Below are 576,716 nucleotides of genomic sequence, written 5' to 3'. Positions count from 1 at the left end.
ACCAACGTGTAGGAGTACACGTTGCCGGTAATACATTGGCTGATGAAGCGGCCAAAGCATCAGTGGCTACGGCTTCTGTGGCTGCAGTGACTCGTTCTCGGACGAGATTGGATAATGAAATATTGATTGCCGTTAAAGCTTCGGCTGCAGGCAAGCCCCTTCCGAAAGGATACCCTACAAACTATACTTACCATATCAGTGCACAGAATGTTGTTTATACAACGATTCCTGGGGTTGGAGATCGAGTGATCCCCAATGAAGACCAGAGATTAGATCTGATTACAGCAGCGCATGGTGGTGTCGCTTCTGCACATGCTGGTATACAGGCCACAATAACAATTCTACAGCAACGCTACTGGTGGCCTGGTCTATGCAGACGAACAAAGCAGTATGTCCTTTGCTGTGACATTTGCCAGCAGATTAAGGGCTCTAATATCAAATGCAGACATCCCTCTTAGTGTCCGACACGCCACTTCAGTGTATGTACCTAGACCATTGTGGTCCCTTACAGCCTGATGGTGCATACAAATACATTCTAGTGGCTGTGGATTCCTGTTCTAGATTCCTGTGGGTATGGCCACAGCGGTTGGCTGACGCCCGGACTGTTATAAAAGATTTGCTGATCTTTATCTGCACATATGCGGTTGCAGCATTCCATTCGGACCAGGGCCCTGCATTTGCCTCTAAGGCATTCAGGGACACCATGGGGACGATGGGTGTTGAACTCCATTACTCCTCACCCTACCATCCCGAGGGAAATTCGGTCGTGGAGAGGCGGAATCGTGATCTAAAGCAGTCCTTAACAGCTTGAGTATTAGGTTCAGTCTGCAGTTGGTTACACCATCTATATGGGTTCCAGAGAGCACTGAATAATCTGCCAAGACGGTCCTTGGGGGGACGTTCTCCATATGAGGTTCTCTTTGGGATACCTATGTATGTCCCAGATCTTGATGCTCCTGGTATGGTGGCAGCAGAAACACAGTTTGACATAAAAGAACGTCTCACTGTTTTACAGGAGCTTCAACAATTTTGTGATGATAAATCAGCTGCAAGTGCTGCCACCTTTGGAATAAGGGAATTGGCGAAAACTTCAACTGGCTGGATTCCTAAAGTTGGGGATCTGGTTTGTGAGAAGATCGCTGTGAAGAAGGAGTTCGGTCCATCATACAGAGCACCGGTACCGGTCTTGGGAGTAAAAAGCACCAGGAATGTCATCTTACCACCACTGTCTGGTTCTGAGACAAACAGATTCATCTCCATTGATGACATCAAATTACACCATGTGGCCGATCCTTCACAGTAGACCAGGAAGTCCCTTGGGTGTTTCCCGATCCCCTCTCACTACCCAACAGGACATCCATCTACGTAGTAGGATGAACATCACTACTACAGACTATGCAACAATGTCAACTGCTGTTCTGGATACTTCCTCGACTATGGGGAGGGCGGAAAATTAACTCTTGTTGGTTCCAGTCACATCTTCAGTGACCACCCCGGTTCAAGATTTAGCTGTATTTTACACGAACACTTCCCTGACGGATGACGTTGTCTACCAAGAGCCTCCACGTGCGGTGGATCAGAATACACCGGCTCCTGTGTTTGCAGAGACTACCTCTGGCTATTTCATTGACATTGATGATTTTTCTTCGGATTCATCCTCTACAGTGATTGACGATATTTCAAAAAGTAGTAAGCTGTATCAATGGCTTAAAAAGAACTATTTGATATACCCATGGAACTACTTGTGGTTCTGTTTGACATTTATTGCATTATTTTTATGGATTGGTTTTGTGACTGTTTTCTTTTTGCTCATAAATGGTCACTATATTCCTGATCGCTCCTCAGTGAAGCCTGTTGATGAAGTTTTAACACCACATCATTCTTCACATAAGGTCTGAAGGGATTTGTTCCCTGTAAATATTACGGCAGTACCAATTACTGATGGGATTGTGTGGGACAAAGTTCCATTCGATATATACGGGCCTACCGAAATTATTCAAATACCATACGTGTTCAAAATTTCAATGACTGATGTAATTGCACCTGATGTTGTCTCTGATGATTGGGATGTCCAAACAGTTGATTCCATGCTAACTGACATGAAGGACTATTCCGCTTTTGAAAGTGATGATGTATATGATTATACAATGAATTATGGGGAAATGTTCTGCTATAACAATTGGGGACATCATTACCTACACCGTGCCACTAGATACAGGCCTCTCTTGAACTACACACAGTGGGAACACTGTTCTACACCACTGGTGGGGAGTCTGAAGTATTATAGCGATAAATTTACATACTTTTCTTGGCATGATACAAGAAAAGCAGAGTTGTATTATTTTAAATTACCTCCGGCACAAACTAGGAAAATTTTGCTAACAGATACAAAACTGATTTATTCAGATCCTTTTGTTTCCCGGCTCTCGATTGAGGGTTACGAATACTGGAAGAGAACTATTGACTTGAAAAGTGTATGGGGAACACAAGATTGGCAAATACAGGGTAAGGAGGCTTTGTTTCAGGCATGCCTGATTCCCGTGCAAATGATTTTCTTAAATGACACTATTGAGCAGACATCCTGTCTGGGGTTAGCAAAAATTAAAGATCTGAACACGCCCAGTATCCCTACTCCGGCAAGGTTTAAAGATTGGCAACACTTCCTTAATATCACAGAGGAAAGGCTAGATGCAATGGTTAAGGCTGGTACCTATAATTCTTCACTTTCCAGTCCTGGCGGGTAGTTGGTATGGCTCACAGACACTAAGGAGTGTCAAAGGCGTTTTTTGAACTCTTCCGGGGTTTTTTAAATTAGCAGGCCAGACCCTCGCTTTATATCGGGTCAACATACAGGTATAGTTACAACATACAGTGTGGGTAAGCTGTGCCAGCAATGGGTGCAAACGAACACGTTAGCCGCAGTTAAGAAAAACCTGAACACTCTTTCTGAAAATATAGACTTGCAGGATTTTCTGCTGGGTCCTAGAAAACAGCGCTCAAAAAGGTTTTTATATGCTATGTACAATGAAATTTGGAAACTTTCCCAAATTGAGGCTGCTGCGCGTTTAAGGCAACTAGATAAGGAAAATTTTGAAAAAACATTAGCTGTTGTCGCCAATGGCATGAATACACTGTCCAACAGGATTTATTGACTATCAAATATAGTGTTGTCTGCTATTGATATCACTCAGACAGACTTGTCCCGGTTATATCATGGGCAAACACAGCTACCGTTCCATCATGCAGCTAAGTTGGACATTACAGACACTGAAAAGTGGCCACATTCCATGGAAGTATATTAATGGGAGTGAATTCTTCACTGCTTTTGATTTTTCCAAGGAACAAGAGACAATGGCTAAAAGGGAGGCTAGTTTCACCCTGCTTCAAGTAAAGAAATTAGATAAGTTGCCCTTCACGGTAGCAGAGAGTCCTTCAACTATCTGGCTCTTACACAGCATTATTAATTTACCGATTTTGACCTTTCATTTCTCGAGCTGCCTGAAACATCTTGCAGTGGGACGATATGAGCAACTAGGAGATAGCTTTATTAAGGAAGAGTGGGAGTTGCCCTTTGACTATAGATGTCTGAACGGCGAAAGGGAGGTCTTTCTTAGCGGAAGCGAATGTGAGACTGCTGTTCGTCATTCTATGATATGCAAACAGGTGTCTCTTCACGGTCTTTGCAATGCGGGGGTCGCAAATTTGGCCTGTTTTCTGAAGGGTACTCTTGTCCCCTTGATTCGTCCGGTGTTTCATGTACTTTCCAATGGAACTTATGTTGTACTGAACGATCAAAGTTGTTGTGGCATGCGACCCGGAATTGCCTACGCAATCTCGGTCTCGAAGGTCGTTACATGTTGTGGCCATGTTTTGTTTCCCCCCACACGAGAGATTAAAGTATCTGACATGTGGCCCCACATAGATACTATTAATGTGAACTATGGCAAGCTGAGTAGGCTAAAAGCGCTATTGTTTCAAAAACAGGTCGCCTTGACATCCGCAAAGGAGACGTATGCTCTCCAGATTGCGAGATCATTAGCCGAGACACAATCCCTTTTAAATACCAATTTCCACAAACACTTTGGAGAACTTGTATCTAGAATATTCAATGCTTCAAGCACTACTGGGATTGTTCATTTCTTTAAGGCTGTCGGTCTGGTTTCGTGTCCATCTTCCAGACTGTCTTCGGAGTCATCCCATCAGCCATCCATTCTCTCTTTTCAAGTGTGTTTGGTGGCTTTCTGATTATTTTGGCTTTAATTGGCGGACTACTACTGTTATTTCTTCTGATTCGCAGTGGTTGTTTCTTTCCAGCAACACAGAGCAATGGAGCCGCTCCCACCAACTCCACTGTGCTGTGAGCGCATGGTTCGGCTCTTCGGTGCACCTTTGCTGGTGGAACTGGAGCGTGACTGGTCGTTGTCATTTCGGCCCCTTCTCTGGTGCGTACAACCAGTCTTCCACTGCATATGGTGTCTCTTTGAACATCTGCCTATGGTCTGTCTTGCTGCTTCACAGACATCTCCTGTGGACCACGAACTGCTGCTGTCCCCGATGAGGGTTCATTCACGGTCATGCCCCTTGAGACTGAGGTTGCTCCGCAAGGCCACCTATGAGCCTTCCGTTTTGAGATCTACCATGGATGAGGACACTTCAACGGATAACGATACACCAGGAAATACGGCTCACTTCTGCTCTGTGGATCCGTTTGTCCACCCAGCACTCGACCTAACATCGGATGATGTTGACTCATTTCTGAGGTCCCTGGTTGGTGACTTCGATGACATTCTTCAAGATCATGCGTATAACAAATAATTTGATGAATTGAGTTGCCATTCCCGATTCCAAATTATGGATTTAAATTGAAATTGTTGCACTCTGTGCTTGTCATAGTTGACTTTAACATCTCTGTATGTATTTTAGCAGATTTGTTTTAACGTATTTTTAACACATGCTACAGCTTTTTTAGCTTGTTTTTTGCTTCTAGCTTTTAGTTCAGAAGCAAGTCTTAGCATTTGGGTTCCTGTTCCTTCGTCATACCTGTTACGGCAATGGGGAGGGTGTAGTGAATCCTAGTTAGTTTTAATGGGATAACAGGAGTTAGATTAGCCTCTGGCTTGTAGACTTGTGCCCCCGTCACCTAGTGACTTTTAACCTACTTAGCTTGCTCTGTCTTAGCCCATTTAATTATTTATTTCTTCTAAGATGGCTGCCTTGTTTATAGTTAGGCCACTTGTTATGGGTAACATTATCAGTGTCGCCGTGCCAAGGCGTCAAGATCAAGCATCAAAGACAAACAAACAGTAGATGTTCACACTTAGGGATTTTCCCTCTCTATACTTTTGAGGGATTGTTGATATTAATTGCCGTCCCAAGCATGTCTCTTATCTATTTTTTAGTAACACACCTACGTCAGGGGACTTTGTAGATCTGTATAAATACATCACACTTTAGACAGATAATCAGAGGGATTCCGACCAGAGGGCATCACCAGAGTCTACTTACTGAGCAGAGACAGACATCACAGGAATCCCCTGACGCCAGACAGTGTGAGGGGAAGAGGCTGCGTAGGGTCCAGTGGTGCTGCTGGGGATTCCTGGAAAAAACCCTGTAGGGCCTTCTGGTGCTGAGAGCAGCATTTGAAGGGCCGTGCTTGCCCTGGTTCAGCCCGTGAGGTGAGGCCTGGCTGTGAACTGACTTAGATAGGGACCATCTGGGATGGCATGGTGGTGGCCTTGACTGGCCTAAACTAACCTTTTGGCCTGCTTCACGACATAGGGCCCTGAAATCTGCAGCGCTGATTGTCTGGCATTCGGTGGGGCATGGGAGGGCCCTGTCCTTGCCTCCCTGGTCCTGCATCTCTACTGCCTGAAGGGCTGGCACCAGTATGTGACATGACTGAGCCTCTGGGGGATTAATGGACCGATGACTGGTGCATCGTGAGAGGCGATTTGCAGATGAGGGCCTACGATCATCGCCTGTACCACAGAGGGCCTCTTACTCAGCCCACAACTCAATTGTCGCTATCCCAAATTCCGTAGGAGAGTACAGCAAACACTCACACATCCCCTGGCATGTTGGAGGTCAGGGGCCTGTCCTCACAAGAGTTGTGCCAACACCCTTTCTGTGTGAGGGACTAGCCTTGGTGACCCTTACAGGTGAAGAGGCCTTCATGAATTACAAGGTTGGAGTGACATTATCAGTAGTACCTGCAAACTCAGGGGTACTTTGAGGGGTCATGGATCACATTGCTTGGTCCCCTGATGAGGAGCTGGATTTGATTTGTAACATAGAGTGGTGCTCGTGATGGCAATGAATCGGTGCTAGGACTTCGCCCCCTCCCCCATTAAGTATATGCTCCAGAAGCCGGATCCCTCCCTAACGTAGTGGGATGACCCTACAGCATCGACTTAGGCTGCAAGGGTGAGCTCAGATGCTTGGACACTGGCAGCAAAAGAAGATATACAACTGCTGATGGTAGAATTCAGCAAGGATATTGCATCACTCTGCCAAGACTTCACCAGAACCCTCTCCAACTTAGAGGAGTCCATGCATCAAATAGACACTTGCTTGACTGTTGTAGAAACTACAACTACTAATAACACAGTGAAAAATATGGACCGAATGGCACGCATTGAAAGGTTGGAGAAGAGCCATGAACTACTTCAAGATAAACTTGACAACCTGGAAAATCGCTTCAGGCAAAATAACATCCTCATCAGGAGTATAGCAGTGGCTATCTCACCATCGGAACTCAAAGCACATGTTCATGTTCTCTTTGCCCACTTGCTAGGCCTTCCAGATGACCAACTCGTGCTCCTCGATCGCACTCATAGGGTATACTCTGGTGGCAAATTCTTTTGTTGTTGCAATGCAGACACCCTCACCAGGGTCCACCACTTCCATGTAAAGGCAAAATTGATACAGGCGGCCCAACAGCAAGAACTGATAAACTTTAAGGGGTATACCATTTCCACCTACCAGGAATGCAAAATCTCCTACCGTTGGAGCTTCCCACTATGCCTCCACTTCAGTTTCCAAGGCAAGAGAGTTGTCACCCGCACACCAGGGGAGTGCAGGAGGCTCTGGGGATTCCACAACCACCGGACGCCAAGGCTCCCCAGGACTCGACTACCTTGTCGTTGATAGAACAAGGAGGAGGCTGGCAATTTAGAATGACCAGGTAAAGAAAGTGCGTAAGCAGAAGCACCAAACTGAGAAGGAACACAGATTGGCCTCTGATGAAGGCACCCCAGCCTGATCTCCAAAGGCAGTGGAGGGGTCCTGGGTCAGAGCCTACCCAGTGGAGGTGAAAAGAGGCGCACAAGCTTCCATGAAATTTGTTTCACCCATCATTGACTTAGAAGATATGTAAGTGTATTGGGGAAGCTGTGTTCTGTTTCGGAGCTCGCCCCTCACTTCTTGGATCTTTGAGACATAAATCTTGTTCTGTAACATGCTACTTACTTTAAGGCTTGCTTACTGTGTCCCCCACTTAGAAGAGGCCAGATGGGACACCTTGCCTAACTTTTTAGTGTTCTAGATTGGTTATTTGCTGTTAATTTAAATGTTTATTTCACATTGCTTGACACACTTATGGGGAATTCTAATTGGAGGCAGAGATGGAGTGTGCTATTTCCTGGAGTTAGAGATAATCCCCGTGCATGCCAATGATGGCTCTCCATGTAACCAGCTCAAATGTCCAAGGTCTCAATACTCCAACCAGCATAGGAAATTGGCAAACTGGTTGCGCAGACGCACAGTAGATGTCGCCCTTTTCCAGAAGACACATCTGCTTCAAGAAGATACTCAGAGCTTACAGTCCTATTGGTACCCCACGCAATATCACTCTTCATACACTAGCAAAACACAGGGGATGGCGATACTCCTCTGCAGTGGCCTTATGTTTAAGCTTGACAATACGCACCAAGATGGAGAAGACCGGTTGAAGGGTATTAAGGGAACCCTGGGGACCACCGTAATTTCAATTTTCTCCATTTATGGGCCTAACAGTGAGCGCAATCCTTTTATGCTGACTTCTTTCTGTGAGTCTACTCCTTTGCGAGAGGTGACTTACTCTTAAGTGGAGATCTTAACATGTCCCTTGACCCTAGCAGCGATCGCTCTCACTCCTGGCAGGGAGATCCCTCTTCACTCCCAGTTCTGACTCAAGGCATTCTAGACCTTTCCTTAATTGATGTTTGGCACTTGCTGCACCCGCGCAAACAGGATTATATATTCTCAATGTACACAAGACCTATTCCCTCATCGATTATTTTTAAATCTCCTGATCACTACTCCCCCGGTTGATTGATTGATTCCATGATCGAAGTCAATGTCCTGTCCGACCATGCCCCTGTGAGCCTAGAAGTAGAGCCATGGGTCATGAATGAGTAGCCTTCTGCCAACCGACCCTTCGTGAATGTATCAAAGATACACTTGAACACTATTTCACAGACAATGACACTGGCAATGTGACCCCAGTGACTTTATGGGATGTGGCGAAAGCAGTCATTAAGGGGGAAGTACTGTCACACACAGCAACGTTCAAAAGGGCAGCCAAGTTCCATAGACAGGAGCTCAAAAGTCAACTTCAGCAAGCTGAAGGTCACACAAGAAAGGGGGCACACAGAGGACCTTGAAGGACCTACGCCACATCAGAGGCGAGTAGGAACATCTAATGATGAAAGAGGGGGCAAAGAAACTCCTCTATGTGGGTCAAACATACTACGAATGGGGGGACAAGGCTGACAGGTTACTGGCCCATAAAACACACATACACTCTGTGCTCAATCACATTCATGAAATTAGTGATGGGGAGGGACGGAAATATACTGCAACACATGACATAGTGCTGGTTTCCCATGACTATTATTCGGCATTATATCAAGCCCAAGCTCTTGATGAACAGCACCAACAGGACTATCTTAGAGACTACACACCTCCTGACTGAAGAGAGGATTTGGCCCAGCTGGAGGAAGACATTAGCCCAGACAAGGGTAAAACAATTAGCAATCACGCACACAAGGATCCTGGGCCAGATGAGTTTACAACTATCTTTTAAGAGGCTTTCGCACCTTTTCTGACCGAACCCTTAGGATGGGTGTTTAACTACTTTTTAACATCAGGCTTAGTTAACAACACAATGCAAGAACTCCACCATAATGTTACTTCTAAAACCTCACAAAATCCCTGACTAATTGTTTTTCATATCGTAGTATAGCTCTTCTAAATTGTGACATAAAAATCTTCACTTCTGTTCTTGTAGGTCATCTTCATCATATGTGACCAACAATAATAGCGCTGCAACAATCAGGCTTTCTTCGCAATGGGCAAGCTAATGATAGCGCTCGTTTGTCTGTAACCCTTATGGAAGCAGCAAAATGGAGACCCCAACCTCTCCTTTCTCTAGACACTGAGAAAGGTTTTGACAGGGTGGACTGACAATACCTATCAAAGATCCTGACCAGAATCCGCATGGGCCCAAAGATGAAAACTTACATACAAGCCAACTTTCAGAAGCCCACGGCCAAGTTGAAGATTAATGCTACTTTCTCGCCTACTATCACCCTTTTGAGAGGGACTTGTGAGGGGTGGTACATATCCCCTTCAATCTTTGCCCTATCCATGGAGCCTCTAGCAGTAAAAGTCCAGGGCAATCCTGAGTTCCAAGGGATACGTATCAGCAGGAAGGAGCACAAGCTTGCTCTCTTCATGGATAATTTGCTATGCCTCATTACTAGCTTCGAATCTTCCATTCCAGCGCTGATGATGGAACTTGATCTCTTTCACAAGAGCTTCCAGCTATAAAGTAAACTTCACTAAGTCCTGGGATATGTGGGTTTCTGATCCACATGGACAAACATAATGATAACATATTTCAGCTTTTATCTTTTGTCATACTAAGGACTTACCCCAACGCAACATGCCTCCATTGCTCACCGTCTTGAACAAGAACCTCTACCCATGGGGCAATCTAAAAATCTCCTGGCTGGGCCACTTTAATTGTCCTAAGATTAACTTTATGCCACGGCTGTTTTAAGTTCTTTAGACTCTCCCCCTGTGGATACCTAAATTTATGCAAATCTGTACTAAAATGCTTAGTTTTATCTGAGGTAGTAAGTTCTCATGGGTGGCCAGGGTGACATTATAGCGGTCCAAAGCTGAGGGAGGCCTGGGGTTTCCTGATGTGTCCACTTACATCCTGGTGGCATCGCTTTGGCCTTTCCTAGATTGGTATTATGACCCAACAATAAACCATGGGTGTAGGTGGAACAGGCTTTCTCCCCAGCCACCCAAGAAGGCTTTCTCCCAAGCCCCCTTGGATGGCCTCTTGTGGCTTCCGCCATCGAATAGTGCTGGGGGTCCCCCTCTACTCCTGCTAACCTCCTGTGTGAGGTTCGTGGGAAGTGATTATTTCCCTCTTATCCCTTCCCCCTAGCTCCTTTAGCACCCAATAATGATTTCTTTCCAGGAGTACTCCACCAAGGCTTTGTTGGCTGGGAACAGGGCCATGAGAAAACTCCAAAAAACCTCATACACAATGGTATATGACACCAGTACGGTTACATACAATGTTTGGGAGATTGGATTCCTGCTGGAAGCGGTACGGGGAATGGGGCATGGTCCTACACACATGGTTGACCTGCCAAGAGTACAGTCATTCTGGGATGAGGTTCTACTTATCACACATGGTATAACCAATGCTACAGTACCTTGTGATCCACTGCTGGTTCTTCTGGGTGATCCGGGTGCACAGAGGGACCTTCCCTTGTTGACTCCACTGGAGCGATTCCTTTCCCTTCTTCTTTTAGCCGCTTCAATATGCACAGCACATATGTGGAAGCAACCTCAGGTGCCCACATTAAGTCGATGGTGGGGAAAGCTGTGAAATGTATCTGTAATGGAAAGGCTTACAGCTAGTCTTAGGGACAGAGTGGCTAAGTTACATGCAATATGGCATCCCTTTGTCACGCATATTTGGCATTAAAACAGAGCAGAGGGCATACATATTACTATGTCTAAGACGTGGAAAGTCTCAGACATTTGGGACTTCTCTTCCTTGGACTCCAAAAGCAACCCGCCTTGACCTCTCCACTCCTTGGGCCCATCCTATCTGTTGTATAACCCTATTTTGGGTAGGGGAAACATCCATTGTTCTGTATCACTATTGCTGCCTCCACAAATGTTTGAGCATGTGCCTTGCTGGGAGGTAGGAAGAGGGGCAGGGCCAGTTGAAAATTTTTGAAACATCGTTGGATTTCTCTATTATGTCATACAAAGTTACTTTTAGGGGGTATTGAGAGCGGATTAACTTTTTCATATCCTCGTTTCCTATGAAATTCTTAATGATGCTGCAGTGTGTCTTGTTCTCTTTCTATTAAAATGATAAATAACATAAGCCTTCTCTAAAAGTGTCAGGACAAATCCTGGAATCCAAAAAGTAGTTGTCCAGCTTTTGAAGATGGGGAACTAGTAGCTCTGGAAACTGGAAATCCATCAGGCCCGGTGTATGAGCCACAGAGACATTTTTATTAACCACGACAACCTCTTCTCATTAGAGTTTCTAGACTAGTGACTTGCTCACTTATAATGTAAAATAAGGAACACCTCAATCTGATCATTGGAAGGATGGACCTTTTGATGTTTAGGTTTAAGTAGAATTGGTAGAATGTAGGAGGCACTCTAGCATGTCCTTTCACAGAAGTTTTATTTATAGGCTAATCTATGCAGATGATTTCCTCTCTTATCTCTAGCTTGCCAGGTGAAGTGTTTGGCTATGCAAATAAAGGAATAAGAAGGGCAATGTCTATACCCAATAGCACCAGTAATTTGTACTTGCTCATAGAGGGTACAAATTGGTGCACTAGCTCATTCAGTATTTTTTCTCATACTTGCAGTATCTAATTTCAACAATACATCTATGACTTGCCTTAATTTCCGGCATTCTCCAACATCTTTTGTGATCCAATGGCCCCTTAAAACAGCCTGAAAGCACTACTGTACCATTTGCATACTAATGCTTCCTGCATTCACCTAAAATACATGAATGGTTTGATTTGTGCTTTTTAAATATTCAGTCTGCTCAAATAATTGAACTTTGAACTTCCAACAACAAAGGGGAGTTTTAGCATGATCTGCCATGATTAGGTTTATGTCCATGATAATGCAGCAATAGTCAGAACATATGTCTAACAGCTATTTGTAATACCTATCTGGGGCTCCCCAAAAAAGCACAATTAATCTTCTGTTGAGAATGAGAACTTCTAAAATTGTACTGTCTGGTATTAGGGTGCTCATTTCTCCAAATATCTATCAATGTTTAAACACACATCAGTTCACAACGGTTTTTATGGCTATTTGTCTGGAGGATTATGCCCACTTTATTAAAGAGTTGAATACTCACCTCATTAAAAAAATACATCACAATGCCTCAATTGTCCACAACCCACTATCCCTTGTTGACTTTATACTTGTCTTTGACTATGTATAATTGGCATGGTCTCCCTTAACATTTTGCCTCTACTTACCAGGTTGCTTCTGTGTGCTGGACTCTGTTTTTGCTGTTTTGTTTGCTCTGGACACTTTACCACTGCTGAACAGTGCTAAAGTGTAAGTGTTCCCTGTATAAAATGTATGTGTACATTGGCTTATCCATGATTGGCATATTTTATTTACCAGTAAGTCCCTAGTAAAGTGCACTAGAGGTGCCCAGGGCATGTAAATCAAATGCTACTAGTGGGCCTGCAGCACTGGTTGTGCCACCCACCTTGGTAGCCCTGGAAATATGGCTCAGACCTGCCACTGCAGTGTCTGTGAATGCAGTTTTAAACTGCCAAGTCGACTTGGCAAGTGTACCCACTTGCCAGGCCTAAACCTTCCCTTTTTAAACATGCAAGGCACCCCTAAGGCATGCCCTAGGTAGCCCCATAGGCAGGATGCAGTGAATGTTAAAGTTGAGACATGTACTTATGTGTTTTACATGTCCCGACAGTGAGATACTGCCAAATTCGTTTTTCACTGTTGCAAGGCCTAACTCTCTCATAGGTTAACATGAGTGCTGCCTTTTAATAGTATTAAAGCGCAGATTGCCTTTGTGAGCAGAAAGACATGTGGAGATTGAGGTCTCACAATTAAAAAATTCATCTTTTAGAGAAGTTGATTTTTAGATTGTGTGTTTGAAAATGCCACTTTTAAAAAATAGGCATTTTCTTGCTTAAACCATTTTGTGACTCTGCTTGTTTGTGGATTCCCTGTCCGGGTCAGTTTGACAGTTGGGCTGTTTACACCTCTCCTCTAGACAGTGACACAAAGGGAGCTGGGGTGTAGCCTGCATATCCTGATGGGCCATCTGGGCTGTGGGGAGGAGTGGTCACTTACGCCTGAAAGGGATGTGCCTGCCCTCACACAATGCAGTCTCCAATCCCCTGATGTTTGTCTGGGGCCTGGCCTGAGCAAGGCAGGATCTTGAAAACAACAGAGACTTATCTTTGAAGTAGGCCCACTTCAAATGCAGAATGGGGAATAAGAAGAACACCCAAACCCCCAGAAAATTAGAATATTTCTGGAACCAAGAGGAACCTCTGCCAAGGAGAAGAGCTGGAGAAGCTGGAGGAGGACTACTGCCCCTTTGCCTGTGACTGTGCTTTGCTGGGTTGACCTGCCGTATCTGCTTCTGCCTGAGAGAGGGCAAAGACTGACTTTTGTATGACTTCCCACTGGTGAAGAATCTCCAAGGGCTTGAATTGAGCTTACCTCCTGTTGTTGAAGTCTCAGGGACAACAAAGACTTCTCTCTGCCAGCACTTGGGCTTTCTGCTGAGAGTCCTGCCTGCCAAGTGGTGCCCTAACCTGTCTCTGGGCCCTTGAAAGGTGCAGCTGGTGGAAAAAGACAGAAATCCATGCAAAGACTGCCATGCAGGGAAACCTTTGACGCACCACCTCGTGGCTAAAATCAGCGCTCTGCCTGCATCTCAGCTGGGAGATCGACGCAACACGGCTGGAAAAACGATGCACACCACCCGCAGCGGCTGCTGTTAACGTCTCAAGTCCCACGCAGCGTGGTTTCGTGTGACCGGATTTTGACGCAACATCACTGGGCGTGGAAAATCAACGCAAGGCCTACCTGGGCCCGAGGTGCCCGTCCGGAATCAACAGATCGTTCTCTTGAGGGAGAGAAGAAACAACGCACGCAGACCTGATCGGAGGAGCAACGTCGCACAGTCTTGCTTGCAAGTGAGAAATTGACACATTGCTGGCCTTTTCCGACGCACACTCCTCTGTGCAGCTTTATTTTGATGCTACCCAGGTACTTTTGTGCAATAATAGCAGTCTCACTGTTTTCAAAGGACTTATGAATTTAAAAAAGAATAAGAGTCTTAACTTGACTTGTGTATGTCGGATTTTTGTATTTTTGGTCTTGTTTTGTTTAGACAAATATTATCTATTTTTCTAAACCTGTGTTGTGTCATTTTGTAGTGTTTTCACTGAATTACTGTGTGTGTTGGTACAAATACTTTACACATTGCTTCTGAAGTTAAGCCTGCCTGCTCAGGCCAAGATACCAAGGGGGTGAGTGGGGGTTCACTGAGGGTGATTCTCCTTTACCCTGACTTGAGTGAGTGTCCTGCTTGGACAAGGGGTAAACTGACTGCCAACCAAAGACCCCATTTCTAAGAGCCCCTATAATAATATACTGAGAATATTTCATTAAAATTGTCTTAATATGAATTATGGTTGTGCAATCATCAATTATTGGTCATGTAACAGACCAAGGTGAAAGGATTCTGCCTGAATATTTATTTGTGTGGGCTATAATGCAGTGGACCTTCTATCAGTCTTTTATTTTACAAACTGTAACCTCTGTATGTCCTGAAAAATGGCAGCATTTCTTCTATGTGCAGAGAGAGACACTAGAGGACAAACACTCTTGAAACCATCTACAAGTTTATTTTTTAGTTTAAGTACTTAGGGGCATATTCATAGGCCTCTAGCGCCACCTTGCGCCACATTAACGTAATTTATTCTGACTTTAATGTGACCCAACATGGCCAAAATTCCCGCACTGTATTTACAGGGTGGAGCAGTGCATGCATTGCCCCACCCTGTAACCCTTTGCACTACATTATGCCTGCCCCGTTAGGGGAGCTGAAAAAATAAAGTGGGGAAATCTATGAGATTTCCTTACACCATTTTCTATGGCACTTTTAACGCCTGCTCCAGAGCAGGCGTTAAAAAGGGCCTTCCATTCTCTAGAATGGGGAGAGTACATCAATAGCGTCATGAAAGATGACGCTATTGCCCCCTACCCTGCGCCACGTTGTGCCTTATTTTAAATATGGCGCACACATGGTGGCGGTAGGGGGTGCGAAGGGACGCAGGGAAAGTGGGGCTCCACTCGGTGCAGAGCCACTTCCCATAAATCTGCCCCTTCATATTTTCTGAGGCTACATGTGTTTTCTGCAGCATGGGAATGTTAGCACAAGTGCTCTTTAGCTATTGAAATAGGGATCCGAATTGTCTGAGAAAAAACAGCCCATTAATAGTTAAACATTGCAATTACATGTTCTAAAATTGAAAACTGCTCTTTGGTTATTTCACATTTCAATTCACCAATGAATTAGATATTCTTTTTCACTCTTTTTCTTGTTGCCTTTTCTATTCCCTCCCGTCCCTGTCCACATCTTGCCCTCCCATTCATCCCTACATCCCATCCCTGCCCAGATCATCCCTTAAACTTTTTCCACTACCCTCCTAGTGCTGGAAGGTTGGTTAGGATCCAAATCCTCCATCCACCACCTACCCTTGCTTTTCCCATGCCTAGGTATTTTTTAGGTATTTATGTCAGAGGAAAATGGTATTGTTGTTTTAAAACCCACCACAAAAAACTTTATAAATTCCTGAACAATATCATCCTCTTTAAAGGCTAAATGTACGAACAATTTACGATTCGCAAATCGGTAGCAAATAGGTTTGCAACCGGAAAAGTGGTGTTTCGGTACGTACAAATGCCATTCAGAAACCAAAAATGGTGGCGATGCAACTGATTTGGGAATTACTATTTTTTGTGATCAATATCTCAAATACAGAATCAGTATTTGCGACTTGCAAACCTTATGCTCAAGGCGGTTACAATTAACGACTATAAGCAAAAACGCCCGTTTACACATGCAATTGTGCTCTGATTCCTTTCAGGTCGTAACTGTGTCCAAACGATCATAGCTGGCCCAAAATGCATAAGGGGTGACACAATGGCTGCTCCCTGTGTGATTGCGAGGAGGAGACAGGAGAGGATCTTTAGAAATCAGGTCTAACATTTTCCAACAGACAGAGGAGGACATCTTCGAAAAATATAGGTTAAATAGTGCGGTGATATTATATTTGATTGAATTACTTAAACCACATCTTGAAAGCTGAACCCTGAGCAGCAGTTCTATCCCCACTCATGTGCAGATGTTGTGCTCACTGCAGCTTTTGGCCTTGGGAGACTACCAGGGTATGATTGCTGCTGCTGGTGGAGTGTCACAAAGTGCACTGTCGAATTTGTGTAGGAAGTTAAACTTTTAAAAGGTGGCCAAATTACCCCATGTCTTAGGGTGTTTGAAAGAACACATGTTCCTTGAGCCCATGTAGAATACCTGTTTCGAAATAAAAAAAATAAACAGTCCCTCAACATCTAAGTTGCATGTAATGCCAATATTGTAATTACAGATATAATGGCCAAATACCCAGGGAGCACTCATGACGCATACACCTTCAAGCACAGTGGAATACACCAACTCATGGCAAGAGGGAAGTTTGAGGATGGCTATTTATTAGATAATGTGATGCTGTAATATAACATATATGAATATGTCCGTCAAATCTCAGGTTCTGCAATGCTCACACTTATGTTTTTGTTCTAGGTGACAGTGCATATGTGTTAAGGCCTTGGATATTGACCCCATAGCTAGCCCCAGCAAACCACAATGAAAGGTGTTACAACATTGCACATGGATGCACGAGAAGGGTGAATGAATGAACATTTGGTGCGCTCAAATTCTGTTTCTGGGGCAAAAAGTTGCCATGTTGCACAGCACAATTACCAGGTGTGAGCTATCCATCACTTTTGGGGGCACAGATTCTGAAGATGAGGGCCAGATCCTCTTCTTCACCAGTCTAGAGAACAGAGTAAAGCAGTGGAGGGAAGATGCTGATGGGATTACATTGCAGCACATTACTTTTCAAGGTGAGTTCTGAGTTACACCACACTCACTGAATGAGCATAGCAGAGTCGATGCAGCAAACTAAAGCAACCTTTAATGTCAGGCTACATAAGGCCAGATTTACAAAAAAGTGGCACAGTGCAGTGCAACAAGTTACCTTGGTGCGCTACACTGTGTAACTTAGAAAGGGCAGGGATGTGCCATATTTAAGGAATATGGTACATTCCTGTCCTTTCCTCTTGTTCTGGTGCACAATGGACTGCCTAGCGCCAATGCAGGCATCCATGTACCATGATGCAAGGGGGTCTGTGTTGTATGCAGGATTGTTTTTGCGCAGGAAGGGGCACCTTCCTGCACAAAAACAATCCCAGTAGGCTTTTTCCTCTTTGTATATGTGTGCAGAATGCAGCACACATACAGAGAGGAACAAATGAGGAGAAATAAGATATTTCTCCTCATTGTGTCTCAACTGGGGTGGAGTAAGGTTTTGGCACAGCCTGAGATTTAACAGGGCTGGAAAATCTGCAGATGCATCAAAATCCATGGGATTTGCATTGGAACACCCACAGCAACGCTCATGGAACGCATTGCGCAGATGTATGCAACACAGCGATTTGTGCAGCATTGCCTTAATCCATATCTATGAGGCCATTCAAAGCAACACTAAGGGGGTCATTCCAACTTTGGCGGGCGGCGGAGGCCGCCCGCCAAAGTTCTTGCGCCAGAAGACCGCACTGCGGTCAAAAGACCGCGGCGGTCATTCTGGCTTTCCCGCTGGGCTGGCGGGTGACCGCCAAAAGGCCGCCCGCCCGCCCAGCGGGAAAGCACCAGCAACGAGGATGCCGGCTCCGAATGGAGCCGGCGGAGTTGCTGGTGTGCGACGGGTGCAGTTGCACCCGTCGCGATTTTCAGTGTCTGCCAAGCAGACACTGAAAATCAATGTGGGGCCCTGTTAGGGGGCCCCACGACACCCGTTCCCGCCATCCTGTTTCTGCGGCGAAAACCGCCAGAAACAGGATGGCGGGAAGGGGGTCTGGGACCGCGGGAAACCGGCGGGAAACCGCCGGTTTCCCTTTTCTGACCGCGGCTGTACCGCCGCGGTCAGAATGGCCCCAGAAGCACCACCAGCCTGTTGGCGGTGCTTCCGCGGTCGTTGACCGCCAGGGTCAGAATGACCCCTTAAGTGGTTACAAGGAATGCACTGGCATTGCATCACAAAAAGTGACACAACAACAGGGCAAGGGGCTCATAAATAAAAGTTTTTGTTGTGAACTGTATGATAACCAAGTGGTCAGTAAAGTACAAACAAATGTTGCTTACATCAGCAAAATAACTACAACTATGCCAATAAAGTATAATTTCTTCATCACTGCTTTCTGCACCTATGGCCAACATGGCCTTCCCATGCTCGTTCTCCAACAGGAGTACAGCTGCTGCTGCATTGCAGTCACATGCATCACTGGCAGATACACTAACACTTGAGATACCCTTACTACCCGAGGGGCATCTCCAACACCACCTGCTATCTGTGCATTTTGTAGCACTTCAATTGCAGTCATGATCCGCCCTAGGCCACGTCACTACTAAAGTGTCCCATTTCCACATGCAGTGCAACAGTTCTCCTTGGTAGGGTGGAAGTAGCATTGGCCAAACAAACAATGGAATGGTTTAGGGAATCTATTCTAGCTGCAGCACTGTGATCACGACGACTTTGATAGGAACAGTCATCCCACATGTGCTAGCTTTATTCCTGTTTGGCGGTTGAGAGGTTTACCACATTGGTGCTCATTGTTAATATTTGTCTCCCAGTGTTATCAAAACTAATTAACATGCTTTGCTGCTTGTTCTGCATCTTCCTGGTTGTGATTTTCAACTGCTTGTTTTGCAAATGTTGAATTTGGAGCATGGACGCCTCAAGACCTCCAAACAAATGTGTGTTGGCTGCAGCTTTTACAGCTTGATGTGCCTCAAGGCCCTGACTGCGCCCACACCCAGGAACAAGCTGATGTTGTTGCCTCACACTTGGCTGCTGGATGGGACTGGTTTGCAGAGGGTCTTCGTTGACCTCCTTTTAAGCTGCCTGTGGTGACAGTGAGGCAGTGCTACACTGGGCTGGTGTTGTGCTTAGGTGACTGACAATAGGGATGGGTTCCTCAGCTGTCATATTTGCATCCTCCACTCTCTCCACATTGGCGTTATCAGTATGTACCTCAGGGAGATCTGTGGGACAAATGAGAATCGGTTTACTCACCAATATGATGAGATATAAATGCCTATGTTTTAGTAGCAGTACCCCAATGAAGGTGTACATGTGACTCCTGTGCTGACTTTCTGTCTACATATTCAATAGTACAGTATAATGGTACTTTTTAAACATGTGTGGGGAACAACCGTATGAAGTATGCTGCAGTTCAATGTGGATTCGGACATAGATGTGAGGTCTGAGATGTGACAAAGTTAAATATTTTACACTTACTTTGTGAGGTTTCAGGTGATGACCTGTCAATGTTCCTGATCCCCAAAACAGCCTCAGGCTCCAGGGTGGTCTCAACCATGGTCACTAGTGCAGTGGATGGGGGCACATTTGGGGGGTCAACCTCCTGTTGCCTGGGACAGTTGCATTTCCGCCCTTTCCTTAGTATCTGAGGACATAGCACCTCTTACGGATCTCATCTATGGAGCGGTGGGTGACTCCAATGGTATTCATTTTAACTTTCATTTCCTGCCATATATTTTTCTTTTGTGAGTCTGGGACAGTCATTGATACCTTTCCAAAAAGTACATCATGGTACTCACATCACCCTTCTGTAAGTATCTCCGACTCATTTTCTGAGAATTTCATTTTCTTTTCCTTTTCCTTCCTCCAGCATCCTTTTCTCCACTTTGGCTGGTCAGTGGTGCTGATGGAGCTTCTTTTTATTTGGTAAAAATGCTGAAATGGCAACTGCACTACACCTCCACTCAGGCTGATCTCCAGTTAGGTACTCTGAGGCACTTCCTGGTTCAGAGGTGAATACCCATGAAGTGTTTTTTTCTCTATTTGCGGTAATGTTTGCAATTTGACTCCAGTTGCAATTTTGGAAACTGCTAATAGCGCTTTCCAACATTGCAATGCAACTTGGAAGCAACTCGCAATTTGTGGGCTCAAAATGTATGAATATACGGAATTGTGATTTCTTATTTGCTTTTCACATTAATTCACAAGTAGGAAATCACAGTTCTTTTCATTTGTGCATCTAGCCCTAAATCTCTTAAGCCTTAATAGTTTCTTTAAAATAATTGAAACAGTGCTAAGAGCACTGTGTTATCGAGACGTACAAATTGACGTGTTGAAAATCTGATCTTTGAATTTTCAGCCATTTTTGACTTTTTGAAAGACATGAAAAACCCAGTTCCATGTCACCATGATATGTGCCATACTTAAAAGCATAGCTGAGATTCTAAGTTTCTTAAAAAATAGTCTTTAGAAAAAGCACTGAAAAAGTTAAGGTCATAGAGGACATGATATGCCTCCTTTCTTTTGCTTGGACAAATACTTTCTCTTTGATCAAATACTCTTCAAAGTAATCAAGAAATGATTGTGGATGTACAGCAGAACTTAACTTGACCGGCTGTTGCAGGTGGGGCCCACCGGCACTCATTTTAGGGGACCTGTTTTTCCCTATCAGACTTTGACACAGAGCAACACAGACAAAAATGTTAAAAGGAGAACAAGAAGGAAGAAAAAGACAGAAATACATTGACAGAGATAGAAGTGGGGATGAAAGAGAAACAGAAAGTATAAGATAAAGAGGCAGGGAATGTCTGTTAGTGGAGTTAAGATGTATGAGGTAAAAACAAGACTATGCACCCTTGGTATTTGGCATCACCAATATTTCGTAGCACCAGATTCAGACTTCTGAGTGAAACCTTAGGCACCTGCACTTATTCTTTGACAAATTAAGCATTTTAGCCCCTCTCTTTAAGGATCAAAAATGATACTTGATTAACACAAGCAATACTGAAACCCTCTGAAAGTGGAGCTTTATCTTCGCCCAGGACCCATTCATGCAATAGTTCTGCAAACCATTTGATGGTGGTGTTCTCGATTTTGCCACAAGTAGCTCTTACAGCTGCTACAGCATTTTAGATTTCTTCTGGTATGCCCACTATAAGCATATTAACTTGTCTGGACCCATGTTTGAATCTTCACACTTTCTTTCAAGGGTTTCGATTTTGCTACTGTGTTTTGCAGTTTTTGCTTGAAACTGGAACTCAAGCATAAAGAGCCACACTTCTGGTTATAGCTTAGACCTTGTGCTTTTCATTGAGGCTTTATAAATTGACCATGTGTATAGCTTGAGAGGGTTTGACGTCCTTGGTCTCTTGTAATATGCTATTTATAAGTATTTTGGTAGAGGGCTTTGATTGTGAGGCACTATTTCAAGTCTTACATTCTCTATTGCAAGGCTTTTGTCTGCTTACATACGCTTAGCATATTTTCTCTGTCCTACCTTCTCTTTTTCTTGCAAAATCACAGCATCAGATTCACAAATGTATGTATATTTATGGTATTTCTGTAGTGCGAACCTAGCCAAAAGGCAGCAGAGTGCTGGACATGGTCAAAGATAGGCATGAGGTCAATGAGTAAGATGAGAGGAAGCCTAATTGTGGAAGGTTAATGCTTTGTGGTGTCTGTTATCTAAAGAGGTGAGTCTTTCCCTAAATTGAAAGAGCACTGGGGTGGTCCTGATGGCTGTGGAGATGTTGTGCTAGATTCTGGGTCCATTGATGGAAAAGGCCTGCTGTCTTGTTTTTTTACACTTCTTAGCCTGCTGTGTGATGGTGTCCTGGCTGCAGGTGTGCCAAGATCCACCAGAGGTTGTGATCTTGTCTGCACGAAAAGCAGAGGTGCTGGTTGTAATAGCTTTGTAAATGATGCAGCTGGTTTTGAAGGTAGTATGGGCTGGCAAGCGGAGCTAGGGTAGTTCCAGTATGAGCGTGATATGATCATATTTCTTCAGACCTTGAATGAGGCATGCTGCTCTTTCGAGGCTCTAGTGTGGTTTCTGGGAGGCAATAGTGTACGGCCTTACCACCATCAAGGTGTGAGTGTAAGAGGGTTTGAAAAGCAGTTCTGAAGTTGTGATCTGAAAGAAATACTATAAATCAGTCGTTCCCTACCTGTGGCCCGGTGACCCCTGGGGGTCCGCAAAGCCTCCTCAGGGGGTCCGGGATTGCTTAGAAAATTAACTAATATTAACAGAATAATAACGTTTATATAAATAAAGTGGCTAAATGTACAACTGAAAATGTTAAAACATACTGTAAATATCAAAGAATTTGAAATTGGAGGCTAAAAATGTAATTATTATACTCAGATTGATTTGTGGGAGCAGTGCAGTGCATCAAACAGAATGCAGTTTGGGCGATATGCAGCTTCAATTGAATTTAGAAAAGCTCCAACCTGCCTATTAAAATTACATTTGTTATTTTTTATTTTATTTGTTTGCAAATTAAATAAAATGTGTTATCATTTGTGTATGTGTTTGATGCAAATACTTATTTCTGTATGTTTTTGTGTATTTTTTGCGGTTCAAATCATTGACAATCATTAGGCCCGGGGTCCCTGGCTTCCAATAATGACTCAGTGGGGGAGTCCCTGCACTGCAATATTCAGTGTGGTCCCTGAGTTCCAGTAATTCCAAAGTTGGGGTCCACAGAAGTCAAAAAGTTGGGAACCACTGCTATGAATAGTAAGTGAAAGTTGAATCTATGGAGTAGAGCAAATAATCCTGTTCACTACATATGTGGCATGGTCCATTGCCTGTGAGTTTTTCTTTTCCTCTCTGCCCTTTATCCAGGCAGCTTCCTGAATTTTAGCTTCTAAAAAGGCATCTTGGACCTTCTGAAGAAGATCCAATTTGACTGCCTTTTTTCTTGTTTTCCCTTCTTGACTGTACAAGGCAGAGGTGAACGGCTCTAGTATTTTGAAAATAGTTCCTTGATGTCTGATCTATCCTCTGGAGTTGTGGCAAAAGTAGGTTGTGCTCTCTCTAGACCCCCTCAACCCAGAGATGTTGTCATTCTCCAGGATATCTTCTGTAGTTGCGAATGCTGCCTTTAAATTGTTTCTAACCTCCCTAGATTGTTTACTTCAGGCAGTACTGTTAAGAAATATTGGGAGTTAATTATTAATAAAAATCAACAGTGGCTGTAGGGAGTAATTTTTGACTTCTTGAGGAAAATAGGTGATGGAACTAGAGCACATAAATGATGGAGAAGTTGAGCACTAGCCAGACCTAGTCCCAAATATGCTGTCCTCCCATCTTTCTTTTTGACTGCATTTTTCTTTGAGCTCCTTAAGCCCTCATTGTTTATATCTATATTTTGCTCACACGTTGAATCCTGTGAGGTGATGGCCATTCCTCCATCTCTGAATGTACCACTATATCCACTATATGTGGCTTCTGTGGTTTCTTCAGAGATGATGAAATTCTTGGTTTGAGAGATGCTTCTGTGGCTGAAGCTTTCTGGGCTTGGGTTTGATGGCTATGCTGGTCTTCTTGCAGCTGACCATGAGTTTCCAAACCCTCCTTAGCTGAATTGCCTGCCTGCATTTGAGGTGCCCTCGAGGATAGAACAGTGCTTTTCATTCATGCAGCCTCAACTACTGTATGGGTAGAGGAGAGGTACATTTGTCAAAGACTGAAACTCAGCTAGGTCCTACGTGGCAATTTATTTTACTCTGCACTTTTTTTCCTAGTCCATTAGGATTTTCTGTGGATCTGGTTATAGTCCTTTGCCGTGCCCTAGCCCTTTAATTTTGGATTCAGGCTTTTCTACAGGAATTTCTGCAGGCATGGTTTTGCTAAGATGAATGAATACTGCGATGAGCTATATTCTTATTTACCATTTTGCTTTCAAAATTTTCCAATCTGGCTTTAAATGTTGATAAGAGAAGGGGTACTGATATCAACTGGATAGTCCAGCGCGGTCTATGGTAAGTTTATGCGATACTATGGGAATGATGATTCTGGAGCTTCTCATATTCAAAGGTTTTAAATGTTTTTCACCATGTGAGGCTATGGTTTATTATATGGGGTAGGTGTGCATCCTTAGTGTGTAATATTGCCACAGTTATTTAGCAGATACAGTCAGGTTCTTTTGTAAAACCTTAGCTTAGTCCTGGGTAGCTGTGCCTCAGAGCAGTCAGGCTTGATCAAAGGAGCATGCGCAAAGCATTAGGAAGTACCAGAACAGTTGAATAAGAAATAAATGCAACACAATAAAAAAATCTGACAACAATTTATAAAAATAGGCTGTATTTTTAGAAACCTCAATTACAAAAATCCAACAGAGCATTCCAGTAATATGATTTTTTTAAAGAAACAATAAATCACAACTTTTCACTAGGTGTAATAAACCATTGTAATCTACAGCAACTCACGGTTTGTGCTAAGACACAACAAGTAACATGAAAACGACTACAATGGCACTCTTGTGGGGCCAAACTCCAACAGGGAGCAAGTCACATGGACCAATTAGGTCCAGTTAAAAAGTTACCTCACAGTTAAAGCAGTCTCCATGCCAGTTCCAGGGTCTTTCTTCGAACCGTCATATTAACCAATGCAGTGGTCCTGATGCAAGGGATACAGGATGCTAAAGATGCTCAAGGATACTGAGGATGCTGAGCCAGTGTCTTCCTGTGGCCACCCCTTGGTCCATTAACATGGTGGGATGACTTTGCACCGAGGGGTCTATGCCCAAGAAATCCGTATGAAGACCAGCACAAAACCAGGTGCCCCTGGTCTACTGGTCTCCAGTTGCAGTAAAACCAGTGTCTCTCATTAACTGGCAATAACGTTCATGCTGAGAAACCAAACTGCACCCCAATGACTCTCCCAGGACCAGCAGATTTGAGTACAAACTAGAGGGTCAAACTCAGTCTCCCAGGCTGCACCTCAGCATTCAGCAGCAGGCAGGTGATACTGGCTACTGGATTCTCCAAAGGAAGACTTCTCAGCTTTGATGTCCCTGTGTCTGTCCAGGGAGTCAGCCATCTGACTCTTAGAGTGACTCCATCTGTCTGGTGCTCGTGGGCAACATTTCCTTGAGTGGGACACCACAGACACAGTCCTGTCTTCGCTAGTCCAATGTGCAGCAGGTGTGGTCCAGTCTTTGGTGCAGCCTCCTCTTCAACTCTTATTACAAGATAGGGGTGATATGAGCTTTGAATACCAGGGTGCCACATGCTCTTGGGCGATGTGGCGCCTACTAGCCAATGGCTACTTGGTCTCCTCCAGCCTAGTGATGACTTTCTGTTACGTGTGGCATCTGACTAGCCCAGAATGCACTATACTGTTTATTTACAACATAGTAGAACCCTTCTCTTGATGTGTGGAGCTTCCTACCCCAATCCAGAGACCTGGCTAACTGAGGGGAGACACTCCACTTGAAAAAATGATTTAACAATAGCTTTGCCATCTCTTCCCAAGATTCAAGCTGCTTTGCCTAAACAAAAGAGCAGCCCCTTCATGAAGTGATTACCATTTGCCCTTCAAAGGCGGTTTTCCTACTGAAGTCCACCCTTTGGGTTCACACCTGAATTGCCCATCGTAGCAGGAGGAGGTCATAGCAACACTTGCCCAAGATCCTTTGTGCTCCTTCCGGAAAGGCGTCACACATCTGTCAAGGAGGGCAGAATGCTGGCTTGAGAACAACAACTTGCATGCAACTGTAAACAGGTACTAGAAAGTTTGGGCATCAATGGAAACTCTGGGCTTCAATGTGGCAATCTCCTAAAGTTGCACTTCGTAAGATAGTGACATTATATTTGACTTAAGTAACAAGTCAGGTTTAATGCACTGATTCTTTTAATAGCACAAAGTACCAATTTAGGAGTTAGCACTGCTGAGTTGTCACACTATAACTCTATACTCACCAATGGGGCCACAGGTTTTACACAGTAAAATAAAACAATCTGGAATTTTTATACAAGGACATGTAAAAAAAGATGTTCTTCTTCTTAATACAGCACCATGCCTTAGAGCTCATTGGGTAACATATATATTCAAAAGGAAAGTCCCTTCAAAGTTCAACACTTTCCCTACTGTTGCTTAGTATGGATTGGCAATAGTAAATTTACCCCCTCCCAAGTATAACATTTTCCATACTGTTTCTTGGACTCGAGTAGGGATAGTAAATGTAACCCCTCAGAAGTCCAGCACTTTCCATACTGTTATTTAGTCTGGAGTGGGAATAGTAACTCTACCTCATCTGAAGTACAAAGCTTTCCTTATTGTTGCTTAAACTGGAGTGGGAATAGTATATTTAATGTTTCCAGAGTCCAACACCTTTCGTAATATTGGTGAATTAGAATTCAAGTTATTTTTTTTTTTATATATATTTAGTATTGTTTGTTTTTATGTTTTAATTGCTTATGTTTATTTTATTTTTAGTATTTTTTTCACCTTTATATATTGGTGAAATGAAGGAATATATTTTGTTATTCAACTGTTTATATTGTTATGCTTATATCTATTCCATCACCACTTTCCATTCAGTCCCCTGGCCTTCTTTCATGAGAGCTCATGTCAAACAGGTGTGAAAGTGCCTGTATGTAAATTCTTCCTCTGGAAGCGTCACAGCAAGAATATTGGAGGACCGGAGGCAATACTGAAGGCGCCAGGTAAGCAGTACGTGAGCATAAAGACCTGTACCCATCTTATCTGGGAGCTAGTGGAACGAGACCTAAGAGGTGGGTCTGCATATCAGAATAAGTGCTGGGTTATGTGGAGCCCCCATGCATTCTACACATATAGGCACATAGAGAGGGCAGTGTGCAGATTTGGGACACAACACGACAATATAACTATTTGTTCCATTTCTCTATCATGGCAGCAGCTAGGGAATCCAAGCGGTGGGAGGCAGCTGAACATATATTCTCCCAAGCTTCATTCACAGGGCCACAAGTAACAGGCACTGTTTCTTCAAACAATAGAGGTTCTAAAAAGGAAACAACTGTGGGATAAGCTGGAGAAGCATATATAAAGGAACAAAATAAAAGGTGAGAAGATGGTTCCCTACAGAAATATGTGGACACAGCTTCTAGAGGCCTAAGAATCTTTACTTTGCCGTCGTAGCAGGTCCGGCCATGCTAGAAGAGTGGGCAGCCAACTGCCACAAATTTTCTACTGTTATACTACAAATCCCATAAAGTATGCCTGGAGAGGTAGAGAACAACTGTTGGCACTAATTGAGGTACTGAATAATGAATTACAGAAACTGATTCCGAAGCAGGAGTTTTTGGAGATAATGGGGAGAATCATTACAGAACTGGACAAGCTAGAAGAGTAAAGCAATCATAAAAAACAACAGAAATTCTACAGCGATTAAAAGGACTATGAGAAAGAGCAAATATTGCCCTTTGCAATGAAATTTGATCACTTGCCTGGTGGAGAGGAGCAAATGGAACCAGCAACACGGAGTAAGAGCGTAAGTAAACAAAGTATTGCACCATCAACAAGTAAAGACGCACAGGGAGATGGCAGTGTAAATGAAAGGGATACATCAGTGGGCTCTGTCTACTCAGGTACAAAGATTACTTTTTCAAGGGAATTCCAGCTCCTGGCCCCAGGATGATTGGAGTCCAGACCTAGTCAAAACTCACTAGGAAGAAAAGGCTGGGTAGGCAAAAGATCAAAAGCCCAGGAAACACATAAGATAAGAGATTACAAAACTCCACTGGGAATCAGAACAAGGGGTCAAAAGGCACATAAGTGATGGAACATCAACAAACTGTTGTAAATTCATCTGATTTCCTCCTGAATTATTTTCAAATTGAAGCCCTCTTTCTGGGACTATCTTTTTGTCCCACCAATGACTTGACCTGCACTGACTGTAGAATAGATCTTTTTAAATTTACTAGGAAACTTAAGTTGAAAAATTGCATGATTTAAAACAAGGGGTTTTACCACAAATAGCAGCAAGCATACCCTCCAATTTAGCTATCTGTGACATTGAACTGTTACACACAATGTCTATGTTAGATGAGATCACAATGGCTGAGTAGGATAATATTATAAATTTTGGCAACTTGAACGCTGATGTTGATTTAAGCTGCCCTAGTAGCTTTAGGACCAAATAAGTATTCCTTACCATATTACCATTTGATGTAATGGATGTTTGTGAAAGGAGTGTGTTGAATGAACTTAAGGCCATGTTAATACAAAGGGCACATACAATCTGACCTAGGAACACCAGAAAGCTCTCAAGGAGCCACAGTCCAACTCTGATATTGTTATCAAACAATCTGACAGAGGGGGTAATATGGTGGTATGGTCAAAGAGGAAATACTTAGAGAAAGGATATAGACAGGTCAATGACAGAACATGCTATGAACCATCAGAGAAGAGTGATGTGAATGAGGCAAACCAGACCTATTATGAAAAGTTAATGGAATAGCAAGCAACAAGGCTTTTGGAATAGAATGAATATCAGTTTCCTAAGTGTGTCCATCCTATGATCCCAGTGATCTACTTCCTACCAAAGCTACATAGAAACCCTGTTAACCCCCCTGGAAGGCCCATAGTATCTTCCATAGGTTCTCTATTGGAGAATATGTCACAATATATAGATCTTTACTCGAGGCCCTTTGTGGAGGCCTTCCCATCCTATGTGAGAGACACAGTGGAGGGCGGCGGTGCACCGCCGGGCATTCTGACCGCGGCGGCGGTACCGCCGACTTTCCGCTGCCCATGGGAATCCGCCATGGCGGCGCAGCTTGCTGCGCCGCCATGGGGATTCTGACACCGCATAACGCCATCCTGTTCCTGGCGGTTCGCCCGCCAGGAACAGGATGGCGGTATGGGGTGCCGTGGGGCCCCTGCGGGCCCCTGCAGTGCCCATGCCAATGGCATGGGCACTGCAGGGGCCCCCGTAAGAGGGCCCCACAAAGAATTTCAGTGTCTGCTTTGCAGACACTGAAATTCGCGACGGGTGCAACTGCACCCGTCGCACCTTCCCACTCCGCCGGCTCCATTCTGAGCCGGCGTCCTCGTGGGAAGGGTGTTTCCCGCTGGGCTGGCGGGCGGACTTTCGGCGGTCGCCCACCAGCCCAGTGGGAAACCCAGAATGACCGCTGCGGTCTTTTGACCGCGGTACGGTCTTCTGGCGGTTCCCGCTTGGCGGGCGGTGTTGTAGCCTTTAGGATTTTAAAAAGTGATACTTCAATTGTTTTGGTTCATGCAGTTAGCAAGTTCCTTGTGGCTGAATGGCACATACGTACTCACTTTTAAAAAAACTAGTGATATATATCTTTTATGTATGCATATTTGATTAATGGTGCTACTTATGTATGTTCTAGGGCAGTGATACTCAAAGTACGGCCCGGGGGCCGCATGCGGCCCTTTTGATCTTTACATGCAGCCCCAGGGCAGCAGTATAACTAGGCTGCTGTTTACTCGACTTAACAGGCAATACTTTATTTAAACACTATTAAAGATAAAGAAAGGAAGTAAGGAATTTGTCCTGAACCGCTTAACTGCAGGAACACTCATTTTTTAATAAAGCTTGCAGCAAATGTCTGCAACTATGATAAGAGTTCTTAAAAATTCAAAAAGTGTATTTCATTTGTACGCAGGAACATTTCTTTTTACTACATCAGATTATATCAGTGCATGGAGAAGTATTTTTTTAAGAACATTAGATTTCAAACATAAGTTCAGAAACATTCATTCTTACCTCTACCTTGATAACAATGCCAATAGTGATTTAAGAGGCAAGTCAGTTATCTGCACTCTTTGATTGGCTTGATTTGCTATTATACATGAACAGCTTCATAGTTTATTAAATCAAACACAAAAGGGTTCACACAGAGCACATACTGAAGTCATGCATTGTGAAGTCCTCCTACATACAATGAAGGGAACGTGAAATAAAACAATTGCCTAGGATCACACAATTTGGTAAAGTGAGGAAGCTGGGATTAATGCCACGTTTTCTGGTTTCACATTGAGCGATTCAGCCACTAGATCTATATGCTTTGCGGCTCCCTACACCCACCATAATGCCACAACCCCTCCCCATCCAGAGCCCCCTCCTCCCTTTGATTGGCAAGCTGCTAGCATCAGTGAGGCCCTCGGTCACACCACAGACCAAACTTTGTGGCCCCTGGGAAAATGTTTGTGAGTACCCGTGTTCTAGGGCTTGACCTGGAGAATCAAGCATTTTTATTGTTTTAGAATTCTATGATGATTTTAGGGGGCATATTTATACTCTGTCTGCGCCGAATGTGCGTCAAAAATGTTGACGCACATTCAGCACAAACCTTGCCCCATATTTAAACTTTGACGCCCGAGGCCGTCAAAATCCTGCCGTGTGCGTAATTTTTGGGATGCGGCAACCCACCTTGCGTTAATCATATGCAAGGTAGGCGTTTCCATCCAAAAAATGACTTAAACGCCCGTGCGTCTTATTTATGCTTCCGGGACAAAATGCCGCACGGCCGGGAGGCAGAGCTGGAAAATGACGCACAGCCCGATTTGAGTCAAAAATTAACGCCTGGGTCAGGGCAGGCGTTAAAATGGGGCAAACACACCTGTATTTAATCAGAACACACAGAAGCAACAGCAGAGCAGCAAAAGGGAGACATGGAGGTGCTTCTCATCCAGCGTGCACGCAGATGCAGGGCCCAGCAACAACAAGAGCAGCTACCACAACACCAGCAGGGACCCCAAAGGCAGCGCAGAAGGCAGGAGAGGATATTCCGTGCCAGAACAACCCTTCAAGGCCTCAGGGAACATGACATCATCCAGAGGTACAGGTTGAACTGGCAGGCCATTCAGCAGCTGCTGCGCAACATAGAGCCACAGTTGGCACCCACCTTGCTAACAACCCTGCATCATCCCAACAAAAACCAAGCTGCTAGCTGTACTTCACATGCTGACAACTGGTGCCCTGGTTGCCAGAATATCACAGCCATCATTTTCTGCCTTTTTGCCCAAAGTACTGGATGCCATCATTGGACTCACACCCCGCCACATCTGCTTCCCTAACACACGGCAGAAGCAGCAGGAAACAAAACAGGGGTTTTACCTCATTAGTGGCTTCCAACACGTCCTTGGTGCAATCGACTACACACATGTACGCCTTGTGCCACCTGCTGCAACTGAACACCTCTACCGCAACAGGAAACACCCACATTCCATCAATGTGCAGGCCATTGTCGATCACCAAGGATTGATCACCAACATCATGGCAAAATATCCATGACTCGTTCATCTTCCGTCACTCTATCACCAATCAGCTCTTCCAGGATGGACGGAATGGCAACGGACTACTTGTTGGTAAGTACAGAAACCTACTTATATACACACTGCACAGCAACCCTCTAGGACACACAATACATACACCACAACAGCAACATGTCGACAGGAACACACTGAAGTCGTGACATCGCTAGCCATGTTTCATAGGTCAGCATTGAACATGTCACACATCTGAAATTAGTGTACAGTCTAATGTTAAGACGTCAATGATCAAACGTTTGAAGTGGTTTGCCTAGTTGTCACCTTGCAAAATGTAAGCGTCTCAATTATGTTTAAATTAATCCATTGCATAAGTCTAAAGGTATGGGATGTCCAGGGTACATAGATGTGAATGTGTTAACAACACTGTCAAAATGAATCTGTGTATGGAACTATCATCTCACCCCCAGTGAAGACACAGGGACACCTGTATCGCAAGTCACAATGCTAGGGAGTTCACACTGTACTGCGAATCCCAAAACATACTGCTGACAACAGGTCAGCAGGCAAACACTTGTTCAGCCAAGGAAACAACCCAATGCAGATGGTACATCCTAGAAGCCTACCAATCAACACAACAACACAAAAGAGTCACAGACAACACAAGACAACTACTGCCATGCAAGGTGATATAAATGGGGCAAACTAAATCAACATGATCCCAATCATTTTCTCTTTCCGCTGATCAGGGGTATGGGATCCAGCCATGGATCATGACACCATTTGGCAACCCAAGCACTGCAGCAGAGCGTGCCTACAATGACGCACATAGGAGGACATGCAGCATAGTCGAGAGGACCTTCGGCATCCTCAAGTCGAGATTCAGGTGCCTCGACATCACTGGTGGTAGCCTCCTATATTCCCCTGAAATGGTCTGTAAGATCATTCTAACATGTGCCATCCTGCACAACATTTGCATAAGAAGGAACATTCCCCTCTTGGAACCAGAGCCACACATGCCTGAAGAGGAGGATGGTGGCCTGCAACATTAGGGGGAACAACAAAACATGGCTGCTGGATTGTGTAGGCGCCAACATATCGTGAACAATTTCTTTTAAAACTAATCACCATCATCACTGTGTTAACTAATGTAAGTAAACACCGATAATAATCACCATATCCTGGTCTGGCTAATCATTTTTGCTCACCTTTATCCCTAACTATCAGAATAAGAGTGTAGCCTCATGGAGCATAGCTGATATACCGATCAGGACACAGAAAATCCCAGAGCAATTGTGATGCGTATCATACAACAGTCACATACACACACACTGTAAATGACATATATCCTGTACATTTCACCTTTGAAGGGCAGTAGCAGAGGACCACACCTATTTCACACATACATGTTGGAAACATGGTTCATCGCAGCATATGGCACACAACTAAGACACCATCACTCAATAAGGGGAAAACAAGCCTCATACATGAGGCAGTTGATGTGCTATTGAATTGGTAACAGGAATGTATGACCAGACCCTTGACAGCAGTAAGTCCAACTGCATCCAATCTTTGCAAGGACTATCTGTGACTAGAGTTCCATATAAGCAGAACATAGACAGCACAAGTGCACACCTATGACAAGCATTGCGCACATGACATTCCATGTACATGTCAGCCCATTTCCTAACTCCTGACACACCCATGCTCCTGGTCACAACCCACCTATCTGAAGAGGTCCCTGGAATGGTAATATGAGTACCCCGATATTCCCTCCTCTACACACACAAACAATACTAATCCTGTGTGCTACACCCTTTCTTATGTTATGCCATTGTCATAGTATATCTGACTGCATGGACGTCAGGTCAATTAAAACACTGGCTTGTAGTTTCTAAGCCCTGTTAGCACCTGTAGATTGCTTCCCGTGTGAAAGGTAATGTTGGCCATTTGGATTCAATACTCACATACAGGACTCACCTCCATGCACACCACCCATTTGAACATGCACTGCCCCTACTGATGCCTGGAACAGCATAGAAGTTGCCATTTTGTCAAATACACCGTTGTGCATTGCTAGTAATTAAGCCGTGTAACACAGCCCTTGGGTTCATGTGTCACCTTCAAAAATACAGGACATACACAGTTTTCCATGTCAACTGTCTTGTTCTTCCTCTGACCAGTCTTAGTCAGACCACTGATTATGTAACTTGAGAAATTGCTGGATCCAGATATACCCTGCATCCTGTCAGCCTGATTGGCACCTGTCTGTGCGTTACCCTAAAGATTCCTTGTGGTTACATATGTACCACACTTGCTTTACCAAACCTCACATTCCTCAGAGGGTATTTTGTCATGTGCTTCATCAATGCATACCCAAATACATTGTATAGCATCATCTGCTTTTTAATTGTGCCATATTTGTAAAATTGTCTTTGAATACCAAATTCATGGCCCATCCCTTGTCTGGGTCTCATGTATGCATGAACCACAAAGTGTGACAGTGTACCAGGGCCGTATGCAGGGATTGGGTATGGTGCCTCCAGCAGAACCAGCTACCTCTGATAATGTCCATGAAAAGTCCACACATGTTAGGACCCTGACAGTTCACACGCTGAATCACATTGCTCACAACATATTGATGGGCCGTGCATGGTGAACAGCTGCGAGAATAATCAGCACAGAGGCTATGATGTTCCCAGATGCGGTGGGAATTTTAGAGGCCAAACTGTGTACAAATTTGTAATGACACCTGCCGGAACATGACACCTGAGACATTATCTCACTTAGCACACCAAGGTTGCCTTGTTGACAGTCTCATTACACGTCTTCAGTGACAGGGTGGGACCATCCTCATGTAGGTTCTCATGTCCTCATCGACTTTACTCACATTGATCTCCGAAGGATACTCAGTAGATACAGGAATAGCTGCCACTGACTCATGATGAGACCTGGACGTAACTGTGACAACATACACCCCTAAAAATATACAGGATCAACATTGGACCACACACATGAACAAGACACCTCTGTGCAATTGATTGCTGTAAATATGTGGACACGTGCTGCCTCGTCTGCTGGTCCCCCACTGCCACTGGGGAGTTGTGGCTCTGTCATATGACCACAAATGTGGCGTCATATTACATTTGTGGTTCACCTTTGGCTGTCTGGGCCAATGACATGGTACCCACTTCGTCTATGCATGTGCCTGACTCACTGTGGGTTCAACAACAAGTGCCTAGGAAACAGTTACCAAAATTCTAGGGCATGGGATGGGCAACTTGTGGACCATTGACATGAACAAGCGTCTGCCAACTATCTGGTGCATGCTTTGTCATTTGTGGTGTTTACGTTACCCAAAATCTTGGAAGTGCACACAACAGATGTTGCTACATGTATGATTAGCACATGTCCTCTCTCATTTCCACAATGACTTGCATCTAAGGTTTGGGCACATTGACTTCACATTCATACAAGCATATTTGCAATAATGCATCTTGTGATGCACACACACTGGGTCGACTAATACATTAGTAGCGACTGCACACACATTGAGCCATAGGCATTGAGGTATTGTACTCATGTGCATCACCTTGCTATCCTCTCCTGATGCCAAACATGCCCAAATTGTGCAATACATATATGTAGGCCACACATATGGCCATCTAGTGCGTCAGCCAAGCGTCAAAATCCTGTTAAGGAAGTAGCGGTTCATGGTCCGCTGCAGTATGATGTCTCACATGTGAACATACACCATCAAAACCAGCCTATCTCAGTTGTGTCCCAAATGTAACATTACATTAAAATGGAAAACATACCCAAAACAAGTTCATGCCCTGAAATTTTGACACATACACGTCAAAAAATGACGCTTATGCCTGAAAAACAACGCATAATGCTGTGAAAATTGGTTAAGTGTTAAGACTATTAGGATGCAGCCTAATTTTCACTCCTGTGCGTCGAAAAATATGACGCACATACTGTATGCATGAAAAAATATGACGCATAACGATAAAAATGGCTGCCATTTTATGCAGGAAGTGATGTAATAGGATATCCTGTTTACAGATTATGTACAGTGGGTGTACTTTCACTTTCACTTTGCAGTCTGTGATTCTTATAGACTGTGTGGCTGTGTTCTGAGTGTTGTCCAGTAATTTTGTGCTTTTGTGTCCTCTGTGCTACATTACTTGTTACTTTGTGAAATAAATATTGTTGTTGTATACTGTCTGAGTGTGAGATCTGCTGGACCACCTGGGAATAATGATTGGGGGCCCTGTTGGCGAGTACAAATCATGTAAATCTGCACATTTGAAAGCTCTGTAGTGACATCAGATGATTTGTACAATATCTGCCGGCTAAGTTGCTGACTGTGTGGAATGCTGCGTAAACATACAGGGTCATTGATGGACTATGTGAAGGACCACAATTGCTAGCTGTCAGGAAGCACGTGCTCTGCAAACTTACTGAATACTTTTGCTTAATGTCATTTCATGCCGCCTTTGTGTCAGACAGCAACACAAAATAGGAGCCAATCATGTCTATATAGGTCACATTTGGCAGTGAAATATAGATTCACTAAAATATTGGCAACCTTTGTTGACGCAATAGCTAGACTGACTTTAGAAACACTACATGATGCAGAAAATGAGTGCTGGCTTCACGTCAATTGCTGATAGCAATGTGGCCCAGACATATGTCTCATCTGTGTCTGGTGAGTGTGTAAGGAAAGCATTTTTGGAAGTTCTATGAATGTTAGGGATCCTTGTGGTCCTTCATCATTTTGGATACATGTCAGATCTGGATTTGAAAACATCGGGAAAAGGTGTAAGGTGCCCTCAGGTAACATCTTAGACTGGTATTTGGAGTTTGTAGTGACACATTCAGATTAGGGATGGCAGTCCAAAGGTATGCACATGGGTTCATATCTCTATGGTTGGTGCAAATCACCATAGCTGGGCCCCATCAAATGAAGAAACTGTAACAACATGAGGGCTTTCCAAAGTCCCTGCCCCTCTGTACATTGTACCTATGTGTCATAAATGTGTCATGGCCACATAGGCTGTTTGGCTGGTAATGCAGTCCTCAAGTAACCAGGCTTTGGATGTCTCTCTTGGATGCACATGATGAGACGAATACACTCCATTATTATTTCTGCTCACTAATAAAGGAGCATGTTTGCCACCACATGATAGTTAGGGCCACTGCATGTGTGCAGATATTTGTGTAATTGTCACAGGAGACCCATGCTATGTACATGTTAGCCGTGCTATATCGGATGCAGCATCATCATGTCTGAATGGCTTTAATTACTTATATCATCTTACACATAGTTTATGTCTTTGGAATTGTTGGTCAGTGCACAGATTTTGAGCACATTTCTTCCTTCCATGCCTTACAGGTGGACCGGCACCCTACACTGTGGGAGAGGTGGCTTCATTTGAGGACCCCGACAACTCCAGTAAGTGTTGATATGTCTTTTATGTGTTGTTTTTGCTGGTGATGTGTGATGGACTCCTGTGTGTTGAACACATAGCAAGGTATCAAGCGCTGGCCCATCATTTGTCTTGTTCCATGAGTGGGATTTCATTTTCTCACCATTTTAGAGTTGGCCAATGCTTATCCTATTGTCTTATCTAGGGATTGTAGGTGATTCCTGTAGGTCCCGCAATGAGAACTGGGGTGAGTCATGTGGATAACACTTGTATCAACAAGAGTCACACTGGAACTAATCTCAGATTTAGTCTGCCTGTCAGACCCACATACTCCCAGATTGGGGCTGCAAAATGCTTACCCACAGACTTCTGCTTCCCTATTCACCAAAGTACTTATTAAACTGTAGGTTGAACTTCCTAGCAGCATGTAGCTCCACATGTAGTGCTACAAGTATGTGGCACTTGAGTGCAATGGCCTAGGTGTGCATGCAAATCATGACCATGGGTGTTCTTACAACTCTGTGTCTGTTGTAAGTCATGCCTTACTGGAAGTATATGATGTGGACAAAGGTCTGCATTTCCATGATTGTTAGCTGACAACTGGCAGAATTCTGATGCCAAATTAATGCCAGTTGTTACCCATCTTGTAGGGTTTGGATGTGCTATGTGTGATACGACCTTTGTAGGCTGGCCTGCCATGTACTTCCTCAGGGACATTCAATGATCTGTATGATGATACGAGCTGTTACAAGTACAGTAGATGTACTGTCTGATTAACTTCTTGTGCCATTTCACACAATACAGTTCCTAATGTAAATTTTTTGCCTTTGTCTTCACAGCTGCGAACATGACACCCATCCAGGTCCGTGAGTTCCAGCAGCGGGCAATGCCCTGCTGGTAGAGTCGGGGTTCAGACGGATGGCCGGAAGATACCGGAACAAACGGGCCTCCGGAGCATGGAGGGCTTTTCCACAGGGTGGCCCTAATTTGCCCACCACAGCCACCACCAGCACAACCACCACTTCTACCCTGGTGGCACTACCCACAGCTGGGACTGTTGTCCCAACGTTTGCAGTTGCTCCAGGCCCTAGCAGTGGAACACTGTAGGAAAGTACCATATTGCCTGGCATGTTACCCCCATATTTCACTGTATATATGTTGTTTTAGTCTATGTGTCACTGGGACCTTGCCAGGCAGGGCCCCAGTGCTCATAAGTATGTGCCCTGTATGTGTTCCCTGTGTGATGCCTAACTGTCTCACTGAGGCTCTGCTAACCGGAACCTCAGTGATTATGCTCTCTCTGCTTTCCAAATTTGTCACTAACAGGCTAGTGACTACATTTACCAATTCACATTGGCATACTGGTACACCCATATAATTCCCTAGTATATGGTACTGAGGTACCCAGGGTATTGGGGTTCCAGGAGATCCCTATGGGCTGCAGCATTTCTTTTACCACCCATAGGGAGCTCTGACAATTCTTACACAGGCCTGCCATTGCAGCCTGCGTGAAATAACATCCACGTTATTTCACAGCCATTTACCACTGCACTTAAGTAACTTATAAGTCACCTATATGTCTAACATTCACCTGGTGAAGGTTGGGTGCAAAGTTACTTAGTGTGTGTGGGCACCCTGGCACTAGCCAAGGTGCCCCCACATCGTTCAGGGCAAATTCCCCGGACTTTGTGAGTGCGGGGACACCATTACACGCGCGCACTATACATAGGTCACTACCTATGTATAGCGTCACAATGGTAACTCAGAACATGGCCATGTAACATGCCTAAGATCATGGAATTGTCACCCCAATGCCATTCTGGCATTGGTGGGACAATTCCATGATCCCCCGGGTCTCTAGCATAGTACCCGGGTACTGCCAAACTGCCTTTCCAGGGTCTCCACTGCAGCTGCTGCTGCTGCCAACCCCTCAGACAGGTTTCTGCCCTCCTGGGGTCCAGGCAGTCCTGGCCCAGGAAGGCAGAACAAAGGACTTCCTCTGAGAGTGGGCCCTCTCCCTTTGGAAATAGAAGTGAGGGCTGGGGAGGAGTAGCCTCCCCCAGCCTCTGGAAATGCTTTGATGGGCACAGATGGTGCCCATCTCTGCATAAGCCAGTCTACACCGGTTCAGGGATCCCCCAGCCCTGCTCTGGCGCGAAACTGGACAAAGGAAAGGGGAGTGACCACTCCCCTGACCTGCACCTCCCAGGGGAGGTGCCCAGAGCTCCTCCAATGTGTCCCAGACCTCTGCCATCTTGGATTTAGAGGTGCTGGGGGCACACTGGACTGCTCTGAGTGGCCAGTGCCAGCAGGTGACGTCAGAGACTCCTTCTGATAGGCTCTTACCTGTCTTGGTAGCCAATCCTCCTTTGTTGGTAGCCAAACCTCCTTTTCTGGCTATTTAGGGTCCCTGCTTTGTGGAATTCTTCACATAACGAATGCAAGAGCTCACCAGAGTTCCTCTGCATCTCCCTCTTCACCTTCTGCCAAAGGATCGACCGCTGACTGTTCAGGACGCCTGCAAAACCGCAACAAAGTAGCAAGACGACTACCAGCAACCTTGTATCGCCTCATCCTGCCGGCTTTCTCGACTGTATCCAGGTGGTGCATGCTCTGGGGGTAGCCTGCCTCCTCCCTGCACCAGGAGCTCTGAAGAAATCTCCTGTGGGTTGACGGAATCTTCCCCCTTCTAACGCAGGCACCAAAAGACTGCATCACTGGTCCTCTGGGTCCCCTCTCAGTCCGACGAGCCTGGTCCCTGGAACTCAGCAACTCTGTCCAAGTGACTCCCACAGTCCAGTGACTCTTCAGTCCAAGTTTGGTGGAGATAAGTCCTTGCCTCCCCACGCTAGACTGCATTGCTGGGTACCGCGTGATTTGCAGCTGCTCCAGCTCCTGTGCACTCTCCCAGGATTTCCTTTGTGCACAGCCAAGCCTGGGTCCCTGACACTCTATCCTGCAGTGCACAACCTTCTGAGTTGTCCTCCGGCGTCGTGGGACTCCCTTTTGTGACTTTGCGTGGACTCTGGTTCACTTTCTTTCCAAGTGCCTGTTCAGGTACTTTTGCAGGTGCTGCCTGCTTCTGTGAGGGCTCCCTGAGTTGCTGGGTGCCCCCTCTGTCTCCTCCTCCCAGTGGTGACATCCTGGTCTCTCCTGGGCCACAGCAGCACCCAAAAACCTATACAGCAACCCTTGCAGCTAGCAAGGCTTGTTTGCGGTCTTTCTGCAAGCTTCATCGCGACGTGGGACATCCGTCTTCCAAAGGAGAAGTCCCTAGCTCTCTTCTTTCTTGCAGAACTCCAAGCTTCTTCCATCCGGTGGCAGCTTCCTTGCACCCTCAGCTGGCATTTCCTGGGCTCCTGCCCACTCTCGACACTGTCGCGACTATTGGACTGGGTCCCCTTGTCTTACAGGTACTCAGGTCCGGAAATCCACTGTTGTTGCATTGCTGGTGTTTGTTCTTCCTGCTGAATCCCCCTATCACGACTTCTGTGCTCTCTGGGGGTAGTAGGTGCACTTTACACCTACCTTACAGGGTCTTGGGGTGGGCTATTTTTCTAACCCTCACTGTTTTCTAACAGTCCCAGCGACCCTCTACAAGCTCACATAGGTTTGGGGTCCATTCGTGGTTCGCATTCCACTTTTGGAGTATATGGTTTGTGTTGCCCCTATACCTATGTGCTCCTTTTGCAATCTACTGTAATTCTACACTGCTTGCATTACTTTTCTTGTTATTACTTACCTAAGTTTGGTTTGTGTACATATATCTTGTGTATATATCTTATCCTCATACTGAGGGTACTCACTGAGATACTTTTGGCATATTGTCATAAAAATAAAGTACCTTTATTTTTAGTACTTCTGTGTATTGTGTTTTCTTATGATATTGTGCATATGACACCAGTGGTATAGTAGGAGCTTTACATGTCTCCTAGTTCAGCCTAAGCTGCTTTGCCATAGCTACCTTCTATCAGCCTAAGCTGCTAGAAACACCTCTTCTACATTAATAAGGGATAACTGGACCTGGCAAAAGGTGTAAGTACCTCTGGTACCCACTACAAGCCAGGCCAGCCTCCTACAAACACCTTCAGGGCAGCCCACAGGCAAAGACTCTACACACCCACACACATCATCAGCTGGTACCCAGACCGCCCTAGCTGCTACAGTTGACCCTGCAGCTTTTCAGGAAATGCAAAGAAAAATGGACCGTGTTCTACAGAAAATTAGTCACCTGCAGCGGGATGTTCGCCATATGAACAGGCGTGTGCGGTCCATAAAGCGGACCCTCCGGAGGGCCAACCTCTAGACTTTTACAATGGACATGATTCCCTCCCCTCCCTCCTCTTTCCTTGTTCTTACACTTAGTGGGCTTAGGTGGCTTAGTGTTAGGTTAGTATAGGCTGTTAGTTTAGTTAGTGTTAGTGGGTGGGGGGTCCTGATTATTTCTATTTTTTCTTTTTGAGTGTGTGGGTGGGTGGGTGGCAGGCTATGTTGATTTTCTTGTGTGTTTACGAAAAAAAATTAAAAAATATAAAAAAATACAAAACAATATATATTTGTTTAGTATAGGATAGTATGTGTTTACGTTAGTATCTGTTGTCCTCCATGTGTCCCATCTCATAAGGGGGTGGAGGGTTGATGTTTAGAACGTTTTGTTACATGTGATAAGTAAGTGTAGCTTAGGTTAGTTAGGGACAGTTGTGGGTAATGAGTAGTTAGGGTAGATTAGGGTAGGTAAGACTTTTCCCTGAGTTTCCTCTTCTGTTATTACCGTTTAATAAATTTATAGTGAACCCTTTACAGTGTGTGTTAAATGCTTGTTGATCAGGGCCTTGGCATACGTGTACATGAATTTTGTTCTATTAGATTTGTGTCCTATGCTACAAACAAATCCCAACTGAGCTGTAAGATTGGCAGCTACCCCAGAGCTACCTTGCAGAGATTCCACCATTCATTGCAACCACCAATCACAGTTAATATGGATCCCAACGTGTTTTTTTCAATAAGTATGCTTTCAAAGTCACAAACAGTGCTTCCAGATTTGGTATTGGGGGAACTGTTTTAGGTCTGACTGCAGTGTGATGTTCAAGGACACCCTTATAAGGTGAGTGGTCGTAAGCACTCTTGTAGTATCGTCTTCATGACTCACAGACATCATTTGTGACACTGTTCAGCATGATTACTTATTTGGATGGAAACTCAGACACCTTCATTTATGCATTTTTTGGAGTGTTTGCTTAGATTTGTGGGCACTGTTATATGTGTTAGTATTGCATGGTGACAACATTTAGCTGCCACTATTTGATGACTTAGATATCCCTTGAGGAAGCATTATTCTGTCCAACACAGCATGATGGTGTATGTTTTCTCTCTTCATCAGATATTACCCTCAGGAAGGGCAGAGTGTGATGCAATCCTGGCCACTGTGCAAAGTTATCTGACTATATAATTTCAGGACAGTTGTATTGACAAGCTACGTAATTTGACAGGAGGCACATTTCAGTTATCTACTGCATACAATTGGGGTGGTGGGTGGGTCCTCTGTGATGGCTGCTTGTTCTGAGCTCCTCCTTGTGACAGAAGGTGGGGTCTGGAGGGTTCCAAGGAAATCTTGGATGGTCTGCTGGGTGATGTTTGTCAGCTCATCATCCATTTCATCAGGGTATTCCTGGACAGGCATATTGGCAGGAGATCCATCATCCTCTGCAATGAAATAGGGTACAATTAGGGTGTCTGTGTTGTGGCATTGGTGATGTGACATGCCTGCCTTGTGATGAATTCACATTGTGATCTTGTTTCCTGTTCATTGCTCCAGTCTTTCAGATGGGCATTCTCCCAGGCCTATGGCACACCTGCATGTCACATGTATTGTATTAAGTTATTAGACTTCTCGGCATCATCTCCTCTAGTGTTGTTTTAGGCCAAATAGTGAATTGCCACCTTCTTGTCCTACTCAACCCTCCGTCTACATCCATTCTCATGGTGAGACCTTTCACTGGCTGTGGGTGCTCTGATGGCACTAGCAGCACACTTAACAATCTGGACCTGCCCCAGTCTCTGATCTTTCACATCCACTTATATGTAGTTGACATGTAGCGTATCCTAGGCATAGCATTGTTATGGCACAATATGGATGTTAGCATTGGTAATGTGTACAGCTGATGTTGGGGAATGTGTGGAGATTGGATTGCCCTGATAGTCGTAGCAGTGTCCTATTTCCTTCTCTGACTGTGCAGGTGTATGTCAGTGACCAGTTACATGTGCCCTCCCCCTCAATGCTGTTGTCTGAGCAGTATGACATTTGGGATGTTGCATTGTGACCCAGGCACAGGATGGACCCTGACATACGCAGCATGGGTGTGTCCTTAGTGCTGTGTAGCTCCTAATGTTGATGACAGTGGCTGATGTTTGCGGCAACTATGGGCATTCACAATTGACAGGACTGGAGCCTTTGTCTTGTTTCAGGGGATTGTTAAAGTTGTCATCCTCAACCCACTAATTTAGGTGTGTATGATCCATGGGGACGTTACTGCCATTGGCAACTTGAGCTGCACACAGAGCGGAGGTGGTAGTGGCAACTATTGTCAGTTACATTCCAGTTGTCGGTATGGCTAGAGGTTGTTAATTGGGCCCTAGTTATTGTAGGGGGTATAGTGGCTGACGTGTGCCGGGATGTCAGTTTGATGTTGTGCCCTTCCCTCCTGGCGTGGCTTAACCTTTGCTCCATCGTTGGCATGGCAGCATGCCCCCATGGGACTGTTGTTGATGTATTGTAATGGTGTGCCCCAGCTTCTCTCTGTGCAGGCCATGCCCCCATGCCATACCCCTTTACCCATGCCACTCCATGTATATGGTGATTTCCATGCATTTTGTGGTCCGTATCCCCCGCCTGCTTACAGTTGTCATTAGTGCATTTTAATTCCCCATGCGACTTACCCTGCATGTGCGTTGCCTCCTGGTAGTCTGCGCTGTCCTGTCCCTGAATCTCTGTGAAGATCTCCTCAGGGATGACGGCTGCGACCATCTCCTCCATGTTGTCCAGGGCCTCCTGGTTTGCTGGACTCCCACCTCCAGTCTGCAGTGCTGCCTTCCTGTTCCTGGCCATCTTTTCCTTGGTCCTGCGCTTGCAGCCATGCCAGCGTTTCTTGCACTCAATGACTGTTCTGCGTACTTCTGCCACAATGTTTATCTTGTCAACAATTTGTTGCCATTTTGTCACTGTGAGGTGACAAACAGTTGGTGCTGGTGTTCCGTCACCTCTTTAACTAGAATTTCCTGTTCCTCTACACTGAAGCGACACTTTATTTTCTTCTTAAAACTGTCCTGGGTCTTGTGTGGGCCCTCCTGACTGGTTCCTGGTCTATTGTCATCTTCCAGGGGTCTGTACAGGCATCTGGGATCCATTTTGGCTCTCCTCTGCTGAAATGGCTGTGTTCGCAGGGAATTTTGACGCTATTGCGTCAAAAGACGCTGCAAATCCGGTGTGCGGTGTCATAAATCAACCCAAAGTCATTTCCGCCGCGTTAACGTCGTTTTGCTTTACGACTTGACGCTGCGGTGTGCGTAAAAAAAATGACTCACACCTGTGGTTTGCGCCGCCGTGCGTCAAAGTATAACTTTGACGCCCGCATTGCGCACAGAAATGGCGTTAGCCGGCTGTAATATTTTTGACGCAAAACTGCGCCGGTGCAGTTTTGCGTCAAAAAGTATAAATATGGGCCTAAGTGTTTTATTCACATAATCTATTTTTTGTAATTTTTACGGTTGTATGCTTTGATGGTTTCTGACCGAATAAAGCTTGGATTGGAAATACCATCAGGTTTATAGCGACCTACAACAGAAGAGCTTCAAAAATAAGATAGGTGTTCAAGAGTCACTGGCATATTCTGAGAACAGATGAATTTCTGCCTAAACACTTGACTGCATAACCACGTACAACATTCAGGAAGTGCAAATCATTGAAAAATCTGCTGTGCACAAACATGATTACAATAAAAAAAAAACAGGGTAAATGTAACTTGCCTAGAGGTTTCTTTAAGTGCACATGATGCAAAGCATGTAAATATAGTGTGAACATTAAGGAAATATCCTTTCCTGAAACTGACAAGCCATTTGTTGTTCAAAAACATCTCACTTACAACTCTGAATTTTGCATCTATACCCTCAAGTGCAGTTGCAATAGTTCTATATAGGGAGCACAATTCACCAGGTGAAAAAGAGGGTACTTGACCACAAGAAAGCATTGTAAATGATGGCAAGAAATACCCTGTGACTAGCCATTTTAAAGACTTTCCTGCGAGTGATGTCTCCAAATTACAAATGATGTTCATGGACAGGATAGCGTCAAACTTGAGAGGAGGAGAGATGGTCCTGAACTTGAGACGATTGAAGTCAAGGTATATAATTAGATTTAACACTAAGGGCATCATTAAAAGGCTGGTAGTCACAAGACCGCCACATTACGTTTGGTGGTCGGCCAGCCAAACTACTGTCATCTCTGGCAGGATCCATGATCTAGACGGGGTAGCTGCAGTCTTGGTTCTAATCAGCCAGGGCAGTACTGAACTCAGTACTGCCTTGCTGATTACAAGCTTGTTCTCCGCCAGCCTTTTCATGGTGGTTTCCCCACCATGAAAAGGCTGGGGGAGAACAAATTCAGGGGGTCACAGTGCAGGCCCCCCCGTCCAGGACAATGGGAATGCGCACTATCTGCTTTGCAGACAGTGCGCATTCCATGGTGCTGGTCAGCTCCTCTATTGTGCAAGACAGCACTCAGCTCCTTTAAAGGAGCTGACTGCAATTTCGTAGCAATCTATTTCAAGGTTTTCACCAGTCACCTAGGTCAGGCCGGTGGAAACCTTGTAATAGGGTGGGGTGACGCCACCGCCATGGGGGTGGCTTCCCCCGTGATTTGGCTGTGCCGAGTTGGGACCGCCAAACTCATAATGAGTCCTTACGACTCTGGTTAGCTTAAAACTCTGATGAGGAGCTGGCATTACACCTGGGTTAGGTGATTTATGCTGCATCTGATGGGATTGATTCTAGGCCGTACATATAAGTAGTAATATAGAGCTTGGTTTTGGCTTAGTGATTTTAATGTAACAGTGATTTTAATCTCTTTTTCACATGTTTTGAGAATTCAGGGGACTGGATGTAGAATGAGCTGAGTTGTTTTGGTGTTTGATTTGTTAGGTAAGACAGTTTTGGGGTGTAATATGTATGATTTGGGCCCTGAAATATACCCTGAGTAACAATGAATTGGGAATGTCAGCCACTGGGACAAAACCATGCAAAGTTGATTTGCTAAAATAATTATTATGTCAACCTTTTTCCATCATAGTATTGGTACAACATGAATAGCTATTTGTGAAATGACGTGAGGGTTTTTGATTCATTGTTGTTCCCTTTTATCTTTGGCAAGACCAGTTTGGACCATTTCCCCAAACAAGTTGCATGAAGGACCTGTGCTAATAACTAAAGTTATTGTAATATGGATCGGGGTTGTCCATCATGAAATATGAGCAATGGTGCTATAAATGTTAGCCCCCTTGGGGGAACTGCTCATTACTGATTTATGACCCATTAGCGGTAACTACAATTTGGACACTCCAGGAAACAAAATAATGTTATATTATATAGTTTTGATGGCGTCAATAAATGAATTACTCTACTTGATATGCTTGAAACCAGTCCAAGATGGTGATTCCATAACAAAATGTTCGTCATCACTTGTGGTGGAATGTGCGTCTTCTGTGTTCAGGTATTGCACCATCACTTTATGATCACGTGAACAGGGGAAAGCATGTCTGAAATGCGTTGGGAGGCAGCTGTTGCTGAAATATAAAATGGAGCACTCATGCACACATGAGACCGTGTCCTGTATTCTCTCTCTCTCCCTCTCTCTCTCTCTCTCTCTATATATATATATATATATATATATATATATATATATATATATATATATATATATATATATATATATATATATATATATATACGTGTGTGTATATATATATATATATATATATATATATATATTTATATCCAAAAACAAACAGTTGCAAGCAACTTCACCACCGTACTCCAGGAGGAAGTTATTTCTTTTTATTGCAGTCAAAATCCCCATCCTTCACCACCGACGCGTTTTGACCTACTGGTCTTGATCACTGTGATCAACTGGGAGGGGGGCTTGTCTTTACATTTTGGAGGTGGAGGGGGCTTGGGTCTGGACCTTGAAGCTGGTGGACCGGGCGGACTTGGCCTGGGGTGCTGCAGATGTTCCAGGTCCAGCACAGGGTATCTTGGTCACAGGGGAGGTAGCACAGGAATAGGAATGGCGGACGGGAGGGCTGTGCCGTGGGAGGAGTGGACAGGGCAAGGAAGTGGGCACATTTAGGGACGAGATGGGGTGGACCAGTGGGTTCAAATAGGTCAACACAGAATAGGAAAAGTTTTTTAGGGGCAATTTGGGTAGACCTGGAGGAAGGCGTGGGAGTGGAGGTAAAGGGAGTGGTCGTGACAGGTATAGGTGTGCGTGACGTGAGTGCAGGTCACTGTCCAGTATGCTGAGGTGGGGTGGATGTGTGTTGGGTGGGTGTTTTTGTGTATTTGAGTGAGGAGGGGGGGTGGACACAGTGGGACAAGACAGGCTGCCAATGTACATGGATGTTGTATGGGTGTCTGCAAGTTTAGTGAGTGTGCTGCACGTGTCAACTAAAGTCGTTGTGGTGAGTGCAGGTGTGGTGTCTGGGGTGCATGAATGGATGTCTGATTTTGTGGTGACTGCAAGAATAAGGTCAGCAACATTGAATGAGGGTGCAGTGCCTGTGAGTGTGCATGTAGAGGGGACAGACAGGGAGGCAGAAGATGCGGACACACTGGGGGAAGTGGATGTTGGTGTGTGTGCCTGTGTATGTTGGCTGTGTGTATGCCTGTGGTGGGAAGTGTGGTGCTTGTCTTTTGAAGTGTGCTTCTTGTGTGTTGAGGTGTGTGCCTGCGTGTCAGAATGTGTGCTTGGGACGGGTGAATGGAGTGGGGTGCTGGAAGGGGTAGAGGTGGTTGGAGGGGGGACGGAATGACCAGGGACACTGGTTGCCGTCAAAGAGAAAAGATCTCTGTAGGCCAGACATGGCACCATGAATGCCATCCAGGTAGGCATTGGTCTGCTGCACCTCTGATGCTAGCCCCTGGGTGGCATTGACAATGGTTGTCTGCCCTACAGAGATGGTTCTCAGAAGGTCAATAGCCTCCTCCGTGAGGGCAGCAGGGTTGACTGGGGCAGGGGAGTAGGTGCCTGGGGCGAAGGAGACGGCCACCCTTCTGGGTGAGCGGGCAACTCGGTGGGGAGCAAATGGGAGTGCAGTTTTGGTGTAGGGGGTGGCGGAAGATGACACAGAATGGGTGGGCCCACTAGGGTTTGCCACCGCCAGGGAGCTCCCATTGGAGAAGGTATCAGAGTCACTACCTCCAGTGGTGGGTTCCTCCCCCGTGGCACTCCCCTCGCCCTCCAACCCAGTGGTCCCCTTGGCGTCGGACGACTCTGTCTCTGTGGAACCATGGGGCTCTGCATCCCCACTCGCCGGTGCGTCAGCTCCCTCACCAGGTGATGCTGATGTACACAGACAACACAAAAGAACAGGGATGGGGAGACAAAACAGGAGAGACAATTGGAAATAGCTGAATGGAGGTACATAAGTGGTTCACACATACACCCACCCTGCAAATATTCCACCAGGCAGCACCTACCGCTATACACATGGCTAGGCCCCTGACTAGTGGCCACAACCCTGCTCCACTACCATTCCCTACAGCACTGAAGGACTAAAGTACTGCAGACCTGACCCTTACAATCCTACTCCCCATGAGGGCCATTATGTAAAAAGACATCAGTCAGAGTCCCTGCCACTAGACAGCATACATACCACAGCACACTCACACATCCATCAAGGAGGCATACGATGGTTCATGTACTCACCCCCTTGTGTCTGTTGTGCAGCCTTCAAGCACCCATCCAGATCTGGATACACCACTGCCAGAATGTGTCGCATAAGGGGGGTCAGTGCCCGACGGGCACCCCTTCCTCGTTGGAAGGACTTCCCTAGCTGGGCCTCGCAGATCTTCCTCGCCCAGCGCCACAGGTCCTCCAGCCGCTTCCTGCAATGGGTGCTCTGCCAGTTGTAGACCCCCAGGGTCCGCACCTCCCTGGCGAAGGCCTGCCACAGTCCCCTCTTCTGATGGGCACTGAAGAACCCAGGACTGTACAGTGTCAAACGTGTACACATGTTTACAGCCATCTACCACCATTACACACATCAATGCCCCCCAATCCACCTACTCACCTGTACCTCTGGTCGACCATAGAGCTTGGCATACAGAGGTAGGACCCCATCCACAAGCTTCTCCAATTCCTCGATGGGGAAGGCCGGGGCCCTTTCCCCTGCCACCCGTGCCATTTCCATGACTAGAGGCAGGACACAGCAGCACACTCAGTGGAGTACCTGCATGCACGAAATCAGGGAGTCAAGTGAAGTTGGGGTGACGAGTTAGCATATGCACAGCGGCGGTCTGCATCGTCACCACCGGCGGTGATTATGATACACTAAGAATCCCCATCGACAACCATGTTATCCAATGAATGCAATGAATGGTCGCACGGCGGTGAACTCCGCCTTGCGCTATTACGTCAACCGCTAGCAGTATGAGGTCACTTCCATTACAACATTTCTGGATTACAGGGGGCAGACATTTTGGCCTTTACTACGCAGTTATTAAATCCTTGTATGCCCCATTCAGACCCTATTGTCCCCAAACCCCATAGGCATTAACAAACAAACATTTACTCACCACAACAGTCCTGATGTATCACTGAGGAAATGTTACTCCAGTTTCACACCTACTATGCATATGTCATCAAATTGTATGCCAGCAGTGTTGAATAGGAAACATTGTGGCAGATGTATGTGTGTGCCTCACATGTGTTCTCAACTCCTCCTGTGTATAGACCATTGTGGCGAGGGAGGGCCCTATTGGTGTACAGACCACTTGTTGATTTGAGGACCATGGTGGAGCATCACATCATTATCTATTACAGACTCAACCGTGCTACTATTCATGGACATTGTGCATTACTGGATCCAGCACTGAGACCGGCTAATCTGACTCAGCATGCCATCCCAACTGTAGTGCAGGTGCTCTGTGCCTTCAGTTTCCTGGCCATGGGCTCATTTCAAGTGACAGTGGGCATGGGTGCAGGTTTCTCACAGCCCATGTTTAGCATTATTCTGTCCAGATTCCTGAATGCATTTGTATGACACCTGCAGTCCTATGTGAGGTTTCCCCAAAGTGCTAACCTCCCTGTCATTAAGTTGGACTGCTATGCCTGTGCCAACATTCCCCATGTGATAGGTGCCATCGATGACACTCACATTGCTCTCATCCCCCCAAGAGTCAGTGAACAGGTGTACAGAAACAGGAAGAACTTTCACTCCATGAACATTCAATTGGTATATACTGCAGACAAGTACATCTCACATGTGAATGCCATGTTCCCTGGATCAGTCCATGATTCATTTGTGCTGAGGAATAATAGTGTGCCACACAAGATGGAACAACTACAAGGGGACAGAGGATGGATCATAGGTAAGTGTGTCTGACACTTTTTGTCACATAGCAGACAGCCAGGTTGTCATCCCCTGAGGGCTGTCAGTGACAGTCCTGTTTTGCCTCCTTTTTTAGGTGATTCTGGCTACCTCAACAAGCGTTGGCTCCTGACACCAATGAGGAATCCTAGGACAGATGCAGAGAGGAATTACAATGAGGCCCATGGACGCACTAGGAGGGTGATAGAGCGCACAATAGGTCTCATGAAGGCTAGATTCCGTTGCTTCCATATCTCTTGGGGATCCCTGGCCTATGAGCCTGAAAAGGTGTGTAGAATAGTGGTGGCCTGCTGCATGCTGCACAACGTGGCTGCGAGGAAATCAATCCCCCTCTTGGAGGAGGTGGGTGCTGTATATCCAGACCAGCTTCCTCGAGGAGGGGATGAGAGTGATGGTGATGATGAGGAGGGGGAAGATGTACATTCCAGGAACCAACTGATACAACTTTACTTCCAGTAAATATGTGGGACTACTCGATGATGTTGCTATCTGTGCAGCATACTGTCAGTGTGCCTTCTCCTCTATGGGGGTGTTGGTTCTATAGACATTGTCACTATGACCAGGTTTGCATGGGACATCTAACATTATGGACAAATTGTTTGACAATTCTGTTGGCACAACCACATGTTATGCGTGGGGTGCAATTCCTGCAACTCAGATAAGAATAAATGATTTCAAAGACTATTGCATCCACACTTCCATTTATTTCAACATAATGACAGGGGAGATTGACATTGGTGAACAGGTGTTGTATTTGGTGCAGAGATGACATTGTGCAGTTTACAGTGATGGGAGTGGGCTACTGGTGGATGTCCATATTGGCTACATGTTTGCAGCATTTGCTGGCAGTGGTGGTATGTCCATCTATCATTTACAGTTTTTGGGGTTCTTATTACACAATCTGGACTGTGGTTCAATGGCACATTTGGAGGACAGTTCTTGTCAGAGTCACTTCTTTGAGAGGGCCTTGGTCTTGACAGGTGTTCCTGTGCCATATTTGGGCCTGAGGGACCGTTTGGGTGTATGGTGTTGGCTTGTACGGGTTGAGATGGAGGTCTCCTGTGTGTCCTGAGATGGTGGCACAAGTCCAGTTGCTGCTGCTGATGTTGTTGGCCGGTCTGTATCTTGGCCTGTCATAAGGGCTTCCTGGTCTGTGGGGGCCTCAGGCTGGGTTGGGACAAGGTGCAACACCTGCTATGGTGGCCATGGTGGCATTGTGCAGTTTCCACTGCTCCATGGCCTCTTGGTGGTGTGCTACCTGCATCCTTTGACTCTGCTCCAGGGTGGAAACAATCTGGGCCAATCTGTCCTGTGTATGGTGGTATGCTCCCAGGACCTCAGCTATCACATCCTGGGTTGCAGCATCCATCCTGTGGCCTCCCCCCTGGGCCACTGATGCCCTCCCACTGGGCCTAGCCCCAGGTTCCTGTGTCCCCTGCACAGGTCTGGCGGTACCACTTGTATTGGGGCCATCGTCTTCCTGCCTGTTGGTAGGGGGTGACTGTGGTCTCTGTCCATGTGTTCCACTAATCTGTGGCCTGGATACACAGGAGTGGGGACGGTTGCCCTGGGCTGAAGTTGTTGGCTGGGTGGTAGGGGTATCAGTGGTGTCCTGGGTGGGGCTGCTGGACGGTGACTGACCAGGACTGTGTGAGGGTCCAGGGTGTTCCTCACTGTCCAGGGTTCCCTCTCCAGTATCCTTGGGTGGTGCCTCTGTCTCCATGTCCTGTCCATCAGGGTGGCATGGCTGGTGGTGCCTGTTGGGGGGAATGGACATGTCTGTTACAGTTGCATGATTGGATGGGGTGTACAGGGCTGGGCTGTTTTGTGCAGGTTTTACACTTTGGGGCCATGCAGGGTGCCTTTGTGAGGTTTGCATTGCATATTGCTTAGGATGTGGAGGTGCATTGTGGGTGATGTAGTGCCTTTGTGATTCCTGATTCCTTGCAGGGGTGGGTGGCTGCGCACAGGGGGAGGGATGTGGGCCTGTTAGTGAGTTTGTGGGCATGCAGGGCGACTGGATGTTGTGATTGTGGCCTGGGTGGGGTAGTGGTCCCGCCCGGTGGCTGTTGGAGGGGTGGGGTGGTGCATGCATTACAGGTGTGATGGATATGGGGTAATTGTAGTCCATTCCTCCAGTGAGTCCAGTGAGGCCCCCAGGGTACAGGATGGCCAGTACCTTTTCCTCCCAATTAGTCAGTGGTGTTGGTGGAGGTCCTCCCCCAGTCTTCTGGACTGCAATGTTGTGCCGGGATGCCATGGACCTCACCCTCCCGTGCAGGTCGTTCCATCTCTTGCAGATGTCGTCCCTCATGCATGGATGGTGTTCCACTGCATTGACCTTGTTCACTATTGTCTGCCATAACTCCATCTTCCTGGCGATGGGTGTGTGCTAGACCTGTGCTCCTAATAATTGTCGTTCGACCTTTAGTATCTCGTCCACCATGGTCCTTAGCTTCCTTTCTGTGAAGCGTGGGTGTTTGAGGGTGCCATGGTGCGTGTTGTGAGTGGTGTGTTGTGTGGATCTAGGTGAGGGTGCTGTTGTGTGGTTGTGTGTATGAATCATGTATTGTGGCGTTCAGTGCCTGCTTCTTGAGTTCTCTGTATCAGTTGTCCGAATGTCGTTGCAAAGGATTGTGGGGTGTGTCTGTGAGTGTTTTATAGTGTTGTGGATGTGTGTCAGGTGTGTGGCTTTCAGTCTTGCCAATGTGTGCAGTTCTTACTGTTAGGTCCCATTGGTGGCCGTGGCGGTCTGTACCGTCAGTGGTCGTTCGACTTCCACCGACAGCTGTGGTAATTTGTGCATCATTATTTGGAGGGCGGAGGGTTTGTGTGCTCGGCGGTGGTGGGTCGGAGGTCCTGCATTTCTTCCGACAAGGTCCTGGCGGTGACTAGTGGCTGGGACTTTTTTGTCGGATTCTGATTTTTGCATCTTTATATGGTAGGTTTCTGTTCACTGCCAATGGTGGTCTTCTGTTCACCGTCGCCATGGTGGCCGACGGGGTTTACCGCTGTGTTCATAATGAGGGCCTATATTTTAAAGTTATCCTTGTAACGACATACATGATGAGACTTAACAATTATTGTCACAAAATAATTATAATAAAGCATTTTCATTCCACACAACCATAAATATGTGCTTACATCTTTTTTTTATACTCTTGAGGCCGCAAAATGCAGCCATGGAAATAACCAAAAAAAGGTCGCTACACTCCAGCTGAAGAGCATCCGGCTCCAGCTCAGAGTACTTTAAATATAATTACAAGCTTTCCTGGGATTATACATTCAATGATCCAGGAGACTTACACTTTTTTTTAAGTTTCCTGGGGGTGGGGGGTGCTGTTCTGCTTGAAGCCTTCAGAACACTTTTTTAAATTGTTGGCGGTTTCTCTGCCTCTCCTTGGAGCACCAAAAGAACTAACATAATAAAAAAAAAGTCCACACAGGACATTATAGGGCACTTCAGCAGGAGTGCAGTTTATCATGAGTGGCCTTGCTGCTTCAATACAGAAGCAGCAAGGCCTCTAATTAATGTTGTTTTATTTACTGAAAAAAACATTGGGAGTGCTGGGAACAAACTCCCATATTGCCTTGCTGCTATTTCTTTTTTTGATGCCCTAATCCTACCTAAGTCCGCCACAGCTTTGTTTTTTTAAGCTTATACCAGCTTGAGGAGCCTACACTCATGCTGCTTTTACTTTTTCTTTTCCTTGTGCATGGCCCAATTCAAACTAAGTCAACCAGAGACTTTCATTTTCTTTTTTAGGAAAGAAGTAGTAGTGAGGGGAGTCCACTCCTTTTCCAGGGATGGAATTTTTGACCCCTCCATATAGCAATGCCCCAGTGGAGATGGGGACCCCTGGGCTCTGCATAATGTTTGAGGAGGGGGGCCCCATGCACGTCTCCCCTTCAAAAGACATCTAATATGTGCGTCGGGGTCCTGTACCCCTTAGTATCTGCAGTGCCCCTGTGGAGATGACGGCTCAAGGGAGTTTTCAAAGATCTGGTAGGGGTCCTAAGCATGCCCCCCCAAATTGCTTTAATTAATAATAAGTAATAAATTAATTGATTATAATAAACATCAGTACCAATCCTGCCACAAGGCCCTGGCCCACCCCACACTTGTTCTTCTTTTTTCACTGCAATAATCAGTCTTCTTTCTCCTTTTTTTTCTGATTTCAATTACTTCTGGTAGTTCCTTGATCGATTTTACCTTCTCATTCTCCCACTGCTTTGTCTTGCAGTTTCTTGTCAATGCCCTAGGTGTTTCACTTCTTGTACTTTCACTTGTGACTCTTCAGTCTTCTTCACTCACTGATGAACTTGTGCTTTGATCATCATCAGCAACTAGAATCATTGTAAACTTCTTCCTTGTGACATAAACCTTCATCTAGAGTCTTTCACTGGATGGATCAGAGACTACAATGTGCTGCAGCTCATGATTTTGAAACAGCTCTTCAGTCTGTTCCTCAAACTGAAACTGCCCACTACTATCTTCACCAGGATCTTTGCTTTTCCTTTCAACAACAAATTCATATTTCAAAATATTCTTCCTCCCCTTCCAGATCGACACTGCAATCTTGAGCTTGACTTTATGAATTAGAGATTGTGATCAACACCTATTCAAGTGCCTCCTTCCCTCTCCTCGTGTGAGCAGCGGGAATCCACTCTGGGATTCCAGCACACTTCACAGCAGTGGTAGTACCAAGAACAATCTGATAATGACCTAAATCACTTGGTTGCAAGTTCTGACAATGAGTTTCTTTTGACAATGCTGGTGCCAAATTCACCTGATGAGGAAAAAGTTTTCATAGACAAAAGGATGCACAGTTCCAAACCAAATAAGACAGTATAGATCTAACCTTAATACAGGAGAGATCGAGAAAGGTCCCTGCGGGTAACCCGATTCAGGAACAAGTGCCCTCACTCACCTATTGGTGACACGCTTCATCATCGGGCTATGCTCTTCGTCAGATTGGCACTGCAATATCTGACGTGCCCCTCTTGGGTGAATGCAATAACGTGGGACTGGTGAGTGAAACTGTTAAAATTGACTAGTAGGACCCCATAATGAAATATACTTTTATTGAAAATGTGGGCCTCTGTCAAGATTAAAAACAAATCTGGAAAGGGGAAGTAAGAATAATGGCTGTTTTACCCTAATCACAATGTAGTGTTGCTGAACCCTATAGTCAAGTAAGTGAAGGGCAGAGTTGGATGTCGATACACTGCCCTAATTATAGAAGGTCAACATGTTTCTCGCTAAAAGTAAGTCCATACAGATCTTGGTGCGATTTGTCAGGACCTCAAAAAATCATACCTAATCCTCACAGCTATATCAAACCAGGTTAACTTCTTGGTACAGCAATCCTACTCAAATCCAAGGATGGGCCCCAACGGGATTAGCGGAGAGCCTATGTGCTCCAGCCGATATAGTAATCAGCGTGTTTGGGTGTCAGACAAGGCTGCTATGCGCACCTAGCCCTACTCCGACAATCACCACATTTTATTGAATCAGCCACACCTTTGCAGTGATCTAATACAATCTCATCAGTTATTGACTCAAGTGTTGCAGGCAATGTGCAAGCCAGTCTCATTGTCCTGACCATTAGCACTTCATGATGCAAGAAATTAGCCTTTTTGTCCAGGGCACTTCTAATGTTCATCAAAATCAGAGAAAGGGTGTCTGGTCATTTCAGACTTTATTCAGTTTACTTTTGATGGTTCAATTCCTCGTCTCCATTATACCATAAGATTGGGGGCAATGCCTACAATAGAGCCTTTAATCAGTCTAGAGAGCTGTACAAATACATTTCAGGATTTCATTTTTACAATCAGTCCCACTATTTGTCTCATTAGAGGTTAGCAGGCCAAACCTTGGAATTACTTCTCTCAACAAAAGTTTGGTAACTGTTGTGCTATCTCCGGGTAGGATAAGCCACTACCTTAAAGAACAAGGAAACAATCACGAGAATATATTTAAGGCCATTGTCATCATCATCATCATATACTTTATTCGACCATAGGTCATAAAAGTTACACATTAAATCGTACAAAAAGGGTGCGTTTGTTCCATTATGCTTTCACACTGGCTTAAAATAAATTTTAGAATAAAAATAGCTTCTCTAAAACCTTCAAAATCCGACCAAGATTTAAAAATTTAAAGTGCTAGGTTGATGTTACAGAGTGATACAGTTCCTTGATAGTTTAGATAGCATACTTTGACATGAAGAGCCTGCTCCCGGCGCAATCATCATATAGGCAAATTTAGGCACTGCCAAGTCATTGGAGACACAAGCACAATGAAATAAAAAGCTTATATAATAGCTTAAAATGGATATCGGATTCATGTTAAGATGGCACGAATACCAGACAGGTGCATAAAAATAACTTTTTGCGGCTAACACTAGTAAAAAAAATAGCAGAAACACAGGAGGATTACCCACATTTTTGTCTGAGAAAAATCTATTCCAGGCCCTGTCCAGACCACATGGTCAATAATTAATCATCATCATCATTATCAACTTTGTTCGATCAATGACCATAAAACACATAAAACAAGATAATAAATAGTTCTTAAGCAAATAAATAAATACACATCTATAAATTGGTGTAGAAACATTAGAACAATAACTTAAATTGCACATATGACTCTAAAACTTATCTATAGAAGAGATGAGACCTTAAATTACTTTTTGGAGATGGCATCGTATGCGCCAAGCTGTTGCTAAATACTTGCTTACTGAAAGAATTACGTCGGTTGAATTGTGGCTTTTTAGAACCCGTAGAGCCAAAGAGCAGTTCTTGAATCCCATGTCCCTGCAAATATTGCGGATCCATTTTAGTCGCGGAATCGCATAGGCTGGGCAAAAGAACATGAAATGCTCAATGGTTTCTAAAGTACTGCCACAGGCAGGGCATATATCGGGAAGATTACTCGACCCCCACCTATGAATCAATGACATCAGGGGCAGAGAGCCAAAACGAAACCTTGCATATAAGCTCTTGCCCTGCAAATCCGGTATAACATCCAAATAGGATTCAAACTTTGGGGACCATTTAATATCAATGAAGGAATTAGTTAAGCGGCCGTGGGATTTGTGGGTTATGTAGTTGTCCTTAACATAAGACCAATAGGTTGACTTTAAAACGTTTTTATGCCGTCTCTCTAATTTATGGGGATTTTCCCAATAATCACCCAGACCCAATAGTCGGAGCCAATGGGCCACGTGGCGAATCCAGGGTAGAGTATTAGCGTTCTGGCATTTCAATAGATCGAGTAATGCGGTTTTATATATATCTAGTTCGGGGGTTATCCATAACCTGATCCAATAAAGGAGGGGTCTTAGAGTAGCTAGATCTACTACTCGGCTTAACCCCAGATCTAGAAATAATGGAAGCAAGGGTGTAGTGCGTGGACATGCAGTTAAGGCCCTTGCAAAGTTGTTTTCCCCCACACTGATCTTGTTACAGTTAGCGCAACCCCATACCTCCGCTCCGTACAGGGCTGCACTTTGAGCCTTAGCTGTATACATTTTTATTGCTGGGGAAACAACTTTGGTAGAGGTGCTTTGATAGAAACGCAATATAGATGAGGCTCTGTGTTGTAGGAGCCCTGCACTTTTTGTAATCTGCTCTTCCCATAATAGTTTGCTGGTTAGCCTAACTCCCAGGTAATCTACAGAGCTTACTTCCTTCAACGGTACTCCCTCAATATGAATGGAACATTTTTTCCTAGGTCCCTTGGATAACACCATCAGTTTTGTTTTGTTAATATTAACCTCCAACCCATGATCGCTACAGAATTGGTTAAACCGGTCAACAAGGGTTTGCAACCCCATTGGTGTCTTAGAAATGAGGAGTGAATCATCAGCAAAGAGCAGGATAGGGATTTTTTGTGTATTCAGGGAAGGGGCATGATTCTGGCCTATGGACACAGCCTTTACTACTTCGTTGATAAATATGGTAAACAGTAGGGGGGCTAGCACACAACCTTGGCGAACTCCCCTTCTGATTGGGATCCGCTCTGTCAGTTCGCCTTGTTCACCCCACCTCACTTGGGCATAAGTGTTCTCATGTAGTCGTTTTAACAGGAGTAATAGATCCTCTGGGACTCCCAATCTACCCAGCACTTCCCACAGTTTGGCTCTCGGGACCAGATCAAAAGCCGATCGCAGGTCTATAAATACCACATACAGGCATTGCTTGGCCACAAGAACATATTTCCAATGCAATATGGCCAATCGGAAGACCTGGTCTATCGTGCTAGTTTTTGCACGAAACCCTGCCTGTAAATGGGAAAGGATTTGATACTCCTCAACCCAATTGATTGGCCTCTGCAAAATTTGTTTAGCAAAGATCTTTTGTAGGTTGTCTATAAGGCTAATTGGCCTATAGTTAGCTGGAAGATTAGCATTTCCTTTTTTATAAATGGGTATGATCTCTGCCCCCTTCCATGTACCTGGAATTTGCCCCCCTGCAGCTATGCTATTTGAAATGGCATTAATATACCAGGACCAGATGTATGGTTCCGATCTATAAAGATCTCCAGGAAGCTTGTCTGGTCCAGGTGCTTTACCAGGTTTTAGGCTATTTATAGCCTCAAGGTTCTCTTCTACTTTAAAGATGAGGCAACCCTCAGGAACACACTGGGCCTCCACTTGGAGGGCCATGCTGGAATTTGATTCCAACAATTTTGTTGGAGAGTGGACCACATTGGTGTCCATTGGGCCCTCTGGTAGGGCGTAAAGAGTAGTAAAATGCCCTACCCAGCTTTCTGGTTGAATGTGGTTGCTGGGACAACTCCTACCTCCATTTTCTCTTTTAGACAGGAGTTCCCAGAAACGCTTGTTATTCTTCTCTCTGGAAGCGTCTAATAATTCCTGCCATAGGGAATCCTCCCACCGCTTTTTTGCGTTAGGCAAAGTTACTTTGTAAAGGGACCTAGCTTGTTTAATTTCCCCCTGGGAGCCAGACATTACTGCTACTCTTAACCCAGACTTAGCCTTTGAGCACCTCTTGTCAAACCATCCCTTGCGTGCCCCTTTCCCTTCATGTGACTTTGACCGCCTTGTTTTATAAAAGAACCCCCGTAGCTGAGTAGTCATGCTGTCGTGTATTTCGAGAATCGGAATATTCCCCACTGCCTGGTCTTCATACTCAGCCAAACTATTTAAGAAAAGCTGATATATTGCCCTAATATGGTGAGGGTTGGACATCACTTTTGGCCAAGTAATCTTGGTGAATTTATTGTTCCAGCAAGGTGGCGGAATTGCTGTAGCATAGTTGTTAAGTGTTCTCCTGAACATTTCTCCAGAAAGGGTAAGGAGCAAGGGGAAATGGTCACTATCACATCTAACTTCTACTTTCATGTCTACCAAATGGGGCCACAACCTAACATCGACCAAGAAGTAATCAATAGTGCTTATCGACATGCCCCTTTTAAAAGTAGGTTCGCTGTTCATATCGGATGGAGTTCTACCATTACAGGCCCTAAGGCCATGGTTTAAACATAATGTGGCTAGTTGCATGGCCACCCGAGATTTTTTGCAAGGCCGGGTAGTAGATAATTGTGGGATCCCCCACTGCTCATCTTCTTCATCAGTTAAACCACTTGTGAGAATAGAAGGCTCGAAGGTACAGTTAAAATCTCCAGCTATGATTAAAATAGTTGAGGGGTGGAGGCTTCCCACAAATTCGGACAGAATAGCCAGGGTGTGGGACTCGGAGCCATATGGGACCGATCGTATATAAGCATTAACAATAACAATTGATAATCTTCTGTTGAACGTAATACACATGGCTTTTAGATCTACGGAATCAATTTCCAAAGGCTTATAGTCACACTGCAGATTCTTGTTAACAAGTAATAAGAGCCCACCTTTTGCCCGGCCCCTCCCCTTCTCTGGAGGTATAGCAGGTGCACTAAATGAGAGAAATCTATCTATATAAATAGCATCCTCCGCCCAAGTTTCCTGAAACAAACATATGTCTATTTTTTTTATAAAAGAGGCCCATTCACCATCATCTAGTTTCTTTGCCAGGCCGGCAACGTTCCATGACATAAGTTCTAACGTACATTTATCTTGGTTTATCGCCACGGTTGTGCATCCAGCATCTACCGCGCTCGAGTCATTACTGCAAATATTTAATGATGATGCTTTATCATCCCCCATCAAATGTGAGGCCTTGGAGCGGGTCATCACATTAGTTACTAGTTCAGTGGTCAGTCATACAGGATTAGGCAGCGGCCTGGGATTAGCTTCCTTCCGTGCAGCACCTCCACGGGAGTTAATTAAACCATTGAATCCTGCCGGTCCCATGGCTGGTCCAGAATTATGTGGGTGTAACATGAGTCTTATTCCCCCCCTGGTTGTTGCGTTATCCAAGTGGGTACGAGAATCAAAGTCCATTAGTTGTGTCACCATATACTTATCTTCAAAATAGATAGTTATTGTGTCAAAATTGGTCCCTGTGATGCTGCTTCTCTTGGCCGATATTATGTCAGAACGAATAACAGAAAGACAGCTTCGTCGGGAGCGTATCCAGTGTATGACTTTGTTAATCAAGGAAGCTTGGTTCTCAGCTGACCCTGACGATAGTTTTGGAACATTTGTCAAATAGATTTTGTTTGTTCCCTGACTTGTAAGCAGGACCTGTTCTTTATTAACTGTACTCTCAATATTGTGGCAAGAGAGAGTGGTGGTATTATAGGGGATCTTGTGTGGCCTGTTGGGGGTTTGTGTAAAACTAGAATCTTGGACTATTCCCGGTGGGTCGGGTCTACTGGTCCCACCTCTAGCTCTGTCACTGGTTAAATTACTTGACCAGTTACCTTGGCGGTCTCCGTGTCTAGGTGCATTTGTAGACCTCCTTCTGGGCCTCATATTGTCAATGTTGGGATCACAGCGATAATCTTCCCTCCCTTGAGGAGCTGTCCCCCCTCTATTGGGGAGACAAAAATTATCCCTTGACTCCCTTGACTCCATCCCCTTTGTTGGGGCAGATAATGGGAAAGCTTCTTCCCCCCTAACCTCCCCACAAACTTTACAAAACCCTGCACAAACACGGTTGCTCTTCATAAGATCTATTAGTACTAAAACCAATCCCTTAACTTCATCGACTCTCTGAAGGACTGTAGCCAGGTTGTCTCTACTAGCTGCAGGTTCTTTACCTTCCGACTCGAACTGGGGGATCGGTGAGATAACACTAGAGTTGGGTATGCCAACTACTGGCTTGCACTTAGGCACACTCGTGGGCACGGGCGAATCCTCTATTGCTGATAGAGGTTCAAAGCGGTTAGTACAGAATAAGCTAGGGACCACCTTGATCACCGGTGTCAGTGGTGGGAGAGTTGGTGTATGTGGTACATGTAGGAGACCCCACTGGGATACTGGAGGACTCGCTATGTTATTAGGGGGTTTTGGGAAGGAGCCCCTACAGTTATGCGGGCCTCCATCTCCATCAGCCCCTGTTATGGTGTCTATAGAATCCCTTAACCCCTTCTTTTTAAATATATCTGGGATTTTCCTATCCTTAGGGGGGCCTCTCTTTGAATTATTTGCCCTTATAGTTGTTTGTGTACCTAACATAGATTCAACTTCTTTAACTAGGAGGTCTATTTCATACAATTGGTTGAACCAATTGGGTATGCCTAGATTCAAGGGTCTACTTGGGCGTTTTTTTGCAATTTTAGTGCCCTTGGATTGCGCTGGTAAATCTATAGCCTTCCTTTTCCCCATATTGGGAAGATGCCAGTAAAATAAAATAAACACAAATACAGTGATGAAAGAAAAAAGAAAGGGAAAACAGCTCCCTTTCTTTTGAGTTCAGTGTCCTGTCACTGGAGTAACTGGCCCTGCCTCCGGCCTCAGGACGGGCGCAGAGCAAAGTTTAAGGGCTCCTGCCCTGACTGCTCCTCCCCTCGAATGACGCGCTTCTATGTACTTGTTTAGTGGGACCCTCCGAATTATGACCAAATTGCAGTTGCAGTGGGAGAACTTAGAGGAGGGACTAATGAAGGAAGGGCTGAGTTAAAAATAGGCTTCTCAATTTAGGAAATGTAGAATAGTGCTATAATCTGTACTCTCTTAAATAACAAGTAGATCTCTTACTGCAGGTGAAAGAGAGGGGGCCCAGCCCAGCCTCCTCCGGTCTCTGACGGGCTAAGGACGGGCGTGACGGCCGCGACGGCGGGAGCGCAGCATAGATTTAAAGGGCTCCTTCCTTGCCCTGCAGCACCTCCTCCCGGCACCCGGCTCCTCCAATGCGCGTCCCGCGACGGCGGGAGCGCAGCGTAGATTTAAGGGCTCCTTCCTTGCCCTGCAGCACCTCCTCCCGGCACCCGGCTCCTCCAATGCGCGTCCCGCGACGGCGGGAGCGCAGCGTAGATTTAAAGGGCTCCTTCCTTGCCCTGCAGCACCTCCTCCCGGCACCCGGCTCCTCCAATGCGCGTCCCGCGACGGCGGGAGCGCAGCGTAGATTTAAAGGGCTCCTTCCTTGCCCTGCAGCACCTCCTCCCGGCACTCGGCTCCTCCAATGCGCGTCCATTGTCAACTGCTAACTCAATGAAGTCTGCCTAGAGTTTTGTGAATGGGACCTCTTTTTTAGAAAATGAAACTCATGAGCACCACAGTCTTATTTCCCAGATTATTTCTCACACAATTCATGCATCTTTGCCACAGATCTTCTGCAACAGTTTCGAATTTCACATCAAACCACATCAAACCACTTTTTTCTAAAGATCATGGACATAGCATCCATCCCTACTTGGGTTTGGCTATGAAAATAGTGGTTCATTGAATGAAGAATGTTATCTGGAAGTACATATTTATATTCAGGAGACACCAAAACAACTTGATAATTTATTTTGCATCCTGCTGTCTTCTGTTTCAGTCCTGTTTCAGTCCTTCATCCTCTTGTACCTCCTCCTGGAATTTCCTCAGTTAACTCAATGAAGTCTGTATTGGGTTCAACAAGAAACAATTTACATTTTCTTTATTTTCAATAAAAACTTCACTCAATTCATACTGGTCTACCTCTTGCATTTCTGTGTTGCTCATTTGATCTTATGGTTTCATTTTCAAATACACAGTATTTTGTCACTTGATCAGCATGTCCACCTTTATTGGCAGCGCACATGATAACCACAATTTCTTTTCGATGTTGTAGTGCTTCCAACAAATCATGAATATCAGAATCATTACTTCTAGGTGTACCAGAGGATGTCAAAACTCCTTGTGACCACACCTGCTCAAAAACATGAACCACCCCAAACTATACTGGATGTCTGTATAAATCATCGCATTCAAATAATTTGCAAGACAACAAGCTCTGGTCAGTGCAGTCGATCTGCCACTTCTGCTGAAGTTACATTAGGGAGGCATAATGCTTCAATAATTTCAGGAATGGAACATACTTCATAGGCAACCTTTAATGTTCCAAGTGGTCTCTCAAGCAAGAACCATCCTTGAAGAAAATCAGATCAGCCATTTCAAGACACATTTCATTAATACCTGGTATTGGTTTGGTACACAATTCCATGACATTTATGACATTCATGCAATTGTGGATGGGTTCATTATCATCATCATTGTCACTATCATTTGTGTCCTGGTTTTCCTTGCTGAGACTGGAAGCAGCATTTCAGTGTTCAGAAAATTATAACTCCTCACAGAAATGTTTCCTGGTGCTTGTATGACTTGTTCATACCTCGTTAGGTGACTGTGATGTGCTGAGTACTAGTACGGGTGAGCAAAATCTCACATGAATAAGGAACAAACACAATTACTGTATGTCCCATCACAATTCCTTAACTTTGTACAACGGCAATGCAAACAGCTGCAACTGATTTCAGGCAACCAGGAAGAGATACAGCTACTGGATCCCACATAGCTGATAGGTAAGTAATGCTTACAATTAATGTATGTTCCATCACAATTCCTTCACTTTGTACAATGGCAATGCAAACAGCTGCAACTGATTTCCGGCAACCAGGAAGAGATACAGCTACTGGATCCCACAAAGTTGATAGGTAAGCAATTGGCCTCATGACCCACCTATGTTTTGGGCAAGAACAGATAACGAACCCCGCCTCTCTCATGACAAAAGAGATAAGAGATTGTCATCAGGCATTCCAAAGGCCGATGCATTGCATAATGTTTCTCTTAAATCCTGGAAGGCTTTATTACATTCATAAACAAATGGTACTCAATCTCTTATTTCTCTGTGAGTTAGCCTTAGTAAAGGCTTTGCAGTTAGGGAAAAGTTTGGAATCCACTGACAACAGTAAACCAACAATTCCCAAGAACATACTTTCCTCCTTCTGGGTGGATGGAAGACCCATTTTGAAATTGCAGAAACATGTTCTTTTGAGATTTTCCCTGCTCCATTTTCAATGATATGACAAAGATAAATCACACCCTTTTTAAAGTATTGAATTTTTGCAGGGGAAACTTCATGACCATTGTCTGCTAAGTGATTCAGAAATGCAACTGTGTATAGTTTAAAGTCCTCTTTTGTTCTTGGTGCCACCAAATGTCATCAATATGTTGTACTGGGAATGAGCTTCACAGAAACTGTAAATTCTCCAAATATTACTCTAGGATCTGTCTATAAATTTGAAAGACTTTCAGTATACCCCTGTGGGATTCAAAACCAAAAAAAGACTTTATTTTGGAATTAGAACATGAAAGGAAATTGACTATCCTCATGCAGAGGAAAGGAGAAGAAGACCTGGTATCAGTCAATTACTGTATACTATTCTGCATCTGCAGGACTCTGAAACACTGTCACTGCAGTATTCGCTACCACCAGTCAACATGGGATCACTGTTTTATTTTCCTTAAATCTTACACTATTCTCCATTTACCACTTGGTTGTTTAACACTCATTATTAGACAGTTGCAAGGACTACCAAGCATTTCTAACAGCATACCTTGTTCTACGATTTGTTCAATAATTGGCTTAATTCCCTCTTCAGCTTCTTTTAAAAGTCTGTATTGCCTAATTCTAGGGAAGACTGCTTTTGGTCTTACATTAATCCTGACAGGTGTTAAATTTGTATCAACCTTGTCCGTTCACCAATGAAACCTCTTCCTTGACAGTATTTCTACAATCCAGACCTAGGTCATCCTTGGTCAGAACCGGGAACAAATGAACTCTCAAATCATGTGATTTAATTTTAAACAGTGAAGGCCTCATTACAAGTCTGGTGATCATAAGACCGCCAGACTCCATGTGGCAGTTCAACCGCCACACTCCTGGTGGTCTCACCGCTATATTATGACCCTGGCAATCGGACCGCCACCACTGCCAAGAACATGGTTACCGACGTGGTTGTGGCAGTTGAAGTCAGAGTCGTGGGCAGCCACAACGGCACTGAGTTCAGCATTGCTGTGCTGATCACGGGTCCCCTTTATTCTGGCCTTTTCGTGGTGGGGTCCCTGCCATGAAGAGGCTGGCAGAATGCAGTGCTGAGGGCCCCCCTGCCCAGCCCCCATTGGAATGCGCACTGTCTGTTTCGGCAGACAGTGGACATTCCGAGGGTGCTGGGGGCCCCCTCAGGTCAATGCCACTGCACTGTTTTCACTAGGCTGACTGGCAGAAACCTCCTAATATGGAGGTTTCCACCGGTCAGCACAGTGGAAACATCCTAAAAGGGGTGGAGGCGAGACCGCCAGCTCTGCTGTGGTCTCCTCCCCACGGGTCTGGTGGACAAGAGGTCATCCTACCAACCTTGTAATAGGACCTGACTCATCATCTTGGGTTTCACTTGTAAATCCATCCAGTGTACATAAATCACTCAGTTCACCTTGCAAAGCAAGTATCTGCCCAACAAATCAACAGGACTCGAATGACATAATATGAACTTATGATTGAACAGACCCCTTTGTTTTCTTTCCTGATTCTGTAACTTTCTTTTTAGTAGTAGTATATTTTCCATCTTTCTCTGTAGTTCTTAAAATCCCTTCAGTCTTTAATTTTCTCAACTAAATTCTTAATGTGAGCCCGCAAAGTCATCAAACCTAATCTTTGTATTTCCTCTTTTGTCAAATCCATTTTATTATTCTTCTGTACATTCCTCATTCTGCTGATGTCTACTTGGCATTCATCAGGTAACTCGTCAAGCTCATCATATGCTTTTTTCATACACTGCTACTTCTCTAATCAAGTATCTAATTTCATCCACATTGTAAGACATAAATCTATTTAATCTTCTTCGCTGCTGTGTTTCTGTCTGACCCCTTCCTTGATTTTCTTGTTGTCTGTTTCTGTAATTACTGTAGAGACAATTCTCACTCCTTCTAACATATCCTCTCTCCAGTGTTTCTCCTGAGTGTGCTGCTTATCCTCCAACCACTGACTAAATAAACCCTTCATCCACTTTTTCATTTCCTTGCTCTTCTTCTCTGTGGCCATTCGATTCCATTTATTCAATGCATCAAATTGTGGCAGTCTAGGTAATGGCTTTGTTTTTATTCATCATCTTTTTCAGGAAGTCTAGCTTTCTAATGTTAAAGGTTCCCTCTAAAGGAAATTGAAATCCTTGTCACCAGAGGTGTGTTCATGCCAGTCGCAAATCCAGGTTCATGTATAAAGCCCAGCTTGGCTGACTAATCAATTGTAAAGCAGCTTTTTCCATGAATGAGAAAAAAATTACACAGCTTTCTCAAAGACTACACGCTAATAAGTAGAAAACTATTGTCAGTTCAACCTAAATATGAGAAAATCAACAAGTTAGAATAAAATGTATCTCATAAGCAACAGCAAAAAGACCAGTGCCTCTGCGGACCTTGTCATAGTCAATTCACTTTAAAGCAAACTCCCAAACTCCCCTCCAGCGGATATCCACCTCTATCCAATGTATTTATTTATGTGCACTGAAAAACAAATAACATGAGTATAATTAGACAGGCAAACCTTAGGAAAGAAATTTGTAAGAAGACTGTATATGTGTGACTGCTGCACCCCGCAAAACACACTACCTTTTCTGCAAACTAGTTCAACAACAGTACCTAGAGATCTTGAATTTCAATAAATCCAATTACCAAACAACTAATAATAAAATCAAAACATCTTTAGTGCAAATCAGAGATAAGAATAATACATCAAAATAACAGCAATCCTCACATGTAGCATAGACTTCCACCACACAAACCACAATGCTCCAATGACACACTAAAGCACTCTCAATTTCAAGAAGCATTCCATTTTCTATGATTACAATCCTTTTTGCTAAGGAATAGTACCACAAGTCAGGAAATAATCCACCAGGATTATTCACCCTGGAATATCCACTAAAACAAAGGACTGGGCAAATAGAGATCCCTAAAACAGAAAGAAGATGCTCTTATCTCACAACCATCCTCTGCTACCAAAAACTTGTGGGTTCAGGAAACCCCTAAAGCTGTGCACCCCAAAATATTACCTCAATAACTCACCCACAGGTTGATGGGTAGCAGACTGTGTTAAACCACAGTTCCATGAGGCATTGTGCCCTGGAGATACGCAATCCACAGCATATCAAAATACAGTCAATTAGGTAAGGGCCCACTCAATAATTGAGTTCTAGGTCAGTAATAATGTTAAAATATTTAGTACAAAAATTCAGAATGTACAATACATAGATCATAAATGTCAAATCATAAAGCCAGTGTCATGAAGGCTCTCAAAATAGGGCATTGTAGAATAATGTGTAAATCAAAATAATTCTAAGTTCCAAGAGAGCAACAAAATCAACAGAGAAATTGACAGCATCTTTAGTGGCATCGGAAAGTCTTCTGGCTCACGCTCAAATTCAGGGGTTTATATGGACTAACATTAATTCTGCAGCATCCTTGTGGTGTGAGCAAAAATATTACACTCTCTACAAATCAGAGCACAGTTCTATGAAACGTCATATTGCCCTAGCAGCTAAGCACTATCCCACTACATAAGTTACATATTACAGTCAAACACCTGATTTCCCAACAGGAACCAAACTGTTTGGGCTTTGTGGAAGCTCAGTTACAGACCACATCAACTTATATAAACCAGGCAAAGCTGACAGTAGGTTGGTTCGTTAAAATGTAGATGACATTATGCTTATACCTTTCAACAAATGTCGTATTCATACCAGTTTCAACTTAACTTGCAACATGAATTGGTTTTTGCTTCAAGCCCAACTTCCACAAACAGGAGACTCCGTCTATTATTTATGCATTAAATAATCCTTAGCAGGCATCAAGGAGCCTTACAACTTCCAAACAGGTAAAATCCGTTTAGCCACAACATTCATTTCCGTTTTAAAAGTGTTAATGCATAGCAGCATTGCCTGAAAGTTTACCACTGCAAATTGTATGCTTCTCTCACTTCCGGAATGCTGATCAATCTGCCACTGGCAAATTCACATAATCTGAAAAGTGATGTGGCCTGCATTCAGACTTTCTTCAATTTCAACAGTTGTCAATTCTAAATTACATTGAGCGATGGTCAGTTTTCAAGTGAAATAAAAGTCGTGTCCCAATTTTCATCCACAAAGGATAAACGCTTAAAAATTATAAGGGGAGTCAAAATTGTCAGGAAAATTGTGGTGAATTTCTTATGTCCATAAATTTGAATCACAACAAAAATGCACAAAAGGCATGAACTATGAGGATCTTAAATTCTATTGTCCTTAGTCATAAAAATACATTCGTATATGTGATAACCGATGCTGTAAGATTCATGTCAATTTGGTGTTTCACAGATTTCAATAGGGAAATACAAGGAATTCTATGCAAACAAAATATTTGCAAACATGCTTCATGGCCAGCAGTTGCATGTCCACCAATCAACATCCAGAGACTGTCAACGTGTCAAACAATCCAATTCAATACGAATGGAGGAAATGTGTACATTTTATTTCTTTTCATCTGTTTTCTCCGTGGGAAATGCAGACTTTCAGTGGAAAACCCCTCCCTAACCTCAAGAAAATGGCAATATATTTACATGGTGGGAAACATTCGGCAAAAAGTTCATGAAAACTCACAAACATAAAAACGTGTAGATGTTTATCATTGTTGGCATGGTCAATCTCTCTTCTCCCAGAAGACCCATATTCACACCTAAGCCACTATAGTCATGGCTTGTGAACATAACTCACCATGCTGTCAGAATTTATGTAGTTGTAAGTCTGGACTGTCACTGTTTGTGCCCTCTAACTCTGATACTGGGAATAAGGAACAGGGATTTACCATTATCTTTCCAGCGTTTTTGTAAATGTTTGTAAAAGTGTTTTGTAACTTCCATTTGCATGCGCACAAAAAATGTCTATTAGGCCCAATGTAGTTTTCTGTGAGCAACACTGCTTTGTCACATCTGATGCTAGGCATATATTAATTGACATTCTTAGAAGTATTTATTTGTGCCTGTACAAGTATTTCTAAAGGAAGGACAAAGTCAGAAGATATCAAAGTGCTGTACTGTAAAACGTTAATAACAGTATCCCTCTAACAAAATAAACATCAGATTTAGGGCCCTATTACGAGTTTGGAGGTCCGAGGACACGAACACCCCCTTGCATACATTATGCCTGGCGCAGGCATAATGTGGCGCAAGGGGTCACATAGTGGCTCAATGCATGCATTGCAAGACTTTGTAAATCTGGAACAGTGTTTTTGCCCCAATATCGCAACATTAGAGACAAAAAATGAAGCTAATGTGGCGATATTATGGCACAAGGGGCTCTTAACTCTGCCCCTTACTTTTTATGAATTGTGAGTAACAGGTCAACAAATAGGATGTGACCCCGAAGAAGAGTAGTTTCCTAAGACTTGCCAAGAATCTTCATGCTTAGCCAGGCCATTTTTTATCTCCATTCAAGGAGATAAAACGAACTTGCTTGTTAATCAATCTTTTGGATTCCTTCACAGGGCAAGTCACAACCTAGAGGTTTGAGACTTTTAAGGACAGTAGACAGGACTCTAGATACTCTTTGTAAGGTGATTCGCCAGGTGAGCTACTCAGCTCCTGCCAAATCAGTTGCTTCAGTGTCCCCTACTGAGCACCTTAAACCGATGACACTCCTTCAATAATATTTAAGCATGATCAATTACCGAGAGGATATTTACAAAGATTGCAACATGGACGGATCCACAATTGATAGGGGTCATGAGGTTATGCTTCCAATGTGTTGAGGAGCTGGAGGGAGACAACCTTCCAAATGGTTGTCCTGAGAAGGGATGTTTGGTTGGTCAAGGTTCCTAAAGTCCATAGCATCTAGAGGCCCACCTTCAATGTATGCATAACTTGCCTGAGTTTTAGGGAAGTTGCGAAGGTGCGGTGCTCTAGGTAGTCAAGATTAGGCAGCTGTCGAGGAGCATTCCTTAACAGAACCTAAAGCTACATAGAATAAGACTGGAATCCAGCAGGATTTTCTTACATTGTCATACACTTCTAATGAAAAATGAAACTGAAAGAAAGAAGCTGACTGTCACACTCTTTATTCATTAGTAAAACATAAGTGTCTTTGTAGGTATGCACCCAAATTGGCAAATCCTCAGTGGCGTTCCTTTTTTATGCTTCTCTCACTGCTTTCTAAAATATTTTTTTAAGCTTGGTACAAACACAACTCCTGACATTTCTGTATGTTCAATAGCTAATGAGTAATACCTGTAGGTCGTGAGTGGCTGCAGGTTTAAAGCAAGTTTAAAAGAGATGTAAAGCACAGAAACAGGACTTAACATCTGAATTAGGACCGGCAGGTCCCCATCCAGGAAGACCTTAAAAACCTGGCTCTTCTCTCTGTAAAGAGGGTAACTCCTGCTTTATATGATCTCTCCACGAGCCGAGTCTTCTCTATGGGTTAGCGATCAGCACCTTGATGCCTTCGGGCATTTTGCGCTACATAAATCTATACTATTTCGTTTCATTTTGTCCTCAGCTTTCTGCAAGGAGTATAATCTCTTCTAACGAGTTATATTCTAGATAAGGAAGGTGACAGCCCCAGTCATATTCATCAGCAATTAACAATTTTTTTTTTCATGCATGTACCTCCAGTTATGCTTTTATAAAGAACTGGAGTGATGACCTTCTGTATTGATGACAGAACAAAACTGAAGCAACCGCTGAAGGTATGGTCCTGGAAAAGGAATGGTGAAGGTCAAAGCGCCTGTGGTAGTCTGAGGATGTAGCAAAATATGGGTCCTAATTTTATTGCTTCAAAATTGAAAGGGATAGTTTATAATAATTTTTATTGGCGTCTATTGTGTATTATTTAAAGCAAACAAATATTTCAAAAGGAATTGAACGAAAACATAGAGATTTCCTAGTTACAGAGTACTCTCTGTCATTTCCTACCCCGTAGAGTCTAAAATCTTAAAAGATAAAATTTTAAGGATAATTCTGCGAATTTTCAAAATATGAACATTTTGGAGTCAAAAAAAAAAATTTCAGCATGTCACTGCACTGAATTTAAGTAGTTTGTTTCAAGGAAGAGGAAGCCATTTGAAGATACATGTATGTGTAAAATGGCATGCTTTACACCTAAATGGATCTGACAGAGCTTCTTTAATCAGTGTCATTTAGAGGAATTCATGTCTTTTCAAAGGATTAATTAGCACATGCCAATATAGCCTTAGTGCAGTGCAACTACATACAAAAATAAAATTGGGAGGTATACTCACAATATGGAAGGGCACACATTTGTTCGAAGGGGTAAAATTATACGATTAATATTGATATTTGGATAATTAGTTGAAAAGGGCAGTAAGTAAAGAGGGATTTATGGAGCAGAAAGTATGGGACTAGGCAAAATTTGGGGATAGGCAACCAGGGACTTAAATATTAATTTAAGAAGCATTTTACACCTAGGTGTGTTGCCCATCAGCCCACTGATATGGTGGAGGGCATCATATTTGCCTGCATGGCAGTAGAGCACACGTCAGATTCAAAGATCCCTGCGATGATGACAACTATTATTTTGTGAAGTGTGCCGACTGGCACAGCAGCAGCATTTTAGACTAAACGGTAATACTGGCTCATTGTCATGTTTAGAGCCTGGTCGATATTTTTTAGCTTTGTAGAAACAAAATCCCAAAGGAGATGTTTACTTCTACAAAATAAAATATCAATGGTGCAGGGAGTTTTCTTCTTGAGTATGGGATTCACTTATTCTTTTTCTTGACCGAAACTATCATACCTTTCAGTGTGGTCCCAGGAAGGAAACATCGGCGAGCCTTCAGACCAAGGGTCATACTTATTAAAGTCTTGCATGGCACTTGTGTCTCAAAAGGTAACACAAGGGCGAAGCAAAACCTAGTTCATAAATACCAAGACACCCAAGGTCACCATGTGTAGTCCTGGGATGTTTGGTAAATCTTGAGTAACACAAGGCAATACAAGTCGCTGCCTTGCATTAGTCTGCTTCAGGGAGGCATTCCATAGGTGGAGCTTGGGTGTTTACATGCATCTACTCATGGATTTTGGCACCTTTCCAGATTTTCCATGAGTGGTAGGTATAGGAATGCGTCAAAATGCTTTCCCAGGGGAGATGTATCAAGTAGAAATATCTTTATTACGCCTTGTTTTTTTTTTTCTTTCTACAAGTGCTGCATCCTGCAGCACGCTTGGGACTCTAGTTGGGAGAGGTGTGCACCCTGTCCAAGTAGAGACTACACTCCTAGTCAGGGTAAGTCAGATGCCTAACCTAAATTAACAAGTGCCCACCCTCTGGTAGTTTGGCACCAAACAGTCAGGCTTAACTTAAGAGGTAATGTGTAAATTATTTGTGCAACACTTAAATTACAGTAACACAGTAAAAACACCACACTAGTTTAGAATAATAAAGAATATTTATCTGAGTAAAACAAGACCAAAACAAGATCAAAACAACAAAAATGCAATAAGTAGAGCTCGAGATATGAATTTTTAAAGAATAAACTGCAATGCAGTACTTTAAAATCATTAGCGCTAAAAGGTTACTTGAGGTCATACTAGATCGGGATAAATCCAAAGTTCAGGCCAACCCTGATGGAGGGCAGGATGGCTACAGGACCCATGGAGGGTTCACTCAAAAAGTACCTTGGATGGAGCAAAAGTCATAGTCAAACCCCTTTCCATGCAGGTTATGCATCGTTGTTGAGGCGTGCAGCAATATCTTCGGATCCGCAATACGTCATCATCTAACCTCGCAGTTGGGTCCTGCGTCATCGTTCAATCAGCACTACTTCGGCGTAGAAGGGCACAGTGTTGGTTATGAGTGATGCAATGGACTTGATGAGTTGAAAAATAGAAGCAGAGTCCACTCTCAAGGCCCAGTACTGGACTGGCGCTTCTTGGTAGGGCAGAACTCACAGTGGCAGAGTCAGGCAGCTGAAGCAAGAGTGAGGAAAGTCTTTGATGTCCCTGAAACTTCCAGAACAGGAGGCAAGCCGGCAAGCCATTGGAGGCACATGGTTCTTGTGAGGATGTAGAGAGTTGAGTCCAATCCTTCTCACTCCCAGGCAACAGGCAGCAGGCCAACACAGCAATGCAGTTGAGGAGAGTTGTAGTCCCTCCTGGCAGCACAGTTGTCCTTCTTCCTGGCAGAACGTCCTCATATCCAGAAGTGTACTGATTTGTTGGGGTTTGTGTTCCAGTGCTTATACCCAGTTGAGCCTTTGATATGAGGGAGACTTCAAAGAGAGGCATTTGAAGTGCACAGGGTCCCTATCCTTCCTCCCCTGGCTCGAAACACTGTACAGGTGATTATGCAGCTTTTTGTGTTGGAACAAGCACAGCCCTATTTAGGTGTGGCTGCTCCCCCCTCCCATCTAGCTCAGAAAGGCCCATCAGTCTGGTGAAGGGTTATCAGGATGTTAATGTCACACCACAGCTCCCTTTGTGAGTGACTGTCCACAGGGAATGCACAAAGCCCAGCTGTCACCAACCCAGACATGTATTCAGAAACAGGCAGAGGCACAGAATGGTTAAAGTAACAAAACAGCAAATTTCTAACAGTGGCATTTTCAGACTTACAATTTAAAATCCAACTTCACCATAAGTTGTGGTTTTAAGTTGTGAGTCTAGAGACACCACAATCCACATTTCTAGCTTTTCCCCATTGAAAGTTTCACCTAAAAGCTGTTCAAAGGTAATCCTAATGTTAACATATACGGGAGAGATAGGCCTTTCGGTAGTGGAAAACCATTTTAATAGTTTTTCCCTACCAGGACATGTTAAACTTAAAAGTGCATGTCCAACTTTTTAAGTACACTACACCCTGCTCTTGGGGCTAACTAGGGCCTACCACAGGGAAGACGTATATGTAACAACGTTTTGGGCCTGGAAGTAGGTGCAATTGCCAGGTCGAAATAGAAGTTTAAACCTACACACACAGGGTTTGCAGTGGCAGGCCTGCAATATGTTTAAAGGACTACTGTAGTGGGTGGCACAATCAGTGCCGCAGGTGCACTAGTAGCATTTAACTTACAGGCCCTGGGCACATATAGTGCACTTTACGAGGGACTGAGAAGTAAATTAAATATGCCAATTGTGGATAAGCCAATATCACAATGTTTTAGAGTCCAGAACACCTGCACTTTAGCATTGGATAGCAGTGGAACAGAATCCTAAAGCTAGCAAAAATGAAGTCCGAAAAACAGGAGTTTGGAAGGCAAAAAGTCAGGAAAAACCGCGTCAAGAAGGCCAGGTATAGCACAGAGGAAAAAACTCAGAGGATTGTTTTTGTGCAGGAAGGTGCTCCTTTCTGCACAAAACAATCCTGCCTGCAATGCAGGCACTCTTGCACCATGACGCAATGGTATCTGCGTTGGTGCTACGCAGCCAAAAGTGCTCCAGTGCACGGAGAGGACAGATATATCTCATGTAATGTTTAATATGGTACATTCCTGCCCCTCTCTTTCATGCACTGCAACAAGGTGTCTTGCTTCGTTGCACAGCATGAAATATTGATAAATCTGCCCCCAAGTGTCCCGACAGCCCTGTGGCAGATGAGCAGCATAGGAAAAGGTTTCCAATGATGGCCGAACCAGATGAGCCTCTGCAGTTGGAAACCCTGTATATGAAAAGGGGAGAGGTGGTTAGCAGATAGGTGGGTAGGAGCTGGGTGGGAACAGGATTTTGTGGCACTATGTCCATAAAAGGAAATGGGGAGAAGCGCACTCAGTGGTGTAATGAAATCTGAGTGGGTCCCCCTACACAATACATGGAGGGGGTTCCCCACACTCCGTGCCCAGTTAGGAGCTCCCATCCATGGTCCTGCCACCCATGCACAGGGGGCCCCAGGGAGCTTCAGGGCCCCCTGCACAGCAGGCTCTGGGGGGGGCTACTGTTCCTAAACTGCTCGCATTAAGGTCATAATGAGCATTACAGTGTCAGTTGTTGAGTGGCTGGAAGCACTGTCCAAAAACTGATCAGGATTATCAGTCATATGCCACGGACAGTCTTGGAAGTCCTATTCCAGTGCGGGATTTCACTTAACTGGGCTGTTGCTGCCATGAATTTGGATGCTGTTCTCCAGTTCAGCGACTGAGAGCTGGAAGGGGTTTTGAGGGTGGGGGTCTGCTGACCCCAGGGAGGTCTACAACCCCCCACCCCCCCGGTGGGAAGTTTGGGCAAGTGGAACAGTCCACGACTGCTTGGGCTGTTTGGGCTATGTGGGCTACAAACTAGGCCACGGGGTATAAATTCCTCCATTTTAACAGCCCAACCACCATTTTGCCTAGGTGACATGGTGGTTGGGCTACAGGAGTATGAAGAATGAAGAAAGACGTGAGGGATACCATGTGGTATGGACATCATTTGTTCAGCAAAGGATTTGGCAAGGAACTGTTAGGCCTGCTGCAATTGAGAGATCAAGGTGTAAGATTAATAAATAAATGCACTCTTTGTGTATGGAAAGGGGCATTATGGTGCTAGAGCTCTCAGACTTGTGATACAAAGATTCAGAATTTTTTAGAGGGGATGGTGTCTACTTATCTCTCCTAGGGAAGGAATTTTTCCTTTTACCAGATTAGAAACAGGCTGAAGGCAATGCTGGCAGGACATTAGGACTCAGAGTTTCCTGGGGGGCGGGGCAGAAAGAGGCCTAGGCCTTTTTCTGGTGGTAGTGGATTGTCAAACTGCCATCGCTTACAGAAGTTTGTGGTTGTTGAAAGCAGAAGTCCAGGGGGTGAAGGAACAGTAGATAAGAGCACGCCTGAACAAGCCAGGAAGTTAAAGGTTCATTAAGATATTATGTTAGTTACAGGTTCATAGTTCACAATAAATTAGAAGGAATTTTAAATCTAGCAATCACTGATATCAGTGTGGGGAACTACAGTATTGCAGATGATAATTGGTGAGGGAAGGGGGCTGGGCAAGGGATGGGGTGTGAGCAACGTAGGTGAATAGTATGTATAATGAGGCTGGTAGTTTTGTAAGGCAAAGCCCCAGGATTTTATTGTAGGCGCACCTGTTTTCAATAAAGCACCCTGCTTCTCACTATGCATGGTGTCAGTGGTTGGCAATGCTACCATGTTCCCCAAAGGGGTTATGGGGGTGCGGAGCACCTGATCCCAGGGAGGTCTCCCCACCCGGGAAATTTGGGGAAGTGATGCAGTCCATGACTGCTTGGGCTATTTGGGCTAAGTGGGCTGCAATGTTGCCCACAGGGTATAAATTCCTTCATTTTAACTCTCCAGCCACCATTTAGTCTAGGTGACAGAGTGGCTGGGCCAGTGTAGTATTTTGTCCCCCGCCCTTCCACCCCCTTCATCAGATAGCTTTCGAGATGTCCCCCTCCTTCTTTTTAAGGTTAATTTTAGGATTAGCTGGTAGGTGACAGGTGTACCATCGGTACATTTGTATGAGTTGGTTAAGGTTGTTGCTGGAAAGCAGGTAGTGGCCGTGGATTGTCAAATAGCCATGGTTTCCAAAAGTTTATGGTTGTTGAAAGAGAAGTCCAGGTGGCTAGGAATGGTAGACAAGAGCACGCCTAGACGAGCCATGGAGGTAAATGTTTGTTAGCAAATTATGTTAGCTACAGGCCTTTTTCTGGTGACAGGGGATTGTCAAAATGCCATGGCTTACAGAAGTTTATGGTTGTTGAAAGCGGCAGTCCAGGGAGTAGACAAGAGCACACCTGTACAAGCCAGGAAGTTAAAGGTTCGTTAACATATTATGTTAGTTACAGGTTCAGAGTTCACAATAAATTTGAAGGGACTTTAAATCTAGCAATCACTCATATCAGTGGGGGAAATACGGTATTTCAGAGGATAAGTGGCGAGGGAGGGGGCAGTAATGTAGGTGGACGGTGATTATAGTGAGGCCGGTAGTTTTGTGAGCCAAAGGCCCAGGATGTTATTGTAGGTGCAACCTTTTTCAATAAATCAGCCTTTTTCACACTAAGCATGGTGTCAGTGATTGGTAATGCTCCCCTCTTCCCCAAACAAAGTGGGAGGGGTCTGAACATGCTGTTTCCATTCACATAGCTGCCTTCATGCCGGACCTCTCTCACTGTCCAGGTATGAGACATTTATATATTTTTCTTTTAATTTCTCATTCCATCTTTCAGTTCCTTCTTTTGTTTCCCGATGCCTAAAAAATAGCAACTGGTAAATCAATTTTCTATTATGAATAATAAACAAGGGGGCAGATTGTGTTAAGGAGAGAGGGAGGGCATTGCACTTTACCACTTTCAAATGACCATGCATTATAGGAACTATTATAAAGAAATAGTTTATAATCAGAAACTAAACAGGTTCATACTAGGATGAGGACCAACAGCTAACTGCCAAGTATAGAATCCTCATAATCCTACATCTTACAAACCCCATGAAGTATCCTATCAAATAACATTATATAGATGACTTAGAAAAATTCCCTCTTAAACCAATATCCTCCAAAGCTCTATGCTGACTGAGAAAAGGCGAACATCACTCTACAGAGCTAGGTTGATTAACAGTGGCATTCAATAGAACAATGGTTTATTCTTTATATGCTTGGCTGCAACTTCAGTTTATAATATCATAAATTCGCCTTTCACACTGTTTGCCAATTTTTAGTTTGTTTATTATCATTTTCACAGTGTGGATAATGTTAAGAACAGTAGCTAAAATGTTTCTTAATAATACAGACAATTATTAGGCCTCGATTGTCAGTATGTGGCTGCCTGACAAGAGAAGCGTGGCAGTTTCCAGAGTTGCTTTATGACTAGACAATATTGTGGTTAGGTGTTAAATACAACCAGAGTGCAACCTCCACCAAAATTTCCTGCTGTGCACTGCACCAGCCTCTACCCTAAAGACATCTCCTGGCATAGCCGTGTCGCAGTTAGCCGCTAATTAATGATTTCTTTGTATTTTAGTGGAGAACTGTGACACAAAACGAAGCACCAGACATACATATAACTATGATATATTCCTAAATTGATACTTAAGTGCAAGGTTTACTTTTATTCACTGGAGTACATGTGCTATAATGTTTTTTGGAATTAAGGGCCCATGGAAAGGTAAAAATTGTAACATTTGCCACAACAAGGTTCCCCTTGTTTGTGCTGAGAATGGTTGTGTGAGGACTTTAGACTTTAAAGTCCATCACACTAGTCCCAATTACTCTTGCAAATCTACATGCTTTTCCAAAAAACTCCACAGCGTAATTGCAATGGTAGGGCTGCCCCACATTTTTCTCCGCAAAGCACAAGCCGCTTGTGAAAACTGGGCTCTCAATGCCCTTGAACAACCCCTGTGCTACAAAAAAAAAAAGGATTGGCCAAGCCAATAAGTCTTGTCTATGTGAGAGCAGCTGCCTTTGCCAATGTCTTTTAGCCATGTTGTATAGCAGCGTGGCTGCTCTTCATAAGGACTAAAATTTAGTGGTATGGTCTAGAATAAAGTACCATGGAAGAGAGTGGCCTATAGGAGAGTGGAGTAGATGGCCACAGAGTGGAGTGGTGTAAAGTGGCATAGAGTAGCGTAGGGTGGAAAGGAGTGGCGTAGAGTGGAGTGGCATAGAGTGTTTTAGAGCAGAGTGGTGTAGAGTGGAGTGGTGAGGAATAGAGTGGAGTGACTTGGAGTGGCATACAGTAGAGTGGAGTAGAATGACATAGCTTAGAGTGGCATAGGGTGGGGTGGAGTTGAGTAGAGTGATGTGGTATAGAGTGGCATAGAGTAGAGTAGAGTGGCCTAGTTGCATGGAATGGTGTGGAGTAGAGTGGGGTACAGTAGAGTGGTGTGGAGTGGAGTAATAGAGTGGAGTGGGAGAGTACAGTGACATAGAGTGGAGTGGTGTAGAGCGGAGTGACTTAGAGTAGAATGGCACAGATTGCAGTACAGTGGCATAAAGTAGAGTGGCCTGGAGCAGAGTGGCATAGAGTGGGGTGGAGTAGAATAGAGTGGAGTGGTGTAGAGTGGAGTGAGATGGCATAGAATAGGGTGGAGTGATAGTTTAGAATGAAGTGGTGTAGAGGGGCACAGATTAGAGTGGAATTGTGAAAGCAGAGTGATGTAGAGTGGCATAGACTGACAGGGTGGAGTGGCTAGAGTGGAGTAGAGTAGAGTGGCATGGAGTAGAGTTTTATGGACTGGCACAGAGTGGAAAGGTATGCAGTGCAGTGGCATAAAGTAGAGTAGAGTAGCATAAAGTAGAACAGTTGTGGGTGTAAGTAACAAAAGTGTCAACCAAGATAGCAGATAGGGGGGTGAAAGCAACATAAGTGAGTAGCTGTATGCTTCTGTTAAAAGTAAGAAAGCACATTGCATGCAAAAGAATAATAACACATAAAAAAATAGCAAGTTTCAAAAAGACGAGGAAGAACACATGTACTTGGTCCATGCTCCAAGGAGGAACTAACACTCAAAATGAAGTTAAGCCAATGGGAGCTAAGAAAGCAAAAGGTAACAAATGAGAATGAAAGCAAAAATAATTAATGGTATGCTGTGGGAGGATTGTAAGCCCACTGAATTGTAAACAATACGTCTAGCAGCACAGAGGATGGACTTTGTAGGCGAGATCTAATTGTCTACTGCATAGGCATGCATAGGAGTCTAAGGATGTTTTCCAGCATCAGACCCCGCAGTAGAGGCATATTCATCAAGCAATATACCTCATTTACAATGCCACTCCAAAAGACATAGGGTTTCATTTAGAGTAAATTTCCAACTTTTACGGGAAGCGCCTGAAATCTTGGATAAGTAGCTTGTTTTTTCACAAGTAATATGGTTTTCCTGGAGGACACGTGACATGCCTTGGTCAGTGCAATCCTTTTCTTTCCCTTTCCCACCCCGCATTGACAGTTTCTCCTTCAATTCAGTCACTCCTTCCTTTTAGACAGCAGGAAAGTGCCTATAAGAGGTATGTGAATACCCAGACGCCTGTGAGTTTGTGTGTGCACGCTTACCCCTGCAGTTCGGACCAAAATAAAATCACCCTCTTTCCTTTTATTCACCCTAGATTTACAATGACAAACGCACCACACTAGCAGACTTTGCCACTACTGTCAGTCCACTTTACATTTACATAAAACCTGCTCCTCTGGCTTGAGTTGTGGAAATTATACCGGCTCTAGTTTTTAGGTCGAGCCTAGACAGCGCTCATGCGCAGCCTGCAAGTCCTGTTGAAATGAGTAAATGAGTTTTGCTCCTGCCTTCCTCTTACCATAGGTTGAAGGCAATGTCGCTCTTCTTTGCTGTCTCCTAACTGGTTTGACAGCCGATACGTCACTTCGACCTGCACATACACTTCCTTTTACTAAGCAGCACCAACCTGTTACAGCTTATCATGGCTGTGTCTACCGGGAATACTTATTACGCCTTCAGTATTTGGCAAAACACCCTTACATTTTTGTGATTCCTCGATGTTTGGAATCTCACATCATTTCGGGGACATTATATTGCTTACAAACGTATGCCTTTAGAAAGTCTTGATGACAAAACACGTGTCAGCTGATGTTCATTGGATTTATGGTGCCTTGGATGAATACAATTTCAACTTTATACAGACAATTATTTGGAAATTTGATTGATACATTTTACTAAGAAATGGACTTTATGGACTATTGTGGTGTGCCTTGGTGAACCAGTATTGAACTTCTCTGTGTTGATTGATCCTTCAATCGACACAACTGCACCTGAGGTGGTTGGGTGTTGGGTGTTGCACCCTCAGAGCACTATCTGTGACCTCTGGACATTATTTTCCAAATATATTATACACATATATAGGAAGTGCGAACCTGTAAGCATAGACACTTTTTTCTGTAGTTCAAATACGTCACTTCCTGTTCTTGGCTGAGGAGCACTGGCTAAGTACAGTTTAAATACACCTAGATTGTTTTTCTGCTGTTTGGAAAGGCAATTTTTTTAATGGTTTCCTGCCTCTCTGTCAATAAGCAGTCGTGTGAAGTGATTGCGGTTCATTTTCTGCGTTTGCCCTTCCCTTGTTCCTTCCTTTACATAATCAGTAAATACATGTAGTTGTGTCTTGTGTGTGTGTGTTTTGTACAATTTTTTGTGGCTTTATATAGCATGAAATCAACACAGGTATTGAATTCCCAACAGCAGCTCTCCATGCAGAGCAGGAGAGCTGATACTACAATATTCACTGCACACAGGGAAACTCACCCCATAATGCTTTGCTGGCATTGCTTTTACATATTCACAGCACTTGGGGAAACTCGCCCCATAATGCTTTAAAGCCATTCCTTTTACAACACATTTTCCCCATAACTCAGCCTGTGGTGATCCTAGGACAATGGGACCACCACCAAAACATTCAGAATGGTGTGCTCTTTCTGTCCAGGCCATCGTCTGGGTCACACTAGGTTATAGGGGGGTCCCAAAATCATAACTATAACTTCTTCCACTATTCAATGTATATGTAATCTCTCTTTTGGCTGAATCATTTGTTTTTACAGCTGAGAGGAGTTTGTGTTATAAGGGCCTTGTTTATAATAATATTATGATAGATTTGCTAAGCCTGCAAATGCGTAATGCTCTATGTTCTCCAGGGGCTGAAGGATGATAACTGCCCAAGGCACTACTAACTCAGTGGAAAGCTACACTTGATCTTAGGCAAAATGCATGTGCTGTCGACACTGTACTCTGAGTGTTTTGGGCTCTACAGGGACATCTACCGATGACCAGTGGCACTGCACCTTCCGTTGTTGACTCTAAAGAGACATCTAGCCACAAACCGTGGTACTGAACTTTCAGCTGTTGACTCTACAGGGACATCTAGCCACAACCAGTGGTACTGCACCTTCTGCTCTTAACTCTACAGGGCCATCTGGCCACGACCAGTGGTTCTGCACCATCTGCTGTTGACTGTACAGGGGAATCTAGTAATGACCTGCGGCACTGCACCCTTGTGCCGCTGACTCCACAGTTAAATGTTACATTTAAAAGGCATACTAGGCCTGAAAATTTGTAATACTCTATGCCCTCAAGGGGCTGATTATATAGTTTCCCTGCATTGTTCTTTGTCATTCCTTTTTTATGTGATTATGCCCTCTTGGGGCAGGCTTTATGGTTACATGACCATGTTTCTTCCCAATGCCATTTTTAATGTGGAGCTCTGTAGTGGCTGATTGGACCATTACAGTCTAATGACAAGTGTATGAAGGAATGCACAAGCACAGTTTATTTCTGATAAAGGTTTAATGTGCTGCATGGCAAAACATTTACAAGGTTCCAAAAGCGAGATTGTCTTCAACATTTACAATGGCAACAGCTCTGACTTTCGCTAATGTGAGACCTATTGCATTGCAAATGCTTGTTCTATTTTGTGATGCTTGTCCAGTTTGAGAGTGCCTATGAGGAAGACTAGAGAGAAATAAAAGCAAGGCACTGCTCTTTCTGCCCTCGCAACGCCTCATTTCTTTATAGACTTTCACTGCTTTATAGATGAACAATTTGAATAATTTGTTCAGCGAGAACGTTTTCTCAGGCTAACACAACTCCAATGATTAAAATAAAATAATGGGCCGAGACTTACTCTGAAATTAATTTCTTTTTATCAGAGTTACTAAAGGAGTTTATAACCTGACTATTTTCTAGGATCCTTTTCAGTCTTGCACTACACTCAAGCCTAAAATATAACCACCGAGAACTTAAACATTTTCTATGACATTATTGAATAAAGTATGCAGGGTACTTATTATTATGGCAATAACAGTGTTTTTGGAGTCGTTGGAGAGGAGGATGAAGCATGAATAGGTAGCACCCTTTTCAGAGATTAATTAAGTAGAATTCAGCTGATGAAAAATATTTTTCTTGCTTCCAAATAGGAGTAGATCGGAAAAGGGTGAGGTGTTTACTGGGCATCCTAAACAACACCTATTCAAGGTTTATTCACATTGAAATGAGGCATAACAAATACCATTGATTGCACCTAATTGGGCATGTCTTGCCTGTTTATGACCTTTCCCACAGATACATTCCATCAGGCATGACCTGCCAAAACCTGTATTGCAGAATAGTGAAGGTGCAATAAATGTTGAACATTCTAGAATAAGAATCCCTGCTTATACAGGAATTTACACAAACATCAGAATTTAACACCTCCTCGGAATAAGTGCCTTTGTAGGTAGGTGTGCGGGGCTCAAGGGCAAATGAGATTTACCATTCACATGGCCAATTAGGCTCGTCTCAAAAAGGCCAAGTTTTTAGATTTGCCAATACTTTTTTCAAATTGCCTGCATCAAAACGTATGCAAATGCACTGATGGCAATCTTGGAATAGGTTGTCTATTAAAAAAAACATTCCATGAGGGCCATAGATGGCGATGCATGCATGCACAGTGATACAGATGGCCCTTTTATTTTTCTATTTTACCATGGTGGACAGCCAAGTTGAAACAGTAATTTAAATGTTTTTACAAAAATCTCACCCAAGTGTGTGCTAAGTGTGAAAAAGCCAGAGGCCCAGAAACACATTGAAGCTGCTGGGCCCTAGCATAAAAGAAATAAGTATACATGCAAAATTAGCAGGAGAAACTGGCTGGAGACTGGAATGGTGAGTGCGGTGTGGAGCATTGGTGAGGAAGAGAGTTAAAAGAAATGTGATGGGGGATGGGGCTAGCCAACATGACCGACCGGACGTGAGCTCCGGAGACTCAGTCGAAACTCCCCACGACCACGTTTAGTGTAGTCGGGGAGTTCTCCGCCCTAGATGACACGGTGAAGGTGACGAGACTACAGAGGGGGCAGAAAGGATGCTGAGGCAGAACCCGGCGGACCTGCAAGCCACCCCGTGACACGGGTGCGATGGCGGGTAGGAGTGTGGCCTGTGTGATTTTGTGGGCAGCGGCCCCCCGACGAAATGGGGACCGCACGCGGCAAACGGAGAAGGGGAGGCGGTGGCCCGCTTTGGCAGTAAGGAAGAGCCAATGGGCTCCACTGAGTTGATTCGTGGCCACGCAGTAGAGACGCCGGGGCGGTGGCAGGAGCTCCCAGGAGATAAGACCCTGGGGGGTGCATATGCCTCGGCGGAGAGTGCAAGCCAACAGGGTCTCCAACTATTTTGCGCCTGCTGGCGCGGGAAGACCTGCCTCGCCACAGGCGGGATAGATGTCGCTTTCAAAGGAGGACCTCCCGACCTCCCTTCGCACCTTCAAGGCGGAATTAAGAGAGGAGCTCACAGCCGACATCAAGGCGACGTTGGATAAGTTCCAAGCGGACATTAATAGTAGACTGTCCTCACTCCAAGCTGACGTGGACTCAGTTGGGGCCCGTACTTTGGATCTGGAAACGCAGGTGGAGGAGGTGCAACAGAGGGTCACACCTATGGAGAAGGAGGTCACGAGCATTAAAACACAACTCCACCTTACCATCCTCAAGTGCGAAGACTTGAAAAACTGCGCTTGCAGAGACAACATCAGAGTGCAGGGAATGGAGGAGGGCAGTGAGGGAGCTCCTGGGTGAGGATCAACCGACGGTTCAAGTAGAGAGGGTGCACAGGGTGGGGAGCTGTGCCACCGGTGAGGGGAGGAGGCCCAGAGACATATGGGTGAAGCTGAGCTCGTTTAAAGTCAAGGAACGCATCCTTCAACGGGCACGACGAACGGACTCCATCTCTTTCCAGGGGACGCATTGCACTCTCTTTCAGTATATTGCTCCAGGAACACTGGCCCGAAGGCAGCAGCCGCCCTGTGACAGAAGCACTAAGATCGAAAAACATAAGGTACCTGTAAGGAAATGCCTCCTTGGCATGGTTACCCCCTGACTTTTTGTCTTTGCTATTGATAAGTTTTTATTGAAAGTGTGCTGGGACCCTGCCAACCAGTTCCCAGCACCAGTGTTCTTTCCCTAAACTGTACCTTTACTTCCACAATTGGCACAGCCCTGGCACTCAGATAAGTCCCTTGTAACTGGTACCCCTGGTACCAAGGACCCTGATGCCAGGGAAGGTCTCTAAGGGCTGCAGCATATCTTATGCCTCTCTGGGGACCCCTCACTCAGCACATGCACACTGCCTCACAGCTTGTGTGTGTTGGTGAGGAAAAAATGACTAAGTCGACATGGCACTCCCCTCAGAGTACCATGCCAACCTCACACTGCTTGTGGCATAGGTAATTCACCCCTCTAGCAGGTCTTACAGCCCTAAGGCAGGGTGCATTATACCACAGGCGAGGGCATATGTGCATGAGCACTATGCCCCTACAGTGCCTAAGCAAAACCTTAGACACTGTAAGTGCAGGGTAGCCATAAGAGTATATGGTCTGGGAGTTTGTCATACACAAACTCCACAGTTCCATAATGGCTACACTGAAATGTGGGAAGTTTGGTATCAAACTTCTCAGCACAATAAATGCACACTGATGCCAGTGTGGAATTTATTATAAAATGCACCCAGAGGGCATCTTAGAGATGCCCCCTGAATACCAATCCGACTTCTAGTGTGAGGCTGACAGTTTCTGCCAGCCTGCCACAACCAGACGAGTTGCTGGCCACATGGGGAGAGTGCCTTTGTCACTCTGTGGCCAGGAACAAAGCCTGTACTAGGTGGAGGTGTTTAACACCTCCCCCTGCAGGAACTGTGACACCTGGTGGTGAGCCTCAAAGGCTCACCCCCTTTGTTACAGCGCCACAGGGCATCCCAGCTAGTGGAGATGCCCACCCCTCCGGCCACTGCCCCCACTTTTGGTGGCAAGGCTGGAGGAGATAATTAGGGAAACAAGGAGGAGTCGCCCACCAGTCAGGACAGCCCCTAAGGTGCCCTGAGCTGAGGTGACCCCTGCCTTTAGAAATCCTCCATCTTAGTTTTGGAGGATTCCCCCAATTGGATTTGGGATGTGCCCCCCTCCCCTCAGGGAGGAGGCACAAAGAGGGTGTATCCACCCTCCAGGACAGTAGCCATTGGCTACTGCCCTCCCAGACCTAAACACACCCCTAAATTTAGTATTTAGGGGCACCCCAGAACCCAGGAAATTGGATTCCTGCAACCTGAACTAAAAAGAAGGACTGCTGACCTGCAAGCCTGCAGAGACGACGGAAGACGACAACTGCTTTGGCCCCAGCCCTACCGGCCTGTCTCCTGACTCGAAAACCTGCAACCAGCCACCCATCCAACAGGCACCAGCGACATCTGAAGCCTCAGAGGACTGCCCTGAACCCCAGGACCAAGAAACTCCCATGAGCAGCGGCTCTGCTCAACAACCAGCATCAAACTTGCAACTTTTCTACAACTTCAAAGATCTCACTCTTCCCCCTGGAAGAGTAAGACTTCCCACTCTGCACCCAACGCCTCCGGCCCGAGATCCAGAGAAAGAACAGCACAGGGAGGACTCACCGGCGACTGCGACCCCGTGAGTAGCCCGAGACAACCCCGATGAACCCCAACAGCGACACCTGCAGAGAGAATCCAGAACCTCCCCCTGACCGCGACTGCCTGTAACAAGGGATCCGACGCCTGGACCAAGCACTGCACCCTCAGCCCCCAAGACCAGATGGAACTGAACTTCAGTGCAAGAGTGACTTTCAGGCAACCCTCTGCCTAGCCCAGGTAGTGTCGAGAAGTCCCCCTGTGCCCTGCCTGCACCGCTAGAGTGACCCCCGGGTCCCTCCATTGAAACCAATACAAAACGTGACGCCTGCTTTGCACACTGCACCCGGCCGCCCCTGTTCCGCTGAGGGTGAGTTTTGTGTGCCTACTTGTGTCCCCCCCAGTGCTCTACAAAAACCCGCTGGTCTGCTCCTGAGAACGCGGGTACTTACCTGCTGGCAGACTGGCACCGGAGCACCCCTGTTCTCCATAGGTGCCTATGTGTTTTGGGCACCTCTTTGACCTCTGCACCTGACTGGCCCTGAGCTGGTGGTGTGGTAACTTTGGAGTTGCCTTGAACCCCCAACAGTGGGTTGCCTATGCCCAGGAACTGAGACTTGTAAGTGTCTTACTTATCTCACAATCCAACCAATACTAACCTCCCCCAGGAACTGTTGATTTTTGCACGGTCTACTTTTAAAATAGCTTATTGCAATTTTAACAAAAACTGTTTTTGTTATTGCTCTAATTCAAAGTTCCTAACTTACCTGTGTGGAATAACTTGCATTTTATGTATATACTTCAAATCTTGAACTTGTGGTTCTAAAAATAAATTAAGAAAATATATTTTTCTATATAAAAACTATTGGCCTGGAGTAGAGTCTTTGAGTGTGTGTTCCTCATTCATTACCTGTGTGTGTACAACAAATGCTTAACACTACCCTCTGATAAGCCTACTGCTCGACCACACTACCACAAAATAGAGCATTTGAATTATCTCATTTTGCCACTATCTTACCTCTAAGGGGAACCCTTGGACTCTATGCACACTATCTCTTACTTTGAAATAGTATATTTAGAGCCAACTTCCTACAGTACCGATGGACATTTCCCTTTGGTCAGGCTTTTGAGCTCCATAACAAGACTTGCCACTTCACAGACGTTGGTGAGGTGTCGTCCTCACTGGGAATACAGGAGAAGAGTTTAGGAGACGGGCTCACCGCACCTGAGGACATGCGAGGACAGGACGAGCCTTCCACTTCGGCGGATCAATGGAGACAACCGAGGAGGGGGAGGAAGACCCCCAAGAAATTACACTCTCTGCTTGGCATGCAACTACAACACAACCAGTGAGGAGCTAGAAGGAACCTCTCAGGTGGCCCCATGTGGGGGACATCACAGTGCCGGGGAGTGTCCTCCCACAGAGGGGTGCCCGGAGTACTGGGGCTCAGAACGGATTCAACCACCGGAGGGACAGGTCTGACGAGGTCCCTCTTAAGCTACGAACGAGTGATGGTGGGGGACTCCTCTCATTACGCTGAATTGGCTTTTGTGAATGGTCTAGTGGGGGGGCAGCGGTTGCATACCCCGTCCACGCCATGAGGATCACAGAGAGGTTTGACAACCTACGATCTGTTGTTCATGGGTTTTTTCTTATTCTGAAGTGTTTTTTTTTCTGTTTGGTTATTGTTCACTATCCCTATTTAGCGCGGGAGGGCTACAGAGGAGGCCCGGGGAACATTCAGGGCCCTAGGATGAGGAGTGAGTGGGGGAGACAGCTGGGAGGTTACCACGGGACGAAGCTCACTCGGGTGAGGGAATTCGGATTGCAGTGGTGCACTGTTGGAATTGTTATCATGGAATGTTTTTTAAAGATATATTTATTGACAGTTTTCTCATAAAATAAGTCTTTTTAGGATTAACAAGGTGTGTTACAGAGCACCTAGATCTCAATACAGTTATATTCAAATTCACTACAGTTGGTATGCAGTACAGGTCATGTCTTAATATGCTGGTATATGTAATTTACACATCATTACAACTCTTCTGCCCTCTGCTGCAACAGTTCACTTCATTTTCCCCCATTATAAGTCTCCCGCTCTGCAACACTATATCAACATGTCTGATATATCATCATAACTAGGGAGTTTAACTTTGCGCTGGTAAGACAGTTCTGGTGCTGACTCGTGGTCGAGGGAAACAGGAGCCCTAGCCAGGGGTGGGCTCCGTTCCATCACTGCCCCTCCCCTAGGCATTCCCACTGGATGTCTTCACATTATACAACAGCTAGTTATCATAAATGCCACATAGAGGATTCAAGATGCTCTCTGCTTAGTATCACATTATTCTCTTTAGAGTCTTCTCTTATCGTGACCGTCCACTCTTACCCCCCTAGTCAACTTCAGCCCTGTGTATTGTCCGTACTAGGCCCCAGATGGGCTGCATCCACCACTCCCTGATTCATTTCCTCCCTCTAACATCAGTGCCTCCCAGGTTTCCAGTAATTCAGCCCAGAGCGGGGCGATTGGGCATTGTCGGACTCCCCGGGCCTCCTCTTGCCTCAGCTCCTGCAATTCCGCTTACGCCTAGTTTGACACATCGCGTCTCCAGACCACCACTGAAGGGCCGCTAGGGGACTTCCAATGCATAGCAATTCGGCGTTTAAATAGCGCCAGCGCCAGGAATCTACCGCTAGTTTTCCGGGAGGCCAATCCTGGGTTCAGGCCCAGCAGACACACAGAGGGGTCCATCTGCACACTCACTCCCAACACTCCTTACATGTCACCCAAGACACATCGCCAGCCTTTCTGTTCTCAGAACAGTGCCACAACATGTGATGTAGGTCCACATCTACAGCCCCGCATCTGGGACATGCCTATGGGTCTCCCCCGTATATCACCTGTATCCTGTGCGGTGTAATGTATGTTCTATGGACATAATTGTACTGGATGTACTGTAGGAGGGTGTTGCGTGATATCCTATGGGGGTGTGCCAGCACCCTTCGCCACTTCGCATCTGTCATGCATCTACCCAGTGTTTGATCCCTTCAAGAACGTAGGGCAAGACGGGAGACAAGTGTTCCCACACAGTGGGCTCTATACAATTTAGTAATGAGGTGAGTATCTCCCCCCATTGTCAGTAAAAGGTCAAGAATTGTATGAACCTCTGGCTCCGCGTTCACAGTGTGCCAATGTTCCTTAATGGAGTGTGTCAGTGCTTGGTATAGGAGGGATTGTCCCCTCGGGATTCCACTTTCCTTCTCCATATTAGTGAAGGACCTCATCACACCTTCCCTAAAGAAGTCTCCCAAGGTCTCTACTCCCATCCGTGTCCAGGCCCCAATTTGAGCTCTTAGTAATACCTTCCATGGGGTGCCCTGGGACAGCACAGCCAAGGGTAGCATTGGTGAATAAGCTGACTTCGTTCCCATGTGTCTCAAGCACCCCGTCCAACATGCGGAGGCCACAGTCAACAGGACATTTCCCACTGGTAATGATACCTGGTTATTAAGCATTTGCGCCAATATCACGTCCCCCCTGATCCTTCCTCCGGAAGTCACCTGGTCCAGTCAATCTTTCCCCATTAAACATCTACCCATCCATTGTAGTTGGCATGATAAATAATAGAGCTCGAAATCTGGAACTCTGAGGCCACCATCTTCAAGAAGTCGACATAAGACATATAAGGCGGTTCGCCTACAGCCCACATCCCTAATAAGCTCTTGAAGCAATGTATTCAGTTCCCTGAACCAGCTCGCCGGGATCGTTACCGGGATATTGGAAAAATTATATAACAGATGGGTTAACATTATCATTTTTGAGAGTGAGATCCGTGCGATTGTGGATAATTTAAGAGAGCGCCAAAATGCCACTGAAGACCTCAAAGAGTGCAGAGTCCTACCCAGGTTACCATCCGGAAGGTCCCCTAGATCATGGAACACCTGTACCCCCATATATTTAAAAGTACTGGGGGCCCATCCAATATCTTCTGGACAGGATAGTGGCCGCGGATTGCCCGCCCCCCACGGGAAGACGTGAGCCTTATTTCTATTGAGTTTAAGACCCGAGTGACCGCCAAACTCCTCCAGCAACTCGAGTGCCCATGGAATCCCAGTTTCACCCTCCCTCAGGTATATTAATATGTCATCCGCATAGAGTGAAATGTTATGCTCAACATTACCCCACATCACTCCTCTACCCCGGCCCTCCACCCGAAACCTAGCTGCTAAGGACTCAACAGCCAGTGCAAACAGCAGAAGAGATAACGGACATCCCTGTCTAGTACCTCTGAATATAGGATAGGCGGTCGGCACCATTCGGCCCGTCCGCACCCACGCCATTGGTTCACTGTACAGCAGATCAACCCACCCTTCGCCCAGGCCCATCCGAAGCATCACTGCTCTAAGGTAATCCCACTTTACAGAATCAAAAGCTTTCTCCAAATCCACCGAGAGATACTCCGCTCTGGGCGGTCTCTCGGTGCTCGGCATATGTAGGAGGGCAAACAAACGCCTAAGATTGAGGGATGTGGATCGTGCCAGTATAAAACCGTTTTGATCCTCATGGACCAGGGAGGGGATATGTTGCATCAGTCTACTAGCCAGGATCTTACTATCTTAAAGTCGCAATTCAGCATAGAAAGTGGCCTAAAGGCAGTCACTGGCGCCTCCCGCTCCTCAGTCTTGGACAGGGGAACTACCAATGCCTCTCTCATTGTCTCAGTTAACGTACCCAACTGCAGCGCCTCTGAGTAGAGCTCGACTAACATGGGCAACAGGATATCCGAGTATGTCTTGTAAAATTCCATAGGGAGTCCGTCCGTACCTGACGTCTTTCCCGCTGATAACTGTGCTATAGCTGTCTTAACTTCCTCTCGTGTCACCGGGCTCCCCAAAGGGACTCTATCCTCCAGCGGCAGGGTGCGCAGGGGCAATGAGTCCAAATGAGCTCCCAACGTCTCAGGTAAGGCTCTTACTGGTTTTCTGTACAGGGTCTTATAGTAATCCATAATTGCATTATTAATTTCAGCCGGCCCATGCACACGGACTCCTGCTGTATTACATATCCTCGTTATTGGGGCATCTCCCCCCGAGGCCTCACCAGCCACACCAGCATCCTGCCCGATCTGCCTCCTCCACATGTATGGCTGCCTGATACCTCCGGTAACTGTGATGCCTCAACTGATTTTCAGCTAAATTGTAGCTCGAGGAGCCTATTCCGTCCTGTCTAGTCCCTGGCCTATGAGTTCTCCGCCTCGTGTATTATCCTTTCTAGGGCTGACAAGCTCACGTTCCAGTGTCCGTGTGATTCCCACTGTCTGTCCCATGCAATGTCCCCAGGTCACCACTTTAAGGGCCTCCCATTCCACTCACCTGGCATCTGTGGACCCTTTATTGACACAAATTTGCTCCAATAGATGGGCTCTGAGTGCTTCCCTATAGGGTGGATCCTCTAAAACTTCCAGCATAAGTCTCCACATCGGGATAGGCGATCTAATCCACCAGGTAATAAGTAGCGGGCTGTGGTCTGAGAGGGTGTGTCCCAGGTACTTTGAATGCGTTATTTTGCGTACTAATTCCCCAGTGCACACCACTCTATCTATTCTGGTATGCACCTGGTGCAAACCCGAGTAGTAAGAGTAATCCTTCTCCCCTGAGTGCTGCCACACATCCTCCAGTCCCCAGTGAGTCATCCAGTCCCTCAACCCTTTAGCCAATTTGAATGTTAGTGCCCCAGTTAATGGAGGAACGGACCAGTCCATTTCAGTGTCAACGACACAATTAAAATCCCCTCCAACCACTAATTGGCCCTCCAGCTGCCTGGTGAGGCGGCCCGAGAGGCACTGCAAGAAAGGCACCTGGTCCTGATTGGGGACATATATACAGCTTTGTACCACCTTGTTTACCATGTAGTCTACCTTCAACAATCGCAAACCTGCCCTCTTGGACAATCTCAACAGATGTAGCCTCGCACGGGACCCCTGCTCTTACCCATACTAGCGCGCCTCGTGCAAAGGTTGAATACGGCGACAATTTGTCAACTTCACTGGAATTAAGATGGGTCTCCTGCAGTAATGCAATGTGTACTCCTCTCCTCTTCAAGTAAGTCAAGATCCTATGTCTTCTGGCCGGCGTCCCCATCCCCCTAATATTCCAAGTTAACAGACTTTAGTCTGCCATTTTATATGCGTTGTGTTAGGAGAGACCTCCACTCCTCCATGCATCCACTATCGCAGGCCCCCTTCTCCCCAGCATCTGCTTCAAGACAAAACTGCACAATCTCCAACGCTTAACACATAACTTGAAACTACAAACCCCAACTCCCCTTCCCCAGGGCGCCGCTCCAACAGTAGGCTGGCCAATAATGGCCCAAATGCACTACTAAAACAATATGTCATTCTGCGTTCTCGCCGTACACGCCTCCGTGTTTGAGAATCCAGAGGGGGGGGGGGTTCTGCAGCCAACAGGACCCCAATTCAGTTCAAAGCCCCCATCACGGTGCAGGGGTAGCCTATACAAACTCTGCCCAAGTCATTGGCAGTTTGGGGGGTCAGACTGGGAGCCCCATCCGGGCTACAAGAGTCCTCTTTTGATGATTCTGATGCTCGGTCGGAATCCCTTCCACTGGTCTTCATTGAAGAATCTCTGCACTGTAACAAAGCCACAGCCTCTAGTGCTGCTTTCTTGGCTGATTCTTTTTGAGGCTGGGGGGGCCTCACTCTCAATCGGGGCTTGCTTCGCTGTCTCCTTGGCCCCCTGCAGCTCCAGCGCCCTACTCGCTCCACTCTGCCAGTTATACTCCCCCCGGCCTTATGCAGCTCTAACCATTGCCACGCCTCATCTGGAGTCTGAAAAAAGGTGGTACGATCCTCAGTGACCACCTTTAACCTGGCTGGAAACAGGAGGGAGTATTGAATCCCTTTGTCCTGGAGTGCTCTCTTCACTGCTATGTAGGAGGCTCGTTTGTTTTGCTCCTGCCACCACCACTCGGCTCACTGGGCCCCCCCGGGCCCCTTCTCGCCTGCGATCCACTACTCGAAGCGGCGTGTCACAGCTGTCTGCCACTCCGCTCCCTGCCTCGCAAGCTTCTCTGGCGCTGTGCACCGCGCACAGCCCAGCTCCTGAGAGCCCGAAAACAGCCTTGGTCACCTGCTCCAGGGGTCCCCATCGCCCCACACTGTTGTAGGCCACCTCCAGCTCCTGGAGGGTTATGGATGTGAAGGATAAAGTATAGGCCCTCGCTCTCACGTGTCCGCCATCTCGGCCACACCCCTTTATCATGGAATGTTAAGGTGTTGAACTCACCCAATAAGCGGTCACAGCTGAGAAAGTACTTTGATGATCATATCACCATGAAATCGTGGCCTTGCAGGAAACGCACCTTAAGAGGGCCGAGGGTCAGTGCCTATGCCACAAACAGTACCCACAAATATACACTGCTTCTGCTCCAACGAAGCACTGTGGGGTGGGCACTGCTATTCCACAGGTCTATTCACTTCCAGAGTACAGGGTCCAAACAAGATAAGGAGGGTAGATATATAATGGTCAAGGGTAGCCTGGCGGGAGAAACTGTACGATAGACACTCTTTATGAGCCCAACAGTGGACAAACACAATTTCTCTTGAGCTTCCTGGAAGGGCTGGAGAGTTTTGCAGAGGGGGAGATAATGCTATTGGGCGACTTTAATCTGATTTGGGATCCTACCCAGGACTCAACACATGCCCAGAGAACACAGACAAGTGCTTTTGCCAGACCAGTGAAGTCGGCCTTCCGCCGATTAGGGCCCTTTGACTCTTGCTGTACCCTTAAGCCCTCGAGAGGGACTATACCTTCTTCTCCCATTCTCACAGATCCTATTCAAGGATAGACTATATATTTTTAAGTCAACCTCTGCGTCAGACTCTTCGATCAGTAGCCATTCATCGGATTATTATATCTGCCCATGCTCCAGTGGAGATTTGCCTGTATTGGTCCAGCGTGCTCAAAAACTAGGCGGTGGTACTTCCCTAATGTCTTAATCCATGAATCAGTCACCCGCTATGACTTGCGGAGAGCTATCAGAGAATACCTTCAACATAATAGAGTGGGAGACACTACCCCCCCCCCCCATTCTCTGGGACGCATTCAAGGTGGTCATCAGGGGCACGTGAATTTCCTTAGCATCTATGCTAAATCAGTTAAAAATTGAGGACCAACAGCTCTTAGAAAATTAACTAAAAGTAGCCGAACAGGCCCATAAGCTCTCCCCGACCTGGCAGGCCCAGAGGAAGGTAACTGTCATTAAAGGTAAACTGCAATCGATATACACGAATAGCGCAGAAATAGCACTGTTGAGACCTCAGAAAACACACTACGAAAAGTGTAATAAGATAGGCACACCACTGGGCAACTACACGCCAAACAAGCCAGGGACTAAATAGGGCAGGTAAATGATGGGACAGGGGAACATTATTCCAAAGGTGAGAAGGCACAAGCTTTTAGGGGGTTTTATGCATGTCTTTGTCAATCGGGTGAACCGAACGCCCATGCTCAAGAGAGCTACTTGCAATACACCCATCTTCCGCAGGTCTCCCGGGAGGCGAACGATGTGCTGGCGGCCCCGTTCACCACAGATGAAGTCCAGGCGGCTATCAACTCCCTCCCACTTCATAAAGCACCCGGTCCTGATGGGTTTACTGCCCATTTTTATAAATCCTTCAGTGCAGAATTGATAGGGCATCTCACCGAATTGTTTAATTATGTAAGAGTGGAGGGTGCATTGTCCCCCACTATGGGAGAAGCCCTGATCACACTTATTCCGAAGGCGGGGAAGGATCCTGAACTATGTGCCTCTTATAGGCCTATTTCCCTACCTCACCTCGATGAAAAATTATACTCCAAATTTCTGTCGAGGAGACTGGAGGAGGTGCTGCCAGATTTGATACATCCTGATCAATCGGGCTTTATCAAGGGCCAACAAACGCATGACAACTTGAGACGAGTCATCCACCTGATGGAAAAAGTAGCTAAGAAAAGAGTATCCGCTCTATTGCTAGCGCTCGTTGCTGAAAAAGCATTCGATAGGGTGGAGTGGTCCTTCCTGGTGGCGACTATGCAGTGTTTTTGGGTTTGGGGAACAACTTATAACAATGGTGATGAGCAACTACTCATGTCCCCGGTCCTGCATACTGGTAGACGGGGTGACCTCCGATTTCATTGACTTGCAGTGAACAAGGCAGGGATGCCCTCTTTCCCATTGCTTTTTGTGCTAAGTGTTGACCCTCTGGTGGCACGGATTAGGGCATGTCCCAGTTTTCAGGGCATTAAGTTTGGCCCCGGCCACCAAAACATTTCCCTGTTTGCCGACCACATTCTGCTGTTCGTCACTGTCCCTCATGTCCCTTTCAACAATCCAGGGGTAACTGGCCCTCTTTGAGCAAGTGGCAGGCTTTAAAGTAATTATGGGGAAATCATATATCCTCAATTTGACCATACCCACTGCTGAAATGGGACAGATAGCTTCCACATCTCCATTTATTTGGGCTAAAAAAGAAATTACATACCTGGGTATTAAGCTCGTTCCTAAGGTTGCCGATTTGTTTAGAGCCAACTACCCACCCCTACTTAGTTCGTTGCGAGAGGACTTTAAAAGATGGCCATCACTCTGGCTCACCTGGCTGGGGCGTATCAACAGCATCAAGATGACGGTGCTCCCACGCTTCCTATATTTGTTCCAGATCTTCCCCATTGATATTCCTACAGATTTGTTTGCGGAGACACGTACGTTGTTTATGAGGTTCATTTGGCAGGGGTCTAGAGCCAGACTGTCACAAAAGGTACTTATGCGCCTTAGGGAAGGGGGCGGTTTAGCACTCCCCGGCCTCCCCAAGTATTATAGAGCGGCACAACTCCGTGTCATAGCTGAGTGGTCCCTCCGAGAATTGGACAAATTGTGCCTTCATATGGACAGGGCAGTGATGGGACAGACATCATGGGACGTCCTTTGGAAACCCAAAGGGGCATGACCAAAAAATGCATACCTTAGTACCCCCACCGCCACCACCCTTAGGGTGTGGGACACGGTGACAACAGCTTACGAGATTACATCCTTTCCCTTGCCACATACCCCCATCCATTTTAATAAGGCCTTTGCCCGGGGAATTCGCTGGGGCCCTTCGATAGGTGTAGTGAGGGTGCCTGCGGATCGCAGACCTGTATTATGGGGAACAGCTAGGTACGTTCGATAACTGTTGAAGGGACTTTCAACTGCCCCCATCCGAACCCTTCCACTACACTCAGTTAGTGCACTGGGTTACACAGCCTCACATGCGAGAGGTGGCCGCCAGGGACTGTCTCCCTATTGAGAGATTTGTGAAGCAGGGAGGAGTGGCGAGGGGTAGTATATCCACACTGTTTAAAATATTGCCCTCGGCGCAACGCGCGCCTACCCCCGACACAACCCCCTTATGGGAACAGGTGCTGGGTGTCTTGGTGGAGGAGGACCGCTGTCATCACCTATTTCAAGATATAACCAAATACAACCGCTCGATGGGAGCCAGGGAAGCACACTATAAACTACTTTACAATTGGTACCTCTATCCTGAGAAACTTATGAAAATATACCCCAGGTATCAGACCGGTGTTGGTGGGGGTGCGAAATGTTGGGGGATTTCAGACATATATGGTGGGACTGCCCTGCCACCCGTCCTTACTGGAACGAAATCCCTTCTCACTTAAAAGTGATGTTGGGCTACCCTATACCGACATCTCCAGAGCACATTTTGCTAGGCCTTCACGCCCCGGAACTGAAACATCAAAAGCAGGGAGATCGCTCCATTATGTGGCTGGCATTGGGGGTAGCGAAGACAGCTTCAGCGTCTTTTTGGAAAAAAGTGGACCCACCTCCAATAGCTCTGTGGTTCACGAGGCTATGGCGCGGCCTCGGCATAGAGAGTTTAGCAGATAAAATAGATGACTCTCAAAGAGGTTTTGACTATATCTGAGACCCCCTGGTTAGGTTCCTCTCACAGGGCTTGCCTCTATCAGATTGTAGCCCACGTCTTCGGGCTCTGCATCTTTTCCATGTGTAGGGGCTGATTGGAAAGGGAGGGTGAGTGCGACTAGAGGTGGCGTTCCCAGGTCAGGGAGGGGACCCATGAACCAATGGCCTTTCAATCCGCGTCAGATGTGCAGAAAGGGATAGAACACTTGTTGTGTTGTAATGTTTTGTTCATTATCTGTTCAATGTTTTTTTAAGTTAGTGGCCTACTACACCAAATGCTGGGGGCGCTGGATGTAATGAGATATGTACTTCTTCCCTATTTGTTATGCTTTTACCTGGTCGGGGAGGGACGGGGAGAAATCGCAGCATAATGTGAGAGGCCTGACGCCTTCTGTAAATTGGCTTGCATACTTTATTGTATCAAAATATCAATAAAAACTATTTTACAAAAAAAAAGAAATGTGTGCAATGTGCAGTGAAGTAAGGGGGCGGCCTGGCAACACTTTCCAGCTGCTGAACGCTGGTAAAGAAACATTTAAAATATGGAAACGATTAACATGGGGAGCAAAAAAGAGAAAATTTGATCAAAAGGGAGAGAGAGCAAAAAGACATGCACTTCCAAGGAGTGTTCAATAGTAAATAATAACAGAGACCTCTCAAGCTTGTAGAGGAAGGCCACAACCTACCCACTCAAAACACCATGAGATCGAAATGCTCTTTGGCAGAACAAACACAAACTTATGGAGGAAAGCCATTAAATCAAAGGTATACAACTGAGACAACAAAGCCATCCAGTTATTAGCAAGGGGTTGTCCCAAAGCCCACTCTAAGTATATGTGACCTACTGGAAACAAAAAGGGGCAGACTTATGGAAAGTGGTGCTGCACCGAGTGTAGAGCCACTTTCCCTGTGACCCTTAGCGTCCCCCCACCGCCACCATGTGGTGCACCCTGGCACAGGGTAGGGGGCAATAGTGCCATTCTATGTGATCCTATTGATGTACTCTGTAGGATTAGCACCAAAATGTTGGCGCCACTCTTACATAGATGCCCATTCTAAATAATGGAAGCACACTTTTAAAAGTGCTGAAAAAATGGCGCAAGGAAATCTCATAGATTTCCTTGGCCCATTTTTTTGGCCCCCTTTGCATACATTATGCCCGGCGCAGGCATAATGTACTGCAAAGGGTTACAAAGTGGGGCAATGCATGCATTGCGCCACTTTGTAAATATGGCGCAAGGATTTTGGTCTCGTTGGGCCACATTAGCATTAAAAAATGACGTTAATGTGGCGCAAGGTGGTGCTAGGGATTTATAAATATGCCCCTAAGTCTGCTTAGAGGCAGCTACGGCTGTCTGTAGCCAAGATCTCAAAAGGAGAGCCAGAAGTCGAGGTTGTGTCTATGTTGTGTTTGAGCAACGCTTGCACTGCTATGACTTTTGCCATAACTGTTCTGTGTCCATTAAGGAAGCTGCCCTGTTATTGTTTGTGTAGTTCTTTGTATTGAGTGTTCAACCCCTAGTTATGGAGGATAAGATCTCAACTTCCTCTGTGTTACTTCCCCAGTGTGAAGGATTTGAACATCTCATCCTCAGAGCAAGGGGAGAAAATTCTTCTAATGCTTGCACCGATTGATATACTCTTTTGAGAAAATCTCAAGCTGCACGGAAGTAGCTTCCCTCGCAGTCCAAGATTATATTTTTTTAATCAGTGTGATCTGTCCGATGATCAACAATTGAGAGGGGGAAAATTGTATTAAAAAGGAAGCTATGGCACCCTTTTGACTGGTAACTCTTTTTAATGGAACCAACTATGAGGGGCACTACAGGACAGGCGGATGATCACCAAGCAGATATCCACCAGTTAGATACCAGAAACTGCTTTTGGTTGGTAGCATCCCCTAAAGCATGGCCAAATGCGTTCCCCAAATAAATTAAAATCTAAAGTTGTTTCTGCCAACTTGAAGTGGACACAGGAATTCCCCAAGGAACTATGATTATTTTTATTTTAAAAAATGGATGGGGGCAGTCCACCCTGTGCCACCAGCCCCTAAAGGCCCTAATAGTCTTTCTTTTACATGGGGGGAAGAAAGGGGGGTAGGGGTCTGATACATTTTCAAAAAAGTAATAAGAAAATTCCTTGGAGCTGACCTGAAAAAAAATCACTCATTCTCCCCCCCCCCCCGAAGGCAGAAAGACCACTAGATGGCAGTGATAGAAGTAAAAAAATGGGGTGAGATCTGACCTGTCCTGACATCAGCCAAATCCTAATCCCTACAGTCTCTAGAGTCTTTTTGTCATCTCGGGGTCATTGTGGGTAAGTAAAGTAATGGGATCCAAGCAAATCACACCATCCTACACTCTCTAAGGCCCATATTTATACTTGTTTTGCACCGTATTTGTGTCACTTTTTGACGCAAAAGCGGGGCAAACTTACAAAATACAATTATATTTTGTAAGTTTGCGCTGCTTTTGCGTCAAAAAGTGACGCAAATGTGACGCAAAAAAAGTATAAATATGGGCCTAAGTGTCTAATTTACAGAAATGCCTTGGTTTGGCATTTTTTCCAAAGTACTGGCTGAGCCTAAGTATAACAGCTACCCACATTACCAGAATGGGTCAGTTTGAAAGGCATAATCCAGAAATGTCCTTGTTGATTTTTGGGGCCATACTTGATGCAGAAAATAGACACACAGACAAAAGTGGGGTGCTGTTTTTATTAGGATTGGTGTAGGACCACAGAATTGCATAACAATATTGTCAATTGAATTTCTATCCATGTTTTGCTTTCAAATGTTTTCCAGCATTCAAACAAGAACAATGTTTTCAAAATGCCTTCTGAATTACATGATAGTATAGATATCCCCAAATTCAGAGCTGTACAAATGGCCACAAATCCTAAACTCATTATCTTAGGTACATTTAAAAACGCATAGGTTTCCTTCATACTCATTGCTTATTTACTAGATGTACCACATGAAATACTGCATGATTGATACACAATGAAAAATCCTCATAACTGCAGCTAACTTTTTGGATCCTGGTATTATGTGTTATTTTACAACCACTAAACACTATATATGCCAATGCCCAGAAGAGTTGACAGACGTAATGCTATATTACTTTTATAAATTGGCCACTGGGGCCAAAAATACAAATGAAAGCATCATTACCTAGTTGTAGTTTTTTGGACTTGCTTTTATTATTTTTTTCATTTCAATGATTAGTTTCTTTGCGAAAATCATGTATGATCTCTACAAAAGACCCCTTGCTGAATTTTAAATTGCATCTACTTTCCAAAAATATATAGCTTACTGGGTTCACCCATGGGTTTCACACCTGTTCCTACAAATCAAAAGTAGGTAGAAACTTCATCATTGACAGCCACCCACTCGTGAGTAGGATGCTATAGGTCAAAAACAAAGGTCCAAATATAAGAATTGAGAATACCTAAGTGTGCAGCTAAAAGTTTTTCTTTAATTAACGCAGCCCTTGGTATGATTAAAACAAAACACTGCATGGTTCAAAAGTAAAATGAATAAATCACCTAGCCACATCTGATTGCTGACACGTTTCAATCTACTATAAAGCCTATACTGGTCTGTGATCTACTTTAGGGCTCCGGAACTCCCTTCACACAGTATAAATGCAGTCTGTGCAAAGTAATGAGGCATAAGGCTCTCATACCTGTCTACTTTGATACTTAGGCAATCTTAATTCCTTTATCTGGACCTCTGTTTTTGTCCTGAAAAAATAAAATATGTAAGAACGTCCTTCATGGTTGAGTCCACCTGAGTGGCATTATCCTACTCAGGGGTCAGGGGCCATCGGTGATAAAGTATGCCATGAGAGGTTGTGGGTGAGACAACCCCTCAAATATCTTTTTGATCCCTGTAGGCTAATGCATTACTACCCGTTATAGGTGATTACCTAAAGTTACTTAATGCCCATGCTTTTTGTGTGATTTAGGTGTTTAGCTAGGAGAAGGAGCACTGGAGTGTCATCTTCTTAACTCTAGCACCAATGTGGTGATGCATTTATAAGAACATCTGCAAAACATTTCACTAGATAAAATCCAAAACAAATACATTTCCATGAATTATCCTCTACTTTCAATGTCTATTGTGAAAAAATCTGAAATATTTTGAGAATAAGAATGGGGTTATCCAGAGGGAGCTTTTTTTAGTTTGAAATAGGTTTTATTGAAATATTAACCAAAAATAAATAACAACAAAAAATCATTTTGACAAAAATATATGAAACATAGTACATTGATATCAAAGGTTACATTCATGGTAACAAGCAATAACCAAAAGAACAGTGTAAATAGGAGAAAATGTAAATAAAACATAGTAAGTAAGCAAAGAGGAGAGCGAGCAGAAGAAATGTGGAGAAGAGAGAAGAAGAAAGAAGGAGAGATAGGAGAATGAAAATGTCGAAGGTACAAAGATGCAAGTGAAAGAAAAATTTCAAACATTGTGAGCACCGTACAACAACAGTATAAGATAATGGAAGAAACATAAACAATGGTGGTTTAAAATGTAAACTTCTCAGGGAGGTTAAGAAACCTCTTCATCAATAATATTAGCTGATCTATCATGCAACAAGAAACAATGTTAGAGGTGACCATAAATGTTCTCTTTAAAAGCTTAGGTTATTGGGTGCACATAAGCTCCACTCAAACGATGATTAAAACATATTGAGTACTATCAAGCTTTATACAAAACATGCATATTGTTTTTCCAATTTGAAGGTATTTGCTGAAAAGGTATTGTTATTAGCGTTTCTAACAGTGAGGGTGGAGAAGTGAATTGAGACCAAACTGTGGATAGGCTTCCCAGAAAGACGTTATACATGGTGTATGGGATGTTAACATTAAAAAGGTGAGTGATCTGACTCCAAACCTTTAGCCAAAAAGCATGGCTACTAGGACACAGTAATAACACATGTAATAAATCACAATGAGGTGCATTGCATGACCAGTAAACATCTTGTGTTGGGAGTGTCATTTTATGTAACGATACAGGATTAATGAGTGATCGATTATAAATACAGAAAATTGTTTGTGTAACATTTGCTGCTCTAGAGGCAGAACGTAGCTTAGACCAAAGTTTATCACAGCATGGGGTAGAGCATTCCATTTGTAAATCAGTATCTCATTGCAATTACAAGGTGGATTTGGTTCTTATTACTAGCAAAAAAGATAAGATGCTGTGAGTTATGTGCTAGTAAGTGAAATAGAATATGCTCGTACTCAGAACATATGTTCTCATCATGCAAAATTGACATAGATTGCTGAATGTGTTGGCTTATTTGTGTATATTTATGAGGAAAGTAATGAGTTAGTGAAATATAGACTGGGCCAAAGAAAATGGGATATGATGATCATTAAGGAGTTGTTGATTAATTAAATTAATTCCCATATCCTTCCACTTTTCCATAAGAAAGGTCTGTTGTTTATTTTGAGGTGTTTATTATACCAAGAGGATTAATTCATAAAATTAGTGCCAAAAAGAGGTTTTGGAAAAAGTAGGGGTTTCAAGAGTCTAAAGGAATTAGCAATAGAGGGGTTAGAAAGAAAACTCATCTTAGATGAAAAAAAATGAAATTCATTAAAAGAAAAAGGGGAAATAAAAGAGGATTCAATTAAATACCATAAAGGTTTAGGTATTTCATTATTATCCCTGAGTCAATGGGAGGATTGTTTAAGACAAAAAAAATCAAAAACTTGGGGAAATTTACACCACCATTATGCTTTGGGAGTTTCAAACATAGAAGGGACATACAAGCATGATTATTTTTCCATAAAAAATGAAAGGGTAGAATTTATTTTTGGGGAAAATTATAATAAAATAGAGACAGGTATCATGGAGATAAGGTACATTAAATGGGGGGAGAGCATATTTTAATAGAACTCAATCTACCCCACCAGGATAAAAATAGAGGAATACATTTAGTAAAAAAATCTTCTAACCTTTGTAATAGATTGTCAAAATTGAATTTAAGAGTTGATTGAATGGAATCGGTGGTCCATAGTCCCAAATATTTAATCTTTGTTGGGCTCCATATAAATCTCAAGCTTTTAAAATCTTCTTTCAAACAAAATGTATTAATAGGGAGAATCTTGGATTTATCTAGATTCAGTTTATATTCGAAACAGTAGAAAACTGAAGGACTTCAGCTTAAAAAGAAGGAATAGAATTAACCGAATTGGACAGAATGAGAAGAATACCATCTGCATACACAGATAACTTTAGTTGGTAGTCATTGTATAAGGAACCAGATATAAGAACATTTTGTTTAATTTTTAGTAAAAATGGTTCTAATACTAAGATAAAAAAGAGAGGATAGGGGACAACCTTGACGCACTCCCCTATGCAAAGAAAAATAATCAGAGGTATAGCCATTAGCAAAAATTGCTACTCTTGGAGCGGAATATAGTAAGGAGATGATGATTAGGATTTTTGGACTAAAACCAATCTAGTTTAGAGATTCAAACATAAAAGTCCAGCTGACTCAGTCAATAGCTTTTTCGGCATCTAAAGCAAAGAGTGATAATTTGTGGGAAAGGTTCAATGCTTTGCCAAGGACATTAAAAATATATCTACTGTTATCTAAAGAGAACGACCTTTTATAAAGCCAACTTGTTCTGAACTAATTATATGGGGAAGCAAGAGATCTAATCAGGGAGAGATAGAATTTTGGTGAAGATTTTATAATCAACATTAACTAAGGAGATAGACCGATAATTTTTACACTGTTGAGGATCTTTATTTTCTTTAGGGATTCAACAAATAAGAGTATCTTGAAAAGTACCAGAAGCAATTTGGGAAGGAGTAAAAAAATGGTAAAGTTTAAGGAGCCAGAGATGCAAAAGTGTCGAAAAATGCGAGTAACATTTAGAAGTGAAACCATCTGGACCAGGTGATTTATTGGGTTATATTGTTTTGACAGCTTCGATGATATCTTGAAGGGAAATGTCAGTTTCCAATTGGAAAAGTAAACATCCTGAAAATTAGACTTAGGAATAGAGTTTAAGTAATTAGTAATGTAAGAGGCAAGGGGTTTAGTTTCTGGAGTATACAAAGAATTATGAAAGGTAGAAAATTCTTTCAGAATATCTTCATCTTTGAATAGTATTTTATTGTTTAAATCTCTAATAGATTCAGGTTGTCATTATGAGTTCGGCGGACGTTCTTTACCCTCCGCCGAACTTCCGACGGGGAGGTTGCCGCAACAAAGGCTACCTCCCCGCCGGCCCATTAAGAGTTTCCTGCTAGGTCAGTGGGCGGAAACCTGAGTTTCCGCAGGGTGGCATAGCTGGAAACAGGCTTCAGCGTTGTCTCCGGGTCATAATCGAGCCGGCAGCAATGCTGTAGCCTGCGGTGCACTAGCACCCTGGCAATCTTTACTGTCTGCACTGCCCCTGCACCCGTTCTCTGCCAGCATTTTCATGGTGGTGGTACCGCCATGAAACCACTGGCTGAGAAGGGGGTCGCAATCCCCAGGACAGGGCTGCTTGCAGCACTGCCCTGGTGGATTAAGACCGTCACCACCTCCAGACCACAGAGATCTCCGATCCTGGTGGAGCTGGTGGCCCGTCTGCCAGGGTTGTAATGTGGCGCTTGGACCACCGCATTGGCAGCAGTCCAACAGCCACCCGTGAGTCTGTCGGTCTAATGACTGCCAGACTTGTAATGACCCCCACAGTGTTTTTACTTTTCTTGTTTGGCCTTTTACTAGTTAGCTAGGAGTTTCCCTGCCTTATTCTGACATCCATAATACCTAGTATTTTGTCTGAGAAGTATGTAAGAAGCCTGTTCGGTAGATCATTTATTAAATTTAAATTTACTTTTATGAGATCTTGGAGCGAGATAGAAGGTTTATCGTGGTAATAAAGATGTTCTAGGTTTTAGATTTTTATCAAAAGATATTTGGCAGTGTTATCAGCATTTTTCCTTTTACAATGTTTGTGGTGGATTATAAAACCTCTTGCCGAAGCATGAAATTTGGATAGATGTGAAAGAACTCATTGTATTTTAATTGGGTTACTTAGACCTTTAAGATTCCCGGAGATTACTCTGAACAATGACAATTAGAGAGTGATATAAATATACAGTGCTTACAGTGATATGTACAATAAAATGAGAAGTAATATCCAGAGGGCGATAGAGTAAAAGAAGCTTTTGCAAAATAGAAATTACAAATGAATGAAGAAGAAACAATAGTGAAACGGAAGGAATGAAAAAGAAAAGTGAAAGACAGAGGAATCAGAACATGAACAGTGAGAAACAGATATTACAGGTCAGAAAACTGACAATTGTAAAATGTACCTAGGGGAGGAATAATCATAAGGGTGTAGGGTGCAGGGGACACCATGAAAGACAAGATGGACACAGGGATGCTCCAAATGGTCAAAACAGCAGGATGATACGGCATGGGATGAAGAGAAGCGTAACAGTCGGTAAATTGGTGTAGCCTCTCTCCGTCAGTAACGAAATGATGAAAGCACTGTCGGAGCAGAGCTTCACCACTACTTGGCCATCTTGCTTGCCGTCCAAACTAACCCCCTATTGAATCAAGTATGTAAAAAAAATGTTATACCAGCCAGTTATTATCTGCCACATACATACATGCGCACACACACATAATTGCACATTTACAATCAATTTCTACCACACATCATGGTAGTCATGGTAGTGCAAGGTGCCCTTTCAGGGCATGCAGAGGTTGCAAGATAAACTATCAACCACACAAATGTCGACTACAGCTTTATCTATGATGTAAGCATACATAGCCACATATATATTTACCACCACACCACCTACAACCACGCACCCCGACGATGACGCCGCCAATCTACACAGCTGGTTAGCAGACTGCGCCAACACCCTCACACCATTAAAAACATATTCTAACTCCCTGCACAGCGCCAAACCAAACTGGTTCACACCTGAATTACAAATCTCCGAACGAGAATGCCGAAAAAGAGAGAAGGCCCTACGCCTGGATCCCAGCCAACACAACCTCATTGCACTCAAGGAATCCATCCGCAGGCATCACCAACTAATCCGCTCTGCCAAAAGGGCCCATTTAAAAAAAAAACGCATAGATGACAATGCTCACAACAGAAAAAAACTCTTCAGCATCGTTAGAGACTTATCTAACCCCAAGACCTGCTCCAACTAACCCCCCTATGCAAGAGTTCTGCAACTCCCTCGCCACCCATTTCCGCCACAAAATAGAAGAAATCCACAACAGCTTCACACCCAATCCAACCACTGACATCCTCAAACCGAATCCTCTGACCCATGACCTCCCGAGCAACACCAACCTCCTTCACACCTGGACTCTCACCAACAAAGATGACATCGCTCGCACCATGGCCTCCATCCACTCCGGATCCCCAGAGGACCCCTTCCCCCACCACATCTTCAACAAGGCAAGCAGCATCATCGCCCCCCACCTCTGCAGAACCATCAACAGCTCCTTCGAATCAGCTACCTTCCCAGAAATATGGAAACACGCAGAAGTCAACGCTCTATTGAAAAAGCCCAGGGCAGAACCAGATGACCCGAAGAACTATCGACCAATCTCTCTGCTCCCTTTTCCGGCCAAAGTCATCGAAAAAGTCGTCAACACCCAGCTCTCCCGTTTCCTAGAAGATAGCAATGCCCTCAACTCCTCCCAGTCAGGGTTCAGGAAAAATCACAGCACCGAGACCGCACTAATCGCCGCCACGGACGACATAAGGATCATGCTTGATAAAGGGGAAACCGCAGCTCTCATCCTACAGGACCTCTCCGCTGCTTTTGACACGGTATGCCATCACACCCTACGTACACAACTCTACAACACCGGAATCTGTGACAAAGCCCTCAATTGGATCTCCTCATTTCTGACCGGCAGAACCCAGAGAGTCCGCCTTCCACCTTTCCATTCAGAAGCCTCCGGAATCATCTGCGGCGTCCCCCAGGGTTCCTCATTCAGCCCCACTCTCTTCAATGTCTACATGGCCCCTCTCGCCAACATCGCACGAACTCACCACATCAACATAATATCATACACAGATGACACCCAGCTGATCCTCTCCCTCACAAACGACTGCTTCTGCTTCTGCAAAGAACAACCTCCACAATGGACTGCTCGCCATCTCCAACTGGATGGAATCTAGCCGCCTCAAGCTCAACGCCGACAAAACCGAGATCCTCATTTTCGGCCCCAACCCCTCATCCTGGAATGACTCCTGGTGGCCCGAGACGCTAGGTGCCGCCCCATCACCCACGACCCACGCTCGCAACCTCGGCTTCATCCTGGATCCCATGCTCAGCATGACTCAGCAGGTCAACGCAATCTCCTCCTCCTGCTGCTATAACGCCCTCCGCATGCTCCGTAAGATCTTCAAGTGGATCCCCGTCAAGACCAGAAAGACCGTCACCCACGCCCTGGTCAGCAGCAGACTGGACTACGGCAACGCCCTCTATGCTGGAACAACAGACAAACTGCAATCAAAGCTACAACAAATCCAGAATACAGCTGCATGCCTCATTCTGGACATTCCTCGCCGCAACCACATTTCCCCCCACCTCAAAGAACTGCACTGGCTACCCATACCAAAGAGGATCACTTTCAAGCTCCTGACCCACACTCACAAAGCCCTCTACAAAACAGGACCCGCCTACCTCAACAATAGACTCACCTTCCACACCCCCGCACGCCATCTCTGCTCCACCAGCCTCGCCCTCGCCACCATCCCTCGCATCCGACGCACCTCTGCCGGAGGAAGATCCTTCTCACACCTCGCCACCAAGACCTGGAACTCGCTTCTGCTCCAGCTTCGCCAGACCCAGGACCTCCTGACGTTCAGGAAATGCCTCAAAACATGGCTCTTCGACCAGTAGCTTTTCCCCCCCCAGCACCTTGAGACCCTAACGGGTGACTAGTGCACTTTATAAATAATCTGATTGATTGATTGATTGATTGATTGATTCTGAAAGGTGAAATGAACAGTAATCAGCTTCCTATGCAATATATGTATATGGCTTTCATACAACATGGTGCACTGAAATGCATTTTAGGTAAGTGCACAAATGAGTCAAGTCTTGCGCATGTATCCATGTAAGTTGCATTTATTAATCAGTATTCAAGTATGTTTATGCTATAGTATTTAGAAATTATATTTTCATAATCATTTTATATTCATTGCATTTATGACAGAAATATGTACACTCATTTAAATCAAGTACACATTTATGTCTGTATTAACTTGGCCAAAGTGAAGGACTGAGGGGGTCATTCCGACCTCAGTGGTCTTTTCAATAGACCGCCGAGGGACCGTTGTACGGAATACCGCCAGTGCTGGCGGTCTTCCGCATGGGCCATTCTGACTGTTGGCAGCGCTCCGCCCGTTTCCGGACGAAGAGCCGCCAACAGCCATACTGGCGGCAGGCGGGGAAGTGGAGGTAGCTCCACCTCCACCGCCACGCCAACAGAACACCGCCCAGCGAATCATGACCTGTGATTCGCTGTGGCGGTGTTCTGTTGGCGTCGCGGTGTCGGCGGAGCTGCCCCCATGGGTCCCGTTCCCTCCCGGAGGATCACAGGAACAGGTAAGGTGATCGTCCGCTAGGGAAGGGGGGTGGGGGGGTGTTGTGAGTTGTGTGCGTGCATGGGGGTGTGCGTGTGTGTATATTGAGGGGGCGTGTGAATGCGTGCATGAATGCGGGGGTGTGTGTGTATGTGCATGTATGCGTGCATGAATGCGGGGGGTGTGTGTATGTGCATGTATGCGTGCATGAATGTGGGGGGGTGTGTGTATGTGCATGTATGCGTGCATGAATGCGGAGGGGTGTGTGTATGTGCATGAATGCGTGCCTGTATGTGTGTATGTGTGTGTATATGTTGGGGATCGGGGTGGTGGACGGGGGTCCTGTAACCTTTTGGGGGTGGCAGGGGTGGTGGGGGGGGTAGGGGAGGGAGTCGGGGTGAGGGTTGGGGGTGGGGGAGACCCCTATCAGTGCCAGGGAAGGGATTCCCTGGCACTGATAGTGCTTACCGCCATGGATTGAATGGCGGTCCCCAACCGCATGAAATCCATGGCGGTAAGCCGGGGTCAGGCGGGTTGGAATACCGCCGGCGGTATGTGACGACCGCCGTGGCGGTCGGAACGGTGAATCGGCGGCTGACCATGGCGGTAACCGCCATGGTCAGAATACATGAAAAAAGACCGCCAGCCTGTTGGCGGTCTTCCCGCCGCTTCACCGCCGACCACCAGGGTCAGAATGACCCCCTGAATATCTTTTAAAAGGTTTCAAATTTCGATGAGGAGCTTTTTTTGCTGCATATTTCTCTAAGCTGCAGGAGTGATGGTGCCAGCTACTGGCTAATGACGAAGCATGTGTGATTGCTGAAAGATAAGAGCGTGAGAAGATGTGTTACAGAGGACCGGAAGAGCAGTGTGGAGACCATAACTCCCTTCCAAATTCCTGAGCATGGGAGAGACCCAAGGACAAACACATGCATATTGAAAGGATTAAAGTGTCAATTAAATGTGCGATTTATAACTTTGTGGTTTCAATAGGTTTTGGTCGAGAGGCCAGTCTCTTTTGAAGATGCAAAGATTTAAGTATTGTTTAGTCATTTGTAGACAGATTCCCTTTTCCCATTGACTAGAGTGGATCTATGAGAGGTATAGACTTCTCATTCTTTGTAGACTCTGCTGCTTAATGCGGCTCGCATCCATCTTAACAGAGGTTACTGTAGTGCTTCTCTAAAAAAAAAATATATATAGAATAGTCAGGAATGTAGGTTAGATGGTGATAACGCGTCCAGCCCTTATAAATTACCTGTACCTGGACACGTTGGAACATGGTTTGCCAATTATTTTACTATCTGTACCTTCATTGTCCGCACCTGCAGACTGACCTTGTATCAAAGGGGATGAAACCGGCCTAGTACGAAACCTTGGAGATAAGTGTATCAGTCAGCTCTACTGGAAAAAATACAACTTCAAGCAAGAATATATGTTTCATTAGTTCAAGGAAAAGCCACGCAGTTAAAATTTGAGACCAGGCAACTAGGCCAAAGCCTGTACTAAATTGAAGCTAAGCAAAACAGTTTTCAAACAAGAATTCATGGCATATATTTGCAATTATGACGGATTACTAAATTTTCAATACTTCATGATTAATAAAGCTCGTTTACAATGATGGCGAACTACCCCGAGGGCACAATTTCCCTCGTACATTATTTTCTTTACTAAAATCACACTACATTATACGTTTTGATTACACGATATGTATGAATATATGTTGGACCCTCTTTTTCTGCGTCATCAATCCCTCCTCTGATGACTAATTATGTCATCACATCAAATCTACCCACAAATTTTATTCCATTAAAATTCTGTATAGTAATTTGGCACATCAGTCAATTCCCTTTTTCTTTTAGTCCCTTTTGATTTTTCTCTATATATTTCCACCATTTTGGCTTGTTCTTTTTCTTCTCTTTTCCTTTCACGCCTTATTTTCAATATTTTGATAGCTTTCCATGTTCCCCAAGAGCCTAATAAACAAATTAATATTATCAATATTCCCTTCACTATTTTTAGTAACAATCCGTTCAAAACGTTGCTGAGCCAATTTCCCACAGAAGCAAATCCTTTTCCAACTTTCTCCCAAACTCCTGGTTCTTTCAATTCCTTTAAATCTACACTTTCTTTAGTTAAATTTGTAAGCATAGTTCTAATTTTCCCACTGCTGTCTGGTATATATGTACAACAGTGACGTGTACCAAGTATTTAGAAAACGCCGCCATCCTTTGCTAAAAGAATGTCTAAGGCAAGCCGATTTTGAAGAGTCATAGCTCTTTCTGCAGCAAGTTCAGCATCCATCAGGATTATAGCTCCTGAAAATTTTGTCAGCATGTTATCCACAATAGTAGACAACTTTCGTATTTTGATTGAATTCAATATGACTCCCACTGAATGAATCAATGCTCCAAATATATCTCCTACCACACCAGAAGCTGTCTCTCTCTTCTGAACATGATGTGATTCAGACAGCTTTGGAAATTTCGTTAAGTCATCCAGTTGGTAAATCTTTGGGAACACTATTCCCAAGTAACATCTCCCATACCATCCTTTAGGAAGACGATAATAGGCGTTGAGTCCACAAATATAATATATCCCAGGAATAACTGGGTCTTGTCCATTCAGCATGAACGTCCACTTAGGTTGAAACAAAAACGTATGTTTGCATTCACTCGTTCCCACAAAAACTGTGTCATAATATGATTTATGTCTATGTATACAAAATCTCCCTACATGCAATGTATCTAAAGCTATTTTCCCTTGTGTCTTTATTGCGGCAAAAGCATAGTTATCTACGGATGTCCTTTTGTGTAATTCCTTTTCTAATTCCTCCTTCATTTCTTTCCTCCTATCATCAGTGCGGTCTAAGAAGTTTATCTCTACCTGTGAAAGCAAGCATGTAAGGTTCTCTCTATGTGCGTGTGCTGTGTGAAAAGGTGACAACTGCTCAAAGAATTCTCTCATTAATTTGAAATAATAATCTCTAGCTATTTTACTCAGGTACTCAATTATGGGGACATATACAAATGTAACATCATAATTAGAGTAAAAATAATTAATGTACTTCTGACCATAAAATCTGGACGTTATTATACTACATGTAATTCCGTAAGTAAGAGGCATTACCCCTTCCACTACTGAGGTAGGTATTTGTGTACACACATAACAATCTTTCGCATCCATGGTCTCAACATACTCACTCAGCAAGCGATAGAAAACGTTAGATGAAAGTTCCTTCTTATCATGAAAATGTCTCTCGTCTCGTTCGAGTCTCTTCAGAGCTGTTAGTTCAGTAACAATAGTAGGTTTAGAAGTAGAAGCATCATTCGTCTCACTCTCATTTTTACCATGCATTCCAAGAACTATTGCTACAATGATTAGTACGCATGCGGTTATTAAACCTATACACATGTATTTACAACACTTCATTTTACGCCCCTGTGTAGTGAAGCTAGTCATGATCTGTATAGAATCAGAAAGTTGAAGACACTTCATCAAAACGGATTTGCAGATATTTACAAAGCTGAATGAGTTCAATGTTCACACAGTTTTCTTTAGCAGCTTAGTCTCTTATCGGTTAGCAGCGCTGTCTCAAGATCGGTTTCAAAGTCAATCATGTTAGCAATGTCTTAGCCGGTTGAAAAGTCAATCAGGTGATCAATGTCTTTAATCAGTAAAGTTCATGAAGTTTTATTTCTCATGTGCCAAAATGAAGTTCTGCCTCTTCGTTCTCGAGACTGAGGGATACAAATTCGTCTGACCAATCGTTATTGGCTAAGTATGCCCACTCCGGACCACAATATCTTTTGCTCGGTATCCTTTTTCTTTTCAATTTTGCATCTCTCTTTGATTCTTTCTCGCTGTTACTTTCTTCCTTGGCCAAGTCTTTCTCTTCGCTTGGTGCTGCTATTGCGTCAGATACTTCCTTTCTTTTCTCTTTCACTCTTGGCCCTTCACTGTCGTTCAACGTTTCTCTAATTCTTAATTTTACTGGCGATATGCTTGGTCTTCTTTTTGCACTGTGTCCACTTGATGGACGTGCAATCTCTTCTGAAGGAGTTTGAGCAGTTTCGTTCTGTTCTGCCTTGTCCCCTCCTTCTGGGGAGTCAATCAGGTTTTCCTTTTCTTTTCCTGTATCGTCTGCTTCTGGGAAAGCCCTCCTCTGATCAGGCTCTCCTGCTTCTTCACCTGTTTCGAGCCCTTTGTCACCGTTACTTTCTTCAGGCTCTTTATCACTTTCAGCTGTTTCAGGCTCTTTGTCACCTTCCGGGCCCTCGTCACTCTCTGAGGCTCCTCCTTGGTCTTCCCCAAATGAATCAGTTGCTTCGTCTTCAGATATTATTTCTCCCTCCTCTATTTCTGCTTGTTCGCTTCTAGTTCCCTTTCGCTCTGTCTCGGCGCTTGGCACTTTGTTATCAGACACTGGTGATTTCAGCGCTTCAACTTCTTCATCTGTGGGACACAATACCCTCTTTGTGTGACTGGCGTGAATCCAGTTGGGAACTCCCGCACACTTCACAGCGGTGGTAGTCGTCAGAATCACTTGAAAAGGTCCTTTCCAACGGGGTTTCAAACACGACTTCCTCACGGGCTTCTTTATCACGACCCAGTCACCTGCTTTCAGGGCGTGTCCTGGACCTTGGATCGGTGGCAAGGTGGTTGCCTCCACCTGGTGAGAGAAAGAGCGGACCACATCAGCTAGACCTTTGCAGTAGTCTAACACCATATCATCTGTAATATTCAAAAGAGCATTTGCAGGAACTGCTGGAAGTCTCATAGCTCTGCCCATGAGGATCTCGTGCGGGGACAATCCAGTCTTTCTGTCAGGGGTGTTTCTCATTGACATTAGCACCAAGGGCAATGCGTCAGGCCATTTTAAGTTTGTTGATGCACATATTTTCGCCATCCTTGATTTCAATGTGCCATTCATTTGCTCCACTAGACCTGAGGCGTCAGGGCGGTAGCTACAATGCAACTTTTGCTCAATGTTCAGCGCTGCACAAAGTAATTTTATTACTTCGTTATTGAAGTGACTTCCCCTATCTGATTCTAAAGAGATCGGAAATCCGAAACGTGGCATTAGCTCTCTCAAGAGTAGGTTTGCAACTGTGAGACTGACATTTCTGCGTGTAGGGTATGCTTCAATCCAGTGACTAAAAATGCACACAACCACCAACACATACTTCAAGCCTCCATGCACAGGCATCTCAATAAAGTCCATTTGAATCCTGCTGAAGGGACCCCCTGCTCTTCCAATATGGCTCAAATTTACTACGGTTCCCTTCCCTGTGTTCATCTGTTGACAAATGACGCAACGATGGCAAACTGCTTCAGCAACTTGACGGAATTTGGGGTTAAACCAATCAGTTTTAAACAATCTAATCATGGCATCCCTCCCAAGATGAGCTTGTCCATGGTAAAATCTGGCTATCCTTCTGGGTCAGTTTCAGTAAAGGTTTTGCTAGGGTTGAGAAATTGGGGATCCATTGGCGACAGTAGCTCACCATTCCCAAAAACTTTCTCACCTCCCTCCTCGTCTTTGGGGAACTCATTTGAAGCACACTCGTTATCCTTTCCTTCATAATTCTTCGTGACCCTTTCTCTATTTGGTGACCCAAATATTTCACTTTCTTCTGGCAGAACTGTAATTTTGAAGGAGACACCTTGTGTCCATTCCTTCCCAAATGGATGGTTCAATAGGGCAATGGTGTCGGCTGTGCAGTCACTTTCTGTCTTGGATGCAATCAGTAAGTCTTCAATGTACTGTACTAGGGTTGACTCGAATGTCAACTCCAATGCTTCCAAATCTTTCTTTAGAATCTGATTGAATATTGACGGTGACTCCGAAAACTCTTGAGGAATTCGACACCAACTGTAAACTCAGTCTAAGAATTTGAAACAAAAGAGAAACTGGCTGTCCTCATGTAGGGGCACAGAAAAGAATGCCTGTGATAAGTCGATAACTGAGAACCACTCAGCATCACAGGGAACTTGAAACATTATCACAGCTGGATTCGGTACTACGGGACAACATTTGATTATTATGTCATTTATTTTCCTCAAATCCTGAACAATTCGGATCTTCCCACTCGGTTTTATTAGTCCCATAATTGGTGAATTACATGGACTGCTTAACACCTCTTTCAGTATTCCCTGTTTTACAAACTCATCAATGAGTTGGGCGACTTTCATGAGGGTGTCTTGTGCCATATGGTACTGTGGGGTCTGGGGAAAGGTTACATTGGGTTTTATAGTCACTTTCACTGGTTCCACTCCTTTCACCAATCCCACCTCTTTTCCTGTCATATCCCACACTTCTTTCCTGACTGTTTCCTGTAACTCAGCAGGAATATCTGCTTCAGTGATCATCGGATAAAGGGTAATCAGGGGATACTCTTCATCGACAGTCTCCACCTCATCTCCTCCTACACTGTCCTCTTCTTCCCCATCACTGCTTGTCTGAATTTTAATTCCATCGTTTGAACACATAATCGAACATCCCAATTTGCACAATAGGTCTCTCCCTAACAGTGATATCGGGCTTGAGTCACATACCACAAATTTATGTGACCCTTGGTAGTTACCAATTCTGACTTGAACTGGATCTGTGATTGGGTTCGTCAGGTACCTGTTTGCTACTCCCACTACTTGAACTGTTCTCCCTGAAAGTGGCAAATTCGGTACTTCAATGCTCCTGACAGTGGAACGTGTAGCTCCTGTGTCAAACAAGAATGAAACGCGATGACCCATAACTCTTCCCTCCACATACGGACCCTTTTGATCAACTTCCAAGGATGCTGCAAGCACACAATTTCCCTCCTCATCTGAACTTTCACTCTCCCATACATCGTTTATTCCATTCTCGCTGTGTAGTGGGAATTGGTGTACTGTGTCATTTTGACTCATTCCCTGACCCGTGACCTGTTGAGGAAGCATTGCTTGCTGCTGATTCATTGGTGCTAAGGGTATTTGCATTTGCTGATTAGGTACCATAGGAAACTGCTGTTGCATTGGCTGCAATTGTGTCATTTGCACACGGGGCATTTGCACCTGTTGCGGTTGCATGGGTTGTAAACCCTGCAGCTGATTTATATTGTTTTGGAAATTTGGGTTTGTACCTCTCAGTTTCGGTCCTCTCATAGTCTGGAATGTATTGACATCATTGTTTTGCTGACCTACACCTTCCTGCACCATCATTGGGCACTCCCGTTTCCAATGCCTGACAATTCCGCACGTGTGACATGGCATCACCTTCTTCATTGCCTGTATACCATTTGGAATCATAACGGTATTCAAATCAGGACCATTATTCACAAAACCTCCTCGGCTTCTGCCTCTCATCTGCGGCTGAAACATAGCATTTCCCTGCTGCTGCGGCATCTGTTGTTGAAAACCTTGCAAACCTTGTAAACCTGTCTGAGCTGCTCTGAGTTGCATCACCATCACCTTTTCTTTCAATCTTTTCTGCTTGGTCTAAATCTCATCACTGCAGTATTTCGCATAATTCAACACTTCATCGATCGACTTCGACTGCCAACAAATCAAATGCGTTTTAATCATCTGTCTGATTTCGGGTCTCAACCCTTCCACAAACCTGAACACAAAATGGAGCATGTCCTTTGCCTCAATCGTTTCCGTGCCACTGTAATTCTTAAACGCTTTCAACAACCTCTCATAATACGCATGTATAGACTCTTTAACCTCTTGGGTGGTCCTGTCAATCCTTTGCCAATCCACATTTTTCGACGCAACCTTGGTTTTCAAGTGCTCGATCACCTTGTGGTACAAACTCATTACCGTAGGTGATGGCGCACCTGTGTCCCTATCTCTCTCTGGTTCACTCGTCGGCCAACCTACAGCCCTTTTACAATCTTCCCACAAATCTGCCGGAACCACGATTTCAAATAAAGTATTCAGGTCTTCCCAGAGACATTTCGCGAGTTTCACAAATCTATCTGTTTGTTGATACCACTCAATCGGCTTCTCTCTCAATTTGGGAAAGTCATCCGTAAACGATTGAATATCGCACCTGTGCCATGGTACATGTACAAGTTTTCCCCCTGCTGTCTCTCTCATTGGTAACATAGTTATCAGATCGTCATTCTGTTGTTTTTTCTCATTCCGCTCTGGAGTGTTTTCTTTCTTTTTGTCCTTTTTCTTAACCCACCTGCTTTCCCACTTGTCTAAACATCTCCAGACCTGTGCACTCTGCAGTATCTCTTTAAGGTGTGTTTTCATCCCTGCGGATCTCATGTGTTCAAAATCTTTTGTCTCAAAGTCTAACCTGTAACTTCTGCTCAGGTGTTTAGTCTTACTTATATCGATCTCGTTTCTGTCTGCAATTTCTTGTAACTTCTTATGTATGCTGCTTACTTCTCTTGTAATCCTAGGGCACATGTATCTTAGTTCTTCCTCTGTGTATGATTCTAATCTGTTCAAACCCATTGCTCCCTCTACCAGTTCATCTGCCTCCATACCCAACCTTATTTTATTCAGGTATTCTTCTCCCTTCCGCTGGATGTACTCTGTGGGGAGTTCAGGCTGTTGAACCATTGTGTTAACTGTTGCGCGTTCAGTCCCATCAGTGTAGCAGTTACATCAACTGCTACTGATGGTTTCTGTAATGTTTCAGTCTCTGAGGTTAACGGTACTAATAGTGGTGGATGTGACCTTACCACGGTTGACGGAGCACAAATTGGAATTGGACTGAATTCCGACAAGGACCCAGATCCATTTGGCAGTGCCGCTATCGGAGTTGTCTCTGGAGTGGTTTCTATGCATCTTCTCCCTGTCCCATTCTGTATCATTAACCCTTGGTCGCTTGTGCTTGAATTTGCCTGTATGTACAGTGGTACTGGTGGACCTACAGTGATAGGCAGAGATATCGCGTCTGGATTCTGTCTGTTCCCCGAATTCTGTGGCATGTTAATCCCCACTTTGTGGTTCATCATTGCTGGCATACCTAACTGGCTTTCTATTACTCGCACTTCTTGTGTCTGCTTTTGGGGCATCGAGAACTGTGTTGATTCAGCTTGAATCAATGTCGGTCTCTGATAGTTTTGTCCTCCCTGCGCCATTGAATCAGAAGTCATTCCCATGTTATGCTCATCACAGCAGTGCCTTCTGAACCTGTGGCTGATAGTTAGCAGCAGGTTTCAATGTAGGCACGTCTGGGTATATTCTCTGAATCTGTGGTATTTGTGGTCAGAAAGGCATGTCGGAGCTGCTCGGCCTCTGAGATATTCTCAAATTTGGTGTTACATTACCCTGTACTGGTTCTGGAGGCCAGTACTAATGCTTGAGCCTTTTTCGCTTTCCACATACGGTGGCGGGTGATCATTCAGCAATTGTATAATGAACTCCTCATCATCTGACTCGTCTCCCCTTTTCGAGTTTCTATTGTTCTCTCTCTCTCTGGACTGACTCCTGTTTGTCTTATAGGTGGCTTTCCTTCCTTCCGTCTCCGCTTCATCAGTAATCGCTGGAAACAATTTAATCCCCTGCAATACGTCTGATCTCCAAACCTTTTGCGCGCTGTCCCATCTAGCATCCGCAAGTCTCTTTTCTACTTTTCTTATTCTTGTCTCGAACTTCTTTTGTTGTTGGTTTCTAGCTATTAGCTCCCAAATTGCTAGTGCCTCAAACTGTGCTGGTCTTGGAGGTACTTTCATGTCGTATAGCGCAAATCTCAGATTTTCTAAAACTCTTAGATTAAACGACCCGTGGATAGGGAACGCTACACTTCCATGTTTCTCTGTTAATTTGCACCATTGTTTTAACCAAAGACATGGTGCTACACCCTTTTCTTCAATGACAATGTAAGCTGGTGTACCCTCAGGCGGTGTTTCTTCTCCTACATTTGCTTTAATATAAACATCTCCCCTCATGGCACTCTTAAATGCTTTGAAAAATTTCATCTTTCCGCCTTTTGTTTTTTTTCTAAAATATGTAATCAATAAGAGACTTTGATTCCCGGAATACTCTTCGCTTGCCTTTCCCCTTCCAATTGCGCTTCACGGACTGCGTCCAATCCGTGCGCGACCCTTCTCACCAACCGACCTATCCCAGCACGGCTCCTAGTGACGTCACACTCACACACTGCGGCTGACAAAGCCCTGCGGCTTGTCCTCTTTTCATTCGGCTTCACTCATAAACTAATTTCTGCAATATAACGCGAGCACTTAACCAAAAGAATAAACAGATCTGTCGGTTTACTACAGGAAAGGTAATACAATCGCTTCAGAAACCTTAGGGATTTTTCACTAGCCTCAGCAGTTATTCCATCTTTCTCGGTTTCCCACTTTCGCAAGCAAAATTTGACCCGCAAACTTTACTCTCAACTGATCAATGAACTATTCTAGTGCACTTTAGAATTCGTCAAATCTCAAAGTCGAAGTTTTCTTTCACTCCGCAACATTCATACCGACTTGTTGACCACGCCCGATCAATCCTATTAAACCTGACCAGATCACAACATCAAACAAGTGTCACATACACTTTTCAACATACTCCGGAGTCTCTTGACCTCGCAGGGCCCGTCTCAACATCAACAACCACGTGGACAATTTTTTTTTTCTGCTCAAAGCGCTACACACACGTGAAGTTTGATGACTACCCTACTCTCACACCTTTGGAGTAACACTCCTCTAATATCTTTTAACCCCCCTAAAATCCTCACAAACTTCTCAATTAATCTGCGGCGATAAGCTGTGCAAGCGCGAAACCCTAACTTCACTCATACCGTCACTAGAAACGCTGAGACCATTCTCATAACTCCATGTTCCTCATTCGCAAGCTCCGAGATTCCGGGAAAGTCATTGGGGACTTAAGGCAAATTCTAACTTGACTCTGTCTACTGTTCGGATGGGGTCCCAAAGGGCTAAACCATCCTCTGCTACCATCTACTGATAACGCGTCCAACCCTTATAAATTACCTGTGCCTGGACACGTTGGAGGTCGGTGAATCTTTTAACCGAGTCGGGCTCTCCTCATCCTAAAATAGTCGAGTCACTCAGATCAATAATCAATAACTATTGTAATCGGTAATCAATACTCAATTAATAGATCAATATAGCACATCAGAAATCAATAACAGTTGGTATTTCAGCGCACCATGACCTTTCAGTCATGAATAACCACACCAGTTTATTAAAAGTTAGTGAATTTATTTCCCTATATTAACAAAGCTAACACGATGTATATAAGTCTCAAAACCAAATGATATATGTATATGAACATTACTGGCTGTCCATAACGGCGGAAGAAACGCAATCTACGCAAAATCTGGATAATGATACACTCAGTTATGGCAATGCAAATCACTAATATGACTAACTGTATTTGACTAATTTCATAAATTGGTCAGCATAACAAGATTTCAATTTAGCATGATACATCGAATGAATACCTCGACTAACCTCTAATTAGCATTGACATGTGGGGCTTCATGCAAAACGAATTTTGTCAACACAAATTTGGAAAACTTCTAGCTAGGACCCTATCAAAATAGCAGTTGGTACCTAAAAGGAAAAACACAATGCATAATACATTTATCCTTTCATATTTACCAAATACAATCAGCATTCAAGAAAAGTCTTCGTCCTTCAGGTACCGGTTCGATCAGCATGGGGCAAGTTTAAAAGGGGCAAAGTTAAGGGCAAGCTTCCTTGCAGCGGCAAGGAGAATGGGGCAAAGTTACTGCATGGGCAAGACGGGGCAAATCAAGGTTAAAGTCTCTAGGGTGAGAATTCTTAAAGTCTCTTTCTCTCAGATAGAGAAAAGGGCATCAGGGTGTCGTCCAAAATGGAGTCTGGCATCTGGCTTCAAACTGGCATCGAGGAAAATGGCTGACTTCTCCTTGTCCAGTGGGTTTAAGTAAGAAACATTCCAAATTCTGCAGGGTCTTCCATTGGAGGGTTCATAGGTTGGCTTCAAATTGTCCAATGAAAATTGTCCTTTACTAGCGCTCATTTATGCATACACTGTCCTTGGGACCTTGGAACACAAATTGTAACATGGTTGGCCAATTATTTTACTATCTGTACCTTCATTGTCCGCACCTGCAGACTGACCTTGTATCAAAGGGGATGAAACCGGACTAGTACGAAACCTTGGAGATAAGTGTATCAGTCAGCTCTACTGGAAAAAATACAACTTCAAGCAAGAATATATGTTTCATTAGTTCAAGGAAAAGCCACGCAGTTAGAATTTGAGACCAGGCAACTAGGCCAAAGCCTGTACTAAATTTAAGCTAAGCAAAACAGTTTTCAAACAAGAATTCATGGCATACATTTGCAATTATGACGGATTACTACATTTTCAATACTTCATGATTAATAAAGCTCGTTTACAATAATGGCGAACTACCCCGAGGGCACAATTTCCCTCGTACATTATTTTTGTTACTAAAATCACACTACATTATACGTTTTGATTACACAATATGTATGAATATATGTTGGACCCTCTTTTTCTGCGTCACCAATGGTTAGGCAGAACTCAAGCCTGTAGTCAAGCCATCATACTCCTTCCCTTAATTTCTGTATTCTTACTATTGAAATACTGGTCTTTTATATGCTGATTACGTTTCATGTGGTACGTTGCTTTGACTCGCCTTTGGTGATTCTTTTATTGACAGTATGTTTTTGAGACTCATGTATGTAACCTTGGCTTTGAGTCTGTAATAAAATCTATTAAAATGTAAATCCTGCTCTGAGGTTGAATCTGTGGCCAAATGGGCCGCAATGAAATTAATGTTTAGACTTTTATGTTTGGGTCTTCACTCTTCGGAACTCTGGAAAACTGATTTATTGGGCTCTAAAAATTAGAAATGATGCAAACCACCCTATCAAATGCCTTGAGGGGATAAAAACAGTGTGAGGATTTTAAAACATAGTGGGCTTTCCTCTGTGGCGGGGCAATTCCAAAAGTACACCGGCAGCTGAAATGTTTTCTCATCTATAGATCTGGCAGGGGCGGCTCCTCCGTTAGGGCGGAGGAGCGCAGCCCCCGTCAGGAGCAGCAGCTGCACAACCTTTACCAGAAAACGATAATAAACTGAGTTTATTACCGTTTTCTGGTAAAGGGGCAGGGCCACGGGGTGATGAGCAGTGAGGGGAAGTGCACAGCACTCCCCCTCACTGCGCATGTATGTTTGATCAGCGGTCTCGAGCCAGACAAACACACATGCACAGTAGGCTGTCTCCTGCCCAGCAACACAGTTGCCAGGCTGGAGAGAGCCTGCACAGGCTTCCAGTCTGCCTGGAAGCACCCTGGCTAGGCACTCCCAGCCAATCCTGACACTGCTCTGAGCAGCATCAAGATTGGACGCAGGGCAGGCTGGGAGCCTGTGTCTGCAGCCTCCGATGGAGGAGAGGAGCGGAACAGCGGCGAGTGAAGGTAAGTGGTTGTTTTTTTTTTTTTAATTAAATTAATGGTTATTCCCCCACCAGCCCCTCCGCATGCTGCCCGCCCCTTCTGCACCGAGCGAGCTGCTACTGAGATCTGGTAAACCAAATGCCCATCAAAAATGTATGATCAACTGTACTAATTTACTTTGCGCTTTACCTTACCTCTCTAATTTTAAGCAATTCCTTGCCTCTGCATTTAACGCCATTCAAACACGTTTGCCAAATATGGGCCACTGATAATATAACGGCCTCACAAACTGCCGTTTATGGAAGAATGGAATAGGTTTCCAGGAGATGAAACGATTCTTACTGGTGACACTTAAAACCCTAACTAATGTTGAATTGTCTCTGCGCAATAAATACTCGTAGCTTGTGTCCAGTTGTCTCCTTTGTCACCATACGGTGTATCTTGAGAAAATAATTATCTACAACAAAAACACAGTTAGTGAATGCTAGGTCGTGGCCTCAATTTAGATAGCAACATGTTCATAGTTGCTAATTGGTAATAAATTCACACCTACTGTGCATCTCTCATCTCATCAGACTCACCCTGCTGGACTCATTTACTTTAACAAACTGGAGCTTTCAGAATTGCTCGGGAATGCTAAACTCGTGTTTACAGTGTGCGGCTGATTATACACGAATTGACGTTTATTTACTGTCTAGACTCGAAGCAAAAAGTGTAGGAGGGTATCGCTCATGAGATGTGCGGGTAGATTACAGGAAGTCGGAGGGGTCACGTTCAGCTTTTCACATAGGTCAGCCACGGAGCGCTGGTCTGCTTTGCAGCAGCATCACCTGAGTATGTCGGGGGCTTGAGATATATGGCTGGGTCGAATTCTTTTTTGCCAATAGTACATGTAAAATGGGCCTTTTATTGAGAGTGAGCATGGCTCAAGACATTTCTGGTCAGCTGTGCTCTAGTGACATGTATGTGAATGTATGGTTTATCAAGGTAGGTCATTGATGCCTATTTCATCCACTCACCGTGTCGCACCACCAGCTCCAAACTGTCTCTCATTCTCATTCGTCTAACATTACAGATATTTTCCACAACACAACTACAGCTGCTAGGCTACAAATGCTCTCTTAGACACCATCACCGTCTTCCACGGTTAGGCTGGCAATCTCCTGATGAAGACAATATGATACCCCTATGTGTTATGAATGAACACAGTAACAATCTATAATTCCTTTATTCAAACTATCTCTCTACACCTAGCAATTATATGCATAGATGGTATCCTACAAATATATAAGCACATATCTGTGGACTAAACACCGAATCAACATCACCCACCATCCCCCCGAACTTATATCCAAATGCCCAGAATAAAGCCCCCATCCCCACAGTCAAAACAGCTCACCTTAGTCTGCTTATTACTACTTAGGCCACCGGCATTCTATCCCTCTACTATACTTCTTATCAGCCAAGATGGATCCCGAGTCCAGCTGGCTCAGTGCTTTTGGGAAGCTGTGATTGGTTGCACTGCAAAAGTAAAACTCCGTGAATCTATGTGCATCAGATGCCTGGATGTCTTTTATTAAAATTACACGTAGACCTAGTTGCCCATTTTTCATTCCAGTTTCCAAACCAGAGACGCTTTAAGGCATTGCCAAAGGGGACCCCTAACCGTCCAAGCCCCATCTTCTCTCTGTCTCACCTCTTTATATTTGTCACCCAACCTCTCTACGTCTCTCTGCCTCCCTGTACCTCTGCTTTGCCTGTCTTTACTCAGTATCATCTTAAGGATTTTTGGGGCACCTGGAAAGACATATTTTAATTGTTTTGTATGACACCGTTTTTCAAAGCTTGTGTGGCATCATGCAGCCTGCGTTAGCAGAAAATAGGTACTACAATAAAAAGCTGCTGTAAACGAAGCCCCTCAAAATATGTCTTGTCTGGGCCCCCAATAGTCCTTAAAATGGCACTGACAAACCGCTCTCTGTGGTTGAAATTCCTTCTATACTGGCTCCAGTGAACAAGCAAACAACCCCTGATCTTCTACTCTTACAGCATTTCATGTGTTCAAGCTCTTCTCCATCCACCACTCATTGATGTAGACATGGGCGTAGGAGACAATACATTTCTGGGGGGGACAGGGATAGCCTTGGGGACTTTCAATTAACCCTATACAAATCGCTCATTGTTTACAAACTGCAGGCTCCGATAAATATACACAATCATATATATTGGAAGTGAAATAGGGAGAAAGGAAGGCATGTTTTCACAGTCTGAAAGTATCCTTTATTGTTATTTACATTTACAAAGTAATTAGCACAAATGTGAAAATAACATGTTGATTAACCTTGCATCTTCATGCACCAAGCAAATAAAGGTAGGAGGGTAAAAAGGAAGAACATACCCTTTACACCCCACACCCATCATGCCCTTCGCCTCATGCCAATTGGAACCGCACTGGAGATATCAAAAGCGATTAGGTACAAAAGTTGTAAATTGTGCTCGGAAGCCATAGTTCTAATAACACTTCTACTCCTGTGTGTGATCTTGGGAAGCTCAGCTCCACATCAGTCATAACTAGAAGCATTTCAACTGAAGAAGCTCTTGGAGTTACAGGGTATATAAACATGGATTCTCTAATCTCTGTATAAACTGCAGTCACTAATTTCTTTAGAAACGGCTGTTTGTGATGCAACCAAGTCACTGCATATAAAGAAAAGACATTCAATGATTATAAAGAAAAGACATCAGAAAATGACTATGATAGGGTTATTACAGTTGAGTTGTGACATTACAATGCCTTCTGCCAGAACTAGCAGCCAAGGTAAAAGGCAGATCAGGTCAGAGCATAATAAATGCAGCTGTTTAAACCAGAAAATGGAATGTGGCTTTTCTTTCTTCTGCTCTACTTTAATAGCTTGGAATGACAGAAGCTATGCACTAAGGTTTTAAGTGGTTTGTGGGAAGGTTGGTGGCGGGCCCATGTATTATATGGGGTAATATACCCCCTGCGTACATAAGGATATTGCAAGTCACCTTGAAGTTCATACCTTATAAACAAGCATTGGCAAAGCCAATAGGTCTTGCCTATGCACGTTCTATTGCTTTTGCGAATGTGTTTTAGCCATGCTGTACACTAGTGAGACTACTATTCAACATGGCTCAAAGATAATGGCATAAAGGAGAATGATGTGTCATTGACCGGTGTGGCGTAGTGTCATGGAGTAAGTAGAGTGTCCTAGAATGGAGCAGTAAACTAACTTTAAAGGAACAGGGGTCCCTTGAATAAAATGCAACACCACTCCCATAAACAATGATATTAAAGTAGTATGCAAATGGAATGTTTCATGCATTTATTCAACAAAATATAAAAGATCAAATGTAGTGGGAAAACATCAACAGGGGAAATCGAGAAAGACTGGTATTCGGGCATTACACAAGTTATCTGGATGACCCAATGTCACCAATTACAAGAAAAATGTAAAAAGTAACTTATATAGTACAGTGGTTTGGAGGAGGCTGGCCTGGTTTGCAGTGGGTAACTATGGTACGTACACCTTATACCAGGTCCAGTTATCCCTTATTAGTGAAATGTAGGCAGTGTCTAGTAGCCAGGCTCTCTAGGGTTAGCTGTAGCCAAGGCTTATCTAGGAGGCATGCAAAGCTCATGCAATACCACTGTAGTCACACAGTACTCACACACATGAAAGAAAATACTCAGTGTTACAAAAATAAAGGTACTTTATTTTGGTGACACAAATGCCAAAGATACCATAGAGACTATACTCCCTTAGGAGGTAAGAAATACACCAATTATATACACTAGTATGCAGCAATAGCAATAAAAACAGTTAGAAAACAGTGCAATTAGTAAAAATCACAATGGTTAGAAATGGGCCTAGGGGAAACACAAACCATATGCTAAGAAAGTGGAATGCGAATGTCGGTTTCCCACCTAGGCAAGTGTGATGTGTAGAGGGGCGCTGGGAGTATTAGAAAACACCAAAGGTAAGTAATAGAACCCACCTCAGAGCCCAGGAAAGCAGGAGTAAATCACAGTAACTTTCCTAGAACACACAAGAACATGAGAAAGAAGATAATGCAAGAACTAGAAGATATTTCAAGACACAAAGGGTAGATTCCTGGACCTAAAGACCTGTGGAAGAATGAGACTAAGTCCAAGAAACACAGAAGAGTCCAAGGAGGACAGGAGCCCCTGCTAACCCGAATCAAGGTGCAAAAGAAGAACCACTGGTGAAGAACAACAGTCAGTACTGCACCCAAGAAGAGGGATGCGGGTTCCTGGTTGGTGCAGATGGTATCCCACACCGGATGGATGATTGCAGTCTGGTTTGCGTCGCTGGATTCTACCAACAAGCCTTGGCACACGCAAAGCTCACGGTTAGCAGAAAATGCAACTGCCCGGGGCAAGGAGGGACCTGGTGGACTCTACCCAGGAGGAGGAGTCAGAGGGGGCTCTCAGCATCTCAGAGAGCCCACAGAAGACCAGCCAGCGCACCCAGGAGTCCCCCAGCACGGGGACAAAAGAGTTGCAAAAGGAGGCCCATGCAGCACAAAAACAAAGGATCCCACGCCACCAGAGAACCACTCTGGAAGCTGTGCATCGCAGGAAGGAGTGCTGGGGGCCGGAGCTACATTGTGCACAAAGAATTTCATAGAAGGATGCGAACAAGCCTTGGCAACTGAAAAACACGTGGTGCACAGGGGTACTGTCTTGCGTGGGAAGGCAAGCGCTTACCTCCACCAAAGTTGGACAGTAGGACGTCAGGACCACTTCAGTCCCCTACCCGTGATGCAGGATCCATGCAACTCGTCAGGAGCGGGACCCACGCAGATGGTCGTTATTGCAGAGAGGTGCCTGCTGAAGCAGGGGAGTGACTTCTTCATTTCAAGGGAGATTCGTTCATTCTTCTGGTGCAGGCTGAAGACAGGCTGTCCTCTGAGGATGCACGACCAGGAAACAGTTGCATTTTCTGGTAAAAGCTGAAGATACAGTGTTGCAGAAGTCACCTTTGCTTCGTTGTTGCAGTTTGTGGAGTTCCTGGAGGGTCCAGATGCAGTTTTTTCGATGAGAAGGTGAGGTAAAGGATGCAGAGGATTCCTGCTGGAGTCTTGCAATCTGGATTTGAAGAACCTCCCAAAGGAGAGACCGTAAATAGCCCTGAAAGGGGGATTGGTCAGCTAAACAGGTAAGCACCTATCAGGGGACGGCTCTGACACCACCTGCTGGCACTGGCCACTCAGATGCTCCCAGAGTTCGCTGCCAACTTGGAATCCAAGATGGCAAAACCCAGGGACCCACTGGAGGGGCTCTGAGCACCACACCTCGGGTGGTGATGGACAGGGGAGTGGTCACTCCCCTTTACTTTGTCCAGTTTCGTGCCAGAGCAGGGACTGGGGGTACCTGAACCGGTGTAGACTGGATTATGCAAGGAGGGCACCAAATGTTCCCTTCAAAGCATTTCCAGTGGCCTGGGGATGGAAGCTACCCCTCCCAAGCCTGTAACACCTATTTCCAAAGGGAGAGGGTGTAATACTCCTCTCCCAAAGGAAATACTTTGTTCTGCCTTCCTGGGCTTGAGCTTCTCAAGCAACAGGAGGGCAGAAACCTGTCTGAGAGGTGGCAGCAGCTGGGGCTGCCTGGAAAACCTCAGAAGGCTGGAATGGCAATACTGGGGGTCCTCTAAGGAGCCCCCAGAGTGCATGAAATCATACAAGCAATGCTTTCAAAAGCCTTGGGGTATGATTCCAACATGTTTGATACCAAACATACCTATGTTCGGAGTTACCATTATGTAGCTGGGAATGGGTAGTGACCTATTTCCAGTACACGTGTAAAAAGGCATCCCTGCACTCATGAAGTCTGGGAAAATGGTCCTGGAGGTTGTGGGGCACCTCTGCTAGTGCAGGGGTGCCCCCCACACAGGTATTCTGCACCCTGCCCTCAGGGCTGGAGGGCCTGCTATAGGGGTGACTTATAAGTGACCTCGTGCAGTGTAACTGGCAGTGAAAGGGTGCATGCACCTTTTCACTCAGGCTGCAATGGCAGTCCTGCAGAGGCCTTTGTATGGGCTCCCTATGGGTGGCAAAAGAAATGATGCAGCCCATAGGGATCTCCTGGAACCCCAATGCCCTGGGTACCTAAGTACCATATACTAGGGACTTATAAGGGGGCACCAGTATGCCAATTTTGGGTGAAATACAGGGTTACTAGTATGCAACAACCATAATTTAAGGGAGAGAGCATAACTACTGGGGTCCTGATTAGCAGGATCCCAGTAGACACACTCAAACACACTGGTAAACAGGCCAAATATGGGGGTAACCAAGCTAGAAAGAGGTTACTTTCCTACAAGGTTAGCATCCACAGTCATGATTTACAAGCTTTTATACACTGACTTTTACATGAATGACTCAAATAGTGAATCAAGAAGTCATTAGCTCATAGTACCTATGCTTATGCCAACTTATGTACAATATCACAAATTCAAGTCAAGGTACTTTGGCCGACGATATTTCGATCCCCTAGACAAGTATCAGGATCATCCTAAGCCTTCGTTAAGCTTGAGTTAAAAGGGTTACAGAGTGCTTGTAACCAAAAGGGCGAAGATAAATCTGACTCACGTCTCATATGAGTGAGAAGGCATTAGTCTCTTTTCTGAAGATTTTCTTCAGCGGGACAAACCTTCCAGTCCAATCCGACCTCCTGGAACTCTTCTCCGAATACCCGTTGCGGGGACCTTCGGTGGAGATTTTTACCTTCGGACTTAGTCGTTTTTTCGAGGTGAAAATCCTTCAACCGGGGTAAACCTGGATCTTGATCCAACGAGCCCTCCTCGGATATGCTGGCTGGGAGGCCCTGGTCAACTTTCTACCTTCAGACTTAGGCCCTCATTCTGACCCTGGCGGTTCTCTACCGCCAGGGCCAACGGGGGCGGGAGCACCGCCGACAGGCCGGCGGTGCTCCCTTGGTCATTCTGACCGCGGCGCTTTGGCCGCGGTCAGAACGGGAAAACCGGCGGTCTCCCGCCGGTTTTCCACTGCCCCTTAGAATCCTCCAAGGCGGCGCAGCTCGCTGCGCCGCCGAGGGGATTCTGACCCCCCCTACCGCCATCCTGTTCATGGCGGGAAAGCCGCCATGAACAGGATGGCGGTAGGGGGCGTCGCGGGGCCCCTGGGGGCCCCTGCCGTGCCCATGCCCATGGCATGGGCACGGCAGGGGCCCCCTAACAGGGCCCAACTAGGCTTTTCAGTGTCTGCGATGCAGACACTGAAAAGCGCGACGGGTGCTGCTGCACCCGTCGCACGCCTTCCACTCCGCCGGCTCGATTCCGAGCCGGCTTCCTTGTGGAAGGCGCTTTCCCGCTGGGCCGGCGGGCGATCTGAATCAGATCGCCCGCCGGCCCAGCGGGAAAGTCAGAATACCCCTCGCGGTCTATTGACCGCGGGGCGGTATTCAGGCGGCTTCCGACGGGCGGGCGGAAACCGCCGCCCGCCTAGGTCGGAATGACCACCTTAGTCTCTTTTTTGGAGATTTTCTTCACTGGGACGAACCTGCAAATCAGGCCGGCTCGCGGCTGAGGCAAGCCGGCTAGAGTTGCCGCGGCGGGTCGGTCCCTCTATGGAGCTTTTTTCCAAAATGTTCTTTTAAGGTTCTTTTGGGGTCCACAGCTCACCCCAAGGTTCCAGAAGCTCTGAGATGATCCTTGGTGGTGTGGACTACAACTCCCAGAATGCACCTGGTGCAAACTCCTTTTTGGCCACTGGACAGTGATCAGCTGGTTGGTTCCTTCAGGAGTTGGTGCAGGGGACTCTGGTTAGCCATTTTTCCACCTGTAGCAAACAGGGAGTCCCTCCTTGAACCAGTTGAAGCCAGGCAAAGTCCTTCTTGTGGTGAAGCCCAAGTGTGCAGCTGGTGCAGTCCTTCAGAGTGCAGGGTCCAGGTGCAGGCCAGGGGTCCAGCAGGGCAGTCCTTCTCCTTCTGTAGTTCTTCCTGGTAGAGATCTGGTAGGGAACTGAGGTGTGGGTGCAGGTCTGCCAGTTTTATCCTTGCTCCAGGGTGAAAAACAAGGGGGTCCTGATTCTCCAATCAAGCGCAGGGTCCTTCCCCCTGTGATGACCACTTCCTGGGAAGTATGGCAAAAATCAATCCGAGGAGGCAACATTCTTCAAAAATCCATTATGGCTGAAAGTGATTTTTGGAGGTTACATCTGGCTGAGCCCACCCACTGGAGTGGCTAAAAATCATAAGCACACCCCTCTCCTGCCCCCTCCTAATCTAATCAAGGGGGCACCTAGTTGTCTGGGGTTGCAGGATGTGGGGGTGTTGCTGGGTTGCTCCAAATGTCCTTCTCTGCCTTTGAAGACCAGTTTGGCAGCCCTCCCCCTTCCTGCCTCACCATCTGCTGAGGGGGATTCCCTCCCACAGGCACATCTCTTTGTGTGAAGCCAGGCCACTTCACACCTCATCAAGGCAGCCTGGCCAGGCTGCCAGAGGCTGGCCAATCAGAGCACAGCAGCAAAAACAATGCAGGGCTGAAATTTGCAACTTTTCAGGTAAAGTTTAAAACTCTTTACCTGAACAAGTTATATTAAATCCCACAACTGGAAGTTGTGGGATTTATTATTATAACAATTAATTTGATACCAAACTATTTGTATCTGTCATTTAAGGGGACTTTTAAAATTAAAATAAAGTCTCCCCATTCTAGCCTATGAAGGCCATTCACTACAATGAGGGATAAACACATTTGGCTATTTTTCCCTTACCAGGGCTTACAAAACTATTTTTATAAGGCCCCTGCTTATAGTTAAATGGCACCCAGCCCTAGGGGCACATAGGGCACACCTTAGGGGTGACTTATATGTAAAAATAAGGTAGTTTAAGACTTTGGAACTACTTTTAATTCCAAAGTCGAATTTGCATATAACTTTAATTTAAAAGCAGCCAGCAATGACACTGGGCACCTCAGCAGTGCACCTGTGGGTACACTACCTATGCTGTGGTCCCTAAAAGTACATGCCCTACCATATACTAGGGACTTATAGGTAGGTTAACTTAGCCAATTATAATTGGCCTAATTTGCATATTGATTGTACACAGAGCACAGGCCCTGGGACTGGTTAGCAGTTCCCAGGGCACCATCAGAGTCAGGAAAACACCAGCAAAAAGTGGAAAATGGGGGCAAAAAGTTAGGGGGCCTCTGCAATCAGCCCTGTTTTCTCACACAAGCCCACCCAGCCCACACGCCCAGGAGACTCAGCCCAACCCTGGGTGAGTCTTCCTGGCTTGTCAGGCGAGGAAGACAGTGAAGAGAACAGGCTTTCCCTGTGCAGGGCCTACTCTGCCTTACATCCTCCTGCCAGGGTCACTCCCTCTGGGTAGTGAAGCCATCGCAACAGTGCAAGGACCCATCTCAAACTGAAACTTCCCTCTAGGGGGGTCTTCCTCCTCTCTCTCTGCCAACTTGGGTAGTGAGGTGCCCACCTCCCCTACTCCTAACTTTGCTATGGCCACATCTAGTTTACCCAAAGAGGTCACCCAACACTTGAGCAACCCCACCATGACCAACATGGTCAGGGGGCCTACTTTGCTTTTGGCCCTGGGGTCTGCCTCCCAGGACACGTACAGTGCTGCCAGGAAGGCTAGCACCCAGCAGAGGCTACTGACAGCTGTCAGTACCCAGAGCCACACCCTAAGCTCTCCACTGACAGGTGGCTGAGCTGCTTTAGGGGCAATTGTGGAGTCCTGGCACCCATCTTGCTGTCTGGAGTGGGGGGCTACGACCTCCTGTGGCAGACACCCTCCTTCCACTCTCCCTTCTGTCAGTGAAGGGGCAACACCCTGCATCTGAGCAGCTGCCTGACTTCCTTGGGGTCAGGTGAGGCCTCACCAGTGCCAACTCTGGTCTCCCCCCCTACTGGGGTGGAAGGCCTTTGGCTCCCTGGAACTCTCTTTAAGAGTGGCCCACCCTTCCTTTTCTTCTTTCCTTTTCTTTGGGACCCCTGTCTCCTAACTATAGGGACTGACTACCCAGGACATTGGGTTGAGGGGGCGCCCTGGGCGACCGCCCCATCTGGGACCAGACTCACCTCTGGGAGGTCATTGCCCAGGATACAATCTAGGGGGAGGTCAGCACCGACTACCACCCTAAACCAGTCAAGGATACCCTCCCTCTCTAGGGGCACTATGGCTACAGGTTTGGAGATGGCCTCCCCTGTGGCTATCCCGACTTTCCTGGTCTCTCCTGGGACATACATATCTTGGGTCACTAACCGGTCACTCACTATAGTGTGACTGGCACAGGTGTCTCTCAGGCCAGTGGTAGGGATCCCATTCACCTGAATGGGGTGGAAGTGCCTACCCCCACCCTCAGGGATCACCAGCTTACCATCTTGTCCTGTCTCCCAGCTCAATGCTAGGAGGACTTCATCATCTGAGGAGTCCTCCTCCATGGCTACACTGGACAGCCAAGTGCTAACCACCTTCTTTGGACAGGCTGCATCTCCTCTGAAATGACCTGTCTGCTGACAGTCAAAGCAAGCCTTACTGTCCAAGAGCTTTTTTAACCCTGGGTCTCCCTGTCTCTGCTTGTCAGAGTGGGAGTGGGATTTACTCTCCTCCTTCTTAGGGTTCTGGGGTACATAGGGAGTCTCTGTGGTGGGCTTACCACCTCCCTCCTTAGGTTTTTGGGGACCTGACCCCCCCTTCTTGGAGTCTCCCCCCTGGGACTTGACAACCACCCTGTTTCTCAACCACTCATCAGCTGGCTCCCCTAGCTCTCTAGGGTTGGTCAGCTTAGAGTCCACTAGGTGCTGGCGTAACCTTTCTTGGATACAATTGGTCAAGATGTGCTCGCTCATAATCAGATTGTATAACCCCTCATAAGTATATACTTTGTTACCATGAATCCAGCCATCTAGTGCCTTAAGTGAGGTGTATACAAAGTCAACCCAAGACTGGGTATTGACCTTCTGGGTGTCCCTGAACTTCATCCTATACTGCTCTGGGGTCAGACCAAACTTCTTGGTTAAGCAGCTCTTCATACTAGGGTATGAATCTTCCTCCTCCCCACTTAAGGTCAGAAGCCTATCCCTCCCTGAGTTGGGGACCAACTCCACCAAAAGTGAACCCCAGTGTTGAGGCCTAACCCTTCTCATTTGGAGTGCCCTCTCAAACGCCTCCAACCACTTGTCTATGTCATCCCCCTCTACATAAGCAGGAACCACCCCTTGGGTAATCTGGGGCAAAACCCTCCACCCATGGACACCTCAGCTTCTCTGTCGCTGCCACCATCTCTTTTCTCTTTCTTTGCCCACTTTTTCTTTTCTAGGGCCAGCTTCTGTGCCTCCAAAGCTATAAATGCTAGCTGGGCCTCCAGCTCTCTTTCCCTGAGGGACAGGTTCTCTCCTCCTGAAGGGACCCCCTTCCCCCAACTAGCTTTGGGTCTGCCCCTAGTGACTGTATGTAATGAGGACCGGTCTTCCTCATCCTCACTTAGGCTCAGATGCCCTCCGTCCCCTGGGTGGTTAGCATCCTCCCCTACTTCTCCCTCCTGTCGAGCTTCCTCTGGGTCTACCTCCTGGGCCTCAGCCCATGCTGTCATGGATTTGATCAGGACATGCTTCCTGAGGTCAGTGGTTGCAGGCAACCCTCTTTCAGTACACAACCCCCTAAGCTGGACTACTGTCAGTATGGGTAGGCTAGCCAGATCAAGCTCCATGGTTCCCTAGTTTTGTGTCAACAAAAACGTTTTGCAAAAATTGGAAACAAGAATTTAGAAAAATCACAAAAATTCAATAATTGAAATTAATCCAAATTAAAAATTAAAATTTTTTTTGCATTAAGACAATTTAAAGGATTTTTAATTAGCTTTACTTAAAACTGTAATGTGATACCGAACACAAGTACAGGATCCCACCACTTCACACCAAAAATGTTGTAAAATAATGGGTTAATGGTAAGGGCAGGTAGGTACCTACACTTAGCAATAGGCCACTAACCTCCACTTGGGTCCAGTTAGGTCTCAGTAAATTAAACCCAGCTCAACCCTTGGTAGCTTGGCAACGAGCGACAAGGCTTAACTTAGGAGACAGAGTTTAAAGCATTCAAATATCACAAAACAGTAATTAAATAAAACACATGAAACAGTTTAAAAATCCAGAACCAATTTATAAGAATAGATTTTATTTTTATCTTTAAAATGACACAAAAATGAATAAAATCGGATAAGGGGAACTGGAGATATGAATTTTAAAAGAATTACTGTTTTTTAGCACCTGGAAACAAATGGCGCCAATCGGGTCATCTCGTTGCACCTCGACCGGGGCAAAGTCAAAGTTTAAGGCCGACCGCAATGGAGCCCTGCTCGGATACCGCCCGCGGGAGGACTTGGTCAAAAGTTTACCTTCGGACTTAGGGGGTCATTACAACATTGGCGGTAAATGCCGCTTACCGCCGCGCAGAAGACCACCAACAAACCACCGTGGCAGCGGAATTCCGCCACAGCTATTACGACCCACAGCTTGGAATCCACCAAAATCCAGACACCCACACAAGTCCGCCACACCAAAGGTCAGTGATAAACTGGCGATAACAAAACCTCCACCGTCCCGCCAACAGGAATACGCCCACACTATCACAACCCACGAATCCACACGGCGGTCTTTCAACCGTGGTATTTCAGTGGCGGTACACACCGCCGCGCTCAAAATACACACACATTTACAAAACACAACCACATTGGACAATTCCAAATACACACACCTGATACACATACACACATCTCTCCCACTCACACCACTATAAAACACAAACCCTTACGACCAGAAATTTAGACGAAGGCCAGAGATACTGCACATGAAAAACAACCTCACCATATAGAGGCACACAACACCATCACACATACACATACACGCACAAAACACCACACACCCCTAAACATCACCCCACACATCACAACACACACCACCTCACACATCACCCACACCAACCCATGGCACTGCAGAGACACCCCAGGTTTTCTGAGGAGGAGCTCACGGTCATGGTGGAGGAAATCATCCGGGTTGAGCCACAGCTATTCGGATCACAGGTGCAGCACACCACCATAGCTAGGAAGATGGAGCTACGGCGCAGAATCGTGGACAGGGTCAACGCAGTGGGACAGCACCCAAGAACACGGGATGACATCAGGAAGAGGTGGAACTACCTACGGGGGAAGGTGCGTTCTGTGGTCTCAAGACACCAGTTTGCAGTTCAGAGGACTGGCGGTGGACCCCCACCTCCTCCCCCAGAACTAACAACATGGGAGGAGCAGGTTTTGGCTATACTGCATCCTGAGGGCCTCGCAGAAGTAGCTGGAGGAATGGACTCTGGTAAGTCAAATCTTTCACTACTTCATCCCCCACCCTACCTGCATGCTATCACATACCCCCACCCTCGCCCTCACCCCCATCACTCCAACTCCACACATATGTCCCACTATCACAACCCACCTATCCCAACACCAAGCCCTGCATGCAACAACAAAGCATGGACACCCATCACCAATGCATGGCCACTGCATATACCCACACACACCCCTAAACAATTATCCCACAAGGTCCTACACAAGAATGCAAGCACTGGGGCACGGGGTCACCCACCCATTGCACACCATGGCACACACAGATGCAATAATCATGCCTTTACAACCCTGCAGGACCGCTACCCAACATCACCGGACAGGAGGTTCCACACATGTCCACTCCACCCGCAGAAGAGGCCCACAGTGATGACAGCAGCTCTGTCCAACTGGATCTAGATGACCAGCCCGGCCCATCTGGGACCTCGGGACAGTCGGTTCCCCTCACACTGGCACAAGCCACAACAGAGCCTCCCCCCTCTGGAAACACCAGCACAGCACCCACCCAGCGGGCCCATACCTCTGTCCCCAGGACACGTCAAGCAGCAGTGTGTCCACCACTACAGGGAACCCCGGCTAACCCACCAGCCCAGCAACAGCAGGGACCTGGGGGCAGTGGCAGTGGGCACACGGTTCAGGGGACAGAGGCACAGGAACACAGGGGAACTAGGAGGGCTGCTGTGCGACAGGGGGAGGACAGGCCAAGGGAATCCACTCTCCACGAGGCCCTCTCCAACATCAGGGGAGCCTACCACCATTGCCAGGAGACGATGGCAACGTTATTGGGCAATTTTCAGGAGACCCAGCGGCTGCAGGAAGAACAGTATTTGGGACTCAGGGAGGAACTCAAAGCCATCAATTCCACCCTGGGCACCATTGTAGGGGTGCTGAAGGAACTCGTCAACACCAGGAGGGACACTGTGGCACAACAAGGGGCCCCTGACACTAGCCTGGATGATGAACTGCCCACCACCTCTGCCAGCGCTAGTGGACAGGAGGCACCGCCACAGGACCACAACACCAGCACCCCACCCCCTGCAGATGGAGAACCACCCTGCAAGCGGTCCCTGAGATCCAGGACAAAGACAGAGAACAATGCCAAGACCCCCGCCAAGAAATGAGACCACCCTGATTGTCATCATTCTGTCTCACTTTGTCACCCTGTCCATCCTTGAACTGCCCCAGCTCCACATCCTATACCCCTTTGGACAATGCACCTGTGAAACTAATTAACTGGACTCTGCCATGGACATTCCTCCACCATCACCCCAGACCATTTTACAACCCCCTCCACTATTTAGCACTTAAAAAAACACCCTTAAATCGCAAAACTATTTGGAGTCAGTCTGTGCTTTTGAAAATGTGTATTTGCAATAACTGAGCAAAAATGATATATCCATTGTATTGTCAACATACCTATGTCACACAGCTCTAGTCCATGAGGAAACAAAGCAGATGTCACACAGTGGGACCCACATCTGTGAAATCGAAAGGGAAAGTGATAACTCAGGCTCCATACAGTGACAGTGACAGACAGATGAGAGGTACAAGTGTATCAGATGTAGCAGGCAGTGATGTCTTCTTACCTGTGTCTCACTGGAAGTATTGATGAATCACTGTGTTTCTGTTGTCGATAGCCTCTTCTTCTGCTTCCTCGTCTTCCCTGTCCACAGGCTCCACAGCTGCCACAAGACCTCCATCTGGACCATCCTCCTGCAGAAAAGGCACCTGTCGTCGCAAAGCCAAGTTGTGAAGCATACAGCAGGCCACGATGATCTGGCACACCTTCTTTGGTGAGTACAATAGGGAACCACCTGTCATATGGAGGAACCTGAACCTGGCCTTTAGGAGGCCGAAGGTCCTCTCTATAACCCTCCTAGTTCGCCCATGGGCATCATTGTAGCGTTCCTCTTCCCTTGTCCTGGGATTTCTCACAGGGGTCAGTAGCCATGACAGGTTGGGGTAGCCAGAGTCACCTGCAAATGACGAGGGACAACTGTTAGACACACACTAACCCTTAGGGACAACCCCAGACCCAGACACCTAGTCGCACTGTATAGGGTCCATGTCCTCACCTAATAGCCACACACGGTGCCTCTGGAGTTGCCCCATCACATAAGGGATGCTGCTATTCCTCAGAATGTAAGCGTCATGCACTGAGCCAGGAAACTTGGCGTTCACATGGGAGATGTACTGGTCGCCCAAACACACCATCTGCACATTCATAGAATGGTAACTCTTCCGGTTTCTGTATACCTGTTCACTCCTTCGGGGGGATCAAGGCCACATGTGTCCCATCAATGGCACCTATGATGTTGGGGATATGTCCCAGGGCATAGAAGTCACCTTTCACTGTTGGCAAATCCTCCACCTGAGGGAAAACGATGTAGCTGCGCATGTGTTTCAGCAGGGCAGGCAACACTCTGGACAACACGTTGAAAACATAGGCTGGGACATCCCTGATGCTATGGCCACTGTCGTCTGAAAAGAGTCACTTGCCAGGAAATGGAGTACTGACAGCACCTGCACTAGAGGGGGGATATCTGTGGGATGGCGGATAGCTGACATCAGGTCCAGCTCCAACTGGGCACACAGTTCCAGGATTGTGGCACGGTCCAGTCTGTAGGTGACAATTACATGTCGCTCTTCCATTGTCGACAGGTGATCCAGCGGTCTGTACACTGGAGGATGCCGCCATCTCCTCACCTGCCCCAGCTGACGTGCCCTATGGACGAGAACAGCGAGCAGAGGGTCAGCCAACACTGAGGTACGAAAACACGACTTTATTGCACAAATTTTTCAATCCACTATGTCCCTGTCGTAATGTGTATGCAAGGCCGAGATATGTGGGACGCATTTAAAATTAATGCCATGTGGCCCCCTGAAATAGCGGTTGCCTGACCTGTAATGCGGGACAAGGGGATATGAGGTAACTGCACTGGCGTTGTACACTGTCGCAGTAGGCGGTCGAAGACCACGGCACAATCCTGCATTGGTTAACATTGGACCCTATGGGTCCCAGGAGCCAATGAGGATGTACGCCGGCGGCGACGGTACGCACAGCCGCGGATGTGACTGCCATTTTCTGTCTGTTCACTCACTTGATACCTGATCTTTGACAGGAGAGGACCTACACTGCAAGTGCTACTGTGACCTCAGTCTGGAAGAGGCAATGGCTCATGTGTCTGGGGAAAGGGCCCCTGCCTTCACCACAGAGGATTTGGAGAAACTAGTGGATGGGGTCCTCCCCCAGTACACGCAACTCTACGGTCCTCCAGACAAACAGGTAAGTACACTGTGAGCATGCTGTATGGGCAATGCCTGTGTGGAGTGGTGTGGATGGAAGATGGGGGGGAGAATGAGGCGTGCATGAAACGATGGTAAGTGCATGTGCGTCATCACAAGGGTAGGAACGCGGGCCAATGCCCGTGACGGTCCGGAGGGTTATATCTTCTCCTTTTCCCCTGTACCATTCCTCTAGGTCAGCGCCCACCAGAAGAAGGATATTTGGCGTGCCATCGCCAAGGAAGTCCAGACCCTGGGGGTCCACCACAGACGAAGCACCCACTGCCGGAAAAGATGGGAGGACATTCGCCGCTGGAGCAAGAAGACGGCAGAGGCCCAGCTGGGGATGGCCTTTCAATGTGGGAGGGGTGCCCGGTGCACCATGACCCCCCTGATGGTCCAGATCCTGTCGGTGGCTTATTCAGAGTTGGATGGGCGCTTGAGGGTTACACAGCAGCCACAAGGGGGTGAGTACACTCTCATTCAGCTGATTCAGCGCACATTACGTGGTGTCTGGGTGGGGGAGGTGGGCTGTGGGTTCCCATAGGCCAGGGTGAGTTTAGTTGGCAAGGTCCCTTCGTAAGGCAGGCCATGTGGCACCCCACCCCACCAGTGTTCAGAGGAAACTACACCTAGTCAGGCTTATGTGACTTCCATGTGTGCATCAATCGGGCATAGGCCTTGTACCCCATGTCTCTGTGATTAATTAGGGAACTCTAAGTGCACGGCGTAGTGCAGAGGTCTTCTGTGTCTGTAGTGTCTGCCAACGGTAGCGGTATTGCATGCACTCAACATGTCTTTCTTCTGTCGTCCCCCCCCTTTTTCTGGTCTCCCTGTTCTTGTGTGCAATAGCATCATCAGGCGGAGGAGCAGTGGCAGCGGAGCAGGAGAGAGCTGCATCCCACATGGCCCTGGAGGGCGAGACAACGGAGTCTGAAGCCACCAGTGGGACGGAGGGCGAGGGGAGCTCCACGGCGGGGACAGGAGCTGAGACCAGCAACACGGACTCCTCCTCTGATGGGAGCTACCTTGCGGTGGCGGGCCCCTCTGTGCCCCCGCATCTACAGGTACAGCCGCCACCCCCCTACCAGCACCACCCTCACAGCAGCCCCTCAGCGTGTGCCCCATGGCCGCTCACCCAGGAGGGTGGGCATCTCCTTCGCCGCAGGCACCTCAGCCCCTGCCCCTGCCCCTGTCAGCCCTGCTGCACTCATTGAGGAGGCCATTGACTTCCTCAGATCCCTCACTGTTGGGCAGCCTACCATTCTGAATGCCATCCAGGGTGTAGAGAGGCAGTTGCAACAGACAAATGCATACCTGGATGGCATTCATTCTGGATAGGCAGCCCAACAGCGAGCTTTTCAGACTCTGGCCTCAGCACTGATGGAAGCCATTGTCCCTGTGTCCAGCCTCCCCACTCCAACTTCGTCCACCCAGACCCAAACCCTTGTACCTCAGCCTATCCCAAGCACACCATCAGACCAGCATGCACACACCTCAACACACAAGGGAATCTCTGACAAATATAAGCACCACACATCCCACAGGCACTCACGCAAGCATCATACCCATGCAGACATACCAACAGCCACTGCCTCCAATGTGTCCCCCTCCTCCTCGTCTCCCTCCTCCCTCCCTGTCACGTCTACACTCACACCTGCATGCACTACATCTTCATCCACTATGTCCATCACAAGCCCACCCATCACCACACACCGCTCACGTGCAGTCACCACCCCCACTACCATTCACACATCCCCTGTGTCCTCTCCCAGTGTGTCTGTGAGCCCACCTCCCAAGGTACACAAACGCAGGCACATACCCACCCAACAGCCATCCACCTCACGACAGCCTCCAGCCCATGCACCTTCACCCAAAGTCAGCAAACGTACACCTCCTACAACCACTACCTCTTCCTCCACTCCCAGACCCCCACCATCTACCCGTCCCAGTGTGTCTAAAAAACTTTTCCTGTCCAACCTTGACCTCTTCCCCTCACCTCCCCCACCCCTGCAGTCCCCTAGGGCCCGCCTTTCCAGGTCCCAACCCAGCACCTCAGCCACCACATCAGTGGGAACAGTGGTGCCAGCAGTAACCGGCTTCTGGAGTGCACCAAGCAGCAGGGCAGCCAGTGTGCCAAGGAGCCAGACCACGGACAGTCCCCCACCTCAGAAGCATAAGAAGTTGGCCACTTCCCGGAGGGAGAAGGGTCAAACACCTACCACCAAGGGCCCTCCCAGGACTACAGTTGAGAGTGGGAAGAAAGCTGCGCCAACATCCAAGGTGGGGAAGGGGCACAGAAATAAAGGGAAGTCCCCGCCAACCTGCACGGTGGACACCGCCGCCACCAGCACCGCTGCCCAGGACACCGCCGCTACCAGCACCGCTGCCCAGGACACCGCCGCCACCAGCACCGCTGCCCAGGACACCCCCGCCACCAGCACCGCTGCCAAGGACACCGTCACCACCAGCACCGCTGCCAAGGACACTGCCTCCACCAGCACCGCTGCCAAGGACACCGCCGCCACCAGCACCGCTGCCAAGGACACCGCCGCCACCAGCACGCTCACTGAGCCACCCACCAGCACTGCAGGCCAATAAGCACAGCAAGCACCGCCGCTACTGAGGCCGCCACAGCAGGATGAAGCACTCTGGCCACCATGCCCCCCTCCAGAACCAGTGGAGAAAGGCATCCACTACCTCTGTCCTTGACAGGATGAAGCACTCTGGGCACCAAACCCCCTCGAGAACCAGTGGAGTATCACATCCACTACCTCTGTCCTTGGCAGGATGAAGCACTCTGGGCACCAAGCCCCCTCCAGAACCATTGGGGTATCACATCCACTACCTCTGTCCTTGGCAGGATGAAGCACTCTGGGCACAAAGCCCCCTCCAGAACCAGTGGAGAAAGGCATCCACTACCCCTGTCCTTGGCAGGATGAAGCACTATGGGCACAAAGCCCCCTCCAGAACCACTGGAGACTGTTATCCACTTGAGAGACTGTGGCTTTGCACTCCCTAGGATAAAGCAGTGGGCAAACCACCCACTTGAGAGACTTGAGAGACTGGCTTTGCACTCCCCAGGATAAAGCAGTGGGCAAACCCCCCACTTGAGAGACTTGAGAGGCTGTGGCTTTGTACTCCCCAGGATAAAGCAGTGGGCAAACCACCCACTTGAGAGACGTGAGAGACTGTGGCTTTGCACTGCCCAGGATAAAGCAGTGGGCAAACCATCCACTGGAGAGATTTGAGAGACTGCGGCTTTGCACTCCCCAGGATACAGCAGTGGGCATGGAGCCCCCTCGTGGATCTGGCGTTGTGCACTCATCTGGCTGAGGTGCCCCCCTTTCCCTTCCCCCTGAGGTGCCTGTTGTATGTCTATCTGATGCCCCAGCAATGTTCTCTCCGTTTTGATCGGGTATCGAGTGTGGGCCTTGCCCATGCATTTTGGGCCCAGTGGTCCACGGACTTTAATGGTGCAATACCTGGACTTGTATTATTGGTGTATATATTTGTTTATAGTGTATATATATTTCTGAGTACTGGATTTTAATAGATTACAATCGTTCAAATCATTTCCTTTTGTCTTTGCATTCTTCCGGGGGTGGGGGGTTGGGGGATTTAACTGTAATGTATCAACATGTATTTGTGTGTGTGTTGTAGTGGGTGTGGGTGGGGGTGGGGGGGTTGCGTGTCTGTGTCACTTTCTTTTCCCTCCCCCTTCCCCTGTGTCGTAGGTGCAGTACTCACCGTGGTCTTCGCCGCCGGCGTTCGTGCTCCTGGTAGAGAAGCAGGAAGACAAAGGCAGGGGGAATATGGAGTTCCGGCTCCATGGCGTCCTGGTTCCTTGTGGGGGGTGTGTAGAGGTGAGCGCTTTCCCTTCCAAGTCCTGTTTCCACCGTGTTTTTGTTCGCAGTGAATCCACCACGGAAAAGGTGGCGGATTGCTGGGTTGTAATAGTGTGGGCGGTACATTGGCATTTACCGCCGCGGTGTTTGTTTGTACCACCGTGGCGGTCGGAGTGTTAAAGTGGCTGTCTTTGTTGGGGGTTTCCGCCACGGTCGTGATTCCATTTTTTTTCCGCTGGCCTGTTGGCGGTCTTACCGCCACTTTAACTCCGACCGCCAGGGTTGTAATGACCACCATAGTCTCTTTTCTGAAGATTTTCTTCAGCGGGACGAACCTACCAGTCCAATCCGACCTCATGGAACTCTTCTCCGGATACGGGTCGCGGGAACCCTCGGTGGAGATTTTTACCTTTGGACTTAGTCGTTTTTTCAAGGTGAAAATCCTTCGACCGGGGTAAACCTGAATCTTGATCCGACGTCTTTGGAGCCCTCCTCGGATACGCTGGCTGGGAGGTCCCGGTCAACTTTCTACGTTCGGACTTAGGCGGTCATTCCAACCCTGGCGGTCCGAGACCGCCAGGGTTGGGGACCGCGGGAGCACCGCCAACAGGCTGGCGGTGCTCCCATGGGCATTCTGACCGCGGCGGTACAGCGGCGGTCAGTGACGGAAAACCGGCGATGTACCGCCGGTTTTCCGCTGCCCTGGGGAATCCTCCATGGCGGCGCAGCTTGCTGCGCCGCCATGGGGATTCCGACCCCCATACCGCCATCCTGTTCCTGGCGGTTTCGGCCGCCAGGAACGGGATGGCGGTATGGGGTGTCGTGGGGCCCCTGGGGGCCCCTGCAGGGCCCATGCCAATGGCATGGGCACTGCAGGGGCCCCCTAACAGGGCCCCACAAAGATTTTCAGTGTCTGCCATGCAGACACAGAAAATCGTGACGGGTGCAACTGCACCCGTCGCACCCCTTCCACTCCGCCGGCTCCATTCGGAGCCGGCATCCTCATGGAAGGGTGTTTCCCGCTGGGCTGGCGGGCGGCCTTCTGGCGGTCGCCCGCCAGCCCAGCGGGAAACCCAGAATAACCGCGGCGGTCTTCTGACCGCGCAGCGGTATTCTGGCGGCTCCCGCCGGCCCTGCGGTTACCGCGGCCGGCGGGAGTCAGAATGACCCCCTTAGTCTATTTTTGGGAGATTTTCTTCACCGGGACGAACCTGCAAATCAGGCCGGGTCGCGGTTGAGGCAAGCCGGCTAGAGTTGCCGCGGCGGGTCGGTCCCTCTATGGAGCTTTTTTTCAAAAGTTCGCCAAACTTCTCCAAACTTCTGGGTCTTCTCCCAGATGTTCTTTTAAGGTTCTTTTGGGGTCCACAGCTCACCCCAAGGTTCCAGAACCTCTGAGATGATCCTTGGGGATGTGGACTACAACTCTCAGAATGCACCTGGCGCAAACTCCTTTTTTGGCCACTGGACATTGGTCAGCTGGTTGGTTCCTTCAGGAGTTAGTGCAGGGGACTCTGGTTAGCAATTTTTCACCTGTAGCAAACAGGGAGTCCCTCCTGGAACCAGTTGAAGCCAGACAAAGTCCTTCTTGTGGTGAAGCCCAAGTGTGCAGCTGGTGCAGTCCTTCAGAGTGCAGGGTCCAGGTGCAGGCCAGGGGTCCAGCAGGGCAGTCCTTCTTCTTCTGTAGTTCTTTCCGGTAGGGATCTGGTAGGGAACTGAGGTGTGGGTGCAGGTCTGCCAGTTTTATTCCTTGCTCCTGGGTGAAGAAAAGGGGGTCCTGATTTTCCAATCAGGTGCAGGGTCCTTCCCCCTGTTATGACCACTTCCTGGGAAGTGTGGCAAAAATCAATCCCAGGAGGCAACATTCTTCAAAAATCCATTATGGCTGAAAGTGATTTTTGGGGGTTACATCTGGCTGAGCCCACCCACTGGTGTGGCTAAAAATCATAAGCACACCCCTCTCCTGCCCTTTCCTAATCTAATCAAGGGGGCACCTAGTTGTCTGGGGTTGCCGGATGTGGGCGTGTTGCTGGGTTGCTCCAAATGTCCTTCTCTGCCTTTGAAGACCAGTTTGGCAGCCCTCCCCCTTCCTGCCTCACCATCTGCTGAAGGGAGATTCCCTCCCACAGGCACATCTCTCTGTGTGAAGCCAAGCCACCAGAGGCTGGCCAATCAGAGCACACCAGCAAAAACAATGCAGGGCTGAAATTGGCAACTTTTCAGGTAAAGTTTAAAACTCTTTACCTGAACAAGTTATATTAAATCTAACAACTGGAAGTTATTATAACAATTAATTTGATACCAAACTATTTGAATCTGTCATTTAAGGGGACTTTAGAAATTAAAATAGAGTCTCCCCATTCTAGCCTATGAAGGCCATTCACTACAATGAGGGAAAAACAAATTTAGCTGTTTTTACCTCACCAAGGCTTCCAAAACTAATTTTATAAGGTCCCTGCTTATAGTTACATGGCACCCAGCCCTAGGGGCACATAGGGTACACCTTAAGGGTGACTTATATGTAAAAATAAGGTAGTTTAAGACTTTGGAACTACTTTTAATTCCAAAGTCGAATTTACATATAACTTTAATTTAAAAGCAGCCAGCAAGGCAGGCCTGCCTTTAAAATGACACTGGGCACCTCAGCAGTGCACCTATGGGTGCACTACCTATGCTGTGGTCCCTAAACCTACATGCCCTACCATATACTAGGGAGTTATAGGAAGGTTAACTTAGCCAATTATAATTAGCCTAATTTGCATATTGATTTTACACAGAGCACAGGCCCTGGGACTGGTTAGCAGTTCCCAGGGCACCATCAGAGTCAGGAAAACACCAGCAAAAAGTGGAAAATGGGGGCAAAAAGTTAGGGGGCCTCTGCAATCAGCCCTGTTTTCTCACAGTGTTAAGGTGGAGGTACGTGTGTTGCACTGGCTTGATTACAAGCAGCACTTAGGCTTTAAGACATTGGCCCTCATTTCGAGTTTGGCGGTACACGGACTGCCACGTTGGCGATGGTGGTTGTACCGCCGATGGCCCGGCGGTGAAGATCGCCAAATTATGACCATGGTGGTCTTCCCAACAGTGTACAGCCAACGCACCGCCAGTACCGCCAGTGCGGTCAGGACGCCACGGACAGTGGCAGGGACCATGTTCCTGCCGTACAAATTACGAGGCTGCACACTGTCAGGGTTTCTACCGCGGTCGCACTGCTACCAAAACCCTGGTGGAAACCAACTGTATAAAAGGAAACACCGACCTCCAGGAACACAGAGCTGCCCAGAGCCACCATGGAACCTGACCTTGAAGTCCTCTCACCACACCTGCTCATACAACAACTTCAAAACCAACGACGTTGACAAAGACAACAACTGAAGCCATTAGTACACACCCACACACAACGCACACAACCAGAATGCCTTGTGACGGACGCACACACACACTTAACCACACACCCATACGAACACACACACACACCTACATACACACAAGAACACACATACTACACACATGGACACCCGAACCACACACATCACTGACAACACACATGTGCCATACACACACCAACCCGCACACACACCACTGCCACTGTATAACACAATCATACACAACACCACCGACTCACACAACCACATCATAAGTGCACATACGCTACGCCAACTAGTCTTGCGGCACACCTCCACACGACCACACATATATACAACAACACTTAACAACACCACACAACCAATTAACACTATCACACAGCCATACAATGATCCATTTGTCACACCACGCCCACACCACACGCAATGCATAGGACATAGCCAACACCACACACATGCACACACACACAGCAACCTCACAAGGACACACAACACCAACAAAACACATGCCAACATTAACTATACACAAATTGGCTACCACATGCATGGAACAAACACAAACTGTCAGCAATGACAGCAGGACCAATGGTAGGCCCACACACAAACATGCAGGCCAGGCACAACAGCAAACACAACCAACACACACACACACACAAACCAAAGCCTAAAAACACTAAACACCCATGTCGTATGAAAGGCAGGACAAGTATGTTACCATCGAAGCCAACAGCAGGTTGGGCCAGATGTATTAAAATACAAACAAATAAATAAAGAACTATGTACAGATACCCAGAAGTCCTTTGGCCAGTCCAAAGTTTCTGGTGCCCAAGGCACAAGTGGCACCTACAAGTGCTCCTACTTGACTCATGACGGTAAAATGACCTCCACTGGGTAGGGGCATCAAGGGGGCAGACAGGCACCTCAGGGATTAGTGGGGAGGGGGGATTCAGGCTTAGGAGGAGGGTCCTTGGGCTTGGGCTTAGGTTTGGGAGGGGGGTCCTTGGGCTTGGGCTTAGGCTTGGGAGGGGGGTCCTTGGGCCTGGGCTTGGGAGGGGTAAACCTTTTGGAAGGGGAAGGGGCATGGGCACTACCAGGGAGGGAGGGGAGGACTTGGAGGTGGATGGACTCAATTTGGGGAGGCACATAGAGCGCTTGTGGGTCTCACTGGGTGGGAGAGGGGTAGGGAACAGGGAAAACTCTGAAAGGAAATGCTTCTTAGACACATGGGCGGTCATGGTAAAAGGGTTTGGGAGTGGAGGGAGAGGGTGTGGTTGTCAGATGTGTTGATCTGGATGTAATGGGTGCAAGTGTGTGGATGGAATGCTTGTGGGTGTCTGTTGGGTGGGTGACTGCGGGTGTTTAGGTGTTTTGGGAGGATGTGTGAAGGGTATGCTGGGAGGTGCCATGGTGGATGGGTGACTGTCTGTTGGGGTGGTGTCAGCAGGTATGGTACATGTGCTGCATGTGGGGGTGTCAGTGGTTGTGGTGGCTGCAGATGAGGTGACAGGGGTGGATGTCTGTGAGTCTGATATTGTGCTATGGGTAAGATGGGACTGGTGGCTGGATCCATCAATGATGGTGTGGTGGCTGCAGGTGTGTCTGATGTAGTGTCTGTGAAGGAGGGGTGACGGGGTCAGTGAATGTTGGTGTGTCTGCAGGTGGCTGCTGCTTGCGTGCATGCCAAGGGTGTGTCTTGTGGTATATGTTTGTCTGTGAAACCCTTGTGTGTTGACTTGGATGCATGCTTGTGTGCATGTGTGCTTTGGATGGGGTTGGGGACAGAGGATTGGGTTTGGGACAAGGTAGTTGGAGTGGGGACAGAAGACAAAGAGACACTGGCTGCCGTCAGAGAGGAGGCCAGAGCCTAAAAGGATCTCTGGAGGCCAGCCATGGCACCGTGAATGTCCTCCAGGAATGCACTGCTCTGTTGTACTTGAGCTGCCAATCCGTGGATGGCATTCACGATGGTTGACTGACACACAGAGATGGACCTCAGGAGGCCAATGGCCTCCTCACCAAGACCAGCAGGGCTGACAGGGGCAGAGGTGCCTGCGGCAAAGGAGATGCCCACCCTTCTGGGTGAGCGGGCACGAGGAACTGGGTGGGGAGTTACAGGGAGGGGGGTGCTAGTAAGAGGGACAAAGATGGTGCTGCCGTGGTCCCAGATTGGTCCACCACCATCTGGGAGTGTTCACTGAAGGAGGATTCCGGAGATGAGGTGTTGGATCTGGTCTCCCCGTGGCACTCCCCTCGCCATCCATCCCACTGGGTCCCTCGGTGTCACTGGTGCCACCTTCCTGGGTCCTGTGGGCTGCTGCTTCTCTACTCGCCTGTGCCCCTTCTCCTTTACCAGACGATGCTGATGCACACAATGACAGAGAGGGAGGGAGAGAGAGAGGTAGGGGCCAAAAAGGTTAACATACACCTCCCATTGACACAGCTAAAAATTTACATCTGTCACCATATATATCATGGCTAGGCAATCTCATTTGCTAAGGCACATTACATAAATCATGTCATGACATGTGACTACTACCCACACCTGTATGCCATCCCTTACACCTACAGAAATGCCTAAGTAAGACTGCAATACTAGACTCATCCCCAGGATGCCAACCTTAAGCTGGCACCGCATGCCCTGGATGCGCAATCAATACGGTGGCCCTCATTACAACCCTGGCAGTCGGTGGTAAAGCGGCGGTAAAACCGCCAATAGGCCGGTGGTAAAAAAAATGGAATTATGACCATGGTGGAAACCGCCAACATAGACAGTTACTTTGGGGTCCAGTTGGTGATTTGTCCTCAGCTTTTCCTACAACCCGCGGTGTGAGGCAGGGGTGCGTTCTGGCGCCTACCTTATTTTTACTGTTTATCAATGCATGTACTCCATATCTTTTAGATCCTTATGGCAACGCTCCATGTCTGGGTGGGCAAAAGTTTCCTTGCCTCTTGTTCGCGGATGACACCCTGTTACTTTCACAAACTGCAATGGCCCTCTCAAGATTGCTTTCCCGTTTTATGGACTTCTGCAAGGACCACGGGTTGGAAATTAACTCAGCTAAAACTAAATATATGGTCTTCGGGGATAATAGGTGCAGAATGAAGAGGCCGGTGTATCTAGATGGTGTTCCCTTGGAGAGAGTGGGCACCTTCGATTACCTGGGCATTAAATTGGAAGACTCACATTATTGGCATGCTCAGCGCCAGAAATCCTTACTATGCCTGAAGCAAAGGGCGGGCGGCATTGTTAGATTTGCTTCTAGATCTCCCAAACTTGCAATGTCTCCTGCCCTTGAAATGTACAAATCTCAAGCTAGGGGGGGGGCCTTTACGGTGCCGAACTCTGGGGCCATTGTAGTCTGGTGAATTTGGCAAGCGCAGAAAACCAATTTTTGAAAATGTTGCTTAAAGTTCCCTCCAGTACTCCATCTCTGCCCATTCGTATGGATCTCAACCTTTTTTCTATTTCACAGATTGCCGCTTTAAGGCCCTTGCTATTTTGGATTCGGCTTTGGTCAACAGATGCCCTATCTCCATTTCGCTGCGGGCTTCTACCATTGGTGGGTCATAATACTATCATCAAAACCAAATGGTGTGCTTATGTTAAACAGTCTTTAACTCTCCTAGTTCTAGGGTGCTACTGGACGGACCCTTCCTCCATTCCCAAAAATGCTGCACAGGTGCTGAAGGATGCTTTTTGGGACAATGTTCAGATTATGCAATTTGCTAAGACTGTGCCGCTCTCTATGTCGGACAACTTCTTATTAATCAAATGCCATTATGAACTCGAGCCCTTCATGGATATAGCACTATCTCCATTTGCAGAAGCTCTTTTTGTTAGATTTAGAGTAGGGTCTCTCCCTTTATGTTCTTTGACACATAACTGGCCTAGTTCCACTAATAGATCCAAGTCTTGCCCGATGGGTTGTAAAAGTGAAGAGTCTGTTTCTCATGTTCTTTTTTTCTGTCATGCATACCTCAAACAAAGAGCCCTTTGGATTATCCCGCTTTGTAAATCTATTGGCGTCAGGTCCCATCTTCATGCTGAGAGAATTCTAAAATCTGATCCATCCGTCCAAGTAGTTTTTCCAGTGGCAAAATTTCTCGAAGCAATCTGGCGACTTAGATTAGTTATTTTAAAGAAAAACACAGGGTAGTTAATTTTTATACTTATTTATGCATATCTATTCATTCGCGATGACCGATTTTATATCTCTCCTATTAGCACAAAGTTATTTTTTTACTATATTATTGAGTATTTATGGATATTGGGAAGTGACCCCTTGTTGCGGGGACCCCCTTACTGTCAAAAGACTAATTTTTGATACTCTGGTTGGATCTTAATTTTTTGTATTTTTTAATTCTCTACTGTGCATGTACTTTTAGTGTCTTTTAATATTTAAGAGTTATTGTCTGCACTGTACTTTTATGGTATGTTTTCTTACTTACCGAAATAAAGTTAAATGATGATGATGATGACAGCCACTTTAACACTCCGACCGCCACAGCGGTACAAACAGCATGGTGGTCACCGCCAACAGACAGGCGGAAGACAATGTACCGCCCACACTATTATGACAGGCCAATCCGCCACCTTTTCTGGGGCGGATTCAACGTGAACAAAAACACGGCGGAAACAGGACTTGGAAGGGGAAACACTCACCTCTACACAACCCACGAGGAACCAGGACGCCATGGAGCCTGAACTCCAAATACTCCCTGAGATAGTCTTCCTGCTCCTCTACCAGGAGCACGACTGACGGCAGCGACGACCACAGTGAGTACTGCACCTACAACACAGGGGAGGGGGAGGGAAAAGAGAGTGACACACACACGCAACATGCAACACCCCCACCCCCACCCTCACCCACTACAACACACACACAAATACATGCTGAACCATTACATTTACACCCCCCAACGCCCCCTGGAAGAACGCAAGGACAAAAGGAATTGATTGTAACCGTTGTAATCAATAAACATCCATTAGTCCAAAATTTATATACACTATAAACAAATATGTACACCAAGAATTCAAGTCCAGGTACCACACCTATGTAGTCCGTGGACCACTGGGCCCAAAATGCATGGGCGAGCCCACACAAGATACCCGATCGAAACGGAGAGAACACTGCAGGGGCATCAGATCGAAATAAAACAGGCACCTCAGGGGGAAGGGAAGGAGGGGCACCTCAGCCGGATGAGTGCACAACGCCAGCTCCACGAGGGAGCTCCATGCCCATTGATGTATCCTGGGGAGTGCAAAGCCACAGTCTCTCAAGTCTTTCCAGTGGGTGGTTTGCCCACTGTTTTAACCTGGGGAGTGCAAAGCCACAGTCTCTCAAGTCTCTCCAGTGGGTGGGTTGCCGACTGCTTTATCCTGGGGAGTGCAAAGCCAGTCTCTCAAGCCTCTCCAGTGTGTGGGTTGCCCACTGCTTTATCCTGGGGAGTGCAAAGCCACAGTCTCTCAAGTCTCTCCAGTGGGTGGTTTGCCCACTGCTTTATCCTGGGGAGTGCAGAGCCACAGTCTCTCAAGTGGATAACAGTCCCCACTGGTTCTGGAGGGGGCTTTGTGCCCATAGTGCTTCATCCTGCCAAGGACTGAGATAGTGGATGTATCTCACCACTGGTTCTGGAGGGGGCTTGGTGCCCATAGTGCTTCATCCTGCCAAGGACTGAGGTAGTGAATGTATCTCTCCACTGGTTCTGGAGGGGGCTTTGTGCCCAGAGTGCTTCTTCCTGCCAAGGACTGAGGTAGTGGATGTGACAGTCCACTGACGGTGGGGCAACATGGAAGCTGCCTAGGCCCCTGGAACTGACCACCAGCCAGGTACGGATGACCACTGGGGATGGCAGCCATGTCTGCGGTGGTGCCACTGGCTCAGGTTGTCGCGGGTCTGCTGGCGGGGCTGGCGGCGGTGTCATTAGCGGCGGTGCTTGCAGCGGTCATTGTTGCGTCTGTGTTGGTGGCGGGCTCACTGATTGCTGTGCTGGTGGCTGGCTCACTGACAGCGGTGTTAGTAGCGGCGGTGCAGGTGGCAGGCTCACTGACCGCAGTGCTGGTGGCGGTGTCAGTAGCGGCGGTGCAGGTGGCGGCCTCACTGACTGCGGTGCTGCTGAAGGGTACAGTGTCTGTGGTGCTTGTGAAGGGCTCAGTATGTGGGCTGCTGGCGGCGGTGTCCGTGGCGGCGGTGCATGTGGCGGTGCCAGTGGCGGTCTTGTCTGCAGTGAAGGTTGGCGGCGGTGTTGACTTGCATTTATTCTTCAGGCCCTTCCCCACCTTGGATGGTGGCACAGCTGTCTTGCCACTCCCCACAACTGTCTTGCCTGAGCCCTTGGTGGCAAGTGTTTTGGCCTTCTCCCTCTGGGATGTGGGCAACTGTTTTGGAAGTGGGGGAATGTCCTTGGCCTCGCTCCTTGGGACACTGGCAGCCCTGTTGTTTGGCGTACTCCAAAATCCGGGTATTGCTGACACCACTGTGCCCGGTGATGTGGTGGCTGAGGTGCTGGGTTGGGACATGGAAAGGCGGCCCTAGGGGACGGACCCACCGGGACGGGTAGATGGAGGGGGTTTGGGAGTGGAGGAAGAGGTAGTGGTTGTAGGAGGTGTTAGTTTGCTGACTTTGAGTGAAGATGCATGGGCTGGAGGGTGTCGGGTGGGTGTGTGACTGCGTTTGTGTACTTTGGGAGGAGGGCTCACAGACACACTGGTAGAGGACACATGGGATGTGTGAATGGTAGTGGGGGTGGTGACTTCACGTGATCGGTGTGTGGTGATGGGCGTGCTGGTGATGGAGGTAGTGGCTGAGGATGTAGTGCATGCAGGTGTGAGTGGAGACATGACAGGGAGGGAGGAGGGAGACGTGGAGGAGGGGGACACAGTGGAGGCAGTGGATGTTGGTATGCGTGCATGAGTATGATGCTTGTGTGAGTGCTTGTGGGATGTGTGGTGCTTATGTTTGCCAGAGCCACCCTTGTGTGTTGAAGTGTGTGCCTGCTGGTCTGATGGTGTGCTTGGGATAGGCTGAGGTACTGGGGATTGGGTATGGTTGGAGGAAGTTGGAGGGGGGGAGGCTGGACCCAGGGACAATGGCTGCCATCAGTGCTGAGGCCAGAGCCTGAAATGCTCGCTGTTGGGCTGCCTGGCCAGAATGAATGCCCTCCAGGTATGCATTTGTCTGTTGCAACTGCCTCTCTACACCCTGGATGGCATTCAGAATGGTAGACTGCCCAACAGTGAGAGATCTCAGGAGGTCAATAGCCTCCTCACTGAGGGCAGCAGAGCTGACTGGGGCAGGGCCTGAGGTGCGTGGGACGAAGGAGATGCCCACCCTCCTGGGTGAGCGGTCACGGGACAAACGCTGAGGGGCTGCTGGGAGGGCGGTGCTGGTAGGGGGGGTGGCGGCTGTACCTGTAGATGCGGTGGGCACAGAGGGGCCTGCCACCGCAAGGGAGCTCCCATCAGAGGAGGAGACGGTGTCGCTGGTCTCTGCTCCTGTCCCCGCCGCAGAGCTCCCCTCGCCCTCCATACCACTGGTGACTCCAGACTCCGTTGTCTGACCCTCCAGGGCCATGTGGGATGCAGCTCCCTCCTGCTCCGGTGGCACAAGCTCCTCAGCCTGATGATGCTAATGCACACAAGAATAGGGAGACCACAAAAAGGGGGGGGGGAAAGAAAGAAGAAAGACATGTTCAGTGCATACAATACTGCTACTGTCGGTGGACACTACAGACACAGCAGCCCTCTGCACTACGCCATGCACTTAGAGTTCCCTAATTAATCACAGGGACATGGGGTACATGGCCTATGCCCGATTGCTGCACACATGGAAGTCACAGGAGCCTGACTAGGTGTAGATGGCTCTTTCCACTGGTGGGGATGGGGTGCCACTTAGCCTGCCTCACAAAGGGTCCTTGCCTACAAAGCTCGCCCTAGCCTAGGGGAACCCACTGCCCACCTCCCCCACCCAGACACCTCCAGTGCGTGCAGAGTCAGCTGAATGAGAGTGTACTCACCCCCTTGTGGCTGCTGTGATGCCCTCAAGCGCCCATCCAACTCCGGATACGCCACCGCCAGTATCCGGAACATCAGGGGGGTCATGGTGCGACGGGCACCCCTCCCACATTGGGAGGCCATCCCCAGCTGGGCCTCCGCCGTCCTCTTGCTCCAGCAGCGAAGGTCCTCCCATCTTTTTCGACAGTGGGTGCTCTGTCTGTGGTGGACCCCCAGGGTCCGGACGTCCTTGGCGATGGCACACCAAATATCCTTCTTCTGGTGGGCGCTGACCTACAGGAATAGTACAGGGGAAAATGTAAAACGTTTACCGTTCTGACCGTCACAGTCATTGTCCCACGTTCCCACCCTTGCCCTGACGCACATACACTCACCGTCCGATCATGCAGGCCTCATCTCCCCCCGTATCTTCCATCCACACCACTCCAAACAGGCATTGCCGATACAGCATGCTCACAGTGTACTCACCTGTTTGTCTGGAGGACCTTAGAGTAGCGTGTACTGGGGAGGACCCCATCCACTAGTTTCTCCAACTCCTCTGATGTGAAGGCAGGGGCCCTTTCCCCAGACACATGAGCCATCGTCGCATCCAGACTGAGGTCACAGCAGCACTTGCAGTGTAGGTCCTGTCCTGTCGAAGATCAGGTATCAAGTGAGTAAACAGAGAGAAAATGGCGGTCACGTCTGCGGCGGTATGTACCGTCACTGCCGGCGTACATCGTCATTGGCTCCTGGAACCCATAGGGCCCAATGTTAACCAATGCAGAATTGCGCCTTGGTCTTTGACTGCCTACTGCGACAGTGTACAACGCCAGCGCAGTAACCTCATATCCCCTTGTCCCACATTACAAGTCAGGCAGCCGACATTTCAGGGGGCCACATGGCATCAATTTTTAATGCGTCACACATATATAGGCCTTGCATATACACAGAGACAGGCACATAGCATATTGACAAATGTGTGCAATAAAATTATTGTCTTACTACCTCAGTGTTGGCTGACTCTGTGCTCGCTGCTCTCCTCCATAGGGCACGTCCGCCGGGGCAGGTGAGGAGATGGCAGCATCCTCCCGTGTACAGACCGCTGGTGGACCTGTTGACAATGGAAGAGAGACATGTAATAGTCACCTACAGACTTGATCGTGCCACAATCCATGAACTGTATGCCCACTTGGAGCCAGACCTGATGTCAGCTATCCGCCATCCCACAGGAATCCCCCCTCTAGTGCAGGTCCTGTCTGTACTCCATTTCCTCACCCCGTAGGAGTGAACTGGTGTACAGAAACAGGAAGAGCTACCATTCAATGAATGTGCAGATGGTGTGTGTAACGATTATGAGGACGAATAATAACGCAAGAGTCGGCCGTCAAGCAGGTAAGAGTTATTTTAATGGTTAATAATTAGATTGTTACTGCTGGGTTTCTTACTTTTCTTGTTCCGTCTGTATCTGGTGGTATATGTATATCGCAGTTACTGGTTCACATTCCCTTCCTTGTTTCTCTCTGTTTCTTCAGGTCTCCCGGGAAGCACATGCGGAGAAAAGAAGAATAATCTCGGTAAGTGGTTATCGTTTTCTCCTTTCCTAACTGACACTGGCTTTCCCTCTTCTGCTGTCTCTTCTCCCTTGTCTCTTCTCACTCTTTATGTCTTTTCTGGGCTTTCCTATCTCTGTTCTCCTTTTCTGTCCTTTCCCACTCTGTCAGGGTTTTTCCTTCGGTTTTCTCCCTGTCTTCTTCTATTCTCCTTTTTTTTCTTTCTTCTATTACTCTCTATAATACTGTTGGTAGGTTTCTCTTGTTATGCAATCCCTGTTGTGAGCTTGTGCCTGCCGTACCTCCCATAACCCGTTTTGAATTTCCCTCACCTCACCCGTGTCGTATCATATATCACAATGTTTCCCTTAATTCCCTTCCGTTTCCACCCGTCCTCCCTCCCCGTACCTAGGGCGCTTCAACGCACCTGAAAATGCCACGCTTCTCCAGAAGCGTGGCGGGCCGCTGCACTCCGCTTCCCGGATTGACGTCCTCCTGTCCCCGGTCGGGGACGAACTGCTCCCTGGTTTCTCCGGTCCTCCGCCCTGGTTTCTCTCCACAATGTCTTTCTTCACTCCTCCGTCTCGTTCCTCGTTCGCCTTTCCTCCCGGCTCCTCCTCTCCTCAAACTCCTGACTCCAGCCCTCTTGTTCTTCCTTCTTCCCGCCGTGACCAGGCGTTTCCTCCCTGATTGGTGGTGCCTCTGTCATATTCTGGTTCACCACCGGCAGCGTCAGCACCTGTTGGGAAAGTGTGCGGGCCGGCTCCGGCCAGCCCATCACAGACACTCCCCCTAGAGAGTGGCTGTAGATGACGCTCAGTGATCGGATATCGGGATAAAAATTCCACGTTCGTCATTTGGCTGCCCGGTAAGTGTAGGATCTGAAAGGAGAAAGGTTTCAATGAAAGGAACCACCGCAGGATACCAGAATTAGTATCCTTGTTGTGAGCGAGCCATGTGAGTGGAGCGTGATCCGTGACCAGGGTAAAAGTCCTGCCAGTGAGATAGTACCGTAGAGACTCCACTGCCCATTTAATGGCCAAGCATTCTTTTTCTATTGTGGGATAATGGACTTCCCTTGGGAGTAGCTTCCGGCTAATGTACAATATGGGATGTTGGGTCCCATCACCCTGAGTCTGGGAAAGTACTGCCCCAAACCCCACAGCGGAGGCGTCCGTTTGCAAAAAGAAAGGTTTCTGAAAATCTGGACAGCACAACACTGGACCAGCTATCAGTGTGTTCCGTAGTTGTTCAAAACTTTGATGTTCAGCCTCAGAGAGTGGTGGAAGGGCATTGGGACAGGATTTCTTTAAAAGGTTAGTAAGTGGTTCTGCTAATGTGGAAAATTGTGGGATAAAATGTCTATAGTAACCCACCAAACCAAGGAAGGCTCTCACATCTTTCTTTGTCCGTGGTACAGGAATTCTCGTGATGGCTTCTATTTTCTCTACCTGTGGTCTGACCTGCCCTTCTACCAATATATAACCCAAGTATTTTATATTGGTGTACCCCAATCTGAACTTTTCTGGATTCGCCGTTAGATTGGCTGATCTCAATGCCTGTAAAATGTCGCCTAAATGTTGCATGTGTTCTTCCCAGGTCATACTATATGTTACTATATCATCAAGATATGCTGCTCCATATCCGTGATGTGGTCGTAAGATCCTGTCTATGAGCCTTTGGAAGGTGGTTGGGGCCCCATGGAGCCCGAACTGAAGGACCGTGAATTGATAGAGTCCGGATGGCAGTCTTTTCTTTGTCTTCTGTTCTCAAAGGTATTTGCCAATACCCTTTTGTCAGGTCCAAGGGGGACATATTTTGAGCTTGAACTAGTCTCTCAAGTAGTTCGTCAATGCGTGGCATGGGATAGGCATTGAAGTGAGTCAACTCGTTGACACGTCTGTAGTCTTCACAGAAATGAGTGCTCCCGTCTGGTTTGGGTACCAGCACGACTGGGGAACACCAGGGGCTAGTGGATGGTTCGATAATGCCCACCTCAAGCATAGATTGGACTTCCTGTTCTATTCATATTTGTTTGGCTTCCAGTATACGGTATGGACGTTGTCGGTAGACTTTCTCTATTTTTAACCGTATCGGGTGGTGTACTAGAGTTGTTCGACCAGGATGGTTGGAAAAAATATCTCAATACTTCTCTATCACTTGGGTGAGTTGCCTGTGATGTGGTTCTGCGAGGGTGAGACTCATCTGGGGGAAAGGACACTCAGGAGAGTTTCTTGAGGGAAAAGAAAGGTAGGGAATCTCCTCCGTGGCCACATTTGTGGTATACCGAATGGGTTGTTCACCCAAAGGTTCCTGCCATTTCTTAAGGAGATTTATGTGATATATCTGTTCTCTGCCTAGTCCTATTGGAATGGCTAATTTATAGGTGGTGGGATTGATTTGCTCAATAACATCACAAGGACCCTGTCCACAGGGCAATAATTTGTTTTCACAACTAGGAAGCAGAACTAATGCCTTGTCTCCTACTTTCAGACTGCGGAGCACACTTTTAGCGTCATACCATTGTTTCTGTTTACTTTGAGACTCTTGTAGGGTGGTGTGGGCATCTCCCCACACCGTATGGAGATTTTCTCTCAACTCACGTGTATAAGTCAGGAGGTCTCTTACCTCTTCCTCTGTTTCTTCCCACTGTTCAGCCAACATCTCTAGAAGGGTCTGAGGTTGTCGGCTGAACAATAATTCGAAGGGACTATATCCCAGGGAGGTCTGAACGTGTGTGCGTATAGCATACAATACTAGAGGCAGTTTTTTCTTCCACTCTTTTCCTGTTTCTGTAATGCTCTTTCTGAGGAGTGATTTAATTGGCCTATTATACCTCTCCACTAAACCATCTGTTTGTGGGTGATATACCGACGTTCTAATTTGTTTCACCCCTAGTGCTTTGCTCACCTCCACCATGAGTCTGGACATGAAAGGGGTCCTTTGGTCGGTAAGTATTTCTTTGGGAAAACCCACCCGGGAGAAAAATTCTATCATTGCTTGTGCAATGGCTTTAGTGTGCATGCTGGGAATGGGGATGGCTTCTGGATAACGTGTGGCATAGTCCACTAATACCAAAACATACTGACGTCCCCGGATGGAGGGGGTAAGGGGTCCAATAATATCCATACCCACTTTTGAGAAAGGGGTGTCTATGATAGGGAGGGGTTGGAGCGGCGCTGGTCGGTGTGGTTAAAAAGTTGGCACTTTGGGCATTCAGAACAATGTTTACGTATTTCCCCAAACACCCCAGGCCAATAGAAGCGCTGGAGTACTGCTTCCTCTGTCTTCTCCCTTCCAAGGTGTCCTTCCCCATTATCCCCATGTGCCAGATGTAAGACCTGCTGTCGGTGACTCATGGGAACCACTAATTGTAAGTGTCGCTCTCCCCCAGTGGTGGGTCTTCTATACAATAGTTTGTTTTGCATGATAAATCTAGGACCTACCACATGCTCTTCCGGACTCAAGGCTTGATGCCACGCATTTTTCAGGGAGGGGTCATCTTGTTGACTCTGCCGGAACTCCCCCGGAATGGTACACACCCTACTGGCTACTTCTGTATTACCAACCATCGGGGTTTTCTGATTTTGGATATATTGTTGTCATTGGTCCCTCTTTTGCCTTCTACTGAGTATAACTCTGGGTTGTCGACTTACTCCCTCGCCTACCCCGAAGGGTACTTCCTCCCACCAAGTCCTAAGGGTGTGTTCCTGACCTGCTTTGGTTAATAGGGAGGAAAAGTCTTTATAGTCAGTTCCAATGATGATATCCTCACCTAGATGGGGAAGTACTCCCACTCTTATGGTCTCATTCTCTTCTCTCCAATTCAGGCGTATGATGGCCACCGGATAGTATCTTTGATTCCCATGCACACATGAGATTAATACTTGCGCTTGTGGTACCTCTTGCCCTGGCAATACTAACTCTTGTCTTTTTACACTCTGACTGCACCCAGAGTCGATCAACGCTGTTCTTTCAAGGCCATTGATAAGGATAGAGAGGGTATAAGTGGGTTTTTCTCCTCCAGACCAAAATACTCTCCCTCTCGCTAAGCCAATCTCCATGGGTTCCTCAGTATCCTTTTTATGGGGGCAATGTCTAGCGAGATGACCCCATTCGGAGCAGTGGTAACACTGGGGTCCTATGGTTGGGTAGTTGGTATTTGGTGTTGCGGTAGGCAGGGAATGCTCAGGTCCATGTAACATCATGGGTCTGTGGGATGTACCTTTCACTATGGTTAGATGGACAGGAGAAGGGAGTGGATGTCTGCTGGATGTGGCCCGAAAGTCTGGTCCCCGTGATACGCACACACGAGGTCTACTGCTGTCTCATTAGTCAGACCCGGGTATTGTCTGACCTAGTTCCATGTGTTACTGGGTAATGCATCCAAATATTGTTCCAAAACTATAGTGTCGAACATTTCTTCCCGAGTTTTCTCGGTCGGATGCAGCCATCTCCCTGCCGCATGCTGAACCCTATAGTAGAGGGTGCGAGGATTCTCTTGCAGTTGCCACTTGGTTTGGCCAAACCGGGTGCGATAGCTTTCACTGTCCAGCCCGACACGTTCCAAGATAGTTTTCTTTATGTCTTTATAGGGAAGAGTGCCACTGGGGTTGATGGCTTGGTAGGTGGCCTGCAAATGCCCTGTGAGTAATGGCGCGATATATTGCCCCATTTTTCTTCTGGCCAATTAGCAGTGCTGGCAACCCTCTCAAAGTTTGTAAAAAACGAGTCTGGGTCTTCCTGTTCTTGGTACCTCTGCAGCACCCTACTGGGTACATTTGGATGAACCTTGGTATGGGCGATAGTATCTAAGTTTCCCCAAAGCGGTCTCATGTACCAGCTGATTGTTCGGAATTATCGTCGCCTGACTTTTAAGAGCGGTCTGCAAGGCTTCACGTTCTTCTCTGGCCTCTTTCATCTGCTGTTCCCACACAATCTGTAAGTGGCGCTGCCCCTCTGCCAGCTGGGCGATGATATCCGCCATGGTGGGCTTCTCCTCCATAGTGCCGTGTTTCTTTGATCCCACTTCTGACACCACTTGTAACGAGTATGAGGAAGAATAACAACGCGGGAGTCGGCCGTCAAGCAGGTAAGAGTTATTTTATTGGTTAATAATTGGATTGTTACTGCTGGGTTTCTTCCTTTTCGTGTTCCGTCTGTATCTGTTGGTATATCGTAGTTACTGGTTCACATTCCCTTCCTTGTTTCTCTCTGTTTCTTCAGGTCTCCCGGGAAGCACATGCGGAGAAAAGAAGAATAATCTTGGTAAGTGGTTAGGTTTTCTCCTTTCCTGTTACTGGCTTTCCCTCTTCTGCTGTCTCTTCTCTCTTGTCTCTTCTCACTCTTTATGTCTTTTCTGGGCTTTCCTTTCTCTGTTCTCCTTTTCTGTCCTTTCCCTCTCTGTCAGGGTTTTTCCTTCGGTTTTCTCCCTGTCTTCTTCTATTCTCCTTTTTTTTCTTTCTTCTATTACTCTCTATAAGACTGTTGTTAGGTTTCTCTTGTTATGCAATCCCTGTTGTGAGCTTGTGCCTGCCGTATCTCCCATAACCCGGTTTGAACTTCCCTCACCTCACCTGTGTCGTATCATACATCACAATGTTTTCCCTTAATTCCCTTCCGTATCCACCTGTCCTCCCTCCCCATACCTAGGGCGCTTCAACGCACCTGGAAATGCCACGGTTCTCCAGAAGCGTGGCGGGCCACTGCACTCCGCTTCCCGGATTGACGTCCTCCCGTCCCCGGTCGGGGACGAACCGCTCCCTGGTTTCTCCGGTTCTCTCCACAATGTCTTCCTTCGCTCCTCCGTCTCGTTCCTCGTTCGCCTTTTCTCCCGGCTCCTCCTCTCCTTGAACTCCCGACTCCAGTCCTCTTGTTCTTCCATCTTCCCTCCGTGACCTGGCGTCTCCTCCCTGATTGGTGGTGCCTCTGTCGTATTCCGGTTCACCACCGGCAGCGACAGCACCTGTTGGGCAGGTGTGCGGGCCGGCTCCGGCCAGCCCGTCACAGTGTGTTTGGCCGACCAGTACATCTCCCATCTGAATGCCAAGTTTCCAGGTTCTGTGCATGATGCTTACATTCTGAGGAATAGCAGCATCCCTTATGTGATGGGGCAACTCCAAAGGCACCGTGTGTGGCTAATAGGTGAGGACAAGGACCCTATACCCTGTGAATAGTTGTCTGGGTATGGGGATGTCCCGAAGGGTTAGTGTGTGTCTAACAGTTGTCCCTCGACATTTGCAGGTGACACTGGGTACCCCAACCTGTCATGGCTACTGACCCCAGTGAGAAATCCCAGGACAAGGGCAGAAGAACGCTACAATGAGGCGAACTAGAAGGATTATTGAAAGAACCTTCGTCCTCCTGAAGGCCAGGTTCCGGTGCCTCCATATGACAGCAGTGGCGGCTGGTGAGGTTTGTGAGTGGTGGGGCTGGGCTTGGCGTCGAGGGGGATGGGTGCACGCATTTTTTCGGGAGGTTGGTAGCAATTTTCCTTTCTTCTGCAAATCCTATTTAACAAAATAGAGATACATTTTTTAAGATAAAAAGAACCAAAATAGCTTTCATTGGCCTGACTTCCTTCTTTAGCAATGTGTACAGCATCAAGACGTTTTGGGGTTGATATCACACTCACAACATGTTTGTGAAATGAGTTCTCCTCTCCATGTGAATATGTCAGGCTGATATATAGAGAATAATAATACCATTTTAATGATGTTGCTGTTGCATAAAAAGGTTGGAGCTGTCTATTGAGCCAGTACATGCCAGAGATAAAATGGCATTCAGGATGGTCCAACAAAGTCAATGCCTTCTTAGTCCACATACAATAATATATTGTTTAGTTTTCCCATACTGAAACTCAAGATCATGCATAAAGGCAAGCTGGGCCCGCGCCCCCTTCCTCCTTTTCCAAGTGGAAAAAAACGAGTACCGTTACTTTGGTGTGACAATAACTCGTAGTGCACGTCTATAAATATGTGTTTTTTTGGAAGGGTACTCACTATTACAATTAACATTGTCGATGTATAAAACAACGAGAGGACATGCGGGGCACAGCAACAAAGAGACCTTCACACGACGGTGACAGTTTGTAAGTCACACACCTTTTCATCCACTGTCGACCCTGTCAGAAAGAACGTCTGCATTGTTCCCTTGGAAAAGGACTGAATAGAGGGGGCTTGAACCTGCAACCTAAGGAGCATGCATACAATCAATAAACGCCTGCGACAGCCACGAGGAAGGTCCTTAAAGGGCATGTAAAAGGCAGGGGCTCGGGGGGTCGTTTACTAACGTTGTGTACATCACTTGAGCGCCCACGCATCCCTCGGTGAATCTGGCCCTAAATATGGCGGAAGGGGCTGTGGGGGAGAGGTGGACGGGCAGGCTGACGCCCCTGGTCACCCTTGTGCTAGGGTGTTGTCTGCACTCGGTTCAGACAGCGACCACCCCGGCTACGCTGCAGACATGTGGCCGCCGTCCAAGGCCAAGTTCGAAGCCAAAAAGATAGGGCCTTGCTCCAGGAACACTGAGCTACAGCGCTTAGAAACGGCAGCCACCTATATAATTATCATTACCACTAGGTGCATATTATGATTCATGTGAATGGTTACTCCTTAAAAACGCTGGTTATTGGCGCGTGCCCACGGTGTAGGTCCGAGGAGGGATAAAACTGCCCGAGGGGAGCTAGGAAGACAGAACTAGCATCATCGACCGGGTCTGCGGTCAGTGCACACAAGCTGAAGTGAAACAGCGAAGCATCCATCACACAAAGTAAATAAATTAACTTCGTGTCGAAAATCCTAGTTTTTGCCCTGATCCTTTGGACCGCGGCTGGTTCATCGCGAACAAAGTTTACCAGGAGTTTAAAAGTGTCTCGGATACCACCTGTTCGCATCTTACTTAATGTCCCGCTCCACAGCTTCGCGGATCTTAGAATGCAGTCAGGGAAAAGCAGTTAATGCCCCCTATTAATGCCCCCATTCTACGCCTTCTTATTGGACGAGCTAATCTCAGCATTCCCCACAAGCGCCAGTGATATCGCACTCCCTCTGCCCCCGGGACAGAACTCTAAAACTACGTCCCTTGTTCATCAAAAGTCTGCGTAGATGGACGCATTCCGACTAGTTGGGACGTCTTTAACTTCTGATTTTGAAACATATGTACGTTTTTGCTTGTATGTAGTGTGCAGCTATGTTGGAGTATGTCTTCATGTATGAGTGTGGTGGACCTACATGCAGAGTGACTTACCTGGCCAAGCCCTTGCTCGCGAGCCGACGTGAAGCTGTTTCTCCACCGCTGAGCACAGCTCGAAAGGCAGAGCAGGCCTCATTCCAAAAAGTTATCCCTTTAACATTTCTGTTGATGATGGCAAATCCTTTAGTGCAAACAACAGTTCTCAGGGGCACTGCGCGGGGCAAGAGGGCAGCACCTGTGTAGTGTGCCGGCCCGGAGCATGTCCACGAGGCACCTGGAAGCCGTGCTGCTGCTGGTGCGGGCTGCTCAGGAGCAGGAGGCGCGGGAAGCAAACACCTCGTGTTTGCTAACAGTGCATTAGCTGCGCAGTGCGCAGACTCGATTTTCGCTGCCTTCCTGAAGCCCCGCCCACCATTTCCCAACTTGTCACAGGGCTACACCCATACTCCGTGACAAATTGGGAAAGGGTGGGGTGACCATCCTCCACTACCCTGACTGACGTGAAGCCCCTAGCGCTACAGGGCTTCAAACTGAAGCGCCCGGGGCTAAGTTTATTTCCACGTCATTAGGGGGTGGAGACTGGTCCTCTGAGCTATGTCTGTGCCGAGCTGATGACCTCACAGGCCTCAGGCTGTGAGCTTATCCGCCCGCAAGCATAGACTCAGTCAGGGGAGGGCCTGGCCTGATCCTGCCAGTCTAAAATGACGTGACCCAGCCCCAAGCAAGAAAGAGGTGTGTACATTTCTTTTAGGGAGGGACTGGGAGTTAGGGGAGTTTGTTTTCACCTTTTTTTTTTGTTTGTTATGTTTACGAGGGCGGAGCCCCGACGCCCTCGTGTAGAAACCGCCACTGTATGACAGGTACTACTCACCAAAGAAGGTGTGCCAGATCATCGTGGCCTGCTGTATGCTGCACAACTTGGCTTTGCGACGACAGGTGCCTTTTCTGCAGGAGGATGGTCCAGAAGGAGGTCTTGTGGCAGCTGTGGAGCCTGTGGACAGTGAAGAAGAGGAGGCAGAAGAAGAGGACCTGGACAACAGAAACAACGTGATCAGGCAATACTTCCAGTGAGACACAGGTAAGAAGACATCACTGCCTCCTACATCTGATAAAAATTGTTAGACCTATCATCTGTCTGTCACTTTCACCCAGTGTATGGAACCTGACCTGTCACTTTGCCTTTCCATTTCACAGATGTGGGTCCCACTGTGTGACCTCTGCTATGTTACCTCATGGACTAGAGCTGTGTGACATAGGTATGTTGACAATAGAATGGACATTGCTATTTTCCTCAGTTATTGCAAATACACATTTGTGAAAGCACAGACTGACTCCAGATTTTTTTGTGATTCAAGGGTGTTTATTTAAGTGCTAAATAGTGGAGGGGGTTGTAAAATGGTCAGGGGTGATGGTGGAGGAATGTCCATGGCAGAGTCCAGTCACAGTCTCACAGGTGCACTGTCCAAAGGGACATAGGAAGTGGAGCTAGGGCAGTTTAAGGATGGACAGGGTGACAAAGTGGGACAGAAGGATGACATTCAGGGTGGTCTCATTTCTTGGCGGGGTCTTGGCATTGTTCTCTGTCTTTGTCCTGGATCTCAGGGACCGCTTGTGGGGTGGTTCTCCATCTGCAGGGGGTGGGGTGCTGGTGTCGTGGTACTGTGGCGGTGCCTTCTGTCCACTAGCACAGACGGAGGTGGTGGGCAGTTCATCGTCCAGGCTAGTGTCAGGGGCCCCTTGTTGTGCCACAGTGTCCCTCCTGGTGTTCACAAGGTCCTTCAGCAACCCTACAATGGTGCCCAGGGTGGTATTGATGGACTTGAGTTCCTCCCTGAACCCCAAATACTGTTCCTCCTGCAGCCGCTGGGTCTCCTGAAATTTGGCCAGTACCGTTGCCATCGTCTCCTGGGAATGATGGTATGCTCCCATGACGTTGGTGAGGGCCTCGTGGAGAGTGGGTTCCCTGGGCCTGTCCTCCCCCTGTCGCACAGCAGACCTCCCAGTTCCCCGGTTTTCCTGTGCCTCTGTCCCCTGAACCATGTGCCCACTGCCCCCTGCTGTTATTGCTTGTTCTTGCTGGTTTGTGGGTTTGCCTGGGTTCCCTGTAGTGGTGGACACACTGCTGCTTGACGTGTCCTGGGGACAGAGGTATGGGCCCGCTGAGTGGGTGCTGTTCTGGTGTTTCCTGAGGGGGAGGCTGTGTGGTGGCCTGTGACTGTGTCAGGGGAACCGACTGTCCCGAGGTCCCAGATGGGCCGGGCTGGTCATCTAGATCCATTTGGACAGAGCTGCTGTCATTACTGTGGGCCTCTTCTTTGGGGGGGTGTACATGTCTGGAAACTCCTGTCCGGTGACTTTGGGTAGGGGTCCTGCAGGGGTGTAAAGGCATGATTAAGGCATCTGTGTGTGCCATGGTGTGCAATGGGTGGGTGACCCTGTACCCCAGTGCTTACATTCTTGTGTAGGACCTTGTGTGATAATTGTTTTGGGGTCTGTGTGGGTATGTGCAATGGACATGCTTTGTTGATGGGTGTCCATGCTTTGGGGTTGCATGCAGGGCTTGGTGTTGGGAGGTTTGTGAAAATAGGACATATGTGAGGAGTTGGAGTGATGGGAGTGAGGGCGAGGGTGGGGGTGTAAGTGTTGGCATGCAGGTAGGGTGGGGGATATGGTAGTTAAAGATTTGACTTACTAGAGTCCATTCCTCCTGCTACTCCTGCGAGGCCCTCAGGATGCAGTATAGCCAAGACCTGCGACTCCCATGTTGTTAGTTGTGGGGGAGGAGGTGGGAGTCCGCCACCAGTCCTCTGCACTGCAATGTGGTGTCTTGAGACCACAGAACGCACCTTCCCCCATTGGTTGTTCCACCGCTTCCTGATGTCATCCCTTGTTCTTGGATGCTGTCCCACTGCGTTGACCCTGTCCACGATTCTGCACCATAGCTCCATCTTCCTAGCTATGGAGGTGTACTGCACCTGTGATCCGAATAGCTGTGGCTCTACCCGGATGATTTCCTCCACCTTGACCCTGCGCTCCACCTCAGAAAACCTGGGGTGTCTTTGCAGTGCCATGGGGTGGTGTGGGTGATGTGTGAGATGGTGTCTGTTGTGATGTGTGGGGTGATGTTTTGGGGTGTGTGGTGTTTTAAGCGTGGATGTGTATGAGTGATGGTGTTGTGTGCCTCTGTATGCTGGTGTGGTCTTTGCTTTTCTGTCTCTCTGCTTCTACCAAATATTTTGTTGTAAGGGATTATGGGTAATGTGGGTGTGTGTTTTATATTGTGTTGAGTGTGTGGGAGTGGTGTGTGTATGTGCATCAGGTGTGTGTATTTTGAATTGTCCAATGTGGTTGTGTTTCGTAAATGTGTGTGTATTTTGAGCGCAATGGTGTGTACCGCCAATGGTTTACCGCAGTTGAAAGACCGCAGCGTGGTTTCGTGGGTCGTGATAGTGTGGCCGTATTCTTGTTGACGTGATGGTGGAGGTTTTGTTATCGCCAGTTATTCACTGACCTTTGGTGTGGCGGACTTGTGTGGGTGTCTGGATTTTGGTGGATTCTGAGCTGTGGGTCGTAATAGCTGTAGCGGATTTCCGCTGCCACTGCACTGTGTTGGCGGTCTTCTGCACGGCGGTAAGCGGGATTTACAGCCAATGTTGTAATGAGGGCCTATGTCTGAATACACATCCTACCTCTCCATTACAGTGAAGACAACTCCACTCACTGAGCACACACCACATAGTTGTCGTTACACATGGCTGGCCACTCAGTATAGTGATGCCATTATGGAGGACAACTCTAAATCTGCCAATAGCAGACAAACACCCAAACACTTATCATCAGATGTATACTATGTGAATGTGTGGTTTAGCCATGTGAGAAGTCAGACCCACAGAGCCAGAGCTGCTGACACAAAACACACATCTCACTACTCAGCATACCATCAAGAGCATCTACAATGGGCCATGTACCACATGTTAAACTTACAAACACATCCACTAAGTGCAGTTTCACAACAGATGTACCTCTGGAACACACATACCACATCATGGACCTCCTCCCATGCCACCACATATGCTGTTACACCAGTTAGACAATGCACCATGACAACTCCACACTAACACACACTATACAACTAATGACAAAACCTGTCACTGAACCAGGACAACACACACCTCAGGAGTTACATACTCACATACATTATGTACACATGAACAGCCACCACTGCCAGTACACCTAAGACACATCCCAATACCACATAGGCAGCCTGAGGATACTGAATGCAACATTTCCTCACAGCAACACACCATTTGCCATCCAAAACCCACAACACTCCTAATCACCTACAACTTAATAGCCAAGCCAAGCTGTCACAGGCCATCTGAAGTGTACCTAACTATCCATGTCGACATGATGTAGGCAGTCAGCCAGCAATGCAGCAGTAGTCAAGCTAGGGCTTTTTAATACATGCCATATACACACCATGGTGACACATCATGGATCTCCCAAGGCACTTACCATCACCAGTATCAACCCATAGTTTGGAAGGCCACATCCCCACAAGGATTGCTCCTAGGAATGCAACATCTGTGCAATCAACCCTCATAAAACCTACATATATCAGTATTCCAGGTTGCCTACCTACACATACCCTGCAGTCAGCAGATCACCTATATATGCCTAGTCAGTACTCAAACCAATAAAGGCCAGTTCTGTGGTGGAACTGTAATGTCAGCCACACAATCGGTCTATACCAGAAACATTACATGAGTTACATAGTCTCAGTGATGCAAGGAGAGTCACAGAGTCACATTTACAGGAAGCTACACGAATGGTAGTGGACTGACACTCACATCCATCATATGGCCAGGATGGACTCACACATGTGCCTATGTCATCAGTGCATGTCGACATTTCAGATTTGGAGAGGTATGCAACATGGAGATGTAAATCCACCACCAGTAATGTATGGGGACACATCTACAAAATATGATCAGCCAGGATGCCTATTGCCAAATTCAAACTGTGGATGCACATGTAGCATTTACTACAATATCACTTTGCCAGCATTAAGGCACCCAATCCCAATTAAGGCCAGCCAAGTTCCAGGATACAGTCAGTACTCATCCCCTTGTGGCTGCTGTGCTGCCCTCAAATGCCCATCCACCTCAGGGTAGGCCACCGCCAGAGTGAGGGCCATTAGGAGGGTCAGGGTGCAACGGGCAGCCTTCCCTCGTTGAGAGGACCTTCCCAGCTGGGCCTCCGCAGTCTTCCGGGCCACGCATCTCAGGTCCTCCCACCGCTTACGACAATGGGTGCTCCGATGGCTATGGACCCCCAGGGTCCACACTTGTGTGGAGATGGCACGCCATATCCCCTTTTTCGGATGGGCGCAGACCTGCATGGGTGACACAGACATAAGGAGACTGTTCTGTAGGCAGGCACCATACCAACAGCAATTGACTATGTACATCAGACTAACCAAATGCACACACATACCCATTGTCGCAGTTCACACGCCCCCTCATGCCTGTAGTCCCTGGCAGGTACACGTATGCCATTCACCCTCACACACCCCAATCACACATGACTATAGCATTGGGCTCACCTGCTCCTCTGGTGCCCCATACAGCTGTCCATACAGGGGTGGGACCCTTTCCACCAGCTTCTCCAGCTCTTCTTGGGTGAAGGCTGGGGCCCTATCACCTGCAGGACATGGCATGATGGCTCCCAGAGACAGTACACAGTTGCCCCTGTTGTGAAGGTCTTGCTTGCAGGAGTGTCAGGAGTCAAGTGAGCAAGGCATCAGAAAATGGCAGCCACAGTGCCACGTACAGGACCGTAACCACAAGTGGTGATGGCCATTGCCACAGTCCCTGATAAGCAGCAATGTTAACCAATGAATAGTTGCACAGCAGTTGCGACCCGTTACCGCCATGAAGACATATGACGGTAGACAGATGTCACTTCCATCTGTCCATTGCATGCAGGTCAGGTGGCAGCCATGTTATGTACATATCATGCCTAGCTTTAGCAAAATAAGTGTGATATACATGTTTCAATGCCAGGATACGGAGCATTCATATGTTCTGCCATAATGGTTAGTCTCATACATGTGACATACATGAAACAGGGACATTACATGGCCGGTTGTCAGCTACAGTACATGTCCAGATAGTCGTAGCCTCATAGGCAGTGCAACAATATGGGTTTTTGCCATGAAGACATACATGAGCAGTGCAGGAGAGGTCTGTCTAGTAAATATGGAACATTACATATGTGATGTGTGTCCCACATAATTGATCAGGTCCAGCGATGTGCAGCAAGGATGGTGTCCATGCTGCTTCTGCATGGCTAATATAGTATGTGGCAGCAGTGAGAGGTATGTCTACAGTGTGATGTGTGTGCAATCTTGTAATGTTATTCGTACATGTGTCTTGGGCATTTCTCACAGTCCATTCTCTCCTCTCCACCTAGCTATTGTGGCATGAGGGGATTGAGACAACCTCCTGTATACCATTCACTAGTTCAGCTTGCTACCCTGGAGGAGCGGCATATCATATTGACCATTCGTCTGAATCGTCTGACCATCATGGAACTATGAACCCAGTTGGAGCCTGATTTGTTGCCTGCCATACGTAGTCCCTATGCCATCCCTCCCAGAGTACAAGTCCTCTCAGTGCTATACATTCTTGCCACAGGCTCCTTCCAGGTTACAGTGGGCTTGGCTGCAGGGATGTCATAGCCCATGTTCAGTTTAGTGTTGAAGGATGTACTGTCTGCTTTTATGAAACACCAGGACAGCTACATCAGGTTCCCCCAAAGTGCAGATATGGCCACTGTGAAGGCAGACTTCTATGCTATGGGACACATCCCTCATGTGATTGGGCCATAGATAGCACCCATATAGGTTTGGGTCCACCCAGTGCCAATAAGCAGGTGTACAGGAACAGGAAACACTACCACTTATCAATGTTCAGGTGGTGTGTCTGGCAGACCACTATATCTCCCAAGTGACAGCCAAGTTTCCTGGATCTGTGCATGACTCCTACATTTTGAGGAACAGCAATATACCACACATGTTTGGATGACTTCACAGAGAGAAGGCCTGGCTCATTGCTATGTATGCATTAGGATGTGTGTTACTGTTATGGCACCTGCCAATCCATTCAGCCCTGTGTCTCCCCCTGCACTGTGTCAGTTCCTAACTTTGTGAACACAGGTGAGTCTGGCTGTCCTTACCTTCCCTGGCTGTTGACACCAGTGAGGTACCCTGCCACGGATGGGGAACTCTGTTACAAGGAGGCCCACGGCAGGACAAGGCATGTGATTGAAAGGACATTTGGCCTACTGAAGGCCAGATTCAGATGCCTGCACATGTCTGGAGGTGCCCTCCTCCACACTCCACAAAAGGCCTACCAGATCATAGTTGCCTGCTGCATGCTCCACAATCCAGGTCTGAGACGGCATATACCAATTATTGACAGATGATGAGGAGGCAGCTGGACCAGTGGCTGGTAATGAAGACATAGAAGGTGATGAGGAGGCAGGAGAGGAAGGTGCAGCTGACTCTAGGACTGAGCTGATCAATCAGTTCTTCCAGTAACACACAGGTATGTTGTGTGTGTATTAGCACGTTTAATATTTCCACATTGATTTGTGCAGTGGTCCTCCTGATTAGGATCATCAGTGAAGGGGTCAAGTGTTCATATCCCTGTATGTGGGTTGTGGGAGGTGACTCAATGCATGTAAGGAGCAGAGGTACTGGTCTCATCTGTAACATGTGCACTCAATGCAGGTTGCTAGATTCACATCTCCTATGGACATCCCTGTATTGGGCTATGTGTCCTGCTATTTTCTGCCCTCACATCCTTCCAGCAAGTACCTGTGGAGTGTACATCTTTTCATCTCCTATATGTTGTTTGGGGCATTCATGCACATTGGCCTTTGTTGACTATTTACAGTGTACAGTTTTGCCCATTACAGATGCCAGGTAGTGTTTTGTGAGACATATTCCCTGTGACTGGTGATGTTGATGTGACATCTACTGTCCCTGTTTAGTTGGCAAGCCACACTGTGCACTACAACAATGAACTGCATATGTGCTTTGTGTGCCGCCATGCCTTCTTACCTGATGTCTTTGCCATGGTCTTTTCGCAAGTTGGCTAAGTGGATATACTCTGGTGTGTAGCTGGACTTGTGACTCCCTTACATCTGCTCCTGGACATGCTTGTGAACTGTGTCTCCTGCAGAGAATGGCTCCCTCGGCTGCCTATTCCACTGCCTGTTGGCTTAGGGGACTATACACACATTACAAATTGCTGACCATAAATTGGTATATGCAATATTAAATGCACATATGCAGTAGCAGTGATCTACAGTGTTTATTGTGCAGTAATGGTGAAACAGGTGATGAGTGGAGTCATGGTGGATGAAATCATCAGAGTATATGAGCCGTCTGTAGTCCAGGTACAGTGTCTGAGGGCCATGGGAAAACGGAGTAATGTAATTGAACAGTCAACATGGTCTCTCTGTGGCACACAAGGGAGAATGTTCCAGCGAGGCTCACTTTCTGGCAGTGGGTATAGTCTTAGCATCTGCTCCAGCCAGATGCCTGGATGGATGACAATGTTTGCGGGCGGTCCATCAGCTACAGAGGGAGGGGTGTCAGTGGCCTGTAGTTCCCCTGACAGGGCCTCCATTCCACTACCTGCCGCAGATGTTGATGGCTCAAATGAGTGTTTGATAGTGGAAGGGGCCTACTGGTGGGTGGAGGGGGCACACAGGATAGATGTCCCTTCTATGGTGGCCATGGTGGCATTGTGGGTCTGCCACTGCTGCATGGCCTCCTGGTAGTATTCCTGGTTTCCCCCCAACATGGTAATGATCTGGCCCATCCTGTCCTGGGATTGTTGGTATGCTTCCAGGACTTGAGAGATGGCATCCTGGCCAGTTGACTCCCTTCCATGCCCCTGCCCCCATGTGCCTGTGGCCCTGTTTCACCAGAACCTTCATTGTCTGGGCTGTGTGGGCTAGGCTCTGGTCCCTGTACTGTGGGGGACCCTACTGACTGATCAGTCCTTGGGACACAGGTTTGGGGGTGAAGGGTTGGCTGTGATGGTGTTGCCACTGTGGGCGGAGGGTTCGATGTATGTTGGGTGAGGCAGGGTGTGGTAGACTGACCAGGGATCCCAGATGGGCCAGGCAGGTCATCACCGTCCTGACATCCAGTTGCGCTGTCCTCAATGAGGTCTTCATCCTGGACAGGGCTGGCGGTCTCTGGTACCTCTCCATGTGGCAGGGGTACCTGTGGAGAGAGGGTTAACTGCTGAAAGTGTGAATGGTTGACTATTTATCTGATGCATACAGTGGCTTGACTTGAGTCCTAGCAATGGCAATGACCTTAGCAGCACTTCTAACACAATTTGTGGATAGTGACATTTAGCCCATGCGCCATACGGTTTTTTGTTGACTAGGCTTGTTCACATTGGCTGGGTGGGTTGGTACAGTTCCTGTGTGATGGTTGACATGACAGGTGTGCCCTGTTAGCAGGTGGCACATCAGGCTTGCTAGATGTGAGTGGATATGGCTGTGCATTGCAGCATGGTGTCCAGGTGGGAGAAGGATATGTGTGTATGCAGGACTGGTTGTCCTGTGAGTGTATGTTGTGCGTGGTGCATATTTTCTAAGTTTCAAGCACATGCTCAATCCATTTCAGGACTGCTTATGTGGATGTGTGACCCTTAGGTTTTGTGTCAGTGCTGAGTGTGTGTTAGGCATTGTTTGGACTTTGGTTGTACTGTATTGAGCTGCCATTGCCATGTACTGGTACTCAGTCACTTCATCCAGTTGGCACAGCTGGTGCAACAGTCATACATGCAAGAGATGTGGTATGACATAACATTGCAGGTTTTGATGGTGAAGGGGAGGTGCATTGTGGGACTCGTAGTAACATTCATTGGCAGTGCTATCCATGCACTTGGCAGGGACTGTGTTGAGGCTGGGTGATGGTGTGGCATGCAGGAGAGGGGCTTTAGTTGATTAGGTGGGAGTTGGAGTGGAAGATAGGGTGACTTGGGGAGTGTTTGGGTGGTGGGGTGCCATGCAGGGGAGGTTGCATTTGTGCCAGGGGAGTGTTAGTTACTTATCAGAGTTTAGTCCTCCGGGTATTCCAGTCAGGCCCTCAGGATGCAGGATGTCCAAGACCTTCTCCTCCCACTATGCGAGCTCTGGGGGAGGAGGTTGAGGCCCACCGCCAGCCTTCAGCATGGCAATTTGGTGCTGTGGTGCCATGGAACGCACCTTCTCCCGTACGTCGTTCCACCTCTTCCGGGCGTCCTCCCTCATGCGTGGGTGGTTGCCCACTGAGTTGACCCTGTTGACAGTTCCCTGCTATAACCCATTTTCCTGGTTATGGATGTTTGCTGGACCTGTGCTCCAAACAGTTGTGGCTCTACCCTGACGTTTTCACCGACCATGATCCTCAACTCATCACCTGTGAAGCATGGGTGCTTTTGACAGGACATGGTGGTTGTGTTGTGGGTGGGGGTGGGTGTTGTGTGTGTACGGTGCAGTGTAGGGTGATAGGTGGGGTTGGGGTGTTTGGTTGTGAGTGCTGGTAGGTTGTGGTGTTTGTGTGTAGTTGTGATATGTGTAGTGTTGGTGGTGCAGTTGTGTGGAGAGTGTGAAGTGTACATGTGCCTCTAGAGTAGTGGTTTTTAAACTTTTTCATGCCACGCCCCCCAGGTGGAAAAAAAAAACATTTTTCCCCCACTCAGAATTTTTTTAACAATTATTCTACTAGGCTGGCAATGTTTAAATATGTCTAGACTTATTTAAACATTCTAATTAAGTTCTGTTACCATTTTTAAATTGTGATAAATTATTTTCTGGTTAAAACACAGCATGGTTATCTGCATGATACATCTTTGGGCCAGAGCTTGGCGCCTCCCTGGGATCACTTGAGGCCCCCCAGTTTGAAGACCCATGCTCTAGAGTGTAAGTGCTAGATTTGTGATTGTGGCTGCTCTCGTCTCTCGCTCTGTGGCTTTTGTCACAAGGGCTTGTGGGTTGTGTGGGGGTGTGTTATATAGTGCTGTGAGTGGGTGTGTCTGGTGTATGTGTGTAAGGTGTGGGGGTCTTTAAAATGTCCAATGTGGTGATGTGTTCTGACAGAAGTGTGTTCTGACCGCAGCTGTTCAGACCGCCATTGGTTTTCCGACATAGAAGGACCGCTGTGTTGATTTGTGGCTTGTAATATGGTGGGCAGTAAGTTTTCGGCATGGCGGTGCTGATGGTGGAACCGCTTCTTTCCCACCCGCCAGTGTCCTTGCGGTGTCGGACTTATGGCTGTCATTATGGACTCTTAATACATCGGGGGATACTGCCAGCCCTGGTGGTCTTTTGGCGCCCGCATCCACGACGGTCTTGCCACAAGACCGCCAAACTCGTAATAAGGGCCATTGTGTTTGTTTTCCATATTCTGTGTTCCACCTGGCATTCTCTACTTCTGAACCTTCCTTAGCAATGACAGATGAAGCTGATGCTGTGTCAGGAGGCACACAGTTGTCCAGGTATGTAAATAAAGAACTTGGGAACTTAAATGTTTGTGTTCTGTTTGATAACCAGATGTTGCAACATTCTCCTCACATCAGCTTCCTTCTGCTAATCTTTCTACGAAGGCTCACCCATAATCAAGCCTTGAAAAGAAGTAACCGGTTTACTCCAAGTCTAATATTTATTTTGTTGTAAACATCCCTTCCTGTATTTAATATCGGAGGAATATCCTGGCTGCTAACCTCATTTTAGCATAAGGGGTAGGACTGCCACACTGCTGCTGTCGCAGACGCGTAGTCAGGCTGTCTAATTTAAACATGTTCATCTTTGTTACAGACATTGTTAAAATGAAATGTCTCCCACGTAAGTAGCAGCATGAGGGGAATAATAATACATGAAGAAAAATCCACAATATCACAGGCAGACCTGCTATCACTTATTTTATTATTGGAGATAGACCCTAAAGAGCAGTTAATTTTTACGATTAACATAACTGTCAACCAAGTGCTGCGAGTTCTTATCGCACAGCGTGGGAGACATTTCCTGTCCTGGACTGCAAAGTTCAGACCCTCACTGTGGTTATGAACGACAAGGACAATAATGGAACTGGCACTGGGTGAGCTGCCATTACTTAGACAGATCCTCTGTCATTACTTACTATTTAGAAACGTGTTTCTGATGGTGGATCCAGCTGTGTTTCTCCTCTTGGGAATATAGGGTCATATTTACAAGGCTCATGGCACAAGGTGGCGCTGAAAGTGCCATGCTGTGCGCCACCGGGAAAGGACATAAATGCACTGTATCTACAAGATACAGTGTATTTCTGTCCTCTCCCCTTGCACTGGCACATAGGTTTGCTCCGTGCACCAATGCAGGTACCCTTACACCATAGTGTAAGGGTACATGCATTGAGGGGATGATTGTGTCCGTGCAGGAAGGGACACCTTTCTGCACAAAAACAATCTATAGAGGCGGTTTCCTCTTTCTATGTGAGCTGTAGGATGCAGCATATATAGAAAGAGGAAAAAGGGAAGGAGAAATAATGTTGATTCACCCCATTGAGCCACTCTTATGTCACCCCTGGGCGTAGGCTTTTGACCCATTCTCAGGTTTACGAAACCTTGTAAATCTCGTAATGTGTCAAAATCCAGAGGTGTTGCATTGGAACACCCATGCAACACCCATGGAAACACCTGCCTGGTGCAAAGCTAGGCAACACATCAACTTGCGCTGCATTACCTTACTATATATCAGGTGTCTCCAACCAGTCAATCATGAGCTACCAGTAGCTCCCACACCACTTCAGAGTAGCTCACAGCCCTGAGTGTACTTTTAATAGGCACAGGGTCACATTTTTCCTTTTAAAAGTTAAGGAAAGGCTGTGATTATTTCACATTAATATCACCATACTGCAGACAGCAGGGCCCAATAAGAAGCACTGCTATAGTCACATTTATGACCTGGGGGATATGGGTGAAGAATTGAAGCACTAAGGTATTTAACTCCTAAATAAAAGTCCTTATCAACTTAGTATTGGAAGTGAGAACAAAATTATGTTTCTCAATGCTTTTACATTTGAGAAAAGGAAAATGAAAAGTTACCTTATAATTAAGTTAACTTTTCATTTTAATTTTCTCAAATTACTTTTCAAAGTATTGCATTTACAAACAGCAGGCCTCTTGCTCCTAGTGGCCAGTAGAATACTTTGCAATATTTATAATGGAAAAATACAGTAATTTGTTTTAAATGGGAGAAATTTAAAGCGTTGAAAAATGTTCCACATTATGAACATTTTTGCACTTTAAATTTCTACCATCTAAAAACATGGCTGTATGCCTGTGCTATACTTGTAATTGTGCCACACATGGGGAAAGGTATGCCCTGTGCCACAAGTACATATGACACCGGCTTTCAATTACCCATACACATATTTCCCATTCATATGCACACCTGTTTATACATCCCCAAATACCATGCTCTCGCTGACACACATGGCAGCCCTGTCATTGAGCCTCTAGTCAAAGTATTTTATTCAAACCATAGTGTCTGGCTCTACGAACATTAGGCTTAAAGTCAAGGAAGTTTGGCGTGGGAGTGTTTGGTAATAATGTGTGAGTTGTTTAGCTTTCGATGATTTTCACTGATCAGAAGTAGCTCTCACAACAGAAAAGGTTGAAGACCCCTGCTATATATCTACAAGACCATATAAACCCATGCAAAGTGACTTTGCATGGCCTTGTAGATACGGGTGTGCAGCCTGCACTGCTGGTGCATCACAAAAAGTGATGCATCGCAGGCTGCTTGTAAATATGGGCCACAGTATTTACTCACATTCTGAATAAACAAGAGAAGAACCCCCCAACTGCCCTCACACATAAATCAATTTCTCGCCTATCATCCATATTGTCAGCTCTAAACACAATCAACGTCTGTCTCAATATTCCTGCCTCAGAATTTCTGAAACATAGGTAAAGTGATAAGACACATGCACACCAATTTAGAACTGAAGCCTCTAAACAGTAACAGTATGGACCTTGTATTCAATCCATAAAATTTTTGAAAGAATCATATGCAGTTGTTTAAAGCACCCAACTCCACTTTTCAGACATTCAATTTATTGGAAGTATTATTTTTATAACTGTGACCCTTCCTCATAATGACAGCTACAGCTCTATCCACCTATCAATGTACCTTTGTGTCTTTTGCATAGTAAATTCATTGCTGATGCCAAATATCTCACTAAAGCTCTCTGGAATCCATACACTTAGATACTTAATACCAGACTCAATTGGCAAATGTTACACTGATTGAAGCATCCACTGGAGAGTTCCATTATCTCTCACTTGCTCACATAGATCTTTCTGAAACTTCTGTCAATTTCCATTAACACTGGTATAAAGGCTTTCAGTACTTTAAGAAAAGTTATCTTATGATATGGACTTAAAGTAACTTGTGCATCTTAACATCATGACTTACCCCTTTTACTCATTACTACAACCTTAAAGTCTTTGCTTGCAGCACTGCCCTGGCGGATTAGCGCTGCCAGCCCCTCTAGTGGAAAAGAACTGGTGGTGTTGGCAGTCTGACCGTGGCACAACCGTCACGGTCATAATGTGGATGTCGGACCGCCACATTGGTCATCAGGGTCGTAATGAGGCCCAGAGTGTCCTTTGGAGAAGTCAGTATCCAACGCCAGCTCGGCCATAAATCTGGAGAAAAGATCAACTAGCTCTTTAAGGCGTTTTCCATTCGGGACAATAGTACTGCATCATCAGCATGGAGCAGGAAGGGGCTAAGAAGAGACTTTACTTTGGGCAGATCTTTCCCATTGGCTGCCAGATGGGAATTCGGACCATGGATATATAACAGAAGGAGGATGGGTACCAGCACACAGCCTTGCTTAACTTTCCGCATAAGGCTAAGAGTTCGTATATTCACCACCCACGCCATATCCTACACAAGCATTCATGTCCGTATGCAGAGGTATTAGTTGACAAGTGAAAGGGATAGCCCCAGGTCTGCTAAAATGTCCCACAACTTTGACCTATTTACCTGGTCAAAGGCATTACTTGGGTCCATAGATGCGAAATAAATAAACTTACTCATTGGGAAATATGTGGTTGCGAAACAAGGGTCTAAGCTCAGACATTGCTCTATGGTGACTTAGCCTTCCCTAAAGCCATACTGTACTAGACAGAGAATGTTATTGGCCTTGGCCCATTCTTCCATATGATGTAACATGATATAACCCACCACCTTAACAACTGAAACTAAAAGGGAAATAGGTCATAGCAGCTGGAGTCTTGCATGTTCCCCTTTTTGAAACTGGGCACTATAGCTGCACATTTCCATAAGGAGGGGAGACTAACCTTTACACCTGCATTTAGTGCATTTGTTACCGGGGGGCCAGAGGGAGACCTCTGCCTTGTAAAGGTCCATAGGTATCCCATCGGGCACAAGATATCTGAAAGAACTGTGTTGCTGATAACTTTGGCGCCGTTTGAGAAATCTCTACAAAACTTTCCCAAAATTGCTCTTTTTTGCCTTGGTTGTGTATGGAAGGTTTCAGGGTGATCTGTCACGTGGGGGCTGCAAAAAAGGAAGGGGGAGTCTCAAAACACATTCTCCTTATTTATTTTTCCTATAAGAACTTTCAACACACCTGAACGGATTTACACCAAATTTGGCTGAAAGCTAGATCTAGGTCCATGTTTTGGTATACATTTGTTTAGTAGTCTGAGAGTACTTAATGAAAATCAAACTTTGTCTATCTAGAGACAATGAGGTTTTGAGGAATCCATAAGACATCAAAGTGGTATCTCATTGGCTGCCACCACTTCAACTAGGAAGTGGTGGCTACCATCTTAAGACTTGGGACTCAGTCCTGAGTCCTTAAAAAAAGTTTTAAAAAAAGACACAATGGGGCAGAGTAGAAATACCCTGGTTGTGGGGTCTGCCATCTTAAGACTCGGGACCCAGCCTTGAGTCCTTAATTTTCTTTATTTTTTAAAAAGACACAAGGGGGCAGAGTAGGAATACCCTGGTTGCCTAGGCCTGGTGGTGGGGTCCCAGAGGGACCCTGCCTTGTGCCAAAAACTATTATTTTTAATTTTGTGTGTTCACAAAGGATCTGTGGCTAAATTTTGAAAACAAAACCAACAACAGCAGTCTCCCACACATTTTATTTAAGCCCCGCAGGTGATCCATGGACTAGGGAGATGTATTTATACTTTGGGGAGGGGGCAGATTTCGGCCCCCAGGAGCCCATCCTACAGCTGCACGATAAAGGGAGAAGAGGACATGCAGCCCCCAACCCAAGCTGTTTTCGGGCCTGCAAACCCCATCCTTGGGACCCAGCCAGTTCTTAAAAGACGAGTGGTCCCCCTCTCTGGGCTGATTACAGCCCCCGGGACCTGATTCCACAAGGTCCAGTAGTATTTCAAAAGAGGGACGGGGACTGTGTGACACCCTCGAGCCATAAATGTCCCTGGGGAACCGTATCGCACAGGACTAGTTTATGTGCTATGCGCCTGGGTGCCCAACCTGTGACTTAAAGGTTTCCCTGTCTGCACTGGTGTGTGCAGGGACACCTATGTTTGCTTTCACTTGAAGGGAGAAATGTAATTCTCCGGCCAAGCCGGAGCAAACACGAAGTCCCCTCCCAGTGTCCGGGAGCATGAAAAATGCTCCTTCCTGCTAGGATTGGATTTCAGATCTGTTTCCCAGCCCACAGTGATGCAGGAAGGGAAACAGATCTAAAGATTGCTCCCACCTGCAGGGAGCAGTATGTTTTAACTGCTTCCTGCAGGTGAGAGCAATGTGAGCTGCTGCTGGATGTGGGGAGCTGACTGGGGCAGCTGAGGCCTTAGGGCTCCCTCAGTAGCCCCCAACTATAATGTGGGTGCCCTAGGAAAGCACCAGAGCATCCAGGGCAACCTTTGTTGGCCAGGTTCCAGGGGATGGGGCCCTAAGTGGGAAGGGTATTTCCAGACGTGGGTCCCTTGGTCGCTATTCCACCAGTTTCAACCTGGCCTGGCTGATAAGGGTTGATAACCCAAAACCATTCCCAGGATGCTTGTTTCTGATCCAGGGAGGACCAGGCTTGGCAGTTTGAGCTGGACTGTTCCATAGGGAGCAGGGGCAAGACTGATTTGCATATGGCTGGATCCAAACTGGAATGGCATGGCAAGCAAAAAATCATTGCCCTACATATTACATCACCTATGACATGGTGGGGGGTGCAAGTTAGCCCCGCCAGGATCCCGCATGCGTTTTGTAATTTGGTGCAAATCCGTTCAGTAGTTTTTGAGATATCAGAGTTTAAAAAATATAGATATCTAGGGACACAGATCCTCTGCAGATCCAACTGTCCCCGTGCTGATACCTTCAATAAGGAAGTGTTGGCAGCCATGACCCACAAAAAAAGATAATGAAAATGAAAAGGGGCCAGGATAGGGTCACCCTGAGCCCCTAGCCTTGGTCTAGAGGTCCCCCAGGGACCCTGCCAAGGCAAAAAATATTTTCTTTTTTAAATCTCTGAAAAATCAGCGGATGGACCCACAGATTTTTCCAAGATTTTTATTTTTTTTTTAAATACAGTCTCCTGCTCGTTTCCTTTTCTTTGCCCCTGGGTGGGCCAGATCTGGGGGTATTGGCGGTGAAAAAATGGAGGGTGGCACACAGCGCCCCCACCTCCTAGGGCTTTTCAAAGCCACAGGGACCGCCATCTCCCCGGGGCACTGTGAATAAAGTATACAGGGGGTCACATTTATTTTTAATGGGGAGCCTGTACTGCCACCTCCCTAGGGCAATTAATTCAAATTAAGGGGAGGCTGGGTGCCTCCTCCTCCCCGCAGCCACGTGGACTGCCACCTCCCCTGGGCTGAAATAAAATAATGAATGGGGTCCTCCATGGACCCCTGGCCTTAGGAACCACCACCTCCACAGGAATATATTAAATGCTGGAGGGGGGCACCCTCGTGCAGCCATACATGGTCCTGGGAATGAAACCCTCCAGGGCCGGATCCTGCTAGGTCCTGGGGTGGCCACCACTGGGACACAGCTGTTTGCTTTTGCTTGATGGGAGCATTGACAGCTTCCACCTGGCAAAAGCAAACACTCCACTTTCAGTGGGCGGGAGCTGTCAGAGTGCTCCTGTCCACTGGAAGCAAAGGTTTCATCTCTTCTCCTGCCTGCACTCAGCCAAAGGCCATGCATGGCATGGGGGTGGGTTGTTATAGCAGTTGGCTGTTGGCTCCACCCAACGCCCACTGCGCACAGCCAAAGGCTGTGCGAGGCGAGGGGTTGGGTGGTTACAGGGGGTTAGCCGCAGGGTCTGGCCACAGGCCAGGCCCTGCAGACCATGCCCCACTGCGCACGGCCAGAGGCTGTATGCGGCGGTGGCTGGATTAATGTATATATATAAATTAAAATTACTTTATGTTAAAAAAAACATAGAAATTCACTGAAAAAAACAAAGGTTACAGGGCCATTATAGTTAGGAAATAGAATGAAAAAATACATAGAAAGTCACTTGAAAAAGCAAAGGTTACAGGGACGTTGTAGTTATATAACCTACTGAAGGTCAACAATAGGTAGTAATAGTTAGGACCCAGTTTCAATTGAAAAAGCGTTTTTTTACTTGCCTATATCTTTGGCGCCGGTTGATGAATATTCACGAAATTTTCCAAAACAATATGACACTCACTACAGCTGGTGCCTGGAAAGTTTCAAGGTAATCTGTCAAGCAAGGGCTAAGAAAAAAGGGGAGTCCCAAAAATCATTTTCTTTATGTTAATTTCCGTAGAGATTTTAAACTACAGCCCGAACCACTTGACGGATTTACACTAAATGTGGCAGGAAGCTAGCACTTGGTCCAGAGAGCACTCTTTTTGTGATTTAGTGTGAATCTGTTCAGTAGTTTTCTAAGTAAAAACAAATTTGTATTATAGGGATGGATATCCTCCTCGGATCCTCCTCAAATCCTCTGTGGATTCAGAGGAAAAGCAGGGCCCTGACTGGCTGGCCACAACCTGTCAGAAAAATTGTGGTGGCTATTTTGTTCCTCCCATTGCCCAGGGGGTGGTAAAAAGAAAGTGTAAAAACATATAAGGGGTCAGAATGCAGGTATCCTGACCTCATAGGACACATGTATGGGTCCCTTAGGCACCCCTCTTGGACAAAAACTTGCCCATTTTTTTTCAGCTAATAGGGGATCCTTGAATCCTCTTCAAATCCTCTGCAGATCCTTCTCGATTCAGGGAAAAAGCAAGGCCCTGACTGGCTGTCCGCAATCTGACAGAAATATTAAAATGTGTGTTACAAAAACCCATAGAAATTCACTGGGAAAAAAAGGCTACAGCGTCATTATAGTTAGGTTGACATTTTACCCATACAAACCCATAGAAATTCAGCAGTTGTAGTTATGCTTATCTGAAGAAACTATAATTTGTGCTGGAAAGTAACTTTGGGCAAAGAGTTTCTTAACTTAAGTATGACTATGGCCATCATTATGAACTTGGCGGTAATCACCGCCGACCGCCGTGGCGACGGTGACCAGAAGACTGACAGTGGCGGTAGACTGCACACCACTGAATAATGATGCCAAACAGTTAAACCTCCAAAAATCCTGCAACCTCCAACCTACGACGGCAGAAAGGCCTGCCATTGCCATGCAGACAAATCCTCCGCCCACCAAATAATGGTGCACAAATCAGGGTGGCGGATAGTGAATGCCGAACGACCATTGGCGGTACGGACCGCCACGGCCAGCAATGGGACCCACCAACAACAAATGCACACATGGGCAATTTTGAAACCCACACACCTGAAACACATCCACAACACTATAAAACACTCACATACATACCCCACAATCCTTTGCATCGCCAACAGCACAACAGATATTGACAACACAATACACATACACTGAACCCAACATCACACAAGTCACACACAAATACACCACCAAAACACAAACATACCCCAAACACCATTACAAGCCACACACACAACCACATGACAGCACCCTCACCAATACATCCACAACACACCACCCACAACACACAACATGGCACCAACTAAGCACCCCCGCTTCAAAGACAGGGAGCTAAGGACCATGGTGGACGAAATACTCAGGGTCGAGCCACAACTATTCAGGGCACAGGTGCAGCAGACACCTGTGGCCAGGAAGATGGAGCTATGGCAGCGGATAGTCAAAAAGGTCAACACAGTGGGAAACCATCCACGCATAAGGAACGACATCCGGAAGAGATGGAATGACCTGCAGTGGAAGGTTCGGTCAATGGCATCCAGGCACAACATCGCCATACAGTAGACTGGTGGTGGTCCCCCTTGTACTCCCCTGAATACACCGACTGGGAGGAGAAGGTCCTGGCTATCCGGCACCCAGAGGGCCTCACCGGACTCACTGGAGGACTGGACTTGGATAGGTCAACTACAATACCTTAACAGTCACCCCACCTATAATGCATGTGTCGCCCCATCCCCCTAACTTCCACCAGGACCCCATCACCTACCCAGTCCACAACACCCACATCCAACTTCCCTGCATGGCCACAATACCACAAACAGACCTTCATCCAGCCCCCTGTGCACATTCCCCTACCCCTGCATGGATTCCTAGTGGCACTACAGTACCCACAATGCACCTCCACCCCCACATAAAATGCAACTAAATGTACATGAAGGGACCTTGCATGTCACAACAGGGGCAAATCTAACCAACAAATAGTGCAGAGCAGTGCAGCAATTGCTGATAAAGTACCTGACACCCACCTGTCTATTCCCCCACACACAGACACCACCACCCATGCGACCCAGACGGAGACGTCAGAGTGCCAGTGCCCCACGTGAAGAGAGAGGCCCCACTCAGGAGAGTGCAGAGGGATGTCTGGAAATAGAGGAACTTCCTGGCCCATCACACAGTCTTGGACTGTCACCCTCCCGCAGCTCCACCCAGGATACCACTGACAACCCTACCACCCAGCCACCATCATCAGCTCTGGCCAAACAACCCCACACCAGTGTCTCCCGACCACGGACGGCAGCCCACATGTACAGAGGCCAGAGTCTCCACCCATCAACAGGCAGGATGATGAAGGACCAACTGCAAGTGGGACTGTCAGACCTGTGCAGGGGACACAGACAGAGGGGGCCAGGGCCAGTGGAAGGACATCAGTGGCCCAGGGGGGTGGCCAAAGGATGGATGCAGCAACCCAGGAGGTGATATCTGAGGTCCTGGGAGCATACCACCATACCCAGGACAGAATGGGCCAGATCCTGGCCACCTTGGAGCAGAATCAGAGGCTGCAGATGGCACACCACCAGGAGGCCATGGAGCGATGGAAACAGCTCAGTGCCACCATGGCCTCCATTGCAGGGGTGCTGCAGCACCACTACCATAGCCAGTCTGAGATGTCCACCCACCTGCAAGCCCTGACCACTAGCCAAGACACTGCCCTGCCACCTAAATCTGCAGCAGTTACTGGACTGGTGGCACTGCCAGAGGACACAAAGGAAACCAGCACCCCTACCCCTGCAGCCCAGCTTCACCTTCGCAAACGTGCCCTCAGACTCAGATATGCCACTGAAACACCAGCCAAGACCAAGCCAAGCGCTAGGAAGTGACTCTGCCCTGAACTGTCTCCCCTGTGTGTAACTGAGCTACCTTGTTGACATGCCACTGCCATTACACCAACTTCCAATGGCCACATGGACCAACACATAGTGCTACCAACAGCTGAGCATATGTACCTGAGTGTGTATGTGCACCATGTGCCCCCTTCCTTTCACTGTCCCAACACTTATGTATATTTTGCCATTCAATAAATACACCTATGCACTCAAATCGTATGTCCCTCAATATGAGATATGAATTGTGAGTGTGTATGCATTAGCCAGTTAATATCATAATCACACTTTTCTTCCAGGAGGGGATAAAACGGACTGTAGTGTCTGAAGTATGTCACACTGTACATAATGTTGGGTTTCCTGGCACATGCCACTTCAGTCACCAGTTAGCATTGTCACTGACAATAGACACCACATTACTTATTACATGAGTCAGACTGAAACTATGCTGTGAATAGAATACATCAACATCATTGAACAGGACCTGGAAGTATAGGCGGATTAGCTGGGTCCTGGAGTTGAGATCTTCCCCCTCTTCTTCCTCACCATCACTCTCATTCCCCCTCTGAGGTTGAAGGTATGGTTGGACAGCACCCTCCTCTTCCAGAAGGGGGATAGCTTTCCTCACAGCCAAGTTGTGCATCATGCAGCAGGCCACCACTATCTTACACACCTGGTCAGGGACATAGCACAGGGATCCCCCAGAGAGATGGAGGCAACAGACTCTAACCTTCAGGAGACCTATAGTGCACTCAATCACCCTCCTAGTACGTCCATAGGCTTCATTATCATTATAATTCCTCTCTGCATCTGTCATAGGATTCCTCACAGGTGTCAGGAGTCATTGCAGGTTGGGGTAGCCAGAATCACCTGCAAGAGTGGGCAAAAGAAGACTTTAACAAACTGCCTTTACTTGCATACAGCCTGGCTGTCGCCTATGTACTGATCCAGTGTCATACACACTCACCTGTGAGCCATCCTCTGTCCCCTTGTAGTTGTTTCATCATGTATGGCACACTGCTGTTTCTCAGGATAAATAAATCATGAACTGTTCCTGGGAAGCTGGCATTGACATGTGATATGTACTAATCAGCAGTACACACCAATTGTACATTCATGGAGTGATAGTTCTTATGATTCCTATACACCTGTTCATTCACTCTTGGGAGTATGAGAACTATGTGGGTTTCATCAATGGCACCTATCACATGGGGGTATTAGCGAAGGCATATAATCCAGATTTGATGGTGGGAAGTTCAGCCCTTTGTGGAAACTGGACATATGTTTGCAAGTGTTGAACGTAGGCATCCAGGAATTTGGAAAGGATGAGGCTGAACATTGGCTGTGAGATCCCAGCACCCATGCCCACTGTCACCTGAAATGAGCCCGTAGCTAAAAAATGGAGCACAGCCAGCACTTGCATAGTTGTGGGGATGGCATGCTGATTTCGATTTGCCGGTTTCAGAACAAGATCCATTAATGGTCATAGATTGTAGCTCTATTTAGTCTGTAGGTGATAATGATGTGATGTTGCTCCATAGTTTCCAGATCTACCAAGAGTCTGTATACAGATGGGGCCCTCCCTCGCCACATGGGTCTGTACCTATGGGGGAGGAAAGAACTCATTCTGAGTGTCAACTTACACTTGTATCCCATGATGTCACTATATTTTTCAAAGTGTGACACGTAGGTACCACACACAAATGGAAAGTATGAGGTACACCGTCAGGCAAATATGTGCTGAGTTAACTCTGTCATAATGGCATCAGTGTTGACACACTTCTAAAGATGGGTACATGTGAGGATTATAGAATCATGTCAGCAAACGACGAAGGGGAGAGAGATTGGGGCTCTGGATGAGCCCCCTGGCCAGGCTACGGTGACGTGGTGGTAGCAAAATGGCAGCCTCCTGCCATCCAGGTATGGTAGAGCGGAAGTGACTTCATTCCGCTGGCGTTAGTCGTCATGGCAGAGTTCACCGCCGTGCACCTGATTATTGGATTACATGGTTGTCAATGGGAAACCTGGGCCAATCATGATCGCCGCCGGCGGTGACGGAGCACACCGCTGCGGTACCTACGCCATTTTTTTCAGACACTTGACTCCTGATTCCCTTGAAGGTTAGTACTCCACTGCATGTGCTGCTGTGTCCTTACTCTGGTCCCTGGGATGGCGTGGGTTACAGTGGAACAGCCCTGTAACCCGAAGCTGGAGAAGCTGGTGGACGGGGTCTTACCCCTGTATGCAAAGTTGTATGGGTGATCAGAGGAGCAGGTGAGTTGGCATCTGTCATACTTAGATGTGTGTGATTGTGGCAGATGCCTGTATGCATGTGGGTTCAATGGGTGACTGCCCAGCCGTAGATTGTCTGGCATGTTCTGCCAGCGAGTTGAAAATATGCCTGTCAACAATGGACGTTCCATATGGAAACGACATGGCATTTGTATGTGGTGCATACATACTGACGTCTGTTTATCTGCTCTGTGTGACCCATGCAGGTCAGCGCCCATCAAAAGAAATGCCTGTGGCAAGCCAGCGCCAAGGAGGTGCGGACCATGGGGGTCTACAACCGGCGGAGCACCCACTGCAGGAAGCGGTAGGAGGACCCGAGGCGCCGGGCCAGGAAGACCGGAGTGGCCCAGCTGGGGCAGGCCTTCCAACGAGGAAGGGGTGCCCATCAGACCCTGACCTTCCTAATGACCCGCATTCTGGCAGTGGCCTATCCAGATTTGGATGGGAACTTGAAGGCAGCACAGCAGCCACAAGGGAGCGAGTAGCAACTCTGTTGTCATACCGCTTTGATGGATGTATGTTGGTGCTGTGGTATGTATGCATTCTAGTGCCAGGCACTTGGACAGGTGTGTTCCTGCAGTCCTGCCCCCTCCAAGTCCTTGGGATGGTGTAAGGTCCAGTTTGGGCAGTCTCTATAGGCCTACAAGGGGTCCCCTTTCTGTCATCTGGTATTCATTGTGGCCTAATGGACTTGTAAGTGCATTGGCTGGGCATGATCTCTCATGGGTGTACTCCACACAGTGTATAATGTTCGTATTTCATGAGTGTTATGTGGTGTATTCTGGGGTCATGCCCACTAGTCAGGGGCACATTCATTATGTATGTTGTCTGTGCTGAGTGTACGTGCGTGACCTGGATGGGAGTGTGTGAGCCAAAATATGGAAAATGTCACTTACCCAGTGTACATCTGTTCGTGGCATGGGTGGCTGCAGATTCACATGCTGTGCACAGTCCGCCGTCTGGTGTTGGGCTCGGAGTGTTACAAGTTGTTTTTCTTCGAAGAAGTCTTTTCGAGTCACGAGACCGAGGGACTCCTCCCCTTTCGGTTCCATTGCGCATGGGCGTCGACTCCATCTTAGATTGTTTTCCCCGCAGAGGGTGAGGTAGGACTTGTGTATATTAGTAATAGTGCGCCCATGCAATGGAATGAATACTTATGTACATAATAAAGGTTTAAAGTAATATATTTACAAATGTACAATTGTTTAAGATCTACTTCTAAACGGCTACAGGCTCCCGGGGAGGCGGGTGGGCGCATGTGAATCTGCAGCGACCCATGCCACGAACAGATGTACACTGGGTAAGTGACATTTTCCGTTCAATGGCATGTGTAGCTGCAGATACACATGCTTTGCATAGACTAGTAAGCAGTTATCTCCCCAAAAGCGGTGGTTCAGCCTGTAGGAGTTGAAGTAGTTTGAAATAATGTTCTCAGTACAGCCTGCCCTACTGTGGCTTGTTGTGCAGTGAACACATCTACACAGTAGTGCTTGGTAAATGTATGAGGCGTAGACCAGGTTGCTGTCTTACATATTTCATTCATTGGAATATTCCTTAGAAAGGCCATGGTAGCTCCTTTCTTTCTGGTTGAGTGTGCCTTTGGTGTAATAGGCAGCTCTCTTTTTGCCTTAAGATAGCAGGTTTGAATACACTTAACTATCCACCTAGCAATGCCTTGTTTTGAAATTGGATTCCCTGTATGAGGTTTTTGAAAGGCAATAAATAGTTGTTTTGTCTTCCTAATTTGTTTTGTTCTGTCAATGTAGTACATTAGTGCTCTCTTGATGTCTAATGTATGTAGTGCTCTTTCAGCTACCGAATCTGGCTGTGGGAAGAACACTGGTAATTCTACTGTTTGATTCAAGTGGAACGGTGAGATAACCTTTGGTAAGAATTTTGGATTTGTTCTTAGAACTACCTTATTCTTGTGTATTTGAATAAATGGTTCTTGTATGGTAAATGCCTGAATCTCACTCACTCTTCTTAGAGATGTGATGGCAATGAGAAATGCAACTTTCCACGTTAAGTATTGCATTTCACAGGAATGCATAGGTTCGAAAGGTGGACCCATGAGCCTTGTTAAGACAATGTTCAGGTTCCATGAAGGAACAGGTGGTGTCCTTGGTGGTATAATTCTCTTTAGGCCTTCCATAAACACTTTAATGACAGGTATTCTAAATAGGGAAGTTGAATGAGTAGTCTGCAGGTAAGCAGATATTGCGGTGAGATGTATCTTTATGGAAGAGAAAGCTAGATTTGATTTTTGCAAATGTAGTAAATATCTACAATATGACTACATTTTTTGGAGATGCGTGCAATGGTTGAATTTGATTATCATGGCAGTAACAAACAAATCTTTTCCATTTATTTGCATAGCAGTGTCTAGTGGAAGGTTTTCTAGCTTGTTTTATGACCTCCATACACTCTTGTGTGAGGTCTAAGTGTCCGAATTCTAGGATTTCAGGAGCCAAATTGCTAGATTCAGCGATGCTGGGTTTGGATGCCTGATCTGTTGTTTGTGTTGTGTTAACAGATCTGGTCTGTTGGGTAGCTTGACTTGAGGTACTACTGACAGGTCTAGTAGTGTTGTGTACCAAGGTTGTCTTGCCCATGTTGGTGCTATTAGTATGAGTTTGAGTTTGTTTTGACTCAATCTGTTTACTAGATATGGAAGGAGAGGGAGAGGGGGAAAAGCGTACGCAAATATCCCTGACCAGTTCATCCATAGAGCATTGCCTTGGGATCGCTGGTGTGGGTACCTGGATGCGAAGTTTTGGCATTTTGAGTTTTCTTCTGTTGCAAATAGGTCTATTTGGGGTGTTCCCCAAATTTGAAAGTAAGTGTTCAGTATTTGGGGGTGAATTTCCCATTCGTGGATTTGTTGGTGATCTCGAGAGAGATTGTCTGCTAGCTGGTTTTGGATCCCTGGAATAAATTGTGCTATTAGGCGAATGTGGTTGTGAATCGCCCAATGCCATATTTTTTGTGTTAGGAGACACAACTGTGTTGAGTGTGTCCCCCCCTGTTTGTTTAAGTAATACACTGTTGTCATGTTGTCTGTTTTGACAAGAATGTATTTGTGGGTTATCATGGGCTGAAACGCCTTCAGCGCTAGAAATACTGCTAATAGTTCTAGGTGATTTATGTGAAACTGTCTTTGATGTATGTCCCATTGTCCTTGGATGCTGTGTTGATTGAGGTGTGCTCCCCACCCTGTCATGGAAGCATCGGTTGTTATGACGTATTGTGGCACTGGGTCTTGGAAAGGCCGCCCTTTGTTTAAATTTGTACTGTTCCACCATGGAAGCGAGATGTATGTTTGGCGGTCTATCAACACCAGATCTAGAAGTTGACCCTGTGCCTGTGACCATTGTGATGCTAGGCACTGTTGTAAGGGCTGCATGTGTAACCTTGCGTTTGGGACAATGGCTATGCATGAAGACATCATGCCTAGGAGTTTTAATACCATTTTTGCTTGTATCTTTTGTGTTGGATACATGGCCTGTATTACCTTGTGAAATGTTTGAACCCTTTGTGGACTTGGAGTGACTATCCCTTCTGTTGTGTTGATTGTCGCTCCTAAGTATTGCTGTGTTTGGCACGGCAAAAGGTGTGACTTTGCATAGTTGATGGAGAAACCCAGCTTGTGAAGGGTCTGTATGACATACTTTGTGTGATCTGAACACTTTGTTAGCGTGTTGGTTTTGATTAACCAGTCGTCTAAGTAAGGGAACACGTGTATTTGCTGCCTTCTAATATGTGCAGCTACTACTGCTAGGCATTTTGTAAAGACTCTTGGCGCGGTTGTTATTCCGAATGGCAACACTTTGAATTGGTAATGTATTCCTTTGAATACGAACCTTAGGTATTTCCTGTGTGAAGGATGTATCGGTATATGGAAATACGCATCTTTTAGGTCTAATGTTGTCATGTAGTCTTGTTGTTTGAGCAGTGGGATCACGTCTTGTAATGTGACCATGTGAAAGTGGTCTGATTTGATGTAGGTATTTAGGGGCATATTTATACTCCGTTTGCGCCGAATTTGCGTCGTTTTTTTCGTCGCAAATTCGACGCAAAACTCCATATTTATACTTTGGCGTTAGACGCGTCTAGCGCCAAAGTTCATGGAGTTAGCGTAATTTTTTGGCGTGAACACCTTCCTTGCGTTAAAGATATGCAAGGTAGGCGTTCCCGTCTTAAAAAATGACTGCGATGCATATGCGTCGTATTTATACTCCCGGGCAAAAATGACGCCCGGGAGTGGGCGGGACTAAAAAACCTGCATTTGCGCCGGATTTTAGCGCCTGGGTCAGGGCAGGCATTAAGGGACCTGTGGGCTTAGAATGAGCCCAGAGGTGCCCTCCCCTGCCCCCAGGGACACCCCCTGCCACCCTTGCCCACCCCAGGAGGACACCCAAGGATGGAGGGACCCACCCCAGGGACATTAAGGTAAGTCCAGGTAAGTATTTTTTTTTTTTTTGTGGCATAGGGGGGCCTGATTTGTGCCCCCCTACATGCCACTATGCCCAATGACCATGCCCAGGGGACATAAGTCCCCTGGGCATGGCCATTGGGCAAGGGGGCATGACTCCTGTCTTTGCTAAGACAGGAGTCATTTTAATGGGGGATGGGCGTCGTATAAAAATGGCGCAAATCGGGTTGTGGCGATTTTTTTGCCTCAGCCTGACTTGCACCATTTCTGGATGCCCATACGCCATTTTCCCCCTACGCCGGCGCTGCCTGGTGTACGTCGTTTTTTTTAACGCACACCAGACAGCGCCGGCGGCTAACGTCATTCAATAAATACGGTGGCCGCATGGCGCTTCAGAATGGCGTTAGCCGGCGCTAATTTTTTTTACGCAAAACTACGTTGGGGCAGTATAAATATGGGCCTTAGTGTTCTGAGATCTAGTATTGGTCTCAGAGTTTTGTCCTTTTTTGGTATTAGAAAGTAGAGTGAGTAAACTCCTGTGTTTTTCTGTGGACTTGGTACTAATTCTATTGCGTCCTTTTGCAGTAATGCTTGAACTTCTAGTCCTAGAAGATCTATATGCTGTTTTGACATATTGTGTGTTTTGGGTGGGACGTTTGGAGGGAATTGGAGAAATTCTATGCAATAACCATGCTGGATAATTGCTAAGACCCAAGTGTCTGTTGTTATTTCCTCCCAAGATTTGTAGAACTGGCTTAGTCTTCCCCCCACTGGTGTTGTGTGAAGGGGTTGTGTGACTTGTGAGTCACTGTTTATTTTGAGGGGTTTTGGGACCTTGAAATTTTTCCCGATTTCTTGGGAATTGGCCTCCTTTGTATTGTCCCCGAAAACCTCCCCTTTGATATTGTACCTGGTAGGTAGGTGGTCTTGTTTGTGAGGTGTTGGTTTCTGTGGGTTGACCTCGAAACCCTCCCCTAAAAGGTGTTTTCCGAAATGTGCCTCTGCTCTGCGGGGAGTACAGTGCGCCCATGGCTTTGGATGTATCGGTGTCCTTTTTTAGTTTTTCAATGGCAGTGTCCACCTCTGGCCCAAACAATTGCTGTTCATTAAACGGCATATTGAGCACAGCCTGTTGTATTTCAGGTTTGAACCCAGATGTGCGCAGCCATGCGTGTCTCCTAATTGTGACTGCAGTGTTTATTGTCCGTGCAGCTGTATCCGCTGCGTCCATGGAAGACCGTATCTGATTGTTCGAGATACTTTGTCCCTCTTCCACCACCTATTGCGCTCTTTTTTGGAGCTCTTTGGGTAGGTGTTCGATGAGATGTTGCATTTCATCCCAATGAGCCCTGTCGTATCTCGCCAAGAGTGCTTGCGAGTTGGTGATACGTCACTGATTTGCTGCTTGTGCTGCAACTCTTTTTCCCGCTGCATCAAATTTGCGGCTCTCCTTGTCCGGAGGTGGTGCGTCGCCTGATGTATGCGAGTTGGCTCTCTTACGAGCTGCCCCCACAACTACTGAGTCCGGTGTCAGTTGTGTCGTAATAAATATAGGGTCTGTGGGTGGCGCCTTATATTTTTTCTCCACCCTTGGAGTTATAGGTCTGCCTTTAACTGGCTCCTGAAATATTTGTTTTGAGTGCCTTAGCATTCCCGGGAGCATGGGAAGGCTTTGATAATGGCTATGGGTGGAGGACAGGGTGTTAAAGAGGAAGTCATCCTCAATAGGCTCCGAATGTAGTGATACATTATGGAATTCGGCTGCCCTAGCGACCACCTGTGCATATGAGGTACTGTCCTCAGGTGGTGACGGTTTAGTTGGGTACGACTCTGGGCTATTGTCTGACACTGGGGCGTCGTAGAGGTCCCATGCATCTGGATCATCCTGGCTCATTGTGGTATGAGCTGGCGAGTGTGTTAATGGTGGAGTTTGCGCCGGTGATGCATGAGTTGATGGTGGTGGAGAAGGTGGTGGAGTTACTTTTTTCACCACCTTTGCTTGTGGTTGCTTGTCTCCTTGTTGGAAGGCAAGTTTCCTTTTGAGTTTGATTGGGGGAAGAGTGCTGATCCTCCCAGTATCTTTTTGAATAAAGAGCCTCTTTTGCGTGTGATCTGGCTCTATTGTTTGTAATTCCTCTTCAAATCTGTGTTTTTTCATTTGAGAGGACAGTCCTTGTTCCTCTGAGTAGGAACTGCTTCTCGGTTCGGATGCCAGTTGTTTCGGCACCGAAACCTTTTCCACTGATTTTTTCGGCTCCGTCAAAATCTTTTTTCTTTTCTGCGTCGTGCCCTCTCGGTGCCGACCAATCTCGGTGCCGCTGTCTCAGTGCCGAATGTTGTCTGCGCCACTCTCTCGGGCCCGAGAGTGCTGCGTGCCTGTATCTCGACCGGAGTCGGATGACTTCGGCAGCAGCCCGCCCTTTTTCGGTGCCGATGGACGGTCACCTACTTTTTGGGTTAAGCCATGGCCTGTTGGCGGTGGCGTCCCCTGGGCTTTGTCAGTCTTTTCGTGAGCTTTTTGTTTCAACGTCTTACTCACGGTTGACGTTTCTTCGGCGTCGAGTTCTTCGGAATCCGACTCTTGGATGGAGAAAGTTTCTTCTTCTTCCTCCTCGAACCGTTGTTGTCCTGTCGGCGTGGACGCCATCTGCAATCTCCTGGCTCTTCGGTCTCTGAGCGTTTTCCTCGACCGAAACGCGCGACAGGCCTCGCACGTATTCTCCTTGTGCTCGGGGGACAGGCACAAGTTACAGACCAAATGTTGATCCGTATAAGGATATTTATTATGGCATTTAGGACAGAATCGGAACGGGGTCCGTTCCATCAGTCTTGAAGTCGCACGCGGTCGGGCCGACCAGGCCCCGACGGAGGATCAAAATTACCCCGAAGGGCCACCGGAGCTCTTCAAGATTCGGTGTCGATGTGCGCTAACTAACCCGATACCGAACGAAACAATACCGACGATGTTTTCCGAGATTCTAACTAACTTTCCGACCCGAAACACGGAGCGAAAAGGAACACGTCCGAACCCGATGGCGGAAAAAAAACAATCTAAGATGGAGTCGACGCCCATGCGCAATGGAACCGAAAGGGGAGGAGTCCCTCGGTCTCATGACTCGAAAAGACTTCTTCGAAGAAAAACAACTTGTAACACTCCGAGCCCAACACCAGACGGCGGACTGTGCACAGCATGTGTATCTGCAGCTACACATGCCATGGCACACATATATTCAGTATTTGACCAAGTTCTCCTTTGTTTTGTTTCCCCATCCTGTGCTCTTGTGTCCTTTGTGTACATTAGCATCATCTGGCGAGGGAGCTGAGGCACCGGCGAGTGGAGATGCAGTAGCCCACGGTTCCAAGGAGGCAGAGTCGAGTGAAGCCAAGGGGACCTGTGGGTTGGAGGGCGAGGGGAGTACCACGGGGGAGGCAACTACCACTGGAGGTGGTGACTCTGATACCTCCTCTGTTGTCAGCTCCCTGTGGGCTCACCCATTCTTCTGCCACCCCTCATACCATCACTGCCCTCCCAGTTGCTCCCCACTGAGTTGCCCGTGCCTGCTCACCCAGGAGGGTGGGCGTCTCCTTCGCCCCAGGCACCTCATCCCCCACCCCATTCAGCCCTGCTGCCCTCCCGGAGGAGGCTATTGACCTCCTGAGAACCATCTCTGTAGGGCAGACAACCATCTGGAATGCCATCCAAGGGCTAGCATCCCAGATGCAGTAATGCAATGCATACCTTGAAGGCATTCACGGTGCCATATCTGGCATACAGAGATCTTTTCAGGCTCTGGCCTCCTCTTTGACGGCAGCCAGTGTTCCTTGTCTTTCCGTCCCCTCTCCCACCACCTCTAGCCCTTCCAACACCCCACTCCCTTCACCCATCCCAAGCACACATAAAGACAGCCATGCACACAGATCAACACACAAGAAGCACACTGAAAAACCCAAGCACCACACTTCCCACCACAGACAGGAACACACCCAACATACAAAAGCACACACAACAACTTCCACTTCCCCCGGTGTGTCGACTTCCCCGCCATCCTGTCTGTCACCTCACCATGCACACGCACTGCACCCTCAGTCACTGCTGCTGCCCCATTCAAGCAGTCACCACAACATCTGACATCCAGACATGCACCCCAGACACCACACCTGCACTCACCACAACTACATTGACAGACACTTGCAGCACACTCACCAGACCTGCAGACACCAAGACAACATCCATGTACACTGGCAGCTTGTCTTATCCCACTGTGTCCACCCCCCTCCTCCCAAAGCACTCAAACATTCACAGACATCCACACCACATACATCCACCACACATAAGCATACTTTACAGGCACCTGCATCCACGTCCGGCACACCTACACCTGATACGGGCACTCCCTCAACCTCTACTCCTAGACCTGCCTCCAAATCCCCTCCAACTGCACCTAAGAAGCTTTTCCTATCCCATGTTGACCTCTTTGAACCCACTGGATCACCCTGTCTTGTCCCTAAACATACCGATGTTCTTGCCCAGTCCACTCCTTCCTCGTCCAAGCCTGCCCCAGTCCACCCTTCCCATTCCTGAGCCCCTTCCCCAGGGAGGAGGAGGCCCTGTGTTGCCCTAGGTCCCTCTGCCACCCCTCCTTCCAAGCCCACTCCCCCTCCTTCAAAGGGCAAGCCCAAACCCCCTCCACATCCCAAACCTAAGCCCAAGCCCCCCCCCCCCCCCAGACATAAGTCCCCACCTCCGCCAACCCCTGCCACTTTTCCCTGAGGTGCCTGGCTGCCCCACTGTAGCCCCTTTCGAGTGGAGTACCCTTTGCACATGTGGGAGTCAAGTTCAGCCTATATTGACCCTTCAGGGATTTAAGAATGGACTGTCCAATGGCCTTTTTTGGACACTACGGTTCTTACATTTAAATACATTTCAGTGCCCAGTAGTGCTGCTGGCACAATGTAGTGACATTGTTCAGCGTTTCACTATCGTGCCTGATGAAATACAAAACGTTCGCAGTCCGTGTTAGTCATCGGCTCGAAGTGGGCATTGAGGGCAGCAATTAGTGTGAGGTGGGTCTTTGGGGCGGCTTCCTCAATGGTCTTGGAAATTCGGTGAATGTCTTTCCCTCCAAGGTGGAAGAGCATTTTCTCTTTTCTGGGCATTCTCCACTTTGGTTGCCTCAAAGAAAAGGAGGACCCTTTCAACCCAGTATTTTCACCTGGAGGCTTGAGCGGACGGCGCTCCCTCAATGATGAATGCTTCATTTGCTCGTATGGTGGCCATGTTCTGTGAAATGGGTCTACATACGGCGATATCCAGAGTGATCCACCCTCCTCACGCGTAACAGGCGGTGTGCTGGTGCTCCGTGTCCAGTCAGAAGTATTTTATATTTTTATTTTTGTTGAGCCTCCCTCAGCAGCACTACAGGTTCTGGGGCAGCAAGTTGTCAAATCTGTCTCTTATTTTATTTTCCTTTTTGTTATGTTGGCAGCACAAACAGCAGCAGTACAAGTGAATGGGTGCAGGTGGCACACAGCTGCAGTGCACATAGGCCTCCTCGAGGTAGCAGAGGGAATGTGTAATCACCGCGCTCACCGGTGATCGCTGTGGGGAGGTATTCATCATGGTGTCCACGGAGCATCAGGGAGCAGGTCACGCGCACCGATGACGCTCCAGCGATGAACCAGCGAAGGAGAGCAGTCGCGCGGCTCCAATCGTGGGAGTGTGTAGGGAAAACTCCTGCAGTGCTCGATTTTCAGGCAGTGTCCGGGGACCGTCCCTCGTCGCCAGTGTGGGGTCGCTGTTAAACCCCAAGCATGCTGCGCGCGCTGCGCTGCTCGCCCATCTTTATTTATTCATTCTCCACGTCACACACGGGGCTCAGATCACTGCCCAAAGTGAAAAGGGGAAAAAGGGCCAAAAGGGTGAAACCCCCCTTTTTAACAGCTCTTGATGGTAACTCCCACTCTCCAGTTTACGTCACTGGGCGCGACATTACAGATGACGTTCAACTTGTGGTGGGGCCCAAAGTATGAACTATGCCAGCAGACACAGCAGAAATGTAATCATGCTCAGACTGTGCCTAGTTGGTTTTTCAAGCAAATAAAGGCTGAATGGCTGTGTTAGACGAATAATAGAGAGAATTGTACACTGTAGTCTGGTATCTGCCCCTAGTCCTCCTAAAAACTCAAAACATGCACCATTAGCCAGTACTGTTCTCCGATAAATATGGAAATCTTAATTTTAAGGGAATAGCTATGCATTTTATTTCACCAAATGCGATTCATATAGTACTTAGACACAAAAGCGCGTCTTTAAAGTTATTTCCCAGCAGTCCAATTATGGTGCAAGTGTGTCCTCCAGTGTCCAAAAGTAATTACTGCAGCCGTTCTTGGATGCACATATTTGTTTCTAAATATACCTACCGGCGTGCCTTTGGATTTGTAACGTCTAAAAACACAAATTGAGACAAATGGAGTGTCGTAACCCAAAATGATGGGGGCCTACAAAATGTGATGTGTGGTATCTGAGTCTCCCATATCTCACAGATATTCAGTGGCTTCAGTGCATGGTTTTAAAAGGTACGTGTTTAATGTATTTTCCATTAAAGGTGTTTATTTGCTAGCCATTATCTTTTATTGGTGTCAGGCACAGTCATGCAAGTAGAGGCGTTCAATAAAATACATTCAGGGATGTATTTGGGATCGGATGATACTAAGCTGATAATGAAAGCACACCATGATCTTGCAAATGAGTTGGAAGCGACAGGTGAGCCAGCAGCGTTTATTGAGTTACATGCTTTAAAATGTGTGATGTCATTGGTAAGGACAAATGCTTGCCCTTATCCTTATGCAGTGTATGAAAATAGCGAAGTAATCCTATCGGAGCTTGTTTGGTTCAAGAAATGATAACCTGTAGATTCCCTAATGAATACAAGTACAACATGAAACATCATCCTAGAAACATGTCTGTGTCCTCAAATGTCTCTCTATTTGTGTATTTCAGTGAACTGTTGAGCTGGAAGAAATGCATAAAAAAATGCTTTCAAAGTATAATCCGATAATTATATTCAGCTTTAAAGATATTGACTGCAATTCACCAAAAGAACAAGTCACCTTTAGTTATTTGATTCAGTATAATGTTGCTATCTAGATAATGAAAGTCATGTAGTGCTGAATGTTGTAATTGCCACTGCAGTATTATTATATTTGTATATGTGTATGTTTTGAATATTTTTTAAGATCATGTTTTAAAAACACCAGGGACGAAACATGTTTAGTTTTCCTTATGGGTACCTTTGTTTGCTGATGTGTATTTAAAAAGGTTTTTATTACTGTTTCTGAAACATCCATTAGACAGATGGGCAGTTCTCTGCAGATTAAGGCTACTGAGCCCACCCCCTTCTGTTGGAAAGCGAAGCTAAACGGTAATTTGGTTTCTCTTCAGGCATGTCTCCGCGCTGTCAGAATGCTGTACACAGCAGCTGAGTTAGAAACACAAACACAGGACCCAAGCTGAGTGGACCTCCTTCAGGTGTGGGAGACTGGGCCCCTCTGCATGTGCGTTACGTCTCTGTGCAAGTGGCGGCGGAAGTAAGGGTGCAGAGGATGCTCCAATCCATGATGGAGTTCAGATTAGGGAAATAACAATGCATAGACCTTTATTTATGGGCCCAGAGGCATAAACAATGTGTTTAAGTACAAACTGTTTCACCACAGACAACTTCGTTCGACAAAGTACTAAGGGCCAGATGTACCAAACAGTTTTGCGTTCGGCCGTTTGCAATTGCAAAAACTGCATTTGGGTATGTATGAAATCCAATTTTCGATTTGGTAACTTGTTACCGAATCGCAAATTGGGTTTGCAAATACATACCGGTATTAGGAAGGGGCGTGTCAGGGGCGTCCGATCCTAATACCGAATCGCAGAGGTATGTATCACTGTTTTGTGACCGTGAATACAGTCGCAAAACAATCGCAGTTACTTCCAATTTCAAATTGGTGGTAACCCATTCGCAAAGGGGACCCATTCCCCTTTGTGAATGTATGCAAAAACATTTTTTTAACAGCAGGCAGCGGACCACTGCCGACTCTTAAAAAATGAAAAGAAAACCTTTCACTTTTCTTTTTTAAACGCATCCCGTTTTCCTTTAAGGAAAATGGGCTGCATTAAAAAAAAAAATTACGATTGCTTTATTTAAACGCAATCACAGACATGATGGTCTGCTGAGCCCAGCAGGCCACCATCCCTGTGATTGTAGCCATTCACAATGGGTCGCAAATTGCGACCTACCTCATGAATATGAATGAGGTAGGTCCATTTGCAAGCCTTTGCGAATCACTATATGAAACTCCTGAAGTTTCATACATTCCAATAGCGATTACTTGTGATTCGCAAAAAAACACAATTTGGTAATCGTTATTGGGAAACGTGATACATCTGGCCCTAACTCTTTTAAAATGAAGTCCTGTGCTTACTAATCCCTTCTCTTATTAAATGTGAGATTATTTTATGATTGTCATCATCATAAAACTTTATTCACTCTTTATAAGACCATAAAAGTACATACCAAAACCATCAATAACATACAACAAACAGAAGGTCAATAAAATACACCAACATTGTAAAACAAAATCAATGTGCTATAATGAATAACCAGATGTAAAATGGTACACTCAGGCCATAAACCAAATCTTTTCAATCATAAACTGTACACATTAAAATCAAATCAAACAAGTTATATTAAACAATCAAATATAAAAATGGTTCACACATCTCCTAGTCAATACAATTCATCCTTGTCCTAAAACCATTAATACAATTCCATAAGAACAACGCAGCGCAAAAAAAGTGCATAACATATAGACCTAGCTGATGTACCATAACACCATAGAATATATAACATTGAAATGACAGCAGTAAAGTGTATAGTGTATTGACTCAAACCAGCCTGAGAATGGTCGTACGTCAAATGCAATGAGATATAATGCTTTCAAACAGGGAGTCTCAGGTCACCAACCATTGCACTGTATTGGGCCTCTGGCATGGGGACGGATCCAGTTGTACCTTTAGAAACAGGGCACGAGCTAAGAAGCTCTCATCCAGTCCCCGCATCAGACAGCTTTCTCAGTCTTAAAGATGAAGCCAAAAAAGCAAGCAACACTGTAAGACACATGAAGATCAGGAAGTAACTGAAGATACCTAAGAGCAGGCTTGACCTGGACACATCAGGCATTTCAACAAAGGTAGAAAGAAGATCTTCCAGGGAGCGTCATAACTAGGAAAAAACATAAAATGTACAAGATCATGGGCAGAAGAATGATCACAAATACAGGACCTCCACTGTCCAGAACCCTTAATGGATCTAGGAGAGGTCAGCAACAGATGAAATTGATTAAACCATAATCTGGTAAAAAGAAATCGATGGTGACAATTGTGTACCTTAAGCAGATAAGGTTCATTGACTGGTTCTGTCAAAATCTGAGAATGTGCTCACACCAAAAGCTTCTCAAATTGTAGGCCCTCTCTCTTTACTTCCTGCCATAACACAAAATTCTTCTGTGTCAAGGAAATTTAGGCTTTCACAATATAGCAAATCAAACAGAGCTACTCTTTCTAATTTAGCAAAGGTATCTCATATGCAGAATAGCCTTTAATTCACCTCCAAAACATGGAGCTCCAAACAGCCCGTGAGCATCTCCCTGTTAAAATGGCTCTTGGGTTGCACTCAAATAGAGAGCCACCTGAGCAAAGGACGCAGTGCAATGAGGTCTGACAAGTAGGGCAAGCCCAGCTGTAGGGCAGTGCACCATAAATGAGGAAATAGATGCTGGAACTGCGAGGTGTATATGCAAAATATTCTCCTCCATCTAGAGCTCAGCAACATCTATATAACCCCAGACATCACTGCCATATGTGGCTATCAAGACTAATTTAGCCTGAAATATCTTGATCAAATTGCCCAATGGCTTACTATCGATTCTAGAGGAAAAGACCACATCTATAGAACTAGACAGGGACAATCTTTTAGTTTTTTTCAAACAGCCCCAAGAGGAGTGGTCATCATAGTTCACACCTAAATATGTACAGGTCTGGATCTCAACTGCAATCATAACCCTGTGCAGCTCACTGTCACAAGAGACAATGTCTCTGTCCATTCCCAGGTCCAGCAAATAGACCACATCCTGGACCTGTTCACTGTGTCAAAGACAGAGGACAGGTCCATAAATGCAATGAACAAGGGCCCAGATCTTGCCACATTATACTTGTTAATTAGCATAAAAAAAGGTTTTTTTTGATTACATGTACGAAGGCCCGCTCGAGACCCAAACTGTAGGTCTGAGAGAATGGAACTATCCTTAGCCCATGACATGGCTTTCTCCCAGATGTCCCTACCCATCACCTTGAACACAGAGTGGATCAGAGAGATAGGCCTTTAAAATGTTGGTAGTTCTCTCAAGCCCTTATATACAGGGATGACAATCGAGTGGAAATGAGTCTGGGAGGCCCATACGTATTGTCAAATTGAATATGCAGGATAAAATCTGAGTCCAGGGTTCTGGTGTTTCCTTAAATAGGTCAGCAAGGATTCCGTCGGGACCAGGGACTTTATGTGTGGTCCTATGTCTTATAACCAAGTGAATTTCCTCAACAGTAAAATTGTATTTACTTTGAGAATTGGACAAGAGAGAAGGTTCTGTTTGTCCCTTGCTAATCAGGGCATTAAGGATGCCCCCAAAGTACCTAATCCAGTTCTCTGAGAAGATATGTGAGGAATGAACCTTTTTATCATTAAATAAAGGGCTGTTAACTCCCTCCCAGAATTTGGTGCCGCCAGTCCCAAGTGAGCCCTCTATCAGGTCTTCCCAAGCTTCTTCTCAGAGTGCTCTCTTCTTCTTGTCTAGAGCCTTCTTGTATGTTTTTTGGGAGTTGGACAATAACTTGAACTTAATTACCCTCCCAATCTCCGAGTGTGCATTTAGAAAAGTACTGTTGTCACACTAGTCCTCCAGACATTTTTCAAATTTTTCTCACTTAGTTTCCACAAGAGATCTTAAGAAGTCCATTGGTACTACCTTCGAACATCTTAATCTCCTCACCTGATCTGTCACTACACCCACTGCATGGAAGGAACTACCCCAAACCGGGGTCCATGTAAACAGTTCAGCGGAATTAGTGGAAACACAATTGTGATCGCAAAAGACAGAGGCACTTATCCAAAAAATACTTTGAAAATTCTGCAAAAAAGGTATGATCTATTGTGGAAAATTGGCCACGTCCGGTAAAAGTGGGAGTAAAACTTCCATACAAGTGTTGACAATTTTGATCATTACACATTCCAAGTTGAAATCTGCAAGAAGATTGTTTACAAAGAAACAAGCAATGGCTATGTTCCATATGCAAACAGTTATCATCATGCACTTGATTACATAAGGTAAAAGAATAAAAGCATGGGTGTATGTTAAAATCTCCAACCAAAATAAATCTGGCTCTTATAGTAGTATGATGTAAAAACGCATGTCCTTACAACGCATGCCATTACAAAGCGGTAAGTACAATGCATGGACGTGTGTGTGTGTGTGTGTGTGTGTGTGTACACACACAGATATATATATATGTCATATATATATAAATTTCTATATATGTGTGTGTGTGTGTGTGTGTATATATACACACACACAAACACACCTTTCCACCCAAAAACCCTACCCACCCTAAAAATTAACTTAGCACCCCGAAACCCATACCCACCCTAAAACCTAAACACCCCTTACCACCCAAAATCCCATACCCACCCTAAAACCTCAAAATGCCCTTACCACCCCCATAACCACCCTAAAACCTAAAAATGCCCTTACCACCCCAAAACCCATACCCACCCTAAAACTTAAAAATGCAATTACCACCAATAACTGTTACCCACCCTAAACACTATATATATATATATATATATATATATATATATATATATATATATATATATATCTCTCAAAACAAATCCCTTTCAGGGTTAGAGTGACGCATAAATTATGCAAAAAAGAACAGAGAACTCTGGGTAGTTCCCAAGTTTAGGTGGGGAGCAGCTCTAGCAAGGAGCACCCTGCAACACCGACACTCTAGATTTGCTCACCTCAAATGTCTGTTTATCTAGCAAAGATAAGCTGGGGGCAGAAGGGGGGTGCTGAGCTGGTTCACTGGGTATCACAGTCCCCTGCACTACCTGAACCATCCTCCTCACCACTCACAGGGAATGCTGGGGAACGTAGTCCCCCCCAAGCCAGCAACAACAGAGTCTATGCAGAGTTTATGACTGTAACTGGTGAAACGTGTGCTCGGGTATAGTGACACATTTGCTGGGGTACAGGTGAAAAGAGTAGTTCACATTGTTCCAGAAGTATGCTAACACAGATGTAAATAAAGATGTGGTTGCTTTACAAAGTACAGTCCACATTTCTTAAAATACATATCAGCAGCATGAACGTACAGTCAGGCATTTAAGTGAGGTAATGTTGCTGGCCAGAACCCCCACACTAAAATAGTTCCAGCACCTCTGATTGGGATAGTTACAAGTTTATTCTTGATGCGTAATTAATAAAAATCAATACATAGATACATCACATTATTCTATAAAAAATAATAAATATACAATACAAAAAATCAGTTTTACATTCTACAATCTAGATGATAAAAAGCATACCAAAACCTATTGTTATCTAAAAAGGGTTTCCACACTCCTGTGCAAAGATTTTTTATATTAATTGTCCTCTAACATTAGAAGTTTTCGAGATACCAAGGGTAGAAACTTCGAACATTTAGCATTTAAAACAATGTCCTGGGTTTTGAGGCAGGCAATCACTGCTTGCCGTCATGACCGTATACCCCTCTGATTAAATAATGACTTCAATAGAAGTTTGCGTTCGGTTCTTAAAACGTTACAAATACAAACTAAATGAATTATATCTTCATATCCGTTACCACATAGCCTACACTGTGGGATTTTTAGAGAGCGTTCCCATGGGACTGGGTGGGCATTGCCTGGAATAATCCCAAATCTATATTTAAAAAAAAGATCTTTATCTGTCTTGGTCCACCCTGCCTCCAGGTACGGCTGAAGCTTTAAAAGTTTGTAATCATTAATGATCATCCACAAGTGTGATCTAGTAGCTAGTAAATCCTTGTCCATGATTAGTGATCTTTTTTTTGTAATCCGATTAAAAAAAATTCAATAAGAAATGTAAGAGATTTTTGAGTCCCATAACTCCACTGCCCCTAGGTCGATTAGTGCCTGGTCTATGTACCGGCGCCCAGTGGCTGCGGTGTTTGAGCTGATCTCTTTCCAAAGGGCACGACAGAGCGGATTTTCCTTTGCCAGCTGTAACTGTTTCCAGGCTTTGATGTAGCTGGCTTTTCTGTCTATGCTTTGGTTTACATAGCCAAACTCAAGCCTAATTTGTGCTTAATGAGGTGTATCCCGGTAGCTGAAATAGGGACCTAAAGACTTTTCCAATGATTTTATTTAGGATAGTAGCGTCTTGCCCACACAGAGCTTTGCTTCCATATCCTAGAGTTGGAATTAGTTTGGTTGCTATGACTAAGCATGGGCGGATAGCTAGGGCTGGTTAGGAATTTTTTTAAAGTTTGGAAAGTGAATAATAGCATGTGGCCTTTTCTATATAACTCCTGTTTCTGGGAAAAAAAGGAGCCAGGTTTGTCAAAAAGTACACCAAGGTATCTGTACTGATTTACTTGTTCCAGAGGGCCCCTTTGTGAGTTCCATTTGATTTTTAAGGATTTTTTACTGATTCTCATTACTTTAGTTTTATCCTGGTTAACTTCCATTCCACTCTGCTCTGCGTATTCCAATATCTTAACAATGAGTCGCTATAGTCCTACTTTAGTTTGGCTCAGGAGAACCACATCATTAGCATATAGCAGATATGAAATAATCATATCGCCGAGCTTTGGAGAGTGCCCGTTTACCCTGTTTAATTCCACAGATAAATCCGATAAGAAGAGATTGAAAAGGTATGGGGCCAGCACACAGCCCTGTTTCAATCCCTGCTTTGTCATAATTTTCCTTGAAAGGAAGGAGCCATCCCCTACCTTTACTCTTGCCCACATGTCTGTATGTAGCTGCTGTATAGCTTTTAATAAAGTCTCCGGTATTCCCCAGGAAGCTAGTTTCTCCCATAAGAGAGGTCGCCGGACCAGATCAAAAGCTGATTTAAAGTCCACAAAACACAGATACAGAGGCTGTTTTTTGTGTTTGCATTTGTCAATAATCATTGATAAGGTTAATATGTTTGCAGCGGTGCCTAGGCCCTTTACAAAACCTGTCTGATTAGGAGGGATAATACTATTTTTCATTGCCCAGCTACGGAGGTGTTCCAGTAAGAGACCTGCGTAGTATTTGGCTTCTACGTCTATTAGAGTTATTAGTCGGTAGTTCTCAGGTTTTGTTTTGTGACCTGCTTTAAATATTGGGTGAATTATCGCTCCTTTCCAGGATTTGGGAATACTTCTTGACAATATACAATGATTGAAAGTAGGGGCAAGATTTTCACCCCAGTAAGTCGAATCTAGTTTAAACAGATCATTCGGGATCCCATTGGGGCCGCGGGAGCACCCCCATTTCTACTTTAAAAAAAAAATTAAATTGGTAACTTCTGTTGCTGAGAAAGTTATTTCTTTTTTTTCCTTTTGGACGAAAGGGGATTTTGATATCATTTTCCCTGGACTTAATTTTATCTGTAGCCACTTCTAAGATTTTATCAACTAGCTTGGATTCATCAAAGTGTTGATTTAAATAGTCAACCCAGACGGGTTCCGGGATATTTGAACTAAACAAAGTGCTCGGGCCTCATTCAAATCATTGACCATTTTCCAAAAACCCTGAGTATTTTGTTTTTTACTTAGAAATAGGGCTTTTGCCCAGAGGTCTTGATGTTTCTGGTGTTTATGTTCCCATAGTTGTTTCCGATATGCATTATTTAGATTTTTTAAGTCAGCCTTAATACAGCCATTTGTCGGGTCCTTATTGTACAATTTTAATACTTTATTTCTTTCTTTCCTTAATTTAATATTATGCGCTGAATAATTTATATTTATGTTTGTATTTGCACCCCGCGCCTTATTTCGATATCTCTTTTGTGGTTGATCTACAAGAAGACTAACCACAAAATTGTTTAGGAAGAGCGACCAAGTTTCTATTGGGTCCCTGGTTATGTCCATGTTACATTGTGCAAAAATTGCCCTTGATCGGACCCCTATAGATTCCTTTAGTTTTTCGGACCATCTGAGTTTTTTTTTTATAGTTTATTGTTGTGACGTCTCCTGGCATGGTTTGTGCAGAGTTATGAGTAGGAGGATCATAACCTATTTCCAGGCATTGCTGGCCATGATCACTCATGTCTGATTTTATGATTAAAATCTTTGTAATTAATGTAAGTAGAAATAGTGAGACCACAGTATAGGCAATTATTGTGTGGGTTTGGTCAGCGTAGCAGGTAGGTGCTGGCGGAGTGTCCTGAGGGTATCTCCCATTTAGAATTCTAAGCCCAAGAGCCTCAAAGTATTTTACTAGAGTGAGTGCTGGCATACCAGCTTTTCCTCTCTTGATTTCCCCCAAAGATTGTTGTGGTCCAGCCCATAGGTGATCTTGCACAATGGTTTGTGTATGCCTTTCAAAGGGATTTAATATTTTTTGATTGAAATCCCCAGTTATCAGAAGCTCCAGGGGGCCTAGATCTTGAGGGGCAGTTACGATTATATCTATCAATTTCCATGACATGTATTTTTTGGATTGGGCATCTGGGTGGATGTAAACATTGATTAGGAGGAGGGGGTTTGAATGATCCCTATGCCACCAGTTTAGCTTCACTACCAGGAAATCTTTGTTTTCGACATATATTCGAGTACACAATAATTTTAGCCCTGCTGAAATGAACGTAGCAAGGCCCCCCTTTGAATGGCCGTACTTTTTCTCCTTTATTGCTGGGTTAAAAACCCAATATATCCATCGATTTCAAGAGGGTTTGTAGCCCAAGTCTCCTGAAGGAGGATGATATGGAAATTCTTCAGTAGGGTTGATAGATCTTTTTGGTTTGTGTTCGGTCTGACCCCGTTTATATTCCATGAGCAGACCTGAAAGGGGGTATTATATTGGTTTGTTAGCATGTTATGTGCCCCGCTACTTACTAGTCAGTGACATTTTTCTAAATAAGTTAGATCTGATATCTGGCCTAGTTCAGAGTGTACTAAACGATACATATTAAAAGGAGTGCCCCCTAGAGGGTAACCCTCGGTTTTTCCAATTGCTGACCTAAGAACTGAAAAGGGTTTACCCGACTCTTTTAATATTTGTTGATTTGATGGGTTTTTGTGTTCCTCTAATGGATCGGGATAACCAATTTGCTTGGGGGGGCTGAGCTTAATTCCCCATTTTAGAAAGGCACATTTTTCATCAGCCACTCTTTTTACCAGAAATGTTGTCCTCCAGGTTACCAAAGTTGCTTTGTTAGGGGCTCCTTTATTTGTCTTTTCCATTGAGACGAACTCTATAGAGACGATATTAGTGGATTTTATATCTTTAGTGTTGGAGTAACTTGTAGTAGCTTCAATATGTTTCCCCTGTTCAAAATGTCAAATCGCCCCTTAGGCTGGTATTGAGGTTCCAGTATTAGTTGTAAACAGTCATTTGACATACCGGGGTCGGGGCTGCCTATTTCGTCCTCCTGTTCACCAAGTTGGGCGAGCCTTAGATCTTCTACTACTCTGTCAGGCCGTTTTGACTTTATGGTCATTTACTTTGTTATTAATCTGTTTGAGTAATCATCTTCCAGAGGTGGTTTTGACATTTCTCTTTTTTTTCCCCGATATTGGGTTGGTTGGGTTCCAATTTGAGCCCCTTGGGGATAAGCATGTCTCGAGTTGGGGATCCTGATTATTGTGCCCTCTTCTTCAAAAGACCTCCTGCTTATTTTAGGTGTCAGGCTTTTTTTGTCTTTGTTCTCCTGCTGGTATAGGTTTGTAACCTGAGAAGCCATTTCTGATTGGCCTAATTCAGATAATATTAGGTAGTTTACTGGTCGTTAATTAGCATATCCCCCACAGTAGAAGATTGTGCGTTTTCATTTTTTCCTTTTAAGTTTTGGGTCATAAGTGTGGTTTGGCCCGCTCTGGTATTAAATATTGGAAAAGGTTTATTTGTTGTTAATATTCCCTTCATAGTTGTTGAGGAGTCATTTGACCTGGACATATCGTCTTCTGTGTCCAGGCTTAGGGTGGGACGCAAATATTTTACCATTGGGCCCGGTGGAATGACTGCTTTTTTGTTTCTCGCTTTTCTTCGTTGTTTCTTTTGTCTTTTTGTAAGAGACTTCACTGGCTGAGACAGAGTCCCTACTGATTCGGGGAGAATAGAGGGGCCTGTATTTACCTTATGGTCTCCAACCTGATCACATTTAAGTTCCTCCTGGGCTTGCGCCACTTTGTCAGTTTGTTTCCTCGGGCACCCATATGCTCAGTCTCCCACGTTTCTGGAATCCCTTATCTCCCTCTGATTCAGGGGTGGCACTTCAGTTGTGGTTTGTTCATCAGGTCTCATGTTTAAATTGTCTTTGAGGTTCGTAATCAACGAGTTTAGGGCTTTTGGAAGGGAAGCCAACTTGTTGATTATTGGCTCACAGGTGCAGTGATTTGTTGTCATTTCAGCAAACTTTGAGCTCTCTTAATCAGATTATTTAAATTTGCCATTTTCTGATCAATGCCTGCTATGGATTTGGACATATTATTCAGTATGTCCACCTGGACATCCATTTTTGAAGACTGGTAGGCTAAAGCATCCAGCGTTAGCTGTGAAGTTTTGAAGAAAATGTCCCATACCGCATTTTGATCCAGTCGGTCCTGGGTGTTTGGTGGTGGAGGGGTATTTTCATTGTCGGCCTCCTCATCTTCCCTTATTATCCTTTTTAATATAAGAGATGCATTTGGAGATCTGGTTCTAGAAAGATAACTATTTATTTTAATTTCTGAGGTTCCAATTGTATGTAATTGCGGGAACACCCCCATATCGTAATTGAAAGACTTATTACAATTGAGCATGGTAGAGCTCAGATCCCGATCTTGACGTTGGTGTTTCTCCAGGTTATATTCGGATTCTGAGTGAAGATTAATTGCATTTGTTTTGCTATGGCCTTGTAACTCTGGGGAAGATTCACTTTGAAAGAAATCAGCTGCTCCTTTAATAATAACGTTTACCTCCAACGGGGGTTTGGTACCTAGATCAGGGAAATCGGTTTGGTCTACCAGTGGATACCAGTGGAAGTAAATTGGAAATATCAGGGGGAGGTGAGGATGACCGGAAGGTCAATAACTCCAGATTGTTTAATGAGCCCCAGTCATTTTCTTTGATGTTATCTTCCATTTGGTTAGTTTTTTCTCCCGAGGTAGTCTTCTCCGTCCCCTCTTTTTCCTTCAGTCTGCTTTTGTCATCCTGCTCATGTAGCAGACTACATTCGCTTTTTATGGCGGAAATTTGGTGGGGTAGTGTCGCAGCACCATTAGGTAGGGAGAAAATTACATCCAATGGGTCTTTCAGGAAGTCGGCTTTGTTGAAAACATTTCCTGATCTTTGTTTCCTAACAAAAAAAGGGGCTATGGGGGAGATCAAGGATTGGTGTATTGTCTTTGACTTCCCTTCCCCTTTTGGAGTTGTAGGTGAGGACGAGAGTTTATTTGATTTCTTGTTTTTCTTAGGTTGAGACTGAAGAGCCCTTTCTTTCCCGGACCTCATCCTCCCGTTATGTAGATTTTTGTCTTTCTTTTTGTCATTTCTCCTTGCTTTTACAAAGTGGAAGATGCCTCCGCGTCTTCAAATGAGGGTCCCAGGAGCTTGAAAGCTTTTCTTTTCTTTTTCCTGGCCAAATAGACACGCCGCCACACCTCGAGTTTGAGGGGCACGAGCACGTGTGGCCCTCCTTTAATATTTCTTCAGTCAAATTATAGGGCCCAGGGACCTATTTTGGAGCCAGTGTTTACAGGTGGTTCAGGTGGCCTAAAGCTTGAGCTCAGGTCTCCGATCTCCGTCGCATAAATGGGCTCCCCAGGCACTCCACCCCTCCTTCCTAGTCCTCCAAAAGGGCCTCTGACCCTCAGACCTGGCCCGGTCCACTGCCCTTGCTGCCACGCGGTTTTTGGTGCGAGTTTACTTCCCAAGCAAAATCGGGTCGTCACCAGGGGTCACCAGGCAATGCTGGTCCTCGGAGCCAGGCCCGGGAATCCTGAGGGAAATCCAGAGGGTTCAGGGGGGTCCGGTGGACAGCGGGGGAGAGCGTGCACACATTGCGCCACCAGCTGTGCTTGTTTGTTCGGACGGCGTTTGAGCACAGGCCCCGCCTCCTCGCGGCACCACAAAGGAAACTTGGGATCTTTCAGTGGGGTTTCCCTCATTGCAATCTCCCACAAAACTATCCTAAAGCTGCTTACAGTTGGAATCCTACTGGTGGGTGGGGGTGTGAAGCAGTTGCAGCAGAGGGGGAAAGGGGGGCTCTGCTGGGCCCAAGAGCCGAGAGTTTACAGCAGGAGGGAGAAGCCCCCCTCGCTCCTTGTCGCAGCGCTTACCGGCGTCTCCCCCGCTACTTCACCAACTCCCCTTATGCCCTTCTGCCGCTAGCTCCTACCGTTGCTTTGGCCGCTGGCGGGCTACCGGATGTCTTGTCAGGCTGTCGGGGGATAGCAGGTGCTGCATTTATTTATGCATATGCTAGAATTGTTGGGATTTATCTATTTATTTAGATTGACTGTGACTAGTCTTTATTGTGTATTTTAATACCTTTTGCACGTCTTGATGATGAAATATACATGCTTGATCTGTCAAACTTTGAAATCTAGACTATGTAGGTTTAGCACACTACAGGACAGTGCTCTTTAATGTTTAAGTGCTTCCACCAGCTGGCCCAGCTTGATAAAGCCTACAACATTGTCTCTGGCTCATAATAGAGCCAGTGACAATGCTGCAGTGCGTAGGGTGCACCAGCACCTCTCGCGATGTTCACGGTCTGCAAAGCATGCCAAGTGCATTGGCCCCCCTTGGAACCCCTTGCACCCAGTCTCTGCCAGCCTTGTCATGGCGGTGCTACCACCATGAAATCTCTGGCAGAGAAGAGACTCGTAGTTGGGGGCTCAGGTCAGTGGTACACGTCTTTATACATGGAGAGAACTTTTCCATCCCAACAGAGCTCAATATGCAGACTGCATACTAGCTGCTTAAGTAGGTGTTCTTTTAGCCCTAAATTGTTACAATTTCAACTTTAATTTTTACTGCCTCTTAAAAGTCAAAAGAAGTAAGAATGTTTGTCGGATTCTGCCGCAGCGTATCTCCTCGTTGTTCCTATGCCAGAAATGATATTTCAGCATTAAAGAAAGGTAACTGCATTTGCTGTTCCCAGATGTTATCATGTATGACAGAGTCACACCATTAGACACAAGGAACTGGTTTCTAGTGGCTTCGCTTTCCAAGTGCCGCTCTAGGTTGTTCTGCGGACACAGTTTTTGTGCAGAGTGGTGCACCTCACAGCAGGATAGTCTTCAGCCCAGAACATCCGAAACAGAGGCACAAAGATGTGTGAACAATCTGCACCTAGCTATGAACAGCCACAAGGATAGAAATCAGGAAAGAGGCAAAAGGCTGGTCTGACCAAAGGTATCCTTCACACTTTCAACAACAGAGACTGCACCGTCCCACCCCCTCACCCATTCTATCTACCAATTTGGCAGAGCTACAGGAAGAATAATACAGGGGTTCCTCTCAGCAAAGGTCCTAATCAAATTTCTATAGGAGCTCTGTCTCTGCTTCAGTGTGTAGGTCTTCTTCCTACTACTTCAGGAATGTCAGCAATACATTCCCACTGTCTGGGAAAACAAAAATCACCTCCATCTTGCCCACAGTAACAGACCAGGGACTTCCAAAATGGAATCCACAGGTCTTCCTTTACTCTGCTTCTCATATATGTACAATGACTAAACTATACTGGCCACATACACTCATGCACAGCATACACTTGGGATGTTAGCTGTAAGTACCTTTCATAAGAGGGGTAGCGCTAATGTGCCATAGAAACAATCTAGAATAGAAGTAGGTAACAAAGAAAACATGATATCTGACTGTGCATTGACAAGACACTCTCAGCTAATGCCAAATAACTAATTTTCAGTAAGTAAAAAAAATAACCTTTAATATAGAATTCTGAAGGAAGATCATTAAATGAGTATTTTTCCTCTTCACTGTGCCAAATCATCTTGTGCAGCGTACAGACGCTGTACCACACTTGGCATTGTCAGACTATGTTCAGTGAATCACGCTTTGATATTTCTATTTTTCAACCACCATCTGTGGCCAAGGATGGGGCCCCTGAACAACTTACCTAGATTATAAATTCCTATTAGTGACAGAGTTCGCCACCATCAGGCCTGTTCGGCCCTCATTGAGGTTGACTAACTGCATGTAGAACACTGTTTTATAGCTACCCTGACTTCTTCTGTCGATGGAGCTGGCATTCCAGTATTGGGGTCCCCAAGATTAGATCCCTCAAACTCACCCATACTTCTTCCCAGACCTCGACTCTTGTTAATTCCTGATTGTGTTTCTAAACTCATGGCTGTTGATGTGCAACTACCATTTGTTGCCACTCAGGCCCTTGACAAGGACAAGCCCCAATCCATGATTACTATTCAGCAGCCACTGGTTTTACCTAGAAATTGTATTTCTTCTGCTAACTTGCTTCCCAATTCTGCACCTGTTGTTTGTTGGAACATTGCCGGGATCAAGTCAAAGCTTGATTGCCCTGTGTGGGGCCATTTTATTGACAACCACGCAAATTGTCTCTTTCAGGAAATATGGACAAATGAGCATGTACACAGAAGTGGGTTTAAGAGTTTTTCTGTCCCTGCAATTAGGTCTGCAGCTGACGCTCCTCAGGTGGGCTGCTTGTCTGGCTGAACACCACACTCCCCTGCTCTGTAGAAGAACTCCAAATAGGATTCCCAGATATCCAAGAGCAAATTTTCTCTAAGGCCACTTCTCTATTGTATCTAACCAGAGTTCTGGGGATCAGCAAAAAACACCTACTCTCCACTTGTTGGATGAGGTTTTAGTCCACCACATAGTGTCCAATCATGTTACTGTGGCAGGTGACTAAAATCTCACATGCAAATCCAATAGTATAACTCAGGATTTGTGCCATGAGGATGATCTAATGTGGGCAATCCCTGAATCAACTTCTCCAGTGAAGAGAAACCTTACAAGAGCTGCTCTTCTATTGGTCAACCTTATCCTAGCTCACGCCAATCGTCGTTCGACCTCTGATGTTATCCCTCTCCCCACATTTAGAAGATGGCTGGATGTAAGATTTGATTACATCATCTTAGATGTTAAATTATGGAGGATGATGGAAGATATTAAAGTACTAGAGAGGGCAGAGAGAGATCATAAACCCCTAGTATTAACTATAAAGGAGATGGTCTTCCATGTTTCACTCCCCTCCTTCTCAGACGTATGATCAACAATTGGAGGTCACAAATAGTTTTAGGAATGTGAAGTGTGAGACGGTGTGCTCTTCTGCTAACATACTTTCAGATATGTACTCGGTCGTTGCTCCAAATATGGAGGTTAAGCCAGACAACTAGGGCACTAAATAAATTATTGTAGCTGAGCACATTAGATTATTTGATGGGCTAAAAGAATTCTTTTTTAAAACTTCTATGAGGGCTTGTGTAAATACTTCCACGAATGGGTGATATACACAGCATTGTAGAAAGGCAAAGAGAAATCTTGTTATGAGCCATTAAAAAAAGAACTAGCCAGGGCATAAGGGCATATAGAGCACACCATCGGCAAGAAGTGAGCAAACCAAAGCTAAATGGGAGAACAAGAAAAGGACAGACCTTTTAGACACCTCTTTTAACAATGATCTGAATAAATGATGGTGATTATTAAGTCTAAGCTGTGGGAATTCAGGGAAAGTAGCTGGTAGGGCCATCCTGCCCTACGAGTGGGTTTGTTCACTTCGGGAATATTAATTCCTGTCCAAATGAAACTGATCTGGCCTCCATTAGTATAAAGGGAGCTTCTGCCTCTAAATTACCCTCTGCTCCAGTTTGTGCCTTAGCAGAGACTGCTTAGACGGTAGAATCACTGAACCGAGAGAAGGCTCCTGAATTAGATAAGATTCGGGTTGACCTTTTCAATGTGATCCCAGCACATGGGCCCCCTATATCAACACTGTCACAAATGGAATTACAACCGGGGTACTAATGCCCTCTACTTGGAAAGGGCCAGAGTTCATCCCCGTTTTTAAGAAGGAAAGCTCAAAAAACTTCTTTCTAATTATCACTCAATTAGCCTTTTGGATCATCTCCAAAAACGTTTTTTGTAAACAAGAATTAGAGACTTTTGGATTGGATCAGTGAAAACCATATCCTGTCAAACCTACATGCAGGATTTAGATCCAAGACCAGGCCTTCAGCTTCCTTTTGGTCAAGTGGAAGAGTGTACATGTTTGATCAGGAGAACTTTTTGTAGCATTTATTGATTTTCGTGCTGGTGCCTAGGAAGAAACTACGAGAAGTCCTATGCAGGTTAGGGGTTCCCTGTAACTGGTTAAACATTATCATGTGCCTGCATGAGGAGAATTGCGCTAAGGTGTGATGTGCCACAAAGGGAGAATTAACCCAGACAGTTCCCATCGACAAGGGTGTGCGACAGAGCTGTGTTTTGACTCCTACTCATTTTCTCCTTTATATTGATAATTGTGTCAAGTACCTGACTACCTGAGCCAACAATTCCCTTACTCTCAAAAGGCAGTAAGTTCCACCCCATAGGAGAGCAGTTCTCAGGTTTGTAAAAAAGGCCTCCTGGTTTCTGATTCTTCCTGCAATGGAGATCTATTTGACGCAAGCAAGAGGTGCGGCACTATATGGTTCAGAACTGTGGAGATATTGCCATGTGGGCACGTAGGGCTCTGATTAAGTTATTTTCACTAGCACCCAAACTGGTTTTGTGAAGGTTACACCTTTGGTGCCATTAACACTGGATGTTCACCTTAAACCCATCTCTGAGTTGGTTGCTCTAAGGCTCTTACCTTACTGGGTGCATATTTGGGTCAATGAAGAACTACAACCCTTTAGAGAGGGCCTTATTGACATTATTAAATTGAAATGTTCTAAGAAGAGTAAGTGGCTGGCCTGTGTAAAAAACATGAAATGAGCTAGGCCTGTCCAATTTGTGGAATGACCCATCATCTATACTGGCCACTGCGTGAGCAGTGGTTAAATCAAGATTCTGGTAGGGAGTTGCTGCCCAGTACAAATTGTCTAGCCACAGATGTAGTCTTACAAGATGCTTTTTGTTGCACAAGTCTGTGCCCAACGCTGAGGAATTTCTAAATTACATTCAACCTGTGCAAGCTTGTTCATTGTTTTTGCAGTTCAGGTATGGGACCCTCCCAATTGATGTCCACATTTCATCATGAGTCTCAGTAAAGCCTGCGTGTACTGGGTACCAATCATGTATGTTTCTGCCCGAAACTGAGGAACATTTTTTAATCTGCCCAAAACATGCTAAACCCGGAGCAAGGTGGATTGTACGCCAATTTCGGCTCCTGATCTTAACTAATCAAATACATGCCCTTAGGATTTCCAAAAGCAATTCCTTGATTGTGACCGTGGTGGCTGTATCCAAGTTCCTTCAGCCAGCGTGGCTTGTTAGACAAAAATTGTTAGTTCGATCTTAAATGATTTTATGCGCACTGTGACCACATCCTTTACTGTTTTACCTATGTATATTCAGGAATTGTTGGGTTTTATTTATTTATGCATATGCTAGAATTGTTGGGATTTATCTATTTATTTAGATTGACTGTGACTAGTCTTTATTGTATATTTTAATACCTTTTTTACGTCTTGATGATGAAATATACATTCTCGATCTGTCAAACTTTGAAATCTAGACTATGTAGGTTTAGCACACTACAGGACAGTGCTCTTTAATGTTTAAGTGATGTGTACACTCGGACTTGCAAGTTTTCAGCTGTCTGCCCCAGATATGGAGCATTATGTATAAAAAAAAATATTTCTGTAGCTTACAACCTCAGATTGCTTTCTAAGGCTTACAACCTTATATTGCTTGCTATCTCAAAAAGCCTTCTTCCACTATACTTCTAAACACTGCATGAAAAATTGACCTTGAATTACTTCTGCTTGATTCCTCTCCTTTCTGCCTTCAGGGCGACCCTCTTACTTTCAGTCTTCTGCATGTCTTCTGTTTCCTAGCATAGCCTCCTCTCAGTCTCATGTCTGTCTGCCTTATTCTTTCTTATTTTAACTCTGCTAAAGGCTGACACCTCAGTTCACAGATCACAAACTCACCTGCTTCAAAACCCTCTCCTTGCAACCTAACATTACATAATCTCCGCCAGCCTATTTCACCAACCATTCGCCTGAAACCACATAGCCCCCACTAATGCACACCTAACTGGTATTAATATAATCTATCACAAAATAACTGGAGTAAAAAAAGATTCTTGAAAGAACATGACTAATCGCAATAACCAACACTTAACAACTGGATTAACAAATAACTTTGGGTTCCAGATTAGTGTGCTACTTGCCCTAATGCACTTCAGTGCCTCTTCAGGGGGAATAAGCGCTATTTAAATACAATTACAATTCTGAGCTACTTAAGTAGTACAAACATGCCACATTAGAATACTTGTCATATAGGATACACAGCAAACTCTAGCCCTTCTAGTTGGTGATGTTGTCTCAACCATGCAAATTGTACATGCTTCTTGTCACACTTCTATGTGAACATCTTGCTCTGGCCAGTGACCCATCGTTGAAAAAGGGCAACTGCCCTAATGCAATGCGATAGAAAAAGGTTGTGTGGCTGGTTGTTTGACACACTGCTTTTACTTCCTGAAACTCCTCTACTTCCCACCAGTCAGGTAAAATGTCATTTGAACGTAAAAGTGTAGAAGATATTAACAAACTCAATGCTCTTACCTTTTGGAGGAATTTGAGAATCCGTAAATCAGCTCCAGATGATTGGTTAGTTATGTAAGAAGGCAAAGCTTATCATGCCCACCGACCTCACTTTCCTTACCGGCCTTCCAGACAAATAGCATCTTTCTTGGGATTTGCCATTTCCCAAAATTGAATCCCTGCATATGTGAGAAACAATGTAGAAATAAGCCTTGGCAAAGCCAAAAGATTTAGGGGGTCATTATGAACACAGCAGGAATCCCTGCCGTGTTCATGCCAGCGGTCTGAACACAGACTGCCAGCCCCCTTGAGACCCCGCCGGCCGAATAATTAACATTCTGCTGGGCCGGCGGGTGGAAACAGTGTGTCCGCCAGCCGGCCCTGTGGAATGCTGGGCCTGGACATTGCCATTGTCAATGCCGCAGTGCAGCAGCACCTGTTGCGCAAATCACTGCCCATAAATCGGGCAGTGACCTGCGTGACGGGGCTGTGCACGGAGGCCCCTGCACTGCCCATGCCCCGACGCACCCCTTCCGCCAGCCTTTTCCTGGCAGCTGAAACCGCCAGGGAATGACTCGCAGAAACAGCTTCTTTATCCGAAGCCTGTCGGATGAAGAATTCCGCCATCGTCAGGCTGCCTGGCGGTGGTGGAGGGCCACCTGTGGCGGTCCCCCATGTGTTCATTCTGTGGCTGTCGAGACTGCCATTCCGGTGGTGGTAATTTCGGCCGCCGCCGGCATGGTGGTCTCGACCGCCATATTCATAATGAGGCCCTTATTCTGGTTGGGCAAGCTGGTGCATTTTAATTTTTTATTGCAAGCATATGCCACAAAAAAAATACTGCTACCTAAGTGCTATAAGCATATGCCTACAATAAAAAATGCAAAGGTTTAACAGATAACCGTTACATACTGTTTTGAAATTCCAGTAAAGGTGCTTCCTAGCAAGCAGGTATAGAAAACATTAGTATTTTTCATGCACTTCACAAGAAAGAAAATACGACCCTTTTAGGTGTAAAAGATAATATTACTCTTGAAAAATTGTGATATGAAGACATCATTTAAACACAAAAGGGTGAAAAAAAACTACTAAAGAATGGAAAGAAAAATGTTTTGGCAAAGTAAAGCACTGGCACACCAGCAGTTACATTAAAGGGAACTTCCTGTATGCTGTATTTGCACGTGATCTGATAAATTGCTGTAAGCCACAGTGTATTAGAATCAGTGACTAAAGGTGGAGTTCATCAGAAAGGCTGTGTTATGATGGGTGGAAGTAAAATGTGAATGACAGCGGAATAGATCAATGGATGAAAAGAGCTGACTGAAAGCCCTAATTGGATGTATACAAGTATCCATATTTATTTATTTTTATTTTTTATTACACGATGCTGATGAAACTACTACAGTGATATGTAGGCCACTAAGGGGTGGAATTTCCATTAGCTTTGCAGTCAATGTCAATTTAACAAGCATCGTTGATTTGTCCACCTTCATAGGCTGCTGTATTTAAACTAAATAAATACGTCAGTGCATTGGCAGCTCAAAACAAAAGCACTTTATTTCCTTAAATTCACCCTTTCCAGTCCTCTGTTCCTTTTTCCTGTGACTGGCCCCCACTTTCATCCTTCCTCCGTCTCCAAAACACACTCCATCACCTCTTACAGTTTGCTCATGTTTATTTGTTTGGGTTTTCTTTGCAGCCGCCACGCAGCTCGGACGGAGTCGCTGGTCCAGTCGAGCTCTTCAAACCCTCTAAGATCCTTGCTCTTGTAATACTGAGAGAGTCCAGGCTGCATCAACGTTATGGGGACGCTAAAGTTGAGGTGGGGATACGTAGCTCCAACGCTGTTGTCTCTTGTGTTGCTGGCAACTATTCCTAAACCAAAACACAGTCATGTTAGCAAGTAGTCGCTCATAGAAGTGTTGCTGTAAAAATCATAAGCATGCATAATGCACAGATGAGTGATGGCAGCAGGCACAAATACACCTAACTTCTTTATGCACTTCTTCAGGTTACATAAAAACACCCCAGTGTGAGACCTGTGATAAAGTTTCATTCATCTGTCCGGAATAGAAATCCAGACACCAACTACGGTGCCCCACTGGGCACGCAAACCCACTGAGATACAGAGGCCAGCACTGTTCCTTTTAGATGAGAGAGAACGTTTTGTTATGTATCCAAATTGCGACAACATTGCTATGAAAGAGAAAGCTTGGATCAGGACTTTGCACTGACAGCAAAATTACACAAAGGCAGCGGGAGCGTATTTGAACTATAAACCACTTAATTGCGCTCCAGGCAGATAGCATGCGAGGAGCTGGTAAGTATGGCAAGAACAGTAATCTGTTCAGACTCATTTTTTAGCATTATCAGTCAATTACCAGCACACCAGTGAGAAACATTTACCAATAATGTTTGCGGTAGACTCAGAAATTGCTCATATTTCTATTAAATCAGAAGAGTTCTGAAAAACAAAAAGTCACTTGGCACTAGACAGTTATCTACGTGGATATGTTGGACCCTGCACCTGAAAGGCGGGAGGGGCAGAAGGCTGTGCTGAATGCTGCTCTGTCTGTGTGTTACCGCTGCAGCCATGTCAGACCTGAGCGCTGAAGTTGCCGAGGGTGCGAGTATAATGACCTAAGAGGCAGCTGACGTTAACAGAACGTAGTGCCAAACTGCTTGGTTGAAACTTCCCTTCCCAAAGGTTTCAATGCACCTTGATTCTCTGTTCATATGTGTAGGGAATACATTATAGCTGACATTGCTTGAAGAGTTCTGAACGACTAGGCTCTGAGGCTGGATTCTAGCAGTCTGGATCCCCCAGGGCTGACAATGATGACATGCTACTTGCCTACTCACCGAAGGTCCAGAGCAGAGTTTTGCACAAGCCACGAGAAGGGTGTTTGTGAGGGCTTCTTTAAATGGAAGCAAGGGCCCAGGATTTGTTTGCCTGGGCTGAAGCATTTCATTGAGGACAATATCCTTTACCTCCATGAAAGGTAACTGGAGGTTCTGAATTTCGAGGATACTTCGCGTAACTATGGCGCAGAAGGCACTTTCTTTCGTGGCAGGGCCCATAGGCGAAATTAGCTCAGTTCTGGTGAGGTGTTCAAACCATAAGCATCCTGGAGATCTTCATACTAATTGTCAACTGTAAATGGTTGAGCCAAAGGCTGGGGTTCAAGAGGATCATAGTGCGACCTCAGTCGATAAGGTGTCTAGTGCGAGTCAGGGAGCACAACAGGTCAACAGCATTGATGTTCCAGAGTCTGGTGTGGGCTGTGGCATCAGGATCGGAGTGGGCAATGATGCTTTTGCAGAACCTATAGAAGGTCCACAGGGTCTAGCTGGTGCAGAGTGAACGCACCAGCAGCGGGCTTTTAGTTCCTTGGGGCCTGAAAGCGCACCAGAAAGCGCTGGTAATGTGTCAAAGAGTCTAAGCATGGCCATTTTTGATTTGCTGTGGCGTCATCATTGGTCATGGAAACTCAGGTTGCCTCAGGACAAGGTTCCAAATCTGCTTAAGGAGCAAGACGGGCAGGCACATTGATACTCTTGCACCCCTTGTTTGCAGAAAGAACCACTGAAGTGTTGATGTTCCAAAGTTTAAAAAAGCTTGTTGTGCTGTCTAAATGTGATGATCTTATGTAGATTTTTAGACATTTTCTAAAGCTTAAGTTCTGCATTGATCTTTCAGTTCTAATACTAAGGCTCATAAAGAAAGAACTAGACCACTGACTTGAATTCTGTTGTAGCCTTGCAGTTAACCTTTGAACTAGGTTGTAAAACCACCCAGTCCTCGTGGAACTTGAAAAAAAGACTCCCTGGTGCTCTCTGGAGCTTAACCAGGGAAATCCTGGGTCTGCTGTAAAACTGGGAACATCACATTCACATGCTGCCATTTCGGGGCATCTGCTTTAAAAATAAAAAATGGACCAAAATCGCTTTGGCCTTATGAGCAGGTCTGTCCATGAACCTGCCAGCAATAGCTTGCACCTGCCTGTAGCCAGGTCACAGGTGCCTTCCACCATTTGAGTCGTTCAGGGAGATCTCTGGCAACAGGAAATAGTCTGTTCAGGGTGTCTGCTGGCTTATGTTTTCATGCACAGGCCTCTGGCCAATAATTGCTTCTCTGAACCACGCCAGTGTTCGAATGGCCAAGAAACTTGTTCGGATTGGGTGGAACCATGCTTTTTCAAGATGGCACACATTTAAATTATTCTGCCATTATCCTGGCTTTCTGGAAGTGCCATCCAGCACTGGATACAAACTTGGCAAACCGATCCAGTTCCCTGTATCAAATTTGGACTTAAGACGAGCTCAGAATTTGTGTTGCTGGTCTTCTCAAGGCGATGTCTAATCCTAGGTCACTAGATAAACCCATTACTAAGCCGTGCCTGGAAGACAATCTGCTGAATTGCCCAAAGGATGAGAGAAATAGCTCTACGATCAGAAGCACATGGAATAGCTGACCAAAGATGAGCATGGAAGAAACACTTAGATGTGAACCTGTCCATGAGTCAAACTAATGCAAGTTCTAAATCATGGGAATTTTCATTGAGGTCATAAACACTTGAACGGTCTTATCCGTATCAATGATACCAGACACCCTTTTTGATATAAATGTTTTTAAAAAACTGAATTTTTAAATGCAGATAAATACTACAGTCTACCCAAGGCTAAATGAAACTAATTTCGTTTTTTTCATTTAAAAAAGAGATAATCACATCAAAAAGAAAATCTACCTAGCTACCCTTGAGAAGTAAAGCGTGCGTAATATCTAGAGACACTTTTACAAAGGCAAAACAATACCACAAACTTCAGACAAGGAAATTTCCTGGGTGAGAATATTAATTCCGACGTTAACTCTCTGTTTTTTTTTTTTTTTTTTTTTTACAGCGGTATGAAACAACTCTGGGTCTCTCCAACAAGCACCAAATGAGGCAGATATAAACCTGTACCCCAAATGGGACTTTGAGGGAATATAAGCATGCAGTGTTGGAAGAAACTAGTTAGGGGGAAAGGTAGAAACACACCAGCTCATCTTGAACAGTGGTAAGCATATCATGCCACAGGATTACGAAGAGTAAGCAAACTGCTGCATTAGTCCTAAGTGGAAGGTTAGAGTATCTGAAGCAGTGACTCGACCCCAGCTTGGTTTGGGAAAGGAAGTGAAAAAACGTTCTCCCATAGAGAATTAAAGAGGCAGTGGGAACTGACCAAGATACAGGAAAGAAACGCGGTGGACGCTCACCATGCACATAGGTATTTAAGTTAATCACACAAATTGTAGACGCTGTAATAGGGTAACAGTCGACTCTGCTATGATAGAACCAACAACACAAAGCAAAGAGTGAAAGCCACTGCAGGATACTAGGAATGGGACATTCAGAAGTAGCATCCCACCAAGCACCAGAAAAGTTTGAAAAAAAACTAATGAGTAATACACACACATATACACAGGTCATGAAGACAGCTTGTCTCAACCAGGCTCTGAAACGTGTTTCATCATATGACTGGAGTCAAATCACCCCTTTTTGACTGCAGTGACTATAATTGAGAAGAATGAAGAAAACACAAATATGGAAAGTGAGTGGAATAAAGAAGCACCTCCAGAGACTTAAACTCATTACTTGTTTAACTAATATTTAAGATTCTGCTTTTTACAATGCTGGAAGTGCTTGGTTGGTTTTACACAGTCCAGGTAGTATTTCTGGTCATCTTTTGTCCCTTAAGGATACAGTAAAAACATTGAAGGTTATATAGCATTCTGCTGCCAGGTGCAGCAAACAAAACTTAGATGTGTGTCTTATGAAAAATAAACATAGGAAAGATTAAAGAGGCTGCTGTCAGTGTAAAAGTTTGCTCTGCAGTAAATAAAAAAAAGAGCTGGAAGAAATTAATAACAAAATGTTTATACATTTATTAAATAAAATATTCACAGTTGTCTTCCTTTGCATCACCTATCCGAAACAACCTTGTTAGACAATATTCCTATGATATGTTTTGACACATTGCAAGAAGGGCTTGTGCCAAAAGAAAAGACTCTTACTTATGAAACAAATGATTCCTCCTTTCCTTTTATTCAATCGTCCTGCGACTCGTACTCCTCTATTACAAGTTTTTTAGTTCAAAAGTTTTTATTAGAATGTGAGAAAAAAACAATACATTAAACATATAAAAATGTACTACAAGAAAGTAGGAAATATTGGCAAGTAGAATTCAAAAGTATCAAATAAAGATGTTCAATTGTTAATAATTGAGAATAATAAACAAAATAAAATGCCTGAAAGTGACTGTATAATTTAAGATTATCCTCAATGAGATAAACATTGGTCAGTAAATGATGCAAGTATAAGGACAAATCATATATAACTATATATTATGAGACTTAAAATAACCGAGTCATTTGAAGACAACTTCAAGTTAATGTAAATTTTTCATGGGATTAATAATATGTGTTCTGTCGCCTTTACTTTTAAAAGTTATCCAAGTCCACCAATTATGAGTAGATGATGATGTAGGCCTCATTACGAGTTTGGTGGTCTGAATGCAAAACCGCCGCGGTGGCAGCCGCCAAAAGACCGCCATGTTTGCGGTCATACAGGCAGCCGTATTACGAGTTACACAGCCAAGCTTGTCAAAAGATGGCCAAAATACCGACACCGCCAGGACTCTGGAGGGTGGTAAAGAAGCAGTCCAACCACCATCACCGCCAGCCAATCAAAACAGCCACCGAATCTATTACGACTCACAAATAACAGCTGCGGTTCTTCCATGGAGGAAAACCAATGACGGTGCAAACCGCAGCGGTCACCACAGTAATACACAACACCACATTGGGTAGTTTGAATTCCACACACCTGGCACACATCCACATACCCAGCACACCTACAAATTGCACTATAAAACACACCCCACAATCCTTTACAACAGTGGTCTTCAAACGTTTTAATGCTGTGCCCCCCTGTAGAAAAAAAAAAATCACAGTGCCTCCCCCTTGGAATTTTTCACAATTAATCTAATAAATTGGAAATGTTTAAATATGTAAAGAGGTATTTAAACATTGCAGTTAAGTTATTTTACTGTTTTAATAATGCAATCAAATACATAATACCAAACATACTGTTCTGGTCAGGCAGGCCTTAATAACATGTAAAAGTGTCCACAGTGTGATTATTAGGTGTAGGGCGGGGGTTATGAAGAGAATTTGGAGTCTCCTCCATTTTGACACATACTCCCAGTTTGGATATAAGTGACAAAACGTGTTAGTAATGGCCCATTACAAAGCGATTTACTGATGCTCATTTCTTTCACCTTAAACAAAGTCCTGTAATCAGCATGATGCTTATTTTGGCCTGAGCCTGCCCTCCTCCCCCCACCAATGGGGGGTGCCATTTGAGGCCTCCCTAGGCTTGCCTGCCTCCCAGTTTGAAGACCCCTGTTTTACAACAAGAACACCACACACAGCAAGATAGAGGTCGCAAATAGACATTACAAACCATAGATTAGGCACCCCTCCACGCTTCAAATACCACTCATCCCACAACTGCACAACATACCCAATGCACAAATTAGTACCCTACACATCAGACACCAACCATCACCCAATCACAACACAACACAACCACTTTGTTATCCATTTTTATTACTTTTACGTGTCGTTCAGCACCACCATGTCCCTACAAAAACATCCCTGTTTCACTGACGACAAGTGTAGGGTCATGGTGGACGAATTCATCAGAGTAGAGCTACACCTATTTGGAGCCCAAGTCCTGCAAACTACTATCGCCAGGAAAATGGAGATGTGGCAAAGAATAGTTGATAGGGTGAATTCTGTAGGCAGCTATCTATGCACAAGGGAGGACATAAGGAAGAGGTGGAACAACCTCAGGGGGAATGTCCGTTCCATGGCCGCCAGCAGATGGCGGTCAGCAAGACTGGCAGTGGTCCCTCACCTCCTCCCTCAAAGTTCACATCATGGGGGGAGGAGGTCTTGGCCATCCTGCATCCTAAGGGCTTGACAGGAACACCTGGGGGAGTGGAGTCAGGTAAGTCACAACACCTATGATATCACCCACAAGTTTTGTCTTGCATGTTAAATGATCACATTTTGATATCTTTACAGCCAACCCACTCACCACCTCTGTGTTCAACTGTACAAATAGTCTTGTCAAGCATCCTACATGTCAACTAAACTCACCTGGGGGCACAGTGTCTGTGAATGGTGTGGATAGTACAGGGACTGACAACACTACAACTCCCAGCAAGCACTGTTCCACCATTAAGAAAGCCAGAACAGTGTACCACAATGAATTTTGCCTTGCTGGTCAACTAAACAATCGACTAGCTATGGGCATCTGCCAGTACAATACCACCAACACACATCAGCAGCTGTGTCCTCTGCTAAACTGTCCCTTCTACCTCCCATCACCTTTTGAAATATATTCACATGGGGGGAACACACATATATGCAGTGTGCTGTACTTGGTGTAACCTAACACATAAGGTCAGGTAGAATGGTTACACCTAATTTGATTGAGAAGGCAGTTTCCACATTACATTGTGCAACTGTCTATAGACAGTTAACTACTGTTAACTGGGAGCTAACATGAAAAATATGAAGCTACAGAGCTTCCAAGATAGGAGCCTATGAACAGACATCCAAATGTCAAGATACTCTGACATACTGTAGCAAGGTGTATGATATAAGAATTGTCTGTATTCCACATAGCTGTTCTCCAGATTTGGAAGCAGGTGTCACTGTCATATCAGGGGATCAAGCAAAGCCTTTCTGTCCATGGCTCAAAGCATATATACCTGTCAAGGTTTGATACCATATGTTGCATTACAATCTGTAACTGTCTGTTCCACTTCTTCGACAGGTCTCCTTGCCATTGGGATCCTAAAGAGGACACCTGAGACACCCTCCTCTCCCCTGGATGAAGCCCTCAGTGATTAAAACACTCCTGAATGTGTGGGCAATTAGGACGACTCAGGCCAATCTGGGATACCTGCCCAGTCCTGTTGTATCAACATCTCAAGCAACCATTCACCCCCAAACCTGTGTCCCTAGCACAGTTTCTACCTTCATGTGCCCTCTAGTACAGGTACCGGAGTCACAACTAGAAAACCCTGAAAATGAAGGACCTGGCACCAGTATACAATATAGGTCAGAGTGTCTTGGATTATGATATATACGATAAATGCTGTCACATTAGAATTACCATAATTGGCGTTATGGTATTACTTGACAGTGTCAAAATGGCTGCCATGTTTGAATGTAGTAAGACTATCTTTGTGTTGATGGTGACTATTTTCCGATTTTGAAACATACTAGCAGCAAGGCTGCTATTGTATAGACTTGCGAATAACGGAGGATGCCATTGAACAATTAGTAAAAGAGGTTTTTTCTATTTAAACAAGTTTGGGATGCATCACTCGTTTCTGCACGACTTTCCGTATGTTCGCAATTCCATTTGTTTTGATATTCTTACACACAGGTATTACAGTTATAGTGTAATAGCTTCTTATTGGAAAAGATGTCTTGTTTTGTTCCTAATAGATAATCGGTATACATTTCTGACAAGACACCTTTTGCTTATGTTTGGGCCATATTTGATAATGAAGTTTGGAATTTTTTCAAAAAGTCAAGTCAATAAAGGGCTTGGATTTGAATCAAAGTAAATAGTCTATAGTATGTGCTTGGTTCTAAATATCAGCTGTAGAAAATTACATAAGACTTAAAAGTGACTTTGCGTTTTCAGAGACAAAAACAAGGGACTATTCCTTTGGTGGTTCCTTTCATGTGGTGCATTTTGAGCTTACCACATACGAATTTCTATACCACATTTTACGGATGATTGAAAGGATTGAAAAGCTTTATCTGGCGATGAGGATGATGTTACCATTTGCCTAGTGGACTCTTTGTGAAAGAATGGTATGTATAAGTTGACTTGGTTATCACCTACAGCCACACTAGCCACTATTACGGTTTTGGAATTAAAGACTATTCTTGTTTACTGCAGGTTTTGAGCCATAAACTAAGGTTAGTTCTAATAAATAAATTTGAGACTATGCATGGATTATGGGTTTTACTTATTTTTAGGTCTCTGGATTGAATTGTATTATTACATTATAAAAAGATTTGTTCTGTATATGCATGTTTTGCTTTCCCTAAGATTCCACCTTCCTTCACATGTGAGGGTTGCATGTCTTGGGATAAGATCTTTCAGGTTTCGAATGACACATTATGCACTATGGAATTCTGATTTGGTGAAAGATATTGGGTGTTCTTCTTTCTATGATTATTGGTTTTACTTGGAGGTTTACACATTGGAAGATTCCTGGTAATAAAAAAATGGACTATAATTGTGAACTTGATATCTGGAGATTAATTTTGTTTTGTATTGATTGTTGTAATTAATCCAATGTTTCCTTATTGTGATGTATCAGCCTTGAAGAAGTCCATCAGTGGACGAAACACCTATCGGCTGAAGCAATGCTAAAAAGGGTTTGATTTGTACATCGTTTTGCCCTTGTCTAAAGAAATTTTGGGATTATTTGGAAATAATTTGTTGAATACGTTTTATATGTTAATGTCATCTTGTACACACTATATATATGTATTATGTTGTTCTGTTTGTCTTTAATTCCATTGTACGTTTTGTATGGTTACATTAAACATTTTTAGTTTTGTATTATTACGTATGTTTGTTTGTTCAAAGAAAGAGAAATGAACACCCTTTTCTTGCATTTGGATGTACTTCTCCATAAATATGAAATTTATTAATATCTCATGTTCAGATTTAATTCAATAGGAGTCAAGAGTGTTCTGATTGTACTTGCCGTGCTCTGCTATTTTTGTAATCTTGTTTATTCTCTGGAATCTCTGAGACTCCAGTAAGCACATTTTGGCAACAATGTGCATTAGTGTGTGAGCACCAAAGTAGTATTACATATGCATATGAAAATGTTGGAATGTGCATTCCTGTGTTGATCAGAGTTGCCAGTTCCTTTGTTGTTTTGACTCAAAGCATATATATATACCTGTCAAAGTTTGATACCACATGTTGCATTACAATCTGTAACTGTCTGTTCCACTTCTTCAACAGGTCTCCTTGCCATTGGGATCATAAAGAGGACACCTGAGACACCCTCTTCTCCCCTGGATGAAGCCCTCAGTGATTAAAACACTCCTGAATGTGTGGGCAATTAGGACGACTCAGGCCCATCTGGGATACCTGGTCAGTCCACAACGGTCAGCCTCACCCTGCCCACATCGACTCCTCCCAGTCCTGTTGCATCTACATCTCAAGCAACCATTGACCCCCAAACCTGTGTCCCTAGCACAGTTTCTACCTTCATGTGCCCTCTAGTACAGGTACCAGAGAGGCACAACTAAAAAACCCTGAAAATGAAGGACCTGGCACCAGTGGCAGGGGGCAAACTGTGCCAAGGGCCCAGGCACATGAGTGTAGGGTGCGTCGGAGGGATGGTGTGGGCAAGCAGACTGAGGCTGCTAGGGATACAAATGGCCAGGACACCCTCTCCCAAGTCTTGGGAGCTTACCAACAGTCCCAACTCATAATGGGACAGGTACTTGCTATGATGAGGGGAAATCAAGCAGCTGTAGAGGGGCAACCACTAGGAACTTAGGCAACATTGGGAGGCCATCAATTCCAACATGGTCTCTCTAACAGGTGTGCTGACACACATCTACACCACCCTGAGAGCAGGGTCTATCCACATCACCAAACCCCCTTCCACTGGCCATGTAATGTCAATCCCTTCTACATCTGTGGCAGCCAGTGGAATGGAGGCTTTGCCAGGGATAGGACATGCCTCAGATGCCCCTGCCTCTGTAGCTGAAGAACCCACTCCCCGTAAATGTGGACATCCACCAAAAAAAACAGGAGGTGCAGATGCCAAGACTACAACCACTGCCAGGAAATGATCCTCTAATGACTGGATCCCCTTGTGTGCCACTGATACACCCTGTTGACTCTTCAATGACCACAGTCCATTTTTCACTGATAGTAGGACACTTGACTTGAGACTCCAAATGTTGTAGCAGCTACCCTGATGATAACATGCACCATAACTGAACCCCTCACTCTTTTCACTTTATTGCTTTGATCCAATTCATTTTATTTTCCTGTGCACTTGTAAATAAATACAACTAAACCAAACTAAATGTTTGAGAGTCATATTTCAACTATTTTGAACAGTTAACTGTGACATTTCTTGATTAGACATGATACACTCAAATGTAGCAAATGTGGGAAGGGACAGTTTACATGTACTGCTGAATCTAGGTTAAATGCATACACAATAATACAAGTGGACAATCATCAATCCCCTTCATAGCACTGTGCAGTTCCTAGGCTGACTACATGCCAATGATCACACAGTGAAGTACATCTTCACAATTCAGTTCGTCAGCATAGGTGTTAGTAACTAAAATCCCACAGACCACTGAAGTAAGGGACGTCAGACTTTGTCTATCCACATAGGCAAACATATTGGTGCAATTTGTCATCAGCTAAACCCTTATCACATACCCATATCATACATACCAAATGAACATACACTATAATACAGATAGAGATCAGTACAACTGTGCCCAGTCAGGGAACCTTCCATTTACCATGGTCAGGTATCTATAGGCATGCTACTTACCTATGTCAGTCATGACACACATGGATAGTGGTCTGCAATGAGGAAACACAGTGACAGCTACATACAAGTACATTTTTATCAAACCAATAAGCAGGCTGAGTGAATGGATTGCAGAGGAAGACATTTGTCACACACATGAAACCACTGAACCCACATAGCATGTCAAACAGGTCTACTGTGTGGAACAGAACCCTGCCATCCCATTGTCCCGACAGCCTGGTCATGGAACTCATACACCACCAATATAATGTCAGACAATACCTGGCTCAATCCATGTCCATTTCACATGTCAGACCAGCTGAACCCACCTGCCAGTGACACAATTCAAAAATGTCCACGTGAGGATGGCATTGTGAGGAGATCAGGAAAATACAAATTTGAAACTAGGATGTTAGGCAGGTAAGGGTAATGTATGTCCACATGAGGATGGCATTGTGAGGAGATCAGGAAAATACAAATTTGAAACTAGGATGTTAGGCAGGTAAGGGTAAACATGACCTACAAATACATGTCCCAAACACAATGGTAACTCAGAATGTGCATTGTAACAAACACTAACAAAAACGATCATCACAGTAGTTTAAACTCCATTCACTATTTTGCATTAAAAGCTGGGCTATGTATTGCAAAGCACTGAATAACATGTATGATGGTCATAGAAAGACCCTTCTCAAACATCCATAATCCCACCACCACCCCACTAAGTCAATCAAATACAGAACATCACATACCTACATTCAGGTGAAGTACTGATTGATGTGATCTGCCAGGATGTCTTCACTTTCATCCTCATCACTGTCATCCTCACTTGGCATTTCTGCATTCTTACCTGGTGGAACATCATCAGGGATGTATGGGATCTGATGCCTCACAACAAGTTTGTGGAGCATGCAGCAGGCCACAATGCTCTGACACACTTTGGCGGGGGAGTAGGGGAGGGCTCCACCAGACTTATCAATGTTACGGAATCTAGCCTTCAGGACCCCAAAAGACCGCGGCACGACATGCCGTGTCCTTCCATGGTCCTCATTAAAACGTACTTTTTCTGGCGTGGTTGGGTTCCTCACTGGCGTCAACAACCAGGGACGGGTTGGGTAGCCGAAACTCCTGTAAGGAATCGTTACCTGAGAGCAAACACAAATCTTGGACATCCTTACATTTGGCAGCAGACATAGAATACTAACACACATGACATATGTGACTTACCAACCAGCCAGTCCCTCTCTGGGTACTTTCGTGTCATCAGCTCTGGAATAGCGCTGTTCTGCATGATGAAGGCATAATGAACTGAACCGGGTACCATGCACATACCTGGGAATGTAGAGGTCCGCCAAACAGACTACTTGGAAATTAATGGAGTGGAAGTTCTTCCTGTTCCAATACACCTGTTCATTGCCACATGGGGGAATTAAGACTAAATGGGTATCATCAATTGCTCCCACTGCATGTAGTATATGTGCCAATCCATAGGAATCTGACTTCACATGGGCCAAATCCTCATGTTGTGGAAAACGAATGTAGCTATCCAGGTGTTTTAACAATGCAGACAGTACAGCCTTCAAGACCAGACAGAACATAGGCTTGGCCATGCCTGCAGTAAGGGCCACAGTATTCTGAAAGGACCCTGTGGCTCGGAAATGCAGCACTAACATGACTTGTACAATGTGTGGTATGCTATTTGGATGACGAATGGTAGGTATCAGATATGGCTCCAACTGATGGCAGAGATCAATAATTGTCTGCCTAACCAGGGGGTAGATCTGAATGACATGTCGATCCTCGGTGGTGTGCAGGTCCGCTAGTAGACGGTACACTATAGGTTGTCTGACCATTCCCATTACAGGGTAGCTATGTGAGGGAAAATAAGAAGGTATGTCCATCACTCATTTTGTTCCTTGTAAGTTTCAAAACATATGTCTCATATCATAATGTGACATGGCTTATGATACAGTAGGAACATGGTACACAGCACAGACCAATGTTACTGATTAGTGGAATCTCATCCCCTTTCCTCAATTATGACATGCAAATGTAAACACATGTTTCAGCGAGCCTCTGTTTAATGGACATCCAACTATGGATTGCATTAAAAAGCCAAAAAGACTATCTAACCAATTGCCAAGAGGGTGCTGACTCTGCCATTAACGATACCTTACTTTTACCTTATCAATATGACAACATGTCACTTCAATCTGGTCATTCATACATGGTTAGTTAATGCCAGCACTCAAGACTATGCAGTAGATATGTTTCCAACCTTGTGGCGCATCATGAAATGAACTTTTCTGACTATCTAAGGGCCTTTAAATGGTGACTGCCTGACCTACTGTACTGGACAATAGGAAAATACCTGCGACCGCCGGCGGAAGTCATCATGGCAGTAGGCGGATACTACAGTGGTAGACATGCCCACTGGAACACATTGCTGTCTATGGCAGTCTAGGACTCTTACATGGCGGATGTGACCACCATCTCATACTTCATCTCTCACTTGATTCCTGACCCTGCTGCCAGCAAGACCTCCACAACCTGAGCTGCTTTTTACTGCCTCTGGGAGCAATCATGCCACGTCCTACAGGTGATAGGACCCCTTCCTTCTCATCCGAGGAGCTGGAGAAGCTGGTGAAGGAGGCCCTACCTCTGTATGAACAGCTCTATGGTGCCACAGAGTAACAGGTAAGTGCACCATGTGCACATATGTCTCATTGGCTCGACTATTCTGTGATTTGCTAAGTGAATGCTGATGGGCAATGTTTCAGACTGTGTTTTTAAAGTCTTTTGGGTGCTAAAGTTTTGCTAGAATGGGAGACTTTCGCGGCTTGTACTAATGTTTGGTGACAAAGTTTGATTCCTCAGACATTGTGGAGAGTGTGCCATGTATGTTCGCTGAGCCAATTTGTGACTATTGCATGTGGTTATTGGAGGTGTTAGGCCAGACTTTGCCTGGAAACAACCATCTTCATATGTGTTGGTTTTCTGGTCATATGTGATAACATGACAGCTGGTGCTGGAGATGCATGTTGTCTGCCTGTTTCCCGCTCATATATGCCCTCACTGTATATGCTCATCTGTCAGTGGAGTGGATGTTCAAGAGAGTCCAAGTTTGGCTTGCTGAACTGACATGTAAATAACTCTGCTTGTTTTGGTGTGCTACATGTGGACATGCCATTCTATCTTTTCCTTGTCATCCATACAGGTCAATGCCCATCAGAAGAAGGGTATTTGACATGCCATCGCCAAGTAAGTGCGGACCCTGGGGGTCCACAGCCGGCGGACCGCCTACTGTCAGAAGAGATGGGAAGACCTGAAACGCTAGGCCAGGAAAGACCGCAGAGGCCCAGTTTAGGATGTCCTCCCAACAAGGATGGGGTGCCTGTCGGACCATGACCCGCCCCCCCCAATTGACTGCATTTTGGTGGCGGCCTACCCAGAGTTGGATGGGCGTTTGAAGGCAGCACAGTAGCCATAAGGGGATAAGTACAGACCTAACACATTTGTCCCTTTACCAGGTGAATAGTAATGGAACAGATTGTTAGCTCTGACAATATAGTAAGTGCAAAGTGTCATAGATCTCCTGTGAACACATTGATGTACAGTAGCCACTTACAGCACTCAGGTGTGTACAAACAAACATATTATGGAACATGTTACTCAACTATATTGTCCCCTCAGTACAATGGCCCATAATGGTGCACATATGACTGTGTCATATGTGTACCAATATACTGCTTTTTCTACCTTGTTGGTTATCAATTCCCACCAACAGGTCAATCCTCCCAATTTCATAATGGTAAGGTGAGGAGGTCCTTGCTCTCTGTCCTCTGCAGTGTCTCAAGATTCATGCCTATATGCTACATAAAGTCACACATAATCAAGTCATCTAGTTTTCTAATGATTTAAGAGACATCATGTGAGACTGTGATGTCCATCGACATGTCACATGACATACAAGGTTAACATCAACCCCCTTTGTAAGTGAGTGATGTACATAAACATTTGTGATGCCTCATAACAGCGGACAATTTGCATGTTGGATACCACTGAGATGTTGCAACATTTCTATAGGCACGCACATACTGGTATCAGAGGAAGAAATGTAACTACCACGCTGATGTTCTGAAAGTAGAAACTGGCCACACAGCTTTGTCCAGCGACATACTGTTGTAGGCATGATCCATAGGCAATGGTAGCCTATTCACAGCTGTGGTCCAGACAGTAATTTGTCGACATCATGTGTCAATGGAAATGGAAAGGTTCAATAATGACTCAACATTGGTATTTGTTCTGTGTACCTCTTGGTGCTATGAAGGATATGTCAAATGAGGCCTGCCTGTTTTGTAACCTCATGTGTGCCATGACACCTATAGGTGCAGTTGTGGTAGTTCATATACACTGTGAGTAGGTTGGTAAGTGTGTCCAGGCTGTTGGCTTGCATCATGGTTGGTGTACCAGTTATGTTAGCATTACATATGCTTTGGCTCTAGGAATCCTCCACAGACAGATGTCAGGCATGCCATGTCTTATGTGTGGAGAGTTGTTACTCAGTCAGTGGCCTATTGATGGACTAATTGCATAGTTAGCTAGGTCTGGTTCTCAACTTCCTGCACAGTACAGTGGCCCAGTGGTCCATTTGATACAAACACTTTATAGACAACTTGTTATTGTGTATGGGTCATTGGTCTGAGCTTACTTGGTCCTTACGTGATTGATATTGTTCGTTTTTTGGAGATAATTTTCCTATATGCCTTGGTCCACATTGTATTGTCCCTCCTTAGTACGTCACAACTGGTGCATGTGTGTGTGTGACATATGTTCTAACTCCTTGACTAAAGTTTGGCATGTGTGACAACTTGAGGTGTTACATGTTGGCAGGTGTCCATAGTGTATGGTAGTAACTATGTGAAATGAAGAAGGTATTGTTGTTTGCACAAGGCTTGCTTGCATTTATTTTACAACATGTGTCTTTGCCTGGTACAATGCATCGGGGTAAAGTATTTGTGTGTTAAGTATGTATTTTAGATTTGTGGTAAGCTATTTCACATTTATGAATTATTGCTTGATTGCAACGTGACTATGTTGTTCTGGATAGGGAAACTGTATCAAGTGTCATTGTCACCTTGTCATGGTATGGTCAGTGTGACTAATCAACTTAAATCATGGTATTGTAGGTGTCTGTCAGCTAGTGTTGATTTTGAGTGAAATACATTGTATTTTGTTGTGACATGATGTTGGCACTTTACTGCCACTTCCTGGGGGTGTTAGTGAACAGGATAGCCGCTCTTGATGCCCCTACCTGTGGAGATTACATGGCAGTCAGGAGTCAAGTAGGGGGACCATTTTGTGCCTTTGGTGCTAATATTGAAGTCTATAAACTGGCCTGTGGACTTGTACATACAAAGTCATTGCCTATTTTCCCCCAATTAAAGCCAACCAGTCGTCGGTGTTATTGGTTAAATCTTTGTTCTGCATTTCCTTTCCTAGGTTTGAGTTGTTCTTGGCTGACATTGGTTGTGTGCCAGTATTTGTGTGTGTGTACTACTTGTGCGTCATGTATTGTTTGAGCAGTATGTGAGGTCGTGCGAAGTGCTGTTGTCCCTCAGGGACAGGGTGTGTGCTGTGTAATGGCTATGTGTTTGTAGCTGAAATGTTGTCATGGTATTGGGTTGCATTTGTGGTGATATTTGTTTGTTGTTGTGCTGTGTGGCTTTGTGTGTTTGGACTGTTTGAGTCTGCGTGTGTTGTGCATGGCGTTATAGGTTCAATGTGCTGTGTGTGTGTGTGTGATGTGTGTTGATTGATAGGTTGTATGACTGTGTTATTGTGTGTGTTCCATCCCAGATGGTAGTACATTGTATTGTATGTGTGTCGAGACCCTGGTCAGTGTTGGTTGTGAGTGTGTGACGTGTTTAGATGACGTCTATTTGTGGTTCCATGGCGGCCCCAGACGTGTATGGCTTCCTGGAGGTGAGTGTCTCCTTTTATACTGTTCGCTTCGGCCTGGTGTTCCATGGTAGTTTGACCACAACGGTTATATTGGCGGTGTGTAACCTCATAATGGGTCTGACGGAAACATGGTCTCCCCCGGACTGTTGGTGCCGCCAATTGACACTGGCAGTCAGTCCTGCCTGGTGGTGCTTTAGAGGATTTTTGTGTGCACCACCAACAAACTTATACTTTGGCAGACAGACTGCCACCGCTAACGTGGAGGTCACAGGATCGCCAGCCTCGTAATGAGGCCCTTAATATCCTTCCAAGGAGCTGGAATTGATTTAATAGATCAACAAATTAAAAACAACTTCAAATAATTTATTATGTGGAAGAGATAAAGAAGATGAAAGAGCAAATGCTTTGCAAATTATAGAGTATGGAATAGTATCAGAAATGAAATATTGATGATTTTACAAATATTATCCCAACCCTCAGGCAGAATTTAAATATAATAGGACAATCATACAAGAGGTGTGTTAATGAACCATCGTAGTGTAACAATACTAACATAATGAAATATCAATTAATTTAGCTTTAAAACATTAAGTAGGAGACCACAGAGTTAAATACATATTTGTTACATCTAATATAACAGGTATAGTGGTAGCAGGGTCTGAAATTAATACTAAAACAGCAGCTGCATATACTGAAGTTTTAATGTGGGCATGGTTCAATCTCAATAATGTTATCATATGGAGAATTAAAAGGTACAACTGCGAAGAGAAGGGGAGAAAGAGGATATCCTTGCCTAGTACTTTTAAAAAGGTGGAAAGTGTTAGGGAAGTAGCCATTGAAAGGAATCTGGGCTGAGGGATAAACATAAAGAGTGTTAGAAATTGGGTTGTTGGTTGACTGGAGCTTGAGCTCCAGTCAACCAGCAACCACAATCCTAGTCAGGGTAAGGCACAAGCAACCTCTAAATTAAACTGTGTTCACCCTCTGGTAGCTTGGCACAGATTATTCAAACTTAACATAGAGGCAATGTGTAAAGTTTTTGTGCAACACTTCAAACAGTAAAAAAGTGAAAACACTGGACAAAAAGATTGCACACTAGGTTGGGCAGAAAGATCTGCATTTAATAAATAAAACAAGACCAAAATTACAAAAATCTAATAAGTACCACTGGAATTAGTGAATTTAAAAATGAATAGCGCCAAGAAGTGCTATTGAAAATATCTGGTTGTGCAGACTGGGACATAGTCAAAAGTTCAGGCTGACCACCATGGAAGGCGGGCACGCTTCAGCAACCTACTTAGGCCCATTACACCAAAGTGCCTTAAATTCTGGTTGCAGTGCGTTGCATGGATCCTCGTCGAAGATGCATTGCACAGCCGAGGTAATGCGTTGGTTCCGAGATGAGACAAGGCAGCAGTGAAAGATCCTGTTGCGTCAATGATTCTGTCAATGGGGCTTGTGATTAGAAGGCCGGTGTAGAAGGTGTGTTGTGCTGTTCAGATGATGCATAGGTTCCGATGAGCAGTAAAGCTGTGATGCAGAGTTTCGGAGTTGTTAAGGCTGCCGTCGAAGGGAGATACAAAGAGCTTGCGCCGAGAAGTGTTGTGCAGTGGCTGTTTCGAAGGTAATGCTTTGAACCCAAGATGCAGGTTGTGGCGACAATTCGACTGTGCTGTGATGGGTCCAATCTATGCAATAGCAGTGAAGCACCAGTTCTACTCGTTCAGTCGAGGAGATGTGTCTGTTATGATGGGGGATGTGTGGCTCAGCAGAGGATGCATCGATTCTGCTAAGAAAACACCTTAGGCCCACTTCCATGTGTCCAGGACTGGGGTTGCACCACTTAGCATGGCAGACTCACAGCTAGCAGAGTCTAGGTGCTGAAGCAGGGTGTTTGGAAGTATTTCATGTCCCTGAGACTTCAGATCAAGATGACAGCCACTACCCCTTGGAATCACTCTGCATTATGGGTTCAAGTGATGCAGGCTCACTCCTTCTTATCCAGGAGGAGGGCAGTAGGCAGCAGGTCAGGATAGCAATGCAGATGTCCAGCAGAGTGGCAGTCCTCAGCAGCACAGCAGTGCTCCTTCCAGGGAGAGCAACCACAGGTCCGGAAGTGTACTGAAATTGTGGTGTCTGAGGTCCAGTATTGATACTCAGCGGTGCCTTTAAAGTGGGGAAGATTTCAAAGACAATACTTGTAAGTGCACAGCGGTCTTGTCCTTCCTGCCATAGCTCCAGATTCGCCGCAGGAGGGTATGCAGCCCTTTATGTGGGGAGAAGGCAAAGCATTTTCAGGTGTAAGTGAAGTTGTGCCCAGCTCCTCCCTCCCATCCTTCCAGGATGGCCCATCAAGTCACACCTAAGCTCCCATTAAATGTGGCTGTCTAGATGGAATACACAAAGCCCAGCAGTCACCAAGCCCAGACGTGATCAGGCACCAAATGGATAGAGTAATAAAGTGCAAACTTTATAAAAGTGGCATTTTCAGAATTCCAATTTAAAAACAGACTTCACCTTAAGTCTGGATTTTAAATTGTGGTTCCAGTGACAAAAAACTTGAAAAGTCTAACTCTTCACAATTGTGATTTGCACTTATAAAATATAACAAGGTATTTCCAATGCTATCCTATGGGAGAGATTGGCCATGCTGTAGTAAAAAAAAAGCTTTCACTACCAGGACATGCAAAACTTAATAGTGCATGCCCTCCCTTTTCAATACATTGCACCCTGCCCTCTGGATTGTCCAGGGCCTACATTAGGGTTGACATATCTATACAAACAGAAGGTATGGGCTTGGAAAAAGGGGTATTTTGCTTGGTCGACATGGTAGTGTAAAACACACACGTAGGCTCAGCAATGGCAGGTCTGAGTCATGGTTCGAGGGCCACATAAGTAGGTGGCACAATTTGTGCTGCAGGCCTATCAGTAGCATTTAATTTACAGGCTCTGTGTAGCTGTAGTACCACTTTACTAGGCGTGTATAAGTAAATTAAGTATGCAAACTGAGGATGAACCCATATTACCAACTTTAGGGGAGAAAGCACCAGCCCTTTAGCACTGGTGAGCAGTGATAAAGAGTGAAGAATCCTAATACCAGTAAAAATGAGGTCAGAAAAGTGGGGGATGTCGGCAAAAAGTTGAGGGGCCGGGGGCAACTTAAGGCTGTCAGATCTAGCAGAGTTTTACGCATATTTATAACATTTTGACCAACATGACAAAGTTTCAAAAAAGTAAATAAAATTTGACAGTAAACCATATCTAATTCTTCTAAGGCTAATATACCTGAAGGAAAATTGATGTCTGACATAGACAATAAAACATAACAAATAACCTAGTATGTACAGATAATCTATCTTTCATAAAATTCAATTGATAAAGATAGATCAAGTAATCAAGAACTTGAGACAATTTATTAGTTAGAAATTCGGCATACATTTTACAGTCCTGATTAACTAGTAAGATTGTCTGTAGTTAGACATAATAGTTGTGTCTTCAATGAGTTTAGAAAACGTAAGAATCAGTGCTTCAAAAAAGATCCTGTAACAATTGCTTTTGAGTAAATTCTATAAAAAGAGATAAGAGCTAAGAAGCTGGCTACAAAGAAAATCTTTTCTAAAACTTCATACGAATCTCATCAGGGCAGAGAGATTTCTATGAGATTTCCATAAAATGAGTGAGGCAATAGAAGATTATAATTTAGCAGAGTGATCGGGGTATCCATGAGTTCTGTGCCATCTTGAGAGAGAACAAGCACATTGTAAGATAAGAAAAAAATCATCAATTATTCTAGCGTGATTTACTTCAGAGTTATGATACAGATTAGAATAATATGCATGAACTTCATTTAGAATGTTGCTAGAGGAAGGTAATACTTTACCAGAACTCAAAGGAATAGCATGTATTTGTTTTTTTACAATGTTTAACATGGAAATAATTAGCAGGCCAGCTACCAGACCTATTGGCTTGGAAATATCAATCAATCAATATAGTTTATTTCAGATTCAAAGATCCTTAAAAAAACAACATAAAATCAGCAGGTAAAAGAAATCAACCATACAGCAAGATAATCTTGTAAAATCATCGTAATCCACATATTGGCACATAGCACAATATTATTTTTGCATTGACAAGTTAGCCCACAGACTGTCATTACAGTGCATACGCTCACAGAAATCATAATGGCTATGTGTTAATGTTCTGGAAAAAGGCAGGAGAAAGATAACACCCATTATATAAATACCACCATAGCAGCAGAAATATTGCACATAACTTATTATAAAGTGCAGAAGAATATTTTACAGTTAAGTTGAAGTAAACACAATAAGATTAAAACCACATCTAAATATCAATGGCAGTACTTAAATGATCAACCTTGTTCTGTAATAATTTCATGCATATGATCCATGCAGAAAATACAAATTTAGCAACACTAATGAAAATCATTTCATTTGTATCAGACCTCATAATTCGCAGAGCAAGTTCATACTGCCTAATACGTAAAAGAAGAAACATCGGCATGACCCACTTCTTCCGGGGAGTTAAATAAACCTTTCACAAAAAGGAAGAATTGATGCAAAGTTTCAGTCTCCAAGTTACATGACAGACAAAGTACTGGCACAGTAGTTCACTCGCCAGCAAATTCAAAAGCTGTTAACAGGTGATGTTTCATGTCTGGATCTGATGTACAACTGTTTGGCTGGAGGACAATAATCTTCTCTAGGAAGGGCTCAAACAAAAGAACCAATTTAAAATCTAAAAACGTATCCGTCATACTATCTGATTTACATTTTCGTAATTGCTCATCCTAGAGAAGAACCTTTAGTCTTTCTTTTATTGCAAGAACAGCACCAGCAGGAGAGTTCCAAAATACAGCAAGATCAAGCATAAATATTGTTTCCTTAACATACCTTAGCTAGGGAATCCTCAGAGTCATGAAAGTGTATTATTTGTGTAAGGAGAGCCATATATGGGCAACTGTAAGATGACCCTAGATTCCTGCTGTACCTTAAATACACTTTTCTAATCTGCATAGACCAAGTTAAGTAGTTAACAGTCTAACTCCCAAGTAGTCAAAGTCTCTTACTTGCTCAAGCAATTCATTTTGAGCCCTACACCAACACCTTTCAAATTTATAAGGGTTAAAATACATATATTTCGTCTTTTTGATGTACATTTCTAGACCCTCTCAGTACAGAAGGATAGAAAACTATCCACTAAAACTTGTAAATCAACTGGTGTTTTTGATCTAAGCAGTGTTTCGTAAGCAAACAATGTTGGAAATTTTAGAGATCCCTATTTTTGGAGCATCATTCCCAGGAAAGTCTAAATAATGAACTAGATCATTTAAGTATAAATAGAAGAGAGTTGCGGCCAATACATAGTCCTGTCGCACCCCCGTCTTAATTCTAAAGCTACTAGACAACCAGCCCTTTCTACCACTCTTACTCCAAGCTTAACTGGTCTCACGCTCTCTTAAAAGGATTGATAATATACCATCTGAAAATCCCATGTTGCCCAGAACAGCCAATTAAATCCACAAAAACACATACAAGTGGACCTTCTCCAATAGCATTGCTTTCCAGTATATGGTGCAGAAGGGAAATAGTTGATTTTTTGTGCTAATCATCGTCCAAAAATCAGCTTGGAGGTCAGACAGAATGTTATTCACTATAACTCATTCTGTAGGTGTCCCCAAAATTAGCTGGCAGAAGAGTTTTGGCAAATTGTTTATCAAACTAGTGGGCCTATAATTTCGGGGATCCTCTTGACTGCCATTTTTTAAAAAGGGAATAATTTCGGCATAATGCCACGAACTGGGGAGAGGCCCACCCCAATATCAATCTTGTAAGCCAGTTTAGGTAGGGACCCCATATTGCAGGTTCTGCAGCAAACAAATTACACAGGATGCTGTCAGGGCTCAGGGCCTTCCCTGGGACAACAGCAGTCAGAGTCTCTAGTGACTCTTGGAGTGTTATTTCAAGTGGGTATAGCAGTTGCTTTGGATTTAATACACTTGAGGATGTTACGTTTCCGCACATCAAACCAGAATCTGAGTAAAACCCTTCAAAGTGCTCAACCCAGATCTCAGGCTGGAGATAAAAATTAACATGGGTTGTAGTAGATATGCTTCTGTGGGTAACAATATTGCAAAAGGATTTGTAATCCCCTACTCTCACTGCACTCACCAGATTCTCCCACACATCTGTCTCCCAGTTGGATCTAGCCTTCTGCAATTTGTCCTTACATTCCCTCCTAGCATAGACAATGTTCTCCTGATTATTTGCTTTAATAGACTGAATTAAAGAGATTAAAGATGCATTGGCAGGTCTGCAATGCCTATTATACCAATGGTGTTTCGATATTTCATTGCACGAGTCATTGAATTCCCTAAGAAATAGTTCACCTAACTGGGCAAATAAATCATTATGCTGGTTAAGTAAACAAATTACTCCATCCTCGTTTAGCTTAATACTAAACATACTCTCCACTGTGCCTGAAACTTTATCATTTGGGCCATAATGCTAAGTTTACCTGAGACAAAGGACCATTTTAGGGACTGTTTATTATTAGAGAGGCATATTTCCCTGGGGTACACAGAATAGTATGTATTGCTTTTGAATAGCACATATCCTTCCATTGCTAATTGAAGTGCATAATGATCATTATCACTTCTTGGAAGGACCTTAATGCCCACCATGTGTGGCCACAACTGAAGAGAAAGCAGTGTGTAATTGATTCTACTAGATTGATTACATAGCTTGAAAAAACAGGCACCAGCTAGATCAGACAGAGATCTACTGTTACATGCTGTGAAGCCAACATTCAATGTAAGCCTCAGATGCTGGGTAGCTAAAACAGATCGTCTTTTCATTGGAGTAAGATCTAACTGCAGTATGCTCAGGCACCATCTTCCTCTTCAGTGATACCCAGGTTAGAATTATCATGTGGTTCAAAAAGGTAACAATAAAATAACGGCTAGTAAGTGTGGATGACTCTTGATTCTGTCTCTGATTCTGAGAAGTTGATGATCTACTGAAGAAATTGTCAACCCAAGTACATCAGAAGAGTTTAGAGGGAGCCCCTAATATTGCAGTTGAGAGTGCTTTTTACCCATACTACAAGACTACCAGAACGTCATCTCTTCCAATTAGAAATTGCTTCACAACTGAAGCTTTTAAACCCTCATCTGGAAACTAGGTCTACACATCAAGACTCTTGGAACATAGAGATATCAAAAGAATCAACAACATCCCCACCAAGTCTGCAAGCTTAGATTTTAACCCTGCAGTGTTCCAGGAAAGAACCTTCCACTCACCATTGGGAATCGTTGGAGATATGGGAATGCACTGATCATGCACATCCTTTGTTAGGCATACTCTACCAGTCACAGTCTGGGGAAGAGACTCCAAAGAACTCAAAGCGGTGGTGCTAGAAACTTAGTGTAAAATGACCCCAGCCAAAGAAGGATTATACTTTAGTCTAACACTGGTGGGAGCCACACAAGATGATCAAACCTCCCAGGCAATTAGCTCATCAGCCAACGTCTGTGATATTAGTGAGATTTCAACATAATCAAAGGTGCCTACTGGTGCCTCATATCGCTTCACCCTCACATTATCTGAGGAAATTACTGAGCAACATTTACGTATGTTGTAAATCCAATGGATCACTTTATTAGTCAGTGAGTCACCATCTTCTCTTACCCCATCAGAAAGTCAGGGCATCTTATGCATTTGATGTATTGGCACTTTGGCTGTTAAAATAATCGCACAAGGGAGTTGACCAAGAGGTTACATTAAGCGATTCAGCATAATAAAATCTATTACCCCCTTCTGACAAAAACACCACATTGTGGAAAACAAACTGGTTAGCTGTAGTTCCAGACATGGGCAGCCTAACATTAGCCTCAGAGTCTCCCATATTTAAGGAAGAATGAAGGGTTGCTACTTGGGCTCAGCAAGCTGGATGTTTACTTCTCTCAGGGAAATTGGGACAATGATCCACGGGAGGGGCAACATTTCCAGAGTGAGAGATGTTTTTGTGGTGAAGATTTAATGGAGGCAATTGCTGCAGAAGAGAAATAACTGCTGAAACCTGGATTGTTAATTGCTTCACTTGATCCCCAAGTTCCCCAAGTTAATACTTCAGAGCACACACTATCTTAAATAAATCCCAGTTCGAATAACCCCCATATGTGGGGACATCACAATCCACAGAAGGTTCCCATTCGACTACAGTGGTGAAACAATTCTCAGATGGCTATGTGACAACACAGTAGGCCAACATAGGGGCAGTTTCACGGATTACCTTGATCCGAAGCGTTTCCCTCAGAACACATCTGTTAGCAACACTGGAGGGACAATCAGCCTGAGGCTCTGGTGGCTTGCATAATTTACTTGATTTTTTTAGTGAATATTTTCGCTAAAGGTTTCCTAATTGCTTTAGACTTAGAGGGAGAAGATGTGGGCTTAAAAATGGACTCCACTTCATCAATTAGCTCATTAATTTCTTGCAACCTTTTATCATCAGAAGGGTAGCTAGTTGATTTATTTGAAAGCAACAACCCCTGGGGAGTCTCTTGTGCCTTACTTCTCCCTCACTAATACAAATAAACGTATTCTATGATACCAGTAAGGTTATTACCATGGCAGAATCCGCAGCTATCAGTTAATGGACAAAGAGGGGTGTTCCAACCCAGCCTCTTCTGGGCGAAGCTGAGCCCACTATGCACCCGTGCATGTTTCCAGGCGCGGCACTGGCTATGGCAATCTCAGTCTCCTTAAACGCGCCCACCCAGGACTAAACAGATGCAGGTGTGGCCTCCCTGCCACTGTGTATCATGGAGAAGGCAGTTAAGGAAAAAAACCTTGCCCCCCCCCTCCCACAAACCACCAGGCTGGATATGCGTCCTGTGCTGTGGGAGTCTGTTTTCTTAAATGCACTCAGCGGGTGCTGAACAGGTGCATGTGCGGCCTCCCTGCATGGGTGTATCATAGAGAAGGTAGTTGAGGGCCCCCATCAGGCTGGATATAATTGGAAATATAATTTTGATTTGTATTTGATATCTGTAGGCCTGCCTTCGGGTTGCTAAAAATGACAAAAAGGAAAGTAAAACCGAAAGGTAGCTCAGGTTGCTAAAAGGACAAACAAGACAAATGACATAAAACAAACATGTAGAGATAAACTTTCAAAAGAGATTCAAAATGCAATGAAACCTAGAGGGGCGACAGAAATGAAGCAACGGCACTGCAAATACACCTCAACTAAATATTTCATAACATAGAACCTCTTCAGTTGATTTCCTATATTATTAAAAACAATGTTAATTTCCCTTTCTTAATAGGATAATGTTGGTCAAGAAAGTCAACTAATTCCTTAGAAGCCATTATCTTAAACCGAGGCCATATAGAGCCAAATTGTTTGTGGAAAGGCAATAATTTTGTTTGCAAAATCATGCTGAATGTAAATTTTGGATTCTTTGATCATTAATGATAGACTCTCAAACTGCTTTTCTTATTATAACCAGATGATGTTGACTTAACACTTTAAATATAAGTAGTCTTGGTTTTGATTGATTTGCTTTCCAATTTGACAGGATTTAAACAGCTTTATCAATCTCGAACCTCTTTAGGAATTTAATATTCAAAAGTTTAGGCAGAAAGTTTTCCAAACAAGTTCAACAATTTTGACCTTCAACATTCACAGGGAAATTGAAAATCCGTAGGTTATTACCTGTCTCAGTTTTCTAAGTAAAGGTGTAACTTGCTCAAGGATGGAACAATTGAAAACTGTTTTGCCATTTGGTCAATTATAATCTAGTTATCTCTTATTTGTATATTTTAATGAGAGAAATTCATAGAGTGGCAGGCAAGAACTCTTTGGACATACTGAACATCAAGACAATAACATCTGTGTTACTGTGCTTTGCTTGACTTTCCTCAAGAATTTTGTTGTGAAATTGTTCCTTGTACTTCAAAGCTTTAGATTTAATTGGCAGAGATGTCATCTGCTTTTTTATACTAACACAAATGTGTACAAATTTAGCTTGTTTGCATAGGGATCAAAATTATGAGTTGTGTGGTTATTATCGCATGCCTGCAGTTTTTCCCTCATAAATTTTGGGAGGTCACACCTGTTGAAATTTATTGGTTAAAAAGGCCTTGTGAAAAATTCAAAACATGCGTAATCTGATGTGTCCCATGCGGATTTCACTTGTTGTTCCTTAACTGCAAGTTAAAATCTAGTTAAAAGAGGCAGTTACTACATGGGGTAACTACTTCTCCCCAAGGTAATGATATTTACCATGCATGGTAAATACCTCACATTATCCTTCTTAACTTATAATGAGGGCCTTTGTCGTGCCTTTAGCATTATTATTGACCGGTGTTTCAATATTGGTTTCAAATGCAGGGCAAATATGTAGAGGTCTAATTATTATTTGTTTTATTTAATTCACCTTTACTTCCTTGTTACCAGTATGACTATTTATATCTTTGTTAATTTTCAGGCTGAAATTACCAGTTGGGAGACTGTAAGGAGCATGGTGTCCGAGTCTAGATCAAATATCGAGGGCATTCCAATTCCTCAATTTCCCCTCTTATTGATCAGTTTTCTAGATCTCAGTAGTAGCACCTGGTCTACTCTTCTTAATGTTGTCTCCCACTTTTCTAGTACTTCTTGCATACTGTTTTTTTTTTCCTTTGATCTTTATTTGCTTGCCCTCCCTCTTGGTGACAACAGTTTGGCTATGTGTGCAATTTAGCAGTCCCAGAGTGCCCTATTTTGCCTACTATCAAGATGTCGGGTCCCTTCCAAGGAAGTTAGGAGCTTGGTAGCCCATCCTAGAAGTGTGGCTACATTGGTCTACACACACTCAGGAAAGCCAGTTAAGGCACTGATCTCCATTATCTGTTCCGGCCTCCCTACCTGAACAAAGGGCAGCCCCTTGAGTGTGATCGCCATTCGCCCACTAAAGGAGGCTTTGCCTCTGAAGCTCAGCTTTTGGGCTAACACCCTTAGCAGCTTCCTGTGAAGGAGAGGTAACACCTCAATGTAGGAGGCTGGACTGGCTTGTAGTGAGTACCAAGGGGTACTTGCACCTTGCACCAGGCCCAGTTATCCCTTATTAGTGTATAGGGTGTCTAGCAGCTTAGGCTGATAGATAATGGTAGCTTAGCAAAGCAGCTCAGGCTGAACTAGGAGACGTGTGAAGCTACTACAGTACCACTTAGTGTCATATGCACAATATCATAAGAAAACACAATACACAGTTATACTAAAAATAAAGGTACTTTATTTTTATGACAATATGCCAAAGTATCTTAGAGTGTACCCTCAGTGAGAGGATAGGAAATATACACAAGATATATATACACAATAGCAAAAATATGCAGTATAGTCTTAGAAAACAGTGCAAACAATGTATAGTTACAATAGGATGCAATGGGGAAACATAGGGATAGGGGCAACACAAACCATATACTCCAGAAGTGGAATGCGAACCACGAATGGACCCCAAACCTATGTGACCTTGTAGAGGGTCGCTGGGACTATTAGAAAATAGTGAGAGTTAGCAAAATAACCCTCCCCAAGACCCTGAAAAGTGAGTGCAAAGTGCACTAAAGTTCCCCTAAGGACAAAATAGTCGTGTTAGAGGGAGAATGCAAGGAAAACACAAATCAGCAATGCAACAACGATGGATTCCTGTCTGAGGGTACCTGTGGAACAAGGGGACCAAGTCCAAAAGTCACAAGCAGCTCGTAGCTGGGCAGATGCCCAAGAAATGCCAGCGGTTGGTGCAAAGAAGCTCTTACTAGGCTGAAGAACTGTGAATACTGCAGGAACGACAAGGGCTAGAGACTTCCCCTTTGGAGGATGGATCCCCCACGCCTTGGAGAGTCGTGCAGAAGTGTTTTCCCGCCGGATGGACGCCAACAAGCCTTGCTACACGCAAATCGTGCGTTTGGCATTTTTGGACGCTGCTGGGGCCCAGGAGGGACCAGAAGGTCGCAAATTGGACCTGCAGAGAGAGGGGACGTCGAGCAAGACAAAGAGCCCTCACTGAAGCAGGTAGCACCCGGAGAAGTGCCAGAAACAGGCACTACGAGGATGCGTGAAACGGTGCTCGCCGAAGTTGCACAAAGGAGTCCCACGTCGCCGGAGACCAACTTAGAAAGTCGTGCAATGCAGGTTAGAGTGCCGTGGACCCAGGCTTGGCTGTGCACACAGGATTTCCGCCGGAAGTGCACAGGGGCCGGAGAAGCTTGCAAAGTCGCGGTTCCCAGCAATGCAGCCCAGCGAGGTGAGGCAAGGACTTACCTCCACCAAACTTGGGCTGAAGAGTCACTGGACTGTGGGGGTCACTTGGACGGTGTCACTGGATTCGAGGGACCTCGCTCGTCGTGCTGAGAGGAGACCCAAGGGACCGGTAATGCAGCTTTTTGGTGCCTGCGGTTGCAGGGGGAAGATTCCGTCGACCCACGGGAGATTTCTTCGGAGCTTCTGGTGCAGAGAGGAGGCAGACTACCCCCACAGCATGCACAAGCAGGAAAACAGTCGAGAAGGCGGCAGGATCAGCGTTACAGAGTTGCAGTAGTCGTCTTTGCTACTATGTTGCAGGTTTGCAGGCTTCCAGCGCGGTCAGCGGTCGATTCCTTATCAGAAGGTGAAGAGGGAGATGCAGAGGAACTCGGCTGAGCTCATGCATTCGTTATCTAAAGTTTCCCCAGAGACAGAGACCCTAAATAGCCAGAAAAGAGGGTTTGGCTACCTAGGAGAGAGGAAAGGCTACTAACACCTGAAGGAGCCTATCAGCAGGAGTCTCTGACGTCACCTGGTGGCACTGGCCACTCAGAGCAGTCCAGTGTGCCAGCAGCACCTCTGTTTCCAAGATGGCAGAGGTCTGGAGCACACTGGAGGAGCTCTGGACACCTCCCAGGGGAGGTGCAGGTCAGGGGAGTGGTCACTCCCCTTTCCTTTGTCCAGTTTCGCGCCAGAGCAGGGGCTAAGGGGTCCCTGAACCGGTGTAGACTGGCTTATGCAGAATTGGGCACATCTGTGCCCAAGAAAGCATTTCCAGAGGCTGGGGGAGGCTACTCCTCCCCTGCCTTCACACCATTTTCCAAAGGGAGAGGGTGTCACACCCTCTCTCAGAGGAAGTTCTTTGTTCTGCCATCCTGGGCCAGGCCTGGCTGGACCCCAGGAGGGCAGATGCCTGTCTGAGGGGTTGGCAGCAGCAGCAGCTGCAGTGAAACCCCAGGAAGGGCAGTTTGGCAGTACCAGGGTCTGTGCTACAGACCACTGGGATCATGGAATTGTACCAACAATGCCAGGATGGCATAGAGGGGGCAATTCCATGATCATAGACATGTTACATGGCCATATTCGGAGTTACCATGGTGAAGCTACATATAGGTAGTGACCTATATGTAGTGCACGCGTGTAATGGTGTCCCCGCACTCACAAAGTTCAGGGAATTGGCTCTGAACAATGTGGGGGCACCTTGGCTAGTGCCAGGGTGCCCTCACACTAAGTAACTTTGCACCTAACTTTTACCAGGTAAAGGTTAGACATATAGGTGACTTATAAGTTACTTAAGTGCAGTGTAAAATGGCTGTGAAATAACGTGGACGTTATTTCACTCAGGCTGCTGTGGCAGGCCTGTGTAAGAATTGTCAGAGCTCCCTATGGGTGGCAAAAGAAATGCTGCAGCCCATAGGGATCTCCTGGAACCCCAATACCCTGGGTACCTGAGTACCATATACTAGGGAATTATAAGGGTGTTCCAGTAAGCCAATGTAAATTGGTAAAATTGGTCACTAGCCTGTTAGTGACAATTTGAAAGTAATGAGAGAGCATAACCACTGAGGTTCTGGTTAGCAGAGCCTCAGTGAGACAGTTAGGCACCACACAGGGAACATATACATGCACACCTATGAGCACTGGGGCCCTGTGTGACAGGGTCCCAGTGACACATACATATAGGCCACAAACCTATGAGCACTGGGGTCCTGACTAGCAGGATCCCAGTGACACATAACAACCATACTGAAAACATAGTGTTTTCACTATGAGCACTGAGGCCTGGATATCAGGATCCCAGTGAGACAGTGAAAACAGTGACAAACACCCTGACATACACTCACAAACAGGCCAAAAGTGGGGGTAACAAGGCTAGAAAGAGGCTACCTTCTCACACAACCCCCCCCAAACGAAGGACAATAAGGCTAACCTTGGCCAGTTGAGACTTTATTGTCTAAGTGGTGATAAGTAGAGAGTAGCTCTGCAATAGACTGGTTACTCCCTTTATCATCCACTATATGGTTACTTCCCTGTGGGGATGTAAACCACCCTGTTTGAAGTTTTTTAGCTAAGCAACAATGTGAAGATGTATTTTCAGAGTTTCTATCAGTAAGTTTTAGTTTAGAGCAGTGGGAATTGTCCACTGAACCTATTTGTAGTGATGGAAATGCCAGACAGGGATGCTGTCTCAGAAAAGCCATAGCTGGGCAAAAACTTTGTCCATCTGGCTGGAAGAGAGAACAGGGATGCTGTTTCTCTTGAGTTGGAGCAGGGCAGGGATGCTGTCCTATCAGCTCCACACTAGGGCAGGGATGCTGTCCTAAGTGTTGTGAGGCAGTGCAGAGTTTCTGCACTAAAGTTTCTCTGGGAGGGTTGGAGGGATGCTCCATGTTAACTAAAATGGTGCTCTTTTTCTCACCAATGTTAGTTATCCCACAGAGAGGTACTTCTACCTCAGGGAGTCCAGCTTTGCCAGCTGATGATTCCCTTGGAACAGGTGCCACCCCAGGAGAGGTTTCTCCCACCACAGGAATGGTATCCTGAATGGTAAGGTGGTTAGGGGATACTGTGATACCCTTTTTACCTGTTGATGGAGAGGGATCCTGAGTTTTCAGGCCTTCTCTCCTTTGCTTTTTCATTTCAGTAGAAATGAGAGGGAACAATTCCTCAGGGATGCCCAGCATGGCTGCATGGGCATAAAACTCTACATCAGCCCAACCTGAGGCCTCTAGGTCATTACCTAAGAGACAGTCTACAGGTAAGCTAGGTGATACCACCACCTGCTTAGGGCCAGTAACTCCACCCCAACTAAACTGAATTATAGCTAAGGGAAGAAACTTAGTGGAGTTATGGACATCAATAATCTTATACTGTTGTCCAATGATGTGTTGTTCAGGAGGCACTAGGTTTTCAGTCACCAAAGTGAAACTGGCACCTGTGTCCCTGTAGGCCAAGGCCTCAACACCATTTATTGAAACTGTCTGCCTGTACTTATCCATTGTAAGGGGACAAGCAGCCAGTGTGGCAAGGCCAATGCCACTAGGTGTGACAGAAACTGTCTTGGGACTGATGACATCAGTTTCCACTATGGACCCATAAGTGAACCCAACTACACCCTTTGCTTGACTGTTGCCAGCAGTCCCACCACTAGTACCACTACTGCTAGGGGCACTAGAGCTTGATGTATTAGTGGTGGTAGGCTCAGGGGGTTTACCTGGACAGGACTTATCCCCTGGCCTATGGCCTCTGTTTTTACACACAAAGCACCAAGGCTTTTTAATGTGTGCAGGTTGGGAAGAAGAGGAAGAATTTGTTTTATCCCCACCCTCTGAAGAGTGTTTAAGATTTGAAGTGGGATCTTTGGTTTTACCCTTATCCCCATGCTTATCTTGAGATTTTTCACCATCTTTCTTCTTATTGCCATCTTTGTCACCCCCTGTATGAACTTTTCTGTTCACCCTTGTTCTGACCCATTTGTCTGCCTTCTTTCCCAATTCTTGGGGAGAGGTCAGATCAGAGTCTACCAGGTACTGGTGCAACAAATCAGACACACAATTATTAAGTATATGCTCTCTCAGGATTGTGTTATACAGGCTTTCATAATCAGTAACTTTACTGCCATGTAACCACCCCTCCAAGGCCTTCACTGAATGGTCAATGAAATCAACCCAGTCTTGTGAAGACTCCTTTTTGGTCTCTCTGAACTTTATCCTGTATTGTTCAGTGGTTAAGCCATAACCATCCAGGAGTGCATTCTTAAGAACTTGGAAATTATTGGCATCATTTTCTTTCACTGTAAGGAGCCTATCCCTACCTTTTCCACTAAATGATAGCCATAGGATAGCAGCCCACTGCCTTTGAGGGACATCCTGTACAGCACAGGCCCTCTCAAGTGCAGCAAACCACTTGTTAATGTCATCCCCCTCCTTATAAGGGGGAACTATCTTGTGCAGATTCCTGGAATCATGCTCTTTTGCAGGATGACTATGGGGAATACTGCTGCTGCCACCATGGGTTTCTAAACCCAACTTCTGTCTTTCCCTCTCTATTTCTAAAGACTGTCTATCCAAATCCAGCTGTTGCTTCTTGAGCTTCAGTCTGGTTTGTTCCACTCTCAATCTATTGAGCTCCCTTTCTAACAATCTGTCATCAGGGTGGGTGGGAGGGACATTTCTAGATACAGAGGTATGATGGGAATGAACAGAAGGAGACCTGTCCCTTACAGAGGGCACCCTAACAGCTTGGCTACCAGTATAATGTGAGAGCACACCATCAGTATGGTGTGATTCAACCTCTGTACCAACTATGCTAGACTGTCTAGTAATGGGCAGGCTGAGAAGTTTCTTTCCTGAACCTTTTCCTGGGGGAGTCCCTGGATCAGATTGAGAACCATTAGCTACTTTTTCACCAGATTTGGCACTTATGGCCTTATCCTGTACTCTAAGCATATTAATTAACAGTTCTAAGGAAGGATTCTTCCCTACACTCAAACCTCTCTCTATGCAGAGACTCCTTGCTCCTTTCCAGCTAAGGTGATCATATGCAAGTTTGGACAGTTCAACTTTTTGGCCTGTGCCAGACATTTTTAGAGAGAGTTAAAGTGATAGACAAAGAGAAAAAAGTTTTCAGAACTTTTTGGAAAGACAGAAAAAAAACTTTTTAAACTTTTAAGAACTTTTTGAAAGTTTAGAAGTACTTTTCAGCACTTAGAAAAGAGTGAAAAGAGGAAATGCAAAACTTTTTGGCTATGTGTATATACACTGACCTTGTTTTGTATATTTTTCTCTTATGAAAAGTACAATGACAAGAGTGGTAAGTAGTCTCAAAGCACTTATCCCACCGCTGCACAACCAATGTAGGAGGCTGGACTGGCTTGTAGTGAGTACCAAGGGGTACTTGCACCTTGCACCAGGCCCAGTTATCCCTTATTAGTGTATAGGGTGTCTAGCAGCTTAGGCTGATAGATAATGGTAGCTTAGCAAAGCAGCTCAGGCTGAACTAGGAGACGTGTGAAGCTACTACAGTACCACTTAGTGTCATATGCACAATATCATAAGAAAACACAATACACAGTTATACTAAAAATAAAGGTACTTTATTTTTATGACAATATGCCAAAGTATCTTAGAGTGTACCCTCAGTGAGAGGATAGGAAATATACACAAGATATATATACACAATAGCAAAAATATGCAGTATAGTCTTAGAAAACAGTGCAAACAATGTATAGTTACAATAGGATGCAATGGGGAAACATAGGGATAGGGGCAACACAAACCATATACTCCAGAAGTGGAATGCGAACCACGAATGGACCCCAAACCTATGTGACCTTGTAGAGGGTCGCTGGGACTATTAGAAAATAGTGAGAGTTAGCAAAATAACCCTCCCCAAGACCCTGAAAAGTGAGTGCAAAGTGCACTAAAGTTCCCCTAAGGACAAAATAGTCGTGTTAGAGGGAGAATGCAAGGAAAACACAAATCAGCAATGCAACAACGATGGATTCCTGTCTGAGGGTACCTGTGGAACAAGGGGACCAAGTCCAAAAGTCACAAGCAGCTCGTAGCTGGGCAGATGCCCAAGAAATGCCAGCGGTTGGTGCAAAGAAGCTCTTACTAGGCTGAAGAACTGTGAATACTGCAGGAACGACAAGGGCTAGAGACTTCCCCTTTGGAGGATGGATCCCCCACGCCTTGGAGAGTCGTGCAGAAGTGTTTTCCCGCCGGATGGACGCCAACAAGCCTTGCTACACGCAAATCGTGCGTTTGGCGTTTTTGGACGCTGCTGGGGCCCAGGAGGGACCAGAAGGTCGCAAATTAGACCTGCAGAGAGAGGGGACGTCGAGCAAGACAAAGAGCCCTCACTGAAGCAGGTAGCACCCGGAGAAGTGCCAGAAACAGGCACTACGAGGATGCGTGAAACGGTGCTCGCCGAAGTTGCACAAAGGAGTCCCACGTCGCCGGAGACCAACTTAGAAAGTCGTGCAATGCAGGTTAGAGTGCCGTGGACCCAGGCTTGGCTGTGCACACAGGATTTCCGCCGGAAGTGCACAGGGGCCGGAGAAGCTTGCAAAGTCGCGGTTCCCAGCAATGCAGCCCAGCGAGGTGAGGCAAGGACTTACCTCCACCAAACTTGGGCTGAAGAGTCACTGGACTGTGGGGGTCACTTGGACGGTGTCGCTGGATTCGAGGGACCTCGCTCGTCGTGCTGAGAGGAGACCCAAGGGACCGGTAATGCAGCTTTTTGGTGCCTGCGGTTGCCGGGGGAAGATTCCGTCGACCCACGGGAGATTTCTTCGGAGCTTCTGGTGCAGAGAGGAGGCAGACTACCCCCACAGCATGCACAAGCAGGAAAACAGTCGAGAAGGCGGCAGGATCAGCGTTACAGAGTTGCAGTAGTCGTCTTTGCTACTATGTTGAAGGTTTGCAGGCTTCCAGCGCGGTCAGCGGTCGATTCCTTATCAGAAGGTGAAGAGGGAGATGCAGAGGAACTCGGCTGAGCTCATGCATTCGTTATCTAAAGTTTCCCCAGAGACAGAGACCCTAAATAGCCAGAAAAGAGGGTTTGGCTACCTAGGAGAGAGGAAAGGCTACTAACACCTGAAGGAGCCTATCAGCAGGAGTCTCTGACGTCACCTGGTGGCACTGGCCACTCAGAGCAGTCCAGTGTGCCAGCAGCACCTCTGTTTCCAAGATGGCAGAGGTCTGGAGCACACTGGAGGAGCTCTGGACACCTCCCAGGGGAGGTGCAGGTCAGGGGAGTGGTCACTCCCCTTTCCTTTGTCCAGTTTCGCGCCAGAGCAGGGGCTAAGGGGTCCCTGAACCGGTGTAGACTGGCTTATGCAGAATTGGGCACATCTGTGCCCAAGAAAGCATTTCCAGAGGCTGGGGGAGGCTACTCCTCCCCTGCCTTCACACCATTTTCCAAAGGGAGAGGGTGTCACACCCTCTCTCAGAGGAAGTTCTTTGTTCTGCCATCCTGGGCCAGGCCTGGCTGGACCCCAGGAGGGCAGATGCCTGTCTGAGGGGTTGGCAGCAGCAGCAGCTGCAGTGAAACCCCAGGAAGGGCAGTTTGGCAGTACCAGGGTCTGTGCTACAGACCACTGGGATCATGGAATTGTACCAACAATGCCAGGATGGCATAGAGGGGGCAATTCCATGATCATAGACATGTTACATGGCCATATTCGGAGTTACCATGGTGAAGCTACATATAGGTAGTGACCTATATGTAGTGCACGCGTGTAATGGTGTCCCCGCACTCACAAAGTTCAGGGAATTGGCTCTGAACAATGTGGGGGCACCTTGGCTAGTGCCAGGGTGCCCTCACACTAAGTAACTTTGCACCTAACTTTTACCAGGTAAAGGTTAGACATATAGGTGACTTATAAGTTACTTAAGTGCAGTGTAAAATGGCTGTGAAATAACGTGGACGTTATTTCACTCAGGCTGCTGTGGCAGGCCTGTGTAAGAATTGTCAGAGCTCCCTATGGGTGGCAAAAGAAATGCTGCAGCCCATAGGGATCTCCTGGAACCCCAATACCCTGGGTACCTGAGTACCATATACTAGGGAATTATAAGGGTGTTCCAGTAAGCCAATGTAAATTGGTAAAATTGGTCACTAGCCTGTTAGTGACAATTTGAAAGTAATGAGAGAGCATAACCACTGAGGTTCTGGTTAGCAGAGCCTCAGTGAGACAGTTAGGCACCACACAGGGAACATATACATGCACACCTATGAGCACTGGGGCCCTGTGTGACAGGGTCCCAGTGACACATACATATAGGCCACAAACCTATGAGCACTGGGGTCCTGACTAGCAGGATCCCAGTGACACATAACAACCATACTGAAAACATAGTGTTTTCACTATGAGCACTGAGGCCTGGATATCAGGATCCCAGTGAGACAGTGAAAACAGTGACAAACACCCTGACATACACTCACAAACAGGCCAAAAGTGGGGGTAACAAGGCTAGAAAGAGGCTACCTTCTCACACAACCCCCCCCAAACGAAGGACAATAAGGCTAACCTTGGCCAGTTGAGACTTTATTGTCTAAGTGGTGATAAGTAGAGAGTAGCTCTGCAATAGACTGGTTACTCCCTTTATCATCCACTATATGGTTACTTCCCTGTGGGGATGTAAACCACCCTGTTTGAAGTTTTTTAGCTAAGCAACAATGTGAAGATGTATTTTCAGAGTTTCTATCAGTAAGTTTTAGTTTAGAGCAGTGGGAATTGTCCACTGAACCTATTTGTAGTGATGGAAATGCCAGACAGGGATGCTGTCTCAGAAAAGCCATAGCTGGGCAAAAACTTTGTCCATCTGGCTGGAAGAGAGAACAGGGATGCTGTTTCTCTTGAGTTGGAGCAGGGCAGGGATGCTGTCCTATCAGCTCCACACTAGGGCAGGGATGCTGTCCTAAGTGTTGTGAGGCAGTGCAGAGTTTCTGCACTAAAGTTTCTCTGGGAGGGTTGGAGGGATGCTCCATGTTAACTAAAATGGTGCTCTTTTTCTCACCAATGTTAGTTATCCCACAGAGAGGTACTTCTACCTCAGGGAGTCCAGCTTTGCCAGCTGATGATTCCCTTGGAACAGGTGCCACCCCAGGAGAGGTTTCTCCCACCACAGGAATGGTATCCTGAATGGTAAGGTGGTTAGGGGATACTGTGATACCCTTTTTACCTGTTGATGGAGAGGGATCCTGAGTTTTCAGGCCTTCTCTCCTTTGCTTTTTCATTTCAGTAGAAATGAGAGGGAACAATTCCTCAGGGATGCCCAGCATGGCTGCATGGGCATAAAACTCTACATCAGCCCAACCTGAGGCCTCTAGGTCATTACCTAAGAGACAGTCTACAGGTAAGCTAGGTGATACCACCACCTGCTTAGGGCCAGTAACTCCACCCCAACTAAACTGAATTATAGCTAAGGGAAGAAACTTAGTGGAGTTATGGACATCAATAATCTTATACTGTTGTCCAATGATGTGTTGTTCAGGAGGCACTAGGTTTTCAGTCACCAAAGTGAAACTGGCACCTGTGTCCCTGTAGGCCAAGGCCTCAACACCATTTATTGAAACTGTCTGCCTGTACTTATCCATTGTAAGGGGACAAGCAGCCAGTGTGGCAAGGCCAATGCCACTAGGTGTGACAGAAACTGTCTTGGGACTGATGACATCAGTTTCCACTATGGACCCATAAGTGAACCCAACTACACCCTTTGCTTGACTGTTGCCAGCAGTCCCACCACTAGTACCACTACTGCTAGGGGCACTAGAGCTTGATGTATTAGTGGTGGTAGGCTCAGGGGGTTTACCTGGACAGGACTTATCCCCTGGCCTATGGCCTCTGTTTTTACACACAAAGCACCAAGGCTTTTTAATGTGTGCAGGTTGGGAAGAAGAGGAAGAATTTGTTTTATCCCCACCCTCTGAAGAGTGTTTAAGATTTGAAGTGGGATCTTTGGTTTTACCCTTATCCCCATGCTTATCTTGAGATTTTTCACCATCTTTCTTCTTATTGCCATCTTTGTCACCCCCTGTATGAACTTTTCTGTTCACCCTTGTTCTGACCCATTTGTCTGCCTTCTTTCCCAATTCTTGGGGAGAGGTCAGATCAGAGTCTACCAGGTACTGGTGCAACAAATCAGACACACAATTATTAAGTATATGCTCTCTCAGGATTGTGTTATACAGGCTTTCATAATCAGTAACTTTACTGCCATGTAACCACCCCTCCAAGGCCTTCACTGAATGGTCAATGAAATCAACCCAGTCTTGTGAAGACTCCTTTTTGGTCTCTCTGAACTTTATCCTGTATTGTTCAGTGGTTAAGCCATAACCATCCAGGAGTGCATTCTTAAGAACTTGGAAATTATTGGCATCATTTTCTTTCACTGTAAGGAGCCTATCCCTACCTTTTCCACTAAATGATAGCCATAGGATAGCAGCCCACTGCCTTTGAGGGACATCCTGTACAGCACAGGCCCTCTCAAGTGCAGCAAACCACTTGTTAATGTCATCCCCCTCCTTATAAGGGGGAACTATCTTGTGCAGATTCCTGGAATCATGCTCTTTTGCAGGATGACTATGGGGAATACTGCTGCTGCCACCATGGGTTTCTAAACCCAACTTCTGTCTTTCCCTCTCTATTTCTAAAGACTGTCTATCCAAATCCAGCTGTTGCTTCTTGAGCTTCAGTCTGGTTTGTTCCACTCTCAATCTATTGAGCTCCCTTTCTAACAATCTGTCATCAGGGTGGGTGGGAGGGACATTTCTAGATACAGAGGTATGATGGGAATGAACAGAAGGAGACCTGTCCCTTACAGAGGGCACCCTAACAGCTTGGCTACCAGTATAATGTGAGAGCACACCATCAGTATGGTGTGATTCAACCTCTGTACCAACTATGCTAGACTGTCTAGTAATGGGCAGGCTGAGAAGTTTCTTTCCTGAACCTTTTCCTGGGGGAGTCCCTGGATCAGATTGAGAACCATTAGCTACTTTTTCACCAGATTTGGCACTTATGGCCTTATCCTGTACTCTAAGCATATTAATTAACAGTTCTAAGGAAGGATTCTTCCCTACACTCAAACCTCTCTCTATGCAGAGACTCCTTGCTCCTTTCCAGCTAAGGTGATCATATGCAAGTTTGGACAGTTCAACTTTTTGGCCTGTGCCAGACATTTTTAGAGAGAGTTAAAGTGATAGACAAAGAGAAAAAAGTTTTCAGAACTTTTTGGAAAGACAGAAAAAAAACTTTTTAAACTTTTAAGAACTTTTTGAAAGTTTAGAAGTACTTTTCAGCACTTAGAAAAGAGTGAAAAGAGGAAATGCAAAACTTTTTGGCTATGTGTATATACACTGACCTTGTTTTGTATATTTTTCTCTTATGAAAAGTACAATGACAAGAGTGGTAAGTAGTCTCAAAGCACTTATCCCACCGCTGCACAACCAATGTAGGAGGCTGGACTGGCTTGTAGTGAGTACCAAGGGGTACTTGCACCTTGCACCAGGCCCAGTTATCCCTTATTAGTGTATAGGGTGTCTAGCAGCTTAGGCTGATAGATAATGGTAGCTTAGCAAAGCAGCTCAGGCTGAACTAGGAGACGTGTGAAGCTACTACAGTACCACTTAGTGTCATATGCACAATATCATAAGAAAACACAATACACAGTTATACTAAAAATAAAGGTACTTTATTTTTATGACAATATGCCAAAGTATCTTAGAGTGTACCCTCAGTGAGAGGATAGGAAATATACACAAGATATATATACACAATAGCAAAAATATGCAGTATAGTCTTAGAAAACAGTGCAAACAATGTATAGTTACAATAGGATGCAATGGGGAAACATAGGGATAGGGGCAACACAAACCATATACTCCAGAAGTGGAATGCGAACCACGAATGGACCCCAAACCTATGTGACCTTGTAGAGGGTCGCTGGGACTATTAGAAAATAGTGAGAGTTAGCAAAATAACCCTCCCCAAGACCCTGAAAAGTGAGTGCAAAGTGCACTAAAGTTCCCCTAAGGACAAAATAGTCGTGTTAGAGGGAGAATGCAAGGAAAACACAAATCAGCAATGCAACAACGATGGATTCCTGTCTGAGGGTACCTGTGGAACAAGGGGACCAAGTCCAAAAGTCACAAGCAGCTCGTAGCTGGGCAGATGCCCAAGAAATGCCAGCGGTTGGTGCAAAGAAGCTCTTACTAGGCTGAAGAACTGTGAATACTGCAGGAACGACAAGGGCTAGAGACTTCCCCTTTGGAGGATGGATCCCCCACGCCTTGGAGAGTCGTGCAGAAGTGTTTTCCCGCCGGATGGACGCCAACAAGCCTTGCTACACGCAAATCGTGCGTTTGGCGTTTTTGGACGCTGCTGGGGCCCAGGAGGGACCAGAAGGTCGCAAATTAGACCTGCAGAGAGAGGGGACGTCGAGCAAGACAAAGAGCCCTCACTGAAGCAGGTAGCACCCGGAGAAGTGCCAGAAACAGGCACTACGAGGATGCGTGAAACGGTGCTCGCCGAAGTTGCACAAAGGAGTCCCACGTCGCCGGAGACCAACTTAGAAAGTCGTGCAATGCAGGTTAGAGTGCCGTGGACCCAGGCTTGGCTGTGCACACAGGATTTCCGCCGGAAGTGCACAGGGGCCGGAGAAGCTTGCAAAGTCGCGGTTCCCAGCAATGCAGCCCAGCGAGGTGAGGCAAGGACTTACCTCCACCAAACTTGGGCTGAAGAGTCACTGGACTGTGGGGGTCACTTGGACGGTGTCGCTGGATTCGAGGGACCTCGCTCGTCGTGCTGAGAGGAGACCCAAGGGACCGGTAATGCAGCTTTTTGGTGCCTGCGGTTGCCGGGGGAAGATTCCGTCGACCCACGGGAGATTTCTTCGGAGCTTCTGGTGCAGAGAGGAGGCAGACTACCCCCACAGCATGCACAAGCAGGAAAACAGTCGAGAAGGCGGCAGGATCAGCGTTACAGAGTTGCAGTAGTCGTCTTTGCTACTATGTTGAAGGTTTGCAGGCTTCCAGCGCGGTCAGCGGTCGATTCCTTATCAGAAGGTGAAGAGGGAGATGCAGAGGAACTCGGCTGAGCTCATGCATTCGTTATCTAAAGTTTCCCCAGAGACAGAGACCCTAAATAGCCAGAAAAGAGGGTTTGGCTACCTAGGAGAGAGGAAAGGCTACTAACACCTGAAGGAGCCTATCAGCAGGAGTCTCTGACGTCACCTGGTGGCACTGGCCACTCAGAGCAGTCCAGTGTGCCAGCAGCACCTCTGTTTCCAAGATGGCAGAGGTCTGGAGCACACTGGAGGAGCTCTGGACACCTCCCAGGGGAGGTGCAGGTCAGGGGAGTGGTCACTCCCCTTTCCTTTGTCCAGTTTCGCGCCAGAGCAGGGGCTAAGGGGTCCCTGAACCGGTGTAGACTGGCTTATGCAGAATTGGGCACATCTGTGCCCAAGAAAGCATTTCCAGAGGCTGGGGGAGGCTACTCCTCCCCTGCCTTCACACCATTTTCCAAAGGGAGAGGGTGTCACACCCTCTCTCAGAGGAAGTTCTTTGTTCTGCCATCCTGGGCCAGGCCTGGCTGGACCCCAGGAGGGCAGATGCCTGTCTGAGGGGTTGGCAGCAGCAGCAGCTGCAGTGAAACCCCAGGAAGGGCAGTTTGGCAGTACCAGGGTCTGTGCTACAGACCACTGGGATCATGGAATTGTACCAACAATGCCAGGATGGCATAGAGGGGGCAATTCCATGATCATAGACATGTTACATGGCCATATTCGGAGTTACCATGGTGAAGCTACATATAGGTAGTGACCTATATGTAGTGCACGCGTGTAATGGTGTCCCCGCACTCACAAAGTTCAGGGAATTGGCTCTGAACAATGTGGGGGCACCTTGGCTAGTGCCAGGGTGCCCTCACACTAAGTAACTTTGCACCTAACTTTTACCAGGTAAAGGTTAGACATATAGGTGACTTATAAGTTACTTAAGTGCAGTGTAAAATGGCTGTGAAATAACGTGGACGTTATTTCACTCAGGCTGCTGTGGCAGGCCTGTGTAAGAATTGTCAGAGCTCCCTATGGGTGGCAAAAGAAATGCTGCAGCCCATAGGGATCTCCTGGAACCCCAATACCCTGGGTACCTGAGTACCATATACTAGGGAATTATAAGGGTGTTCCAGTAAGCCAATGTAAATTGGTAAAATTGGTCACTAGCCTGTTAGTGACAATTTGAAAGTAATGAGAGAGCATAACCACTGAGGTTCTGGTTAGCAGAGCCTCAGTGAGACAGTTAGGCACCACACAGGGAACATATACATGCACACCTATGAGCACTGGGGCCCTGTGTGACAGGGTCCCAGTGACACATACATATAGGCCACAAACCTATGAGCACTGGGGTCCTGACTAGCAGGATCCCAGTGACACATAACAACCATACTGAAAACATAGTGTTTTCACTATGAGCACTGAGGCCTGGATATCAGGATCCCAGTGAGACAGTGAAAACAGTGACAAACACCCTGACATACACTCACAAACAGGCCAAAAGTGGGGGTAACAAGGCTAGAAAGAGGCTACCTTCTCACACAACCCCCCCCAAACGAAGGACAATAAGGCTAACCTTGGCCAGTTGAGACTTTATTGTCTAAGTGGTGATAAGTAGAGAGTAGCTCTGCAATAGACTGGTTACTCCCTTTATCATCCACTATATGGTTACTTCCCTGTGGGGATGTAAACCACCCTGTTTGAAGTTTTTTAGCTAAGCAACAATGTGAAGATGTATTTTCAGAGTTTCTATCAGTAAGTTTTAGTTTAGAGCAGTGGGAATTGTCCACTGAACCTATTTGTAGTGATGGAAATGCCAGACAGGGATGCTGTCTCAGAAAAGCCATAGCTGGGCAAAAACTTTGTCCATCTGGCTGGAAGAGAGAACAGGGATGCTGTTTCTCTTGAGTTGGAGCAGGGCAGGGATGCTGTCCTATCAGCTCCACACTAGGGCAGGGATGCTGTCCTAAGTGTTGTGAGGCAGTGCAGAGTTTCTGCACTAAAGTTTCTCTGGGAGGGTTGGAGGGATGCTCCATGTTAACTAAAATGGTGCTCTTTTTCTCACCAATGTTAGTTATCCCACAGAGAGGTACTTCTACCTCAGGGAGTCCAGCTTTGCCAGCTGATGATTCCCTTGGAACAGGTGCCACCCCAGGAGAGGTTTCTCCCACCACAGGAATGGTATCCTGAATGGTAAGGTGGTTAGGGGATACTGTGATACCCTTTTTACCTGTTGATGGAGAGGGATCCTGAGTTTTCAGGCCTTCTCTCCTTTGCTTTTTCATTTCAGTAGAAATGAGAGGGAACAATTCCTCAGGGATGCCCAGCATGGCTGCATGGGCATAAAACTCTACATCAGCCCAACCTGAGGCCTCTAGGTCATTACCTAAGAGACAGTCTACAGGTAAGCTAGGTGATACCACCACCTGCTTAGGGCCAGTAACTCCACCCCAACTAAACTGAATTATAGCTAAGGGAAGAAACTTAGTGGAGTTATGGACATCAATAATCTTATACTGTTGTCCAATGATGTGTTGTTCAGGAGGCACTAGGTTTTCAGTCACCAAAGTGAAACTGGCACCTGTGTCCCTGTAGGCCAAGGCCTCAACACCATTTATTGAAACTGTCTGCCTGTACTTATCCATTGTAAGGGGACAAGCAGCCAGTGTGGCAAGGCCAATGCCACTAGGTGTGACAGAAACTGTCTTGGGACTGATGACATCAGTTTCCACTATGGACCCATAAGTGAACCCAACTACACCCTTTGCTTGACTGTTGCCAGCAGTCCCACCACTAGTACCACTACTGCTAGGGGCACTAGAGCTTGATGTATTAGTGGTGGTAGGCTCAGGGGGTTTACCTGGACAGGACTTATCCCCTGGCCTATGGCCTCTGTTTTTACACACAAAGCACCAAGGCTTTTTAATGTGTGCAGGTTGGGAAGAAGAGGAAGAATTTGTTTTATCCCCACCCTCTGAAGAGTGTTTAAGATTTGAAGTGGGATCTTTGGTTTTACCCTTATCCCCATGCTTATCTTGAGATTTTTCACCATCTTTCTTCTTATTGCCATCTTTGTCACCCCCTGTATGAACTTTTCTGTTCACCCTTGTTCTGACCCATTTGTCTGCCTTCTTTCCCAATTCTTGGGGAGAGGTCAGATCAGAGTCTACCAGGTACTGGTGCAACAAATCAGACACACAATTATTAAGTATATGCTCTCTCAGGATTGTGTTATACAGGCTTTCATAATCAGTAACTTTACTGCCATGTAACCACCCCTCCAAGGCCTTCACTGAATGGTCAATGAAATCAACCCAGTCTTGTGAAGACTCCTTTTTGGTCTCTCTGAACTTTATCCTGTATTGTTCAGTGGTTAAGCCATAACCATCCAGGAGTGCATTCTTAAGAACTTGGAAATTATTGGCATCATTTTCTTTCACTGTAAGGAGCCTATCCCTACCTTTTCCACTAAATGATAGCCATAGGATAGCAGCCCACTGCCTTTGAGGGACATCCTGTACAGCACAGGCCCTCTCAAGTGCAGCAAACCACTTGTTAATGTCATCCCCCTCCTTATAAGGGGGAACTATCTTGTGCAGATTCCTGGAATCATGCTCTTTTGCAGGATGACTATGGGGAATACTGCTGCTGCCACCATGGGTTTCTAAACCCAACTTCTGTCTTTCCCTCTCTATTTCTAAAGACTGTCTATCCAAATCCAGCTGTTGCTTCTTGAGCTTCAGTCTGGTTTGTTCCACTCTCAATCTATTGAGCTCCCTTTCTAACAATCTGTCATCAGGGTGGGTGGGAGGGACATTTCTAGATACAGAGGTATGATGGGAATGAACAGAAGGAGACCTGTCCCTTACAGAGGGCACCCTAACAGCTTGGCTACCAGTATAATGTGAGAGCACACCATCAGTATGGTGTGATTCAACCTCTGTACCAACTATGCTAGACTGTCTAGTAATGGGCAGGCTGAGAAGTTTCTTTCCTGAACCTTTTCCTGGGGGAGTCCCTGGATCAGATTGAGAACCATTAGCTACTTTTTCACCAGATTTGGCACTTATGGCCTTATCCTGTACTCTAAGCATATTAATTAACAGTTCTAAGGAAGGATTCTTCCCTACACTCAAACCTCTCTCTATGCAGAGACTCCTTGCTCCTTTCCAGCTAAGGTGATCATATGCAAGTTTGGACAGTTCAACTTTTTGGCCTGTGCCAGACATTTTTAGAGAGAGTTAAAGTGATAGACAAAGAGAAAAAAGTTTTCAGAACTTTTTGGAAAGACAGAAAAAAAACTTTTTAAACTTTTAAGAACTTTTTGAAAGTTTAGAAGTACTTTTCAGCACTTAGAAAAGAGTGAAAAGAGGAAATGCAAAACTTTTTGGCTATGTGTATATACACTGACCTTGTTTTGTATATTTTTCTCTTATGAAAAGTACAATGACAAGAGTGGTAAGTAGTCTCAAAGCACTTATCCCACCGCTGCACAACCAATGTAGGAGGCTGGACTGGCTTGTAGTGAGTACCAAGGGGTACTTGCACCTTGCACCAGGCCCAGTTATCCCTTATTAGTGTATAGGGTGTCTAGCAGCTTAGGCTGATAGATAATGGTAGCTTAGCAAAGCAGCTCAGGCTGAACTAGGAGACGTGTGAAGCTACTACAGTACCACTTAGTGTCATATGCACAATATCATAAGAAAACACAATACACAGTTATACTAAAAATAAAGGTACTTTATTTTTATGACAATATGCCAAAGTATCTTAGAGTGTACCCTCAGTGAGAGGATAGGAAATATACACAAGATATATATACACAATAGCAAAAATATGCAGTATAGTCTTAGAAAACAGTGCAAACAATGTATAGTTACAATAGGATGCAATGGGGAAACATAGGGATAGGGGCAACACAAACCATATACTCCAGAAGTGGAATGCGAACCACGAATGGACCCCAAACCTATGTGACCTTGTAGAGGGTCGCTGGGACTATTAGAAAATAGTGAGAGTTAGCAAAATAACCCTCCCCAAGACCCTGAAAAGTGAGTGCAAAGTGCACTAAAGTTCCCCTAAGGACAAAATAGTCGTGTTAGAGGGAGAATGCAAGGAAAACACAAATCAGCAATGCAACAACGATGGATTCCTGTCTGAGGGTACCTGTGGAACAAGGGGACCAAGTCCAAAAGTCACAAGCAGCTCGTAGCTGGGCAGATGCCCAAGAAATGCCAGCGGTTGGTGCAAAGAAGCTCTTACTAGGCTGAAGAACTGTGAATACTGCAGGAACGACAAGGGCTAGAGACTTCCCCTTTGGAGGATGGATCCCCCACGCCTTGGAGAGTCGTGCAGAAGTGTTTTCCCGCCGGATGGACGCCAACAAGCCTTGCTACACGCAAATCGTGCGTTTGGCGTTTTTGGACGCTGCTGGGGCCCAGGAGGGACCAGAAGGTCGCAAATTAGACCTGCAGAGAGAGGGGACGTCGAGCAAGACAAAGAGCCCTCACTGAAGCAGGTAGCACCCGGAGAAGTGCCAGAAACAGGCACTACGAGGATGCGTGAAACGGTGCTCGCCGAAGTTGCACAAAGGAGTCCCACGTCGCCGGAGACCAACTTAGAAAGTCGTGCAATGCAGGTTAGAGTGCCGTGGACCCAGGCTTGGCTGTGCACACAGGATTTCCGCCGGAAGTGCACAGGGGCCGGAGAAGCTTGCAAAGTCGCGGTTCCCAGCAATGCAGCCCAGCGAGGTGAGGCAAGGACTTACCTCCACCAAACTTGGGCTGAAGAGTCACTGGACTGTGGGGGTCACTTGGACGGTGTCGCTGGATTCGAGGGACCTCGCTCGTCGTGCTGAGAGGAGACCCAAGGGACCGGTAATGCAGCTTTTTGGTGCCTGCGGTTGCCGGGGGAAGATTCCGTCGACCCACGGGAGATTTCTTCGGAGCTTCTGGTGCAGAGAGGAGGCAGACTACCCCCACAGCATGCACAAGCAGGAAAACAGTCGAGAAGGCGGCAGGATCAGCGTTACAGAGTTGCAGTAGTCGTCTTTGCTACTATGTTGAAGGTTTGCAGGCTTCCAGCGCGGTCAGCGGTCGATTCCTTATCAGAAGGTGAAGAGGGAGATGCAGAGGAACTCGGCTGAGCTCATGCATTCGTTATCTAAAGTTTCCCCAGAGACAGAGACCCTAAATAGCCAGAAAAGAGGGTTTGGCTACCTAGGAGAGAGGAAAGGCTACTAACACCTGAAGGAGCCTATCAGCAGGAGTCTCTGACGTCACCTGGTGGCACTGGCCACTCAGAGCAGTCCAGTGTGCCAGCAGCACCTCTGTTTCCAAGATGGCAGAGGTCTGGAGCACACTGGAGGAGCTCTGGACACCTCCCAGGGGAGGTGCAGGTCAGGGGAGTGGTCACTCCCCTTTCCTTTGTCCAGTTTCGCGCCAGAGCAGGGGCTAAGGGGTCCCTGAACCGGTGTAGACTGGCTTATGCAGAATTGGGCACATCTGTGCCCAAGAAAGCATTTCCAGAGGCTGGGGGAGGCTACTCCTCCCCTGCCTTCACACCATTTTCCAAAGGGAGAGGGTGTCACACCCTCTCTCAGAGGAAGTTCTTTGTTCTGCCATCCTGGGCCAGGCCTGGCTGGACCCCAGGAGGGCAGATGCCTGTCTGAGGGGTTGGCAGCAGCAGCAGCTGCAGTGAAACCCCAGGAAGGGCAGTTTGGCAGTACCAGGGTCTGTGCTACAGACCACTGGGATCATGGAATTGTACCAACAATGCCAGGATGGCATAGAGGGGGCAATTCCATGATCATAGACATGTTACATGGCCATATTCGGAGTTACCATGGTGAAGCTACATATAGGTAGTGACCTATATGTAGTGCACGCGTGTAATGGTGTCCCCGCACTCACAAAGTTCAGGGAATTGGCTCTGAACAATGTGGGGGCACCTTGGCTAGTGCCAGGGTGCCCTCACACTAAGTAACTTTGCACCTAACTTTTACCAGGTAAAGGTTAGACATATAGGTGACTTATAAGTTACTTAAGTGCAGTGTAAAATGGCTGTGAAATAACGTGGACGTTATTTCACTCAGGCTGCTGTGGCAGGCCTGTGTAAGAATTGTCAGAGCTCCCTATGGGTGGCAAAAGAAATGCTGCAGCCCATAGGGATCTCCTGGAACCCCAATACCCTGGGTACCTCAGTACCATATACTAGGGAATTATAAGGGTGTTCCAGTAAGCCAATGTAAATTGGTAAAATTGGTCACTAGCCTGTTAGTGACAATTTGAAAGTAATGAGAGAGCATAACCACTGAGGTTCTGGTTAGCAGAGCCTCAGTGAGACAGTTAGGCACCACACAGGGAACATATACATGCACACCTATGAGCACTGGGGCCCTGTGTGACAGGGTCCCAGTGACACATACATATAGGCCACAAACCTATGAGCACTGGGGTCCTGACTAGCAGGATCCCAGTGACACATAACAACCATACTGAAAACATAGTGTTTTCACTATGAGCACTGAGGCCTGGCTATCAGGATCCCAGTGAGACAGTGAAAACAGTGACAAACACCCTGACATACACTCACAAACAGGCCAAAAATGGGGGTAACAAGGCTAGAAAGAGGCTACCTTCTCACACTCAACTTGAAGCAGGCCCTATGTTTCCTAAGCCTGGAAGTCATTCGCACAACTCCCCAGGAGAGCAGAAAGTTGTCTGGTGGTCAGTGACCGTGTGAGGTCATTGGAAAAACTGTCACAGTGTGGCAACTTTCGAAAAGTTGCACTTCTTTAATAGTGACATTAAATTCAACTTGGTCATTAAGTTGGGTTTAATGCCATGATTAATTTGATACCTTACAGTACCCATCTAAGTAGTCCCAATCAGAAGTTCACCAGTAGACATTGCTGTAAGGACACATAACAAATTACAGTTCCTACTTAATAATATACAGCTCCCTGCTTTAGGGCACGATAGGCCTTCTCTAGGAGAGACTTGTGCATATTTTTAAGGGAAGTGAGGGCCTTGACATTGTTTTGAATGGCAAAATAGAACTAGCAGTGTTACCACTGCCCTTTCAGTCTCCAGTGGCAAGCTGGGAGTTTTTTTTGTACTTTGTCACACACAGGGTGGCACAATCAGTGCAGCAGCCTGGGGGGTGGGGGGGACCCTGCATTACATGCTTGGGTAGCCAATTCAACATACACTTTGTAAGGCGTGAGAACACTGGCATTGAGATCCGGTTAATAGGCCTCAGAGCACTCTGAGTCAAAAAACGAGCAGCATCAGACGAAAAATGTGGGGATGACCATGCAAATAGAGGCATTTCCTTACAAGCAGTAAAAGCATAATCTTTTTAGTGTCCTTTGGAGAGTGAATGTTAGAGTAAACCATGCTTGATGTTTTGAACATATGATCTGTTGATTACATTTCTGTTTTACAGGCAAAACTGCCCTTAAGGAGAGAACTGGAAGGACGTGGGGAGTGTCCAATGGGATAATACGACAAAAAGAGTGGTTGGCGGTCTGTTATCAAGAGTATCTAGAGCACTGTCTCAAGGACAAATTCACACACCTGTTTAGTAAAAATATTTTCTTGATAGAGGGTGTTTGACACCAGTCGTTCACTGGTTACATGGAAGATACTATAACAGTGAACAAAAACCATATGTAACTATATATAAAATCAGCAAACAGAATTATAACATATTTTAGAACAGAACGTAACGTCTGGAAGGAATAAACTGACCACAATTATCTCTGTAGCATTCAATGTCTGGAGGTGTGTTAACTCTATATGTTGTTGTTACCCATGTTAACCCCTTGGGTGCCCTGGATGTAACGGTTACGTCCTGGGCACCCGAGCGTCCTGGGCAGCACCGCTCGGGTGCCCAGGATGTAACTGTTACGTCCAGGTAGGGGCCCTCGGGGGAATCGTTAGTGCTCACACTGGGTGCCTCGCACCCCCCTCCCCTGGGCAGGGATGGAAGGGGAATCGCTTCCCTTCCACCCAAACCCCCCCCAGCTACCCCATGGCATTTGATGACGTCAGCGTGCAATCGCACACTGACCTCATTAGAAGCCTACCCCTGAGCTTCCAGCATGGATCGGAGGAGTAATGCAAAAGCAATTCTCCTCCGATCACGTGGAGGGGGCGAGAGAGGGATGAAAGGAGAGGAAAGGCCTTTCCTTTCGCGTCTCTCTCAGCATTTCTGCTGCCCGATCGCAATGCGATCGGGCAGCAGAAATGCCACTAGACTCCAGGGAAATTGTTTTTTTTATTTATTACTGAATAAGGGAAGTGGCCCTTTGGGCAAGGGCCACTCCCCGGGAGGGGGGGTCCGATCGGCCTATTTTTATTAACCCAATCTGCCTCCAAGGGGGGCAGAAACCACTAGACACCAGGGATTTTTTTGTTTTTAGGTCGGTTTCACATGAGAGGAGTGACCCCCCCCTAGGCAAGGGTCGCTCCCCGGGGGGGGGGGGGGGGCAATTCTTTTTAGGCCATTGTATGTATGCGTGTGTTTTGTTTGGGGGGTGGGCAGCCCCTTGGGCAAGGGTCACTCTCCATGGGAGCACATTACTGTTGGCCACATCTAGCCCCCCCCCCCCCTTGGGGGCAGATGGCCTATTTTTGGAAGGGGGGCAGAAGCCCACCAGAAACCAGGGAATAATTTTTTTTTATTTTTTTTTAAGAGGGTGGGAGTATGGCAAATAAATGGGGCCAAAGTTGTTCTGCCCTCCGGTGGGCAGATAGGGCAATTATCCCAATTCACTACCCTCGGGGGGGGGGGACGTCAGAAAACCTACTAGATGCCAGGGATTTTTTTTTTTAAATAGTGGGTGGTGGCTACCAACCAGTATACTCCCACCCCAAATGAAGGGGGTAACAGTCTTTCAGCTCCCCCCGCACACTAAAACATCTTATCCCACGGCAAGCGAGAGGACATTTGATTATTTTGGTTTTTGGTTTTTACAGTTGGGCCATGAGAGCTTGGCTACCTCTCAAAATCGTCTAACTTGGAATGGTGAGGGCTAAAGTTTTTGGACTTTAGGACGCTGCCATGTACAAAAATCCACAAGACCTAGACACATCTGAAAACTAAACATCTGGGTGAGTCCAGGGTGGTGTGCTTCACATGCACCCCACACCATTTTCTTACCCACAGTGCCCTGCAAACCACCATCTTTGCTGGAAATCACACATTTGTCCCACATTTTTGTGACGGAACCTTCCGGAATCCACAAAATTTCTATCACCCAGCACTGTCTCATCTATACCAATAAAAATTCCACCCCACTTGTCAGCCTAAAAATTCTTTTTGTCAAACTGCCCTTTGGTTGCCCCTCAATTTTGACATGTTTTCGGCTCTTCCCTGTCACAGGCTCTTGGCCCTCCTACACAAGTGAGGTATCATTTTTACTGGGAGACTGAGGGGAACGTTGGGTGGTAGGAACTTTGTCCCGGTGTGGTGACCCCACACAGAAATGTTAGGAAAATGATTTTTTTTTTTTCTAAATTTGAAGTTTGATAAGGATTCTGGGTAAGAAAACACTGGGGGGGTCCACGCAAGTCACACCTCCCTGGACTCCCTCAGGTGTCTAGTTTTCAGAAATGTTTGGGTTTGGTAGGTTTCCCTATACGGCTGCGGAGCCCAAGACCAAAAACGCAGGTGCCTCCACCCCCTCCCACAAAAACAGGTAGTTTTGTATTTGATCATTTTGATGTGTCCACATAGTGTTTTGGGGCATTTCCTTTCATGGCCACTAGGCCTACCTACACAAGTGAGGTACCATTTTTATCGGGAGACTTGGGGGAACACTGGGTGAAGGAAATTTGTGGCTCCTCTAGGATATGAGCACTTTGTCACCGATATGTGAGGAAAAAGTGTTTTTTTGGCCAAAGTTTGAGGATTGCAAAGGATTCTGGGCAACAGAACCTGGTGAGAGCCCCACAGGTCACCCCATCCTAGATTCCCCTAGTTGTCTAGTTTAAAAAAAATGCACAGGTTTGGTAGGTTTCCCTAGGTGCCGGCTGAGCTAGAGGCCAAAATCCACAGCTAGGCACTTTGCAAAAAACAGCTCTGTTTTCCTTGGGAAAATGTGAGGTGTCCAAGTTGTGTTTAGGGGCATTTCCTTTCACAAACACTAGGCCTACCCACACAAGTGAGGTACAATTTTTATCATGAGACTTGGGGGAATGCTGGGTGGAAGGAAATTTGTGGCTCCTCTCTGATTCCAGAACTTTCTGTCACCGAAATGTGAGGAAAAAGTTTTTTTGTTGGCCACATTTTGAGGTTTGCAAAGGATTCTGGGTAACAGAACCTGGTGAGAGCCCCACAAGTCACCCCATCTTGGATTCCCCTAGGTGTCTAGTTTTCAAAAATCCACAGGTTTGGTAGGTTTTCCTAGGTGCCAGCTGAGCTAGAGATCAAAACCCACAGCTAGGCACTTTCCAAAAAACAGGTCAGTTTTCAATGTAAAAATGTGATGTGTCCATGTCATGGGCATTAGTCCTACCCACGCAAGTGAGGTACCATTTGTATCGGGAGACTTGAAGGAACACAGAATAGCAGAACAAGTGTTATTGTCCCTTGTCTTTCTCTACATTTTTTCCTTTCAAATGTAAGACCATGTGTAAAAAAAGACGTCTATTTGAGAAATGCCCTGTAATTCACATGCTATTATGGGCACCCCGGAATTCAGAGAGGTGCAAATAACCACTGCTTCTCAACACCTTATCTTGTGCCCATTTAGGAAATACAAAGGTTTTCTTGATACCCATGTTTCACTCTTTATAGTTCAGCAAATGAATTGCTATATACCCAGTACAGAATGAAAACCCATTGCAAGGTGCAGCTCATTTATTGGCTCTGGGTACCTAGGGTTCTTAAACCTACAAGCCCTATATATCACAGCAACCAGAAGAGTCCAGCAGACGTAACAGTATATTGCTTTAAAAAATCTCACATCGCAGGAAAACTTTACAGAGTAAAACGTGGAGCAAAATGGCAGTTTTGTTCACCTCAATTTCAATATTTTTTAATTACAGCTGTTATTTTCTGTAGGAAATCCTTGTAGGATCTACATAAATGATCCCATGGTGAATTCAGAATTTTGCCTACTTTTCAGAAATGTTTGGCATTCCAGGATCCAACATTGGTTTCACACCCGTTTCTGTCATTAACTGGAAGGTGGCTAAAAGTACAAAAAATAGTAAAAATGGGGTGTGTCCCAGTAAAATGCCAAAATTGTGTAGAAAAATTTGTTTTTCTGACTGAAGTCTGCCTGTTTCTGAAAGCTGGGAAGATGGTGATTTTAGCACCACCAAACCCTTTGTTTATGCCATTTTCAGGGGGGAAAAAACACAAGCTTTCATCTGCAGCCCTGTTTTCCCTTTTAAAAATGTTTTTTTTTTTTAAAAGAGATTTTTGCTGTATTTTGGCTAATTTCTTGGTCTCCTTTAGGGGAACCCACAAACTTTGGGTACCTATAGAATCCCTAAGATGTTGGAATAAAAGGATGCAAATTTGGCATGGGTAGCTTATGTGGACGAAAAGTTATGAGGGCCTAAGGGCTCACTGTCCCAAAAAGCCAAAAAAGGGCCTGGCACCTGAGGGGAAAAGGCCTGGCAGCGAAGGGGTTAATGGGGATGTGTTGTCAATACATGAAAGGTAAATGGTGGAATGTCTCGTCAGAAATAAAACCAGTGGAGAGTAGAATGCAAAAAGATTTGAGCAGCAGGTATACTGACCTACTGTTTCGACTTGCTAACTCTGAACTTGGACCTCGAACTGGGCCTCTCCTCTTGTTTATGCCAAGTACTCGGCCTACTGGGCTCTGCTGTTGATACTGAATTTGTGTGTGCAAACTGCAGAACTTCTTTTCGTACATTTAACACTTCTCTTTAGGCCATTTAGATGGAAAACATCGACGTGCACCGCAACAACCATGCTGCGAAATGCCGACAAGATAGGAGTGAGTACTGACTCACTGTTGCCCTGTGTTCAGTCAGTGTCAGTCAGACTCCTTGACCAGCACAGTGAGATGATTCTAGTGTCCTGAAGAGCCACATAATACATTCAACTATGCATACAAAGTATGCAGCGGGGGTGGTAATGGTTTTATTACTGCACTGGGAAGTGATGGTGCAAAAATAGCCCGACATTTCGAATTTCTGAGCCCTGATCTGACAATGCAATCAATATTAATACGCGATGGTGCAATTTTGGATAAGTGCTCAGGATTCCAAGTAATGCAGTAAACGTAAATAGGAGTTACTATTAATTACTGATCGCGCCAAGGAACATGCAATTAGATTTACTGAGTGGGACACATCTGAACATCATAATGGTAGCAATTCTTAACATTTAACTGGTAGTTTTAGCATGATGGTACTCATTTCTGCTTAACTCTTGTGCTGTCATAATCAAGGGAGTAGCAAAAAATATATATATATCCCCCACTTTGGACCAAAGCTCTAATGGCACAAAACAAACAAATTAAGTCATTGCAACTATCCCCAAAAGAGCTTACATGTCCCTTCCATCCAAGCATCTATCCATTCATCCTTTGTGCCTTCAATCCACCCGCTGACATCCATTTCACCTTTCCACTTTGTGATCCGTTCAACCTACCATCCATCATTCAGTCTTTCACCATTCCATCCGTCCATCCATCACCCTATTCATATTCTAACTTATCCATCCATAATTTCACTCAGTCATCTAGACTTTCATTTATCACCCCCATTCTCCCATCCATAGCATTCATTCTTTCAATAATACATCCATCCTTTCGTTCATCTATCCACCCTTTCACTCCATCTTCTTTAACTCTGCTATCCTTTCACACATCCATCCACCCTTCGACCCATCCATGGATCTATCCATGTACCCTTTCAATCATCTATCCATCTTTTCACTCACTCATCCATCCACCCTTTCATCCAGCCATCGATCTACCCTCCCTTTCACCCATCCATTCATCCTTTCGCTTACCCATCCATCTACCCTTTCACTCCATACTCCCGTCCACCCACACTTTCACACATCCACCCTCCTTTTTACTTTATTAATCATTTCGTTCATCCATGAATCTACCCATCCACCCTTTCACTCACTCATCCATCCAGCCATCCATCATTCTTTTCACTCACTCACCTTCCTACCCTTTCACGTTAATTATGATGTCCATCAAGAACCTCACACACCCGGTGGAGCGGACAACGCCCCTGGCCGAAATGGTGATATTTTTTGCCATATTATAGACGTTCTTTCCACATTGGTGCTGCACTGGCACAGAGGCAACTATGTATTGTGTGCATTCCTGAAGTGGTGGTGCCGACCCTTGTTGTACTGCTTTCAATAGTATTAATATGTAGAATTCTGGGAAATGTTATTGTATCATAACTACTGTTGTCTGAGGTTTGGGCTGTAACTTTGATGTAAACTGTCCATCCATTCACTTAGTCATTTAGTCATTAGTACACTCACTCATTCCCTCAGCTATTAATCAATGTATTTGTTGGTTTATTAATCCCTGCAGTAGCTAACTCGTCTCTTCATCCATCCTTCAGTGCACTCACTAATCAATTTGAGGTAATCCACTTCCCTAGGCACTGTCACATGCATAATACACACACACAAACTTGCAATTCAATGAAAAACTTTAACTTCTCAACTAATCAGACCTACTGGCTTTACCAATATTCGTTTTATGGAAGAGACAGATAATTTCTGTTCTTACGCTCTCACTTGTGTGTATTAATGTAAGTAACTGTGCTCCCTTGTGTTCTTTATTCGTACATCTTGTTTTTTAAAGTTATTTTTACCCAGAAGGTCGTAAGATTAATTTCCAGTTTCGACGACTGGGAAGGGAAATGCTTGTATTTAAGTGTCACTGTTAACAGACTTGACAGAAAGGGGGTCAAGTTCTTCTCAATCTTAAATTGTAATACTGAGCAGTTTCAATTATACAAATCCAGTGCTTGATTAAAAAAAAAAACTTTTGGTGGCTTTGATACCTTGTTACCGGTATACCCACTGACCCTGATATTACAGGACCCTGGTGTTTTATGCATAATCCAGTTTTCCCAAAACCTGTTAGGTGCAAGGTGCCAGCTAATTTTCTTAAAGTTCTCCTGAGCTTTTAGGACGTTTGCAAACTCTAGCATTATGTCTTGAAGTGACTCTCCAATACTTTTAGAACCTTATTCCATTCTTGGGTAACTATCCTGCTTCTAAATTCGTGTGTGATAATTTTTGAGTGAGGCAGATAAAGTATGACAGAATCGCAGCCAAGAAAGAACGCTAGGTCATTATTTTTGCTTTTCCTATCTCCAACTACACAGTACACTGATGAGCTATAGTATTACCTGATATACGTCTTACCAAAAGGTTGTGGACTTGGATCTTTTTCTTCCCATTGTGGTGATGCCATTATGACTCTGGTATACATTGCAGATCAGTGGCGCTGGAATAATTTTCAGAGTTGGAGTGCTGCCATGAATGTTACAACACTGAAGTCACAGGGATTGTGAAAAATCCAAGGGTCACACAAAGAGCAAGCTTAGCAAATGAGTCATTCTCATTCAGCAGGAGAGTAGTAAAGGTGGATTATGTGGTGGTGCATTTTTGAGCATGCTGTAGCAAATATATTACTGAAGTATTGTGTGGTAGTGCACCATCATTAACATACAGCCCATGTTCCATTGAAATGGCCACAAAATAAATAAACAGATCGCACTGATAGGCAGATTTACTGATTAAACTTTATAGGGCACAAACAATGTGTGGAAATCTGTTTTCAGCACGTATTTACCATTCGTATATCACCAAGTAAGATGTTTTCATTTATTTTGATCTGATAAAAATCATTATTTCCATCACACTTCAAAATTACAAATAAATGTGCTTCCTTTGTGCTTATCTACCTGCTGATATATTGTTACATATTTGAACAGTTAATTTGTAGGTTTTAAATGTTGAGTGTTAGAAAAAACTGACACCCTACTACATGCCCAGCAAGATTGTCAGATAGTTCACCTTAGAAAATCCTCTAACTTTGAGGTCCGAGAAAGAAAAATAAACACCAATCTCCTTGTATAAAGGATAAGCAACAATTTGTCAGAAGTCAGAACATGACAACATTTAAAGGCATCTTTATTACACGTTCACCTTCTGAAATCAAGCAAAGTAATTTTGGGGTGCTGCAACCCCCTCCCTCCACCACACCCCTACTTCCAGCGCTTATGTGGCAGATCCCCAACTTCTAAACTTCATCTTGATAGATACAAGCGGCGGTAAGGCCATTTTGTAGGGTGATCGGATTTTTAAATCCAAAAAAACGGGACAATTCACAAAAACAGAAATAGGACTATAAATTCACACCAACCGCCGGCGGAGGAGGAGGTCAACATGACCTTACCAACGTCGAAAACAGACACAGAGGCATTCGAGAAACTAAATTAACTACTTTTACACAGGCGCTATTTAACTTGATTTCGGAAAACGTGGGAACTCAATCGTGCATTGGAACACGTAAAAGCTTGTTGAATAGACCATCTCTAAAAACAGGGACAATGTCGTAACGCCAGAAATTGTATTCTTGTATAACATAATTCTGCTGCACAAGCACGTTGGAAAAATCAGCCCCACTAAGTGTTATATCACGTTGCTATTGTTTCTCAGACTAGACAAGAAGTAGTTTGTATTGTTGTTATGCACGTTCACTGGTGGCACCCGGAATATGCGCCTGAGCTTTGCACAGCGAATAACTGGACTCCTTAGCATTAACTCCCACTTGGGATATTTCCTGCCGGCATAAAAAATTAACTCCAGGACCAGTAAAAATAGGAAACCTCCAATGCCCTAACTACAAATGCCTGCAGTACTTGGTGACAACAGAGCACATAGTAAAAACAGAACTAGGAGTGAGTGGCCTTTACTGGCTGTGGGTTCCGAGTTTCAGACTTTAAAATTGGGGGAAATGCAACAATGAAAATATGTTTTTTACAGGTCCAAGGTGTGAAAAGTCAGATTTTTCAGAGTTTGCCAAGACGATTCCTACCAGGTTTTACATGGTCCGTGTAGTGTGGGCAGCAACCTACAAAGAGCACAGTTACCACACCAGTTCTAATTCCAATTCGTGCACAAACAGGATTTGAGTGTGATTTAGAATTTAATGTAAATTGTGCCAAATGCGCTTTTAGGAGACACTCCAAAAACATCGTGCTGGGCGTTTAGAACTCTCCCGAGGAACGATGGTAACCAAGTGCTAGACAGCAAACATTAAACACAAGTTTTGTGAAATTTTCTTTCTGTTGTCATATCAAATCAAAATCAATCTTTATTCTATCAAAATGGTTGACCATAAAAGCTCAATGATAAATACAACCTACCTATTAATTTTTTTTAAATAAACGGCATTAATTAATAATTTTAGAAATACATAAAATGCCTACAATCCAACCATTAATTAAAAAGCATACAATTTCCTTAGACTAATCGCAACATTATATAATTAAGTACAGAGGCGCAAACATCTGGAGTAGCTAGAGATTGCAGGTATCTGAGACCATCTTTATATGCTTATAAGGTGCTTGTTCAACAGAATGGGGCACAAGAACAGGGCTGGCTCTGAGAGGCCAATACAGTTTACAAAATAACATAAAATGCTCTGTTGATTGAGTGTAAGTGACATCTCATGGGCAATTTAAGGAAAGGTCAACCCTGGAGCATTCAACAGGCAAAGCAACTAAATGGTGAATCAAATTTAATCTAAACATTGTCAAAGAAAACCTATGTTGGGGGTTTGGAAAGCTAAGTTAGGTAAGAGCTCATTACAGACATGTTCTAGATTTAAATATAAATTACAAGAGAGTGCATACCGAGGGACCTTACAATTCGGCCCTCTTCCCTATATGAGGCAAAGGCCCTTTTCACTCTCTTTTGCACTGCAGTTTATCACTTCACAAGAGTCAAACAGAGTGATCAGACCCAAGCTGTAGAAGGTATTCTTAATATAAGTCAGCCATGGGAATGACTGCCTATTATCTAAAATGAAACAATCTTTCAGAACTTCTCATGAAAATCCAGCCGTCTGGGAACTCCATATTTTCAACCACAATCACAGGGGGAGAATGCCTGCAAACTCCTATAAGTACTCCATTCCAAGTTCAAGATGTAGAATATAACTTAAGGTAGTACGAGAGACCGCAAGTAATCGGCACAATAATTTATTTTTAGTTACCTGTCATTTTGCTAGCACGACACATCCCCACGATCCCGCCCTATATACCCCACTGGGAAGACATTTTCTCCTATAAAGCTGGATTACTTCCCTATTAGGCTTAAAACCAATCCTTGCTGCAAATCTAAATACACCACACGCTGTCCCCATCTTTTTTGCTCTTTGTTTGATTAACCTCTCCCAAGACCCACTCACAAAACAAAATATCTAAAGAATTAAAACATGGGACTTTCTCAATTAAAGTCCCTCCCCAATACTAAAAACACTTAGACTTGGTGCTTCGAGGCCCACGCGTCATTATAAATGACTTTTGCTGGCTGCCCTTAAGTTTTAGTTTTATCATAAAATCATTAAAACCACTTAAAATACTCTGGAGACCATTTGCTGTCAAAGCTAAAAGGACAGCTGTGTCCTCATAAAAGTACAGGGATTTCCTTTGACCCGATTCGGGGGAGATCTTTAGTGTATGTTTGTAAAAAAGCCCCTAGGGAATTTATATACAATACAATTAGAAAGGGAGCTAAAATACAGCCCTGCCTTACACCTCTGGTAACTAATTGGTTCAGTACAACCCATCACAACAATATAACGGACTGTGGTGGTTGTGTCCTGATGCAGACGCTTTATTAAATCCAAGAAGGGCTGGTCAATACCTGCCTGGCCCATTAGCTCCCAGAGAAATTCCCTGTCAACTTAGTCAAAGGCACAGGAGTGGTCCTTAAATGCCATATGGAGAACACCTCTCCTGGCCTTGACATACTTCCCCCAGATAAATGTGAAATTAGGAGCCTGTTCCACTGTCCCTACACCACATTGAAGTGGTGAGAAAAAGGAGGTGGTATCCACCCAATCCTCCAACTTGCCTAGGATAACTCGACCAAGAATCTTTAGAGTAGAGTCAAATAACGAAATTCGGCAAAGCATGGGCAGATTCCAATTGCCCTTTTTAAATATGGCCCCTCTCCAGAAATCCAATAGGCTGGCCTTAACTGATGTCCTTAAAATATCGGCCAGAAGAGGGGCCAGAAGTCAACATTATATTTTTAATAGGTCTGCTGGGACTCCATCTGGCCCTGGGGCCTTACCACCAGCTGCACGCTCAATGGCAGTGACAATGGCTGTGTGGTCAATCAAATCAACTAACCACTCCTCACTTATCTCTTTATGGGCTGTGCTGGAATCCTGTCTTTGTTCACCTACCTCACTCTTTGATTTAGAAATATTAGTAAAATGTTCTATACAGTCCTGTTTACTAATATGGCATTCGATGCCAGTGGGTTATCAGAGAAAGTTGGCTTATGGTCTCCCAAAAGAGTTTGTTATCTTTTAGACGGGCAGCATTTTCTAAATCCTCGCAGACCTTCCTTCTAATTTATTGCCTCCTATTCCCGAGAGCTTGCTCATAGGCTTTCATTGCTTCCTTCAACTCCTCTATTTTATGCAGAGTTTTATTTGTGGCCTCTTTTAATACTTTAACCCCTTAGCTGCTGGGCCTTTTCCCCCCCGGTGCTGAGCCCTTTTTTGGCTATTTGGGGTAGTTCGCGCTTAGGGCTTCATAACTTTTTGTCCACATAAGCTAACCACGCCAAATTTGCGTCCTTTTTTTCCAACATCCTAGGGATTCTAATGGTACCCAGAGTTTGTGGTTTACCCTGGAGGAGACCAAGAAAATAGCCAAAATACAGTGAAAATGTAGTTTTTTCCAAAAAAATGGGAAAAAAGGGCCGCCGAAGAAGGCTTGTGGTTTTTTCCCTGAAAATGCCATCAACAAAGGGTTTCTGGTGCTGAAATCACTATCTTCCCACCTTTCAGGAACGGGCAGACTTGAATCAGAAAACCACATTTTCCAACACAAATTTGGCATTTTACTGGGACATACCCCATTTTTACTATTTTTGGTGCTTTCAACCTCCTTCCAGTTAGTGACAGGAATGGGTGTGAAACCAATGCTGGATCCCGGAAAGCTAAACATTTCTGAAAACTAGACAAAATTCTGAATTCATCAAGGGGTCATTTGTGTAGATCCTACAAGGTTTTCCTACAGAAAATAACAGCTGAAATAAAAAAATATTGAAATTGAGCTGAAAACAACAGCCATTTTTCTTTATGTTTTACTCTGTAACTTTTTCCTGCGATGTCAGATTTCTGAAAGCAATACACTGTTTTGTCTGCTGGACTCTTCTGGTTGCGGGGATATAAAGGGCTTATAGGTTCATCAAGAACCCTAGGTACCCAGAGCCAATAAATGAGGTGCACCCTGCAGTTGGTTTTCATTCTATACTGGGTATACAGCAATTCATTTGCTGAAATATGAGGAGTGAAAAAGAGGTATCAAGAAAACCTTTGCATTTCCAAAATGGGATCAAGATAAGGTTTTGAGGAGCAGTGGTTATTTGCACATCTTTGAATTCCGAGGTGCCCATACTAGCATGTGAATTGCAGGGCATTTCTCAAATAGACGTCTTTTTTACACACTCTCTTATATTTGGAAGGAAAAATTGTAGAGAAAGATAAGGGGCAATAACACTTGTTTTGCTATTCTATGTTCCCCCAAGTCTCCCGAAAAAAATGATACCTCACTTGTGTGGGTAGGCCTAGCGCCCGCGACAGGAAATGCCCCAAAACACAACGTGGACACATCCCATTTTTTCACAAAATATAGAGCTGTTTTTTTGCAAAGTGCCTACCTGTGGATTATGGCCTCTAGCTCAGCCGGCACATAGGGAAACCTACCAAACCTGTACATTTTTGAAAACTAGAGACCTAGGGGAATCCAAGATGGGGTGACTCGCGGGGCTCTGACCAGGTTCTGTTACCCAGAATCCTTTGCAAACCTCAAAAAGTGGCTAAAAAAACAAGTTTTCCTCACATTTCAGTGACAGAAAGTTCTGGAATCTGAGAGGAGCCTCAAATTTCCTTCCACCCAGCGTCCCCCCAAGTCTCCCGATAAAAATGATACCTCACTTGTGTGGGTAGGCCTAGCGCCCGCGACAGGAAATGCCCCAAAACACAACGTGGACACATCACAGAAAACAGAGCTGTTTTTTGCAAAGTGCCTACCTGTAGATTTTGGCCTCTAGCTCAGCCGGCACCTAGGGAAACCTACCAAACCTGTACATTTTTGAAAACTAGAGACCTAGGGGAATCCAAGATGGGGTGACTCGCGGGGCTCTGACCAGGTTCTGTTACCCAGAATCCTTTGCAAACCTCAAAAAGTGGCTAAAAAAACAAGTTTTCCTCACATTTCGGTGACAGAAAGTTCTGGAATCGGAGAGGAGCCTCAAATTTCCTTCCACCCAGCGTCCCCCCAAGTCTCCCGATAAAAATGATACCTCACTTGTCTGGGTAGGCCTAGCGCCCGCGACAGGAAATGCCCCAAAACACAACGTGGACACATCACAGAAAACAGAGCTGTTTTTTGCAAAGTGCCTACCTGTAGATTTTGGCCTCTAGCTCAGCCGGCACCTAGGGAAACCTACCAAACCTGTACATTTTTTAAAACTAGAGACCTAGGGGAATCCAAGATGGGGTGACTCGCGGGGCTCTGACCAGGTTCTGTTACCCAGAATCCTTTGCAAACCTCAAAAAGTGGCTAAAAAAACAAGTTTTCCTCACATTTCGGTGACAGAAAGTTCTGGAATCTGAGAGGAGCCTCAAATTTCCTTCCACCCAGCGTCCCCCCAAGTCTCCCGATAAAAATGATACCTCACTTGTGTGGGTAGGCCTAGCGCCCGCGACAGGAAATGCCCCAAAACACAACGTGGACACATCACAGAAAACAGAGCTGTTTTTTGCAAAGTGCCTACCTGTAGATTTTGGCCTCTAGCTCAGCTGCACCTAGGGAAACCTACCAAACCTGTGCATTTCTGAAAACTAGAGACTTAGGGGAATCCAAGGAGGGGTGACTTGCGGGGCTCGGACCAGGTTCTGTTACCCAGAATCCTTTGCAAACCTCAAAAAGTGGGTAAAAAAACAAGTTTTCCTCACATTTCGGTGACAGAAAGTTCTGGAATCTGAGAGGAGCCACAAATTTCCTTCCACCCAGCGTTCCCCCAAGCCTCCCGATAAAAATGATACCTCACTTGTGTGGTTAGGCCTGGTGCCTGCGACAGGAATAGATCACACAACGGTCAATGTTGGTCCTTACGTGAGGCAGCTGTTGACCCTGGGGTGATCCATTCCTGACACAGACACTAGGTGTAGGCACTCAAGTGGGGTAGTGTTTTTATCAGGACAGGTGAGGAGTCACTGGGTGGTAGGAATATTGTGGATCCCAGCATATTCCTGTAGTTTGTGTGACAGAAATGCGAGAAAAATTGAGTTTTTTTTCAACATTTCAGCTTTGCAGGGTATTCTGGGTAAGAAAACTTTGGGGAAGCCACACAAGTCACACCTCTGTGGACTCCCCCGAATGTCTAGTTTCCAGAAATGTTTGGGTTTAGTGTGTTTCTCTATATGGCCGCCGAATCCAGGACCAAAAACACAGGTGCCTGCCTTACAAAACCAGTTTGTTTTGCCATGGATAATTTTGATGTCTCCACAATATGATTTGGGTGGTGGAATTTGGGGCTGAACTAAATTGGGGAGCTCCCAAGAGAGCACTCTCTCTCTGCTTGCCGCCGCATTCACCTGCTCTCTGGGTTGACCTAACCCACTATTACCCAGTTGCACAAACAGCTTGTGAAGGGACAGCAGGACTGTCCTCATCACCTCCCTCATAATGTACTGGAAGAGGAGTTATCGAATGGGACTCCTCTGACTGAAAAATCACTCCCAGAGTCTGCGCCATTGTCCTATCCCTCAGATGCTGTCTCAGTATCTGATGTCTCAGTCTCTGATCCTATGTCAGAGCGGTCCTCTATAACCCGAGTGCAGGCAGCAGTCATCCATCAAGATGCCATCTCTGCTATTGGCTAAACTGTTGCTCTAAAACACTAGCCTACGTAGACAGTCACAAAATCGATGGTGTGTGAGATACGTGCAACAGTAGAGGCCACCTTACCTGCGCTTCTTCCCTCAATCAGCACGTACTTTCAAGACACTCAAAAAACACCTTGTCACATACCATTCGTCACAGTCTTTAGCACCTCCTGCGCCCAGTCCAACAATCATTATTGGTGCTCCCACTCCCTCCTCCTCGGATTCCCTCATTACCACCCAGCAAAAGTGCCCTTCATCTCTCCATAGACTTTGCTAATGTACTCAGCTATTTACATAAAATACAGATTTGCTCTTTGCAGTAGGCATATAAACCTTCTGCGCTTCTTTATGGCACTAAAACTGCCACTAGACAAGTCGGACCCTTTTCCCCCCAGGGAAACCACACACATATTGACAAAAGTGATATATATATGACAGCCAATCACCTGAAACTCAACTCAAGCAAAACCGAAATAATCCTCTTTGGCCCACACAAAAACACCTGGGACCCCTCATGGTGGCCCACCACGCTAGGCCCTGCACCCACCCCCGCCAACCACGCACGCAACCTCAGCATCATCCTAGACTCCTCCCTCTCGATGACCCAACAAATCAACGCTCTCACCTCCTCATGCTTCAACACACTCCGTATACTGAAAAACATTCAAATGGATCCCCACAGAGACCAGAAAAACTGTCACTCACGCACACATCAGCAGCAGGCTTGATTACGGAAACGCCCTCTACGCCGGCACCACTCTAAAACTCAAGCGCAAACTACACGCATCTAGAACTCAGCAGCACGACTCATCCTTGACCTCCGCCGACACGAACACATTTCTCCACACCTCAAATCCCTCCACTGGCTCCCCATTGACAAAAGGATCACCTTCAAGATCCTCATCCTCGCACACAAATCACTCCACAACACAGGCCCTGCCTACCTCAACGAGAGTCACCTTCCACACCCCCACACGAAACGTCCGCTCAGCTGACCTCTCTCTCGCCTCTGTCCCCCGCATCAAACACACCACCACCGGGGGCAGATCCTTCTCCTACCTTGCACCCAAAACCTGGAACGCCCTCACAACCCACCTTCGCAAGACCCAAAACCTACTTCTTTTCAGGAAGGGCCTCAAAACCTGGCTTTTCGAACAGTGAACCTCCCAGCTCCTTTCCCTCCCCCCGCCCGCCCCCAAGCGCCTTGAGACCCTCACAGGTGAGTAGCACACTTTATAAATCTCTTTGGTATATATAGATCTACCTCTATATATATATATATATCTATGTACATAGATATATCTATAGATATATCCATGTACATAGATATATCTATCTACATAGATATATAAATATAGATCTATATATAGATCTATTTTTTTTAGTTGTTGTATGGTTTCCTTGGGGGCCAAAATGGCCCCCAGGGAAACCCTACAACATCTAAAAAAAAAATTGCCCCCACAGGGGGTCACCCTGCCCACGGGCGACCCCCTGTCATTTTTTTTTTTTATTATTATTTTTTTTTTTTTAAAACAATCCCCTGGGGGGGGGGGGGGCGCGATCGCGCGCCCCCCCCCCCCCCCAGGGGGCACCTACCTTTTTTTTTATTATTAATTATGCCCCCGGGGGGGGCGGCCCGTTTTCCGAGGGGGCCGCCCCCCCAAAGTGAAATCCCTGGCGTCTAGTGGTGTTTCCTGTGCTGCGATCGGGGGCCAGGAAACACTTTCAGGAAGGCCTCGTAAGAAAGGGGAGACACTCCCCTTTCTTACGAGGCCTTCCCGAACGTGAGAAAGGCCGTTTTCCCCATCAAAGCAGGAAGCGGCCGCAAGGCTGCTTCCTGCTTTGATGGGGAAAACACCTTTGCAACGTCAGCGCGCCGCGAGGCGCGCTGACGTCACAAAGGGGCGGGTGGGGGGGCGGGGGGAGACACGGAAGCTTCCGTGTCTCCCGGGGGGGGGTTTAAAAAAAAAATAAATCCTCGGGTGCGACGCACCCAGGGTTTATTGATACCCTTCCTGGTGTCGGCCACTGGTCGTGACCCGCACCAGGGAGGGTGTGTGGGCGTCGGCCAGTGGCCGACGCCCGCACCTAAGCGGTTAAGTGCTACTGTACATTCTGGCCTAAACCATGCATTAATAGAGGACTTTCTCTTTGAAATAGTTTTCGTCAAATGTCTTGCCACCATACTACCAATTTTAATAAAACTCTATAACATAATTTGGGGGCCTACCTGATGAAAGACAACAGATAACATAATTAAAAGTTACACTAATCAATTAATTTAAAAAGCTTGACAGGTTCTATGTTATGCCACTTTAGTCGTTCCCCCCCACCCCTATTTTCAGAGTGACAAACGGGCAGCTTTACTATATCCACTGCCTCATGTTTTATGTTAAAGGAAAAGCGCAGGCAGATGGGGTTATGGTCACTAAAAGGGAGGGGATGAACTTCACAGTGTTCTATTTTGCCCAAAGGGTCAGTTGAGAGAAGCACAAGGTTTATTGTGCTACCCTTACCCTTGCCAGTAAAAGTAGGGGGATTGAAATTACCGGATTGAGATTACCTTGCTCATGGGGCTTAGATGCAGAGCTTAAATTATAGGATAAACTCATTCGATTTAGTGCATCACCATAAGCTGAATGCACAAAGTGGCTGGCAGGAATTCCATATATATGAGTATATCCACAAACTTGTTCTGCAGGATAATGTAGATTTTCCTAGTAAGTTATGACGGAAAGTCTTAATTTTATTAAAGACACGGAGGCGAATATTATGCGTTCTTTTCATGCTTTAATATTAACAGCAGCAGTCAAGAAACTACAACTCCCATGAAGGTTAGGATTGGACTAACCAATGGGAGCAAAACAGTAACTAAAACTAGACCAATAGGAACTGGCCATAAACCATAGAGAGTACCCTTGACTGCAAGCAGCCCTCTTTTCTTGAACGAGCAAGTCAAATAGTGTCATTAAACAAAGGGTAAATAAGACCAATTATTGCAAAAGCCAACAAAATGGAGAAAAAGTCTTGTAGCAAAGTGAAGAGTCGAAAGGATGATGGGTGAGGAAACTGAGCCTGGAACAGTTGAGATGACGTCTCCGGAGGCCTCTTCATGAAGAAGGAACTGATTGAACTGGCGGCGTTATCCGGAAGCTGGAGGCAACGCTGGAGTCGCTGGGAGGGAAAGAAAAAAGTACAATTAATAGAAGTATTGTGGTGGGATAATATTCGCCTCCGTGTCTTTAATAAAATTAAGACTTTCCGTCATAACTTACTAGTAAAATCTACATTTTATGACAAGACCGGAGGCTCTATTATGCGCGTTTAAAGCTTATCAATAACTAGGGAAGAAGCAGTTCTAACAGGTTTACAATAGAAGGTTTTGAAAACATTATCGTTTGACCAATCTGCTGACCTGAGAATGTCCTCCAAGCTAGACCCAAGGACGAAAGCTTTGGAGGCCATAGCTCCTCTGGAAGAATGTGCTCCAAACACAGTAATATCAATACCAGCCAAGGAAATAATCATTTTAATCCAGCGGGCCAGAGTTGCCGAAGTCACTGGACCATGAGGTTTTCGAAAGGAGATCAGTAATTGAGTGGAAGAGGACTTTCTCAGGACAGCAGTTCTATTTTCATATTCTTTTAAACAAAGACCCACACATAACTTAGGTTTGTCAGGAAAGAAGGGATAGAAAACGGAGTGTAAATTAGTTTTGGTACGTTTGGAAATGTGAAATAGAACCCCAGAAGGCAAGAATTGACGGGCAGAAACATCTAAGGACCTAACGTCCGAAGTCCTTTTAATAGAAATTAAGCAAAGCAGCATAGTAAGCTTGGCGGAGAGCATCTTAAGAGAAAGACTTGGATTATCCGGCCAGGAAAGAAAAAGGTTTAACACGAGGGAAACGTCTCATATATGCGAGTACTTGGCCGAGGGGGGTTTGGAGAGTTTGACTCCTTTGAGGAGACGACAGATCAGTGGATGGGACCCGACGGGGTTACCATCAATGTTTTCGTGGTTCATGGAAATAGCTGATCTGTAAAGGTTGATAGTGCGATAAGACTTACCTAGGCCTGCCTGGGCGGCTAGGAAATTAATAATGAGGTTCAGATCTGCTGAAAAGGGATTGGAACATTTTCCCAAACACCAGCTTGTCCAAAGAGCCCAGGCTGATTTATAGGCTCGCCTGGTACCGGGTGCCCATGCGTTATTAATGAACTCTGAAGCTTCTGCCGAAATAGAATGGGTCTGTCGGGCAGACCGGAAATGAGCCAGGCCGAGATGGTTAAAGAGTGGTCGAGGATGAGATTGTGAGGGCGACCAAAAGGATCTAGAATGATGGACGGGAAAGTCGGAAGTAAGATGGGAAAGTCCACCGTTAACTCTAGAAGAGGAGGAAACCAAACTTGGGATTGCCAAAAGGGAGCTAACAGAACAATGGAAGCCTTCTGACGTCTGACCTGGTTCAGGACTCTGTTGATGAGGATAAATGGAGGGAAGGCATAGTTGAGGGAACCGGACCAGTCTTGTAGGAAGGCGTCCGTGGCTAACGCTAGAGGGTCCGGGCGCCAGCTGAAGAAGAGAGGAAGCTGGGTGTTGAGTCTGGACGCAAAGAGATCTACGTGGAAAGGACCCCATTTGCATTCTATCTGATAAAAGACCGACTGATGTAATTTCCAATCGCTGGAATCCGAGAGGTGACGGGAATACCAGTCTGCATTGGAATTTAGCGAACCCGGAAGATATTCTGCTAGTAGACAGAATTTGTGGGACAGGCAAAATTCCCAGAGGCTCTTGGCCAGAAGGGCCAGGGGTTTGGATCTGGTGCCCCCTAAATGGTTTATGTAACGCACGGCTGAGATGTTGTCCATACGGAGCAGAATGGAGCAGCGTGCCCTGTTTTTTGTGAAGCTTTTGATTGCAAAGGAGCCTGCAAGAAGCTCTAAACAGTTTATGTGCAATCTGGACTCCTCTGCGGACCATATACCGCCAGTCGATATTGACCCACAGCGGGCGCCCCAGCCCGTGAGACTTGCATCTGATTCTAACACAAGATCGGGCACAGAGGGGAAGATGGATCTGCCGTTCCAAGCCTCTAAATGGGATATCCACCATTGAATTTCCAGCTGGGATTCCTGGTCTAGAGAGACAAGGTCGGAAAAGGCGAGACCTCGGCGAAGATGAAGGATTTTGAGGCGTTGGAGGGCACGGTAATGAAGGGGTCCCGGAAAGATGGCCTGGATAGAGGACGAAAGGAGGCCGACTATCCTTGCGAGAGCCCTGAGAGAAATAGTATCTTTTTGAAGAGTTAAAATTAGTTCCTTTTTTATTGTGGAAATTTTGGAACGAGGCAGGAAAAGAGCCGCAGAAACGGAATCGATTTGGAAGCCCAGGAAGTCTATTTGTTGACAAGGCAGGAGAACTGACTTCTCGTAATTTATTAGGAAACCAAGATCTGACAGGAGAGTGGATGTAAGCCGGAGATGGGTCAGTAAAGAGGATTTGCTCTGATGCATGATCAGAATGTCGTCTAGGTAGATAATAAGTCTGATGCCCAGAGAGCGAAGGAAGGTAACGACTGGTTTCAATAGTTTTGTGAAGCACGAGGGTGCTGAAGATAAACCGAACGGGAGAGAGGAAAAATGATAAGTTTTTGAGCCCCAGAGGAATTGCAGAAACTTCCGGTGTGACGGATGAATGGGAATGGTAAGGTATGCATCCTGTAAGTCTAATCTGACTAACCAATCGAATTGGAGCAAAATGTCCCTGAGATGGATAATGGTTTCCATCTTGAAGTGTCGATAGACGACAAATTGGTTGAACGATCGCAGGTTGATGACCGGCCTTAACTTTTTGTTCTTTTTGTGAACGAGAAAAATGGAGCTGATGAATCCGGAAGGGTCTGGAGAACAACGGTGAATGGCGCCCTTTTCTAAGAGCGATTGAATCTCTGAGGATATTAGAGAGGACATTTCTAGAGAAAACTTTGGAAAAGGAGGAAGGCAGAGTCGGACGGGAGGAGAAAGGAATTCGATCTGGTATCCCAGAACTGTAGAAAGAACCCAAGGGTCTGTAGAAATTGACTTCCATTTCGGAAGAAAGAAACGAAGACGCCCTCCCACGGGAGGGCCAGAAGGTAGGCTTACCTGAATTAATGGCCGGTCTGGAGAAACGTTGGCCACGGTTGCGAAACCCTCTAGATCGTTGCGGGTAGAATTGGGGTTTGAACTCGTGGTAATATGAATTGAAGGAGGAATTGGCGGATCCTCTAGAGCCTGGATTCCTGTATGAGCGGCCGGTAAAGCGGCTCCTACCTCTACCGGCCCGGGAAAAAACAGGCTGGTTGAAGACCTTTTTGAGATTCTGTTGGGCTTTGTCCAGAGAAGAGAATGTGGACACAAAACGGCTGACGTCCTTGATGAAATTGTCGCCGAAGAGTTTTCCTTCAGCTTGAATGCCAGGATCTCGAGAGGCGAAGTTGGCTAGCTTAGGATCCATTTTGAGAAGAAGGCCCTTACGCCTTTCATGAATAATAGCAGCGTTAGCATTGCCCAGGAAACAAAAGGCTCTTTGAATCCAAAGAGAAAGGTCCAAGGGATCAATAGGAGAGTCATCCAACCTGGCAGATTCGGCTAGATCGAAAATTCTTGCCAGAGGTCCCACCACATCCAGGAGCTTGTCCTGGCACGTGGTCCAGGCCTTATCCACTCCTTTGCGAGGGTCCTTACCAAACTTAGTAAAGAAAGTAATAAGAGAGTCATCAATAATAGGAGTTGCAGTAATATTACAATTTAAAGACGGTCTGGGGCATTCAGATTTCAATTTGGATCTTGTCTGTTTATCCAGAGGGAGACGTAAACGGGAGGCAATGTAATCTCCTACATGGTCCAAAGGGAGCCATTCCGTCAAGTTTGGGTGGTGTATGAGGGATGGGTCGAACATAGGGACACCCTCCGAGTCGACAACACTAGAAGAGGGGCCAGCAACCAAAAATTTTCTACGTTTGGGGGAAGGGGAAGAAGGAGAAACACCCTCCTCAGGAGTATCAGACTGGGATAAGACATCCATGTCCTCGTCATCTGTGTCCAAATTTTTTGAGATTACAATCTTTTTAGGCGCAATAATATGTTTTGATTTAGCTCTGCATTTGGATTGAGAAGCTGAGTTTTTTGAAGGAATCCCCTCCTTAGAAGGAGGCCTGGGAGGAACCAAGTCCTCAGTCTGGCGTGAGGGAACCTCACTTTGTTTGTGCGCCTTTGCTCAATTTAGAAGAAAAAAGCTTTCGTTTTCTGCTTTCCCCCGCAGAATGGGCCATAGATTTGGACACCATGGACAGAACAGAGTTTTCAATGTTCTTTGACATCTTGTCCATAGAAGCCTTCATGGCTTGCTTGACAGAGGACTGGATAAATTTATTAAGATCCTGTGAAAAGGATCCCTCATCCTCCTCAGAGGCAGACCTGGAAGGGGAACTCCCCAAATCCATAATAATAAGAAAATGTGCCAAAACTCAGAAAAAATACAGCTAAAACTGTGGGCAAAAAAAAAACGCCCTCAAGAAAATGGCAATAATGGGGTTAATAGAATTAATAGGAGCAACACGCTCCACCGGCTGAAAAATGACTCCTCCCCTGGGCGGGGATTAGACGTTGCCGAAACACGAGGAAGAACGAAGAACCGCTAAGGAGCGGTCATGAGTTTCTCAAGACTAAGCTGGAGGCGCGCGGAGGGGAAAAAGAAGAGTCTGACCGCTGTCGGAGCCGGCCGCACGGACGAGAGCTGCGGTCTGGAAACAGTAAGATTCTTGTCGGGCAACGCGCAGATGAACGCGCTGAGGCAACGAAGGAAGAGCGCAATAGAACGCTCAAGCCGGCGCGCGGAAACGAAAAAGTTAAAAGGCGGAATAACGGGTGCAAAGCGGTAAGAAACTAAATTAAAAGCCACATTTAGAATGGTGACACTAAAATATACAAACTCAAAAGGATAAGGAACAGTAACATAGAATAAACAAAGCAGTAAATATCAAGACGACCAAAGAGAGTACTTATCTTGACTGCGAGCAGCAAGAAAAGAGGGCTGCTTGCAGTCAAGGGTACTCTCTATGGTTTATGGCCAGTTCCTATTGGTATAGTTTTAGTTACTGTTTTGCTCCCATTGGTTAGTCCAATCCTAACCTTCATGGGAGTTGTAGTTTGACTGCTGCTGTTAATATTAAAGCATGAAAAGAACGCATAATAGAGCCTCCGGTCTTGTCATAAAATTACATTTCGTGATAATAAAATCATTAGCCCATATGAATGAAACAACCTTTTCCGCTGGTCTTTCAACAATACTGTGAGTGTCCGCCCTAGTTCTTCAACTATCTCAATGGGCTGTACAGAAAAAAATTCAAGTAAAAATGTATTAAAACCACATTTAACATGTTAACTAGTTGCAAATATAAATTTTACTAACATGAAGTGGCTGCAACTACTTTCCCATTAAGACTTCCAAAGGCACAAAAGATTAATATGGGCAAACCACCCTTTCCCCTCCCCGTAGATGACGGTATTGCGGATCAATGACCCATGTTTCTTGGCAACAAATAATGTACATTTTTTTTTAGCAAAAGACACCCAATCCTCATTAGAAAGTTTGCCCTGAGCCCCAGCGATGTTCCAAGAAAGGAACTGCATACCATGAGCAAGATCAGCATTGGTATTATTACAAATTTCATTACACAATGATAGAAGGGGGTGGTTAGGCGAAATTTCCATGACAATTTTGCTACTAGCATTAAGTTGGACTACTAATGGCTCTGAACGTCAGTCATCATCTGTTAGCTCTGACAAGGCTTCGCCCTCCTGGGTAAGCAGGAAAAGTCTGGGGCAATGCCCTCTGTGAGGGACTATAAAGCCTACCATGCAAGAAATCAGCAGCCTGGTCAGCGGGGGAGGATAAAAGAAGTCTAAAAGGTGTACCTTTGTTCTCTCAAACTTACTACTCATAAAGCTAGCTTGGGATAAGAGCAAGCGCACACAGTCCTGATTTTTTAAATTAAAAATCACATAGTCCCCTTCCACAGATTTCACTGTGGTGCCAACCCAATGCACTCGAAATGCCACGATAATTTTATCAATTATGGCTTGATGGTATCCCAAGATATTTCTGCACCAAAAAGCAGCTTTATTTGTGAGGCTCTGACAACTCTCATGCACACCTTCTGCTAAGGGCGGAACATTCACAAGAACCCATATATATGAGATGCTGTCAGGGAGTAAGTGCAGAGAGTCTGGGTCACCTTTTGGCTGGACAGATACAAGAGGGAGTGACTGTTTTACCAAACTCTTAACCCCAGAGAGGTGGTTGCATTGGGGCCCTTGACATGGTCCCGAAAGGTCAATATTCCTGCCCCCTGCTATGGTGGTAGGTGATGGGGTACAATCTGTTAAAACCAAGGGGTCTTGACGAATACACCTTGGCAGGCCCACTGTGAATTCCTGAAGGTTGATTACAGACCCTGCTTGGGGAACAATTGTTTGTTTTACCCTTATTAACGATACTTGCCAGGGTCTCTAAACGATCCTCAGTATTGCCCTGCCAAATCATTATTGGTTTTAAAACATCAACAATTATATTACCAATAGTAGAATAGAATTTCTCTGTTAAGTTCCGTGCCCTCCTTTTAGCCAAATCAGCACTCGATGTGCTTTCCTCCTAAGATTCTGATTTAGAATTCTTTTTTGAGTTCCTAGTCTCTGCTTTTTAGTTTTGAGCCCACCTCAGTTCTTTTTCTTTTTGCACTTTTAGTTTTTAGCCCTTCTTCTGTGCCAAGAATTGAGTTCAAGATTTGAGAACAAGAAGTCTGGCCTACAGAAGAAGTCTGGCCTACAGGAGTATTCACGCAAGCAGTCACTGGAAAAAGTGTAACTATGCCTTCTGTAGTTCAAGGTCCACTTCCATTGTTGTCAATGGGGGAGGGGAAATAAATACAATCTCCGATCGGCCAGTTCAGTAGGTGTTTTGCGTTTACCCATGTCTCCCCCAATAACAATTCTGATCAGACACTAGGTTAAACCCGAAGGAACACGTTCACAGGCGATTTGGGGCGGGGGGGGGGTTGAGGGGGGGCTTCACTCAGCTTTTACAGTACCTTATAAGATTCATGGGCCTCCCAGTAAGCAGGGCCAAGAGGTGCGGCCCAGTCCAGCCTCGTCTGGCCGCAGATGGGCCCGTTCTTGGTCCAGGCGCAGCCCGTAGGCGTCCTGCGGAGCGGGAGCCACTGCTCCAGTATAAGCACCTCGGGGTGCAAATAGAACTGGGCGGGACCCCCGGTGCCATGGTGATGGCCGAAGGTTGAAGTCAGGCTCCCCTCGGTCAAGGTCAAAGTCAAAGTCAAAGCACGTCCCCCATTAGGTTGTCCACATGTATATCTTGTTGGTCACACAGGTTATTTTTAATGTTATCTTCAACAAACAAAATTAAAATTGGCTTACTTCACGACCCTAGTTCTTGACCACTAACTTGGAAAACAAGATTACACAATACAAACAAGTGTGTGGGGGGGGGGGGGGATGGGGGATATATTACCGAGGAGCTCTCTGGTGCGTGTGTTGAAGAGCGGCCCTCCACTTGAGCCACTGTGAACTGCACACGTTGACTGAAGCATCACAGGCACATTGTTCACCTCAATCACTGCAGACAGGATGCCGGAAGTCACCGATGGCCCACACTGCGTACCGAAGGCTCCAAAAGCAATGATGCCCACGTCGTCCCCTGAGAAAGAACACCAAACGTAAGTGCTTGAGAAGGGCGGCAGTTCTCACTATGGTCCTGGAAACGGTGCGCCAGCAACAGCTAAAATTGGATATTGTAAATGTTCACAAGGTCGTGAGTGTTGATGTACAAGTGGTTACGAGATATTCTCTGGGGAAAATAAAGAGAACCGTAAGCTGATAAGAGACCTCACCCAGTGACTTTAAATAAGGGAGAGCCTAGGGGTGAATGAGGGACATGGCCCCAATGACAGCAATCTGTTGGTGAACAAGTGAGTGTCTAAGTGTATATGAACATATTTACATCAGCAAAGGTCTGTAAGCCGGGCCGGCTTTAGGGGGTGCGACTGGTGCTGCCGTACTTGAGGGAGGCGCTGATCTCAGGGGAGGGGGCACTTTGTTTAGCAATAAATTAAAATTTAAAAGCACCTGGAGCAAAGTTCCTTGTGCGCCCAGCTTTCAAGCAACAATAAAAATGTCAAGATAACTCTTGTGATTAATGTTCCTGACAGAGAGATAGGAGTTTTGTCCAGTGGCAGTTCTGACTCGCCATAAAGTCGCGTAGAGGGTTAATGTGCCTGCTACAAAGAACAGATCTGTATTATATGTGGATAGCTGAGTGGATTACTTAAGCTAGCCTTCAGCAGAGCTTAAAAACAAATGAAATGCATGTGAGGGAGGGGCTATAGAGAGATGAGGGGCACCTTTTCCAGGTGGTAGTGCGGGAATCCGAGGAGCAGGTCATGAGGGGGGTTTTAGTCTAAAAGAGAGCATCCGGGTAAATAAATTGTAATGTGATTGAGGCAATGGCACAGTGGAAGGACGGGAGAGGGCAAGACATGTCTGATGAAACAAGGACTATGGATGAATCAGGGCCAAATAAATTGACTAATTAGAGACGGTCGAAGGGAGAGCGGTTGCCTACAGATGGGAAAACTTATAGGCGATATGAACAGCAAATGCATAAGGCAGACACTAGGGGTAGAGCTTGGTCAGTTAGATTGGGGTGGGTGTGAGTTTCAGATTTTACAACAATCAAGCTTGCATATAATGTTACAGTACATTATGCAAGGCACAAGTCGGGGGTACACGCTGGTAAACAGTGTCCACCCACTATTTCACCCACGCTGTAGGAAGTGGGCCCCACTGAAATGTGCCTAACTTGTTCCGGTGTAATTTTCAGACACCGGGAGGCATTCAGCATCGCCAGCACGTTGTCTGCTTTCGTTTTCCAGCAGCAAGGTGCAGGTAGCATGGGGCTTTCATATTTAAGATTCCAGCTGGGCCCATAAAGGCCGAGTTTAGGGGCCATTAGGCCTCCTTTTGTTCCACTATCCTGACTCAGAGCTAAAAGATCCTCACACCTAGATGTCAAAGCAAGGGGGAAACAAAGGAACACAAGCTTCTTGTTATCACTTCATAAATACAAGAGAAGCATGCATTTTATATTGTTCAGCCCCGCTATATAAGAGTTTTTCATGCACATAAGAATGTCAGACTTGTTGGTCTGTTCCGCCACTTGCACAAATTTAAATACCACTATTTTGTTTTATTTCCTTTATACCGCTACTCATTCAATGCCTCGTCAGGGGTGGTAAGTGCTGTGTAAATACAATTACAATCTTTTTTTCAGGGTATCTGAGCACTTTATATCACGTGTACACATTATACATTGACACAATCATATAAATGTGCAAATCAATGCACAAAATGTGTTACATAAGACAGTGAGAGTTCCATAGTGTAGTAATAACATGCCCTTCATAGCTTCATCGTTTGCTGTGATATATTAGAAGGAATACAATTTATGAACTGAGAGTAACAAAAGGATCTCTGTGTTAAAAGCAGTAACTCACCTAGCTACATAAAATAAAAATCCTTCATTTGCATGTTAGATGATGTGCTTTGCAAGAGACACGTTAACCCTCTATGCTACTATGATTCAAAACTGGGGCTTGAGAAAACACAGTTATCTTACCATTAATATTATTGCCTGAGATTTACTGGGCACACAAAGATCTCTGCAGCAGGTGCTTTAACCTCATATTTTAAAATGCAGACTTGCAACCAATTAAGCAGAACAGATGCATTTCAATGTTTCTCATTGTTGCCAATTTCTTAGTGGCAGTTATTGAAAAATAAATGTATAGGTCGAGGCCCAGATTTTGCAACAGGGTTGTGTCATGTTTCTTGGCACAACCATGATGCAAAGTCTCATTTGTTAAACATTGCAGTGTGCTCAACTGAAATTATGGCAGACCTGCTAAACCGGTGTGAGGTCTTAAGATTTAATGTCACTTCTTGTGAGGTCATGGGCTGTGATGCCACTTCCTATGATGCTACATGCAATGCTATGTGACGTGATGTCACACACTGATGTACTGCGCCATGATGCCACTTGCCATACTGTCTAACTTGGTTAGTTCCCCCACTTCTTTTTTTTAGGACTTGTTCCCTGACATTATGCAACAAGTAGGGTGCATGAGAGGGCTTAAGTGGCAGTGGAAACGGAGAGTAGTGTGGATTGGTAGGAGTACTAAGTGAGAGAAAACCTACAGTTTTGTAAAATAATTAACATTATTTAGGACTTTCAAAACCTAGAGAGGGTGTGTGTGTTTTGTCCGTGAATAAGTAAAAGTTCTTGGCAAAATCCCACGGGGGGAGATTAACACAGAATTCCTCTCCCCCTCCCTTTTGTCCATCATTATTGCCTGCATAACCCACTCTCTAATGGCCGATTTTGGTGAGAGGTTGCTGCGGTCTACATTGTCTTGAGTTTCTCTCATGTGCAGTTCAGAAATAAATCACACCTGTATTTTTGCGTATCATTTGTGGTTTTTGTGGTCCTTTTTTACTTTCTGCTTGAAGTTGCGCTTGTCGGCCGCCTTGGGGTTGCTTTGGTATTCCCAATTAGTGATGGATGGTACAAGGGGAACCTTGGGCTAATGTTATATTACTTATCAGTACTCTTCATTACTCCTGGTCCTTATGTCCTCGCCCCTTTCATCATGTGTCTGCTGTCAACCCAGCCTTAGAATTTCAGAAGGAAGGCGAAGTGAGTATAGCCTTAAGGCTACTGCCTGGTGGTAGGGTCATATTTCTAGCATTCTTCTTCTTTTGTTCTGTCTTGTGAGGTAGAAGTACCTCATTAGTGACGAATGGGACGAGGACAATAGGACCAGGAGTAATGAAGAATAATGGTAAGTAATGTGACATTATGCGACAAGCAGGGTGCATGAGAAGGGCTTAAGGGGTAGTGGAAACTGAGAGGAGTGTGGATTGGTAGGAGTACTAAGTAAGAGAAAACATACTGTTTTCTAAAATAACAAAAAAAAATTAGGATTTTCAAAACAGAGAGAGGGTATGTGTGTTTTGACTGTGTGTATGTAAAAGTTCCTGGTGAAATCTGATAGACATCTCATCATACCAGACTGAAAGCCCTGCACCAAACTGTTTATCAAAAAAGACATTTATTAGGGAGTGCAAACACCCCCATGAAGGTATGCCCCTGGTTGGCACTGTGGGTCACTAGCAGGTTCTGAAGAGGTAAGAGTGGATCTGTGTGAAATGAGAGAGATTTGTGGCCACAGACGACCTGTATATGCTTATTTTTTTTATAGGCTCATTGGATTACAAATCAGAGCAATAATGATACGTAAAATCTATTACCATACCAAACACGCATTTACAAAGCTAACAGGTCTAACTTATAAGCCAATATGTTTTTTCATTCAAAGGGTGTGGGTGTGTGAGAGAGAAGGGCCAGCACCTATTTTCTGCCTCAAGCAAATACTGCGAGCAAAAGACATACGGTAAAGACGGAGGAAGAGAAAAATGAAAAAAGCGTCACAAATGGAGAATACAGAAGGCTGCAAGAGTGAGCTGAAAGGGCAGGGAGTGGCTTTAAATGGATTGAAGAGACCCGAGGTGGCTTCAGGATTACGCTGCCTCAGTATTTCGTATTTTCACATATAATTGCAGCAGCCACATGTTTAAGAGGAGGTCTTTGGGCACTCTCAAGTTTTTATTTACAAATTAAGCACGTGCGTGCGTGTGTGTGTGTGTGTGTGTGTGTGTGTGTGTGTGTGTGTGTGTGTGAGACAGAGAGAGCGAGAGAGAGTGTGTGTGGGCTAGTGGGTAAATGAAGGAATGAGTCAACTGAGTCAATGGCTGGAACAATAGAGTACATGGAAAGATGACAAGTTGATGAGTGACTGCATGGATGAATGGGAGTAACGCCAGGTGACCTCCGTACAGAGTACAAAAACTGAGCAATGCACATATATGACCTCCAGAAGAATGGGTACCCCCTCCCTCCCTGTCAACATTGCAGCGGTCACACAAGTCATCTGACCTTCCCACCATCCTTTAGGTGATCCAGGACTCAAAGACAGTAGTAAAGACCAAGGTGGATGTTCCTTCACCAAGACTTCCAGAACATTGTCTCCCAAATTACAGAGGACGAAAACTGGGTATCCTTAGTGGCAGACACTGGAGTGGTCTTTAATAAAAAGTCCTCTAAGCTTCTCCATTGCTGTCTTCGAGGAACAAGCTGAAGATGCGGAAAAAACAGATAGTGCAGATATAATCTCTGGTTTGTTGGGTTCCAAGACGGCTTGGAGACTCCAGAGCTGGAGTGGATGGACCCTCGTGCTGTAAATGAGACTGGTGGCACCAAGAAGCGGCTGAGGCAAGAGCCTTCCTGTCTAGATCTGAAACCACTGAAGATCAGGCGTACAAGATCTCATAAGCACTGTGCTCGCACCCGCGGCCACCCTGGCTCTTCGGTCCAAAATCAGAAGAGAGGGTCACTGAAGACACCGCAGCTCATGTACATCAGACCCCTTGGCCCACCGGGTTCGCAACCCTGTGGAATAATTCTGAAGACCCAAGTGAACAAATCCAGGTTAGGGAGGTGGATGGTCAGCCAATTAGTGGAGGTGAGTCAACTGAGATTCACACAGAGACAATACAGCAAATACTTGCCATGATATCCTGCAACAGTTGAGGTCCCCACTGTATGCCTAAGTTTCTTTTGTATCTCTATGGTTTCTGTTAGTGCTATGTTTAGGACTACAGATGCTTCAGGGCTAGAAGTATGAGGGGGGAGAAAATGGAGGGAGGAGGAAAATGTTTGTTACAGCAAGTTCATACACTGTACCCAGCTCACAGAAGCCAAAATCAGCTTTATCGCAGCACCATATATATGATACTAAATGGACACCTTTGTTTCTTCTACATCACCTTCCCACCATTTGCCAGTACCATTAACTATCTGATGATAATCACACAATCCCCATGACAAACGTATGTCTTGGAACGTTAATGGCCTGTTGCACAGCATTAAACATTCAGCTGTCCTCAGATACACCAAGAGTTTCCAGCCCGCAGACCTCATGCTGCAAGAGACCCTGAGCTGAGCGCCCATTATTCATTCCTTCGGAGATTCTGCTATGAGCGAATAGATCATTCGGGGTTCTTCCAGAGATCCTGGGGAGTCGCCATCCTGCTCCATAGGAGCTTTCCTCTGGTAGTCTTTCCTCTGGAAGTGACTGCTACCCACAAGGAAACTGACAGTAGATATATTGGGCCAGAGGGCTCACTTAAGGACAAACAGCACAACTTCGTAGCAGTCTACATCGCTAATCAAATGCCTTTCTCCATGCTGAGCTCCCTGACTGCTGTGCTGTCAGGCCTACAAATTATTTTGTGATGTTGCTATATGCGCCCTAAGTGGCCCCTTGCTTGCTGCGCCACTAAACTCAAGCTAGCCTGGCTGATGAAGGGTGATACCCTGAAACCAGTCCCAGGATGCTCGAATCCTCTCCAGGGAGGACCTGGCTTGGCAGGTCAGGCTGGACTGCTCCCATGGGGAGCAGGGTCAAGACTGATTTGCATATGGCTGGGTCCGAACTGGGGATATGTGGCAAGCAAAATAACAATGGATTAAACAGAGATCTGTGACTGGGGGTGAGAGTTAGATGGAGTGTTGAAACTTTTCAATCATTTTATTTTGTGATGTTGCCCCGAATTAGTACCACCCGTAGTTGGAGGAGACTTCAACTCAGTGCTCAACCTGGAGGCCGACTCAACTGGTTCCTCTGGGTCAGGGCGTAGCTCCAGAGCCCACCAACTTGCGGCGTCGGTTGATTCGCTGGGACTCTGCGATGCATGGAGGACCTGGTACCCCACGTCCGAGCCTATGCACACACTTCAGGTGCTCACAAGACAGTCACGTATAGACTTCCTTTTTGTCCCAGCAACAGACATCTATAAGATGTCTGAAACTGAAATCCTTTCTCAAAGTATATTCAACCACGCCCCTTTATATTGAGTCAAGGACCCACAGAACCCACAGAGAGGACTATGTGGCGCTTAAACGTGTGGCATTTCATCAATCAACACTGCACTGACTACCTGGAGCCAGAGTTACAATTATATTTCGAGACTAACCAGGGTAGAGTCGACCAGACAGGCATGCTCTGGGTAGCGGATAAACCCACAATCAGAGACCTCACAAAGTGATTTATCCAAGGTAGGGCAATGGAGAAATTAGCATTAATTACAGCCCTCAAGGCCCAGGCCTAGTCTCTGGAAAGCCCTCAACTGACCTTACCTGCTGTCTTAAAGTGGTGAAAGCTTCTGTACGAAATCCTCTCTCGAGGAAGCCAGACAGTGTTGGGAGGGCGACAACACATCAGATATACAAGCACAGGTATAAATCTGGGAAGCTCCGTTCCTGGCTGGCCACAAGGGATGTTGCTTCCAGCATAGTCTCCCAGATCAGAGATGCAGTTGGCCAATTACAAACGTACACCTCGACATACTGCAAGTGTTCTCCAGTTTCTACGGAGAATTATACGCCTGCAGACCGCGGCCCCTACAAGAAATGATACACACACTGTTCACTAAAATCAGACCCACCCAGGCATTGGCCTGTGATCTGAACCACCTAATCAACACTGATGAAATAGATGCTGCGCTTTCGGACATAACTGGGGATAAAACGCCTGGCCTCAATGGGATCCCCATCGAACACTACTGGAAATTCTCTGCTATACTGGCTCCCCACTTGCTCGCCCTTTTTACCAAAGCAGCCAGCCAGGGGGCTTCCACCTAGGACTCGCGTAGCCTCGATCATAGTCATTTCAAAATCCAGTCACCCTCTGCATAACTGTGTCTCATACAGGCCCATTTCTCTAATTAACTCCAAAATGAAAATATTCACCAAGGTCCTAGCTAACACCTTAAAGCAAACCCTGCCCTATCTGATCCACTCCCATCAATGCAGTTTTATGCCAGGCCGGAGCACCAGACATTGTATCTGCAGGGTCCAGGTGGCACTTTCTCAAGCGTATAAGTTCCAGCATTCTGCAGCTCTCTCCTAATATATTTTGAGAATGCCTTTGATACAGAAAACTGGTCCTTCTTAAATAACGTCTTTAAACGTGCTGGGCTGGGGTGTTACTTTTGAGCACTCATTAAGATTCTATACTCTCAACCATCAGCACAAGTCCAAATCAACAGCTTCCTCTCCTCCCCATTCCTAACACACAGAGGCACTTGCCAAGCCTTGCCAAGCCTGCCCCCATTCACCCTCCTCTTTGCTCTTCTGATTAAACCCTTGGCAAGACTAATATGTTGTGAAGTACAAATTCAGATGCTCTGCCGAAAGAAATATTTGCTCTTTACGCAGACGACTTTCTACTCTTTCTCACCAACCAACAGTCTTTGAGCCCACAATGTCTGGTTCTGCTTGACCTTTATGAAAAAGGCTCTAGTCTACAGGTGTACAAAAACAAAATCTCTGCTGGTCCCAATCAGAGGAGATGCAAGTGTCTGCTTATGGCAGTCTGGCACCCCAGTCAGTCGTTTATCCTTCCAGTTCTTGGGCATCCACACCTCCTTACTCTTGGAATTCACGTGAATCCTTAACTTACAACCCCTAGTGAAATCTATGACAAATAAATCTCCAGAAATGGATGTGCCTCCCACTCCATGTTTTAGGGAGCATGGCCCTTTCAAGATGATGATACTACCATATTTGTTTTATATGTGTTCCAAAATTTCTCTCTCCCAATCCCAAACCAGTGGCTCCGAAACCTCAGCTTTATCATACACTCTTTTCTCTGGACGGGTAGTCGTTCACATATAGCTTAGTAAACTCCTGAATCTCCCAATACCCTAAAAAATGGCATATCTCCCATGCTACTACAGGGCCTTGCAGCTGATCGTCATTAATGATAGGCTTAACGAGGGATGGAGTGACTCCATATACCACGGAGAGCTTGCCTCGGTATGTCTGGACAGAATACTTTGAATTTTGTATGGGCCACCAATCCCCCATTCTCTCCCAGAGGTCACACGTGTGGTCTTCTTGTGCTGGAGGGCCTCACTCCATCTCACAGGCTGGGATCATAGGTTGAAGTTGTTGACGCCACTATGGCAAGGGAGGTGGTTGTGTCACATAGCAAGACTGAAGGGGTTTCAGAAATGGGACATGATAGGCATCACTGAGCTCAGCGATGTCTGGGCAGGCAATCTTGTGCAGTCATTCTGAGAATTACAGGACCAATATCAACTATTCTGCAACCAATTTCACAAATATCTGCAACTGTGTCACGCCCTCACAGCTAGCATTGCCCCAGACATCGCCATTCTTGAGTTCAGGCCTCTTGAAGTCAAGCTATTGATGGCTCAGATCGTTTCAGGCACTATCTCCCAGATCCTCCACACCCATGTCATCAACATCCCAAATTAGTTTGCTAAACTGAAACAGAGGTGGGAGACATGGGTCGAGGAGCTGGATGCTGCTGAGAAGAGGGATGCCAGGATGGCTCCGAGGAAACTGGCCAACTCGCTCGCTTCAGACTGGTCCAGCTTAACTATCTTCAGCTAACTTATATGACTCCACTCTGCGACTTCACCATGCAGCTAGAAGCTCCCATACGACCTGCTTCCTCTGCCCTGCGCCCAACATGGACTTATACCACATGGTCTGGTCCTGTCCCGTGATGGCCCGATACTGGCGTAGGATAATACAGGAGCTCTCACGAGTGCATGACTGACCTCTGAACCTCTCCCATAGAGTGGCCTTGCTCGGCTTACTGGAGGACCTTGGTGGCCCTCGGGCAGAGCACACATTCATAGGGGTTGCCACACTGGTGGCCAAACAGGACACTGCCCCTGAATGGAAATTCTCGCAGGCTCCCCCAATGACGGTAGTGGACTGGTGCACCTAACAGGAAAAACCTCTCTATACTGCAAGGGACTGCCCACGAAAACATGGAAAGATAGGGGAAAATGGTGGAAATATTATGGATCTGCATGACTGAATATTGTACTTTTCCTTAATGTAGTACCACTTGTGACGACGACTACCGGTATGCACTGATTTGGGGTTTGTAAAACAGTAAAAATTGTTTATTTGAAAAAAACTAAGAGTGAATAATGAGTGATGAAAGGAATGGTAGCACTTAAAGTACAAAAGGAAAGAAACAACCTTCTCTGTAGAATAATTTTCATATATGAGGAACAGCCCAATTGATATATCTTAGAGTAGAAAACTCTTATAAAGTAAAAGAGTACACGAATCTGTTTGAAACATCTAATTAGTACATCTCCCGGTACATTTCTTTCACACAAATTAATATACATTAAATGGCACATCATAATAAATCATGATATGTTTCTGTCAAATCACCAACAATTAAGTCAGATCCTACTATATATGTTAAATGACTGGAAACTTGGTGAATCATTGCCAGTAAATGTGTTAGAAATTACAGCATTAAATGGGAGGCATGGTTTACCTTCAACAAAGCATGGTGCAAGGAGCATCAGGTTCGTCAATCGGCCAAATGCTATTTCAATCCGTTACCCACAGCTTCACTGGCATGCAAGGAGTAGTGCACACAAATGGGTGCCCACAATATGCCAACTATCACCACCATGATGCTAGTGCCATCATTAAGATACCTTATGCCACTGTACAATGGCATCAAGCCGATACCTTATACCACTGTACAATGGCATCAAACCATTCATGTTAGGACCAGCATTATGCCACTGATGCCAAGGATACAGACACTACGCCAAGAATTACCACTGATATGCTGTGGACTGCCTTAGCTAGAATTGGGTTTAATCATGTCACGGGTGCTCACTTTGGGCCAAGATTAAACACCACTTTATTAGGGACAGTATTGTGCCTGGATTGGACAGCATCAAGTCACAGAAGCCTTTACTAGCTAAACATGACCATCGTTTTGTCAGGCCTATTATTATGTAAAAATGTGTGAAACTGTGCCATGAGAGTCTACAGTTTGGCAAGAATTACAGATAGTATGATAGGGCTACCACTGTGCTAGGGATGGGCACTCTCATGCCATGAATGCTTCACTCTACCTTCTGTCACTGTACAGAAGCAAAGACAGAGGCCAGACATGCTCTTGATGTGATGAAGGCTGAGTGGTGCGGTGCTGCACAGCTCAAATGAAGTTTCTGCAAGGTGGAGTCAAAGCGCTGTCAAACTCAACATGGCTCAGAGAAGAATCTCCTCACCAGCATCCATTTGAAGGGGTAACAGTAGGGTATTTCCCCTGCCTCAAGCCCCCTTAGTGCCAGCTTAGTAAGAAAGACAGGAAGAGGCAGGAACCCTTGCACCACCGGAAGGTGGGGGAGCGGAACAGACTCATGCATCTTCCACTACACAGGCAATCAACAGTTTGCAAGTATTCACCAAGGCAATTCCAATTCTAAGACATGATCTAGATTTTATGGCCCAATACACAGCAAATAATGGGAACTCTCCTACTTATGCCACTCGTGACTACAGTTTCCAAAGCCAATCCATGGTCATGAATTTCCTAGGTTGTATTCAGATACAGAGTGTAGCAGACGGGGTTGCCTGTTATTCGTCTTTGCACTACAACCGCTGGTCCAAAGTATTACCGCAATTGTGCAGATTAGAGACATAAAACTAGGTGGTGATTACATCAAATTTGACACGTTTGTCAATGATTTCCTACTAAGAACCACAGATACACAGACCTCCGTACCTACAATACTGGGGGAACTGCAGACTTAATATCAAGTCTCATGTTTTAAGCTTAATCTCTAGACTCTAGTGAACGTCATTGTCCCAGCCAGCTAAGGCTATCTTTAATGATTTTATGTAACAGTGGTTGTGACGGATATTGCTGCAGCAGCGCAAACTGGGCGAAATTAATGTGGGACACCAAAGGAAGCGGTGTATCTTGAGGATACAAAATGTCTAATACCAGTGTATGCCTTGAGTAGAAGGGGTGCGGACAACGGTTGAGAGGTGTGGAAGGGGGTTCAGCAGGGGGGTGTTGCTGTGACAAATTGTAATAACCACCTATATGTTGTTAAAAGGGAATACAAATGTATTGAAAATTATAAAGGCATCTCCTTTCACAATAAAAGTGTATTAACCTATTCGAAGAAAAAAGATAACGAGTGAAAAGCCCACAAAAAATTCAGTAAAAAATACTCTTTGAAGTAGGCCGATGTGACTAGGCAGCCTTCTCATTTATTGGAAAAATATAACTGCCTTGTACATCCTGTAAGGCATGATCAGATAGTGCAGTTTTCTGAACTATTAAAGGTGCAATATTGGCCTTCACTCTATTTGCAGCCTAATGAAAGATGTTCCATTCCTCTTTTCCCTTTTTTATTTTCAGATGTAAAATATATTTAAACATTGCTTTTCCAGTAAAAAACACTGATTTTGTGAATAAGGCCTCTAGGGTTTAGAATTCATCGAGTACAATAACTACCTCCAAATAAGAGTTTGGCATAGTATGCACATTTCAGTGCTTTTTGCACAAACGATTGCTGTCCCAGTATTTATCAGGTTTTCCCCCGGTATAATGTAGTAGGTGTGATATGCGAAAATGTACCTGGGTCAGTGCTGGAAAGAAGGGTATTCCTGCAGCTATTTCTGGGTTGGACCTGGGATCCGGCCGACCCAGAGAAACAATGAATTTGTCCTGGTGTCATTTTCCAACAATGGGACAAAATTTTGCAGAGTGTTCACTTTGACTGCATGCTACTGGGAGCAGCAACCTGCTGGCAGCAGGGACGCTCTTATTTTAACATCAAGTTGGACCCAAAACAAAAGGCCTGATTTACAAGGCCATCAATCAGCCTTTCTTTTGTTCAAACATCATCCTGGCTGGGAGCTATCTAGAGCCTAACACCTATTTGTCAATTCAATGGAAGGAAACAAAGGAGCATTGATCAGTGGTTTCCAACCTTTTGACTTCTGTGGACCCCCACTTTATCATTACTGGAACCTGGGGACCCCCATTGAATCATTATTAGAATCCAAGGACCTCCTCCACTGACTGCTGGGACCGAATCTGTTATTATTATTTAATTTTCCAATCAGTCGCGGACCCCCTGTGGAGGCTTCGCGGACACCCACGGGTCCCCGGACCACAGTTGGGAACCACTGGCATAGATTGTTCTTACTTCACAAGAACTAAAGAGGAACTACTGGAGGCAGGTTTTTAAATTTGTTGATCTACCTACGTGTGTGATGTGCTTACACTGGAAGAATGCACCATTTATCTGTTGTTATGAATAACTGCACAAATATTGATTATATGGGAACTATTAGTACTATTAGTTAATTATTTTATAGTGCTCCCTCCCAGTGTAGGGTGTTGGAGCTTTTTAGAGAGGTACAATAAATCATGCAAGTATGTAAATTCATATTTGTAGACATTATGGCGGTCATTCTGACCCTGGCGGAGTGCCGCGGAAGCACCGCCAACAGGCTGGCGGTGCTTCTGGGGCAATTCTGACCGCGGCGGTAAGGCCGCGGTCAGAAAAGGGAAACCAGCGGTTTCCCGCCGGTTTCCAGCTGCCCCAGGGAATCCTCCACGGCGGCGCTGCAAGCAGCGCCGCCATGGGGATTCCGACCCCCTTCCCGCCATCCTGTTTCTGGCGGTTTTCGCCGCCAGAAACAGGATGGCGGGAACGGGTGTCGTGGGGCCCCTGGGGGCCCCATTGAGATTTTCAGTGTCTGCCTGGCAGACACTGAAAATCGCGATGGGTGCAACTGCACCCGTTGCACACCAGCAACTCCGCCGGCTCCATTCGGAGCCGGCATCCTCGTTGCTGGTGCTTTCCCGCTGGGCGGGCGGCCTTTTGGCGGTCGCCCGCCAGCCCAGCGGGAAAGTCAGAATGACCGCCGTGCGGTCTTCTGGCGGTTCCCGCTGGGCTGGCGGGCGACCGCCGCCGTCGTGGGTCAGAATGACCCCCTATATGTTAATATTCGCCCTCCATGGCCTGCAGAAACCAGCTGCGCTCCGGCCGGAGGCCCCTGCTGCATGGGCCAGGACCCCCACTTCACCGTGCGCTTTGCAAGAGTGCTGTTTGGTCACATAGCAGTACCTCACAGAGGGGACGGAACTGCAGGAACCCACTACTCAACAGTCAAGATGGTGGCTGCGCCATTACCCTCCTGACTGCAACCACGACGGGGAGATACTACTCCCCATACCCAGAGTCCGAACAGTGGTCGTGGGCGGAAAGCGAAGCAGAAACGCCAATGGACCGGACAGCTGCAGGGCCCGGGGCCACAGCGCATGGCAGGGAGCGGCGAGACACCGCAGAGGAGACTAGGAGCTGACCGACGGTGGTCCTGGCCCAGTGCCTGGGCCTGTGGCGCGGCTGAGGCCTGCCATGCACTCACCGGGGACAACAGAACTGGGTGTAAGGCCCCGCGGCAGACTGGACTGACGTCCCGTGCAGGGGGCCTCCGCTGCATCGGTCGGGGGCCCGCTGCAGACAGCGACACCAGCTAACAGAAGAGACCGTCTTGAGCGTTGGGCCGGCCTGGGACTTGAGGCCCCCGGAATTGCACCGCATCACCGCATACCCCCTCCCATCTGAGTTGGAGACTGGGGAAGTGGGGGGAGGGCGCTTCGGACAACATCTTGTCGCTTGATATCCCAGGGTTCTGGGCCACACCTCGGGGCAAACCTAAGCAGCTGTGGCCCCCTGGTCTTCGTGCACAAATCGCTAACCACCTGCCTGGGACCAGCATAGCACTGAAGGCCTGTGGCAGCATGGGAGAACAGAGAGATGCAGGTGGATAAATGAGCCTTCAGCAAAGGGTTGGAGGACCAGCCTAGGGGGCCTTGAGCCCCTCGAGATTGCACACACTGCCGCATACGCCCCTGGGCAGCGTGTGGGGGCTTCCTTGCTGCATAGGAGTCTGGGGTTGCCCATCTGGACAGCATCTTATTGCTTGGTGCCTGGGGGGCCCTGGGACCAGAACCACACCCATGGGGCAGTCTAAATGGTTCGAAATCCTCTCCTGCCTACTAGCACTCTTCCACCGGAAATGTTGGGGGACCCTATCCTTCGTGCTCAAATTGAGGACCACTCGCCCATGATCAACATAGCGCTGAAGGGCCCTGGGGGGGATGACAGAAAGAGGCAGGTGGAGAGTACATGCACCAGAGCAGAAAGGGGGAGTACTGTCGGGCACGGCCATCGGCCCAGAGCCACCACTGACCCTGCTGGCCCAGGGACCAGTTGTCCTTGAGGTAACACTGACTTCATAAGCGTTGTCAGCTTGGGGTGAGCAGTGAGGAAGGGCTGACGAAGTGACTCCAACCCCGGGAGACAACATATAGAATTGATAGCCATGGACGCTGCCCGTTCCAAGAAGGAACAATCCCTCAAAGACATGCTGACAAAGATGTCCACCACTGATCGTCCCCACCAGCCGGCCCACAGTCCACTCAAGACGGAAGACACAGAGGCTCCTTTCTTGAGGCACTGGTCACCTTTATGAAAGACGACCTACAAAGCATCAAGAGAGAACTGTCCCAAGACCTGAGGGCGGTCCAAATAGACCTAGCCGACATCGGGGACAGAGTCTCAACCCTGGAGGATAACACGACCGGAAGGGATGAGGAAATCAAGGCCCTACAGCAAGAAGTAATTTGCCTCAAACAACATGTCGACCAACAGGCCCACGCTGAGGACCTTGAAAATAGGTCCAAGCGCAACAATGTCTGCATAAAAGGCATACCTACAGCTGCAGAGGAAAATTACACTGGATCCTATGTCCAAGCTCTCTTCGCTCACACATTAGGGTCTTCTGAGCCTCCTGTTCAGTTAGAGTGCATAGGATGGGCCTCGACAGGTCGCCACCCTCCCGCCCAACGGATATTTTGGGTTGTGTTTACGAATTTCCAGTAAAGGAACAAAGAATACGCAAGGCGAGAGAGTTTCACCCATTAAACTTTAAGGGCCACACAACTACATTATACCAAGATCTCTCTGCCATCACTCTGCAGAAAAGAAGGGACTTTCGTCCAGTGACATCCCATCTTCAGGAGAAAGGGGCGTCCTACTCTTGGGGTCAATTGTTCCGCATTATCTTTTGATGGGAAGGCCAACTTCACCAGCATGTGTTCTTTTGGGCTTAGCTAAGGATGCAAGCACAGAGGGCTAGTCTAGCCCATCCAAGTGCCTACAAGGCAAAGCGTTCTTGCTGCCACAAGCACTCGCCATCCACCAGAGACCTGTGCTGAGAATCAGATGCTATGATGTACCAACAGCGGGCGGTGCTGTAGACACTGGCAGGAGACCCGGCCAACCTGGGCCATACCTGACTTACAAGTAACTCCATGGCTGATTCAGGACTAGGTGACTGCACACTTGGCGACCGAGATGCCTCTGCAGGTGGGGGAGGAGGAGGGGGGCTGAATTGGAGGTTCACAGCGGCTTACGACTGCAGTCTCTATCTCCACTGAAGGGCAGGAGATGGGGAGCAAACAGCTCTCGCCAATGGACAGTTTTCTGGTTATAGTTTATGATCACTTATGGGGTTTCATGGTGTGGACAATCATTCACAGGGGTTGGGTTTTAAAAGAGGTACCTATTCTAGATACGGAGGTTGCGGATGGACGGGAGGTACTAGAGGGCAACTTGAGGCACACGAAGACAGGGACAGGCACTTCACATCCACAACACACTCACATAATCACCCCTAACCTAAAAGGACCGGATAGCCCTGTTAAATGAAAAGCCATCCTCCCTAATCTAGCCAAATGAAGGGAGATATACGTCTCTTACAGGAGACTCCCCTTCAGACTAAAGATTGGCATCGCCTGAAGTCCCGGGCTTTTCCACAGCAACTCCACTCCTCTGGAGCCAGTAAGACAGCCGTGTCAATCTTGTTCTCGAGATCCTTTAAAGGGAAGATACAGGACAAGACAGTAGAGATCAGGATGTGGCTCATAATAGATCACATCCGGGTGTAAGAACAATTACTGGCCCTAGGTTCGATATACACCCGAATGACAACCAACAAATCCTTCATAAGTAAAGCAGACTCTGACACTCTAGGCACCAGGGAGAAGCAAGTCCTGCTGGGGGGGGGGATCATAATATAGTATTTAGTAACATCATAGATCACTCGGTGCAACGCCACGGTGTGTGTGGGAATATCTCAGCAGGAGGAGCTCGGTGGCTACAGGAGATGGGAATCCGGGATTTATGGAGGCTGAATCATCCCCACTCCTGAGACTATACCTTCTATTCCCATGCGCATAAAACATTCGCCAGGTTGGACCATTTTTTGGGGACGGGAACAATACACAACCTGACCACTGCTGTTGAAAAGAACCCCGCTCTTTATCCGATCATACCGCAGACATGGATGCCCTCACCTTTCCTCCAGGGGCCGTGTGAACGGCCTGTGGCGTCTGTGAGAAACCCTTAGGCGCTGGCCCGCGGTATCTCACAAATAGAACAGGCCCTTGAAAACTACCTAGCGCTCAACTATACCGCCAACACTTCTGTCGCAGTTTTGTGGGATGCACAAAAAGCAGTAGTCAAGTGGTAATGTATGGCTCTCTCTGCAGCAAACAACAAATTACACCAGGAAAAGAGGGAAGAACTACAGCAACATGCTAGGGAAGTGGAGCACATCCACCATTGCACAGGGGCCACTAGGGTGTGGAGTCAATTGGAGACATCCCGAAAACAATTAGCACAACTGGACCTTGATGTTGCACAGTATTCCATCCTCTGTTTGAAACAATCCTACTACCTTGGGGGAAATAAGTGTGGGCAATTGTTAACTAATAGACTTCGAGCCCAGCGGCAGGCTATGACCGTAGAGTCACGAGCCTAACCAGATGGTTCTATACTCCAGACCGACAAGCCCAGCTTCAGGCTATGACCGTAGAGTCACTGGCCCACCCAGATGGCTCTATTCTTCAGACTGACAACGCACATCAAAGCCAAATTCATGGACTTTGATAGTGACCTTTACACTGCGCAACATAAACCAACTGCCACCATCACTGGATACTTAAAATCTGCCAACATCTCACTCCTGCCCCAGACACACCGGGATGAGATTGACCAACCCATTCGCACCAAGGAGGTATTATCGGCTATCGCCCGATTACAACCCAACAAGTCACTGGGACAAAATGGATTTCTAACGAGTTTTTATGAGACCTTTTGCCGCTTGCTGGCTCCTGTCTTGACCAGGGTATTTAACTCACTGAAACGCCTCAGCACCTACCTCTGTCTATGAAAGATGCACCCAGTCGTTATTCCCAAGCCCGAAAGGACAAGCAGAAATGCGAGTCCTACCGGTTGATTTCCCTCCTCCATGTCGACACAAAGTTACTCAAAGGCATCCTAGCGGCCCGATTGAACCCACTGATGGTGGAAATGGTCAGCCAGATCAATCTGGGTTTATTTCCCAATGTAAATGCGGCGACAATACAAAGAGAATCCTCCACATTATAAAGCTAAAAGATCTGGAAACGAAATTGTGCTGCTGGTGGTCAATGCTGAAAAGGCCTTCAATCAGGTCCACTGGCCTGACTTAATCGAGACACTCACCCACTTTGGCATAGGACCCTGCTTCCAATATTGGATACTGAGCACCTACAACCAACAAGAGCAATGTTCAGGGGCAACAGGCATACATCAACACCCTTCCCCTTGGGCAGAGGCACACGCCAGGAGTGTCCACTGTCACCACTGTTAATCGCGCTTTATATGGAGCCCTTTGTTTAAAGTTTTGCAAGACCACTCAAGTATTACTGGGGTTCGCTTTGGGGGCGAAGACCACACCACCTACCTCTCTGCAGGTGATGTCATAGTGGCCCTCACTGACCCGTGCAAAGCCATACCAGCCTTCTTGGAAGAGATATAGGCGTTTGGTGCCCCGCTGCGAGGTTTTGCATTAATGTCCGCAAATCTCAAGCCCTGAACATCTCAATGTCCCCACAAACGGCAAAGTTACTCTCGGATAGCACCCCTGTACTATGGACCACTAACACTATTCCCTGTCTAGGAATTCAGCTTGCAACGACAGTAAACGCCACTGCACAGATGAACTATAGAGCCCTCACTCAGCAGGTCAAGTGAGACCTTGCTTGGTGGCGACAATACTCCCTTTCCTGTCTAGGCCGCATAGCGGCGGTCACAATTAATAAACTTCCAAAAATCCTCTTCTTGTTTCGGGCCCTAACTATCGCTCCACCACCTAGAGCGATGGAGTCGCTACAAAAGGAGCTGAGTTGCTTCATCTGGGCAGACGGACGTCCCCGGATGACGCAGACCCTTAGCCACTGACCCACAAAGACAAAGTAAGGCGACCTGGGCATCCCTAATCTCTGTTCATACTACCATGCAGCCCAGCTCTGCTACTTTATCGAGCGGTCGAAAGCAGAATCTGAGAAACCATGACTCGTCAAGGAGCGGGCAATTGGCGGTTAAATTTGTGGACGGTACTTTCCCTTAAAAAGTCACAGCATCCCTGGGGCCTCTATTCCTCCCCGGTCACGGAGCCCATGCTCGGGTCTGGGACAAGGTGGCCACAGCTGCAGGCCTGACATTTTCATCCCCCTGACGCCCATACTGGGCAATACAGACTTCACCCCGGGACAAAACCACTGGTTGTTTCACTAGTGGCAGTTTAGTGGGTGCAGGTCTGCTGGCCACCTGTACGATGCAGACAGTGTTAGCTCCTTTGAAAAACTAAAAGAGGTGTTTAGACTGCCAGAGTCAGAAAGGCATCGCACTTCAAAGGGTGAAAACAGGATGCTAAAACAATTCTTGTGAATCCCCGTGTCTGGTTGCTGGAAAACACAGCTTTTGCTTTACCGGACTTCTATTTCTGAGTCTGCTGTAGGCACAGGACCTGCTTTAAACTGGATTTTTGTGTTAAATGTAGGAGGGCTCTAGGATTAATGTAGTCCACTTCCCACATCCCCTGCCCTTAGAGCCTAAGTTAAGGGTGGTGAAGACTTTTGCCATCTTGAAAATGCCCAAGAACGGTAGGGTTAGCTCCCAGAACCTTCATACCATTGGTTAGAGCGTGCCTAGGTATCATTCCCACTCACTAGTGGATGCCTGGTATAAATAAGCATTTTCAGGCACCCACTTCAGAATGCTCCTGGACATGTGAAAGATAAGAAGATTGAATCTGCTGTCTGATACCTGAGAAGAATCCCAAAGGACTAGACCTGCTCTCCCTCCTGTATCCAGGACAAAGAAGTGGACTCCAAGGATCATACAGCTGACCTACTGTTCAAGCTACAGAAATGGATCAAGCTACAAGAGGCCTTACCTGCAACCGCCCAGCTGACCAGTGAAAACTGGACCTGCAATGGACTCTAGCGCTGGCTTCAGCCTGACACCTAATCAGTCTCTAAGTGGCTCCCCTGAGATCTCGAAGGGTACTCCAGTGGTAGATTGCTGCTTAAAGGACTAAGTCTCAAGATAAACTCTTTTGCCCAACACACACCTAGTTAGTTTATTCGACCCACACTCAATCTTGGCTTGTGCTAAATTGCACCTTGGTCCTGTTCTACTGTGACCTTTGATCCTTTGTGCTTCTTGGTGCAATCCCTACTTAAAAACTTTAAAAAAGTATATTTTGGTTCCCTTTATTGGATTTTTGTAATTTTATTTATTACATTTTACTCTATTTTCCTATTTGGAGATTTTTATTGTTTTGCAGTTCAACTTTATTGCTGTTTTGGTACTGAATAAATACTTTACACATTGCCTCAAAGTTAAGCCAGTCTGCTCTGTGCCATAGATAACAGGGGGTTGAGCTTAGGCTTATTTAGTGACTTTAGTGGCTCAATTTGGCAAGTATTTTTATTATGACCTTAGGTGGGTACTTACAACCCTCAACTAATAACCCAGTTTCTTACAGGAGGAGACTTGGTCTCTGAAAGAGGTGAAGAAAATTAAGGTACCAAACCTTGGTGAGGCCAATCAAAGCAATCATGATCACTGCTGACCCTGGCATCTGAGAGATCTTCTTGTGAAATCTCAGAATCAGAAGGGCAAGAAGCAAGGTATACAGAAAATCCCCCTTCAAGTCCATCACTGGGCCATCTTTCAGGGCACCACCGCCCTTTGCAATTCAAGAAGCAAAGTGATCACTTTTGAAATGAAGTTGGGTTGTAACAACATCAACCTCAAACTTCGAAGACCAAGTTGAGAATTTCTTGAAGGATCTCCCACTCATCTACTTAAGCTGTCCACTATGATATTGTCAGCTTCCGTATTATGGAAGCCTGGCAGGGGCATTCCCAATTTGAATGCCCACTCCCATAGAACTACAGCTTATCAGAAGAGCTGTGGGAAGTGGGTGCCCCCCTTGTTTTCTGATGGAAACAACAGCAGTGGGGTTGTCTGTGTGGATCATAACTACCTTGGATCACAACACTGATAAGAGGGCCTTCAAAAGCAATAAGACAGACTGCAGCTCCAATACAGTTATTTGCAGAGACATGTTTCACTGATTGAGAGTTTCCTGCGATATAACCACCGCCTGGACTCTGGAGATTCAGAGCTGACCATGAGTTGTGGACAGGGCAACATGGCATGAAGAGGGGGCATCCCAATAAGCAGTTGTGGATATGACCTGACAATTCTAACATCAGACTCAAGGATGGGTGGGCCAGGATGAGCTCCTTTTCTTGAGCTCACCCTAGTAGTTGAAGACATGGCATTGCAAGAATCCAATGAGTAGCTCTCCATCTGGTACTACCCATATGGAGGATGTCTATAATTGTACAAGTCTTTCATACCACCAGGCTGTCACATTCTTGAAGATCAAGAAATTATGAGCCACTGCTTGGTTCATGGTGTTATTTAAAGTTTGGCAGTGCAGAACATGTGCCAAAAAGTGGGGGATTTCCCATCCACCATAGTTAATGTGCCAAAGACAACAATGCATTCTTAATTTGGCAGATGATTATCCTCCACTGTTTTTGGCAAATTTCTCAAAAAACCCACTCTAAATAAATCCCAAAGTTCTTTTTCGGGCTGGAGTACAGAATTGCTCCTATTCAGTGTATCCTTGTGGAGGAAGCCAGGAAGAATTTAAGAGTCCGAGATTACACATGGTCTCTAGTATTAGGGTCAGTAAGGATGCTGCTTTAAAGAGACAGGAAGGATAGCAGAAAACCTAGTCCTGAGGGAGGGAGGCTAGCACCAGAATGAGGGACATGAGGGGTGGAAATGAAACCAGCGGCTGTGTTGCTCACTGGTTGGTGTTGGTTTACCACAATAAGCTAGAGATATGCCCTGTGGTCCTTCAGCAAAGGTAGGTAAAGGAAGAGGTTATGAAGATCCACTGAGCACATGTAGTATTTGCTACGAACAGCTGTTACGGCCTCAGCCAAAAGTAGGGGGAGGAAAAGGTCAATGTAATCAAGATCACAAGATGCAAGATGGGGTAAAGTCCTGTCACTTTGTTCTTCTAAGTGTGTAAGGGGAGTAGTATTCATGCCCTCTTAGCTCAATAGCTTTAAAAAAAGAACAGCTTCTCAAACTCCAGCATAATTCTCTGGGATGCTAAATTAGACAATGTAAGCCTGGTTGGTAAAAGTGATGACAGTTGTAGAAGATAAGTCTTCGTCACCATAGAAAGGACACAGGTATTATTGTCTGTGTCTGTATCCAGTGGTAGTGGGTGGAGGAAAAGTCTTCCCAACCACTGGCATGGAGTAGGCTTCATGAAATGGTGCAGGGAAAAGTAGGTGTTTCACAACAAAGTCAATGGGGCTTCTCTGCCATGACTAAGGGTTGGGGAAGTAGGCTCCACAGTATGCTTCTTCTTTCCATCTGTATTCTTTGGGAGAAAGATTTAGAATCCAGCTGGGATCTTGAACTGAAAAAAAAAAACAGAATGCCCTGGTCGACTGGAAAGGGGTGCGGTTAGTAATGCTAGGCTGTTCCCATGGGAGGGACTCCCTCAAGACTGATTTGCATACGGCTGGGTCCAACCTGGGGTGGCATGGTGAGCAAAAGAACAATGAATTGAACCCTGATCTGTGACTGGGGGTGAGTGTTTGAAAAGTTTCAGCACTCCGTCCTCCATCCTTTTGTGTTGCTGAAGTTGTCCACAGTATGCCCAGACGTGGATCCCTTGCTCACTATGCCACTGGATTCAAGCTAGCCTGGCTGATGAGGGGTGACCCCAAAACCGGTCCCAGGGTGCTTGTTTCCAGTCCAGGGAGGACCTGACTTGGCAGTTCAGGCAGGGCTGTGCCCATGGGGAGCAGGGTCAAGACTTATTTGCATATGGCTAGGTCCAAACCAGGGTGATGTGGTGGTCAAAAAACAATGGATTAAACCCAGATCTTTGTGACTGGGGGTGAATGTTTGCATTGATTAGCATTCTGTCCATCATCTGTTCTTTTTGATTTTGTTGCCCTAAGTGTGATTGGTATGCCCAGTCTTGGGTCCTGTGCTCACTGCGCCACTGGATTCAAGTTAGCCTGACTGGTGAGGGATGGTACCCCAAAATAAGTCCAGGGAGGACCTGGATTGGCAGTTTGGGCAGTACTGTTCCCATGGGGATCAGGGACAAGACTGATTTGCATATGGCTAGGTCCAAACTGGGATGGCCTGGTGAGGAAAACAATTGATGGATTAAACCCAGATCTCTGTGACTGGGGGCGAGTGTTTGTATTGTTCAGCATTCTGTCCATCATCTTTTCTTTTTGCACTTGAACAGCTTAGTTTGTCATGGTATCTAAAAAGTTCCTCTTGTAACAGGGGAGGTAGATGACTTAGTCATTCACCTCCTGCTTTAGATGCAATGACTTGAATTGTGGTACTGTTGCAGCTGGATATCAGCAGTTTCTCCACTCCAGCTTGCTTTGCTAAAGCTGAGTGTCAATAGCTACTGTTCCTGTTAATAGTCCAAAGGTAGGGAGGTATATAAGCCAAACAAATGCCAGAGATACAGAGCTGTGTATTATGATGACTGTCTTCTGCAGCTAGAGACCAATCGATTGGTACATCACCTTAATATACAGTTCAGATACTTTGCCTTCCTATTCATACGGAAGGTCATTTATGTATCCTTCAGAGAACTGCCAGAACCACCCAGACTGGGCTGTTGGATTCCCAAATGCAAACGTTTGACTGTACTTGGGACCCAAAAATGTAAGTCTAATGACTTTAACTTTGCAGCCTTGAAGAAAGTTTTTTTTTCTAAATCTCAAGACTGATTGAGAACCTTGGGCCAGATGTACAAAGCCTTTTTGGATTTCTTAACTGTACGAATCGGTATTTCGGCCGTTAAGAAATGCAAAACAGTCTTTTCTTTTGTACAAGGGGCTTCAAGGAATCACAAATTGTTATTTACACCCTTTAGAAATCACAATTTGCAATTCCCAATTCCGAGAACAGTAAATCACAAATAGGGATTTCCTATTTGCGATTCCTATTCTGATGTATAAAGCATTTCCTAAATGTGACTTGGGTATTTAGGCGATGCAATTACCACCGACTGTAAGTCAGTGGTAACCAGGTGCAATAAAAAAAAAAAAGCACTCCAAGGTGTTTTCTTAATTGTAATAGAGCACACACATGCCACTTGTGCATGTGTGTGTTCTACATCTGCACCCCTATTTTTGGTGTGCACGAAGGGGGACCTTTTACCCTTTGCCATCCCTGGTTTTGCATTTCCTAAATAGTGATTTCTTAATAAGAAATCGCTAATTAGGAAATGCAAAACTGGCCCATTGACTAAAATGCAATGAGATTTCTTAATACCGATTTCCTAATAGCGATTCCTCCTTGTAGGAGTAGCTATTAGGAAATCGTTATCTATTTACATAGCTTTTGCATTTCTTAAATAACAATTCTTATGAAGTCCCTATTTAAGAAATGCTAAATTGCATTTTTGTACATCTGGCCACTTGTGCTCTATAATCAGGGCCAACCTGGGTGGAGAAGCACAGAATGCTGCTTTCGCCAGCGACAGGGCACTGGTATCTCAAAGTATTCAAACTTTGAAAAGATCGCATGCTAGTGCGTGACCGAATGCATGTCTTCATCGTCACCGGCACAAGCCTCTCGATCTGTTGTTGCATCGGTGTCCATGTCTTCAAGGCCAGCTCTCTTGTCAGGACTGGGTGGATCAGACAGATCAAAGAAGAAATAATCTATACAATTATGGTGAAAATGTCTGAAATCAAGCGGACTTGTGTTGAGGGTTTATCCTCTGGCCTCAGGAGCTGCAAACGGGAGCTAGAGGAGAAGGCAAGAGCTGAAATGGGACCATAAGGAGACAGAAAACTAGCTCATTCTTGCCTGTACACTGTGCTCAGAGAATCCAGGAAGGTGTCTGAGGAAAGGAGGAAGCATGGAAGCTAATTTAAAAGCTGGCCACACAGGGGGCTGCGATGAGTGTGACATCTGGTCCAATTGCACTGAATCAAAGGTTCGCATAAAAACCAACCAGTTCGCCATGGAGTCTAGTCACTGAGGGTGGGGCAGCAAGGTTAGAGTTTAAACTAGTGAAGCCCCTTAATTATGCGCACCCTTTAACTGGGAGGTGTATAACAAAAGTGTGAAAATTGGGTGAGAGGTTGAGAATTTATTAAATATAAATATTGTACACTGTTGTGGGGAAATGTCATATGATAAAGAGGAGTAGCATATAATCAAGGCCTAAAGTATAGTCCTGAACAAAGTGAAATCTTACATTTACAGGATTTGTAATCTTGTAGATTTTGAAAATTTCAGGAGTCTTAAGTATTTGAACAGATTCTGAAGTAGTCGTTTCTAGTTGTAAGTTTCAAAGGGAGAGGTTCGTGTCTCCATGTCTGTCTCGTGTACGCAGGGAGGTTAAGAGGCTTGTCGTATTACAAGATAGACAGCTAGGTAAAACTTAATTGGGGGAGAAGTGGCAACTAAACGGTCTTGATTCATGATGAGTTTATAATTGTTTAGAATGTGGTCTGTGGTTAGGAAGAATTTAATTGCTGTCCACTGATGTAAATCTAAATTATGATCTGAGTGTAGGCTATATTAGGGGGCAGCCAAGAGCCATTCAAATAAATGTTTCAATAGTGTGTCTTGTCTGGCTTGGTATCCGATTGATACTCTGAACTTACCTGTTGTATATGCAGAGCCCAAGGCTGGCTCTATAAAACCGGGAAAACTTTTCTCCAATTCCACAACTGCAATGTCGAAGGGGGAGTACTCCTTGGTAGCAAATACCACTTTTCCTCTGACTGCATGAAACCTAGGCAAAATAAGGACACTTATTAAGGACTGATGAAAAAAACACAATTGCTCCCAAAAGCCGATTTCGCGGTCTCTCGTTTGGAGCTTACGTTTTAATAGTTAAGCATTTTTCATTCTACATTATCATCAGCACTGGTAAACAATATTAAAAATAAGCAAGGGTCGTTCAGTAAATCAGAAGTCTTTACAATTACTACTCTATTGTTATCCTTTTCATTAAAATCATTCACGTAATGAGGACAACAGGACGCATTCTTCCTGTGTGAGAAAGGAGGTGCAGCCCTGCCAAGTGCCACGAATCTCAAGTTTAAAATTACGCCTTTTCAGTTATTTTCCGGCATTACCGCAATGCCTGAGATTGTCACGCAAAAGAACTTTGTCCGGAATTGTAATAAAACCGTACAATTCCAGTTTCCCACTTTGCTGAGGCGCATAAAAGGTAAGCTCTGAGTGCCCTTCATCAAACTCCACAAAAATTGCGCTTGAGTACAACAGGAGATATATGATTCTCAATATATTACAAGAAATATTCCACAGAAACTCATATCCGAGCCAGGCGAACCACAGAGATGTGTAGACCTAAACGAAAAAAACCACACATCAGCATAATTAATGTACAAATGCCGCCACTTCTCAAACCATTGTATCAAACAGGTGTGGATGTCCAACCTCAAGACGAAGTTTCTAAATATATGACAAAAACTTGGCCAGTCTAAACTGAAAAAACAGGGGCCTAATTGGAGAACTGTATGGAGAGAAGAAGATTGAGATGGGACCAGAACTGTCTGCTTTAGAACAGTAGAAGAGGACTTGAATTCCGGCCTGGTTCAACACTCGGTGATTCTAAGCAATCCATCTAATTTACTTGTGCTAAATAAAGACATATTTGATTCTCATGTAAGGTGCCCCTGGGTCAATTCATGCATTAAGGACCGTCACATATGAGAAAAGGGCGTCACTTCTCAGAATAATCTCTTGACATGGATGCAACTGTCTTATTTTACTCACAAAATGTTAGTCAAAGTGTCACACATAAGGCTTGAAATGTCACACATAAACGCACTACACATATGGGAATGTCACACATAAGCAAACAGAAAACATGGCAGCTATGAAGGTGGGGTCTCTGAGGCAATAGGGGTGGGGACAGCGTTTCTACTTCTATCTCCATCTGAGCTTAAGTGGCCAGTGGAGGACACAAAGCTAACAGAATTTGTAGAAGCCACTCCCACTCGGAACAAAAGTACAAAGGTTTGGCTTCGTGTGTCCCGTGGTCGCTGCTAAATTCATAAGCATTTTGCTTGCATTCTGGCCTAGCTGCAACATACAACTTGCCACAAAAGATAAAGTGCAAACCATTAACTTCATTGACTTTTCAGATACATAATTTCTTTGCATGCTGGTACTTGTACTACTGAATCTTTGGTAAGAGCAAGCAAAAACTGCAAGTACTAGAGTGCAAACAAACAACAACAGCAAGTACTACAGTGCAAAGGTAAACAGTTGAAGGCAATTACATACCAATAAATACCAAACACTAATTTTGTACTTGAAAGAATTTGACCAGAAGGACGGAAGATTTTCACCCTTGTGAATATGATATCAGTGGTCCTTTCATATTCATTGCTGAGTCCTTATCTGATTAGGTAAGCTTCCCCACTCCTCCCTGGCCCTGACCTGAATCACCCACAGATGAGCTCAATCAGGCTGGTGCAAAATTGTAGGGGTGCGGGTGTGAGGGAAATGGGAGACAGAGTATGTTAAAGATGGAAGTTTAAGAATAAAAGAATGATTAACAGCAGTGTGTAATGAATCCATGGAGCCGGGTCAGAGGGAGACTACTGCCTGATCTGTTTGAAGACAACTCCATATAACCCTCTGAGAGTCGTCGGCCTGGACATGGGCCCAGATGGCCCATGCTAAAATCCAGCCCTTGCGCTCCAGGTGAGATCTTCTCTTCACAAGGTAACCGCATGAAGAGAGCCAATATAGTGTGATACACAATGGCATCATGTGAGTTTGCTAGGCCTGGGACAGAGGAAAGCAATGACTGATTTAAAATGAGTCAGAAAAGGTTATCTTACAGGTATTGGTATCACAATGGCATTGTATGGGTTGGATGGCAGGGACGGTCTTTCCTTAGCGTCCTGACTGAAACATAGGGTGACCACCCATCCGTAATTTTCAGACTGCCTGTAATTTAGCCCTACAGACCGTTGTCCATGATGAAAGGCTTAATGGACAGCATTTGTCCGTAATTGTAGCCTTTCAGCTCAAGGACAATTACAATTAGGACAATTCAGTTTCCCCTGCTGGACTGAAAGGCAGGGAATCTCCTGTGCTCTGATCCCGAAGGAGGGGCAGACAGATAAGAAACAGGCCTTCTTGCCAGTGTGTCTCCTTCCCAAAAGAAATGCAAATGTGCACAGCTGGTAAATCTGCAAATGTAAAGGGGCTTGGAAACTTGTATTAGCTTTAATCGGAGTAACTTGAAGCTTTCTGATGGTAAATATATTTTCTTCCATAGGGGTACTGTAAGGGTGTTCTAAGCCGAGCTGTAGAAAGTGTGGTTTTAATTGACAGTTATAAAAAATGTATGTACTAGGGGAATCATCCTGAACAACGACTCCTGAACAACAAAGTCGTGGAAAACGAAAGCGGAACAACACTTTCGTTTTCCACAACTTCCTTGTTCAGGGCCTTAACCACGCATGTGCTGAACCACCTGCATGTGTGGTTAAGGCATAGAAGAAGGGAGTCGGCGGAGGAGGACAACGCAATCAAGGAGGACGTAAGTTGGGCTGGGACTGGGGCTGTTTTAAGGGCAGAGGGGTCGGGTATTTTTAGTTTTGGGGTGGGGGTGGTTTAGGGGCGGGGGTGGGGAGTTGGGGTATTTTTAGTTTCAGGGGCAGGGGTGGGGAGCCGGGGTATTTTTAGTTTTTGGGGGTGGGGTGGTAGGCTCGGGGTGATTAAGGTTTAGGGGCGGGGAAGAAGGGTCAGGGTTTAGGTTTGTGGGGTGGGGGTTGGGGTGGTTTTAGGGGCAGGGTGAGGGGTTGCAGTAATTTTAGGGGTGGGGTGGTTGTGGGGGTGGGGGGGTTGTGGTCATTTTTAGGGGTTGGGGGCCACGGGGGACACATGCTGGAACCATGCATGCCATTCACTAATGCCTTTACCAGGAATGCCTATACAATGAAAAATCGTTGTTAAGGCATTCGTGGTAAAGGCATTCGTGGTAACAACGAGGTCATTGTCCGACCTCGTTCAGGCATGCGTGGTTCCAGCATGCGTTGTTCCGACGTATAACCATGTACTAGGTATAATATGTATATTATTGAAATCTGTGTTTTAGAAGGGCTTTTTTATTTAACCTAAATGTATCTGTTAAGCTGTGTGTAATGCATGTTTAACATAAGGACTTAAACAGTCACAGTGCTTTCAGGGACCTCAGCACCCCCACAGTATTAACAAACATTGCCAAAGCCAGTAGGTCACATCAGCGCAAGAGTTATTGGTTTTGCCATCGTGTTTTAGGAATTTTATACACCAGAGTGGCTGCTGTTCTGCATGGCTAAAAGATAGTGACACAGAGGAGAGTGTTGTGGAGTGCCGCAGAGTGGAATGGCGAAGAGTGGAGTAGAGTGTTGTAGAGTGGAGTGGCAGAGAGTGATGTTTAGGAGTGGCATACTGTGGGGTCGAGTAGAGTGGCATATAGTGGGGTGGTATGGAGTAGAGCTGACTGGTGTAGAGTGCACTGGCGTAGAGTGTTGCAGAATATAGTGGTGCAGAGTGAAGTGGAACTGAATGCATTAGCATTGAATTCAGCGGTGTACAATGCAGTGTCAGAGCACACAGGCATAGATTAGAGTGGTGCATATTAGAGTGGAGTGGTGCAGAGTAGAGTGGCATAGAGTGCAGTGGCATAAACTAGAGTGGCAGAGTGTGCAGTAGTGTAGAGTGGCATAGATTGCAGTGGCGTAGATTGTATTGGTGCAGAATGCATTAGTACAGAGTAGAGTGGTGTAGACTAAAATGGTGGAGAGTGCAGTTACAGAGTAGATTGTCAGAGCTCAGTGGTGTATAGTGGAGTAGAGTGGCACAGAGAGCAGTGGAGTAGAGTACAATGGTGGAGAGTAAAGTGCAGTCGCAGATTGTGCAGTTGTTTAGAGTGCATTGAAGTAGAGTGCAGCGGTTTAGAGTGCAGTGGGGTAGAGTGGCATAGAGTGCAGTGTGGTAGAGTGGCGTGGAGAGCAGTGGCGTAGAGTAGATTGTTCAGAGTAGAGTGCAGGGGCGTGGAGAGGTGCAGGGTAGAGTGCAGTGGCATAGAGTGCAGTGGTGCAGAGGCATAAAGCAGATTGTTTCACAGCAGAGTGAAGTGGAGAGGTGCAGAGTACAGTGCACTTGAGTAGAGTGGCATAACACGTAATGGCTTAGTGTAAAGTGGTGTAGAGTGCCATGGCATAGATTGCAGCAGTGCAGAGTAGATTTGAGTGATGTACAGTGTATTGGAGTAGAGGGCAGGGGCATAGAGTTGAGTGTTACAGAGTAAAGTGCATTAGGATAGAGTGTATTGGCATAGAGTGCAGTGGCCTACAGTGCAGTGTTGCAGAGTGGCACAGAGTGAAGCTGTGTGGAATAGATTGGTGTGGCCTAGACTGGAGTGGTGTAGCATGCAGAGGCACATAGAGTAGGGAGGCGTAACGTGCATTGAGAGAGTAGAGTGGTACAGAGTAGAGTAGAGGGGTGTAGCATGAGGTGGCAGTGGAGTGGTTCAGAGTGGAGAAGAGTGCAGTGTTCCAGACTGCAGTGGCATGGAGTGGTGTAAAGTGGAGTGGTGCAGAGTAGGCTGCAGTGGTGCGGAGTGGTGTAGAGTGAAGTGGAATATGCATGTGTGGTGGTACACGGTCATTACAGACAACATGTTTTTGATTGAAATGACCATTACATTTGCACAGACATACAGTTTTTCTAATAAAACAATACAGTTCAGAGACAATGTGTGCAAATTGCATCTCTTTGTGTAATGATTTGTTTTAATCATATTTGCTTCCAGCACAGTTCAGAATTAACAAAAATGTGCCTCATTTGTGTTCCTAATTCTGATATATTCTGAAATCCTTGCACAGTTCATTTAAATGTTGTTGTGTGCTAGAAAAAAGCTATTTCCTACCCCCAGTATCCAGCAAGATTGTCACATAAATCCTCTCACTCTGAAGTCAGAGAAAAAAAAGTTAAATCCTCTCACTCTGAAGTCAGAGAAAAAAAAGTAAACCCCAAGCTCCCACCGAAGAGAGAGCCTGACATTCTTCCTTGTTCTTTGAATGCACAATAAATGTGATGAGATAAGAACAAGATTTACAGGCCTGTTTACAGAAACGGACCACTTGGAAGGATACTGTAAACAAGGTTTGGGCAAGGGAAGGGACACACTCAAGTTGGACAGCCACAAACATATAAAGCCAGCAAACTGAAAGCAACATAATGTGAGTTACAAACTACAATACCAATGGAAAGCAACGGGCCACATGCATTCCTAGGGAAGTACTATGTACGTAACTTAAGTGGCAGCCACAGTATACTTTGTGAGGGAAAAGTCCAGTATTTCAGCCCAGCCCATAACCTGGAAAGGTTTGGCCACATCATTCTCCCAGGTAAAATGACACGGTCTCCATGTTGCAGGAAAGGTCTATACACTCATCTTATCAGTTTGCCACCAGTACATATGGTGTAGAGCTTCTGGCACACCTCATGTAGGGTTAGTGCTAGGTGGCAAACAAGAATTAGGACATTTAATGATTGTTTGAGGTGTTTGTAAGTAAGGAGTTGACCCGGGTGAAGATGGTAGCCTGGAAATCTAGTAGCTCGTCATCCAGAAACAAATCCCCCATTTCATCATGCCACTGACAGAGTTGCTCTGAGTGCAGCCATTCTGTGTGAGCGGGAAGGTTTCTTCGTGTCAGTAAGTTTACAGGTTCTAGCAAGGCAAGAGAAAGTTGTGCAGGATAACCCCGGATGGTGTTCCGTAGAATGGTCAGTAGGAAACAATGAGTAGTGCAGTAAGACCTCCTTAAAGTCTTTACGGATAAACCCCATCTGATGCAGGGGGCTGGCAGACAGCAGTCACAGGTAGCTTTAGAGTAGAAAATCTACCCTATTGTCAGACTACAATATATTTGTATGTTGTCCCAAGCAGGCATACGTAAAGATGATCCAGTACACAAGATGGGTTCTTGGTTTCTTTTATTCTTCAACATAGGAATCCATGACTAGAGAGACCTCCAGTGGGCAAACAGGCAGCTGGCTTAACTGTCATCAGCCTTCTGCTCGCTCTCTAGGATGTTCCATGGAACACAGTGACACAGTAATGGGTTCATACACATTAATTCATCACTAGGACTCTTAAAGCAACAAGAAAGAAAGACTTTCAAATACAAATGAAAATAGCATACTTTATCACCTCCCTTCTTATAAAACAAAATAAAGTAATACAATGTGACTATAAATGGAACCACAAACCTGGAGTACAAATGCACAAACAAAATTAACTGCAGCACAATACATTACTATATATATATATATATATATATATATATATATATATATATATATATATATATATATATATATATATATAATTTCAGTACACTTTAAAATCTCTGAATGTGCTGGAACTCAAAGGTCTTGCATTATGACAAGCTGCCCCCAGATGAGCTCTATGGGTTAACTATCTCTTGATTGCCGATATGATCATCCAATACCAACTCCTTATTCCTAACAGGTTGACAGATAGCTGTAGGAAGCATGGAATCCTCAACAACACTCTTATGACAAGTATTAAGATATATTTTTGCTTGAACATCAGAAATGCAAACAACACTATCTCTGTTCTACCACCCCTTCCCTTGTAACAAAAGAGATGTTTTAGTACTTTTTAGTACTTTCACTGGCAAAGAGAACATGGGCTCTCCTGTCATTCCTCTGTTTTTTTTTTTTTAAATCAATACTCAATCATTTACATTGACCTGTATATTGCGAACATTTTTCTTTCTGTCATAATATTGTTTCTTGTTTGCTCTGCTTCAATGTTACCTTTTGTTTTAGGTCTTAACTGTTGAAATTACTTTCCTCATGGTATTTTCTGAATCCTGAAATTAATTCTAACTATTCAGGTATTACCTTGGTTCTGGCATCTCTACCACATGGAGTTCTGAAAGGAGAAGCTTCTGTGGTAGGGTGTGGTGTAGTTACATAAGCCTACATTGTATTTTGTAAAAAAACAGACCTACATCAAAGTTTGAGGACAATGCTATTTGTATACCCTCTTTGATAATACGATTTGCTGTTTCTACTAGTCCAGTGGAAGATGGACTGTAGACAGATGTTTGTAAATGTTTTATATCCAAATCTTTCATGAAATTATTAATCTTCTTTGATGTAAAATGCATGCCATGGTCTGTCACAATATAACTGGGACATCCTTCAATTAAAAAAAGCTTTTTTTTTTTTTTTTAAAGAATTCAACAGCTGATTTAGTATTAGATGATTCCACAAAGTCATACTGTATCTATTTTGAGAAATAATCTATTAAAACAATCAGATGTTCTTTGTTTTTTTTGCAGGTTGCCAAAATACCTAAATGACCCTCATATGCCGTAGCAGTAATACGCTAACACAGTAAGAGGAACGATATGATTGTTGCTACACAAATTTGGTTCTTATAAGATATCTCTGGCGAGATTTGCGCACAACATCATAATTCTTCTGAAATAGATTTGTCTGATGGCTACTCAACTTAGTAAAATGGCAAACTTTAAATGTTCATCCTTCTTTTGTTCTGTGATTATCCCCTTACATACAGACATACAGAAATGGCACCAATCACTGCTACCAAACACTCATTCTCATCCTGTGAAGTACCATCAGAATATTCCAAAGGTAGACACGACAAGCAATCTGCTCTAGGAGGTTTTCCTCCTTGTATGTATTTTATATTAAAGTTATACTCTTAAAGTTTGGAAAGCAGTCTAACTAATCGTGCTGATACTTTAAATAGCCCATTTCAATTAATAAGGAACACAAGAGGCTTAAGGTCTGTTAACAAATCAAATGATGTGCCCCATATGTATGTTTTGAATTTGTCCCACTGCCCAGATACAAGCAAATACTTCTTGTTCAATGGGGCTATAGTTCACCTCTGCTTCACTCAGAGACCTCGAAGCGAAGGCTACTGTGTTTTCCTTTCCTCTATCCCATTGTCCGAATATGGCTCCTAAACCTTTTAAACTTGCATCCACAGTGATAAAGGACGTTTCAGAATGTTTGATCAACTTGACTGGACCATTCACAATTAATCCCTTTTTTAAGTAACAAACGTAAGGGCTGAACTTGAAGAGCAACCCGAGACAAAACAAGCATAATATTCACATAGGCCCAAGAAGGACCTAGTGAATCCTTGTTTGTGGGTGAGGGAGAATTTTTTATAGCTTCCACGTTGCAAGTTTTAGGTTTAATACCCTTCTCTGTAATGGTGTGGCCTAGATACTATACCTGTTGCCCAATCAATCTGCATTTGTTCAGTTTTAATGTCATGTCACGTTTCTCCAAAGTTCTGAAATCTTTCTCTAAAGCAATGATATGTTGCTCTCCGGTTTCTGTGAAAACTAATATACCATCTTGAAATGCCTGAATTTGAGATTCACAGACCAATAAAGTATCCATGAATTTATGAAACACACTTGCTGCTGACGCAAGCTCAAATGGTAGCCTAAGTTATTTCTATGTACCATAAGGGGTTACGAAAGTTGTTAATGACTAGGAATCTGGGTTGAGGGGAATCTGATGATAAGCTGAATGCAAGTCTATAGTAGAAAAGTATTTTTAACTACCTATGTTGGCTGCCATTTCTTGAATGCGAGGTAGAGGGCGGCAATCTACAATTATATTATGGTTCAGTAATCTTAAGTCTAAGCATAACCTCAGGTCTCAGGAACATTTCTTTGTAATTACAATTAGAGATACACATACAAGAATCTGTGGCAGCAGTTACACCTGCAGCCACAAGGGTATCCAGAAGTTTCTTCAACTCTTCCCTCATACTCAATGGTACAGATCTTGCCTTCTATACCACTGGTGTGGCATTTTTAGTCTAATGACATGCTCAAATCCTTTCACTGAGCCAATAGTGTCCTTAAATACTGCAGGAATGTTTTCCACTAATAACTGCGTCACATTTTCTCTTGTATTAAGATTTAAGACCAGCATCTCACCCAGACTATAGGTTCATCATGATCAGAACAAAGGTAAATGACTGATCTGATAGAGACTTCTATGTAGGCACTACCCCGGCACGCGTGCGCCAGTCCTTTTCTTTCTGCACTGGTTAATCGCAAATTCGGAAAGAGCTACCCTTTTTCTTCGACAATTGTCGAGGTTTTTTTCACTTGATTGTTTGAACATGTCTTCTAGAAAGTCAGGATTTAAACCGTGTGGTGCATGTCATCGCACCAGGTCGGTCACGGATCCGCACAGAGTGTGTCTCTGGTGTTTGAAGAAGGATCATGACTCGACTTCGTGTTCAGACTGTCGGGCCATGGCTCCGAATGCCTTGCGGGAGAGATCCCTCAAACTTCTATCAACCCGACAGCCGTCTTTGGTCGGCACGACTCAGAGGAGGTCACGGTCCTAAAGTAGGAGGAGGTCGCGGCACCGCTCCCGGAGCCCCAAGTCCTCTTCCTCGCATTTGAGGTCATCCGATCATTGAGGTAAGAGGCACAAGAAGATGAAGAAGAAGAAGTCCAAGCGGACTTGGACTTCACCATGCCCGTCGGCCGACGAGGCATCTAGGGAACGTCAACGTTCCATGCACAGTTCAGCTAAGCCGTCGCCAGGGCCGACTCTGCGTCATCCCCCTTTTCCGGGGACCAGAGCGACCCCACTCAATTAAAAGAGTTTTACGATGCTGTGCGCCTTGTTTTTGAGCGGGCTGCACCCTCGGGTGGGTCTTCGGGCCTGGCAGGTTCAGCAGGGGCCCCATCGGATTAGACGTCGGTGGCTTCGGCCTCAGCACCGTTACCGTTGGGGACACCACGATCCGACAGCGGATCCGGACCAGCGCTGTCCCCACACAGTCGACCTCCTCTGGCGCCGGGTCAGACGTCGACGCTTCCTCGACCACCGGCGCCCACTGGTGGTAGCCCCATCCTCATTCCGGATGATCCGGAGCGACGTCGTACGACGCAAACTTCGACTTCAATGGCGCCGATCTTTGCCTGAGCCTTATTTTGAACAGCCAAGAACAGGAGAGAAGTGGGAGAGGTCTGAGGACCCTTTAGAGTGTGAATTGGAGCAGGAACAGGACTGCTATGAGGATCAAGGGGAGGCCACTGGACTGGATACGTCTCCAGATACTGGCATGCTCTCACCTCCTAACGTAGCTAGGGAGGAGGGAGCTTCTTATGCTATAGTGGTGCGTAGGGCAGCTGAGGTCTTGGACCTATAGTTGCCCAGGGTGCCAGTCAGGACGAATCTCCTGACAGAGGTGCTAGAGCCAGGGGCGAATACATCAGAGCCGATGTTGCCCTTCAATGAGGCCCTAACGGATGTCCTTCTGGGAACATGGTCCAAACCCAGCACAGGGGCTCCTGTGAATAGGACAGGTAGACCTGCTCCAAACAACCCTAGTTTCCTTACCCAACACCCCACCCTGAGAGCTTGGTGGTCCAAGCTTCCACTTCTTGTGGTGCCTTCCCTTCTGCCCCTCCGGATAGGGAATCCAAGAGGCTGGATAAACTTGGAAAAAAGTAGTTTTCTTCCTCCAGCCTGGCATTGAGGTCAGTAAACATCTCTTGCCTATTGGGCCATTTTCCCCATATTTTATGGGATACAGTGGCACAGGTGCTGCCCCAGGTCCCGGAGGGCGTACGGGACACTCTCACCCAGGCTGTCAAGGATGGGAGAGATGCAGCCAAGACCGACTTGCTGGGTAGAGCGATTACGTCGACATAGGCCCTACGTCGCCATGCCTGGCTACGTTCTACTGGCTTTTCCGGATATGTCCAGTCGAGTTTCATGGACATGCCGTTTGATGACTCCTGCCTTTTTGGTGAAAAGGCTGACTCCGCGCTTGAGAGGGTCAAGGATTCTCTAGCTATGGCCAGATCCTTGGGCCTCTCAGCGCCAGCAGTCTGTCTTCCGTCCCTTTTGAGGCTTCGGAAGGGGTGTGGTACCATGCTTTAGCCGCTGTCCTCCGGCCTTACAGCATCCCGGGAGAGGACGTGGTTGTGGTACCGTCAGATCCAGAGGGTCTAGCCAGCGGTCGGCCACCACACATCCCCCCTCCACAGCGCCCAAGCCCTCCTAGTGTGGTTCTGCAAGACCATGTCCGTCCAGTTGGAGGGAGGATTCAATTTCATCGCCCTCACTGGCATTCCCTCACAACGGACCAATGGGTCTTGCAGATCATACGGAAGGGCTATTGCCTCCCCTTCCAGTCTTTCCCTTCTTCTATCCCTCTGGTAAAAGAACGGCTGATGGAGGACCATTTAGTTTCGCTCTGCGAGGAAGTTACAGCTCTCTTGGCCAAGGGAGCTATAGAAAGAATCCTGGATGTCAGAAGTAGGCAGTGGTTGTTATTCCTGCTACTTTCTGATTCCCAAAAAGAACAAGGGCCTTCTCCCTTCCCCAACCAGATCTCACAGTAGTGACGGACGCATCACTTCTGGGATGGGGCGGCCATCTGGGAGAGGTGGAGATCAGGGGTCGCTGGTCTCCAGCAGAATCAGGGCTCCATATCAACTTGTTGGAGCTTCGGGCGATCCGGCTAGCATTAAAAGCATTTCTTCCTGTTGTGAAAGGGAAGGTAGTGCAGGTGTTCACGGACAACACTACCACAATGTGGTACTGCAACAAGCAGGGCTGTGTGGGGTCATGGACCCTTCGTCAAGAGGCTCTGCATCTCTGGACATGGCTGGAACAGCAGGGCATAACCCTGGCGGTTCAACACCTGGCAGGTTCTTTGAACGCCAGGGTGGACTATCTCAGCCGACGATGCTTAGCGGATCACGAATGGTATCTCCACCCGGAGGTGGTGCAAGGACTCTTTCAGCAGTGGGGAGAGCCTTGGTTAGATCTGTTCGCCTCGGTAGAGAATGCGCAATGCCAGCAGTTTTGCGTGTTGTAGTTTCCAAGGGGGCTATCACTAGGCGACGCTTTTCATCGCAAGTGGAGTTCAGGCCTCCTGTACACCTTTCTGCCCATACCACTTCTGCCCAGAGTTCAAGAAAATCAAGAACGACCGGGCCCAAGTAATCCTAGTGGCTCCGGATTGGGCATGAAGAGTCTGATATCCAGAGCTTCTCAAAGTGAGCATCAGTCCTCCAATCAGGTTGCCTCTTCGGGAGAATCATCTGTAGCAGCAGCAGGGGAAGGTTCTCCACCCGAACCTGTCAACTTTACGGCTTCATGCAAGGAGGTTGAGCGGCGACAGTTGATGGTTTATGACCTCCATTCCGAAGTCTGTGATGTCATTCTGGCAGCCAGGCGTCCCTCTACTAAGTCGATTTACGCCTGCCAGTGGAAATGTTTTGTTTCACATTGTACAGAGAGGTCTATTGTTCCTCTTTTTTCTTCTCTATCTAATGTCCTTTTGTTTATTTTACCTCTATCCCAACAGGGATCCTCGTTAGGCACTCTCAAGGGCTATCTTGCTGCCTTATCGGCTTTTCTACACTTCCCCGACCAACCATCTTTGTTCAAGTCTGCCATTGTACAGAGATTCTTAAAAGGGCTTGTGCATATGTTTCCACCTGTGCCTTTTGTGATGCCCCAATGGGATCTTAATCTAGTACTCACTTTTCTCATTTGTGCTCCCTTTGAGCCTTTACATAATTGTCCTCTCCGGCTGCACACTTTCAAAACAGCCTTCTTAGTGGCGATCACTTCTGCCAGGAGAGTGAGTGAGCTGCAGGCTTAATCATCGAAACCGCGGTATCTCATGATGTATCCTGATAAAGTAGACCTCAGAACTCGTCCCTCTTTCCTCCCCAAGGTGGTGACCCCTTTTCATCCGGGTCAAAATATTACCCTACCCACCTTCTTTGCACCACCGCATCCCTCTAAGGAAGAGGAGCTTCTCCATCGGCTGGACCCAAAAAGAGCGTTATCGTTCTACCTTGACCGTACAAAAGAGTTTCAGGTGGACGACCAACTCTTTGTGGGGTACACTGGTGCAAAGAAGGGTAGGGCAGTACAGAAATGATCCATTTCGCGCTGGGTCGTTCTCTGTATAAAGATTTGCTACGCTTTGGCTAAGAAGCAGTCTCCAGAGGGCTTGAGGGCTCACTCTACCAGAGGGAAAGCTGCTACCACTGCGCTGGCTCGTGGCGTGCCGGTACTTGGCATATGCCAAGCGGCAACGTGGGCTTCCTTGCACATGTTTGCAAGACACTACTGCCTGGAGAGCCAGGTGAGAAGAGAGGGGCATTTTGCCCGCTCGGTCCTGCAGGACTTCCTGGTGTAAAATATATCCTTGCGACCCACCACCAGGAGTTATAGCTTGGGTATTTATTCTAAGTCTCTATCAGATGAACAAGTTACTTACCTTCGGTATCGAACTGTCTGGGTTGCCAGCTTTTTGTAAGAATAGTGGAGGTTGCACTGCTCCGTGCATTGTACCATTTAGCCATACTAACCATATCCTTGCTAGGGGTTGAAGGTACAGTGAGCCAAATAAAGTAGCTCCTATCAAAAAGGGCAAAACATTATCCAATACTTTAATTTATACTGGCTATGTCCATGTGTGCAAAAATGTGGTCTTTGGATATGGTTCATATTTGGTGTGCGCATCACTGCTTTGTTTCACACTAGCTGGATTTTATTAAAGTGGCAGAGAGATGATGGGCAAGGTAAGCATGTATTTTTGGTGTGCGCATCACCGTATGATAAAAATAAAACAAGACACCTAGAAAACGGTGAGTGTAACACTGGCGAGAACACCAAACCAAGATGGCGGAGACACACAGGTGAAGCTAGAAAACACATCATCATTAAGCGCTGACACACAGCTGTGCCCGCAATATACTAATTTGTCTGGTTCCCTATATAGGCGAGTGTAGTACTCTTTAAAGGCCTCGTTAATGGGTTCCGGTTTGAATCTGTGGTTCCCTCTCATGTCACGTACACTCACTATAGGTGTTCCCTCTCCTCCTGTTTTCACCAGCCATGCCAGCGTCTTCCCCGATCTACCCTCTTCTGCTTCTACTGTGGCTAAGTTTTTCTGGAAGCAGCGGAGCTGTTCTTCCGTACGCGAGTGGGATTTCATCACCTGTTCGTATTCCTCCTTTTCTTGCGCATTCTTGTGCCCTTTCTTTTCCCATCTATGTATTGCCTCATCAAGTTTAATTACTTCTTGTTCTAGTGTGCGCTTAATCCCGACTGTCTGTCCTATGCTATAATCCCTCATCTCCACTTTTAGTGCTTCCCATTCTAGGTACCTAGAGGATGTTGACCCCTTGTTTATGTTAATTTGGTCTGCTAGGTGAGATCTAAGAGTCTCTCTGAATGTCTGATCTTCTAGTGCTGTTGGTGAGAGTCTCCATAGCGATATGGGGGGGCCTATCCCCATCCACTCTCCACCTCACCAGTAACGGGTTATGGCCTTATATGGTTCGTCCCAGCTATTCAGTATAAAAGATACCTCTTGCTATCCCAGGAGTACATACTACCCTGTCGATTCTAGTGTGGAATTGGTGTAGTGCAGAATAAAAGGAGTAATCCCTCTCGTTTGGGTGTTGTTCTCGCCAGATGTCCACCATTCCCCATGCTTCCACCCACTCTCTTACTTTCTTCGTTGTTTTATGTGTCGCTGCCCCCTGTAGTGGGGGTGAATAGCGGTCCAAGTCTACGTTCATGACACTATTAAAGTCTCCTCCTATTAGTAGCTCCCCATGTTGTTGACGGGTGATGCGACTCGAGAGACGCTGCAAAAAATGCACTTGATCTTGGTTGGGGGCATAGACACTTCCCAACACTATTGGAGTCCCATGTAACCGTCCCTCTACTACTACAAATCTGCCCTCCCGGTCTACTTCTATGGATCTCGCCTCAAATGGCACGCCAGCACGGATCCAAATTAGCGCACCCCTGGAGTAAGACGAGTACCCGGTGGCAAACACCTGCCCTCGCCATCTGCGTTTCAGCTTTTCTACCTCGTTCGTTGTCAGGTGGGTTTCTTGGAGCATTGCTACATGTATGCCTCTACGTTTCAAGTGGGCCAATACTTTGTGTCTTTTTACAGGTGACCCCATTCCCCGTACGTTCCATGTCAAAAGGCTATAGTCTGTCATCTGGGTATGTCTGTGAGGGATGCTGGTCCCACCCCCTCCTAGTGATCTCTCCTCTCCGTTGTGTGTTCCAACGACCCACGTGTATATGATCTTTTCCATTTATGCACCTTCTGGTTCCAAACTTACGTAACCCCAACTCCCCTACCCCAGGGCCCCTCCCTAACTGTAGGGTGCCCAGAAAAAATGTGCCAACGAGCAACGTAATACAACAAGTACGTCTAATTCTCGCCATTCTACTGAATAGGCGAGAAGCCTGTCGGGGGGGCTGGTATAGAGTCCATTGGGGCCTTGCTTCTTGTCAGTGTGCCCCACCTTGGTGTCCAGCTGCTCCACGGTCACCCCAATTCGTCCGCCGTCTGCGGCGTCACTTTCGGCTGGTTCACTGAGCCGCAGGTGCTCTCTGCAGATGATGCTACTGTGTCGTCCGAGTCGTTGTCAACTTTTCTCTTCGGTGAGGTTTCTACTCATTGAGGCCGCTGCCCTTAGGGCCTCTTTTTTACTCAGGTCTTTCTGAGTCTGTGATGGCCCAGCTCGTGTGCGGGGTCTGCGTCTCATCCTCCTACTCCCCCCTCCGGCGGGGTAGGGGGGGGATCATGGCCTGGGCCCTCAGTCCGCTTTCCGCCTCCTCCTCGGGCCTCCAGCCATTCCCAAGCTTCCTCTGGATTAGGAAAGAACGTGGCACTACTGTCGATCATCACCTTCAGTTTGGCCGGGAAGAGGAGTGAGTACTGGATTCCCTCTTCTCTCAGTGCCCTCTTTACTGCCAAAAAGGAGGATCTCCTAGTTTGGGCCTCAAGGGTAAAGTCTGGGAAGAGGGTCATTTCTCCGTTGCCTACTCTGTGAGGACCCGTCTCCCTAGCACTCTGGAGCAGGATGTGCCTGTCTCTGTAATGTAACAGGCGTGCTATCACCACCCTTGGCGGTCTACCAGGTACCGGCGGTCTCGCTGGGACTCGGTGTGCTCTCTCCAGCGCAAAGAACGGCGTCAGGCAATCTGGGGCTATTGTCTCCTTCATCCACTTCTCCAGGTATTCCACCATGTTTGTGCCCTCTGTTCCCTCCGGCAGTCCCACCACTCGCACATTGTTCCTTCGGCTTTGTCCCTCTGCATCTTCTGCTCTCTGCTCCAATCTTGTTATTCTCTCCGTCAAGTGCAGTACAGTGGATTCCAAATCCTTTTGCCTCAGGGTTATATCTATCAGGGTCGCCTCTGTGTCTTTGACCCTATCTGCTAGCTTTTGGTGGTCTGCTCGGAGGAGACCCACTTCTACTGCGACCTGACTGATGTCGCATTGCAGTGTGGTTTTTGTGTCCTCTATCACTCCTAGGATTTTGTTCAATTTTTCTTGCATCATAGATTGTGTTGGTTCATGCTTGTCTGCACCTTTATTGCCATCAAGTGCTTGGCGTTCCATTTTTTATCCTCCTTGGCGGTTTTTTGATGTCATCAGCCCTGTTAGATCGGGTCCCAGCTTACTACGTCAGCCAGCTGTTAATGCTTGGGTATCACTCGCTCCTCGGACTTCTGTGTGCTTCCACTGCCATCTACCTTAACCCACTGGTGCTTCTATTGGGTGCTGTACACCTCGCCGGAGTTATTTGTGCGTATGTGGTGCTACTCCTCAATGCGCGGAATGCGTCACAGATCCGTCCGCCCTTTGTCAGGCTCTCACCGGTTCCTGCTCCCTCGGTTCTTTTGCTTGTGGGGTAGTCGTCAATTGGCCCCTCCCACCGCGGGCAGCCCTGTGCCCCCCACCTCGGTCTCAGTGGTGTTCGTGGGGTCGCCCCCCGGCAGACAGGGGTCCAGTACCACCTCTTTTTTGCTCACTGAACTTCTCCGAGTCCCTCCCACGTGTGATTGCTGCTTCTCTGGTCGCAGGCCTTCGAGGAGTCCTCTTAGTTCCCAATCTTTCCTGCCCTCTTCTGCTGCCCTTTCTTCAGTTGTGGCCCTAGGTGCTCCCCCCTTCCAGGGCTTTGGCTGGGGCTTCGCTCACCTGGGTTACTGTTTTATGCGGAGTAAGTTCTTCAGCATCGGCTTCCACTGGCTCCTTCCCTGCCCGGGCTTCCTCTGTGTTGGGTCCCCTCTCTCATCTTCAGGAGGTCCCCAGCTGGTGGATAGCTTCCACCCCTGTGTCACCGCTTTCGTCCTCCGGGCCCCAAGCCTTTCACCTGCAGAGGGTCGGGTAGCCGCTCCCCGCCAGGCCACGCGCCAGCAGTCCCGGCAATCCACTGCACCTCAAGGGGGAGAGCCGACAGCGCTCCCCACGCTCGGGGCAGGCCCTCTCCTTCCGCTCCGCCACGGCAGGCGGGCGTCACCTCCTCCGCTCGGCCGAGCGAGGATAGCTGTCCCACGTCTCAGCTTGCTCGATCCCTGAGGGGGAGAGCCGCCAGCTTGATACGCCTGCAGCAGACGGGCAACACCTCCTTCACTCAATCGGGCGAGTACCGCCGTCCCGCGTCTCGATCTACTCGAGCCCCCGGCTCGCTCGGGAGGCCCAGGAGGCGGCGGGGCTTCTGGCCCCCGGTCACCTCGAGTAAGGCGGCTCTTCCCTACGCGGCACCGCTATCTCTAGCGGTGACGCACCACTTCTCAGGCGCCGGCTTCACGCTGGCGGGGCTCCGTTATTGCGGATAATTGCAGATAAAAGCACTCTGACTACGCGTCCAACATCTTGGCTTTTGTAGCCACGCCCCTAAGTCTGCCTAACTCAAAGACAGAAATGGGTATAAGTACTGGACCACTGACACTACAAGGTTAGAACACTTCTGGACTAAGGACATTCTGTAAGGAAGAAGTGCTGGATGCATTAGGAGGGACAGCCACTCTCTCTGTTGCTTTGTTGTGCGGGCCTGCTGCTTCTGTCCTGGGAGTGAAAGGACTGGACTTTAATTTCTACATCCTGCTTTCCAAGGTTCTCCAAGGGCTTGAGTTGAGCTTGCCTCCTGTTAAGAAGTCTCAGGGACATCAAAGAATTAATCTGCCAGCACTTCGGCTCCTCTGCTAAGAGCCCTGTCCTGCCAAGTGGTGGCAAATCCAGTCTGGGCCCTTGAAGGAGGTTTTTGGTGCAACAAGAAGAAAATTCATGCATCAACTCACTTTGTAATTTTCAACTGATGCATTGCTGGAAGGATTCCACGCATCGCCGTTGTCTGTACCAGATTGTGGTCCCCGTCTGTCGAAACAACCCCGGTTTTCAACACAGGTCCCAGCTTTCTGTCACATCAGAAGAACCACCACTTTTTGAGTTTTGAGGACCGCATCATTGAAGTATATGGCTCACAGTGCTGACTGCTTTATTGCCTGACGTTCGACGCATCATCCGTGTGCGCCATTTTCTTCATAACACGGCAGTAAGGAACCAACGCTTCTGGCCGCAAACAATGCTTCACCTCTCCTGTGGCAGTAAGGAAACTACGCATCATCTCCTCTGCCTAGTAATAAGGAACCAACGCATCCTCTCCCCTCCAACAGTAAGGAACCGAAGCATAGCCCTTTCGATGCAACACCTCCTGTGCAGCCTGCATCATCTTTGTGTTTGACACAACTCGGGTACTTTAACTCAGTCAAGTGCTTCATTGATTTCAAGGAACTACAATTGCATGTAATCTTTTAAAAGTGATATCTTTGCTTGTCTATGTTGGATTTGTATCAGTTTGGTCTTGTTTTACTCGGCTAAATATTGGCTATTTGTCTTAACTGGTGTGGAGTCCTTTTGTAGTGTTTTACTGTGTGTGTGTGTGTGTGTGTGTGTGTGTGTATGTGTGTTTGTACAAATACTTTACACATTGCCTCTGAGAGAAGCCTGACTGCTCGTGCCAGTCTACCAAGGGGGTGAGCAGGGGTTATCTTAGCTGTGTGGCTCCCTTACTCTAACAAGAGTGAGGGTCCCTACTTTGACTGGGTACAAACCACTGCCAACTAGAGACCCCATTTCTAACAGAGGTAGAGGTCTGACTAGAGAGAAAAGCCTAAATAAGCCTTTGAGGAACTGTTTGATTAGTCTGGAGGACAATAATGAGGGAAACCTAGTAGACCACCTGGAAAGAGATATGGCCACCAGGTGAACTCTGATGGATACATGAGTTAATCCTGAGCGTGCCAACTGTAATAGATATGGTATTATCTGTTCTGTTGATGAAGAAAGGGGATGTATCCTCTCCTATGACACCATAAACAAAATATTTTCCACTTGCGAGAATACATTTTGTTCATACTGTCCGTTCTGGCCCTCGAAAGTAGCTCTCTACATTCAGGAGAGATGTTTAGATGTGCAAATTCAGTGTGTTCATGAGTCAGGATGATAAGTGAAAAGACTTGGTACCGGGTGCAGACTGTACACCAGTGTTGATGAGGCCATCTTGGGGCTATCAGTATTGTTCTACAAGGTTCATTCTTGATCGTCGGGAGAACCTTTAGATTCAGGGGAATGGGCAGAAAAGCACAGGCAAAGGTTGCGAACCATGCCATTAAAATGCATTCCCCCACAACTCCAGAGAGTAATGCCAGTTTGCAAAGAATTTGGAAGTTCTGGTGGTTTGCAAAGAGGTCGAGATTGGGTTTGCCCCACTGCGAGAATATTTGGTTGTTTGTCTCCTGATTCAATTCCCACTTGTGGCAAGAGGACTCTTGAGAGAAGGGAAGTGATCTTGTACCCCCTTGTTTGTTTATGTAGTTTCGTTGTTGTATTGTCCATTCATATGAAAACCACATAATTTTTTATCTTGGGAAGGAAAACCTGCAAAGCCAGATATACTGCCTTGAGCAGACTGATGTGATAGCTCTGATGAGGTTTCTGCCATTTGCCTCTGACCTGTAGGTCCTGAAGATATGCTCCCCATCCCCCCAGGGAAGTTGTTGGTGGTAATGACCAACAGAGAGGGCTGAGCCAGAAAGGAAAGGCCTACTGAGAGGTGGGTCTTTAGCATCCATAAAGATAGGGTTTTGATCATGGCTGGAGTAACTTTGATGGAATAGTCGAGCGAACCTGTTGCTTATACCCATTGGAGGTTTAAGTCTTCTTGGAGGGGTCAAATCCTTAGATGGTCGAACGGAACCAGAGGAATGCATGATGACATCTCCAAAAATGAACTGTAGAGACGTACTGAAAGAGACTCTTTTCTCTAAGCAGACTTTGCCAATGATATGAGCTTTATTTGTCTTTCTGATGTGGGGCAGGCCTTGATGTCGACGGTAGGTTAGAATTCGCAATGGTTCAGGTTTCAATTTCTACTAATTCAGATTAAGGCCCAGCTCTCGGATGGAGTTATGCTGGCATCCGTTGACTTCTGTATTGCTCAATCGGAACACTTGTTGTGACACTTTCTGAAATATCCTGGGGGCTGACTTTAGACTAAAAGGAAGAACTCTGAACTTATAGTCGCTGCCAGCTACTGTGAATTGTAGGAATTTTCTGAGGGAAAAGTGGATGGATGGAGATGTGAAAAATTACATCTTGCAAGTCTAGATTTGAAATATAATCTCCTTGGTTTAGTTGTAGGAGAATATCTTGCATTGTGACCACCCAGAATTATTTATTTTTTTAGATGCTTGTTGAGATCTCTGAGGTCGAGGATAGGTCGCCATTCTTTCCACTTCTTGCAAATGAGGAATAAAACGGGAATAGAAACCCTTTCCTTGTTGTGAAAAAGGGGCCCTCTCTATTGCTCCCTTTTGACGCATGGTCTTGACCTCCAACCTGAGCAATTGTAGATGCCTGGGAATGGAGGTGCGGAGTTGATGGCGGGATCTGAATAAACTCTAGAGTGTGGCTGAATTGAACAAGGTCCAGGACCCATTGATCCAATGTTATTTCTTTCCAACGTTGGGTAAACCAGGATATTCTTCCTTCTAGCCTGAGTGGTGGGGATACAGGAGTAGCCGGAGTCTGACACTGGCATTGGCAATGACCAGCTTCTTTTCCCTGGCATGCTGTTCTTCCTCTTGGTGTAGGCCTGTTGTAGGCCGCTTGAGGTGCTTATCTGTGGGCAAAATGCAGACAAAACCGTTGGGAGGTAGATGTGTAGGAGGGATATCAGTGTTGCTCCACTGTATGATGGCATCTCTCTTCCTCTAGCCCCACAAAAGAGCAACTTTTTGAACTGTAGGGTTCCCAGTGATCTGGAACTGTCAGTTTTAATTGTTTGTAGGGCCTCATCAACATGTTTGCCGAAAAGGGCTTCTTCGCCAAAGGAAAGATCCAAAATCGTATTTTACAATTCGGGTCTGAAAAAGGTAGCCTTAAGCCAACCTTGTCTTCCGAGTACCACAGAATCTGCAATTTGTCTAAATGCAGTGGTGCAGATACCTATGGCACAGTCTATGATCTCAGCCTATGTGCGCTCCCTTTCTTGCAAGATCATCTTTGCCTCTATCTTAACTTTTTCCGGAAGTTGATCTATATATGGGGCGATGTCAGTCCATAGCTGCTGATAGTATCTTCTCAAAACAGCCAGGGAATGTGCTGCCCTAACTGTTAGCCCGGACACTGAAGAAAAACTCTTACCAATATTGTCCATCGTTGTCCCTCCTTGTCAGGTGGTGCAGAGATTGGAGTGGACATGTTCCTAAATCGTCTTTGGGCTGCCTGTGTAATTACTGAATCCAGCTTTGGATGGCCAGTAAGAGAAGTTGGGGTGTCTTGCGGGGCTTTGTATTTTTTGTCAAGGCGCAGAAGAACCGCTATTACTGCAGATGGATTTTTCATTACTTTTAAGCCCTCTTCCCAGATAAATCCAAGAATGGGCGCGGCCCGTACACTTTTCTGGAGTGGCTTTTTAAAGTCATAAAAAAACAATCCATTTGTTTAGTGGGCATGGGGAACGCAAATCTTTCAGTTGCCCTGTCCAAAAAATTGTGAAAACCCCTAATATCTTTCTGTGGTGAGTTTACTGGAGTGGGAGACGGAGATGATGGCGTAGGGATGAGGTAGTCATCCCATTCCGAATGGGAGTCATGGAGCTTCCCTTTCTCAGGCATATGGATCATGGAGAAGGGCTGTTTGTGATGTACGCCTTACTGAAGTAGGCAATGACATAGGTCTTTTGTTGGAGTGGATGGTTGAGCAGCGGGAGGTGTAGTAGCCATGGACATTTGTTCTGTAGGAGCTGTAGTAGATTAGAACCGCTTCCTATGATCTGAGAGCATAAGTTGTAAATAAGAAATCGAAGAGGCAGCTAGAGCACCATCTCTTTGTGGCATGGCAGCTAATACAGTTCATGTGAAAGATAATACCCCTGGTGTTCATAATCTTCCTCAAAGCCTTCCACTTCATCTTGGCATTTCACATGCAGCTCAGAGGGACTATGGGTGACCCCAAAGGGGTCCTCCTCATCCGAGTCTTCTTCCTCCAATAGATGAACAGGTATCAGGGGTATCACCAAGCTAGGAGACGTGTTGTGGTGTCAAACACTTGCTTTGTGCTGTTGGTCATCTACGAGGTTGTCGATGGGTCTGGTACTTTCATCTTGCCTGCCATCAACGGAGTAGTCGACACTGGTGTCGTCGGTAAGGGAATCAATGTCGACTGTGGAGCGATCGACAGTGTTGCTGACGATATAGTCATGGAGATCTTCAGCATCGACAGTCTGGTCATAGATGCAGTTGATGAAGATGTCATTGATGAGAAGGAAAAGGTGGGACAACGTTACCACTGTAGACGTTGTCATCATCACTGATGCCACCACATATGTTTTCTTCGTCAACGACGATGTCCTTGTCGAAGACCTATCTGTCGACGAATGATGGAATGAAGGAATGTCTAGCCTTAGGAGGTGGTGTAGGTAGCTGAGAGGATGACCTCATGGCTTTTTCTGAGGAAGCAGTCGTTTTTTCTCCTTTGTTGAAGATTTCTCTTTTTGAGATTTTGAAAGAATGCAGCCTTTGTAAGACCTGTGAGCTGTCTTTTTTGGAGCTCTCCTTGGCTGCTTAGAGGAGGATCAGGAATGGGGTGATCTTTCCCTGTTATAAGATTTTCTAGAGGTGTCAGGGGAGTCCTCGCTATCAGAGTCAGAAACTAGCTTTTTTCTGGTCTTGAGCTTCTGTAGCCAAGGTAGCAGCCTTTCTTCCCTGACCTTCAAAGTTTTAGTTGAAAAGGTATGACATACCTTACAATCTTTGGCAGAATGACCCGGATAGAGGCAATAAATGCAGTCTTTGCTAGGGTCTTGTGAGTGAAGCCTGTTTTTTCCGCAGGTACTGCAGGCCCTGAAGAGACGTTTCTTTTCCTTGTCTGGCTTGTCTGATTTTTTTTTTTAAGAAAAATGCCGTGGGACAAGGTAAATACTTCCATAGCACAAATATATAGAGAATCTTTCTTGAAAGTATTCAAAACGAAATACCTGAGCAGAGCTCAGTGGTGACTCCCTAGCACGATGTGCAGTAGGAATAACTCAGCAGTTTTCAAGAGGGCAAGGCAGCCTGATTGGCTGATGGATACATTTGGTCTCTTTTAAATAGGCTATGATAGGTTGCAAAATGGAATGGTCTAAGGCCTCCATGTTCTATATTTAACTTTTTATTGCTATTACATGGTACCAGGGGCTCCGATCTCAACGACAGGGAATAATTCAAGCATGTGATTCTATGAAAGTTCCAATACTGGAGTAGGTCCTTGTTAACTAGGCAATTCATGTAACAAGCACTGCTTGAAGACCATGGAACTTCAGCAACAAAATACTACCACAACTCACTAAAAGACAAAAAAAAACACCCTTTTAGCTTTGACTCTGAGGGGAAAGCAACGTGTAGCAGAGAAGGCTTACTCCTGAAGAGCAGTTCGAGTTAGAATGCTCAGGTAGAGATAACCATTACATATCACTACATCGGACATCATTACATCTCAAGTCCCTACATGGGAGTAATATTACACCACAACTTTGCATATACGGAATAGAAAGAGGAGTTTTCTTTTATACTATACACATAAATATTATGTTTTCCTTTTAAATTTCCTCCTTTTTAATACATATTTTCTTGGTGATTAAGTAGCCTCTGATGCTGTAACTACCTATGTGCAGACGTCCATGTGTTCCATTTTGTAAAAAGTACAAACATTTTATTCTAAGTTAAATACTTAAATACTTAAAAAGGGTATTGCCATAAGATTTTCGTGTTAGCCTTAAAGTACTTTACTTCAACACTATAATCATTGTCATTGCCAAGTTGACTGGGGAACACTGCAAGCATGTACACTAGCTATTAAAACGGTACCAGTGGAAAAAGAGATGCACATCCCAGAAAAGGGCTATGTGAGTGTTGATGACTACCGACATGCTTCCAAACCAAAAGTCGTCCGGTTGCAGCAGACTCAGCTATATCCTCATTAATCTTCAAACATCTTTCTATTATGCATCCACACAAAAGGAGACCGCAACACCAGAGTAGAGTCTTCTTATTTTATTCAAGTGCTACTGCTTGATGGACTTTGGCCTCCATGCAGCTTTGCTCACAATATTGGGTGCCATTTTGAAACCTCAATTTCAAATGTAGACGTGCTGCATAGTGCAAAACATGGAAAACATACTGTCAAGAAACATTTCATATATCTTCCAACCGTATTTCTTTTACATTTTACCATCAAGAACAGATGGTAATTAACATTATAAATGCCACTGAAAATTCCCACAAAAGGGGACAGCTACAGTATATTCCCTTATAGTAAGAGAGAGTATGTACAAATTATATGATAATGGTCTCACTAAGCCAAGGCCCTATCTAGGAGTGTCATATGAGTGATCGTAGATGTCAATTAAAACTATATAGCTAGTCTATAGTAATGTAAAACTGTTTATTCATAAATAACCATGCCGCACAAGATACGCTTTTTCTGGTGGCTTTAATAATTCTTGAATCCCATTAGTCAGCACAAAGCGTAAGGCATCTGTTACATCAACAACAGCCAACATGTGTTTCGTCCACAAGAACTTTGTCAAGGCCTTAAATTAGAAGCAATATTGAATGTTACATTTGTCTTCTATTAATAATAACAGCATGTCAAATGTTTCATAAACTTAAGGGTAGGAGCAGGGCACCAAAACAAAATAGGTGAATTTGTGGTCAAGTATACAAGTGCTTCACTCCAAAAAGTGGTACAAAATGAATTGCTTACACATGAATATTTGATATGTCAAGATGAATCAGGTAGATAGTTAAAACTTCAGAATTACCATAGTCTAGTACAAATACAGAATAATCAGACATGAGTTCACCCATGACATACCATAGCCTTGCGAGTTAAAAAACTATCATACAGAAAAAGTTCAGCCAGAAGCATCTGGAGGGGTAGTGATTTAATCGCGAATGATTACACAAGAAAAAGGCACCGAAGAAAGTTGGATTTACACCTATTGGTAACAACTTTCGATGTTGGTTCAGTGAAGAGAAAACCTGCAAAACATGGGCTAGTGATGAACCTGTGGAGTAACTGGAAAAGGCCTTGAGAAGCAATGACATAGGAAGAGCATTAAATGAGGTGGCTCACTGGTTTCATGAGAAAATCAAAATTAAAAATAAATTATGAGATGTAATGATGGTCTTACAGCAATAGATAGTAATACATGTTGGTTGAAAAATATAAATATGGAAATATAGAACATTTGTGTCAGTATATAGAAAAGCTAGTAGAACTTGGTGGGATCATCAAGTAGGTGGTAGCAGCAGAATAAAGTGAATAATACCAGATGTAGCTTAAGTAGTACGTACGAAAGGAAGTAAATGTGAATGAGAAATACCACATTATTCTGATGTCTACCTCAAATAAAAGGGTGGAGAAATAAACAGTAATTTATGGAGCAGGTATATAAAATCCCAATGTAAGGAAACTATTTTACATGTTGAAAAATATCAAAAATCAAATGTAAAACATTGCATTTTGGTAGACGTGAGCACAAAAATATAAATAAAGAATCTAGTAATAATCGGACAGATAACAGTATTCAGTGGGAAATATGATGTAGGATGTGTTCATACAATGCAATTCACCTGATTTAAGTACATCGAAGTGTGTGACAGTACAGTGTTGAGAACCAGATCGGCTCAACCGATAACCAGGGCCACTGGAATTATGCGACTGTGTGACCACGGAGTTTTTCGCATAATTGATTTATGACATTTGCCACATAATCCATCATTTGCTGCATAATCTGCAGATTTTTAACAACAAAAAATATTCTAGCACAAACGCTGCTAAAACACCGCAACAGATGTTGCTGCGTTGTGGAAGGCACACTGTAAAGGTTTACTTGTCACCTTTATTCTTATATTTGGATGTTAAACCGGAACTAATGAGGTGAACACAATGTCCAGAGTGTTAATAAGTGTAACAATGACAAAATAATGTAGTAGTACTATCGCAAAATGTCCCGTATTAATTGCATTCTTGGCTTTTCTCACCGCTTAATTTACTTAACCCTGCCACCTGATTTGGCCTTCCCCTACAACATAATTCCAGTGGCTCAGGCTGATACAGTATGTGGAACAAAGGTTAAAAGAACTGCCATAGCCTTTCGGAAATATTACCATTATTATAAGTAAACTGTGCCATCAGATCGCAGGTAAACTCCTTCCCCTAGTGTATTCTTTCCGGCTAGTTTAAGCAGCATGCCAAAATTTGTTTGAAATGTTACGGTTTTTAGAGACAGAAAACGGGTGTGGTGGTATGCTGCACTGTCGGCTCAGTGAAAAGAAAACAGCTCAATAATCCTTACGGGCAGCGGTGTAAAAAGCAGTTGAATGGCATCTGCATCCTCTAGTGTTCTAATTACAAGTAACCTAGAGGTAAAGCATATTTTTAAAAAAAACATTACAGTTTGGTGTCGTAAAAAAAACATGGAGGTCGCAATAGAGAGTAACTCAGCTAAGTGTGTTTAGTTACCAAAGTTGTTGGACATAAGAAGCTGTGGCAGCCATGATCAAAAATGATTCTGCCCCTACTATGTATAATATGGTATTTTGAATAGTGGGATCTATAGTGTCAATGTGCCACTATTTGTGTAAAATCTTGTAAATGCTGTTGCTTTAAGAAGTGTTTGGAGTGATAAGTGCTGGATGGTCAATACTGGATCGCTTTGAGGAAGCTTTTGAAAGAAGAATTGTTCTCTCTTAGTTTTGCTGTGGTCTTGCCTTTTTAGGGTCGAGCCTGCGTTGTCGCAGCGAGACGCTTTAGTATTTAGAAAAGGGCTCGGAGCCCTGTCAACTTCACGTCAGTGTTTTTTATTGGTTCGTGGGCTTGCCTAATAAAATTTGCTTGCTTTCATTAGTCGAAGGCATGCACACGTCATGCCTTTTCCGGTGGCTAGCCCTCCTCGAGCGCAGCGACCAAGTACAGAAAACATGCAAAGCTCGCTGTTTTCCATCGGGCTGGTGGACTTATTTTTCTCTAATTTACGAGCGCGATCTCGCTTGGCAGAAGTCGAGCGCTTTACATAGTTAATTTCACTTTTTCGGGTTATGTACATAAATGCACTTTTGCCCGATAGGTGAAAAGTCGGGTTAGGAGTTAACAACGCGATCAGCTCTAACAGGAGCAAACGCGAGACCCGTTGCATTGTAAATGCTTGTTTGAATTGTGAACGAAGGGAAACTTCCAGATTGTTACATGCATTTACACTAACTATGCCAGAAAAGCTCACATCCCTTTGTAATACTGCATACCAGCAGTGTCTGATCTGGACTGCAAAGTGAGCTTGTACTTTACGCCCAAGTGTCAGTGTTATCAAAGACAGACACAGACTGGGACTTTCAAAGATAGGTTGCGCTTATCCTGGTGTCTCCAATATACTGTGTTAAGCCCTTGGTACAGCTACTGGTGCTTCAGAGGTTTTTTGGTCAATTTCCTTGTGAGGCACACTGAATGCAAGGAGACAGCACTATGAGAGATGGACTAAAGGCTGTTCCAGCACTCTCAATCAATAAGAAAAGAGAGATTGGAAGATTCTAATGGTTCAGTGTAGTGTCCCAACCCACCTTTAGGTTGCACGCTGCATCATAGGCCTGCTTCTTGTCGGACTGGCGCTACAATGCCCAACGGGCCCCGCAAGTAGGCTCTTTACTGGAGATCTTTTTAATGGGTGCCAACGAAAACTGGAAGTGCAAAATGTCTCCCGGTGTGTAGTGTAATGAAACACTGGTAAAAGAGTGAGTTAGAATTGGCTATAGGTATTAGAGTTGTAATTTTACTGTGAACATTGGTACCTACGTCAAGATTAAAAACAGAATGGGAAAGTCACCGGAGATAATGGGATGACCTTCTCCAAATGTCTGTTTAATGATTTTGCAACACTACAGAACAACGGTTTCACACCTCAGTAGTCCAAAAGGATCAAGTGGTGTTTCTTCAGGACCAAAACAAAAATGAGAGAAACCGAGTACTCACTAAAGACAGTATGAGTGCTCTCATACTGGAGTGTTCCTACAAATGTAACTGTCTGTATCCCCTTGTCAGGTGACATCGAATGCAAAACATGAAACAGTACCACAATATTGAGTTACAATGGACTGACCCATGTATATTCACAGGAGGTGTCCACATGCACACACTGTAAACTAACTTGTAGTGGAAAAACACCAAACTCAGGAATTCATATCTATGAGACAATGTCAAGTGTGTAGTATTTTACGATGGATCATGCCAAACGCACAGAGGAGTCAGGAAAGGGTCCCTGGGGAAAAAGTGGACCATACAGCTCCTGCAAATCTGTCAATGCGGTCTCAGCAGAGATGGTATGCAAAAGTTATTAACAGAACCTAAACAACAATGTAGAACTCCTGCATCGGACACAACAACAATCATGTCTTGTAAATCCATTACCAACTGCTGGTCCATAACGTTATCCACAGTTAACTTTTGTTAGACTCACTTTGACACACCTTCGCAAAGTGACTGGTTTTACCACATATATGACACACTACTGCTTTTGATGGACACTCTTTGGAATCCCTCCCATGAGGTGCATTGCCACATCTTAAACATATATATGTATGATTAAAAAATTGTTACCAATGCTTTTGTAATCCTTTGGTGCTGAAGGCGTATTGGTAACAACATTAACATTATCATTCACATTAGGCTGTGTTGCAAGCTCTTTGAGTGACGCTTGTGCTAATACAATACTTTTTGCTACTCTAATAACCTCTTCAAGAGAAGAATCTCCCATAGTCAGTACTTTCTGTTGAATATGTTTGTCTAGACAATGTCCAATAAACTGGTCTCTGACCAGTTGGTCATGAAATGTCCAAAACTGACACTGTGAGCACACTTACCTCAGCACACTTATGAAGTCATCAACATTTTCATTGTGTAATTGTGCTCTTTTAAAGAATATGTGATGCAATACTACTAAAGTGGGTTGTTTGTCAAATCTTATAGACAACTTCTTTAATGACTTCCTATATTCATAATTCTTCATCCTCCCCAACACAATATCAGGTAGATGCCTGAAAATGTCTCTGCCTTCAAAAACTAAAGAGTGTAACAATAAGTATATTTTCCTCTCAGGTCTGAAACGAGATGCACCTATTGCTCCCAAATAGGTCTCAAATACATCCAGCAATTGTTTCCAGGGTACCACAGGGTTGCCAGGTGATTCTACAAATGGAGGTAGAGCATTAACAGACTGCATGCTAGACACAGTAACAAAGTTTTCAAACCTTTATAATAGTGGGAGTTTATAAAAGCTTGCTGTGCGTATCAGTATGAAAAAGCTCCCTCTTTCTGTGTTGGGTAGGTGGCACACCTGTGCGTGTCAGCGTTGTTCACTTGACGCTGTAAAATGATCACAGCTGTGCATGTCAGTGTAAATCACCTTTAATTAAAAATAAAAACTCGAGCCTCCATACACAAAGCAATCTCACTCTTTGACTGTGCATGTCAGCGTAGACAAACACAATCGCACTGTGCCTAGAATATGTAGCATTGACACGCTTTGATGATAAACAAGCTGTGCATGTCAGAGTAAACAACAACTGTTGTATAAGAACAGTTGAACTTGCCACTGTGCGAAGCTGCCATGTACAACCATGTTTGAATGGGCCTTGATTTGGCTATCGAGACACGAAGACTAGCGGCAACAGTTGCTGGCAAAGATACTATACACAGTGATGCAGGAAGCCTCCAGCACGTCCTACGTAAGTTGCGAAAAGTGATGTACCACGAGCTGGCATTATAATTTATGGAAGTCAAATTCACCAAATCTTGGAGCTCTAAACAAAGTCAAATGTGATAATTACTGGGCCACGGCACCATCCACACTTATCCTCTCATCCAATAACGGAACACAAAAAGCACGGCGAATACAGCCTGTGCCGCCACCTTCCAGTGACTTGCCACAACGAAACACCACCGCACACCAGAATAAAGTCGCGTGGGCTCTCCAGGTGGCTCCAGTCCCTCGTCGCCAAGTGTATGTGGTATCCAGGTGAATGAAACTCAACAGGTAAGCGTAGTATGCAAGATTATTTTGTACAATGCAGAAGCCACCTATTGACTTGTCCTCAATGCCATCAACTGTCACCATCAGAACACTGGAAGAGTCAGAGGTGAAAAATTGACAACCATTCCATTACGCTTCATTGTATTATGCGTCAACTACAACAATCTGGCTGACAACTATGCATCAGAATCTGCTGATAACCCTGAGGCACAACCTGTGAGCATTGTGTACTTTGGCACTACTTATTCTAGAAGCTTTTTTGTGCCATGCTTCTACCAACAACATATACTTGTAACTCTTATCCTCCGCCTAGCATAAATCAGCAATGTTGGTTACGATCTACGGACGTGCCTCTTCTTTATTTCACCTTTCAGCTGTGCAAGAGCCTTCGGAGCTGAGCAGTGCGCAACTTGATCAGTGCAATTCTCTCTTTTATTGGCTCATCGGCATTCCTGCCTTGCACTTTATTGCCGGAGGTTGTTTTCAATATTGCTCCAAGCAGGTTTCTTCCCTGGCCCCTCTGAGTAAGCCACACTGCCTTAGTTGTGAAGTAGCTAGGAGATTTTCTGTAAGGTTTTTTCTTCTCCTTGTGGGTCTGATTACATCATGTTTCATTATTTCTCATAACTACACCTTTTTCTGACCACGAGCTGCAATCTATATGTTACACAACAGAGGCAAAGCAACATTTATTTGTCCATAGTCATCATGTGGGCAAACAAAACACAATTCAAGATTTTTATCATTGACACTTTTAGTGCAAATGGCTAATTCTGCTGGTGTCACACCCCCTTCTTTATTTCTTCAGGAGCGTCAACATCAACATCAACAAATTAAATGGAGCATTTGGCTAAGAACATTCAACATATACCCTGGGGCTATAAATGGTCAGAGATATATACCTGACAAAAACAAATGTCTCCATTATTATCTTGGGGTTGAAGGGTAAAATGTTTTTACCAACCTGACATCGCAGATAGCCCAAGAGGTAGACATTGTGGGCGAAGAGTTGAATGAATTTCAAATTGCCATCAAGCAACTGGAAAAATAATTTGATGGCAAAAATAATTTAGCTGTTATTAGATACCTATTTTTCACTACAGCAAAAGGACCGAGTGATCCAGTGGGGGCTTTCGTTACCACCCTGAAAGTTCTTGCCAAAGGCAGTGACTGTGAAGTTTTCACACATCAACTTACAAGGGATCAACTTGGGGTGAGCTGCTCTTATAAAAGTATTCCGGATTGTCTCCTGTCCTCTAAAAAACCCTAACTAGAAAAAGCCCTGACACTGCGAAGAGTATGGAATGATCACATCTCCAAAGTCTATGAAGGAGCAGCAGATTCTTCAAGTTCTGATGTTAATATGTTGGAGGAAATAGTTTTAGCTATCAACATTTAACATACCGAAGTGGTGGAAGACTGAAAAAAAATGTACTGACCCCTATATACGAGCCTTTATAGAGAAAATTCTTATTGATATTTTAGTGGATTCTGATGCCAATACATCAAATCTCTTAGAACTCCGAAAGGTACTGTAAAAAAAACACAGAGTGCTGTTGCCTCCAGACGTTACTACCGTGGCATTTAAGGGTAGCAGAATTGACCTGTTGGGTTATTTTTATGCCAACTTTGTTTTCAAGAATTACTCTGTTGAGGGGAAAAGTGTATGTCACCAAGAAAAGGTTGAACTTTCTAGGATGGTGGCAGAAGGCCAATTTCAAGGTGACTTTAAGGCTCGAAAATCCTACTACTGTGTCTACAGTGGATGACGACATATATAAGTTGTGGCATATTAAATGCAAGGATGCGCTCAGTGAATGGTTGGGCCCAGTACAAAATTACAAACATGTGATTGAGGTAAAAGAAAAATGCATTCCTGTTAAGCACATACTGCACAATGTACACTGAATGTGCACAAAAATCTTCAAAAACACATTCAAGGCTTGCTAGACAACAGGGCGATTGAAGCTATGGATGCTACAGTCAGGTTATCACCTTTAGTTTTAATGCACAGAAGAAGTGAGAGTCGCAGGTCTGTGTTGATCAGAGGAAGCACAATGAGGCTTGGTAGGTTGATTGTTTTCCAGTTCCCTGGAAAGATGAGCTTGTCTAACATGAGGTGCAGTCAAAATGGTTCACGAAACTGCTTACCACCAAATCAGTTAGACCAAAATTCCAGACATTACACAGTATTTACCACACCCACTGGTACTTACCAGTGTTACTGCTTCAGGGTTACATACAAAAAAAGTGATACTTTAGTTTCATTCACTGCTATAACTTCGGTCACATCCTAGTCCACTGTTATTTTGCAGACCATTCCATCTTGGTTTGACCAAGTCTTATGCAAATCAGTCTCAAACCTGCTCCAACAGGAACAGTCCAGCTCAAACTGCCAGGTCAGATACTACCTGAACAGGAACACAAAAAAAACAAGATCGTTTTTTCAGGGGTCATCAGGCAAGTATAGCTTGTTTCCAGAGGAACAGTGTGCACACTGGGCATATCCATCTCAGTTAGGGAAGTGTACAAAAAAGTGATGAATGGAGTGCTGGAATTAATCTCAGTGACTGGTAAATAGTTGGGGCCGCATCCCAGTCCACCCTTTTCTACTGCTTCTGCTTTCCAGATGGTCATAACCAGGGTCACTGGAATTACAAATCAGGGGCAAGCCAAGTTATGTAAAGTAAATTATGAGGCAAGAAAAGACAAATCATACAGCATAATGAGGCACATTTTCTAGCAGTATTACTTCATTATTTTGACATGTTTAAACTTGGTAACAGTGTCTGTGCATTGGTTACACCTCATTAGTACCAGATTAACATCCAACTATAGCAATAAGCAACAGAAAGGTGACCAGTCCGGCTTTGGAAATGGCCTTCCACTGCATGGCAACATGTGCCGCTGCATCTTTAGTAACTTTTGAACCGTTTGATCGAGAAACTTTTCTTGTTAAAATACGCATATTATGCAGCAGATAATGGATTATGTGGCAAATTTAACAAATCTATTGTTATGCAAAAATCACTGCAGCTGCACAATCACACATTTCCAGTGGACAAGGTCATAACCAACAATTTATGTGGCATTTGTAATGTGGTGGCATTTCAGGGTACAGCCTGACCTTTGATGAGAGTTTGTCTAAACATGATAAGATTGTTGAGTGTTTTGGACACGCTCCAGAAAGAGAGTATTATGTTATACAGTGATAAGTGCATTTTCAGAGTTCCCGAAGAACGAGTTACTTACCTTCGGTAACGATTTTTCTGGTGGATACATTAGCTACCTGTGGATTCCTCACCTAATGAATACTCCCATGGCGCCAGCATTCGAAGGAAATCTTCTTACTAGTCTCTGCATGTCGACGAGGACGTCACTCTAGCCCACGCGACGCCGTCTGACGTCATACAGGCAATAAGAGGTCCTCGCCGACGTGCCGATGACAGTACCAACATTTTTTACGTGCATGAGAATAATAATAACCCAATGTAATGAAAGAGCAAAGCAACATCTCTTAATATTGTAAATCACACAACATTGCAATAAAATAGCTGTAGATTTAATATAACCTTCTTTTTTTTTTTTTTTTTTAAACAAATAAATATATTTATACATACGAATCATGTATATACACAATATATATAGATTTATATATAAATATACACATATATACAAATATCATATATGCAAAATGTATTGCAACTTTGAAGACCAAAAGGAGCACACTCAAGGATTGCTTGGAGAGACCAAAAAGGCAACGGGGAGGCGGGTGGGACCGTGAGGAATCCACAGGTAGCTAATGTATCCACCAGAAAAATCGTTACCGAAGGTAAGTAACTCGTTCTTCTGATGGATACAACTACCTGTGGATTCCTCACCTAATGAATAGAGTCCCAAAGCAGTACCACGCCCGGCGGTGGGTGCCTAAATGGTCAAACCAAGAAATCCTGCAGCACTGACCGTGCAAAATGACCGTCCCTTCTGACCTCAGAGTCCAAACAGTAATGTTTCACAAAAGTGTGAAGGGACGACCAAGTTGCGGCCTTGCAGATGTCGACCACAGGAACACCCCTGGCCAAGGCCGAAGAGGCCGACTTAGCTCTGGTGGAGTGAGCTCTAATGCCCTCAGGCGGATCCTTCTTTGCCAAAGAGTAACAGATTTTAATGCAAAGAACAACCCACCTGGAGAGTGTTCTCTTGTGGACTGCCTTTCCTCTCCTCTTGCCCACGTATCCGACAAACAGCTGATCCTCCAGCCTGATATCCTTCATTCTGTCAATATAGAAGCTCAACGCCCTTTTTGGGTCCAGGCGATGTAGTCTTTCTTCCTCCTTTGAAGGATGAGGCGGAGGATAAAAAGTGGACAAAGTGATTGTCTGAGCCAAATGGAAGGGTGAAACAACCTTCGGAAGGAAAGCAGCCTTGGTCCTCAACACCACCTTATCCCCATAAAACGTTATATAAGGGGGTTTAACTGATAAGGCCTGCAACTCACTCACTCTCCTTGCAGATGTTATAGCTACCAGGAATACTGTTTTAATAACCAAATACCTTAAGGGGCAAGAATGCATAGGCTCAAAAGGGGACCCCATAAGGAAAGTCAGGACCAAGGACAAATCCCATTGAGGCATAACGAATGTTTTTGGAGGATATTGATTCAGAAGACCTTTCAAGAATCTGAGAACAATAGGGGATTTAAATAACGATGGTTGGTCTGGAAGACAAATGAAGGCTGACAAGGCCGACAAATAACCCTTAATGGTAGCCACTGCACAACCTTTCTGCGCTAGAGACAGTGCAAAAGACAAAACATGTGACAGATGAGCATGTAAGGGATCAATCTGTCTCTCTCCACACCACATAACAAATTTAGACCACCTATTAGCGTAGATAGATTTAGTGGAGTGTCGCCTGGCCGCTAAGATAACATCCACTACATCAGGCGGGAGAGAGAAGGAACTCAGGTTGCCCCGTTCAATCTCCAAGCATGTAGGTGCAGACTCTGGAGGTTGGGGTGTAAAACCTGCCCCTGCGACTGCGAGAGGAGGTCTGCCCTGAGAGGGAGACGGAGCGGAGGGCACAGTGAGAGTTGGAGAAGGTCGGAGTACCATACCCTCCTTGGCCAATCCGGAGCTATTAAGATGACTTGGGCCCGGTCTTGGCGAATTTTCCTCAACACTCGAGGAATCAAGGGTATGGGGGGAAACGCGTAAAGCAACTGGTCGCACCAGGTTATCTGAAACGCGTCCCCCAACGCTCCCTGCATCGGATACTGGAGGCTGCAGAATAACGGGCAATGCGCGTTCTCTAGAGTGGCAAACAGATCTATCCGAGGAAACCCCCATATCTGGAAGATTAGACAGACCTGATCTGGATGGAGACGCCACTCGTGGTCTGCCGAGAATTGGCGACTGAGACTGTCCGCACGTACATTCAAGACCCCGGCCAGATGATTTGCCACCAAGCAAATCTGATGGTCCTTTGCCCAGGACCATAGCCGAAGAGCTTCTCTGCAGAGAAGGTACGACCCTACTCCTCCCTGTTTGTTTACGTACCACATCGTGGTAGTATTGTCCGTCAGGACCTGTACCGACTGACCACGAAGGGATGGGAGGAAGGCCTTGAGAGCCAGACGTACAGCCCGTAACTCCAACAGATTGATATGAAACACCTGTTCCTCTGGAGACCAAAGCCCTTTGATCTCCAGATCCCCCAGATGAGCTCCCCATCCTAGGGTGGAAGCATCCGTTATGACCGTGGCCACTGGTGGCGACTGCGCGAACGGCTTTCCCTGTGAAAGATTGTTGCCCGCAATCCACCACTTCAATTCCACAGCAGCATCTCTGGAGATCTTGACAGTACCTTCTAAATCTCCCTTGTGTTGAGACCACTGCCTTCGGATGCACCACTGAAGAGCCCTCATGTGCCAGCGAGCATGCGTGACCAACAGAATGCAGGAGGCGAACAGACCGAGCAGACGAAGGACCTTGAGGACTGGAACTACCGCTCCATTTCGAAACATTGGAACCAATTCCTGAATATCTTGAATCCGCTGAGGCGGAGGAAAGGCTCGACTCAATGTTGTATCCAGTACTGCCCCTATGAACAGGAGGCGCTGAGAGGGCTCCAGGTGAGATTTGGGCACGTTCACCGAAAAGCCCAGGTCGAACAACAACTGGGTTGTTGACTGCAGATGATGCGACACAAGCTCCGGGGACTTGGCTTTGATCAACCAGTCGTCCAAGTAAGGGAATACTGCTATCCCCTTCCTTCTGAGCTCCGCCGCAACCACTGACATCACCTTTGTGAAGACTCGAGGTGCTGAAGTAAGACCAAACGGGAGGACCGCAAACTGATAGTGCTGCGACCCTACCACAAACCGGAGATACTTCCTGTGCGACTTGAGTATCGGGATATGAAAGTAAGCATCCTGCAAGTCGACAGACACCATTCAATCTTCCTTGTTCAACGCCAAAAGCACCTGTGCTAGGGTCAGCATCTTGAACTTTTCCTGTTTGAGGAACCAATTCAAGATCCTCAGATCCAGGATTGGTCTCAACTGACCATCCTTTTTGGGAATCAGGAAGTATCTTGAGTAACAACCTCGACCCTTTTCCTGCTCTGGGACCAACTCTACCGCGCCCTTTGAAAGGAGGACTTGAACCTCCTGTTCTAGCAACAGGAGGTGTTCTTCTGAACAATAAGATGGGCGGGGCGGGATGAGGGGCGGGAACTCCCGAAAGGGAAGGGCGTAGCCTTTCCCCACAATGCCGAGAACCCAAGTGTCCGTTGTGATAGACTTCCACTTGTGGAGAAAATGCTGTAATCTGCCCCCTACAGGAGAGGAGTGAGTGGGAAACGGTGGAAGCCTAAGGCTGCTTCCCCTGCTGCACCCCTCCAGAGGACGAGGAAGAGGCAGAGTGCTGTTGAGAGGCTCCTCTGGTACGGGCCCCACCCCTCCCCCTCCCTCTAAATGACCTATAGGGGAGGGAAGAGGCGGGTTGCTGGAACCTCCCCCGAAAGGAAGAGGAAGAAGAGCCACGCCCAAATCCCCAAAACCTCCTGAAAAATCTAGAAGAGGCAGAGGAAGAAGGAGCTTGCAGTCCTAACGATTTGGCTGTGGCTCTGCTCTCCTTAAATCGTTCCAAGGCCGAATCTGCCTTGGCTCCAAACAGTCTGTCCCCATCAAACGGGAGGTCCAGCAGGGTCGACTGCACATCCGCAGAAAACCCTGAGTTTCGGAGCCAGGCCTGTCTTCTTGCCACCACAGCCGTGCCCATCGCCCTGGCCACCGAGTCGGTCGTGTCCAGCCCAGACTGGATAATCTGGGTCGCGGCAGCCTGGGCGTCCGAGACCACATCCAAGAGACCCTGGGGGAGCTCCGTAAATGAAGACGAAATATCATCCATCAGAGCATGGATGTACCTCCCCAGAATGCACGTTGCGTTGGTGGCCTTCAACGCCAAACTGCATGACGAAAATATTTTCTTGGACTGCGCATCCAGTTTCTTGGAGTCTCTGTCTCCAGGCACCGTCGGGAAGGAACCAGGCGCTGACTTTGAGGAACAGGAGGCTTGCACCACCAAGCTCTCCGGCGTAGGGTGTCTAGAGAGAAAGCCAGGGTCAGATGGTGCAGCTCGATACCTCCTGGCCACAGCCCTATGAACGGCCGAGGAAGACACCGGCTTCTTCCACACCTCCAACACCGGATCCAGCAAAGCCTCATTAAATGGCAAGAGAGGCTCAGCTGCAGCAGAGACCGGATGCAATACCTCTGTCAGCAAATTCTGCTTCGCCTCTGCCACCGGCAAAGGCAGGTCCAAAAAGCTCGCTGCCTTCCTCACCACAGCATGAAAGGAAGCAGCCTCCTCCGTATATTCCCCTGGAGATGAAAGGTCCCACTCAGGGGAAGTGTCCAGCCCACTGGCTGTATCCAGACCATGTAGTCCGTCTCCAGAGTCCTCAATCTCTCCCTCCTCTAAGACTCGCTGGTACTCCTGCTCTTCTAAAAGACGGAGAGCACGCCTCCTCGAATGAAGTCTCTCCTCGATACGCAGAGTCGACATGGCCTCCGCCGACGTCGAAGAACGGCGCCGATCTCCAGAAGCATCTGACGCCGCGTCCGGCGCCACAGGCAGCTTCGGCGCCGAGGTAGGAGCCGGAGGACGAGGTCTTGGAGCCGATGGACCAACCGGAGTCACAGGGCAAAATCCTGACTTCGACGGAAGGGCAACCTCCGGGGCCGAAACATCCGAAGCCACCGGAGCGGCCACCGACGCCGGCACCGGCGCCGAGCCCACATTCCCAAAAGGGAGAAAGGGCATAAAGGGTGCCGGCCGAAGAGGTGCAGGATCACCCAACGAAAAGGCCAAGGGCCCTGAAGGACCAGCCGGAGCAGCTCCTGGAGCCATCTGCTGAAAGATGGTATACATCGCATTAAGAAACGCGGTACTATCGGCTCCAGGAGTGGGAAAAGCCGGATACTGGGGTGCCTGGATCGAGGGCGACCCCGACGCCGGCCTCGACGTCTGCGACACCGGAGAAAACACAAGAGGCTGCACCACCTCAATCACCGACGCCTGACCAGGCGAAGTCGGTGACGCCAGAGAGGGCAACGGCGTCGATGGATGCGGCGTGACCGTGGGGCTGACCTCCCAAGTCCTCCGACGCCGAGCCGAAGGTGACCTCGAACGAGACTCCTTGCTGGAATGACGTCGTGAGTCTCTACGGCGCCGGGAGTCTCGATGACGCCGGTGAGACCTTGGCGAAGAAGACTTCTTATGATGTTTCTCCTTCTTCTTTGACTTTGCCATGAATAACTTGGCCTCACGCTCTTTGAGGGCCTTCAGATTCATGTGTTGACATGAATCGCAAGTCGAGACGTCGTGGTCGGAGCTCAAACACCATAGACAGTCGGAGTGAGGATCTGTAACTGACATCTTGCCCCCACACTCTCGACAGGGCTTGAAACCCGACTTCCTCTGAGACATTATTACCGCAGAGAAGACTACGCAGCAGACAATACACTGTAACCACGAAGGTAACAGTAGCTCCCTCGAAGATAACCGTTTCGAATGCACGGAAAAAAGGGAACTGTCATCGGCACGTCGGCGAGGACCTCTTATTGCCTGTATGACGTCATACGGCGTCGCGTGGGCTAGAGTGACGTCCCCGTCGACGTGCAGAGACTAGTAAGAAGATTTCCGTCGAATGCTGGCGCCATGGGAGTATTCATTAGGTGAGGAATCCACAGGTAGTTGTATCCATCAGAAACTGAATATTTGTGACATGTGTTGAATGGCAGTGGAATCAAACCTAAACTAGGTTTTGGTGAACAAATCAATAATGCATCATCCCTTGCTGACAAGGATCAACCAAGGTCCTTCTTTGGGATGTGCCAGTTTTATTCTAAGTTTCTTAAGGGTTTTGCCGGTTTGACTGAACGTTTTAATGACATTGCTCAGAAAACATGTGGATTTTAAATGAAATGATGAGGCAACCTACAGTAAGATTACGTTGAAAATTTAAAAAACACATGCATTACAACTAAGCAATGAAAAAAGAGTGTCAAATACCGTAGATGCCGTTCTATATGGATTGAGTGCTGCACTCTCACAGTTTGATGGCCATCAACAGCATACCATTGGTATTGCATCCTGCACTCAGTGGCCTCAGGGCGCAGGAACTCACTAATTGAGAAGGAAATATTGGTGTGCATGTGGGGTGTGGAAATATTTCACCCACGATTCTGTGGGTATCAATTTGTCATTAAATCTGACCACGGTGTACTTGTGGATATTTTATCTGAGGTGAAGATAAATAATACCATCATACGGTTGTCTAGACTCACTACCAAACTCCTAGAGTATAATTTCAAGACTGAGTATATTCCAGGTTCACGTAATGTCCAGGATGATTGCTTGCCCAGACTTCTGAGTGACAGGGAGCCGAGTGATGACACCACTGATACTGAAGAGTGCATCTTTGCTAGATGTGAGACGAGTGGAGTACTTTGTGAGTGTAGAACAAAGAAAGGGTGAAATGGCTCCTGATGAGAATATTCAGAAAGTTCTTCATCTCATGATGAAAGTTAGCCAAATGAAAGAAGTCTTGGACAACTTCTTCAGCCTTATTGAAAGTGAATTTTAATAGGCTCATGGCTTGTTGTTTTGGGGGAGAGAAACTGGTTCTTCCAACACATTAAGGCGTATAATCATAAAAGCAGCACAAGGGTCATCCTGGTTTCACACTAACTATGAAAAGAGAGTCAGAGAAGATTATTAGTGGCCTAGTATGGAGAGTGAAGAGTGTGAGTCTTGTATAGGAAGCGACAAACATTTAAAACATTTTCTACTTTTGCACGCCCCTTGCTGCACCTTACAAAGCATGTCTGCCAAAAAGCTGGGCTGGATTGTATAGGCCATTTCATGATTTTGCCAGAACAGTACAGGTCCTAATTAACCATTTACCCTGTTGGGTTGAAGTAAAATTTCTGCAAGAATCCACAACAGAGGCAGTCTGGGGTTTTCTACGAAATGTCTTTGTTAAGGAAGGTTATGCTAACAGACAATGGTGTTCAATTGACCTCACAAGTTCTATGTGATTTCTTACTACAGATGTAGGTTGGAATGCAGAGAGACAGAAGGCAGGAGGCAGTTAGGGAAACAAGGCTGTGTCGTTGGTGTGCCTCAAATAGAGGATTCTTGTTCACAGAAGTGATTTTCAATAAATACTCTAGCAGAACTTCTCTACTCACAAGGCAGTCTAAATTCTTCTGTTTAGCACAGGTGAAGCAGGCTTATTTTCCCAACATCTGAAATTAGTCCCTACACCCTTAGAGGGTTATCTAAAGTTCCTGCCCCTGGACCAGTCACTTTTACTGTACTGGTGTACAGAGTTAATTGAAGTAAATGGCGTACCAGAATTTCCTGGTTCCAGGACAATCTTAGTTGCAGCTGCCGTCAGAACAAAAAAGCACACCACTAAAGTCCCCAGTTCAGACAATTTGTAATATTCAATAAAGAACATCAGCAAATGTATCTAGATGCATTTCAGTGCCAGGGAAATAGGAATAGCAAAACGTGTAGTCACTCTGGTTTCCTTGAGCAAAGCAATATATTCCGTAATGCACAACTGACCTTTGTAACTGACACACACACACACTCCTGCCATCAGGGAAAGTCGCTGGGACTACCTCTAATTGCCACAGCTGGACACAGTTAGATGGGGATGGGAAAACCAAGCTATCTTGTATTTGAGATATTTTGTAGTGGCCTTGCCTCTAAGCACAGTAATTCGTTCAGGTGTTCCATCTACAAAGCTAGATGTTGACCTTCCGGAATCTGCTTCAATCAGAAAAATAAATCTTACAGCCTCACTGAGCCAGGTATGAACTCAGAACCGGACACTCAACACATCTCTTACCGTGACTAGAGCAGAAAAGGTGCACAAGTGTGTTGGTCCTGTCAGCTTTTGGTGTAGTGTCCCCTGTCTTTTTGGTTTCTGAACTCCTGTTTGATCTGGTGCTGAATTTCCTTTTTGCTGGCTTTAGAACTCTGAGCACTTTACCACTGCTGACCAGTCCTAAAGTGCAAGTGCTCTCTGTCTAAATGGTATTGGGATTGAATGAATGAATGAATAAATAATTTATTGTACAGATAATAAAATCCAATACAATTAAACAAAAAAAAAAAAAGGAAATACAAATGCAATCAGAAAGTAAATACATGCTAAAAACATGCCATAATTAGGAGACACATGATATATTAAAAGGAAAGCGTTCCTGCCTAAGGCATAAAACAGTCCTAAAATATAAAAATAGAATAAACTACCAAGCCCAGAACTCTGCATAATACATGACAAACAGAATAAACAAATCCCAGGCCTTAAAGTGCATAGTGCATGAATAATGGCTATAATAAATGCCAGCATAGACCATTAAACTCCACAGCCTAACCAATAACGGGCAGCATGGCAAGAGCAGGGAGAAGGAGGTTCCAACTTTGCCTATCCATTGCTCGCAGTGCCTCTGAGTTTTGATTGGGCAATTTTAATAAATTGAATCAAGAACACATTTAGCATTGAATTAGCGGGATCCAGAGACTGAATGATGGCCTGTCGACAAGAGTGAATTCCCAGTTCATTCCATTTGCTTTGAAGCAAAAGTCTATGCTCCTTTAGTAAAGCTGGGCACAGACAAACATGATCGAAAGTTTCGTCCGCATTACTACAGCCTCTACATGTCACCCCTTCCCCAGGAGGTAGCCGCCATTGAGGTAGATGTTTCAGGAAACCCCAATTGCCCAGCCTTAAGGCTATAAAGCCTTTTTCAACCGAAACCCATAAAAGCAGGAAAAAAAGCTAGAAGACAAACCTGGCTTAAAGGATTTAATTACTGACCAGGCATGCTTTCGTTGAGCAAGGAGGGAGCAGTCTGAGTGATACGAATACAATTGAATAAGCTTTTTTACATCTAGTTTGAACAGAGTATGGGGGGATTACTTGCCCAGAGATCATCAACACCTTTACATCCAGCCAAGAAATGGAAGTATGATCCCTTCAATTAGACTCACTGATTTCTCGCCACAGGCCTGCCTCTAAACTGCCATCCATGGCACGACGTAGCTTATAACAGAGCTTCAAAAAAGCACCGCCACCAACTGAAACTAAATCCGGAAGCCCAAATTCCAACCGTACCTGCGCGGGTGAGGCAAGGCGCCGGACATGGACACTCTTATAGATTTTATTAACCAGCCTATTTAATAGGCAGGAACCTTTGCCCAACAGAATTTCTTGACCAATGAGGCGATAATCTTTAATCTCATTACTCCATTAAGGGAAGGAGGGTCGGCCCCTTTAAAACTTTAGATAATTTGGAAAAGGCCACCTGCAATGCCACAGTTTTGAGTTCGATCTCCTTCTTGTGTTTAACAAAACTGCCCCTGGAGTCGAAGTGGACCCCCTAAATATTTGTAAGACTGGTCAGAAACAAGTTTACAGCTTTTATAGTACCAACTGGAGCCCAAATGTTTTTTCCTTCGAAAGAAGACCACTTTGGTTTTAAGCAGATTAACATCCAGTTGATTCTCGGAAGTGTAAGATACAAGTTGATTAAGCAGCTCTTGAAGGCCAATCTTAGTGTAACTAAATAGTACAAGATCATCGGCGTAAAGCAGATGACTAAGCCTAAGGCCACCAATCTTAGGGGGATGAGAATTAACAACCTCAAGAGACGTTGACATGTCTGCAATGAACAAATTAAAAAGAAGGGGAGCAAGCACATAGCCCTGTTTCACACCACAAGTGGTGGGGAATTTTCTAGTAAGAGAGCACCCATCACCAAGCTTAATACGAACCCGGGTATTTGTATAGAGTTCTATAATTGCACCCAGGAGCACAGGGGGGATATCCCGATTTTGTAGTTTAGCCCACAGAGCACTCCGGGAAATCCGGTCGAAGGCCGCCCTAAAATCAACAAAACAACAATTCAACATTAAGCCTGACAGAATCGTCCTGTCGATCAAAATATAGAGTGCTAGTAGGTTTGTCAAAGTGCCAAGGCCAGCGGAAAACTCTGTCTGAACAGTGGGAATTAAAGTCTTTGAATTAGCCCAGGTATGAAGATCTTGCAACAAAAGACTGGCGTAAAACTTACTCTTGTTGTCCAGCAGGGCTATCATCCTAAAATTGGCGGGGTCTTACCTTGGACCACATTATAAAGAAGATGAAGAATAGCACCCCGTCAAGACTCAGGAATTGTTGAAGACAGGAGGCAGTGCTCAAACAAGTGGGCTAGATGATTAGCCCAGAAGAGAGGATCCTGTTTGAACAGTGCCTGTGGAAGACCGTTAGGGCCGGTGGATCCAAATTGCTTAGCCCTTGAGATGATATGGGGAAGACTTAGTTGAAAGAACTTCTTCACTCCCTGTGGGAGAGTTAAAGATCCAATAAACAAGAAACATGTCTTAGGCAGAGCAGAAGTAGGGCTGTAAGCCCCCACATTTAACAGTTTCCCATCTGACTTACTTGCAGAAAAGTGGATAGTCAGGCAAGACATCCAGGCTTCTTCTGAGATGTTGGCAATGCCAATGCCCCTTTGATTGCTATTTAGGTTGTGAATAAGGGACCAAAATTTCATAGAATTTGGATTTTTTCTTGCACTTAAAAGTTTAGCCCAAAACTGATTAAGATAGGACTGGTGGTCGACGTAAACAGCCTTCCTGTAGTCTTTCCTCAATTGTTTGTATTTGATGAATAAACACTGGGAATCAGGACTTTTCCTAATTGCCCTTGCTAGTCTATTGCACGCTTTTTTTTAGGTTCCTGGTTTCCCTAGAAATGACAAAAGAACGGGGTTGAGCGCGATTGGGCACAGGTTGATGAAACCTTGACCATAGAAGGCAAGAAAGTTTAACCCATGACATTACTGAGGACACAACCCAATCCCTCAGAGTCAAAAAAAGTTAATGCATACAGACAATACTATGATGCCAATAGAAGGATTCCATTTTATGCGCTTTAAAGACTCACAGCAGACGCCACCACCCACCACCCGCATAACATCATCCAAAGGAAATTCAGATTTGATGGACACAATTTGTGGACAGTGGTCACTCTCGCTCCGAGGGGAAATCGAAAACTTTTCAATAAAGGGAAACAATTCAATATTGCAAATGGTATAGTCTAAGTAGGAGTAAGACCGACCATCTGATCTTGTCCTCCGGGGAGGGACATCGTCACATAAACAGCCATTCAGGACTTTAAAGCCCATGCTATTGAGGTGCATTACTGTGTACTCTCCCAACGGGCAATGCAAACAACCCTGAGGCCTCAATTGTTCGGGAATTAACTGGCGGTTACAAAGGTTGGGACAGTCAAGAGCCTCCATTGTGTCCTGAAACAGGTTCGTATTAAAGTCACCAGTTTTGAGATAGTTGGCACATGGATATTCCCCGACTAAATCACCCACAATCTGCATCAATCGAGACAACCTGCCCCTTTTGTCCTTTGTTCCGGGAGCAATGTAAACATTAATTACTATAAAAGTTTGCTGTGCAGTCCCGTTCCTGATGACTGTTCCTTGGATCCAACTGTTATCCCTGGCCAGTGGCATAATACTCCCATTTAGTTTAACTGTTACATAGGTGGCCAATCCTCCATTAGCATGGCCATTCTTACTCGTTCTGTGGGCAGGTTTCCATATTTCTAAATACCCAGGCAGCGGACAACTGTTCTCAGCCCAGGTTTCCTGAAGGGCGATTACATCGTAGCTCTTCAAGAATACCGAGAGATCAGCCGAAGCAAGCTTGGGCACAACCCCGTTGATGTTCCAAGAGCACAGGGACAGACATCCAGGTGTTGACCCAAGACTGCCCACCCATGGTGGTCAATGAGGCCGCCTGTGCAAGAGGGTAGAGGGCAGCCAGTCCCAATTAGATGCCCCTGGGGACCAAAACCAGTATGAGGGGTGCCACTGAAGGTAGAGGTTCTACCTAGAGCATCTTTCAAAATTGAAAAAGGCTTCAATACTGTAGGAGCCGTTGAATATTGAAGTTCTGATAATAGCGCAGGGTAACCAGACTCCTTATAGAGAATAATTGTAATACCCCACGAGTGGAATACATTTCTCTTGGAAAAAATAGACTTAGCTGTTGAAGCAGAGAATAAAGAAACCAGGGTGGATTCCCTTGAGCAAGACCTATTGGAGTCCAGAAATTCAATAGATGCAATGTCCTTAGAGCTGATGTTATTAAGATTCAGGGTAAGCATGAAAGAGCCTTAAAATGTTCCCCCTATTCAAAATGGCATGGGGGCCCCTGGAGCGATATTCTAGAATGAACACAAGTTTAGAGGTTATACACTCCAGTAAGGCTGTTGAGGGACACGGGTGGAATGAAGGCTGTAACTAATCTGCTACATTGTGTGAGCCCACAGGATCCCCCAGGGCCGGAATATGGGCAGGAACAGAACAGAGGCATTGGGATTGGTTTATCCATGATTGTCATATCTGATTTACTAGTAGGTCCCTAGTAACATGCACTATGTGTTCACAGGGCCTGTAAATCAAATGCTACCACTGGGTCTGCAGCACTGATTGTGCCACCAACACGAGGAGCCATGTAAAGATGTCTTAGACCTGCTACTGCAGTGTCTGTAGTTGCAGTTTTAACTGCCGGTTCAACCTGGCAAGTGCACCCACTAGCCAGGCCCAAACCTTCCCTTTTACTACATGTAAGTTACCCCTAAAATAGGCCCAAGGCAGCCCTATGGACAGGGTGCAGTGTATTTAAAAGGTATGACATGTACAGCTGAATTTAACATGTCCTGATAGTGAAGTACTGTTAAATTTGTTTTTCAATATTGCAAGGCTTATCTCTCCCATAGGGTAACATGGGGATTGGCCTGAAATATCTTTTGAGTGTAATTTCCCATTGGTGGCTGATACAGTTATGGAGTTTGGGGTCTCTGCACTCACAATTTTAAAACACATCTTTTTGGTGAAGTTGGTTTTTCAATTGCAAGTTTGAAAATGCCCCTTTTAGAAAGTGGGCATTTTCTTGCTTAACCCTTCTGTGCCTCTGCCTGGCTTTGGAATATACATCTGGGTCAGGATGACAGTTGGGCCGTTTGTGAAATCACCCTAGACAGTCAGAAAAAGGGAGTTGTAGTGTGCCCTACATATCCTGATGGGCCTTTTTGGGCTAGAGTGGTGGGAGGAGGCGACACTTGCACCATAATAGGGCTATGCCTGTCCTTCCACAAATCACTCTCCAATCCCCTGGAGTGTGTCTGGGGCCATGACAGGAAAGGCAGTGTCCTATGCACTACAAAGATTTTCCTTTCAAGTTTGCCTACTTCACATGCAGAATTGGGTACAAGTACTAAAATTCTGACCCCACAAAGTTATAGTCCTTCTCGACCCAGGACACTCTGCCAGGAAGAAAAGATGGGTGCTGTAGGAAGGACTGCCACTCTGTTTGTTGCTTTGCTGTGCTGACCTGCTGCTTGCTGCTTCTGTCCTGCGAGTGAAAGGACTGGACCTTGCTTTCTACAATCTGCTTCCAAAGTTTCTCCAAGTGCTTGGACTGAGCTTGTCTCCTGTCAATTATCTCAGGGACATCCAAGACTTCATATGCCAGCACCTGGGCTCTCTTGCTGAGAGTCCTGAATCACAAAGTGGTGCCAAATCCAGTTTCTGGGCACTTGGGAGTGAGTTCTGGTGAAACCAAGAAGAAACCAAGTACATTGACTCCAGAGCGTCCCGGGAACTGGTGCTGCTGTCTGTAGGAATGTACCATCTTTCTTGGCATGTTACCCCCAATTTCTCCCTGTTTGTCGGTGTGTTTTGCCTATCTCACTGTGATCCTGCTAGCTAGGACCCCAGTGCTCATAGTTTGTGGCCTATGTGTGTTGTCTGTATGCTTAACTGTGTCACTGAAGTTCTGCTAACCAGAACTGCAGTGCTTATGCTCTCTCTACTTACCAAATTTGTCACTATAGTTTAGTGACTCCATATTCCACTTCTTATTGGCACATTGGACCCCCCCTTATAAGTCCCTAGTATATGGTACCTAGGTACCCAGGGCATTGGGGTTCCAGGAGATCCTTATGGGCTGCAGCATTTCTTTTGCCACCAATAAGGAGCTCATACAAATCTTTTATCAGGACTGCCACTGCAGCCTGAGTGAAATAGTGCACACAGTATTTCACAGCCATTTTCACTGCACTAAGGTAACTTATAAGTCACCTATTTGTCTAACCTTCATTTACTGACGGCTAGGTGCAACATTAATGTGTATGAGGGCACCCTTGCACTAGCAAAGGTGCCACCACGTTGTCCAGGGCCAATTCCCCGGACTTCGTGAGTGCAGAGATACCATTATAAGCGTGCACTACATATATGTCAATACATATATGCAGCTTCACAATGGTAACTCCGAATATGGCCATGTGAGGTGTCTAAGCTCATCAAATTGTTCCCCCTATTTCAAATCTGGTATTGGGGGGGGGGGGGGGGGGGGAGGGGGGGGGGGCAATCCCATGCACCCTGGGGGCTCCACCATGGACTCAAGTACTGCCAAACCAGCTCTCTGAGGTTTCCACTGCAGCCCCAGCTGCTGCCACCTCACACACAGGTTTATGCCCTCCTGGGGACTGAGCAGCTCAATCCCAGGAATGCAGAACAATGCATTTCCTTTGGGAGGAGGGGTATTACACCCTCTCCCTTTGTAAATAGGTGTTACAGGCTGGGGAGGGGTAGCCTCCCAAAGCCTCTGGAAATGCTCTGAATGGCACAAACGGTGCCCTACTTGCATAATCCAGTCTTTACCGGTTCAGGGACCCACAGTCCCTGCTCTGGCACGAAACTGGACAAAGGAAAGGGGAGTGACCACTCCAGTGTCCACCACCACCTCAAGGGTGGTGCCCAGAGCTCCTCCAGAGTGTCCCTGGCATTAGCCATCTTGGACTCCAGGGTGTGGGGACCCTCAGGGAGCATCTGAGTGGCCAGTGCCAGTAGGTGATGTCAGAGACCCCTCCTGATAGGTGCATACTTAGGTAGGTAGCCAATCCCCCTCTCAGGGCTATTTTGTAGGGTCTCTCCTCTGGGTGTTTCCTCAGATTCGGTTTGCAAGGTTCCTCCAGGACTCCTCTGCATCCTCTGCTTCAGCTTCTGACTGTCGGATCAACTCCAGACTGCTCCAGGAACCACTGTAACTGCAACAAAGTATCCAGGACGACTCCTGCGACCTGCAACTTTAGCTCCAGCCAGCTTTTGCAAAAGTTTCCAAGGTGTGCACGCTCTGTGGATTGCCTGACTTCACCCTGGACCAGAAGCCAGAAGAACTGAAGGAATCTCCCATGGATTGACAGAGTCACTTCCCTGCTTCTGCAGGCACCCTTCTGCGATGACGACCGGTACTCTGGGACTCCTCTCCTGACGACAAGCGTGCTCCCTGGAAGACTAGTGGTGGACCAACGTGACCCAGACTGTCCAAAGGTCCAGCTGTCCAAATTTGGTGGAAGTAAGAGCTCGCCTCTCAGTGCTGCGACAGTACCCCTGTGCACCACGTCTTCTGCAGCTCCTTGGACTTCTCTGCACTTCTTCCAAGAATCCTTCGTGCATAGCGTAGTCCAGGTCCCCAGCACTCCATCCTGCAACGCACAGCTCTCTGAGTTGACGTGGGAGATCACCTGCACCAAGCAGGAACCTGCAGCCATTTTCTCTGGCGCTCTTCTGTACTTTTCTTCTGACCGGAGAATCCACTTTTGCACCTTCTTCTAGGTAGCAGGGGCTACTGTCCTTCCTGGACTCTTCTTCGAATACTGGACTTGGTCTCCTCTCTCCACAGGTCTTCAGGTTCAGGAATACATCGTTTGTTGCTGGCAATCTTGCTTGGATCTTGCAAAATCTCTTATCACGACTTGTAGTGTGTCCTGAGGAAACTTGCTATACTTTACTCCTGCTTTTCTGGGCTCTGGGGCGGGGTACTTTACTTACCTTTGGTGTTTTCCTTCACTCCCCGTGCCCCTCTGCACACTACACTTGCCTAGGGGGGAATTTGTTATTTGCATTCCACTATTTTAGTATATGGTTTGTGTTGCCCCTAGGCCCATTGCAATCTATTGTATTGTCTACTGTTTACACTATTCCATGACCATTTACTTACCTGATTCTGGTTACTAGTGTATATGTTGTGTATAATATTTACCTCCAGAAGGAGTATTGCCTCTAAGATATTTTTGGTCTTGTGTCACTAAAATAAAGTACCTTTATTTTTTATAACACCGAGTATTGTCTTTTATTTTGTGTAAGTAGGTTGTAACTATAATGGTATTGCAGGAGCTTTGCATGTCTCCTAGTTCAGCCTACGCAGCTCTGCTACAGCTACCTCTAGACAGCCTAAGCTGCTAGAACACTGCCTACATTCCACTAATAAGGGATAACTGGACCTGGTATAAGGTGTAAGTACCTCAGGTACCCACTATAAACCAGGTCAGCCTCCTACACTGTCCGACTCTATGCTGCTGCCTGCACCTGAGTCGTGGTCCCGCTGAGTGCAAGGACTAAGCCCGATGCAGTGCCTCTGAAGTCCTACCACAGCAAGAGTCTGAGTGACGTGCCACCGACGTCTATGACACCCAACTCCACCGCAGCACCTTTGGTGCCCATGGTGTGATCACAACTCCGCAAAGTCAACGTGTCTTGACCTGCTGGATTCATCGACCCCGTCATATTGTAAAGAACTGATGCCTCGCCACTGATGCCACATCACCTCCCCTGCAACCCTAAAGAACCAACCCCTCACCTCCCCTGCCTTGCAATAATGAACCAACACCTCACCTCCCCGGTACAAGTAAGGAACTGACGCAGCACCGGCTCCAGCAACGCCTCACCTCCCAAACTCTGTACAACATCTTTGTTTCCTCATCATTTGCAAAGGTACTGTGCCTGGGGTCTGTGCGACTTCGTGACCGGCCCACACTCCCTTGCGAGTGGCATCGGACTGTTGAGAATTACTCTGCCAAGACGTCGCGATAGCCCCAGTTGGTGCTATTGTGTTTCCAAGCGCTATACTAAGATTTAATCTTTGAAAATTTGTATCTTTGCTTGTGTATGTAGGATTTTTGTCATTTTGGTCTTGCTTTATTCAGATAAATATTAACTATGTTTCTAAATTGGTGTGGAGTACTTTTGTGATGTTTCACTGTGTTACTGTGTGCAAATACTTTACACATTGCCTCTGAGATAAGCCTGACTGCTTGTGCCAAACTACCAAGCGGTTGAGTAGGGGTTATCTTACTTGTGTGGCTCCCTTACCCTGACTAGGGGGAGGGCCCCTACTTGGACAGGGTGTAAACCACTGCCAACTAGAGACATAACTTCTAACAGTGTGTAAAATGGGGGAAATATCAACAACGTACACTAGCTCTACACATAAGCATAAAAAAACCTGTGGCTGCATAAACTGGGATCCCCCAATATTGGAGTACCACACCCCACATGTACCAAAACACTCCTCAAACACACCTTACAAAGTCAAGAGCAATTAGAGGGCCCAGTCATTACACGCTTCCCCAACTGTAACAGGAAGAACCAGTAGGCAGTCTCTCCAACTTTAAGTGCAGGTGAAAAGGGCCTGACCCCCACTACTATCAATCAGCTGCCAAAATTAGTCTTATTTAGATGGTAGGCATGCAAGTTAAATGGAGTTAGACACTGAGCAGACCCAAATACTCATGTAGAATCCTATATTCTGCCTGGAATCAACACAATCATTATCTAAAACACCTGCTAGGCATGAACAACCTGTGCAGAAAAATATAACACAAGTGTCAGTATGCCGAAACTAAAAGCGGGCAGCACATGACTATAGAATCAGGGATGTTTGACCCTAAAACAGTTTACATTTTTTCTGAAAACATTTTTTAAGTGCTGCTACAAAGTAACAATTCTTTGATGTCCACTGGATTACCTCAACAGGGTGGAGGAAGCTAGTGAGTGGTCCAAGGCAGTGGTTCCCAACCTGTGGTCCGGGGACCCCTGGGGGTCCGCAAAGCCTCCACAGGGGGTCCGCGACTGCTTGGAAAATTTAATAATATTAACAGATTAGGTCCCAGCAGTCAGTGAAGGGGGTCCTTAGACACTAATAATGATTCAGTGGGGGTCCCCAGGTTCCAGTAATGATAAAGTGGGGGTCTACCGAAGTCAAAAGGTTGGGAACCACTGGTCCAAGGCATTAAAGGTGAAAATGCTTCTGGTTCAAGCACTAGAAGCAGTTCCTTTAAAAAAAGAAAGTCAAAACATGAAGAAAAATTTTTCCTCACATCCCAAGTTACTTTTTTGTGTGATGTGACAAGCAGCACGCACAGGGTGAAGACATCATACTAAACAAAGTGAAAGCAAACTTCACCATTAAGTGTATTGTTTTTTCACTCTGATTGGTGCCATCAAGGTCAATTTGTGGCAGAACAATACCCATGCATAGATCTCTACAGCATGCTGTGCTGCAGAGGGGACAATGTTTCATTTTTTTTAAAACATAACTTTTTTTGCTATATGTTAGCTAATTGTAAACGTAAAAACGTAAACGTCACACTTGTATAGCGCACTACTCACCCGTTAGGGTCTCAAGGTGCTGTACGCATACCGCTGTGGAACCTCTCCTGGCTTTTACCTGTGAGGCGCCCACTCTTGGGAAACCCCCAAGGTGAAGCCAGGCATCCAAGCACTGTCAGGGCCGTTGTGGAGATTAAACAAGCTATTGCCCGGAGTTACAGAGTTAGACCCATTAATTATATTAGACACCAAGGCAAGGATTATCTGGTCCAAAGGAAATTAAGCCCAAGACCCCCCGAGGCGGGAATTGAACCCTAGTCCCGGGCCAGATCTCTGCATTAGGGTCTGAACCCACATACCCAGAGTACCTTTAGAATGCCCATGACGTGGGAAAAATGGATGCAAGTTTGGCAATGGTATCTTTTTGTGGAACAAAAATGTTATTATGGCTTAAGCACAAAGTGCCCCAAACATCAAAATAAAGGCTTAGCACTGTGGCGGGAAATACTTCAACAGCTAAGGAGTTAAATGTCCCCAAGATTCTATTTATAAACAAGTGCATTTATTTTCTGCAGGAGGTTTGCATTCCATTAAGAAGGAGGACAATGGACAAAGAGCTCAAATCTTAACAAGGCAACTAAACCCCTCACCATTCTTAGAAATGGAGTAATAGTAGCACCTTTTATCAGTATTTAGAAATGTCATACGTGCAGTAGAAAGGCCTTGATATAAAAATAAAAACCTGCTTTACATAATGCAAATATGACAGCAGCGCTCAGAGAATACATCTCAACAGTCACAGAGTAAAAAGTGCATGCACATACCTCAAGACAAGGAGATTGCTTGATGGTAGGTATTTTCATGGCAGCTGAAGAAGTGTATTAGGGAACTCCAAAATTAGTGGGACAGCAGCTACACACATAGCAACTTCCTGACCACTTCACTGTGCCGGCACTCAATACAGGTGAAATCGGCTAATTCGTAGGTCATTGTCCGTAAGCTCACTGATTGCTGCACACATATTTTCCCCTTAAGACTGTGACCGGGAGGAAAAAACACTTGTTTCTCACAGGAAAAAGCCAAAAGCTGGAGAAGTAATGGAGAACCTTAAAGAAGGACCAGACCATGCCTGCGACATTGCTATGTCAGAAGAACAGAATGTTTACAAGCTGCAACAAGACAAGTGGAAAAAATAAAGATAATTTGGAGCTGTACCTTAAAGAACAAAACATTTCAGAATGGTGCAAAAAGTAACCAAATGGTGACTGTTGACTACCTTTCAGAATGGACTTGTAAAACACAACTTTAAACTATATAATGTGTCTGATGTGCCAGTTAAGAAACAGCTAAATTTCTCTGGAATTCTTTCCCCCAAATCTCAAATTTTAGATCGAGCGTAAGCATTCGACCTGGTGTACACTTTTAGTATACTTCTTATGGCTTAAAGCAATTTCATTTGTGGGTTTCAGTGTCCTTTAAAAATTCTTGCTCACTAGTGGTCAGTTCTGCCTTTTTCTCCCTCCTTTTTCTGTTTCAGAGCAGTGACCAACTACTGTATTATTCCAATTTTGTTTCTTAATCTGTTGCTGTGACAAACTATTTTTGGTATTTCTTTGGTGCTCCCCTTTCACTGTGGGAGTTGTAGGCTGGTAGCTGCCTGTATTTTTTTGCAGCATTCTGTTTCTCCTAACTTCTCCCATGCCGCTGACATTTGTTTTGGCTTTATTACAGTGCTGCGCTCGTTTTCTCTGGCTCCTAAAATAAGCTTATTTTACAAAAGAAACACCCAGTCGTTCAGACAGCTCATGAAAGTCACAATATGCCCTTCCCGGTAGAATCTAGTTAAACCGTGAAGTAATGACGTGATACTTGCTTAGCCTTGCATCGCATTTTGAGTCTCTCTTTCCAGGTCCCCTCCCTGCCAGCATTCATGACATTGCACACGGGGCATTGCTTATCTCATTTATTGGGGCCATAAATCTTCTCAGGCTGCTCTGCTCATTGAAATGCGAGGCAAGAATGCTTGTAAGACTTTTCATTCTGTTAAAATGAAAAGAAAATACTTTTCCAGCCTTATTTTAAAATTTCTGTTCAGACGTTTACAGAGGTAGTGCACTCATCTTCTCGTCTCGCCTCAAGGGCTTGTGATTTCTGATGTCACTAACTGATAGTGACCACCAAAACATGGCAGGAAAAGACAAAATTATGAGACAGAGTTGAGCAATTTATGTGGCAAGAAAAGTCTAGTTCTGAATTTACAATGCCAATAGCTCTAACTCAAGAAAATGCGAGACCTGTTACATTGCAAATGCTTGTTCTTCATTACTGTGTGCCTTCCCAATCTTGGTTCCATTTGCAACCCTAGTACTTCGCTTAGCCATATTTTGTGTAATGGGGATGTTACTACTTTCCATTCTCTTTCAATGATAACCTTAAGCATGCTTGTTAAGTGCATTACTCCATCTTGTATTTCAGCAGGTTCACTCTCAAGTGTCAACTTAACAAGAGCATTAAAGATGCAGGGCTTGATTCACAAACTGCACTTTTTTTTAGTAACTTACACTTTTATATTAAGTCCCTACCGCCATTATTTTTATGGGAGGGTGTTGCAGTACCTGTGGTTGGCCGGGTAGTGCTGGACTAACTACAAAAGGGTAAGTTCGAACAAAAGTTCAGTTTGTGAATAAGGACAGTATTCTAAAAATCAACTGCAGAGTGACTTCTACGTCTGTGGCAATTTGTGAGCAGAACTGTGTTGGCTTGTGGTATTTTAAAACTTATATAAATCAGCCATTTTTCTTAGTATCACATGTAGGACACAGATATTTTCTGGGATGCAACATAGTCAACACAGCCAGCGGAAAATAAACATAGGGTATTGTCAAGTGATATTGTAAACGATATTTAGCATTGGTGAAAGAAAATAAACTATGAGGAACAGAGTTAGACAAGAAGTCAGATTCTACAGTAATACAATCCAAACACCACTTTGGACGTAATGTTTCTGCGCAATCGTGTGCACTCTGGAAAGGGTTTATTTCTATTATCTTAATTATTATATTATGATAATTCCTTAGTAGTGCATTTCATGTATTTTATTGATGAAAGCACTCTGTGATTCAATAAGTTCTTCATGTATCTACAGTTCAGAAATACTGCTTCTATCTCAGGAAACACAAAGAGTGCTTTTGAGGCCTATTTACCTGATAAAAAGAATCAAAGTACTTCAATTTTTCTTGATGATCCAGCAAGTCAGGGAGTGTTTTTAAATTATCATAAAATACAGAATCAAGGCCACAATTTGAAATTAGGGAAAGCTGAGGTGCACCAGATGATAAAAACCTTTTGAAACATTCGTAGTTACAGGCATTTCTGAACAGACCTCCAAATAAAAGCAGAGCCCTGAACGATAATTAAATATACTTTCTGAAGTGTTCAGATTTTAGGAGTAGCAATAAAATCGAGGCTTCCCATCTCCCGAATTCTGATAATGTAATGTTCTTTGAGACCATCACAAATTGAATTAGATACATCCTCGAGATCCAAAAAGACAACTTGAAATTTGAACCGGCAAGACCTGACCCCTCTGGCTGCCGTGACATTTTTTTCTTGAAATTCTCAGAAACATATTTAGCCATATAAACAAACCACCCCTTGACTCCAATTTTCTGAGGTATTTGTCAGGAATCTAAGTTCAAAAATAATAGGTACAAGAAGGTTTTGGTGGCAACCCAACAGCTGCCTCAACCCAGACTACTTGACAAGAAAAATTCATGTAAACATGTATTTTAAATATTCTTTCTTATCACCCATAAATATAACACCTGCTGTTTAAGGTCTCCAAATAGATTTTCACACAATAAAACAAGTTCAAAGTTCTTTTTTGTCTCATTGAACTTACACCCTGAAAATCTTCCCATTTGCCTGAAGAGTCTGCGTAGTGGCATCAGGATTTCTTGATGAAAATTGCTTATACTTTTATTTGACCTATGTGAAAGTTATCTCACAGGTTAACAGATAATTGTACTATACGAATTTGGAATATCAGGGGAAAGGTTGTACATCCCTGCCGGTCCAAGCCTTCATATACCATACTAGTTACTAAACTGACAACTCTTAATTAACCATTTTCAGATTACTATGAGAAAACCGGAATGGGTTTAACGAACATTATGGGAAAACCTACGCTGGTGAAGTAGTGCTCAAAAACTGTCACATCTTACTACCTTGGATGATTTTTCACCATCGACCATAACAGGCAATAGTGGAAATGAGGTCTCAACTGATTTATCAACATGTCAGGACAGACATTTTTGGTCTAATTCTCAATTTAGTAACAACCTCTCTTTAGTAGGATGAATTATGCTACCGAAACGATTACTTGAAGATGAACTACTAGGCAGCTTCAATACAATTTTACTACATACAATAAAAAATGAAATCATATATGAGGAACATTGATGCAGGTTGTTGCATAGCTTACGGAACACTGCTATAATGGCATCCTGCACCGGCATTGGTAACCAACCAAACAGGTTAGCTGGTGTAGTGACATTGTAGTTGTCCGACATTGGTAGCCAACCAGTGGCAAGCTTTTCTCGGCATATGGCTCCTGGACCCGAGTGACCATGTTTTCCCAAATTAGCAGGGGTAAGCCATCAGGACCTGGAGGTTATGAGTTGTTTAATTTACTGAAAATCCCTTTGACTTTTTGCCAGGTGATACTGGCTTCCAAGATTTCTCGTTTGTCTATTGTGATGTCTGTTGTTTGGTACATTGATTTTGGAGATTAAGGTGCTCCAGCTAGGTGTTCTGAATTAATGATTGACAGATTTTGAATGCAGCCTTCTCTGATAAGGTGTTTGTTTAATATATCCATCCTTTTGGAGCTCCAAAAAATTAACTAGATTCTTACGGTCTCTAATCCTAGCCTGCCAAGCTAAAACCTAAAAAGAATTTTGACTCAATTCATACAAATCCGGATTATGCAAGCTAACTTCTGTATCACTCTGGAATTAACCTAAACTAAATATATAGGTTAGTTTCTTTGTAATACAATTGACAACTCATTCTCTTTATTGTTGGATATACTATTCTGTAACTCTAATTGTGCTCGATTAATAGTGTCAAGAAGACTTTGTATTTCCATTTGCTTTTTTGGTATCTGACTAATCGTATATGTAATTATCATACCACTTAAAACGGCTTTATAAGCATCCCAAATGTGAGGGTGCATAGAGTTTCAAATGTTATCAAAGTATTCTGATGTCTATGATTGAAGAAATATTATGAAGTCCAAATCCACCAACTAGCCACAAACTAATGACCACAAGGGTTGTGTGCCTTTTAAGATTGAACTCTCTTTGTGTAAGAATAATTAGAGCATGGTAAGAAAGATATTTGGGATACAACTTTATTTCAGCTACATCATGAGGGAATATTTTCGACAGTAGAATGTAATGTAGTCTCAACGAAGAATTACATCTGATTGAAATCAATTCTGTGCCCTGGTCTTGAATTGCGGATATTATACAGATATAGATTCTGTGTCAAAATGTGAATTGCTTCTATTGTTTTTGGTTTCACTATACCATTTCTTGAGTTAACCAGGCAATTGGGGGCAATGTGTCATTACAGTCATGACCTAATAATAAGGGAGTATTCACAGCAACTAACTCAGTGTGTACAGTTCTGACCCTTTAAGAGTCTTCGGAGTTACTGTTGTATATATATATCTAACAACAACTTTCTGCGGTACACTTCCAATGTGGCTTCTGCCTACTTACTTGATTTATCTGTAAAGGTTTGCAATACTGTAATCTTAAGGTTTTTCCTTTTCCTAATAAAGACTAAGAATTGAGCATTCCTCCTTGGATATGATGAGAATATCTTCCCAGCTGTTTTTCAATAAAGAATTTCTACTTCATGTAAAGACTTTATTTTTTAATTGGATTTGCAAATCCTCTGAAGGCTGTGCACAGTGGGGTCTGGCAACAGCATCAGGCCAGACCATGCGCCCCACCCACTGCACTTCACACTGTTGGAGGCCATGCACATTGGTAGTGAACCAAATTCTTTATTTTCTTATCAGAAATCAAAGTTGAAAGTAATATTACTTTAATATAGACATTGTGCTTCTACTTTAGATCGAGGTTTTTTCCTCTCTGTTTTAGTGGTGTGCCATGATTCCACCCAAGGAGAATCTAGGAAATGCAAGCACAGATATCATTTCGGGTTATTCCAGGGGTCGCTATAGCATCACCAGGCTTTCTTCTTGCAACCTCTGGCACTGCCCCTATTACTCCTGCCTTTAAAGTAGTTAAGGCAGTACCATAAACAAGAGCACTCAGATATTTATTGTGCAAAAATGAAAAGGAAGCTTTTTACATGACTACTACTTGAGGTTGAGTTCATTGGAACACCAAACTGTTACAAATTGTTTCAATTTGACCATCAGCCAGCAACAGCTGTTACCTAGAACCAGCCTTTACTGCCTCTCTTATAGGACTGTCTACATCTAACAGCTTTACTTTCAGTTTCTTTCCCCTGCAATCTTTTTAACTTCACTTGCAAGTCCTCTAGAGGAGGGAAATCATAAGGTATGTAGAATATAAGATCTCTCTCTGTATTATGTATTACCTTTCGACTATTATATAGCTTGTTTCCTTGGCAATAGTAAGAGTGGATGAAATGTTAATAGGGTGTAAGATTGTGTATGAACATTGTACAATATTAGGTGAAGAGGCTACATTGTAAATATAAAGTTGAAAGTGGTCAAGTGAGGGTGATTCAAAGTTGGGAGCCCAATATGTGTTCTAATATTTTAACACACAGGGGTGACTGAAAGGCTGATGTCACTACACTTTACATCCAGTAGGAACACTGGAATCACTGTCCCAGACTTAGGTGGTCATTACAACCCTGGCGGACGGTGTTAAAGCTGCGGTAATACCGCAAACAGGCCGGCGGACAAAAAAAGGGAATTACGACCCTGGCGGAAACCGCCAACAAAGACAGCCACTTTAACAGACCGCCCGCCACGGCGGTACAGACAAGCAGCGCGGCGGTCACCGCCAACAGACAGGCGGAAGACAATGTACCACCCAAACTATCACAACACACCAATCCGCCACCTTTTCCGGGGCGGATTCCCCGTGGATAAAAACAAGGCGGAAACAGCTTTTGCAATGGGAAAACGCTCACCTCAACACATCCCACGAAGAACGAGGACACCATGGAGCCGGAACTACAAATACTCCCAGCCCTTGCATTCCTGCTCATCTACGACCAACAGCGCCGTACGCGCAGAAGATACCGGTGAGTACTGCACCTATGACACGAGGGAGGGGGGGGCAAAAGTTACGGGGACACCCACCAAACACCCCCACCCTCGCATATCACAACATACACACCAATGCAGTCACAAAAATCACAGTAACAACCCACAATCCCCCCGGAAGAATGCAAAGACAAAGCGAATTGCGGTCAAACTCTGTATTGTGACAATATACTACCCATAAAAAAATAAACTGATACATATCACGAAATTGGTGAAAAATAAATGTACAATACAAGAAGTAGTGCAGATATGTACACAACAATGTCCGTGCACAAACAGTCCAAAAATGCATGGGCGAGGCCCACAATAGATACCCGACCAAAATCCGAGAGAACACTGCCGGGGCATCAGATAGAAACAATACAGGCACCTCTGGGGGAAGGGAAGTGGGGGCACCTCAGCCAGATGAATGCGAAGCCAGATCCACGACGGGGCACCATGCCCATTGATGTATCCTGGGGAGTGCAAAGCCACAGTCTCTCAAGTCTATACAGTGGGTGGGTTGTCCACTGTGCCATCCTGGGGAGTGCAAAGCCACAGTCTCTCAAGTCTATACAGTGGGTGGGTTGCCCACTGTGCCATCCTGGGGAGTGCAAAGCCACAGTCTCTCAAGTCTCTACAGTGGGTGGCTTGCCCACTGTGCCATCCTGGGGAGTGCAAACACACATCTTCGCAAGTAGATGCAGTTCTCTACTGGTACTGGGTGGGACTGGTGCCCATACTGGATGAGTCTCCCCGTGAAAGTACATGTCCTGTCCCTGTCCCAGATGCACATGGGAGAACGATGCCTGATGTGCCGGACTATTCATACCTACACAGTCTTTGCCCTGTTCAGCGGTGCTTTGCCAGGGCGGTCTTTGCCCTGTTCAGCGGTGCTTTGCCATGGCAGACTTTGGCCTGTTCAGCGGTGCTTTGCCATGGCAGTCTTTGGCCTGTTCAGCGGTGCTTTGCCATGGTAGTCTTTGCCCTGTTCAGCGGTCTTCACCAAGGCGGTATTTGCCCTGTTCAGTGGTGCTTTGCCATGGCAGTCTTTGGCCTGTTCAGCAGTGCTTTGCCATGGCAGTCTTTGCCCTGTTCAGCGGTCTTCACCATGGCGGTCTTTGGCCTGTTCAGCGGTGCTTTGCCATGGCAGTCTTTGGCCTGTTCAGCGGTGCTTTGCCATGGCGGTCTTTGCCCTGTTCAGCGGTGCTTTGCCATGGCAGTCTTTGGCCTGTTCAGCGGTCTTCACCATGGCAGTCTTTGCCCTGTTCAGCGGTGCTTTGCCATGGCAGTCTTTGCCCTGTTCAGCGGTGCTTTGCCATGGCAGTCTTTGCCCTGTTCAGCGGTGCTTTGCCATGGCAGTCTTTGCCCTGTTCAGCGGTGCTTTGCCATGGCAGTCTTTGGCCTGTTCAGCGGTGCTTTGCCATGGCAGTCTTTGGCCTGTTCAGCGGTGCTTTGCCATGGCAGTCTTTGGCCTGTTCAGCGGTGCTTTGGTATGGCAGTCTTTGGCCTGTTCACTGGTGTGTGGCATGACGAACTCCACACTGGACATTGTTGTGTGGCATGACGAACTCCACACTGGACATTGGTGTATGGCATGACGAACTCCACACTGGACATTGGTGTGTGGCATGACGAACTCCACACTGGACATTGGTGTGTGGCATGACGAACTCCACACTGGACATTGGTGTGTGGCATGACTAACTCCATATGGCATGACGAACTCCACACTGGACATTGGTGTGTGGCATGACGAACTCCACACTGGACATTGGTGTGTGGCATGACGAACTCCACACTGGACATTGGTGTGTGGCATGACGAACTCCACACTGGACATTGGTGTGTGGCATGACGTTCCATCATTGCCCAGCGGGGCTGTGGGATTCTGGACCCTCCTGGGCTGTGACTCCGGCGGTGGTCTCAGGACCAGTAACGATACTTGAGCTCTCCTGGGCTGTGACTCTGGCGGTGGCCTCCTGACCAGTAACGATACTTGAGCCCTCCTGGGCTATGACTCTGGCGGTGGTCTCTGGACCAGTGACGATACTTGGGCCCTCCTGGGCTATGACTCTGGCGGTGGTCTCTGGACCAGTAACGATACTTGGGCCCTCCTGGGCTATGACTCTGGCGGTGGTCTCTGGACCAGTAACGATACTTGGGCCCTCCTGGGCTATGACTCTGGCGGTGGTCTCTGGACCACTGACGATACTTGGGCCCTCCTGGGCTATGACTCTGGCGATGGTCTCCTGACTAGTAACGATACCTGAGCCCTCCTGGGCTGTGACTCTGGCGGTGGTCTCCTGACCAGTAACGGTACTTGACCCCTCCTGGGCTATGACTCTGGCGGTGGTCTCTGGACCACTGACGATACTTGGGCCCTCCTGGGCTATGACTCTGGCGGTGGTCTCCTGACCAGTAACGATACTGGCTGTGACTCCGGCGGTGGTCTCCTGACCAGTGACGAAACTTGGGCCCTCCTGGGCTATGACTCTGGCGGTGGTCTCTGGACCAGTGACGATACTTGGGCCCTCCTGGGCTATGACTCTGGCGGTGGTCTCTGGACCAGTAATGATACTTGGGCCCTCCTGAGCTGACTCTGGCGGTGGTCTCTGGACCAGTAATGATACTTGGGCCCTCCTGAGCTATGACTCTGGCGGTGGTCTTTGGACCAGTGACGATACTTGGGCCCTCCTGGGCTATGACTCTGGCGGTGGTCTCTGGACCAGTAACAACGGTGCTGGCGGTTGTGTCTGGACCGCCTGAAATGATGGCGCACTTCTCCGCCGTGACACTCACAACAGGTTGGGGAGACTTCCTCGGGACCTTCCCCACCTTCTTTGGAGTTACAGATGACTCACCAATCACCTTGGATCCCATTTCACTTTGTGTCCCACCAGGAGTCTTGACACGGTCCCGTTATCCACTCTCCAATTTCGGAGCCTTTACAGGGGGTGGGCTGACAGTGCCTTGGCTCCGGGTCCTACTGCCTGCCCTGGTGGACGGGGCACTCCAAAAACCTGGAACACGCACCACTGGTACTGGGGGCTTTTTGGCTGAGGTGCTACGAAGGGACTGATAAATAGGAGGGGGGGGTGGGGGCAAAAAGGTCAATTTGACATAGGGACAGTTTCTGACGTACACTGGGATGGGTAGCTGGAGGGGGATCTGGGAGTGGAGGAAGAGGAGGTGGTTGTAGGAGGTGTCACTTTAGCTGTTTTGGGTGCAGGTACTGGAGGCTGTCGTGAGGTGGATGGATGTTGGGTGAGTGATTGCCGGCGTTTGTGTACTTTGGGAGGGGGCGTCACAGACACACAGAGAGGACACAGGGGACGTGTATATGGCAGTGGAGGTGGTGAGTGCAGGTGAGCGGCTTGTGGTGCTGGGTGTCCTGATGCGAGTCCTAGTGCCTGTAGATGAGGTGCATGCAGGTGTGTGTGTAGACGACACTGGGAGGGAGGAGGGAGAAGATGGTCTGATGCTTGTGTGAGTGCCTGTGGTGTGTGTGGTGCCTATGTTTGCTTGAGCTACTTGTGTGCATGCTGGTCTGTAGGTGTGCTTGGGATGGGCTGGGGTACAGGGGATTGGGTCTGGGTGGAGGAAGTTAGAGGGAGGAGGCTGGACACAGGGACAATGGCTGCCATCAGTGTTGAGGCCAGAGATTGCAAGGTTCGCTGAAGGACAGCCTGACCAGAATGAATGCCTTTCAGGAATGCATTACCGTGTTTCAACTCTCGTTCTACACCCTGGATGGCATTCACAATGGTAGACTGCCCAACAGTGAGTGACCTGAGGAGGTCAATGGCCTCCTTACTGAGGGCAGCAGGGGTGACTGGGGCAGGGCCTGAGGTGCCTGGGGCGAAGGTGATGCCCACCCTCCTGGGTGAGCGGGTACGGGGCGAATGCTGAGGGGCTGCTGGGAGGGCGGAACTGGTAGGGGAGGTGGCGGCTGTACCTGTAGAAGTGGGGCGCACAGATGGTGCCGCCACCACAGGGGAGCTTCCATCGGCGGACGAGTCCGTGTCGCTGTTTGGTGATCCTGTGGCCGACGTGAAGCTCCCCTCGCCCTCCGTCCCACTGGTGCATTCAGAGTCTGTGGTGTGGCCCTCCATGGCCATGTGGGATGCAGCTCCCTTGTGCTCCGGTGCCACTGTACCTCCGCCTGTTGATGCTGATGTACAGAAGGACAGGGAGAGCAGAAAAAGGGGGGAGACAGAAGAAAGAGAGTTTTAGTGCATGGCATACCGCTACCGTTGGCGGACAAGACAAACGCAGCAGCCCCCTGCATTACGCCGTGCTCCTGCCCTCTGCACATGCAATTTCTGGGATATGCCCTACATGGCAATGGTGGAAATCTGCACACATGGATGGCAAAGGGGCAACTATACATCAATTAGTCTTTTTTTTTTTTAGCTTGGGTAGAGTGCCACATGGCGTACATAACGGAGGGGCCTTGCATACCTAACTCGCCCTGGCCTAGGGACAGCCACAGCCCACCACCCCCACCCAAACAGCTCCACTGCACGCAAAGTCCATAGGATGAGGTTGTACTCACCCCCTTGTGTCTGCTGTGATGTCCTTAAGCGCCCATCCAACTCCGGTTAGGCCACCGCCAGGATCCGGAACATCAGGGGGTCATGGTGCGACGGGCACCCCTCCCACGTTGGGAGGCCATCCCCAGCTGAGCCTCCGCCGTCTTCTTGCTGCAGCGGCGAATGTCCTCCCATCTCTTCCGGCAGTGGGTGCCCCGTCTCTGGTGGGCCCCCAGGGTCCGGACTTCCTTGGCGATGGCACCCCAAATGTCCCTCTTCTGGTGGGCGCTGACCTACATGACATGCACAAGGAAAGAGGAAGGGTCATTACCTACAGCACCGTCGTTGTAATTGGCCCCCTCCCAACTCCATCCCTGTGGCCCATTCATCCCCATGCATGACTTCTATGTACTCTGCCCCCTTCCCTCATCCACCCAGCCCTCTCCACCCAGGCCTAGCCCATACAACGTGCTCCCTGTGTACTGACCTGTTGGTCTGGAGGACCGTAGAGTAGCGTATACTGGGGGAGGACCCCATCCACAAGTTTCTCTAACTCCTGTGCAATGAAGGCAGGGGCCCTTTCCCCAGACGCAGCAGCCATCGTCGCTTCCAGACCGAGGTCACAGCAGCACTAGCAGTGTAGGTCCTCTCCTGTCGAAGGTCAGGTATCTAGTGATTGAAGAGATAGAAAATGGTGGTGACGTCCGCGGCGGTGCGCATCATCTCCGCCAGCGCACCTGTTCATTGGCTCTTGGGACCCATAGGGTCCAATGTTAACCAATGCAGCATTGCGCCGTGCTCTACGACCGCCTACCGCGACGGTGTCCAACGCCAGCGCTGTTACCCCACAATTCCATTGTCCCAGTTTAGAGGTCAGGCAGCCGCCATTTCAGGAGCCCACATGGCTTCAATTACTACTGCGTCACACATACCGAGGCCTACACTCAAAACCTTTCCCGGATGGGTTAATCGTCTGTTGTAGTCTTGTGTGTGACTGTGGGTACATACCTGGAGGAATGCTGACAGTTTCTTCGCTGTTGTCCTTCTTAGGCACCGTCAGCTGGGACATATTGGAAGATGGCGGAATCCGCCTGTGTACCGACCGCTGGTGGACCTGTTGACAATGGAAGAGCGACATGTCATCGTGACCTATCGGTTTGACCGTGCCACAATCCAGGAACTGTGTACCCAGTTGGAGTCAGACCTGATGTCACCAATCCGCCATCCGACTGGAATCCCCCCTGACGTGCAGGTGCTGTCAGTGCTCCATTTCCTTGCAAGTGGGTCTTTTCAGACAACAGTGGCCATGGCATCAGGGATGTCCCAGCCTATGTTTTCCAACGTCTTGTCCAGAGTGTTGTCTGCCCTGCTGAAACACGTAAGGAGATACATTATTTTCCCTGAGGTGGCGGATTTGCCAACAGTGAAAGGTGACATCTATGCCCTTGGACATATCCCCAACGTCCTAGGTGCCATTGATGGGACTCATGTAGCTCTGGTCCCCCCGCAGGAATGGGTAATTAGTTATAAGGGGATTCCCTGTACTAATGAGTGTAGCTCAGACAGGGAATAAACCAATGTAGGAAAAACTACAATGAGAGCGACTCAACTGCGCATGAAGATACTATGATCTTCACAGACAACAATAAAGTTAAGGATAATATTGACTAAATATAACAAGCTGATTGTATACACATGATATCGGACTGCTATGTTCTTGTTATTAATTACAGATAAAATAGTCCCATTATGTGGTTTTATAAACGTTTTTTATTTTTATTATTGTCATTAAATACTGATATAATCATACAAAGTTTATTTTTAGTTATGTACATCATTTAAAAAAAAGGAAGACAAAAATACCTGGATCAGACATACCACACACATACTCTAGACACAGTGAATAAAAGATGAAATCTTATAGACTAGTGAAACATAACATATATACAGTTGATCCTGATATCACAGTGAGGCTAAAACAATGTTTAGTGATAACAATACATTAACATACATACTTCTAATACATTATTGATAATCTAATACATAAGAGCAAAGGATAGTGCTAACGTGGTTCTATCTGAATGGTACCGTAGGGACCGAAAGGCCTACGCGCGTTTCGGTATTTCGTGATGTAATAAGTCACCTTCATCAGGGCCGTTCCCAGTGGTACTGTTCAATAATGATATAGTCTTAGCAGCCAAATCTTCTGATACAATCAATTTTGGATTTCTAATATGTTCCTGGATAGTGTAGTCATGGATTCTAATAAAGAAAATTATATGGTAATTTGTATGAATGATAGTGCTAGCATATTAGGAGTCACCTGTCTATATTTTTAAATATATATTGATCAGAGGTGACATTTTATCATCCCAAGATAAGTATCCAAAAAGTCCGAATGTGCTTTACATGGTGGAATTAGTAGTAGAGTATGGAATATAAAGTGCTGCATGCTGCAGACATTTAGTTAGAAGACATGAATTGGCAAAAGTTTTAGTGGGTGATAATAGTACATCATGGGCATTGCTTACAAAGCCAGTGATTAGTGAATCATTGCTATATAGTGCCTTCCTTTATGTTACCAGCATTCTTTAATTCCCCTTGGTGGATACATGCATCATAATGTGTGTTAAATAATGCAGATAGTAAGTTCTCATGCAAAAAAATCTTACTTGAAAGATCTCTTCTAACTTTTTTTCATAATGGGGGTAATCCCAGCTGTCTTTATCTCTTTATAGGACGGATGTCAATTGATAGACCGGGAGATAGGCTAAATAAATGACAGGAGCCACAAAATAGATAGATATATCAGTGGTTATTGAGACAAAAATGTCCATGGTGTAACTAAATAAATGTTCCTGATGTTAGCAAATGCCAGAATTCACCTGTACATCTGCTGTTAGCTGCCGTTGGAATTAGATCCTTGTATTTGATTGTTGGAGATCTTTAGAATTGTAACAATATAAAGGATGAATCCAGGATATGTTTATCTAAATATAGTGAACAGAACTATCATTAGAAAAAAATGGACAGGGAGTAAAATAGAATATTCACTATGTGCTATAGACCACATGGATCTAGCGGTTATGTTTTTCAATAAAGCAAAATGGATACAACATAACTAGAAAACGAAAAAGTATTTATTAAGAGAACGTACCGATAGTGACGCTCGATTGTTTCCCTTCTGCTGCTAAGATCAACCGCCGCAGCGTGTGAGCGTTTATGTACAGCTGCCAGATGGAGTTCTTCGAATCACTAGACCGCAGATGTGTAGGATAGTTAGGCGGTCTAGTGCGGGCGCCATATTGAAGGTATGACAGCGGCGTGACTGAACGTATGACACGTTTTAAATAGATATATTGTACACTGTCGAGTGTAGATATAGTGAAACTTATAATGCAGAGTTGACAGATTCTTGTTATTTCTAATACTTCCTTAGAATCTACAATCGAGACGCTACTGTGGCATAATAGCTAACGGGGTATATGTGTGTGTTAATACAAGACGGGACCTGGTAGAGACGTCTTCTAATCCATGATGTCTGCTACTGGCTTGAATGTTAACTGGGAAAAACAGGACAAGCGATAAAGGATGGATAAAAAAATATATATAGACATAGTAATGACAAGAGTATGAATATAAGGGGAAGTGGAGATAAAGGTAAAAATGATAATAAATAATAGACATAAAAATAACAATGGAGATGGGAGCAAAATGAAGAATAAATAAATAAGCGCACCAATGGGCAAAAATAAACTGGCAAAAATTCTAAACAATTCTTTTTATTAGAAGTACTAATTCTGGGACAATATATGAATATTGACAGATACAGATTTAACTTATATAATAGCATTTTCCCAAGGGATATATTCATTCAATCCCTTTTCGTAGCTGTCTAATGTAAATATCCAGAAAACTTCTCTCTTTTTCCGAATTTTCTGATCATCTATTTGTCCGGAATTTTTTATTTTTTCTAGGACAGTCCAGGAAAGATCTTCAATTCTGTGTCCATGTTTTTTCCAGTGTGTAACCAATGGGGCACTCTCTCTGTCGTTGCGAATATTGGAGATATGCTCCAGTATTCTAGTTTTAACTTCCCTCCCTGTTTCTCCTACATATGGAAGAGGGCATGGACACCTGATTAGATAAATGCAATTAGCTGTTTTGCAATTAGTCATATCCGATAATTGAAAATTGGTACATTTCCATGAAAAAACATTGCCCACGATGGCTCTAGGGCAAGCTTTACAGTTACCACATCTGTGGTTACCTGTAATCGGTTGATTACCATGGATGGACTTCTGACAAAAGGTCTCACTTTTGGGTAAACTAGCTCTAACTAGTTTATTCGAGATATTTTGATTTTTCCTAAATGAGAGGAGAGGACGTTCTAATGATGTTTGGTTAGAATTACTGTTAAGGATATGCCAATTGGCAAGAATTATTTTCCTAATCTTTTCATTTAGGTTTGAGTGTTGGATAACACAAATTATAGAGGGTGTGGATTTTTTCTTTTGTCTATCGAACATGCTAGTCCTATTATAGTATTTTGCTCTTTTGTAGGAGTCCCTGATCAATTTTTTGGGATATCCTCGTAGAAGAAATTTATGTTGTAAAATATTTGCATGGTATTCATAGTCGCTCAGACTGGAACAATTCCTACGGACCCGTAGGAATTGACTAAAGGGGATCCCTTGTTTCTGGCTGGTGGGATGAAAGCTGTCATAGTGTAAGATAGTGTTTCTAGCTGTAGGTTTAGTGAACAATGACATTTCAAGTTGGGAGTTGTTATGGCCAATCCAGATGTCTAAAAACTCAACTTTATTTCTATTGATGTGAATGGTAAACTTGAGATTGGGATCACACAAGTTGATCCACTGACTGAATTCTGCTAGTGAATCTTCCTCTCCTGTCCAGATGAAGAAGATGTCATCGATAAACCGTGACCAAAATTGTACATTTTCGTAGAATGGTGCCATCTCATTGTAAATGTAGGTTTCCTCAAAGGAGCCTACATAAATGTTGGCTACACTAGGTGCACATGCGGCCCCCATACTGACTCCTTTCTTCTGCTGATAAACCTGGCCATTGAATTCAAAAAAGTTTTCTCTTAGGACGATATTGAGACACTGTAATATGAAGGAAGAATGTTCTGTATTGCCTTCTTTCTCAAAGAGGCGTGCAACTGCTAACCATGCCTCTTGCTGTGGGATATTTGTATATAGTGCCTCAATGTCCATAGTCACTAGCAATTGCGTAGTTGGATTAAAAGGGAGACCTTCTAATTTAGCAATAATATGGGTGGTGTCCCGAATAAACGCTGGTAGTTGGGACACTCTAGGGTTTAAGAATTTCTCCACATATTTGGATAAAGGTTCTGTCAGTGCCCCTACCGTGGAGACTATAGGTCTCATGGGAGGATCAGTCTTGTTCTTGTGTATTTTTGGAACTCCATAGAACACTGGAGTCCTGGTTTTGGTAGGATTTAGGTATTGGAATTCCTGTTGGCATATGATTCCATTGTTTAAAGCTTCAGTACTTATTTTGATTATCTCTTTTCTGACTCGTTCATGCCAATTATTTCCTGTTTTCTGGTAATATTCTGATTCATTTAACATAGTTTGAATCTTAAATTTATAAGTTTCAGTATCCAACAGTACGATACCTCCTCCTTTATCGCACGGTTTGACTGTAGTATGTTTGTCTTTCTGTAATCTTTGCAATGCTTGGTATTCACTATGATTTAAGTTGAAGGAGGATTTGGGAACGAATTTCAGCAAGGATTGAATCTTGTTAGATACTATGTTCTCAAAGATCTTAACTTCTGGGCCCACCATATCTAGGTGGGGAGTAAAAGTAGAGATGGGTTTTAATCCAGATAGATTATATTCTCTGGTATCTATTTTATCTTCGAAGTATCTAGATAGCCTGATTTTTCGAAAGAAAGCATGAATGTCAGAGAGGAGACCAAATTTGTTGATGGAAGTAGTAGGGATAAATGACAATCCTTTCTTTAATAGACACTCAGTATCTGTGTCAATAGGAGACGTTCTTAGATTGAAAACTGGTACCGCTTTTAATCCCTCCCATATTGTTGTCTCCTGGTTTGTAGGGTATGTGACGGATTGTCTGTATTCTGGAATCTGCCTCTTTGATAGTTCTTGTATCTCATTCGGGGTCTCCCTCCTCTGGATAAAAAATGATTAGTACGACTAGGGCCTTCATTGGGACCTCCCCTTGTATTGTATTGTTCGAATTGGTTGGACGTTCCTTCCCCTTCAGATTCTGAAGTGTCTGAGAAGGTAACTATTTTTTTTATTCGTCCAAAATTGACGGTCTTGATCTGGTACATTCTGTTGTTGATTCACATAGTATCGATCTGACAAGTACGGATATGCTCGTTCCTTTGTGAACCATCTGATATCCTTTCTAAGCTTATCTGTCTTTCTCTTGACTAGATATAGGTTGAAGGATTCTAGTTCTTGATTGATGGTCTCTATCTGTTTCTTTGCTTCCTGGACAGAGTCTTGTTTTTTCAGCTCTTCCTCTAGTGCTTGGATTTCTTTCATAAGGGTTTCCATTAGTTCTTTCGCAGTTTCTATTATAAGGATCATCCAATCTCTAGAACAACGATTGGCGATCAGGGACCATTTCTCTAAAAATTGTCTAATCTTTACAAAGAGGCCTGGGATATTTCTTACTCTTAGTCCCGTAGGGATGATCCCTGCTCTAAAATACTCTAGAATATAATCTGCGTGTAACTCTGTGCGTTTAGTTTTTTTCTTTAGTTCTAGTAGTTTGAACCAGCCTTCTTTGGGTTGATTAGATGAAATGAATGTCCCTGAACCTGATCTTGGTTGGTCTAGTAATTTAGCTAGATCTTCTTCGCTAAATCCAAATGTTTTTATAGAATCCATAGTTGGATCTGGATTGTTGTCTAAGATAGATTGTCTCATTGTAGTTTTTCCCCCCGCAGGAATGAACAGGTGTACAGGAACAGGAAGAGTTATCATTCGATGAATGTCCAGATGGTCTGTTTGGCAGACCAGTACATCTCGCAAGTAAATGCAATGTTCCCTGGCTCAGTGCATGACGCCTACATCCTGCGCAATAGCAGCATCCCTGATATGATGGGTAAACTCCAGAGGCACCGTGTATGGCTACTGGGGGACTCTGGTTACCCCAACCTGTTGTGGCTACTGACCCCAGTGAGGAATCCCAGGACCAGGGCAGAGGAACGCTACAATGAGGCCCATGGGCGGACTAGGAGGGTGATCAAGCGCACCTTCGGCCTCCTGAAGGCCAGGTTCAGGTGCCTCCATATGACAGGTGGGTCCCTATTCTACTCACCGAAGAAGGTGTGCGACATCATCATCGCCTGCTCCATGCTCCATAACTTGGCATTGCGACACCAGGTGCCTTTTCTGCAGGAGGATGATCCAGATGACGGTGTTGTTGCAGCGGATGTGCCTGTGGAGCCTGTGGACAGTGATGAGGAGAAAGCTGATGAAGATGAAAACGACAACAGGGAGTCTGTCATACAGCAATATTTTCAGTGAGACACAGGTGAGTACAATTTCATGTTTCACATCATATTACATTTCACACATCTACCTCTATCCTGTACCTACATTCACTCCTTATTTGGTAACTGGGTTGTCCCCTTCCATTTCAGTTTCACTAATGTGGTAACCTACGTGTCAACAGCTTGCACCCTTGAAAGGCTTGTGATGTGTGACATTGGTATGTTGGCCTTCCAATGGGTAACCATTTTTAAGACTGTAATTGACAATACACAGTTCACAATCATTGACTGACTCCAATATTATTATGGCTTCAAGGGTGTTTATTGATGTGCATAAAAATGATGGGGGGTTGTGAAATGGGGAGAGGTCATGGTGGAAGAATGTCCATGGCAGAGTCCAGTCTATTAGTCTCACAGGTACATTGCACATCTGGCCATTGGAAGTGGAGCTGGGGCAGTTCCGATTTGGACAGGGTAACAAAGTGGGACAGTGGGGGGACAATCAGGGTGGTCTTATTTCCTGGCGGGGGTCTTGCCATCTTGCTCTGTCCTGTTCCTGGATCTCAGGGACCGCTTACGTGGTGGTTGTCCGTCTGCAGGGGGTGGGGTGCTGGTGTGGTGGTCCTGTGGCGGGGCGTCCTGTCCACTAGCGCCGGCGGAGGTGGTGGGCATTTCATCGTCCTGGCTAGTGTCAGGGGCCCCTTGGAGTGCCACGGTGTCCCTTAAGGTCTTTTGAATGTCCGTCAGCACCCGTACGATGGTGCCCAGGGCGGAGCCGATGGTCCTGAGCTCCTCCCTGAAGCCCAAATACGGCTCCTCCTGCAGACGCAGGGTCTCGTGCAACTTGTCCAGGACCGTTGCCATCGTCTCCTGGGAGTGATGGTATGCTCCCATGATGGAGCAGAGGGCCTTGTTGAGAGTTGGTTCTCTTGGCCTGTCCTCCCTCTGTCGCACAGCAGCCCTCCCAGTTCCCCTACGTTCCTGTGCCTCCGTCCCCTGGACTGTGTGCCCACTACCACTGCCCCCAAGTCCCTGTTGTTGTTGGGGTGGTGGGTTAGCCTGGGTGCCCTGTAGTGGTGGACACACCGCTGATTGACCTGTCCTGGGGACGGGGGTATGGGCCCGCTGGGTGGGTGCTGTGCTGGTGTTACCAGAGGGTGGTCATCAAGATCCAGTAGGGCAGAGCTGCTGTCGTCACTGTGGGCCTCTTCTGGGGGTGGAGTGGTGTTGTCTGGACCCTCTGGTGTGGTGACGGTCCTTCGGGTTCCTGCGGGGGTATAAGTACATGATTATTGCATGTGTGTGTTTCATGGTGTGCAATGGTTGGGTGTGCGTGAACCCCAGTGCAGGCATTCCTGTGTGGGGGCTTGTGTGGTGATGGTTGGGGGGTGTTGTGGGTCTGTGCAGTGGGCATGCTTTAGTGCTGGGTGTCCATGCTTAGTTGTGTCATGCAGGTCTTGGGGTTGGGATGGGTGGTTGGTGTTATGGGTAGATTAGTGAGGAGTTTGGGTGTGAGGGTGGGGGGGTGTGATGTCATGCAGGTAGGGTGGAGGATATGATAGTGAAGATTTTACTTACCAGTGTCCGTTCCTCCAACGACTCCTCTGAGGCCCTCAGGATGCAAGATGGACAAGACTTGCTCCTCCCATGTTGTTAGTTGTGGGGGAGGAGGTGGGGGTCCGCCGCCAGTCTGCTGTACCGCGATGTTGTGCCTGGATACCATGGAACGCACCTTCCCCCGTAGGTCGTTCCGCCTCTTCCTGATGTCCTCCCGATTTCTTGGTTGCTGTCCCACAGCGTTGACCCTGTCGACTATTCTTTGCCATAGCTCCATCTTCCTGGCTACGGATGTGTACTGTACCTGTGAGCCAAATAGCTGTGGCTCTACCCTGATGATTTCCTCCACCATGACCCTGAGCTCCTCCTCGGAGAAGAGGGGGGTATCTTTGGCGTGACATGGGGTGGTGTGTGTGAGGTGTGGGGTGGTGTATGTGTTCATGAGTGTGGTGAGTGTAGTGGTATGTGGTGTTTTGTGCGTGGATGTTGTGTGGGTGATGGTGTAGTGTGCCTCTGTGTGATGGGGTTCTCTATTCTGTGCTCTCTCTCTGGCCTTCTCTCTGAATGTTTGGTAGTAGGGGTTTGTGGGTGATGTGGGTGTGTGTTTTATATTGTATTGGATGTGTGGGTGTGGTGTGTGTATGTGTATCAGGTGTGTGTATTTGGAATTGTCCAATGTGGCGGTGTTTTGGAGCTGTGTGTGTATTTTGAGCGCAGCGGTGTGTACCGCCAATGGAATACCGCGGTTGAAAGACCGCTGCGTGAATTCGTGGGTCGTAATAGCATGGGCGTGTTTCTGTTGGCGTGGAGGTGGAGGATATGTTTCCGCATGTTTATCGCTGACCTTTGGTGTGGCGGTATTGTGTGGGTGTCTGAATTTCGGCGGATTCCGTGATGTGTGTCATAATAGCTGTGGCGGTCTCCCGCCGCCGCCGCGGTGTACTGGCGGTCTTCTGCACGGCGGCAAGCGGCTTTTACCGCCAATGTTGTAATGAAGGCCTTAATGTTTGGAAATCATTCTATAGCTTATCAGGTGCATGGTTTGAGGGTTACCCTCTTTTGAGCACGGAAGTGACCAATGGCTACCAACCTAGTATATAGTTTAGAGTAAATAACTGTGATTGATTTTAGAAATAAAGTGTTTATATTTTAAATATGTTGGTGATGAATGTGTGTATGTACATGTAAACAGAAATGTGGCCACAGAGTAATGTTGTCATAACGTTATGATGCACAATGTATAACTAAAAAATAAATTGACGGATTCCCTATCTTGTGAAGGATAGAGTAAAACTTTTAAATAACTAAAATAGCAAGTGAATAGGTAAAAAAGCTAAAAAGCTAAACAATTATTGTGAAAAAGGTCGCTAGAAACACAGGGACTATGGTGACACCCCTAGAACATATGGAAACAACATTTTCTGTAGATCAGAAAACGTTACAGAAATATTGTAAAGAGTGGTTTAAGGCTACCCAGAAACACATGTACCCCTGGCCAAAGGAAGGGACATCTTTTGCTAACATATTAGAACATACTACCAAGTACCTTAAAAGTAAATATACAGGAGTTAAGTTACAGAAGCAAGAAGCCGCCTTAGCCTTGTGGCGAGTATTCTGTGAGAAGCTCAAAAACCTCTTTAAATACTGACACATCTTGTACCTTACCTGTTATTCATCCATTAGCACAGTTATAGGAAGATGCAGTGGGATTTGAGAATTCAGAGATTGTGACCCCTTCACTATCTCGAAGGTAAGCCTAGCGTTGCCCTACAGACATCAAGGCCAAGAACACACTATCAAACAACGTAACGTAGGGCGAGTCTCAGTTCTCAGGAAAATTGAAAGTACAGTTCCCATAACATTTAGATAATTCCTCTCCCCAAGAGGTTAGAGATGAAGGGCAGGGTGCAGGAGACAATGACGATTGGTCACATATGTCTTCGGCAATGTCACATTTGCTACAAAAAAAAAGAGACATAACAGGAAGGGTAGTCAAAGAGCAGGTGGCTATTTCACAACAGAGAATTGCAGATGGTGCAAGGTGCAATAATTACGTAGATAGGGCTTTTGGTATGGCTCGATGGCCAGAACCTTGAAAAAAGAATAAGGACCTTTAAAAAACTGAGGATGATTTGCCACCTTGGCCATAGGAGAAAGGAAGAGTTATAATTACATCAGAGAACAGTCAGAAATGGATGTCACAAAGTGAAGATAAAAAAAAGATGACACAGGGAGAGAAGGACATTGCAATACTAAATATCAGGACCAATTTAGGGAAATTTTGAGAAGATGGCCCAAAGAATAGAATCAGTATGTAGGTACACAGATGACATGCGTGAAATACTTCTTTCACAGGAGTCTGGATGCCCAACATACAACATCAGCACCTGAGAAAGGCCCCTCATTGTTCTCGATCATAGAGATAGATCAATGGGGTCGCCGATGGCACACTAATAAGACAACTAGAGAAGGAGAGTTGGGCACTTCTAACATTAGGAAATCCCAGGCAAGGGCTCAAGCAGTTATAGTTTCAGGGTACGCCCGGTCAGCCATGACCCAAAAAAGGATCTTGTGAGGTTACAGGGGGATTGATGCTATGTGACAAACCAATACCACAGACGATTGTTCAGTCGGATTCATGCAGCAATGATCTCACCCATAGTGAGATAGTTGCCCAAAGAGAAAACAGTTGGTATAATGTCGTACCATATAGAGATAATTTAGCAGGGTGGACAGAAGGCCTAGCCCTGCAGATGATCCCATGGCCAGGAGAAGGGTCCTTTGATCCACATAATAGGACACATGCTGAAGATTGTATCCTGTACAATGAGGGAGATCCAGACTGGGAATATCCCTATATATGCATCAGAGTCTGCCAGATACTATAATCCCCAAAATCCCTTTACCAAAGTGCCCCAGATGCCCCTGATACATAAGTGACATGGAACACCTCATTATATTCCATGAACACAAATGAAAAGGAAAACCTCAAAAAGCTGTTACCACTGGTCACAGAGGGAGCAGGGAAAAAGTAAGGACTTTTGAAAAACAAAATACAGGCATCACCCTGACAATAGGGGACATAAAGGTGGTCATTACGAGTTTGGCGGTACCAGGACAGCCATGTTCGCGGCGGCGGTCGTACTGCCAACAAGCCAGCATAGAAGACCACCAAATTTTGACTATGGTGGTCGTCCCAACAGAAGACAGCCAAACCACTGCCAGTACTGCCAGTGCGGTCATGCCGCAACGGAAGGCAGTAGCCACATTCAGGCCGATGAATACCATGTTCCCACCGGACAGATTACGAGGCTGCACACTGACAAAGTTTCCGCAGCGGTCACACTACCACGAAAACCATGGCAGAAACCAACTCTATAAAAGGAGACACCCACCTACAGGAACACATACCGGACTGGAGCCGCCATGGAAACTGACCTGTACGTCCTCCCACTGCTCCTGCTCGCACAACGACTCCGGAACCAGAGACTGTGACAACAACAACAACCGTGAGTACACACACCTACCTGAGACTGTAGGCAAAACCCAAAGCACACACACACAACATAGATATCCAGGACGGCAGGTGATGGTGACACACACACACACACACACATAACCACACACTCATATGCACACACACACACACGCACACCCATACTACACACACCATGGCCAACACACACGTACAATACACACACCAACCCATAGACACACAGCACCAGAACAGTCCAACACAACAATACGCAACACAACTGACTCACACAACTACACCACAACATACAACAACACAAACACTTTGGCAAGCTAACATTGCACACCTCCACATGACACTAAATACATACAACACTTAACAACACCTGACAACCAATATACACAATCACACAGACATACAACGAAGCATAAATTATACCACGCTAACACAACACACAACGCTTCTGACATAACCATCACCACACACAAGCATGCACACACAATAACCACACAAGGGCAGTCAACACCACCATTACACATGTCAACACAAACAATATACAAATTATCAACATACATGCACGTTCCAAACACAAACATATCCTACACACAATACACAGCCATCACAGTGGGACAAATGGCATGGCCACAGCCACACACGCTGCCCAGACACAACAACTAGCACAACCAACACACACACACATCATTCACACACAAACCAAAGCAGGCAAGGCCAAAACAGCCATGTGGAAAGAAAGGCAGGACAAATATGTTACAATAGAACCAACAACTGGTTGGCCCAGATATAATAAATAAATTACAAATATATATATATATATATATATATATACATACATACACACACACATAGTAATAAATAAATAAATATGTACAAAGAGAAGGCCATTGGCCAGTTCAAAGTGCTCAAGGCACAAATGGCACTTCTGTGTGCCCCTACATGACTCTTGACTGCTATATGACCTCCACAGAGTAGGGGCATCAAGGAAGCAGGCAGGCACCTCAGGGATTGGGGGGATTCAGGGGAGTGGGGTTGGGCTATGGGAGGGAGGTCTTTGGGTTTGGGCAAGGGAGGGGGTTGACTTCTTGGTAAGGAGGAGGGGCATGGGTACTAGCGTGGGCAGGGGAGGACTTGGAGGTGGAAGGGCTAGACTTGGGAGGGACACAGACCTCTTGGAGTATCACGGGGTGGGAGAGGAGTAGGGAACAGGGAAAATTCAGTCAGGAAATGCTCCTTAGACACATGGGGTGGTAATGGCAAAAAGGTTTGGGAGTGGAGGTAGAGGGAGTGGTTGTAGGTGATGTCTTGGGTGTATGTGCGTGTGACGAATGCTTGTGGGTGCTGTGTGTCTGTTGGGTGGATGAGTGTGGGCATTCATGTGTCTTGAGAGGAGAGGGGGAGGAGGTGCTGGGAGATGCCATGCTGAATGAGTGAATGTCTGTTGGGGTGGTGTCTGCAGGTATGAAAAATGTGCTGCATGTGGGGGTGTCAGTGGTTGTGTTATCTGCGGATGTGGTGACTGGGGTGGATGTCTGCAGGTCTGATATTGCGCTGACTACGGGTAAGATAGGAGTTGTGGCTGGATCCGTGAATGTTGGTGTGGCGGCTGCAGGTGTGCCTGGTGTAGTATCTGTGAAAGTAGGGGTGGTGGGGTAGTCTGTGCAGGCAGTGAGTGCTGGTGTGTCTGCAGGTTGAGTGTTTGTGTGCATGCCGGTGTGGGTCATGTGGTGCTTGTGTTTGTCTGCACAACCTTTGGGTGTTGAGGTGGATGCATGCTTGTATGTCTATGTGCTTTGATTGGGTTTGAGAGTGGGAAGAGGTAGGTGGAAGGGGGACGGTAGACAAATGGTGACTAGCTACCGTCAGTATGGAGGCCAGAGCCTTAAAGGATTTCTGAAGGCCAGCCAGTGCACCGTGAATGCCCTCCAGGAACACATTCCTCTGCTGGATCTGAGCTGCCAGTCCCTGGAGGGCATTCACAATGGTCATCTGACCCACGGAGATCGACCTCAGGGTGTCAAAAGCCTCCTCACTGAGGGCAGCAGGGCTGACTGGGGCAGGGGCAGCCATGCCTGCGACGAAGGAGACCCTCACCCTCTTGGGTGAGCGGGCATGGGCAACTGGGTGGGGAGCTACAGGGAGGGCGGTGGTAGTAAGATGGTGCTGGGCTGGCCTCCGTAGGGTCCGCCACCACCAGAGAGTGTCCACTGGAGGAGGATTCCAAAGATGACATGGAGGATCCGGTCTACCCTGTTGCAGTCCCTTCGCCCTCCATGCCACTGGGTCCCTCGCTGTCGCTGGTAGAGGCACTCCGGTTCCCATGGCCTGCAGCATCCCCACTCACCTGTGCTCCTTCTCCTTCACCATCACCTGCTGATGCACACAAAGAAAGAGAGAGAGAGAGATAGGGCGAGAGAAGGTTATCCTTTACCTCACATAAACAAAAGTAAACATGCACATCTATGAGAATACATATCCTGGCTAGGCTATCTCAGGCTCCAATACATATTTCCTACATCATATCACAACATGTCACTACTACCCACCCCTGTATGCCAACCCCCACGCCTACATCTAAATCCAAGTAGGCCAGCACGAATTGAGTCATCCACATGATGACCACCAAAGCCATGTTTCCGTGCACATCATGTCCTGGATGAAGTACAAATGACTCCCTAAATTCAAAACATACCTGTTCATACTCCTATCACCCAATGGAGGTGCAGCTGACTGAACAAAACACATCAGGCCAGTACAGTTACATCTGATCAGTCCATGTCTCTTCTTAAATATCCATGACAGTGAAGACTTCTCACACAACACACAGCATCTGTCTGGCACATTACACGGCTGACCTAACACTCTGTACAGTAATGACAATATAGATCTCTCAACTGATTTACCCACTACAAGTTTGACACCAACAGAGGTGACATCTGATGTGAACAATACATGTCTGGGGTATAGGCATTTGATGAGTCTGACCCAATCACAAAGGAAGAGCTGCAGACAACAAATACATATATACCACAACTAATCATACATCTAAGTGCAGCTACAATGGCCCATATTGCACATATTACACATCCATACTCAAGCACTGAGTGCAGTGTCACAACTGATGAACTTCTGGAACACACATATGACATCATGGTCCACATACGACACCACCACACATGCAGTTTCACCAGTGGGACTTCACAACATGATAACACCACTCTTACTCACACCATTCTAGAATTGTGAATACCCGTACCTAAGTCCAGGCAACACATATCTCAGAAAGTAAATACATGAAAGCATTTAGCACACACGGACCAACACCACTGCCTTTGCACTAACAACACATCCTACTATTACAAAGGGCAGCCTCAGGAGAGAAAGTACAACATTTAATTCACATCAACGTCTCATAAGTCATACAATACCCAATCCATCCTAACCACTCAATTCAGCTAGGCCAAGGGTAGCAGACATTTTCCCACTCCATCAGATATGCACCCAAGTAACAATTGAGAAATGATATAGCCAGCAACTAAGCTGTGTTGCACTGTACCTGCTAGGGCAATGGCATACATGGGATTTACATTGCTTTCTGACAATGAAGAGGTCTGCCTAGGCAGTTACCATCTCTAGTACCATCCCATTGGGTTCAAGGTTTCTTCCCCCACAAGTCTAGAGCTTAGAAGTGCATGAGGATTACAATCAGACCAAAACAAACATACATATCAGATTATCCTACTTTAGCAACCTTAACACACCCAATAGATAGCAGATGAGCAATATAGGGACACAACTCTCAAGCGAATAGTCCTGTCATATATAGGCCATATCTGTGGTAGAAATGTAATGGCTGCCTCACACGGAGTCAATACCATTACCAGTACATGATGTATGTAGTCCCTGTGATAACACGAGAGTCGCACAGTTGCTTATACAGGTGTGCTTTACAGATGGGAGTGAAATGACACGTCAGAGCCACAAATGCTCAAAGGCGCATTTCATGGAGCAGGTCATACTGAATGGGTACGGCAATACACAAGCTCACATCCACAGTAATGGCAGGATGGAGTCACACGTGTGCCAATGTCATTAGACCATCTCCACAATGCAGACATGGAGATGTCTTGCTACGGGAGATGTACATCCACTGACAGAAAACCATCAAAACACATCTTATACTCATGAGTGGGTGGTCACTACCCATTTCCACTAGTCTACATACATGTTGCATTTACTACATTGTCACATAAGCTGCAGTGAGGCAGCTGATCCCATACAACCCGAGCCAAGTCCCAGGATACAGTCAGTACTCACCACCTTGTGGCTGCTCTTCTACCATCAAAGGCCCATCCACCTCAGGGTAGGCCACTGCCAAAATGCGGGCCATTGGGGTGGGGGGGTCATGGTCCAATGAGCACCCCTCCCTCGTTGGGAGGACATCCCTAGCTGGGCCTCCGCGGTCTTCCAGGCCCAGCATCTCAGGTTCTCCCACCGCTTGTGACAATGGGTGCACCACCAGCTGTGGACCCCCAGGGTCCATACTTGCTTGGTGATGGCACGCCAGATCTCTTTCTTCTGATGGGCGTTCACCCGCATGGATGACACATATAAAAGGAGAAAGTCATGCACACTGGCACCATACCAACAGGAGTGGCCCATACACATCTGACTTACCAAGTGCCCACAGATACCCATCCTCTCTGCTCACACACCTTCACTTTATGCCCTCTGCATGCATATACTCCCTCACCGGCACACTTGCCCGATTCACCGTCACACACAACCCCTATCAGACATGACTATGGCATTGGACTCACCTGCACCTCTGGTGTCCCATGTAGCTGTCCGTACAGTGGTAGGACCCCCTCCACAAGCTTCTCCAGCTCTTCTGGGGTGAAGGCTGTGGCCCTATCACCTGCAGGACATGGCATGATGGCTCCCAGAGACAGTACACAGCAGTGCAGGTCGTGGAGGTCTTGCTTGCAACAGTGTCAGGAGTCAACTGAGCAAGATTGCAGAAAATGGCGGTCACAGTCGCCACGTACAGGACCGTCACCGCTGGCAGTCATCGCCATTGGCCCAGTCCACCATAGGCAGTAATTTTGACCAATGACAAGTAGCACAGTGGTTGCGACTGCCTACCCGCATGACGACATAACCAGTGGACTCAGGTCACTTCCAACTGTCCGGTGCAGCAGGACAGGCGGCTGCCATTTTGTGCACATATATAGCTTTGATGTGCCAAAATAAGAGCACCATACACATATTCGCCCAAATGGCGGAGTAAGCCTATGTTGTGTCATCATGGTAGTGCAAAGAAATGTGAGATGCATGACACAGAGACGTGATGTGGCAGTATATCTGATGATGGGCATGTTCAGGTACTCTGAGGCACTTAGGCGATGGCACTATATTGGTATAGCCCATAACTATTCTTTTGATCAGTGCAGGACAGCTCAGACTGCCACATATGGTGCATGACATGTGATATGTGTCCTTTACGACTTACATGTACAGCAATGTGCTATATGGATGGTGTTCAAAGCGCTTCAGCATGGCCATATTAGCATATGTCAGCAGTGTTACGCATGTCTTACAGTGTTGTGTGTGTCATTTTTACATGTTCTGATTACATGTGTCAAATGCTTTTTTCAATGTACATTCTCTCCTCTCTACCTAGATATCCTGCCATGAGGAGATTGAGACAACCACCAGTGTATCGTCCACTAATCGACCTTGCAACCATGGAGGACAGGCATGTCATCCAGACCTATCGACAAACCATCATGGATCTATGTACACAGTTGGAGCCTGTTCTCTTACCAGCCATACGCGATCCCTATTGCATCCCTCCCACAGTACAAGTCCTGTCAGTGCTACACTTTCTTGCCACATGCTCCTTTCAGAATACAGTGGGCTTGACAGCAGGGATGTCTCAGCCCAAGTTCAGTCTTATGTTGAAGGATGTACTGTGTGCATTGTTGAAACACCTGGACAGCTACATCGGGTTCACTGAATGTGTGGATTTGGCCTATGTGAAGGCAGACTTTTATATGGGACACATCCCTCATGTGATAGGGGCCATTGATGGCTCCCATATAGCCCTGGTCCCTCCCAGTGCCAATGAAAAGGTGTATAGGAAAAGAAAGAACTACCACTCCATAAATGTTCAGGTGGTGTGTCTGGCAGACCAGTACATATCACAAGTCACAGCCAAGTATCCAGGATCTGTGCATTTTGAGGAACAGCAATGTCCCACACATAATGGCACGACTCCACACAGAGAGGGCCAGGATCCTTGGTATGTTTGCATATGAAGGTGTTCCACTGTTATGGCACCTGTCATTACATTCTTCCCTGTCGCTGTACCTGTAATTTTACTGGCCCTACATTTTTTTTTAACACAGGTGACTCTGGCTATCCTAACCTTCCCTGGCTGTTGACACCAGTGAGGTCTCTGCCACAGAAGGGGAACTCCATTACAGTAAGGCCCACGGGAAGACAAGGAATGTAATCGAAAGAACATTTGGCCTCCTGAAGGCCAGATTCAGGTGCCTGGAACCATCTGCAGTTACCCACCTATAATTGTCCCAGAAGGTATGCCAGATAATAGTAGCCTGCTGCATGATCCACAATCTAGCCCAGAGACGTCAGATACCATTGCTAGCTGATGCGGGTGAGGCAGCTAGACCAGTGGCCAGTAATGCTGACATGGCAAGTGATGAGGAGACAGGTAGAAGGTGCAGCTGACTCTAGGACTGAGCTCATCAATCAGTACTTCCAGTGACAAACAGGTATGGTGAGTGTGGGTTTGTAAATGGTGTATATCCACATGAACTGCTGACAATAGTCCACCTGAGTTGACTCATCAGTGGGGGTGTAATGTGATCCTATTCGTATGTATGTGTTGGGGGAGCTGACCTATTGACTGTAAGGTGCACAGTAAAATTGTCTCAACTCTAACAAGTCTACTCACTGCCGTTTCCATACACATACACAAATTCCCTTTGTATGTGAATTTGAATCCTAAGACTCAAATGAAATTACGTTGCTGGCATGCAATTTTCTACATATATGGGATTAAAAGGTATATATACAAGGTGAAAAAATAAAGGGCTATTGACCGTTTTCCAATGCCACTATATTCCAAACATTACTATTTGAAGACCATACACTACACATTGTTTTTATTGTTATTTCTTATTTTTTTATTTTATGTTATTCAAAATATTTAAATAAATACACCAAATGTATCTTCAATGTATAATACTTCGCAACATTTTAACATTAAAAAAATGTTTTCCTCATCCTTTATAATAAAACAATCAGAATAAAAATATATTTCTCATATTGCAGTTTCCCACATTCATATCTCCAATATACAGACCAGTACTGAGCTATGTTTGCAGCATTCTCCTTTTCTCATGTCGTTCCACCCATTGACTGTGGTATTGAAATATGTTCCTCGGCTACCTATGGCTTGAGGCATTCATAGTCATTAGCCATTGCTAAATGATTAGAGAATTGAGGGTTGTACATGACAGATGGCAGCTACAGTGAATTGTGAAGTATAATCTGTGACTGGTGATGTATAGGTAATATTTGGGGGCCTCTGCTTAGGAGGTATTCTACAATGGGCACGACATCTATGAGCTGCATATGTGCTTTCTACGGCTCCAAGCCTTCCATCCTGATGGTACTCTCTGTCATTGTATTTTTTGCAGGTTGGAATACTGACTATACTCTTGTGTGGTCCTGGATTTTTGACTCTCTGACATCTGTCCAGGGACATATCTGTTGTACTATGTCTCCTGCTGGGGATGCCTCCCTCTGCTGCCCATTACACTGCCTGTTGGATATAGGGTGGCATAACCAGATCACATTTAGCAATCATGGGAGTTGTTGATGTTTTAATGAAGACACATCTACAGTAGCTGTGTTCCATGGTGTTTATTGTGCATACAATGATATTGTGACTAACAAATTATGGTGCATACAATGTCCAACAGGTGATAACTGAATCATCAGAGTAGGTGGTACAGCTGTTGGTTGCACACGTCCAGTGTCCTTGTGCCAATGAGAAGATGGAGTTATGTCAATGAACAGTCAACAGGGTGCATCAGTGGCACACAAGGGAGACAAGTCAGGTGAGGTTCACTTCCTGGCAGTGGGTTGGGTCTTGGCATCTGCTCCAGCCGGATGTCTGGATGGACGTCCACGTTTGCAGGGGGGTTCTTCAGCTACAGAGGGAGGGGTGTCTGAGGGCTGTGGTTCCCCTGGCACGGCCTCCATTCCACTAACTGCTGCTGATGTTAGGTTGCTAGCGGAAAGGGCCTGCTGGTGGGTGGAGGAAGCATGCAGGGTGGTGTTGATGTCCCTCAGCACCCCAGCTATGGAGGCCATGGTGGCACTGTATGCCTGCCACTGCTGCATCACCACCTGGTGGTATTCCCTCTGCAGCCTTTGGTTGTCCCCCAACATGGTGATTATTTAACCCGCCCTGTCCTGGGATTGTTGGTATGCTCCTAGGACTTGGGAGATGGTTTCCTGTCCAGTAAAGTCCCTTGGGAGCCCCATCCTCTGGTCTACACCTTCCTTCCCTCACCCCCAAGTGCCTGTCCCCCCGGCACGGTGTTCCCACTCCCAGTGTTTGCAGGACCTTCATTGTCAGGGTGTGAGAGGTCCATCCAGGTGCCTGTACTGTGTGGCATACATTAGTCTGAACAGTCCTTAGGACACAGGTTTGGGGATGAAGGGTTGGCTGTGATGTAGAAGCCACAGGGTTGGGGGGGGGGGGGGGGGGGGGGTTGATGTGGGCAGGGAGTCAGACTGACCAGGTGTCCCAGATGAGCCAGGCAGGTCTTCAGTGTCCAGACATCCAGGTATGTTGTCCTCGTTAGGGCCTTCATCCTGAGGAGGGCTGGTGGTAGTTTCTGGTATCCTCTCCATGGTGGCACTGGCAGGGGTACCTGTGGATGAAGTGAGAGACTGAGTTGAATAACGAAGGTATATTTAGTCAACTCTTTATCATATAGATACAGTGGCTTGACATGATTCCCAGCAAATGACAATGACAGATACTGCACAGCATACCACTGGTGGTAGATCGTGGTCTGTGACGTGTACCGTACTCCATTTAGGTTAGTGTCATTCAGGTTTATTTACTTTGGCTCTGTGGATGGATTCTGGTCCTGTCCGATAGTTCACATGACTGTTCTGCACTGTTAGCTAGTGACTATTTAGTCTTTCTAGTTGTGAGAGGAAATGCCTGAACATTGCAGTATGGTGTCCCAGTGGGAGGAGGGTATGTGAGTATGCAAGGTCAATTTTACGGTCTGTGCATATGCATGGAATCTGCCAACTTACATTCCATACCATGGTGGGTCAATTTTGGGGTTGTGGATCCTGATTATTGGGCAAATGGATTAGTCACAGTGCTGTAGTTGTGTTAGCCTTGTTTGGCATTCTGTTGTGCCACTGCATTGCTGTCATTGCCACGTAGTGGTCCTCAGTCGAACCATCTAGTTGGTATGGCTAGTACAATAGTCATACATGCAAGAAATGTGATGTGCACATTCCAGGTTTTCACGTAGACGGGCTAGTGCATTCTGGGAGCCGAAGTGGTAGTATTAGCCAATGCTATCCATGCCTTTGCCAAAGGCTGTGTTGGAAGTTTGGCTGGGTGGAGGTGTCACATGCAGGAGAGGGGCATTAGGTGGTTAGGTGGGAGGTGTAGTGAGACATACTGTAAATTGGGGAGTATTTGGGTGGTGAGGAAGCATGGAGGACACAACAATTGTGTGTCATGGAAGTTGTGGGTACTTACTAGAGTCCAGTCCCCCAGGTATTCCAGTCAGGCCTTTGGGATGCCGAATGTCCAAGACCTTCTCCTCCTGAAATGTGAACTGTGGGGGCCCACCACCAGTCTTGTGCACGGTGATCTGGTGTTGGGATGCCATGGAACGTACCTTCCCCCTAAGGTCATTCCAGCTTTTCCTGATGTACTCTCTTGTGCTCGGATGGTTGCCTACTGAGTTGGCCCTGTCGACTATTCTCTGCAAACAACTCAATTTTTCTGCCTATCGAGGTTTGCTCGACCTGTGCTCCAAACAGTTGTGACTCTACCCTGATGATTTCATCCACCATGACCCTCAAATCATCGTCTGTGAACCATGGGTGCTTTTGTGCGGACATGGTTGTGTTAAGGGTGGGGGGGGGGGGGGGGCGGGTGTTGTGTGTAAGGGTGCAGTGTAGGATGATTGATGGTGTGGGTGTTGCATTGTGAGTGATTGAAGCTTGTGGTTTGTGTGTGTTTTGTGTTAGTAGTGCAGTTGTGTGGTGTGTGCTGAGTGAGATGTGTATATGTGCCTATGGTGTAATGGTATAAGTGTATTTGCTTGCTCTTGGTGTATGTGAAAATCAATTTTGTAGCAAAGGATTGCGGGTTGTGTTGTGGTGTGTTATATATAGTGCAGTTAGTAGGTGTGTCTGATGTGTGTCAGGTGTGGGATATTCAAACTGTCCAATGTGGTGATGTGTTCTGACAGTAGTGGGTTCTGATCATGGAAGTTCACACCGCCAATGGTTTTTTGCCATGAAAGAACCGCTCTGGTGATTTTATGGCCTGTAATATGGTGGGTGAAATTGTGTCAGGTTGGCGGTGCTCGTGGTGGAACCGCCACTTTCCCGCCCTCCTTTCTCCTGGTGGTGTCGGATTTTTGGCTGTTTTTTGGCGGTCTTCACTGTATGAGTTGTAATACGGCGGTCAGATTACCACCAACATGGCGGTCTTTTGGTAGTCACCAACACAGTAGTCTTCCAAAAACACAGCCAAAGTCGTAATGGGGAGATAATAAGAAGTTTATTAGTTAATTAAAACCATAAAACTTTTCCTTCCACGTAAACAATAACAGAACAATTTTAGTTCAAAAAGACAATTACAGTTCTTTGGCTTAGGGTGAAATGGTAAGTAAAATTTCCTTCCACATACATTTTTTTTTAGAAAAAACATACTAGTGCTATAAGGTATTGATAATAGGGCAACAGAACAATCTTTTTGAAGGTAAGAAAAAATACAGCGCAAAATAAAATACTGTGATTAAAATGAAATGATATATGAAGTTTTCCTTAAACAGTAACCCAATGAGGTATTGGTAAAAATAGTGCAAAGTGGGAAGAGACCTTCTATCGATTTTATTTACCCCTACTCAAGTCTGGTTGTTGGTACCAGACTTTATTATGACATAAGCTAAACAACCCAATGGACTACCTAGGAGCCTTCCCTTCTTTAAGATGTTCAATGCGGGTTATAGGGATTTCGCTATCATTTCAGCCCTCCCTCTGAGTTGGTTATTTCGAGAGGCTGTGGTTTTTAGAGTGAAAATTTCCAAAAATTGAACCAGCCTAATGTTCAATATTGTGTTTTGAGGGTTAAAGGCTGCAATTAATGCTTGTCTGCAAGATCTAATTTTCAAACCGTTAAATTCTTTTTTTAGTAAGAGTCTCCTTTCAGCCGCCAGGGCTGGGCAAATGCAGACCACATGCATCACGTTTTCATCTGCTAGATGACAGAGACGGAACTCCAGGGAGCCTACTTGCCGCTCCTTCTTCCATTTTGGCGTGAGGTCTAAAGTAGGGACTTCACCCAGCCTAAGTCTGAGAAAGGATTGCTTGATTTTCCTTGGGTAGGGGCCAGCCATAAGTGGTGATTCTTTAAATGTTTTGTAGGAGTTAAGAATCAACCAACTATGCTCCCTTTTGGCCAATGAGATCTTATCTTCTATCAAGCTCTGTAATTTACTTGCTTTATTCACTGCTTTATTGAAAACGGGGATGGGTAGAGACCGGTTCCATACATCATCTAAGTTCAAAAGATTCTTACTTTTTTCTAGATACCTTATGTAGTTGGGGTTCCCTCTTTCTAGGATAATTTCCTGCCAGACTAGATTGGCTAAAGACCCTTTTGAAGCGCGACTCAGTTTGTAGCAGCATTTAATGTATGCTGCCGGTCGGGCTAACGACTGTTTGACCAGCATAAATTCCAATCTGACCTGGGCTGGCGATGCACGTCCGGGCAGCCGAAAAACGCGCTTATAGGTTTTTATCAGAAATTTATCCAGAAGACCTACTTCCATCCCCCTCATTATTTCGGTCCCATAGGTAATAGATGGAAGTAGCTTCGCTCTCATTACTGCTGTTAGTGGGTTCAGAGCATGACCACAGATTGAGATTGCTAGCTTGCAAAAGGCGTAAGTAAGGGCCTGCGTCTTGTTTTTTATAGCCTCTTTTTGTGGTGTGTAATTACCTATAGCATCTACCACCAATCCTAGGTATCTGTATGATGTTACTTCCTCTAGGGTTTTCCCATTCATATGCCATTTGCCTTGCGTGGTTGGCCTGCGGTTTAAGGTAATCATTTTAGATTTTTTATGATTAATTTCTAAATCATTAGAACCTGAGTATTCTTCTAATGCCTTTAACAATTTCTGCATGCCTATTCTGGTATTACTGATTAGTAGTAGGTCATCTGCATATAGTAGGTTGGATACTTGTTGACCGCCCAGTGATGGAGAGTGGGATGAGTGACCATTTAACTTGGCGGGGAGATCTGCTATGTACAGGTTGAAGAGTGTTGGAGCCAATACACAGCCTTGCTTCACCCCCACTGTTGTTTTGACTGCCCTGGATAGGTGAGAGCCTTCCCCTAATTTAACCTTTACCCAAGTATCAGAGTATAACATTTTGATGGCATTTAAAATAGGGTGTGGCAGCCCCCACTGTAGTAATTTGGCCAACATTTTGCCACGGGGGACACAGGCAAAAGCAGCTTTAAAGTCAACAAAACATAAATAAGTTGGAGTCCCCTTTGCTTTTGCTCTGTTTATGATCAAGCCTAGCCCCATAAGATTTGTTAATGTTCCTTGGTGCTTGGTAAACCTGGTTTGATTAAAGGGTAGAATATTGTTCTCTGTAATCCAGGCTTCTAGATGTTTAAGCACACAGCAGGAAAAGTACTTGAGGTCAACGTCTAAAAGAGCGATTAGTCTGTAGTTGCTTGGGGAGAGCGCGCTCCCACCCTTATATATGGGGTGGATTATTGAGCCTTTCCAGGATGCCAGGACAATGCCTGTTGTGATCACCTCATTAAACATTGCTGCCAGGAAATTGGCCCATCTTTCCGTGTCTTGTTTAAATAGTGCTTGCGGTAGGCCATTGGGGCCAGGGGCACAGTCCATTCGTGACTTTCCAATGATTTTTAATAGTTCTGGTGCCGTAAATTTCAAAGGTTTAGTGGTGTTGGGATCCCCACTAATCATATATGACTGCATTTGGGGGCCTTCTTCGATGGTCGATTCTTTTAGATGTGACCTTAAATGGGATACCCATACTTCCTCTGTTATGTTTGCGTTATTGCCTGCTTTTGCACCATTGTCTATTGTATTGATGATTTTCCAAAATCTTTTGGAGTCAGATGTTTTGGTCGCAAAATGTAGTTTGGCCCACAGGGCCTCCTGTTGGCCTTTTTTAAAGGTCCATAGAACCCTTTTATACAATTTCCTTTGCTCTCTAAGGGCGGTCAATATTGATCCATTATCTGGGCATTTACGCAGCGACCTTAATTATTTACCTACTGCTGCTTTCCTTTTGCGCACTGGCAGCGTTAAAAGTGAACTTTGGCGGTGATTCAATTGAGCTCCCTTTCTCGTGTTACTTAAGGAATCTTTTTTTATGAGGTTGAGGGCAAAGTTCTCCCTGACTGTTGTCAACTTTGCCCCACTTGTGATAGTTGATTCTAGGTTCCGTAGGGCCTCTTCTGCTTGTCTTTCAATGGTGTCAGAGGACCATTTGAGTCGCTTTAGATTTTCGGAGCCTAGTGTCCCGTTTAGGGCTGCCACTTTCTCCGGTTTTTGCGGTGATGCACAAATCCCAAATACCTGTGGTTTGTGGTCACTTTCCGTGCGGTCCATGATGGTAAAGGTGTTTACTAACTTATATAAAGCAGGGGTCACCAAAGTGTAGTCTACATAGGAGACCGACTTCCCAGAGAATCTTGTCCATGCCGGAGGAATATCCGGGCACTTCCGTCCGTTTAGCGCTAAGAGGCCTACTAATTCACAGGTGCGTATGAAACTCTCCCCTATTTTATCTTTCCTAAGTTTTTTTGGGAGGGTTTGGGCGGGCATTCCTGCAACTGTTTGGATGTGATCCTCACTGGGGTTGTGGAATAAGCTGAGATTGAAGTCGCCCGACATTAACCAGAATGCTGATTTTATTGTTCCTTTTATCCTTAATAGTTGAGTTAGAAGTTTGCTTGCTTCAATTTTTTTATTTTTAGGATTGATGTATGTGTTGACCAGAATCAATGGCTCCTGTGTGTTTTTCCCCCAATCGTCTAGCTGGAGCAATTGGAAAAGTTGGTCTTCCTCCTTATACTCAGAGATTTTTACCAAAAGGCTGGTGCTAACGTAAATGGCAAGGCCTCCCTTTGGCCTTCCAGACCTATTTGTTTTCGTTGCTGAGCTAAGGTATTCCATGAATCCGATTATCGGTATTGATTCCATTGCCCAGGATTCCTGTATGAGTAAGATGTTGAAGGAGCTGAAAAAATGTATTACTGCAGGATCCTTCAGTTTTGACCGTAGGCCACCGACGTTCCAGGAGCAAATGGATAAAATGCCGTGTGCGGGTTGATCCTTACCAATTCTATTGTTGCCCATCGGTCTTGGGGGGTAAAACCGTCGCTACCCGTTCCCTATCTGGATACTTTTGTTGACCCAAGACCACTCTTTCCCTCCCTTCTTCTCTCCATACTTGGACTGTCAGCGGGTGCTTAGGTGGATTCTCCTCACTACATCTTTCTTCAATGGGTCTGCTGGCCTGATGTACTCCTTTCAGAACCGACCATGTGCCTTTGGGAGTTCCCAGGTGTTGTGAGGCTAGTAACGGAGTTGGATAGCAGTCTCCTTTGTAGGTGGGTACCTCAATGCCCCAGGCTTTCAAATAGGTCCTTCCTATTCAAGATCCGCTTTGGGATATCTGGTGCCGAGAAGATGATGAGTGTTGGATCTGTGTGTTGGTGGCCTCTTGCTTGGATAAATTTTATAGCTGCCAGGTCCTCCGAGGCTACAAACTGAAGATCCGGTAAGGCTTTTATGATTCTTAAGATCGAAGAGCGATTAAGAACATCTGTGGGGGACCTGGAGGTGAATTCTGGAATCCAGAGTAACTGGTGTGTATTCGTGTCTGTTATACGTGACTGATTTTGCTCTATGCGCGGGTCTTGCTCCATATAGCCATCTTACCTCTGACTAATGGCAGACTTGCTGCCCATATTGACCAGTGTTAGTTGGGGAGGCAGCGCAGGTGTAATGGGTTTTGGTTTTGTGCTCTGCTGGACCCTTGTGGGGCTTGGTCTGTGGTTCGTTACAGTGCCAATCGCTTCGGGAGGTCTCAGGGGGGACCTTGTTAAGTGGGTGACGTCTGCTGTGGCTGGGAGTGTTGTCACATCTATTATTGTGTTAGAGCTTGTACTTGTGTGGGTAGTAATGTTTCTATTATACCCTCCATTTGACGTCGCCTGGTCTTTAGATGGGTCCTTTGATGAGTTGAATTGATGGGGTTGGGTGGACTTCCTTCCCTTCCTTGCCCGCTTTCGTTCTCTTTTTGAGAGGGTCCGAGTTATGGGAAACTCAGGGTTCCCAGGCTTATTGTTGGGCTGTAGCGGAGGATGATTCACCATGGGTTCCCAGTGGACACTTGCTAGTTGGCGGCTGTCAGCCAATATTCTCTCCTCACTTAAAAACGATGAGACGGGCGCAAGGGAGGAAAGGGGCTGCTGCTCTTTTTGTTTCTGCTGCCTCAGAGTAGATTTTAGCATGGTGGCGAGTGGTTTAGGCCATGTATGTTCATCCTTCCGGGTGGAGCGGATTTCTTGAAGTATTCCCTCTAAGATTTGCGGCAGTTGAGATATCTTTTCTACTACCTCTTTACAGGAACAAATTATATAGTCATTAGAGTGAGTGACTTGCGCCCTTGTTATAAGTGCGTTTAATTTTTCCAACTTACTGTCAATCCCGGAGACAAATACTGCCAGGGTGTTTAGCAAGTCAACTTGAATGTCCATTTTGTTTGAATGAAATTGCAGCGCCATGACCGTTGCTTGCATTGAATTTAGGATTGCAGCCCACATTTCTTCTGACCTGACTGCCACGGGGGCTTGTGACTTTAAGTCGGGCGCTTGGTTACCACTTGATAGAACTTTGTTTATTGTTGTTTTATGGGGGACTTTCTGTGCAGCTGTCACTATTTCTGTTTTTACTGGCCCGTTTGTGATGACCTGTTCTATACCCCAGAGATCCTGTTCTTCTTTTTCACAGTTATACATTGGGAATGAGTGAAGTTTTGGACTTTGACAGAATGGGCCACCTTCCTGAGATTCTTGTTCTAAATGTTCTGCGATTGCTACCAGTTCTGAGTCCAGGATGGGTAGCTTCGCTGGACTAGATGTCCATTGGTATTTAGTGGCGTCTATGGGTTTATTACATAGAGTTAAGTCTTGCCTAGGATTGTAGAGGGATCCTGGTGAAGGGGTAGCTGGCATCGCATTGTCCTGAACTATACTTGATGCGTCTACTTTCGTGGGGTGATTTTTCCTGATCACTACTGTTGGCGATAGGGGAGGAGGAGAATTCATTCTGAGTTTCTTTTCGCTGCTTCCTTGCTGTTGCCGGTCTTGGCTGAGTGGGGTTATTTCCCCAAAACTTGTTTGGGTTGGAGCCAGGGAGTCGAACCTTTTTCTGGTGGCAATGGTACCAGCAGTAGGGAAATAGTCGGTTATCTTGTGATGCTTGGGAGAGGCTACGGTCTCTGGAACCCTCTCTGGCGGCGTCGCCAGTTTCCAAAAGCCGGGCTCTCCCCAGATCGTTTCTTCCATGCTTGGAATTTGGTGGCCTCCCCCGCGTGTGCCCTTTGTTAGGTTTTGTCTCCTGCCTGGGAGAGGGTGGGGGAGATCCTGTTCGCTGCTTGCTCTCCTTTTTGGGGTTGCTTCATCCAGAGCCAGGTCTCCCTTCCTATTTCTCTTTCCTTGTTTTGCTGGACGGTTGGTAATACTGCCTCATGCTTTGCCTGATCTCATGATCGGTATGTTTTGCTGCCTTGAAGCAGGATGATTTTGGGCGGGCTATTGGAGTGAGGGAGAAGGCCTTGTTGGGCCTTGTTGGGCCTTTTGTTGTTTTGGGGCAGTTAGGAGTGCCGTCCTCCAAAAAGAGGCTCTAACGGATGTTGATATCTGAGTGTGCGATCGCCCTCAGGGGATTTTTGAGTTTTTGAGGACCCGAGTCCGGAGATGCTGGACCGTGCCAGTCCTTGTTGTGTCGTGTCGGTCTCTCCCGCATCTGGCACTTGCTGCCCTGGGCAAGGGCGGGTGGAGGAGCAGGGCAAAGAGTGGGGGGGGGGGGGTGGGGGTGAGACCACGGACTGCCTGGTGTATCTACCAGGGTGGGTCGGGGTGGGGGGTGCTGCGCGCCCTTGCAATGGGACCAATACCAGAGCCTGGACCAGCTTCCCTCCGCCCTGTTGCCCTCCTTTTCCCCTTCGCCCTCTACCCTCGCATCCCTTCGGCCTCTGTTGCTCTCTTGCCTCTTGCTGGGCGGTCGCGGGCAGCACCTGGAGCACCTTGAGCACCTGGAGGAGAGGGCCGACAGCAAGTGTCTTGAGCCTGATGCTGATGCTGGATGCCTGGTGTGCCGTCCTTGAGGGGTCCTTTCTTCTTCTTGCCACCCAAAGATTTACAGGCAAAGGACCCCCTATGCCCCCCCGCAAGCCGCACCTGGGATCGGGCAGCTTCTGCGGGGGTCCCAGAGGGGGGAGGGGATGGGGGACGCTGACCTCCTCTGCTCGCTGTCACAGTGCTGGGGGCACCGGTGGCAGGCTCGGTTGAGAGTCAAGCTATGGGTAGGGCGCTCCCGGTTGGTCCCGTGACCCGTGGCCCGTGATCCGGAGGCTGGGAGGCTCACCGGTGCGGGCGAGCTGTGTGCGGCGCTCGGCGCTCTGCTTCCGCGCTCCGGCGCGCTGACCCGAAACCCAGAACCGGAAATGCCTCTCGTCGGAACCGGAAATGCCTCTCTGACAGTGTGGGCGAATGGAGTTCAGCAGTTGACCCGCCTGGGTGGAGTATCAGTGGCCAACAACCACTGCAAATGCCAACGTGAAAAAGAGGAGCATCGCCGCTGCCAACGCTGTCCTGGCCAGGGCTCGGCGTCTGCTGGGAGTTAAGAAAGGGCACTGGCTTCTAATGGGGCCCAAAGATTCTCCTTAGTTCCCCTACAGGAGATGGGACAGACACTGTCCCACACAAAGCTAGTGTGGGAAATGTCACTCTTACTGAAACTAGATGTGATGGGCCCCCATTTACCTTGGGATCAGCTGAAGAAATTGTATCCTGACCGGCCAGCCATTGGGTCTCACATATATCAATCAATGCAGCCAAATTAGAAGCCCGCTCAATTTCTCAACAGGATGAAAGAGGAATGGACTCAATAAGTAGCCCAAGGTTGGGAAGTAACAGGAAGAAATGCTGTGTAGTTTTATAATGTAGTAAAGATGGTTCTACTCTCTGATGCACAGGATAACATAGACAACATAGTGGCAATGGAGGCCAAACCCTGGGCGAAGATACACAATACATTTTTGTAAAAAGAAACAGAAAGAAAGGAACAAGCAGGAGTTAATGGAGAAGGCAGCAGCTAAGTTAGTACAGCAAAAACTAGCAAACAAGGGAACAATGGAAGGGGCTGTAGTAGGAGCCACCGCCCGATGACTACAATATAATTATTTGATTATATGGGTATTGTCAGATCAGGTTTACAGACTATAGCACTATATATACTATGACAGATGACAGAGTATGAGTCAAACACTAAAAAGATGTAGGCAAAATGCATATTGACCCAGTAAGGATTAATGTCAAGCAGATTGTTGCCCTGCCAAAGAACACCACAGTATTAAAACTCGCCAGAAGTGTTGTAAAGAAAGAGAACATTACACAGAAGGATCTGAAGATTCCGATGCAGGAGCTGGAAGATCCATTAATTGAGTAAAAGTATTGATGCAATACCCAGAGTATTTTTTCTATTCAAATTTAAGGGTTACTGAGAAAACCTACGCAGTGACCATCATATCAGTTAAATAAGAAACGATAACAGCAATGCGCCAAATTGATTGTGCCAAAATAAAACGCTTCTGATGACACTACACAAAAATACTTTTTGGATGTGTTTTATTTAAGGAGGAAGGGGTCAGGGCAAATTCTAATCACCACACATATAGACATCAATGCATTACCCAGGAGGACCAGATATACCCATCCTCCGTCTAAACAGAACATCACTGCTCACAGCGGTATCACTATTAGACATCAGGGAAAGTATCAACACCCCTACAAGACTGAAGAGGAACTTTTGCAAAGATCTCTGTGATATTGTCAGGTCCGGTGAAGGTAACATTGTTTTGAGCTAGACAAATTAACTGTAAAGACTGACTGAGCTAGGCAAATTTCTCAACAGTCATTGAGTGTTCAGTCGTAGCAGATACCCAAATTAATTATCCATCTTCATAACTGTCAGATTGTCGCCCTTTGAAATGGCACTGACCGCAGCAGAGCACCAGTACAAGCACCATCTATTAACACATTAAAGGGCGAAATCCTTGAACACCTAGGTATTGACTGTACATTACCTTTAGGTCTCCGGACAACATACATCAACATAACTGCACCCACTAAGGATTGGGTGCTAGAAGAATTAATACACCAAAACACACACAGAGGAAGAATTATTGGACAGTATTGGCAGGGATATACATATTTATCTTGAGCATGATTTTGAGCAGGACTTTGATACAACTGGGATAGAGAAGTTCTTGAACAGATAACTAAATGTAACTTTTATACCACTAGAATAGAGGAGTTTGTTGCAAATTGTACAAAGCCTATTGCAGTTGTCCAACCAATGGAGATGTATCCTCTAGAAGAACCATCGGATTAGTAATGGTGGGGAAGGGTAAATATGTGTTCCCCATGGCTGCTCCTCCAGATTGTGTGTTGTTTCTCGCACATAACTGAGATGTTTTTAAGACAGGGCCAAGTAAGAAATAATGAAACTGATGTAAATAATACGGTACTAGTTCCGTTCACACAGTGATTATATGGTATATCCTATGTGGGTCCACGAGAAGCATCATTGTGCAAAATTGGGCTGTTGGTTAAATGGGGTGTGAGCCCTGGTCAAGCAACAGCCACAATCCCTTGGCAGGGTGAACTACAAAAAGACACTAAATTAACCTGTGCTTAACCCTGGATAGCTTGGCACAAAAGGAAGTCAGGCTTACCTTAGGGACAATGCGTAAAGTATTTATGCAGTACACAAACACAAAAAATCCCAAACCAATTTAGATAAAACAGAGTAAATTTTATTAAATTATTTGACACCAAAACCATAAAATCCAATCCAATTAGTAGAACCGGAGTTAGGAACATTTACATATTAAGATTCAAAATAGGAAGTCCTCAGCTTTAGAAAATGGCCACCTGGACACCTTTAGCACCATAGCCAAGGGTCCAGGAGTGGACAGAGACCTCTTGGGGGTTCAAAACTCACTCAGGCAGGGTTCATGTGCAGGTTCAAGATGGTGGCAGCCTGTTATGTCCCTGTGGGTCTGAATAGGGGGGCAGCTAAAGTAGCCCTTGGAGTCACTTCTGGAAGTCCTGGCTGCAGGTGAAGATGCAGGGCTTCACAGCCGGACTGGTCACTGAAGGTTCAAGGCAGGCTCCAGGCAGCAAAGCAGTTAATGGTCCTTTCAGACTCTGCTAGTCCCAGCATTGTATGACTGTCTGGAGTGAATTCACAAATTCTCAACAGTCAATTACACCCAGTCATGTGACCTAAGGCACAGAGGACTAAGGGCAGAAAAATGCCAACTTACTGAAAGTAGCAATTTCAAACTTGTAATGATAAATCCAATTTTACCACTAAAAAGGGTTTATCAATACATGTTGATAGATAACAAACACAACATATCTACCACCTATGGTTTAGGAATTACAGCTTATTAACTATAATAATGACTAACCAATACTATCTTACGGGAGGGGTAGGCCTCACAGTATGGATAAAACAAATTTGGGAGTTTTTAACTACTAGGATGTGTAAAACAAAAAAGTACATGTCCTCCCTTTTAATTACACAGCACCCGGCTACCTAGGGCCTACCTTAGGGGTGACTAATATGTAACGAAAGGGGAGTTTAAGGCTTGGCAAGGAGTTTTAAATTCCAAGTCAACATGGCAGTGGGACACTGCCTTCAGGCTGCAACGGCAGGCCTGGGGCAAGTTTTAAAGTGCTACTTAATTGAATGGCACAATAAATCCTGCAGGCCCACTGGTAGCATTTAACTTACAGGCCCCGGGTATATGGTATACCTCTCTACAATGGACTTGCACATAAATTAAATATGCCGATCAGGTATATGCCAATCAAACCATGTTTTAGAGAGAGGGAGCACATGCACTTTAGCGCAGGTCAGCAGTGGTAAAGAGCACAGACTCCTAAGGCCAACAGAACAAAAATCCAGACAAGGTGGAGGCAAGCAGGCAAAAAGTTTGGGAGACGACCACCCTAAGGCTGACTAGTCTAACAATCATGAATATTACTAAAAGGAAAGGCATGAAAAAGCATCATTATGAATGATGAATGATGTTTTGAATGCATCAATAATTAAGTATGGTGACCTCTTGTTGAAAGGGCACATATAATTGGATTTTGAACACCTGAAAACAATTTATTGGGTTCTCAAATTTCTCTTATTGACCAAAGTATTGTTGACCCTTACCTGCAAGGACACACCTGAGGAGCTACTGTTGTGGACATCAGATCACGTAACCAGCTTTACTGCATTTTGTCAAGCTCTGTATGAATTTCTCACTTCGGGTCTACCTGACTATACTAACAATTTTCACCTCTGTGTTCCTAAATATGAAAGGTGAGCTCTTGCAATTCTTACCCAGCAGGAGGGTGAGCACAAACAATATATATATGTATGTATATATACACACACACACATATATACACACATTACCTATTGCGGTGGCCATTAGGTAGTTATAGTTAGGACCATGTTTCCATAGCATTTTTTGACTTGCCTATATCTTTGGCACCATTTGAGGAATCTTCACGAAAGCTTCCCAAAAAAAGTGTTCTGGTGATTCTTGCTGTGTGCAGAAAGTTTTGAGGTAATTCGTCAAGCGGGGGCTTAGAAAAAAGGAGAGGTAAAAAAAAAGTGTGTTTCCCATATTAATTCCCATAGGACCTTTGAACAAGACTACAGCCCGAACGACTGGACGGAATAACACCAAGTTTGGCAGAAAGCGAACTTTCAGTGCACAGACTGTGCTTTCACTTGTTTGGTGTAAATCCGTTCAGTAGTTTTTGAGAAACTATAGGGAAAACAAATGTGTATATCCCTGGCCGTGGCGACTTCACGATTTTCTTGTGAATAATTTGCACAAATTCACGAATTTTCGTGAATGCACATGTAAAAAGAAGCATGGTCGTTGGCTGACCGCAACCGGACTAGGAAGTTGCGGCAGCCATTTTATTTCACAGGCCGCGGTCCCCTGGGGTTAAAATCCTCATTGACAATGGCATAAGAGGTCGGGGTGAAGGTACCCTGACCCCAGGGGTGTAATATAGGTGTGCTTTAGGGGCGAATTATGGGTTTAAAATAATTTTGCATCACCACGCGTGGTAGATAATTTTCACAAATTATTTTCAAAATATTCACTAATGTGAAGAAATTTGAAACAAAAACAAACTACTGACTTATTCATACAATAATTCACTCACTCATACATGCATTTAGAGACACATGCGCCCACCCACTCAGACCCACTCATAGACTGACACATCCACTTTCAGACTCGCTCAGACATTTACACACACACTCACAGATCCAGGCCCTACCTGCACATGGCCACATAAGGGCTTGGCTGAAAGGCCTGGCCTTGCTGCCAACCCCCGCTGCACACAGCCAAAAGCTGTGCACAGCAGGGGTTGGAATAACGTAAATACATTTAAATTACGTTATGTTAAAAAACCCATAGAAATTCACTGAAAAAAAACAAAGTTCACAAGGACGTTATGGTTAGGTTCTCAATTTAGTGAAAGTGAGTGAATGTAACTGTGAATAAAAATGATGAGTGAAATCGAGTAAGAGTGAATAGTACGAGTGAGTCACAGTAAGAATAAGTGAGTAACTGTGGCTTTACATTTGGGGCTGTATATTGTGTGTGTAGTGTGTATTGGGCAAGTCTGTATCCAAGGAGATGGTGAGCTGATGAGCATCTTTATGGTTTATGGTTAAGTGACTGGAGCACAGTCAGCTGAGCAGTCCTTCCTCCTCCCTCACACTTTGCACAGCCCCTTTAGTTTGGGAAAGGAACCCTCAAAGTAGCCATCTTCATTTTGTATCCCCAACTTCTGATAGCCATCCCAGACAGAAAAGCCAGAGGAAAAGTGGTAAGAGCAGGCACTTTCTGCTGTGTAAAGTCTGGGGCAAGGTTGCACTTTCTGACCATTGACTGACTAATTTTGATATCTTCCGGGGCTCTGAAGGCCCAACAAGAGGGGGAAAAGGGGGGAAAGTACTTGAAAAGCATAATGCACTATACTTATAGCAGTTTAGCAAAAAGTCAATTCAAAAGTAAAATGCAGTGGGGGAACAGAACTACATGGAGCAAAAGACATGTAGGTAGGTGTAGATGCGTTCTGGTTTCAGGGAACAGATAGGGAGATGGGTGTGGGGGTCTCTGCTGATTGCACTTGCTTTTCCTGGTGAGTCAGACATCACACCACAAAGGGAAGATAGGAGGGGTGCCTTTGTAAAAGGTGGTGAATGCACAAGGGTATGGTGGGGGTTACAGGTAAGGGAGGGCAGAAGAAAGGCCTAGAATGGACAGGGGGAAACAGTGGTAGCATCTATCAGGACTGGGAGCAGGCAGAAGGGAGAAACAATGGTCCTCTGTAAAAATGGTTTAATCTTTGGGATCGTTTCCAGGAATAATAAAGTCGCAATTGAGATCTGCTGCATAAGATGTCCTCTCATCAGCCCTTATGAATATATGGTAGAATTAACCTTACGCTTGTCTCTTCGCTAAAGTGTAATGTAATCTATTTAACGTTCAACAGACTAAACAATACTAAAAAATAGAAAACAATTCCAAGCTTGTTACCTGACCAAAGGGCTACACTTATGCTTTTGCAAGAGACCTATATCAAGAAACAAATGTAAAAATGTGTTAACTGGGCCCCTTTTCCTTGTATTTCGGTTACTCGTTAAGGGGTTTAAATTCTTGGCAGCAATAAATGTTTTGCCAATGTAATCAAAACTGGAGCCGATAAGTTAGGGAGGTGGGCCATTGTGGAAATACAAATTAATCAATCTACTTTTTTCTTTTGTCACATACTATGGCAAAATACTGGAGACTATTTACAATTTAATATTTCATGAATCAATCTACTTTTTTCTTTTGTCACATACTATGGCAAAATACTGGAGACTATTTACAATTTAACATTTCAGTTAGTAAGCTCTTTAAAGAATATATTAATTGGAGGTGATTTTAATTTTATCCGGTCAACAGAATTAGGTCTAAATAAGTAGAAACATGTACAAATGAAGGCTAAAACAGCTAGGGTGATTTCAAGGCTTAAGGAGGAACGTGGTTTAATTTATCCCTAGAGAACAGTCATCCGCCTATAAGAGAGACTATAAACTTTTTTTTGTCTTCCTATCAATCCACTTCTCAAATAGATTTTTTTCTGATCTCCAGTACAATAACAAATTGTAGAACCTTATTTATCCGAAACTGGTTTTGGATCATAGAGCAATGCACTTGAAGATAGAGCTCCATTGTATTATCACTCCTTCAAACAGATGGTTCTTAAAGAGAGTTTTGTTCTCCAGTAGATCCTGTTTGGAAGAGATCAGCAACATAACTTGGATTTTCTTTGGCAAATTTAATGGTTCAGCTTCAAAACTGAATTCAGCTTCAAGCTTATAAATCTTTGGAATGATTTTAAAGTTACTATGATCTGAGCATTAACTGCTTTGCAATCTCATCTTAATAATTGGAGAAAGTAAAAAACAAAGCACTTTCCGATATTTTGCAAATAGTCAAGACCGAATTTCATCAACTAGACCACAGGCAGATTTACCTAGTTAGAGAGTCCGCTAAACTGCAGCCGCAGAATTTCTTACTTGAAAAACATGTTTTTCATGCCCAAATATTGGACAACAGCTGTATGAGTAGGAAGAGTTTAGCAAGAAACTCTTAGCTTGGTTTGTAGAGTCTTCAAAACACAGAATATGGTCACTAAAACCAGAGTATCCAATACTGAAACATTGGTTTCGTAAGTCGACAAACTGAAACAATCTTCCTTGAACATTTTCATCACATTTACAAAAAAGATTTAAATCCTACAGAGGTGATATATTAAACTTTTTGGCACACACCTAAATCCCTTCTCTTATGGCCAAGGTAGCATTTTATCTGTTCCATTGAGCAAGAAGAACTAGGAAATTTACTTCCCAAATCCAAATCCACAGGTGAAGTTGGCGTTCCGTCAGAGTGGTTTCACCTTCTAATCAACAGTTAAAAATCCCTTTATCTGTTTAACTAAGTTATGAAAGGTGGTAACATCCTGCCCTCTTTTTAAAATAAATCTTGACGTGTTTCCTTAACAAAAATTCAGAAAATGTGTATTCTTTCAGTCCAATAATTCTGTTAAACACAGACTATACAATCTTTATGAATATCTTAACGTTAAGAACTTCAGGGGTAATTCCATATTTGATAAATGAGGAACAGAATGGGTTTATCCTTGGTCACAAATTATATACCAATACACATTTCTTTAGTAGAAGCCATTCTCTATTTTATTGCAAATAGAATTCCAGCAACAGTATTATTTAAAGAAGCAGAGATAGTGTTTGGTTTGGTGAGCTGGAAATATCAGTTTAAAATACTAGAGACAATGGCATTTTCCCAAGCAGCTCATCAGGTCAATTGCTTCTATGTATGAGGAATCACCAGTGTCTTTGGTGTTGAATGGAAGAGTTACTGACTCCGAAAGAAACTCCAGAGGCACCAGACAAGGCCTTTCACCTTCACTTTTGGCGGTCTTTATAGAACCACTGGTTTGCATCCAGAGAAGTACTGAGGCAATCTTTGCACAATGCCAGGGGCTCCTAAACTGAATCTATAGGCTGAAAATATGCTGCTTTACGTTCAACCAGGTAGTAGCATTATGAACAATATTTTCAATTAATTTTCATCCTTTACAGTCCTTTCCAGGAAGAGAGTTAACACTACTAAACAGGATACCCTACTTTTTTTTAATCCAGATATTAAATCACAACCTCTATTCTTGAAGTCAGTCTATTACAGGAAACCAATCATGTACTTAGGGATTAAAAAGCCTGAACAAAATGATGATCTATATAAACTGATCTATACCTTCTTTACACATAAGATCAAGCTGTCAAATTCCAATAAATTTCTGATTTGTGGTAATTCTATGCTACCCAACTAATAAATGATTTTCCAAAATTAGTGCGCAGATCAGCTGTTTTATTTGAAATTAACATTGACCAAGGCTAAGCCAGCAAAAATGAAACTTGATATGGGAAGACAGAGCCGCAGCTCTTTCAGATTGAACGGAATTTTATGTTGTGGCCTCCTTGTTAACAAATGTTAGATTTAATAACTTAAGCAGCTTTAAGGTATTCAATAATTATTTATTAAAAGAGATGAAAGGTGGGAACTTTTCTTAACCAGACTTACTTTGTTGCATTTTCCCACTCTTGATGCAGCTTCATGCAACCAAATTAAACTGTTATGCACTCAAGATCTGCATGACATAAAGAGATGGGGGGGAAGCTGATTTGGGGAAATTAGAGGACTGGTTCATAAATAATAAGTTAATTTCCTGAGAAACTTTTCAATCTAAACTACCACTTTAGTAGATTAAAAAAAAACTTCCATATTTTCAACTTTGTAGCATATGGAATAAATATCTGCCTTTACAAATTGAAGCTTTAAGGGGAATAGTTAGTGGATCTGTTTAATCCAACTAACATCACAAAAAAGATTAGTCATGGGTACAATGGTTGCAGATCTCTTGCAATTCTTTGAAACAAATGGTAGCACAGAATAAATGGCAAAAGGCAAGAGGGAAAACCTTAATGCAGAAAAAATGGGTAGATGCTTCTCTTCTTAAACACACAGGGTTATGAGGATCCAATTTCCGGTGAATGCAGATCCATGCACAGTGGCTGGTACACAAATATTTCCAATCACTATCCTAGATGTCATGACTCCGGAATATGAGTCTTATGATTTGGGGATCCCATTGGCAAAAATAATTTTGAGAAAAGCTTCTTTCAAGCACACAGTACTCACTTGGAATTGCTCTAATCCCTGATGTAAAATCCATTCTTCCGGGCTGCTCAAGGCATCGGGGAATTAGACCAAGAGACACCTGTACCTGATGGTTCATTTCAATATTAATAGCTCACTCTCCGATTACAAAACATTGGAAGTCAGGTAAACCCCTAGAATTTCAAATGTGGTTTGCTAAGATGAACATGGTCTATATTAGAGTAAACCTTTATGCCAAAAGGGTGGAAGGAGAGAAAAATTCTGTAAGAGTTAGAAATACTTTATACACTTTACAAAACTCGATTAAATAATTTTTCTAACTAGTCATGGTATTTATTTAATTAGCTCTGAAATTTTATTATGTTCAGTTCTGAAAGGTTTTGAAATGGGGAGGAGGTGGGAATTGGTTAGTACTGCGTGGTCTAACATCCTCTGTGGAACAGCACTTTTTGCATACAGGCATTTGTAGTACCTGCCGAGGGTTTTGGCAATCCCCAACACTGTCTGTAATCAGTTGCTCAGAATCATCTAGTATAGCCAGCATTATCCTTGATCCCATCTCATGTGTCAGCTAATACAGTAGCTTCCCTGCCTTGTCTCCCCATTCATCAAGCCTGTGTTGAGAGAAGAACTTCACAGTTTAGGTGTATTCATTAATGTCTGCTTTAAGGTGGATCTAGCCTGCTCCAGTTGTCCATGGGTTTCCCTTGAAAAAGCTGCATACAATCGTGATTCTATATCACGATTGTTAGGCCTGTCAGCCGTAGGATACCCTTCCCCCAACCTCTTTGCCTTTCTCTTCCATTTTTTGCTGATCTAGTTTTCGCTGGCCTTGGGACTCTATGCACTTTACCACTGATAACCAGTGCTAAAGTGCATGTGCTCACTCTTTAAAGACTAGTAATATTGGCTTATACCAAACTGGATTATTTAATTTAGTTATAAGTCCCTAGGAAAGTGGTACTAGCTATACCCAGGTTCTGTAAATTAAATGCTACTATTCAGCCTTCAGCACTTATTGGGCCACACACTGAAGTAGCCCTTTAAACATGTCTCAGGTCTGTTATTGTAACCTGTGTGTACAGTTTTAAACTGTCATTTCAGCCCTGCAAAATAATTTTTTTGCCTGGAACAAGCTATTCTTTTAATATATAAAAGCCACATCTGTGGGTAAAGCCCTGGATAGGCCAGAGGACAGGGTGCAATATATTTAAAATGTTGGACAAGTACTTTTAAGTTTCAAGTGTCCTGGTAGTGAAAAACAAGTAATTTCATTTTTCACTACGGCAAGGCCTAGCTCTCGCCTAGGATAATATTGGAGTTGCCTTATTACATTTAACCAGCTGTAACTTCAAAACAGAAACAGGTAACCAGTTCATGTCAGGTGTCTTTGGAATAGTAATGAAAAATCCTTTCTCATGGCAAAGTCGGATTTTAGGTCACAATTTTGAAAATGTCACTTTTAGGAAGTTGGCATTTTCCTGCTTTAGCTAGTTAGTGCCTGCAGCCTGTCTCTGGGTTACATGTATGGGTGCAGCTGACAGTTGTGCTTTGTGTATTCCTCCTTGACAGCCACGCACAATAGAGAGCTTAGGTCTGCCCGGATGGGTCTTCACTGGCAGGATGGGAGAGAAGAACTGGGCTCAGTTCTACTTACACTTGAGTAAGCTGTGTTCTGCCTCCATACAAAGAGTTGCATACCCACTGCAGTTAGTCCGGAGCCAGGGCATGAGTGGCAGAAAACCACTGCACTTCAAAGGGAAACTTCTAGAAGCTTTTCCTACTTCAAAGGAGGCACTTGGTATAAATATTAGACCTCAGATTCCAACTCTTCAGTACACTTCTGGACCTGTGGAGACTCTGCCAGGAAGAGGGACTGCTGCTCTGCTGAACTGCTGCCCTGCTGCTTTGCTGGATTGCTGCCCTGCTGCCTTTCTGCCTGAGTCAGAGGGATTTGACCAGCACCTGATGCCAGGGCTCCCAGAGTCACTCCAAGGGCTAGTCTGCTGGCCCCTCTTCAGAGCCACAGGGGCATACAGGCTCCCAATCACCTGAACCAGCATCCAGATCCAGCTGGATTAAGCCCCTGATGCCCAACTGGTGCTCCTTAGGTCCTGGACCCTTGCCTTGCTCACTAACGCGAAGTTCCATCAACCCGACTCCTTGAGCTACAGCACTGACCACTCCCAAGGAGCACCATTGAGACACTCCGCTTCAACCATTAGCACTGACAATGGGATCTTCAGGCTACAGGGACGAACGTCAGCGGCGCTTCCCTGCTCAGGGCGCCTCCCTCCATCAGAAACCGGACTCTTTGCACTGGACTAAAAAGGTAATTTTAAACCAGGACTAATCTAGTCTCTGTATCCGACCCGCCATCCATCACGAGTGGCCTGAACTTATTACTTTCTCCCAGTCTCTCATGACCAGTTAGCCAGGAGTGTCGCTTTGGGATTTTTGGTGCTATTTTCACTTAAATATTCAAAATTGCTCCTCTTCGGTCCTACAGATTGGATTTTTTGTTGCTTTGGTGTCAAATTATTTATGAAATATTGCTAAATTTTTCTAAATTGGTGTGGGTTTTTTTGTGTTGCACTTTCACTCTATTACTATGTCAAGTGATGCATAAATACTTTACACATTGCCTCTAAATTAAGCCTGACTGCTCTATGGCAAGCTACTAGAGAGATTAGCACAGGTTTATTTGGGGTTTGCTTGTGCCTCACCCAGAGATGGATTCTGGTGATGCTTTAGTGGGGTTTCAATGCCCTCAAAACAGTTGACCAATTTCTTACAATGTTCTAAGAAACTGAACTCTGAGTCCATAGCTTTATCTTTGGCTCTTAGTTAGGACATAGCTTTACTCCAGAGAACAGTATTGAACACTTCCTACAAGGTTGGTGCCAAGGGGGCCGAGATGTATTTAAGTCAAAATTATCTGTTGTGGCCTCTATGATCAAATCTGCTAAATGCACCACCTTAAGATCCCAAGCAATCAAGTGCCAAATGCCTCAGAGCACTAATTCCACATGGGATTGATGACAGAGCCCCCCTAGAAGGATACAGACTTGCTTTATCCCCTATACTCAATGGCCGGGGGGGGGGGGGGGGAATGTAATCCCAGTATGAGGCTGAATGGTACTACATTGAATAAAGTGTGTACTGGTTCATTTAACTGTTCTATCTGCAGCAAGTACTAACAAGGCTCAATGGCTTTGCCCACTTGGATAGGGTGTTTACACTGTTGGAGAAAGCCATTGTGACTTCAAGAGACTGCTTCATAACCAAGTCAAGTTCTCCTCCCAAGACTGTTAAGCTTTGGGGGAGTCTTTCAGCATTCAGTGATACGGGTAAGTGTCCTCGGCCAGGCCTGTGGGAATGGACATATGTGTTGACCAGGCTCTACACGTGATAAACCAGCATCCCGCTCATTCTCAGGAACCTGCCCCTCTCATCCATTTGTACTGCTGTTACGATTAATGGCAAAGTTTTTTAAAGGTGGATAGCCACCCTGGAGCTTTGAGTAGGTCCAAAGTGGTACACTTTTATTATACCTTTGAGGCCTCAGAAATGTCATTTTGTGCCCAAGTGGTGAGTCTCGGTTGAAGGAGTATATCGGAAGCTTATTTCTTCATGCACTGCATATCCCCATCCATTTAATTTTACTATTTAACCCTTTCACATTCTGAGCAATTATATGGTGTTGCCCAGGGTTTTTGCTATCTCTCATGGAGTGTGGAAAGCCAATATCAATTGGCACTGACCTAGGTGGAGAGTATGCCGTGGATGACTTACCAATGCATTGCACCACACCTACATGTTTAAGGTATCCCCCTGCACTATTTCCTCCAGCTCACTTCACTCCAACTGAGGTGTTATACTACTGTATATCTGAACACTGTAGCCTAAAACAAACCTCCAGTACTTCTGTGTTACCAAATAAACTTCCAAATAGAAAAATAACATGTCAACATAACCCAACAACTCTCTCTCCCTAAACTTCCTCCCTCAAAGCATCTGTCACCTGTAAAACTAATGTAGTCCCTTTAAACCAGAACTGAGGTGCAAATAGAGGTGTGTTGAATATGATTCTATGCTTCAATCCCCACAACCCAAATAGTTCAATCTTCAGCCATGTGTTCGCCTTAATCTAACTGGAGCTTGTCCTGCTCAATCCAGCAGTACACCAGGGTATCGTACATCACTCAGTGGATTTTGAAAATCACGGACATCACCACTGTACACTGTTTGTGATCATGCAGTGAACGTGATCCATACCACAGCATCAAGCATTGGGGAGGCTACACTTAGTGCAGGGACGTTACCATACCTGGAGGCACGTTCAGCAGAATCATTTACCTGCTCCCCACTGCTCTGCTGGCACAAGCTCCTCTGAACCTCGGCCTTTGATTGATGTGTTCTATTTGTCCAGGGCCAGACAGAAGAGGGGCAAACTGGATCCAGGAGGATCCAGAGGACCTCTATGGAATTTACTCTCCACCACTCCTTGCCAGGCAACCTCAGAGGATTCAGTAAAGAAAGTCTTACCATGAAAGCTATGCCGTAAAGATTGAGACACATCAAAACATAGTTTAATTGTAAGTCCCTGAGATTTTTCTTTGCTGCCAGAAACTGTCACCAATGCAGTTGACCTGGGAAAGTGTAGCCTGTGAATATTGAAGTGGTCTTGTTGTCAAACATCACTTTGTCCCTAATGTATAAGCTTTTGTCAAAACAGCAACACTGTCTAGGTAGTTGAGGAAGCGTGCGATTATAGGTCTTGGTCATGCTCTGTGCTGGTGGGTGGGGGGGGGGGTTGGGGGGTGATCTGAATGTCAACACTCTGTGTGCTTGTTCAATAATGACAATGGTGGTGACCTTATCGGCGGAGATCCAAGATTGGAATCAGATATTCAGAAACTGTTCCATTGAACAGCCATAAGCCCCTCTGGTATGCAGACTGCATGGATGTAATTTCTCTGGACTTGTCCCTCACCATTCTCCATTCCAATGACATGCACAAGTCTTTTATGGCCTGCAGAGTTATTTCCCCCCGAAATTGCGGAATCGGTTGTACTTTTTGGATGAGGAGTTTTAGCAGCTGCATGCTACGTTTTGCATACCTGTCCCGGTCTATTTTTGACTGGTATTGGTGAGTGGCCTAGTATTTACACATGCTGCTGGCCAACCTTCTGGATGAAGGGGCCAGGTTAAAAGGGGTGGAACCCAGAGGACATTGGGGATCCCTGGCACAGACCCCATGTTGCACTACCACATGTCCCCTGCATGGTAAATGCAGGAATGTTACCACCCTTTGTGCTTTAGTAGTAGATCTCCTTCATCACCAACTACAGTAAGGCTTGTGCCTCTCATGAAGGCAAGGCTCAGGAGTTGCACATGGGGTGGGCCAGCGGCACCACGCATCTTGCCATTTATCTCTCCTGTCTGGGCGGGGGTGGACTCAAGTTTGGCCTGCTCTGTAGTTCCTCATTCCGGCACCTTGACAGTGGTGAGCTTCTATGTCACTGGTCTGAGGGGGCCATCATTTCCTTGGCACTACCACTCCTACTCCTACCGCTCTGGCATTTGCTGTTGTGCAAGGGGAGACAGCTAAGTGTCCACCATCTTAGTTGTGAAGCCATGGCCACTCAACTGACATTTTTAAAAACTGCACCCCAATACAGTGATATATTCTGATTTACTAATGTGAAATGTTTCAGCATGTTAAATAAATTCACCTTTTGGAATTTTGAAGAGATTATTTTTATATTTTGTACATGATATTTGGTGCATGATTTATATCCCAAACCTTTCAATGGCTCAGCTCATGCATGGGCTTTTACAGCAAAGGCAGGCCATTTGTTCCGCACTGGCTCGGCTTTCCAAGTTAATTTGTTGGCTTTCCCACCTCTATTCAAAACAAATTTAATAGGGGCGGCAGCAGTGCAAGCCTCAAATGAAAGGTACAGCACAGGCAGTAGAACTGCTTCCATCAGGAACATATGGAGAAGAAGCATTTTATGGGGAGGTAAATGTATGTTCCAATGACTCTTTTGATCTGTACACACAACTAGTGTACTGGAAGCGACACCATAAGCTTCACATCAATACACAAAAAGCACTGTCACAGTACAAGCTTTATCTACACACACACACAAACACACTTGAACAGAAACAGAGGTACACTGATGGCAGTAGATGTAAAAACTAAAATAGCATGTAAAGAAAATAGGAGTGCAGGTTCAGCTGCACACAGAACATACATAATATAGCATGGTGGCATCAGGATAAACTTCCCTCTCACACCAAAAATATGAATATGGAGGTTCTTTGCTAGCCTGCCTCACACAAAGATAAGTACAGAGCCAGCATGGAAATTTAACTGTTAGGCTTTTCCAGCCCCAGTGTTGAGCACTATTTTGATGATTGTGACACGCAGTGCTTAAGCTTTCACAAACTTTTTCCACAAAAGTAATTCAGGAAAAAAAAAATTTTTTTCTCCCCTGGTGCTGAGCAGTCTAAAGATAACCAGGATTTCAGAATCCCTGTACTAAAATGATCATCTTCCAGGCTTTCAAAAACTAACATAGTTGTTAAAAAAATAAATAAAAAAAAAAAAGAATTCCACCATTTTTTCGTTTTTTTCAAATTGTATTTTTTTTTTGCGGTTTCTACCTACTTGCAATTTGTGGTGGAAACAGGTGGGAAATCCATAAGTGAATCCAGAGATCTATACGTTTCTTAAAAGTAGTCAAAAATTTTAAAGCAGCAAGTAATGAATATAAGTAGGAAGCATGGGCATGGCTCTGTAGCCAAACATGGCGGACACTTTCATCTGAAGCTCTGCTCCAGCCCTAGACATTCTTCTAAACCTGTCAGGGCACAGCCGCCCCTGAACGCCATTGAAGGTGTGGGCCCAGAGGAGGAAACAGACAAAGCTTGCACATTCTCTACCAGTGGCTCCCCGGCTTGCTGAGTAAGAAGAGTCAGGAGCATCCACGCTTGAATGCCACGCACCCTTGTAAGTGAGTCTGTGCTGCCCCACTTGCATGGGGGAGGGGCCCCTGGGCTGACAGAGATATGCCCAAGGACATCATTTCTTGGCCAAGCATGTAACATGGGGGACCTGGAGGGAGTAGAGGTATGGTTTGCTCTCCCAGACAGTTGCATTAAGCTGCCTGGCTGCCTGCATTGCTGCCACTCGATCTTTGGACAATCTCCCATGGTGCCATATCACCATGGGAGATTGAGCTGGCTGGCACTAGGATCACCAGCATTTTTGTTGGATTTTCACTTTTGTCTCTCCTTTCCCTCTTCTTGGCATCCTCCTCTCCAGCCCCCCTTGTGGGGAAAGGCATGCCATTTATGGGAGACCTCCAATCCAGTGGGACAGTGATACTGGGACCCGTGAGCATTTGTTCTCCTCAGGCATGATTTAGATGAAGCGAGAAACACCAACCATTCAGCCACGCCGATGACCAAAGGCAGAAGGTGGTGATAGAGAGAACAGTCAACGTGTCGCCATACGCTCCACTCAGCTAGATCAAACCCACACTTCACACACTCTCATCCATCCTATTCAACCCTCCACAGCGGCTGAGCGTAGTTGGGGGTAACATGAAAGCTGTCATGAACTCAACCATGGACGCTGATTCACCAGCCTCTATACATCGCTCCACTGTCCTCTCTGACTGGGAGGGATCACTCTGACTCTGATGCTTGGTGCGGATGGCAATCAATAGCATCCCAGTTCACACACTGTTCACCACAGCACAGATGCACCTCAAGGCTAGACTACTTATCCACTCTGCACTTCACTTACACCATTTGGGAGGCACCACTATCCTACCATGATGCCTTTTGGACCATGCACCTGTGGAACTCATACTGGGACCCCCAATCAACAGCATCCCAGTTCACGCAGTTTTCACCACAGCACAGATGCATCTCAAGACTAGACTACTCATCCTCCCTGCACTTCACTTACACCATTTGAGAGGCACCAGTATCCTACCATGATGCCTTTTGGACCATTCACCGGTGGAACTCACACTGAGACCCCCAGCAAGGGGCCTGTGAGGATGCTGACAACTTAATGGGAGGAGGTTGTGGCACAAGATCCTTCAGGCATACTTCGGGAGACCACCACAGATGACTTCAAGTTGAATTCTACCTCAATTGTTTCTTATACCACACTATGGGAGGCTTACATTGCGGTCATGCAGGGAACATTCTTTCTCCTGGATATAGGGGGAGGGACCTGAAGCAAAAAGTGGAGATTGAAGATCTAGAGACATTCCTGCTCCATCTCCAGTAGCAACAACCATCCACTCATTATGTGGACAACGGAGGTTGATAAAACGAATGCCGCCTAGACTTTAGCCCAATATCATACATACATACATATGAGCAAGGCAACATAACCAGAAAACTTGTATACAGCTAGCCAATGAGGATGAAGATTTATCCTGCTTATATGCTTTGATAAGGATGAGAAGCCCACAGATTCCTAGGAGAGAGCATCAGCCTTTGGCCAATACTATAGACATCTCTATTGAGCATCCCCCCATGTAACTGAAGAAACTCAACCCATCAGCGCCAACATACCCATCCCCACTCTTTCACATAACAACTGTGAAGAACTGGATGCTGCACTCACTACAGAGGAGATAATGGCTCCTACTGCAGCCTCCCCGTCTGCTAATCCCCAAGACTTAACTGCATTCCAAATGAACTCCTGAAGTAATAAGCCCCAGTGCTGGCGCACCACTTGCTTAATATGTAAGAGGAAGTGGCACAAACCTATACCCATTCCTAGAATCTACAAATGGCCACAATCACAGCTCTCCTCAAACCAAGCAAAGCCCTGGACCGTTGCTCCTCTTATAGAGTGACATCACAAATCAATGTTGAGCTAAAAATATTGGCAAAGTGCTAGCTAAACGCCTAACGTTGAAAGTTCATACGCTGGTCCATGCTGAACAGAATGGCTTCATGCCCAGTTGGAGAATCAGGCAATGCCACAGACAACAGCATTTTGTGCTTGCCAAGTCGGTGGAGCTGCCGGGCCCTGCAGCTTTAGTAATTTGAAAAGGCATTCAAATACATCCACTGGCCTCTTCTCATATCAACACTATGTAAAGAACAAGTTACTTACCTTAGGTAGCGCCTTAACTTGTAGAGACTAAATATAGCTGCAGATTCCTTACCTTTGAATTTTTCAGACATCGGTATGGATCCAGAAGATTTTCGGACGCAGGACCACTGCTTGCTGTCAAGTGGTATTGATCGGCTCGGTATGAGTCATCCACTCCGGAATGATGCTACAGTACCTATGTAGGCTCCAACCAGGAGTGCCGCCATCAGTTACTTTTCATGACTTTCCATGCCATGAGAATGGAGCCAGGAAGTGCACTGACCACTGGTGTGAACAACTATTTATAGTCAGTCCTGCAGGACCAAATGGGCAAAGTGCCCATTCCTACGGACTTGGCTGTCCAGCCAGCAGTGTTTGGTAAACGTGTGTAGAGATGCCCACGTTGCTGCCTAGCAGATGTCCAGGACCGGGACACGACGTGCTAACGCAGAGGTTGCAGCTTTAGATCTGGTTTAACCTTCAGGAGGTTGCTTCTTGGCCAGTGCATAGCACCTTTTAATGCAGAGCACAACCCACTTAGAGACGGTCCGCTTCTGCAGCACCCGTCCTTTCTTTGCACTAGCGTACCTCATGAAGAGTTGCTCGTCCACCCGAAACTCTTTTATGCGATCAAGGTAGAACGACAATGCTCTTTTTGGGTCTAGACAACGGAGTCGCTCCTCTTCTTCAGAGGGATGTGGAGGAGCGAAATAAAAGTAGGCAGAGTGACTGATCGGCCTAAATGAAATGGGGTGACAACTTTTGGTGCAAACCATCAATTTGTCATGGTAGACAGAGAGGTAAGGCAGCTTAGATGATAAGGGCTGCAGCTCACTTACTCTACGGGCAGTTGTAATTGCCACAAGAAAGGCTGTTTTCAAAGTAAGACACCTGAGGGAATGGTTGTGGATAAAGGCTCAGAGAGAGCACACATTAAGACTTTTAAGACCAGATTGCGATCCCACAGAGGCATTGAAAATGGTGAAGGAGGAAAAAGATGAACAAGACCCTTTAGGAAACAATGTACAATAGGGGACATGAACAAGGATGGTTGGTCAGACAGCCATAGAAAGGCAAACAGAGCCGCTAGATCGCCTTTAAGAGTGCCCAGAGCAGAGCCCTGTTGGTCAAGGGAAAGAATAAAGAGTAGAACTTCAGAAAGGAGGGCAGAGGGAGGATCAACAGGTTTCTCTGTCCACCACACCACAAATTTCTTCCAACAGCAGCAGTAAACCATCTTGGTGGAGGGACGCCTGGCTGCCAGAATAACATGACAGACTTCAGTAGGAAGGTCAAAAGCAGACAACTGACGCCACTTATTCTTCATGCAAGAAAGCATAAAGTGGACAGGTTCAGGTGAAGAACCGTCCCCTCTCTCTGAGACAGAAGATCCTCCCGAAGGGGCAATCTGATCAGAAGATCGACGACCATGCTCTGTAGCTTGGGATACCAGTGCCCAATCCGGAGCCACAAGAATCACTTGTGCCAGGTCGTTCCTGATCTTCATGAGAACTCTGGGCAGGAGTTGTATGGGCAGAAAGGCATACAGGAGGCCTCGGGTCCGCTTGAGACAAAAAGTGTCTGCGGGCGAGGGCCGCCTTGGAAACTCCAGCGCACAAAACTGCTGACCTTGCGAGTTCTCAGCAGTGGCTAACAGATATAACCAAGGCTCTCCCCACTACAGAAACAGACCTTGCACCAACTCCTGGTGGAGATGCCATTTGTGATCCACTAAGCATTGATGGCTGAGTTCATCTGCCCTGGTCTTTAGAGAGCCCACCAGGTGTTGAACCACCAGGAAAATGCCAAGTTGTTCCAGCCAAGTCCAGAGATGTAGGGCCTCTCAACAAATAGTCCACAGCACCACCCCTCCCGGTTTGTTGCAGTACCACATAGCGTCCACCGGAAACCAGAGTCTTCTGATCGTGACCTTTCCCAGATTGCCGCTTCATCACAGGAGTGATGCCTCCTGTGAAATCTAGTTGGGGAAGGGAGAGGGGTCTGCCTCTGACCCAATCACGGTTCGTCAGCCACCACTGCAGGTCTGTTGCAGTTCCCACCAAGATCTGGACCATGTCGGAGAGATTCCCTTGATGCTGCGCTCATCATGGAAACTCAGGGCCCACTGCAGAGCCGGCATATGCAGCGGGTATGTGTCACTAGCGGGATGCCATGAGGGCCGGCAGCCTCAGAGTCAGATTCACAGAAATGCAGAATAGAGGCTAATACATCAGTATCATAGCCTGAATATCCTGGAGTCGCAGTCCAGGAGGTTATGCCGCCATAGTCTGGAGGTGGGGGGCGACAACCTTGGACGAGCTTGCCTTCGACAGCCAGTTGTCGAGATAGGGAAAGACTGGCACCACTGATCGCTACAGATGAGCTGCGACCAACGCCATCACCTTGGTGAACACCCGAGGAAGGCTGGTAACACCAAAGGGAAACATGATCAACTGAAAGTGCTTGTGGACTACTGTAAACCGCAGGTAACGCCTGTGGGCAGGCAGGACCAGAAAGTGGAAATATGCATCCTGCAAGTCCAATGCTACCATCCAGTCTCTTGGGTTCAGGGTAGGCAAGACCTGAGCCAACTTGAACATTTTGAATTTCTCCTTCTAGAGGTAGAGGTTGAGAGTTCGGAGATCTAAAATAGGGAGAAGGCCTTTGCCCTTTTTGGGAACCAGAACGTAGCGAGAATAGCAACCAGAGCCTACAACTGGCAGAGGAACCCTCTCTTTAGCTTCCTTGGCCAAGAGAGCTGTGGGTACCTCGTAGAGAAGGGACAGATGATTCTCAGTCAGCTGGTTGTGGGATGGTGGCATGACAGGAGAGGTAGTCTTGAAGGGGAGGGAATAGCCCCTTTGGACAATTTGCAACACCCACCTGTCTGATCTTATGGACTGCCGGGGGGGGGCGGGGGCAGGGGATGGCAAATCCTGCCGCCAACTCGTCCCCATAATGGAAAAGGGGCAGTTTAGGATGTCTTGGAGGCTGCAGCTACCGGGGTGTGGTGGACTGACTAGAACGCTGGCTACCTGACCCATGAGGCCTGTGGGTACCGTGCCTTCAGCCACAGAAAGGCTGGGGAGCATGCGCGCCTCGGTAGCTGGGAGGGAATTGGTGTAGGTAGAACCCTCTTTTGTAGTCACGAAAGGAGCAAAAGCAGCAAAAGGCAGGCTCAGGATGACGGAGGCTGCCGAGATGCCCAAGGAATTGGCCATAGCATGAGAGTTCTTAAAGGGAACCAGTGCTGAATCTGCGTTGTCTCCAACGAGACTGGTCTCATCCAAGGTAAAGTCCATAAGAGAAGCTTGGGCATCCACCGAATAGACAGACGTACTCAACCAGGCATGGTGCCTCAGGGCCACCGTTGATGAAACTGCTCTGCCCAGTGAGTCAGTCGTGTCCACATCATATTGTGAACTTTGCTGCATCTCTCCCATCGGCAACACCCTGAGAGAGTACGGCACGGGCTTCATCAGGGACCTGTGGCAGCACTTGCACAACCATCTCCCAAAGGGTGTGGAAGTAATGGCCCAAAAGCCTTGCAGTGTGCGTAGATCACAATGCAACGCTGGCAGAAGAAAACAACTTCTTCCCCCAAAGAGTCTAGCGTTTTGGATTTCCTGTCCAAAGGGAGGACGGGGAATGCATCTTGGGATATTGAGGCTTGGACCACCAAGCTCTCTGGAGGGGGGTTAGGAAGTTTGGGTCTCCTAGGGCAGGGCTATGGCTGCAGGCAATCATCCTATTCACAAAAGCCCTTGTGTTAGGTTGGACTAAGTCCCCAACAGGACGTCACGAACAGTGTCACTTAACAGGAGTAGGAGTTCTGACAAGAAAAAACCCTATTGCGGCACCTCTGTCAAGATGTTAGTCTTGATTGTCATCGAGGACAATTGAAGGTCAAGGACCTCAGCCACCCTCAACACCACCATTACGTATGAAGCTTCCTCCTCTGTAGACACGGTAGTGGGAGAAAGCAGGCCAGTATCTGGATAAGGTTCCTGTCCACTGACTTCACCCAGGTCCTCACACCAGTCCATAGAAGGGTCTTCTCTGTAGGGCTGGTATTCTGCAGGGTCCAGTGACCCCTCCCATTCTTCTCCGAGGCCTAGCCCAGGGGAGTATGGCTCATGCTCTGATCTAGGAAGCAAGGTTCCTGCAATGCCCCTCTGACTCCGTTTCAGAGTCGGGGATCACAATGCGGCAGGTGCCACCGAAGGCGCCAGCTGCAATGGGAGTATTGACATCAGGACCGGCGTTGGGGGAAGGTCGAGTTGGTACAACTGATGCCAGGCGTGATCCAATAATGGATCCCTGGGGCACCACTGGAGCTAAAGCCAGTGGCGTGGAATGATATGGGGCCCAACAATGACCTCACAGGGTCCAAAGGCATGTTGGAGAGGTCAGGCCACCGAAAAATGAGGCGCATGGCTTCATAAAACTCCTTCAGTTGGGTCGACCCAGGCGCCGAGGAAACAGGCCTTTAATGTTGACTCTCCCTAGTATTGTTGGCTGACGGACAAGTCGAAGTCAAAGACCTCTTCGACTTCTTGTTCTTTTTCTTGTGCCTCGAATCACCTACCCGTCCCGAGGGATGATGACGACTTCAGGCTCTGCAACCAGTTCCGGGACCTTCCTCTCGACCAAGACCTCGATTTGCACAGAGTCACATGCCAGGCTGCCATGAGCTTTGGGGACCGCTCCCTCAAAGGTTTCAGGTGCACAGCACGGCAATCGGAGCACAACTTCGAGTCGTGATTGTGCTCCAGACATGACAAGCAGACAAGGTGCAGGTCCATCACTGACATCAGCCGATGACAGGCTCCACAGGGCTTGAATCCTGTCTTCCTAGATGACATGTCTGTACATCAGAAAGAAATCCTTGAAAATTCTCGAAAAAACATTGAAAAAAGCCAGTCAAAAAATGACTGAGTGGTAGCTATACTTTGCATCAGCGCTGACTGGCACGGAAAGAAAAGAACTGATGTCAGCGCACCTGTGTGGCACCAATATAAGCACAGTTACATTTTTCAGACGACGCACGCGGAGCCATTAAACATACATTTATGAAAACTAAACTCCCAGAAAATTTCAAAGTGGCGTGCCTTTTGGGGCTCTCATCACAAAGTTTTATTGCCCAGATTGCACTGTACATTTTCCTCATATTTCCGACAGAAAGTTCCAGAGCTTGCGGGATCCCAAAAACACCTTCCACCCTGCATTCCCACAAGTCTAATGACAACGGTACTCCACTTGTGCGGCTGGGCCTATCACCCCCGAACAAGTTCGTATGAAGGTCTGACCATATGAAGTTGATGTGGTCTTCGCATGATCCCTAGTTAAGTAATTTCATTTTGTAGGCAATGCTCACCATATCCAATCCATTCGCTCAGAGTCTCACCCGTCTGAGGTTTTTCCTCTGCTTTCGTCTGCTACTTATCTATCAATTATTGTGCATGATCTTTAAGCCCTCTCAGGTCCACCTTACTCCATCTGTGGATGGCTCAACCACCTCTTTTTAAGTTTTAATTCCTCCTTTCTCAGTATTCATAGCTTTCTCCAATGTATTATCAGCAACCTCTTTTAGTAAGAATCAGTTTGAATTTTTTTTTTCCCTATTCCTGTCATGGTCTTTATCTCAGTTATTATGTTAAGTCGTACAACGGAAAAGAGATATAGGTCAAACTGTTAGCGATCTACAAAGCACACATACAAAACTATGATAATGCTAAACTTCATAAAAATGTAAAATAAATAAATAAAATAAAGTGCACTTAGCTAAAAAAAAGACTGACTAAGGATGTCACACCTGACAACGGTCCTAAAGGCAGCTCTGAATATTGTATTTATGGAATTTAATATGTCCCTCTTGTCACAGGTAACGGCCTTGCTTCGATGTGTTCGATGTGAGAAGGTTTAAAGAATGAAATGTTTTGTATCTGCCCCGCTCAGTTATCAGCATTTCTATAGTGTCTTACAATATTAGCTTCATAGTGTAGAACTCTCTTGATCCAAGCACACTTTCTGTACTGTGCAGGGATTTACACTGATCGCCTCGTATGGTTGTGCGTTGTAAAGGATACCAACTTTTGAGCAAGGGTTCTTCTTAACCCACCGTTTTGTCAGTCAGAGAGAAAATGAAAACACTAAAATCAGGTACAACACAACAGTAATTCTCACAGATTCTCTACGGAGCAAAATCTAATTAGACTAAATATGAAAAAATTAATTGTACACTCAGCCTAACTATTCCAAGCATAGAAAGTCTGGAGGAAAGAAGAATAATCGACACCATTAAACATCAACATCCAAGCACACTAACCTTTGTCTTTCTTGCTTCTGCTTCTAATAACAGAGACACATTATGCTAGTCTGGTTTTTCCATACTGCACACGCAGTCTGACAACACTACAGGCAGATGCGAATGAACAGAGAATATATACGGATGGAACACATAGTAACACATGGGATAACAACAGGAACTGTCTTGTATGTACACAGACAGCAGGGATACGTGCACCTGTGCACCATGCAGGCAGTCTATACAGGTGCCCATATATGCACTGTGTATGAAAGTGGATTTTTATTTGGAGTGGGCAGTCACCCACCTTCAGGAATAACAACACTACACCATCAGGGTCAACCCAAAAAGTCACTAAATTGATCTGACTTCTGTGGCAGAGAGCAGAAAGACTTAACTTAGTCCAATGCGTAAAGTATTTATGTAGCACCAAAACATTTATAAAGTAAAATCACTGAACAATAAAAATCTCAAGCTGAATTAAAAACTAGAATAAATTGTAATAAACAAAAAATACACCAAAAGAACAAAAATCCAGAAGGGGAACCAAAGATGAGTTTTTACATTTTAAAGTGAGAAGAGTATCAAAATGTACTAAGCGCTAATGACAGACTATGGTAGTGGTAGACAGGAACCTAGGTGCACTCTTAGGCTAACTGTGATTGATCCAGAAGTGGCACAGACGAAACAGGACAGCGCAGTCAAGGATTTTACCTTCGGATTTAGCCTGCAAAATGGAATTCAGAATAACTCAGCAGGGCCAGGTAGCAGATTGCATCCAGGAAGTTCTCACTAAGGAGGATAGGGGTTGAGTGAGATCCTGAGAAGCCGCTGATTCTGGCAGGAAGAGCTCTGGGTGGAAAAAAATGAAATTTCAATACCAGAACGTTCGTCGCTTCAGTCAGATACTTTCCATGCATTTGCCCAGTCAAGATTTCTACCTTGAGACTTGGTCTAAGAAATGAACTCTGACTGCCTCCTTGTCCATCTGGAGAAGACTGTATCCATAAAGGGCTCCATGGGGTCAGATACCTTCTCCCCGTAGGCCTGCTCAAATGGATTAGATGTTGCGGAGAAGCTCCAAGTGCAGCAAACCTGTTTCTTCTACCCAGCAAATTTTCACCTTCACTGGACCGGCTCTGGTAGTTGATCCCAGTCCTCCAGTAGCTGGAAGCCAGAATTTGTTTAAGTCCCAAAACGTTGCAGTGGTAAGCCCCTTTTTCCTCAGCTTTTCACCTATGGTTCCCAGGTTTCAAGGCCCTCTTAGGACATCAGAGCTTGGTTTAGGAAAAGCCTGGAGCAGGATGTAGTGAAGGTGTGACTGGGAAAATAGTCATCTAGGAAAGTATTGTTCTTCAGCTTCGTGTGTCTCTGTAGTCAGACAAGGAGGTCGGCCCACTGGCCCCTGGAGTCCACTTCTTTCTCCTGTGTACAGGAGGAAGCAGTTCCAGTCCTTCAGAGCTCTGAGTTGTGGCCAATGGAATGTGGAATGAGGCTGGTTGCCCACTGTCGCAGCCACTGTTCACTCTATGGGTGGAGCCAGTGGCACCAATGTTCCACCTACGTGGTGGTGACAGGAGTATGTGAGCAATATCATAGTATGCAGCTGATGTTTTGATATATTTGAGAGATGCACCTTGGTCAATCTTGCTAGCCCTGGAAAGTCTGAAAGACTTTGAGGAGATACTGGGGTTAAAGGTAAATGAGGCTAAGTACTGGACATGTCTGGTGAGCCCCGCTTATTCTTGCGCCAGCAAGCAGATTTCCACCTCTACCATAAACCTGGGAGTTTGTCACTTTTTAGTATATAGAGACCCAAATACTCTGAGCCAGATGGAATATAGACCGGCAATCGGGATAGCATTGGTAGCCATTTACAAGTCCGTGAACCTCTGGAAGAAACATCTATCAGCCAAGGACAGAAATGGTCATGTAATACAATAGCACTGACAAGGTTGTTATATCTGTTTGAGACTTTTCCCTAGTGCTTACCCCAAAAACTATTCACTACCCCGAAGAGCACAACAATAGTTCTCATGTGGTGAGGCGGGAGACATCTATGCTCCTATAATGTGATGCAGTTGCTGGCCGTGGGAGGCCTAATTTTGAGTTGTTTTAAGTGGTAGTACAGCTGCAGTGGCTGGCCAGAAGGGCAGCAAATGCAAAACCACGAGGAACTGCAATATTTGGGTTTAACTGGGAAAAAGTGTTATCAACCATGTAGTAGACATGCAGTATTCCCTTAACTACTGTAAATCACTAAGTACAGCTGGAAGAAAGCCCTAACTCGTACCCGTACACAAGCCATATAAGCTGCTGAAATGCCATTGTGGTCTTTACCAGAGTTTATAAACCTCACTGAATGGGTAGACGTAGAAGTCTGGCACAGAGCAGAAATATCCTACCTGGGGACCTAGTGGAGGATGGAGCAGACTGCACATTCCATGCAGGCCCTGCTGGAAAGGTTCCCACTGCCCTCTGACAATTCTAAGTGAATAATGCATTGACTAAATTGATTAACTGTCACAAGGACAAGCTGTTGAGACAAAAAGTACTACACGCTATGCTTACAGCGGGTGACTGTGAAAAAAATTAGTGACTATTTCATATAACACGTTAGTAACCCGTCCCAAAATGTTTCTGATGATAGTTAAAGACCTATGGGCAGAAGATTTACAGGACTGCATTATGGAAGGATGGTGGAATTGCATTACAGGATATTAGTATCCTGAAATGCAAGTTCCAATAAATACGGTTCCATATCTTTCACTGGTCACACCTGACACCAGCTAGGTTGCATAGGATGTTTGACTGATACAGATAAATGCCCTAATTGTGATACGGACAGGGCTGGTCTTTTGAATGTGTTTGGGTCATGCCAAATGCAAGGGCCTTAATTGACAAGTTCATAATAGAATAAGAAGTACATCGGGATGTCACTGGCAATGGACCTTAAAACTGGTCTTGTGGGGAATCAAGCCATGGGATAGTAAGTAATTAAATTTGCTGCTGATCTTGCTCTGTTATTGGCAAAAAGACTGATCATGATATTTGTGAAATGTAGCAGCCCCTCACCTATAAATCAGTGGCAGTGGGATCTTAATAAATCTGCAGAGACAGAAGACAGGGTACTTACTAGTCTGCAGCTCCTGAATAAAATTCAAATGAGGATAACGAGTTAGGACATGCTTTTGAATAAGATGTCCACAAATGACATTCAGCTTCCAGGAAACTGAACAGCCTTGGAGAATATGAGAGTCAGTAGTAAGAATATGCGTCGGTGAATAGGTATGAGAGTATCTGAGCAAGATGCTGATGTAATACGACGGAGGAGTGTGCACTGCATAGGTGTAAGAACCGGAGTATTAGTTGAAGGGGTGAGACCCACCTAAAAAAAAAAAAGAACAATCCTCGTAAGGTTGAACCACTAAAGTCACTAAATAAACCTATGCTTAACCCTCTGGTAGCTTGGTACAAAGCAGTCAAGTTTAATTACAGGCAATGTGTAAAGTATTTATGCAGTAAACAGAAATAATGTGAAAACAAAAACACAATTTTTTTTAGAAGGATAGTTAATATTTTGTGAAATAAAAAGACACCAAAATGACAAAAATTCAATGAGTAGAACTGGAGATATACATTTTTAAAGTTTGTATTTAAAAAAGCCCCAACAGGCACAAAGTGCCAACCAAGGTTATCTGGTCACGCTAGACAAGGTCAAAGAAAAAAGACAAAAAGTTAAACCCAATGAAGATTGATTACTGGTCAGATACAGGGACTAGGTTCATGTCAGTGGAAAGTTTACCTTTGGACCTAGAAACTTTTATGGAAAAAAGTGTCTGTTGATGAGTCATCTGCACAGCATGCTGCAAGCTTGAGCCGAAAAGGGGCTCAACAAAGGTGCGCTGCTGAAAAGTGAGGACCCGGTGCCGTCGTTGACAAAGGCCAGAAATCTTCAGATGGGTGAAGTCTGTGCCCAGAAAGGCCTCAACATCAATAAAATGGTTCTTGGCCGCAGTTCCAATGAAGCCCTCTATGTTCGGACTTCAAGACTTTTCTGGAAGTCAAATCTCCTTCAGCGGGCAACCCAGCAAGTTGAGGCTGACCACTGGTTCAACGTCAGAGGCTGTAGCTTCAATGGCGATCCCAGTCTCCGTCAGTTTTCCAGGTAGGCAAAAAGATTTTAAGTGCCATTTCTTGCACTTTTGGGACAGGTTGAGTACACTCCAACGCCATTCAAGGGCCCAAAGACCTGTGGGGCATCACTTGGGGGTTACGACTCATTCCAGCAAAGGATAGAAGCAGAGTCCAGGGCAGCTTCATTTGGAACTGGTGAGATGGGCAGTTGCAGGGAGAGAGGCCACTGGAGTCACTTCTGGTGTCATGTGTTCCAGGCGAGCAGGTCCAGTTTTCCTTCAGGTTTCAGAAGGTAGGGCAGTCCTTCTGATTTTCACAGGTCCAGTATTGTTGTAAGGAGGGTACTAAATGCCACATGTATGCTCACTGCCATTGTGTGAGTGGGGGAAACTCATGGCCACTCCCAATGGTGGCCATACCCAACCCACTTTTGTAGCACCTTGTGTATGTTGTTCTGTAAACTACCCCACAGTACCCCTCTATTTCCTAAATTGAACAACACAGAACCTTTTTTTCCTGTATCAGGACCCCCTGTACCCACCTAGAGGTGTGGCTATGAAAACTGGCAAACCCTTCCTTATGTTCACCCCAAACCAGTCCTGGGGTAGCGTACACTTCCTGGGCCAAGTCACCTAGTAAGAAATACAAGAGGCAGGCCTAGGTGTGAGTTACATCTGGCAGTGACGCAGTAGGCTTCCTTTGAGGTAAATGAAGGGGCTGGATACAGCCCATACGCCATCATGGTCCAGAAAGAATAACACCTTTCCACACTGAATTCCTTTGTCCACTGACTGAGAGCAATTCCCATCTCACCACAGGGGAGCAATCAGAAGTCATGTGAAACTGGACACTGGAGGAAAGGCACCTTTGGCTTTATAGAGGAAAAAAACTTTTTAAAAGTGTAAATTCCAAAAGAGTAATATAAAATCTGACTTAAACACTAAGTAGGATTTTAAATTACTATTCAAATGAGTCATTGGATGATGATTTTTCTAGCTGTGCTCGAACTGAAATCAAGCACTATACTGAAATAAAGCACTATAACCCAGTGTTTTCTATAGCCAAGCTCACTGTAGTGAAAATGACTTTGGAGGTTTTTCATTACCAGGAAATGTAACACATTAAAGATACATGCCCAGGGAGTGTGGTAATTTAGTTCCTACCTTAAGGATGACTTATAGTTATAAGAAAGGAAGGTTTAGGTCTGGCAAAATGTATTGTGCCAGTTTGAAATGATAGCTTAAAACTGCACACCCAATCTGCAGTAGCAAACCTGCAGACATGTTTACAGTACTACTGTAGGGGATGGCACAACAAGTGCTGCAGCTCACTGGTAGCATTTAATTTATGGGCCGTGGGTATAAGTGGTATTATATACTAGGGACTTACAAATAAATTAAATGTGCCCATTAGGGGTATGCCAATTCTAACATATCTAACATATTTAGGGCCAGATGTACAAAATTTAGGTACTATGATTTCCTAATTGTTTCCTACTGAATCGCAATTAGGAAATTGCGATTCCCAACGTACAAAATAAGTATATATAATAGTGCGATTCCTAATTTATTCACAAATAGTAATTCAAATACTGGGTGGTTTAAAGGAGTATTTTGGCGCTTCTTGTCTCATATATACTCAATTTCAACGCAATGAATTATTCTATTCCCAGACGGTGCACTAACCAGGGAAAACACCCCAAATCCCTGCAAACCAACAGTCAATGACCGTTGATAATACAAATCCACACGTCCCACCAATGTCCATGATTATTCCATCTTCACAATTTATTTCGTATTCCTCTCCACATCAGAATTCAGCTTTAGTTCAGGTTCCAGCCACTTTTGCCAACACATGTTTCGTCTGGGAAATCACCTAGTGACTTCATCAGGGCTGCAATTACATATATACATCATATTGTACACTTACATTTTGTAACATTGATATTTTTAACCCCTTCGCTGCCAGGCCTTTTTTTGCCTATTTGCAATAGTTCTCGCTTAGGCCCTCATAACTTTTTGTCCACATAAGCTACCCACGTCCAAATTTGCGTCCTTTTTTTTCCAACATCCTAGGGATTCTAGAGGTACCCAGACTTTGTGGGTTCCCCTGAAGGAGGCCAGAAATTAGCCAAAATAGAGTGAAAATTTCGTTTTTTTTTTTAAAAATGGGAAAAAGGGGCTGCAGAAGAAGGCTTGTGGTTTTTCCCCTGAAAATGGCATCAACAAAGGGTTTGCGGTGCTAAAATCACCAGCTGCCCAGCTTTCAGGAACAGGCAGACTTGAATCAGAAAACCCAATTTTTCAACACAATTGTGGCATTTTACTGGGACATACCCCATTTAAAGATTTTTTGTGCTTTCAGCATCCTTCCAGTCAGTGACAGAAATGGGCGTGAAACCAATGCTGGATCCCAGAAACCTAAACACTTCTGAAAAGTAGACAAAATTCTGAATTCAGCAAGGGGTAATTTGTGTAGCTTCTACAAGGGTTTCCTACAGAAAAAAACAACTGAAAAAAAATATATATATTGAAATGGAGGTAAAAAAAAACAGCAATTTTTCTCTACGTTTTACTCTGTAACTTTTTCCTGCAATGTCACATTTTTGTAAGCAATATACAGTTATGTCTGCTGGACTCTTCTGGTTGCGGGGATATATAGGACTTGTAGGTTTATCAAGAACCCTAGGTACCCACAGCCAATAAATGAGCTGCACCCTGCAGTGGGTTTTCATTCTATACCGGGTATACAGCAATTCATTTGCTGAAATATAAAGAGTGAAAAATGGCTATCAAGAAAACCTTTGTATTTCCAAAATGGGCAAAAGATAAGGTGTTGAGGAGCAGTGGTTATTTGCACATCTCTGAATTCCGGGGTGCCCATACTAGCATGTGAATTACAGGGCATTTCTCAAATAGATGTCTTTTTTTACACACTCTCTTATATTTGGAAGGAAAAAATGTAGAGAAAGACAAGGGGCAATAACACTTGTTTTGCTATTCTATGTTCACCCAAGCCTCCCGATAGAAATGATACCTCACTTGTGTGGGTAGGCCTAGCGCCCGCGACAGGAAGTGCCCCAAAACACAACGTGGACACATCCCATTTTTTGATAGAAAACAGAGGTGTTTTTTGCAAAGTGCCTACCTGTAGATTTTGGCCTTTAGCTCAGCCGGCACCTAGGGAAACCTACCAAACCTGTGCATTTTTGAAAACTAGAGACCTGGGGGAATCCAAGATGGGGTGACTTGTTGGGCTTTGACCAGGTTCTGGTACCCAGAATCCTTTGCAAATTTCATAATTTGGCTAAAAAAACATTTTCCTCACATTTCGGTGACAGAAAGTTCTGGAATCGGAGAGGAGCCACAAATTTCCTTCCACCCAGCGTTCCCCCAAGTCTCCCGATAAAAATGATACCTCACTTGTGTGGGTAGGCCTAGCGCCCACGAAAGGAAATGCCCCAAAACACAACGTGGACACATCCCAGTTTTCCACAGAAAACAGAGGTGTTTTTTGCAAAGTGCCTACTTGTGGATTTTTGCCTCTAGCTCAGCCGGTACCTAGGGAAACCTACCAAACCAGCACATTTTTTAAAACTAGACACCTAGGGGAATCCAAGATGGGGTGACTTGTGGGGCTCTGACCAGGTTCCGTTACCCAGAATCATTAGCAAACCTCAAAATTAGGCCAAAAAAACACATTTTCCTCACATTTCGGTGACAGAAAGTTCTGGAATCAGAGAGGAGCCACAAATTCCCTTCCACCCAGCGTTCCCCCAAGTCTCCCGATAAACATGGTACCTCACTTGTGTGGGTAGGCCTAGCGCCCACGAAAGGAAATGGCTCCAAACACAACGTGGACACATCAAAATTATCAAATACAAAACTACTTGTTTTTGCAGGGGGGCGTCTGAATTTTTGGTCCTGGGCTCCGCAGCCTTTTAGGGAAGCCTACCAAACCCAGACATTTCTGAAAACTAGACACCCGAGGGAGTCCAGTGAGGTGTGGCTTGCGTGGATCCCCCAATGTTTTCTTACCCAGAATCCTCAGCAAACCTCAAATTTAGCTAAAAAAAAATAAAAATCACATTTTTTCCCACATTTCTGTGTGGGATCACCGCACTGGGACACATTTCATACCACCCAATGTTTCCCTCAGTCTCACAGTAAAAATAATACCTCATTTGTGTAGGTGGGCCAAGTGCTTGTGAAAGGGAAGAGCCAAAAACATGTCAATAGTGAGGGGGAACAAAGGGGGTCCAAAAGGGCAGTTTGCAAAAAGACATATTTAGGCTGACAAGTGCAGCAGAATTTTTATCGGTATAGATGAGACAATACTGGGTGGTAGGAATTTTGTGGATTTCTGCAGATTCCGGAAGGTTCCATCACAAAAACGTGAGAAAAATGTGTGATTTCCAGCAAAGTTGGAGGTTTTCAGGGGATTGTGGGTACAAAAATGGTGCGGAGTGCATGTGAAACACACCAGTCTGGAATCACCCAGATGTTTAGTTTTCAGATGTGTCTAGGTCTTGTGGATTTTTCTACATGGTAGCGTCCCAAAGTCCATAAAGTGCAGCCTTCACCATTCCAAGTGGGACGATTTTGAGAGTAAGCCAAGTTCTCATGTCCTAAATGTAAAACTAAAACCCAAAATAATCAAATGCCTTCTTGCTTGCTGTGGGATAAGATGTTTTAGAGCTCGGGGAGAGCTGAAAGACTGTTACCCCCTTCAGTTGAGGTGGGGCCGGAACCAGGCCCATACTGGTTGGTAGCCGCCACCCCAATCAGCCTAATAACAATAGGTCGATCTGACCTAAAATAAATTTGCCCCCCTACCCCCCCGGGGAGCGACCCTTGCCTACGGGGTCGCTCCCCTTGCATGACATTGGCGCAAAAAAGAAATCCCCGGAGTCTAGTTGTTTCTGCCCCGGCAGACTGACCTAAAATCGGCCGATTTGCCCCCAAGGGGGGGCAGAAATGGTCTAAATACAATTTGCCCCCCAGGGGAGCGACCCTTGCCTAATGGGTCGGTCCCCATCTCTAAAAAAAACAAACATTTTTTTTTTTTAATATTTTTTTTAGCCCTGGCGCCTACAGGTTTCTGCCCCACCGGGGGCAGATCAGCCTAATAACAATAGGCCGGAATGGCCTAAAATAAATTCCTCCCCACCCCCCCTGGGGAGCGACCCTTGCCTACGGGGTCGCTCCCCTTACGTGACATTGGCGCAAAAAAAAAGATCCCTGGTGCCTAGTGGTTTCTGCCCCTTTTGGTGGCAGATTGACCTAATATCGGCCGATCTGCCCCCAAAGGCGGCAGAAATGGCCTAAATACATTTTGCCCCTCCAGGGGAGCGAGCCTTGCCTAAGGGGTCGCTCACCATCTGTAAAACAACAAAAAAAAAATCCCCGGTGCCTAGAGGTTTCTGACCCCCGTGGGGGCAGATCAGCCTAATTAAAATAGGCTGATCTGCCCCACAGGGGGGCAGAAATGGCCAAAAATTAATTTGCCCCCCCCCAGGGGAACAACCCTTGCCTAAGGGGTCGTTCCCCTTGCGTGGAATTCACAAAGAAAAAAAAAACTCCCTGGTGTCTAGTGGTTTCTATCCCCCTTGGGGGCAGACTGGCCTCATAAAAATAGGACAATCTAATGGCCTAAATATAATTTTCCCTCTAGGGGAGCGACCCTTGCCTAAGGGGTCGCTCCCCACCTCTAAAAACAAAAACAAAACAAAAACAAACAATTTTTTTTTTTATCCCTGGTACCTAGAGGTTTCTGCCCCCCTGGGGGCAGTTCGGCCTAATAATAGAGGCAGAAAAGGCCTTAAACAAAAATGCCCCCGCAGGGAGCGACCCTTGCCTAAGGGGTTGCTCCGTCATGCCAGTTTCATAAAAATAAATAATTCCCTGGTGTCTAGTGGGCGTTTCAAAAGCCGGATTGCTTTACAATCCGGCTTTTGAAACGCTCAGAGAGACTTCCCTTGAAGCCTCTCCGGGCTCCTCCACGTGATCGGAAGAGAAATGCTTTGCATTTCTCTTCCGAGCGCGCTGGAAGCTGAGCTTCCAGCACGAAGGAGGAGGCCTCTGTGACAATCAGCACGCGATCTCGCGCTGACGTCACGGGGGGTGGGGGGTGGGGGAAAATCGGGGGTGGAAGGGGAAGGGATGGGCCTTCCATCCACGACCGGGGAGTGTGGGTGGGGGCCTCATGGGGGGGGAGCGCTAGCGCTCCCCTGGGTGCAGGACGAGGTGATCTCATCCAAGGCACCCGGGAACCAGTGCCTTGGACGAGATCACCTCGTCCAAGGCACAGAAGCAGTTAAACAAATTAGTCCACCTCTTGTGAAACATGTGGAAATCCTTGCATTTATATCACCTACCATTCAAAATTCCCGTGTATTACGTGACCAAAATCATATACATCCATGTATCCATGCTCTCTATCTACCTTATATGTGATGATAGAGTCATTCCAAATAATTTTGAGACAGTTACCTCGTGTACATGCATATACATGTGAAAATCTCCTGAAATGAATCCCAGATAGAAGTTTACATATACTACGTTTTTAACCATTAGGGTATACCTGTAAGTTCATTCCTTAGTGTATCTAGTTATTATCCCGTTTTCGTCCTTATCTTATGCTTTTCACCCAATATCTCCACAGCTTTTTCAAGTGTTCTTTAGTCTCCAATTTCTCTAGTAAATATTCCCCCTTTCCTGTTCGGGTTTGCTGTAAATACCATTCCTTGTTGAAGTCACCCTTATCATTCTATTACAACGACCAAACCGGTCCGATTATTCCACCCATAGTTAGTATTGTCTTTTCACTTTCACACAGTTATGTAACTATTGAATCCTGAGCCTATTATGCTGTGGGGTAAAACTACCCGTAGTTAGACCGTTACACATGTCTTGTTGATATACCCTCCATTGCCTCATTATTTATCCATACGTGGTTGGGGTTTGGTCCAAACCCCATTTTATTATAATTGCCACTTCTATCTTCTATTTTACCCTGAGTGAGAACTCATCATCTCTCAGTATTAGCATACTGGCCACGCTCTTTAATGCACAGCGAAACCATGTATCTGCACTTACTCCGGCTGCACCACTCGTGAGTCCCCTCATACCTAAATCTTACTTTTATAACACCGCCCACATTCCGAACAGCACCCACTTGTCCAAGTGACTTTCGAGTCGCTGTAGCTCCTCTGTAAACCAACAGTACACGTAAAACTCACTATACCGAGTTGCTCAGTCTGCTCACCTGCGTTCTTCGTACAGTGAGTACACTTGCTCAATTAATATTGCTCAGTTCTCAGTCTCCACCATTTTTATAACCTCAGATCTGTTCAGCGAGTACACTTTCTCTATTAGTATTGGTCCGTTCTCAGTCTCCACTATTCTTATAACCTCAGATCCGTAGGCACAGAGACGAGTACTTCCTTTTGTTGCAACAGTCCGCTCTCTATGTCTTCTGTTTTTTCGGTCCTCAACCTACTGAGATAAAAAAGGGACTCAACTCCCAAAGTGTCCCTGTCTGTCCATTTTTTAGCAGAAGAACCTATTGAGAATGTTATATTACAGTCACACTTTTATGTTATGCATTAACCCTAAACTTTATTCATTTCATGATATCCGTTTCTCTGTAGTGTTCTATCCGGTATAACTGCAACTGTGCCTCTTTGTAACAATGTCTTCTTCATATCGATCATATGCATGCACCTCTAATCCCTTAATGACCCCATATAAATGTAATCATCACATTGGGATTGGCCACACCAAATCATATTTAATACATATTTACATAATCTGTACATGTCAATAAATATATATACTGTATATTACCCATTTTCTATGTTCCCAGAAAGTATTCTAGTTCGTGATCTGTATTCAGACCATCTTCCACCGCCTGTAAACTCATTATCCGTAAGTATTCCCTTCTTCTTAAGTATAGCTCTTTAGTACCACCCCTGGGGTCAGCAGATACATTTTCCAATCCAAAGAATCTTAAATTATGATAAGCGTTCCATGTGTCACACATTGCCATGTGTTGCACTATCGGATATCTCTCGTACCCTTGTTTGATTGCCCTCAGGTGTTCACTGATTCTAACTGTAAGTGGACGAATTGTGCTTCCCACATATATACGTTCGCATTTGCATAATATGTAAACTACAAAATTTGTTCCACAAGTAATATTCGTCTGTATTTTAAAGCTGTATCCATTATAATCCACAAATTCTTTCTTCCCGTGCCATGCCCATTTGCATACTCCACACTGACCACATTTGTAGAAGCCTCGATTTCTTTCCATAAGCCAGTCCTCCCTTTTCCTACACCTCGGGTAACTAGAACATAAGATCGCCCCCTTCGATATGTAATTTCCGGTCTCTCTGTTATACAATCATTAAATACCAGATCCTGTCTGAGAATATTCCAATGATATCTCATTGTTTTCCTCAAAATGTTTGAGGTCTCCGTATAGTCTGCAACTAGTCTAATCCTATTTTTACCTCTGTCTTTCACTCTGATATCTCTGGGCATTAGGGTCTCTTCTCTAGTAACTCGCCTCACCCTCTATTGTGCATTTCTGATCACACGTGTATGGTAACCCCTTTGTTCAAAGTGTTGACCCATATCCTGTAAGCATATTTCAAAGTCTTCGTTCCTACTACAATTCCGTCTTGCCCTTATCATTTCCCCAAAGGGGATTGCATGAATCTGGTGCTTCGGATGTAAACTCGAGGCATGTAAAATCGCATTGCATGAGGTTGGTTTTCTATATAGCCTGCTTTGAATCTTATTCTCCTTGATATATAATTCAACATCTAGAAATTCTATTTTCTCCATTCTATATTTGTAAGTGAATCTTATGTCTGTATCATTCTCATTCAAATAACTTCAAAATTCTCTCAGTTGTTCTATACTGCCTACCCATATCATGAGACAATCATCAATATACCGACCCCAGTATAGGATATATGTCTGCCAAGTCGCTGCTCCGGGTCCACAGATCCACCTCTCCTCAAGCCACACCGTAAAGAGATTTGCATAAGAAGGGGAGAATGTGGAGCCCATTGGTACTCCCTGCTTTTGTCTATACTATTTCTTCTTGAATACAAATGCATTCTCTTTCAAGATCAAATCTACCATGTCCATAATCATCTCCGTGTTTTTTAATAGACTGGCCGACCTTCTGTACATCATATGTCTCAATGCTTTCAAACCCACTTCATGTCTTATACTTGTATAAAGTGCCACCACATCTAATGTCACTAAAATCATACCCTTTTCAGTTGTATATCACCCATCAGACTTAGAATATGCTTAGTGTCTTTGATAAAAGATGGTAAATTCGCTACTAAAGGTTGTAGGAAGATGTCCACACATTCCAACAGCCTCTCTGTTGGCCTTCCAATCCCAGACACTGTTCTGCCTGGGGGAAAGGGGAGATTCTTATGTATTTTTGGAAGAGTATACAGGCAAGGGTATCTTGGACGATCTACCTTCAAATAGGTGTATTCATCATCATCTAACAGACCCTGTTGGTACCAAATTTTTTGTAAGTTATTAATCTTATTTGATAGGCTGTTAATGGGAGGTTCTCTTAACACTCCTCATCACTTAATTGTCTATGGGTCTCATTATCATAGTCTGCCTTATTCATTACTACAATATTTCCTCCTTTGTCAGCTTGTCTTATAATAATGCTTTTATCCTCCTGCAATAGTTTCAGTGCTCGCCATTCACCCTGACCTAAATTGCTCCTGATATTCTTAGCCATTTTTTTGGATACATGTTTATCTAGATCTTTATTTACCAATTTATGAATAACTTCAATATTACTATCACTCCCCATCCTGGGTGTCCAATTTGATTTTGTCTTTAGACCACTTGTAATATGTAAATCCGGTAGCATGTTCAAGTCATTAAGCACTTTTGATGTGGTTGTTGAGAGATCCTCATAGTCTGTAATGGACATCAAAGCTGTAGTGTCATAGATGTCCTGTATAGACAATTCACTATGTTCAAACTTCTCTTTCATTGTTCCTATATCTTGTTCCATTTGTTGTCTCAATTTAAAAACTCTCTTCAATTTTAGGCGTCTGATAAATTTGTACAAGTCAATTTTCTATCGACATACATCCCCTTTATTAGTTGGACAAAAACTCAATCCTTTGCTCAGGAGTGATATAATTTCTGTTGTTAAACATTTATCTGATAAGTTAGTCACATTAAGTCTCTGATCTTTCAATATTACTAGACCCTCTTGTCCTAAGATCTTGTTTTCATGCCCCCCCCGGCTTTGGGAGCCTCTTCCTCTCTGTCCCCTCCTGGTTTTCCTGGGAAATCCCTTCTTTGTTCCTGATTCCCCTGTCTTATCCTCCACATTTCCTGTAAAAAAAAAAGTACTTTCATTTACAGATGCTCCTCCTAATCTTGTCTCTTTTCCCCCATCTGTATCATTATCACTTGTCAGGGTGGCACTCAGTGAGGATGAACCTGAGCCTATTGATGATGATGAGTGTGCTTGAGTAACAGACTATCATCACATATAAGATAAAGAGCATGGTTACATGGATGTATATGATTTTGGTCACGTAATACACGGGAATTTTGAATGGTAGGTGATTTAAGGATTTCCACATGTTTCACAAAAGGTGGACTAATTTGTTTAAAAATATCAATGTTACAAAATGTTAGTGTACAATATGATGTATATATGTAATTGCAGCCCTGATGAAGTCACTGGGTGATTTCCCAGACGAAAGACGTGTTGGCAAAAGTGGCTGGAACCTGAACTGAAGCTGAATTCTGATGTGGAGAGGAATATGAAATAAATTGTGAAAATTGAATAATCATGGACATTGGTGGGACGTGTGCCTTTGTATAGAGTGTCGATTCGCAAACAGGCCTCTCTCATAAATATTAATGAGGTAGGTCGCAATTTGAGACACAGCCTTTACAAGGATGGTGGCCTGCTGTGGTCAGCAGACCACCATGTCTGTGATTGCTTATTAATAAAGCAAAACTTTTTTTTTTTTTTTTTTTTTTTTTTTTTTTTAATGCAACCCGTTTTCTTTAAGGGAAAACTGGGAAATTGAATTTTTATTTTTCCAAGAGTGGGCAGTAGTCCATGGGACCACTGCCTGCTCTCAAAAATATTTTTTTACATTCTCAAAGCGAAAGAGGTCCCGTGGGGACCCTTTCCCATGTACATACCACTGCAATTCAGCATTTGGAAATACCAAATACTGAATCGCTAACACAATTTGAGAATCCGTAACATGTTACAAAATAGCAATTTGTGCTTTTGTACCTTTAAAAAAGCATTTTTGGGGTCACAAATTGCTCAATTCTGCGAATAGTCCATTTCCAAATGTAAAGGCACTTTGTACATATGGCCCTTAGTGAGGAGAGCCAAGCATCTTACCACTACTTAGTAGGTGTAAAGTGTGCTATAGCCATCAAAAATGGGTTCAGCAAAAGAAGTACAAAATCTGGGGGAATACCTTACAAAAAATGGTCATTTCCAATAATAGGGATATTAACTGAATTAGTTGTTGGATGTTATTGGCCCTCAAACCCATATGGAAAGACTCCAGATCAGGACATTGGGCATGTCATGATGTATACAGGAGTGAAGTAAGGTTCACTCTCACTCTACTGGTGATCCAGTAAGAATGTACAAGTACTATACGTGTCATTTTTTTTGTCACATTGTTATATTAAATAAAATATCCTTTGTAAATGCACAAATATTGAGATTGTGGGTCAAGGAGCACTACTCTTGTATAAGCTTATGTTTACATATCTGGTATGTGTTTAAAACAATAAAAACATATTAAAAACAAGTGAATTCACGCAGCCAGAGCAGCTGTTTGGAAAGTGCATTTGATTTCTGATCAAAGTTTGATAAAACACTGTGTATGAACCAAATAAAGCAACTTCAATAATACTTTCTGATTGGTTGTTGGGAATGTCAGACCCAGTCCAGTCTAGGACTATCAGAGGTTTGAAAGATGAAGAGATGAAAAAGTTGAGGATGTGCCCTTTCACGCATTTTGATTGTGTGGCATCCTGTGTTTTGAGGAGAAGTTGCCCTTTCCTCAGGTAATAAGAAAGAGTGACTCAAAAGACCTTCTCAGCATCTACTGCCTGACCGGTACCCAACATACGAATGACCTAGCCACCTGGGATCTCAAATGTTTCTCCTCTTTATGTCAAGCCTTACATTTAGCATCTCTGATTTGCCTATGTTTATTTTATACCCTGTAACATTTCTGGATGTCTGTACCAAGAGGGTTAAGTCCAATAGGGAAGACCAATACTCATTTTCTCACCACTTCAACCAGTTCCTGACGCTTTCACAAAAAAAACATGTGCCTACATGAGCGGAAATAGGGTAGAGATCTTCATAAGGAAAAAACAGAAAAGAAGGCGGCGAAGATCTAATGCCTTAGGAATGTCAAAGTATTTACAAAAAGCAACTCAATTCTAACCTTTCTCTGAGGCCGCACGGCTGCAGACTAACTTTTTAATTCAGAATACTTCTCTGAGGAGCAAGCATTTTGTCTTCTCTCTTTCAAATCGAGCAATTAATGTCTGCAAAACTGAAAATGAAACTTGACTTGTTCAAAATAATTCTGAGCAGTCACTGGTTAATGTTACCCTTTCCTTACACAACCCACTTGGTACAATCCTGTACTATACTTTCCTTAGTTTGCTCGTTGATCAGTTTATCTCACTGAAGTATAAATCCTTAAGTCTTCAGTTTCCATGAGTGCCCTTTATCTCAATGTTGCACTGTAATTTAAAATCATGTAATTTCTAATGAAGCAAACTTTTTTGAGGCAGTTTATATATTCTGTACCTCAATTAATTTTACGAGGCTGCCTTTCTTCAGAAGGCTCATGTTGAATAATTGAAACAGACCGATGACAATCATTTAAAGAGATAAAGTGACTGATAAGCAACCTAAGGCTTATAGTATCACTCGACCTATCACACACACAATTCTCATGCTTAACCACAATATACAGAACTGCGTTTATGGGATGTTTGATGGAACAACGCATGCGCAAACCACGCATGCCTGAAAAACGCGGTCGGAACAACAACTGCGATGTTTCCACGCATGCCTTTACCCCACATACCTTTACAATGATTTTAAGTTATAAAAGCATGCCTAGTAAAGGCATGTGTGGGAATGGCATGACTGGGAATGACATGCGTGGTTCTAGCAAACCACTCCGAAAACATAACCACTCCCCCTAAAAACATATCTACCCCAACACCTCCACTCGCTCTAACTACATATCTAACCCGCCCCCACCTATCCTAAAAACATAACTACCCCGACACCCCCAGCCGCCCTAAAAACAAAACTACCCCAACCCCCACCCTGCCCCTTAAAAAAAAATAACTCTACCTCCCCCCACCAACCCACTTCTAAAAACAACCCCCTAGCCCCACTTACCTGACCGCATCCTCTCCTGATGCACGGTCCCCTTTTCTCTGCCTTAACCACGCATGTGCGTTGTTCAGCACATGTGTGGTTAAGACAAGCGTGGTGATGGTATCGTGGTCAATGCGCCTCATTGCATGTGCTGCGTTGGAATTGATGTTTCTCGCGCGTATGCGGCTTTAATGCATGTCCCACACCCATGAAAGCAAAAAGACCCCAGTTTAGGGAGACTTGCAGAACTTCATACCAAGGAGACCTGTAGGCAACTCAAGAAGGAGGCAGGTAAAACGGAATGCCCCATTACTCTGATCACGCTGTCACCATGGCAAGTAGCACAAAGCCCAGGTAGAGAAGACAGTAGTCTCTTTCTGAAAGAGGGGTGCACTTCTGATGTAGTTGGGGCACCAATGCAACCGTTTGGGGTCTCACTATGTTTAACAGGAAGGAACCTCCTTGAGCTTCCAAGACTGTCTAGCTCAGGCTTCTCCAAAGAGTGGTTTGTGAGTTACTGGTAGCTCTCCAACTACCTATCAGTAGCTCTCCTGTGTACCTTTCAGACTTCTAAATTGGAACATTTTACTTGGTTAAATTAACAAATGTACAACAAAATTGTGTTATTCGAAGACGAATATGTGTGTATTCTCAGAACTCATAAGCTGATGTTTGGAGAAAAAGGACAGAATTTAAAGGTGATTTTTGAGTGATAAATCATTTGTGGTGACATATTACTAATATGATTACTTCTGGGCCAAGGGCACTGCAGACATAGCTGGCATGTATTACCTAACTATGGGCATTCCAAAGTATTTTTCAGATTACTGCTAGCAACCCTCCTGATGCAATGAGGGGATCATTGCTGGCAATCTTCAATATGGTGTTTACTAATGAAATCTTGTCTGAGGTCACTATTACAACACTAAAACTGTTGGTAGCGCACAATGATTTTCGATTATAAAAAGTAGCTCTTATCACAGAAAAGGTTGGAAACCCCTGGTCTAGCTCAAGCAGTGGCCGTGGGGGTGGAAGGGCAGGGGGATTGGGAGTGCTAACAGGAATGACAAAAGTAGGCCTTCATTAGAATATCAACATATTTTTCCAAGCAATCCCATTGGCTACTAACACCCTGAAGCATCAATCCTATCTCAAATGAGGAAATTCTTACATTTTCAAAATTCTGATTGTGTTATGGGAGCACTTGCCAGACTAAGGTCTGTATGCACTCTGGCTAGCATAAATTGCTTTACGGAAATAAGGAACAGAACTTGATTGTTTAATAGCTGCTGTTATTCAGTCCTAAATGGCAAAGACAGTGAAAGAGCTGTAAAAAGAAAGACCCTGTGCATTCCACATACAACAATATTAAGGAAATGGCCAATATTAGATTTAAAAGTGAGAAACATTTGAACTTTTTAATTGTGGTTTGGTACATCTGTTTTAATGTAGCACTTGATACAGATTCTCAGCCTCTTTCCAAGCACAGGTGAATTTGACAGAGCGGAACCAACAGTAGGAATATAAGGGACCAGCTTCACTAACAAACAATGCACAAATATACAACTCTTTAACTGACTGAACTTACATAGAATCAGGCAGTTTTAGAGATGTCCAAACCCCAAGAGGGGTACGAATAAAAATCTATGCACATTGTAAATTTCCACGTATATTCCTTGCAACTTTGCCAACATCAACATGGCAAATAATCTACTGAAATTATTTGTGTCCGAAAGCTCAATTTTTATTAACCTAAGGGAAAACATATTGCGCAATAACTGATTTGTTTTTACCCATAAAATGAATCAGCATTTATTACCCTAGAAACACATTTGATTGTAGAAAAACACTTGCTCTAGTTTTTTTTTTTTTTTTTTTTTTTTTTACAGGAGGAATTATGTGGATAGGTAAAGTGCCTGCAAACTGTTTGTGAATACGATGCAGAAAGAAGCATGTTTTTGGGTATTTACCACCCTTTGGATCGCCATGTCCGCTAAACCTGTCACAACAACTATCAGCTCAATTTTTCTATGAGTATCATTCTGTGAATCACAATCTGGTAATTTCTGCACACAGAAGAGTTTCTTGAGAGACTAAGTTCAACTGCAAAAGGCCCAAAGTTATGAGCCCAAACGGATAAAGCCAGAATCAGAACACGTATATTAGGTCATTGTTCCCTGCCTTTATTCCTCCATTTCCTTACCTTATGTCCCATGTTCTCCATTTCTTTCTTCCTTTCCTTTGTTCCCATTTTATTTTCTTCCTTTACTTCTTCCTTAATCAATTTTCACCCCGTTCTTTGTTTACTCCCTTGCTCTCTTTCCTGTTAAGCAACTTCCTTTCTTGTCTCGCATTTAATCTTTTCAATACCTTACCCTACTTTCTCAAATCAATTTTCTCTCGTATTACAAGGAGTCATTTACAGAGCAGGTGACAGTGTTACTCTACACTGTGAGGGTTCCATCTCTTTAAGACCCATTTTACTAGAAGGGGACATTAATCATTTCATGCAACTGCTACAGGTACCGGGGTACAATCAAGAATATCTCAGGTTACGATCCCAGTTGCCCCGTCACTATCATTCCTTTAAGGACAAAAAACGCCCATGAGTAAACATTTTAGTTTCAGCTGTTAACATATTTCACTTGTGTATATAAAATACACGTTAATTGTGTAGTAAAGCTTTCTTGTATCATATCACCCACACCTCACCAAAGTGCGGACGGAACAGTAGGAAGCTGGAGGGCTGAACCAAGCAACCATCTCCAGGACAGGTTCCCATAGAGGAGGGGAGTGACTAAGAAGTGCTAATGACTATGATGGGAAATGTTTCTGTTAAAGAAGATTCACTTTGGGGGAAGGGGTCTGTCTCAAGGATGTTTCACTGTGAGGGTACTTTGTCTTGGGGTAATCTATTTAACAGGAGTTATTGAGAGGGCTAATTGATAGGAAGTTACTGGGGAAGTGGGAGTTAGGGAGTGAGGAGGTGCACGTATGAGCAGTGGTCGATAAGAAGGGCAAACTTTGAGATACAGGGCACCCCAAGCAAGCACCTAACACCTTTATTACTAGATGGCAGTACCGTCATTTTACAACAGTGAAGAGAAACACAAAGAAATAAACTGTGACGAAATAGACAACAGCTTACCCGCCTACTGTCTGGTATCTTCTTCTAACAAGGATCCTGGATGCTCCACTCACCACATGTCGACAGGTCAAAACTGTCCTCGTATTCACTATCACTCCAGATCCCCAGACGTGCCCACAATCCACCAGAACTGCTGCTGAAGTAAGATGTTGAATGAGGTTCGAACTCAGCTCAGATTCCATAGAGAACTTTGGCTTAAGCATCATCCTTGGCCACATATCAATCAGAGGTCTGCTTAGAACAGGTAAAACCATTTTCACATTCTCCAGGATCTGACTAACAGAACAGAGAACGGTCAAACCAATCCACTCGTTGGCCTTCCAGCATAAGGGCACAACAATGATTCCTACTAACACCAAACTCCCTTCACATATGGTATAGGCACCACCACCTTCAGTGCCTGGCAAGCAACGAGAGTCTGTCAGGATTACAGCGTTTCCTTCTCCTGCCACATTACTGACAACACCTTTGCTAAGGGTGTTCAAAAAAATGTCGGGATAAAAAAAACCAAAAGGGGAGCCACAAGTAAACAGTACATCACCTTTGTGCAGGGATGAAGCTTGCATGAACTTCATTTCAGCGCTACCAGAGTCCCCCTTGTGTGTAGTCTTTAGTACTGCAAACCAGTGTAGGAAATGCAAGTCCTTCTCTAATTCGTTGTGGTCTAGTTTATCCTCTTCGCTGGAGAATGACCAACTCTCTGCTTTGCTAAACAGCTTGTGAAATGTGTTCTGAAACTCTTTACAAGGCACCATCATAAGAAGTTGTGCCTCATGCTGCTTTGCCCTTCTTTGCAATCCACCTTCATTTGAGAGTGCGATGACTCCAAGGTCAGGGTTGCCAGCTCCAATGTCCATGTGAATGTTGCTTTTAGTATATTCTTTCTTTTTGTTCTCGGTCGCACATTGGATATTAACAACAAGGTCATGGGAGAGGTTCTCTGGAAGCAACAGTTGTTTCTGCTCTAAGCAAACCAAATCAATGTCATTGAGCAGAAAGGGGAGGAACACTGATCCATGGCACAGCACAATCCCTTGCCTCTGATCCACAATGACACCACTGCAGCTCCAGGGCCCATTACCATGCAATGGTTGTTCAGCCTGCTTTGGAGACGCACTAAGATATGGGGTGCCATCAGTCCTCTCTGAGAATGTGTTTCTGGCTTGGGAATTGCAACTTGCCTGTTTTCTGCAAGTGATGACAACACAACCGCTCTGATCCCAGATGGGCATGTTCTAATTTGTCAGCTGCAGCCTCTATCAGGAAAGAAGCACATGCCAAACGTGATGACTTACATTGTTAATAATGCAAAAGAAATGTAGTCACACATTTTAGTACCACAAAATACACAAGTAACTTATTTTTAAGTGGGCCTTAAGGACTGAAGCAAACAAGGATAACAGCAAAATATTAGAACAAACATTTAAAAGGGTAAATAATTAAAGCATACAATAAAATAATTAAATACAGTAACAACTCATTTTTCTGTAGGCCAGAAAACTTGGCTACATGGACAAAGTACAGTTTCTGAACTAACAGGCAAGGAGTTATATCATCCCAGAAAGGTGTTTAACTTACAGAATCATCTTACCAACACCACACAAACCAGCATTATTAGGACAAATCACACATTTTAAATAGCACCACACGAGCCAGTCCACAAAAACATCAACTTATGTGTAGACTCACACAAACTACCTAACCTATTATTCAACTTTATACCATGCGTATAGCCAGATTATCATCCACTTTAAAAGCACGAACTCTGCACATTGAAATGGGCAATTAATAAAAAAAACAGTTAAAAAAGTACTATCACACAAACTAGTCATCATTGCTAGTAAAGGCATTCCTTTCATTCCTCTCCTGAACAATACATGCAGCTAAAACCACAACTATCCCGAAGACTGAGAACTGACATTCACATCTGGCTTAGATACCAAACCAACTTTACACAACATTAAGAAGAACCTGCCTTTATTTCCATCAAAGGTGGCACTATAATAACTTGTGACCCCCAATGCCCATTATGCCAGATAGCATCGATATTGCTATGCACTTTATTGCATTTAGCCTGCTTCCTCATCAAAGATAAATAATCAACCAATAGGCCCCCGATAATCCTCTACCTATGTGTATTCCCACTAAACCTTTCTTTGTAAGTGATTTTGAATACTGTTCTTACTTGCCGACCCTTTGTACAGAGCTGTAATGTTTCATAGCTAAATCTATGCTCCATAAATATCATACAGTGGAAGACGGACAAGGTCATTGCTACTTGGTACACCTGGATTTCCTAAGGTAAAATATGACCCTTTATTACCCATTTGGTCAATTTAGTCAACCCACCTCTTTTACAAACTGCAGTGACCTTACTGTCATTTGGGTCCGACACTTGGTTTCATTCTTATATTTTTAAGAATCGTAGTCTAACAAACGAATTACGGTGGTTCTGGCCCCAGTGACAGCTTGACCTGTTGACGAGCATGTTACTAAATATGTGAGCAGGTCGAAGATTCAATAGAGAACAGAAGCACCACAAACTTTAGTCATCGTGGAGTGTTACTAGGCAATGGTTGAGGTAGTGTAAGGGTTAGGCATAATGTCCTTTTGGGGACTACCTTCATGGCAGTACTTAACTAGTGCTAAAGGTTGCCAGAGGGCATCACTGGCGCTTACTTCAGGATAGCAGAATTTTCTGTCCTACTGCTGTTGAGGAGACACAGCGGAAGGCTCTTTCGCAGCGGAAGTGGAACCCCAGAAGCAGTTTGTGGGGTCCGCGCATTAGTGTTGTGGCACATTCGGGAACCAGCTCTCGGTTCCAGACCCTCGACTCCTGGCACCAGCTTGGCCCCGGCTTTATCCCAGCTCTCTCCCTCAGCACCAGTCGCACTGTCGGACAGCCAGGCGTGCACTGCCGACCTGCTTGGGCTGTCCTCAGAGGTATCGGGGGACACAACAGAGGGTCGCAGGGCTGTCTTGCCAGGCTGTCCCGTCCCTCCTGGAGGCACTAGGCTGAGACAGGGAAGTGCCTCTGCAACACCGTAGCGACACTGCAGTAACACTTTAGATACACCAGGGTCACCTGGATTCACAAGGTCCTCGCCGCCCCTCAGACCAGGCCCCTCAAACCCTTCCCTGCTCTGGAACAGGCCTGGATCGGGTTTGGGTGCACAGAACCCCTTTCTCTAACATATCTTGTATGCTGAAAAACCACACCTGCAGCAGAGGCCCCCCCACCATACGCAACCTGCACAGTATCCAGACCTCAGGGCTTGGCAGCTAGAACAGCTGGAGCCAGCAGAATAGTGGCTGATGACTGAGAACTTGGTCAGTTTGGTCAGCATTCAGGCAGCTGTGCCATTAAACCTCTGAAACTTTGGAACACTTGGAAAGCTTGGAACAACTCTATGAATAAAACTGCCCCCATTGACTGCCTCTTCTGACCGCCTTTGATAACCTTGGAAACTTGTGGACAGTAAATTTTAGCACTGGCCGGAGATCCTGCAGCTGATCCTACATGCCAGGTGGTTGCAGTAGGCAAGTGCAGCGACTGTAGGCAGTCACTGCGAAGGGTGTACCCTGGGCCACTGCAAAAATGGCCCAGCCAGGCTGAGTGCGGCTTGCGGGGCACTGTGAGCCTCAATTACTAGTCTCCCCTCCTACCTTCACGTCCACTTACCTTTAAACCGATCGAAGTTGGTCGGGAAAGGCTGAAGCAGTGGTGTGCCATGAAGACTTTCACAGTGCCTTGGACGTTCCCACCAGGCAAAACAAATGGAATAGGCCCAACAGCTAAATAGCCCAACAACACAAACTACAGGAAAGCAACAAAGGGAAGAAATCATGCGGTCGGGAAAAACAAGAAGATCTCTTCACAACAAAACTGCTGCAGGAAAGCGGAAGAGGAAACTCCAAGAACCAGTAAACCACCCCAAAACTCAGGCAGCCCCTTCGCTTATCAAGATTGAAGCGGACAATGAAGTAATAAGTCTCAGCATAAGTGACAACTCAGAAGAAGCAAAAAAGCGCTGTATCGTTGATCTCAAACCAAAAATCTACACAAGGTTCTCCTTCCTGAAATCACCAGATCAGCCATCTACCCAAGTAAAAGCAACACTCAGGGCCGGCAGCCGTCACTACAACCTCTAGTTTCTACTACCTATGTGATAGATAGTCCTCCCCGGCAAAATACTAACACTATGGAAGAAGCGTTATGACAAAGACAAAGACAAATTACAGCTACAAATAAATCATTACCGACTAGAAGGCAACATGAGCAAACCATTCAAGCAGAGGTCCATGTAGCATTCGGGCAGGACCGAGGGTCCCAGGAGATGGACCTTCTCCAACAAAACGAAAAGCGCCATAATTTATCATCCCTTAGTGAATCCGAAATGGCTATGACCATCAAAGAGAAAAACCTATTGCCACCAGGTATCCAGAACACAATATCACACACAGACTTTATCTCGCAAGCATCTCCAATGATTTGCGCTAATCAAAATCACCTATCGTCAGTGCTCTCGGAGCGACCAAAGGTAATGGAAGTACCCACAGCAGAGGACTAAGAGATAATATTGTACCTGGGCATACAAGAGTGGAAGGACATGCTGACTGCATACTCTCAGGGCACTCCAGAGCCCACAGCGAAACCCCCAGCAAAGCACCCTGCTCAACAATTCATAACAATGTTAAGGGCGAGATATATAAGAAAGGTGCAACACCAACAGGAACGGACATCAGTACAAACTCCAGGGAATCAAACACAGATAGCGCATGGGGATCCCTACTAAAAACTAAGCAGCTTGTAGTTGAAGCTCTCCAATAACAATCAGATAAAATGGACGGTCAATTAACACTACTCAATACACTGGCAGTGTTTATAGCAGGAATTTATGGGAAACTAGGGGACTTGAAACTTCTTTTTATGCAGGCACAATCTGATTTGGTTAAGGCACAGGTTTACTGCTCACGTTGTGTGTGTGTGTGTGTGTGTGTGTGTGGGGGGGAGCCAGGGAGCAAGGGACCAGGTTCGGGAATAAGGCAACCACCTGACGCCACTTGACACGGAAACACCAACCACCTCAGTCTGGCAGCCGGTAATGCTCAACCTCTGGGAAACACCCAACCACTTGGCAGCCCAGTGCACGGAAATACAAATGCCAAACAAAGGCGGGCTTAAAGGAGAAAAGGACGCAATAAGAAACCTCCAGGAAACAAGGACATTGCGCTCATCTTCAAGCTAGGGACCAGCGCCAAACCCAGCCTTTCAGCAACAGAGACTTGCCAAGCAGTAACGACTCCACCGATCCCAGGAACAAAGGGGCACTCCAACATAAAAAAATCCCTTAGCGAGAAATCAACTGCCAACACAGAGCAGATCCACACGAATGCAGCTAACCATCGAGGGGGCACGACCAACAGACAAAACAGCACCAGCTGCACTAATTATAGAGTAAGAAGAATGGGAGATCCCCCCCAAACTCTAACACCGCTACTGATATGCGCAGGTTGTGCAAACTGCAGAGTGCCTTGCCAATGGAGTTCACAATCTATTCGTATGCCACAACTCACTAGTCCCCATCGTTGCATCGCTGCAGGAATCCACAAAATCCACCTTTCTCTCCCTAAGGGATTATTTGAGAACATGACGACCTGTAGTATAATCAGGCCAAAAAAAGATACACAAGCCACCGATAGCGGGCACAAGCAAAACAGCTCTGGGACCATATAATGGGTGAAGTACTCAATCATTCACCACAAAAATCGGAGACACCCATCGAGCATTTCGACACTAACAGTCTTATATTACGGCTGCACTACAAATCAAGAGGCATGGGTGACATCCTGAACTGGGGTAACAACCTCCGGCTGTTATCACATATCATCTGGGCACAAGGGATCTACTGGCAGTAGAGTTCACTCGCCCGGATGTATCATAATCACAAGAAGTGACTAAGGCCATGTGGGGGTCAAGATCAATGGCTCAAACAATTTTTGCTGAAAGAGCCACTTTCGAGTGATGGGGCATAAGCATTACAGAGCACTGTGAAGTAGGGTATCCGCACCCTCTACTAACAGCTGACCTTAACTTCAACCCCAAGGCTTTGGTCAATCAAGCCCACTCTGTCATCAAAGGTGCCCTGGGACACTCACTGAGGAACTCAAGAACAACAAGCACCATCTCAGACCTTCACCAGAGCTGCCAAATTTCAACAGATCTTCAACATCTTAACAACAACCCTAAGTGGATCACCAGAACAATCAGCAATCCCAATGGGTCGCGGTGACAAACCTTTGACAAAAGAAGAAGCGCCTTAACAAGCAAGTACGCTATCCATCTCTGCTCATGGACTGTGAATGGCCTCCTTGCTAAAATCTCGGATCAAGACTTCCTTTAGTATAGCAGCACTTTTCACATCATACTGTTGCAGAAAACATGGCTCTCCACCTGAAGGTTACATGTGCTTTTCCACAACAGCCGTCAGGAAGGCAAAGTATGGCCATCTCAGGGTGGCCTTGCCATATATGTCTCCTTAGCGATGTCAGTCAACATCACACCCTTTGCTTGTAATTTCCCATTCATAAATACTGTTAAAATCGCCAGACCTGAGAATACTCCCACAGTAGAGATAATAATTGTAAACATATACATCCACCATAAGCTCAAATAAGTTGCCACTCAGCTGGTGGATCAGCTCGAGAACTACATAAGCAGTGGAGAAACAGCCAAAACTGCAAACATCACCATCTCAGGTGATTTAAATCTGCATTTACTTGGAGCCTCCATGGACGAAGCTGTAGCTGCTCTTTCCTCTACTTGTGGAATACCAATGCAAGGGAAAAACAAGCATGGGCGAGCAACAAAACAAGTAGGGTGCTACTTAACAGCCTGGATCAACTACAATTAAGAGCCCTGTATGGAAGATTCTGGGACAACTTTCCACCAACTGCATCATAACTCTCAACAACCAACTCTACAACAATAGACTATTCTTTTGTCTCTCTGCCATTGTTTGAACAAGTAGCCGCATATCATCTAGGGAGCAGAGGCACGAGTGACCACTGCCCACAGGAGCTAGTCCTTTCAATGATGGTCCCTAAATTCAACAGAACAAGAGTCTCCTCCAATACTATCTACACTACAAACTACAAACGGGTTAAATGTGTCCAATCAAACATAGAGTGTTTATCCCATTCAGAAATAGCCTTGGTAGATGAACTGGAAGCCACAAGTGTCAGTGAGGTGGCGAAGTGGGAAATGCTAACTACTAAGCTATGAGACAAGTTTGCAGAATCCGCTTCCACTGGACCTCACGCAGCTATTTCAGTAACAACATGCATGTCGCAGGAACAAAGGGTTAAACTATAAGAACTCAAAAGAGGAATTAACACCACTATAAGGCATCTCTGAAGTAGGGCCAGTAACTTAGTCCTGTTAGGAGCTTTAAGGCAACCAAAAATGGACGCTAAGCAAGGTTAAGTGGTCAATCAACGGGTCACGCAAAGAAGACCTATGGGCCAAGCTATATATGGATTCAAAGTATAACAGAGAACTCTCCTGGCACACAATATGCAAACTTTTGCACCCCTCACTTGGAGGCATTACATCCCACATACCGGAAGACGTCTGGGCACAACACCTTGGTGACCACTTTAACTGCCATCATGTAACTCCCGTCTCCCATGAAATTCCAACGCAAAGATCGAAAGCACAGAAACACCTTGCGTCCACACATGCTCTCAGGAGCCTTCACTCATCACAACTGGAACATCAGCCCCAAAGCCCAGCAGAATGAAGTTGATAATCAATCAGATAGCCAAGGCCAGTACAGAAGAAGCCAGTGGCCAAATGGCCTTCCTCCAGCAGTCTTCAAACTCAACAGGGTTTTCAGGGCTACAATCTTAGAACCTCTCTACTCATATCGGCCTTACTGGCATAATCTCACCCATCTTCAAAAACTGGGATGGGTCACTCCCGAAAAACTACAGCTTAATTGTCCAAAAGGATAATGAAGCAAAGTATTTTGCAGGACTCTTGCTGGAGCACCTGTCAGCATGGATTTCCGAAAAGAGAATAATTCCCAATACTCAAAATTGGTTCTCAAAAGCAACTGGCACAATAACAAATATCATGGCTATCGCACTTCTCATCAACAAAGCAAAGGCACAGAAACAGCAGCTCCATCTATGCTTCAGTGATTTTAGGGCTGTCTTTGATCATTTGAAGAGGAACTTGCTTTGGAGTAAACTAACAAACTGGGGCATCCCTCAACCTCTTTAAGACTTGATAATAGCCCTCCACATGGATACCTGGGTACAGATCAAACTGGGCCCAGGCGCACAACTCTCAAGATGGATACCTACCACCAAAGGGGTGAAGCAGTGTTGTGTCCTGGCCCCCACACTATTCAATCTGTACTTAGCTGATCTGGCTGGGGTCCTTGATGCCACAAAATCACATGCTCCAAAAATTGGGGACCAGACACTGCTGTATCTCATGTATTGGAACAAGAAGAAGCCCCCCCAGGTGTGGTACTGGGGCAAAACACAGCTCATGCAAGCAAACAAATACAAATATCTTGGGGTCATCATTGACAAGTCAAAGAGGTAGCAGCACAGGGAAAGGCCTGGTCTTAGCAGTATCCTTAAAAAGACTAAAAACTGAATTGAACAGTCCATCATTTACCCTTCTCCTGCACATAATGAAAGCCAAGCTCCTGCCCACAATAATTTATGGGAGTGAGATCCAAAGAGGAAGAGATGCGCAAACCCAAGATTGTATACTAGGCGACGTCTACAGGATCATCTTCAACTTTTCGAAACACTCTTTCCCCGCTCAAATTAGAATGGAGTTTGGTCTACTGAATCAATCTCTGGCAAGACAAGGCGTATACATAAACTTTTGGAGTAAAGTCTGGAGAGCCATTTCAGACTACCTCAACTACCACCTATGGCAGGAGCTTCAACTGAAGAATGCCTTACTGGCCAGAGCCTGGCCTGGAAGACTCACTGAGGACAACAGGGCTCAATGATTTATGGGAGATTCAAACCTCACATAGCATCTTAAAAAAAGGAGTCTGGAGGCCAATCAGGCTCTAGTCGTTAGGGGAGGACAAAGAAGCCTTCTCAAGGAGGGCTTGACACCTACACGACCTTGGGACCACAGGCATACCTTAACCTCGGCTTCTCAAGGCACACTAAAGAACAGTTTTTAAGGTATTGACTGGGGCTTTTAACATGTGCACCAAATATAGCCCCTTTGCTGAGAGATTCAGCAAACACGACCTGTTGCCTGAGTACCACTGGCATAAAGGATCTTCAACATCTGCTTTGTACTTCTGAAAAAGTTCTTGCACCTGAAAGGAAAGCACTTTTGAGAAATCTGTTTAATGAAAGGGGTCTACGAACGAGGAGACAAGCTGTGCTGGCATGCTTTGGTCTATGGGACCTACAGCTAACCTGTTGACTGGTTAAATTCTTAACCTTGGTAACCAAAAAGCAACAGGGGCCAATATGACACCACCTCTAAGGCAACCTGTTTCATTAACTTTCCCACGTTCTTTTATTCAATTTAGTTATTTGCAGGGTTGTAACGAGCCACTAAGACATGCAAATACACCAGCACAAACTTGAGCAAGCCATAGACATTGGCTACCTATGCCACCAATTCTCCGCTGCTACCCTGAGTAGGCATATTAGCTGATGGATAGTTTTTAGAATCCCCCCAGCAGCAATCGAAAGTGAGACTTTAGAGCAGCTCAAAATCTGATGAGATATTTTAAATGTTGTATTAAATTCTGAATATGGTTTTAGAGCAATGGTTTTAAGTAACTATGCAAATAACGTATCTATCTATATGTCTCCACTCACATTGTCCAGGTTGGCAGCTTCTTTAATTTAGGGAGCAGTGAGAAACAGCAGTTCAGAATTTCTGTTTCCACAAAGGTCCAATGGAATAGAAGACGGACAACCAGTACATTAATCATACATAAGTGTATTGCCATTCCCTCAATTTACACTAACCATCAAGATAAAAAGGGCACTGATGCTCTTCCTCCAAGACACTGTACTGCTCTCCAGCCAGAATGACTGTTGTTCAGCGCCATAGGTGTTTGGAGGGAGCATCAGGTCTGTTAATGGCACACCAGCAGCCGCCAATGCATGACAGGAAGAAAAAATCTGGAAGGTAAGGCCTGGCTCCATGCACAAACAAGGCTTCACTCCAATCCGTAAGAATAGTTATGGGGACTGCCATTAAAAAAAAATAAAAGCAGCAAAAGGAAGAAGGCCACTGTATTGTAAAAATTAAGGACAAGAATATGGGAAAGGTAAGATATCTGGGAGAGTTTCTGATGGTGGACATGAAGGTAGATTACACAACCAGAGAAAGATTTTCAGTTCTGTAACATACTATTGCTGTTTAGCCATTTTAGTTAGAGCTCCATGCACGTTATTTCAGCAAATTAACCTAGATGTATTTTATTCAGTTTTGTTTATTATTTTAACAACAGTCACATTTGCGGCCTTGTTTCATTTCCCTCTATCTAGCTGTTCTTTGCCTAGGCCAGCACTGCTTTCTTAAACAAGACATTTCTTTCACTCTGTGCTTTTCTCAAGGCTGCAGTAAATGTGGTAACGCTTGGTCTCTGGTATTCATAGAAACATACACATCCTTATGTAGGGACATTTTCTCATAACATCGGCTGTTTTGTTATAAAACCACTTGTCTATCCCATGCACGTTAGAGGGAGATTCCAGCTAGATGACCACGACTGTATGCTGATTGCTGAACGCTTCACTACAGCTGCTTATGCAGACTTCAGGCCTTTGCTCAGGTACAGGTATGATGTCTTCCCAGGGGACCCTGAAGGGTAGAACTAGAGCTTAACATGGTGTGCTCTAATATAGCATATGGAGGAATTAGTCTATTGACTCTAGTGACAAAACGGTAGGATTATTTCTCTGCTTTACTCTCCTGGTCACAATCTTAATCCTGTCATGCTTTATCGTCCTGGTTATTGCAGTATATGCTTTATTATCTAAGATGCAGTTACTTCATTAAAACCTTACTGAAACCTATACTGCCTCTGATTGTCCTTGTATATGTGAGACTAATGTAACTGAGAGAAACGGATGCGATCTGAGTTACAACGACTTCCCTGAGGAGTCAATAGTGTCATGCACTCGGCTGCCCAATCATCCCTGGTCTAGGGTGGAGATGAGGCATTGCTAGTTAGCTGGAGCAAAAAACCTAGATTGGGGCAACAGGTGTCACCTGTAGTGGGTTAAGACTCAGTCTCCCACACCGTAGGCGATTCTGCCACTCAAATCCATTTGTCTCATTAGAATAATGAGAGCCTACGTAACACTATGTTGTCTCTCTTCAATATTACTCAATTTGAAAATGCACTCCCAAAAATAAGCAGACCTATATTGATTTCACTTATTATTGATTTATTCTTTTGCTGTTTTGTTGTCAATTGTTTTACTTAAGCGAGTCCTAGTTGTTAAACTAGGCTGAATGCATTTTGCACAAATCTGGCGCCTAAGACGAGAGTCTGTTACAATATCAATGCAGTAAACAATATAACACTAAAATTAGAGCACACCTATCGGACTACACAGCAAGTGATAAAAGCTAAATATACGCCGCAAACATTTCATTCTTTATGTCATATATCTTAAGATTAACTGGACCTAGGTAAACAAACAAATGCATCTTCTTATAGGTCAGATGCCAAACCCTTACGGTGTTCTCTATACATTGTTGAAATTACTATTAAAATTTAAAAATACTTCCATTCGAATTTCACTGGTCTCTCTTTTCTTTCTATAATAGTCAATCTCATTTACTATCTATACTTTTGTCCTATTTGTTTCATAACCACTTCAAGTCAAATGTGATGAGGGTTTTTACTACTGCACTCTTCAATACACCTGCATTGTATCAATGATCCCCAGGGTACAGGTTCCTCCCACAATTGTGTTAAACTGCTGTTTACTCTTACATCAACTACATTATATTTATTACAGGAAGTGTTTACATCTGGTTTACTTATGCCATCAACTGATGAATAATCAGACTAATCAAATAAGACATTGTTCGACAAAAAAATGTAATTCTAGTCTGACGTTCAAACTCTGAAGATGAAGTATTCAGTTTTATAATCCAAAACATTTCCTCTTTGTAATAATTATTGTCATGTCTCCTCTTTTATCCGATTACAAAATAACTCAATATTTGTAATCAGTTTTGATTTCAATTTTAAATTCCTTTTACAAGTTGTGCTGACACAGATGTGTTTAAGTATTTGTTATGTCACGTTCCTTGTGAAAGACGGTTGTAAGTGCAACAGAGAAGAACCATTTGTCCTCTCTGAAAATATGGAGCTCGCGAGTGCCACAGGTCAAAAAGAAGCCTTCTTTCAAAATGTGTTGAAAGGCCCTACAGATTCCCACCAATAATGCCTGCTTCAAATCTAAAGAGGGAATTTGGACCAAGCAGCTGATTTCCTACCTCCACTGAAGAGTTATGTTTGGAAATTAGCTTCAGAATTCTGGATGCACACAGGCCACAAGCCAAACCCGCTGTGAGCAGAATTATGTGTCAGGACCAGAGGCTTCGGCTTATGCTTTCTCCTTCTTTACTAATAAACACAGCAGCGTATAAAAAAATGCTACTACTTTTCCCATGAGACCAACACAGCCTCCTTATGAACCACCAACCAGGGCCCACCTTTCACCGACATAGTCCGTCCTATTTTTTTTTTTTTTTTACTGCTTACACAGAGCTAAATATAATACGATTGTCGGATTGCGGCGTGGCTGTGTGTGTGAGGAGTGGATTGGGGGAGGCTGCTCGACTATCTGGCAGTCCACTTTCTGCTGCGGGACTCGCACAAGCGCACAGTGCTGTTTGGGGCTCTCTGTGTGCGTCGGCAATTACTCTGCAGCAATACACATCGGTTTCTCTGTGTGCCTCCCTTGTTATGCCCAAAGGGGCTGAAATAATAACACAGAGATTTGCTCCAGAGGAGTTGGTGCTCCCTCCTCAGGTTTCTTCTTCTAATCACCGGCAAGGGCCTTTTTAAGTGCCCTGTTAGAACCTATGTGTCTCCCCCACCAATATAATTAAAGGTCCAATTACATTTGACCTCTACTTGCTGTAATAGGAAATAATTGCACTAAAATGGCACAACACTTCACAGACGATAAGCAGTATGGGGAATATGCTACATATCAGCATATGGAAGAGCGTCTAGTGCAAGCTTTAGACTTCCATGTTCAGGATTCAGTTAACAAGGCACTGGTGAAAGCCCAGCGTCCTTTTGCGCAATCAATTATCAATTATGGCTTTAGGCGCAGACTTGGGGTCCCCCACCCCTGTAGAGGTTAATATAAATGAGCCTGGCAGGTACAATGCAAACCGTTTTTAGCAGACGATTGAGTCAGTCCTAAAGGACTAAGGTTATGGCTCCGCTCTGTGTCAGGAGGCCTCCTCCTCCTTTCAGACCTCCCAGAAGACGTTAGATGACTCCACGTCTTACGAGTCCAAAAAACAAAAGGACAAACGTAAGCGCAAATCACGCCATAGTGAACGGTCGCCTACCCCTCCGTCTAGCAAAAATTTGCAGTTTAACCCAGATAATATTGTACATCCTCTGTCTCCAGAGGGGACCTCATCCCAAGAAGTGGCATTGTATGTGCAATCACGTCTTCGAAAGGGAGTTGAGAAAGAGATTTGCATTACATTGAGGTCAGAATGCGCAAACCCTTCGCTATCAGGGTAGGTGGCGGACAGCCCAGAATTAGATCCTCACATGGTTACATTCCTTAAGAAATATGCGAAGGATCCTAAAAAAGGAAGCGACCGTGTCTGGTGCAGATGCCAGGTTAAGATACTGCACTTAGCGGTCCAAGCCAAAGACACACAAGAACCGATTAACCCTGATGTCCTCTTGTAGTGGGCTCAAATAGCTGTGCTTGTTATGAAATGCCAATTGTTCCATTTCTACTGAAAGACGGAAATCTTTATTGATGCGGATTGACCCCAAATTGGTGGAAATGGCTCCCTCTGATGCATGCCCATCGGCTAATGGACTAATTTGGTGATTAATATGTCAAAGACCTTGCCAAATATGTTGCCACCTTTTCAGCTTTAGATAAGGCCCAAACTTCAAGCAAGAAAGTCTTTCACAGTGGCCTTTTTCACAGGGCTGGACACCCCCTGACCATATTACAGAGGCAGAGGGAACTCTGGTTACCAAGGAAATTCCAATTTCTAACTATCTCGAGGCCAAGGATACAGAGGCGGTAACTCCAGAGGGTCTCGCTGAGGAGGACAATACTACCAAAGCTACTCTCAAAAAGGTAACTCCTATTCCTTCCAGGGAAGTAGTATTGTGGGGGCAGAGTGAGTTTGTGTGCACAAAATTGGTTTCTGATTATGCAAGATGCATTGTTCTTAGAGACGATTTCAGGTTACCATTTAGGATTTTATTCAACTCCATATCAAACGTTGCTTCCCCCTTCTCTCAGTTTTTCCCAACAAGAGAGGGTTTTTTATAGATCAGGAAGTAGCAGCCCTTCTTCAAAAAAGGGCCACTTTCCTTGCTCAACCTCATCCCAGGGGCTCCATAAGAACCATCTTTCTGGTTAAAAAGAAGGGAGGGGCTCTTGTTTGGTGCGCAATCTCTGTCAGTTCAACTCCTGGATTGTTTACAGACATTTCAAGGTGGAGGGCATTCACATCCTCCGAGACTTTTTACAAGAGGGGGATTGGATGGTGTGTCTCGACCTCAAAGAAGCCTATCTGACCTTTCCTATTTTTGTTCCTCATCACCGGTTCCTTCAATTCTTTTGGCCAGACAGGAGCTACAAATTCTCAGCCCTTCCGTTTGGACTCTCCTCTGCCCTGTGGAGTTTCACCAAGATCATGCGGCCAGTAATGGAGTGGCTCAGGGACAAAGGTGTGCGTCTGATACCTAGAAAATATCCTCATCATGGCTCCATAAAAGCTTCTGGTTTTCCTTCTTCTTTCCTGGACGATCCAACAGCTTCAGGATCTGGGGTTCATTATCAACAAATCAAAATCCCAGTTGATTCAGTCTCAGATTATGGACTTCCTGGGTTTCAGGATCGTTTTGTTCCTAGCCCACCTCAAACTTCCCTGGTCAAGTGTCTGGCTATCAAGAAGGAATTGAGGAAAGCATTGTCTGCTCCTTCGATTTCATTGAGAGTTCTTGCCAGATTGGTGAGCCTCTTAGCTTCGTCTATTCAGACCATATTCCCGGGTCTCTTACATTATCGGGCCTTGCAGAGGTTAAAGATTCTGCATCTACGCAGAGGTCTCTCCTATTCTGAACTGATTGTTTTCTCACAGGACGCCAGAACGGAGCTTCAACAGTGGCTGACTCGTATAGATGCCTGGAATGCCAGGGTGATTTCTGCATTGATTCCGGAAATAGTCAGAGCCAGATGCCAGCAGATGGGTCTGTGGGGGGACCCACATGCGGTCAATTGGAAACGAGGGACAGTGGTCCTCTGAAGAACTTCTGTTCCATATCAATTGTCTAACGTTTGGAGGGTTCTTTTGCAGTAAAAACTCATCCCAGGTCCAGATTAAATGATGTATCTGCCTGAGAATGGACAACATTTAGGCAGTAATGTACATCAACAAACTTGGGGGAAACTCGGTCCTGGACGCTGGAGGAAATTGCAAAAAACTTTTGGCATTTCTGCCTGGAACATCAGGTTTCATTAACAGTGGAATATATTCCGGGCAATTATAAATCTATTAGTTACCCGAGTTTCAGGGATAATGCTAAGTTGTGTGTTGCACAATGCATAAAGGTCTATGACGATGTTACTCGTGAATTTTGCAGGGATCATTCTGGGTAGATGTTAATTTATTTTCAAAAACCTTTTGGCTCTCTCTCTTCAGCGACTTTGGCAAGATGGATCAGATGGTCTAGATATATGTCTTCGAAAGCTTTTGCTTCAGGGTCACGGTTATAAGATATTATGATGGTGGCAGACTCGTTGCCAGATTCTATTTTTAAACTGTTCCATCACAAGCCAATTGTTGGAGCTGCTTCTGGTATTATCGCTCAGCTTTAAACTAGCATAATCCGAAGCCCAAGTCCTAGCACAGAATCAAAAGATTTCTAGCATTCGTGTCAAGAATTTTCTATTCTAGTAAGGACGCGGAGGCGAGGATTATCCCACCCGAGATCAGGGGGGGCACATTTTCATGTCTTGGCATTTTGTTATTGTGTTATGATACATTGTTTTCCCACCTGATATAGCGGATGCAGTATTCTTTAGTCGTGGATGTTACAACACTACTATTCTTGCAGATGACCTGAAGTTGAAGAGGTGATGGAGAGTCGGTCAAGGTTGCACCGGATGTGCTGATTCATTGCTGTTTATCAAGGCTGATATCAAGGAGTGGTTCAAACTTCTATTCTGGACGGTGGGACTAGTCAAGTTTTCGATGTATTATCAATGGACTGTGCTAGGTAAAGAAAGAGGACGGACTAGGTCGGTGAAGGACTATATAGTGTAGGATGGGCCCTGTTTGGTGGGTCATATGGAGGTTGTGTTGGTCTCATGGGAAATGTAGTAATGTTTTTTTAGTGGCTGTTGAAAGCAGCATTCAGACTGGATGGAGCGTCCTGGCTGGGTGCCCCGAGGCAGAGTGGAAGTCTCTGCCTCCTGTCTCCAACCCGGCAACACAGTGCCGTGTTGGAGAAAGCCTACTGTGCATGTGTGTTTGGCCGGCCTGAGACAGCCGGCCAAAAAATACATGTGCACAGAGGGGAGTGCACAGGTCCCGGTCACGCACCAAGAGCCCGCCCCTTTTACAACAAAACCATAATAAATGTTGCTTATTAAGATTCTCTTGTAATAGTTTTGCAGCTGCTGCTACAGGCGGGAGGCAACGCTCCTCCAAAACTGCGGAGGGCCGCCTCTGATAGATATTTTGTTTCCTACTGTTGAGCAAGTGGGCTTTTACTCCCTCTCAGAGTATTCTCTTCCGGTGGTTTGTTGAGATAGTATCTAAAATATATCAGCTCCTGGATCCACTCCTTTCACAGACGATAGAGTGAACTGCGTGAATTAATTTGTAGACAATATATCCTGCATCCTTAAACAAGAAATGCTCTCTCAGTTACGGCCGTGAATGAGGCCTTAGATAAATCTTATCATATGTGGTCTGGCGAGCAGAGTCCACAACTCAAGAGCTAACTCAAGCCTTAATGCCTGCAGCATATAACTTATTGGGAGGCCCAGAGTATCTTTAAACAAGTACTCTCCTGAGATTCCCAACTGATACGTCGGTCCAGTGTTACAAGTTCAGCTCCATACAGGGCCTGAAGGATTAACTTGCCTGCCACAGACTTTATAAGGGACTCAATGGACAGTTCCCCAAACCTCTGGTCAAATCTTTTCATTACAGTTGCTGTTCTTGCAGGACCAGACTGAACATTTCCCATATGCATCTCCCATTTTAGACTACAGGAAAAAGCAATTCCTAAATATTTATACTCATTTACCTGCTCTAAAGGTGTTTTGTTGAGAGGTCAGAAGTAAGGTTCAGCCTATCTGAAACAACCATAGACGGTTTTAGCAATATTCATAACAAGGAAATGTCTCACAATTGGCATGCAAGGTTTTCAATTTACAATTTAACGCTATTGGGATATAGTCCATTATGACCAGGTCATCGGCATACATGAGGCATTATGTGTGTACTCCACCAATCTTTGGGGAAAGGAGTTTGTGTTCCCCAGGGCTTTCAGGAGATCATAAACAAAAAAGACTAATGCATCCTAGTCTTAGTCCGCTATTCACCAACTTTTTGTCCGTTAAAATACATTTAGCTTATTCAGGTCTACCTGTACACAGTTGTTCTCATGTTGTTTTTGTATCACAAACAACAGGTCTTTAGGAATATTCCATCTGGCTAGCTTCACCCAAAAGGTGCCATGGTCTACATAGTCAAACAGTGCTCTGAAGTCAACAAAACAGCAGCATAATTTGCCCACTCTAATTTCTGCTCATCTTGCAGTGCCCCAGGGTACACAGCAATGATCAATTGTGGAATATTTAGAAGGAAAGCCAGTCTGTTCTTTTGGAAGTATCCTATATCCAAAACCCATGTTTTAATGTATATAAGTAGGGTTTGGTCATAGATCTTTGACAACACATTAAAAAGGGAGATCAGCCAATAGTCTGAGGGATCCTCACATGAGCCTTTCTTGTGGTTGGACTTATTAATTGCACATGCCAGGAATCTGGGATTATCCCAATATTTAAAACCCATTTAAAAAGAGGATTAGGGCACTGGCCTACCACAGTGGATTTGATTTATGAAGGACAGCTGGAAGCCCATCTGGCTCACTGATACTATACCTGGCACCTAGACTTGTGTTAGACTGGTACACCCTACTTGGAAAGCTCCATTTTCACTTCTGTTTTTATCATCTGGCATTTTATACAAGGTAGATATGAACATAGTCAATTCAAACTCTGAAACTTGAGCCTCCAAACTACAAGGCAATATCACAAGCTCTTTATGTATCCAACAACAGACAAGCCTAAACGTTATTCTTAGGAATGGAATCCTGCAATTCATTCCGATTTGACTCATAAAAACTTTTCCTTTTACGAGCAGGGAGGAAGTTTTAAAACGTGCTGGGTTTTCCCCTTGCTTCTTCTTCTGTTTACATAATATAAAACTGCTGCCATAATTTGTGACTACACAACATGACATAATAAGGGTCAAGTTGATTTATTTTAAGGACAAGTATATTTATGAAGAATCCTGTCCCTTTGGATAAGTAGATATTTTCTAATTATCCACATCTCTGTGGAGAATGTATAGCACTTGCAGCCTATCCTTGGACTCAGGGGTCCGAAGTGCTGATATTCACAGGGCAATTGAAAATTGTTATTGTGCATTGTACCCCTATCAATCTGAAGGCATGCATCTTTCAGAAATGCTGATGCTAGTTCTTCTGGAGTCAAAGGTTGAGGGCCGCATCCTCTAATTAGGACTCATACATACTCTTTAGTGTTGGCTGCTTGTGTCTTTTCTTCTCTAGTCAAATGTCAGGACGTCTTGACAAAGATGCTCCCTGGTTTTGTTGACCTGGTCAGGAAGCCCCCTCAAAGGAATACTGTTGTAGTTAGGAGTAAACAATTTATGATGTGGGGAGGTGGGTTGGTTGCCAACACCTGAAAAAGAGGTTTCAGCAGCTTGTGGTCAGTACAAACCTGAATTCATTTCCACAGAGACCAACATGAAAATGTCAACAACCCTACAGGGTTGCTATTGCTTCTGCCTTGATATGAAAATAACGTTGCTCAGTTTCAGTCAATGCAGGGATTTTGCATATGTGGAGGTTCGAGTATGAGTCACCTGAGCGGTGGTGTCTGATAGGGTTGTAGACATTTATGCAGTTGTTGAGTTATGTGCAGTCAATGCTCTCTGAGGTGTTGTATGTGTGAGTATGTCAGGAGTTTGAAGAGTGATGGTTGTGGGTTAGGAGCAAGATGTGCTCTTTGAGGTGCAGGGTGATAGGAGTTTGGGGTGGGGGTTGAGGCTGACTTTTGACTTAAACAAAGTGAGAAGCGATTTTCCATGATTCAGCCAGAATCATAATTCAGTTTTTGACTGATTTCCATATTTAAAAAAAATATTATGCTGGTTTTCCATCTCTTAGGCCGTGGGCATCAGGGGCTCGGCCCTGTATATCAGGGGCTGGCTGCAGGGAGCGGCTGTGTTGGATACAGCCTGGACTTTTGCTGATGCCCAAAGGTGGGCCGTTACTGCTTGGCCTGAAGCTTATATCGAGATTGTGAGTCCGATTTCTGGTTTGCGAGTCCTCACATCTAAATAAGTGCCCCCCACCGAAACCGAGGCAGGTACCGAGATCGCCAGCTAACATTTTAGGGGTTTGGGATTCCAAAATCTGAAATAAGACTTGCAAATGCCATACCTTTTTGCTTTTATTTAAATATTTCAAATGGAGGGGAGGGGCACCGAGTAATAACCTCACACTGTGGCCTGCATGTCAGAATGTTCAAGCCCTACCCCCCATATAGATACTTTTTCTGAAAATGCAGGCAAGGGGACTGTGCCCTAAGGTCTGTACCAAATCTGGTTCTACAGATAACAAAGTGACAAAGGAAGAAAAGGCTTACTTGTTTAATAAGGATCCTTTTTGAATTCCTGGCATTGGAAATTATTCGATCATCCCAAACAGCAAAAATATATATGTTAAACCTTTAAAGCCCACTCAACAGCTTTTTAAAATGCTAATAGCTAAAACAGAAATTAACCAAAACAAATAGAAACACACTTTCTGAGTAAAGGTCTACTTTCATGACAAGTTTGGTGTAAATCACTTAAGCGGTTCAAGCTGTGCGGGTGAGAAAACTTCCCAATAGAAATAAAAAAGGGAATCAGCTTTGTTTTTAAACCCCCCCTTCACAGATCTGCTCGAAAACTTATTTGTCTAACCTCAGCTGACAGATTTAGGGCCGCTTTACAAGTTTGGTGGAGGGTATTACTCTATCACAAACATGAAGGATATCCTGTCCACCTTATTACAAGTTCCATTATATTCTATGGAACTTGTAATACAGCAGACGGGATATCCGTCACATTTGGGATGGAGTAATCCCCTCTGCCAAACACATAATGAGGCTCTTAGTGACCAGCCAATTTTTGGGAAAATTAATTCACATGATGGAAAGTTATAGGCAAATCAGAAAAAGCATTTTAATTGTAAAGCACATCTGAATCATAACTACACATTGTCAACTCTCACTGTGTAATATATATTTAATAAACTTAAGCATAGGTACATGTATATTTGCTATCGTCCTTTAGTTTAAAGATGTGCTTTGTGTGTGTTGTTTTATACTGGGCTGCATTTATTTTGACTGCCATGCTACCTCCTGTACTTCAGGTCGCCAATCATCATGAAGATACTGATATACACCTCCAGCATCTTTTCTAGGCTTCACTAGTATTCAGAAGAAGAGTAGTACCAGTTGCAGTCATTCTGCAGCTGACAAGTCTATTCAAGTCAGTGCTGGTGACAAAGAATTTTGCGGTGGCAGTGTTCGAGAGGTGAGAGGTGGTGGTTATAAAAGAGTTGGTAATGTCAATAAGCAATGTGCAGCCATATACGGACATCTTTGTTCTGGTGCTGGTTTTAGTGACAGTAGTGTCAAGGGTATTGACTGCACGCTTGCAGGATATGGTGAGTTTGTACCTTGAATCCGCTTGGACAGTGTTCTTTCCAGGCAAACCAAAGGCAATATCAGATGAACATGCCAGTCATCTGTTTCACATTGATCGCAACAATGAAGGATATGGTGTTTCATTAGGGGACACTTTAAAGAAAATATTTTACTGTCAATGAAAAGACAAGTTATGCCTGCTGGAGCTGTGAAAATTCACAAGGCTCCAGTCATAAACACTTTTAAAGGACACGCCAGAGAGATGGAAACACATCCAGAAAACTAATTCATTGCACCAGCACTGATGAATCGAAGAAACAGGTCTTCTTGACCATATGGCTAAGTAGTTAACTAACAGTCCACAATGTATGAAATTGATGCTTCAACCCAATTAAATTACTGTGTCGGGATCATCATCAGGGCAGTGTCATGTTCACTTGTATATTAGTAGCCCTAAGGGAGGAGAGAAAATATAGGGACACTTAAAAAAAAAAAAAGGGGGGGGGTAAATTTATATAGAAGCGGTCCTGAAAACATTTAGTAAGAAAAGGCGCTTGCTTCAGGAGGAAATAGTAAAAGAAGTAGACAAGCATTCTACATTGAGTACAAAAATGAAATAAATTGTATCAATTTGAAAAAATGAAGTAAGAAATGGCGAAGAAATAGTTGTATGCCACAAAATATGAAAAAACATAGGATTCCTCATCAGTAGCTGAACCAGGTGAAGCACTGCATGTTGAATTAATAAATAAAGCATTGGCTGAATTTTTTTTAAAGAAAAACATGGCCACAAGGAGGGACATTAAGGGAGGACAGACACTCACCAGGAGAATGCACGTCAGAGGCAAGACATATCTTCACTTCCCTTCAAGAGAAGTCGAGCGTCTCTTTATTACACTGATTACACCAAGGTTCCCAGGGATATTGGGTTGATCTCTCAGGTCAGACTCCTCAAACTGATTTGATTTGGGACACTTCTGTAGGTATTTCACTGACCTGCTTGGCTTTACAGCTGCCACTTGGGGATAGACAGAGTGGTAGAGTAAGACTGGCAAATGTTCATGAAGTGGTTGACTTTGCTACATGCAGAGTACATCTTCCATTTGGCTGGGTAGCTTGAATCATGCACCAGACCTCCATAGTATTAACAGTGTTTGGACTCTTGTTTTAATAACATCTTCTATATGGCATTTTTTAGTTTACTTGTAGGTTTTGATTTGATAGGGCCAGGGTCGGTTTGGGAATGCAGGCAGTCTGGCATTGGTCAATGGGCCAGTGCCGTAGGATCGCCTGTGGGCTGTTTGTTTTTAGTCTTAGTAACCAGTCACAGAGATGTGGGTCCAGATTCATGGAAAGATAGACTATTACAGGGTGTGGGCTTACAGTGGCACTAGGCCAGTACTGTTCAGACCCTGGCAGAATTCAGCTTAGCCCCTGTGAGGACGGCACAGACAGACCTCCAGAAGCAGTGTCCCACTCCCCTGCCGTTGTGTCAGACTGAGGAGGGTGAAGGGAGAGCACAGCAGCCTGCTGGGGGGAAGATGATGTGGCTGTTAAGCCATTTTCACCTCATCCACACTGTAGCCCACCCGAGTTAGGTTTGGGCTAGGTGTTGCTCTGGCCCTTGGGCCATTCTCAACTCAGCACCCCAGGTGACTGGCCAAGCTCAGAAGCAGTATTTTTCCTCTGACCCCTACCCACCAGGCCACTACTTTTAGTTTATAGGGAGGAGGGAGTATGCAGGGACCTTGCTTGTGGCCAGGTGTTGTTACCTCTGCCCTAGGGTATTTTATGCCTTGGTGTGGGGGCTGTGCCTTTTCAAAAGCTTCACTCCGAGGCCTTTCCCACAGAAAAATATAGAGAGGATGTAAAATATGTTCCGGTCCCAGCATCGGTTCAGCATTCTGTAATTCTGGGCAAATCACTTAATCTCCCAATGCCTTAAATAAAAATGAATTTGATCTTGTGTAATGTAACTGGTGCACATGTAAATTGCTGCAGTTCCTATGGGCCAAGTTCAAGTTACCTACAATTACACAAACACAAAATATCCGGCCACATTCTGCAAACATCTGAGCATGAAAATTAAAGAGGGTTCTTTATACAAAAAATATGTATTCATTTTTAACTTTTTAACACGGCTTTTCTGTCTTTGTCTACTTTCACTATCAGTCACAGATCATTACTGTAGCTTTAGTGCAATTTTCATACCGGCCAGGACATTAAAATACCTGTCAAGCTAGAAAGGAACAGCCAGATCAGGTGTTGTGGCCCTTAGGCCATTTTATTTTATTTCACCTCGCCACCCCGCAAAACTACAGTTATTGGAGTTTTCATCAATTTTACTGGCTTTAAAATGCTTAATATAACCAGCATTTCTTTAAAAATTAGTTCAATGACACGGACCAAATGGTGATTCATGAAGGGACGATCAGGCAAAGTGGGCCACTTTTTTTTAGAGGGACTGGGTGTAGCAAAACACATTTTATCTAAGTAGAAAGTAGTCTTTATTAAGGCAGCACAGCAAAGACTCTTTACAGCTAGGAGGACAGCAACAACTGTCTTCATATTACATTCTGTCGGCTAAAACATTCCACAGAATCAGAATGCATACTGAAACAAAATAGAAGCATGCACATGTAGAAATAGAAGGAATGCAACACAGTTCCCTCTTTAAAACAATTAAACAGTCCAAATACTAAAGAAAAGAATGCTTAAATAAAGAACAAAACAACTATGTACACAAAGATGCTATGGAAGAGAACATATGCAAAACCTTTAACATAAAAAAAGAATCATAGACCTTATTTAAAAAAATGATCAAACTTGACAGGCGGCTGCCTGAGCCTGCTTGCACCTTTGACTCTTGAGGCTACAGTATCTACGCTTGTTTCATTGCTCACGACTTGACTTCTCTGATTATTCTGAATTACCAAACTCTCATTGTCCACCTCTGACTGAACACCCTGGTGATCTTTCTTATTGATTCTAACTACAAATGTACCGTCTTTGTTTTCTTCTCCATCCTTATCCCTCACAGACAACGGCTCAGTATAATTGGCCACCCTCTTCATATTCCACACCTTTACATCTTGAGTCACCACACTACTGGTGAACACTTTGCAGACCCTCCAGGATTTCGCAATTTGCAAAAAAAATGCAAAAATCACAGTTTTGAAAAACGTATGCGAATTTTTTACATAAGTGCCAACGAAATTTGAAAGGAATGCACCCCTCCTTGTATTGGTCCAGTGGCGAGCCTTGCAGCAAGGGGAGGCCAGGTGGTGTATATCTTCTCCTCACCTGCCTGCTGTTCATTCAGAATGACAGAGGAGGACGGGCAAGCGGACAACAAAGACCACAGGTAGGTAGCCTGATCCGTTGTGTTTGGGCCCGCCGCGCACTGGACATGGGCGGCAGAGGCCTGGAGGCATTTCATTGGCAGCTTGCACTTTTAAAAAAAGAAGAAATGCCCTCATGGCCCACTGCCCGTGTCATGTGCGCGCGGGCCCTACTATGTCAATGCCCCCACTCTCGTGGGCCGGAGGGGCATCTTGCTAATTTAGGGCCCACAGGACACGGGCGAGCTTGTGGGCATTTTATTCTTTTTAAAATGTATGCTGCCAGTCGCCCACTGCATGCCCGTTTGGCAGCGTGCACTTAAAAAAAAAAAAGAAAGAAAAGAAATGCCCCCGGGCCCGTCGCCCATGCCCTTTGCGTGGCAGGACATACAATATGTAAATGCCCTCCTCCCCGGGAGTTGGGGGATCTTGCAAATTTAGGGCCCGCCACCCATAGGACACAGGCGGCGGACCTGGAGGCATTTCTTTTTTTTTTTTTTATGTATGCTACCAGCCACCCACTGCATGTTCAGCAGGCAGCTTGCACTTTAAAAAACAGAAATACCCCCAGTCCCGCTGTCCGTGCCATGTGCGCCGCGGGCACTACAATATGTAATTGCATTCACCCCCTACCTCGTGGGCTAGAGGGGGGGGGGGGCTTTGTATCTTGCTAATTTAGGGCCTGCTGCCCACAGGACTCAGGAGGCGGCCCTGGAGGCATGTATTTTATTTTTTTATGTTAGGGCCCCCTGCCCAGTGGGAATGTGCAGCACAGCCCTGAGGGGCATATATGTTTTTATTTTTATGTTTAGGGCCTGCTACCCACAAGGCAAGGGTAGCAGGGTCATGGCGGCATGTATTTTTTTTCGCATGTTGGGGCCTACCACCACTGGGCAAGGGTGGCAGGCCCTAAGGGGCGTGTATTTTTTTTTTTTTTAAATGTATGTGTAGGGCCTATCTCTATATTGTTATTTTGTAGCGTCTCAGAGGCATTGGGTGATCTGCTGTACAGTGCAGGTAAGTCTTGTTTTCTGTACACTTCTGGGGAGATGAATAATACATGTGATAAAGCGCAGAACCTTGAAATCTCCACACAGATTTGTGACTTGCAATTGGTAGGAGGAACATGGTGGGGGGCACATACAGTTTGCATCATGTCTATTCCAGACAATCCTTGCAAGTTTCGAGATGGTGCGCATTTCATTGGAGTACCCCAATTGCAACACATGGTTTTGCTGAGGAATTCCGTGTACCTGTGTATTTTTTTTATTTGTATTTATATGTTAATGTGTGTTTTACAAATAAATACACTCTTTGGGGGGGTGTACATAGGAGTTATAACACATGGCCAAAAGGCATCCCTATTATGATTGTTTTTTTTATTTCTTTGTTTGGAGGGGGTTTGTTGGGGCGGTTTGGATCAGCTTTTGGATTTTCCTTACTCATCCTTTATGCACTGTTGGCTGCTCCGATTTCATTCCACCCTTCCCAAGTGCAAAAAGCCACGCTTATGAGCCCCTATATTCAAAGTATACATCTACACATTTGTTTTGAACGATTTTAGGTTTCCCTTTCTCTGCAGGTGGCTCATCTTGCCCTTTTTGTCCTTTGTCAGCATCCATCCAATCTCATTTGGAAGAAAAAAACTGAACTTTTCCATTGTGGGTCCATTTCAGTTTCCTTTGTCATTTAATTTCTTAGTTGCCTTTCTGTATGTATTTAAATTACATGTATGCAACTTCTTTTCAAAACGATGCACGTTTTCCTTCCTTTGCAACTGGCCATGCTGTTTTAACACTGTTTGCTCAGCTCCATTTGAGGGCTTCTGATTTCCAGTGTGGCTTTGTTTCCCAAAGGGCCAAAGTTTACATGTTTTCCCTTTATTTGCAAGTGCATCAGAGTTTAGTGCATTTTTTAATCACTGCTTCCCTACATATATGTAGATCTTTTGGATGCCTAGAGAGCAACTGTGAGAAAGTAGCCTCTTTCTAGCCTTGTTACCCCCACTTTTGGCCTGTTTGTGAGTGTATGTCAGGGTGTTTTCACTGTCTCACTGGGATCCTGCTAGCCAGGGCCCAGTGCTCATAGTGAAAACCCTATGTTTTCAGCATGTTTGTTATGTGTCACTGGGACCCTGCTAGTCAGGACCCCAGTGCTCATAAGTTTGTGGCCTATATGTATGTGTTCCCTGTGTGGTGCCTAACTGTCTCACTGAGGCTCTGCTAACCAGAACCTTAGTGGTTATGCTCTCTCATTTCTTTCAAATTGTCACTAACAGGCTAGTGACCAATTTTACCAATTTACATTGGCTTACTGGAACACCCTTATAATTCCCTAGTATATGGTACAGATGTACCCAGGGTATTGGGGTTCCAGGAGATCCCTATGGGCTGCAGCATTTCTTTTGCCACCCACAGGGAGCTCTGACAATTCTTACACAGGCCTCCCACTGCAGCCTGAGTGAAATAACGTCCACGTTATTTCACAGCCATTTTACACTGCACTTAAGTAACTTATAAGTCACCTATATGTCTAACCTTTACCTGGTAAAGGTTAGGTGCAAAGTTACTTAGTGTGAGGGCACCCTGGCACCCACATTGTTCAGGGCCAATTCCCCGGACTTTGTGAGTGCGGGGACACCATTACACGCGTGCACTACATATAGGTCACTACCTATATGTAGCTTCACAATGGTAACTCCGAATATGGCCATGTAACATGTCTATGATCATGGAATTGCCCCCTCTATGCATTCCTGGCATAGTTGGCACAATCCCATGATCCCAGTGGTCTGTAGCACAGACCCTGGTACTGCCAAACTGCCCTTCCTGGGGTTTCACTGCAGCTGCTGCTGCTGCCAACCCCTCAGACAGGCAGCTGCCCTCCTGGGGTCCAGCCAGGCCTGGCCCAGGATGGCCCAGGATGGCAGAACAAAGGACTTCCTCTGAGAGAGGGTGTTACACCCTCTCCCTTTGGAAAATGGTGTGAAGGCAGGGGAGGAGTAGCCTCCCCCAGCCTCTGGAAATGCTTTCTTGGGCACAGATGTGCCCAATTCTGCATAAGCCAGTCTACACCGGTTCAGGGGACCCCTTAGCCCTGCTCTGGCGCGAAACTGGACAAAGGAAAGGGGAGTGACCACTCCCCTGACCTGCACCTCCCCTGGGAGGTGTCCAGAGCTCCTCCAGTGTGCTCCAGACCTCTGCCATCTTGGAAACAGAGGTGCTGCTGGCACACTGGACTGCTCTGAGTGGCCAGTGCCACCAGGTGACATCAGAGACTCCTTCTGATAGGCTCCTTCAGGTGTTAGTAGCCTATCCTCTCTCCTAGGTCGCCAAACCCTCTTTTCTGGCTATTTAGGGTCTCTGTTTCTGGGGAAACTTTAGATAACGAATGCAAGAGCTCATCCGAGTTCCTCTGCATCTCTCTCTCTTCACCTTCTGCCAAGGAATCGACTGCTGACCGCGCTGGAAGCCTGCAAACCTGCAACATAGTAGCAAAGACGACTACTGCAACTCTGTAACGCTGATCCTGCCGCCTTCTCGACTGTTTTCCTGGTGGTGCATGCTGTGGGGGTAGTCTGCCTCCTCTCTGCACTAGAAGCTCCGAAGAAATCTCCCGTGGGTCGACGGAATCTTCCCCCTGCAACCGCAGGCACCAAAAAGCTGCATTACCAGTCCCTTGGGTCTCCTCTCAGCACGACGAGCGAGGTCCCTCGAATCCAGCAACTCTGTCCAAGTGACCCCCACAGTCCAGTGACTCTTCAGTCCAAGTTTGGTGGAAGTAAGTCCTTGCCTCACCTCGCTAGACTGCATTGCTGGGAACCGCGACTTTTGCAGCTACTCCGGCCTCCGTGCACTTCCGGCAGAAATCCTTTGTGCACAGTCCAGCCTGGGTCCACGGCACTCTAACCTGCATTGCACGACCTCCTAAGTTGTTCTCCGGCGACGTGGGACTCCTTTGTGTAACTTCGGGTGAGCACCGTTTCACGCATCCTCGTAGTGCCTGTTTCTGGCACTTCTCCGGGTGCTACCTGCTGCTAAGAGGGCTCCTTGTCTTGCTCGACGTCCCCTCTACCTCCTGGTCCAATTTGCGACCTCCTGGTCCCTCCTGGGCCACAGCAGCATCCAAAAACGCTAACCGCACGATTTGCAGCTAGCAAGGCTTGTTGGCGTTCTTTCGGCGGGAAAACACTTCTGCACGACTCTCCACGGCGAGAGGGATCCGTCCACCAAAGGGGAAGTCTCTAGCCCTTTTCGTTCCTGCAGAAACCTCAGCTTCTTCTGTCCAGTAGAAGCTTCTTTGCACCCACAGCTGGCATTTCCTGGGCATCTGCCCATCTCCGACTTGCTTGTGACTTTTGGACTTGGTCCCCTTGTTCCACAGGTACCCTAGATTGGAAATCCATCGTTGTTGCATTGTTGGTTTGTGTCTTTCCTGCATTATTCCTCTAACACGACTTCTTTATCCTTAGGGGAACTTTAGTGCACTTTGCACTCACTTTTCAGGGTCTTGGGGAGGGTTATTTTTCTAACTCTCACTATTTTCTAATAGTCCCAGCAACCCTCTACAAGGTCACATAGGTTTGGGGTCCATTCATGGTTCGCATTCCACTTTTGGAGTATATGGTTTGTGTTGCCCCTATCCCTATGTGTCCCCATTGCATCCTATTGTAACTATACATTGTTTGCACTGTTTTCTACGACTATACTGCATATTTTTGCTATTGTGTATATATATCTTGTGTATATTTCCTATCCTCTCACTGAGGGTACACTCTAAGATACTTTGGCATATTGTCATAAAAATAAAGTACCTTTATTTTTAGTATAACTGTGTATTGTGTTTTCTTATGATATTGTGCATATGACACTAGGTGGTACTGTAGTAGCTTCACACGTCTCCTAGTTCAGCCTAAGCTGCTCTGCTAAGCTACCATTATCTATCAGCCTAAGCTGCTAGACACCCTATACACTAATAAGGGATAACTGGGCCTGGTGCAAGGTGTAAGTACCCCTTGGTACTCACTACAAGCCAGTCCAGCCTCCTACAGCAACGAGCCACGACACCAAAAGCAGGATGGAGAAGTTTATACAGCCTGTGAGGGCTGTGAAGCACTGATCACATCAGGCTACCCAGATAACAGTTATATAGGAAAAAAGAGGTATAACCAAATAATCCTTAGACCTGGGTAGATAAATACTAGTAAGTACAAATTTTGGCCAAGAAGGGGGAAGTATAAACCTAGACTCCCACGGTAAACAAATTATGATTCTTTTCAATATTGTATTTAAAGTTGATGTGCATTTTATTTCTTTATAACAACATCCCATATGACCTCTTATATTATTACAGATAAAATTGAAAATAATTTCTAGGTGCTCTAAAATAACAACACAGTGAAAGTGAATATTGCGATAAAAAAGTGTTATGTACAATATATACAAAATGTGGTTAAAAGACAAATAGTGAACTTCAAGAGGATTCCTTCAATCCAGGAATCTTAAAGTCACTTTATTAATTTATACAGTAATCCACATTGATCATTTTTGTCGATGTTTCGACCCTTATTAAGACATAAATCAGAAATGGGTCCTCATCAGGACTGGGGATTCCTCTGAATTAGTAGCACCTAGAGACAAGGGGAATTATATTATAATCCTGCCAAGATCATTTTAATTTGTTTGACTTTATAAAATATGAGGGGCAATGGACCACTCACCTATATTGTTCAAGGTCATCTAATGCAATAATCCTAGTATATTTCTTATGTGAGGTTATCAGCAATGTTTATCATTTTCCTATTAAGAGGAAAAGGGAAAAATTTAATAATTAATCAGGCCTATTAAGTCCTATATTTTACCATTGCTGAGAAATTTTCTCAGGCAGTGGCAGCAAGTATTGTTTTCCTTTAAGCAAACGCTAACCTCCTTGGGGATGAATATTTATAGCGAAATCAACGGAATAAAAATATATCTGAAGGTCTAATTATTGTTAATATCTTATTGTAAACTTACATCAATCCAAGATTTGAAGAAAAATATTTTCTTCTTATGGGTGCCTATAAAACGAATGGGAGATGTTCTTATTAGCATCAAATTGTCTATCTTACACTTTGCTGCCGTAACGAAGTGTAACTTTAGGGCTTAAATTCCCTGAATAAGTAAAATCCAAAATGTATCTCTATGACCTACAAAACGGATTAGAAAAAATCTGACTGACAACTTTCATGGCCTTACCAAAACTTCGATGCACCCTTTCTTCCCCACCCAGGTTTAAGAATTCTGACTCAATCGCCCACTTTGATCTCAAGTTCCTTCAAATTCCATTTAGCCTACCATTCCTTTGTTTTACTTTACTTTCTTCTCCACTTCTTCCAAATCACACTTCTTTTCCACTTTACTTTGAACCACCAAGGGCAAAAACTTGACAGTTTGTCTGCTTTTAAACAACTTGATTGGGCTGACTTCAATCATGGTGTGCGGGGTTATATGGTACATCCACAATTTTTATCTGAGAGAATTAATCCATACCCCCACCACATTTGTGTGCTTCTGTAATGTAATATTTTAATATAAAATTACACCTTTTAACTTGACCATTCTCATGTGGTCATAGAGTGCAGAGATAGCATGCTTGATCTCACAATGTTTAAGAAAAGATTTCAGTTGTACCCTATTGTCAATCACTGCCACAGATGGGCACCCTTCCCTGGCAAACACTTCTTTCAAGAATTCAATAACAGTTCCAGTTGAGGTTTGAGGCACCAAGTTCACCTCTGGCTATTTAGAATGGTAATCAATAAGAACTAATGCAAAATATTCATCCATAGGAAGGAAATTAAATGGACCCTACATATCAAATGCAATCTTTTGCCATGGAAACTCTGGCCACTCCACTGGTTTTAGCAGTGCTAAAACTCAGCATTTTCTCACTATTAGCACACACTCCACACTCCCTCGCTGTCCTATCAATCATCCTGTCCATGCCAAGCCACCAAAAATAGTTAGGTACCAGTCGTTTCATAGCTGACATTCTTGGATGATCCTTATAAGCCAACTTGAGAATTGTCTCTTGTTCATCACACGGAGGAATACACTTTCCACTCTTAAACAACAAACTCCTTCAATTTCCAATTCCTCGTCCAACATGAACATGGGTAAACATTCCGGCATAATTTCCTTGTGTTTGGGCCACCCCTCCAACATATACCTCTTGGCAGCTCACCACACTGTGTCCTTCCTCTCATTTTCCTTCCAGTGTTCTACTGAGATACCAACAAACTCCAGCGACACTATGGGGGTCATTATGATCCCCGGCGGTTCAGCCTGCCATGCTGGCGGTGGGTGAAAAGACCGCCACCTGCATGGCAGCCTGACGGTGGAGGGAATCATTATCCGACGGGCAGTGCTGCTGCTCTGTCAGATAATGATCCCTACTGCCTCCAGCCTTTCCCCACAGAAAGGCTGGCGGAAGGGGTGCCCCGGGGCCACTGCACTGCCCATGCACTTGGCATGGGCAGTGCAGGGGCCCTGTGCAGTGCCCCATTGCGCAGGTCACTGCCCGATTTACGGGCACAACGGGTGCAGCTGCACCCGCTGCACAGAGGCATTGACGGCGGCTCCATGTGGAGCCGCCGGCAATGTCACGGCCATGCATTCTGCTGGGCCGGTGAGCAGAAACAATGTTTCTGCCTGCTGTCCCAGCAGAATGTACATTATATGGTCGGCAGGGTCCCAGGGGGGCTGGCGGTCAGTTAAATGACCACCAGCATGAAGACGGTGGTTAACACCACCGTGTTCATAATGAGGGCCTATGTCTTTAATGGTGGCTACCATATCACACTCACTCACAGCACTCCTTTCATCAGATTGTTGGAACATCAATCAAAATAGGCAGTCTGCAGTAATTTTTTTCTTTCCTTGGCCAAATTAAGTTTTAAAAATAAATTCTAGTAAACGTTACCCTGAATAGGATGTATTACTAGCGAAGCTTCAGTGTGGGAAGCTTGTGCCTCCAACAGTTAATAGATGTCCTGTAGTATAAGCGCTGATGGGGGCGACAGATTTGCTCTCTTGCAGAATGGGTCAACTGTGCTTTAAAATATAGCATGCTTGAATTGGACTCTATGACATTATTTCTTTATAAGTGTCTTTGTTTCCAAGGAACGATTTACTTCAAGTCAGAAATAAACATGGCAATGACAGAAGTGCTGCATTTATAGTAGGGGTTATTTCTGCGGTTGTCTATGTAGAGCTGTAATAGGAGAGGGTATGGCATGGGGCAAAGAAAGATTGTGAACAGCAGGGCAGTAAGCAGAGGGGTCAGGCTGTGAGCAGGAGTTGGATAGGGAACTATGAGGGGAGGTGTTAGAAGAGAAAGTGTGTGTAAAGGAGATCTAGATTTGCCACTGAAATTTAAGGCATACATTTAACAAATGGATAAGCCCGCCATACTCATGTACTATCTACAATTCTTTGCAATTTACAATCAGGATTGGGTCATGTCACCTGGGCTCAACCACGGTGTCAGTTTAAGGGGGAATTAAAAGTAATATGGAAATGGACCATTCCAAATCAGCTGAAGATTGTATGGTGTAGCATTCAAGCTCCAAATGTCTACCCAATGCAGCTAGAAAGAGTCAGGGCTCGAAAAATGTACTCGACCACTCGCTATGGCGGTCATACTTGATCAGGTCGAGCTAAGTTTAGAACCTACTCGCCCACTGAGTTGACAAAGAACAGGTGTTCTGTTCAGTCAGAAACTGAATTAGCAAATAAGATGCCTTTAAATCTTATTCTTGTCAAATTTGCTCTGTGGTCCCAGGCACAGGACAAAAGTCAGTTTGTCTTCTTGCAATGCAATTGCATGTCCTTGTGACTGCACAGTTCCAGGATTTTGTAAGGTGAACTGTCTGACCTCTGTGAAATGAAAGGCTGTTGGTATTAGTTATATAAATGTGTGTTACGAAAAACTTAAGTCAACTTTACAAACATTTAAAAATATATTTCAGTAGCTGTGAAAGACCTTTTTTTGTACTGTGTGATCAACAAAATATTTTAATAGGTTGAAAAAATAAAAACACTTTATTTGGTGTTGTGCAAATGATAAATATGTTTCCTGAAATCCAATTCTCATGTATTATTGTTAATACACTGTATAGTTTAAGCAGTAAAGCTGAAGGTTAGTGGTAAGGTTTTTGGACATTTCTTAGAAATGTACTGCCTGTAAGTGACAGTGGACTACCACATCACGCTTTAGTAATATACTTATTAAAAGTGAGTGTTTAAATAAACTGAGAAACACTCCTGCCCTGGTGGCAAAGAAATAAAATATTTGCCCAGGATCACCCAATTTGAGCCCCGTTTCCGGGTCAAGTACATTGCAGTTTATGTCATCCTGCAGAACTAGTAACCTTTTTATGATTTTTCGAAGCATGCAGAGTGCACGACCCACATGACCTTTCATTATTAAAGAGCAAGGGACAAAGACTGAGCCACAAGTTACCCAATGGTTCAAGTGTAAGTGCATAGCTTTACTCAATACGATTTGAACATGATCCGAACACTAAAGGAGCCTCCTTGTGATGAGATGAAGAAAAGCACCGGCCTCCCAATGTATTTAAGTTTTGCATTCCACAACGACCGCGCTGAGCCAACAACCCCCTCAGCCGTATTTCTCCTTACCCACTGATATCAGTTTCCTCCGCTCGTCTTTGGATCGCCTGCCACTCACTGATAGCTGAAGATTGCCGCCTCGAAAACAGGAATCGTTAACAGACGTGGGTCCCGCCCTCGTGGCTACCCATTGGCTGGACATTACAAAGGTTGCCTGATTGGTCGCTTTGATAACTGTGTCTCGCACTAGCACAGCGCCGACCTTTGTGCTCTCTCATTGGCTGGGCCTTAGGTAACGTAGCTGATTGGTTGTTGTGGGTAGTTGTTCTCCAGAAGTACATACGGGCTATGGTTCTGCTTGTTTTTATTTACTTTTTCAATACTCGTCAGCAGGAATCCGATTACTTATGATGCACTTTTTGTGGAGCCAACCTCTGTGAGAGACTCGGCGTCATGATATTCTGTTTCCGCTGAACGCTGCTCACAGCAATTGAAACGCTGCTCGCAGGATTGTGATTATTTGTCTCTGACCACGTGCGCGGAAATACATTTCGAAAGGTGAATTACCGAAAATGTATTTTGCTAGTCAGTTTCTGTGTTGCCGTCCGTAGTCTTTAAGGAAACTACTGTAAATAGAAAAACATATTATAGGATCTCCTGAACTGGGAATGGAGGAATCAAAGGGAAAGAACAATAACATGGCCCAGGTCAAACAGGATAAGTTTTTTTCTAGTTCAGGCCTCAAGAATTTTCAATTCTATTAAGGACATGGAGGCGAGGATTATGCTGTCTCCTTCTTTACTTACTCCAAACAGCAGCCAATCATTTAACACGAAAAATATAAACTACATTTCCCAATAGGCATAAGTCCAACATCACATGGCCCAATCACCACCCCTACCCTTTGTCCATAAGAGACATGATCCTAAACATCACTTCCTCTTTCTTTTGATAAGTCTCTTCACAACAGTAAAAAAAACAGAACTTTCAAACTGTAAACTTTGTGTGAACCGAAGTCCTCTGGGAACCAAACTTCTTGATTGGACTGAAGAACAGGTCCATGAACAACGTCCTCAGAATAGCGAAGATGCGACCTCAAGGATTCTTCTGATCAGAACCTAAGGAAAACAATATATGTATGGTAATATCCCGTAGTAGTGTAGGGAAAAAATACTTTTTTAATGACAGTAACAATTCTGGGTGGGTAGAAATAATGTCAATTATACAATCAAAACATAATTGCAATCATTTGATGTTAACCACATTGTTTCTTAGGGAGGGATAATCCTCGCCTCCGTGTCCTTAATAGAATTGAAAATTCTTGACGCGTAAACTAGATTTTTTTAAATTCTATTTCAGGACCGGAGGCTCAGATTATGCTTGTTTAAAGCTGATTAATAACCACAGAAGCAACGTCTAGAACAGGTTTTTGATAGAATTTTCTAAAAGTGGATTTAGATGACCAGTCCGCCACTTTCCTAATGTCCTCTAGGCGAGAACCTAGAGCATAAATCTTGGACGCCATTGCGCCTCTTACTGAATGAGCTCCAAATATGTTAATGTCTATGCCTGCTTCATTCATTAACCATTTAACCCATCGAGACAAGGTAGCAGACAAGACTGGTTTAAAAGGTTTTTGTAGAGCTATAAGTAGCAGTCCAGAGGTATCTTGTCTAAGAGTTTCTGTAACCATTTCATATTGTCTTAAGCATTGGACCACACAAAGTTTTGGGTTGTCTGAAAATACTGGGTACGATACCGACCTGCAATTAGTCTTTGTCTGTTTGGAAATGTTGAAAGTAACCCCTTCTGGGGTGTACACTCTTCCTGTTAAGTCCAAGGCTTTGACGTCTGATACACGTTTACAGGAGATGAGGCATAATAGCATTGTCAATTTGGCTGAAATCTGTTTACGGGATAAAGAGCCATTGTCTGGCCAGGCTTCCAAGAACCTCAATACAATGTTAACATCCCACAAAACAGAGTATTTAGGGTGAGGAGGATTGGATAAGCGGATACCCCTAAGTAATTTACATACAAGCGGATGCTCACCTACCGGTTTCCCATCCAGTTAATTATGGCCAGCTGAAATGGCCGATCTAAAGTTGTTGACTGTTCTATAAGCTAGGCCAGTGCCGGCTAGTTCAGCTAGGAAATTGACAATCATTTCAATGTTAGATTCCACGGGATTGAGATCCCGTCTATCACACCAACTATTCCATCTTTGCCATGCAGATGTATATCTCTTATGGGTACCTGTTGCCCAGGCTTGCTTGATGAAAGTCGCAGCTTGCTGCGAAATTCCTGGGGAATTCCATCTTGCCCTGAAACCTTTCAAGCCATCAATGTTAGTTTCAGTGAAACAATCATTGGATGTTGATTGTTCTCCGGGTTCAAAAGGAGATTCAGGCGAGGAGGAATAAGAAGAGGTAGGGCGCAAGTTAACTGAAGGGCAAGCGGGAACCAGGATTGCGCTCTCCACAAGGGGTCACTAATATGATCTCCACTTTCTGACGTCTTATCTGAGACAGTACTCTGGGGATCATTAGGAATGGAGGAAAGGCATATCCCCGAAACTTCGACCAATCCTGGAGAAAGGCATCGGTCGCTAAGGCTAGAGGGTCTGGACGCCAGCTGAAGAAGGCTGGTATCTGAGTATTGAGACGAGATGCGAATAAATCCACTTCGCACGTGCCCCAAAATTTGGAAATCTGTTGGATGATTATCAGGTCTAGTTTCCAGTCGCTAAAGTCTGTCAGGTATCTGGAGTTCCAATCTGCTATTGTATTCTGGTCCCCTTGGAGATATTCCGCCATGATAGTCAGGCGATGGCTGAGGCAATAGTGCCAGAATTCCTTGGCAATTTCGGCCAATATTCTGGATTTTGTGCCCCCCAGCTTGTTGACATACCGCACTGCAGAGATGTTGTCCATTCGAAGCAGAATGCAGCAGTCCGTCCTTTGAGGAGAAAGACTCTTGATAGCAAAGGAGCCTGCTAGAAGCTCCAGGCAATTGATATGAAGGGTCTGTTCCCAGGTCGACCAACGACCCCCAGTTACTATCGAGCTGCATCGGGCTCCCCATCCCCAACGGCTGGCATTGGACTCTATCACAATTTCTGGGTGAGAGACGAATATTGCCCTGCTGTTCCATGCCTCCATGTGTTGGAACCACCAATGAAGTTCTGCTTTCACTTCGTCGGTCAGGGGAATCGATTCTGAGTAGCTGAGACCCTGTTGGAGATGTCTGATTTTGAGTCTCTGGAGGGTGCGGTAGTGGAGAGGGGCCAGGAAGATTGCCTGAATCGAAGAGGCAAGGAGACCTACTATTCTGGCAATGTTCCTCAGGTATACTATGTGGCTGGCTAATGCCGTCCTCAGTTCTCTCTTGATGCCTCAAATTTTTTGAGGTGGGAGAATAAGAAGGGAGAGTTTGGAATCTATCCTGAAACCCAAGAAGTCTATCACTTGGGAGGGAATCAATAATGATTTCTGCACATTGATAAGGAAACCTAATTCCTGCAGAAGATTGATTGTCCATTCTAGATGTATCAGGAGAGTCTGGGGATTTTGAGCCATCAGAAGGATGTTGTCGAGGTAGACTATGAGTTTGACTCCCTTGGATCTCAGGCGTTCCATCACGGGCCTCAATAATTTCGTGAAACACCACGGGGCCGATGAGAGACCGAAGGGGAGAGCATTGAACTCCAGACAGTTTCCTTTCCAGAGGAATTGTAGGAATCTCCTGTGAGGGTGAAATATGGGTACTGACAGATAGGCGTCTTTGAGGTCGAGACGCACCATCCAATCTCCCTCTAGAAGTATGTCTCGTAACAAGTGGATACCCTCCATCTTGAAGTGTCTGTACACAATCCAGTAGTTGAATTCTTTGAGATTTAGTACTAGACGGTGACCTCCTCCCTTTTTGTCTACGACAAAGATGGGGCTTAAGAAACCTGACGGGTGCAGGGAAGAGTAACTTACCGCTCCTTTGTGTAAGAGGTCTTGTACCTCTGCGTCTATAAAAATCTGATCTGTTAGGGAAAAATACATTTGTGTTGGAGCGGAGGATTGGAGCGGGGTGCCTATAAACTCTAGATGAAAGCCAGTAACAGTCTGGAGAATCCAGGGGTCTCCCGAAATTCTTTTCCAGTTCTCTAGGAATAAGCCCATTCTGCCCCCAAGGCGTACTTGTGAATGAGGGATAATGCTCACCTGAATAACTGGAGTCTTGGATCGCACCCTGCTGACCTCTGCGGGGTCCTCGTCTGTATCTGGGACGTCCGCCTTGGTTGCAAGTGGGGTAGAAGGTGTTGTCCGATTGATCGGAGTACCAGTTGTTTCTACCTCTTTGGTAGGAATATTGGGAGCTTTGGAAAGATCCTCGGCCGGGCGTACGCCCTCCAAAACGTCCAGCCCTGGTAAAAAGGTTTCTTTTGAAGACCTTCTTAAGTGATAAGTGCGCTTTGTCGAGGGAAGAGAAGGTAGTGCAGAACTTTGCTAGATCCTTTATAAAGGATGAGCCAAAAAGGAGGCCATCGTCCGATAACCAGCTTCGGAGGATGCCAAGTCTGTTAGCTTGGGGTCTATTCTCATAAGGATGGATTTGCGGCGTTCCGACGACACCGTGCAGTTTGCGTTGCCCAGTAGGCAAAGTGACCTCTGGGCCCAGCCCATCAGGACATCAGTATCCACGGGTGTATTTGTTTGCTTGGCAAGGTAGGGCATGTCTAGGATCTTTGTCAAGGGGCCTGTGATATCTAATAGTTTGTCTTGGCAAATGCGCCATGATCTGTCCAAACCTTTTTTGGGGTCCTTGCCAAATATTCTCATGAAAGTGACCATGGTGGGATCAATGTCAGGGGTGTCCGTCACTTTTTCATCAACATCAGGTCTGGGGCATTCAGCCCTAAGACGTGAGCGGACCTCCTTGTCAAAACTTCTTCTGACATTGTCGTGGATGTACTGAACTACTTCAGGGGATGGGGTGCAGTTGGAAGCTCTGGGGTGCATGATCTGAGTGGGGTCGAAATCTAGGGTTTTAGCTGGGGAAGGTTCTTTCCTAGGTTTCTTGCTGGGAATGGGAGGATCCGAAGCGTCAGAGTTCCTGGAGTCGGAGTTGGAATCCGAGGAGGATGAAGAAGAGTCTAGGTCTTTAGCATTACTATAGTTATGCTCGGAGGAATGCTTTTTAAATAATTTGTTAAATGCGTCAGCATGAACACCAGAGATCGTGCTTTCCACTTCTTCTAGGTTTTTGGTCTTGGTTTTGCATTTAGATTTAGATTTCTTCTCCTGGGTGGAGGATTGATGTTCGCTATGCCAACCCTGGGATTTGGCGAAGTCAAATAATTGTCCTGAGAAGGGACCCAAAGCTTTTACCAGGGCGTCATTAACAGATTGTTGTACTCTGTTATCTAAGGCTTCAACCAGGTTTACCTCTAGTTGGTTGCCCAAATCATCAGGGTAGGACCCTGTCTCATTCTCGCTCCATTGTGCCATAATGGAAAAATTAAGGGTTTTCTATAGTATAACAGGGGGGAGTGTAAGCCCCTGACAGGCAATCAGTAGCCCAAATATAGCGTGGAGGGAGCTGCCTGTAGTATTCACACACTCTAGGCAAAGCCTTATTGTTTTACAACCCGTGTCCTTTGTAGAAACTGGGCGTCAGGGAGCACAAATCTAGAAATGCAGGGAGGGAATGGGCAGGCTAACACTCCGCGCGTCAGGTGAATCGAGCCGTCTCATCCAAAGTGGTGAGTTTGGCTCGAAACACACGCGCAAAGTGCGAGCGCCACAATCGACGAGGGACTGTACGGCTCACGGCCGTGCAAACACTCCCGCTCCCACTCCACAGGGCTGACAAGTATCAGCGGTAAAAGCCGTTAAAACAAAACAAATAAGGTGAAATATGCACGGGTCAGCGCAAGCAGAATCGTGTCGCTACCCAACAGTAACAGTTAGTTGTTTAAACTTAACATATATAAATCGAAACACACAAATATAAGAGAGTAAATAAAATGTCACCTATCTGCTGCGGAGCAGCAAAGAAAGGGGAAGTGACGTTTAGGGTCATGACTCTTATGGACAAAGGGTACGGGTGGTGATTGGGCCACGTGATGTTGGACTTATGCCTATTGGGAAATGTAGTTTATATTTTTCGTGTTAAATGATTGGCTGCTGTTTGGAGTAAGTAAAGAAGGAGACAGCATAATCTGAGCCTCCAGTCCTGAAATAGAATTGCTTTAGAAGCCATCCTAGAGTCATTTGATGATCATCCAACCACATTAGAAGTCATTTTCACATCATCAGACATCATCAAGCTCTTGAAGTCATCAGGAAAGCTTAAAAGCTCAGCCTGATGATTTGAGGATGACTTGAAAATGAGTACCTGATGACTTTAGAAGGTGTCATTATTCCTGATGATTTAAGGATGACTAGAAAATGAGTATTCAATGACTGCAGTAGGTGTCATTATTTCTGATGATTTGAGGATGACTTGAAAATGAGTATCCAGTGACTTCAGGAGGTGTCATTATTCCTGATGATTTAAAGATGACTTGAAAATGAGTATCTGATGACTTCAGAAGGTGCCATTATTCCTGATGACTTGAAAATGAGTATTCGATTACTTTATAAGATGAGACTGTTCCTGATGACTTTTGGATGATTTGAAAATGAGTATCTGATTACTTCAAAAGTACGATTTTGTTTTCAATAAAATGTTTTTTTTTCTGGTGATTTTAACATGAATTGCTGGTTACTTCAAGAGCATGCTCACCGCTCTAGCTTCAGGTTTGCTAGAAAAACTTCAAACCGTTGGATGATTGCATATTTAATTGCAGATAAACACAAAATGACATGATTTGTTTTTTATTATTCACAATGAGCAGAGAACTATGTATAAGTCACAGGTTATTTTTCAACACATTTTTTATTTTTGCCACTTTTTCTTTTTTTCCAAAATGGATAAAACAAGCATCCATTGTTAAAATGAGCAATGCTTAACATTAAAAAAAGATGAACATAGACCATTATATCCATGATCACTAAAATGAAGTGACAATGGAGTTTGAAATTATGTGAGAGGATTGACTAAATAACGTAACAAAAAAGGGATGCTGCATATGGTACAATAACTAGAGGCACATTATGCAGCACATTCTTTATCTAGCCATTGTGATATTGGATGATTTGAACCTCAAACGAATACATACAATTATGCAAACATTCATTCATCAAACAAATACACAAATGGTGGAATATTTCATTTAATTCACATTTAAATGTAAATAAAGAGATGAACATTTTACTTTTAATGAAAGGTTGAAGCTTGTCTAAATTCAATTGGGGACACTCATTAGCCATACTGTATTCTATCAGATGCACTTGCACTGTTCCACCAAATCAATCTAGGATTCCAAATTAAAGCCTCCAATTTCATAGTGCTGCATATTTACAGACCATTTTTGAATGTTCAATTGTACATTTTGCCATACACTGTGGGGCTAATTACGAACTTGACAGTAGGGTGTTCAGACCGCCAAGACGATGGTTGGGAGGATAAAACCAAGTCGGCGGCCTCCCGACCACCATATTATGATGTTTCCACAGGGCCGATGGCTGAGACAGTGGGATGGCTTTAACTTCAAAGAGAGGGCCAAGGCCAATGCCACTGCACTCTCTGCGCCAACAGTACAGTTGGAATGCCCACTGTTGCCATTGCATATAGACCTCATTCTGGCTGTGCTGATGTGGGGCCTCTGCACTGTCCATGACATTCACATAGGTGGTGCTGGGGCCCCTCTGTGGCCCTGTCTCTGCCTTTCCGCCAGCCATTTGATGGCAGCGTCCCGCCTTGAAAAGGCCAGTGGGAAGGCAGGTCGTGACCAGCACGTGGGGCCGACATCGGCACTCCTGTGCTTGACTGTGGCTTTCAATGCCTCCAACGCATCAGGATCCACGATCCTGGCGGGGACAGTGGTCTTGTGATGTCTGACCACCAGCATCCTCATCTAGCAGTGGGACTGGCATGGATGTGGCAGTCAGACCGTCACCACTGGTACGGTGGTCTTAGGACCGCCGTACTCTTAATCAGGCCCTTTATTATTGTGTCAAAATTATTATGTTTCATAAGCAGTCGTGGACCCCTGAATAGGTGTCGCAGATCCCCCAGGAGTCCCTAGAGCACAGGTTAAGATTGCTATTGTAGATTATCTCAAATCAAATCTGGTATATCAAGAGACATGCATGTAGGAAAACTATGTATAATGCTTTGACTTAATCTATTTCAAATCTATTTGGCATTTCACTTACAAATGATTCATTTTCTACCTGAATGTAAAAGCAGGCACACTTTATCAATGATATTCTGATTGCTATGATGTTGTTATCTACAACTACCAGATGAACCGGTTCCCTAACGTCATAGGATTCACACTTAAGTGGAATTATGAGTGCCAGATTAATAGACACGCCTGTCTGCTTGCACTGAATGAATCTAGTCACCCTGCCATAGGCAAACACTCCTGATTCTGATTCATATTTTATTACACTTTGGTCTCTCCTCTGAATACGAGTGTAATTTGAGCTGTAAACAAGAACATTGCTTTGTTCTAAAAATATTTTGTTATAGGCTACTACATCAGAGCCTAAAATATGAGTGACCTGAGTTACTGCTATATATTCATTCTCTGTTAAGCTGTAGGGGTATGTAGACCCAACACGGTATATGAAATTTTCTATTTTTAAGTATTGTTTTCTGTTATATGAACACATAATACTCTGGTAAAATTCTGCCTCAACTATTGGGAGACAAATGATTCTCCATCAACACAGGTATTACTTGTATCATGTTTACTGCATCTAGAATCTGTGTTTCTATTCCTACTGTACCATGCACATGTTGTAAAAGGAAACCATTAAGATCTTCAAAAACAAAACAATTAGCAGTAAACAGAGGCCCTGCTGCTCTTACACTGTCTACTAAATGGACTAGTTGATGAACATTCATTTTCAAAAATCTTTTTTCATATAAATCATTAAATAGGTGCACAAATAGAAGTAAACACTGTTCTGATATTTTTAAATCTTCCTGGGTAATGTTGTCACTTAATAGCTTATTAATTGCTTTTACAAGTACACAAAATTGTAAATAGCGTGATTTATCTAAAACATGTTTTAACACAGGTATTCCATAAAATAAAAGAAAGTTTTGAAACTCTGAGGCCTTCCAGTATGGTAGTTCATCAAAAGACATTGGAACTCGACTTACATCCAGTGTGGCTTTTATCTGTTTCAAATAGACATTAACTGCTTTGACTTTTTCATAACAAGAATATGAATGATGCTTATATTCTTTAGTGAACCAAATTGTCAGCAACAATTTCATAATGCCACTACTGACACCATGCATGTAATCAATTACAAATCCTTTGGTTGCACAAAAATGTTTCAAAAACATGAACCACATAGGACCTTTGATACCCCTTACACTGTAATCAGAAAGTCAATTCTCGATGTTAGTTATGGCACTGTTTATGTCAGATTTAATAGTATCAAGTGTCCTTGGTGGGCCTTTTGGGTTTTCAACTTTATAAGGAAATACTCTACAGTGCCCTTTTCCTGAAACAGTGACTTCTCCCTCTTGTAGACAATGCCAGCACCCAAACTTTCCATTAAACTGGGTGCTGTTTGAAACAAGACAGCGAGCTGGTAAATCACATGTGATTGTCAGAAGTGTAGCGTGGCAAGTAAAACGGCAATTGTTGTGATCTTCAAATGACACTCCATTTTCCAGTTGTGCAAGTTCGTTATATAATGGTTTTAAGAAAGACCACATTATTGGCTTTTTTGAGGAAACCCAAATACCATATAGTAATATATTTTCATGCAGCTTTCTGTGGGATACAGGCAGCTCATTTACCATCAAGTACACTGGCCACATAGATATTTTTTAACTTTTAAATACAGGAACACCATCTGTGTTCATTGCAAATGAAAGACTGTTGGGGTTTTTCAGGAATCCACTCTTGTATAAATCCAAATACATTTTCCCATCATATACATCTTTCATTGTTTGTTTCTCGTTCTCCATATAGTGATCAAATCGATGTTTCCTCACCTTTTCTGTAAACTGTTTATGCCTAAACATAGTCTGTAACTCTGCAATTAGGCTATGCTGAATGAAATAAGACACAGTCACTTTGACTCAAATCTTTCACACATTGTTGGTTAGGACAAGTCTGAGTGTTTTTAGCAACATGTGTATAGCAAGTGGCACAATAGTAAGTAATAGTAGGGGCCTTAACACTTTTTTAAATATATCTGTGAAAGTGATACATAGTTCTGACCATTCCGTTATCAGTTGGTAAAAGCAAATATATGAGATTCAGCATATAACCAGCTGCCTCATCGCTAAAGCGAAAACGAATAATGAAGCAACAAAGCAATAGTATGACCACTCCTAAGCATTTGTTGGAGCCTTCAAAAATAGGTGATGATTCTCCTGTGGTATTAGTTTGATCAGAAAAAAAATGAATTTCTTCATACTCATTTTGAATGGTATATCCAACTTGATCCATAAGTTGCTCAAAAGCAGAATCTGAGTCATTACTTACATCATCTTTGTGTTGAGCATCATAAATTTCATCTTCTAAGCTAGTGCAAAGCTTATCCCAAACCGTGTCAAGTGGATCTTCATCTATGTTTTCTACTGGTGGAGTATAATTTGGTACTGCTGTACTGTGCTCTGAAGAAGGTGATGTATGAAGAACTACTGTATAATAAAAGAAAAGAACGTTATTATATATTTAGTAAATAAAATATGTTCAATTAAATTGTAAATGTATTATGTGTCAGTAACCAATGACACTTTTGGTGACAAAAACTGCATGCGGGTTGATGAGGACCTTCATTTCCATGGGTGGCAAGCTTTCAAACCATATACATTCATGCATCAAATTCTGAATGTAAGCAATATCAAAAGGAGTTTATAGTTTTTCACTGTACCTTGTGGGATAACGCAATCTTCTCCGCTTGAAGTCCTCAAGGGTTCTCCTTTTACTTTCTTCAGTGCTGTATACTGTATAATGTCATCTGTTTTTTCAATTAAATGTTCTTTCTGGAATCATGCAAATAAGCGACCAATTAATACAGTTCTGCACTAGTAACATGCAGCACAGGACTTTTTATGACTTTTTAAAGCTCCACTTATAGAGCAATTCTTGTATCCTAGCATGAATTATATAGTGTCTCTTGTGTGCGTGCATCACATTTGCAGAGCTATTTGCATGGGATATGAGGATGAACAAATAGTGTCTCTGTTAGTTTGAGTGCGGTGGTATTGATTTGGCTTCATGCAAATGTAGGGAACCCAAGGCAAATGTTCATCAGAAAGTGGTCTTCAGTGTAAAACTGTCATAGCTGAGAGTGTCTTCTAGGGTTACTGGCCTTTGTGAGTAGATCAGTTTTGTAGATTGAAGTGTGCTCTGAACAGAGTTGGTGTGATCTTTCATAATGTGCGCTTACCTCATATAACCATTTTTTGTATGGCTCCCGTTTCTTTCCTTTTCCAAGTTCTCCTCCTTTATTCACTGGCATCATTTTGGCTTCTTCTAATGGTCTTGAAAAAATATTATTATGTTTAACATATTTACATAATGTAAAGTACAGGTTCAAATACACTTTAAATATGGAAGATGAGCTGAGGCAGGGTGCCTAGTCCTAGCAGCACCCCTCCTACTTTGAAGAGGCCACCGCAGTATCACCCAGGTGGGGTGTGCTGCGACTCCTGTCTGGCTACAGGCATTGCTTCCCAGAGCACGTTGCCAGGAGACAGGAAGCTTTAGGCCAGCAGCCTGAAAACAGCCCCAAAGGTTGGCTGGTCACATTTCTGTAGCTTATTGCTATATTGAGGTTTTAACCTCTTCGGTGCGCATGACGGAATGGTTCCGTCACGCGCACCGGCGTTTGTGCATGGAGGACTGAACCATTCTGTCCTCATCACACAAGCGATAAATCCCTCTGCTGTTTACAACAGAAGGATTTGTTTTTTGTAAAAAGAGTCTCAGAGCTGGGAAAGAGCTTTCCCAGCTCTTGAGGCAGTTTTGGTTTTCAGTGAAATGACGAGCAGCGCACAAAGCATGCAGACAGCCTTTCACTGAAAATTAAAGTGAAATGAGTTGATCGCCTCATTTCACTTTCACTGCCTAGGTGCTCATGGGGCTATTTCAGCATTCAAGCACACAGGAAGACAGGAGAGGTATCACTGGAAAAGGAAGAATTTCCAAAGGTACTCTTCCCTAATGGATCCCTGCTTGGGGGTCGCTGTAGGAGTGCAGCCCCTAAAAACCTACCAGACCCAGACAATTCTGAAAACTAGACATCTGGGGGAGTCCATGGTGGTGTGCTTTGCATCTATTCCATACCATTTTCTTAACCACAATACCCTGTAATCCTTACAATGTGACTAAAATCACACATTTCCCCAGAATTTCTGTGCCATATTCTTTCTGAAACAGAAATAAACCACACATTTCTTATCACCAATCGTTCCCATCAGTCTCCCGATAAAAATGATACCTCACTTGTGTGGGTGCCCAAAGCAGAGCCAGCCTAAAAACATATTTTTAAAAAACTGCCCTTTTGGACACTCTTTGGGATTCCCACTCAAACTATACATATTTTGGCCCTTCCTTGTCGCAGGAGCTTGGATCACCCACACAAGTAAGGTATCATTTTTATCGGGAGACCAAGGGGAACGCTGAGTGCTACGAAATTTGTGGTTCCCCTCAGATTCCGGAACTTCCCATCACAGAAATTTAAGGGAAATGTGTTTTGAGTTTGAGGTTCACAAGGGATTCTTGGTAAAACAACCTGGTGAAAGCCACACATGTCTCCACATCCTAGAGTCTCCTGGGTGTCTAGTTTAAAAAAATGTATAGGTTTGCTAGGTTTCCCTAGATGCAAGCCTAGGTTAGGCCAAAAAACCACAGCTACCCACTTTGAAAAAACAGGTCAGTTTTGCGTGGAAACATTTTTCATGTTGCATTACAGGCCATTTCCTGTCATGGGCACCAGGCCTACCCACACAAGTGAGGTACCATTTGTATTGGGAGATTTAAGGGAATACAGAATAGTACGACAAGTCCATAATGGACTCATACATTACCCACCTAAAATTAGATTAAAGGAAAACTGTATTTAAAACAAGCCCTTTAAGACTTATGCAAGTTCAGCAGGGATCCCCCTGAAAGGCTGGGACCCCGGGCCAGAGCCCACTTTGCCCAAGTCCTAAACGTCAATGAACAACAGGCGAGACTGGTACGGGTCAGCTACGGGAGCAGCAAACATGACAAATTAGCCTGTGTGCATTAAAGAGGAGAGAAACACATTTAAAAAAAGCATTACTGCATATGTTTGGAGCTTAACAAGCACACACACACAAATAAGAGGTGTTACGAATATTGCAGCAGCCTGAGTGACACAAGCAAATTTATGATTTGAATGTGTGTCATTGCTTGATTCAAAATATCCAGTGCACAGTGGGTGTTTTGGTTCTTTTTTGGGGGGAGGGGGGTGGAATTGTGTTAGCCAGCCAGCAACTTTGATGGTGGGGTGGTGAAAGTGGTATTCTATTGGAATTAGCATGGCAGATTTAAATTAGGATGCAAAATGGCAACATTTTCATTTTTCGCTGCAGATAGAGGAAGAAGGCATATGGAAGTACTTTAGTTATATGCAGGGCCACTGGAATTATGTGGCAGGAAAAGGACAAATTATGAGGCAGGGTTGACTAATTTATGTGGCAAGAAATGTCCAGTTATTAATTTACAACGCCAATAGCTCTAACTCAAGCAGATGCGAGACCAATTGCATTGCAAATGCTTGTTACCTTTTTATTCCTGGAGATTCCTAGACACCCCTCCACTTGCAAATTTAAACTTTGACCTGCAGACTTTCCTCTTGAATTACAATACCAGAGAGCATACTTTGCTACTGTGCTAGTAGTTGAGTAGCCACATGTTGTCTGGTAAGCGGAGGCAAAGGAAATGCACTGTAAATGACTGGGTATAAACCTCCACGTCTGTATTTTGAACACTTGCCCCTTTCCATTTTAAGATTAGGAAAGTTGGAGCCTTGATAGACGGGTCTGTGAAGGTCTGATGGCCTCCATAAAGGCAGGGCTGTGCCTCTAGTTACAGAAAGTTCACCAGCCCTTGTTTTGCGGATTACTGTGCCCAAGACAGCACTGTGTGAACTTTACCTCTATCATTCCCTTGCATTTTTTTCAATTAATTCTGTTGTTGAGGGGCATCCATGCCAACATACCTGACTGAGTAAGAAGTCTCATGATTTTTGAAGCCGAAAATTGCTTTGTTTTATCTGCTGTCCGTCTAAAGCTGCTCCTGCTTCTATAGAAATGATGAAAATACGATCTCCCGATGTTTTTCTTCAAAACCTCCCACCCACTTTGCTGTTCTAAAATGTTGCCTTACGGAGGGATTATAAATGGTTAAAATACCACAGTGCCGTTTCTGAGCATTGTAGAGTCCAGCACAAGACCCGCCGTGGCCACTATGTCCATCAAGTGGTCCTTCCGCTGACGAAGCCGCCGCCACCTGTTTGATCTGCATAAGGATGAAAAAAAAACATCATCATCATGATGAGGTGCATCGTCCAATCATCGAAGGAGGAGCACAGCACCACCTGAGTGGAGACAGTCAGCAACAAGAACCGACGCTGACAAGGCATGTCTGGCAACGTAGAAACTTATCATCTGAACACTTGCCATGAGCTCCGTGAACCAGACACCTGCCGGTGAGAGCAGACCAGATCATTTGGATCATCCACCCTTGGGGTTGCACAAGACTAGGACGTGGCTCTGTTGGGAGTTCAGAGAGACTCCTTTGGCGTGGCCTACGTTGGCCCGCACAGCCCACGCAGTCCCGCCGCAATCCAGGGACAAGGGCCTCCAACAAATTCCTGTGAGAGTGGAATATCGCTGAGAGAGAATGCATCTGAGACAGCTCCACGTCAGGCATCCGGAAGCACGGAGGTCTCATATCGAGAGACTGGTCACCTGAAGACTTTGCACCGTGGCCAGAGCACCTGAATCCGGATGGCTCGAGCAAGCGGACCCTGCATCAACAAACCTTGTGGCTCCATGCGAGACTAGGATGTGGTCCTGTAGGCTGTTCCTCTGAGACGTCTTTGCTGGGCCTGAGATAGGCAAGCACAGTCCACACAGTCCCGTGGAAGCCCGTGAAAGGGCCTCGAGGAGACTCCTGCTTGATGGAGATCTGGCACGAGAGGGAAGACTGCCGCTTCTCTGCCGCTGGACTCCCAGGTGCCCCAGGCCGTCACGTCATCTGCAGTCTTAGGAGGTAGACAATCTCCAGAGTCAGAATGCCATCCAGAACTGTGTACAGTGGACTCCCCACTGCTCCAGATGCACCCGCATCAGAAACTGTAAATAGACTTTGACCACATGAGCCCAGGCAGGACCGGATCGACAATATCCAGCGAACTGTGAGGTCGTGGATAAGCGACTGAAGTATCTGGACTTCATCCACACAGTGTTCGTGCCCAGCTGTACCTGGTTAAATTATGGACTCGTGCGGAGGTGTCCGGGTGCTCCCAGCTGCACCATGTCCACTGCAAGTCTGCAGTCTGCCTTTTCGAGGCCGAGAGACTGATTGTGGTGCTTTGTTATTGTTTCTTTTACAGGTTGGACTTTTGTTTTGTTCCTCAATAAAGTTTGGGAGGGATGTAGATTCCAGCTGGACTCATTCTAGTCTTTCTGCCAGCCACTCTGCTGAGGGCTGGTCTTACAGATGTAACCCACACCCACCCAACACAGGCGTCACCAGTCAGGTGACACTGCCAATAAAAGAGGCCAGGCGCACGTGCCTGAGGCCAGTTCAGTACTACCCTACCACCGTGTCTGCGTCACCTCATTTACGAGCATGAGGGCCTAGGGCCCCACATTACAAGCATTATAAATTGCCACCGTATATCCTCTAATATAATTATACTACCTCATCGTAGAAACGTGCTGTCAGCAGGACTCTCACTGATAGAAAGTGAGAAATCCAGCTTCAAAGAACTCGGTGCAAAGTCCAAAACTCGATATGGAGAGCCAAACTGCAGCGCTCTCCTTTTACAAAATATTAAACGGGCATCTGTTTTTGAGGAACATTATTTCTGTGAGCAACATATTATTTTAGCCACTTAACTTCCTACAACACATCTGATTTTTGTCACTCTTGTGGTTTTAACGAAATCTATTGCACCCCTCACATACACATTTTAAAACAGCATTTTTTTTTCTATTCCCAGTCCATTATAACTGCTTCCAGTCCCACTCACCTCTATGCAGGTACCTGCAGGAATGAAATTGCAGGTGAACTTGAAAAAAAACTCTACGCACATCCGGCAGCGCCGGAAGTGACATCATTGTACTGCGGCGCCAAGAGAGTACTGTGAGGGTGCAACGTATTGATATAAAAAGGGCACAATGGGTTGGCCTCGCTCTGTTTTTAATATTTTCTACATACCTACGAGGAGGAAAACTGCTTCAATCCGTCATATAAGGTAAGAGCATGCAGGACTAGCTAAGGATGAGCTTTGGGTCGGGGGATTGCCGCTTGGCAGTGGCCGGGGCTAATTGTGGTATTGTTTGTGTTTTTGGCCTTCGGTATTCACTCTCCTGAGCGTGATGGAAGGAACTGAATCCTTTCTCACCACTGCAAGTGCAGTGTGCAATCATCACATCTCCGAGCTCTGGAGCTCCGAGCTGTGATAATTGTGTTACAGTTTCCGTGCTCAGTCCGGTGAAGCCAGTAAATCTGTGAAGCGCAAGCAATTTACCTTTGGCCTTCTACACCCAAGCATGCTGGAATATGCACACCCACATGAAAGAGTTAACTAGAAAGCTAAGTTTCAACATATGGCTTTAGGTGCAGTCATTCTGATAGGCAACACGTTCTAATCATGGAAGTGCCACACACAAAATGTTGGCAAAAACGGAGCAAATAGGTTAGAGGCAACAGTGCACGTAAAATAGAACAGTCATGCAGAGTAGTATGAATCACACACACTTTAATTCGTGCAACAACCTCCTTTAATCCAAGTGGAAGGGTGCCAGCATGCAGAGACAGAACAACCAAACACTGAGGCTGACGAGCAAGGATTGAAATAAAACACAAGCAATATAATGCTCACTCAGTAACTGATGTATGCCGTTACAGCATATTTCAAGCCAACTGGCAAGGCTAGTGGCACTAAAACGAAACTCCAAATAATGGAATCAGTTTCTGCCACCCTCACAAATGTGCCTGTGGCTCTTTCGCACATGTTCAGCGTGTCACAAAAGTTGCAATACAGTACAATAGTATGTACAGGGTACACTGTATATAGTGTTAGCATTCCAGACGAATGGCGAACATAACCCTCTACATGTATAAACACACACACAGTTAAGTTGTAAATAAACACGTTAACTTAGCTCCTGTAGGCAATCCAATGGAAGTGTCACTTTAGTTATATGTTATGCTATGCTATGTTGTGTGTATCTCTAAAGCACAAAACTTACACGGAGGGTGTCCCGCAAAGAAGCTGCCGTGGCTGTAAATAGCTTTCAGGGAGCCCTTCCCAAGCTGTAGCCCTCAGACCAGAAGCTGTTTCGCGTGGAGACCCAGCTCATGGTAGGCCTTCATCACTGCCCTTGTTCTGTCATGAGCAGGATTCATGGGGGGCCGGCACAGGGGCTGGCAGATCATGGTGCATCTATGAGTTTGTGGTGGACCACTGGTGCAACAACGAGGGATAGTTTTCACTTGTGCAGCTGCAGGGAAGGCGAGTGTTGACGTGCAAAGCTGTGAGCTATTGGGGATTCCGCCTTTTAAGTGGATAGTTCATTAGTGGGCTGCAATGGGACTTTGTGAGCCGAGGGGAGCCAGAGGTGTTCACTTGTGCGGCAGAATGTAGCGCTGCGTGCTCATTGGTGAAGTCTAAGGCTTTGCTGGTGCAGTTGTTGCTTGGGTTGGGGACTCACTGGTGCAGCTATGAGGTGATGGGTCAAGTCCTGGTGCTTCTCTGGGCTGTATCTGGGACCATGGGGTACATTTAGGTTCACCAGTGCAAATGCGAGCACAAATGTGGTTCAAGTCTGCTGTAGTAGCGAGGATGGGGTAATCATTGGAGCAGCTGTGAAAAGCTTGCAAGTCACTGCAGCACCAAGTGCTGTGTTATACAAGTTAAAACATCATGTTTTCTTCAGTGGACTTTGAACTTTTGCCGGTATCCCAAGACATGTAAATAAGTTCCTCTACCTGGGTACTCTTAAATTGTTTTAATGAGATTTTGCAGTCAGTATGCACCATTTAGCCAATTATCAGTAATTCAATGGGTTTTAATATACTGTAGATGTAGGCGAAACATGATGCCAGAGGACAGACCAACGGTTTATCTCTTGGGCTGGGAATAGCCGGTTGTTAGCTTTGGAATATGAAAATGTTTGTTACAAACGAAACATGATGCTAGACTTCGGTGCAAAAAATATTCTTGTGGGTTTTGGGAATTGCTGCTGCATATTAAAAGGGTCTTCTGTTGCTGCCTCACAAAAGCGTTTTATAGCATTATGTGGATTTGTGTGCGTGTTTTTAAAAATATGAAACCAACATGACCCCAGCTCCGTTTATCTCTTTTCATGATATGGTTATATTTGTACTGTCCATGTGTCGCATGGTCCTTTAAACTCAGGCCACTCACTCTCTCTGTGCCTAAAGAAGCAAAGCCCATCCATCGCCCCAAGAACGATCGGACTCCCTGCATGCCCTTTCTATTTATTATTGTTAGGAGTCCTGGGAGCATAACACTGTGCCTCTTGATTAGCGTTTGTGAGGGGCAGGCAGCAGCGTAACTCAATTGCCCTCACCACTCAAAACAGAAACATTGAACCGTTCACTGGCTCTGAGAGGCTTGTGTGCCTGGGGCAGAGTCAGTCATATGCAGTGGCGGTTGGTGAAGTTTGAGAATGGTGGGTCTGGGCTTGGCCCGGGGTGGGGGAGGAAAAGCTTCACATTGTTGGGTGTGGGGAGCATGGCAATTTTTGCGATGCTAGTCACCATTTCAATGTTTTCAATTTGGCACCAACCCATTTTTCTAAGTACAATCACATATATCATGTTAATTGTACTGTCTGTTTTTACACCAACACTAAGATGGTGTCTGGAGAGAATCTGTCTCCCTGGCCACACAACATGTTTGCACAAATGGATCAATCCATCACTGCCCCCTAAACATGTTAATGGTCAGTTTCAACATATACCGTGTTTGCCATGTTTTTCGGTCACAACTGTGCGCACACTTGGCACCTTCCCCTGCAGGAGTTTTAAGGGGTTGGGTCTGGCCCAACGTTCACTATATCTGCTCTGTGGCTGGTTCAAGGGAGAAGCCAGAAAATTGAAACACCACGCACTCTGAACAAAAGCTCTTACCAAGCAAACGAAGCAAGCAAACGAAGCAAGTCATCACATCCCTTCCCAAAAGAGCGCTCCTGTTTTAATTGTATCCATTCACCCTTTCCTCCTTCCATTCACCTGCTGATAACCACCATTTCATTCTGTCATTCATTCATTATTTCATCCATCATTCAGTCTTTCACCATTCTATCCGTCCACCCATACATTTCCAATCTATCCATTCATCTCAATATGTAGCCATCAAACCTATCCATCCACGCACCTATCATTCATCCATCCTTTCACACATCCATCTTTTCAGTCACTCACTCATTCATCCATCCACCCTTTCATCAATCCATCTACCCTACCTTTCACTCATCCATCCATTATTTCCCTCAGCCATCTATCCACCCTTTAATTCATTTATCAATCCACCTTCCCTTTCACTCTCCATCCATACTTTCACTCAGCCATCCTTTCACTCATCCATCCATCATTTTATCTCTCATAATCTTTCCATCCATCCATCCCTCATCCACCTATCCATTCACCTTTCACTCACCCATCAATTCACTCTTTAATACATCTATCTACCCTCCCTTTCACTCATCTATCCATTTTTTCACTCATCCACCCTTTAATCTATGCATCAACCCACTTTCACTCATCAATTCATTCTTCTACTCATCCATCCTTTCACTCATCCATCCATCATACTTTCTATCCTTATCCACCCACCCTTTCATTCATGCATCCATTCTTTCACTCATCCATTCATCATCCTTTCTCTCATCATCCATCCATCCACCCTTTCATCAATCCATCTATCCTCCCTTTCACTCATTCATCCATTCTTTCTCTTGTCCATCCATTATCCTTTCTCTCATCATCCATCCATCTACCCTTTCACTCATCCATCCAACCACCTGTACACTCTACCTTCCACACATTCATCCATCCACCCTTTCATCCATCCATCCATCCTCCCTTTCACTCGTCCACACATTTGTTCACTCACCCATCCTTACATCGTTCCCTTCATTCATTCATCCACCTGCACATCCATCCTTTCACTCACTCATCCATCCACCCTTTAACATATTCATCCTTCCTTTCAATCACTCACCTTTGTCTGTCAAGTTGCAGACAGAAGATGCCCATCAAGAACTTCGACTCCACTGTAGCTACCAAAGTTGCAGGTTCATAACCACCCCACATCCATCCTTTCACTCATCCGTGCATTCCTTCGTTCATCCATCTATCTACACTTTCACTCCATCCATCCATACTATCACTCAACAATCCATACCTTCTCTCATCATCCATCCACCCTTTCATTCATCCATCCATACTTTCTTTCATCATCCATCCACCCTTTCACTCACCCACCCATCCATCCATACATTTACCCTTTCACCCTCTCTTTCAATCATCCATCCATTTGATCACATATTCATCCATCCACCATTTTATCCATCCATCCACATCCATCCACCCTCTCTTTCACTCATCCATCCTTTCTTTACTCACCAATCCATTCTTTTACTCACCCATCCTACATCCATCCTTTCACTCATATACCCATCCACCCTTTTACTCACCCATCCATCCACCCTTTCATTCATACATCCATCGATCCTCCCTTTCACTCACACATCCATCCATCTGACTTTTCACTCAAGCATCCATACTTTCACTCACTCAAGCATCCATAATTTCTCTAATCATCAATCCACACTTTCACTCATCCATCCTCCTTCCCTTTCACCCTCTCTTTCATTCATCCATCCATCATCCATTCTTGAACTTAATCATCCATCTGCCCTTTTATCCATCCATCCTCTTTCACTCATCCATCCATTCTTTTACTCATCCATCCTACATCCATCCTTTCACTTTTACCCACCAACTGTTTTACTCACCCATCTATCCACCCTTTCACTCATACATCATCCACCCACCCTTTCACTCACACATCCATCCATCAGCCATCCATCCATCCACTCACTCATACACCCATTCACCCTTTCACGTTATTTATGACCCCCAGCTGACATTTTTGTTGCCTCACCTGATGACATGGAGGGAAGCTTCAAGCCAGGCGAGTCGGGACTCAGGGATGCTGACTAATTCAAATAAGCACATGCAATGCGCAAACACCTTGCTCTTTGCTTCACTGTCCCCACAAGTCTGCTTGCTGGAGGTAAATCTAAGGCATACCGGAGCACAAAAGGCATCCAGCATGAACTGCAGCATGGGAAGCAGCACCTCGAGTCTGCGCAGTGTGTCTTCAAAAGTCCAGCTCACACACTGCGCACACTCGATTTCGTGGCTTCCTGCTTGTAGTCTCTACCCCATCCTTTACCAACTCGTCACAGGGTCTGGTACCACCCCACCCTGTGACGAGTTGGAAAAGGGTGTGGTGACAATGGTCTCCTCTCACTGATTGACGTGGAGGCCGAGAGCTGCAGGGCTTGAATCTGAAATGCCTAGAGCTAACTCTACCTCCACGTCATCAGGGGGTGGAGACTGAACCTTGATGCAGTGTCTTTGCCGAGTTGTGACCTCACATGCCTCAGTGCTGTGAGATTGTCAGCCCAGAAAAATTATCTAGACTTTGTGCCTGCCCAGGAAAGCGTCACTCCACTGTCATCACTGCAACGAGTACGGTCAGTTGGTAGTGTAGAGCAGCCTCAGAAAGATAATTCAGCATGTATATACACTGTGTTCACAAGTTGTTTTAAGGAAGCAGTTTCAGCTTTGCTTCGATGCATTATTTTTTACAGAGAATGTAAAGGGGGCGGAGTCCCGATGCCCTTGAAGAGAAACCGCCACTGGTCAAATGTCCGGGAAAGCTCAGTTTGATGAGTTCAGCTTTCACCCAGAGGGAGTGGCACCAGCGAGGGAGGCCACTATGATATTGGGACAGGGAGGTCAGCCCTCACATTCAGTGACAGGGAGAGCAGAGCTCAATCACGGACATGATACTGGGAAAATGAGATTGTGACTCAGTCACATTAACACTGGACTGTGAGATCCTAACTCAGCCACAGTAACAGCTGAACACTAAACTCAAGAATGAACCCAAGTGGCCATGGGGCAGTGAGATCAGGGATTATGCCCAGTCAGGGCTTAATTGTCAATACAAAAGCTCTCTGAAACATTGGGCTGCTGCATTTAAATGTGCAGGCACAGAATAATACTGAGGCAGTGTGATCCTGAAGCGATCTTGGGCCTTCTTAATCCATTTACCCCTACTCCCTGCCCCTTCAGCTCACTCATGCAGCTTTCTGTTTTCTCCCATTGTGATGCTTTTTCGTTTTTTTTTATTCCTCTGTCTTTCTTTTGTCTTTTGCTCACAGTAAATGTTTGAGGCAGAAAAATAGGTGCCTGTCCTCAAAAGTAAGGTCCAGATTTATACTTTTTAAGCCAAAACTGCACAAATGCAGTTTTGAGTCAAAAATTATAGTGCCAGCTTGCTCCATTCCTGAGTGCCAGCTGGGTGCCAGATTTATGGAATGGTGCAAGCTGGCAGAGAGGGAAATGATGTTAGCCGGTCAGGACTGCCACATCACGAAAACTCTGGAGGCCACACAACCGGCGTCAGGAATCTCCATTCCTGTCACCGACACACACATGCACACCCCCCCTCCACCCATCCACACACTCACAAACAACCCCCACCCCTTCACGCATGCATGTATTCACATACACACCCATTCAGTATACGCACTCAGACACCCCCACTCACTCACATTCATCCACAGACATGCACTTACACGCACACTCACATTCATGCATGCATGCACCACCCCCTCTGCAGACACGCAGACACGCATGGGCACCCTCCTCTCCCCCCCTTTATTTTGGGACGCCCACTTACCTTCTCCATCGAGGAGGACGTCCGGGAGGGGATGGGTCCTGGCGTTCTTGCATCGCCAGCACCACCATGCCAACAGGACTCTGCCAAGCCATATTATGGCTTGTAATACAGCGGGGGGAGTCCTGCTGGCGTGTCGGTGCTGGTGATGCACCCGTCTCTGCACCGTAGACCACCATCATGAAGGCTGGCGACTTTACACCACAAAAATGGCTGCCAGCACTCGTAGTATGGCATTCTGCAGACAGCCAGCACTGGCAATCTGGTGGCGGGTTTGGCTTTGGCGATCAGAGAAATTGACAGCCAAAGTGAAAATGAGGGCCCATGTCTTCTTTTATTTATTTTCTTATATAGAGCACACTCCACTCAGATGAATTTCAGATCACTGTGCCTGAACAGCAAACATTGGTTTTGCCTATACAAGACATATTGGGGGTCATTTTGACCCTGGCGGTACGGGACCGCCAGGGCTAAAACGACGGAAGCACCGCCAACAGGCTGGCGGTGCTTCCAGGCGTATTACGACTGCGGCGGAAGCGCCGGGGTCGCACCGCCGGGGCCGGCGGTATTCTGCCACTTTTGACCCGGCGGTGATAATCCACCTGGGCAGCGCTGCTTGCAGCGCTGCCCAGGGGATTATGAGTCCCCGACCGCCAGCCTTTTTCTGGCGGTTTGCACCACGTAAACTGCAACAAATTTCCATTATGAAACCGTTTTTCCACCTAAACACCTACATGTCTGCTGTCTTTAAGAGCTCTTGTTGTTTTATTATAGCATAGTTACAAGGCACTTGCAACAGTGAGTTGGCTGTACAGCATTTGCAAGCTGCATTGTCTGCTTTGAAAAGTTCAAGGAACTCACCATATACAGGAACCTCAAAAATATGCAGTCGGACATTCACTGTACGAAAGGTACTTGTTTTCTTTCCCACTCTATTGGCATACCATTTGTGTTGTAGTTTCTAAATATTCCTGAACATTTAAAGTTTATACAGGATACATTTTGTAGATTTCCTGCATGGGGAAACTTTCAAATCTTTCTGCATGCAATGTGTTTTAGTTTGGCTGCTTTTATTTCAATGGAGCTAACCCAGCAATTCTTAAATATGGTTAGACATGTACCGATACCAAATCCACATACAAAACCCACCACTTCTAAATATATTTAAGTATGTAACTTAACATGATGGCAACTATTTAATACTTTGTGTTATTTGCAGACTGACATGCAGCAGTTAGTGAAGGATTCAAATGATCCTTCACGGTTCAGAAATGTTCTTGTGCCAAACAGAGAATTGCACAAAGTCTTGGAGGAAGCCAAGGCAGCTCGGGATAGTGCAGGTTTCCTTCTGAATGGTGTCAGTGAAATCCTTTTTTCACTGAATGAACTTGCATCTGCAAAAGGTATAACTAAAGCTCGTGCTGGAGCAGCTGCCCTAGATGAGGAGAAGGTTGATGCATTATTTGGTAAGATATTATAAATGTTCAAATTAACATTCAGTCAATATAGGATTATGAAAATACATTATACCTCCGATGTTTGCATATGTGGTCCTGTATTAAATTATTGCACAAGGGCTCCATCACGCTTAACTAACAGCTGGGAGGTGTAATTTAGTAACTGTTTGTCCTGGATTTGTGCTACAAATGACATGAAAATCTGGTGCAAGGCCATGTGCTGGGATTTAATTTCCAAATATGTAGGTCTAGGTGTGTGTGGGGGGGGTTAAAGTGGATGAATGTGCACTGGCAAACTGCACTGCTAAAAATACTGTGCTCACAGATTGTATTTAGACCTGATCAACTGTTCCATTAATTAGATCAGCCACCCTCTTCCTAGCACTTGGTTGTAAGCTCCTATTTGGATTTCTGGTCAGAATGGTAGTTTCATAGACTGTTTTCCAAATATGAATATTGAAGTAGAGTTCAGGCTCGACATAGCTGCGTTTTAAGATGGTTATGTAAATTAAATCTGGTATTGATTACTTTGTTTGCAGAGGAAGCGTCTGAACGTGACTAGGACACATAGGTTTGTTTCAACACCTACATCTGTACTTGAATCAATCATTCTTTCAAATACGCCAGCATTTTAAAAGCTTGGGGATTTTTAAACACCCACTTGTGTGCAACATCCAGGTCCACATTGGCCAGATATTGACCCTCCAATAAGCCCTTGTGTTTTGGGAAAATAATGTATAATGTGATGAAACAGCAAGCTTGTACATCTGAGGTTTTCAAACTGGGATGTGTGCAGCCCCTTGGGTTTATGGTTATATTCCAGTGGGGCACAAATACCTTCTAATTGAAGATGGCCATGATGCGTGACTTTGTTTAATTAGTGCTTTTCCAGGCTGTCCTAATTATGTGAGGGTGTAATTTGCGTAATTTGATGTGGTGTAGTTATATGAAATCACAAGAATTACTTTTTTGCTGTTGTTCCCATCCCCCCGAAAAGGCAGACTATTTCAGCACTGGGAAAATGGCAAGGCATGGTGGGCAAAGGGTGAAAGAGGCAGATAAGACAGCCTACTGCTTGGGGCTGGAACTATCATTAGTGTAGCTGGTGCATTAGGGACCAATAGGTCCAATAGGTGGAGGAGCTAAACACCACAGTTTATGTGGAGTGGTGGTTTGTGTTCATTTTCTGTTTTCTGTTGCTCGTATTTCCTCTTTTATATTTCCCACACTTAGTGCACATTTTGAGCTCCAGAAAAGTAACCTCCCACTCTGGTCCCTGCCACTCATGCTTCCCCAAGTCATGTATGAAGTTTTGGAGGGACTAAACTTCAACTTTTACTTATAGGGGCTCGATCCAAAAAAGGTTTAAGGGCCTTTGATGTAGATGGAACTGTTCTTACCTCTTTCTGAAACGCAAACAGATTTCCTAAGTCCACAACATGCTGCTTCACTCATAAGTTCATAATGGAGCATTTTCTTTCTTTACCTTCTACATCCTCTTCATCAATGCCTTGCTCTCACCTCTGCCTTTTTGACCAAGTGCTATTAATGTTAAACTTATGAACCCTTGCAACCAAAACCATATGTCATCAGGCACACAACATGAGATATTAGATTGGAACATTTTAAAGGTAGCCCAGCCCTATGAAAAAACTAAAATAGTGGTTGTAATATGATACTAATGTATGTTCATTTAATTTTTCAGAGTTTATGAAGTCTGTGTGCAGGGTAAACGGCTGCCCATCACTGGACAACAGAACTATGAGAAGGAAGCTGACTATAAAGATCTGCAATGCAATAAGAGGACTAAAGAAAACTCCACATCTAGAAACAAACAACGAAGTTGCTGGTTTTTGTTGAATCTATTTGTTCTCTTGTGTAACCTTCTGGCTTTTCTTTTTGTTCTCATACAGTGTCATGGGCTTTCTTTTGTTCTCTTGTTCAGTATCCTGGCCCCCTTGGGGCTAATGATGTGCTTTAGATCAATGAAATGACATGATGACATACCCCTGTTAATCCTTTTTACTTGAACTATTGTTTTGTTCAGTTTTTTTGCCACTAGTCACTATGTAAAACAACTTTAGATAATGTGCTGTACCTCAAAGTAAGGCAAGCCACAGTGAGTCAGGAGCATGGGAAGTGAAGCAGCACAAGTTAAACTTTTCTGAATACAAAGTTTAACTTTGTTGTAGGCAATTACTTTTGTATATATGGTATTTTTACAGCACCAACCTAGCCAAAAAGCATGATTCTCAGAATTATTTCATACCAGTGCCCCCCTCTTGGTAGAGATTAAAAAGTAATCTTTCCAAAGCAGAAGAATAATGATCTGATTATTGGGACCAGATTTATGGACGTTTTGTGTTTAGTTTGCTTATGTTTTATAACTCGGAACTAATGCAAACTCCTTTTCTGGATTTAAAAACTGAAGAAAATTGGTATTTGGTATGATACCTGTCCAAAGTGAGAAAAAGTTTTCAAGTTTGCCTAGGCTAAGTCTAGCCTAAGCCAGACTCTGTTAGACACCTTTGCACTATGATGCAGAGGTGTGTGCATGGTGCCCGGCTGCCTGATGGTCCACTGGTGCAAGGGAGAGGGGGAGAAACGGTACTTTCATGTTCTCTCCCATCATGCAACACAACAATTTTGGGTGCTGTGCTGCGTTCAGTGACAGTTTTGTAATTCTGGCACTTAGTTCTTTGGAACTCATGGCATTGCAAATAATTCATGGTATTGTGTAAAGAAGGCATGTTACATCCAAGTGACCTTTTTTCAGTTGGAAGGAAGCTTGAGGAAGTGGTCATCTAAATATTTCACTATCAACAAATCCATATTCCTAAACTACTAGTGAGACCTTGCAATGAAATATTGGCAGTTGGCTAATGTGCTTGTAACATGGAATTGTCAAGGTGTAATCCAACCCTTAAAGATTTAACAGTGATCCACAGCCATTCTAAATAATTTATAAAATCATCTAGGAGCTATGCACAGTTGGCCTGCAGTTGGCAGAAAATCAGCCAAGAGTATTGCACAATCATCTGAAAGTCCACATGTAGTCATGGTTTAGTAATCCACACTCATTCTGAAGTTGTCCTAAAATAATCCTGAGTAATCCATGCTCATTCCTGAATAGTCTTTAAATCATCCTAGAGTAATCCACACTCATCCTGAAATTGTCATGGGATCATTCCAAAATAATCAACAGCCATCCTGAAGCAGTAATAGGATCATCGAGGAATAACCCAGAGTCATCCTGAAATTGTAGTGTGGTCATTACAGAGTAATCAACAGCCATCCTGAAGTGGTAATGGGATCATCTGGAAACCATCCACAGTCATCCTGAAACTGTTGTAGAATCATCCTAGAGTAATCCACAAGAATCAGTACATTTTCTAGAGACCATCCTGGAATAATTCACACTCATCCTGAAGTTGTCAATTAGTATTCGTGGAGTTCTAGAAGGTCATTACTCCCTGCCAGTGGAAGTCATCAGAACACCATCCTAGAGTAGTTTTTGTGATGATTCTAGAGTCATCTCATTTACATTTTTCGGTCTATACACTACTTCAGCTGGGCTATTCCTGCAATTAACTGGTGAAGTCATCCCAAACCATCCTGAAGTATATCAGATGACTTCAGAATGACTCCAGGAAGATCTTCCTTTTTGACTTGGGGGTTGAGTCAGGAGAGGCGGAATTATGAGGAGCAATTAGTTCACAAATGTGTATTTTATGAGGACAACTGAACAGTTTGCACCGCTTTTGCTGCAATGATGCTTGTGCTGAATACAGATCTCAAGTTATATGAGGACCGGAGGCTTCGGATTATGCTATTCTCTCTCTTTACTGCAAAACTCAGCTGCCAATGAAATTTAACAAAACAAAAGAACTACATTTCCCATAAACACAGTAGTTCTAATCCACCAATCACCAGTAACCTGTCCATATAACTGTCCCTTGCAGCATAGTCCCTCCTCTTTATTTGCTGCTGCAGCCAAAGAGATAAGTGTATTCCTTTCCTTGTTCCAGTTGTTTTTCTAATAATTTTATGCCAGCAAAACATGGAGCGGGAGCGGGCTCTGAACGCGGCGCGGTGCACATTTCGCACGGCGCGCCCATTCCCTTTCAGCGTCTAGCTTAGGAGTCATTCCAGCTCCTAGACCGCGCACACCTCGTTCCTTCGGACCTGAAGAGAACGGAGAGTGTGCTGTGCCTCGGAGCTGGAGAGAAAGCTATTTTTAGCTCTTTTCTCCACTGTCCGAATTTCTCGAGCCCCAGAAGGTCCGACGGGGCGATTTTCACATAAAAAGCTTGGCTGAGGGGTTTTAGCAGGAGCTCCCTCCACACCTGATTTTGTTGTGCTAATAATAATAATAATAATTTAAACAATTATAAAAGAATTGTGTTTAGGTCATTTAAATACTGACCTTTTTCCTGCTGGGAAAGACAAATTCCCCCGTGATCTCCTCCATTTTCCTCTGTGGTCATGGCGTACTACGCCGGAGAGGATGATTTCTATCAGGACCAACCTGATTTTACTGATGAACACATGGAGGAAAGACTAGTGGAAGCCCTGGGTTATCATGTCCAGGACTCTGTAAATCAGGCTCTTATTAATGCGCTAAAGCCCTTTGCTCATCCCTTAAGACGATTTGGGCAGCGTGAACTGAGGAGTCGCCCTCTAGTAGAAGCTGGTTCGCAACCCGACCAAATACCTGATCTGGCTTTGTCCCAGGAAGCCTTAAAAAGACCTTTATCGTCAGCCGACATACTAGCGAATATGGCAGCCTCAGTGATGCAAGATAACGGCAATGATGTCTATTCATCCTTAGACACATCAGAAGGTAACAGAGAATCCTTGGCTAGGCCAGACGACCTTTCTTCCTCTGCGCAGTCTTCTGCTCCAGATCAGGATCAAGAAGACCCAAAACCATCAGGGAAGCGCAAACGCAAATCTCATAGCACGCAAGAGCGTGGTTCCTCTTATCGCAACCTTTTCTTTGATCCAGAAAATATAATACATCCCAGGTCCACTGAATGGCTTCCCTGTGAGGAAGTGGCGCAATATGTTCAAGATCATATCCGTAAAGGTTTTGACCGAGAGGTTAGAAACACCCTACGTTCTGAATGCCCCCGCCCTTCGCTCCAGGGCAAAGTAACAGAAACTCCAGACCTTGATCCTAATATGGTGACTTTTATGTGAAAATTCTCAAAAGATCCGAAGAAGGGTCTGGATCGGGCCTGGAAGAATTGTCAGGACAGACTCCTGGATATCTCTGGCCAAATTACAAAAATCCTTGAGTTGGCTGTCCAGGCCAAAAAGTCCGAATCGTCTTTGGACCCTCAGACAATTTTAGAGTGGGCTCAACAAGCAATTTGTCTACTAGGTAATGCGAACTGTGCCATGTCTACGGAGCGCAGACGCTCCTTTCTCATGCGAATTGACCCGAAACTGGCAGATTTAGCCCCCAATGATGCAGGCCCAGCAGCGAATGGCCTTCTTTTTGGTGACAAATTCGTGAAAGACCTAGGGAAATATGTTGCCACCTTTACTGCTCTGGATAAAGCTCAATCTTCCATGAGGAAAATGTTTAATAGAGGCCTTTTTGCCATGGCTGGGCACTTCAGAGGCCGAGCGCCGGGCCGTGGCTTCAATCAGGCCTCAGGCAGTTACAACCAACAAGGATACTACCCCAGGTCGGGTTTCTATCCCTCCCGAGGCCAAAGAGGCCACGGTTACCACAACAGAGGCGGCGCCAACTCCGTCGAAGGACCCTCTACTGGTGAGAATTATTCTCTTTTCAGAAGTTTTCTTGGGAGGGAGACTGAAAGATCATTTAAGAGCTTGGGAACGGATTTCTCAAGATCTGTGGATTCTTCAGACTGTTCATGGTTACAAGATAGAGTTTTATGCACTGCCGCATCAGGCAAATTTTCCCCGTCCCCTTGTTTTTTCCCAAACAGACGGTCATTTCATAGACGTCGAGATTGCCCGTTTACTCCAGAAACGCGCCATTTGCCGTTCTGAACCACACCCAAGAGGGTTTGTAAGTTCGATATTCCTGGTTCAGAAAATAGGAGGTGGCTCTCGGTTAGTCCTCAATCTGTAGGAGTTCAATTCCTGGGTGGTCTATCGACATTTCAAAATGGAAGGCATTCACCTCTTAAGAGACCTTCTGTTAGAGGGGGATTTCCTGGTTCGGTTAGACCTAAAAGACGCTTATCTTTCAGTTCCCATCTTCGAGCCTCACAGACGGTTCCTCCAATTCTGTTGGCGGGAGACTTGGCACGAGTTCTCCATCCTTCCCTTCGGTCTTTCTTCCGCCCCGAGGTGTTTCACCAAACTGTTAAGGCCAGTGGTCCAACTACTCAGAGAAAGGGGCGTTCGTCTTATTATTTATTTAGACAACATTCTGATCATCGCTCAGTCGGAAGAGTCAGTCCTCCTTCACCTGACATGGACAGTCCATCTCCTGCAAGACTTGGGATTTCTCATCAATGTAGACAAATCGGTCTTAATCCCGTCCAAAGTTGTAGAATTCTTAGGGTTTCAGGTATATTCCGTCAAAACACAGTTGTTTTTACCTCTTGCGAAGAGGAAAGCTATCAAGAAGTAATTGAGGAGAGCCCTTGCCTCTCTGACTATATCATTGAAGACCCTAGCACACCTAGTAGGTCTTTTAGCCTCCACAATTCAGGCAATCTTCCCAGGGCCTCTCCATTATCGAGCCCTTCAACGTCTGAAGATTCTTCACCTTGGCAAGGCCTTTCGTATGCAGAGCAGATTACTCTGACGGACGAGGCCTGGTCAGAAATCAATTGGTGGCTAGAACACATGGATGCCTGGAACGGAGGAGCGATCTTCGCTTCGAATCCAGAGATGTTTATCGAATCAGACGCCAGCCGGTGGGGCTGGGGAGCCCGCTGCAGCTCTGTTCAAACGGGGGGTCGGTAGTCCCAGGACGAACTAACCCTTCACATCAATTGCCTGGAGTTATTAGCGGGAGCTTTTGCTATTTGATCCCTGTCTCCCCAGCAAGGGAAATGTTGGATTCTACTCAGGATGGACAACATTTCAGCTGTTCAATACATGAACCGGCTGGGTGGGACCAGGTCCCGGGTACTAGTAGAGATTGCGAAGGAGTTTTTGCAGTTTTGTCTTCTCCATCACATATCGGTGAAGGCGGAATACATTCCGGGTCGAGCCAATCTCATTGCGGACTTCTCGATTCCTCAGGGATGGCAGCGATTGGAAGCTGGACCCGCTGCTATTCAACAAGTTGAACTCTCTTTGGGGTCCTTGTGAGATGGATCTCTTTGCATCCAGACTCAACACTCAACTGACATGTTTCTTCAGTTGGAGACCGGACCCGTTGGCGGCCGGGACGGATGCATTTCTCCAATCTTGGGAATTGGGGATGCTTTACGCGTTTCCCCCATTCATCATGATTCAGAGAGTACTCTCTCAGGCGCGGAGACAGAGGGCAGAATTGATTTTAGTGACACCCATCTGGAAGGCTCAGCCTTGGTTCCCTTTGGCAATGTTGATGTCCTGCGCTCCCCCTGTAGCGATTCCCCAGGACCCTCTACTCTTGTTAGATCCGGTGGGATCTCCCGATCCATTGATATGGAGGGAACAACTAAACCTCATGGCGTGGAGAATTTCCGGAGACGCTGGCAAATGCCAGGAGTTTCGGACAAGGCAATGTTCTTCTTGTCACAATCTTGGGCTCCTTCCACTCACAAACGATATCAATCCGCCTGGAAACGATGGCTGGATTGGTGCAATCAACGAGATATTGATCCCGTGTGGTCTTCCATTGTTATGATCGTCAATTTTCTTTCAGAATTAGCGACGCAAGGCCTAGCTTATAGAACTATTAAAATTTCAGATTGGCAATTTCAGCAGGGCATCCCCATATAGAAGGTAAACCGATTGGGCAACACCTGTTAGTGTGTAAGCTGTTGCGGGGAATTCGCATTGTGACCCCTCCTCAGCCCAAATATACGTTCCTGTGGGATGTCGATATTGTTTTAAAATTCTTAAAATTATGGCCGAACAATGAGGACCTTTCAGCGAAGTTTACTATTTTGCTTTGTTTGTTATCATGCCGCAGAGTGCCTGATGCGCGAGCTCTGGATTTAGCAGGTAGAGTATTTACTCCTTCGGGAGTCTTGTTTACTATTTCTAATCGTACTAAGACCTGTTCTAGAAGTGTTGCATACCCAGCTTTCCCTCACCATCAAAAGCTATGTATTGTAAAATGTTTAAAAGCTTATGAGGAACGTACTAGAGAAGTGCGTCAAAATTTTCAGGGTCAGTTGTTGATTTCCTTACAAAAACCCTTTGGTCCTGTTTCAGCAGCAACGTTAGCACGTTGGGTCCATTAGATCCTGCAAGAAGCTGGGATTGATAATGCGCAATTTGGGGCACATTCTGTCAGGGGAGCAATGGCATCTAAGTCATTCTCGTATGGTTCTTGTTTAGAGGACATTATGAGGGCGGCTGACTGGTCATCGGACTCTACATTTAAGGTATTTTATCATAAACCAAATGTAAATGTGGTGTCAAATGTTGTGACTCAGCTTTGAACTAGATAATCCGAAGCCTCCGGTCCTGACATAGAATACAACATTTTCTAGCTATCGCGTCAAGAATTTTCAATTCTATTAAGGACGCGGAGGCGAGGATTATCCCTCCCGTGGTTAAAATATCTGTTATATTTCTTATCTGGAAAATAGAAGTTTTGCGTACTACTTTAACTTTTCAATTGTAACATTCCCACCCTAATGATGTAGACCAAGGACTAAAATTCCATGAATATTATTATGGCTTGTTCCTTTGTTTCCTAGGTCCAGAAATCAAGGGTGTTTCGGTTGAAGTTCTAGGAGCCGGAATGGTGATGATTTCCCTCAAGACGCGGTGTCAACCCCGGAGTGACGTTGATTACAGGTTCAAGAGTGTCCAGTTCAGTTTCAAGTAATCTTTTGGTTTATTGCAAAGAAAGAGGAAGGACTATGCTGCAAAGGACAGTTATATGGACAGGTTACTGGTGATTTGTGGATTAGAACTACTGTGTTTATGGGAAATTTAGTTCTTTTGTTAAAATTCATTGGCTGCTGAGTTTTGCAGTTAATAGAGAGAAAAGCATAATCCTCGCCTCCGTGTCCTTAATAGAATTGAAAATTCTTGACGCAATAGCTAGAAATTGTTTTATTTTATTACAAGACCGGAGGCTCATATTATGCAGTCTTCTTGCTTTAATTTCAACAGCAGCCAAGAAGAAAAAACTACATTTCCCAAAAAAGTAAAAGTACAAAGTGACATCACAATGGGAATATCCAATAGGACGTCGAATAATATCTTAACTGCGAACAACAAGTTCTCTTTTCTTGCTGCTTGCAGTCAAGTACTACTATTCTTCTTTTAAACAAATTATTTATATATACATTTATTGCTTTTGTTTACTGTTTATATGTGTTTGCTTATCGCTCTAACTGTATTTCAATCTTTGTTTGCGCTCCCGCGCCACTTTGTTCTATTCAGGTCTTGCGTGTCTACGAACGGTCGTTTTTCACCGTTGTAGATGCGTGCATCCAGTGCTTTACCTTTCCCTCGTGTGTGGCAGTCAGCGCTTCACTCTGCTACAGAGTTGTGCTGTTTCCTCATACGGGCTCAACGCGTTTTGTTTTTTTCCGTATTGTCGGAGGCAGGAAACCTCTTCCCTGAGGTCAGCTCCCCCTGCAACAGGTTTTTCCTTCCAGGTACCGCCTCCTTTAGTCGTGTAGGCCTTTTCTTTGAGTGTTTCCTCATCCCACCCCTGTAGCCACTCCCTGCCTTCACAGGCTGATTGTTTAACGCCTTATTTGCCAGAACAAATTAGCTACTCCAGTTTTTCAGTTATAGCTTTGTTTTTTGTGTTGTTTAAATATATTTTCTTCCTTCAGTATGTCTGAAGAAGAGGATTCCCAATTCTTTAAGGAAACTTTAAAGTCCTTTATTAAGGATTCTGTTCAACAGGCAGTTTCTGTCTCCATGTTGGACATATCCAAAAATTTAGAAGCCTCTTTTTCCAAGATTATTTCTGCTACTGATGTGCCTACAATAAAAGGCAAGAAACGTGCGGCCACCCTTCCTGGGCCTTCGAAAGGCGTTTCTGTTTCTCTTGGTCCTCCCACCTGAGAGGTATCTAAATCAGGAACCCCTTCCTTTCCTCTCCACATTACCCACTTGAGAGACACTGATGATTATGATGACTCTCCTAGTCATACAGACGATATGGACGGATCTTCGGATCCATATCTTTATGGGCCTCTGGAGAAAAAGCGTAGAATTTCTCCTATTGATGGTGGTGCCGCTCACCCTGTGTCTCAGATCTTGGTAGATCACTCTGGTGAACCCATATTCGATCCTTCCTTCATGGTTGATCCAAACTCTAAGGAATGGTATCCTGCTGACCACGTGGCAGACTATGGGGGTCATTACAACCCTGGCGGTACAGGACCACCAGGGCTGAAATGACGGAAGCACCGTCAACAGGCTGGCGGTGCTTCCCTGGACATTACGCCGCGGTCGCACCGCCGGGGCCGGTGGTTTGCCGCCAGGAAAAGGCTGGTGGTATGGGGAGTCGCAGGCCCCTGGGGGCCCCTGCACTGCCATGCCACTGGCATGGGCAGTGTAGGGGCCCCCTGACAGGGCCCCATTCGGCTTTTCACTGTCTGCTGTGCAGACAGTGAAAAACGCAACGGGTGCAACTGCACCCGGCGCACGGCCGCAACACCGCCAGCTCCATTTGGAGCCGGCTCCTATGTTGCGGCCGAGATCCCCGCTGGGCCGGCGGGGATCTCCTAATGACCGTGGCCGCATTGGCGGCCGCCCGGCGGTCAGATCTTAGCGGGCGCCCGCCAAGGTCATAATGAGGGCCTTTGTCTTTTTTTATTTACACCACTCTCTGGACAAGGTTACCAGGAATAAACTCAAATCAGAGTGTCCCCGTCCCTCTTTACCCGACAATGTCACTGCTACCCCTGTGATTGACCCAAATATGCTCATGTTTTTTACAAAATTTGGGAAAGACCCCAAGAAAGGTGTGGATAGAGCCTGGTCGGGTTGCCAATATAAACGTTTGGATTTGGTGGGTCCTCTCACCAGGATTTTCAATTTGGCTGAGGAGGCCAAAATAGACAAATCTTCAGTAGACCCTGTGGTTCTTTCTAACTGGGTGCAACACGCCATTTGTATGCTTGGGAATGCGAGCACCCATTTGTCTATTGAAAGGAGGAAGAGTCTCCTTCTAAAGATCGATCCTAAACTGGCATCTTTGACCTCTAAAGATGAAGGCCCTTCGGCTAAAGGTTTGTTATTTGGAGACTCCTTCGCAAAGGAACTGGGCAAGTACGTCTCCACCTTCGTCACCCTGGACAAGGCTCATCTGTCTATCAAAAATATATTTTCGTCACAGATTTTTGCTAGGGCCGGCAAAGGCAGGAGTCGCTTTGCCGGCCGTTCCCTCAGAGGTCAATATACCAATCGAGACTCCTACAAACAGCAAAATCAACTTGATATCTATACAAGATACAAGCCTTGCTTCTACCCCCACCGTTCAAGAGGTCATCGGAACAGGGGTTATGTCAACAAAAGAGAACAGATTTCCAGTAAGTGTTTCCAATTCTGGCCTTCCTCCAGTATGAGGCAGACTGGCTTTGTTTCTAGATCCCTGGATAATTTAATCCATCCAAGATTACCTCTTATAGTTTAATCAACCCCCAAGTCAGTCCCTTTTTGCTCTTCCCCATGTTTTTTCCCAAGAGCTAAACCAACTTCTCCACAACGATGTCCAGTCGCTTCTCGCCAAACAAGCCATAGAACCAGTTTAGTTCGACTCTTTGGGTTTTCTCAGTACCATTTTCCTGGTCCAAAAGAAAAACCAGAAGTTTCAACTAGTTCTGAACCTCAAAAGATTCAACAATTTTGTGGTCTATCGACATTTCAAGATGGAGACTATCCTCCACCTCAGGGATATTTTACTACGAAACAACTGGTTGGTCAGATTAGACCTTCAAGATGCTTACCTCACGGTACCTATTCATCCCTCACACAGAAAATGTCTTCAATTTCAATGGCAAAACTCTTTTTACCAATTCAAGGTTCTTTCTTTCGGGCTCTCTTTGTCCCCTGGTGTTTCGCCAAGATTCTCAAGCCTGTAGCGGCCTTTCTCCGCTCTCATGGTGTCCGTGTGATTCTTTACCTAGACGATTTTCTCCTGATGGCACAAGACAAGGACCTTCTCCTTATTCATCTATGTTTTTTAGATCTTCTACTCAAGTTGGGATTCCTCATCAGCTTTCAGAAATCAGCCATCATTCCAACTCAAAAATTTGAATTTCTCGGTATTCTCATAGACACTACTCTTTCAATTCTTCAACTTCCCCAGCACAAGTGTCCTTAATCAAGAAAGAAATTCATCAATCTCTTTTCCTTCCTCACATCTCCCTCAGAACTCTAGCTCGTCTAGTGGTTCTTCTCGCTTCCTGTATTTAAGCTATTTTCCCAGGACCTCTGCACTATCATGCCCTCCAACATCTGAAGATACGCCATCTTCACAGGGGCCTTGCCTATTCAGATCCACCTGTTCTAGACGCTGAGTCCAAAGAGGAGCTTCTGTGGTGGCTGACTCATCTAGATGCCTGGAACGGAAGAACTATCTTCTCTGCCACCCCAGATCTTGTATTAGAATCCGATGCAAGTCAGACTGGTTTGGGGTGCAAGATGTGGTCATTTCTCGACTGGAGGCACATGGTCTCTGAAGGAGTCATTCTTGTACATAAACAGTTTAGAGAGGCTTGCAGGTTCCTTTCCCATCCGCTCCTTTACAAAGGACAGAGTAAGCACTATTCTTCCAGGATGGACAACTTAACCGCCGTCAGATATATCAACCATCTAGGAGGCACCAGGTCCAAGATTTTGTCTACCCTAGCAAAGCGTCTCTGGGAATATTGTCTTCCTCGACAAATTTCAGTCAGTGCAGTTTACCTGCCGGGCAATCTGAACACAGCGATTGGCAGTTGCACCCTTCAGTGTTCAATCGTCTTTTTGCCATCTTTGGCAACATGTCCATAGATCTTTTCGCTTCTCGCCTCAATTCCCACCTTCCTTCTTTTTTCATTTGGAGGCCAAATCTGCAGGCTCTTGCCACGGATGCTTTCCTTCAGATTTGGCCATCATCTCTTCTTTACACTTTTCCTCCCTTCCTTCTGATTCCTCGAGTCCTTGCACAAGGGCGCAGACAACAATCCACACAAGTTCTCATAACCCCATTTTGGCAAGCTCAGCCTTGGTATCCAACTTAATTTGCACTAACAACGGACCGTCCTGTCTGGCTTCATCATTTCCCCAATCTCCTCTTAGATCCCCAAGGTCGGCAACACCACTTGGTTCTCGACAACCCCTTGTTTCTTATTGCTTGGAGGATTTCGGGTCGTCCTGGAGAACCCCAGGAATTTCGGAGGAAGCTCTCAAACTCATCCAACAGTCCAGGGCCCCTGGTACCTCCAGGGCTTACAAATCGGCATGGGCCATTTGGTGCGGCTGGTGTATGGACAGGAATTCAGATCCCTTTTCAGCTGATGTAGTGTTGGTTGTGAACTTCCTGGCTTCCTTGGCCTCCCAGGGTAAGGCCTATTGCACTATCAATACTTACAGATCTGCCATCTCTGCTGAACATCATAGAGTCAATGGCAGACCGATTGGTGAACATTCTCTCATCTGTCAACTTTTAAAGGGAGTAAGATGTGTTTTTCCTCCATCTCCTAAATATAATGTAATGTGGGATGTTAATTTAGTGTTAGGAAATCATTATCCGGCCAAGCCGTAAAAAAATCTTCTCTCTTAAGCAGCTTTCTGCAAAATTGACTATGCTTTTATGTCTGATTTCCCTTAAACGAGTTTCGGATGTTAAAGCTTTGGATGTTACCTCCTTTTTCTTCGAACCTGAAAAGAAACACCAAGAGGAGAGAAGACGTACTAAAACTAACTTAGCATCTATTCATTACCCATTTTTTCCCTCTCAACCCAAATTGTGTGTGGAAATTGTCTAAAGAACAATGTGACTCGTACTGCAGATTTGAGATCACCCTCTGCCTCCCAATTACTTATTTATTTTCAGAAACCCCATAAACCTGTTTCTTCACCTACCCTAGCTCGTTGGGTCAAATGGATCATGTCCTTGGCTGGGATCAATGTAGATTCCTTTGGGGCCCATTCTGCCAGAGGGGCCAAGGCCTCTCGAGCTTTCTGGGCCGGATCCTCTTTACAGGATATTCTCAAGTCCGCAGACTGGTCTAATGAAAGCACATTTAGAACTTTTTACTGTAAACCGATTTCTCATGTTTCAGACTCGGTTATTGCTATGCTTTGAATATGCATAATATGAGCCTCCGGTCTTGTAATAAAATTGAGATTTTCCTAGCCTTGGTGTCTGAAAGGCTAGATTTTATTAAAGATACAGAGGCGAGTATTATCCCGCCACTCGATTAACCCTTCCCTATTCCTTTATTTCAGTTCCAACTCCCTGTTCCGGCGTTGGCTCTTCCTAATCAACATGATGTTCTTCCATCAAGACAAGATTCTTTCTTCAATGGCTCCCCTTCCTGTCTATGCTTGCCAGCTACAGGACTGCTTTATTGACATTCTTACGCTGATTTCTATTTTGTATGTGATTTTGTTGGTTACTTCTCCTCTTTAGTTCTCACATCAAGAAAAGGGTACTTGTTGTTCGCAGTTAAGATATTAATCGCTGTATTCAACGTCCTATTGGATATTCCCATTGTGATGTCACTTTGTAGTTTTACTTTTTTGGGAAAATGTAGTTTTGTCTTCTTGGGAGCTGTTGAATTTAAAGCAAGAAAAGACTGCATAATACTTGCCTCCGTGTCTTTAATAAAATCTAGCCTTTCAGACACCAAGGCTAGGAAAATCTCAACTGCAAAGCATAATTGTAGATCCTGTTTCTTTTCAATCTCTCCTTATTCTAGGGTTGCTAAGCCAGGCTGTTTGGGTGGTAATTATATGTGGCATTTGTCAACTTTAGTAATACTTTTGATAAAGTCAAGCAGCAATTGTTATGGCAATAACGAATACATGGGACGTCCGTAGTTTGTAGTATCACAACTATTGATAAATTGTATTTTGCAAATTGGTTAAAAGTTTTTTATTAGACTCTGGGTCACAATACGCTTCTAAAATTACAGTTTTAAATGGCTAAGTACAGTGATACATTTGATCTCCTTTGTTATTTTAATTATATTTGGCTGGTTTCGTGAACAGATTAAAAAGGTTAGTGCACACCCCCTGAAGTTGGGCTCTAAACCAGTATCATTGTTAATGTATTCGAATGACTTAATCAGGATGTCCCTTACTCTGATTGTTTTCCAAAGTCAGCTCGGAGTATTAGCAGTGTTCTCAGAAATTCATAACTTAATGGTTAACACAGGAGATACAGAAATCATGATTATGGGGCCATCACGTTTAAAATCTTGAAATCAGTGGTTCTAAATTGGACATTGTAAGGACATAGGGGGTCATTTCCACCCTGGCGGTCGGTGTTAAAGCGGCGGCCAACCCTCCAACAGGCTGGCGGTCCAAAAAATGGAATTCCAACCCTGGCGGGAACCGCCAACACAGCCCGCCACTTTAACACTCCGACCGCCACGGCGGTACAAACAAACAGCTCGGCGGTCACCGCCAACAGACAGGCGGGAGACAATGTACCGCCCACACTATCACGACCCACCAATCCGCCACCTTTTCCGGGGCGGTTGCCCCGCCGATAAAAGCACGGCGGAAACAGACTTTCCTAACGGAAAACGCTCACCTCTACACACTCCACGAGGAATCTGGACAGCATGGAACCGGAACTACACATCCTCCCAGCCATTGTCTTCCTGCTCCTCTACCAGGAGCACGAACGCCGGCGCAGACGACAACGGTGAGTACTGCACCTACGACACAGGGGAGGGGGGAGGCAAAAAATTACGGGGACACACATACGCCACACCCCCACCCTCACCCACTACAACACACACATCAATGCAGAGCAACACGTCAGAGTGACACCCCCCAAACCCCCTGGAAGAATGCAAAGACAAAATAAAATGATCATTAAAATTGAAGTATATTATAGCATATTTGAAGTTAAGTGAAATATGAAATATATAAATAAAATATATTACATAATCAACAATATATACATAGGTCAAAAGTCCGGTCCATATTGTCTATCATCCATTGTTCGTGGGCCAATGGGCCTAAACACATGGGCAAAGCCCACACACGAGACCCGATTCCATTGGGGAGAACACTGCAGGGGCATCAGATAGTAAAACTACAGGCACCTCAGGGGGAAGGGAAGGGGGGGCACCTCAGCCACATGAGTCCACGACGCCAGATCCACGAGGGGCCTCCATGCCCACTGTACCATCCTGGGGAGTGCAAAGCCACAGTCTCACAAGTCTCTACAGTGGGTGGGTTGCCCACTGGACCATCCTGGGGAGTGCAAAGCCACAGTCTCACAAGTCTCTACAGTGGGTGGGTTGCCCACTGATCCATCCTGGGGAGTGCAAAGCCACAGTCCATCAAGTGGATTACAGACTCCACTGGTTCTGGAGGAGGCATGGTGCCCAGAGTGCTTCGTGAAGCCCTGCCCGACACAGATCCGGCCCTGCCAATGGGCCAGCGGTGCTTGCGATGAAGGGCCCAGCAGAGCGGTTCAGAGACGGCGGTGCCCAGCGGAGCGGTGCTTGAGATGAAGGGCCCAGCGGAGCAGTGCTTGACAGGAAGGGCCCAGCGGAGCGGTGCTTGTCACAGCTGGGCCCAAGTTCAGCGGTGCTTGTCTTGAAGGGCCCAAGTTCAGCGGTGCTTGTCTTGAAGGGCCCAAGTTCAGCGGTGCTTGTCTTGAAGGGCCCAAGTTCAGCGGTGCTTGTCTTGAAGGGCCCAAGTTCAGCGGTGCTTGTCACGGCGGGGCCCAAGTTCAGCGGTGCTTGTCACAGCGGGGCCCAAGGTCAGCGGTGCTTGTCTTGAAGGGCCCAAGGTCAGCGGTGCTTGTCTTGAAGGGCTCAAGTTCAGCAGTGCTTGTCTTGAAGGGCCCAAGTTCAGCGGTGCTTGTCTTGAAGGGCCCAAGTTCAGCGGTGCTTGTCTTGAAGGGCCCAAGTTCAGCGGTGCTAGTCTTGAAGGGCCCAAGTTCAGCGGTGCTTGTCTTGAAGGGCCCAAGTTCAGCGGTGCTTGTCACGGCGGGGCCCAAGTTCAGCGGTGCTTGTCACGGCGGGGCCCAAGTTCAGCGGTGCTTGTCACGGTGGGGCCCTGTTCAGCGGTGCTTGTTACGGCGGGGCCCAAGTTCAGCAGTGCTTGTCACGGCGGGGCCCAAGTTCAGCAGTGCTTGTCACGGCGGGGCCCAAGTTCAGCGGTGCTTGTCACGGCGGGGCCCTGTTCAGCGGTGCTTGTCTTGAAGGGCCCAAGTTCAGCGGTGCTTGTCACGGCAGGGCCCAAGTTCAGCGGTGCTTGTCACGGCGGGGCAAAAGTTCAGCGCTGCTTGTCACGGCGGGCCCTGTTCAGCGGTGCTTGTCTTGAAGGGCCCAAGTTCAGCGGTGCTTGTCACGGCGGGGCCCAAGTTCAGCGGTGCTTGTCACGGCGGGGCCCAAGTTCAGCAGTGCTTGTCACGGCGGGGCCCAAGTTCAGCAGTGCTTGTCACGGCGGGGCCCTGTTCAGCAGTGCTTGTCACGGTGGGGCCCAAGTTCAGCGGTGCTTGTCACGGCGGGGCCCAAGTTCAGCGGTGCTTGTCACGGCGGGGCCCTGTTCAGCGGTGCTTGTCTTGAAGGGCCCAAGTTCAGCGGTGCTTGTCTTGAAGGGCCCAAGTTCAGCGGTGCTTGTCACGGCGGGCCCAAGTTCAGCGGTGCTTGTCACGGCGGGGCCCAAGTTCAGCGGTGCTTGTCACGGCGGGGCCCAAGTTCAGCGGTGCTTGTCACGGCGGGGCCCTGTTCAGCGGTGCTTGTCTTGAAGGGCCCAAGTTCAGCGGTGCTTGTCGCGGCGGGCCCAAGTTCAGCTGTGCTTGTCACGGCGGGGCTCAAGTTCAGCGGTGCTTGTCACGGCGGGGCCCAAGTTCAGCGGTGCTTGTCACGGCGGGGCCCAAGTTCAGCGGTGCTTGTCACGGCGGGGCCCTGTTCAGCGGTGCTTCACATTTGTACCCAGGGAACCAGATCGGGCCAATATTTTCCGCTCAGTCGCCATCCGACCTTTCGCTTGCGGGGCCCTCCTGTGCTGGAGTCCTGGGCCCGTGGGTGTCCTCCTTCACACCCGAAATGGGGCTGGTGGGGCCCTCCTGGGCAGCTCGCCTACTGCCGGACTTGTCCGCCCTGCTGCCCTTGCCCTCCTTCGCCGATTATCTGGGGCCCTTGCCTCCCTTTGTGGATGTGCCAGGTGACGGTGCCTGGGTAGTGTCCTTGGGGGCTGCCGTCTCTGGCCTCTCGCGCCGGCCCTTCTCTTTTTTAGTTTTTTTCCCAGAGGGTGGGCTGGCTGTCCCCTTGCTGCTGGCCGATGTTGCTGCCCTAGAAGCTGGTGGACTCCAATAGCCCTGGACAATGGTCCTTGTAGGTGCAGGGCTTGTTGTGGCTGAGGTGCTGTTTGGACTCTTACAAGATGGAGGGGGTGGGTCAGGTGATGCAAAGAGGTTAATTTTGGAGAGGAAAAACTTTTTAGGAGCAGTGGGAAGGGTAGGTGCAGTGGGTATGGGAGTGGAGGAAGAGGATGTGGTTGTAGGAGTGTGAAGTGTGCTGTCTTTGGGTGCAGGTGCTTGTGACGGAGGCTGTCGTGAGGTGGATGGCTGTTGGGTGGGTGGCTGCCTGCGTTTGTGTGGTTTGGAAGAGGGGGTGGCAGACACACTGGGAGAGGACACAGGGGACGTGTAAATGGCAGTGGGGGTGGTGTCTGCACGTGTGCAGAGTGTTCTGGTGGGTGTGCTGGTGATGGACGTACTGGCTGATGGTGGTGTGCATGCAGGTGTGAGTGGAGACGTCACAGGGAGGGAGGAGGGAGACGAGGAGGAGGGGGACACAGAGGAGGCAGTGGCTGTTGGCATGTCTGCATGTGGATGTTGCTTGGGTGAATGCTTGTGTGATCTGTGGTGCTTATGTCTGGATGAGCTGCCCTTGGGTGTTGATGTGTGTGCAGGCTGGTCTGTAGGTGTGTCTGGGATAGGCAGAGGAACAGGGGATTGGGACTGGGTGGAAGGAGTTGGAGGAGGGAGGCTGGAGACAGGGACAATGGCTGCCGTCAGTGCTGAGGCCAGTGCGTTGAACGATTGCTGATGGGCAGCCTGACCCGAATGAATGCCCTCCAGGTATGCATTGCTCCAGTGCACCTCCCTTTCTACACCCTGGATGGCATTCATAAGGGTAGACTGCCCAACAATGAGCGTCTGGAGGAGGTCAATGATCTCCTCACTGAGGGCAGCAGGGGTAACTGGGGCAGGGCCTGAGGTGCCTGGGGCGAAGGAGATGCCCGCCTTCCTGGCCGAGCGGGCACGGGGCGAGCGCTGAGGGGCTGCTTGGAGGGCGGAGCTGGTGCGCTGGGTGGCGGCTGTACCTCTTGTAGCGGTGGGCACGGATGTTGCCACCACCACAAGGGAGCTCCCTTCCGAGGACGTGTCTGTGTCGCTGACGTCTCCACGGGTCCCCGTTGTGGAGCTCCCCTCGCCCTCCGTCTCACTGGTGAACACGGAGTCGGTTGCATGGCCCTCCGGGGCCATGTGAGATGCAGCTCCCTCGTGCTCCGATGCCACTTCTCCTCCGCCTGATGATGCTAATGCACACATGAACAGGAAGACCACAACAAAAGGCGGGGGGGAGAAACAAAGACATGTTGAGTGCATGCATTGGCGACACCGTTGGCGGAGAGGACAGACACAGAAGCCCCCTGCACTACGCCGCGCACTCGGTGTACACTACTCAATTATTGTGACTTGGCCTACAAGCCTATGGACGACAAATGCACACATAGGTGACCCAGGGCCATGGATAGCTGTACTTAGCACCCTACAGAGGTGGGGGGCGGGGGCACAGGGCCATGAATTACGGAGGGGCCTAGCCTCCTGAAATCGCCCTGGCCTAGAGATAGCCACAGCCCTCCTCCCCCACCCAGACACCTCCACTGTGCACTAATATAGCAGAATTTGCTGGTACTCACCCCCTTGTGTCTGCTGTGATGTCCTCACGCGCCCATCCAAATCGGGGTAGGCCACCGCCAGGATCCGGGACATCAGGGGGGTCAATTGCCGTGTGGCACCCCTCCTAGGTTGGGAGGCCATCCCCAGCAGAGCCTCTGCGGTCTTTCTGCTCCCGCGGCGGATGTCCTCCCACCTCTTTCGGCAGTGGGTGCCCCGTCTGTTGTGGACCCCCAGGGTCCGGACGTCCTTGGCGATGGCACGCCAAATGTCGATCTTCTGATGGGCGCTGACCTATGTGACATGGACAGGGTGCGAAAAAAAAATCATCATTTTCTGCATGGTTGATGTGAGTGGCCCCCCCTCCCCAACCTTGCCATATGGCACATGCTCTCATCTGTCGTGCGATGCATGCCTCATTCGCACCCCTCCCCACCATCTTTCATTCACCCCACTCAACCCAGGCATTGGCCACAAAACATGGTCACAGTGTACTTACCTGTTGGTCTGGAGGACCGTAGAGTAGCGCATACTGGGGGAGGACCCCATCGACGAGTTTCTCCAATTCTTCTGAAGTGAAGGCAGGGGCCCTTTCCCCAGTCGCAGCAGCCATTGTCTCTTCCAGACTGAGGTCACAGCAGCACTTGCAGTATAGGTCCTCTCCTGTGGATGATCAGGTCTCGAGTGATTAAGCAGAAAGAAAATGGCGGTCACGGCCGCGGCGGTGCATACCGCGGCGGTGCGTACCGCCGGCGCACATCCTCATTGGCTCCTGAAACCCATAGGGTTCAATGTTAACCAATGCGGCTTTGCACCGCGGTCTTCGACCGCCTACCGCCACGGTGTGCCACACCAGCGCATTGACCTCACATCCCATTGTCACACTTCACAGGTCAGGCAGCCGCCATTTCAAGGGCCCACATGGCTTAATTTCTACTGCGTCACACAGGCCTAGGCCTTGCATTGCCACTCATACAAGCCATTCAATGCATAGAGAATTGTGTACTGTGCAAGCTGTGTGAACGTACCTGTGGTTTGCTTGACTCTGTGCTCCATGTTGTCCTTCCTAGGCACCATCCGCTGGGACTTGCGAGGAGATGGAGGAATCCTCCGGTGTACAGACCGCTGGTGGACCTGTCGACAATGGAAGAAAGACATGTCATACTGACATACAGACTTGACCGTGCCACTATACAGGAACTGTGTGCCCAGCTGGAGCCAGACCTGATGTCACCCATCCGCCAACCCACACGGATCCCCCCTCTAGTGCAGGTTCTGTCAGTACTCCATTTTTTGGCAAGTGGGTCGTTTCAAACAACAGTGGCCATTTCATCAGGGATGTCTCAGCCTATTTTTTCAAAGGTGTTGTCCAGAGTGTTGTCTGCCCTGATGAAATACATGCGGAGCTACATTGTTTTCCCTGAGGTGGGCGATTTGGCTACAGTGAAGGGTGATTTCTATACCCTTGGACATATTCCCAACATCATTGGTGCCATTGATGGGACCCATGTGGCTTTGGTTCCCCCCAGAGGAAGTGAACAGGTGTACAGGAACAGAAAAAGTTATCATTCGATGAATGTCCAGGTGGTCTGTTTGGCAGACCAGTACATCTCCCATGTAAATGCCAAGTTCCCTAGGTCAGTGCATGACGCGTACATCATGCGAAATAGCAGCATCCCTTATGTGATGGAACAGCTACAGAGACACCGTGTGTGGCTAATAGGTGACTCTGGTTACCCCAACCTGTCCTGGCTACTGACCTGAATCCCAGGACCAGGGCAGAGGAACGGTACAATGAGGCCCATGGGCGTACTAGGAGGGTGATCGAGCGGACCTTCAGCCTCCTGAAGGCCAGGTTTAGGTGCCTGCATATGACAGGTGGATCACTAATGTACTCACCAAAGAAGGTGTGTCATATCATCGTGGCCTGCTGTATGCTTCACAACCTGGCTTTGCGACGCCAGGTGCCTTTCCTGCAGGAGGATGGTCCAGATGGTGGTGTTGTGGCAGCGGTGGAACCTGTGGAGAGTGAAGAGGAGGAAGATGACGGGGACGACACAGACAACAGGGACAGAGTGATACAACAGTATTTTCAATAACACACAGGTAAGATTCAACACCGGCATTTTACGATTACTTACAGTCTCCTGCCTCTCCACTGTCTGGCCTATTCCCCCAGTGTATGTTAACTGATTCGTGACTTTCCCTTTAAATTTCGAAGATGTGGCTCCCACTGCGTGACCTCTGCTTTGTTTACCCATGGACTACAGCTGTGTGACAGTGGTATGTTCTCATCACTGTGTAACTGGACATTTTGGCTGCGTTATGTCTAATACATTCGTTCACAATACAGGCAGACTCCAGATGATTTTTGTGCAATAAGTGTTTTTATTAAAGTGCTGGAAATAGGGACATGGTTGCAAATCGGTGATGGGTGATGGGGGAGGAATGTCCATGGCAGAGTCCAGCTTTTCAGTCTCACAGGTGCATTGTCCATATGCCTGTGGAAGGTGGAGCAGGGGCAGTTCAAGGTTGGACAGGGTGACAATGTGGGACAGTGGGATGACATCAGGGGGTATCCTTTGCTGGCGGGGGTCTTGGCATCCTACTCTGTCTTCTTACGAGATCTCAGGCCCCGCTTGCGGGGTGGTTCTTCTTCTGCAGGAGGTGGGGTTCTGGTGGCCTGTTGTTGTGTAGGGGCCTCTTGTCCACTAGCGCCGGCGGAGGTGGTTGCCTGTTCTTGGTCCATGCTAGTGACAGGGGCCCTTTGTTGTGCCACATGGTCCCGCAATGTGGTGACAATCTGGTTGAGTGCACCGACGATTGTGCCCATTGCGGAACTGATGCTTCAAAGTTCTTCCCTGAACCCCATGTACTGTTGCTCCTGCATGACCTGGATCTCCTGGAACCTGGCCAGTACCGTCGCCATCGTCTCCTGGGAGTGGTGGTAGGCTCCCATGATGGAGGAGAGGGCCTCGTGGAGAGTGGGTTCCCTGGGCCTGTCCCCCCCTGTCGCACAGCAGCCCTCCCAGTTCCCCTGTTTCCCTGGGCCTCCGTCCCCTGGACCGTGTGCCCACTACCACTGCCCCCAGGTCCCTGTTGTTGTTGGGGTGGTGGGTTAACCTGGGTGCCCTGTAGTGGTGGACACACCGCTGATTGACGTGTCCTGGAGACAGAGGCATGGGCCCGCTGGGTGGGAGCTGTGCTGGTGTTCCCAGAGGGGGTTGGGTCTGCTGTGGCCATTGCCTGTGTGAGGGGAACCGACTGTCCCGAGGTCCCCGATGGTCCGGGCTGGTCATCTGGGTACAGGGAGACAGAGCTGCTGTCATCACTGGTGGCCTCTTCTGGGGGTGGGATGGACATTTCTGGACCCTCCTGGGCGGTGTGGTGGCGTTCGGGTCCTGCAGGGGTATAGAGGTATGGTTATTGCTTCAGTGTGTGCCATATCGGTCAATGGGTGGGTGCCCGTGTACCCCAGGGCTGGCATTCCTGTGTGGGGGCTTTAGTGAGGGTGGCTTGTGGGGGAGATGTGTATGTGCAGTGGGCATGCTTTGGTGATGGGTGTCCATGCTTTGTGGACGCATGCAGGGCTAGGTGTTGGGATGGGTGGGTTGTGATGGTGAGACATTTGCAGGGAGTAGGTGTGATGGGGGTGGGTGTGAGGGTGGGGGTATGATTTGGGATGCAGGTGGGGTGGGGGGGATGAAGTAGTTAAGATTTTACTTACCAGAGTCCATTCCTCCAGATACTCCTGCAAGGCCTTCAGGATGCAGGATGTGCAAGACTTCCTCCTCCCATGCTGTAAATTCTGGGGGAGTAGGTGGGGGTCCGCCGCCAGTCTTCTGCACCGCGATGTTGTGCCTTGATACCATGGAACGCACCTTCCCCCGTAGGTCGTTCCACCGCTTCCTGATGTCATCCCGATTTCGTGGATGCTGTCCCACAGCGTTGACCCTGTCGACTATCCTTTGCCATAGCTCCATCTTCCTGGCAATGGTGGTGTGCTGCACCTGTGTCCCGAAGAGCTGGGGCTCTACCCGAACTATTTCCTCCACCATGACCCGGAGTTCGGCGTCTGAAAACCGGGGGTGTCTTTGGGGTGCCATAGGGTGGTGTGGATGAGGTGTGGGGTGGTGTATGTGTTGTAGAGTGTGGTGAGTGTGGTGATGTGTGGTGTTTTGTGCGTGGATATTGTGTGGGTGATGGTGTGGTTTGCCTCTGTGTGATGGTGTTATCTAAGCAGTGCTGTCTGTCCTTGGCTTTCTGTCGTTTTTTTTGGTCGTAAGGGTTTGTGGGTGATGTGGGTGTGTGTTTTATATTGAATTGGGTGTGTGGGTGTGGTGTGTGTATGTGTAACAGGTGTGTGTATTTCGAATTGTCCAATGTGGTTGTGTTTTGTAAATGTGTGTGTATTTTGAGCGCGGCGGTGTTTACCGCCAATGGAATACCACGGTTGAAAGACCGCCGCGTGGATTCGTGGGTCGGAATGGCATGGGCGTATTTCTGTTGGCGTGACGGTGGAGGTTTGGTCATCGCCAGTTTCCCGCTGGCCGTTGGTGTGGCGGACTTTTGTTGATGTCAGGTTTTTGGCGGTTTGCCAGTTGCGGGTCAGAATGACCGTGGCAGTTTACCGCGGCCGCGGCGGTGTTATGGCGGTCTTCTGACCGGCGGTAAGCGCCTTTTACCGCCGAGGTCAGAATGACCACCATAATTCTCTAGGGATGAATATCTCCAGGAATTTAACCTGGAAGAATCATATTAAGGGGCACATTACCAAAGCAGTCACTAAAGGGTGTGAACGCTGAATTTATTACTAATGATTTTAATGTTTTTGGATTATGAATCTGCATAGAATTTGACTAACATAGAAAAAAATGTGCAACATAGAAAAATGCGCCCATTTGTGAGGCCACGATTAAAGTACGTAGTGTCAATAATAAATGCATATTAATATTAATTGAAGTGCCTATGTTTAGGTTATTGTGGTAATGTGTTATATTAATGGTTTCGCTTTATGTATTAGCTTTATTAATTATAGGCCTTAAGCTAGCGAGGTTGGGCCTAGTTTTGCACAGTCTCATATTAAGCTGCACTGCTTAACCCCTTCGCAGCCAAGGACATAACGGTTACGTCCTTGGCTGCGGCGCTGAGGCACCAAGGACGTAACCGTTACGTCCTTGGACTAGCTGATGGGGGAGCACTAGTGCTCCCCCGTGAGCCTCGCCTCGGTGCCCCCACTGCAGGGATGGAAGGGGAATCGCTTCCCCTTCCCCCGCACCCTCCGTGGCTTCTGATGACGTCAGCGTGCAATTGCAGAGCCCTGCCTCTCCATGCTGGAAGCCCAGCTTCCAGCGCCGACTGGGGGAGAAATGCTTTTGCATTTCTCCTCCGATCACGTGAAGGGGCCCAGAGAGGCATCAAAGGAAAGGAAAGGAAAGGCCTTTCTTTTCCTTTGATGTCTTTCTCAGCATTTCTGCTGTACGACCACAATGTGATCGAGCAGCAGAAATACCCACTAGACACCAGAGAGTTCTTTTTTTTTAGGTTATTGACATGAGGGGAGCAGGCCCTTGGGCAAGAGCTGCTCCCCAGGATGCAAAATTATTTTAGGCCACTCCCCGGGGGGGGGGGGGGCAGTATTACTTTTATGCTATTTCTGCCCCCCTTGGGGGCAGATCAGCCTATTTTCGGAAGGCCCATCTGTTCCCAAGGGGGGCAGAAAGCCCACCCGAGACCAGGGAAGATTTGTTACCAAAATAAGAGGGTTGTGGTATGGCCATACCCTCACCCCAAATAAATGGGGCCAAAGTTGTTTTGCCCACCAATGGGCAGATAGGGCAATTACCGCTGATCCACACCCCGGGGGGGGGGGGCAGAAAGCCTACTAGATGCCAGGGAATTAAAAAAAAATTGTGGGGTGGTGGCTACCAACCAGTATGGGCTTGGTTATGCCCCCACCGCAACTGAAGGGAGTAACAGTCTTTCAGCTCTCCCCCACACAGTAAAACATCTTATTCCACGGCAAGCAAGAGGACATTTGATTATTTTAGGTTTTGGTTTTACATTTGGGCCATGAGAGCTTGGCTAACTCTCAAAATTGTCCCACTTGGAAAAGTGAGGGCTGCACTTTTTGGACTTTGGGACTCTTCCATGAAGAAAACTCCACAAGACCCAGACACATCTGAAAACTAAACATCTGGGTGAGTCCAGGGTGGTGTGCTTCTCATGCACCCGCACCATTTTCTTACCCACAATGCCCTCAAACCTCCAACTTTGCTGGAAATCACACATTTTTTCCCCATTTTTGTGATGGAACCTTCCGGAATCTGCAGGAATCCACAAAATTCCTACCATTCAGCATTGTCTCATTTATACCGATAAAAATTCTGCCCCACTTGTCAGCCTAAAAATATTTTTTTTCCAACTGCCCTTTTGGACCCGCTTTGGTTCCCCTCCTCAGTTTCGACATGTTTTTTGCTCTTCCCTCTCACAGGCACTTGGCCCACCTACACAAGTGAGGTATTGTTTTTACCAGGAGACTGAGGGGAACGTTGGGTGGTAGGAAATTTGTCCTGGTGCAGTGATCCCACACAGAAATGTGGGGAAAATATGTTTTTTTGGTTGTTTTTTTTTAAGCTAAATTTGAGCTTTGCTGAGGATTCTAAGTAAGAAAACACTGGGGGAGCCACGCAAGTCACACCTCCCTGGACTCTCTTGGGTGCCTAGTTTTCGGAAATGTCTGATTTTGGTAGGTTTCCCTGTATGGCTGCTGAACCCAGGACCAAAAACGCAGGTGCTCCCCCCACAAAAACAGGTAGTTTTTGTATTTGATAATTTTGATGTTGTGTCCAGATAGTGTTTTGGGGCATCTCTTTTTGCCGGCACTAGGCCTACCCACACAAGTGAGGAATCATTTTTATTGGGAGACTTGGGGGAACGCTGGGTGGAAGGACATTTGTGGCTCCACTCAGATTCCACAACTTTCTGTCACTGAAATCTGAGGAAAAATGTTTTTGGGCCAAATTTTGAGGTTTGCAAAGGATTCTGAGTAACAGAACCTGGTGAGAGCCTCCACAAGTTACCCCATTCTGGATTCCACTAGGTGTCTAGTTTTAAAAAATGCACAGGTTTGGTAGGTTTCCCTAGGTGCCGGCTGAGCTATAGGCCAAAATCCACAGGTTAGCACTCTGCAAAAAAACAGCTCTGTTTTCTTTGGAAAAATGTGATGTGTCCAGATAGTGTTTTGGGGCATTTCCTTTCGCGGGCACTAGGCCTACCCACACAAGTGAGGTACCATTTTTATCGGGAGACTTGGGGGAACGCTGGGTGGAAGGACATTTGTGGCTCCTCTCAGATTCCAGAACTTTCTGTCACTGAAATGTTAAGAAAACGTGTTTTTTTGGCCAAATGTTGAGGTATGCAAAGGATTCTGGGTAACAGAACCTGTTGAGAGCCCCAACAAGTCACCCCATCATGAATTCCCCTAGATGTCTAGTTTTAAAAAATGCCCAGGTTTGGTCAGTATTGCCATATTTTCAAAGCCTTATAAAGCCCAAGGCTGTTCAACTACCAGCCCAAAGCAAGCCCAAAATGAACCAGCTCTAGCCCAAAACAAGGCCAAAGTTGTAACGCTCAAAAAATGCAATTACAGGCTGTAAGAAACATTTTGGATCATAAATCTAACATTTTAAAGCATAATTCTAATTTCTCTTTTAAAGAAATATGTAGAATTCTGTGTTTTTCCTTTTACTTTTTACACTAGTAGTCCTGTTAATCCCAATATAATGTCAGTGCCAAAATGTAAGACTAGCATTTGCTAGTTACCTACAGCATTTGCCTGTGAGATTCGAGAGCCCTATCTAATGGATCCAAAGCACAACTTGCTTTTCTTACTGCCTTTCAGATGCACACTTCGCATGCTAGATATGAGTGAAACACATGCACATCAGTGGACCCCATTCAGACAGGAGACTGACTATTTCTAAAGCCAAAAATGGCTTTATTTTTGCTGTCTCCCACCTGAAAATGTCTCTGCTGCATTAGAAGTCAATGGGGAAAATACATTCTCACAATATTTGTTTTTTAAATCTGCAACTTTCTTTGTCTAAAATGTTGGCATGTATAGAAACGCAACTGACCATCTAGCATGTCCAGTGAATATCTACAGCCTGTTCTGATGTTCTTCTAGTTTAAAGACTTGGCAATAAAAGGGCATCAGGCCAGTCTGTCAGTTACCTCATGCTGCCTCCTCTACACCTACTGAGGCACTTCCCCACTCATGTATTAGTGAGCTACGTCTGCCCTGGATTATGAGGGTCAACAGGATCTAACAGGAAAATACATTTTTGTACTTTTCTCCTTTGCTTATGCAGTGATCCTGATCAAGACATTTTTTAATTTCAATCCACACCACAAAATCAAGCCTGGAATAAGCATGGGCATTTCAACCAAAATAAGACAGGTGGAAGGGTTTTTGGACTCAGAGTTATTAAACCATTAACACTAAGAAATACAATTTCATTCAAACTAAGGCCCATATTTACACTTTTTTGTGCCACATTTGCGTCATTTTTTGACATAAAAGTGGTTCAAACTTACAAAATATAGATATATTTTGTACGTTTGCGCCGCTTTAGAGTCAAACAGTTACGCAAATGCAGTGCAAAAAAAGTATAAATATGGGCCTAAGTCTACACCCTTTTGTTGCATGATACATATTCCTTTTAGTGAGACTACAACATTTTGCATATGTAGGGAGTTAGCTACAAGCTCCCCAAATAATAGTCCACATTTATTCTATTAAGCATCGCTCTTCTAGGTTTCATGTGTGTACCACACTGATACATTTATTAAAAATAAATGATATACAACTTTCTCTTTGCATTTTCTATGCCCTGCTCCTTTGTAAGACACTGTCCTACTCTGCTGTGTTCTGTGCCATCACGCTTAGTCTCTTCATCAAACACGGTGCCTTAAAACAGATCAGAGCTGGAGGTGGTGTAATTTAGTGTGCCTAAAAGGGAGTCTTGCTTGGAACAACATAGCTTACAAGCATCAAACATCTTATTTAACAGCTACGATGCCCAAAGGTGTGAATGTTTGTTTTACAAATAACCGTTTTATGTTACAGTATGTATTTAAAATTACTCCATTGATCATTGCCCCTGAAGCAATTTGTAAATCCATGTGCTTCATCCATGATAATCTGTAATACAGTTTAAAAAGTGACATTTCCCTTTAATGCCTTGCATGCCTTACAATGTGTGCATACAATCTGTGCACAATGCAAGTGAATCTTTTTTATATAGCAGATATACTGATCACATGCATTTCAAAGGGGCTCTCATATGTTCTCATGACCTGGCTAGCACATATGACAGTGCCTTAAAATACTTAAGCATGTGCATTGTACGACAGAGGTGGGCAAGTTTTCAGGGAGATCCAAGCCAAGGATGGCCCTCGCTCGAAGATCCCAGTCATGAGTTAAGTCCTGAAATTAAAAGCCAGGTAAGTGATGCCACAATCATGATAGAATATGATAAGGTGTTCTAAATTTTTAAAAAGTGCATTTCTTTAATATATAGGTGCTTTGACATTAATATGTTTTATTAAATGAATACATACTGAAAGTGATAGTTTTTAAACATGAACTAGAACCATTCCTGCCCCTGTCCCCACACTGGTGACAGTGCCATTAGTGACCCAAGAGGCAAGGCAGTTCTCATGTGAATCCTGTATGTGGCCCAAATTATTATGGAGCAACATTTTAGTCTAGGAAGTCAAAAACAACAGGTTTTTGTACAGCTGGTATTCTGAACACACACATTTGAAAGTGCTTTCATTCCTGATTATCAAGAAAAATTTGTTTCGGTGAAATAAAATATTTGCCTAAGGTCACACAGTTTCAGCATGGAAGCCATGATTTATCCAGAATCTCTGGCTTCACCTTGTACAAATCAGACAGTAAATGTGTTTATTTGTCTTTCCTAATGCTAAGGTTTTGTTTTTTATCACTGAGCATTTTTCTGCAATTTTTATATAGTGCAAACTGTACCTAAAGATAGTGCAGTGCTTCATATGTGCATCACTTACATTACACAGGGTCACAGTCTTGTTTTTAGAATCATGGACCAGAGTAATTCTTACTGCACACACTCACCGGGTACTGGGTGCGCTCTTACCTGCAGTGAAAGTGTTCCAGATCCTCAATGTTTCACTTCTGGATGCTACCAGCCCTACTCCGATCTCAAGAGAAGCCTTTGGAGCCCCAGGATCCAGCACAATGATGTTGAAATGCTGCTGGGCTCGGGAGACAGGCTCAAGAGAGTGGCTCAGGGGTTGGGCTGGGTGTATGAGGGTAAGGCCAGGCTTGGCTGGCTGTGGCTGTTGGGCACTGCCTGCCACAGCACTCACTAATCGTCATTAGTCACTTACTGGCACTGCAGGGCAATGGCACACTATCTGCCAGTACCACGAGGAGGTGAGGGTGTCCCATGTTTCTGGAGTGGAGGCTTGAAGAGGATGATCTAAAGCGCGGGCCTAGGAGGGGACGGGTGGCCTTCCCTGCATCACGTGATATTTGTGCACAGCCTCAGAGTAAGGCTGACATGATAAATGCTGCTAATGGCACTTTAAAAATAAAGAGCCAGGAAGCTGAAGTAAAATCAACTGCAGCAGTAAGGCGCCGCCCCAGCTTTAAAAAATGCACACAACGAGCTTCTATTCGCCCGAAAAATATTCACCCGCCGAGTGAGTTTTTTTCCGCACAAATGGGAAAAATGATGCCCATTTGTGCGGGAAGTAGCCCAATCTGGCAACACTGGGTTTGGTAGGTTTCCCTAGGTGCCGGCTGAGCTAGAGGCCAAAATCTACAGCTAGGGACTTTGCAAAAAACTCCTCAGATTTCAATGTAAAAAGTTTATGTGTCCATGTTGCGTTTCCTGTTGTGAGCATTAGGCCTACCCATGCTACCCACGCAAGTGAGGTACCATTTTTATCTGGAGACTTGGGGGAACACAGAATAGCAAACAAGTGTTATTGACCCTTGTCTTTCTCCACATGTTTTCCTTCCAAATGTAAGACAGTGTGTAAAAAAAGATGTCTATTTGAGAAATGCCCTGTAATTCACATGCAAGTTTGGGCACCCCGGAATTCAGAGATGTGCAAATAACCACTGCTTCTCATACCTTATCTTGTACCATTTTGGAAATACAAAGGTTTTCTTGATACATATTTTTCTCTCTTTATATTTCAGCAAATGAATTGCTGTATACCCGGTATAGAATGAAAACCCATTGCAAGGTGCAGCTCATTTATTGGCTCTGGGTACCTATGGATCTTGATGAACCTACAAGCCCTATATATCCCCACCAGCAGAAGAGTCCAGCAGAAACAATGGTATATTGCTTCAAAAATATCTGACATTGCAGGAAAAAGTTACAGAGTAAAATGTGGGGAAAAATGGCTGTTTTTTTCACCTCGATTTCAATATTTTTTTATTTCAGCTGTTATTTTCTGTAGGAAACCCTTGTAGGATCTACACAAATCACCCCTTGCTGAATTCAGAATTTTGTCTACGTTTCAGAAATGTTTAGCTTTCTGGGATCCAGCATTGGTTTCATACCCATTTCTGTCACTAACTGGAAGGAGGCTGATAGCACAAAAATTAGTAAAAATGGGGTATGTCCCAGTAAAATGCCAAAATTGTGTTGAAAAATTGGGTTTTCTGATTCAAGTCTGTCTGTTCCTGAAAGCTGGGAAGATGGTGATTTTACAGCGCAAACCCTTTGTTGATGCTATTTTCAGGGAAAAACCACAAGCCTTCTTCTGCAGCCATTTTTCCCCATTTAAAAAAAAAAAAAAGAAAACAAAACTTTTTGCTGTATTTTGACTAATTTCTTGGTCTCCTTCAGGGGAACCCACAAAGTCTGGGTACCTCTAGAATCCCTAGGATGTTGGAAAAAAAGGACGCAAATTTGTCGTGGGTAGCTTATATTGACAAAAAGTTATGAGGGCCTAATCACGAACTGCCCAAACAGCCAAAAAAAGGTATGGCATCTGAGTGGGAAAAGGCCTGGCAGCGAAGGGGTTAATAAAATCATGGGAATGTATATCTAGAGAAATCAATTAATATATTATTTTCACAGTGATGTTCCCAGGAGCTAACAATGGAGGCACTGACTGAAGTACGGATGGATACAAAAATGTTACCTGATGAGCCTGACGGTGGGAACAGGAGAAGAAGAGCAATCATCGACATGTGAGAGACAGTTTTAGTTATATCTTAGATTTGAGCTTTTATTTCTGTTGGACTAATTGTAACGTACGATTTCCTGACCAGTGACAATGTGGGAAGTTCTTTAGGTGATTTTGATTTCGCCCGACTGCACAGAGAGAAGCGCGCCTATTCCTACTTTGATTTCCTTCATAGAGGATCATTCTATTCTGTCTGAGGAGTTGAACAGTTCCTAACTTTTTAATCCTATCTTTAATCTTATTGCCAAATTTTAATGCTGAATGCTTATCCCTTCCATATTGCTTCTGAATGGTTCAGAGAGCCTAGAGTACCGGTTTCCGAACCATTCTCTTTCATGGTCCGTTGCTGACCGAACTGATATCCAACTGACGAAGATTATCGCAGCTTGCTGATCCTTATGAGGAGAGGTATAAGAAAATGCTATTTTTCTTGTTGTAGGAGATGTTCTTTGTTTCTAGGTACCGCCCGCTATTTTATAGTGCCATAGCTAGATGTTTTCCACATTGTCTTTGACTAAATTGTTTTTCATGAAGTCCAAATATGCTATTCTAATCGGAAGGTTAGTTAGGAAAACCTAGAGAGGCTATCAAATTGCTGTTAACAAAGGATTGAAGTTGTTCACTTGCTGAACCTAGAAGTATGCTATTTCCATTAAGCAATGGTTCTTACTTTTGATTTGCACTGTGACACTGTTTAGTAATCAATGCACTAGTTAAATTGAGATTCTTTAGAAGATTTGGTCAACCAGTGTTGTTCTTGTATGTCTGCCAGTTGGTTTTGAGACTAATTTACGTGACATTAACATTGTTAATATAAGGAAATACATTTTCTAATTTTAAATAAAGGTGTGGTTATTCATGACCTAATGGGTCAAGGTGTGTGAAGATTAGTGATTAGCAGATTCGGTAAGAGAAATTGGTGAAAGTTAAGGTTTTCAGATTCGATGATACAAAAGGGAGAAAAAATTGTCTCCCTAAGAACCGACCATGACTTTCCCAGAACCTTGGAGCTTGCCAATGCTTGTTTGAGGATGTTCTTGGCAATTTCAGTGACGATTTGAATGAAATAGGTTTTGCGCTTGCACAGTTTAAGTAAATTGCAGGTGAATTGTGATATTTGTGACGGTTTAGGGAGACTGCGTACTCCAAATAAGATTGTTTAGTGCGTTTGTGTACTCCAAATGAAGTTGTTGAATGAGTTTGCATACTCCGAAGTATGAGAGTAGGGAAGTTGTCAAACCTCACATGTGTGTGGCGTTTTGTGCTAAAAAATTGTCCACATGGTTGTTGGATATGGACCCTGCATGGTCTAAGACTCCAGAGTAACGAATATGTGTGAGACACATGGTTTATGCTGTTATTGGTGTGTTTGATAGGTCAATCGGGCGTGGTTGACAAGTCAAGAGTGTATGTTAAAGTGAGTGAAAGTTTTTTTTCGACAGATCTGGTGAGTCCTGAGTGCACCAGGACAGACCCAATGATCAGTTGAGAGTGAAATTTGATGGTCGAATTTTGCTTGCGAGTAAGGGAAACTGAGATACAAGGAGTATCTGTTAGAGTGAAATGCCACAGTGAAAAATCATTAAGGTTTCTGAAGTGACTGTGTTACCCTACCTGTAGTAAACAGACACATTGGGTTTTTGATTTTGTTTAGTGCTTGCAATATTTACATTTAGTTTTGTATGAATTTGAGCTGAGGAGGACAAGCCAAAAGACTTTGTCAGCTGCTGTACATGTGAGTGGGACGTCATTGGAGCCGCCCTGTGATAGGTTGGTTAGTGAGAAAAGCCATTGACGGATTGGTGGACAACCATGAAGCGTAATTGGTTGAGAAGGTCGGTGAAAAGGATTTTGGGATTGAGAGTCACTTCCTGATTTTTATTGAAAGTAGAGTAAAATACAAATAATGAAAATTTTCAAAGCATTAAAGAGTGCCCTAAGGGGAGATACATTTATCCCAACTAGAATCAGAGAAATTACTCCCCAGAAGGTACACCCGCCTATAATGTATTAGAAGAACAGGGTGCTGCGCCATATCTTTGGCTGAAACAATGGTGCAAAGAGACAAAGAAAGATGGGAGCTTAGCATTTCCTGCCCTTGGAAAATGTATTTGAGGATTTTAGAGAATTGGAGGAGAGGGTTGTATGATTTGAAGCCTTCTCCCAATACCCAAATCACAATTTGATGCATTAGTGATTTGGGAATTAGTAGCTAGACATCAACAGCAACTGAAATTTGAGAGAAGAATGAGAAAAACTGAGAAGACACTAGCAGAGGCTAGATGGGATAGTGAACAGAAATTTTGGAGAACTGAGACCTTACAGGGAGTTAAGTTGTTTCCTGCAATCACACAAGAGAACAGGAGTGAGGCTAAGAAGAATACTAAGAAGACAGATTTTTACCCTTCAGACGAGAGAGAGCAGAAATCCACAGAGTCTAGGAAGTCTTTTACACACGATGAAGAGTCAGATGATGAGTTTATTTAGCAGTTATTGTAAAACCGTCCCCACCATATGCAACACATGAGAGAAGTTCAAACACCAGTACAGACCCTCCAGCCCGATGTCAATTGAGTCTGCATAGAGCAGATTCAGGTTAGTCATAATATTTCAGCTACTTCAATGATTCAATGGCCTATGCCCCAGATGGATATTCCCAGAATTTATCAAGATGTACCTATTGTAGATACTGCAACAAACCTAGTACCAACAGGACAAGTTTACCAGAAGCTGACTTTTGTCCCGATAGAGTCAACCGAGAATTTGATGTCCCCGATACAGACACAGATGATCGCGAGGTACATCCCCATAATAGGATCATGGACTGAAATGTCTGCGCTGATGAGTCAGAATACAGGAGCAATGCACCCATGAGACCCAAATGCCCGATCAAGTCCAGATGCAGTGTCAGTTCCAGTTAGCATAGGTCCAGTCATACTGTTGTTCGCCCAGGGAAATAACAGGAACAATGAGCAGAAAAGTATAGAAAGGGAGAGATTTAATGCAAACGCAAGAACAATAACTCCCATGAGACCGACAATTGAGGAAACAGACCGTTAATTGTTTTAATTCCTTACAGGACTCCTCCAAATATTGAGTTGAGATCATACGTAGGTCCTAATCCAGGCACGATGACACTAGAGACCCCAAGCCTAAAGTTGCAGCAGTTGCTAGGTGTAAGCCATAATAATGTTACATTACAAAGTCTGACAGGTCAGCAGTTAACTGGATGGTTGGAGAAGTTGAGTAGCACTCAAGGAGATTCCAGGGGAGGAAGTGCCCTGAGTTTGACTAGACTCAGATTAGAGGCAGAAGACCTAATTGAGGGAACTATGAGGTTGACAGGATCGACGCATTCAGAGAAGATGAGCTGTGTTACTTGTGCAAGTTGATTACTAACAAGGCAGGAATAGTACATCAGAAATTGCAGACTTGGCAGAGAAATATGACATAGAAAATGAGAAAACAAAGCACCTGAAGAGGAGTTATAAATTAGATTTTGACTCAAAGGATTTTAAAAACATGAGTCCCAAGAATGAAAATTGACATTAGAGAACTAAGTCAGAGCATTCAAACATGGAGAGCATTAGATACATGGGAAGGCAGATGGGCAAAGAAAAGAGATAAGAGGAAAAGGGAATCCTGAAAACCTTACTGTAAATGTGCAGCAAGCTGAGGATCCAGTGAAAAGTCTACCAATGAGAGGGATTCCCAGATGGAACTTTGTTCATGTCCCTTGGAGCAGAAGTGACATACTGTCATTTACAAATGATTATCCCAGCTTGAGAGAGAAGCCAGTAGAATGGTACCAGCAAAAAGACAGGTTTGTGAAATTCGCCAAGTGTCTATGGGAAGATTTGAACACCCTGTTAGAGATAGTAGTTCCAGCAGATTTATTGGTTGAGTGCAAGAGGAGCATAGATTGGCCAACAAGAAAACCTCAGCGAGATCCAGCAACAGGAGCACCATCTCCTTATGTAATGAAATATCACTATAAGGTGACTGAATTTTAGAAAATTTTGCCTAAGAACATTGACTGGCAGAGAATAGACAGGACAGCACAGGAAGAGAAGGAATCAATACATGCAAACTATGAGAGGTTGTTACAGGCATTCAAACATCACAGTGATACAGAGACAATTGAGCCAAAAGACATGATTCATTGTGTGTTCAGATTTGTTGAAGGATTGAGACCTGAAATTAGCCAGATGATTAAGTCATTTGATTTGTTGGCAAGTGGAGGCGATTGATGAATATTGCAGTATGCAAAGTACTGTAGAGATGAGATTGAGTTGAAGCAGAGAAAGTTGAAAGAAAAGGCAATGGTGATGCAGATTAAAGCAGCACAACAGGAATGCAGGGAAGTTTTCTGCAGCAGCAGGGAAACATGCAGTCACAGAACCAAGTGAGAGGTAGAGGTCAGGGTGGAATTGGACTTGTGAACCATAGTCCTGATTTGAATACTGTGGTGGTTCAGAATGATGTGCAAGGGATGAAGAGATTGTTGCCATGACACGCTTACGGTGGCCTCGGACATTGGAAATGGGAGTGTCCGATGTTAGGTCAGGATGGTGTTGTTCAGCAAACAAACAAAATCAATTCTTTTCCAGATATGAGAGGTCTGAGAATGAGAGGTCACAGTCCAAACTTGCAAAGCAATATGAATCAGGTGCAAGGTTTTCAACCCATGCAACAGATGCAAATGCCACGTTTGCAGTTGCCCCAATCACAGCAAATGCAGCCTCAAGTTCAAATGGCACCTAGGCAGCAGATTCAAATATCTCAAGTCCTAATGGAACAGCAGCAGGTGATGCATCCTCAGCAGGTCACAGGTCAAAGATTTAATAAGAGTAATAACACAGTACATCAATTCCCGTTACACAGTGAAGATGGAATAAACAATGATTGGGTGAGTAAGAGTTTGCATGAAGAAGAATGCGTGTTAGCAGCTTCACTAGAGGTAGATCAGAAAGGTCCATACGTGAAGGGAAAAGTAATGGGTCACAAAGTCTCATTTTTAGTTGACACAGGAGCTACACGCTCTACCGTGAGAACTGAAGAATTTCCAAACCTACCCCTTTCAGGGAAAACAGTCCAGATTTTAGGAGTTGCAAACCAATATTTGACAAACCCAGTTACAGAACCGGTTCAGGTTAAAATTGGCAACTTTAAAGGATTACACAAATTTGTAGTTTGTGACTTGAGTCCGGTATCCTTACTGGAAAGGGACTTGCTGTGCAAAACAAGATGTTCGATTGCTTGCTCAAATGATGGAATTGCCATTCATACAAATAGGGGTGATTAAGATGACTTGTCCCCAGAATATGACGATAATACAGTGAAGGAGGAGTACCCTTTGATTAGTTTCTTTCCAGTTTTTACTGTGAGAGATCTTCCTTCTGATTTAAAATGAAAGTGTGAGATTTTACAGGAAAAGACATTGGTCTAATCCAAGAAGTTGAGCCAATTAAGGTCCCAGTCAAGCCAAACGTGATTTTTCCCCAGATTCCTCAGTACCACATGGCACACAAGACAATTGTAGAAATTTCAGCCATAATTGCATAATTTGTAAAACAAGGTGATGCTGAATGGTTCACCGTAGTGGACCTGTCCGGAGCATTCTTTTCGGTACCTCTTCATGATGATAGTCAATTCTTGTTGTGTTTTAAATTTTTGGATCAAGTCTACTGTTGGTGTAGAATTCCACAACAGTTTTCAGAGTCACCGTCCATTTTCAACCAGATCCTGAAGAAGAACCTGAAGTCATTGGAAATGCCTTTCCAATCAACGTTGGTCCAGTACTTTGAGGATCTGTTACTTACGTCAAAGACAAGAAAGGCAAGCAAGTATGATACTATTGCCTTACTGAATCACTTAGGGAAGAATGGGCATAAAGGGTCCCCAGCTAAATTACAGTACTGTCAGAAAGAAGTGAAATATTTGGGACACCTGATTGAGAAGGGTATTAGGAAAATCTCCAGAGAAAGGGTCACAGCCATATACAGATGAATCCCCCAGCAACTCGGAGAGACATCAGGATGCTTTTGGGAATGGTGAGCTGTTGTCGCCAGTGGATTCCCAACTTTTCAGTCATTTCAAAGTCATTGCAGAAACTGACACAAAAAAGTTGCTGATCCCTTAGGGTTGGGCCAAGCCTGTATGAAAGTCTTTACTGAATTGAGAGAAAGTCTGTGTAAAGACCTGGCTTTGGGAATGCCTGATTACACAAAACCCTTCATGTTGTTTTGTCACAAGCGTGATGCATGTTTTTTGTCTGTCTAGACTCAAGTCCATGGTGGTGTAAACTGCCCAGTAGCATATTTTCCAGCTACTTTGGACCCAGTTGTAGCAACTTTAGCAGGCTCTGCATACAGTAGCTGCGGTTGGGCTGAGCCTCATTCAGAGTGAGAGCATTGTGATGGGACATCCTTTAACTGTCATGGTCCCTCATTCCATTGAAGTTTTACTCACCAGAATCAAGACTCAGCATTTGACAAATGCTAGGCTGACTCGTTATGAAACTGTCATCCTGGGTTCCCCTAATGTGACATTAAAATGGTGTGCAGTGCTTAACCAAACAATCTTACTTCCAAAAGAAAATATTGAAGTTGACAAATTGAAAGAAGTTGAACATGACAGTCTAAAAGTAACTGATTTGTGCACAAAACCGAGATCTGACATCCAAGATACTCGATTGGAAGAAAATGGCCAAATTATTTTTGTTGATGGTTCCTGTTTAAGAGACAACATGGGAACACGGAGGGCAGGTCACCCTGTGTGCACAATTTTGGGAATAGTTGAAGCGTCCTGGCTTCGAGGAGTGTATTTTGCACAGGTGACAGAATCAATAGCCCTTACTAGAGCATGCCATGTTTATGCACAGCTTAAAGTTACCATTTATACTAACAGCCAGTACGAATTTGGAATAGTCCACGACTTTGGCCAACTGTGGTCACAGTGAAGTTTCCTGACCCCTTCTGGTTCACCAGTGAGAAATGGTGACATAATCCATGAGTTGTTACAAGCTGTTCAAATGCCTGAAAAGATTGCTGTGGTGAAATGCAGTTCACACTTGAAGTCACAAAATTTTGTGTCAATGGGAAATGGTTATGTGGATCAAGTCGCAAGGTTTTGCGCATTGAACTGTATATCGTTCAAAGATAAGAGGGAATTGTTACCTGAAGAAGAAATGTGCCCAAATTATGAATGACATGTTATAGATACCTTGGAAGAATTGAAAGCTTTACAGTATAATGTTGACAAAAATGAGAAAAAGAATTGGATAAAGTCTAAATGTGTTCAACCTGAAGATGACGTTTCGGTGTCCGGGGAGGGACAAGTGGTTCTCCCTAATAGTTTGTTGACTCAAAAACCTAGCTATTGCCATGGTCAAGCACATGTTGGGAGGGATGCAATGATGCGTACCTTTAAACAATCTTGGTGCAATCCAAAGTTTAGACAGGTTGCTGAAGCAGTTTGCCATCGATGCATCGTCTGTCAGCAAATGAATGTGGGTAAAGGTGTAGTGGTCAATTTGAGCCACATTGGAAGAGCGGGAGGTCCATTTAGCAGAATGCAGATGGATTTCATTGAGATGGCTGTGTGTGGAGGCTTGAGGTATGTGTTGGTGATTGTTTATATCTTTAGCCATTAGATTGAAGCTTACCCTACATGAAGAAATTACAGCCTCACAGTACCGCAGTCAAAGCTTAGCGACCTGATACCACGTTTTGGGTTTCCGTTCTCTTTAGAATCAGGCAGATGAAGTCACTTCAACAATGAAGTAATTAAATAACTATGTTCAGCTTTAAACATTGATTAGAAGTTGCATTGTCGCTATCGCCCTGAAGCTTCAGGACTTGTAGAGCAGATGAATGGTACCTTGAAATCAAGAATGGCGAAAATGTGTGCGTCCACGGATCTGATATGGCCCGAAGCACTGCTGTTAGTTCTGATGACTATGAGAAACACACCGACAGGAAAACAGGACGGTCGCCGCATGAGATCCTTATGGGAAGAGCATTAAGGTTGCCAGAGGTTCCTGCAAATGCTCTTGTGAACATGACAGATGATATGGTGTTGGACTGCTGCAAAGGTGGTTCGCTCTTTTGCTCATCAGGTGGAAGCTACCACACTGCAACCGTCTCAAGATCAAAGCCACAACCTGAGAGCAGGATATTGGATTGTGATCTGAAAGAACGTGAGGAAGACCTTTTTGGAGCCTCGGTGGAAAGACCCTTACCAAGTAGTACTGATTACTACTACAGCTGTGAAGTGTTCTGGAGTTTGGAATTGCATCCATGCCAGCCATACTCGGAAAGTACCGTGTCCATTGGACAATGAAGAAGAGTTGTTGAGAGTACCAACAACTTCCAGGCAAAACCCAGACCCAGAGAAAGAAACAGGAGAATCAGAGACTGAATCTGAGCAAACTGAAAGCGGTTCAAACACTCCTGTGAGAGACGAAGCGGAAGAAATACGGGAGAGTGAAAGCAAACCAACCTCAACTGAAGCAGCAGGAGAGTCTGTTCAGAGGAGGGCTCTCCGAGTAGCAGACTGTCTTGAAAGACAAACAGAGCAATCGACAGACCCCGAGGGGGAAGGAGTTTGAGACAGATTAAAGCCAAAACGATCTGACTCCTCCAGAGCCAGTAGCGGGTACATCAAGAGAAAATCCTGCAAAACTGAAAGAAGTTACAAGTCCGACACTGAAAATAGCATTAACAAAAGGTCCACTGAATGGAGATAAGTGGCCGAAATCACAAGCAAAGAGGAAAGAAGCAATTACAGTGACAACAATTGAGGAAGAAGTGGATACAACAAGAAGAGAAGATTTAAGTGATGGAAAGTTAAATGGAGATCGAAGATTGAAAAGAAAGAGAGTTGCAAGTCAAAGGTACACAGGTACTGAATGGGCATATGCAACGAAAAGTGATGGCGGAGTGAAGTTTTGTCTTCTTGTTTTGATCGAGACATTCCAGGTCAATATTTTGGCACGTGAAGAAGAGCAGTGAACTGGACTTTGCAAAACCGTAAACCTAAGAAAAGTGCAAAAGAGAGACTATTGAAATTAACCGGAAAAGATTTTTTAAATAACCTTATTTGGCAAGCTCCTAAACCAATTTTGAGAAGCTACCTATTTTTGACAAATGGTCCTGGAAGTAAGACTGAAAGCTGTAAAAATCTGCTAAAGAAGATTGAAGGTTTTGTTTTTGATTTTTGCTGCATAGTTATACATTTTGTCTTCCTCTTTCTGATTCTTTACAGATCATGATTAACCTTAGCCAACAGTGTAGGAAACATAGGTGCTGTAGATACATGGGTATTGGTTTGGCGATTGTGTGTATGATAGTGTCTGCTGTTGATTGTGAGTATGACTTTCTTGACAAGATTGTGGCCAATTATACCTCAGCTTTAAAGACAACTACTACACTCAAAGAAAAAGATAGGTTTAGGATAGATGAGAAATATTTGCACGTAGATAATACCCCTGGAGAACTTTTTTCTATTGTTTTCTAACGCCTATTGCTTGAGTATATTGAGACAATGGATGCAAGAGATTATGGGGGTCATTCCGACCCAGCGGGAAAGACCCAGCAACGATGAAGCCGGCTCCGAATGGAGCCGGCGGAGTTGCTGGGGTGCGACGGGTGCAGTGGCACCCGTCGCAATTTTCAGTGTCTGCCAAGCAGACACTGAAAATCTTGCTGGGGCCCTGTTAGGGGGCCCCTGCACTGCCCATGCCACCCGTTCCCGCCAGCCTCTTCCTGGCGGTGTAAACCACCAGGAACAGGCTGGCGGGAAGGGGGTCGGAATCCCCATGGCGGCGCTGCTTGCAGCGCCGCCATGGAGGATTCCTTTGGCCAGGTGAAAACCGTCGGGAAACCGCCGGTTTCCCTTTTCTGACCGCGGCTTTACCGCCGCGGTCAGAATTGGCCAGGAAGCACCGCCAGCCAGCCTGTTGGCGGTGCTTCCGTGGTCGTTGGCCCTGGCGGTCAATGACCGCCAGGGTCAGAATGACCCCCTATGTCTGCATGCAGATTTCTTCATCAGTGGAAGAAGAGTTACTTACCATAGTTTGCCCCTTACTTACGGAATAAGTTTTAGTCTTTTACTAACAAGATTCTATAACCAGGACTACATTCAATACTTCTACTTAAATTATGATGTAGTATTTTTGTTTGTCCCTTTCAATAAGTATTTGTGTAGGGTAGCTAAGGAAAACACCATAGAGTTAGTAAGAGGGTTCTTCGAACCTACTTTGACTTTTGGTACTGATTACGGAAATAATTTAACATGCTTGCTTACGCCTATAGAAAAAAGTTTCTTAGATCAGACAGATGACAGAAGAAAAGCATTAAAGGAGAAATTAGAAAAAAGGCTTAGAGAAAAGGGCATTTAGAAATTATCATGCATTTAGTGACATAAAGACACAAGTGAGGTTAGCTTTAGATGCACAACACATAGGAAAGCTGTGTGCATATAGGCCTAAATCTAGAACCCATACATTGTTTGTGGGAACGAGTGAATGCAGGCATGTGTTTTTGTTTTACAGTAAATGGACGTTCATGTTGAATGGACAATACCCAGCAATTCCAGGAGTTTATTACATTTGTGGCGCAAATGAATATTATTGTCTTCCTAGAGGATGGTATGGCACGTGTTACATTGGAATAATTTTCCCAAAGATTTTTCTACTTGAGAATCTGAATAAGATACCTGAAATGAATCAATCCATCTCAGTAGATCTTCTGCGATTATTCCTGAAAGCATTATGTCTTCTACAGGGAAATCTTATCCTTGTGCGGATTTGAAATGGGACACAACATCAGCACATGGCCAGAGCTTACTCACTAATAGTGGCAACTATATCTATATGGGCAATGTCCCTTCTCTACCCCCCAAATCGCGGGAAGATAAATTTTCACTTGTCAACAAGGCCTAACATTGGCTACGCCATGTTAGAGGCTGTGGTTCAATTATTCATGCAGATATTTTATCAGCTGAACGCTTAAGTGGTTCACTGGGTGGCCGGGATGCTATAAAACTTAACCACATCAGCCCCCAATTGGTAAAGGGTCTGTTGCATATGGAAGTACGCAATCACGTAAGAAAGGGAACCGCTATTTTCCTGAGCGACAGTTGACCCGCTGCTGGCATTGGGAGGCCGAAATCTCCACCAACCACGGCCTCAACTGCATTGGTCAGAGTTATGGGGCACTATGCCCTTAATGGGCCAACATCTGGCCCTGTTCTCATGAACGATATGGGACTTGCCCTCAGAGGGCACAACGCACGTGATCTTGATCTCCAGGGGGCTACTTCTGACATTGATTGACTATGTCCATCTGGGTCGCACAGCAATAATACTAGTTTTGGTCTAACCATTTCATTATCCTCCAAAAATGCACCCAGTCCAGGAGTCGCCCCTTTTTGGAAATTGCAATTACACCCACAATTGCAACCCGACTTTATTGATATCTCTAAAACTACATTTTCTAATGAGCACATTAACAGTTCTTATTCTGCTGATATTCCTTACAAATCACATTGTTCTATTGCTTACTCAACTGCGAAGTTTTTGTCTTGGAATGTGGCTGGCATTAATAGCAAATTAGCTGATATTGATTGGGGGTATATGTTGACAATTTTAACATCTGTATGTTTCAGGAAACATGGGCTACTCATAGCACAAATAGGCAGGGGTTTTGCTCTTTTCCTAAAAAAGCCATGCCGTCTTTAGCTGGTAAAGCAGCAGTGGGCCTTTTTACTTGGGTAAAAATTACAGAGGTGGGAGGCGTAAAGGAGCTATATGTAGATTCTCCTGACATTTTGGCCATAGTTATACAGCCAAACCCGGGTCCCCCGGTTTTGTGTATAAATATTTACAATAGACCGGGCTCCCCCAACCAGCGGTCAGCCACCATAGAGCTTCTGAATACTACAATTCTGGATCTTCGTCCAAAGCATCATATTATTATAGCCGGAGATTTCAATGCGCCAATTGAGCCCAATTCTGCTTTTTATTGAGGCCATGCAGACCGAAGATGATATATGGAATACCCCTCCTCATTCACTTCAGTTAAATACACCCAAAGTTGGCTTTAGGGCTTTGCAGATAATAGATCTCATGATATTCCGTGGTCTTTGCCCTGGTAATGGACGCTTTCTGGCTGACAGTCCCGCCAGACCAACTTTTTTCAGGGGTTGTATAGCAGTACCCTGGATTTCGTTTTATTTGATTTAAGGGTCTGGCACTACATAACAGACGTGAAAGTGGGAAACCAGTATACTAGCGACCATGCTCCTCTTCAAATCGTATACGATAGACAACTTTTACTAGGAGCTGCGTCTCCCCCTGATTTTGTATCTACTGGCGTCTTGAAGTTGTCTAGCAATAAGCGCACGGTTAGATGGGACTCTTTCCAGAACTCCAATGAACTACAGGGCAAATTATGTTTTATAGTCTCTAGCCACCAGCTTTTTGACGACCATCTCACACTTACTCCATTCGAACTCATGTCTCTCTATTTGGATCATTTGCTACCCTCAGAAATGTGTTTTTTAAATCTGTCAGGGTAACAGCTAATCTTCCCTCTTACCCTAGCAACAAGTGGTTTGACAAGAGATGTAGAAAGGCCAAAAGCACCTTGATCGAAGCGTTAAGATCAAAAGACAGAGAAGAAATTGTCAATGCGAGACGAACCTATGTCTCCATATGTAAGTTGTGCAAAACTGAACACCAAGAGCTGTTATGGAGCGAGTTGGCCCAGGCCGCAAGGCCCCCTGACCCTAAAGGCTTCTGGCTTTTGGTCGCTCGCAGCGATCAAAACCAAGTATCTAAGCCAGAGTGCCACACTGCACCTGAAGTTTGGCTTACCCACTTCAGGGAATTGTATGGCTCCCCGTCTGACTGTGATTTTATAAGCCCTGGGGAGACGACATTTTCACAGTTGTTAGCGACTACTTTGCTACCTTTTTCATTAAAAGAAACTGAGCTTGCCATCACTGCCCAAAAATGAGGGAAGGCCCCAGGGCCAGATGGCATTCCTTCGGACATGTACAAAACAGTTTTGAACAACTGGAGCCTGCATGTAAATAGGATCTCTAATGCTGTTTTGACAAACAGATCTTATCCCGGTTCATGGAATGAGGCAATTATTGTGCTTATACATAAGAAAAGGGAGAGGGGTATACCAGGGAACTACAGACCTATCAGCCTCTTAGACAACCTACAAAAAATATTTTGTTACCAGTTACTAAGCAGGCTGAGAAAATGGATAGCGGATAATCAAGTACTCAGTCATCTCCAGGCGGGGTTTAGAGACAAAGTCAGCACAATTGACCAGGTTTTCTGTTTTATTTCCATTAAGTGGAAATCAGTTGACGTGGATTCAGGCCATCTTTTTGTGGCATTTGTAGATTTGAAATCTGCCTTTGATCTTGTTCCACGCCAAAAGCTGTTGGAAGTCATGAGCAGTGTGGGGGTTCCATGCCCCATGTTAAACATAATTAGAGATCTTTACATTGGCAATTGTGCTAGAATCCGATGGGGCCCGAAAGGTGAATTAACATCAGAGTTTCCCACAAACCGTGGTGTGAGACAGGGCTGTGTACTTGCTCCCACATTGTTCCTTTTATTTATTAATGCATGTATCCCCTATCTTCTGAAATGTTCTAGCGATGCCCCCAGATTGGGAGGGCAAAAGATCCCATGTCTCCTATTTGCTGACGACACCTTGCTAATCTCACAAACGGCTATTGGTCTCTCTAACTTGCTTATGAGTTTTATGGACTTTTGTAAAGATCATGGCCTAGAAATCAACTCAACAAATACCAAATACATGGTGTTTGGGGATAAAAAGCAAAAGATTAGAAGACCCATTTGTCTAGAGGGTGTCATTTTGGAAAGAGTGGGTGCTTTTGATTATTTAGGACTAAAACTGGAAGATTCACACAAATGGCACGCTCATCTCCAGAAATCAGCAATGTGTTTGAAACAAAGGGCGGGCAGCGTTGTGAGATTTGCAGCCAGATCCCCCAGATTTGCCATGACTCCGCTCTAGAAATATATAAATCTCAAGCAAGGGGGGGGGGGGGGCTTTATGGAGCCGAGCTGTGGGGCCATTGCAACCTGGAGGATTTGGCAAGGGTGGAAAATTCTTATTTAAAGATGTTGCTAAGAGTTCCTCTCAGCACTCCATCCATGCCTATTCGAATGGATTTAAACCTCTTCTCAATTAGCCAGATTGCCGCCCTAAGGCCACTGTTGTTTTGGATTAGAGTTTGGTCATTAGATTCTCTCATCCCATATAGACTTGGGCTGATTAACCTGGTGAGTACCAACTCTACTACAAAAATCAAATGGTGTACTTATATAGAGCGGACCTTTTCTTCTCTTGGTTTGGGGAATTATTGGAAGGACCCTTCTTCTATTCCAAAAAACGCCATTCAGACATTGAAGGATGCATTTTGGCTTAATGTTCAAAGTTCGCAGAAGCTTCGTCTTCTACCATGACTGGCAGTTTGTTTTACAAATTAAATGCCACTACGAGTTTGAGCACTTTATGGATACATTACTTTCTCCAATTGCACGTGCTTTGTATATTAGATTTAGAATAGGGTCTCTTCCTCTGGGTACCCCAACCTATAAATGGTCTAACACAACTAATAGGTCCAAGACATGCCCAATGGAATGTGAGAATGAAGAAACCATGATTCACGTCCTCTTCCAATGCCCTGCATACTTCAAACAGAGGGCTCTTTGGATCATCCCATTATGTAGACGAATGGGTTTTAGGAATTGTTTATTGGCCTTGAGAATATTTAAATCGGATCCATCTGTGTTATTGGCATGTTCTTTGGCAACATTTTTTTAATCTATTTGGAATTTTAGACTTGGAATTTTAAATGACAAAATTTAGCTATAGATACTAGTAGCAGGCAATGCAGTTTACAGTTGCAAAACACAATGTATGTTTAGTACTACATCTCAGATAATGTATAACCAATATTGCACGCCCTTACTATATCTGTATATTTATGTAAACCTCTAGGTATTGCATCTTGTTGTTTTAAGCTTTTATGATTTTAGAGTATTATTCTAAATTTTAATGATCTTATGTCCTATTTCTATTTTTCTAAACGTTTTTATTGTGCTTTTATGGTATATTTTTACTGAAATTAAGTGAAGATGATGATGATGATAAGTGTTGGACTTTTGCTTATGCAGGGTCATCCCCAGTCTTTTTCGCCTCCTGCCTCCTATTTTTTTCTGACATGTTGCTGTTGGCTTTTCAACTCTGAGCACTTTACCACTGCTAACCAGTGCTAAAGTGCATATGCTCTCCTGTTTAAATTGTATGTTTGTGGTTTATCCATGATTGGCATATTTGATTTACTAGTAAGTCCCTAGTAAGGTGCACTAGAGGTGCCAGGGCCTGTAAATCAAATGCTACTAGTGGGCCTGCAGCACTGGTTGTGCCACCCACATAAGTAGCTCTGTAATCATGTCTCAGACCTGCCCCTGCAGTGTCTGGATGTGTATTTTTACACTGTAAATTCGACTTGGCAAGTGTACCCACTTGCCAGGCCTAAACCTTCCCTTTCCTTACATGTAAGGCGCCCCTAAGGTAGGCCCTAGGTAGCCCCAAGGGCAGGGTGCAGTGTATGGATAAGGTAGGACATATAGTAATGTGGTTTATATGTCCTGACAGTGAAATACTGCCAATTTCGTTTTCACTGTTGCAAGGTCTGTCTCTCTCTCATAGGATAATATGGGGGCTACCTTTAAACATGATTAAAGTGTAGATTCCCCTAGAGAGTAGATGGACATGTGGAGTTTGGGATCCCTGAACTCACAATTTAAAAATACATCTTTTAGTAAAGTTGATTTTGAGATTGTGCGTTTGGAAATGCCACTTTTAGAAAGTGAGCATTTTCTTGCTTAAACCATTCTGTGACTCTGCCTTGTTTGTGGATTCCCTGTCTGGGTCAGTTTGACAGTTGGGTTGTTTTTCACCTCACACCAGACAGTGACACAAAGGGAGCTGGGGTGTGATCTGCATTTCCTGATTAGCCATCTCTGCTAGGAGGGAGGGGTGGAGTGGTCACTCTCATCTGAAAGGACTGTGCCTGCCTCTGACAATGCTGTCTCCAGCCCCCTGGTGTGTGTCTGAGGCCTTGCCTGGGCAAGGCAGGATTTCACAAGAAGGTGTGAGTCCCCTTTGAAGAAAGGTGACTTCAAAGACTAAAATGGGTATAAGAAGGGCACCCAAACTTACAAACTTTAGAAACACTTCTGGAATCAAGAGGAACCTCTGCCTGGAGAAGAGCTGATCGCTGAGGAACAAGTGCTGCCCTGCCTGTGACTGTGCTTTGTGGAGCTTTCCTGCAGTGCTGCTTCTGCCAGAGTAAGAGGGCAAAGACTGGACTTTGTGTGCCTTCCATCTTGAAGAAGCAATCTCCAAGGGCTTGATGTAGAGCTTGCCTCCTGTTGTTGAAGTCTCAGGGATAGCAAAGACTTCTTCCTGCCAGCACCTGGAGTCTCTGGAGAGACCCCTACTCTGCTCTGTGGTGCCCTTCCAGTTCCTGGGACCCTGAAAGGAGAGGCTGGCAGCCTAAGGACAAAAATACACGCACCGAGCACCGTGCGGAGAAAAGATCGACGCGATTCCGATCGCAGCTGAGAAAACGACGCGACGCCGGCTCCGCAGCTGAGAAACGACGCCGCAGGAAACGCGACCGGAGAATCGACGCCCGGAGCAGGAGAAACGACGCGCAGCATCGCTGACGAAGGCTGAGAGATCGCAACCTGCGCCGCGGGACTTTCGGACCGTCGCGTGGCTGGCTTTTTCGACGCGCATCGCCGTGCCGAGTTGTTTTCGACGCATATAACCGTGCAGGGTTATTTTCGACGCGCACCGCCCGTGCGGGGTTATTTTTGACGCAAACCAGGTACATTTACACGCTAGCAGCGCTAGTGTGTTGTTACAACTACCTAAAGACTCTTTTTATTTTAAACCTTTAAAAAAATCATAACTTGACTTGTGTATGTTGGATTTTTGTCGTTTTGGTCTTGTTTTGTCTAGATAAATATTTCCTATTTTTCTAAACTGGTGTTGTGTCATTTTGTAGTGTTTTCATTAAGTTACTGTGTGTGTTGGTACAAATACTTTACGCCCAGCACTCTGAGGTTAAGCCTACTGCTCTGCCAAGCTACCAAGGGGGTAAGCAGGGGTTAGCTGAGGGTGATTCTCTTTTATCCTAACTAGAGTGAGGGTCCTTGCTTGAACAGGGGGTAACCTGACTGTCAACCAAAGACCCCATTTCTAACAATAAGTTACTGAAATGACTCAATTATATCATGTTAGACAAAGACGAGAATCATATTCTGGCATAGTTGGAGACATATGGGAAGCATTCTGAATTCTTTGAAAATTCAAACGTTGCCTACTATTAACATGCTGAGAAATGTTTCAGGAGCCATGATCCTAATGGATACAGAAATGGCTGCGGTAAGATCCATGACTCTTCAGAACCGCCTTGCATTAGACATCCTTTTAGCAAAGGAGGGTGGAGTTTGTAAAATGCTGAATCTGCAACTTTGTTGCTCCTGTGCACATAACAACAGTAATGAAACTAGAAGCCTTATTAACAATTTGACTAATGATAGTGCTGATTTGAAAGAGCTGAAAGAACATGGATTTTGGGAAAATGTTGGCAAAGGCTTTGCTTCCATGGGAAATTGGCTTGGCAACCTAGGAAAAGGGATAATATCAAAAATAATACAAGTAATATTGGTTATTGTGATTTGTATTAGAGCATGGTGAATATGTAAATTGTATCATGTAATTAAGACAAAGGGGGTTATTCTAACTTTGGAGGAGGTGTTAATCCGTCCCAAAAGTGACGGAAAAGTGACGGATTTACCACCAGCCGTATTACGAGTCCATTATATCCTATGGAACTCGTAATACGGCTGGTGGTATATCCGTCACTTTACCGTCACTTTTGGGACGGATTAACACTCCTCCAAAGTTAGAATAACCCCCAAAGAAATTTAAAAATGATGAGAGGAAGGAAGAAATGAAAATTAAACAATTGTTTAGGGAAAATTTGAAAAGGGAAAGAAGAATTAAAAGTTATAAGAAGAACAAATTGTAGGTGAACAAAAATCTGTGTCTGAAGATGTACAGTGTGATGACATATTTAGTTATCAGAGGAGGAATTGTGAACACTGAATGTATTACTAATGATTTTAATTTATTTTGGATAATGAATCTGCATAGAATTTGACTAACAGAGAAAATAATGTGCAACATGGAAAAATGTGCCCACTTGAGTGGCCGACATTAAAGTATGAAGTGTAATAAATGCATATTAATATTAATTGAAGTGCCTATCTTTAGGTTATTGTAGTAATGTGTTAAATTTATGATTTTACATTATGTATTTGCTTTATTAAATATAGGCTTTAAGTTAGTGAGTTTGGGCCTAGTTTTGCACAGCCTCATGTTAAGCTGCACTGTTTAATAAAATTGTGGGAATGTATGTCTAGAGAAATCAATTCATGTATTATTTTCACTACGTTGACCAAACGTTAGCAGATGTCTTTAACTTTCTCATGAGAACTACCTGCTAGAAAATCTTGTATTAGTAATTGCTACATTGTAAAATTTGATGCGTGAGACAGCGATGTTCCCAGGAGCTAACAATGGATGCGCTGACTGAAGTACGGATGGATACAAAAATGTTACCTGATGAGCCTGACAGTGGGAACAGGAGAAGAGGAGCAATCATCGACATGTGAGAGACAGTTTTAGTTATATCTTAGATTTGAGCTTTTATTTCTGTTGAACTAATTGTAAACGTACGATTTCCTGACCAATGACAATGTGGGAAGTTCTTTAGGTGATTTTGATTTAGCTCGACTGCACAGAGAAAAGCGTGCATATTCCTACTTTGATTTCCTCCATTGAGGATCATTCTGTTCTGTCTGAGTAGCTGAACAGTTCCTAACAATTTAATCCCATCTTTAATCTTATTGCCAAAAGTAAATGCTGAATGCTTATTCCTTAGATATTGCTTCCTAATGGTTCGGATAGCGTAGAGTCCCAGTTTCCGAACCATTCTCCTTCATTGTCTGTTGCTGATGCTGACCGAACTGCTGTCCAACTGACAAAGATTATCACAGCTTGCTGATCCATATGAATGGTATAACAAAATGCTATTGTTCTTGTTGTAGGAGATGTTCTTTGTTTCTATTTACCAATCGCCATTTTATAGAGCCATAGGTAGATGTTTTCCAAATTGTCTTTGATTAAATTGTTTTGTATGAAGTCCAAACATGCTATTCTAATCGGAAGGTTAGTTAGGAAACCCAGAGATGCTAACAAATTGCTATTAACAAAGGACTGAAGTTGTTCACTTGCTGAACCTAAAGTTACTTACCTTCGGTAACGCCTTTTCTGGTGGATACACTAGCTACCTGTAGATTCCTCACCTAATGAATTCTCCCAATGTGCCAGCATTCAACGAAAATTTTCTTCCCAGCTCTGCATGTCGATGAGGACGTCACAATTGCCAGACTCCCACACGATGCCGTCTGACATCACTGAGGCAATAAGAGGTCCTCGCCGTCGTGCTGACATCAGTTTTCACCATTTATTACGTGCCTTTGAGGCGAACAGGTGACAACCAACACCATATATTTGACATGAATACCTCAACCAAATATTTAAGATCATCATTTAATCAAAAACAACTGCAAAATATCAATTAAAAAATATACATATACCCATATAAACATACAATTGCATTGATATATACATATCTACAATATACAGATGCACACCCAAGGAAATCTTGGTATAACCATACAGGCAACGGGGAGGAGGGTGGGACCATGAGGAATCCACAGGTAGCTAGTGTATCCACCAGAAAAGACGTTACCAAAGGTAAGTAACTTGTTCTTCTGATGGATACAACTACCTGTGGATTCCTCGCCTAATGAATAGAGTCCCAAAGCAGTACAGCACACAGTGGTGGGTGCCTGAATGGTCAAACCAAGAAATCCTGCAGCACAGACCATGCAAAATGGCCATCCCTCCTAACCTCTGAATCCAAGCAAAAATGCTTCGCAAAAGTACGGAGGGACGCCCAAGTTGCAGCCTTACAGATGTCAGCCACAGGAACACCTCAAGCCAAGCCTAAAGAGGCCGACTTAGCCCTGGTGGAATGGGCTCTAATTCCAACAGGAGGAACCTTCTTTGCCAAAGAATAACAGATTTTAATGCAAAGAATGACCCACCTGGATAGTGTTCTCTTGTGGACAGCCTTGCCTTTCCTCTTCCTCACGTAACCGCCGAAGAGCTGACCCTCCAGTCGAAACTCTTTTGTCCTGTCGATGTAAAAGCTCAACGCTCTTTTAGGATCCAGTCGGTGCAGCCTCTCTTCCTCCTTTGATGGATGAGGAGGATGATAGAAGGACGAGAGTGTTATAGACTGCCCTACATGAAAGGGTGTAACAACCTTCGGTAAGAAAGCCGCCTTGGTCCTCAACACCACCTTGTCCACATAAAAGGAAGTGAACAGGGGCTTCACACAAAGCGCTTGAAGCTCTCTCACCCACCTAGCAGATGTAATGGCAACCAGAAAAACAGTTTTCAATACTAATAACCTTAAGGAGCATGAATGCATCGGTTCAAACGGCAAACCCATCAGAAATGTTAGCACTAAATTTAAATCCCACTGAGGCATACTAAAGGGAGTGGGAGGAAACCTATTAGTTAGGCCCTTTAAGAACCTTAAAACTATAGGGGACTTAAATAAAGAGGGTTGGATAGAAAGGCACAGAAAGGCTGACAGTGCCGACAGATAGCCTTTAACAGTCGCAACTGCACAACCCCCCTGTGCCAAGGATAACGCAAATAATAAAATGTCAGACAAGTGGGCACGTAATGGATCGATTTGCTTCTCTCCACACCAAGTCACAAAGTTAGCCCACCTGCGAGCATAGATAGATTTGGTGGAGTGTCGCCTGGCCGATAAAAAAACGTCCACCACTTCTGGTGGGAGAGAAAAGGAAGTCAAATTGCCCTGTTCAATCTCCAGGCATGAAGGTGCAGGCTCTGGAGGTGGGGGTGTAGAACCTGCCCCTGCGAGAGGGGGTCTGCCCTGTGAGGGAGACGGAGCGGAGGGCACAGTGAGAGTTGGAGAAGATTTGTATACTACACCCTTCTTGGCCAATCCGGAGCTTTCAAGATAACTTGGGCCCGGTCTCTGTGAATCTTCCTCCGAACCCGAGGGATCAAGGGTATGGGGGGGGGAAACGCATAAAGCAACTGGCCGAACCAGGACATCTGAAATGCATCCCTCCAACGCTCCTTGCACCGAATACTGGAAGCTGCAGAATGACAGGCAGTGCGCGTTCTCCCGAGTGGCAAACAGGTCCACCTGAGGAAACCCCCACATCCGGAAGATGTAAAGGATCAGGTCCGGATGGAGATGCCACTTGTGATCGGCTGAGAAGTGCCGACTGAGACTGTCCGCACGTACATTCAGAGCTCCGGCCAGATGGTTTGCTACCAAGCAAATCCGATGGTCCTAAGCCCAGGACCAGAACCGCAGAGCCTCTCTGCAGAGAAGGTGTGACCCTACTCCTCCCTGCTTGTTTATATACCACATCGCAGTAGTGTTGTCCATCAGAACCTGGACCGACTGACCGCAAAGGGGTGGGAGGAAGGCCTTGAGAGCCAGACGTATCGCCCGCAATTCCAGCAGATTGATGTGAAACATCTGTTTCACTGGAGACCAATGACCTTTGATCTCCAGGTCCCCCAGATGAGCTCCCCACCCTAGAGTGGAAGCATCCGTTATCACCGTGGCCACTGGAGGAGGCAGCGAAAACGGCCGTCCTTGGGAAAGGTTGCCGCCCGCAGCCCACCATTGTAGATCCGCTGCAGTGTCTCTGGAGATCTTTATCGACTCCTCAAGATCCCCTTTGTGTTG

At 45.3% G+C, this 576,716-nt stretch overlaps 1 protein-coding gene across 3 annotated transcripts; it reads right to left on the bottom strand.

Annotated features, from left to right (window-relative positions):
• Nucleotides 1-220,633: 220,633 nt before the first annotated feature.
• Nucleotides 220,634-497,829, bottom strand: TYSND1 (trypsin like peroxisomal matrix peptidase 1). 3 transcript variants are annotated; one of them, XM_069240379.1, is made up of 6 exons: nucleotides 497,506-497,815; nucleotides 463,218-464,473; nucleotides 394,312-394,440; nucleotides 322,152-322,282; nucleotides 296,516-296,701; nucleotides 220,634-221,152 (listed from the first exon to the last, which is right to left on the bottom strand). In XM_069240379.1, the coding sequence occupies exons 2-6, from the start codon at nucleotides 464,447-464,449 to the stop codon at nucleotides 220,935-220,937; spliced, it is 1,896 nt and encodes a 631-aa protein (XP_069096480.1). In that variant the 5' UTR covers nucleotides 464,450-464,473; nucleotides 497,506-497,815; the 3' UTR covers nucleotides 220,634-220,934. The 3 variants fall into 3 exon arrangements, with proteins under 3 accessions (XP_069096480.1, XP_069096481.1, XP_069096482.1); XM_069240381.1 differs by lacking the exon at nucleotides 220,634-221,152 and adding an exon at nucleotides 288,828-289,117 and having other exon boundaries at nucleotides 497,506-497,829; XM_069240380.1 differs by lacking the exon at nucleotides 394,312-394,440 and having other exon boundaries at nucleotides 497,506-497,803.
• Between the last annotated feature and the right edge of the window lie 78,887 nt (nucleotides 497,830-576,716).

The sequence above is a fragment of the Pleurodeles waltl genome, chromosome 6 (assembly GCF_031143425.1).
Source record: "Pleurodeles waltl isolate 20211129_DDA chromosome 6, aPleWal1.hap1.20221129, whole genome shotgun sequence".
NCBI classification, from domain to species: domain Eukaryota; kingdom Metazoa; phylum Chordata; class Amphibia; order Caudata; family Salamandridae; genus Pleurodeles; species Pleurodeles waltl.
This window is presented reverse-complemented; position numbering and strand designations above follow the sequence as displayed.

Excerpts from the sequence above, each read along its gene's own strand:
- TYSND1 (XM_069240379.1), bottom strand. The coding sequence starts at position 464,449 with ATGCCCATCTGGGATCAGAGCGGTTGTGTTGTCATCACTTGCAGAAAA. Across the intron at positions 322,283-394,311 it reads GATGTCGCACACCTTCTTCG|GTTTCATGCAGTCAGAGGAA; the intron begins GTGAGTAGAATA and ends TATTTTGCCTAG. Across the intron at positions 221,153-296,515 it reads ACGCACCAGAGAGCTCCTCG|GAATAGTTGCCAGCAACACA; the intron begins GTAATATATCCC and ends GTTTTGGTTTAG.